General features: G+C 40.7%; 1 protein-coding gene across 4 annotated transcripts; it reads left to right on the forward strand.

Moving 5' to 3' along the window:
* The first annotated feature begins 38,718 nt into the window (after positions 1 to 38,718).
* pdzrn3b (PDZ domain containing RING finger 3b) lies at positions 38,719 to 314,923 on the forward strand. Of its 4 annotated transcripts, none has more exons than XM_063067896.1 (10): positions 38,719 to 39,954; positions 40,999 to 41,079; positions 42,238 to 42,345; positions 282,328 to 282,581; positions 293,051 to 293,138; positions 298,351 to 298,449; positions 300,496 to 300,558; positions 302,812 to 302,913; positions 312,400 to 312,516; positions 312,736 to 314,923. In XM_063067896.1, exons 1-10 carry the CDS (start codon positions 39,241 to 39,243, stop codon positions 314,266 to 314,268), a joined length of 3,159 nt encoding a protein of 1,052 aa, XP_062923966.1. In that variant the 5' UTR covers positions 38,719 to 39,240; the 3' UTR covers positions 314,269 to 314,923. The 4 variants fall into 4 exon arrangements, with proteins under 4 accessions (XP_062923966.1, XP_062923967.1, XP_062923968.1 ...); XM_063067897.1 differs by having other exon boundaries at positions 312,739 to 314,923; XM_063067898.1 differs by lacking the exons at positions 38,719 to 39,954; positions 40,999 to 41,079; positions 42,238 to 42,345 and adding an exon at positions 221,682 to 221,949.
* Positions 314,924 to 576,716: the final 261,793 nt, after the last annotated feature.

The raw sequence follows: 576,716 nt of genomic DNA on the forward strand, positions 1-576,716 counted from the left end.
TATAAAGATCAAGAGTGAGGCTGTGATGAGAAAGAATGTGATGTGTCATAAATGCTTACACTGTGCGGACAATCCCATATTGGGGTGTGTGGGGGGAGGGGATTGCTTTCTTAGGAAATCACCCAAATTACAAAGCATTCTCTTCATTAGCCAATAGGCTAAATAAAAGGCAAGTATTACTAATTGTGAAAACTACCATACAACTCTAAAGGGCTTTCAGATTCACAGTCTTCAGAAAAATGTATTTCAGTCCTAATACGGAATCTCGTGCTGGCATGTGGCCAAGTGGTTAAGGCGTTCATCTAGTGATTTGAAGGCCGCTAGTTCAAGTCTTGGCTGAGGCAGCGTGTGTGTCCTTGAGCAAAGCATTTAACCACACATTGCTCTGCAACGACACCGGTGCCAAGCTGTTTGGGTCCTAATGCCCTTCCCTTGGCATGGAGGGGGAGAACTGCTCCATGGCTTGCAGCATGGGCAACTGCTGGTATTCCATACAACCCTGCCCAGGCCCGCGCCCTGGAAACTTTCCAAACTTATGGAGCAAATTACTGCCTTAGTTGAATCCTGATAGACAACATCAATTGATAGTTGAGTGCTTGGGTTTGGGGTATTGAGTGTTATCTTTGAATTTCAATTGATAGAGTTTACTATCTTCAGCTTCCTCCTCCTCACTTCTGCCCCTCCTCTCCATCCTCCTCCTCCCCCTCCCCCTCCCCCTCCCCCTCCCCATCCCCATCCCCCTCCTCCTTCTCCTCAACACTCTCTCTCTCCCCCCCCCACACCCTCACCACCACTATTACCACCGCGAAAGAGAGGGAGACCGATTGCCTGAGAGCAGAGGCTTCTGACAGCCACACCCATTGTCTTTATGTTTCAATCTCTTGCAACGCCTCAGTTGTGAACACTGGCAAGGAATCAAGTCAATAGGGCCGCACTAGGCGGCGCCCTGAGGCACCCATCTTCCAAGCCAGTCCTGGAGATATCAAAAATGGCCAATTGGTGAGCTCCGGGAATGGGAACCCACCACCGTAAAAAACCACAGTTTAATTGCAGCTGCAGATCACGGACTCTGACAGAACCCCATCCACCTTGAAAAGGGGAAATATATTAAGACAGGGAATTTAAGCTGCTTCGCAGATAAGCTCAAAGAAGTAACCTGCTGATGTCATCTTAGCTCCGCCCATTCAATAATTTTGAATTAATGATTATTTTTAATCCATTCATTTTTTTGTCATCTTGAGCATTTCTCATTCCAAAAATGCCCTTGACAATGTGGTGGGAAGCCATCTTTGTGAGTTACTATCATCTTTCTGATGGAATGTTCTCACATGGCGCTGTTGTGGACAGAATTGCAGGATTTAGATCCAGTACAGGATAAGACAGGCCCTTTTGACCTAAACGTCTGTCCTAACCATGATGCCATATTAATCTGATCCCATTTCTCTGAATGTGATACATATCCCTCCATTTCCTGAATGCTCACATGCCTGTCTAAATGTTTCTTAAATGTTACTGTCATATCTTCTAACTTCCGTTCTGGTGCACATTCCAGGCTCTTCTAACTGTATAAGGAAAACAAAGATAAGAATCTTAAAAATTAGGTCTATTTGTGACATGTTCGTTGAAACATTGAAACATACAGTGAAGTGCATCGTTATGAGGAGTATAGATAAGATGAGCAGTCAAAGTCTTTTGCAGTGGTTGGGGAGTCCAAAACTAAAGAGCAAAGAGATTTAAAAGAGACCTGAGAAGCAACTTCTTTACACAAGGAATAGTGAGTACCTGGAATGAGCTGCTGGAGAAAGTGATTAACTATATAACCGTACAACAATTACAGCACGGAATTAGGCCATCTTGGCCCTTCTAGTCGGTGCCTAACTCTTACTCTCACCTAGTCCCACCAACCTGCACTCAGCCCATAACCCTCCATTCCTTTCCTGTCCATATAGCTGTCCAATTTAACTTTAAATGACAATATTGGACCTGCCTCAACCACTTCTGCTGGAAGCTCGTTCCACACAGTTACCACTCTCTGAGTAAAGAAGTTCCCCCTCATGTTACCCCTAAACTTTTGCCCTTTAACTCTCAACTTATGTCCTCTTGTTTGAATCTCCCCCATTCTCAATGGAAAAAGCCTATCCAGGTCAACTCTATCTATCTCCCTCATAATTTTAAATATCTCTATCAAGTCCCCCCAACCTTCTACATTCCAAAGAATAAAGACCCAACTTGTTCAACCTTTCTCTGTAACTTAGGTGATGAAATCCAGGTAACATTCTAGTAAATATACTCTGTACTCTCTCTATTTTGTTGACATCTTTCCTATAATTCAGTGACCAAAACTGTACACAATACTCCAAATTTGGCCTCACCAATGCCTTGTACAATTTTAACATTACATCCCAACTCCTATACTCAATGCTCTGATTTATAAAGGCCAGCATACCAAAAGCTTTCTTCACCACCCTATCCACATGAGATTCCACCTTCAGGGAACTATGCACCATTATTCCAAGATCCCTCTGTTCTACTGCATTCTTCAATGCCCTACCATTTACCATGTATGTCCTATTTTGATTAGTCCTACCAAAATGTAGAAGATGAGTTAATTCTAATATTTAAGTAGTATTTTGATAGGTACATTGTGGGAAAAGACTTGGAGGTTTATGGGATGAATACCAGTAATTGAGACTAGCAGGGAGAATGCTATGGTTGATACGATCTAGTTGTGCCAAACGATCTGTTTAGGTGCTGTATTATTCCACGACCACCTGTTACCATAGTAAAGAATTCTCCGGGAAGAGCAGCCACAATATAATAGAACATCTCATTTGTGACCGAGAATTATAGATCTGAAGCTAGTGTCTCACTTTTACACAGCGAATTGTGGTCACATGGAGCAAACTACCTAGTTGTATAGTTGAGAATAATACCTCAGGGACTTTCAAATCTAAACTCGGTAATTGTTTCTACACACAATGTAAATAGGAATTTGGCAAGCTTTGTTGGGCCGAATGGCTTGTTCTTGTCAAAACTTTCCAATGTTAAGACAATTTTGAAGACTTAAGACACTGCTGACTAAAAAAAAATGTACTAAATTGGAAAAGGCTGAACAAGCTCGGTGTTATAAAAAATTTAAATATCTATTTTATAATTTTCATCAAAGAATAGAGTATATTCAACTCAGGAATAAAAATTATGCAAGAATGGTGTCAAATTTAAATAAAAGACATACAGGATAGCAAAGATTAGTCATGGACCAAACTATGCTGGAAATCAGATAAGATTCCTAGGCTTGATAACTTTTTCATATGACAGCCTAGAGTCTTAAAAAGGTAGTTTTAGAGTCAGTGGATGTATAGCAGATGAGTATTTCAAAACGGTCTCAATGTATTGGAGTACTGCACCCCTTTCAATACAAAGTAACAGAAAATAGGATGGAAATAGTTTAAGCAAATGTGTGTACATTTGGATGTAGAAATGACTTCAATGCAGTGCAAAGGGAGGTTCTCTGTTTTGATAAACGGGACTCTGCTGCATCAGAATGATGCATATAGATTAGTAATTAGACTTCCTATTATCACATGTATCAAAGGATATTGAATGGCACCCATACAGATCATTTCATTACAACATTGTATTGTGATAGGATAAAGTGCTCCAGTTTACAGATACAGAGAAAGTGCAGGCAGACATTAGGGTACATGACCATGACAAGGAGGATTCTGAGGTCAAGAGTCCACCTTATCAATCCAGCAGATCATTCAAAAGCCTTAGAATGGGATAGGAGCTGTCCTTGATTCTGGTGGTACATGCTCTCAAACTTTCGTGTATTCTGTCTGAGGGAGAGGGAAAATGAGAGAATGTCTTGGTTTGGTGGGATCTTTGATTATGGTGGCTGCTTTACCAAAGCTGAGAGCAGAGTACAGTACATAGAACCTGTGGAGTGGAGGCTGGTTTCTGTGCGGTGCTGAGCTGTATTCACAACAGCACAGATTCTTAAAGTTTTAGGATTAGATTTTTTAAATTATTACATTTACTGAGTTACAGTGAAAAGCTAGTCTTGCATTCTACTCTACTCACAAAGATGCAATCATTACAAAATGCATTGAGGTGGAACAAGGTGAAACAATACTGCAGTTCAGGTAAACAGTAAGATGCAAGATCAGAACATGGAAAATTGTGTGGTCAAGAGCCCATCTTCTGGTTCTAAGGAACAATTTAATAGTCTTACAACAGTGGGGTAGAATCTGTCCTTGAGCCTGGTGGTATGGACTTTAAGGCTTTTGTATCTTCTGTCTGATGGAAGAGGGATGAAGAGAGAATATCTTGACTGGGTGGGTTTTTTTGATTAAGCTGGTCTCTTTGCCAAGGGAACAAGAAATGCAGACGAAGTCCATGGAAGAGAGGTTGGTTTTTCTGATGCACTAAGCTGTGTACACAAGTCTCTATACTTTCTTCAGGAGCAGTTGAAATACCAAGCCAGTATTCATCCAAATAGGATGCTTTCAATGGTGCATTGATAAAAATTTGCCAGGGTTGACTGAAACATGCAAAATTTGTTTAGCCTTCTGTGGAAATGAAGGCTTAGCTTAACTGGTTATAGCATCTCCTTGATGGGACTAGGACAGGCTGTTGCTGATATTCACTCCCCTGAACTTCAAGCTCTTAAACCTCTCAATCTCTGCACTGTAGATGTAAATAAGACCATGTGCATTGCCTCCACTCCTTCCTGAAGTCAATGGTCAGATATTTTGGTTTACCTACATTGAGAGAGAAGTTCCTGTGAGGACTCTGTCTCTTTTTCTGTACTCCATCCCATCATTATCTGAGATTCAGTGCTCTCTCAATGGTATCATCTGCAAACTTGTAGATGTAGTTGGAGCAGAATCTGCAGTTGTGAGTGTACAGGGAGCAGAGTAGGGATCTGGGAACATAGCCTCGAGGGGCATCGGTGTTGAACGTAATTGCTTGGAGCTGTTGCTGTCTATCATTGCTGATTGCAGTCTGTTGGACAGAAAGTCAAGGATCCATCTGCAAAGTGAGATATTGAGTCCCAGGGCTAAGAGTTCGTCTGGAATTATAGTTCTGAAGGCAGGGCTTAGTTAATAAACATAGTCTAACAGAGGTTCCTTTACTGTGTAAATGCTTCGGAGATGAGTAGAGCTAAGGATCTAGTGTCCACCGCGGACCTATTTTGGCAATAGGCAAATTGCAGTGGGCCAAGATTATCTGGGAGGCTGCAGTTGATGGATGAAGTGAACAGCGTCTCATGGTAGTGGATGTCAAAGCCACCGATGGACATGATCTTAATTGCTCTCCAAGGAAAATGCAGGGAGCAACATTAGCAATCATACGTGGCTTTTTTTTCACTCCCACAAAATCTTTGCCCTCTGCACTCAATGGCCACTTTTATTAAGTACACCTGTACACCTGCTCGTCGATGCTATTATCTAATCAGCCAATCATATGGCAGCAAGTCAAAGCATAAAGACAGACAGACATGGTCAAGGGGCTCAACTGAGTTCAGAACAAACATCAGAATCAATATGATCCAAGTGACTTCGACCATGGAATGATTGTTGGTGCAAAATAAGGTGGTTTTGGGTAGCACCGAAATTGCTGAACTCCTGTGATTTTATCACACAGTCTCTAGAGTTTGTAGAGAGTGGTGCAAGAAACAAATAGCATCCAGTGAACGTCAGTATTGTGGGCAAAATACTTTAATAATAAGAGAGGTCAGAAGAGAATAGCTAAACTGGTTCATGGTGACCATAGCTCAGATAACCAAATGCGCAAAAGAAGAGAATCTCTAAATGCACAACATGTTGAACCTTGAAGTGGATGGGTTATACCAGCAGAAGACCACAAACATACACTCAGTGGGCACTTTATTAGAGCAGGAAGTACACATTAAAGTGACAACTGAGTGTATGTCCCTATTTGAAAATCAGCAGCTCAGACTTAGCACAAAATTCATGGTCTACTGGGCATTAGTGATGATTTCAGTCCTCTTCTGTGTTTTTTAAACCTGGTCTGCTTAAGGCACTGGAAAAAAAGTACTTCCAATACAGAATCTGAAAAATCCTCTTAATTCACTGGAAGGATACGCTAACCAGCATCAGTGTTCTCTTCCATACCAAGATCCCCATAGTTAAGGCCTTGATTACACTCAGTCAGTGACGTTGGACAAGCCACATTCTTCACTTGCCCAAAACCAAACTTCCAAATATTAGCAACATGCACAAAATGCTGAAGGAACTCAGCAGGCCAGGCAGCATCTATGCAAAAAAAGTGCAGTGGATGTTTCGGCCGAAACCCTTCGGCAGGACTGGAGGTAAAAAGCTGAGGAGTAGATTTGAAAGGTGGGAGGAGGGGAGAGAGAAACGCCAGGCGATAGTTGAAATACTTCCACCATCCCCAACTAGATTCCATCAGCAAACACATCTTTCCCTTTCCCCCACTTTCTGCTTTCCGCAAGGATTGCTCCCTACACGACTTCCTTGTCCACTCGTCCCTCCCCACTGATCTCCCTCCTGGCACTTATCCTTGCAAGCAGAATAAGTGCCTCACCTGCCCCTACACCTCCTCCCTCACTACCATTCAGAGCCTCAAACAGATCTTCCAGGTGAGGCGACACTTCACCTGTCAGTCTGTTGGTGTCATATACTGAGTTCGGTTGAATCTGAGTTTCTCCAATAAAGGCATCTGTTCGTCTTGCGAGACCACGGATCTGCACCTGGAAAGTCTTCACTCTCCAGGGCGCTGGCCTGGGCAAGGTTGTATTGGAGACCGGCAGATGCCCATGCTGCAGGTCTCCCCTCTCCACGACACCGATGTTGTCCAAGGGAAGGGCAAGGGCCAATACAGCTTGGCACCGGTGTCGTCGCAGAGCACGGTTAAGTGCCTTGCTCAAGGACACAACGCACCGCCTCGGCTGGGGTTTGAACTCATGACCTTCAAGTCGCTAGCCGAATGCCTTAACCACTTGGCCACATGGTCACTATATATACTATATATATATATAGTGGTGTTAGGGTGCTTAAGACTTTTACACCATACTGTATTGTAGTAATTTTGTGTATTGCACTGTACTGCTACCACAAAATTAAAATAAATTTCATGGCACATGTGAGTGATGATAAACCTGACTCCAAAATGGGTCTCTATTGTGGACTGAGAATGGGATGGGGGCAGGGAGAGGGGAATCATGGTTGGGAAAAGGGGAAGGAGAAGTAGGAAGCAGGAAGCACCAGAGAGGCATTTTGTAATGATAAATAAATCAATTGCTTGGATCGAATGACCTTGCCTGCTGTCTCAGGGCTGGATGTGTCTGCACCTACACCACCCCATGCCTGTGACACCCCTTCTCTGCCACCTGTCCCACACCCCTCCCACAGTGCTCCACCCTCACCAGTTTCAACATCATTTGCTCTCACCAGATTTACAAAGTTGTTCTCCACTCCACGTTGACAAATACTGTGCAAAAGTCTTGAGCACCGTAATTATATCTACATGCCTAAGACTTCTTGACAGTAGTGTAATTCCAAAATCACTCAGCAGGTAAGACAGCATGTGTGAGAAGAGAAGCAAAGTTAAAATTATAGGTCTGAGAGCCTTCACCAGAAAGAATCAAGGATGTGCTGAAAACTTACATGAAGCAACGTAACCTCCTGAGTGACTCCAAGGAACTTTTGACCCCTGACCACTGGAAGTGAAAAAAGGAGTATTTGGACTGCTATTGAGACCCTGAAGGCCATGAGTTAGGAACACATAGAGGCCCAATGTAAGCACTGGAAAGGGTGCACCAGTTGACAAACTGCCCACTCATCCCTCAGGTACCTTTGCCATCAATAGAATAGTCTGTGGTTCCCACATTGGCCTCATCAGTCACTTCACAATCTACCAAATCATAGTGAAAGCAAGTTCAAAGGGACTGCGTAAAAAAAAAGATGAAAAAGGGAAAATAATAAAAATATTTACAGAGGGAAACTACAGAATACCTGTATAAAGGAATCTAGGTATCCTTGTATATAAAGCACATAAAGGCAGCTAACAGGTGAAAGACATAATATAAAAGACAAGTGGAATGGTGATCTTTGTTGCAGAGGAAAATCAACACAAAAGGCTTGCTACTACTGCTCAGGGTTTGGAGAAACCACACCTGCTACACAAAATTCAGTTTGTATCTTCTTATTCAAGAAAGGATATAACTGAATGAGAGGCAGTTCGGAGAATGGTCATTAGATTGGTAGCTGGGCTAAAAGGATTGTCTTAACTTACGCAGAAAGGTTAAGCATTAGAATTTTGAAGAGTGAGATGTGATCTCACTGAAATGTCCAGGGTTCTAATATGGCTTGATGAAGCAGGCAGTGGGAGAATATTTCCACTGTGGGCCAATTATGATTTGGTGGCATAGTTTCAGATCAAGGAGTTTGCAATGTAGGACCAACGTGTGAAGAAACTTCTTTCCTTAGATGGTCATGAATCTTTGGAATTTTTTACTCAGAGCAATGGAAGCTGAGCAGTAAACGTATTTAAGGTTCATGTAGTTAATGTTTCGGATTGCGAAGGAGTCAACTGATTCAAGGGATTGAGCAGGGAAACAGATTTCAGGGGAAGAACAGGTCATCCTGTGTGTTATTAAATAACAGAATGAGCTCAAGGGTGTTTGCACTATTCCTGTGCCTATTTTTATGCTGTTTTAACTTTCAACTGTGATATAATGCAACTGACTTGATACTTTCTGCCTGCTTGGACTTCATTGAAGCTCCCCTTTTCCAACTGTCAACTCAGGCTGAACCTAATGGTACATGACGTTGATATTCATTCAACAGTCTACATGTATTCCCTAGATTGCATGAAAGCTTCTTGATGAGTCAGAAAAAGTGTTTCTGTGTATTATATTCTTTACATACAATTGCTTTAATACCTTCGTGTCACTGAATGATCACCCTTTTGCAAAACATCATTGTAGTTATGGATATATATTGTATCCACTCATTAATGAATGTCGTGAAACATGTTATTATTCTGATTACTAGCATGAAAAATGCTCTAATGGGTTTGGGAGAAATTGCATAATGTCAACCCCAACTTTCTGCTCTTTGCACTCTTATTACCTGTGAAGTAACTTGAGATATGAAGAACATGGAATGTGTTATGAAACATTAAGTTGCCATTTTGACTGTATTCAGATGCATGGAAAAGGTTTCAAGACAACGCACTAAAAACACTTTAAAATTAATGTAATAAAGGATGATAAATCAGTGGAAATTACTTAATCTCGCGTTTCTGAGTAATAATATGACACTTTTGTGATCATAACTGTTTTTAGGTGAAAGCTTTCAGATTGTACTATTTTTTGGCTCTTAGTTTGATGGCTTGCTGTTAAGAAAGCATATGTAGTGTTATGATGATAATGGAATGATGTGATGACTCAGTTGCTCTTCTTCTATCTCCAGTTATTGTCAACATGTAGAAATATTTGATTCTTATTTATGGTAATAATAGTGAGAACCCAAAAACTACAACAGAAATTTCAAATAAATTTAACAGTGCAGTACTGTCTCCATATGGCATTTACCTCTTACACAGCCTTTCTGAGAGCTACATCTGTATAGTCTTTTCCAACAATTGACACACCTGAAAAGAAACAATATTATCATGTTTTTCTGCTGCTAGATTGTGCCATACCCTTTTAATTCATTTAGTCTTAACCTGTCAAAGAAACTAGAAGCAGTTTTACATTTTCCTTGCAAAGTCTCGATTTTAAATTAATTATGATATAACAATTACAAGCTGCCAGACAACTACAAGCTAGTGAGCCTGACTTCCGTTGTAGGGAAGTAACCAGAGAGAATTCTAAGAGTCAATATCTACCCTTACTTGGATAGTCAAGGCCTGATCAGGGATAGTCAGCTAGGTCTGTTGCATGAGAGATCACGACTGACAATTCTTATGGAGTTTTTCAAGTAGGGCATTGGATGTTGTCTATATGGACTTCAAGGTCCTACATGATAGGTTGATCTGAAAGATTAGGTCACCTGGGGTTCAGGAGGGATCTAGCAAGATGGATTCTAAATGGGTAAACGTCGGGAAGCAAAGGACAATGGTTGAAGGTTAATTCTGCAAATGGAGGTCTGTGAATAGTTGGGTGCCGCAGGGGCCAGTGCTTGGACCACTGTTATTTATTATTTAAGTCAATGATTTGGATATGAATTGTCAGAGCATGATTAACAAGTTTCCTGATGATACTATATTAGGGGGTTTTATTGATAGTGAAACAACTTACAATGAATTACAAAGAGTCCTTGATCAATTGGTAAGATGGGCTGAGGAAAGGCAAATGGATTTCAACTTGGATCAGTGTGACATGACACATTTTAGACAGTCAACCAGGATAGGATTATACAATGAATAGCAGGGTACTTTTGAGTGTTGCAGACCAGAGAGATCTGGGAGTATAGGGGCACAGTTCACTGAAAGCAGTAGACATGGTGATGATGGAAGTGTTTAACATGCTTCTTCACCGCCATGTCATTAGTTAGGGCATTGGGTTTAGGAGCATAGACATTATATTGCAATTATAAATGTCATTCTATTGCCATCATTAAGTTTGCTGACATCACCACTGTTGTGGGCTGAATCAAAAGTGGTAATGAATTAGCATATAGGAGGGAGATTTTCAGCAAGACCAAGGAGTTGATTATTGACTTCAGGAGGAGGAAACCTATGTTCCTCAGTGTTATTATTTCAGAAGACCTTTTCCTGGGCCCAGCATACAAGTCCAATTGCAAAGAATACACAGCAATACTTCAACTTCCTTAGAAGTTTACGAAGATTCAACATGACAACTAAAACCTTAACAAACTTCTATACATGTAAGGTGGAAAGTATATTGACTGGATGCATCACATGTTACAGAGACACTAATGCCCTTAAATGAAAAATCCTACAAAAAGTAGTGGATTTCACCCAGTCCATCACAGGTAAAGCCATCCACACCTTTGAGCACATCTATACCGAGAACTATTGCAGAAAAGCAGCATCCATCATCAGGGACACCACTACCCAGGTTATGCTCTCTTCTTGTTGTTGGTATCAAGAAGAAGGAATAGGAGAATCGGTACTCACACTACCAGGTTCAGAAACAGTTATTACCCCTCTATCATCAGGCTCTTGAACCAGTGAGGATAACTTCACTCAGCTGCACTTGGCCCATCACTAGACTGCTCCCACAAGCTATCGACTCACTTTCTAGAACTCTTCATTTCATGTTCTCAGAATTTATTGTTTTTTTTCTTTTTTATTTGCACAGTCTTTTGTCTTTTGCCCATTGGTTGTCTGTCTGCCCTATTGGGCATGATCTTTCATTGATTCTATTTATGAATCTTCAGTTTACTGAGTATGTCCACATTAAAATGAATCTCAGAGTTGTATAGAGTGACATATATGTGCTTTGATAATAAATTTGATATGAACTTTGGTAAGGCACTTGCTGTATTGTGTACAGATATGGTTGCCCTGTTATAGGAAAGATATTGTCTACTAGAGACGGTGCCAAAGAATTTTACAAAGTTGCTGCCTGGATTAAAGAGCCTGATTTATAGGAAGAGATGGTCCCCACTTGATCTGTATTATTTGGAGCAAAGAAGAAAGAAGGTGACTTCATAGGAGTTTGTAAAATAATGAGGGGTAATAATAAATTGGATGTTCATAGTCTTTTCACCAGGTGTCCAGTACTAGAGGACATATATGCAAGATAAGAAGGGATAGATTATATTAAAGACCTGAGTGGTAACTTCTTTACACAGCCAATATTAAGTACCCAAAATATGCTGCCAGAAGAAATGTTCCAAGTGGGTACAATTGCAACATTTAAGAGGCATTTGGATAGGTACGTGGCGGGGAGGGGCTTGGAGGGTTATTGGTGAAATCTTGGCAACTGGGACGAGCTGGAAGGATGCTGTGGTCTGCATGGACCAGGATCTTTCCATGCTCTATCACTCTGAGTCTAACTCTAACTGACATAAAAATGATTGCAATGTAACCCTTCTCCATTTGCAGCATATCCGAGTTTGAACATAATTTTCATAGCACCATGATTGTTGCAGAAGCCAAGTTGATTGAGATTAAAATGCAAAAAATAAATGCAGTATTTCAGAGTCCAAATTTTTTCTCTCCCTCCTCTGTCCTCATTTACTTCCCATTATTTCCAACACTTCCAGTCAAATCTGATGCACTTGCAAAATTTTGGCATCCTCTCTCAGCCAGCACATAACTGTATTTGTAATTCATTTGCTTCCATCCTATCGTGACATCTTCTTTGTTTTTTCCATTTCCATGTCAACAGCCTATTCACTCCCACTTTCTTTTTGTAGCTTAAAATATGCTTGTTTTCAATTGTGCTCCAGTCTGATGAAAAGGCAGCTATCTGAAAATTAACTCTGCTTCTCTCTCCAGAGATGCTGCCGATCTCAGAATCAGAATTGGGTTTAATATCACTGGCATAAATCATGAAATTTGTTGTTTTGTGGCAGCAGTACATTGCAATACATAATAATAATAATAAAAGCTAAAAATTACATTAAGAACTTGATATAAAACTTAAATTAAGTTGTGCACAAAGAGAACAAAAACTTAAAAATATAGTGAAGCAGTGTACGTGGATTAGCTGTCCATTCAGAAATCTGATGGCTGAAGGGAGCAAGCTGTCCCTGAAATGTTGAGTAAATGTCTTCAAGTTCATGTACCTCCTCTTTAATGGTAACAATGAGAAGAGGGTAAATCCTAAGTGATGGGGGTCCAAAATGACGAAAGCAACCTTTTTGAGGCATCACCTTTTGAAGGTGTCCTCAGTGCTGGGGAGGCTGGTACCTATGATGGAGTTGGCTGAGTTGACAGCTCTGCAGCACTTCCCGATTCTGTGCAGCAACCCTTCCGTACCAAATGGTGATGTAACCAATTAGAATGCTCTTCACGGTACATCTGTAGAAATTTGTGAATGTCTTTGGTAACATACCAAGTCTCCTCAAACTCCTAATGAAATCTAGCCATTGTTGTGCCTCCTTTGTAATTGCACCAAAATGTTTGGTACAGGATAGATCTTCAGATATTTTGACACCTAGAAACTTGAAGCTGCTCACTATTTCCATTGCTGATCCCTTGATGAGGACTAGTGAGCGTTCCCTTGACTTCCCCTTCCTGAGGTCCACAATCATCTCCTTGGTCTTGAGTTAATGAGTTAAACGAGTTAAAGGTTGCTGTTGTGACATCACTCAATCAGCTGATCTACCGCTCTGCTGTAAGCTTCCTCATCATCAGCTGCAACTGTTACAAAGGGGCATTGGGAGTGGACCCAAGTGCAGGACACAGACACGGGGGTAGCATTAACAGAAGTGTATTTTATTAATAGTTGCCAGGAAGGCCAGAGAGCAAGGATTAGATGCTTACATGGATGTAAACATTGGACCACAAACCGGAGGAACCTGGACTTGGCCACAGAGCCTGGACTCAGACATGACTTGGACGCAGAGCCTGGACTTGGACTTGACTTGGACACGGAGTCTCAACTTGGACTTGACTTGGACTCGGAGCCTTGATTTAGACTCGATTTGGACTCAAAGCCTGGATTCGGACTTGACTTAGACTCAGAGCCTGGACTCAGACTTGACTTAGACATGAAGCCTGGACTTGGACATGACTTGGACTCGACCTGGACTTGGAGCCTGGACTTGGACTTGGACACGGGCAACAAAACCAAACAATGACATTCAATTCATACCTTGGCTCTGACGAGAGGCAAATGGCCTGCAACCCTCAGCTGGACACCAAACGACAAAACCAAACAACGACAGACAATTCGTATCTTGGCTCGGAGTAGCACATGAAGCGGCAAACGTCCGGCAATCACTCAGCTGAACATGAAGAGAAAGAATTCCCGAAGCAACCCCAGGCACCAAAGTAACTTAGAGTCCACTACGCTCGGTGGCCCGGAACGTGCATTGCCTCACTTTATGCTGCCGGTTCGAATGAGGATCAGGAGCCCGGTAGAACACGGGGAAAAGGAAATTAACTGAAATGAGGAGTCAATGGACCGGACCATGACAGTAACTCTGCCAACAATAATTACGTCATCAGCAGACTTTAAGATGGCATTTGAGCTGTGCCTTCTGGGTATTTCCAGTATTTTCTGTTTTTATTTGAAGTTGACTGATTCCTCTTTTTCCTCCATTTCATCGCTCTTTGGGTTAGACGGATCATCCTGAGGCAATGATCATAGCTCACCAGGGTAACTGTGGAATTTAAATTCAGTTAATTATCTGGGATGGTGCCCCTTAAATACGCTGGATTTTTGTAAGCTTTCCAGTTTATGAATGTGCTTTGAGGACATCAATCTGCTATCTTTATCTGATCTAGTCCACACATAAGTCCAGATTTAGAACAATATGATTGATTCCTATTTACTCTGTGAAATGACCTTTCAAACATTTCAGTTGAACCATAACTACCATGTTACTCCTGCGGTTCAAGGAAGCAACTCCCCACCACCTTCTCAAGGGGTGATTAAAATAGGCAATAAATGCTCTCCATATCTGCAATGCCTTCATCACAAAAACTGAATAAAGAAAATAAAGGATACTATGTTATGTAAGGAAAGCAAGTCATGCAGCAAATTATGCATGATTATTATTGTTGTTGTGTCATCAAAAGTTGCCATAGAGAGATACATTTAGTAGATATGAAAAGTATGGCCCAGATCCTGACCCGGATCTGGGCCATACCCTCCAAATATCCGGACCTGCCTCTCGGTTTTTTTGCACTACCTTACTTTCCCTTTTCTATTTTCTATTTATGATTTATAATTTAAATTTTTAATATTTACTATCGATTTGTACTCCAGGGAGCACGAAGAGCAGAATCAAATATCACTGAGATGATTGTACGCTCTAGTATCAATTGTTTGGCGACAATAAAGTATAAAGTATAAGTAGTCTTTTAATTGATATTCACACTCACAACTAAGCATTCAGCCTTTTTGAGTTGAGAGAGAGAGAGAGAGAGAGAGAGAGAGAGAGAGAGAGAGTGAGAGAGAGAGAGAGAACCTTTCAGGGCAAGAGGTCTGCTTGACCCAACAGTTTATATGCTAAAGATCAAAGAAGAATTCAGGACAATTCCATATTTACAACGCTTCCTCTGAACTACCCCCCACCTTCACACCTCCCTCTTCGTATCCATACTACGGACAGCCAAACACACACAAATAACAAAGTTAACTCAGCGTGGTCTGGTCTTCCAATTAACTGTGGTGTCTTCCAGTTAACTTGGTTCACAGTTCTTAGGAACCCATTGCATTTTAGATTTAATCCGGAGTTCAAATTTGCATCTGAAGACTGGTGGCTGAACTCAGTTGCTGAAGTTATTTGCTACATGTGCTAACCCCAAAAATGCTCTAGCAATTATTCAACCTAGAAATTAAATAAATTATATTCACCCTTCTCACATTTCATATCCTTAATTATCTGAAAAGGCAAAGTTTCAGAGAATAGCAGTTTGCAGGCCTGTGTTGACAAAAGAGAAAAACAAATTAAATTCGTATGTAGGAGAGATATTTCCAGCATCACAAAGTGGAAATTTTCTGCCTTTGAGTTTGGCCTTTAATCTATTTACAGTTCAGGTTTCTTTATAAGGTTAATACTGCCCTGAGGAATAGTAGTAAAATAGTTCAGCTTTTTAACTTGTTACAAAATCAGACTTCAAACAGCCATTCATTTTTTTTAATATCAGATTGATAGTAATGTGCTATAAGTCATTGGAATGTAAAGTACTTGTTCATGAAATGAAAAAAAATACATTATTTCAATAAGATCATTCATTATTACATTAAAAAGCCATCATTAAAACAATGGACTGATGGAAATCTCATAAGCTGAATAAAGTCTATTTACATTTGGTTTTACCATTATTGGAAAGATGTTTCAATAAAGACCACTGAATTTTCTGGAGGATAAAAGCATTTCAGATTTATTTTAATATAATTTATTTTAAATCCAGCTATGGTATTGAATCCAGATCTTTGCTAATATTCATCCTCAACACAGAAATGTCTAATGTTTGAAAATCTGGTAAAAGAAATATCTATTATTCAGTAACATTATTTAATAGGAGTATTAGCCCAAAATTATTCTCAATTCTCATTCTTTAGGGGATGGATATGAAGTATTTGTATTATTTTAAATTTATAAGCTCAAAAACAGATTCATTTCAACTGGTTTAAGCTAACATTCTTGATCCACAACTTCTTTATCTCCGGATTTGGAGCTTCCGCAAAATCTCTTGTATTCTTTGTCTCATTCTTTCAGTATGGTTTCTACCCCCTTCTCTCTCGTGTATTTTTCTCTTGAATGTATAAATGCTATTCATTTCAACTACTATGTTGTCAAGATTCTGAAATATTACACTGATTCTTCAAAAATGCCTTTTCTACTGACTTCCTCATTGGATCTATTAATGACTGTCCTATATTTATGGTTGTCAGTTTGGGATTGCTTGACATCTGGAAAAGTAATTATATTAGTAAATACATTTTATAGCAGACTGCTTGAGATTACATATGAAACAAAAATCAACTTGACCTGAAAGAATGAAATGAATGACATCAATATACAAGGGGTGATTGATAAGTCTGTGGCCTAAGGTAGTAGGAGTCAATTTTAGAAACCTAGCACATTTATTTTTCAACATAGTCCCCTCCTACATTTACACACTTAGTCCCTCTACTGTAGGCTACAAACTTATCAATCACCCCTCATATTTGAATACCCTTTTTTTGCCTCCATATATGCAATGGTAACCATTCCCTGTTGCTCTCTGGGAATACCGGGACTGGAATTTTCTTTGCGGTTCTGCTTGCTGCCAAAGTAACTGGAAGTGCAGTGGGAATGCAAAGAAAATTGATAAGAATACAGGTCCACAATACATTATCCAAAATCCTTGGGGCCAGTTACATTTTGGAATTCAGTATTTTTCAGATTTCAGACCCCCCCCCCACCACCCCGATACCAAAAAACACGTATGCTCAAGTCCCTTATTTAACCTGCCTCAGTGCAGTGGACTTTAGGACCCAGCGGCGCACCAAACCCACGCACATCCTTCCGTATACTTTAAATCATCTCTAGATTACTTATAATACCTAATACAATGCAAATGCTATGTAAATAATTGTTATACTGTATTATTCAGGGAATAATGACAAGAAGAAATTTTATTTCCAACAAAAACATTCAATAAACCATAAAAATATACAACTTCAAACGAACTGAATCAAACACATGGTAAATGACTTATTGGAATAAATGTAGAACGTCACTGTCACTGTCACTATAAAACTTCAGTAACTTGTCTTTCTGTTTATTTAAATCATATACGCTGGTGGTTCCGACACTATTTTCTTCAGTAAGACGCTGCACAGACACACCACGATCAAGCTTCTGCAATAACTCCACTTTCTGCATTATTGATAGAGAAGATTCCTTCTCTTTTACTCATTTTACCCATAGGGGTATCTGCAGCTCTTTTTGACATTTTCACAGTGAAATTAAACACAAAGTCAGCAGTGAACACAAAATATCAACGAACAGCAAATGCACGTGTAACCAGTACGAGCGCTGAGCCACAACTGATGTCTGGCGGCCTCTGCTAGTGCTGCTACGTGACACCTGAGTGACGTCAGTTGTTGGCGAAAAAAACTTCGGTTTTCAGAGCTTTTCGGATTTCAGAATTTCGGATAAAGGAATGTGCACCTATATTACATTAATAATCGAAGCCATTTAATGCAGATCTTAGGTGAGCAAGACATTCCTGTGTAAGTAAGTAAATAAAAATTTATTAACAGAGTACATACATGTCAACACATGCAACCCTGAGATTCTTTTTCTTGTGAGCAATCTTAGCAAATCTATAGAATAGTAACTGTAAACAGGATCAATGGACAACAAACTATGCAAATACAGATATAAATAAATAGCAATAAATAATGAGCATGAAATAACAAGATAAAATAATCCTTAAATGAGTGTAGTTATCCCCTTTTGTTCAAGAGCCTGATGATTGAGGAATAGTAACTGTTCTTGAACCTGGTGGTGTGAGTCTCGAGGCAACATGCTACCTGATGACAGTAGCAAGAAAAGAGAATGTCCTGGGTGGTGAGTATACTTGATGATGGATGCTGCTTTTCTACAGCAGTGTTTCATATAGACATAGTTGAGAGGGTTTTACCCATGATATACTAGACCAAATCCACTACCTTTTGTAGGATTTTCCACTCGAAGGCATTGGTGTTTCCATACCAGGCAATAGTGCAGTCAGTCAGCACACATTCTACCCCACATCTACAGAAGTCTGCCAAGAGTTTTGATGGTATGCCAAATCTCCGCAGACTCCTGAGGAAGTAGTGGCGCTGTCGTGCTTTGTTCACAATTATATTTATATGATGGGTCCAGGACAGGTCCTTTGAAATAGTGACACCCAGGAATTTAAAGTTACTGACCCTCTCCACCTCTGATCCTCTGATGATCACTGGCTCATGGACCTCCGTTTTCCCTCTCCTGAAGTCTACAATCAGTTCCTTGTTCTTACAGACGTTGAGTGAGAGGTTGTTGTTATTACACCACTCAGCCAAATTTTCAGTCTCTGTCCTATATGCTGATTCATTACCACCTTTTATACAGCTCACAACAGTGGAGTTATCAGCAAACTTGAATACAGTGATGGAGCTGTACTTAGCCATACAGTCGCAGGTGTAAAGCAAGTAGAGTAGGGGGCTAAGTATACATCACTGTGGTGCTCCTGTGCTAATGAAGATTGTGGAGGAGATGTTTTTGCCAATCCAAACTGACTGGCATCTACAAGTGAGGAAATCCCAGATCCAAATGCGCAAGGGTTGTATTGAGGCCCAGGTCTTGGAGTTTACTAATTAGTTTTGAGGTGTTAAGTGCAAAGTTGTAAAGAATAAAAAGCATTCTGATCTATGCATCTTTGTTGTCCAGATGTTCCAGGGTTTTGTGAAGAGCCAACAAGGTAGCATCTGCTGTAGACCTGTTGCTTTGATAAACAAGTTGGACAGAATCCAAGTCACCATAGAGACAAGAGCTGACATACTTCAACACCAGCCTCTCAAAACACTTCATCACTGTGGATGTAAGTGCCACTGGGCAATAGTTATCCATGGAATCATACATGGAGAAGAACATTCATAAAAAGGAATAGCTAAGGTAATTTGAGTAGTAATGCTATGTTTGGCTGCATATGGAGCCACCGGCTTTCAACAGATCTTGAGAGCATTTCTTCCATAAAAGAGTGGAGGCTTTTAACAGACCAGTACTCCTCTTTCCCACCAATCAACTCACAAAAGAGAGTAATTGGCCAATCATCTCATTGTAATTGATGGAATCTTGCTGTGCACAGAATGGCTTCTGATTTTACTTGATTAATAAATGTCATTGTTCTTTTGAATTTAATTGTACATTTAGTGCTTTAGGATACATCTGGGGATATCTGGTGTGCATTTAAGCATGGGTATGTTCTCCATGTAGCCATCAGTGTTCATATTGTGATATTGCGATCCTGTTGCGCAGGGGAGTCTGTGGTGTACCTGCTTTGCCACAATGTAACATTGTCACAGACAGTCTGCCTGCTTGAAGACTGCCTATGAAAAAACACTCCCCCTTTGGATATTTATAAGCTGTATTTCAATGCATTCATGAAGACATGATGTTATATCTATAGATTTTTCTTTAAATTTTTAAACTAAGACACTCAAAAATGTTAATGAAAATTATTTTTTAAATGTTTAATTATCCATGATAATGACAATTACAATTCACGTTCAAGTCCAGTAACCATATTTCCTTCTTTACTTTAGTCTGCACAGTGTCAAAGGGCAAATGCAGTCACTACATACATACGTAAAAAGGTGGTGAACCAATATTTAAAACACAACAGATACGGAATAACATAGATTGTGGCAGTTCTTCATCAGCAATCTTACTATCCATTTCTGATATTTCTGATCGTGTCCAAGATATCCTGAAGTGGGAGGGTGAAGAGCCAGAGGTCCTGGTACATATAGGTACCAATGACATAGGTAGGAAAAGGGATGAGGTCCTGAAAGAAGAATATAGGGAGCTAGGAAGGGAGTTGAGAAAAAGGACCGCAAAGGTAGTAATCTCGGGATTACTGCCTGTGCCACGCGACAGTGAGAGTAGGAATGCGATGAGGTGGAGGATAAATGCGTGGCTGAGGGATTGGAGCAGGGGGCAGGGATTCAAGTTTTTGGATCATTGGGACCTCTTTTGGCGCAGGTGTGACCTGTACAAAAAGGACGGGTTACACTTAAATCCTCGGGGGACCAATATCCTGGCAGGGAGATTAGCGGGGGCTACTGAGGTGACTTTAAACTAGAATGGTTGGGGGGTGGGAATCAAATTAAAGCGGCTAGGTGTGAGGAGGTTAGTTCACAACAGAGGGATGGGAACCAGTGCAGAGAGACAGAGGGGTGTAAAGTGAGCGTAGAAGCAAAAAGTACAAAGGGGAAAAGTAAAAGTGGCAGGCCGACAAATCCAGGGCAAGCATTAAAAAGGGCTAAGAGAGTTGTAAAAGAGTGCCTGAAGGCTTTATGTGTCAATGCAAGGAGCATTCGTAATAAGGTGGATGAATTGAAAGTGCAGATTGTTATTAATGATTATGATATAGTTGGGATCACAGAGACATGGCTCCAGGGTGACCAGGGATGGGAGCTCAACGTTCAGGGATATTCAATATTCAGGAGGGATAGACACGAAGGAAGGGGAGGTGGGGTGGCGTTGCTGGTTAAAAAAGAGATTAACGCAATAGAAAGGAAGGACATAAGCCGGGAAGATGTGGAATCGATATGGGTAGAGCTGCGTAACACTAAGGGGCAGAAGACGCTGGTGGGAGTTGTGTACAGGCCACCTAACAGTAGTAGTGAGGTCGGAGATGGTATTAAACAGGAAATTAGAAATGTGTGCAATAAAGGAACAGCAGTTATAATGGGTGACTTCAATCTACATGTAGACTGGGTGAACCAAATTGGTAAAGGTGCTGAGGAAGAGGATTTCTTGGAATGTATGCGGGATGGTTTTTTGAACCAACATGTCGAGGAACCGACTAGAGAGCAGGCTATTCTGGACTGGGTTTTGAGCAATGAGGAAGGGTTAATTAGCGATCTTGTCGTGAGAGGCCCCTTGGGTAAGAGTGACCATAATATGGTGGAATTCTTCATTAACATGGAGAGTGACGTAGTTAATTCAGAAACAAAGGTTCTGAACTTAAAGAGGGGTAACTTTGAAGGTATGAGACATGAATTAGCTAAGATAGACTGGCAAATGACACTTCAAGGATTGACGGTGGATATGCAATGGCAGGCATTTAAAGGTTGCATGGATGAACTACAACAATTGTTCATCCCAGTTTGGCAAAAGAATAAATCAAGGAAGGTAGTGCACCCGTGGCTGACAAGAGAAATTAGGGATAGTATCAATTCCAAAGAAGTAGCATACAAATTAGCCAGAGAAAGTGGCTCACCTGAGGACTGGGAGAAATTCAGAGTTCAGCAGAGGAGGACAAAGGGCTTAATTAGGAAGGGGAAAAAAGATTATGAGAGAAAACTGGCAGAGAACATAAAAACGGACTGTAAAAGCTTTTATAGATATGTAAAAAGGAAAAGACTGATAAAGACAAATGTAGGTCCCCTGCAAACAGAAACAGGTGAATTGATTATGGGGAGCAAGGACATGGCAGACCAATTGAATAATTACTTTGGTTCTGTCTTCACTAAGGAGGACATAAATAATCTTCCAGAAATAGTAAGGGACAGAGGGTCCAGTGAGATGGAGGAACTGAGCGAAATACATGTTAGTAGGGAAGTGGTGTTAGGTAAATTGAAGGGATTGAAGGCAGATAAATCCCCAGGGCCAGATGGTCTGCATCCCAGAGTGCTTAAGGAAGTGGCCCAAGAAATAGTGGATGCATTAGTGATAATTTTTCAAAACTCGTTAGATTCTGGACTAGTTCCTGAGGATTGGAGGGTGGCTAATGTAACCCCACTTTTTAAAAAAGGAGGGAGAGAGAAACCGGGGAATTATAGGCCGGTTAGCCTAACGTCGGTGGTGGGGAAACTGCTGGAGTCAGTTATCAAGGATGTGATAACAGCACATTTGGAAAGCGGTGAAATGATCGGACAAAGTCAGCATGGATTTGTGAAAGGAAAATCATGTCTGACGAATCTCATAGAATTTTTTGAGGATGTAACTAGTAGAGTGGATAGGGGAGAACCAGTGGATGTGGTATATTTGGATTTTCAAAAGGCTTTTGACAAGGTCCCACATAGGAGATTAGTGTGCAAACTTAAAGCACACGGTATTGGGGGTAAGGTATTGGTGTGGGTGGAGAATTGGTTAGCAGACAGGAAGCAAAGAGTGGGAATAAACGGGACCTTTTCAGAATGGCAGGCGGTGACTAGTGGGGTACCGCAAGGCTCAGTGCTGGGACCCCAGTTGTTTACAATATATATTAATGACTTGGATGAGGGAATTAAATGCAGCATCTCCAAGTTTGCGGATGACACGAAGCTGGGTGGCAGTGTTAGCAGTGAGGAGGATGCTAAGAGGATGCAGGGTGACTTGGATAGGTTGGGTGAGTGGGCAAACTCATGGCAGATGCAATTTAATGTGGATAAATGTGAAGTTATCCACTTTGGTGGCAAAAATAGGAAAACAGATTATTATCTGAATGGTGGCCGATTAGGAAAAGGGGAGGTGCAACGAGACCTGGGTGTCATTATACACCAGTCATTGAAAGTGGGCATGCAGGTACAGCAGGCGGTGAAAAAGGCGAACGGTATGCTGGCATTTATAGCGAGAGGATTCGAGTACAGGAGCAGGGAGGTACTACTGCAGTTGTACAAGGCCTTGGTGAGACCACACCTGGAGTATTGTGTGCAGTTTTGGTCCCCTAATCTGAGGAAAGACATCTTTGCCATAGAGGGAGTACAAAGAAGGTTCACCAGATTGATTCCTGGGATGGCAGGTCTTTCATATGAAGAAAGACTGGATGAACTGGGCTTGTACTCGTTGGAATTTAGAAGATTGAGGGGGGATCTGATTGAAACGTATAAGATCCTAAAGGGATTGGACAGGCTAGATGCAGGAAGATTGTTCCCGATGTTGGGGAGGTCTAGAACGAGGGGTCACAGTTTGAGGATAGAGGGGAAGCCTTTTAGGACCGAGGTTAGGAAAAACTTCTTCACACAGAGAGTGGTGAATCTGTGGAATTCTCTGCCACAGCAAACTGTTGAGGCCAGTTCATTAGCTATGTTTAAAAGGAAGTTAGATATGGCCCTTGTGGCTACAGGGGTCAGGGGGTATGGAGGGAAGGCTGGGTTCTGAGTTGGATGATCAGCCATGATCATAATAAATGGTGGTGCAGGCTCGAAGGGCCGAATGGCCTACTCCTGCACCTATTTTCTATGTTTCTATGTTTCTATGTTTCTATGTTTCTATTTGCACTGAAGATGGACGTCAAATTGTGACAATATATTCAAATCACAATGTTCTAAGTGTGTTGAATTGAACAGCAGTAGAGACTAATGCTACAGTAGAAGCAGGAGTGCTTTTATCAGTGGCAAATGAAATGCAGCTACTCTAACTGGTTACAAGATGGAGACAGTGAAATTGCATATATTGAATGATAGCCTAGAAATTAAACTCACTTGCATTTTTCTACATGTGTAAATCATACATAAATTTACTTTATGCTTATTCTAACATGTAATGACCTATTAACTTCTCAGAAACTGTGAAATTTGGTTGGGAGCAATTCACTTTTCTATGGTCAATATTCCTCAAGCTTCATTTGGGCATAGAGTGGTATCATTAAGGTGTGGGAAGTTCACTTCTGCCATACTGACAAAAATGTACAACCTATGGCTTTCATTTTTAATTCAGTTTAAAAAAACAGCAAGTAGCATGGCAAGATATGAATTAAAAGTTTCAAAGTTGGATTTTAATGTGTGGCTGTCTGTATTTTGCCTTTTTGAAACATTTTCACTATATCTAGATATTGTTCTGGATCTTGCACTGCTCAAATCTGTAACAATAAAGAAAGAAACAAATAAATAAATAAATCTGTATGCAAACAAAGAGCAGATGCTGCAGTCCCTCAAAACAGTGAAACCATTCGCACCATCAAGGGACAAGAAATTAGGGATGAGGTGGAGTGTGACAAATCATAAAAGACATTTATCCTACCCTATCCCTTACCCCTCCTCTTTTGCATCCTCCCTCATCTCTTTTGCATTCTTCCTCACCTCTAAGGCAGTGTTTTATGATGCTGAACATTGATCTGCTTCCCATGCTTCATGAATGTCAAACTAGCAATGACTGCAGGATGCCACTATTTGGATATGTTTTAATGCAATTAATATAATGAAGAACACTCAATTTTTTTTTAAAGCTCATTTTCCCATTTTCCTTAAGCTATTGAAAGTCGGTGGTACTAAATAGAACTCCAGATAAGGACGCACTCCAATTTCTGGGCTATTTTCTTTTTGTTATGATTGAAACTTCCTTGAACTCCCCAGTAATGGGGAATGATTTTTCAACATCATAAGGGAGATTTTAACCTTTTATGAGTTAATGAATTGGGAAGAATGTAAGAAACCCATTGCCAGCCCAACGACCTCTACTTTTACCAGATTATATCATACTGCATATGAGAAACTCTAAAGAGGTGGATTGGAAATTACAATATGGTAAATAGTCTTTCAGAATGATGAACAGGGTTTCGAGAGTTAATTTCACTCTGTACAATGACCCTATATCTGGTAGAACTCCACAGTGAAACTACAGGGAAAACATCATGCATTCCATTGAGGACAAAGTGGTTGAAAGACTAATCTCTTCATCTGAATATACATTGTTCTCCTTGATTTGTTCCTTCTGTAATTTTAACCCCCCTTGCAAAGATACATAATTTTATACAACAGTAAAGTGAAATTTCTGCAAGTCAGAGATGATGGAGTCTCTCCACATAAAGTTGTCAAGCAAGGAAAAGGCAATGTTCAGACAATGGCAGTAAATTTGAATATTTTTGCTCTGGATGCCCTCATTAATGAGAGGACAACTCCATTAGTCTATCCCTTTAGATGCCAAACCATCATCCTCCTATACACTTTAACACTCTTAAAATTATTTACAGTCTCTGTCAAGAAGTGGTGTCAACAAATAATGCATTTTGTTGGCAAGAACCATTTTGCTGCTGATGAGTGGCTGCTGAACAGGTACAGTTTGGGTCGCCGTCAAAGTGATATTCCTCGTGTACAAACCCTTGGTGATTTGATTCCTCACTACTGCAGTCACTCTTTCTTGAACATGCCACCACAAGGACCTGCAACAATATGCACGTTTGGCTTGGATGCCTAGCACTGCATTGGGTTTTCCAGAGGTGATGAGTTCAGTAATGGCTGCCCGAGGTGCAGTATCTGAGTACTGATACTAGTTTATTTTCTGTTGTAGACTTTCCACTGTCATGTGTATTTCCACCATCTATCATTAATCACGTCTTCTAATGAGCTGAGAGTTTCTTTCTTGCTGGCCTGAGAGAGTATGAATATATGAGCTGATGTATGATTGGTACGTCTGTCATAATTGTGTTTCAGTGGAATGAATACTTTATGTTGAGAAGGAATATTCTTTTCCCTGCAGCCTGAGATGGTTGAAAGCATTTGAGGTGATCAAAGAAATTAATTATAACCATTGTTTTAAATGGTTGTTAAACATAGAATTGTTTATTTACTGCTGCCTTAATCAAAGTGAGTGTGTGCTGTAAGAAACTGTGAAGCACCACTGTTTGTTTGCATTTGTTTACTTTCTTCTCATTCTGGTTCCTCTGCAAATGTTATTTGGCTGATAACTAGAAAGCCTGCTTAGTTTCTACTTTTTTTCAATCTCCTCCTGTGAAAAGGGAGGGATGAGATCTATGGTTGATCAAATGGAGAGAGAACATTTATTAAATGTAATTATGAGAATGAAACTTGATGGAGGTTGAATATCAATGGCAACTGGAAATAAACAAATGTAAGTGCTGAAGAAGGGTCTCAGACTGAAACTTTGACTCTTTATTGCTTTCTGATGTTGCTTGACCTGCTGAGTTTCTCCAGCATTTTGTGTGTGCTACTCTGGATTTCCACCATCTGCAGAATCTCTGATGTTAACAAATGTGATGAAGTACCTAAGGAGAATAAGATTAGTTGGGGAAAGGAGTGCTGTGCTAGATTTGTCTTAAAAAGATTAAGTGAAAGTTTGGAGATCCATTAAAGATTGAATTTATGTTGCACTGCTCACCTTTCCTAATCTGGTAAGATCGCTAAATCACTTAGAGCAATGAATCCCAAAATGAAGAACTTTTGCATATTTTTGTGGCAACTACCATTAATGGCTTCTGGAGGCTACCAGAATGTGGCTTTCTCCCATATAAAGTCATGTTCCACTTTTGGCTCTCACAGAAATCAGAAATGACCAAACTTGTGGTAGCCTTTGATACATCAGTATTAGTTCGTTGTGTGGAATCCAGCAAATGTTATGGTTTCAATGGTTGAACTCAATTGAGTTGCATATACTACTGTCACAGCTGCTCAAGCAAATTGGTCTGATAATATCTTGTAGATATTCTTGAGTATGTCCCTCAAATGTGCAGAGATTCAGTGATGTGAAGTGTGGACTTCATTTTTTCTGACATTGGTTGCCGTCTAAGGGGACACTGGCATTCAGCATCAGCGATGTCATCAAAGCTGGTGTGCCAATAACCACATCAAAGAGTTATAAGTCCAAGATTGGTATCTTAGGATGAGAGAGTTTGTTAAAAATTAACAATGAGTAGGAACTCTATTAAAAGTATCAAGCATAGGAAAGAAATTTTCAGATATTTTACAATGAACCATTGTAATACTACATGAACCCTTGATGTTCTTGTCACTCCATTCAAAGATGTCTTTAGAGAAGGGTGCAAAGTAGGTCATCCTATTTAAAGGCATGAATATATAGCTTCCCTTGTTTAAGTACACCCAAGAAATTGTTTTCAGTTTCATTGTGAAATGTCTGAGGATGCAGTTTATTCACGTATATAATCAGATCCATTGCCTAGAAACAAGAAAAAATATAATATATTAGAAATATATGTGTTTATGGGACTCAATACATCAAATTTGTAATCTAATTTCAGCCAGAAGATTGCTTTCCAATAAAAGGTTATCTTTGAATTTAGTTCAGACCTAGAAACAACATGTTGAATAGGATTGTTAGCAGTAAATCAATTAACATGATAATGAGAATAATAACACAGAAATTAAAAGATATCTTTGTTCTGAGTTTTGGAAAGGTATTAACCAATTTAGATATTCTAACAGCCTCCTCATGTCATTCAAACTCCAGTTACAGAGGGAAATGCCTTCTTTCTATTACTCCTTCAAATACATGTAAAAAAATCTCTTGTAGTCACAGGATCACTTTTTGCTAAGTTATTGATCTGAGCAAATTCACATCACACCACCAGATACACAAACTTGCAGCTTATTTTACTTGCAGAATTAGATATCAACTTTATAAAAAAGACTTCACACTTCATGAAAAATGTTTGTAGTGAATGTAATGTCTGACAGATACATATTGCCCTCTCAGAAATTCCACAAAAATTAGCCCTATCATGTGCATTTCCCATGTACATATATTCCTGAAATAAAGTTGATTAGATTCTTTTTTTTATCTGGAAGATGTTAAGTAGATAAAATTCACCTTCAATGGAAAAATAGTCCAGAGAGTAAAAGAGGCTGATAGGCCAATATATTTCAATGCTTTATTAAAATTTCTCATTTCTGAGATCCCATTCTTTAATTGGGAATTGGTGGTGTGCAGGCTCTGAGGTGAGTTGCAAAAGCCATTAATTTTTATATTACAAGTCTTATGTGCAAATTGCTAAGGAACAGCATTTAAGCCAGTGAGTAGAAGGTCAAATATTTCATCATTGGCATCCAAGTTTGCCACAAAGTTTAGAGATAAGTCCAATGAGTATAATGGGGCCGCTTCTTCTTTAAGTTTTGCAGTGAAAACTTAAAGAAATACTTTTAGAAATATTTGTGTTTCATTTGACTGTAGTTTCACTTACTGTCATAGTCATAGTCATACTTTATTAATCCCGGGGGAAATTGGTTTTCCTTACAGTTGCACCATAAATAATAAATAGTAATAGAACCATAAATAGTTAAATAGTAATATGTAAATTATGCCAGTAAATTATGAAATAAGTCCAGGACCAGCCTATTGGCTCTGGATGTCTGACCCTCCAAGGGAGGAGTTGTAAAGTTTGATGGCCACAGGCAGGAATGACTTCCTGTGACGCTCTATGTTGCATCTCGGTGGAATGAGTCTCTGGCTGAATGTACTCCTGTGCCCAACCAGTACATTATGTAGTGGATGGGAGACATTGACCAAGATGGCATGCAACTTAGACGGCAACCTCTTTTCAGACACCACCGTGAGAGAGTCCAGTTCCATCCCCACAACATCACTGGCCTTATGAATGAGTTTGTTGATTCTGTTGGTGTCTGCCACCATCAGCCTGCTGCCCCAGCACACGACAGCAAACATGATAGCACTGGCCACCACAGACTCGTAGAACATCCTCAGCATCATCCGGCAGATGTTAAAGGACCAGAGTCTCCTCAGGAAATAGAGACGGCTCTGACCCTTCTTGTATACAGCCTCAGTGTTCTTTGACCAGTCCAGTTTATTGTCAATTCGTATCCCCAGGTATTTGTAATCCTCCACCATGTCCACACTGACCCCCTGGATGGAAACAGGGGTCACCGGTACCTTAGCTCTCCTCAGGTCTACCACCAGCTCCTTAGTCTTTTTCACATTAAGCTGCAGATAATTCTGCTCACACCATGTGACAAAGTTTCCTACCGTAGCCCTGTACTCAGCCTCATCTCCCTTACTGATGCATCCAACTATGGCAGAGTCATCCGAAAACTTCTGAAGATGACAAGACTCTGTGCAGTAGTTGAAGTCCGAGGTGTAAATGGTGAAGAGAAAGGGAGACAAGACAGTCCCCTGTGGAGCCCCAGCACTGCTGATCAGTCTGTCGGACAGACAGTGTTGCAAGCACACGTACTGTGGTCTGCCAGTCAGGTAATCAAGAATCCATGATACCAGGGAAGCATCCACCTGCATCGCTGTCAGCTTCTCCCCCAACAGAGCAGGGTGGATGGTGTTGAACGCACTGGAGAAGTCAAAAAACATGACCCTCACAGTGCTCGCTGGCTTGTCCAGGTGGGCGTAGACACGGTTCAGCAGGAAGACGATGGCATCCTCAACTCCTAGTCGGGGCTGGTAGGCGAACTGGAGGGGATCTAATTGTGGCCTGACCATAGGCCGGAGCAGCTCCAGAACAAGTCTCTCTAGGGTCTTCATGATGTGGGAGGTCAATGCCACCCGTCTGTAGTCATTGAGGCCGCTGGGGCGCGGCGTCTTCGGCACAGGGACGAGGCAGGATGTCTTCCACAGTACAGGAACCCTCTGGAGTCTCAGGCTCAGGTTGAGTACATGGCGAAGTACTCCACATAGCTGAGGGGCACAGGCTTTGAGCACCCTTGTACTGACACCATCCGGTCCTGCAGCCTTGCTTGGGTTGAGACGTTTCAGCTGTCTTCTCACCTGTTCAGCTGTGAAGCCCACCGTGGTGGTTTCGTGTGGGGAAGGGGTATAGTCATGAGAGCAGAGTGGGGAACTGTGAGGAGGGGTAGGAGGGGAGAGTGGAATATGTGTTGGTTGGGGGCCGACAACAGATGGCTCATGTGTGGGATGGACAGGGGCCACACTGTCAAATCTGTTAAAGAACAGGTTAAGTTCATTGGCCCTGTCCACACTGCCTTCCGCTCCTCTGTTGCTAGTTTGCCGGAACCCAGTGATGGTCCTCATCCCCCTCCAGACCTCTCTCATGTTGTTCTGCTGGAGTTTCCACTCAAGCTTCCTCCTATACCTGTCTTTCGCCTCCCTGATCCTGGCTTTCAGGTCACTCTGTATTGCCCTCAGCTCCTCCCTATTTCCATCTCTAAATGCCCTCCTTTTAGTGTTCAGGATGTCCTTAATGTCCTTTGTCACCCATGGCTTGTTATTTGAATAACAAAGGACAGTTCTTGTCAGAACATTGCAGTCCACACAGAAGTTGAGGTAATTAGTGATGCACTTCAGTTAAAATTCCATTTTAAAATCCAGTTTGGAAACTAATGAAATTGTTGTTTTTGATATTCATATTGAACAAAGGGCTCCATATCTTCAAATTGGTGTCTTTTCAATTCACTTAGAACAACAAGTTAGAGCAAGACAATACAAGTTTGGCTCCTGGACAAAATGTTCTAAATGTAGTCATTGCTGTAACATAAGAAATGCAGGAGTTAATCTTGTTCACAAGAGAGAAGTAGCAATGTGATCATTAACTTTTACTGGTAAAACTCATTGAGGGATAAGTGTTGGGTTTTATACAAGAAATAGCATCACTATTTTCCTTCCAAAGGATCATTTAGTTTGTACCAGAGAGTGCAGGAGCTTTAATTTCTCACTTATATAACAGCCCATCTGACATTGCAGCTCTTCATCAGTGTGGCAATAGAACAGGGTTTCTCAATCTTTTTTATGCCATGTACCCCTACCATTAACTGAGGGGTCCATGAACCCCAGGCTGGGAAGCCCTGGAGTGGAGTCTCATCCTGAATAATGGTAACATTAATTCTTCAAGAGTTATTGAGATTTATATATTAATGTAATTAATATAAATCTATAACTGAGTGCTTATCTTTGTAAATAGGTTTAGTCAGATCATGCTAAATAATATTCCGGCATAAAACTGAATTTGCTTTCAAATGAATAAATCACATTTGGCTGCTGGAAGTAACAATTGATATTATGCAATTTGTTTGAAGGTCAATGTTGTTATCAAAGTTCTATAAAGATAAACATTATTAATGTTAATAAAATATTCTTGCACAATGTTGTATATGAAATCTAAGAGAAGCACATTTTCTTTTTGTTCCCAAAGGAAAAGAGAACATGGAATTATTAATCCTGCCCAATCTGTCTGGAATTCTGTACAAAATGTGAGTTTGGCTCTGTACAAGTATGACTCTTGTTACTTTAACTGCATTCTGTGTTTATAAATCCACTAAAGTTAAGATGTTTTATATGTGAAAAACAAAATAAAATTTGCAGATACTAGAAATCTTAATTAAAATACAGGAAGTGCTGGGAACACTCAACAGGTCAGATAACATCCGGAGAAAGAGCAGAGTTAACATTTCAGGCTCAATTCATCAAAACTGCAGAAGAGACAAAACAGACATCCTACCTCTCCCGGAAGTTCCGGGAGTCTCCCGCATATTAATAGTGGCTCCCTGATGCCCGCAAATTATATACAATGTCACGGAAATCAATTTTTTTGAGAGACAGCGCGCGAGAGTGAGAAAGCAAGCACGAGTGAGAGCGACCATGAGAGAGAGAAAGAGCGAGAAAGCCAGTGCCAGAGAGAGAGTGAGTGAGAGCAACGAGAGAAAGCGAGAACAATAGCGAGAAAGCAAGCGTGAGTGAGAGCGACCACGAGAGAGAGAGAGCGAGAGCAAGAGCAAGAGCCAGAGATTTCCAAAAAAAGTCAGAGTGGCAGAATGTTCCAAAAAAAGAAAATATAAAACGTACATCACCCCAGACTACACTAAAGTGTACCCCTGCCTAATGGGGTCAAAAATAATGACAGTGTTGCTCGCTGCACTGTTTGCAATAGTGACCTTTCTATTGCCCATGGTGGGTTAAGACTGTAAAAGACATGTTGAGGTAAGTTTAACAGGTGTCATTTGTTCATTAGCATAGCTAACTTTAATTAAACTAGCTGGCTAGCTGCTAAGGAGCAACTCTATTGCAGACATACCACCTCTCCCGGAACTTCCGGGAGTCTCCTGCAAATTGATGGTGCTACCTCCCTGAAATGAGTTTTTGCAGGGTGGGATGTCTGGACAAAATAAGTGAATTTTCAGTTGCACAGAAGGTGAAAGAGGAATGGGTGAAATAATCGAAATAGGTTAATGTAGCATCTACAGTAGAAGAGAGCTATGCTTTTTTTGTCTGTGCCTTCCTATTGAAGTGGGACATGCCCAATAGGTCAGACTACACCAACAGAATATGCAAAATATAGTGTTATGGTTACAGTGAAAATGCAGTGTAGGCCAACAAGATGATGCAAGGGCCATGACTATTTGAGATTGAGAGATCAAGAATTCACCTTCATTGTACAACAGGTCCATTCAAGAGTTTCATAATGGTGGAACAGAAGTTTAAGCTTGGTAGTGTGCTTGTGTATCTTCTAAACAATGGGACGAGGAGAAGAGAGAGTGACTGGGGTGGGACGGGTCTTTTATTATGCTGGCTGTTTTGCGAAGGCAGTGGGAAGTGTAGGCAGAGTCAATGGAGGAGAGATTGTTTTTTTTTGTGATAGACCAGGCTGTGTTCACAACTCCTCAGTTTCTTGTGGTCTAGGAAAGAGCAGTTGTCATTCATTCCAATCTGTGACACATTTGGACAAGATGCTTTCTATTAAAATTGTTGAGACATCAGGGACACGAAGAATTTCTTTAGTCTTCAGAAGAAAGAGACATTGTGCTTTCCTGTCCTGTCCTGATACAATCAGAAGGGAAGAACAAGTTAGCTGATGTTGGAGAATTCAGTGTTGAGCCCTGCAGGCTGCAGCATGCCTTGAGCCTAAACTGGCTCTTGTTGGAATAGTTTGAGTTCTTGGATTGTGGAAAGTGGCAGGTACAGCACCTCCTGTGGTAGCACAGGGAATAGTCATACAACGTAGAGTACTTGGTGAGGGACAGAAAAGCAGATCAGAGAATCACAAAGTTTACTTTGAAATGTCTTTAAGGGACAGTAGGGGAATATACGTTCTTTGCTTAATTAATTTTGGAGCTGGGGATAAGTGAAAGATGATTCATCAAATGCATAGGCTGTTGGGGTGGAGGATGAGGATGAGAGAAAACTCTGAAGTTGGTCTTTCTGGAGAAAACAAAATCTTATTGAATAGTCGAGCAGCCACAAATGCTTATTTCTATTTATTATGTTCTTACATCGTGACATGTCCAACAACCCTTCACAATCATTTCCTTTCCCCTTCCATTTGCTTCCCTTTTCTTATTCCACCCCTCCATTGTTCATCTCCCTGTATTCTTTATGATCCTTCATTATTGCATAACCATATATCTCCCCTTCCCTTGGTAACTATTAATCCCCAGGTCTAGTTGTCTTCATGTGCTGTTTGCCCCACTTTTCTCAATTTGGCCCTTGAAGCACCTTCAATTACTCCAAAAGACTGAGGTTTGGTAAAATACTGAAAGGCTTTTATTCGCTGTACAATACAACCTCCACAGTGAGTGTCTGCCCCCGGACTGAGGGGGAGGGGCAAGGTGAACACCTTTATACAGGACTCTGTGGGAGGAGCCACAGGGGCAGTCAGCAGAGGGGTGTGTCCAGACAGGTAACCGAGTTACAACATATATACATGGTTTACCACATTCACCCCTCCTTTTTTTTAAAAAGAGTCCCGCGGGGTGAAGTGACTGACAATATTTACAAGAAGTATATTTACAGGTTAAGTCTATCAGGCGGTCGAGTCCGTCGCTGTGATCTACGTAGCACCGGCGATGGCGGTTGTGCTGGCTCCGGCCTGACTTCAGGTGCCAGCACGTTAGGCGTCGGTAATCCCTCGTGCGTGTGCGTCGCGCCCGGTATGGGAGTGTCGTGTGGTGTCTGTATAGGGTTTGGGGTGCACGGTGTCTCGTAGGTACATACATTGGTGGGTACGGGGTCAATAGTCACCACGGAGTGTTCAGGGTAGGGGCCCGGAGCTCCTGCGGGCGCCAGGTCGCGGATGGAGACCATGTCCTCCCGCCCATCAGGTAAAACCACGTAGGCATACTGGGGGTTCGCATGAAGTAAGTGAACCCTCTTGACTATCGGGGAGTATTTATTGCTCCTCGCTTGTTTCCAGAGCAGCACTGACCCCGGGGACGTCAGTCAAGTTGGTAGGGTGGTTCCAGTGGTCGATTTTCTGGGAAAAGCAAAGAGCCGCTCATGAGGGGTGGCATTGGTGGCTGTGCATAACAGGGAAAGGATGGAGTGGAGTGCCTCGGGAAGGACCTCCTGCCAGCGGGAGACCGGCAGTCCCTTTGACCTGAGGGCTAAGAGTGTGGCTTTCCACACTGTGCCATTCTCCTTCTCCACCTGTCCATTCCCCCGGGAATTATAACTCGTGGTCCTACTGGTTGCAATTCCCCTAGCCAGTAGATATTGGCGCAGCTCGTCACTCATAAACGAGGATCCTCTGTCACTGTGGATATAGCACGGGTATCCGAACAGAGTGAAGAGCTTGCGCAGGGCTTTTATAACTGACGTGGTAGTGGTGTCGGGGCAGGGGATGGCGAAGGGGAACCGCGAGTACTTGTCAATTACGTTAAGAAAGTACACATTGCGGTCGGTGGAGGGAAGGGGGCCCTTAAAGTCAACACTCAGTCGCTCAAAGGGGCGGGTGGCCTTGATGAGTGGTGCCTTTTCGGGTCGGTAGAAGTGCGGTTTACACTCTGCGCAGACCTGGCAGTCCCTGGTTATCATCCTGATCTCCTCAAGGGAGTAAGGCAGGTTCCAGGCTTTCATGAAGTGGAAAAGCCGGGTGACCCCCGGGTGGCAAAAGTCTACATGTAGGGCGTATAGCCGGTCGATCTGCGCGCTGGCGCATGTTCCCCGGGATAGGGCATCGGAGGGCTCGTTGAGCTTCCCAGGCCTGTACATGATGTCATAGTTGTAGGTGGAGAGTTCGATTCTCCACCTCAGAATTTTATCATTTTTGATTTTGCTCCGCTGCTGATTATTAAACATGAATGCGACTGAGCGCTGGTCAGTTAGCAGGGTGAACCTTTTGCCGGCAAGATAGTGCCTCCAGTGCCTTATAGCTTCCACTATGGCCTGGGCCTCTTTCTCTACCGCAGAGTGCCGAATTTCAGGGCCTTGAAGGGAGAAGAACGCCACTGGTCTTCCTGCCTGGTTGAGGGTAGCAGCCAGCGCAAAGTCGGAGGCGTCACTCTCTACTTGGAAGGGAATGGCCTCATCCACCGCATGCATTGCTGCTTTGGCAATGTCCCCTTTTATGCGGTTGAAGGCCGTGTGGGCCTCGGCAGAGAGGGGGAATGTGGTGGACTTGACCAAGGGGCAGGCCTTGTCTGCATAGTTAGAGACCCATTGGGCGTAATATGAAAAGAAGCCCAGGCACCTTTTGAGGGCTCTGAGGGTATTGGGAAGAGGGAGTTCCAACAAGGGGCGTATACGGTCGAGGTCAGGGCCAATGACTCCATTCTCCACGACACACCCAAGGATAGCAAGTCGGGTGGTCCCAAATACACACTTGTCCTTGTTATAGGTGAGGTTGAAAGATTTGGCCGCTTGGAGAAATTTTTGGAGGTTGTTGTCGTGATCCTGCTGATCGTGACCGCAGATGGTGATGTTAGCCAGATATGGGAACGTGGCCTTCAGTTGGCACTGGTCCACCATCCGGTCCATTGCCCTCTGGAAGACAGATACACCATTCGTGACACCGAAGGGGACGCGCAGGAATTGATAAAGCCTGCCGTCTGCCTCAAAGGCAGTGTAAGGGTGGTCCTCCCGGTGGATGGGAGTTGATGGTAAGCGGATTTTAGGTCTATGGTCGAGTACACCTTGTAATGTGTTATCTGATTGACCATATCCGCGATGCGGGGTAGAGGGTACGTGTCCAGCTGTGTGAACCTATTGATGGTCTGGCTATAGTCCACGACCATCCTATTCTTCTCCCTGTTCCGAACAACCACCACCTGCGCCCTCCAAGGCCTTGTGCTTGCCTCAATGACCCCCTCCCTGAGCAGCTGCTGCACCTCCGACTTAATGAAAGCTCTGTCCCCCGCGCTATACCTCCTGCTTTTAGTTGTCACAGGTTTACAGTCGGGGGTCAGGTTGGCGAACAGCGGTGGGGGAGGGATCCTGAGGGTGGAGAGGCCGTAAGTGGTGTCGGTAGTGTGGCAGTTGGCATGGTGTTGGGTGGGATGCGCGGGTCGGTGTGTGTGTATGGTCAGTAGCGGGGTACGTGACATATCTCTACAAAACAGGGGATTTATGACAGTAATTGGCGGGAGGGGCCCATCATACTTCATTGTCACGCTTTTCAGGTGGCTCTGGAAGTCCAACCCCAACAGCACAGGGGCACACAGTTGAGGCAAGACCAGTAACGTAAAGTCCCAATATTCTGTGCCCTGCACCACTAGCGTCGCTACACAAGCCCCCCGGATGTCTGTTGTATGCGACCTGGAGGCCATGGTGACCCTCCGACTTACCGGCCATATCATGAGTCCACAATGCCGCACCGCGTCCGGGTGGATAAAACTCTCCGTGCTGCCTGTGTCAAACAGGCAGCTTGTCCTGTGCCCCTCCACCAGGATGTCCATCATTGACCTTGCGAGCTGGTGGGGAGCGCTTTGGTCAAGGGTCACGGAAGCCAGGGTGGGGTCGCTGTCTTGGTCCGGCGTGGTGAGGTGCCCTGTGAGCACCCGTTGGTCGTAAGCGGTGGGAGGTGGCGCCGACCAAGATGGCCGCCCCCATGTCTCGCTCGTGGTGGCGGCGTGCAGGGAAGATGGCTGCCCCCATGTCTCGCACGTGGTGGCAGTGTGCAGGGAAGATGGCGACCCCCACGTCTCGCACGCGGCGCTGCTCGATCCCGCTTGCGGTTTTGACTTACAGACCTTGGCGAAGTGGCCCTTCTTTCCACAGCTGGAGCAGGTAGCTTGTCGGGCCGTGCAGCGTTTCCGGGGGTGCTTCTCCAGTCCGCAGAAGTAGCACTTCGCGGACTCACGACTGGCTGCAGCCGAGGTCGATTCGCCAGCGGGTTGCGGGGTCTGCGGCGCCCACGAGGCCATCAGGGGATCGCGTGCCTGGAGAGCCTCGGAGTTATGCAGAGCGGCCTCCAACGTATCAGCCAGCTCGATCGCCGAACTTAGGGTAAGATCGGCTTATTCCAGCAGCCACTGGCGCACGTACACTGACCTGGTCCCCGTAACGAAGGCGTCTCTCACTAGGAGTTCTGCATGCTGTGCCGCCGTCAGCTCCTGGCAATTGCAGACCCGCACGAGTGTCTGTAGGGCCCGGACAAACTCAGCACTCGATTCCCTGGACCGTTGTTGCCGTGTCGCTAAGCGATGCCGAGCATAGGCGCTGTTTATCGGCCGCAGGTATTGTCTTTTGAGTGCATTCATTGCGCCGTCGTAGTTCGGCTGGTCTCTGATCAGCGAATAAACCCGTGGACTGACCCTGGAGAGTAGAATTCTGCACTTCGCTACGGGGTCGGTCGCTTTAATCTCCTCTAGATACGCTTCGAAGCAGGCTCGCCAGAGTTCGAAAGCATTTCCAGCGTCAGGCATTTGCAGATCAAGGTTTAATTTTTCTGGTCTCAGGGCCTGTTCCATGTTTTAAAACGTACAGCGAATAAAATTGAAGCACCTTCAATTACTCCAAAAGACTGAGGTTTGGTAAAATACTGAATGGCTTTTATTCGCTGTACAATACGACCTCCACAGTGAGTGTCTGCTCCAGGACTGAGGGGGAGGGGCAAGGCAAACACCTTTATACAGGACTCTGTGGGAGGAGCCACAGGGGCAGTCAGCAGAGGGGTGTGTCCAGACAGGTAACCCAGTTACAACATATATACATGGTTTACCACAGCCCTTAGACTAATTATTTTAGTACTTGGATGTGTTAGTGGAGACCAATTTTTTTGTCAGGCTATTCCCTAATAAGTAGTGAGGCCATCACTTATTCTGTTTAAACAAAGGATGTGCCTTTGAAGACAGCTCTCTGTGACTAATTGCACTTGGGTAAGCAGGGGTTATCCATGCTGGCCTCAGCAAACAAATGCATGTATGCTAAATAACAACGTACCACAATTCCAGTCTTGCAAAATTTGCAGATTTTGTGATCCCAGACCTATAGTGCAATTTTCTGGCTTGGGCCATTAGTTCTAATCGCTGCCTTACTCATTACCCACACACTGACTTCCAACAAATTAGTCTCTACACTTTGGACGCCAGTTTTGGGAGGCAGGATAATGGAACTTCGAGTCATTTGTAGTGATATAGTGATATCAATAACCTTCAAAGAACGGGAGAAAATGGCTGACTTTCAGGGAGTAAGCCCAACCCTCCAGCGATGAGCCGTCCGAGAGGCTTATGGGACCTGTAACTGGGTCAGGTGTGAGGACTGCGCTCCCCCCGCCAGAGGTGCGATGTTACCCACCCTCCCCCCGTCCCACCCCACCCGGAAACGAATTGGTCCACTGCTATTGCAATTTTTATTAATAAAAATCAATATTATTTTCCGCAATTTCGTCCGGTTTATCTGCAATTAAGATGATTTTATGTTCCTCCCACAATTTAGGTGAGATGACGTCTTCAGGTACAGTAAGAAGTCTGCTATTCGATGGCAAAGCTCTGCATTCTCGGGTATCTTTGAACCCATTTCATGCTTTAAGCTTGAAGCTGATCACAGGTGCAATTGATGAAAGTAACGCAACTTATCTCGCCTGCTGTGTCGAACAGCCCGGCGTCGGCGATACAGTCACAGGAGCGGGGCAAAGAAGTAAATTTCCTTTCACCTAAAAATAGGCTCAATTCCATGACACATACGTCCACGTCCCTTGTCTATCCAACAGCGTTCCATAACTTCAGCCACTGCTGTGCGTACAACACAAACCCAAACAGATTTCCAACCGATCGGATTGCTTGAGGAGAGAGTTGCCAACTGCGTACCGATACTGATCGAAACCACCCAGCAAACTGCAGCATTTTTGATTGTTTTGAAACATTTGTTTCCAGTTTGCTCCCCTAGGATAATGGGTTCGGTAGGCGGTCCTTCTGCATCCTTTTCAAGGAAGTATTAGACGATTAGGTTCGTCAGTTTAGATCCAGCAGCTGGCTGCCAATGAGTGAGGAAAACCAGCGCAAGAGGGTGCAAAACTTTCAGCCTTAGTGGTGGGTTGAAGAGGCTTTCAAAAATGGGATTTGACCTGGAGCGTTTCAGCGAGGAAGTGGATCCCGACTTTAAATGCAACTTGTGCAATAAAGTGCTGGAAGATCCCCTCACAACCCCTTGTGGACACGTCTTCTGCGCCGGCTGCCTCTTGCCTTGGATCGTGCAGCGAGGCAACTGCCCGGTGAATTGCCGGAGAGTCGCCATCAAGGAGCTGAACCACGTCCTGCCCCTTAAAAACCTCATCCTAAAACTGGAAATCCGTTGTGACAACTACGAGAGGGGCTGCCGGAAAGTGGTGCGGCTGCAGCATCTGGCAGAGCACACGGAGATGTGCGACTACTCGCCGGCCGAGTGCCGGAATAAAGGCTGCGGCGAGTTGCTTAACCTGAAGGACGTGGACGCGCACATGCGGGAAAGCTGCGAGCAGCGGCCGGTCGGCATCTGCCAGCGCGGCTGCGGCCTGATGCTGGTACACGGCGAACAGAAGCTGGGCACGCACTGCTGCCTTAAGGCGCTCAAGGCGAACAGCCAAGCGCTGCAGGGCAAGATCGTGTGCCTAGAGCGCGATCTGAAGAAGCAGAGCGCCAGGTCGGGCAAGCGTGAGAAGTCGCTGTTGTCGCAGCTGTCAGCCCTGCAGAGCGAGGTGCAGATGACAGCTCTCAAGTACCAGAAGAAATTCACAGAGTACAGCGCCAGGATACGGACCCTGACCAAAAGCCTCCCTACTCATTCCAATGTGAGTTTTGTTTTGCCTCTTTCGACCCCCCTCCCCCCGTCTTGTTTTTGTCAGCGTGGGATGCTGGGGGTGGGAGAGTAAGTTGTTGCGTGAGTCTGAGAGAGTGGTGCGCGTGCTCTGGGCTGCGGTGAGCTCGTGCTCGAGGAGACGGTGTGTACCGTGTGTATCTGGGTCAGTCGTGAGCACCCCCACACATTCACACACTTTCCGGGAATCTCTCCCGTGGACGCGAGCCCAAACGTTGACACTCTCTCATTCACAGGAACAACCTTCACAAAGAGGGACTCCCAGGATATCTACCTTATTGTTTTTCTCACACACACAATCATGGACCATCGCAGCATGGAGTCACAAACTTCAGACTCTCGCACAAACTCAAATACAGGCTTTCACACAGATGCAATTCCCGGCTCTCTCTCGCCCCCTCTCTTAAAAAAACACAGATAGAAATTCTGAGGCACTGGTGGTCTTAAATTCCCACATTGACGTGGTCTCACTATCTCTCCCTCTCTCACAAACACCCGTAGATTCTCTTAGAGATAGAAAGAGTCTTGGGCAAACTACGGACTCGTACGGAGACGCAGTAAGCATGGACCATTGCGCAAATACACGCGATATCTTTTATATTCCAAGGGGCGACGTGTGCATCCGTACAGCATTTAACCTCAGGGACAGCGAAAAGATGCGATAAGGAAATTTGTTACCCTTATTTTAAAAAGTTAATGATCAACATATTGCTCATTTTATAATGTATTTCAGGAAGCATTGGCGTGGAATGAAATATTTGAAGCGAACTGTCCTGGGTGGGTATATGTGAGTTTAAAGAGGGTGGCTTTAACCGTGGCGGCGAGCTTGGTCAGAACAATTCACCTTTCCGCTATCGCTGAATGGTTTGGTGAAAGTTTCCACCGTTTTTGCAGCAATTGTTACTCTTATTCACAGCAGTCGGTACTTTCCATTTTTGTCTGGTTGCATGCACTTGCCAACCGTTCATTAACAGTTGTTTCGAGCCAGACCAACACCTGCCATTTTATCTGCTTTTAGGGCGGAGAGACACTGACCATCATTATGCAGCGAGATGCGGGCTCCCTCGGATTTAATATTATCGGCGGCAGACCCTGGGCGGTATGTTTGCAGTTCCGTTATTTTCATTATGGTTTCCCAATACATTCCTTCGTAGGTATATGCCCTATTGCTTGTGCTGCGACGAGTGGGAGGTCTTCAATCGCATTTGCACCGTCTGACCTCTCTAATGCCCACTATGAAAGACGTGCCCTCGGACCTTTAGCGGCGTTGAAGTACTTTGCACAACGTGTCATTCAAAGTGGCGGCCTGGAAATATCCCTGGCAGCCCCTGCTCGTTTGACATTCACATTTTTTAAGATGTGTAAGCGCCCAGCTGCAAGGCGTTTCAATTGTTGCCGTCGCCTCTCTGCCGGCTCTCTTATGACTGTGATGGGAAGTTTCTTCATTGTGTTGAATGTTACAATAACACGAAACAATAATGTCCATTTATATTGTGCAATGGATTTAATATGAAGATTCCAATGCATTTCGCGGTAGTGTTATCAAATTTTGAAGAAAAAACTTGATGTTTAAAGAGATGTTAGAGCAGGTGTCCAAAGATTTGTCAGAAAAGTAGGTTTTGAAAGGAACGCGGATAGGGAAAAGAATGTTGGAGATGTTTTGCTAGGGAACGCCAGACTTCTAGATGACTACTAAAGGCATGGCCGCAAGTGGTGGTGAGATTAAACTCAGGAATGCAGAGCATTGGAGGAGATATACATCTCTGACAGTGGAAGAGATTACAGAGATGGAACTAACTAGTCTTAGCAGTGCAGGAATGTGGTGGAAGACTCAGCCCACAGTTGGATGCAACTGATTCAGTGTCAGTCGCTACAGAGAGGGATGGTGTTGGTGGCCTGGGAACAATTTGTGATACAGATTTCAACTTGTAATACATGTAGGTGGAATCATTTTCTTTCTTACTGGAGCTGGATGTCAAAAAATGTTGAGGCAATGAAAGATTAAGCGGAGTAGTTGTGACGTGAAGCCATGTCTCATTGGTATAAATGAAATATTTTGGATGGTATTAACATATGATAACATATAATATTTAGATGTTGCTGAGAGACAGCAGGTTAGAAATAAGAGAAGTAAAATAGATCTATTTCATCACAAATTGATACTGTCTCTTTGGATTTATTTGAAGCTCTTTCCTGCTGTACATTTTAAAAGCTAAATTAGCTTCTTTTTTTGCTTGTGGTGCTATTTTTTGAAAAGGAAAATGAAGAGAGCACCGTGTCTGAGGGGATTTTTGTGTCAAAGATAGTGGAGAATGGACCCGCAGACAAGGAAGGTGGGCTGCAGATGCACGACAGGATTCTAGAGGTAGGTGGAGCACTTTGTTCTCAACCGTAGCATAAAATGTTGCTTAATTTATACATTTGTGAGTGATGTAGATTGGACAAGATTCAATGTAATATACTCTCCTCATGATATAAATTAAGATGTACAATACCGGCAGTATTTACTTCTACTCTCTGGTGGTTGTGTGGAGGAAGCTGGATTATGTATATACTACATGACAATTCTCAGATGTCCGTCCCTTGTTACGGCATTTGACTTTCCCAGACTTGTAATTGTGGCCTTTCCACATGAGGAGACCAGCAATCCCAGGTCGGGAACTCCCGGGGAGTCATGACTGCACCAGGTCACCAGGGTTGGAGGTCTCTGTGAGTCCAGAAGTCGAGGCCTGAAGGTCAAACCCTTGATCAGCGAGTCCTGGGGTTGATACACAGATGTCAGCAAAATCTGGAGGGCAAATACAAATGTTGAAGACCAGAGGCAGTAAGCCCAGAGTTAAGAGATCCGAAGAAGTCATCAGGCTTGCTGATGCCCCAGATCACTGAGGTTGGAGGTCCATGCGAGTCCAAAAGTCAAAAGCCCAAAGGTCAAATCCATGATCAGTGAGTCCTGGTGTCTAGGCCCAAAGGCCAGATCAGTGATCGAGTCCTACGGTCGAAACCCGGAGGTCAGTGAAGTCTGAAGTTGGAGCCCCTATGTCAGAGAATCCAGGGCCAAGGATTGAAGGCCTGGAGGTAACCTTTCCTGGGTTGGAGGTCTGTCTGCGTGGGTGAGTAGGAGGGTGGGGAAGGGGCTTATTTGCTTTTGTTTTGTTTTGCTACTGTTGTTGCTGCTTGTGTTGTTCTGCTGAACACTGAGGGCATGCTATACTGTCGTTAGAATGTGTAGCAACACTTGCAGGCTGCCCCCAGCACGTTTTTTGGTGTGTTGGTTGTTAATGTAAGTGATGCGTTTTACAGTTTCAATATACATCTGATAAATAAATCTGAATTTGCACCCTTGTTATTAGGATTGAGCCAATCTTGGCACACTGGTTCCAAGATTAAAGTTCTGAGCCAAAATGTATACTTGATTGGTATGGGGTGACACCTAACTACTTTAAAACATTTTATTTCCATTTTGTTGCTTATTTTGTGTATAATTTTTAGCCGTTTACAGAAAAAAAAACTATTTTGTGCTATTGTAAACTATGTTAACCAATTCTCACACATTTTGGTTCATAGCTACTAAACTACTTATACGTGGTTATGTTTAGACTTGCTTTGATATTCCAGTTTGACATAATTTACGTGTAAGTTGACCTCGGTATAAATGTGTTTTCCCTCTTTTGGGTTGAACCTTGCCGGACTGTCTCTCATCCAAGTTACCTGTTGAACTATAATATGTCTTGTATCTCTGTTCATGTGAAGCTGAGCCATGTCCAACATTTACTGAGGGCAAAGCAGTAGTAATGGAGACCAACATCAAGAGTTAGGTTTTTCTGTGCCATACCAGTATCTGGGGAGTCCTCATTTACCACTGGTGTGAGTGGAAACTTTGTACTGATGAATCAGAAGGCAAAAAGGAAAATAAGTGGTGGATGGTTAAATTATTTTGCTTTGTTTTATGTTGTTAGTATTGTAGGTTCCTAATTAACAAGTTTATTTGTAAATTTTGTAAAAACAAATAATTACTTCAATTGGTTTGTAAATGTTAATGATTGTTACAGACATTTGAGCACTGTAAAATTTGTTTATATGAAGCAAAATTCTTTAGGTGTTAAAAAAGCTGCACAAAAAGAGAAGATATTCCACAGATCAGGCAGCATCAGTGGAGAGAGAAATAGAGTTAAAATTTGAGGTTGATGAAAGGGCAAAACTGAATCTTTATCTCTGTGAAACTCTATCTTCATATTTATCTTCCATTGAAAGTTATTAGAGTTTCTGGACATCATGTCTAGTCACTGATGGACCTTTGGATGCTATAGGAGTGGCTGGAAGGGGATAGCAAGCTGCAGTTCTAGGTGGTGAGGTACAACCTGCACAATCTGACCCACTTTTTTTAATATTGAGAAAGTTAGCATTCTTTTTATCCATGTGATATATCATGTTTCATGGTTCCTGTCTCTCTGGTGGACAGCTTTACTGCCAGGGGCTGCCTTTGAGGCCGAGTTTCCTGAAACAACATGTTATCCACTTGTACTAGTTGGGTAATATTTCTGGAGTGTTACCCTGTCCATGTTTCCCTTCCATTTCAAAGGACAGACTTAGTAGCACATTGCTCTGACCATTGTGCTGAGATGGTTTAGTGGTTTGTTCTAGCGTTAAACATTGACTGCAAACCACTGAGTTACATGTAGTACAGATTTGTTATGGGATTTGTTCAGTGATTACAATAAAATTATGTATGTAAGACTTCTGAAGTTGAGGAAGAAATAACTAAATAATTGAGCACCTATTTACAGGAACCATACAGATTAATTTTTAATATTACAGTTACATAATTCCAAATGTAATCAAATATTTGTGGTTGAACCAGAGGAGAAGAAGACAAAAATGAACGAAGCTGGAGGGTTTTTAATTTGATTATTCTCCAGATGGCAATAACAATATTGCATAAGTGCATTATGAATTTTTTATTCTACTTAAAAATAAATATTTTGCCCTGGGCACAAAGTTTGCTCATACTTTTCAGTTTCAGTTCAGAGAAATACATCAGCTTTTCAGTTTTTGGAATAGTAAATTGATGAACAGGAAATGAGTTGAAGTGTTCTGTTCTGCAGTTTTACTGAATTCATTATGGTCAGATTTTCAGTTAAGTAGAAAACAAAGTGTTTGTGTCTGACATGGAAATATCCAGCCAGAACAAAAAAGTACCTTTTTCTGCTCTGATTTGCAATCAATCCCCACTTAAAGGGAAGCCCTGCATAAAGAGAATTTCTGATGTGCAGTGAAGACACAGAGACTGCAGATACTGAAACATTATGCTGAAAAACTCAGCGAGTCAAGCAGCAACTGTCAGGAGAATGGAATTGTCAGCGCTGAGAGTGAAGAGGGAAATTAGACAATATAAAGAGGAGAGAGGAAGTTGTGAGTGGGTCAGTGGGTGATTGGCAGGTTGAGGATAGGTGAAGGATAACATTCAAAGAATAGCTGAAGGACACCTTTCCTCACCCAGTTTCTGAAGACCAATCACTGACTGGTCCCTGTCTCATCACTTCCCCTTTCCTTTGATGTGCAGTGACACTGGTTGAATCAAGCTGGTTAGAACAGATCGACAGATTTTTACAGGCCGTAAACCAGGAAGTAAAATGAAATAATTTCATTTAACGTTTTAGAAAAAGTGGAATAAAATTCAGAACTTTTTTTAGCGTGTCACATCAGACAGTCAACCATTCTTGTCTGGCACGTGGTGTCAGGATTGGTCTCCTTTCGGATTAACCGGGTGTTCTGCAAATCTAATATCTAAGTAGAATAACTGTAACAAGTGGATGCTGCAACTATTTGGTTTCGCTTGAACAAATGGACCCAAACTCGATAGTTCCTTCAAAACCCACTTTATTGTTAATACAGAGAAGAAAATAGAGAGTTGTGAGAAATGCTTTATATTGTGCACTACTGACACCACCAATAGGTAGGGCTAACTTAAAGCAACCCCTAGTAGTCTACACCGCCGAGTATACTTTGCAATGTCTGCATGGTCCCTGAAGCAGGCGATCGACCATGGACTGGCTAGGGTGGAGGTCGTTGGCGCCGGTTCAGCTGCTCGGCCCGAAGGTGGGACCCAGGCGATTGGTCTGCCCGAGAAAGAACTTTCCCACCTTTATAGCTCTATCACCACCTCCCAGTCCAGCTGGAAGGGGCCAAACATCCAATCTGACACCTATATACATGTATTGTCTCCCCTTGTTTAGTATCAACGGTCAATCTGCCCAACAACATAAATTCCTACTTGTTGACCATTTCTTTACCGTATCCATCTTCATACCCACTCACTCTACCTATACACTATACACTTACCTATACACTGGGTCACGATATGAACGTTCCTGACTCGACCCTTTTTTTTTACAAGGCCGAGTGGCTAGCTCGACACACAACCCGGCACAGATGGAAAGCGTGCTCGGGGGATGGCCCAACTTGGATTCGAACTCGGGAGCCTTCGCTCCGGAGTCCGGCGCTGATGTCATTGCCAATTCAGAACTGACATACAAAGTTAAGATAGACACAGATATTCTTTAATGAATATATTAACATTCTTTACTTTATAGATATTTTAAATTTTATTCTGAGAATGACAAACCTGACACAGAAAGTTAGTTCCTCTGTGCAAGGTAGCTTATTCAGCAATAATTATATCTCCATATGCCATTAAAAACTCAATTACACCTCGTACAATGCAAATTACATTTTCATTGTGTTTTTACAGGAGGAACTTCACATCAAGATGTTGATTTTATGTGGTTTTAATTTAGAATGACTCAGCAATCCACCATCCTATGGAGTAGAAAAGTATAACTGACAGATGTATTGGATTACTATGTTTAACTGTTCAGGTTTTAATACCAGTAATTGCTGTCAGGTTCACAAACAAGTGAAAGTGAACACTAACAGTTTGCTTTCATTACGTCGACAGAACCTATAGCATTGATTCTTGAATCAACACAAGCTTTCTGAAAAAAAAACAAAGGCAACCAATTGACTTCTACCAAAGGCTCAACAATTTTGCTCCTGATTTAGTCCCTTCACTGGATGCTTTGACAGGTTGCTGGTGGTACCCAACCTTATGCATGATTAATGCTTTGAAAAGATGCACATGGTTTAAATTCTCTGTTAAACTCCAGTTTCTAGTCTTATGTTTTTATGGAGGTGAGGTGCGGGCTTGACAGGGGGAGGGTGGTAAATCATTTCTACGAGCCACTTTTCAAAATAACTATTTTGGATAGTGATTTAAACCAATCAGATAGGGATAGGAATAATCCATTTAGCTTCTTGAACTTGTTTCATCACTCAGATCAAGTCTGATCCATGAGTGCATTCCATACTCTGACCTTTTTGGTTAATCTTTTGTTAAAAGAAATCTATAAATCTCTCAATAATCAATTTAGCATTTACAGGAGACAGATCTGATGTCCTACTGCCCTTTATATGTCCTGATGTTTCCTAATGTCACTGTCACAAGGCTTCGCTTTAGTATGTGTTCTCTAGTCGAAAATCCCCCAGTTAATAGAAATATATTCTATGTTCTTACTGTTAGTTCTGCTTAACAGCTTGTACTTCTTCCCCTCCCACACCTTCTTGGTCTGGCTTCTTCCCCCTTCCTTTCCAGTCCCGAAGAAGGGTCTCACCTGGAAACATCTAATACTTATTCCTCCCTATAGATGCTGCTTGGCCTGCTGAATTCCTTTAGCATTTTGTTGTTGCTCTGGATTTCCAACATCTGCAGAATCTCTTTTGTTTGAGATTAGCCAGCATGTTGACTGATTCGGGAAGCTTTAGTTAGAAAGAGAGATTAATAGACAAGACTTTTTTTTTCTTCTAGAAGTTGAGGTGTAACTTGATAGTCAGAATAATTTTTAAAATTCCAGCAGAGGTTTCATTATTCCTTGAAGTTTCTTAATGGGGGAGCACTTAGGGCATTTTTGATCTATTTGAATTTTCCTTGTTAAACAAGGAACAATTTGTACTTTCTAACTGGGCTAAACTGTCTTTTAAGAACTGTTCTCAAAATTTGGTTGGATTTAGAGTAGAAATCACAAATTCAATTCAGATTAATTTGGTTTACTTGGAAGTCGAGAATTGTGGCAGTACCTGTTCCAATTCTCTGTCGCAGTTAAGAGGTTGCTCATGGCTTGGAGACAAAACCTTGAGCAGAAGAGAACTATGATCGAGGAGCTGAGTATGAAAACTTATCTGGTGCTTTTGAGTTGCCTAAACTTGGATACTTGCAATTGTGTCTATGATACTTTGTACATGGTGAACAAATAATGTAGACTCTTCATTAAGCTCTGGTGAATTAAATTGCCACTGTGATTGAGGTCATGTATTTTGCAGGTAATTGCCTCAGAGTTGCAGTTTAGTAACATTGCACAAAGTCTGACAAAGTATGAGATAAAAAACCACTGACATTGCATCAACTGCACCTGTGGTGGAAACTTGTGTATCACATATCAAATGTCGTGTGAAGTTTATTGTCATTTAACTGCGTACAGGTACATAACATATTTAACCATATAATGTATATAGAAATGAGACAACATTTCTTTGAACCGTTGTGTAAAGCACAGTAATACACATAACACACGTAGCACATAATAACTTATGAAGATAGGATAAAATCGATGAATCATGCATAAATAACAAACTAAAGTGCATTCATATTAAAAATTGTATGGTACGGAAGAGATTAACCAATGACATTTCGAATACGATGAGGTCGGGAATTCAGAAACCTAATAGACTGGGAAAAGAAACTGTTTCTCATCCTGACCGTTCATGTTTTTCTGCATCTTAGTCTCCTGCCTGATGGTAGAAAGGCAATTAGCATGTTGGATAGATGGGCGGGATCCTTTATAATACTAAGGGTCCTGTGTATGCATCACTCCTGATAAATGTCCCCGATGGATGGTAGGGAGACCCCTATGACCCTCTCAGCTGTTCTTAATGTCTTTTGTAGGGACTTCAGGTCCGATGCTTGACTGTTCCCATACCAGATGGAGATTCGATTTGTCAGCACACTCGCAATGGTGCTGCTGTAAAATGCAGTTTAGAATAGAGGGTTGGGGTGTTAGAAGCCTTGTTTGCTTCAATCTTCTGAGAATGTGGAGGTGCTGCTATGCCTTCTTGTTCAGGAAGGTGATATTAAGGGACCAGGTGAGGTCATCGTGATGTGAACTCCCAGGATCTTTGTGAACTTAACTCCCTCTATGGAGGATCCATGTATTCAGAGAGGGGGATAGTTTGTCTGTAGCTTCCTTAAGTCCACAGTGATCTCCCTTGTCTTCTCCATAGAAACATAGAAACATAGAAAATAGGTGCAGGAGTAGGCCATTCGGCCCTTCGAGCCTGCACCGCCATTTATTATGATCATGGCTGATCATCCAACTCAGAACCCAGCCTTCCCTCCATACCCCCTGACCCCTGTAGCCACAAGGGCCATATCTAACTTCCTTTTAAACATAGCTAATGAACTGGCCTCAACAGTTTGCTGTGGCAGAGAATTCCACAGATTCACCACTCTCTGTGTGAAGAAGTTTTTCCTAACCTCGGTCCTAAAAGGCTTCCCCTCTATCCTCAAACTGTGACCCCTCGTTCTAGACCTCCCCAACATCGGGAACAATCTTCCCGCATCTAGCCTGTCCAATCCCTTTAGGATCTTATACGTTTCAATCAGATCCCCCCTCAATCTTCTAAATTCCAACGAGTACAAGCCCAGTTCATCCAGTCTTTCTTCATATGAAAGACCTGCCATCCCAGGAATCAATCTGGTGAACCTTCTTTGTACTCCCTCTATGGCAAAGATGTCTTTCCTCAGATTAGGGGACCAAAACTGCACACAATACTCCAGGTGTGGTCTCACCAAGGCCTTGTACAACTGCAGTAGTACCTCCCTGCTCCTGTACTCGAATCCTCTCGCTATAAATGCCAGCATACCGTTCGCCTTTTTCACCGCCTGCTGTACCTGCATGCCCACTTTCAATGACTGGTGTATAATGACACCCAGGTCTCGTTGCACCTCCCCTTTTCCTAATCGGCCACCATTCAGATAATAATCTGTTTTCCTATTTTTGCCACCAAAGTGGATAACTTCACATTTATCCACATTAAATTGCATCTGCCATGAGTTTGCCCACTCACCCAACCTATCCAAGTCACCCTGCATCCTCTTAGCATCCTCCTCACTGCTAACACTGCCACCCAGCTTCGTGTCATCCGCAAACTTGGAGATGCTGCATTTAATTCCCTCATCCAAGTCATTAATATATATTGTAAACAATTGGGGTCCCAGCACTGAGCCTTGCGGTACCCCACTAGTCACCGCCTGCCATTCTGAAAAGGTCCCGTTTATTCCCACTCTTTGCTTCCTGTCTGCTAACCAATTCTCCACCCACACCAATACCTTACCCCCAATACCGTGTGCTTTAAGTTTCCACACTAATCTCCTGTGTGGGACCTTGTCAAAAGCCTTTTGAAAATCCAAATATACCACATCCACTGGTTCTCCCCTATCCACTCTACTAGTTACATCCTCAAAAAATTCTATGAGATTCGTCAGACATGATTTTCCTTTCACAAATCCATGCTGACTTTGTCCGATCATTTCACCGCTTTCCAAATGTGCTGTTATCACATCCTTGATAACTGACTCCAGCAGTTTCCCCACCACCGACGTTAGGCTAACCGGCCTATAATTCCCCGGTTTCTCTCTCCCTCCTTTTTTAAAAAGTGGGGTTACATTAGCCACCCTCCAATCCTCAGGAACTAGTCCAGAATCTAACGAGTTTTGAAAAATTATCACTAATGCATCCTAGTTCAGGCCTAGGTTGTTCTTCTCACGCCAGTTCACCAACTGCCCCACTTCCTCTCTATACTTGATAAGGCCAACCACTGTTGTGTCATCTGCAAACTTGAAGACACGGTTTGAGCTGGATCTGCGACACCAGTCGTGTCAGCAGTGTGAACAGCAACAGGTTGAACACACAGCCTTGGGGAGCACCAGTGCCCAGCATAATGGGATGAGAGACGTTGCTGCCCAAACGGACTGACTGTGACCTTACTGTTAAGAAGTCCAGTATTCAATGGCAGAGGGAGGAGTTGAGACCCAGAGAGTACAGTTTCCCCACCAGTTTCTGGGGTTTGATGGTGTTGAATGCTGAACTGAACTCTATAAATAGCATTCTGGCCTATGAAACCCCATTTTCCAGGTGGGACAGGACAGAGTGGAGGGGTGAGGCTATTGCATCATCAGTGGATTGATATGAGCGATAAGCAAACTGGAAAGGGTTCAGTGTAGCTGGGAGAGAGGCCTTAAATGTGCTCCATGACCAGCTGCTCGATGCTTTTCATAATGGTTGATGTTATTGCCACCAGACTGTAATCATTTAGGCAGATTATTGTTGCCTTCTTTGCCACTGGAATGATGGTTGCCTCCTTGAAAAGCTGAGGGGACGATGGATTGTTCCATAGAGATATTGAATATATCCGTCAGCTGGGCTGCGCAGTCTCTCTCAACCCGACTTGGTATATTGCATTTAGGCAGCTGGGTATGAATAAATCCCCTGACATTTATAAAATCATGAGGGGTATGGGTAAGGTGAATGGTCATAGTCTTTTCCCCAGGGTTGGGGAGTCCAAAACTAGAGAGTACAGATACAAGATTAGAGGGGTGAAACTGAAAAGAGTCCCGAGAGGTAACTTCGTCCAAATGGGTAGTGAGTAAATGAGTTGCCAGAGAAAGCAGATAGACATATGGTGGGGAAGAGCTTGGAGGTTTAAGGACTGAACACGGGCAACTGGGACTAGCAAGGAGGATGCTGTGTTCAGTAAGGACAAGTTGGGCAGAAAGGCCTGCCTGCTCCCCTTCTGTATTATTCTATTACTGCTTTATCTGTGGTAATGAAAATTATTTTAAAATTCTCTCTGTGTTCTTTTCTGATTCAGCTCAGGGTATTCACATGCAGACAAAGGAGACATGGCTCATATGTTAAACCACAAGAAAACACTTGATTGGAACTAGTAGAAATGCAACACAGAAAGTAAAGCAAATGGCTGCAATAATAGCAGTACAGAAATCAAAATCATACTTGTCAAATTTCAAAGTAAATTTATTGTCGAAGTACATATATGTCACCACGTATAACCCTGAGATTCATTTCCTTGTGAAATACTCAATAACTTCATAATAGAATAATAACCACAATAAAATCACTGAAAGGCCACACTGACTTGGGCATTCAACCAGTGTGCAAAAGAGAACAATAATAGTAATCAGAAATAAGTAAGCAATTAATATTGAGTACATGATGACGTGTCCTTGAAAGTGAGTCCATAGGTTGTTGGAACATTTCAGTAATGGGGCAAGTGAAGTTATCCCCTTTGGTTTAAGAGCCTAGATGGTTGATTAGTAATAACTGTTCCTGAATCTGGTAGTGTGAGTCCTCAGACTCCTGTACCTGCTTTCTGATGGCAACAGTGAGAAGAGAGCATGAGCTGGGTGGTGGGGGTCCCTGATGATTAATGCTGCTTTCCACTAAACAAGTTGATCTGTTTATTGCTGACAGACTTCCTTGAAGCTTCTTGACGCTGGCATTCTGACTGTCTGAAGTACTGACTGGGTGCCTGACTGTCTGTCTGTCTGTCTGTTTCGACATACTTCTCCCTAAATTCTCCAAGTCTTAGCACCAGCTCCGGTCATGTCCTCGCCTAAGATAAGACTCTCCCCCTCCCCCCCCCACACCAAGAAAGTGCCACTTCTTATACCCTTCAAAACGCCTTACACTCATACATTTCCATCCCTTGATAGTACCAGCTGCAATCCCTTATTTCTTACAACCTCCAGCCCAGACAAACATGTTTCTTTACCATTGTGCACTATTATGGCTGCAGACTTGTACTTCCTCCACTTTCTGGTTTTCTTGTACTTTCTCAAAACAATCCCTCTCGTAGTTAAACACCATTCTGTCCTGCAGACTTCCATTTTATTTTAGCATATACTTAGGATATGCATAAGTTACATTTCATTCTTTCTTTACATCTATGTTTTTGTGGATGAGCATACCATTGGAGAATAGAATAGTTACACGCAGCAGAAGCTTACGGACCTCCAAGTCAAATGGGATAAAGTGGTGGAGAAACTCAAGGAGGTAAGGTAGCAGAAAAATCACCAGGACCTAATGGACTGCAAGTTTTGGTTTAAAGGAAGTGGTTGCAGTGATAGTGAACCAATTAGTTGAAAATTTTCATCACCCACTAATCTCCAGAAGGATACCAGAGTCTTGAAAATATCCAGTATGACTATCTTGTTTAGTGTCGACGACTCCATTCCTCTCCAACAACAGTACAGAGAGGTAAAACCAGTTTGGAAATGATCAAATTACATCAAATGAAAATGCTGAATGAATGGCCTCCAAGTTTTTTCAAACTTAATGGAAGGGTCATTAACTGCACTTCTAATTTTCTCCAAATTCAAACACACCATAGTTTGTGAAAACCAGTGAAATACCTTAGGAGGGTTAATCTCTTTCCAATTCAACAAAATGGACCTTCTACCTATTAAAGTAAGAAATGCAATCATCCTTCGTGATGAAGAGGTTAAATTATTTAAGTCTATCATTGGTAGTCCAAAGATAGCAGTAATTGGATGAGGTTGTAAGTCTATATTTAGGACCATTGAAATAATATCAAACATATCTTTCCAAGGTTTTCTTCTTTTCCATTTTTAAGTTGTTAGTCTTGCCCAAGTCTTTTAGTTTAGTTGATTAATTTTGTTTTTCTTTGGGGATGGGGTTTGCTTTTTTTTGTTTTGTTTTTTTTTCTTTTCATGATTTTTTTTTCTAGTTTTTTTTTGCTTTGTATTATCCGTGGTTAGTTCTACATGTTTGGGAGCTTTGTTAATTTACACTACTTGGTTTTGCAATTACTTTTTTTAAGTGGAACAATATATCTCCTACTATTTGTATTATTGCTATGTTTTGTTTCTATATTTTGAAATTAATAAAAAGATTGAAAAAGAAAAGACTATCTTGTTTAAAAAAAAACAGAATTCAAAAGGTATTGAACTGCACACCAGTTATTTTAACAGCTATTATTGACAAGATGCTAGAGTCAATAGAGGAAATAGTTAATCATTTTGGAAAGTTATGTAATTAAACCCAATCACCATGATTTTATGAAAGGTGACTCATGTTTAATAAATGTGTTCAATTTTTTGAGATAATAGTTGATAGAGGAGAATCTGCAGATGTAATGCCACACAGGAGGCAGGTGCATAATTTACAAGTCTATGTTATTGTTGGAAGTGTGCTCGAATGGATTGAAAACTGACTCATAGAAAACAGAGTTGGTATAAAAGAGTTTTCAAGACTGGAAGAAGGTATCTAGTGCAGAGAATATACTGCACTGGCTGCAATTGACCATTATTTAACTGGAAGCAGGAACAGAATGAAAAGATTCCAAACTTGCCGATGATAGGCAAAGAGTCAGAAAGGCAGGTTGTGAGAAGGATACTGTAATTTTGCAACAGAATTCGGATAAATTAAATGAGTGGGCAGAAGACTGGCAAATAGAGTTTAAGGTGGGAAGTGTGAGGGCATCATTTTGGTAAGACAAATCAAAAGGCATAGTATTATCTAAATGAAGAGAAACTGAAGATGAGTGAAGTATTGAGGGACCTAAGAGTTCTTTTACACAAATCACAAAAAGTTCAACAAGTCATTAAGAAGGAAAATGGCATCTTGACCTTCATTGCAACAAATGTTTGTGTTTAAAAATAAGGAAGGTTCATTGCAATTGTATGGGGTGTTTTAAAAGAGACAGTCATTTAAAACTGAGGTATGTAGACATTGCTTTTTGCGGATGGTGTTGAATCTCTGGAATTCTCTGCTCTGGCGAGTTCTGCAAACTGGATCGTTGAAAGTATTTAAAATGGAGGTGGTTAAATGTTTAATAGATTGAGAATAGAGGGTATGGAGAAATGACACAGAAGAGGAGTTGAGGTTGGCTCAATTTTTTTGAGCATGATCATATGAAAATGCTGGGTCAAGCTCTAAGGGCCTCATGGCATACTGCTGTCCATACTTTCTTGTGTTCTCATGTTCTTCTGAAAGTTTGCAATGAAACAAGGCTGAATGAAGCCCACGTTCTTCCATCACTGTTGGCAGGATGGATATTGGCTGATCTGCCCTGAGTAATGTTGACCTGAATTGACCTATTATTAATCTATATGAATTGCTTGTTGAATGAAGTATAAGCCCTCGTTTTTAAAAATAACCAGCCTTTCTTCAGAATGCAGCAAAGAGTTAATTGCAAACACATATCGGCAGTGAAAGAGTGTTAAGGTAAACTTCTGCCTGTGGGAAAGTTAGAGGTGTTTCTAATTACATAGATTTATGATTTAATCACAATGACAGCTGTAAGAGTCTGGCAATGCCCATAAATACTGAGTAGTAGTAAATATAGTCAAAAATAAGCTGTGCAGTTTGCGAAAGAGGATTAAACAAATTCCTGCAAGATGGCATATTTTATGACTGGCTCACTGTGCATTACTAAGTCTTAGGTCAGTAGAGTCCCAGAAAAAGACATGTTTTATTCTCCATTTTGTTTTGTGACTTTATTGTTGTATCTAAGGAAAAAAACATAGAATCACAGAGTCGTACAGTACAAAAACTGGGCCTTTGAGCCACCATGTCCATACTGACCATCAAGTACTTATTCACACTAATTCCATTTAACAGCCCTTGGTCTGTAGCATACTTTGCCTTTGCAATTCAAGTATTCATCCAAATGCTTGTTAAGTGTTGTGAGATGATCTGACTTTGCCTTCCTAGGCAGTGTGTTCCAGATTGCAACCACCCTCATTCATCAGCCAATTTACCAGGTGATCAGTATGATCCTGTAGCCTCAGGTTACTCTCCTATCAATAACAGCATCTATTTTCATATAATTTTCACATAATCGTACCTTGTACATTTGCACCTAAGACTTCAATGTGGAAAACAAGCAGCAAAGATCCTGTATTGATCCCCATTTGTTTTGTTCCAGTCATCTGACGTCTCACTTATGATCAGCAGAGATTTAAATATCCTGCTTATTTGCCTGAAATGGACCCACAATAACTGATATAAAAACTGAAAGTGTAGCGAATATATTTTTGCTCTCCAGATCAAGGCAGTCTTTGGGGGTGGGGAGGGGGAAGTAGGAATTCAAGATTGCTGTGACCGTTTTACATAGAAGACTTATCATACGAGATTCCCATTTTTTGACACTTTGGACTGGGTCATGTTGAGAAAGGTCCCACTGAGTTATGCCAGAGCAGGCAGAGCATGTGTAAGTCTTTGTTTTTGTGAGTCGCCTACAGCAGCGGTCCCCAACCACCGAGCCGTGGACTGGTACTGGGCCGCAAAGCATGCGCCACCGGGCCGCGAGGAAAAGATATGATTTGGCGATATGAGTCAGCTGCACCTTTCCTCATTCCCCTGTCACGCCCACTGAGTTTGAACACACGCGAGGTCATTACGCACGTGAGGTCATTACCCATGCGTCATCCATGTCAGCGCGGGAAGGAGATCAACTCCTCGAGCTTGCAAATGACGGCACGCTGAAAAGTATGTTTGACATAACATCTCTGCCGGCATTCTGGATCAAAGTCAAGGCTAAATATCCTGAGATAGCCACGAAAGCACTGAAAACATTGCTTCCATTTCCAACATATCTCTGCAATGAATGCAACGAAAACTAAATTGCAGAATAGACTGGACATAAGGAACCCCCTTCGAGTATCACTGTCTCCCATCACCCTTTGATGGGACCATCTTGTTGCAGGGAAACAAGCCCAGGGCTCCCACTGATTGCGATATTGGTGTGTTGCAATGATTTTATATGTTCATACGGGGAAAGTATGTGCTGTGTGTTTAATATCCAAACATTACTTAAAATGTTATGATGCTATTGACTTATAAGTAACTTATATAACCATATAACAATTACAGCACTGAAACAGGCCATCTTGGCCCTTCTAGTCCGTGCCGAATGCTACTCTCACCTAGTCCCACCGACCTGCACTCAGCCCATAACCCTCCATTCCTTTCCTGTCCATATACCTATCCAATTTTTCTTTAAATGATAATATCGAACCTGCCTCTACCACTTCTACTGGAAGTTCGTTCAACACTTAGTTCAAGTTCCACTGTCCCCCCCCCCCCGATAATTGACTTATCACTATATTCATGCGAAGAAAATATGTGCTGTGTGTTTAATATTAAATTCATTAGATAAACCCTTTTAGAAACGAAATTGAGTGTATTAGCCACTTATTACCTATATTCCGGTCGTGATTAACACCCTCCCACCCCGAACAGAATCGCCAAAAACGATTTGTAGAAAAAAATCAGCACGTACACGCACGCGCACACAGGTGCCCGCGCAAGGCTTCATGGTCATGGTAGTCTTGTCGGGGTAAACACAACGTATTTGACTGCTACTCTTGTCTATTGGCAACCGTACCCGCCCCCCCCCCCCCGAGTTGGCCGGTCCGCAAGAATATTGTCAATAATAAACCGGTCCACGGTTCAGAAAAGGTTGGGGACCCCTGGCCTACAGCAACTATAAGCCACATATGCAAGGATGACAATGACTAGACTGGTGTTCAGCTGTGCTTTAGCCATCTCTGGACACACTTTACACGTCTAGTTGCTCTCCTGGGGTCAAAAATAACAAAGACTTGTAAACAAAATTCTGGACATTGCAATCTGCACAGATACTCCCTGATTTTTCACTATTAAACATTTTATAAAGAGCTTATTTGTCACTGTTTTAAATTCCTCTGTTTTCTTACTCATTCTTGATAACTGGCCAACTTAGATCTGAGTAGTTTCTTTAGTTCAATCTTTTATGTTACAGTATCTCAACAAATGGACTCAAATTCCATTAGAAGTATTGCTGTTGATTTCAGTGCTCACCTCTAAAATGTGTAAATGAGTTTTTCAATCCAGAATTTATATTTTATTTAGATCCTCTATTAGCTTATCATTTTGAAGTGGCTACTGAGATGGTCTTATCAGATTTATTGTGTTCCCAACTTTGGCAAATGTTTGGCATGGTTTTGACATTGCTGAAAGCTGTGACACATTTCCTAATCTCCAGGAGGGCTTGCTAAAATGTAAGAAAGAAAATGATGAACAAAAGCTTTTCTCTTTTAACCACTTAGGCAAATACCACTAAGCCACAGCATTCCTTTGCTGTTAACACAGTACATACCCCTGCTGATGAATACAATACTTGAAATGATTTTCAGTTGAAAGTTGATTGATTTTCCAGTGAGAATCTTGTTATTGATCCAATGGATGTGTCTACACGCAAGTTCTTGCTGACTTCAGCTGTTTTCATCAATGTGGACTGACAGAAAAATCATTTATTCGAAGCTCTGTCATCTTGACTTTTCTATTATATATGGTTTAGACCATAAGACACTGAAGCAGAATTAGGCCATTGTGCCCATCGATTGGCAACCATTTTGGGGAAGAAGAATTTGATGCAGTCAGTTTGTACAATTATACGATCACACCATGGCAGCAATTTCTGTGCCAATACTTTCCCAGAATGTGGGAGAATTTATTTAACCAACGGAAAGCCTCTTAACCTGAATTTCAAGGCAAATAAGATTAAGTAATTTGGCCATTTAAGGTAAAGCTTCTTTTCTGCCAGAGAACAAACAAAAGCAGCTGATGCAATTACCCATTTTGTGATTGTAGTTGCTATTCTGAAAAGCACCATCTAGCCTCAGCCCCTACATGACCCTTAGGAATGCATTTGACAGGTGTGAGGCCGGAAGGTTCCAGAACGAAATGTGAAGTAACATTTCAGAAGCAGCTGCATATGTTCAATTTATTGCTCAATGTGCACATGCAGCCGATTTCAAGGCCTTCATTTTCCATGGCACGAACGTTGCATTTGTACACCATGTTATTTACTAATCTCTCTTTTCCTCATTTTTACCATAATTGGAAGCAATGTATGGTAGTTTCACTCTTAGAAAATATGAAATAATATCTACCCTTAAGCATAAAATACTGTTCCTTCCATTTAATAGTGTAATTTAACAACCAAAGCAAATAACCCAGGTAAACAATTTATTGCTATTCCATTTCATATAAATTCATTCACTAAATTTTGATCATCATATTTACTCTATTTAAAGTTTTTTTTGGAAAGTGCAGAAAATAGTTTTCTATGTTATCATTTTATAGCTATAGTAAACATTCACAAAACTGTAATTTGTAGATTAAGTTTTCCTTCTTGATTTTGAATTTCATACTTTTCTGCAAAGAAATGATGCATTTTCTTCAGGGAATGTGCGGACCTTGAAAGTTCTGTATCTCTTCTATTTCATTTAGTGACGGTTGGCGCTGGTTTCACCAGATGGTAAATGTTTTGTGCAATGATACAGAAGTGGTGCTATGGTGAAAAATAAATGGTTGAAAAGTCACTGGTGCATAAAACAAGTTCTCTGTATCATCATAGAGGCAGCATCTACTTATCCCACCTTGTGACTTGTCTTCCTTCTCCTCTGATCTTTCTCCCCATCCATGAAATTATTGCAACTAAGGTAGATCTCACTGTTTACCCCAGGTCCAAGACTTCCTGCCGGACTGAGCATTTTAAGCATTTTTAGGGTTACCTAATTGCTTCCTGAATGGGGTAACTCTGAGAATTCCTTGTCAGCCCAGTATTTTCACTTTGCATAGTCCATGGTAGATTCATCAATTGACGGTATCACTCATCAATTATTCTTACCTCCCCAACTGTTGTATCTCTTCCCCTTTAATTTACTTTCTCCTTTACTTGCATTCCTATTAGTTTTCTATGTACCATCATGATCCTCTGGGTCCTACTTTTTAGTGGATTTTTTAAATACTTTACCACTAAATTATATGTCTTAAGCGTGTGTTTTTTTATCATATGTATCTTTGATATGCACTTGGTGGTTTTTAAACATATCTTCAAACTTAGACCAAAAGTCTGCATTACCACACACAACTGTAAGCAAGGGCAGTTTGGACAGAATGGTTGGTCCACTCCTGGGGTGAAGGGTTTATGGATTATCAGCGTGAAGTCATCAGGGTTCCAAGCTGCAGCTGCCTGGATTCAGATAGGTCTCATCTTGACACGCAATGCCAGATATAACCCTTCCTGTTTATAAACACATTCCCAGCTGTCTGCTTCTCTGAACAATTAGTTCTCATTCTTTTGCTTATTTCTTACTCATGGCTTGCTCCCTCTCTTGTGCTCTGTCAGAATCAGAATCATATTTAACTCACCGGGATATGTCGTGAAATTTGTTAACTTCGCAGTAGCAGTACAATGCAATACATGATCATATAGATTTTCTTTCAAAAGTGACATTGTGTTCATGGTTCAATGTCCATTCAGAAATTGGATGGCAGAGGGGAAGAAGCTGTTCCTGAATTACAGAATGTGTGCCTTCAGGCTTCTGTACCCCTTTCCTGATGCTAACAATGAGAAAAGGGCATCTCCTGAGTGATGGGGATCCTTAATAATGGATGCCTCCTTTCTGAGGCACCACTCCTGAAGATGTCTTAGATACTAATTTGATTTCTTACTCATGTCTGTCTCTGACTCTCTCTCTCTCTCTCTCGCTCTTTCATGCACTCATGCACTCTGTCTCTCCCAACTGTTCCTTCAGTTTGTCCTGCTCTGCTAGCAGACTGCTATTCTCTGTATTCATCCCTTCCATTCTTCAGCTTTTCTGTTTGCACACTGTGTGATTTGATACTTTCTTCTCTCCTGCAAAGACACACAGCTTTCTCTCCCTTTCCTCTTCAATTCCTTTTTCCACCACTGCCAGTTTTCCTTTGAGATCCAGGTTTAACACACCCTGCTTTGTCCATTTCTTGTTCAAACTTCTCAAGGTGAATGCAGTCTGAGTTGTCACCTTTCTACAACCTAGCCCATGATGCTGTTGGGTTCTTGGGTTTTGATTCTAGGGTTTTTCAAATATGCAGTTAGAGACACACTTCGGACAAACTTCGAGATAAGGTTTCCCGAATCAGAATACATGCATGTTTCTGCCATCCTAAATGATTGGTACCTCCTACATCACTGAACATTCTCAGTAGCTCCCACCCTCTGTGGTGTGAGTTCACCGAATGAGAATATATGGCCTTGCTATGCTACCCACACCTATATTGCTGGCCATATAATGGGCCACAACAGCATTTTATGTTGTGATTGTGAATTGTTCACACAGAGATTGAAACTGCAGGACATAACAGATCTTTATTTGACACTACAAGCAGGCCTTTTAGAGGAACACAGTGGAATCTCCCTGAATTCCAAGTACATTGACTTTTTAGATATGTAAGAACAAAGATGATAGCAGGTGATTCAGTACAATTTCAATAGCTACAATGACATTGTTTACTTCACTATTCTGAGTCTGACAAATGGTTCCATTGAATTTCATATTTGCGATAAGTGCACACTATACCTGACATGACACCTCTCAATATCCGAACACCCTTGTTGGACAAGTGATAAGCATGGCTGGTCTGAAAACCTCTGAGGACAGAGACTGCAGAGTTCCCAACTTATTGTTGTAAGGGTCAACCCAATTATTGATAAACAGAGTAGGCTAGATGTGCTAAGGGTAAAAATAAGTCTGGTTTGGAACCTTCCCTAGTCTCTTGCTGCAATAATGCAACATAACATAGATGAAGATGTCTGATGCCGGCTAGTGAAATATCCCCACTGTCTTTTGTCAGGCTGATGCATATGAGAACACTTCATGGTTATGTCAGTTTACAAAACATATCTCTTGAGTGGCATCCTGCTGTGTGCCAGTAGCCTGCACATTGTAGACAGTATTGTTTGTTTACAAAGCTATCCTTTTAACTTACTACTTGTGGTTTACATTTGAACAGGGAGTTTTTTGAAAACTGATACTAGTTCACATTGATGCCTGTTTGTCCATATAATTCCTGACTATGTTCTATGTCGAACAAACCCTAGTCTAGTGAATTTAATGGTACTTAGTCTCATTGTTATTTTTAATTTTTGAATACTGGAGTATTATTCAATGGGTGTAATGTGAAAACCTACTGTAAGCCATTTGCAGAGCAACTTTGATTTTGTTCAGTTTTACATTACTATTTAAATCTTCCTATTGATGCACCAATGCATTATTTAGTTACATAACATCATAGTATGTAAATAGCATGTGAGGAAGGTATTGTTTAACTTGTTTCTTGCCATTGTCATTGTAAATCAAATTGAAGGTTAACTTCCATCTGGCAGTACTTATGTAACATAACTGTGGAATAAGTGGGCTACAGACATCCTAGAGTGCTTTGAGAATGTGACTTGGTGCTGAAGAAAGCACTTTGAACAAAATTGTAGCAGAAAACACATTTCCATGCTTTAACTGAATTGTGCATTCCAAAGCTTGCAAATGCAGTGTTCATACTTCAGCAAAGTAATGGATGGCTCTGCGGCATCCTGTAAATCAAAGTGGAAGTAATCCAAGTTTAAAGTAAATTTATTATTAAAGTACATACATATCACTATATACAATCCTGAGAGACAGTTTATTGTAGGCATTCGCAATAAATACAAAGAAACACAATAGAATCAATGAAAAACTGTTCACAGCACAATAACTTGTGCAAATACAAAAAGAGGGGAAAAAGCAAAAACAACACACGTAAGATTCTAGAGGAACTCAGCAGTTCAGATAGCATCTATGGAAATAAATAAACAGTCAAAGTTTCGGGCCAAGACCCTTCTTCCAGACTGGTAAGGAAGGGGGAAGACACCAGAATAAAAAAGTAGGGTGAGGAGAAGGAGGGTAGCTGGAAGACGAAAGGTGAAGCCAGGTGAGTGGGAAAGGTAAAGGGCTGGAGAGGAAGGAACCTGATAGGAGAGTGGACCATGGGAGAAAGGGAAGAAGGGAGCGCAGTCGGGGGAGGTGGTGGGCAGATTAGAAGACGTAAGAGGCCAGAGTGGGGAAAAGAAGAAGAGGGAAAGACAGAATTTTTTTTACCAGAAGGAGAATTTGATGTTTATACCATCAGGTGGGAGACTACCAGATGGAATATAAGATGTTGCTCCTCCACCCTGAGGGTGGTCTCATTGTGCAAAAGAGGAGGCCATGGAACAACGTATCAGAACGGGAATGGGGATAGGAAATAAAATGGTGGGCCATCAGAAAATTCCACTCTTTGCTGATGCAGTGGAGGTGCTCGACAAAATGGTCCCCCAATTTCCTGTGAGTCTCACCCATGTAGAGGAGGCTGCGTTGGGTGCATCAAATACAATAGATGATCCCAAAAGATCTGCAGATGAAGCGTGGCCTCACCTCGAAGGACTGTTTAGGACTCTGAATGGAGGTGAGGAAGGAGGTGAATAAGCAGGTGTTGCACTTTAGCCACTTGTCGGGATTAGTGCCAGGAGGGAGATTGGTGGGGAAAGTCAAAATTTGGCTGAGTTGTGTTTGAACAACAACCTCTCACTCAATGTAAAAAAAGACCAAAGAACTGATTGTTGACTTAAGAAGAGGGAAATCAGAAATCCATCAGCCGGTACTCATCGGGAGATCAGAGGTGGAGAGGGTCAGTAATTTTAAATTCCTGGGTGTTACTATCTCAGAGGACCTGTCCTAGACAAATCATGTAAATGTTATTGCAAAGAAACCACAGCAGCACCTCAGGACTGCAGAGATTCAGCATATTGTCAAAAACCTTGTCAAACCTCTATAGATATGTGGTGGAAAGAGTACTGATTGGCTGCATTATGGCCTGGTATGGGAACACCAATGCTTTTGAGCATAAAATCCCACAAAAGGTAGCGGACTTGACCCAATACATCATGAGTAAATGCCACCCATCTATTGATGTTCTAGTTCACATAGATGAAACGTAGTCATCAATGATCCTCACCACCCAGGTCACGCTCTTTTCTTGCCGCTGCCATCAAGTAGAAGGTACAAGTGCCTCAGGACTTGCACCATTAGGTGCAAGAGCAGTTACTATCCCTAAACTGTCAGACTCTTGAACAAAAAGTGATAACTACACTCATTCTTTTTCTGGTGTATTTCATCTAGCTTGTTGTGGATTCAGTGTACAGTTAGATATAATGCTTTCATATTGAGACATTTAAATCATTCTGCACATTGACCCAATTTACCACCTGGCTTTGTTTCTCGTGTCTAGTAATTTTTCTTATTCATTTTTTAACATACAGTTCTATCTTCCTTTTTTTTACTCTTAACCCTCTTAGATTTCCATATCCATGTCAAGCTGGTTTAAAATCTCCCCAAATGAAAGCTCTTCCATATTGGAATCACTGCTGGTCAGGTGTGACCCATGTGACCCAACATTTAGTGGCCACTTTATTAGGTGCACCAGTACACCTTATTATTGTAAATATCTATTCAGCCGATCATGTGACAGCAACTTAATGCATAAAAGCATGCAGACATGGTCAAGAAGTGTAAAAATGAGGTGGGCAGATATTTTCAAATGATTTGGGGGTGTTCCATGGTTCGTTCATTTTGGTGCAAAGTTCTTGATCTGTTGGGGAACTGGTCGGGTTCCGCACTGCCCTTGTGCCCACAGCTTTGTCTCTTGGGTGATAGGACAATGATACCTAATGTAAACAATGCCAGATTTACTATTTTAAAGGTGGGTCTCATCACAGTTGCAAGAATTATATTGCAAAACTGGAAAAAACTCAGATGTCCCACTGTGAAGGAATGGACTGAGGAAATGATTAAGATTTCATCATATGAACACATGTTGGGAAGAATTAACAGTGAGGGATCCTTTTTCTGTCTCTAAGTTTTATTTGTTTTCCTGTCATGGGATGGCTGTGTAAATATGCTGTACTGTATTTGCTCTATGATATGCTGTGCTGCTTTGTAAAATAAGAATGAATAATAATAATAATAATAATAATAAAAATTTGAATTATTAAAAAAAGAGATTCAGTTGTTGTACAGACCAAAGTTAGCATGGAGAAGAAATGTGATCTAAATGACTTAGACCGTGGAATAATTGTTGGTGCCAGATAGGGTGGTTTGAGTATCTCAGAAACTGCTGGTCTCCTGGGATTTTCATGCATAACAGTCTCTAGAGTTTGCAGAAAGTAGTGCAAAATAACCCCCTCCCCCCAAAAAATCAGTTCTGTGGGCAGAAAAGCCTTGTTAAAGAGTGAGGTCAGAAGAGAAAGGTTCAAGCTGACAGGAGGGTGACTCAGATAAGCACATGTTACAACAGTGGTGTGCAAAAAAAGTATTGTTGTACCTTAGAATCAGAATCAGGTTTAATGTCAAGAAATTTGTAAATCTTGTTGTGAACCTTGAAATGGATGGGCTACAGCAGCAAAAGACCACCGTCATTCACTGGGTGGCCATTAAGTGTTAATGGATCTCACCTGCATCAAAACTGTTTCAGAAATCTGAAAGCCTGTCTCCTTAGTCATCTCTCCTAACACAAATTCAGATGCACGTGTTCCTAAAGCAGTTCAGTCCATTCCCATCATTGCTGGTAGCACTCATAACCAGTAACTTTGATGGGCAGTTATTTCTGGTACAGCACATATGAATTAAATGTCACAAAATAAATGCTTCAGCTGCATAATTTTTTTTGGATTGTAATCTGCATGTAATGGACTGCTGAGCGCATAAGTATTTTGTTCCCCATAAGGAGCAGTCAGACTTATCCCTCTGGCATTGTTTAGAAACTGAAACGTAAGCACTGGGATTAGCTGGAGCTGCTTGACGTGCAACAGTTTCCGCTAATACTGTGGCTGATCCTGGTGCACAACTTTAAGCATCTGTGTTAATAATTTTCTGATGCACCAACTGTTAGCATGTTGGTGTAAGAGGTTCAGTGTGGCTGCAGCATGCAATTTTGCAATGGTATCTGAACTGAACCTTTATCTTTTAAAAACATCATTGAAATTGTTATCAGCGGTGGTGGTGGTGATCCTGCCTGGTCTTCTGTTTGCTCTGACAACTGTGCGTTAAGTAATTTGCTATCATTTTACTTCTACAAGCAACTATAAGCATGTTAGGAACCATTTTTATGATAGTTTCTTTTCGTTTGACCCTGCGTTAACTTTAGGATGAGACCATAGAAGAGCCACATTCTTCCATGCTGAAGCTGTGTGTGGCAATTCCCAGGCCTTGTGAGAGGAACTACCTTAACATGGATATTAGTAGCAAAGTAAAAACGTGGGAGATGGGCACTGAGCAAATCCACAAGGATGTTTGTTCATTTCTGTGGTCTTGTATTGACTGAATGTGCAAAATTGTTTGGTCTATTGATCTGCTTGCTTTTTGTTAAAATAACGACCTTGAGTTGATTAGTTTCAAAGTGATTCCGGTATAGTAACCTTCAGCAGTGGAATTTGGATTTCATTGTATTTAGAATCACAAGTGAGATGAGTATCTCTTGGGGTATCAACCCCTATTGACAGTCCCTGACTGCTGTTCAAATTGACACCGAACCACATCTCTGACCTCATGAAATGCCTATCATGAAAGGATTTCACATCATTCAATTTGGCAGGCAGCATTATAGTGAATGAATAAATATGCATGGCAGTCAATATGTCCAGCTTTACATGCTACATGAATTTGATTTAAGCATGCAATTTTGGATTATCTAATCAACTGTTGTCCTCGTCCTTCTAGGTGCAGGTGCTGAAGTCAGTATATGTCAGTAAGGAACCCTTGAGGATTTTTCAGTTATTTTTGTGCATGACACAGATTTTAGGCTTTGTGTGAATATTGGACTGGAAAAAAATCTTCAACATAGTTGAAAGGGGGTAGTAATGCAGTGATATATTGTGTGATGCATTATAGAGCCTGTTGAAGTGTGTCCTTCAACTGTATTGATCTTTTCTTTGTAAGAAAATGAAAGTCTCAGCAGATAGAGGAGTTGAGACCCTTACTGCAGAACGTACTTCCTCTAGTGTGATCTTGTTGGTGATGGCCTAATAGTTGAGTGACACTTAATGTCATTTCACTGCTTGCTAGCAAAGTGTTACTGCATTTGGGCTGCTTTATCTGAACATGTCTGAAGACTGACATCTGAAGACTGACATCTTGAGCTAAACTGCAGAATGCTGGTGTGTATCTGGATCAGATATCTAGAGAAAGTCCCTCTTTGATGCAATTTGTCTTAATCCTCTTCCTCTAATGCCTCCACCTCCATATCCTCCTGTATTGCAAGCAGGAGCTGTGTGACAGTAATGCAGGATTGTAGCAGATGAAGATTCGGTGATCAGCTGCTCCTGAGTGTACTTCTGAATATCTCTGTGCAGAGAAGGCAAAATCTCATATGGAGAACTTATGGGCAATGTCTATAATATTCCCACTTACTCCAAAGTTCAAAAAAGTTGAAAATAACATTTTCATTAAGGTATATATATGTCACCATGTGCAACCCTGGGATTCATTTTCTTGCGGGCATACTCAGAAAGTCCAAGAAACGTAGTAGAATCAATGAACGACCACACCCAACAGGCTGAACAACCAACATGCAAAAAACAACAAACTGCAAATACAAGAGAAAACAAAATAACAATAAATAAATATCGACAACATGAGATGAATATCCTTGAAAGTGTGTCCATAGGCTGTGGGAACAGTTCAGTGACGGGGCAACTGAAACTGAATCAAGTATCCTCACTGATTCATGACTATAGTTGTGATTATTCTCTCCAGCATTTCCAGAATTCCAGGAAATAAGAAACAGCAAACAAGCTGCTGGAGGAACTCTGTATGTCAAGAAGTATTTGAAAAATACTTGTTCTCTTAGAACTGTACATCTGTCTCAAATACAACAAGCAATATGATGTCCTCTGAATGAAATTCTATGTGAGCTTACTGCATGCATAAAATTGGACCCAAGGGCATTTTGACAATAGACACATACTAGTTATTCCTATGGGAGCAACAGTCTTACAAGTTGAACAGATTGGATTTATTTTTAGAGTCATTGTTAATAGAGTTCAAGTCTATCTGTCTCTCAACCTTTGGAACGCTCACTTTGTGGATAAAACTGCAATTCAGCAGTTCTTGATGCTTTCTGCTTCAGGATCTGAAGATGAATTCAACAGATCATTGCAAGTATAGTCATATGCTACACATTCTAAGATATTATAAACTTCACATTATGCTAACCTTCACCTCCAATGGGCAGAAAGTTCAGGCACAGGTCCAGAGTTAGATTTCATCACCTAGCAAGTGTTGGAACTCTGAGATAATTTGTTTTTAAAATCTTTGGATTTGGAAACATGGCTTCCTGAGACATGGAGAAGAACTTTTGCCCTTGCATAATTATTGAGGATAAGCCCTTTGCTCCTGAATCCTTTTTGTCATCCTGCACTAGCCTCCTATGACTGGATGTTCTGTATTCCTACTGTCATCCAGGGGACCATTAATAAAACATTTATATTTTACCTATAAAATCAGCCTTTGTCTTACGTAGAAAAAGTATCTGCATGACTGGTCGCATCTAACCGACTCTCCTCCAACTGAATCAATAACAAAATCTCAAGTAAGAAGGCATTCCTTAAAGTAACTGTGGTGTGGGTCTGTTGCCCGCTGTTTAGACCTATTTTTCAGTAGTTGGTCTGCCTTTGCAATAGCCTCATTGCGGCAGGAGAGGCATGCAATGAGCATTGCATGAATATTGTTGTCTCTTTCCATTCTCACATACTTTTCAAATTCAAGTTTATTTGTTATTCAACTATACACATGTATACCAACAGAAATTAAATGAAACAACGTTACTCCTGACCAAGGTGCACATCACAGTACCTAAAACTCTCCAACAACACATAAGTAATATTATCACAGATAAATGAACAAATAATAAGGTGCATTTATGACATAAGTTAAAATGTACACAGTGTAATATTTTTGGCACTTCGTAGTGGCTGGGAATTTAGTAGTCTAACAGCCTGGGGGGGAAGAAGCTGTTTCCCACCCTAACAGTCTTTGTCCTAGTGTTACGGTACCTCCTGCCTCATGATAGGAGGTCAAAGAGATTGTTGGATGATTGGGAGAGATCATTGACAATGCTAAGTGCCCACTGTTTGGGCGGAAGAGAGACCCTGATGATCCTCTCAGGAATCCGTTATAGGGATGATCATTTTCCTTGAAATTCCTATACCAGACAGGGATGCAGCTGGTCAGGACACTTAAAGATGCTCCAGCATCTCAGAGGAATATTTACTATTGCAAATCATGTACAGTTAGAATGGGAGAAGGGAGCTTTGCTAGCCTCAGTCTTCTCAGGAAGTGGAGACATTAGTGTTCTTTCTTGACCAAAGAGGTGGTATTGAGGGACCAGGTGAGATTTTGGTGTGCATGTTATAAGTATCTGTATCAATTTAAAGATTCTGTCACAAATCATTAGAAAAATTGCTGACAGATGCAAAAAAAATTACTGTTTAACATATGAACAAAATTGTACCCCATGTTGTTTCATAATATCAGAGCAAGACTGCCAATAACGGCGTCTTCGTCCCTGTGCCGAAGACGCCGCGCCCCAGCGGCCTCAATGACTACAGACCGGTGGCATTGACCTCCCACGTCATGAAGACCCTGGAGAGACTTGTTCTGGAGCTGCTCCGGCCTAAGGTCAGGCCACACTTAGATCCCCTCCAGTTTGCCTACCAGCCCCGACTAGGAGTTAAGGATGCCATCGTCTTCCTGCTGAACCATGTCTACGCTCACCTGGACAAGCCAGCGAGCACTGTGAGGGTCATGTTTTTTGACTTCTCCAGTGCGTTCAACACCATCTGCCCTGCTCCGCTGGGGGGGGAAGCTGACAGTGATGCAGGTGGATGCTTCCCTGGTATTATGGATTCTTGATTACCTGACTGGCAGACCACAGTACGTGTGCTTGCAACACTGTGTGTCCGACAGAATGATCAGCAGCACTGGGGCTCCACAGGGGACTGTCTTGTCTCCCTTTCTCTTCACCATTTACACCTCAGACTTCAACTACTGCACGGAGTCTTGTAATCTTCAGAAGTTTTTGGATGACTCTGCCATAGTTGGATGCATCAGCAAGGGAGATGAGGCTGAGTACAGGGCTACGGTAGGAAACTTTGTCACATGGTGTGAGCAGAATTATCTGCAGCTTAATGTGAAAAAGACTAAGGAGCTGGTGGTAGACCTGAGGAGAGCTAAGGTACCGGTGACCCCTGTTTCCATCCAGGGGGTCAGTGTGGACATGGTGGAGGATTACAAATACCTGGGGATACGAATTGACAATAAACTGGACTGGTCAAAGAACACTGAGGCTGTCTACAAGAAGGGTCAAGAGACGTCTCTATTTCCTGAGGAGACTGAGGTCCTTTAACATCTGCCGGACTATGCTGAGGATGTTCTACGAGTCTGTAGTGGCCAATGCTATCATGTTTGCTGTTGCGTGCTGGGGCAGCAGGCTGAGGGTGGCAGACACCAACAGAATCAACAAACTCATTCGTAAGGCCAGTGATGTTGTGGGGATGGAAGTGGACTCTCTGACGGTGGTGTCTGAAAAGAGGATGCTGTCTAAGTTGCATGACATCTTGGTCAATGTCTCCCATCCACTACATAATGTACTGGGTGGGCACAGGGATACATTCAGCCAGAGACTCATTCCACTGAGATACAGCACTGAGTGTCATAGGAAGTCATTCCTGCCTGTGGCCAGCAAACTTTACAACTTCTCCCTTGGAGTGTCAGACATCCTGAGCCAATAGGCTGGTCCTGGACTTATTTCATAATTTCCTGGCATAATTTACATATTACTATTTAACTATTTATGGTTCTATTACTATTTATTATTTATGGAGCAACTGTAACGAAAACCAATTTCCCCCAGGATTAATAATAAAGTATGACTATGACTATGACTGATGCATGTTGGCCTACACTTTCAAGCACCTATTGCACTTTTTTTAGTGTCTTTTGGGTGGCCGCAATAGAACAGGAATTTAATCCTCCATCAATTTGAAAAAAAAAGACTGTTCCACATTTTTTGGGCTTGGTATGATTACAGGCAGTAAAAGATCCTTTTAGGGAAGAATAATGTAAATGTAATAAAAATTCACATTCAATTTCAGAGTTTGGAAATTCTGTTTGAAACTGTATGTTAAGCATAATTAATGACATGAGAAGTTTGAATGTAGAATTGGCTTCAAATGCACCAAAAATTGAGATGTTAGTTAACAAACAGGGCAGGCATTTAATTACATATTTAATGATTCTCTGCAAAGGTGGATTTGAGAAATAATGAGAATACAAGGAAAGTTTATACATAGTTAACTGAGAAGTTATGGATGGTATCAAAGGTAATGAAAAGGCAATGTTACAAAGATTTTTGGTAAAGAAAATATGAGAAACAAGTGAAGACTAACTAATGAAATAATAAAGATTGAGAAAATTGATTATGAATGTATACTTGGAAGAAATATACAGGGCAGTTAGATCTTTTATATATTTACATATAAGTAGCTAATAAAGAAAGTAGCTAAAGTAAACATTGGTTCCTGAGAAGATAAGATTGAGAAATTAATAATGGGAATCGAGGAAACAGAAGAGAGGTTGCAAAAGTCTTTATTGCAGAAAACATGAAAGCGTTCAAATCATCAAGGAGAAACAGAAGACACAAGCAATGGAATAACTTAAAACAGTTGTTCTTGTAAGAGAGAAATAGTTCTTGACAAACTAAAGTGATTGAAGCATCACACAAAATGCTGGAGGATCTCAGCAGACCAGGCAGCATGTATAGAAAAGAGTAAACTATCTACATTTTGGGCCGTAACCCTTCATCAGGACTCAGGATCTGCAGATTTTCTTGTGTTTGTAAAATAACTGAAGGTGGATGAGTCCCCTGGACCTGTTATTAGTTATGATCTTCCAAACTTCCCTAGATTTTGGAAGTGTCCCAAAATTCTAAACATAAAACCCCTATTAAGGAAGGAGGCAAACAAAGTAAAAATATGTTATCCAGTTTGTGTAACACTTGGCATTGGGAAAATATCAGAAAAGGCAATATGCCCAATCAGGCATTGTCTGCATGGTTTTATAGAAGAGAAGCAGAATTTTACAAATTTGAGCTCCTGGAGATTGTTATAGGGAAACTAGTCAATTTAGTGCATTTGGAAATCCAAAAAGCATTTGATATATTACAGCACAAACAAAGAGCTCCTGATATTGGAGATAATGTTGAGGTAGTTAACTGAATAACAGAAATTAGAACTGAGATAATTAGGTCTTTTTAAGGTTAGTTATCAGTAGCATGGGTACCATAAAGGTAAGTGCTAGGGCCTCCGGTATCTATATAAATGACTTGAACAAAGGGACCAAATATAGGCCAAATTTGCTGGTAAGGGACAAGCTGTGAGTAGGATGCAGAATCGAAAAGGGATATAAATTTGTTAAATTAATGGCAGATCCCATCACAATTGTAGAATATTGTTCAAAAGGAGAGAGACTATGGGTGATATTAAGAGAAGGGTGTCTTAAGCATGAACCATAGCCTGCAGGCACATATTGGAAGGCATATAGAATCTTTGGTTTTACTATAAAGAGAATGGCATACTAAAGTCATCTCACTCACCTGATTCTGCTGCACAAGCAATTGTCGCCTTTTTTTTCTTCATCTAGTGATTTTTAATGAGAAAGCATGAGAGCATAGGATCTTGGTGCTTATTGAAGAAAATTTTGACAAGGGAACAGTTGAGACAAAAAGAAGAAAACAGGGATGGCTGCACATTTATACCTCCCACTTAGATTTCTCATTGCCTCTGTTTATTCAAACCAGCTGCTGACTATAAAATATAATTGTACACAAGGTTTTAACAGGTCTGTAGCCATAGGGACACTAATCTTAGAGTGCCCAGCTCATCCATGCTGAACTCTTACTCTGCTTAGTCCCATCGACCTGTGCCTAGCTCCATTGGCTTCCACTCTATGTACTTGTTCAAATGAGGAGCGTTTGGCAGCTTTGGGCCTGTACTCACTGGAATTTAGAAGAATGTGTGGCAATCTCATTTGAAACCTACCAAATGTTGAAAGGATTAGATAGTGTGGATGTGGAGAGGATGTTTCCTATGGTAGGGGTATCCAGAACTAGAGGGCACAGCCTCAAAATTGAGGAGCGACCCTTTAGAACAGAGGTAAGGAGGAATTTTTTTGCTAGAGAGTAGTAAATCTGTGGAATGCTCTGCCATAGACTGCAGTGGAGGCCAAGTCTGTGGGTATATTTAAGGTGGAAGATGACCATTTCCTGATCAGGGCAGGGCATCAAAGGATATGCTGAAGAGGCAGGTGTTACGGGGTTGAGTGGGATCCAGGATCAGCTATGATGGAATAGTGGAGCATATTCAATGGGCTGAATGGCCTAATTCTGTTTCTTATAGTCTTAAGCACTTTGCCTGTTCCTGACAAAAGGGAGATGCCTCTGTAATTACTGCAATCTGTGTTGTCTCCCTTCTTGAATTTGGTCACTATTAGAATATTCCAGGCTCTGAAGGCAGTTGTGACTTTTCCTGTACCTTTAGGAGCAAGGTATATTTGTGGTACAGGGGTTATGGTCCACCTTCCTTGAAGATCTCTACTGGGATCATGTCAAGACCAGTGGCTATGTTGCTTTTCAGGGTCCTGATGGATTCATGGACTTCTTTCATACTGGGAGGTTACCCCGTGCCTTCTCTCACAAATATCTGGGAGATTTGGTGTGTAACCTCTGACTCAGCAGTGCTGTCACTGTTATGAAGTTCTTAAAGTGCTCTCTTCATCGATCATTGATATCATTCTGATCCCTTAACAAATACTTTCCGCCCTTTGAGTGCAGGGTTTTTAATTCACAGTAACTTGGACCATGGACTGTTTGGTGGCACTGAAGAACCTCTTGTGTCACCAGAGTCATCCAGTCTCTGGATTTTCAGGGCTTTCTCAGTCCACTAAGAATTCTTTAGCTCCCTGATCCTGCACTGAAATTTGCCTTGGCTCTGGAATAAGCTTCTCTTTTGGCCTTGCTGCCAATGTCATTCTTTGAAATTTGAAATCTGTTCTCGCCATCAACTTCAAAGTTCAAAATAGATTTATTATCAATGTACGTATATGTCACTATAAACCACCCTCGGATTCATTGTCTTGCAGTAGTTCACAGTAGATTAAAAAAGAAACACAGTAAAGTCAATGAAAAACTACATAAAAACAAATTGGAAGAGAAGACAGAGTGTGCAAATACACAAAAAAAAACAAATAATAATAAAAAAATAATATTGAGAACATAAGTTGTACTGCTCTTGAAAGTGACTCATGTGCTCTTGAAAGGTTGTGCAATCCAGTGATGAGATGAGTAAGGTTATTCATGCTGGTTCAGGAGACTAATGGTTGTAGAGCAATAACTGTTCTTGAACTTGGTGTTATGTGACTTAAGGCTTCTCGACCACTTTACTGATGGCCGCAGCGAGAAGAGAGCACAGCCTGGTTAGTAGGGGGTCTTTGATAATGGATGCTACTTTCTTGTGACATTGCTCTTTAGATGTGCTTAATGGTGGGAAGAGCTTTACCTATGATGGTCTGGGTTGCATCCACTGCTGTTTGTAGGCTTTTCCGTTCATAGGCATTGATGTTTCCTTACTAGGCTGTGATGCAACCAATCAGGATACTCTCCACTGTGCATCTACAAAAGGTTGTCAAGAGTTTTAGGTGATATGCCGAGTCTGCACAAACTTCTAAGAAAGTAGAAGCACTTACGTGTACTTACTGACATTGCAATGTCACTTATATGCTGGACCCAGGACACATCCTTTGGAATTAAAATGGCGGGAAATTAAAGTTGCTGACCCTCTCCATTTCAGATCTCCTACTCATGGACCTCCAGTTTCCTCCTACTGTAGTCATTAAGCAGCTCTTTCGTTTTGTTGATGTTGATTGAGTGAGTAAGCGCTCACACACTCTTATACAGCTTCAACATTACACACGCCAATTCCTGTACTTAATGCCCTGGTCAATGTGTCAAAAGTTGCCTTTATGACCCTATCTACCTGTGATGCCATTTTCAAGGAATTATAGATCTGTATTCCCAGATCCTTTTGTTCTACTGCCCTGCTCAGAGCTCTACTGTTTACTGTGTGAGTCCTACCTTAGTTTGGTCTCCTAAAGTGCAACACCTTTCACTTGTCTGCATTGAATTCCATTTGCCTTTTGAATTCAACCTACCTTTCTAGCCAGTCCAGATTCCACTGCAAACTGTGATTGTCTTCCTTGCTGTCCTCAGTGTCCCCGATCTTGATGTCATCTGCATATTTGTTTATCTAATTTTCCATATTATCATCCAATTCATTAACATTGATGACAAACAAAAACAGACCCAGCATTGAGCCCCGCAGCACAGCACTAGTTACAGGCCTGCAGTCAAAGAGGCAACCTTCTGTTACCACTCTGGCTTCTCCCACTAAGCCAGTGTTGAAGACATTGTTGAATTCAGTTTACTACTTCATCCTAAATGCTAAGTGACTGAACCTTTTGGACCAGCCTCCCATGTAGGACTTTGTCAAAGGCCTTGCTAAATTCCATGTAGACAACTGCCTCTCCTTCATCAACTTTCCTGGTAACCCCGTCAAAAAACTCTGGAAAGATTAGCTAGACAAGACCTACCATGCACAAAACCATGTTGACTATCCCTTATCAGACCCCGTCTATTCAAATACTGGTTGAGTACACCTTATCCAAAATACTTTGGGGCCAGAAGTACTATGTATTTTGGATGTTGGAATATATAATGAGATGCCTTGGGATTGCAATCATTTCTGACTCTGAATTTATGTGCTATCGGTAAATTAGATTAAGTTAGATTTGTCTTATACGTGTTTATCACACATATGTACTTAACAGTAATAATTATTACATACCATTAAAATTTAAACTGCACTGTTGTGTTTCAGACCAGTTACTGCTAAATATGCAAAGGTACTATAACTAGAAAAGAAAGTGAAGTGAAATTTAACCCTCAAATTTCTCAGTCCTGTTATGAGGCTGTTCCCTTTCTGAATTTCAGTTCTACAGACTTTGCAAGGTATTGCCTGTGTAACTGTTCTTAATGAATAGACAGATTGATAAACATGTCGGTGTAGTTTTTCATTTATTCTGTTATAATTCTTTGTTCTACTGTGAATGCCTGTAAGAAAATGAATCTCGGGGTAGTGCCTGGTGACCTATAAGTAATTGATAATAAACTTACTTTAAACGTTGAACTTCTGAAACGTGCATTTTTAATGTCCTTCCTATACAAAGCTTTTCCTGATAGTACCTCCCAATTCTTGATCACCTCTTCTCCAGGAATGACAATGGCATTAACATGCTGGGCACACTGTTTCATCTTTTATTTCCTTCAAGTGTGTTGTTTTCTCCACATGAATGCATTGCTTTGCTTTATTCACCACTAAGTTATGTGACAGCAGTGGCTCAAGAATTTAGCCTACTGTCATCTTTCTAGGGCATTGGTAACAAAAGCAATTTTGCCAGCATCTACAAGAATCTCATAAATAACACTTCAAAATATTTTAAAGCAGATTTTTTTTGCCGTGAACTTACTGGTGAGCTGCCCCTGGACAATGCTGTTTATTCCAGCATGATCCCAAAGCAGTTGCTTAGTAGGCTCCCAGCTCTACCATTTTTTGCACGGTACACTAGCTGGCCAGTGACCTAAGCTGTCAATCTGATTGGGATCCTGAAGCTTGTGACTGTCCTCTTATATTTGCACTATTGACTACCATGTAAGAGCTTTGGAGAAAAACAAGTAAAGAAACATGAAATGATACACACAGCTGAAATCCAAACATGTAAAGGCATTGAAACCAGCTTTATAATTTCTGTTTGCCTGTCTGGCAGTTGATTTCTTCCATTCACTTGAATGAGACTGTTGTACTTGCTTACCTAAGTGCAGACTCTGCCTGAAAGTTAGAAAGTCAATGGAAGCTCTTGTTACTCTACTAATCTACTGCTTAAAGTTATCGTCTTCCCTAGTGAAGCACAGAGGACTGGTTTCAGATTAGAAGATCCAACCCAGTGTCTATAAAGTTGATGCTTTGAGTGACACTTCATTAAGTAACCATTTCTTCTTCTATTTGGTTGGTAAGCAATTACTAGTAATTGCTTATCCATTTGTAAGATGCAGACTTGCTGTCAAGGCTGACATGAAGGATACAGCATTACAGAGTCGATCACTTTGTACTTTAGGTTTGCCTCTAATCTCTAAGAACCACAAGTATAAGTCCACACAAGTGCTTGCACTGCCCACAAAGTCAAACTCATTATCAGAAACATGGCCACAGGATTTTTGCAGGCTGTGTCTGCTGATATATTCCATGTATAACAGTGCTCATTACTGTACAGTAGAAATCATTGAGACCTTTAACCTTTGTCTATGTAATTTTAGCTTTATCATCTGAAAGGGATGTTGTTCTTCCTGGAGGATTATTTCCTTAGGTCAGAAGGATAAAGAAAGGTTGGAGGTGTCTTTTGTTGGATGTCTTTTTTGAACTAATGAACCTGGAACTATTTCACTTGTGGAAAGATTATTAGACCGTAAAATATAGGAGCAGAATTAGGCCATTTGGCCCATTGAGTCTCCTCCTGGCTGCTCACCCTTTAGAATGCCATGGACCCGATCTGAGACATCCCTGACTCTGACTACAGGGAGGCAACATAGCGTCTGGGTGTCTCTATTGCGTGCACAGAATCTCATCTCTTTTCCTGTGACTATGGAAGCTCCTATCACTACTGTATTCCGCTTTATGACTCAGTGACAGACTCTCTCCTGCTAGGTTGCCCCCCTCATCATCATCAGGTGCCATGCCCAGTTTGAACTTTGATTGCCATGGCCCACACACTCCTGTTATGGGTCAAGTGGATCAATTCATTGGTATTCATTTCCAGTTCTCTGGCTGCTGTCTCCATCATCAATTGTCTTTGTCTTCCTCTTGCTTTCTTCCCTTCAATCTTTCTCATAATTACCGTGCATTCTAACTCCTTTTTTCCTAATCACATGTCCAATGAAGTTACGTTGCCTTTTCATGATCTCCTACATTATTCCTCTTTTTGTGTTTGCTCTGTTCATGACATCCTCGTTAGATATTCGTTTCGTCCATGATATTCTTTGCATCCTCCTCAAAAACCATATCTTTGCTGCTTCAGTTCGTTTCCTTATGTTACTGGATGTTGTCCAGCATTCTGAGCCATATATAATAACTGGATAAACGTAACATTTCAGTACTCTGAGGCGGGTTGTCATGACTAGTTTAGGTTGGTCAGTATACTCTTCATTCTCGTAAAGGTCTTTTGCCATCCCTATTCTTCTTTTGATGTCCATGTCGCACCTGCCATCTGATATTATCACTCAGCTTCCTAAGTAGCAAAAGTTCTGTACTTGTCTTATGTCTCCCCCGTTTATTTTCAGCCTGCACATAGGATACTCCTTATTTTTGGCTATCACCATACATTCTGTCTTTTTGCAATTGATAGATAGACCCATTTTTGCACTTTCTTCAACAATTATATCAATTAAGTTTTGTAGTTCTTCCTCTGTTCTTGCAATTAACACAGTGTCATCTGCATATCTGAAATTATTGATGTTTTCACCGCCAACTTTGATTCACAAGATGTCTCTTATTTTTTGTAATATTGTTTCACTGTACGCATTAAATAAATCAGAGGAGAAAACACACCCTTGTCTAATACCTTTCTTGATTTTCGTAAACTGCCTCACTTCTCCATCTATTCTTACAGTGGCAGTTTGTTCCCAGTACAGATTTCTGATTCGGCGGAGGTCTTTCGGATCTAGATCTGGAGTTCTCTGTAATATTTCAAATAACTTATTGTGCTTCACTTTATCAAATGCTTTTGTGTAGTCGATAAAACAAACAAATTTTTTTGCACTTGAATAGCTCGTTCTGATAGTATCCTTAACATCAATATTGCATTTCTTGTACCTTTGTCTTTCTCAAAACCACTTTGTTCTTTACCTATTTCAGCTTGTACCTTACTTTTAGCTCTTGTCATCAAAATTCTTAGAAGTATCTTGGTGATATGACTCATATGTAATTCACATTCTATTGCTCCAGGTTTCTTAGGAAGAATGACGAATACTGATTGTCCACCTCAACAGTATCCAAAATGGTGTACTTATTGAGGGCAAACAGCTACAGGGGTACACGGCACTCGCTGTGCATTTCTGCTCCTTCTCCTGACAGTCACATTTACCTGTCTCCTAGAACCTCCCTGTAGCTCTTATCTATCACCTGCTTGTTCTCCCATAAGAGCTGATTCTGATATTTCTGTGCATTGAATTTTGATGGGGAACCTCGCAAAAACTAGGTGTGGGGACTGTGATCCCATTTTTTTAATCAGTTTACTTAAGATTTATTTTGTTAAAAATTGTGCATGACTGTTCACGATTCTAAAATATGATTGATCCTTTACATCCAGTTTCATTTTGCAGTGTTGTTAATTTTTTTGTTTTTATGATGAATGGACAGCGTCAATCATTAAAAATACCACAGAAGATGAATTTTGCATGATAATGTCAGTGTTGCACGATTGTAAACTTGCAGTATCGCAGTATGCATTAAAGTATGACTAAAGGTTTTTGCCCGACGCCAGCCCCCTAGGCCTGAGGCGACGTAGTATTAGTAAAGGTTTATGTTTTATTAATGACAGGTGCTACCTTTCCCAGTAATCTATTTTGTGGACCACTAGCAATAGTCATTAACAGAATTGAAGATTGTTTAATGTTATTTCCTTCACACAGGTGAAAGGAGCACAAAAAAGACACCTAAGATAAAGAACAAATTACTACTACTTATAATAAAATTACATAATATAAATACATAGACTAACTGTATGTCCATAAAGTGACACTAGGTTATATACTGTATAAGGTAACTGACGAGAAATAATAAAGTAGTTGTGGAGTTAGTGGGAGGAGGTGTTGATCAGCCTTACTGCTTGGGAAAAATAGCTGTTGTTGAGTTCGGTGGTCCTGTCGTGGATACTACATAGCCTCCTCTCTGATGGAAGTAGGAGTTTGCAAAGATTCAGCATGACATCAAAAACTTATACAAACTTCTATGGTTGTTTAGTGGAGAGTATATTGGCCGGCTGTACCGTAGCCTGGTATGGAAACACCAATGCCCTTGAATGGAAAATCCTACAAATGTAGTGGATATGGCCTAGACCATCATGGGTGAAGCCCTCCCCACCATTCAGCAGATCTACACAAAAAGCTGTCGCAGGAAAGCAGTACCCCCACCATCCATATCATGCTTTCTTCTCACTGCTGCTATCAGTAAGAAGGTACAGGAGCCTCAGAGCTCACACCACCAGGTTCTAGAACATTTACTACCCCTCAACCATCAGGCTCTTAAATCAATGGGGATAACTTCATTCAACTTTGCTTGCCCCATCATTGAGATGTTCCCACAATCTATTAACTCATTTTCAAGACTATTAACTCATTTTCAAGGACTCTTCATCTCATGATCTTGATACTTATTGCTTATTTATTTATTATTATTATTATTTCTTTCTTTTTATATTTGCAGAGTTTGATGTCTTTTGCGTACTGGTTGAATGTCCAAGTTGGTGCAGCGTTTCATTGATTCCATTATGTTTGTTATTCTACAGATATATTGAGTATGCCCACAGGACAGCGAATCTCAGGGTTGTATATGGTGACATATACGTACAAACGTTTGTACTTCGATAATAAATTTACTTTGAATTTTGAACAAGCAGTCCATGAGCAAGATTTGTGGCATCCTTCATGATGTTACTGGTCCTTTTCTGTATATATGTCTTTGATGGCAGGTAGGCCGGTGACAGGGAGGTGTTGAGCATTTTTGACTATCCGTTGTTGAGCCTTCCTGTCTGCTCAGGTGCAGTTTCTGTACTAAGCAGTGATGCAGCTTAAAACAATTCTTAAGATTTCTGGGAGTGCTATTCTCATTTTTCTACTGACAATTTAGATTTTGCATGCACAAAGGATCAAGACTCTCTTAACTATTGCAGTAACTAATTCAAGCAAATTCTGAACTGTACATTGATAAGTGCATTCTCAGTGTTCAAGGATAATTTTGTCATACCACTGATGATGCTCTCCATAATTTGCTGGTGACTGGATGGTGCAGTAATAGGCCAGTTCAGATTCTTGAGGATATGACAAACCTGAGCAGCCTTCCACATAGATAGATAGATAAGTGCATAGAAGAGTTCAGTTGGTTAGAAATAGCTCCAATGTTTATAGCATTGCTGACAGGTTTTTAAAAGCAAATATTTTAAAGCTTAGAAATGGAACTGGTTGGTTTTTAACTCTTGTTTGTTTTACCATCAAAAGGATTAGGTAAACAATAAAGCATTTTGCAGTTAGCTTGGGTAACCATAAAAAGTCTGACAGAACTGACAAGAGTAGTTCAGTGATTGTCCCTAGCGTCTGGTTGTTTTAGTTTTCCTTTAATCAATTCAGCTTTATGGCAGACTACAGGATTGAAATTTGGATTTTGAAATGAACTTTGCAGACTGCTCATAAATGTGGATTGTTCTTTCATTGGGTTACAGCAAAAAACACTGAATCTGAAGTATCTCTATATCATACAAGAGCCATAGGAGGCCAGACTTCAGTCTCCAGTTGATAAACACTGCCATGAAAAGAGCTTACAGATCCCAGACTGGTTAGCTTGCATTTAAGTTACTCTTATTAGGAGTCTACGGCTTCTTTATCGACCATTTCATTGCAGTCTCTTTTGCTTGAGTATGCAAATATGAATTATTATGGTACTTATGAACATGTTGACTCAGTAGGAAATAATTGGAAACATGACCTTGGCACTAATGACTTACAGTACTTTTTACGTTACACCTTGGCTAATTTTTACTTCCATGCACTTCAACATAAAGTTAATTAAGAAAGCAACTTTTACTTAACATTCTTTTACTCATAAGAGAAACCAAGATGAGCAAAACTGAGTAACTTTAATCTTTAAGTAATGAGTTACAATAAAAAGACCCATGTGTACTGTATGTGTCTCTGTGTGAGCGTATGTACATGTGTGTATTGTAGTAAAATTTATTATCTTGTTAGGGCATGAATTAGACCTGTTGGTTTTGCATGAGATGGTTTTGTTCTGTAGGCCTGCTGTTCTTTCACTCAGTAGACTGGCCTAAGGAGGGTGACCAGATAACAAGTGTGAAAAGTCAGACATTTTGCCATGAATAGGGGTGGAGGAGTTGAAGTAGCAGTTGGAGATATAATTTTGAGAATACAGAAGGTACAATTGAGATACAGAATTGTTCATTCTCTGAATAATTTCATGGGGAGATGAACGAGTGTGTGAGAGAAGCACAGCTGGCTATACACTTGGAAAATGTTCTCAATCTGCCTTATTTACATACTTAGAGATCAGCCCTTCCAGCTACACTGCCCACCACCCATGACAACTCTGATTTAACCCTTACCTAATCACGGGACACATTACAATGACCAATTAACCTACGTCTTTGGAGAGTGGGAGGAAATTGGAGAAAACCTACATATTCCACTTGGGAGTATTCAATATTTGTTCAATATGGGTGCTCAAAGAATAAAATCTTCCACGAAGGTCAATTCATTATTCATTGCGGGACTGATTTTCATTAATTACAATTATTTCAGAATTATTAAGAATTTCACATAGTAGCATGATGTCTTCTAAACTCAAAATCGTTTTCTCCTTTGAAATTCAGTATGCAGACCTTTGCTGTAATCCACCTTCCCTATCCCATAGGTATTGCCTCCATAGAAACCTACCATTACCCCAGCTCTAAATCAGATGTACAGCATCTGGCCATTATTCCAGAGCTGTCACCTGTACTTCTCATGACTGAGCTGAGCAAGGTACATGGCAAGTTAGAAAGAGAGGAAGGGGGAGAAGATCAGGCCAAACAGTACTGCTGTAAAAATCTCATAGTAAAGCTTATGTGTGTGAGACATTACAGATATCACTGGAAGAGAAGCTCTTCTCATCCTCTGTGCCTGCTCTTCCTCACATAGCCTAATCACATCTTCTGATACTTGCTGCACTTTGGGAAGGGTTTCCACTTTTGTTGGGATAGCCAAGCTGCTCCGTTGCATGGCAATGAAGATGATTTGGCTTGCAATGGTTGGTTTAAAGTTCAGAGTGATTTGGGGAAAAGAGCAGCAAGTTTTCTCTCAAGATGCCCACTCTGAATAAATAAGTGCTATACTTGGAATTCTAGCCTTTTCCTTTCAACGTTTAGAGGACGTAGGTTCTTCTCCTGCTCTATTGTAAAGCTACTCCTTATTAGATAACAACACACATAAAAGTTGCTGGTGAACGCAGCAGGCCAGGCAGCATCTCTAGGAAGAGGTGCAGTCGACGTTTCAGGCCGAGACCCTTCAGGATTAGTCCTGACGAAGGGTCTCGGCCCGAAACGTCGACTGCACCTCTTCCTAGAGATGCTGCCTGGCCTGCTGCGTTCACCAGCAACTTTTATGTGTGTTGCTTGAATTTCCAGCATCTGCAGAATTCCTGTTGTTTCCTTATTAGATAGATAACTTTATTGATCCTAAAGGAAATTATTGTAAGTATAAAGAATAAAACAGAAGTTTGCTCAGTCTAACATGAGGGAGTCATCACTTCCCCAGATGTAGGTTGACTCATTATAGAGCCTGTTGGCCGAGGGTAAGAATGACCTCATATAGCACTCTGGCGCAGCACAGTTGCCTTAGTCTATTACTAAAAGTGCTCCTCTGTTCAACTTGCCAGGATAGAGTCCTTTGTTCTACCACAGTCTTCAGTGTGTCCAGTTTGACTCCTATAACAGAGATAGCCTTTCTAATCAGTTTATTGAGCCTGTGTTGATGCCATTGCTCCAGCACACCGCTACATAGAAGATTGTACTGGTGACAACAGACTGGTAGAACATGTGAAGGTGAGGCCTGTATACTACTCAGTCTCCTCAGAAAGTAGAGGCGACTCCGGCCCTCGTACATAATCTGTGCTGGTGCTCCAGTTAGATCTGTCATCTAGGTGTACCCCCAGGTACCTGTTGGTGCTCCCCCAGGTACCTGTAGGTGTTCACCACATCCATGTCCTCACCATCAATTGTAAAAGGGAGCAATGCAGGCTTAGTCTTCCTAAAGTCCATCACCATCTCCTTTGTCTTACTAATGCTGAGCTGTAGATGATTCAGTTTGCACCATTTTACAAAGTCCTCCACCAAGGCCTCCATTTCATCCTCCTGTCCTCCCTTTATACACCCAACTATTGCAGAGTCATCAGAATTTCTGCAGATGACAAGACCGAGGTATACAGGGTAAACAAGGGAGCCAATTCAGTCCCCTTTCGGCACTACTCATGTCTGACACACAGCTCTGAAGCCTCACAAACTGTGGTCTGCCAGTCAGGTAGTCCATTATCCATGATACAATGGAAGTGCCAATCTGCATTGAATGGAGCTTTTCCCCCAGCAGTGAGGGACATGTATCCTTTATACTGCAAACCCTGATCACTGTATGTAAAAATAGGGACAAATGTCTCTGACAGTAGTTTGCCTGGGTCCCACAAGGAAAGGTCACAGATTATTTTAACTCCTGAGCAATATATTTTACACTTATATTTTCTTACTCCTTTGTATAATGACTTTATAGATTATCAGAATATCAACAACTCTTATAGTAGTTTGGTTACTTATTTACATGGAAGATGTATTTAATCAGCTAAGCATCAGTCCCAAATTTGTCTTGATGTGAACTTTTACTTTGAATACAGGATGGCTGAATAAAATAATATAGATTGATATAGTATTATGTCAGTGGTATTGTCTAAAACAATGTTTGGAAGATTATTTTGCTGAGCAGTAAAGACTTTAGCTCATAATGTACATTCTGTGCCAAAGTCTTAGGCACCCTAGATTTTTGAGAATTTATGCAGTTTTAACAGCAAAAGGTGGTCACGTCAAACATTGATTTAATTTAGTTTTTTTTTACTGTTTGCTGCTCTTTATAGTAAATTTTCTGATATTTAGAAACTTTTCATTTCATTATTTCAAAAACATTTTTGCTATACAGAATTTTTTTACATGGCCTAAGACTTTTGCACAGTACTGTATACGATTTATTTTTGTAATTTTCTTCCATGTGGTTACAAAAGGCTCTAAAATACGAAATGTCAGCATCTTATAACATCTGTATTTTGAAGCTGAGTCAGTTTCTCCGAGGGCTGTTTTGCTAGGAATGTGACTAATTATTCCCTGATGTTAGCTTAACTTAGCTGATCAGAATGGTGTGAATTTCTTCTGCAAACATATGTGAAGAATTTCTGTGTTTTTGTTTAAGGGTTAGCTGGTATTTTCTACAAATTGTAATATGTAATATCTCTTCCTGTACCAATGGTTGGAAGTTTAGCATTTCACACTGAAATTCTGATGTGCACAAAAGTAGTAATTTCCTTATTTTTCTGAAAACCCATAACCTCCATTGCTTTACAAGTAGAATTTTGGTGGTTTTGCTTCAAGATACTCTATGGAAAAGGCATGTTGTTTTGATGCTATGATACATTAATATGGTTTAGGGAAAATATGTGTTTAATTATATTATTTTCAGTGCCATTTTCTTTTCATTTCAATTAGATCAGAATACTTGATATAAAATGGTTTAAGATAAATCTTTCAAGTTTTGTTAAAACAGCCTGTAAGTCAATTTGCAAATTTGAGCTAATTACTGAGAATGTTGTACTTACAACTGAACATCTGACTTGTATTTAGAAATTGACTGAATGCAAGATTTGTTAACACTTTGGTATCCAATTGCATTTATGCTTCAGAACCAAGACTCTTTCAGTTTTTGCAACACCTAGTGTTTGCTGTGCTTGTGATGAATGCTTTTGCTATTCTGTCATTGAAGTTTTTAAATAACCTTGCTGTATCTTAGTATTTTTGAATTTTAAACAATTCTTCAAAGTTCAGGTTCCTTTCTGTGCCATTTTAAACAGGTGCTACCAGCTGTGGGTTTCAAAGATTTAAAATAGTGTACTGGTATTATACAGCAGTTTTCTAATGGGCTTTGTTCCACTGGAGTTCCTTTGGCATATAGATGTTGTGTAACCCAAATACTTCAATTTCAGTAGTTCATTTTTAGTGACTCCATGGAGAGCTTCAATTTTGGTAATTATTTTTATTACTTTTTAACACCTTAGAGTGCTTATATTGCATCCCATCTATGCTGACTTTCTCCACTATCCTGCTGTAATGATGAATGCTGGAAAATGCCAACAAAATGGCACGCCACATCGCTGTCTGTAATCTGTCTGGTCTTTCTTTTGCTGATTGTTTGTTGCCTGTACTGAGATGCAGCAACAGTAAACTGGAATGGCTGGCATACGTGCATCCCCTAATCATGGTGTGAATAGTCAAAAGAAATTCATATGGCCAGCAGCTCTGTGAATCTGTTGAAAATGATCATCTCAGCATTTTATTGTTTTACTTTATTGGATTTTGTGTGACATGCAGTAAATATTTTGGGAGTATTAGGTCAATATGTAGTTGGAAGATACAAATTATTAGAGAGATGGAGGAATGTTCAGACTAATGAAAAAGTAGATACAATCTAGAAACAAGGCACGGCACAGTAGTGTAGCAATTAACATAATGTTATTACAGCATCCGTGCCAGTGACCGAGGTGCTATTTCATCACTGTCTGTTAGGAGTTTGTATGTTCTCCCTGTAACCACGTGGGTTTCTCTCTGCTCCACTTCCCTCCTACATTCCAAAGGTGTATACGTTAGTAGGTTAATTAGTCTCTTGGGTGCAATTGGGTGACACAGGCTCATTGGGCCTCAAGGGCCTGTTACTGTGTTGTTTCTCCAAATAAAGAATATAAATAAAAATAAGAACATTGAGTTTAGTAATACTGGCTTGAAGGCTGCTTCCTTTTTGTGTGCAGTTGGAACATTGTGCACTATAGCTACTGGTTCTAGACCAGTTCCTTCTCTTGCAACTATTGCAGGTTGTTCCCCCTACATCCATACTCCATAGTCCACAATGCAAAGTGCCTCCCTTATTGGCTTGAAGATTCCCACAGTCTATCTTTGACGTCAGACCCTTTCACCCATCTATACCAACTTTAGAAGCTGAGAAAGTCATCTAAAACTTTGACGAGATGGAGGGTATAGTTTGAGGAAATAACAGGCAGGATAGACAAAGGAGAGTCAATGAATGGTGTTTATTTGGATTCTGAGAAGGCCTTTGACAAGGTGATATACATGAGGCTGCTTAACAAGATAAGGACCCATGGTATTACAGGAAGCATACTAGCATGTATAGAAGATTGACTGACTGGTTAGAGGCAAAGAATGGGAATAAAGAGAGCCTTTTCTGGTTGCCAGCCTGTGAAGGAATTGATGGCCTTGTGCCAAATTTGTGCACGATACGAAGATAGGTGGAGGGACAGGTGATGTTGAGGAAACAGGAGTTCTGCAGAAGGATTTAGGCAGATTAGGAGAATAGGCAATGAAGTGGCAGATGGAATACAGTGTAGGGAAGTATATGATCATGCACTTTGCCAAAAGGAATAAAGATATTGACTATTTTCTAAACGGAGAGCAAATTCAGAAATCAGAGGTGCAGGATAATTCCAAAAGATTAACTTGCAGGTTGAGTTGGTGGTAAGGAAAGTAAATGCAATGTTTGCATTCATTTTGAGAGGACTAGAATACAAAAGCAAGGATGCAATGCTGAGGCTTTATAAGGCAGTGAACACTTGGTGTATAGTGAGTAGTTTTGTACCTCTTGTCAAAGAAAAGATGAGCTGGCATTGCAGAATGTCTAGAGGATGTTCATAAGAATTATCCCAGGAATCAATAGGTTAACATATGAAGAATGTTTGATGGCTCTCAGCCTATATTTGCTGGAATTTAGAAGAATGAAGTGGGATCTCATTGAAACCCATAAAATGTTGAGTGGTCTAGATAGAGTGGATGTGGACAGGATGTTTCTTGTTCGGGGGAGTCCAGGACCAGAGGGCACAGCCTCAGAATTGAGGGATGCCTTTTAGAACAGAGATGAGAAAGAAGCTTTTGGAGATGAGGAGGTGGCTATAAAGATTGGAACTGTACTGCTTTGCATCTTCCAAAATTCCACAGGTTCTGGAACATTTTCCACAGATTGGAAAATAGCAAATGTAATCTCTGAATTTTGGAAAGGAAAAAAAAGGGAGAAAATTGGGAACTTCATATCAACTGCACAGTCCATCACAGGCAAAGCCCTCCCAGGTATTAAGCACATCTACAAGGAGAGCTTCCACAAGGAAGCAGCATCCATTGCCAAGAACCTCCATCAACCAGGCCATACTCTGTTCTCACTGCTGCCATCGGGAAGTAGTTATAGGAGCCTTAGATCCCACAGTATGAAGTTCAGGAACAGTTATTACCTATGAATCATTAGGCTCCTGAACCACCATGAATAAATTCACTCACCTCAACTCTGAATTTATTCCCCAACCTATGTACTAACTTTCACGAACTCTGCAATGTATATTTTCAATGCATTATTTGTTTATATTTTTTTAAATTTGCAGTTTGTCTTCTTTTGCATATTGGTTATTTATCAGTCATTGTGTGTAATTTTTCATTGATTCTTTTGTGTTTCTCTGTTCTGTGTGAATTCTTGCAGGAAGTTGAATCTCAATGTAGTATAATATGTACTTGGGAATAAATTTACTTTAAGCTTTGAACTTTGAATTAGGCTGATATTGGTTGGTGGGAGAATGCTAGTATATGTTTGGAAGTAGAAGCAGGAAAATAAAAATAATAGAATAGGATAGATTCAAACGAAATGTATCCAGATTTACTCATGGTCTAAAGATGAATGTTAGTGTGGTCTGTGACAAGGATGTGGAGAGATTTTGGGGGTTATGAATAGGTAACATTAGATTTTTTTTTAGATTATGAGGACACACGGTCCTCTTTTATTGTCATTTAGTAATGCATGCATTAAGAAATGATACAATGTTTTTCCAGAATGATATCACAGAAACACATGACAAACTGACTTAAAAACTGACAAAACCACATAATTATAACATAGTTACAACAGTGCAAAGCAATACTGTAATTTGATAAGAACAGACCATGGGCACGGTAAACGTCTCAAAGTTTCTCAAAAGTCCCGTCATCTCACGCAGATGGTGAACCTCCAGCGCCGCAAACTTGCCGATGCAGCATCCTGGAAGCATCCGACCACAGTCCGACTCCGAGTCCGTCCGAAAACTCCAAGCCTCCGACCAGCTCTCCGACACCAAGCACCATCTTTGCTGAGCGCTTCGACCCCGGCTCCGGCAACAGGCAGTAGGCAAAGCCGAGGATTTGGGGCCTTCCCCTCCGGAGATTCTCGATCGCACAGTAGCAGTGGCAGTGAAGCGGGCATTTCAGAAGTTTCTCCAGGTGTTCCTCCGTGCTTCTCACGGCTGTCTCCATCAAATCAGGATTGTGCACGACCCCCTATTTAACACATACCGATATCATTTGGAACGGCCGCGCACACTGCGTCACGCCGCCATCTTCACTAATAACATTAGTGGGCAAGGATGTTCATTTGATCCTATAACGTGAAAACTACAAAGTTATTTACAATGTCAAAAATAAAGGAAGCACAAATATGTTTTAAATTGTGAGAGATTTTAAGTTTTCACGTTCATGAGGACCTTTGTAACATGTACCATTGAAAGTTAATATACTAAGCTGTTAGGAATGGTATGCCAGCTTTTGTTGCTAAATTGTGTACAAGAATAGAAAACTTTAGCTTTCATTAAATTGAACCCTGGTGAGAATGCAGCTGAAAAATACCTGTCTGGTCTTATTACCCAATGAAGAATACACACGAAATGGGGGAGTGGGTTCACCATCTGGATTTCAGAGATAATGATTGAGTCATATGAGGAGAGATTAATCAGATGTTCTGTATTCCCTGAGTTTGGAAGAATAACCAAAAGTTCGGGGATGGACAGGAGATTCTGTGGGAGATACCTGGATGGTGTTTTGCCTCCCAGGAGCTAGGGTCCAGGATGCCTCAGAACAGCTGCAGAATATTCCCATGAGGGAGGGTGAACAGCCAGAGGTTGTGTTGCATGTTGGCACCGATGACATAAGTAGAAAGAGAGAAGGGGCACTGTGCAGTGAGTTTAGGGAATTAGGGGGAAGGCTGAAGAGCAGGATCTACAAGTTAATAATCCTTGGATTACTCCCAGTACCACATGCTAGTCAGGGCAAGAATAGAATGATAGTACAGATGAATGGGAGGCTGAGGAGGTGGTGCAGGGGGCAGGGTTTCAGATTTCTGGACCTCTTCTGGGCAAGTTATAACCAGTACAAAAAGGGCAGGTTATATCTGAATTCAAGGGGGTCCACTATCCTTGCGGGCAGAGTGGGGTGAGGGTTTAATTTTGCAGGGGGATGAGAACTGTAGTGATAGGGCTGAGGATGGGGCAGTTGGTATACAAGTCGATGCATTATGTAGTGAGACTGTGAGGAAGAACAAATAGATGATATGGCAAAATTGTAGTCAAAATATGGGAACAACATCGACATGGGTGATGAACACAGAACTGAAGGTGTTATATTTGAATACACTCAGTGTATGGAATAAGGTAGATCAGGGGTCCCCAACATTTTTTGCACTTGGACCGGTTTAATACTGACAATATTCTTGTGGACCGGCCGACCCGGGGCTGGGGTGTAAATCATGACCGGGATATAGGTGATACGTCAACTATAAGTCACTTATCGGTGGCTAATACACTCAATTTCGTTTCTAAGAGGATTTATCTAACAAATTTAATATTAAACACACAGTGCATATTTTCCTCACATGAATATAGTGATAAGTCATAAGGGGGTTCCTTATGTCCAGCCTATTCCGCAATTTAGTTTTCGTTGCATTCGTTGCAGAAAACTGCTTCGCGGAGATATGATCTTGGAAGTAGAAGGAACGTTTTCAGTGCTTTTGTGGCTATCTCAGGATATTCAGCCTTGACTTCGATCCAGAATGCCAGCAGAGATGTTATGTCAAACATACTTTTCAGCCCACTGTCATTTGCAAGCTCGAGGAGTTGATCTTCTTCCCGCGCTGACATGGATGATTCACTGGAGACATTCACAAATGGGTCATGGACCCATTCCTTTGCACGTCTTGGGTCATTTGCGGTTGGGAAGTAATGCACAAATTCTGTCGACAGCGAAGATAGGTGTTTGTGCACCAGCTGTGAGCCTCAGTCTCTCCCAGATTCCCAGCTAATTTTGGGAACATGTCAGATATGCCCCTGTCCACTCATTGTCCCCACAATTCCAGTTTGGCTGTGAAAGCAGACACTTTATTTGCCAACTTGAAGACAGTTGTCATTCTCACCTGAATGACAAATTGAGTTCATTGAGCAGGTTGAAGATGTCACACAGATAAGCGAGTTTTGCTGTCCACTCCTCGTCACTGAAGTGTGCTGCCAGTGGTGACTTTTTTCCTGAAAGAAATCTCTGTAGCTGCTCTCTTAACTCAAAAACCATGACAGGGCTCTCCCCCTTGGTAGCCACCTGACTTCGGTGCGAAAGAGAAGGCGTTTGTGCTCTGCATCCATTTCCTCGCAAAGCTGCTCAAACAGACATTTCTTAGCCTTAGTAATACGGCTAGCCACGAAGTACGATGCTCTCAGAGCAGCAGCATTTGTGGAGGTGGTGGCTCTCAGCACTTGCTTCTGTCTCCTTGCTCATGTTTTTTCCACTCAAAAAACTCAACAGGTTTGTTTTTAAGTGGTGGGTGCTTGGAATCAAGCATACAAGTCACCGATCGCAATAAAACCATATTTTATGTACGACTCATCGTATTTTCTGTTGAAGGAAGCTTTCTTTTTTTTTTGCAGTCTCGGCCTCAGCTGTCTCTGCATTATCATCATCGTTAGGCCTTTTATGTCCCCTACCATCTCTTCCAAAGAAACTCTCAAGCGACGTTTGTTTTTTACTCATCGAGTAGTTGTAGGTTAATGACCGACATGCGTTCAAGTTCAACAGTGGGCGTGACAGGAAATGAGGAAGGGTGCAGTTGACTCATATCGTTTCTCCATGGCCCGGTAGCACATGCTTTACGGCCTGGTGGTTGGGGACCACTGAAGTAGATGATCTTGTAGCGCAGTTAGAGATTGGCAGATATGACGTTGTGGGCATCAGAATCAGGTTTAATATCACACCATATGTCGTGAAATTTGTTAATTTAGCAGCAGCAGTACAATGCAATACATGATAAATATAGAATAAATAAATAAATTTGCAGTAAGAGTGTGTGTGTGTACACACACACATATACATATGTATATATAATATGTATATTAAATTGTTAAAATAGTGCAAAAACAGAAATAATAAAAAAGTAGTGAAGTAGTATACATGAGTTCAATGTCCGTTTAGAAATTGGATGGCAGAGGGGAAGAAGCTGTTCCTGAATCACTGAGTGTGTGCCTTCAGTCTTCTGTAGCTTCATCCTGACTGTAACAATGAGAAGAGGGCTTGTCCTGGGTGATGGATCACGGAGTTGTGGCTGGACGAAGAGCATAATTAGAAGTTAACATCCAAGGATACATAATTGTATTGAAAGGACAGGCGGGGAGGCAGAGGGGTTATGGTGCTCTGTTGGTTAAAAATGAAATCAAATTCTGAGAAAGAGGTTTCATGGGAATTATATGCAGGCTTCCAAGCAGTCACCAGGATGTGGGATATAAATTACAATGGGAGATAGAAAAGGCATGTAAAAAAGCAATATTGTGATGGTCACTGGGGATTTCATTATGCAAGTAGATCGGGTCAATCAGGTCGGTGCTGGATCACAAGAGAGGGAATTTGCAGAATGCCTGAAAGATAGCTTTTTAGAGCAGCTGTAGTTGAGCACACTAGGGGAAAGGCAATTCTGATTTGGGTGTTGCTTAATGAGCCAGATTTAAGGAGCCTTAAGGGGGAAAAGGTAAAATATGAAGGTAACCTAGCCAACAATATAAAAGAGGATATTAAGGTGAGAGTATATATTGGACCAATGCAAAATTATGCTGGAGAGGTAGTAAAGGGAGACAAAGAGATGGCATACAAACTGAGTTTGTACTTTGTGTCAGTCGTCACTGTGGAAGACGCTAGCCGTTTGCCAGAAATTCAAGTGTCAGGGAGAGAAGCAAGTGCAGTTGCTATTACTAAGGAGAATGTGCTTGGCAAGCAGAAAGCTCTGAAGGTAGCTGAGACACTTGGACCAACGAACTACAACCCAGAATTCTGAAAGAGGTAGCGAAAGAGATTGTGGAGGCAGAAGTAATGATCTTTCAAGAATCACTAGATTCTGGAATGGTTCCAGAGGACTGGATAATTGCAAATGTCACTCCACTGTTTAAAAAGGGACGAGGCAGAAGAAGGGAAATTATAGACCAGTTAGCCTGACTTTAGTGGTAGAGAAGATGTTGGATTCCATTATTAAGGATGAGTTTTCACCATATTTGGAGGCACACGATAAAGTAGGCCAAAGTCAGCATTGTTTCCTTATGGGAAAATCTTGCCTGACAAATCTGTTGGAATACTTTGAGGGAATAAAAGGCAGAATAGACGAAGTAGAGCCAGTGGATGGCGTTTACTTGGATTTTCAGAAGGCCTTTGACAAGGTGCCATAAATAATGCAGTTTAACAAGTTAAAAGCCCATGGTAGAAGTTTGGCTGACTGATAGCAGACAAGGAGTGGGAATAAAGGGGGCCTATTCAGCTTGACTGCTGGAGACTAATGGGGTCGGTATTGGGACCATTTCTCTTCACATTACATAATGGTAATGAAATTTATGGGCTTGTGACCAAATTGCAGATGATACAAAGATAGATGGATCTTCAGTTTGTGTTCAGGAAGCAGAGAGTCTGTAGAATGATTTAGACAGATTTGGAGAATGGAAGATTAAGTGGCAGATTGAATATAATGTAGGGAAATGTTTGGTCATACATGCTGGTAGAAGGAGTAAAGGTGACCCTATTTTCTAAATGGGGAGAAAATTCAAAAATCGGAGGTGCAAAGGGACTTGGAAGTCCTTGTGCAGGATTCCCTTAGGGTTAACTTTCAGGTTAAGTTGGTGGTAAGGCAGACGATTGCAGTGATAGCATTTATTTCGCAAAGACTAGAATATAAGATCAAAGATGTAATGCTGAGGCTTTATAAGGCATTGGTGAGACCTCACTTGGAGTATTGAGATTAGTTTTGAGCTCCTTATCCAAGGAAGGACATGCTGGCATTGGAGAGGGACCAGAGTAGGTTCACAAGAATGATCCTGGGAATGAAAGCTTTACCATAAAAGGAACATTTGATGGCTCTCGGCCTGTTCCCACTGGAGTTTAGAAAACCGAGGGGGGAATTGCATTATAATCTGTCGAGTATGGAAAGGCCCAGACAGAGTGAATGTGAAGAGGATGTGTCCTATCACGGGTGAGTTTAGAACCAGATGGCATAGGCTCAGAGTGGAGCATGTCCTTTCAGAACAGAGATGAGATATCTCTTTAGCCAAAAAGTGGTAAATCTGTGGAATTCATTGCCGTGGAGGCCAAGTTATTGGGTATATTTAAAGTGTTAGAAGGAATAACATGAGAATGATGTTTTCCCTTGATGAACCAAAGAACCAAGGATCTCAGTATCAAAATAATGAGCCAAATCATTCAGGGAAAAAGGAAGGAGGGATTATGGATCTTTGGAATTCTCTATTAAAGTGGACGATGAAGACTAAGTCACTGAGTATATTCAAGACATGATCTACATATTTTTAGATATTAAGGGAATCAAGGAATAAATGGGTAATGTTGGGAAGTTCCTATGTGTTGAAGCATAAGCCAATGATAATATTGAATGGAGAGTCAGGTACATGAGTCAGCTGTTTTTTATGTTAATGTGCTCTTCTCTGACATTCAGAAACATTTTTTTAAAAAATTTTAAAATTGAAATAAGTAATTAAAATTCAATTGTCAATCCTTTACTGAGGTTAACTAAACACACATAACACAACAGTGTAATCAAAGATGTCAAAGGATAGCAAGTTAATTCATAAATTGCAACTTACCTTGTCTAACCTGGCATGACATTTATGAGGTAGTTTTCCAGCAATATTCTGATGAGTCTTTGAGTACAAGTTTGGCATCCCTGTTTGATCTGGCATATTTGGAAGTCCCATGCTTACTTCTATTTAAATGGTATGAATATTCACATTTAGATATGAATATGAGTTTACCTTTAAGAACTGTACATACCAAGTAATATACTGGTCAGTTAGTTCAATAAAGTATGCTTTTTTTGGGCTGCTCTATCCTAGATAATTGCCTCGGTGATGTAAAACTTAGAAAGCTAATGGAAGCATTGGTTTTCGTTAGTAAGATCTATTCTGCAGTAACCAAATCTACAGGAGTACTCATACTAGTTCCTACTTTTTTTTTCTGTTCTTGTCAACTATTACAAGGTATTTGCAATTCAGATCTTTGTCACTGTCAATTAGAAGACCATCAGTGTTTTGTGTGAAAATAACTGGGCAGGAGGAAAGTTCCAGTCATGCTTTGACTAGCTGTGCACATAAATTCATTACATGTATGAGCAGATCAAGAGCAGATAAAGTAAAACTACACCTGGAGAATACACAGATTATATCTTGTTTTGGCATCATCTCAAGTACCAATAAGCCCCTAGATGCCCTCTACTTCAGCGGTTCCCAACCACCAGGCCACAAAGCATGTGCTACCGGGCCGCGAGGAAACGATATGAATCAGCTGCACCTTTCTTCATTCCCTGCCACGCACTGTTGAACTTGAACATAGGGTTGCCAACTGTCCCGTATTAGCCAGGACATCCCATATATTGGGCTAAATTGGTTTGTCCCATACGGGACCGCCTTTGTCCTGTATTTCCCCGCTAACGTAGAGCATTCCTATGAAACCTTTCGTGCTGAAATGGTGTAAAGCAAAGAAGCAATTACCATTAATTTATATGGGAAAAATTTTTGCGTGTTCCTAGACCCAAAAAATAATCTACCAAATCATACCAAATAACACATAAAACCTAAAATAACTCTAACGTATAGTAAAAGCAGGAATGATATGATAAATACACAGCCAATATAAAGTAGAAGTAATGTATGTACAGTGTAGTTGGGAAGATTAAGCCAAAACCGATATGTGGGAAAAAAAATCACGAATGCGCACACAGGTGCCCGCGCAAGGCTTCATGGTCATGGTGGTCTTTCTCAGGGTAAACACAAGTGTCTCGTCAACACACACAAGAAATGCTGGTGAACGCAGCAGGCCAGGCAGCATCTATAGGAAGAGGTACAATCGACGTTTCGGGCCAGGACCCTTCGTCAGGATTTGAGTGCTACTTTTATCCCTTATTTGGGAGTGAGAAAGTTGGCAACCCTAACTGTAAAAGACATGTTGAGGTGAGTTTAACCCTACTTGAACAGTTTGAATTCAGTCATGCAATAACCAAGATGGTGTCAACAAACAATATGACCGATGGTGAGGTCTTGCTGACAGTTGACAACACTACTTCCTTTACTGCTTTTTATTTTAAATGTGATTCTGCTACTAAGCTGCGTGCAATTGGAAACCGTGGTGTGTTTTTTAATGGTGTGTTTTTGGACCAAATAGGCTATTTGGTGCTTTGCTGTCTCCAAAGGAATTCAATGAGATTTAGAGCAGAGTGTCGTTGCAGCCTGGAGGCCTGGTAGCCTGAAGTTGGAACACGCACTCACGATTGACTCCACTGATTCTCTCCAACTGAGGTGTCGAGCAAGGTTGAAGTTGACAGGACGAGAGCAGAGGACGGGCGGGTTTTCGATGCCGTCTGCCTGTGCTTGACCTGTCTTCCTCTCCCTCTCCCAAGCTGCTGTTGGAAGAAGTGCAAGAATCTTGGGATCCACCTTGCCAGAATTGATCAGTGAGGATTTGGACTCATTTTGGGGGACTTGAGTTCATGTTACATGTGTTTTTGGATTCTGGTTACTCTTTTTTTTGCTGTTTTTGGGTGGTTTGATAAGGGCGATCGATGCCGACTGGGGCACTTTGGCAAAGAATGGCCCTGTAGTTTGCATTGGCTAGTGGCACAGCATTGAACTGAACTACACTGAATACTACTGGTTTGATGTTTGATACCCTGTGTGTTATTTGCTCACTCTTTGATGTTTCCTTGAATGGGTTTCACGATGTTTCTTTGTTTCATGGCTGCCTGTGAGAGGACGAGTCTCAGAGTTGTATTTTGTACGCATACTTTGATAATAAGTATACTTGGAACCTACGTATGGAATCTGTCTTAAGTAATTTGAAAAAGCATTTGAATGTAACAATAAGAAAGGAGCTTAGTATTATTTTGATTTATGGCCTTATTTAAATCTTGTGACTATTCTTTGATTAATGTCAGCTGTGGCTCAGTTCATGACACCCTCACCTCTGAGGCAAGATTTGGGTACAGGTGCTATTCAGAAACCAGAGCCCATTTTACAGTGCATTTCCATGATTACATGAAATTGTTTGGTAAAGCTCTTGTTAACACTGCAGAGGTGCTTTAATGGCATGAATGGAGCAGTTCAAGGAAGCGGCCCACCATCACACTCAAGGGGCAAATTAGAAAGGGCAAAAATAAAGAAAGAAATTATCCCTACGGTAAGATGGCGGTGCATTCAATCACAGTGGCTTCTGTGGGGCCAACCAAAAATGTCATTGTCTTTTTTTATACCAATGTGTTACAACTGCAAGACCCTGCTGGACTTCAAAAACTTAAAGTACTGCAGGTGCACCACATCAGCACATTACTCATTGGCAGAGAAACTGAAGGAGCTGGACTTGGTTTAGATCATGCTGTTGTCTGCATCAGGGAAGCGTCGGTCGAGTTGGTGCATGAAGGCAGCGTGCAGTCTAACAGCGAGTGATCATGCGAGACACTTTTCTTATGATCTCAAGACCCTGTTGGACATTGTCAATGTGGAATGCTGCAGGTCTGATTCATTGACATGTTGGCAGACGGCAAGGGAGCTTTGTGGCCTTGGTCGTGGCGAAGACTAGGCCTCAAACTGCAGTGTCACCCTTTTAAAGCCACCTAGGAGAGAGATGTCGGGGTCGATGGGCTTCACCAGAGGTGGTGTGATGTGGCAGGCTCTTGAGAAACTGTCCATGAGGTGTTGCAGTTGCTCTTCAGAGTGTGTTGCCAGTGCCGCATTGTCTGCAAACACCATCAACAACTACGAGCTAGAGGTAGTTCACGAGTTTACATACCTTGGCTCCATCATCACGGACAAACTCTCCCTAGACCAGAGATCAATAGACGGAGTGGACGAGCAGCCTCAACATTTGCCAGGCTGACAAAGAGGGTCTGGGAGAACAGAAAACTGATGACACACACCAAAGTTGCAGTCTACAGGGCCTGCGTTCTCAGCACACTGCTTTACGGCAGCGAGACCTGGAGCCTCTACTACAAACAACAGCGGCGTCTCAACTCCTTCCACCTTCGCAGCCCGAGACGCATCCTGGACATCACGTGGACTGACTGAGTCACCAACAATGAGGTCCTGGCCCATGCCCAGATACCCAGCCTCTTCACCCTGCTCCAATAACGCCGTCTCCACTGGCTGGGCCACGTACACCACCTGTCAGACGGGAGGATCCCGAAAGACCTGCTGTACGGGGATCTGGCCTCTGGCATGAGAGCACAAGGGCGGCCCCATCTTCATTTCAAAGTCGTTTGCAAGAGAGACATGAAGTCACTGAAAATGAACGTCGAGAGGTGGGAGGACATCGCAAGCGATCGCTCTCACTGGAGGCTGGAACTATACAGAGGTCTAAAAAGAGGAGAAGAGAAGCTGAGGCTTGCTGCTGAAGAAAAGCGCATTCGTCGGAAAAACAGCACCAAGACAACACTGGAGGACAGCGCCTTCAAGTGCAGTCGCTGCAGCCGAGACTGTCACTCCCGTGTGGGACTCTACAGCCACAACAAATGCTGTTCTAACACAGACTGAAGCAAGACTTTCCAGGCGCAGATCCATGGTCTCGTGAGACTAACAGATGCCACCATTCATCGGTATTCTTGTCTGGTTGAATGAGAATTAAACTTGAACTAAAGCAAACTTGCTTTCATTTCTTGTGAGAAAAATGTAAAAATTGTGCTGAGGTAGTGTTGCACCACTGTCTCTGGAATGAAATATAAGAGTCATGGTATGAAGTTGTTCAGCACGGAAAAAGGCCCTTCAGCTCATCACATTTTTGCTATTTTTCCCTCAGTACCTATTCCCATCTGCTCTTTCTGTGCCTCGCCTATTCAGCTGTCTGTCAAATGCCAGTTAATTATAATAATTATATCTGCCTCCATGACCAGTTTTGGCAGGCATTCCAGCTATCTGTCCCTCTCTGTGTAAAGGACATTGCCTTCAGATCTCCTCTAACTCTCGTCCCTTTCACCTTAAGCCTATGCCTTCTTGATTTGGACACACAAACCATAGGAATAAAGAATAAGATTCTGACCTCTATCTGGATCCTATCTATACCTCTTATAATTTTTATGGCCCTATCAGATTACCCTCAGCCCCCATCGCAACAAGGAAGACAATACCAGCCTATCCAATCGCTCCTTGAAGTACAATCCAGGTAACATTCTGGTGAATCTACTTTCTCATTTTGTTGGAAGAACTCTGTTGGTGTGTTGGTAGAGATCTAGTCTTCAGCCAATATAATTGAAAACCACTTGATCTGTTTATTACCACTTTACTGTTTATGAGATCTGATACTGTGCAGTTTCAGCATGGCATTACAATTCAAAAGTGTTCCACCACGGACTGCAGTGTTTTGTCCAAGGGCAGGCTCAAATATTTTGAAGTGCCTTTGACTACTCTGCTGGCTGTCAGCTACTTGGCAGGTTAAAGAGGAACAAATTTGGAGGGAAATTACAAAGATGTTAAAAAGATGTTAAATAGTGATAACTGGAAATGTCAATTATTCAGAAGTAGTCTTTTGAAGTAAGAATATAAGGGACCAAAAGATAGATAGATGAGTCTCTGAAGTGTATTCAGAAGAACTTTAAATTGCATTGTGGAACTTGATTCATATAATGAAGCAATGTAATAGCAAATATCAGTGGAATAATATCTGGAAAATAGCTGTCATAATATCTAGAGCGTTGTAAAAGGATTTAGAACACACTAAGGAAAGAGCAGTCAGCTGGGGAAGTGTCATTTTCAATGTAATGAGAGTAAATTTGGCTCGAATAAATTGCTTATCAAATACTAGTTAGATTGCTTTTACAGACATCTGGCTGACTGGCCTCGTGTGCTATAACCATTCTGTAGTTCTGTGAAGCCTAAATTTCTATTGTACTCTTGGGAAGCTACTCCATTCTGCAGTGGTACTTTGGAGAGATTCCTCCACGTTGACTCAGATGTTGATTCAACAGACTATTCATTAGTGGTATCAAAACAGCCTTAAGATACATTTTGGCAGCATTAGAGGTGAAGGTATTCAAGATTATTTTAAGCACACCTATTTGAGGACAATATTGTTCGTTCACTGACACATCTCATGCTTCCGGGCTAATGACTTATTTAATTGAATCCACTGGTAGAGAGCAGGTCAACACAAACAACATGTTTTTGAACTTGTCCCTCTTGCTGCATAAAAAAAGAAATAATTTTTGTGAAACACACACAAAATGCTGGAGGAACTCAGCAGGCTAAGCAGCATCTATGGAAAAGAGTAAAAAAGTTGAGGTTTCAGGCCGAAGCCCTTCATCAGGACTGTTTTTGTGAAGATCGGTGCTGAAAAGTTTTATTTTAAGAAATGAATTGAACTCACACTTGTGTATCAGGAAGATATGGTTTTACTTTTAGATGCTGTTAAATTAAACATTTGATGTTCACAAATATTTCAGTGGGAACACTTTATATCAAAGAATAACAACTTACTTTTCAGAAATAAACAGACTTTACCCTTTCAAGGTGACACTATTTTAAATAGGATTAAGCACATTATGAAGTTGTGATGATCTCAGGAGGGGATGAAGTTACAGATCGAAAACCAAGCTGAAAATATAGGGACAGGTCAGAGTTCATTTGACATGGCACTGAATGGTAAAACTAAAGTTAAATACCCCAGTTTTTCATTATAATAAATTTCCTCCTTTTCCTTGAAGATCCCTGAAGTTATTGTCTGTTTCAAATTACAACTGCATTCACAATGGGAATATCTAATTGATAGTTAAGGTCAGAAATTATTTATGGATATTCAATAATATATGCTTGTATATTCTTGTGTGCTGAAATACATAGAGGATGGATACAAAGCAAGCCACGAAGTAGTTATACCCCACATCAGTTTTTCCAATTATTTGTTCACTGTCGTAGATGCCATCTATGTATTTCATATGTGTGATATTTGAAAGGCTCCACCTACAATTCTAGTCTTAGATATTTTTCTAGTAGCTGCAGGAACAGCTCGGTTAAGATATGATGTCACAGCCATTGCTAGAGATTATCTTGAATTTTTTTTAGTGTACTTTTGAAAGGTAATTCTCAAGATATTTTTAAGTCATAGTTTTACTATCGCTAAATATAACCAAAGAAGGGACACATAGGTCTGAAATAGTTTCCTTGTAGTCAGAATAATATCATAATGTCTTTTTAAAATATGGTTGAAACAATTGTTCAGTAGCATCCTAAGCCCTATTACGTTTTAATTTGTCTAGAAATTTCAGTGTATAATGTGTGTACAAATATAAAAGGTAAAGTAGCTCTGGACCATTTGACCCTTTTAGTTTTCTCTTTGATTCATAAGATTACGGCTGACCTTTCCTCTCAGAGCTGTGTTTCTTGATTCCTCTAAGATCTAAACATGTATTGATCTGCCTTGTGGAAACTTGGCTACTAAACTCCTCTGAGTGACAAAGTCACCTCTCATCTTTTTTTTAGATTATGAGGACTCTCAGTCCTCGTTTATTGTCATTTAGTAATGCATGCATTATGAAATGATACAATGTTCCTCCAGTGTGATATCACAGAAATACAAGACAGACCAAGAATAAAATTGACAAAATCCACATAATTATAACATATAGTTACAACAGTGCAAAGCAATACCGTAATTTGATGAAGAACTGACCATGGGCACGGTAAAAAAAAGTCTCAAAGTCCCAATAGCCCCATCATCTCACACAGACAGTAGAAGGAAGAAAAACTCTCTCTGCCATGAACCTCCAGCGCCGCAAACTTGCTGATGCAGCACCCTGGAAGCACCCAACCACAGCCGACCCTAGAGTCCATCCGAAAACTTCGAGCCTCCGACCAGCCCTCCAGCACTGAGCACCATCTCTGCCAAGCGCTTCGACCCCGACCCCGGCCGCCAAGCAACAGGCAAAGCCGAGGATTTGGGGCCTTCCCCTCCAGAGATTCTGGATTGCACAGTAGCAGCGGCAGCGAAACAGGCATTTCAGAAGTTTCTCCAGATGTTCCTCCATGCTTCTCACATCTGTCTCCATCAAATCAGGATTGTGCACGGCATCCTACTTAACAAATAACAGATAATCATTCTGGAGTGGCCGCTGTGCACTGCGTCACGCCTCCATCTTCTCTTCTTTTTTGAATGGTTAACCCTGTAACTTGTGACATAGGGTGCAGTTCTAGCCATCCCAGATTAGGGAAACCAACTTCAAGCCAAAAGAATTTCAGATATCACCTTTGGATCCCTGATGAATTTTACATCTTGGGAACACTGGACAGCGCAATTCCTTTAGTAGCATTTACTTGGATCATTTCAGAGGAACATAGAACAACTTCTTCCTGGAAGCATCCATCATTCTGTTTACTAATGGCCTGACCTAAACATTGGCCTCAAAATCCCTCTTTAATCCTATTTGTGTTTTGCAATGGAGCTTCCCTACCAAATTATCTTATCCTTGTGCTTCTCCGTTGCTATGGTGAGGGCAAATGCAAAATGGAAGAAAGGCAATTTCATATTCTGCTTGGTTAGCTTTCAACCCACTGGTACGAACATTGAATTTTCCAACTTCAGGTACTGCACACACAGAGTGCCCCCTTCCCACATATATGCACTCATCACCTTAATCTTGTTCCCCATTTATTCAGCTTTCTTCACCTTTCTCCTGCCCTACAACCATCCTCCACCCCCTCCCCTGCCCATTTGGTTTCACCTAGCAGCTTCTATGCCACCCTTCCCTCCCTCTGCAGCAGGGGTGCAGTGCTAGCTGGACCACGCCCGGCACATCTTTTAAGAAAAATACCGAAACAAACAAACTAATTAATTAGGTGCCGCACTGGGTGATTTGAGTATCTCAGAAACTGTTGATCTGGGATTTTTACGCACAACAGACTCTGGAGTTTACAAAGAATGGTGCCAAAAAAAAAAAAAAATCCAGCAAGTGGATTTAACAAGATGTTTTCACTCACAGAACAGTCAATTGACGGATGTTTTTTTGTTTTTTGTTGTGCATAAAAATCCCAGGAGATCAGCAGATCCCGAGATACTCAAATCACCCTGGGCAGCACCGAATTAATTAGCTTGTTTATTTCGGCTTTTTTCTTAAAGATGTGCCGGACGTGCTCCAGTGCGCTCCAGCTAGCACTGCACCCCTCCTCTGCAGTATATTAGCAATCTTTCCTCTTCCCCCTCAGTCCTGATGGAGGGCCTCAAAATCAAACATTGGCATATACCCTTTTGCCTCCACAGATACTATTGGCCCTCTGATTTTTTTTTTTGAGTTCTGTTTTATGTTCTAGATTCCAGCATCTGCGGTCTCTTATAGTGCCCCACTTCCATCCCTCACCCACTCAACTCACTTAATCAAATACTGACCCCAGATTCCCCTCCTTTTGTCGCACCACTGCATTGGGCTCTAATGTATCTTCCCCAAACTCTACCTCCCAATCCCCACACAAGCCATTGCATCCCAGCAAACCAGACTGTGCTTGCATGAAAATTCCTGAGTCAGAATGCCGATAAATTTAAAATTCACCAATCCCCAATAGAGCTACAGTACTTGGAAGTGGAGAAAACTAAAGTGAATGCAGCTGGTTTCACCTCTGCACAATAGTGCAGAATAATTGTGTAAGATCTTTGAAAGTTATGAAATTGAAGTATTTTTTCATAGTGTTTGTTTTCAAAGTTCACTTCCATTCTGCTGGAAATCTACTGACCAAGTTCAAACCCAGGATGTATTCTGACTTTCAACCACCGCAACGTAACATTTCAACTAGTCTAATTTATTTCCCGTGGTTCCAAATGACCCTTGTGTTTCTGTACTTCTGAAGAAAATTTTATGCCTGTCCATGCCGATACATTGACACAAAGCCCTGGGACTCTTCCAGCCCTGTTTATCTTGGCAATGAAGTCACTCAGGCACTCAAAATAACTGCAACCCTGCTGGCATATATATATTTAAAGTTCGTCAGAGCTCTGCAACATGCTTTCTTTTTAATGATAAGCAAATGAGTGATTTTTAAAAAAATGGTTGCAGGTTTTGATATTTTGTGGAGTGTCTTCTCTGGACAGCAGGAAAGGATTAGTTAAAGCCCAATGGCATCTATGCAAGTGACTAACTCTGGCAAAAACATGGATCCTAGCTGATAATAAAAATATATTTTAATAATGTTTAAACATTTCCAGATGTAATTAAAACTAGCATGGAGAACTGGCAATGGGCTAGTGTATTATAAACTTGATTAGATTGGACTAGATTAACTTAAATCGCTGCCAGTAATGGGTGGTTGTAAATTAAAGAGCAAATGTTTTGTTTATTTTTTCTCCTGATTAGGCTTCTTCCAACAAAAATCTAATTTTTTTTTATTCTAAGGAGAATGCTTTTAATAAGGTCCGGAGTTATTTACCATTTTTAGTCTTTTCATAGTAAACCTTTGGGGGAAAATTGTTGCTTCACTAGCTCGTCACACTTGTGTTACAATTATAAGAATCCACTACTCTTTCCTATGCCTTTTCCTCACTCCTATAATGCAGCAGACAGACTTCTAGACTTGTCTATTCATTTTATCCCTTTGTGAGTTAGGTTGTGATTATTCAAAAATTGTTTGATACCTGTAGACATTCTTCTGAAACCAGTTCTGTTGTCATTATGCAGTTTCCAACAAAGTCATTTGGGACGGTCCCGGCTGAACTACTTTTGGATATTTCAGATACTCAATGACCCAATTAATTTGCGGTCTATTCTTCATCACCTTATGTCTCTTTCTTGACTTTTTTTCTATAAAATGCCCTTCTAACAGTCAGTACTTATGCTCCTCTTCACCTGATGTGTCTTAACTAGTAATCATGAAGCCTTTTGTTTTACACATCACTCCTTCCCCCAGCCCTGTGACCTTACTGTTTTGAGAACGGATCCTTGACCTCACACTTTATTTCCACAGGTGCAGTTTGACTAGCTGGCTACTTCCAGTTTCTTTAGTTTTTAATCACATTTGTTGTCATCCCCGATGAAATCATCTTATTTGGGTACCGATTAAGTAGGGACATGGTTTGAATGTAGACCCATCATGGTTTCTATCAGCTGACCTATCAGGGAAAGTAGATGTAAAACTCTTGAAAATAAAAATGCTATTTTCTTTATTTGAATCATTGTTTGATCTTTGAACCAGCTTGAAGGAAAAGAGCAGCTTATGCATGGGAGCACCGCCATCTCAAAATTGCCTTCCAAGCCACACACCATCCTAACTTTGAAATGTATCACTGTTCCTTCACTGTCGCTAGGTCAAAATCCTGGAACTCCCTCCACCCCCTTATCCCTTAACAGTATTGTAGGTGTATACCAAGTATGGATATGTACAGACTATAAGGGAAAGTATGTAAAGGATGGAAAGTTATTGAATGTTTTATTGTATATAATTTTATTTTTGAATAAAGTATATTTTGAAATTTAAAAAATACCCACACCTCAAGGACTTCAGCAGTTCAAGGAGTCGGCTTATTATCACGTTCTCAAGGGAACCAGGAATAGACAGTTAAATGCCGTCTCAGCCTGCAAAGCCAACACTCCTTGGATGAGCGTTAACAAAAACATGTTGGCCTATAATAAACCTATGTGTGCTTTTATGTTTCTGACTCTGGATTTTATGTGAAATATTAAGCTGAAGTATATTTGGTGGTATGCAGCGATTTTTTAAAAAAATATTTGCTTTACGCTTGCTGGTGTTCAGTATGAGAATGGGAATTTTTAAATTTGCTGTGCTCCTGACCAGGATCTGTCAACATCATGACTGTTTAAGCTTTACTGAAATAGCTGTTAACTGTCATAGGGCAATAAAAACTGGCATTTTACCCCACCATGCCTGTGCTGACCATCTATATTAATGCCTTTTTTTAACATGGGCCTGTAGCCTTCTGTGCCTGTCCAGCTCAAGTGCTTGCTTAGATTTTTCCTAAATGTAAGAGTCTCTGAAGAAAAGAAATCTTCATTGCTTTTCTTCCAAGACCCCTACACCTCACCTTAAACCTATACTGCCTTTTGACATCACTGATTTGGGGTAAAGTATCTCATCTCACTCTGTTCCCACATGTACTGTCACTTGAGGAAAATATGTCTAATCAAGAAAGTCTCCCTCAAAATTGAAAAGTTCCTCCTAATTTAAGAGATATTAAAACTCAACCTGTGTATTTCACATACACACTGCAAGTTGTTAAGTTTACCTTGGCAATAGCATTTATGTGTTGACGCTTGGGCAGAATGGAGGTTGCAAGGTTGCAACAAATGAGGAGTTGGAGTATGGTGGGGAGGTGGAGGGAAGTAACTGCTTGATAAACGTTGTTCACAAAAATGCAGTGAGCCAATGCATCTTGTAGCTGGCAGTCAATTAGTTAACAGCAGGCTGAATAAGGGCGCCAAGGTACAAAGTGTTGAATATTAGAAGGGATGATTTTCAATATGTAATTATATGTTTAAATCATATAGTTTTCATTACTTTCATATATTTGCTGAATTGACAGTGAATTACAAAGGTCCATGTCATGATTATATTATTTTGCTTTTAAAGTTTTATTTCATTAGAGATACAGAGACCAAATGTTTAACCCTAGGCTAATCACAGGACAATTTACAATGATGACGAATCAACTTACTAACCGGTGCATCTTTGGAGTGTGGGAGGAAATGGGACAACCGGAGGAAATCGAAGCAGTCACAGAGAGAAAGTACAAACTCCTTACAGACGGCGCTGCGAATGAACTCTGAACTCCAGTGCCCCATGCTGTAATAGTGTCATGGTAACCGTTACACTACTGTGGCACCACATGATGTGATTTCCAACAATACATTATTAATGGCTGCCACACATTGCATCAGCTTGTGCAACATGTGATGAGGGAATGATACTGGTATTAGAATAGGTGGGACCTATACAAGAAATCAGTTCAAACACTTCAAAATGTGCCCCAAATTACAGTTTTTTATTCTCAATATGTACATAAAAAAACTATGAGAAATGAATTCTGATTTTTTTAAATTAAGCATGAACATGGATTATTTAAGAATTTAGAAATGTAGTGCTGCTGGGAATAGGATGGTTTACAAGACAATACGAAAAAATGCAGACATAACAAAATAATAAGGACTTCTTTAAGTATATTGAAAATAAATGTCATTGAAACGAGGCAAGATAGTTGACAAAAGCAAAGAGAGTTAAGCTGAGATAATTGAAATTACTTTGATATTAAACAAATTTCTTCTGGTGATACCTTGCCGTTGCCTATAAGGACCTTGTACATTCTCCTCATGACCGTGTAGGTTTTCCCTGGGCGCTCCAGTTTCCTCTCATAGCCCGAGGATGTAACGGTTCGTAGGTTAGTTGGTCATTGTAAATTGTCCCGTGATTAGGCTAGCGTTAAGTTGGGGGTTGCTGGGTGGTGTGGCTCAGAGGGCCAGAACAGTCTATTCTGCACTGTATCTCAATAAATAAAAATAGATAAATATACATTGCATGGCAACTTTTACAGGATTTCATGTAATTCTGAAAAGACGATGCAGAAATTCACATTCATTTGGGAAAGAATATACTTGTCTTGGACTCAACGTAGAGAAGAGTAATTAAATGAATTCCTTATATGAAGGAGTTATATTATGAAGTGGAAAAATATATATCATATATGCTATCTAGAATTAAGATTGAGGCGATCTATTAATACTGAGAAGAATTACTAGGGTGGATGTTGAGATGAAGTTTCTACCTTGGGAACACAAAACTAAGTGGCATTGGCTCTGGATAAGCATTTCCCATTTAAGACTGAGATGAAGAGGAATTTATTTTCTCAAAGCATTGTGAATCTTTGGAACTCTGTACTTCAGAGAGCTGTGGTGCCTGTTGTTAACGTTCACTTAACATTTTAGACTTTACAGGAATTAGAATCTGAGCGGTAGATGGAGTTCGGGTCAGCAGCAGATTAGCTATGGAATGGCAGAGCAGTTTTGAGAGCCTAAACAGCTGTTGTTTGTGTTTTTAATATTCTGTTGTTATCCTTGAACACATTAAGGATAGTGTTATCCACAACCTAAATTTTAAAAAATGGTTATTCATCCATTAAGAGATTTTGATGGGTGGATTGGCAAAATTTATACAAAGTGGGTGCTAAATCCACTTTTTTTCAAAGTGTTTGCTAGTGATTTTGATATTGTAAGTGGTTAGGTTGCAAAGTTTGGTTTGGCAACTATGCTTCAGCAAAATCTACAAACAGGTGGCAGGTGTTATGAAGAGTTAGTGAATTTAGAGAAGAATGAGGTTAAGGGAAGTGGTAATGCAATGAAACTATTGCAGATGGTGGAAGAACAGCATTAAGGTGCAATTTATTATAGAAGCAATGTGAGTGCAGGTGGATTTATACATAGATAATAAAAATAAGAAGCCATAATAAATTTAAGATAAGAGGTCTGAGCTATTTACAGAGAATATACAAAATACATTGACCAGAGTTCTGCTGCCGAGAGGAACTTAGTTTGATATTAGTTTGGTATTAAATTTACTGAATGTCCTCTTTCTGTGAAATAACTGTTATTTATCTTGGGAAATGCTTTTTCTTGTATAACAATATTACCTGAGAATTGATATTAGAACTGAATGTTGGAAAATGATACATCAAAATATCGAGACTCAGACAGCAAAGATGTAATCCATGAAGTGAATGAACAAAGGGACAGAGTTATAGGCATACAAAAGGTTGTGAGGGCTTGTCAGAATACGCAATGTTACAGAGCTGGAAGAGAGTGAGACTTAGGTCATGGTTGCTAATCAGGTGATGGGGAGACAACACAGAGCTGTTATGATCGGAATTACATTTGAATCTGGAATAACAAAATTTTGTGTAAGAAAATGGTCTGTCAATGCAAGCATTCCACTTTCTGATAGCACCAGAGACCCAGATTCCATTGTTACCTTTGGCGGTGTCTGAATGGAGTTTGCATGTTCTACCTGTGACTATGTGGGTTTCAGTTTGCATGCCAAAGATTGTGATTTGGTGGATTAATTGGTCACTAATTATGTGTGTGGGAGAGTGGTAGAATTCTGTGGCCATAGTACAGAGGCATGGTAAGTTCATAAGAATATAGAAAAAATAAAAACTGAGATTAATACTGGATTATTGTGAATCCTATATTGTGGTTGATGGTTGTAATATTCTCTATGGGCTACACATTACCAACTTTCCCGTCTGAAAATCAACTCCCTAATGTTAGTATCTATTCTGGAGTTAGGGTATATAGCAAATATTAATTTTAACAGCAACCAGTCTTCATGTCTGCATATGGATTGTAAATTGAATTTGAAATGTAAAAATTGTCTCCTGGAGCTGCATTTTAGAGTAAATTGCAGACCAGGAAATACCCAATTGACTGGAGATGTCAGCCAACGCATGAATGCAGCTCAGATTAACACTCATTGTGTGTGTGTGTGTGTGTGTGTGTGTGTGGTGTGTGTGTGTGTGGTGTGTGTGTGTGTGTGGTGTGTGTGTGTGTGTGGTATGTGTGTGTGTGTGTGGTGTGTGTGTGTGGTGTGTGTATGTGTGTGTGTGTGTGTGGTGTGTGTATGTGTGTGTGTGTGTGTGGTGTGTGTGTGTATATAAAGACTTCTGTATCACCAGCTTCAGTGTCTCTCCAGTGACTTCGTTCACAGTCACTACACCCAACACCACTGGTTCTGTTGCTTCATTCAGTCAACAGCATATGGTTTTGTGACATCTTCACATCCACATCACATAGCTCAACAGAGTTTTGTCAAAGAAGCAGCTTATTCATGCAGAGGGAGTCAACTTCACAAATTCATTGTGTAACCCTCTTATTTAATTGATGTGAGTACAGTCCTAATTTTGCAGAAGGCAAAATATTGTTTCATTCCATTAAAAATGCGTTGTTATTTAATTGAAGCTGTTAAAATGATGCGGTCAATAATTTGTTTAATTGAAATTCATGAAACTGTTAAATGTAAAATTTGGAAGGTGTAGTTTTAGAATGAGGATGACGAGTGTTAATATTAATGGTTTTCACAAGGTCAAGTATGATTTAATGACACATTGATTCCAGTGTAACTCCATGCATTTTCGCAAGTTAACTGTGATATTTAAAATTTTTTTTTCAGATAAAACTACTTATGTTTGAATTAATGTAAGTTTAGTCTTAGCATTTGCAAATGGGAATAATTTACGAATTATCCTCATTATGTGTGTCTCTTTCATTTTACAGGTGAGGTTCTAAACTTTTCATTTGATCAGTCAGCATTTGTAAGTATTATTTGATTACATTTCACAATATAGACATTAACAGGATGGCTGAATAATGTTACTTTAATGATACCCAAAGGTTCAGCTTAACATTACAATTTCATACATAAAAGAGAGAAATATTACTTTGTAGTTATCATCATTTTATGAGAATTTGATCTCTCAATGTTAATTTCTATACTTTGAGTCTACATACAGTACAATTAAATCATATTGAACTAGTTGTTTTCTGATATTAATTCATTTGCAATAAAGTCTAAATCTGAATTATTCATAGCGTGTGAGGAAGCAACAATGCTGGAATATGATATATAAAATATGCTTAACAATCATTTTAATCTTGTGCCACTCTTTATAGCTTTAAGTTCTTGTGGTTTTTGTTCATACTGTGGAAGATATTGAAATATTGAATCAGTTATATTGTGTTTTGGATGATACTTGCAATGCTCAAATGGTAATATGGCAAATTGGCCAAAACTCTGTAGGGAAGCAAAGCCTTGTAAATGTTGTAACCACTTGTTTCTGTGCTGATTTAGGATTTATCCTTTAAGTACCTTGTTGAAGAACTAAAATTATGATTTAGATTGATGGAAAAGAATACAATGTAACTACATTTGTGAATCCACAATACGTTTCTTCTATCCATATTTTCGTACAGTTCTGTGGTCAGTACATTATAAGATATTAACTCAGATTGTGCTATACCACTGGGGGCATCCTGAGCTGGATCCTACTGCTTTCAATTCAAAGTCTAGCAGCGACATTCTGAATCAGTTGGTCAAATGATTGCTTTGAAAGGCCAGTAAAAAGTGCTTTGCAGTAATCTAGTCTATTTGATATAAAAGCATGATTTATTTTTTCAGCGTCAATATGTGACAGAAACGATGTAATTTTGCAATATTTCTTAAGAGTAGAAGTTCTGCTCTGGTCACTTTATGTGTAATTTAAAATTCAACCTGTATCAAGGCTAACACCAAGGATAAACACCCAAAGATGCTGACAGACCATTCTTTTTAAGGCGTTGGTAATCTTATTGCATGTTCCAGTAATCGGACGTTTTTCTTCGTCTCTTCATCTTGGAAAAAACTGTTATCTACGGTAAGTTGCTACAAGTTAGAGCAGCGGTCCCCGACCACCATAGCATGTGCTACCGGGCCGCGAGGAAATGATATGATTTGGCGATATGAAATGATATGAGTCAGCTGCACCTTTCCTCATTCCCTGTCACACCCACTGTTGAACTTGAACGCACGCGAGATCATTACCCGCAGGTCATCCATGTCAGTGCGGGAAAAAGATCAACTCCTCAAGCTTGCAAATGACGGTGGGCTGAAAAGTATGTTTGGCCTAACATCTCTGCCGGCATTCTGGATCAAAGTCAAGGCTGAATATCCTGAGATAGCCATGAAAGCACTGAAAATGTTGCTTCCATTTCCAGCATTATATCTCTGCGAAGCAGGGTTTTCTGCAATGAATGCAATGAAAACTAAATTGCGGAATAGAACCCCCTTCGAGTATCGCTGTCTCCCATCACCCCTGGATGGGACCGTCTTGTTGCAGGGAAACAAGCTCAGGGCTCCCACTGATTCAGTGATATTGGTGTATTGCAATGGTTTTATGTGTTCATACGGGGAAAAATATGTGCTGTGTGTTAAATATCTAAATGTTACTTAAATTATGATGCTATTGACTTATAAGTGACTTATAATTGACTTATCACTATATTCATGTGAGGAAACTATGCGCTGTGTGTTTAATATTAAATTCGTTAGATAAACCCTTTTAGAAATGAAATTGAGTGTATTAGTCACTTATAAGTGACTTATAGTTGACTTATCACCAATATTCCGGTCCTCTCCCCGCGCTCCCCGCTCCCCGCCCCCCCGCCCCCCCTCCCACATTTGGCCAGTCCGCAAGAATATTGACAATATTAAACAGGTCCACGGTGCAAAAAAGGGTTGGGGACACCTGAGTTAGAGCCATAAAGTTATACAGCATGGAAACTGGTCCTTAGGCCTAATTAGTCAATGCTGACCTAGATGTCCATAGAAGCTAGTCCTATTTGTTCATGTTTGATCCATATCCCTCTAAGCAATTTATTGGATGCTAACAGTTGTTGAGGATGGTGAGGTGAAAATGATCTATTTCCTTATACAAAGTAGAATTAAGAAACAAAGGTGAGTGAATTGGAATAGTTAGATGAGCGTCAGTTGCAAACCCTAAATTCCTGGCCAAGTAAAATGCGTATACAGCAAGTTCATGAATTTTATAGCAAAACTGAGGATCGGTTGCCAGTTTCATGACACAGGTATCTGATTATTGTGAATAATTTGTCAATTCTTAATTTGTATGTTTCATTTCCTCACTGCTTCGCTGAATAATCTGTATAACAACAGTGAACGCCATTAAATAGGTTGCATTTTTGGCCGACTTTTCTGGACTATTATTGGGTACTTGAGTTTACTCCGAACCAGATCAAGGTGTAGGCAATACATGCTATACTCCTTTTGTCTTATAGGACCTTGTAAACAAACGAAAGTGACCTGATTATCAGCATGTTTTGGAAAACCATTGAAAATCATTTGCACTATCATGTGTCCAAGCGTTTCAACATTTGGTAGTGAAGTAACTCCAAAATTTAGTTTATTGTGCCACTTGGTCTCTGTGAAACTGCAAAGGAAATCACTCTGATCATTAACCTGTAGGCTTATATAAAATACTTCATATTTAAAATTTTAATCTTTTCCAGGCAGCTACCAACGTAATCATTGAATGGATCATCTCTAATGTACTTTCAATCTGTTTAAATTCTATTACCCGTATCTGAAGGAAAGAAATTTATGTATGCTCTCTCACTGGTAGACTTGTCAGCTGAATTTAACAGTAATTAATTTCCCATGCATGGAGACACTGAGGTAAATCTTTCAACCGACTATGATGTCACTGGCTACATGCCCATGGGCCATGTTGATCTATCGAGTGTAATTCTGGTAGTGGTCTTCAACTGGGAAAACTAGTTAGATAGAGAAAACCTACAGCATAATTCAGGCCCTTCGGCCCACAAAACTGTGCCGAACATGTCCTTAACTTAGAAATTAACTAAGGTTACCCATAGCCCTCTATTTTTCTAAGCTCCATGTACCTATCCAGAAGTCTCTTAAAAGACCCTATCGTATCTGCCTCCACCACCATCGCTGGCCGCCCATTCCACGCACTCACCACTCTTTGTATAAAAAACTTATCCTTGACATCTCCTCTGTACCTACTTCCAAGCACCTTAAAACTGTGCCCTCTCGTGCTAGCCACTTCAGCCTTGGGAAAAAGCCCCTGACTATCCACACGATCAATGCCTCTCATCATCTTATACATCCGTATCAAGTCAGCTCTCATCCTCCGTCTCTCCAAGGAGAAAAGGCCGAGTTCACTCAATCTAGTCTCATAAGCCAATCCAGGCAACATCCTTGTAAACCTCCTTGTAGTTCTCAGCTCATCAGCATAGCCCAGCAAATACCTAGCTACACACCCAAAATGGCCTTATCAGCAAGTGATACCCTTGTCTTCAGCTCATCAGCATTGCCCAGCAAGTGGCTGTCTGCACACCCAAAATGGCCTAACCAGCCAGTGGTCCCCTGTTTCCAGACTCATCAGATTTCTAAGGATAAAAAAGGAAAAGGAATTTTGATTTTTGATGCACACTGATCTTCAACAATATTAAGAAGTAGAAAAATAAAAAAAAGGGCACTGTTATTAGCAATAGGGATAGTTAGGAATTTAGAGTAATAAGGGACAATCAGACAGAGGCATGAGATCTTGGTAGAAGATCTAGTCCATTTTTTTAAACCTTTCAGCCAATTTCACATATTAAGAGAGATTGTGATGATCAGTACTTTTCATCCTCATTCTTTGCAGAGTTAGATAATAGTAACTCAGAAATATTTTGGAATACCAAGGTTCATTTTAGCATTTCCAGGTAAGGAAAGAAGGTTCAAAATCGTTCCTTCTTATAGTATAAGGGCCTCACTCCTTTCTTTTTCGATCTTTTTTATTGCGTTTCAAATTGATAAACATAACAATGATAATGATACAAAGAGAACGGGATTACATTAATAACGGTTAACGTATACAGACACAGACTCCGGGTAACCATATTTAATTTAAACCTCCCAATCTCTTAATAACTGAACATGAAAAAGATTCAAAAGAAGTTTTTACCCCCTACACTAAAAAAAAACAGAAACTGGGCTGCCATATTATCATCGTTAGAATCATTATTTGTCATTAACTCCACTCCTCTATACACAAACTAAAAGTTATTAAAAAGGATTCGGAAAAGGTCAACTTACATCATATGAAAATGTTGAATAAATGGCCTCCAGGTTTCTTCAAGTTTAACCGAAGGATCAGTGGTACCGCTCCTAATTTTTTCCAAATTTAAACATGTATTTAAACAGGGGCCTCACTCCTGAACGCACGTATATGTATACTTCCTTAGAGAATAAAATCTGATTAGGCTTTGATGTATCACTTGGATGATGAAATCGTTACTTAGTGGCACTTATATCAGGTTGTGGAATAAAGAACAGTTCTTTGTAGAAAGCACTAGGTGGGTCTGTAAAATTGGACCTGGTATAAGTGAAACCCTTAGGGTGTATAAGAATATAAGTGGGAAATAAACTACACTATACTTCCTCAGTCAGGAGACCAGACATCGATACAATTTTCAAGGTGAAATCTCATCAGGGCCCTATATATTTGGTGCAGGATATTTCTAGTCTTGTAATCAAATCCTCTTGCAATAAAGACTAACATATTGCTTGCATTCCTATTGCGCAAATTAACGTACAATAATATGTGTGCAAAGACTTCTAGGTCTCTGGTCACCTTTCAGTTACTCTCTATTTTAAAAATAATTCTTCCTTGTATCTTTTCTGCCAAAGTGGATGATCTTCCATTATTCCGCATTATGTTTTATTTGCCATGGTGTTGTTGACGTATACAGCCTTTCTATATTCCCCTGAAGCCTCTCTGCATATACTGCCACCTAGCTTTATCACTATCAACAAGCTATATTACAGATGATTCTCCTTAGTCAGATTATTGATGAAGCCTGCAAACATCTGCATCACAGCACTGATCCCTGTGACACCCTAATAGTTACAATATCCAAACCTGAAAATGCTCCTTTTATTGTCCTTTATCAAATCAACTGGTATTGTCCTTATGTATTCTACCAATCATTATATTAACAATTTTCAATTGATTTGTTTAATATGATTCCCTTTTCATAACCATATTGACCGACTCTGCCTAAACATTTAATTTTCCCATTCCCTTCATATTTCACCATTTTCCTTCAACATTTTGGGGATTTTTACTTGTGAAGGTTTCAACAAATATTTTAAAAACATATTTTCAAGACTTTTTATTTTGCTTTTAAATTTCTGAAATAGTTTAGTTATTTAAATATATTTTGAATATTTCTGAATGTGAGTGACCCATAGCAAAAGTTCTGAAATGTGGTCCTGGCACATTAAAATATCCAGGTATATTCTGCAGACAGGTACTTGATTGATTTCTGTCATGTGGCACATACAAATGTTGCATTATCTACTCAATTCCTGGACATTTTGTTTTTGTTTATCATAGATTCCAAATCTCATGTTTACTTTTTGTCACGTTTGAAAGATTTAGCCCTTTACTGATTTACTGCAGCTAGTCAAATATTTATTAGCTGTAAAGATGATTAGTTCTGTGTAAGCATTGGTCGCACTCCATTTATATTCTCAGTGCTCCAGGTGCTTCCTGCCTGAACTCTGGGAATTGCAGAATTAGCATATGATGCATTTTTTAGAAGAGTATTTCACATCATGAAAAAAGGCTCCAAAAAATCTGGTACAAAATTTATGAGTTGAAATAAGGACTGCATGAGAAAATGAACATTTTGTACTTTTGTTCCCCTTGTCCTATTTTTTATTAAATTCTGTTTAGCCAACATCACTGATCTGGTTTGGTACTACCCAGATCCTTGTTCTCAAATTGCTTTATGTTCAATCACCCTTAATCTTTGCAATGTTCTCTATCCCAGATCTCCAGTTCTAGTGTTTGGCCTTTTACTGATTTTTAATTGTACAAGTTGAGTACCCTTTATCAGAAATTACAAAATTTGAAAACCTCTGAAATCCAAAATTTTGTTAAGTGCTGACATGACGTCACAAATGAAAAATTCCAGAAGGCTCCAGGTTCCAGACAATGCACAGGTCTCTGTGCACCACAGACAGTTCTAAGAAGTGACCTCACGTATATAATGAACAGAAGTTAATGAAAAATAGAAAAGCACTGCAAAAAACAATCTTGATCGTGTATTGATCGAAAAGTGGCTTCGGCAGTGTCGGAGTGAATCTATGCCTCTTAACAGTATGCTGATCATAAAACAAGCAAACATCTATCATGATGAACTGAAAATTGAAGGTAATTGTGAATAATCAGCAAGCTGGTTACAGAAATTTAAGAAAAGGTAGAGCATATTTTTTTATTTTTTAAGGATAAAACATCTGCTGATCACAAAGCAGCAGAGAAACTCATTGGGTTTGCTAAAATCAGCATTAATGAAAACCTAACACACTAAACAGCTGCATCAGTACATATGTGTGATTAACAAGTGTAAGGCAAAGACTGCTTACTGGTAGCACATAAATTCATTGTTGAAAATGATGGTGATCCCACGCTATCTCATTATATATTTAAAAAGTCAAAATTCCAAAACACTTCCAGTCCCAAGCATTTCAGATAAGGGCTACTCAACCTGTACCACCTCTGATTTGAATATCAAGGTTCAAAACTCTGGAGTTCTTTCCCTTAAGCCTTTCTTTCCTCTACTCTTCAATTCCTTTAAGATACTCATTTAAAGGGAGAATTCTGATCTTATTGTGCCAGCTGCGTTAATTTCTCCTTGTATGGTTGATGTCAAATTTTGACGTGACAAAACTCCTGTGAACAAGTTATTGTATTTCAGTATGCAGAAAATGCATTATTAACACATGTTTTTGAACTACCAGTGTTATTGTCATGCAGGTTAACATCAGTGTTCTGATGTATTATGTCTGCGGATTGGTTAGATTTCAAGTCATTGCAATATTATTAGAATGTGTCATTGTAATAAGGATAGTATTCTATGCAATTTATACATTCATAAAACTGAAAATCTAATTTAAGTGGTGCAATTTATATTTACAGATTTATTGCTTCCCAGTGTGTATGTGTATATTCCTTTTTATTAAACTAATTTCAAAACTTTGTGTTTAAATTGTTTCACGCTTCCAGCTATAAAGGAGCTGCTATTATTAAAATGAAGCAGAGAGTCACCAGTGTAATGATGTAGCAAGGGATATGAAGCTATTTAATGACAACATTTGTATTCGAAGGACCTGTCCATAAGATACCTGCAAAAAGATACATGGTGGTGTATATAGAGATAACAATGTTAATTCAAAATGTTATCCTGAGTAATTTCAGAATAATATTGCAAAAATTGGTACCAGAATCGTCGTCACAAACTACAGTAATCAGAAGCACCTGCAAGAAAGAAAATGACATCTGTTCCATCTCACTTCTGATATGAACAGGAAACAATCTCAGCAAGGGAATGATTTGTTTTCAAATTACTCCGCAGGAAATTGCAACCAAATTAATGTTTTTTTCCCCCTCTTAAATGGTGCACTTGAAAGGGAGTTTGTTCTAAACTTCTTGATTGTCTTAACCAGCTACATGATAGAATTTCCTTTAGTTTGAGATTTATTATGGTTAGCATTTATTGTCGAATAATTTCTTGGTGATATTGAAGTGATTAAGTTATTTTCGATTAATATTTTTATAATTTCCATTAAAAAAATTTGGATAGGCTAAATTGATCAACAGAAGATGAGGCAAATTAACCTGCTAATTAAATCAATTAATTAAATTAATTAAAACTTATACTTTGTGCTGTCTCCTACCCTGATACTGTAGCCCAGCCAGCAATAACCCCATAGTTGATTGCCTGAATGGATTAGTTAAAGATTAAATATTGCCAGTGGCTACTCTGAGTTCAAGTTAGCCTGTGCTGCCCTATGGCAGACTATTTCTTAAAAGGGAGGTTACTAGGGTGAGGGGTAAATGACCTATATTCAATTAAGTAAACACTGAAAAATGATGATTTTGATTATTATTCATGGAATGTGCACATTGCAAGCACTACAGGTGTTATTAGTCATTCCTAATTGCCCCTGAACACAGGAGGAAGTTAAAAGTTGATGGATCCCAGAGTCCTATATAGACTAGGCTGGACAAGGATAAATTAATTCTTTCCCTGATTGACAGTAATGAACACTGGTGTATTGGTCCAGAACTGTAACTTCAGTCTGGTAACTTAATTTGTGTCCAGCTTGAACACTTTTAATGCCACACCAAAAGTTTTAGTGGTCACGATGGGGATTTATCTTCTGGTAACAATCACTCTGATTCCAGAATTTAATCCAGCTATAACTAGAGGCAAGTTTGAGTAACACAATGCCATTGTCATCCCAAGAAAATCAAGTTGTCCCATGCTCAACCATGCTCAATTCACATTACATCATATCACAGTCATATTTGAGATTGATGAAAGGTTTCACTCTTGCTATAATTATTTCCAAGAGGTGACCAATCAGTCCCACACTCTACTAGCAAGCATAACAACAGCCTGAACTTTGGGGTCCATCTGCCGGAAGAACTAGTTAGCTTATTCAAATAATTATACTGTTTTGGCGTCCGATAATTTGTAACAAATATTTCTCTCAATTCTCTATTTCTTCTACCCCATGCACACATAAGTTACATATGTTCAAAAGTTGCATGAATCGGTTACATTATTGTTGTGCTATATATACGAGATACTGGGACACAAACATGTGACCAGATAATGTCCTGACAATGCACGGCTGGAAGAGGACACTGACTCTGGTCCTTTCTGTAATTTGGAAGGATTTTGCAGAAACATCACTGGTGGAGTCAATCCTGAAGAAGGATCTCAGCCCGAAGCATCAACTATTTATTCATTTCCATAAGATGCAGCCTGACTTGCTGAGTACCCCAGCATTTTACATGTGCTTCTCTGGTTTTCCAACACTTGCAGACATTTTTGTGTGTATGACTGGTGGCATTTTCACACCGCTGTCAGTGTCTTGGTATCAGAAATATATAGCTAGGTAAAAATCGCTATTGCCGATTAGTCCAGTTTTTTGCCAGGTCTGATGTCTTTATCTTCAAATACCTTTTTGTTTCAATTGATACATTGAATGTGCATGAATGAGTAGGACATTAGCATTCTGTAATTTAACAGCTAAGGTTTAGGGAAACTTGATTCTCGAGTACAGTGCTATTGGTTGGAAAGCTTCACTCTCTGGAAAATTGGTTAGACATAACAATTCAGTTAGAGAGTTAGGGCAATGATACAGCCTTGTCTGACACCAAGCTTCACTGAGAATGGTTCTGTTGGAGACATAACCTTGCATGCCATGGCAAAGCATGCTTAAGATGCTTGTTTCACTATGGCAGGCAGACCAGGTCTCCAACATTGAGGGGCTGGGTAGTATCTTCTACAGTTCCTCCTGATCGATGATAGAGTGAAAAGCTTTGGGTAATGTTGAAAACAGTTGTATACGCTGGCTGGTGCTGCTCCCTGCTGTTTTCCTGGAGTCATCACATTGGAGCTATGTCCTCTGGTGAATGTTGGTGATTCCTGCTGTTCAACACACATTTAGTTCTACATTGTATCAATAAATTAACTACTACACTGGCAGTGCTGATTCCTTGAATCCTGATTAGTATTGTGATCTTCCTAATGTGCATTTTTATGGTGGATGTTCATTATGCATTGACATTTGTGTGGAATTGGATGTAATTTGACACACAATTATGCATGTGTGTTGTGATCATCTTTATGGAACTGTGAAATTACTCGAAGTAAATGCTTGGCATTACAGGTGTCCCCCGCTTTTCGAACGTTCGCATTACGGCACCTCGCTGTTAACGAAAGACCTACAATTAGTGACATGTTTTCGCTAACAGAAGGTGTTTTCACTGTTACGAAAAAAGGCAGTGCACGAAAAAGGCAGTGCGTGCCCTGAGCAGCCAAGCTCCTCCCCTGGAACTGCATTCTAGCTGGCATTGCTTAAACATGTGCCTCTGAGCATCTGTGCTTTATGCCGATTTATTTTGAGCATCCGTTAGCAAGATGAGTTCTAAGGTATCGGAAAAGCCTAAAAGAGCTCGTAAGGGTGTTACGCTTAGCATAAAACTAGACATAATTAAGCGTTTCGATCATGGTGAATGAAGTAAGGACAAAGTGAGTTTGGTTTGTGGAAGTTGACGAAGATGATGTTGAAGAGGTTTTGGCATCCCATGACCAAGAACTGATAGATGAAGAGCTGATGCAATTGGAAGAGGAAAGGATAACAATTGAATCCGAATGCAGTAGCGAATGGACTGAAAGTGAAGTCATCCAGGAACTGAACGTGAAGCAACTGCGTGAGGTTTTCGCTGCAATGATTGCAGAAGAGTATGACTTTAATTTTGAAAGGTTTACGTAGGTTTAGGGCATATTTGCAAGATGGTTTGAGTGCTTACAAAGAACTGTATGGTAGAAGAACGCACGAGGCTAAGCAGTCAAGCATACTGTCATTTTTCAAGCCTTCCACATCAGCCACAGCAGACAACGAACCTCGACCTTCGACATCGAAGCAGGCAGACATAGAAGAAGATGACCTGACTGCCCTGATGGAAACAGACGAAGATGAGATGACACTCCAGCATCCCACCACCCCAACCTCCGACGACTCAGCCTAACACACCATCATCAGGGTGTTCGCTGTCTTCCCGATTCTGGTAAGTGATAGTACACTGTACATACATTATTTCTACTTTATATAGGCTGTGTATTTTTATGTGTTATTTGGTATGATTTGGCAGCTTCATAGCTTAAAGGTTACTGGAGAGAGTGTTTCTGCTGAGAGCACTTGCATCGAGTGTTTCTGCCAAGAACGCTTGCATGAGATTTTCACTACGGTGGACAGTGCGGCAATGATTACAGAAAAGTATTTCTACTTTATATAGGCTGTATATTTATTATATTGTTCCTGTTTTTACTATATGTTACTGTTATTTTAGATTTTATGTGTTATTTGGCATGATTTGGTAGGTTATTTTTTGGGTCTGCGAATGCTCACGAATTTTCCCATATAAATGTAATTGCTTCTTCACTTTACGACATTCCGGCTTACGAACCATTTCATAGGAACACTCTGCCTTCGGATGGCGGGGGAAACCCGTACTTGCTGCTAATTTTCTCTCATTTTTTATGAGAAACTTTGTTCCAAAGTATAATAAGGTAAAATGTAGACCATCCTGAATATCTGTGCCTGCAGGTTTCAGTGCCCAACAATGTCATGCTGAGTATTTGGCCTCAAAGTCCATTTCAGAGAAATGAATTGCTTAGGATAAGATTTTAACTCTCATCAGTTAAGATGTTCTTTTGTTTGTTTTATGATAAGGTGCTGATGATTTTAAAAGGGATATTTTATTCAGATCTATTATTCATCATATTGCATTGCACTCATCTGCATCACTGATACTCCACCTGATCTCCTGAATGATAAATGCACAAAGGCAATAGAATTAAAAAAAAATAAAATTTTAAACGTTTTAGAGGGAATAATGTGGCTAAAATCTACTATTTTTTTTCAAGGCACTAAGCAGAAGAATGCTAACAGGTGATTTACCTAGATTTTCAGTTGCAGAACCTGTGTGTGGAAGGAGGCCGATGAAAAGGTTTAGGAAATGAACTCATTCACATGTTGGGTGTTGAATTTATTTGGCTGTGCATGTATGAGTCTAGGGCTCCAACTCACTTCCACTGCAGAGCATGTCAGTCTCTTCCATTCAACTTCATGATAAGCCAAAGAGGCAAACATTTTGCACCCCACTTAAAATGCATGTGAAGTAAAACTATAAAGGAATTTATTTAGCTGCTCTCTTGAATATCTTGATTTATGTTTTAGAATGGCTGAAAGGATCAGGTTATGCATTGCTAAGAATAGCAGAAAGTTATTTAAGCTATGTTAAAATAATCAGTATGTTAAAGTACCAAAATTTAACCTTTGTTTCAATATTCAAAATATTCAATGAAAGAATACTTTGTGCTAGGGTGCGATGGAATTATACTGTAGTTTTCTCTTTAGTAATTCAGTATTGGGAAGGACTTATATATATTAAGTTACCATGGAAATTCCAATTAAATACAGGAAGATGTGCATTCTTTCTGACTTGAAGTGTTTATTTGCACAGGTGGTGCATTTAACATTTGACTGCCTAGCATAGTTAAAGGATTTGTATAGGGAATAGTTTATTGGCTGTTAGCATGACAATATGTTTCACTTTTCAATTCATATTCTATTATTAGGTTATTAATATCCTGTTCTACTTAGCACAGGGCATGCATTAATCCTCGTTTAGTAAAAAATGTATCACCTTCTTTACTTCTCTCTAGTTTTAAGCTATTAGTTGTCACTGAACAATAAATTACTATGTAAGAATGTTTCATGCAAAATACCTTACATTGTTATGTACAGTATAATTTTGCATATAACTGTATTCTAATTTAATGACAAACAAATTTTTTTTACAGGTTCAAGTGCAGTTACTTAGACTTAGAAAAACATGGTTAATCCAGTCCGAGAATTTTGTGTCAGAATTGACAACCTCAAGGATTATAGACAAAAAACATTTGTGTTTTAATGCTTTAAATTAGTAATGATTCAACTTATGGATGTACCTTAAGAGACAGTGCATCCATTACAGGCTATACATTTTCTAAAACTTCCTATTACTTAGTTACTAATTGTCAGAGTATATAAGTAAACAGAAGTGTTTCCAATTTCCTTAAAATAGACTTCAGTTTGGTCATTATTGCAACCAAAGCCAGTGCTGGTCTGGTCTGTTGCTTTGACAAATACTATTTTTTTGGGAGACTTCCGGTAGCGCTCATGGAGTGAAGTCGCGTTCTTGACTCGCTCCATTACCTCTGAGTTTTTTTTTCTCTATGGTCAGCTATACTTTAATTAACCATTAAGGCATCAATTTTTACAATACTTTGAATTAAACTGAATTCTCTGACAATTGGATGATACTTAGATCTGCTATGTCTAAGAACGGGAAAAACGGCAAGGATGGTAAACCTCCGGTTAAACCGAAAGCTACGGATCTCCCCCCGACTGAATCACCGGTGACTTTGAAAGTGATATCGGAGTTAATTCAGAGGGAAATTTCAACCTCTGTTAGGGAGATGATTCGTACGGAAATTGCAGGCTCTGTTAAAGATCTGATTCATACGGAAATCTCAACTAATTTCCAGAAAATTGCCGATTTAATTGATAAGATGCAAACATGTATTGCGGAACATCAGTCGGCTATATCTGATCTTCAAAAATTCGCGCAACAAAGTGAACTTAAGATGGGGAAAATCGAAGAAACAATTAATGTAATGAAGAAGAAACTTGACTTTTTGACTTTTAAAAACTCTGACTTGGAATCTAGAATGCGACGGCAGAATTTACAAATGATTGGCGTGAGGGAAGCTGTTGAAGCTAATAACCCCATGAAATATTTCTCTCAACTTTTAAAAGATGCATTCCCTACTGTATTTCCTGACCAACCACCGCTACTGGATCGTGTTCACAGAATCCCATCATACTCGTCTAGGTCAGATAGACCTAGGCATGTTATTTTACGTTTTCATTATTTTCAAGACAAGGAGAGACTGTTTCGATTCGCTCGATCTAAAGGTTTCATTGATTTTTCGGATCTTAAGTTCCGATTCGTGGAAGATTTCAGTAAACCAATCTGGGACCAACGGGTTCGTTACAGATCCGTGATGTCGGAATTCTATAAGATGGATTTAAGACCAGCGCTGCTGTACCCTGCACGTCTAAGGATTCGCATGTTAGATGGAGCCCTTCGTTTTTTTGATTCTCCATCGGATGCCCAGAGTTATCTGGATCAACTTTCATCTTCAACATCTTAATTGCCTTTTTTTAAATATCTCCGTTGATCGGAGGCTGTGAATTGGTTGGTTTTAACTTTTCTGTGCCCTATTTGGGCAGAAAAGTTTACTTTTGATTTCTTAATATGGCTGCTAAACTTTCTTTTTAACTGCGTCATTTCTTTCTTTTCCCAGGGGATTCTGGGTGGTTACTTCCCTTTTGTCATCTTACGTATTTCCTGTGCGGCCTTAAATTTTGTAGTTTTTTTTTAATTTTATTCTGTTTTGCTTTTTATAATCACTTTATGTTAATAATCCTATTTTTTTTGTTGCTGTGTCTATTCATGAGTTCGAGGTTTATTGTGGTTTTTTTTTAATATATATTTTCCGGCTTTTGTTCTGTTCTGTGTGTATTTTAATTGAGCTAACTTTTTTTTACTTATTTTTTTACTGTTTTACAATTAGCTGATCCTTTTCATATTTATACCTTTTTTTTAGGGAGCGTATACCGGAAGTCATGGGGGTAGTTTTAGCGCTTGCTTCTTTCTGGCGGGTCTGCTTTAGATTTTGCCTTGGGGTCTTGGGGTGGGGGGTGGTGGGAGGGGCTTCACGTTTTAGTTTGTTTCTCTTTGGGCTATATACATTATTGAAGTACTGGTTGCGTCCTTTTCCCCGGTATCTTTTGTATGTTCTGTTTCCTCTCCGGGTTTGTGGGTCGCGCCTATTGTCAATCCTCCTTGTTGTGGGTTGACTTTAGGATTTATGGAGTCTATTATTAATTTTGTCTCCTGGAATACTAATGGTCTTAATCATCCTATTAAAAGGAAAAAAGTTTTTAAAGTGTTCCGGAGACTTAAAGCACAAATTTTATTTTTACAAGAGACCCATGTACGGAGGGGGGACAGACTACGTTTTTTCAAATTCTGGAAGGGACAACAATTTCATTCGAACTCCAATGCTAAGATTCGAGGCGTCTCTATTTTTATAGATTCTTCAGTTACTTTTATACAACAGGATATTATCTCTGATCCGAATGGTAGATTTTTATTGGTTAGTGGTTTACTATTTAATAAAAAAGTAGTTTTGGTTAATGTTTATGCTCCTAATATGGATTGTCCGGAATTTTATAAATCATTGTTTGATCAGTTTCCGAATTTGAACGAGTTTTCATTGATTTGGGGCGGAGATCTTAATACCTGTTTATCTCCAGCTTTGGACCGTTCGGCTCCTTTACGGACTTTACCTAATAAATCTGCAAATTTGATTAATTTTTTCCTTTCTGATTCTGGGTCGACGGACAGTTGGCGTTTTCTGCATCCTCAGGAAAAAGATTTTTCCTTCTTTTCACATGTTCATCATTCCTATTCAAGAATTGATTATTTTTTCATTGATTCTCGTCTCATTCCTTCAGTGATTAAATGTGATTATGATTCTATAACCATTTCGGATCATGCTCCACTTAAGCTTTCTATTAAAATTATGGCCAATATACCAAACAATAGACAATGGCGTTTTAATTCGCTGTTGCTTCAGGACTCGGACTTTGTTAATTTTATGAATGAACAGATTGAGCTTTTTTTTACAATTAACCATACAGAAGATATTTCGGTTAACACTCTTTGGGACACTTTTAAAGCCTATATTCGGGGTCAGATTATTTCGTATTCCGTTGCTTTGAGGAAGAAACAGAAGCAGGAGGAGATGGCAATTGTGGACAAGATTAAAGAAATTGATAAGAAATATGTTATGGCTCCTTCTGAGGAGCTATACAAACAAAGAACTGAACTTCAAATGGAACACAGTTTACTACTCTCGTCCTCGATTGTAAACCAATTAAAGAAAACAAGAAGTGATTTTTATGTTCACAGTGATAAAATTGGCAAGCTGCTGGCTAATCAATTGAAATCTAATTATGTTAAATCTCAAATCAATCAGATTTATAACCAAAATGATCGATTGATATTGGATTATGTGGGGATTAATCAAACCTTTTGTGATTTTTATTCTTCTTTATATCAATCAGAGTCTCCTCGAGATTCTAAATATATGAATGATTTTTTAGATAAGTTAGACTTCCCTCAGATTTCACAGGATATGTCTTCTTTATTAGATACTTCCATTACAATGGATGAGATTAAGAATGTTATTTTTTCTATGAATCTGGGGAAAGCTCCTGGCCCTGATGGGTTTACCGTTGAATTTTATAAATGTTTTGCTTCTTTATTGATTCCTTGGCTCTATAAGGTTTTTGAGGCTTCTTTGAAACTTGGTAAACTTCCGGAATCTTTTAATAGAGCATCAATTTCTTTAATACTAAAGAAGGATAAAGACCCTGCTCAATGTGCATCTTATAGACCAATATCTTTATTAAATGTTGATTCTAAAGTTTTTTTCTAAGTTATTAGCAAATAGACTAGAAAAAGTACTTCCTTCTATTATTTCGGAAGACCAAACGGGTTTTATTAAAGGTCGTTACTCTTTTTATAATATTCGTACATTGTTAAATATCGTTTATGCTCCCTCACAAAATGTTCCTGAGTGTGTTATTTCTTTAGATGCCGAGAAAGCTTTTGATAGAGTAGAATGGCCTTATTTATTTAAGGTGCTTGAAATGTTTAATTTTAGCTTGAAATTTATATCCTGGATTAAACTGTTATATCACTCCCCTGTAGCCTCGGTTCGTACTAACTCTTTAAACTCACCTTTTTTTCCTCTCTTTCGTGGTACTCGACAAGGCTGTCCTCTTAGTCCCCTATTATTTGATATTGCATTAGAACCTCTTGCAATTGCTATTCGAGAATCTTCAAATATTACTGGGATAACTCGGGGATTAAAGTCCCATAAATTATCACTCTATGCTGATGATTTACTTTTATATATTTCTAATCCTGAGAGATCCATTCCTGCTGTTTTAGAGTTATTAGCACAATTTGGTCTTTTCTCAGGTTATAAATTAAATCTTAGTAAGAGTGAACTTTTTCCGATTAATAAACATCTTCCCTTATATTATAAATTTCCATTTAAATTGATTAATAATTACTTTTCATATCTTGGGATTAAAATTACTTGTAAACATAAAGATTTATTTAAGACTAACTTTTTACCATTAATAGACCATATTACTCAACTTTCATCTAAATGGTTTCCCTTATATTTAACTTTGATTGGTCGTATTAATGCAGTTAAGATGTTTTTTTTGCCAAAATTTTTATATGTGTTTCAGGCATTACCAATTTTCGTTCCTAAATCTTTTTTTGATAAAGTTGACTCTAAAATTTCTTCATTTATTTGGCAGAATAAGAATCCGAGACTGGGTAAAATACATTTACAGAAAGCTAAGAGAGATGGAGGTTTAGCATTACCTAACTTTAGATTTTATTATTGGGCTATTAATATTCGACATATGAAATTTTGGTTACTTGACCGGGACATACTATCTATTCCTAAATGGGTAGCATTGGAATTACAATCTGTTCAGGGTTATACACTTGGTTCTATTTTAGGTTCCTCTCTTCCTTTTGATTCGAAATGCCTTAAGCAGGTCTCTAACCCGATAGTTAAATATGCTTTGCGTATTTGGTTTCAATTCAGAAAATTTTTTGATCTTAATCAATTCGGGTTAGCGATTCCTATTTTAGGTAACATATTTTTTCCTCCCTCTTTTACGGATCGCGCTTTTCAAACTTGGAAGACTAAGGGTATTTTACGGTTTTTGGATTTATTTTTAGATGGTTCCCTTATGTCTTTTGAACAATTATCTAATAAATATAACTTATCAAGAATACATTTTTTTAGATATTTACAAGTTAGAAATTTCCTAAGTACTATACTTTCTTCCTTTCCAATGCTTCCTCCTATATATATTTTAGATTCGATAATTAACCTTAATCCATGTCAGAAAGGTGCATCGGCTATGATTTATAATATTATTATGAAACTTAGGAAAGCTCCATTTGATAAGATTAGGGTAGATTGGGAACAGGAATTGGGGCTTACCATTTCTGTGGATGATTGGGGGCAGATTTTACAATTAGTTAATACTTCCTCTATTTGTGCTAAACATTCCCTAATTCAATTTAAAGTGGTTCATAGAGCACATATGTCCAAAGATAAGTTAGCGCGTTTTTACTCGCATATTAATCCTTTCTGTGATAGATGTTCGGGGCAGATAGCCTCTTTAACTCATATGTTTTGGTCTTGCCCTACTTTGGAAACTTTTTGGAGAGATATTTTCAATATTATTTCTAAGGTATTAAATATAGATATCTCTCCTCACCCTATTACTGCTATCTTTGGACTACCTAAAATTTCTAGTAATCTTTCCCCTTCAGCCCGTAGAATGATTGCATTTCTTACTTTAATGGCGAAAAGATGTATTTTACAACATTGGAAAGAGCTTAATGCTCCAACTACCTTTTTTTGGTTTTCTCAGACGATTTTATGTTTGAATTTGGAGAAAATTAGAAGTAACCTTTATGATTCTTCATTTAAATTTGAACAGATTTGGGGACCTTTTATTCGATATTTTCATTTAATGTAATATTTACCCTTCTTGTTTTTTTTTTCACTGTTTTAATGGAGGTCGGGATTGAGGACGTGATTTTAAGTTTAACTCTGTTTGGTTTCAAGTTAGCCCATTGCTTTGCTTTGCTTTTAGTTAGTTGCACGGTGGGTTTTTTTTTGGGGGTTTTTTTTTCTTTTTTTCCATTGATATATATAAAATTTAGTATACTATTATGTTATCTTGGTTTCTTATGCTTAAATTACATTGTTTGTAGTATTTTCTTTTTGGTATTGTTATCTTTTGGAATTTTATTATACTTTAACATTGTATTAATGTTTATATGGCTTACCTTTTTTGTATACTTACTCAATAAAAAGATTTAAAAAGACAAATACTATTTTTTGGAAAGAAAGTAGAAGTGAGTAAACAAATGAGCAATATTCTTTATAGCATTGCTTTCCCCCAGAACAGTGGGAGAAAAAATAAAAATGAAGTGAGCTTGGTGTTCAGGACAAACTCTGAAAATAACTAAAATTAAAAATAAATCTCAAGAAACAGGAGGTTTAAAATTTAAAAAAAAGAAAATTGAAAAGAGTCAACAGATAAGACACCATATGAAAGACCTGATGAGGGTCTTTGAAGTAAATTGCTAACTATGTTTCACAGATGCACCCTGACCACTGTTTGTTTGCAGCATTTTCTATTTCTATTTAAAACTTGAAAATTAATCTGGTTCATGTAGGACAAGATTTCCAATTCTGCTGCAACTAGTCTTTTATCTGCATAAGACTGATCATTATTAATTCTTGCTACTCTCTATGATACCTATTATTGCTTGAGAAAGTGACCGAGGGCTAATTTATTATATATTACCTAAAGTAGATGGACTTTGTCAGGGGTGATAATTCAAATGGATTTTTCTTAATTTTTGTATTCTTGGAGAAAGTCTTAGTTTTAATTTCTATAGAAGGTATCAAAATAGTAATTATTTGTTGCTTAAGATCCAATTTTGGTTTGCATCATCTATATACTACTAAAACTCTCATGCTCTGTTTGTCTGTTTGTGACCTCCAGTTAGCGCAAATGGTGCATTACAGCGGCACTACTTTTGGCTAAATCGACTTAAAATGCGCTAACTTACGGAATGCAGGCAAAGTTCAGGGTTATATATTCATATAAAATTGCTCACTGGCCAAAATCCACAGCCCCGCTTTCACCCGAGAGCTGATGTCAGCCATGATGGAAACCGCGATGTGACACCACGAGGCATGCGCATGGCCAGCCTCAGAGGCAACTCACAATGCTCACAGCAGCAACACCAACTGGAGCAGAAGGGTAGGGCAGCTCTATTTCGAGTGGTCAAATTCTGCTAATCACCATCAGCATGTGCAGGATTTAGACAGATCAGACTGAGAGCCATCAATAAGAGATAATTAAATCTTATTGTAATGACGTACTTCGAGACATCCATCAAACCCTTTGCTGCAGTCAAAGGACAGCGGTGACTATATCACGTCCATTTAGGAGAGTGCCAACCACATCATCAAGAATAATCAGCATCCTTTGGTGTTACTGCTTCGTATCTTCTATCCAGCATTAGGGTAAAAAAAATATGGTCAGCCTAATTATGCCGCGTGGAAAGAGAAGGGCGACATTATGGTCAAGAGATGACACCAAACGTCGTTGGGAAGTGGCAAGGATAGGGAGAGAACAAGAATCGTATGAGCCCAGGGCCGCACGACTCCAGGATCAAAGAATCAGGACAAAAAAGATGAGAGAAGAAGAGACAGAGGAGGAGAGGCATGCACGTCTCCAAAATGACAACAACAGGCACAGAGGAGGAGAGAGGAAGAGACAAAGTAGCACAGAAATGCACGTCTCCAAGATCAGAGACAAAGAATAAACAGCAGAAGAGATGAAGAGGCAGCGGATGAAAGGACTGCATGTCTCCAGAATGACAACGAGAGGCACGAGGGTGGCTGATCAACCAGAAATGATGCCATCAAAAGTGTCCTTCGTTAAACAAGGAGGAGCTATATTTGCCTTGCTACGCGTCATTCTTCTTCAATAAACTGAGGTTTTCTTCTTCAATTTCCAAAGAAAAGCGACACCAATAGCATTCAGGAAAATTTAATGTTCATTCTGGTCACATCAGACTGCATCACCCTTCTCTCAAAGGGTGCCCCAACTGGTCACCCCGTTGTCTACACTAAAGTAATGTTAGAGAAAAGAAATGCATCTCGGATGAGAGGTCAACCTGAGAGAATCACATAATGCAATATTTTTAAAGCATGAGGTGGCTGAGCTACACTCATTCAGTTAGTCAGAACTCTTCCTATTACTGAAATAGGCCATGATTTCATGTTATTGCTCTGGAACAAAAGTTCCCAACCTGAGGTCCATGATATCGTTCCATGGCATAAAAAAGCTTGGGAATCCGTGCTCTAAAATGTCCCATTTTCCCCAAAGAAATGTAAACATCAAGTTCCTAAACCGAAGTGGATGACCTCAATCACGACTATGTCAGCCTTTATGTATAGCTTTTTTTTGTAAGTACTATTGTATTTTTCTTTCCTGTAAATGCCTGCAAGAAAATGAATCTCTGTGTAGTATATGGTAACTTTTATGTACTTTGTGAACTTTCCAACTGTAAAATGCTGCTAATACAATATTGGGCAAACTGGGCGTCACAGAGCAGGAAGCAGAACCAGCCTTACTTGTGCTGACAACCTGCCTTTTCAATCTAACTGGCCCGGCATTTAAACAGCCCAACATCGGGTCATTCTTTACACCAGGACCCAGGCCCTGTCGCACCGATACACTCTGGGCTTGGATCCCGCTACCACACTTCGGCTCATTCCCAACCTTACACAGATTGGCCTGGTGCTCAGACTGATCAAACCTTGCTCTGGGTTTATGTAGACAGGCCTCGAATCTGCCTCTGCTCCACTCTGACTTTGCTCCATTCCATTCACCCCGACTTTGCCTTGAATGTGCCGTGGCCTTGCCTTGACTTCACCTCGCACCCTCTCACCTCGACTTTCAACTCACCTTCACCTTTGCTCATCTCTCCATTGTTTGCGGTGTTCATTTACAATAAAGTGTTATTAGTAAAGTATTTAGTCATATTCTTTGTTTTGTTTGCCACCAATAAGTAGTTGCTGGGTTTCACCAGTGCCACCTTAAACCGGATGGATGTGTGACAGAATTAATGATTGACCAGGATTCCATTTTTTAAAAATTATGTTTATAACAGTATCCTGGACATAGGGTGCAAGTTGAATCAAGAATTAAAATTGGCATGTTGCAAAGGTAATGCTACAGTTGTTATGGGGGATTTCAACATGCTGGTAGACTGGGAAAATCAGGTTGATACTGGACCCCAAGAAAGGGAGTTTGTGGAGTGCCTCCGAGATGGATTCTTAGAGCAGCTTGTGCTGGAACCTACCAGGGAGAAGGCAATTCTGTGTTTAGTGTTGTGTAATGAACCGGAATTGAAAAGGGAACTCGATGTAAAGGAGCCATTAGGAGGTAGTGACCATAATATGGTAAGTTTTAATCTACAATTTGAGAGGGAGAAGGGAAAATCGGAAGTGTCAGTATTAAAGTTGAACAGAGGGGACTATGGACCCATGAGGGAGGAGCTGGCGAAAGTTGACTGGAAAGATGCCCTAGCAGGGATGACAATGGAACAACAATGGCAGGTATTTCTGGGAATAATACAGAAAGTGCAGGATCAGTTCATTCCAAAGAGGAAGAAAGATTCTAAGGGGAGTAAGGGGCAACTGTAGCTGGCAAGGGAAGTCAAGGACAGTATAATAATAAAAGAGGAGAAGTATAGCATAGCAAAGATGAGCGGGAAGCCAGAGGATTGGGAAACTTTTAAAGAGCAACAGACGATAACTAAAAAGGCAATATGGGGAGAAAAGATGAGATACGAAGGCAAGCTAGCCAAGAATATAAAGGAGGACAGTAAAAGCTTCTTTAGGTATGTGAAGAGGAAAAAATTAGTTAAGACCAAAGTTAGGCCCTTGAAGACAGAAACGGGTGAATTTATTATGGGGAACAAGGAAATGGCAGACAAGTTGAACAGGTACTTTGGATCTGTTTTCACTAGGGAAGACACAAACAATCTCCCAGATGTAATAGTGATAGATGTAATATAATAGTAGATGTAATAGATGTAATAGGGTAACGGAGAAACTGAAGGAGATTCAACTTAGGCAGAAAATGGTGTTGGATAGACTGATGGGACTGAAGGCTGGTATTCCCCAGGACCTGATGGTCTGCATCCCAGGGTACTTAAGGAGGTGGCTCTAGAAATCGTGGACACATTGGTAATCATTTTCCAATGTTCTATAGATTCAGGATCAGCTCCTGAGGACTGGAGGGTAGCTAATGTTATCCCACTTTTTAAGAAAGAAGGGAGAGAGAAAACAGGGAATTATAGACCAGTTAGCCTGACACCAGTGGGTGGGGAGATGCTGGAGTCAATTATAGAGGATGAAATAGCGGCACATTTGGATAGCAGTAACAGGATCGGTCCGAGTCAGCATGGATTTACAAAGGGGAAATCATGCTTGACTAATTTTCTGGAATTTTTTGAGGATGTAACTATGAAAATGGACAAGGGAGAGCCAGTGGATGTAGTGTACCTGGACTTTCAGAAAGCCTTTGATAAAGTCCCACATAGGATATTAGTGGGCAAAATTGGAGCACATGGTATTGGGGGTAGGGTACTGACATGGATAGAAAATTGGTTGGTAGACAGGAAACAAAGAGTAGGGATTAACGGGTCCCTTTCAGAATGGCAGGCGGTGACTAGTGGGGTACTGCAAGGCTCGGTGCTGGGACCGCAGCTATTTACAATATACATTAATGATTTAGATGAAGGGATTAAAAGTAACATTAGCAAATTTGCAGATGACACAAAGCTGGGTGGCAGTGTGAAATGTGCGGAGGATGTTGTAATAATGCAGGGTGACTTGGACAGGTTGGGTGAGTGGGCAAATGCATGGCAGATGCAGTTTAATGTGGATAAATATGAGGTTATCCACTTCAGTGGCAAGAACAGGAAGGCAGATTACTATTTGAATGGTGTCAAGTTAGGAAAAGGGGAAGTACAATGAGATCTAGGTGTCCTTGTTCATCAGTCACTGAAAGTAAGCATGCAGGTACAGCAGGCAGTGAAGAAAGCTAATGGCATGCTGGCCTTCATAACAAGGGGAGTTGAGTATAGGAGCAAAGAGGTCCTTTTACAGTAGTACAGGGCCCTGGTGAGACCACACCTGGAGTATTGTGTGCAGTTTTGGTCTCCAAATTTGAGAAAGGACATTCTTGCTATTAAGGGAGTGCAGCGTAGGTTCACAAGGTTAATTCCTGGGATGGCGGGACTGTCATAAATTGAAAGATTGGAGCTACTGGGCTTGTATGCACTGGAATTTAGAAGGATGAGAGGAAATCTGATTGAAACATATAAGATTATTAAGGGATTAGACACGCTAGAGGCAAAAAACATGTTCCTGATATTAGAGGAGTCCAGAACCAGAGGCCACAATTTGAGAATAAGGGGTAGGCCATTTAGAACGGAGTTGAGGAAAAACTTTTTCACCCAGAGAGTTGTGGATCTGTGGAATGCTCTGCCTCAGAAGGCTATGGATGCCGACTCTCTGGATGCTTTCAAGAAAGAGTTAGATAGAGCTCTTAATGATAGCTGAGCCAAATGATACGGTGAGAAGGCAGGAACGGGGTACTGATTGTGGATGATCAGCCATGATCACAGTGAATGGCGGTGCTGGCTCAAAGGGCCGAATGGCCTACTCCTGCACCTATTGTGTATTGTCTATGATATGCAAAGTTGTCTGCTAACTGTAAGAGTGGCTTTTTGAGGCAGAACAAGAAAAGCCTACCATCCCTTTTATTTCTGACTGCAGAGAATGGCATCAAAGAATGAAAGCGCAATGCAGCATACATGGTACAGACAATAAGAGCAGCAAAAAACAGATAATTCATATCCAACAGAAATTGAGCTAAGTATTCTAGCATCAATTACTTGTGGTTTTCAAAATACAATATTGATTTTTTAGAATCTAATGTTAGTGAGGTTCAGTCTGTCATTCTTTCAGACTAAGATATTTGCTTTGGGAAGCTTCCAAATTAAATTGCCTCATTTTTATATACTTTAAATATTACATATTTGCCGAGTGATGTTCATGAACATTATGTTTCTGATGATCATATTATTAGAATTTGATGTTTATTTAATGACTAAAACTAATTTTAAAATGATCGCTCACAACAATTATACCATAGTAGATAAACTAAAGAATTTAAATAACTTATAATAAATTCCTTGTTTTGAACAGAATAAAACATTTTCTACCCTTAATTTGTGGTTCTTAATTGGTTAGGTTAGACAGCACAACACTCAAGGGATTAGGTTGGTAACTAATGCTATCTTTTTGATAATAAGTTTGCTTTACAATAAAATAGAATATGTTGAAATTGAGTTCGAAGCTTTGACTGGTCTATGTGTAACTTTTACGCGAGCATGTTTAATTTTTGATTCATTACATGTTCCAGAAAGGATTAAAAATGCAAAGCTAGCATTTAGAAATGCTGTGCTCGAGGAACAGTCACTTTGAATGTCAGTTAAGTTGTGTCCATATGTTAAATGTCAATAAAATATGAGAGGCTTTTCACATACATCTTTAACCTTAATGAATGCCTTCAATTCCTCATGGGAGCTAGATCTAGGACAAAATGTTCAAGGGTTAAGTTGTGTTTAGCAGTGTTCAACCTTCTTTTCTTCTTGTCAAACTTACAGTTTTAATGGTAAATTGTGTTAAAAACTATTAATCACGCTGTACTAGGCAATACTTTATAGCCAAATTCATTATCTGAATTTAGAGAAGAATTTTAATTAGTAAGTCATTCTGCTGAAAAGACTACATAGTGAACTTGATAGACATTGTTGAAAGTTAAAGGACATGTTGAAAGTATGTGGTTGATCAATGGAAATTTACTATTTAAACCAATTTGGGAATATCTGGTGTATAAATGAAGTGTTTGACTAAAACTGGATTAATGGGGTCTACTTGGCACAAAAGCCAATTCAGAAGCAAGGTCTTAGAGGTCTAAAAATCGATACATCGTGACTGTGCTGTAAGTAATAATATTTTTGAATGTTCACAAAAATTCAGCAAACTGAGTCCTGAAGCCTTTAATGTTAAGAAGGTTTTGAAATCATCTGTAAGTTGATCCAATGGATTGTGTTGATACAATGTTGAGTTAATACAATAGTGATTTTCCTTCAGGATTCAAATATAGATTGAGAAGATTATTACTAGGATTTATGTGACCTGAGAGCAACATGTGGTTCTGGGATTGAAAATCAGACATACTGCATTGATGATAAAAGCAGATTGAAACCTGTCGATCTTTCTGATGATTTCTTCTGTGTTTCCTTCAGTGTGATGTCAGAATATTATCCCTCAAAACAATTATTATCTACTCATTATTATATTGCACTTTATGGGTGTCATGCTTCCTAAAGTAAAACAATGACAACACTTCAGCAGAATTTCACTGGCTGTATGTTGTGAAAGATGATACATAAATGCAGGACTGTGTTTTTCTATTAGCGAATGATTAGATTCCTTAAGAGTAAACAGAGTTTTCTCAATGTATCCCATTCAGACCAAGACAAATGCTTAAAATATTTAAGATTATGACTGTGAGTTTCCGCCACTGCCTTTCATGTCTTATTTGAGAGCTTTACATAAATGGCTGCTTAATTTGCCAGGAAAAAAAATCTGAATGCCATGGAAAAAAACAATGTGGTTTTCTCAAATGACATTAATTTCTCAATATGTCAGGAAAAGTCATTAAATTACTCACTTTAGCTTGATATTTCTCTTCTTATGGTGGTTTTTATACTTGCATCTGAACAGCTGGGCTAACTAAATTGAATTTTTCTCTTGCTATTGAATACGTTGCAACATAAAATTTTAATTTTTATGTAAATGAATTTGTTTATTGAGATTTTTGTGGCATTAAAATTATATTAGCAACTTCCAAAATGCCATTGTAAGAAACTGTAGAAAGAATGTGTAATTCATTAAATGTAGTATCAGAAATAGTTTTATGGAGCTCCCTTGTATAACACTACACTGTTTCCAAAAAATAGGGTATTATTTGTTGTATTTTACCCTTTCTCAGAACCTGATCTCACTGTTCCTATTGGAAGGTAGTCCTTGAAAGGCATTGTTTTGGCTACCAAGGAATGTAAACCAGAAATAAATGACTGATCCAATTATGGGAAAAGGATTGCACAGCTGTCTCATAGGACAGAGAAACCTTCACACACTGCAAAAGAGCAGTGCATGCCAGAGGCATTTTCCTTTTGTGGATACCTCTTGCTGGAAGGTTTTGTTAAAGTAACATGCACACTCCCTGTATGCCTGCACGTTGGAGAATCTTGCAAGCTAAATGCCCCAGCCAACTCACAATGCCATAGTTGTATTAACCAATGGCTGAAGATTCCCCAACCTTGATGTACTGTAATAGTTAGCACAGAATGTTATAAGCGGCATATCTCCACAGACTGTGCAGGTTATGAATTTGGGTTTATCAGTGTGAAGATGACTTTGAAAGTGATGCAGACATCTCTGTAATCTTGAACTGGAGGTTTTCTGATGTGAGATCACACATGTGAGTGAAACTATTCTACATTGGCGTTGTTTCCTCTGAAGACAGATGATGACTCCTCTTTTGTCAGATGTTGTTCTCCTTTGAAGAAGCAAAAACATGTCTCCATTTTTCTAGCTTTCCTGGCTTCTTAATTGTGAAGGGGGACCCAGTATAAAACATCTGATCATTTGGTGATCCCAGGTTGGATCATTTGGCCTGAGGGTTTGCTATACCAAGGATTGAGACCATCTTCCTTAATGAAGGGAGAAGTTGTCTGCGTTTTACAGGATTGTAGCTTTCAGTGTTCATGAGATCTGGCTCTTCTGAGATTTACAATCTTGGCTAATATAATCGAAAATCAGTTCTAGTGACAAATTTGGAATGTTGCATGAGTTTTGACATTACTTAGGTGTGCTGGATGTCTGGTTGAGAGCATTAGGATGGAAGAGAAATAGCTCACATTATTAGTTAACTCTACTGTCACCATGCACAAAATAACACATTAACATGATTTTTATCTGCACAATACTTACTCCTCTGTGGTTTCACTGACAGGTTTTGAGGCTTGGTTGGTTTTGTCCACATTGGAAAATCCAAAATCACTCAGCACCGTAACCATACCAGAACAGTAATGAATGATTTTGATGAAGATCAATTAACATGAGCATTTATTTATTGTCTTTACCTGCCTAGTTTCAGTGGTACAGAATCAGAATGTCCCACACTTAATTGCTTGTTTCGATGGACATAGATTATCAGAGCATGTTACAAGGCTTAACACGATATCAATTTCCAAAGCAACTCTCTAAAATTACCGCCTGCAGTGAAGTGGCTGCCATGTTCTTAAGAGGCAATTGTGTCTCATTGATATGGGGAGGTTATTTGTAAACTTTTTTAAAAAGTTTAGCTCTCATTTTAATTTGATAATATTTATGAAAACAATAACACGAGGAATTCTGCAGATGCTGGAAATTCAAGCAACACACATCAAATTTGCTGGTGAACGCAGCAGGCCAGGCAGCATCTCTAGGAAGAGGTACAGTCGACATTTCAGGCCAAGACCCTTCGTCAGGACTAACTAAAGGATGAGCTAGTAAGAGATTTGAAAGTGGGAGGGGGAGGGGGAGATCCAAAATGATAGGAGATTACAGGAGGGGGAGGGATGGAGCCAAGAACTGGACAGGTGATTGGCAAAAGGGATATGAGAGGATCATGGGACAGGAGACCCAGGGAGAAGGAAAAGTGGGGGGGGGGAAACCCAGAGGATGGGCAAGGGGTATAGTCAGAGGGACAGAGGGAGAAAAAGGAGAGAGAGAGAGAGAAAGAATGTGTGTATATAAATAAATAACGGATGGGGTACGAGGGGGAGGTGGGGCATTTATGAAAACAAGATTGTTTTTACAGGGTGTCCATAGGTAGGGAATTTGTGACTCTGAACGGTCTGTACACAAACTCCCTTCAGTGTGGTTCATCAAATATTCTTCTAACTTGCTCGTTTTTGGGTGTCGCTGCCAAGGCCAGCGTATATTGCCTATCCTAAATTCTGCTTGTAAAAGTGATTGAGGGCTGTTGCCTTGGATTGCTGCAGTCCTCCCAGAGAGATTAATCCCACGGTACTGGTAAGAAGCAAATTCCAGGGCTTGGACAAAGCAGCCATGAAAGATCCATGATGTTTCTATACACTTGCTGCCATTGTACTTTTTGGGCATAGAAGACACAGACCTGGAATGTGCTCTTTGAATAGTCTGGGCAAGCAACTGCATTTTGTCAAAGGTACATAATGCAACGATTAAGCAGTGGTGACCCCGGGATATCAGTGGTGGTTGATTTTGTGGATTTGAATGTTGTGCCAGGAATCATTCCTGGACACACTTGACAAATTCTGCCCCATCAAAGCCTTTTGACTAAGGAGATGCCAATCAACATTGGGTAAATTGAAGTTACCCATGATAACAACCCTGTTATTTTTGTGCCTTTCCAAAAACTACTACCTAATCTGCTGCTCTGTTACTATTGGAGGAGGGGTGGGGTAGACTTATAGAATACTTACTTTAGAGTGATTGCTCCCTTCCTGTTTGTGACTTCCACCCACACTGACTCTGTAGACATATCCTCAATGACATCCATTTCCACTGCTGTGATACTCTCCCTGATTAGCAATGCCACTCTGCCACCGCTTTTACCTTTTGGAATGTCCAAATCCTGGAACATGCAGCAACCATTGTGACAGCCAAGTCTCTGTGGTAGCCACAACATCATAGTATCATGTACTGACCCATGCTCTAAGATTATCACTCTTGCTCCTGATACGTCTTGCATTAAAATAGACACATGTCAACCCATTCCACTGACTGCAATTCTTCCTCAAAGTCTCTCTACACTCTGCGTCTACTTTTATACCCACTGCCCCATCCTTTGACTTATCACTTTGGTTCCCATCTCCATGCCAACCTAGTTGTAAATCCTTCCCAACGGCTCTAGTAAACCTGCCTGCAAGGATATTGGTTCCCTTCAAATTCATGTGTAACGTGGTCCCTTTGTATGGGTCATATCTTCCTGAGAAGAAATATGATACTCTGCACCCAACACCAATTGTTCAGTCACAGATCATCCTATTCTTACCCTTACTGATGGGAAAGGAGGGTGTAGAATGTCAGAAAATGAGAGTTTCAATTCATTAACTTTGAAGAATTTTCAAAATTAAAGAGTACCCAGTGATGTGTTCTGTGAACTCCAGTCCAGATGGCGCCTGCATACAACAATCCTTCAGTCGACATCTCCTGGACATATCACAAAACCATATATTTCACTTCTTTTATGTCTTCTACGTTTGTTGTTCATCTTGAATGTGATTCTGGAACTGCTGGAGCCTTTGATTTGCATTTGGAGATCGTTTGGGTGTTGCAGTGCTCTGAAGTGTCTGAGAGGATTCTGGAAAGCAGAGGCAGCATGTGGGAACCTCATGGCGGGCAGATGCTGAACTGATGTTCAACTCCATTTCGCTGATAAAAGCGATGGGGGGATGGAGACATTGAGGCGAATTGCAGAAGCTTGGAGATTGTTTGGGTGCTTCATCACTCTGTAGTCTCTGAGGGGGTTCCAGGAGACAGTGGTAGTGTGCGCAAGCCTCGTGGTGGGCAGGCTGTGGGACGGAGCACAAGCTGATGGTTGACTCCATTTCACTGATTAAATCTTCCATTATGCACTGATTAAAGTGATGAGGGAGATTGAAGCATCCAGGCGAGTGCGGAGGGTGAACGCCAGCAACCTATCCTTTGATGGCTCTGCTATGGAGAGGGAAAGTTCTGCTGCTGGGCCCAGAGAATGTTGCCCAGGTTTTCTGCATTTTCAATGTGAACTTGAACGATATAATTTGTTTTCAGTCTTATAGTTTTTTATATTCTGTGTTTTTAGCCCAATCTTTCTTGGTTTTTTTTGTTGGGGAGGAGGGATTTGGGGGTTGATGTTCCTGTTCCGCTTTTGTTTGTTGTTTGTGCGGGGAGGGGGATTCTGGGGGTTGATGATCTTGTTGCCTTTCTTTTGTTTCTTGGTTTCATGGCCACCGGGAGAAGAAGAATTTCAAGTTGTATACTTCAATAATAAATGAACCTTTGTACCTTTGAACTACTAGGTATAAGAGTTAAATGCTGTACTGATCTTCATTGCAAGAGTATAAGAGTTCAAAAGTAATAAAGTCTTGCTGCAACTCTGCAGGTTTGGAGCATATGTAGAATATTGTGTGCAGTTTTGGTCAGTGTACTAAAGAAAGGATATTCTTAATTTAGAGGCAAAGCTCTTTGGATTGATTCCTGAAACCAGTGCTTTTCCTTTGAAGACCTGCTTAAAAAAAGCAAATACTGTCTATCATCCACCATCTGTAGTGCAGCAGTGTGACTGAAGTAGATTTGCAGGAGCTTAATCCAACAGAGTATGCCACCACATCATATAAGAAGATACTCGAGTAAAAGATTTTAAATAAATGCTAAAAGAGGAAAGATTTAATGAGAATCTTAAAGAAGTAAAGCATGAGAGGAAGACGGAAAAAACATGGGAGTACATTTTTAGTTTCAGCAGTACAAAAGGTGTGTTGGAAACATTAAGTATGAATGACTATTTAGGGAAGTAAAGATACCTTAAAGAGTTGCAAAACTGGAGGAGATTAAGATTGAGATTAAGATTGCATCATTTAAACACAATAATTTGGAGGAGTAATGAACAGCAATAAGTTTTGTATATTAAATTTCAATTCTGCAGTGCTTTGGAATACCTTTGTACTGTTCAGCTAATACTTTCTTAATGAAGTGAGCATTCAGATTTTTTAATAGAAAGTGATCACTCTCAGGAGGGTGGTGAGTATTGCTAGCTCAGGTTAAGGCTTTTGATGTTACGGTGTTCACTGAGCTTGGCAATTAGGTGGCAGACGTTTCATCACCCGTCAAGGTGACATCCTCAGTGCACAGTTGTTGGTGTTTTATAGGCTCCCGTTTATTTGACTCGGTCCTGATTGTACTAAGAGCCCAAGAAATGCGAGTCTATAGAATTCGAAGGTCAACTGAAGGGATGGCCAATCAGGACTGAGGCAAGTGAATGCGGGGGGGTGGGGGGGGCGTAGAGTTGCGAAACTTGGAAAACAATGCAGTATGAAACATGATTACTCTTGTTTAAGACCACTAGATGGCAATATTGTCTCAAGCGAACAATCAGTTTGCTTTTGCTTTTAAAAGTTGTTTATAAAATATAATACTTCACTCTTATGTTATATTTTACAAAGAATTTGAGAATGCAACACCATTTAACTTATTTCAACAACACTGGAATTATTAAGATTACATTAATATTTTCATGATAATACTTTTTATGAGAGCATTAAAATTTTCAGTCTTAATTTGATAAATAATCAAGGCAGTTAATGTATTGATCTCTCAAAGAATTTGTATATTCCAAATGGTTGAAATATTTCAAGTCATTTTTATAAAGCAAGAACAACTTTTGCTTTGAAAATAGAGCAGCATATCCTGGAGTATTGTATCATTGTTTCAATGATAATGCTGCGTTTGTGTTTTATTGAAAAATAACTAGAAAATTTGCAGCTGCATTTTTTGAAGAATGCAGGAGCATGCCTTTGATTTCTCAATATTACATCCAATTATTAATCACCCCACTCTTCTCTTGAGGACTGGGGATATTCCATTTTCTTTGGTGTTTGATTTAACTTCGTTTCAGTCTTACCTGTAAATACTAAGGCTGTTATTTTCACTAAAATCTTTTTCATTATCTGTCTTCATCACCCAAGTTTAATTTCATCTGGACACTGCCTTTCTACAACTTTTCAGATGTCCCTAGAGAGAGGAGAATGCATAAGCCAGATCAGAAGGCACCTAGAAAGCTGTTCTCATTAGGGCCTTATGAATCAACCAATGGACTTAACCATCAAAGCATGAAACTGAAAATAGCGTCATGAAAAATTAATGAGTGCTGAAATGTGCCATATTTAAATATTTTATTGATCTTTCATCACACTTGCAGCGTTAGAAATATCTGTGAACAGCCACTTGTTGCTGCTATCTCTTCATCTAAAGAATTTTAAACATGCCCAAGAGCCTACATTCAATGTTTACCTCCTTCTTATCCACAGAAAGTGAGGAGATTTCAGTCTTGCAGATTGATATTTCTTTAGAAGGAACACAGTATTCAGCCTGCTTTCTAAGTGTTTTGTCACTAATGTGAGTTTTGTTTCATTTTGTTAAATCTTCTTGGGCCTCATATTTTCATGTAATTAATTAGATGGGTTTAATACTAATATTAAGTGATGGGATAACCTTCATTTACATAAACAGTTCCCTTCCAGTAAAAGTGAGCGTGAGACTGTTAGATTGTCACTAAATCACACTTCCTTTTGGGGAAAGAAATGTACAATCTTTCAATGATTTGATGGATACATGACTCATTTTGCATCAAGCTGAATGATCAAGAAGCACATTTGTTAGGCCAACTGAAGGTGGGCAATAACTACTGTTTTTTCCTGTAACACACAATTCAGGAAACCCACATCTGCAGTTCTGGATTAATGTTGAATTAATTAACTCCTCTCGATATTTATAAGCAACCTGCAAAACCATTTTCAATGATGATAATGAAGTGATTTTATTATTCCTTATGCTGGCATAAATCATTCCAACCTCAGGCAGAAATAAATTGTTAGTTTTACCTGAAGCATGTTTCAAAGTGGATTCAATGCCCCAGGCTTGCATGGAGACAGTCCGAATCTTGATCAATTGATTGGCAGTTCCATTGGCCAATTCTCAGACAGGCAGAAGGCTAAGCCTTGATTGGCAGGATGAAGGATGCACTCTAATTTTCTGTGAAAACGAAGTAAGATTCATCCACTGAAGGTCAGGTTTGATCAGAGGGAGGCAAGATCCAATCTAAGCATGAAATTTTTGCACTTAATCCAAAAAATGTTCAAGAATAAGAGTTTTGATTCATGGTTAGATTGGTGTGAGGTCAAATTTGTATATTTGTATGTTTACATTGTTGCTAAATTTGAAGGGGAATTGAGATTTAGCTTTCCATCTTTGTTTCTTTATGATTCTCAATGAATCTATTTTTATTTTAGTAAGCTTTTTAATCATGTACTGTAGTATCTACTTATGTGATTAGTTGGCAAACTTTGTTGGATAAAGCTCCTGCAAACCTACTTCTGTCAGACAGATGCCGGATGATATAAACTGTTGTTGCCTTCTTTTCAATTGCAAATCTTCAAAGGAAAAGTACCATTTTCAAAAATCAATCCAGAGAGGGTTATGCTGCTTTGCTTCAGAATTATGAATATCTTTTCTCTGGTACACAGACTGAAGCTCCACATAACACTCTATGCATGTTCCTACCTGCACAATTGCAGCAAGACTTTCTTACTTATGAACTCCATTTTCTTTCAGTAAAGATCAGTACAATATTTACTTCCTGTATCTGGACATTTACTTAGTTATTCACAGAACATGTAGCTAATTTCTCATCAGTTTTTAAAAAATTCTTCCTATTAAAGTCAATAAATTCAAACTTTTATTTGGTGCATCAAGGAGTTAAAAGATAGAAGTTTCTGTTATGTGGATTATCATTATAGGATTAGTTATTTTGGTTTATTTAATGTTGAAAGGGGTTATATTATAAAGTATAAAAGTTTCTTATCTTTTATATAATTTATAAATTGCAGGCTGGTTAAAAGAGTTAAGCTGTACTGTGATGGATAGTTGTTTCTTAGATCTCTTGCTTATGTTTGTAAGTTGCAACTTCTAAACACAGCAGCTCCCTCTTGTAAGATCAAACAGATGTAAGTAAACTTCTAATTAATTTTGCTTTGTTTAGTTTCTGGTTGTAAATGGTAGTCAGTCTTCAGTTCTTAAAATGTAAATGGAAAGCAGTAACTAGCTTGAAGTCAAAGCAAAGCACTGTCTATAGAACAGATTTGTAAACAAGTTCTGAATTTCAAAGACACTCTGTCTGTAGAAGCACTATGTGCGCATGTGCCGGGCGTGCATGCAGCCTGTTACAGCTGTTCCGATCAGTATTCTTACTTTTTTTCCTCTTACTTTTTAACTTACGTTATTTTTTGTATTTTTTTTCACACGGTAACACGTCGAAGCTGCACCCTCTCTAACATGCTGGTAGAGAGAGTTTTATTTGGGATTTTAGTGCTGGAAATAGTTACATTCCGACACGTCTCATTAGCGGCACAGAAGCATGGTCGCATTGTGTATTCCAGGGACCAGCTGATTGAGCTTATGCCGGCCTGTTTAGTGAGCAGAGCGGCGGACACCCCTGCTGAAATCTGGAGGAAAACACACAGGGGATGCAGAGGGGGATCACAAAGTTGAGGAAAGAGGACTGGGTCGAGACAACAGAGACTTATGGAGAAGAGGAGTTCGGTGGGTAATAAAATGGACGAGTTTACAGCGCTAGCCAGGCGTCAGAGAACATTTGGGGAGTGCAGTGTTATGTGTTTCACTGGAACGGGGCCACACGAGGACATACCCAATCAAAACTTTTCCATGGACGGCTTCCAGACCGTTCGGGCTGACTGGAAGTGCACTGAGAGCGGTAAGCGTAAAGGAGTTAGGTGCTTACTGTTCTGGTTAACAACAGATGGTGTTATGATTGAGGAATGTGTTTGTAGACTGGATATTGAACTTCTTACTGTTGGACTTCGGCCATATTCCACCGAGATACAACACTGGGCGGCACGGGAGGTCGTTCCTGCCTGTGGCCATCGAACTTGCAGCTCCTCCCATGGAGGGTCAGACATCCTGAGCCAATAGACTGGTCCTGGACTTATTTTCCATCTGGCATAGTTTGCATTTTGTTGTTTGATTGTTTGTGGTTTTTTGTATTGCTACATTTACGCTCTATTCTTGGTTGGTGCGGCTGTAGCAAAACCCAATTTCCCTCAGGATCAATAAAGTATATCTATCTATCTATCTATCTAGCTCACTGCACTTGGTATATTACTGTTCAAAGTTGCAGTATAAGACAATCTGGCTTGTTTCAAAATAGACAAACAAACTAAGTTACTTAGTTCAAGAAAGCTTGCAGACCAGATGGATAATACCATTTAGCATATCAAGTAACTGATCTATCGATGTTGGGAGTTTTATGTACTCAGAGAAGTTTGTTTTACAACATTAGCTGAGAACTGTCTCCAAGAAGCTTTTAGACCGCTTGTGTTAAAAAGGCATCTGAGATAATATCACATGCTTGTGAAGTCACTGAAGTAGGAAAGAAACAGTATAAATGTAGACAAGTTTTGGCTTATTAGCAATGGGGTAAAGAACTTAAAGACATTATGAAAGAAACATGGGTTGAACGAGAATATATTCTTCTGCCTTCAGCTTCTGCGATGAGCGATTGGTTAACCTGAATCATTAGTATGTCTTTTTAGTTGTACCTGTGTTTTGGAAATCTGTTGTGTTTTATGTTTTAGAAATGCTTTGTGTTTTGGAAATGCTTTGTGATTTATAAATGTTTAAGATGGAAATCCTCTGTGAGTTTTAAATGTATTTAAGAGTGTTGTTTGTATTTAAACTTGTATCACTTAAAATAAATGAACTGTGTTTAAAACTACTTTGTTAGCTAGATGTGAAGTATCTGCACCTTCATAGGGAGAGGGTATCCGCTGCTCAAATAGTGGCTATTGGCTGTTAAGTTCACCATGGAGAATAAACAGGAAAGTGAACTAGTCTTCAAAGTTTCAAAACTATAAGAGAAATATATACAATATACATCCTGAAGTGCTTTTTCTTCGCAACCATCCACTACAACAGAGGACTGCCCCCAAAGAGTGAATGACAGTTAAATGTCAGAACCCCCGCTCCCCTCCCTCCCACGCGTAAGTGGCAGCAAGCAATGATCTCCCCTCACCAGCAAAAAAAAAGCATTAGCACCCACCACAGAGCACTCAAGTGTACAGCAAAGCAAGAGCAAAGACACAGACTTGCAGTACCCCAAAGACTACCTATTCACTCTGTATTCGACACACCACAAGCTATCTGTCTCCCTAATAAGGGAGAAAGAGATGTCTCTTGTTTCACAGCGAGAAGGGAGACATAATAAACAACTTGCTGGTCTATGATGTTAAAAGTCAGTTGCGTCGCTTTTTCCGAGCTCTGTGCCCAAAGATCTCAGGTCTCTGGGCACACAGCTGTAGATCTTCCGACTCCCATGACACACCAATCTCCTTCCAGGACACTGACCTTCGATCTGCCCATCTCCAGAGCCACGAAAACGGCAAGTTGTGAAACCCCAATACAGGGTCCCATTCCCACAAAGATCTGAAGGCAGTGTGTAACTCCAGGTCAGGGTCTTCAAAAGAACCCTGAAAGAGGAAAATAGAGACATTAAAGATAGAAATAGAGCTGTTTCCGAGGATGCAAGCAAAGGAGTTGCCCTTAGGCGCCATCATCTCCTAAACCCCTCCAAGACAGGGTAGTTGCAGTATGATCTCCCTTTAGTGAGAGTAATTGTGGCTATTTATATCTGATATGGCTTAAGTTCTTCATTTGAGTTTAGAACTTTGAGGTCAGCAAACCCAATACCATCACAGTATATAATAGTAATTCCTAATCATGCTCTGGTATCCATGTGGAATGGCCTGGATTTTGCAATCAACAGTAAAGTGGTGGATTCACAGCATTCTTTTGAGAAAGCAGCACACAGAAATGTGCTGTTGCTTTCCACTTTATCATTGTCAGGTATCACTGTTAGTGAGGATCTTCGGTTTGTTTTTTTGTTGCTTTCAGGCAGGTTCGAAAGCTGTTTGTAGAAACTTCTGATTGTTTTTTTTAAATGTGCAGCATATTTAAAAAGGTAACAAGAAACAATTCTTCGTCCACATACAGAACCACACTTGCCTTCATAACAAACCTGGAAACAGTAACAGGGAAAAATGCGTATTTTGCACTTATGGACTTCCTCAAATTATTGAACATACTTGACTATATCCACATGGGCATTTTTGTCTCTACACCTCCCCCCACCCCCACCAACAAAAGATGGTGGTCAGTCCATCAGAGGCAAATCCCTCCCCACTATTGAGTACATTTAAATGGAGCAGTGTTCCTCATTAAAGTCCCCCACCGTCCAGGTCATGCTCTTTACTCAGTATTGTCATCAGGAAGGAGGTACAGAACCTTTGGATTCACATCACCAGTTAGTAGCCTGCAACCATCAGGGTTCTGATAACTTGGTGACACATCCCGATGTAGTGGCCTCTCAGGGGCCAGCCAAATGTGTCTTAGTCTTCTCTCAGTTTCTTTTTTACGATCACAGGACAATGCTGGACATTAAGATCTTCAGGTACTGCAGGCCTACCCTATCGGCATTGGTGGAGGAACTGGAGGAATTGGACTTGGTGCGGACCATGTTACTGCTTGCTGCAGGAAGGCATCAGAGTCAAGGTGAAAAGGCAGTGTGCAGTCTAACAGAGAGTGATTCTCTTAGAAATTTCTCTTGTGCTTGCAAGATCCTGTTGGAGATTGATAAAGTAAAATGCTACAAGGCCGTTTCCTTTGTTTAGTGGCAAGACGAACAGTGGGGAAGCTGCATCTCGCTGGTAGTAGCAAGGACGAGCTTCAAGCTGTGGGATTGCTTATTGCAGCAGTCCAAGAGGGGACACCAACAGAATCAACAAACTCATTCGTAAGGCCAGTGATGTTGTGGGGATGGAACTGGACTCTCTCACGGTGGTGTCTGAAAAGAGGATGCTGTCTAAGTTGCATGCCATCTTGGTCAATGTCTCCCATCCACGACATAATGTATTGGTTGGGCACAGGAGTACATTCAGCCAGAGACTCATTCCACCGAGATGCAACACTGAGCATCATAGGAAGTCATTCCTGCCTGTGGCCATCAAACTTTACAACTCCTCCCTTGGAGGGTCAGACACCCTGAGCCAATAGGCTGGTCCTGGATTTATTTCATAATTTACTGGCATAATTTACATATTACTATTTAACTATTTATGGTTCTATTACTATTTATTATTTATGGAGCAACTGTAACGAAAACCAATTTCCCCCGGGATTAATAAAGTATGACTATGACTATGAGATGTAGTACAGTATCCATGCTGGATTAGGGGCTAGCCCCTTCCGTTGGTGCTGGCCTCCAGTGTTCTATCAGTGGAATGACACACTGGATTACGTGTATGTGTCTGCTCATCTGCGGACACCTTAGAACTGCTTGTTCTTGCCAATAGCACCCATGCACGTCAATTTACTGGACATGTCACACAGGGACTTGGGCTATATACTGTATATATATTTTTGTGTGTCTATATTTTAACTTGCTATCTTATATGTACAATATGTCCCTTGTGTTGTGTATGAGTGTAGGTACTTTGTTATACAACTTGGCAGTGGAGGAATACTGTTTCTTTGGGCTGTATTCATGAGTATTCCTGTATGGTTGAACAATAATTAAACTTGAAGTGGAACTTCACTCACCACTACTCCCAACTGATTCTACGACCTACAAGACCTTTAGCGCTCATGGGCTCAGTATTATTTTTACATGCACAATTTGTCTTCTTTTGCACATTGGTTGTGTGGCAATCTTCATTTACGTATAGTTTTTCATAAAGTTTTATTGTCTTCTATTGTTTTCATGCAAAATGCCTGTAAGAAAATAAATTTCAAGATGGTATATGGTAACATATATGTACTTGGATAATAAATTAACTTTGAACTTTGACTCCTCCCCCCCCTCCCCAAGCAGTCTATGGCTTATCTACTAATTAGTCATAGAGTCATACAGGTTGAAACAGATCCTTTGGCTGAACTGGTCTGTTTCGACCAAGGGCAACCCGGTGGCACAGTGGTTTTACAGCACCAGTCGGGTCTGGTTCCTGACGCTGCCTGTAATGGGACTACCCACATCCTCTCATATTCCATAGGTTGGGGTTAGTGAGTTCTGAGTATGCTCTGTTGGGGCTGGAAGCATGATGACACTTGCAGGCTGCTCAGCACAATGCACACTGATTTGATTTGGGGCGCCACGATAACGTAGTGATTAGTGCATTACAAATTGAGCTCAGGGCGTCAAGGTTTAGAACTCAATTCTGGAGCCGCCTGTAAGGGACTGGTGCATTCTCCTCGTGACAATGTGGGTTTCCTCTGAATGCTTCAGTTTCCTCTCACTGTCCAAAGACATAACAGTTAAATGATTGTTGTATATTGTCCTGTGATTAGACTAGTTTTAAGTAGGTGGGTTGCAGGGTGGTGTGGCTCATTGGGCCTATGGGCCTGTTCTGCATTGTATCTCTAAGTAAATAATAAATAAACTAGAATGCCCATCCATACTAGTCCCATTTGCCCATGTTTGGCCCAAATCCTTCTAAACCTTTCCTATCTATGTACCAGTCCAAATGTATTTTAATTGTGGTTTTATTTCTTTCTGCCACTTCCTCTAGCATCCAATTTGGCTCTCTCTATAAAACAAGAATTTGCCCCTCAAATTCCTGGTAAATATGGTCTCTATTCTTGATTCCAACCCTGCGAAAAAGATTGAGTGCATTCACTCTTTCTTAATTATATACAACTCAATAAGATCATCCCCATGTCTCCTCTGCTCCAAAGAAAGAAAAATTGATTTCACAGCTTTCAAAAACACTAAAGTAGGGTGTCACAAACATGAGAAAATCTGTGGATGCTGAAAATCCAAACAACACATAAAAAATGCTGGTGGAACTCAGTAGGCCAGGCAGCTTCTATGGAAAAGAGTAAACAGTTGACATATCGGGCTGAGATCCATAGTCATAGTCATACTTTATTGATCCCGGGGGAAATTGGTTTTCATCAGGACTGGAAAAAAAATAAGGTATATTATGAGGGTATTAACTTCCGTTAATGCCCCTCCTCCCCTTCGTACCCCATCCCTTGTTTATTTATTTACAATTTTTTAATTTTTTCCCCTTTTTTCTCTCTCTCTTTTTGTCTCCCTCTGTCCCTCTCACTATAACTCCTTGCCTGCTCTCCATCCTCTGGGCTCCCTTCCCCCTACCTTTCTTTCTCCCTAGGCCTCCCGTCGCATGATCCTCTCCCTTCTCCAGCCTTGTACCATTTTGCCAATCAACTTTCCAGCTCTTGATTCCATCCCTCCCCCTCCTGTCTTCTCCCATCATTTTGGATCTCCCCCTCCCCCTCCCACTTCCAAATCTCTTACTAACTCTTCTTTCAGTTAGTCCTGACGAAGGGTCTCGGCACGAAACGTCAACTGTACCTCTTCCTAGAGATGCTGCCTGGCCTGCTGCATTCCACCAGCATTTTGTGTGTCTTGCTTGAATTTCCAGCAGCTGCAAATTTTCTTGTGTAAGGGTACATGTTTTGTAACTCCAAAACGTAAAACCAGTTGAAAGGAGAACAAGTGAGAATACGAGTCTACCTCATTTTTACTTTAAGCAAAGGGTTTATGTATGACACGGTGGCGTAAGGATGTATGCCATTTATGTACTTTTAGATATAACCCGCAATGCTGTGTTATTGGTTTCCGGTGTTAATTGTTAGTTAATATTAATGTCTTGTGCATTTGTAAGGTATCTTTCCATATTGTAAAGATTTCTCAGCACCAGCCAATGTAAGTTGACAAACAAGAGAAAATCTGCAGACGCTGGAAACCCAAGCAACACACACAAAATGCTGAAGGAACTCAGCAGGCCAGGCAGCATCTTATGGAAAAAACATACAGTCGACGTTTCGGCAGAAACCTTTTGGCAGGACTGGAGAAGGAAAGATTAGGAGCAGGTTTAAAAGATGGGGGAGGGGAGAGAGAAACACAAGGTGATAGTTGAAACTGGGTGGGGGAGGGATGAAGTAAAGAGCTAGGAAGTTGATTGGTGAAAGATACAAGGCTGGAAAAGAGGGAGTCTGATAGGAGAGAACAGAAGGCCATGGACAAAATTTGATATTAAGCCACATAACAAAATATTGAAACGTGTAAACATACATTTGATTAAAAAAAGTTTTGAATGAGTTGGTTAACTGATGAAAGAAATGTTGAGTTGTAGAAATAAATAAGTGAGCAATTTCTGAGTGCACAAGTGCAATTAGCAGACTGACACAATATCTGGGATGTTTTGGAGGCTAAAATTGGATGTTTGTGGATGTTAGATGTTTCTTGGGGATGAATGAGCACAGAATGATTGTAAAAGGTGACATGGTATGAGCTAGGACATGATAACGAGCTCTGATGACTATTAGTCATTGGGAGGTAGAATAAACAAAGGTCTGTCATTTTTGCATGGGATTCGGCAGACATCAGTTTTATAAAGGAATTTATGAAGATTTCAAAAGCATTTTAGCTGAGGCGGAAATAGAAATGTTATCAGGGTGGAAAAGGAGATTCTTAATTTAGATACCATTTGTAAATAGCCTGGTTAAATCTTAGTTCCTAGGGAAAGAAATGGAGTTAGCAAATGGGATAGACTGTGTACTGGGGAACAGAGACAATAACTTTGATATTTGCACTATTTGAACTTGCAAACATTATGCTGCAATATTAATCCATCAATATTGACATACTAGCTCATTGCCAACTACTGTATGGCCTCTTACCTTGTGTGCTGACAGCAGCCGTCAACAAAAAGAGGATTAAAATACTTAATCCAGATCATAGTACACAATGCACGTTCTATCCAGATCAACAGTAGATCCATGTATTAGAAACATAGCCAAAAGCAAATCATTTTCCAGATTTCATAATTTTTTACCTGTTCAAGATATTTGCACACTTTAAAATATTATTTTCCAGTTTCAACTGTTACTTACTCTATTCTTGGTATTTATTGGTATTCATCGTTCAATATAGGAAAATAATGGAAATATTAAGCATCTATTTCTGGTGATACTTCATGATGGAAAGGAATTACAATGAATTTTGTTGTTTTCTATAGTACAAAATCTTGGCTTAATATAACCTGTATGCAAGTCATCCTTAATAGCAAAAAAATGTGTTAACAAGTTTAATGTATTTAGGTGGTGAATCAGCAGAGTGAATATATAGGGAGTTACAAAAGAGGTTAAAAAGCATGACTTTGAGGGTAGTAATCTCTGGTTTATTCCTTGTGCCACATACCAGTAAGGATAAGGATAGGAGTACTTGACAGATGAATGTGTTAGTGCATTGAAATTCTTAGGACTCCTCAGGTCATGTCAATGCAAGGAATTGCAGATTTAGTGGTTACAATTTGTTCCCAGTAAACACAATTGTTAGTTAACCTGTCACTGAAATTCAGCAAAGGGCACATTGAAGCAAAGCTAGTGTTCAGCAATAACTTTGATAATCTGAATGAGAGTCACGCCACTGCAGGATACTGAAAGGAGAGGGGAGTAGAAGGGGTTTGGTGGTGGAATCCACTGAAAATGGTAGGAATTGTTGGGCGATCCACTGCAGTTTCTTCACTCAAAGAGTAATCGAGCTTTGGATTTGCAGGCACCTGGAAGCTTATTTCAAATTGCACTCAAAATAGATTTCTGGATATTAAGATGATTAGGGGATATGGCAAAAATGCAGAAAAATTTGCTAAATCTTGTAAATGGTAGAACAGGATTGAAAGGTCTTCACCTTCTTTCCTTGTATGAGGAGTTCCCAGAAAGGAGAACATACTATTTAGTTAGATTGTTGAATTGTAACTGAACCAGCAGAGGGAAACAGTGTTCAGTGCTCGCCTGTCCAGAGTAACATTTTTTCATTGTAGGTTGTGCTGGGAAAGTTTGCTATAGCTATAGCATAAGAACTTCATTATATTTCTCTACTCCCGACATAGTTATTATCTCAAAGTTTCCAAGCATCCAGAGCCATTTCCAAACATTATTTAAAAATGAAAACTCCTCAATTCAATGAGCATAGTTTATTCCTATTTCTTATTAACTTTGATATTCTGTCAAAACTTAACAGAATCAGGTTTATTATCAGCGGCAGTTCAATGCAATATATAATATAGAAGAGAAAAACAAATAAAATAAAAATAATAATAAATGAATAACATATTGAATAGATTAAAAAACATGCAAAAAACAGAAATACTGTATGTTAAAAAAGTGAGGGAGTGTCCAAGGGTTCAATGTCCATTTAGGAATTGGATGGTGAGGGGAAGAAGCTGTTCCTGAATTGCTGAGTGTGTGCCTTCAGGCTTCTGTACCTCCTACCTGATGGTAACAGTGAGAAAAGGGTATGCCCTGGGTGCTGGTGGTCCTTAATAATGGACGCTGCCTTTCTGAGACACCGCTCCCTGAAGATGTCCCATTGCAGAAAAGAGATGATTTGAAAGACTGGTTCCTGGGATGCAGTTTTATTGTATGTGAAAATCTACTGAATTAAACCTGTGTTCTCTCAAGTCTGGAAGAATAAAGCTAATCTCACAAAAACTTCAGTCCTAGAATAAGGAATAGTGTGTTTATGATTAAGATGAGGAAACATTTCTTCACTCAAAGATTGGTGGATTAATGAGGTTCCCCATCCCATCGGCTGTGGTGGCAACAGCAGCCTCAGGTGATTTTTAGCTGTCATTAGAATAAAGTGTGCTGACAGATAAATATTTTGCAGTGAAGGATGAAGGTCTCCTTGTAGATCCTGAGAGGCAGTGTTCCTGCTTCTGGACAACAAAGAAATCTACAATTACCACATAAAATGTGCAACTGCACCCAACGTAACTCTGAATTATGTTTCTGGCACATATTACCTGATGGGGAAACAAGCACTGCTCCCTGACTCATGATAATGTCGCAGAACAAGTCCCTTTGCTACTATTAGTAACCAATCTGCACATTTATATGGAAGCCTGCTGGTTTTGCTGGGGTGTCATTGCATCTCCAATTTAAAATAAGTTTACATGAGTTCAGAGAAGAAGTGAATGAAACTCCAACTCCGTTTTAAATGCCACTTAATTTCTATCCAAGTGCAGTGGGTTAAAATCATCTGAATTTTACTTGAATGAAGCTGTAGTCTTATCAGTTTTTTGTGGGTGGGATGTGAATGAATATCTTTTGACTTTACATGTTTAGACTCGATTTTTGTAGATTTAGTATTTGTGATTGTCTTGATTGATATTTGCTTTATACAGAAGCTTGAAACGTTTGCAGACTTCTTCAGTGTTCAAAAATCTTGTGAATTAAGTGTAACTTGGATTAAATTTTCCTACTGATGATACACATACGTATACGCATTCTGTCATCAAGTAGATCTTGACTTTCAGTGAACATGCACCACACAGTAGACCTATTTTTAAGATCGCATCTATTGCAAAAAATTCTTTATTACTTTCATGTTTTGCTTGTTAATTTCACCACATTTCAAGTTTATAGACTTTCCCATATTCCTTGAAGTGGATAATCCAATGCAGAACATTATAACAGACAGAAGCGTTGGCATTCTAACCTCTAAGTAGAGACATTAAATGCACCTCATTGATAGCCTATACACAGAGTAATTATGAACGATGGAATTAAGTTGGAGCCTAATATTGGCATTAATAATATATTGAGAAACTTCAGAACTGACATTGCTAGGTATTGCATGCAAATAATCCCTGCCAAATGTGTACAAAGTTAGAAGATATTTTGGTTATATTTCTATTAGCAAGCATGATTCTGCATGATTACCTTTGGACTTACGATCTACTACAAATATTGCAGATTTTATGTGGTAAAATAGTCCAAGAGCCCTCATATAGTTATTACCAAAACGATATTGTATATTTTCTTACAACCGAGAATGATAGGCACAGAGAGGTGTTGGTTTCTGCTGCTGCCTCACAGCTCCTTGCACACCGTTTCATCCTGTGCACTGGTGCTACTGTAGCGACGGCTTACCGGCTGAGTTGTACTCGACTCTGTGGAACTGGATGGGCCCAGACCTGCTGGAAGTGTACAATGCTATGCTTCTGGCCGGCAGTATGTCTGAGTCCATGAGGAAAGGCATCATCACCCTCATCTACAAGCAGAAGGGGGAAAGGGAGGACATTAGAAATTGAAGACCCATCTCTCTCCTGAATGTGGACTACAAGATCCTGTCCAAGGCTATCGCCAACAGGGTCAAGTCTGCTCTGGGACTGGTGATCCACCCGGACCAAACCTGTGCTGTACCGGGCAGGAAGATCTCAGACAGCCTCGCGCTGCTGAGGGATACCATCGCCTACGTGCAGGACAGGGGGGTGGACGCCTGCCTGGTCAGCTTGGACCAGGAGAAAGCCTTCTACAGGATATCGCACACGTACATGGTGGACGTGCTCTCCAAAATGGGATTTGGGGAGGGAATCCGGAATTGGATCAGACTGCTCTACACAGACATCCGTAGTGCAGTCCTGGTTCACGGGTGGGAAACAGACAGCTTCCCCATCAGGTCTGGAGTCAGGCAGGGCTGTCCCCTCTCCCCTGTCTTGTTTGTCTGCTGCATAGAACCCTTTGCGGAAGCCATCAGGAGGGATGAGGGCATATGAGGGGTGACGCTGCCAGGCAGTGGAGGGACCCAAGTGAAAACCTCCCTGTACATGGACGACGTCACCATCTTCTGCTATGATCCGAGGTCAGTTTGCAGGTTGATTGGCACCTGCGAACAGTTCGAGCTAGCGTCGGGGGCCAGGGTCAACCGCACGAAGAGCGAAGCCATGCTCTTCGGCCACTGGCCCGACCGATCCAGCGTCCCCTTCACCATCAGGTCTGACCACGTGAAGGTGTTGGGGATCTGGTTCGGAGGGGCTGAGGCGTGCAACAAGAACTGGCAGGAGCGGACTGCCAAGGTGAAACAGAAACTGGGACTGTCGGGAGGGCGCTCCCTGTCGATAACGGGCAAGAACCTGGTCATCAGGTGTGAGGTGCTCTCAGGGCTGCTGTACTTGGCGCAGGTCTGGCCCGTCCCCCGCTGCTACAGCTCGGAAATCACCCGGGCTGTCTTCAGATTCGTCTGGGGATCCAAGATGGAGCGGGTGAGACGGACCGTCATGCACAAGTCCCTGGACAACGGGGGCAAGAACGTCCCCAATGTTGCCCTCACCCTGATGACCAGCTTCGTATGTGGCTGCATCAGGTTGTGTGTAGAACCCAGGTATGTGGGCACCAAGTACCACTATGTGCCCAGGTTCTACCTGTCGCCCTGGCTACGAAGGATGGGTCTGGCCCCACTCCCGCGCAAAGCCCCAGTCAGCTGGTCGTTACCGGCATACCTGTCCTACGTAGCAAAGTTCTTCCAGGAGAATGTCTTTGACCACAGGGCCATCAGGCAGTGGTTGGCACGTAGTGTCCTGCAGGCACTGCAGGAGAAGGACGTGGTGGACACAGTGGGGTGGTTCCCTGAGCAGACTGTCCAGTTCATCTGGCAAAATGCCTCATCGCCAGATCTCACCAACAGGCACCAAGACCTCGCCAGGCTGGCGGTGAGAGGGGCCCTCCCAGTCAGAGCCCTCCTGTACGCCCGGAACGTTGTCTCTGCACCCGACTGCCCATGGGAGGACTGCAGTGAGGAGGAGTCTGTGACCCACCTCTTTGCACACTGCCAGTTCGCAAAGAGGGTGTGGAGGAGGATGGATGGGCTAGTGTCACGTTTTATCCCCAGCAGCTGCGTAACAGAGGACTCTCTGATCTACGGGCTGTTCCCGGGGACGCACAAGGAGACCAACATCCGGTGCTGCTGGCAGATCATCAACTCGGTGAAAGACGCTCTTTGGTCGGCCCGAAACTTGATGATCTACCAGCACATGGAGATGTCCGTGGGAGAATGCTGCCGACTGGCACATTCTCGGTGCAGGAGTACGTGCTGAGGGACGCACTGAAACTCGGTGCAGCCACCACAAGGGCCCGGTGGGGAAGGACCACAGTATAGGTTTCTCCACCCGTGGGAGTGGGAGAGGTCGGTGGGCGGGGAGTATACCCCTCAACAATGATATGGTAAGCTGAACTACTGGAGTGCCACGTGGGTGGCTATAAATACGGATATGTACTGAGTATAATGGAAACGTATGTAAAGGATGAAAAGTTATTGAATGGTTCATTGTATATATTTATTTTTGAATAAAGTATATTTTAAAATTAAAAAAATCTGCCTGGTGTCTGCACACCCGCTAACCATGTGGGTTTTCTCCACATGCTCCAGTTTCCTTGCACACTTCAAAGACATACAGGTGCCCCCCGCTTTTCGAACGTTCGCTTTACGAAACCTCACTGTTACGAGAGACCTACATTAGTACCCTGTTTTCGCTTTCAGAAAGTGTTTTCACTGTTACGAAAAAAAATCAGCGCGCGATAAAAGGCAGCGCGTGCCCCGAACAGCCGCTCTCCCCCGGATTCGGAACAGCATTGCTTTAACACGTGCCTGTGAGCAGCTGTTTGCAAGATGAGTTCTAAACTATCGGAAGAGCCTGAAAGAGCTCGTAAGGGTGTTACACTTAGCATAAAACTAGACATAATTAAGCGTTTTGATCGCGGTGAACGAAGTAAGGACATCATGAGTTTGGCTTGTGGAAGCTGACGAACATGATGTTGAAGAGGTTTTGGCATCCCATGACCAAGAACTGATAGATGAAGAGCTGATGCAATTGGAAGAGGAAAGGATAACAATCGAAACCGAATGAGTAATGATAAAGTACGACTTTAATTTTGAAAGGGTACGTCGGTTTAGGGAATATTTGCAGGATGGTTTGAGTCCTTACAAAGAACTGTGTGATAGAAAAATGCACGAGGCTCAGCAGTCAAGCAAGCCTTCCACATCAGTCACAGCAGACGACGAACCTCGACCTTCGACATTGAGGCGGGCAGAGATAGAAGAAGATGAGCTGCCTGCTCTAATGGAAACAGACGATGACGAGATGACACCCCAGTGTCCCACCACCCCAACCCTCAGGCCACGGACAGATACCGATTCGCGGAGAATACAACGGTAGCCAGGAGGAACACAGCACATCTTTCAGAAAAAAGCCGAAATAAACATGCTAATTAATTAGGTGCCACCGACACGTAATTGTCGGCCCAAATCAGTGCTGATTGCCGATTGCATCACCTCTGATCTGGGCCGACAATTATGTGTCGGGCAGCACCTAAGTAATTAGCATGTTTATTTCGGCTTTTTTCTTAAAGATGTGCTGTGTGTCTCCCGGCTACCGCTGCATGCTTCGCGGCAATGTATCGCTCGGCGTCCTGGAGGGTGGGGGCCACTGCACCATCCCAACCTGTGATGACTCAGTCTAACACACCATCATCAGTGTGCTTGGCAAGCTATCTTTGCGATTCCCGTAAGTGATACTACACTGTACATACCTTATTTCTACTTTATATAGGCTGTGTATTTTTATGTGTTGTTTGGTATGATTTGGCAGCTTCATAGCTTAAAGGTTACTGGAGAGAGTGTTCTTGCCAACAGTGCTTGCGTGAGATTTTCTGCCGATGGCGCTTGTGTGAGATTTTCGCTACGGAGAACAGTTCAGTAATGATTGTGGAAAAGTATTTCTACTTTATATAGGCTGTGTATTTATCATATCATCTCTACTTTTACTATATGTTACTGTTGTTTTAGGTTTTATGTGTTGTTTGGCATGATTTGGTAGGTTATTTTTGGGTCTGCGAACGCTCACAAAATTTTCCCATATAAATAAATGGTAATTGCTTCTTCACTTTACGACATTTCGGCTTACGAACCGTTTCATAGAAACTCTTTACCTTCGGATGGAGGGGGGATCCTGTACTGGCTCATACTGTAAGTTACTCCTTTTGCAGGTGGGCTATAGAGTAATCTGGAAAGCTGTTGAGTATATGAAAGGAATAGGTTACAGGGAAATGGGATAGATAGGTTTGCTCCAAGTTTCAATGTGCTGAATGTCACCCTACAATGTCAGACATCCCACCCTGCAAAAAGTCATTTCAGGGAGGTAGCACCATCAATTTGCGGGAGATTCCCGGAACTTCTGGGAGAAGTGGGATGTCTGCAGTAGAGTAGCTCCTTAGCAGCTAGCCAGCTAGTTTAAATATTGTTAGCTATGCTAATGAATGAATGACACCTGTTAAACTCACCTCAACATGTCTTTTACAGTCTTAACCCACCATAGGCAATAGAAAAGTCATTGTTGCAAACAATGCAGCGAGCAACACTGTCATTATTTTTGACCCCTATTAGGCAGGGGTACCCTTTAGTGTAGTCTGGGGTGACGTACGTTTTATGTTTTCTTTTCTTGGAACACTCTGCCATAGTGCACGCGCGCTCTCTCTCTCCTGGTCGCTCTCGCTCTCGATCTCTCAAAAAAATTGATTTCCGGGACATTGTATATAATTTGCGGGCATCAGGGAGCCACTATCAATATGCGGGAGACTCCCGGAACTTCCAGGAGAGGTGGGATGTCTGCAATGCATGTAAACATGAAAATCTGACACCAAACTATATATGGACATAATAGGCAGTTAGTGAAAATAAAAAGTGTTTTGCATAATGTGTAAAGTGAGCTGCACGAGAATGGGAAAGATTCCAGGCATAATTGCTAGTGATGGAGCGCATAAAATAGAACATTGTCAAGATAGGAACCCAGAACTGGTGGAACATGGACGTCTCCAAAGGTTACGGCCTAGAGGAGAGAAAGAATTACAGAGTGTCAAATGCACTCAGTGAGTGACCTGGAGGGAAAATGATCCTAATTTTAAAATAGAAGGTTAGTTTAATTAGATACCAGGGTAGGTCAGCAAGACAAGAGTGATGGACAATTTAGAATATGGATCAGCTCGCGGCTGAGGTTGCAAAGGAGATAGCAGTGGTTGGTGTGTAGATTAGTTTAGGTCCAAAGGTGACATGAGTGAAGCTTATATCAGCAAAAGAATTGGGACAAAGCAACATTGAACAGTTCCAAATGGAATCTTGCTGATGATAAATATATCAACCTGAAGACATTTTGGGGAAACACCTTTTAAATGAGAAAAAAATATCACCAACTTTTTTTCTGGATTGATTTTCTGTTGTGTTGGATATCTTTTCAGTTTAGAAAAAACAGATTGAAAGCTTCACAAACGATGGATACAGATCTCAAAAATGTTCCACTCAATGCAGCACTAAGCAGTTTCTAAATGAAATTCCACAGTAACAGACAATAACAAATCTATAGTTCCTATGGCAACACCAACTGGCTACATTCTGAGGAATTGAAACTACCTGTTTTCCATTGCACACCTCATTAAAGAAGTGTTCCTTCTGTGTCTGTCTACATCATTGATAGCAGCTTCCAGTCATGTGGCTGTAGTAATGAGCAGCAATCATTTCAGCTTCTCACAATTATAACAAATTCAAAGACAGCTGCAGACAGGGCTCTTAATAGTGCCCTGTAGTGATACACCAGCAATACCTATCCATGTTTAACTTTCCTCAAGTAGACCACAAGTCACTTTGACAGGTCTGTGGTTCTTCACTGTAAAGAGAGCACAGATGTCTCCCAACATGCTATGTTTCAACTTGAGTAACTTCAAATTATATATCTTGTTTTTTCCCCATGCTGCTTCAATTTGTAAATCTCCACCATATATGTATCATCTTAGGGAAAAAAATAAAGAACATTTTGTTCAAATTTACAGATGTATTATGCTACTTGGGTGATTTAATGCAAACCTTAAAGAAAAATTTCATAGATATCTTTTCATAGTAAATGTCTTGAGTATTCTGTAAAACATATAATGGAATAAAATCGGGGCTGTGGGTTTTCAAGTCAATTAGATCTAACAATTGTACAGCTAATCATGATTTGCCTGTTTCATTTTATGATTTTACATTATGAATACACTAATTATTTTCAAGCAGTATGACATGGGTGTTGCTTTTCACCTTAGTATGCAATAGCATCTTTAATTTGTAAAGCACCTTTTAGTTAGTAAAATATCCCAGAATGTTTATTGTTCATCAAAACTGGTCTGGAAATTAGCAACCTGTATCCAAATCTGAGAGAGAATGCATGGTTGAAGATTTTACAATTGGTGACGGATATGATGACCTTAATTTTAAAATTGACAGGAAAATTTTAAAAAGATGAGTAACGATAGAACTGATGTCAAATTAGTGCGGATTTTGTAGGAATGTGAGTTTGAAGAAACATAATGGAAAATAAATACAGGGCAATAGTTCCTGTCAAGAGTTCTGACTTGTGAAATGTCAGGATACACTGAAGCAGAACTGAATAGATAGGTATTCCTTTCGTAGTGAAAGTATATGAATTCCATGATAATAGTTGGGAAGGAAGAGGAAACCATTTGAGATAGTGTGCAACTTCAGTGTCATTTAAAATACCGATGAAATTTGTATCTATTTGTCACAGTGTTAAATTTTATTTTTTTATTTTCTCTTTGCAACATGTCAGTCATGCCGATGCAGAAGAATTATAATTTTCTGAATTGAGTGGTTCCTTAATCTGAACATTTTGAAAGAACGTTTTTATATAATCTAAAGGAATCACTTATGGAGAATGCAGCTAACTTGTAATCAGCTGCTGAGAATTTGTTGGTTGTCCTCAAGGATGCTCCTTTTGCTGGTGACGTTGTTCCATTGTGATGTGTGGTGCATTTGAATTCTATGTCGCACAAGTTCCATGTGATCTTGAATTGCATTCATGCGATTAGGTATCTCATAGAAAAGGTAAATGGGTGGGCTAGTTATGGTGGCATTTTTCTTTCCCTGTAAGATATGATGTGGAACTGCTGGAGAAAGGAACAAACAAGAAAGAGACATGTAACTTGATGCATTCTGAGTAATACTTCCCAGCTTACGTTGTATGCAAAATTTTAAAAGTCATGTTTTTCCTACCCGCTGGAGTGTTTGTAAAAGGCACAAAGATTAGTGGGATGTAGAGAGAAGAAAGGATGGGAGAGGAGCGAGGAGGGATTTTAGAAGAGAAAAGCTATGCCTATAAAATTGAGAGAGTACAGAGGAGGTTTACTAAAATGTTGCCTGGGTTTCATCTCCAAAGTTACAGAGAAAGGTTGAACAAGTTAGGTCTTTATTCTTTGGAGTGTAGAAGGTTGAGGGGGGACTTGATAGAGGTGTTTAAAATTATGAGGGGGATTGATAGAGTTGACGTGGATAGGCTTTTTCCATTGAGAATGGGGGAGATTCAAACAAGAGGACATGAGTTGCGAGTTAAAGGGCAAAAGTTTAGGGATAACATGAGTGGGAACGTCTTTACTCAGAGAGTGGTGGCTGTGTGGAACGAGCTTCCAGCAGAAGTGGTTGAGGCAGGTTCGATGTTGTCTTTTAAAGTTAAATTGGATAGATATATGGACAGGAAGGGAATGGAGGGTTATGGGCTGAGTGCCGGTGGGTGGGACTAGGTGAGAGTAAGAGTTCGGCAAGGACTAGAAGGGCCGAGATGGCCTGTTTCCATGCTGTAACTGTTATATGGTTATATGAGATTAGTTTTGATTTCAAATTGCTCAGTAGTCATTTGTCACTGGATTTCATTATTATCTGTTCCTTAAACAGTGCTGTTACCACCAAATAAGCACTGCATTTGATTTCCAAATTGCTATCCAACACATACAGTGTATGTGAAAGCTATCTTTGATATCAAAACAGTAGAAATTGCTTTGTTTGAATTAATCATAAAATAATTTTGCTTAGGTCTACTATAGTTCTGCAGTTTCTATCTATATTTGTGAGCAGTAGCTTAGTACTGATTGGGTCTGGAATTTCTAGTTTGCAGCTACTTCAGTTCTGTCTCAGAGTACATTGCACTTGACAGACTGAAGAGTACATTTACAAGCTCGGTTGTACAATTGGTGTTGATTTGAGTGGATGCTGCAGCTTGAGAGATGGTATTGTCCAGGCAGTTCCATCGCTATTTAATCAGCTTTGATGAAGTAATTCATGCTCACCAGGCAACTTCATGAATGCAAGATTATTTGCTTTTTGAACCACTTAATAACAATATAACCTCTTTCTGGTTATAGAATTTAAAACTGCTGTCTTAAATGTAGTGATGTTATATTCAAACTTAATATTTTTGTTTGTTGGTATATTACAGCCTGACAGCTGGACATCCAGCTTTTCTTGGTGGGGGTTGGGGTTGGGGAAGTTGGTAGATGTTCCCTTTAGAATTGCTTAATAATGTAGTGACTGTGATATAATACACTTGTCTTCATGTCCTTCGTTTTCCAGGATATTAATCAATATGAAAAGACATCAGCCTACTGACCTATTGGACTGTTGCTGTTAATATACCTTCTGAATCTAGTACGGTGCAAAGCATGTAGCAGTGAATAAATTAGCTCAAAGTATGGTTAGTGCTTTATAGTAAGGAAAACTGGCCAATAAAATAATATTTAACAGTGTTAGTTAGGAGATAAATGCTGGCTGATGCACTGGGAAAACTCCTTAGCTCTTTATTGAATAGTGCTGTGGAATCTTGTACACAACTGTCATTAAGTATCTCATCCCTGCGACATCACTTCTGAAGTTTTAACTTTGTCTCTATGTTGGTTTTGTTCAATTAAGATCATGTGCTGATAACCCTGGAATAGGTATGAGTTCACAACACATAGAGTACAAACACATAATACCAGTCAGGGTAAAAAGTACCATTCATGTTTCTATATGTAGAATGGCCTATAATTTGCAAATTGTTTCTGCTCTATTGAAATCAGTTTAAAGTGTGGAGAAGGTAAAGGTACCTGATTAGACGATCTATATAATTTAGATGCAATAGTTAAGCATTCTGTCCTGTGGGATTGAAAATCAGTTTTGTATTGCTTTTCTTATGAATCTTTTTGATGTTCTTTTTATCGTACTGATACAAGTGTCTCATTATAAACATCTGATTATTTCATTACTGCTCTGTGTCAGAACCAATTATTCTTTCACTGTCCACTTCTCTGATACATATCCTATAAATGACATATTTTGTCTCTTACATCTACACTTGCTTCGGATCTTATTCTTAATGTGTAGTTTGGAATCTTACACTGAAGATTTTTTAATGAAGTATTACTTGTTGAAAATGAACATCACATAACTTTCAAATAAGAGAAAATCTGCACGTGCTGGAGAACCAAGCAACACACACAAAATGCTGGAGAAACTCATCAGGCCAGGCAGTATCCACAGAAAAGAGTACAGTCAACATTTCAGGCTGAGCCCTTTCAGCAGGACTTAGCTGTCTTGCAATTGTTCTAAAGATTGAAGTCATTATCTTCCCTTATTTCTGTATGGAATGACCATTCTGGATGAAAAGAGTGTGTTGTATGTTTTGAATTTGTAATGGTGAAAACTTGTATGATTATTAACTATTGTTAAGATGAGACACAAAATAAATCCGTGATGTTTGAAGGAAAAAAAAAGTACTTTTGTGTGAATGAAAATCACGAAACTGCACATTTGGAAATCCAGACCACAAGCAGAATATGCTGGAAACACGCAGCCAGTTAGATGGGATCTGTGGAAAGAAAAATAGTTAACATTTCAGGTGGAAGACCGTTCTCAAGGGTCTTCAATCTAAAACGGTAACTTTTCTTCTCAATCCACAAGTGTTGCCTTACCTTCCTAATCTGCTGAGTGTGTTCAGCATTTACTATTTTCATTTCTTTGTGGAATACTTGTTGTCATAGCTTTTTTTGTTAACTATGATTTTAAAATGCTGTGTTTCTTAGGTTGTGTGATAAATTTCTCAAGAATAAATTCTCATAGGTTTGCTGATATTAATAAAAAGATGCTACTTATTCCAAGCTTCCACTTAGACCTGTGGATTTTTCAGAAAAATATCTTGATGCACCATACTACCTGTACGTTGGGTGTGCTGTGCTGGTCTCATGTAGATTTTATTTCACAGCATGGTTCTATTATTGCACCTGAAGCTTGATCTATTTTGTCAGCTGGCAAAAGATGCCTTTTTAGTCTTTTTGGAGAGATAAGGATAAGTGGACCACATGCTGTTCCCTTTTTGCTGTCTTCTCTATCCTTTCTTCTCAGAAGAGCAGCCAGTCACCATAATGACAGTATTTTCTGAATACACTTGCAATAAGTGAAATTTGGAGTGGAGGAAAATTACATGCGGCTGCTTTTTATGTTGCAAGGTGTACATTTTGTAAGATTCACTTTTAAAGTGATAATGGAAATGGATGGTTCTGTCAACATCAAACAAATTCTTTCAGAATGTGTGTTTCATAGGCTAGAGTCAAAATATTTTACGTGACATCTTTTATAACAATTAAGAAAGACATATTTCTGCATTTTCAAAGAAGTACAAATTCCAGTTCACATGATTTTCAGCCTTTGTTATAAATTTGAAGTTTCTATTTATATTCAAATATGTTATTTTGTTAATCTTGATTCGCTTAGAAAACTGTGTAAAATATCAATCTATTCATGTGTATCAGAATACAAAAAAGGAACCTAATCAGTTTTAATGAAACTGAATAATGCATTTGGACAAATGTAATTTAAACCTTTAAGCATATTATTTTTGTTTTCTCTATCTTTTTGGCAGAGATGTATAGAATTCATTTAAGTGACAGAATAATTTTAAATTGCAGAATAAAGATCAAGTACCCAATAATACCAAGTGTTATAGATGCTTTTTTAATCATTGTTAATTTAATTATGCATTCATCTGAAAGCCTTGTTATTTAAATACCTGAAGAGAAGGAATAGACTAAAGTGCAGAGAGCCTGACAAATTTAGCTTTGATGCTGTGTAATTGAATTATTGAATTTTCTTATTTCCTAATGCCTTTTGTTCCATCCGTATGTTTGGCATTGAGAGAAGGTCATTAGTGGCCATTGTAGTTTAAATGCAAAGGGAGAACCTTTGGGCTAAAGTGATTTTGAATGACCATTAGGGTATGAGTCAATTAAAAGAATCGGCAAGTAAGATGTTAGATAGGAGTGCGTGCTGGTCAGTGTTAAGGTCCCTTTGGGCGGCTTGATTCATCAACAGCTCATGCTTCAATAAATGTCTGCATTTGCCTGGAGCATCTTGGCTCATAACAAATTGCTATTGTAATACGTAATTCCTCAGTGTGAGGATTACCAGAAACACATTGTAAACATGAAGTAAAGAATAAAAGCGAGAAAGCATTAATTTACGACCTTGGACAGTGACTCAACTCAATATAGTTGTATTTGATTTACAAGATCTGCCGAACTGTTTTGCATATTTTAAACTTTATTTCTTAAAAGGTCAAACTAATAATAAAATTCAGGAATCTAAGATTTATTTTTAAACATTTCCATTAGAATTCTAGAAAATAAAGCAGCAAGAATGTTATAAATTGTAATCAGATCCACAAAACATAAAAATTGATCGACTGAGCCTTGAGTTTGAATTTACCATTTCTTATATTTTGACTGCAACAGCTTCAGAGGTGCTAGTGCTCAATTGTTGGGCCTTCCAGTGGGCAGGCAGTCATTTCCTGCTCAACATCTGTTTTGGTGGGACTTCCTTGGGGTAAATAGGTGCGTGTCACAAAATAGGTAATGTTTGATGTATAAAAATCAACAATTTTAATTTTTAGATTTTAATATACATTTATAGGAGGAAAGCCATGAATATGAATGGTCAAGTGATTCAACACATGTTGATCAAAAGAGTTGTTTTGAACCTGCTTGTTTTGTGTGGAATCAAAATATGGGGATTCAGTAAGAAGGGTGATGTGTCATTTAAATTCTATTTGCCTGAAAGCACTATAAATTTTGGTTAAAAACAAATTCTGCATCATGCTGTTATGGTTCTGTTAATACTTTTTTCAGTCCAACTGTCACCTTCTATGTCCAAACTTCTGGACAAATCCCTCTCTTAAACAGCACCAAAAGCAATTTCCACACCTGTGTGACTTCACCTCACTGACCTTTCTTTTCTCCTTCCCTCCTGCTTTCAGGAACTTGTTTTCTTGATTTTCCCATTCTGATGAAATTACTTTGGCCTGAAAAAGATTTTCTCTCTCTACAGATGCTGTGTATCACCAGAATATCATGATTTTAGGATTTGTTATATAGGTTTTCTAATTATCCGAACTGAAACAAGTTTAGCATTCAATTATACTTATTTCTACAGTTTAGAAAAACTTATATTAAGATTTAAAAGAAATGAATTTCATTAGATCATTAATTCAGTAGTAAATTTGTGCATATCCTCAATGCTGTTTTTCAGTATTCTTGGTTTTCAAAATGTCAGTATGAAGGAGAATCCTGCTAAAAGGAGACCAGAGTAAATTCAACAACCTTTTTTGGGGGAACTCTTTATAGACAGCAAAATAGGTTTCGGTTTTAAAGAAAAACATTACTGCAACAACTTTAATAAAAAAGAAAAATGTGAAGAATTGTTTAGGTGCTGAGGTATGACTGCAACTGTATTTAACCATTGAAGTATTCAGTGCTCAGTTGAAGATGTTCTGCTTGAATCAATTTAGCAAGACATTTCAGTTCACAATTCACTTTCAGGATTCAGGGAGTTTATTTGACTTTTCTGTTACCATTTCCTTCCATGTGCCATGTTGTCTTGTCAGTTAATTTGACAAAACTTTTCCAAGAAATTTGATGCATTATCATCAGCTGAAGGAACTGTAAACATTTCTATCATGAATGTGACCATCGGTGTGCACAGTGTGATATGTAGTAAAGAAACCTGAGATGGGGAAAATCAACTACATCAACAATATTTGCATTAGACAGCAGTAAGGGGGTGGGGGGACACCGCTACGTAAGAACATTGTGATTGAACTATGAGTCTATGGAACAGTAATTGTTATGCAATAAATTGTTTTTGACTGTTTTGAATTTGTTTTGTATTTAAGGTTATTCATTCTTTTAATGTGAATAGAGAATTTACTGCCCTGCCAATCCACATTTCCTTTAAATCTAACCATTAGTTTCCCAAACTGATCAGTTACTGTCTCCTTGAGCATTGAGCCTAATTCTACTAATAGCATTTAGCAATTGATGGTTGCAATACCATAATACTGTGCACTCCCAAAACTCAGTCAAACAGATATTCAAGCTGTTGATCAAAGTTGGCTCCATAATTAAATCAAATGGTGACAAAATAAATAGTTTAACAATCACAGAAACTTTCTTATGAGTAAATAAGATTAGGAACTTCTTATATCCACAAAAAATATCCATAAAACTCTGTTTTGTTAAGAAACAGATGGAGGCAGCTATTACCGAGCTGAATCTTGCAGTTGAGGAACATGATCAATCAGGTTCTTCTTTTTCATTTCAGAGAGTGAAATTAAAACCTTTCATTGATCACTAAGTAATTTGTTGATCCAGAAAGTCTAATATTGACTTATAGAATTTTGCAATGGGTTGTAATCTTAACTGAAATTGAAATATCTTTATTGTTATTGCATAGTACAATTTGTCATGCACCAATACAGCAAAAATGAGTTTGCAACTCTTGTACTCAATGCTATAAAACAACAAATAAAACAAATAAACAATAAATAAAATCAAGTAACCAGCCAGTGCAAGCAATGTCCACCAGTACCAGTACAAAAGCGCAACTCAGATGCATGACAGCCATAAAACCAGTATTAAAGTAGCAATATAACAAATCTATGGGTGATGCTTGATTGTTTGGTTCAGGGCAATTATAGCTCTGGGGAAAAACCTATTTTTCAGTCTGGAAGTGTGAGCATAGAAAATCTTATAACGTCTGCCAGATGGAAGAAGTTCAAACAGATGGTTGCATGGGTGTGTATTGTCCTTACAGATGCCTGTAGCTTTCCTCAGGCAGCGAGAGCTGTAGGTGTCCCCCAGGGCTCGGAGCTGTGTCCCGATGATCTTCTGTGCGCTAGAGACGACCTGCTGAAGTGTTTTCCTACCAGCTGCTGTACAACTGAGATACCACACAGAGATGCAGTGTGTTAAGATGCTCTCTATGGTGCAGCGGTAAAAGGTCACCAGCATCTGTTCAGGTAGACCGGCTATCTTCAGCGTCCTGAGGAAAAACAAGCGTTGCTGTGCTTTAATAAAGACAAATAATCAGTTCTTTAAACATGTAAGGATATGCAACCTTTGGAGCCCTTCAATTGTAGAAATATTTAGTTGCCTTAATAACATTTCCTTTTCATTGATTATAAATTTTTTAAAACCCTGGAGAAAATGGAAACTTCAGTGATTTCAGTGTAGTTGGTTGTAATGATTGGTTCAGAGTTGTTCATGTTGTTAGTTAAAATACCAGGTCACTTTATCCTTGAATCTATTATCATTCTTCTTTATTTCATCATAAGATTTTCTGATTTAATAATTGATCAACAAATATACCTAAATACTATTATGATAATAATCAGGCAATTCTCTAAAGTAACTTAGAAGTTCAGAAATTTGAACAGTTCAAACTTCAGAATTTAATTTTGTACAGTTAGCTTTTCCAGAAACATCAGTCAATTGTCACTGATTATGTTTCTTTCTAATAACCAGTGAAATTGTATCATCTATTCACAATGTACTTCAATCATTGCTTACTGTACGGTGCTACTGACTGGTCCACGTGATTTTTTTAAATAAATCGTATCAGTCAATTAATTCAATGCATCAAATAGATGCCAAGTTACTATCTGAAAGCCTTTCATTTCAAATGATATTTCTGTTTTGGAGGAATTTCATGTAAATATCATAACAACAGAAAACACTCAATGAACAGATCAGCTTTTCTATCAAAGGAAAGGCTCCATGAAATATCATAAGATCATAGCTGAATCTTTGCTTCTGTGTCTCTTTCTTTTCTGTCATCTTGCATATTCCCTGATTGACTTAATATTCAAAAATTCGTTGAGTCACTATGTGGAATAAACATAGTCTCCTTAGCCCTCTGAAGTAGAGAACTCCTAAGGCTACGTCCACACTAGACCGGATAATTTTGAAAATGCCGGTTTCAAGTAAAAACGATGGTTTCAAGTAAAAACGACAGGCGTCCACACTAGGCGTTTTTCAAAATATCTCTGTCCACACTAAAATGGATGTTTGGGCGAATCTACTCCTACTGGGCATGTGCAGACACATCTACGGAAAACAAGCGAAGAGGAAACGGTATAATATTTACATTACACACATAAAAGTTGCTGGTGATCCTGACGAAGGGTCTCGGCCCGAAGCGTCGACTGTACCTCTTCCTAGAGATGCTGCCTGACCTGCTGCATTCACCAGCAACTTTTATGTGTGTTGCTTGAAATTCCAGCATCTGCAGAATTCCTCGTGTTTGCGATAATATTTATGTTTCCGCGGCGGAGTTGTGCTATTCCCATTGGTAAAAAACTAGAGTACCAACAACAACAGTGAAAGAAAGTTTTGAACAATGTCTTCGAGGAATACAAAGAAAACCTCCGTGGGAAAAAGCACACCAGACTTCGTCGTTTAGACAGACAATGAAGTTGTACTGTTTCTGTGAGTTACAAAAAACTACAAAGTTAGCAAAGCAGTAGAGAACGTGAAGATGTTTAATTCCAAACAAGCTATTAACGTAGACAATAAAGTAAACAACACACGCATGAAGCCATCCTCTACCCAAGATCAACAAGAGAGTGGAATCTTCTGCCGCCAGACCTGCGCAGTATTTCTGACATTAATATTTTTAAAGATAGACTCAATCAAATCAATTTAGGAGATCTAGTCAAAAAAGCTCAGTTTACAATTTAACTCTCACGCCATTCACACCGACTGCGCGTTATAACAGCTGTTCGGCAGTGCTTACGCAGTAGCAAGCAGAAGCAGGAAAAGCATTGTTGTTGTCGTGTTGTCATGACAGCGTTTTTAAATATCTCCATTTACTCCATCCTCATCACAACGCGCAACAATCATTTTCAAATTTACACACTCTGGAGAGTGTTCTAGAAAAGCTCCATTTTTGGGGGATGAAAACGCCATTTCAATGTGGGCGGAGAGTCAAAACGAAGAGAAAAGACTTTGTTTTCAAAATTATCCGGCGTAGTGTGGACGTAGCCTAAGATTCACTAGTCTCTGAGTGAAAGTTTCTTGTCTATTTGGCCAACACCTTGTATTCAGACAGTGTACTTGGTGCTGGATGCCCCGGCCAGTGAAAATATCATCATCCATCCTTCCCAGATGTCATGCTTTCCCCAAACCCCCCCCCCCCAATACTGTCAGGCTCACTGGCAGCTTTGTCATAAGTTGTTGAGGCCTCCGTCAGTCAGGGTTGACCATGGATATTGCATCCTAGCTGTCTAGATACACAAGCCTGGACAGTACGATATGGAGAACAAGCTGTTGCCCATGTAGCAAGCTCCCCTTTTCCTCGCATCTGATGAACCCAAAGGAATGGCAGAGACTGATACAGTTTGGTACCTGAAGTGTCACAAGATTTGCCAGTCATCATTGAACTCAGTGTAGGACTGCCTTCGGGACTCCGGCTATGGATTTCTACCTCGGGGTTTACTCCCGAAGCCTTCCCCATGAGTGGGCATAGCCGCAGGGTAAAGGAGGTTTGAGAGCAGAGTTTTCCTTCTCCTATATGAGCTGCCAACCACAACTGATGAGCTCCACCTGCCCGAAGGGACTGGTTTTAAGATGCCTATAACCTGCCTCTGCCCCTTCTTCTGTCAGTAGAAACAGTTCCACTGTGCTTAGTAGCTAAGCCACACTTGAAGGCCAGGAGCTGGACTTGGTAGTCAGAGGCTATTTGAGGTGCACACCATTGGGAGCATTTCATAGGTACTGGGAGCTTGTCCTGATTATCACCCCCCGCCCCACCGGCTATAACAACCTTAAGGAACCAAGTTATGGATATAGGCATGATTTGCTTTATCTCTGCATATCAATCAATTCTTTCCCACAGCCCAGTTTTATACATGAAACTAGAACAGCTTAATTACATTGCATTTATTGCAAATATTTCTTTTGGAGACTAGGAGACAAATATTCCAGGTCCAGTCTCACCAGGAACATACATAATTTCAGTTTAACTCTTTTACTACAAGAAAAACCAACAGTTGTTCCCCCCCAATCAAATACTTACTGTGTTTGCATGTTAATTTGGAGTGATTCATTTAGAAAGACCTACAAGTCCTTCTGAATGCATACACCTAGAAATCTGTCAATGTTAATGAAAAACAGTCCACCTATTATTTACTGCCGGAGTTGATGTCATTGTATTTTTTCACAAAATATCCTGTCTGCTGTGATCTTACTTGTCACTTGACATGTCTGTATGCTCCTGATGTCTTTGGGCATCCTCTGCATCCATTTCCTTCCAGTTTTAGGTAATCAGCAAATTGGGACTTAATACACCTCCTTTCCTAATGCAAATCATTGACATAGATTGAGTAGCTGCATCTGAATTGTCACAGCTGCTCAGCCTAAACACAGCACATTTATTTCTGTTGCTTTTTTTGTGAATTACTTCTCAGTTAATGTCAGTGAATTGCTCCCAATCTCAATCCAGTTACTATTTTTGTTTATTAACTTTCTGTGTGGCATTTTATTAAGGACTTTCCCAAAGTCTAAATATATTGCATCCCCTAATTTGCCCATATCTATTCTGCAACCACAAAGAATAATTTTTTATCAAATGTGATTTCTCTTTCATGAATCTAAATTGATTCAGTTCCATCCTGTTCCTCATTTCTATATTGCCATTGCCTCTTCCATAATAATAGATTACAAGTTCCTGCATGTTCTCTTATGAAGCCAGGCTAATTGGCCCACAGTTCCTGTTGTGTCTCTTACTCATTTCTTAAATTGATGAGTTACGTTTGCTACCTTTCAAAAGTTTGTATCGCAGGTTGTCAGTTCTGGCAATTAACTGACTTAAGTCTCATTAATTCCTCCAATGCCTTTTACTTTTACCCTTGATAATTTCTTCCAGCTTCCTTTTCACTGTATACCTGTTGTTCGCTGAACTTCATAGAGGTTTCCTCTCCCTGTTCTATGATCTTGGGTACGAGATATTTGTTTAATTTTTCTGCCATTGTTTATTTCTCAAATATTGTAAAGGACCACATTAATTTTATTCATCTTTGTCTTTTTATATGCCTGTGGAAGTCTTTAAATTCCTTTTATGTTTACCTGTTATTCTGCTTTCCTTTTTTTTGTTGCTTCACGGAATTGTGATTTTTTCCCCACTCCTTAAGCTTATTGTTCTTTTTGATCACCCTATAAGCCTTATCCTTTGATTTAATACTGTCTTAAATTTCTCATAGCCATGTTAAGACAATTTTTCTTTATGTTTTTATGATTTAATAAATTCATTGTTAACTACTAAATACATGCTATTATTGAACATTAAACATACTCTAGAATAGTACAGCCCAATAGAAATCCTTTGGCCCACAATGTTGTGCTGACCTATGTAAACCAAACTAACCTTGCCCTCCCCTGCAGCTTATAATCCTCCATTTTTGTGACATTCATATGCAGGTTTAAGTCTCTTAAATGTCCCTACTTTACCAATCCCTAGCACTTCTCCCCAGCAGTGTCTTCCAAGCACCTGCCACCTACTACTGGTATTGGATATTACCACCTGCAAAAAAGGTGCTGGCTGTTCACTTTTTCTTTGCCTCTCATAATCTTATACACCTCTAGCAAGCTGCCTTTTCCATTCCAAAGAGAAATGCCCTAGTTTGTTCAGCCTTTTCTCTGAAGAAACATTCTCTATTCCTTGTAGTATCCTGATAAATCTTCTCTGCACCCTCTCTAAAGCTTCCACATCATTTCTATAATGAAGTGACTAGAACTGCACACAGTACTCCAAAGTTTTATAGAGCTGCAACATTAGCTTGTGACCCCTGAACTCAGTCCCCTGATTATTAAAGGCCATCACACCATAGGCCTTCATAACTGCAAATCCTTAATTTATGAAAGGTACAATATATTGTTGTTTGTCATTTCATGTACAAGTTATTAGTTGTGCAAATGAATTAAGATATTGGATTTGGACTGGACTGTTCATGTCTTGGTGTCCTATATTGTCTCTATATTGAACTCTTGATATTTTACCTTTTCTTTCAGCTAACCTGACTGCTTGCACCTTCATTGTATTGCCAGTCTCTGATCTGTTGCTGAAACCTTCACCCATACCTTTTTTATTAACCTCTAGGTTCCACAATCCCAATACTGTCATGGCTAGATTCTCACTTTCCATGCACTTTTTCTCAAGCTGACCCAAGATGTGTTTCTTGTAAACTGTCTCATATCGAGACCTCTTCACCAAAAATCTTGATGTTCACCGAAATACATGGACTATTGGTGTGGAACACTGTCCTAATTTGACCTGATAATGTCAGTTAAGGCACTTCTACCATACTTAAACTGTTAAAAGTCTAATATGAATAGAAGTTGTTCAGTTTACTTGTAGAATCTGTTCATTTTGTGAAAACTTTAATCTGAGTAAATAGAGGTGTGTTGGCAGTGCTGCCTCACAGAGCAGGGGATCTATTTGATCTTACTTTGGTTACTCATAGTATGATGTTTGCTTGTCCTCTTCAGGAATAAGTGAGATTCCAAGCACATGCTACTAATTGCCTGCTATAAGTTGCCCTGTGTGTGAGAGAGATAGCTCCTCTGGGAAAAGCATGGAGCTGGAGGGCAAATAGCCTCCTCCATGTTGCTTCGAGTATTATAATCAACTAGTCTTCAGTTGTAGTTCATCCAGACAAATTGTGTACTTCTCCCGACAAGTGCTGTTGATTCTGTAAAAGTGAGACAATGAAGCATTCAACAAACATTCCCAGCCTCATTTTATCTAAAAGAACTTGGATCCAAACTCCATTCACGTATTTCCAAATGTTCTGGACTGTAAAGATGCAAAAGAGATTTAGAGGTAAATATGTACTAAGTAACATTGCATTATGATTGCAACATATACAAAATGTTGGAGGAACTCAGTCAGAATGCCAGGCAGCATCTGTGAAAAAAAGTACAGTTAACGTTTCAGGCAGAGACCCTTCGGCAGGACTGGAATATCAGGAAGGCTTCAGCATCAGTAAGATTAGATTGTCATACAATTTTAAAATGCTTGGGTTATAGCCATTGGAGTCTTGTTGTTTAATTAAAATGCATCCACATGTATTACTAGAGCAGAAGCCTTTCAGGTTTCATTAAAGTACATCAGATAAATATTATTCAAATGTTATTTGTATTCTCTTTGAAATGCAGCACTTGAATTTATGGAATGCCCATCAGAATATGATAAGCCTGAAAATACTGAGTGCAGCACACCCTGAATTTCGAGACTCAGTATACAACATAGAACAGTCCAGCATCAGTCCTTTGGCTCTCCATGTCTGCACAAGGGAGGAACTGAGGGAGAGCTGGTCAAGGTGGTGCCGAGCTGCAGTTTCTACTGATGTCATGTCTCAGGCTTAGTTGCTTTTTTAGGGTCATAGGGAGGGTTTGGGGAACAGCGTGTGAAGTTAGGGGTCATGTTGGGGTTTAGGGACAGAGGCAATGGGGAATTAGTGGTCAGGGGCTGTAAATGAAGAGTCTGGGCAGGAGTTTGATTCCAGGCTGGAACATTCCGTGGTCAACAGAATCAATCCCGGAGCTTGGGTCACAAGGGTTGGTGATTCCCCACGTCGCTGGGGTTGGAGGTCCATGCGAGTTCAAAAGTTGAAGCTTGAAAGTCAAGCCTGTAATATGTGAGTCCTGGGGTTGATACCCAGATGGTGGGCAAAGCCGAAGGTCACAAGTCCAGAGAAAAGCGAGTCTGGAGGTAGAAGTCTGAAGGTCATAGGCCCAAGTCATTGAGTCTGGAGGTAGAGCCCAAACAAGTCATAAGGGTCTGAGTAACTGGGGTCAAAGATCCATGTGAGTCCAGAAGTTGAGGCATGAAAGTCAAACCCGTGATTGGTGAGTCCTGCAGTTTAGGCCTGAAGGTCAAACCGATGATAGGTGAGTCCTGGGTTGGAGTTCAAAGTTGGAAGCCCAATGTCTGTAAGTCCAAGAGTCTGGAGGTCCGGAGGCAGCCTATCCTGGGGTTGGAGGCCTGTCTGTGTGTGTGAGAAAGGGATGGTGGGAAAGGGGTTTGTTTTGTTGTTTTTGCCTTGTTTTGTTTTGTTGTTGCTACTTGTATTGTTCTGCTGAACATTATGGGCTTTCTATGTTGGAGTTGGAATGTATGACCACACCTGCAGGCTGTTCCCAGCACTTCCTTGGGTGTGTTAGTTATTAATGCGAATCACACATTTCACTGTATGTTTTGATGTACAGTACATGTGATAAATCTCAATCTAAATATGAGTGGAATAGAATATGAAATATCTTAATAGTATATTAATGAAGAGGGTTCAATGAACTGGTATATCAGCTAAAATTAGATTGAAACCATCCACCAAGCCATGCAGATAACATTTCAAAAAACTTTTGTATTGCACATTTTTATCTTGTTTTTCTTTTGTACATTATACCACAGAAAAATTTAGACTTGGATATTAAGATGTTCTTGAGATTGTAAAATTGTTGAAAATGCTCCGTTGTTTGATCTTGTGGGCTAGTCTTTATAAATTTGCTGGCAGAGTTCTGTTGGACATTCCAGAAAGCTACACCACAACACATATATCAGGGAAAAAAAGTATTTTAAACATTCAGAGGTCAGGTTAGAGGATAAATTCTGCTTGGTTTTCGCAGTTATGTTCTCAAGTTATCCTCTTGGTATTTTATGAATTTGTCACTGATCCACTGCCCCTTTCGGTATTTAATCCTCTCTCAGGCCATGCTGCAGCAGAACCATGCTGCACTCTGATAGATCCTGCCATTCCATGTCATTCTGTTTACAGAACTACACATTATTTTTCACCATTTTTTCTGTAGCCAATTAATTGCAAACAGTGGGATTTTCATTTTGTTTACACTATGATATCTGGCTTAGCTCTTTTTTTTCTCAATCACATATGCCCCTCAACAATATTATCCATTTTATACATATTTGTTGGAGGCGCCTATTTCTTCAATTGCAACCCCTTTGCTGTCATCAATTGTCCAACATCCAGAATTTGAAAAATAAGTTTTACCCCCAGATAAACATTTGGAAAACCAAATGCAACCTCCATGGTACACACTACAGCCTAAATTCCTTGGACATTGACTCCATCTTTCTCCAGATATTAGTCAAAAACTTCCAGACCTTGCAATTTTAGAACCATATTTGACCCACATTGTATTTCAGATCTCATATCTGTGACTTTTTGAGACCACCCAATTCAACCTCTTGACATATCGAAGCTCACCTTGTTCACTGCTGCAGTCCCCATTTTTCCCTTTGTTCCATTTACACTTACCCATTCCAATGTCCTCTAGTCTGGTTTTCCTGATTCAACTCTCTATCAGCGCGAGTTGTCCACTTTTCATTCATAACCATTCAGATTTGCACAGGTTCCCAGTTAAGCATTACCATGATTTTAAATTTCTTTTCCTTGTTTTAAAATGTTGTCCTAGCCTCATCCCTCTTTATGTGGCCTACTCTGGCTCCGCCAATGGCCAGAAAACCTGTCCTCCAATTCTGAGCACGGGATTTCCCCCAAATTTGATTGCATCACTGTCATGTTCCACTAACCAGACACAAAGTCCTATAATTCCCTTCCAAGGTCTCTGCACCTCATTTTGCTATTCTTAATTATCCTTTTCTGACAGCGATTTAATCTTCCTTTGTAAGCAAGTGCCTGGTTTCCATGCACTTGACCAAGTTCTAATAACTAGCAAGAAGCTGGGTTGAAGCTAACAGCCTTGTCTTGGAAGGAGAGTCCCAAGTAGGTTGGAACAACGAATAATCTGTTGGAGGAACTCAAGTCCTGCAGCATCTTTGAGAGGAAAGAAACTGTTTCTGGTCAAAAACCTGTAGCAAGTCAACTGAGTGCTCAACAGAGGTTATACAGTATATTGCTTTGTAGAAAGTGGAATAAACTACTTGACAGAAGAAAAACTTAGATGCACTGTAGTTTTGAAGAATTAAAGGGGACTTGATTGAAACATGTAAATCCTGAAAGGTCCTGAAAAGGGTAAATCTGGAAAAAAATGTTTATTTTCTGGGAACATATATAAAATTAAGGTTTATTGTTTAAAAATAAGGGGTCACAGCTTTTAAGACAGAAATGAGACGGGATTTTTTTCTGAGGTTCATGAGGGTTTGGAACTTGTTTCCCCAGGAGAAGCTAGAGTCTTTGAATAATTTTAAAGCAGAAGTTGAAAGACACTTGATAAGCAAAGGGGTGAAATATCATTGGGGTACATGGTCTAATTTGTATGTTTATTGGAATAGTGTGTAAAGAAATGAGATTCAGTCAGGAATAAGGATGGGGCTATCGAATGAAATGATTAGTGATGTGGTCAGGGTTGCTGCTGAAAGAATGGAGATATAAAATTAATATCTAATCCTTGTTTAGTGTTGCCAATGTGAAGGTGGCTGTACAGGGAGAAGCGGATATTTCAGCAATGGACATTCACTGGGATGAAGCGTGAATTTTGTCATTGTGATTTTAAAAAAATGACTTACATGACTCTGCGTTATTTTTGAGTATCAGAAAGGATCTTAAAAGGGTTTGTAATAACCTCATAATCATATTTTCTCTCAGGCCCTCATAAGGGTGACCTTTAATATCCAGATGGTAAAGATGAAAGCTTATTGTGGAGTGCAAGACCCTTCATATCTACATGCACAAAATTCAATTTTGATTGCTAAGATAAGTGTTTGCATGCAACAAGGAAGACCCAGTCACACCATATGTGATACTCAATGTTGTCTATCAGCAGTCAGCACTTAAGCAAGAGTGCTGCAGATTATAAATTTGCCAAAAAATATATGTTTAAAAAGTTATGAAGGGTTCTTTGTGCCTTTTTAGTTTCCAAGCGATGTTGATGGTGACAAAAGTGCTTTTAACAATTGACAAATGATTTGGTGGAAGCATCTGCTGCTCTTAACAGTTGTTGAGCAAAAAAGCATAACATTAGCTCTGGACTTTTGCGTCTGCATTCTGGTTTATTTTTTTGTGTGTGTCTGCTGCTTTCCATCTGCAGTTTTAATGAATAAAAAGTAAATAAATGGATGAGAGCATTTTCAGTCCTCTGTAGACACTTAATGTTCTGGCTATCTGTCTTTTTTCCCTCTGTTACCCTGTATTACTTTCACCACATTGTCAACCAGGAGTGCCTTGGAGATAACAATCAGGCAATTAAAGCCAAATGTGTCAGGGTTGTGCCCCTGCCAAACTGAATTGCACATTTTCAGTTGGCAGCTGTTTGAACAAGGGCTTCTCTTGAGGGATTTCAGCACAGCGGTTTACCTGCTGGTTGACATGAAGTGCAGTGCAATTTGAAATGACGGTGGGAACATATGATGAGAAAATGATCTGAAATACTTGCCATGAGACTGAAATCTAGCTTTTACACTGTATATATTGTTCCCAATGCAATTAATGCTTGTTCAGTTGAATGTAAAATTATTCAATGTTTCCTGACACCATGCATTATAAACTAGGCTTGTAAGGTACGATAAAAACATTTAACTCCAAAACAACAGAAGAATATATTTCAAACAAGACAAAATCTGCAGATACAGTACTGTAAATCACAGTAATATACGCAAAATGCTAGAGGAGCTCATCAGGCCAGGCAGCATCTTTGGAAAAGTGTAAACTGTCGACATTTCGGGCCGAGACCCTTCATCAGGTCGGCCTGAAACGTCGACTGTTTACTCTTTTCCATAGATGCTGCCTGGACTGCTGAGTTCCTCCGGCATTTTGTGTGTGTTAAAAGAATGTATTTAATCACTTTATATATTATTGACATAAGATGTGAAAGAGTTGTATTTCATGTAAAACTGCTTGATAAATATAAAGTTTTCACCAGTTTCACATTATTATATATTGTAAAAAAGCCATTAACAGAAGTGTGAGATGAAGAGACCTCATACTTAGATGACAGTGTTGTTTTATTTTGTGTGTCACTCATTTGTTTTGTTGTTACATGCTGTTGTGGAGTCTCAGTGAGAGTGTCCAGCACCATTTGATTCCTCCAGTGTACTATTTTGAGGTACAGTACTGTCTGTTTTCTAAAGCAAGGATCTTTATGATGTAGAATGTTGCCGCTGGCACAAAATACACCTGCCATCGTATGTAATAGCGTTTACAGATTTTAGGACACTTCAGTAAAGTTACTTTATATTTATCAGTTCAGAGTGCAAACGGAAAACCTGTAGAGAATATTGATGCAGAGTAAGGCTTATATTTATGATGCTGTTCAGATTGATTCAAAGTGGAGACATAGATTTTTTGTAATTATTGTTGCTAGAAAAGTGAGAGGATGTTCAACAATGTGATCATGACCAGATAACTTTTCTCTTCTACATAAAGTTTAAGGGGGAAATTTGATTCGGACATTGGGGATAACTGCTATGCTGATTTTCAAGAGTATGTTATGGCTTTAACATATGCTTGCCAGTGCTTTTCGGGGGGTCTCTTTGGAAAGGCAGTACCTTCAGAACTGCAGCACTCCCTTGGCACTGATGGCTCAGTCTGGATTTTATATTCAAGTCCCTGGAGCCTTCTGACCCTGAGACAAATGTGGTTCCAACTCAACGACAGCTGATAATGTGAATCATAAATCATGGATAAATTTTAATTTCATGTTGTGCATACATTTTATGAACTATTTGAAGTGCTTACTCTATTATGTAAGAAAATCATAATTTTTGACATTTCAGTTGGTGCGATTTCCTGTATTTGAAAAGCAATGGAAGAGTATGCTCCTTTGTGACCCTCTGACCAGAATTCCTCTGGCAGCACAGGCAGATTGTTCTATCATGGATTCCTTTTGCACAGATTTATTGTCAGCAAAATTCAGTTCAATTTGCTCAGACTTTTTTCTGCTAATAATTGCTGCTGTTCTGACGTTGGGGTACTCAATTAACATAGTGCTAAGACACACAGATAAAATAACTCATCATTGCTCCCAAAGTTGCATTAAAGACAGAGTTATCTCTCATTTCCATTAAAAGTATACAAGTAATCATTATAGCATCTTCAACTTCACTTCTGAAAATCGATCCTACACTCTCAATGGAACAGAATTTCTGAAACAAAGTAATCATATTTGGCTAAAGAGTACTCAATGTTCAGTTTTGGTTTCATAAAATTAAACAGAATTCGAGTGATAAAGTATAGTATACATATATATAAAAGCTTAAAATAAAGTTGTTTACCGTTTGAACATCTGCACAGAACTTAATTCAAGTTACTTCTTTGTACATCATATATTTTAATTGAGAAGTGACAGTTATTATGAACATTATTGAAGCTATTTAAAAATTGTTGCTGAGAGAAAACATGACATTTATAGTTTCTACCCTATTCGTTGATGCACATTTATAAGGGCTTCTCTGAACTTTTCTTAGTGATGAAGTCTCTTGCCATCTTCTAAGTGTTGCATTCATTAGACTATTAACAGACAAGTTGCAAATTTATTTGTAATAATGTTGTTCTGTAACTTTTTAAACATATGACCTAACTCTACAAAAATGCATAGTGAGTTTTATTCAAAGAAATTCCAGACATTTAATTCGTTATGGTTGTTTGCTTCCAATGTCAATTCAATTAAACATTTTGTTAATTTGTTCCAATTCAGTTGTTAGTTGCAGAGTTTGGAAAAGAAAAACAATGCTGGCTCACGTTTGACAGCTGTCTGATAAATTATGCAGATGAGCACATTGACAAGTGTGACAGACCGGAAGGAATGGCAACATCCTGCTAAAGCTCATTAATTTATTTGCCGATTATACATGCTGTGCGCTACCTCTTCAAGTCATTACAAAATAAAATGAAAATTAGCTCAGTGGGCAAACAAGAACTGTCAATTTTCTATTTCGAATTCTTAATATTCTACATAAATTAGCATGAAATAGCTGCAGACTGTTTACATTATAGCTAGTGTAAGATAATGCTAATTGTTTTTTTATATAAAAGAACATTCCTCAAAACTATTTAAAGGGTTTTGAAGGCATTAGCTTTTGCAAAAAAAAGTTTCAGTACCGACCAAGAATGGAAAATTGCAACTCATAGTTCATGACTGAAATCAAATTTGTTTGTTATTCCCAATAGCTAACAGTTTGGTCAAGAATGGTGAGAAGAAAATTGCTACTACAATTTGAAGGCATTTGTTATCAAATAGATAGCAGATTAGTCGATGTCATGCTTTGTTGCAAATGTGCAAATTGTTTTAATTAATATTCATTTATTGGGATTTCAACCTTTTGTGGCCATTTAGGATTAACCTGATATCTCATATGTGTTGCATGTTTTCTATTTCTCTATTAAAATAGCTGCAGTTTCCAGTTTAATATATTTTTCCCATGTTTGCTTAGATTATATGCAAGATGGTGGCAAATTGTGTGCTACATCAGTGGCAAAAATTATTGACATGGTTTGAAATTTATGAAATTAATTATGAAACATAATTTGTATCTCAGTTTCTTTTACTATAAGTCTTAAAACTTTCAACTGGTTTGCAGGAGAACTTGTACCACTCACCCGTCCCTTTATATCAGCAGCACGGTGGTTGAAACTAAGCAGTTTCAAATTCTTTGTCCCAGCCTCTCATGGTCCCAGAACACATCCTACACAGTAAAGAACGCTCACCAATGCCTCTACTTTCTGAGGGGCTGAAAATCTGGACTTTGCACATCCATACGTCATTCTGCAGATGCACGGTAGAGACAGGGTTGCCAACTTTCTCACTCCCAAATAAGGGACAAAAGTAGCAGTCAAACACGGGACACTTGTGTTTACCCCGATAAAGACTACCATGACCATGAAGCCTTGCGCGGGCACCTGTGTGCGCATGTGTAATGTGCGCATGCATGCACGTGCCGATTTTTTTCTACAAATCGGTTTTGGCTTAATCTTCCCGATTCTGATACACTGTACGCACATTATTTCTACTTTATATAGGCTGTGTATTTATCATATCATTCCTGCTTTTACTATATGTTAGTGTTATTTTAGGTTTTATGTGTTACTGGTATGATTTGGTAGGTTATTTTTTGAGTCTGGGAATGCTCAAAAATTTTTCCCATATTGTTAATTGCTTCTGCACTTTATGCCATTTCGGCTTACGAACGGTTTCATAGGAACGCTCTACCTTAGCGGGGGAAATACAGGACAAGGGCAGTCCCGTATGGGACAAACCAATTTAACCCAACATACAGGATGTCCCGGCTAATACGGGACAGTTGACAACCCTAGGTAGAGAGCATCCTAACAAGATGCATCACTGCTTGGTGCGGAAACTGCAGTGCAGCAGTCAGCAAGGCTCCACAGCGGATAGTCAAAACGGCCCAATGCATCACTGGCACCAGCCTACTCGCCAAATGTACATAAAATTGCCAAAAAAGAGCCAGTAACACAGTGAAGGATCCCACACACTCCTGCTCATTGGCTGTTTGTCCCACTTCGTTCAGGGAGGAAGCTATCTAGCATCCAAGCCAGAATGAACAGACTCAAAAACAGTTACTTTCCTCAAGCAGTAAGAATGATCAATACCGCCACCTACTAATTCCACTACTACTTTATTATTTTTCATCTTTATGGACATGCAATCAATCCATGTATATAAGCTTTCTTATGTACAGGTGTCCCCCGCTTTTCGAACGTTCGCTTTACAAAACATCACTGTTACGAAAGACTTACATTAGTTCCCTGTTTTCGCTAACAGACGGTGTTTTCACTGTTACAAAAAAAGCAGCGTGCGATAAAAGGCAGCGCACGAAAAAAAACAGTGCAAGCCCCAAGCAGCCGCTCTCCCCCGGATTCGGAACGGCATTCTTGCTGGCATTGCTTAAACACGTGCCTGTGAGCAGCCGTTTGCAAGGTGAGTTCTAAGGTGTTGGAAAAGCCTGAAAGAGCTTGTACGGGTGTTTCACTTAGCATAAAACTAGTCATAATTAAGCGTTTCGATCGTGGTGAACGAAGTAAGGACAAAGTGAACTTGGCTTGTGGAAGTTGACGAAGATGATGTTGAAGAGGTTTTGGCATCCCATGACGAAGAACTGATAGATGAAGAGCTGACGCAATTGGAAGAGGAAAGGATAACAGTCGAAACCTCAGTGTTCCACCACCCCAAACCCCGGGCCGCAGACAGATACAGATTCGCAGAGAATGCAGCGGTAGCCGGGAGGCACACAGCACATCTTTAAGAAGAAAGCCGAAATAAACATGCTAATCGCCTCTGATCTGGGCTGACATTTATGTGCCAGGCGGCACCTAATTAATTAGCATGTTTATTTTGGCTTTTTTCTTAAAGATGTGCTGTGTGCCTCCTGGCTACCGCTGCACCACTGCATTCTTCGCGGATCGGTATCAGTTCGCTGCCCAGAGGGTGAGGGCTACTGCACCACCCCAACCTCTGACTCAGACTAACACACCATCGTCACTGTGTTCGGCGCTGTCCCAATTCCGGTAAGTGATACTACACTGTACATACATTATTTCTACTTTATATAGGCTGTGTATTTTTATGTGTTATTTGGTATGATTTGGCAGCTTCATAGCTTAAAGGTTACTGGAGAGCGCTTGCGTGAGATTTTCTGCCGACGGCGCTTGCGTGAGATTTTCGCTACTGAGAACAGTGCAGGCAATCGTTATGAAGAAGTATTTCTAATTTATATAGACTGTGTATTTATCATATCATTCCTACTTTTACTATATGTTACTGTTATTTTAGGTTTTATGTGTTATTTGGCATGATTTGGTAGGTTATTTTTGGGTCTGGGAACGCTGACAAATTTTTGAACACTCATAAATAAACAGTAATTGCTTCTTCGCCTTACGACATTCTGGCTTACGAATAGTTTCATAGGAATGCTCTACCTTCGGATGGCGGGGGAAACCTGTATTTATATTTATTGTGGGTACCTTTTAGCATTATTATTGTGTTAATTATCTTATGTTTTTTGTTTGAGCTGCATCGGATCCAGAATAACGGTTCTTTTGCTCTCTCTACACTTGTGTACAGGAAAAAACATTTAACAATCTTGAATCTTGATGTTAGCTCTGTTAGCTTCTCTCTTTTGAAGCTTAAATTTCTATTAAAATATTTTGTGGAAATTGCTAAAGCTTGTGTCTGATTGCAAGTTATTTTGAGTCTCAGCAGACTGGAAGCCCACAGATTATAATAACAATCATTGCTTTTAAGCTCTCTGTCAGCTAGATTTAAAAATATAAAGTTATTTGTATCCACAATGGAAAGATGCTTGATCCAAGAAATGGTAAAAAAAAGGAAAAGAACTGTTAGATCATATGTTTATTTTTCATCATAGATAAAGTATTATCCATAGCTTGATGACCAGACCAATTGCGAATTCATTTTATTCATACATTTTGTGCTGTGTCATATGACGGGTAATAACTGTCTTCACCATTATTGTGTTTGGCAAATTTTTCTACAGAAGCGGTTTGCCGTTGCCTTCTTCTGGGCAGTATCTTTACAAGATAGGGGATCCCAGCATTATCAATTCTCTTCAGAGATTCTGCCTGGCGTGAGTAGTGGCATAACCAGGACTTGTGATTATGTGATTGTATGAGCACCAGCTGCTCATACGGCTATCCACCACCTACTCCTATGGCTTCACTTGACCTTGATCAGGGGGCAAAGCAGGTGCTACACCTTGCCCAAGTATGACCTGCAGGCTAGCGGAGGGAAGGAGTGCCTTAAACCTCCTTCGGTAGAGGCATATCTCCACCCTGCCATCCAAATTGCAAATTGTCATCTCAAATCTCCAGCTCAGTTTACTGACTGTAAAATGTGTTGAATTTCATATGATATACTACATTTTTTCTAAAGAACTTATTTTAATTGGACTGTAGTTGAAGTCAGCTATTCCGCTGCCTCTGTTCTTCTGCAGCTTAGATGAAAAATCAGGCAATGAGAAAATTTGGAAAACATTTTTCTTCACTCTCTTAAGTATGGGGAAAATTAATCTGGCGTGCTGGAAGAGGAAGTTATCTGCCAAGGGATTGGAGACATGAAGAATAGTAATAAATTGATAGAATTGTGCAATGACTTCACAAGTCTCTTGAAGATCTTATTTCCAAGGTGGTGTGAATTTGAATTCCTGTAGTTGGAAAAAGTTTAACATTTAGCAATCCAGCATGGTTCTTTTTCAGGTGGAATTAAAAGGCACTGAACTAAGCCAAATCTATCGCTGCATGTCCAACTTAATTTCAACAAGTTTAAGCTCCCTTCAAGAAATATTATTTGAATATGTACTGATTTTGGAGTTCAGTGCTTTGGCAGTAAATTACTTTGGAAGTTTGTTGGATAAATGAGTTTTCAGGATATAGAGAGCAAGGTTAAACGTGATGAAGCATTTTTAATATCAAAGTGTTGTCTACCTTAGATCAAGAAACCTAGGAGAGATGGTTAAGCATGGTGTGTTAGAACAAGGGAAAAAGAACTTAGTTAAGCATATGTTTACAGAAGATCTTTAAACTTGTAGTCTCTACCTTGTAAGATGGGGGAAAGGCTCAGGAAAGCCAGGAGTATAATGGTGTCGTGTTGGCTGACTGCTAAGTTCTAAATTCAGACAAAGACCTTAAGCTCTATCTGATATAGATAGCTATGGGTACCGTCACTAAAGGGAGATTACTACCTAATCTTCAAAGACTAGTTCACATTCCTGTTTATCTTCCATGGTGTGTTTAGCTGCCGATACGCACTATTTGAGTGGCGAGTCTGTCCTCCCAAGTCTCATCCCAAGGATGAGATACTTCCAGCTAAAAGAGTAGTTTAAATACAGCTCATTTATTTCTAGTGATATGTACTTAGGTCCAAACCACATTCTTATAACCCATTTAAAATGCACAGAGAAGTTCTAACTTATTAAAGACTTCAAAATTACAAACCATTTCCAAAACACAGGTACGATTCCTACAAGCTTAAAAAACATACTCATGAGCCGCAGATGAACCAGTCATCCATCACAGAAATGGATGGCAAAGGAATAGATTCTAATTCACCCCATGTTTCTGATATTTTTCTTGATGTTCCTGGACCATTCCTAAAAAGCCTAAGCTGCTCGCTAATTTATACTGTCTTTTTGCCAGTTGGGTGACTTCACACACATAATATTTTATTAGATAGTTTTTAACACAAATTATCTAAAAGCCTCTGGAGACAGTGATCCCAGATGCCTAAAATTAATGCTGTGAAGCTGACTTCCATTTACAAGCAAAAGCTAAACAAGGAATATTATTTGGAAGTTATCATTTCAGAGGACCTGTTCTGGGCCCAGCACATAAGTTCAGTTCTGAAGAAAGCACGGCCGCACCTCTACTTCCTTGGAAGCTTGTGAAGACTGAGCATGACATGTAATGCTTTTGCAAATTTCTACACTTGCCTGGTGGAGCGTATATTGACTAGTTGCGTCACAGTCTGATATGGAAACACCAGTGCCCTTGAATGTAAAAAACCACAAAAAGTAGTTGATATGGCCCAGTCCATCAGGAGTAAAACTGTCCCCTCCGTTGAGCACATCTGTATGGAGTCTTGTCACAGGAAAGCTGCATCCATCGTCAGGGACCCCCACCATCTAGGTCTCTCGCTGCTGCCATCAGGAAGAAAGTACAGGAGCGTCATGACTCAGGTGCGGTTATTAACCATCAGGCTATCGATCCAGTGGGGTTAACTTCATTCAGCTTCACTTGACCCATCACTGAACTATTCCCACAATCTATGGACTCACTTTCAAGGACTCTTCATCTCATGTTCTTGACATTGCTTGCTTGCTTATTTATTTATTAATTATTATAGTTTTTGCTCTTTTTGTATTTGCACAGCTTGTTATCTTTTGCACATTGGTTGTTTGTCCTTCCTGTTGGGTGTGGTCTTTCATTGATTCTATTATGATTCTTAGATTTACTGTGTATGCCCCAAGAAAACAAATCTCAGGGTTGTATGTGGTGACATACATGTACTTTTATAATAAATTTACTTTGAACATGCACAATAAATAATATTTCCAGCTAACTTTGAGACATTAAATAAATCTTCAAGGTGAGAGTCTCTTCATTTTCACCAAACATACACTTTCTTCATAAAATGGACAGTAATAAATTTACTTTGATCTTTGAACTTATTCAAAAACAACTCTTTGAGCTTTTAGAGACTCACAGTGGCTGTGTTTAGAAAGCTGAGCTTGGCAAAAAAGCAAGACCTCCTGGCCCAGGACTGTGAATATCTATCACAGGAGTAGAGTTCATTGCAACGGCATATCCAGCCTCTGATACACTCTTGCAGTTGCTATATTTATGTAACTGATCAAGTTTCAGATTGTGGTGGTCCTCAATATGTTGGTGTGCTGATGGCAATAGTAAGGATTATTGGTTGGGCTCTGGTGATGATGGTCCTTACCTGCCATTTGTGTTGTGAATAGAGAATCATAACATCATACAGAATATAAACATTCTCTTTGGCCCACCACATCTGTTCTCGCCATCAGATACTCGTTTTTGATTAATTCACATTCCAGCGCTCATCCCATGATGTTTAATACAATGGCACTTCAATTGCTCATCAAAATAATTCTTCCCTGCTTTCAACATCCCCTCAAGTTGCAGGTTTCAGCCACCTCTAGGTGTAAAAAAATATTCTGCAAGTTCTTTCCAAATAAGTTATCTATTACATTAAATCTCTGTACTTCTGTCATAAACATCTCTTCTGTGTAAGAAAGTTTTTGCATTATATATTGTATGAATGTCACTCATCACCTCCCCCGTCACCTTCCTCCACTTAAAGGCAAACAAACCCACCTATTTAGTCTCAGCTCAGGGCTGAATGAAGCACTCCATTCCAGGCAACATCTTGGTGAACCCTCTCAGCAAATCCCTCCTGTACCTTAACAGCGAGAATTTATCTGTTCTTGCCTGGATGTTGGTCAACTGTTCAGAGGAACCTTGGAAACATAACTGTGTGGAATCAGAATTAGCTTCCCATGGAAGGCAGAAGATGCTCACAAATGGAGCATATTCTACCTGGAGGTTGGTGACTCGTGGTGTTCTGCAGGGAGCGGTTCTGGGACCCTTGCTCTTTGTGATGCTTATAAGTGATTTGGATAAGGAAGTGGAAGAGTGGGTTAGAAAGTTTGCAGATGACATGAAAGTTCTTGGTATAGTATAGAAGGTTGTTGTAGGTTTCAGGGGACATTGATAGGATACAGAGCTGAGCTGAGAGTGGCAGGTGGAGTTCAATCCAGGAAATGTGAAGTGATTCATTTTAGAAGATTAAACTTGAAGGCAAAATACAGGGTGAACAGCAGGATTTTAACAGAGTAGGGCAGGGGTTCCCAACCTTTTTTATGCCATGGACACCTACTATTGATCAAAGATCCATGAACCCCAGGTTAGGAACCCCTAATGTAGAGGAACAGAGCACCCTGAGGTTCATGTCCATTGATCCCTTAAGTTGCAGCATAAGTTGATGGGGTGATTAAGGAGATACATGGTGTGTTGATCTTCTTTGGTCTGGGGATTGAGTTCGAGCAAGCAGGTAAAGTTTTGCAGCTTGATTAAAATCTGGTTAAAACACACTCAGGAGTATTGTCTTCAGTCTAGGCCATCTCATTGTAGGAAGTTTGTGGAAGCTTTAGAGAGGATGCAGATGAGTTTTATCAAGATGCTGTCTGGATAAGACAACATATCTTTAGAGGATAGGTTGAGGGAACTAGAGCTGTTCTCTTTGGAGCAAAGGAGGATAAGCGATGAGTTGATAGAGGTGTAGAAGTTTAAGAGAGGCATAGATAGAGTGGATAGTCAGAGACATATTTCCTGGATGGAAATGGCTAATATAAGGGGCCATAACTTTAAGGTGTTTGGAGGAAAGTATAGGGAGGTTGTCAGAGGTAGGGTTTTTTTTTTACACAGACAGTGGTCAGTGTGTGGAACACATTGCTAGGGGTGGAGGTAGAAGAAGATACTACATCAGGGACATTTAAGAGACTTTTACTTGGGCACTTGGATTGAAAAAAATGGAGGGGTATGTGCGAAGGAAAGGTTAGATTGATCCTGGAGTATTAAAGGGTCGGCACAACATTGTGGGTTGAAGGGCCTGTACTGTGCTGAAATGTTGTTTGTTCTATGTTGCTGCATGCTTTATGTCCATGGAGTTTATAAGAATGACAATCTTGGTGAAAACCCCTGCCTCTGATTGATGTCTGGGCTTAATATTCTGTGAAACACTTGCAGCTGTCTTCTGAGGCAGGGGTGATGGACCCCCAGCCACCAAAATGTCTTTTGCAAGGCGTGACTCCATTCACTGGAGTGTTATCCATACGATGCCCATTGACTTCATCTTTGCCTGTTCTACTTGATGGCATAGTCAATCAAGTGCTTCCATGATGTCAAGTGCAGTCACTCTCACTTAACTTTTGGCATCCATAGTTGGAACAAGACTGTGATGATGTTCAGATGCAAAATACTAGTGAAACCTAAACTGGGTCTGCATCTTATTTTCAATACTCTCCTTAAAAGCCTGACTTCTTTATTGTCATCTGCCATCATTGACTTAAGGTTATCTTCTAATCCTTAGCTTCTTTAAAGACATGACATTGAGGGAGGTAATTGTTTTTTATTATTTTTTTTGGTGCTGTTTGTTTAATCTTGATTGGAATTTGAATGTAAAAACTGTGCTGCCTACAATGGACAGACATCATGAATTTATATAAATCAGGATTTTTTGTAGTCAAAAAGAAAGTTTATTTTAACTGGGAGTGCAGATAAAGTGGTCTTCAGGATTCAGGAGACTTTAAAGTATAAAACTTTTCACCATGTGCCACAGAGAAAGTTCCAGCTTTTTTACTCTCCTTCTGTGAGAGCCTCCCAAGATCTTTTTGTCAGGCCATCCCTCAGCGTGAATCTACTCTTTTGTTCCCAGCCGGCCACCACTTCTTCAGTTTCAAATCGGTAACACATAAGTAACACACAAGTAACACACCAGTAGCTGAATTCCCATGAAATAGAGATACCTGGTCTTTAAAATAAAAAACTCTGAGACAATTTTACAGTCGCTTCACTTCTACTTGAAGCCTTCTTGGGTTTAAATTGTATGGCTGACATATAAAAAATATCTCCAGCAGCTATTTATCCAGATGTGATAATGGCAAATTACTGTATGATTGATTTAGCAATTTTTTTTCTTTCTGAACAATGTATCCCCCTTCTATAGCAAATATAATAAAAATCTATTTTTTCTGGACAACTTGAATGATGATTAAAATAGATCATATAATATCAAATTTTTGAAGCTTTAATGGTATATTTTCCTCCCTAAATGTTTTGAAATTTTGGTGTGAATATTAGGTACATCTTTGTCTTTTTTTGTACATTGTGTGTACATTGGATAAATGGCAAAATATGCACCTAAAAACTGAAATTTTGTAACTCTGATTTGTAGGGATTGATCTTTTGATTACAAACAGATAAATGAATATTTATTTCATTTTTATTCTTTTTTGATGAATGTCATGTGGTTGATGTTTCTTCAAACAAACCACATCCTGACAGATTTGTGCCTCAGTTGTGCTATTTGATGCAGAACTTGTTTCCCTGTGGACAGTTCACACAGACCCATTACTTTAAATGGTATTATATCCTGCATTTTCCTCCAGGGTTTAGACAATGTCACACAATGTCGGCCAAGGCATCCATGGGGATGTAACAGTATTTTAATGCTTTACTGTAATTGTAATGAGTGCATATATCATTGCACGTATTTCATTCCAGTTGAGTCATTTTATCAAGAACTGATATTTTTCTTTGGAAGGGGAGAACAAATTATTGAAATGTCAATCAGAGAATTTTTTCCTTGGATTTTGAGATAATCAACTTGTCCATTTTAAATTAAAGTTAATAAAAGTTACTCATCTTGATATGAAGGCATAAAATATGTGGAATTAAAAAAAACTAGATTATAAATGATCTACAGAAGACTGAAAACAGAAACCAAACTAGCATTGAAAAAGATGTGCTGTTGTCTTTTAATAGTTAAATCACAAATGTCAATTCAACCTTGCATCCCAAAAATGCAAGGTTTGAGATATGTTGAAAACCAATTTGGTTCATCATTATTTTATATAACAATAACATATCTAATTTTAGGCAATATTTTAATTTTCAATTGGAATAGCTAATTCCAAAATTTGTGTCTTAGCAACAGCAATTTGAAAACTTTGTAGTTACACCTTCATCCTACTTCTAATAATTTCTGGGACAGTGAAGCCAGATCTTTGTCAGTGTACTTAGTGTAGTTGCCAGTAATCTTTTCTTCTATAAACTCTTGTCAGCAATTAATGTTAAATCAATAGATGCCCCTGAAGAATTTTCTGCAGTAATGCATTATGAAAAAGCAGAGCTAAATCTAATTTTAATTTTGTCATAGATTTTCATCCAGGACAAGGCTGTTTCGCACTAAAACAAAAACATTTTACCTGCATCAGAGGAGCAAAGAATTTAAGTCACCATGTACATCCACAAGTACCTGATGCACCTAGTGTTTACTTGGATCTATGTGGATTGTGACATTTGCAAAATTCAGTCAGTTAATTAGACAAAAAATGTCCCATGGCACTGCTTTGGAATGTTCTGCATTTATTGATTTCTGTGTTGAAAACTGGATTATATTGTTACACTGAGATTGTTGTTTCTAATCCCATGAAAAATAGTTTAAAATCTTTGTGCGTGAGATTTTGAGATCTAATTGATATGCAGTTGCAAATTGAAAAAATAAATCCTCGAATAAGTTTGTTCAGTCAGTGTGTCTTGAGCAATGTATTAGATTTCAAATGTGTGAAAATCATAATTTCTGCCACCAAAACAGGGATCAGATTTGAGCCACTAAATAAAACTTTACACTAGTATCAGTTCCTTTTTGTCCCGGTCGTCACAGTATATTTCAGGAGCAGTTAAAGCAGAATTACAATGAGACATACCTTTCCTTTTGAAATCTCAAAGAATATACTTGTGTTTGTGTCATCTATGCCCACCTTTCCCACAGCTCTTTGTTTTAACACATATAGTGGAGTATAGTTTTCACCCCCGACAAGGAAAATATTGAGGATTATGGTTTTGCTGCAGTCCCAGCACTTTGCTTGTCATTTTCATTTAAGACTGGTCCAGCATCTGAAAGGATGCATCTTTTGAAAAAGAAATTGGTCTAATAATTAAGTATGATGCATGATAAACTGGTTCAGTAAATTTCCCTCAACATAAAAATTTCTGCTTTTGATTGTTCTGGAAATGACTTGTACCTGTAAGGGTTGTATCAGGCATAAACAGCCAACTGTAATTGCACCGCTTTCACTGCCACCCTCTTTTAAATCAGCATAAATTGCAGTGCCTTCCTGCTTACCCTGTACCTGAAGTGCAGTAAACTTCTACCTCCATTGTCAAAGAGCATATCAGTGTTAACTAGCAAATGAATGACTTTCCACTGGGGGGAGGGGTGGGGTGGAGGAGATCAATTTATCAAATTACACAGTACAGTAAGTATTTGGGCAAGAGCAACTGATTGATAAATAACAGTCGACTGCAGGAATTAAGTGGCCTTAAGAAAAAAGCTTTAAAGGAAATGGAAACTAACAAAAGAGTCTTATTTATCATTACCAATCAACCATGAAAGTTCTTGAACGTTTTTATATAACTTTGCTTTAATAAGCATGATTTTGCATCCATATTTAGATTTGATTCTGCCTTCATCAATCTTTAGACAGCCTGCCAGTCCACAGAAAACATGCAGACATGAATTGCTTCCAGGTCTTTACTGGCCTTGTTCCTGAGCTGGCTTTAGTTTATGCACATCAGGCATTGATTCATCTTTTCTATCATGTTCCATATTATTCTTTACAGTACATACCACATTCCTTCCAAAATCACTGAATTTCCCAACTGTGTTTGAAACAGAAGAGTTGTAGTTTTGTGCTTCGTTTTATCATATGATTGTAAGCACAAGGTATTAAAAAAATGACCTTGTATGAACTGAGTTGAACCTTATAGGGTTTTAAGTCCTGAAGGTACTGTAATTATGTCAAATAAATAAAGCATAGACTGTGGCTGATAAGCTTTTTAACTGTTTTTTTTCTGTTTTTGCTTCAGTAGCTTCCATTGCTAAGATACACCCAAACAGTATCCCTTGTAAATCACTTCAATTTAATCTGTCCTAAGGCTATGGTCATACGGCTTGGCTGTAATCTTTGTGCAGCTATATTTGATTAACCTTGTGGCAGTACTGCAAGATCTAGGCACCTTTGCAACAAAAATGAATTTTATTAGGCTTTATCCAGAGAAAGAAAGGCTGCTAAGTTCTAAAAGTCATTGTATTCTCCTGGAAAAGAGCTACCAGGCAGCCAGTATTTAATTAGGAATAATAATTTTAAAAGATAAAGCAAGTTGTTTTTTTTAAGACCAATAGGACGTATAGAATATCTATGGACTATTCCTTTAAATTTTCCATGCAGTGATGATTTGTTTGGTTACTTGGAAAAAGAATAATGCTCAGACATGTGTTAACGAATTCTTGGGTGTAATTTTAATTCTCTTAACAATATTTAGGCAGTAAAACCAAAGATGACTTACTTTGTTCAATTATTTAGGCCAGATTCTGTGATTCTGTTCCTTGCTGTTCATTGGGTCTTCAACTTCCACACCCATGTGGCAGCGTGGAGGAATTGTATGCTCAGAGGTACGGTGGCATTTCACTTTGGCCCCTCGGCTTTATTTATGCAACTGGGTCAATAGGACCATCGACTTTCATTGAAGAAGTAAGTTCAGATTTTTTTTGTTTATTTTTCTTTATTTCATTTTGTCCAATTGAAAAGGTGATTTTGAAAAAGGGTTTGTTTTTGTTATCTTTAACTCTGCCACATTAGACCTGGTCCCCATTTGTGGCTTCTTCCACTGCATACAAGAGCCTTGAAGGCCTCCAAGCATTGTCCAACTCCCAAATGCTGCCACAAATAAATTATGAACTCAGGACAGAATGCAGGCAACAAGTCAGACAACATGAAGAAGTGAATGTATTTAGTTGTACAATCTAAAATTTAAAGATATACCTTTATTTTAATTACAATTAGGATTCCAGCTTCAGTCATCTGCTCTATGGGATGTACCAGATAGCATGAAAAAAATGCCTTTAGCTTAACTTTGTGAGTAGCTTAACCAAATGTCTTAACAAATTTTGTAACAAATATTTTTTAAGCTACTTTCAAGAATTTATTTTTTGCTTCATTTGATCCTCTGTTACTGAAATACATTCAAGCACTGCCCATTGTAAGTCACTTCAGTTTAGCTTTTGAACAGTTTTAAAGATGTTTGATTGGTTTATTCCTTTAAATTGGTGATTGCTGTGTAAGACAAAGATGAATCCCAATTATAGCAACATTTCCACCTCTTTCATGTTACTTACTGAATTCCATACCTTACTCAGCTCATTTCCTACTGAACGTTTCATCGCCCATCTTTAATGTATCTAGACTTGATTTTTCTAAAACATCCCCGATTTATCAATCATATTCCACCCTTTATAAATTTGTTGTTACAAAGTTCTACAGGTTTGTTCTAATGCCTGCCAATTCCCGTTCGTCAATCAACAATGTCCTTGCTGACCTGACTTTGCTCTCTCTTAGCTAATAAATTAACTTTAAAATGTTCTGCCTTAGTTTTTAAATCCTCTTATCACTTTCTTTAACTGTAATTTCTCCCAGAGCTGCAATTCTCCAATTCTTTCCTTCAGTTATCCTTGAATTATTTGATTATTTCTCCATCTTCAGCTAATAAGTTTGATTTCTTATCCCTTTATGTTTTATGGAATCCCATCTTTCCTCAACCAAGGTCTTGGTCAGTGTCCTAAACTGCCTTGCTATTAAGCTTTGTTTAATAGAGCTCCTAAACAACTTGGACATTTTGCTGCCATGAATGGCCTATGTTATCGCAAATGATCATTGTTGATAGAGAAGGCAAAATTGTAATACAGCTAATTTTAAAATCATATTTTCTGCATCTATGTTCAGAAATGGAGTGTGTTAGTGAAAGTTAATGACAGTTCAAAAACTACACTTAATTAGACTATTGAGTGGAAACAACTGACCATTCTCCAAATTTGATATATTAAATAATTTGACAAACATATGATGCAAACGTTTATTCTAAATTAGCTCTCCTTAAATAAGCTACTTTCGTTAGCTAATATCTCCTTCCCTTAATATTAACTCCCGAAGTGCAACTCTCACTATACACAGATTTGCTGTATCTGAATAATTTGACAATCAATTTATCTACTGTACCATAACCACGCCCACTAGTGAGATTAAGCACATTTGCAGACCAACCCATTGGCCACTACCCGTAATGAGTTTGTCTTGATATTCATCCGTGGTCAATTGGCAACTTTAATTGCTAACATCTGTACTTCTCCGCTTCTCAAGTTTGATTGCACAGTTGAACAGCAATAGTAGAGCAGAATGGCAATAGCAACTCTACTGTAAGCCGGGAATGAATTTCCTGATGCCTCTTTCCTAACAATTATAGTTATAATATGGTTAACTATTGATTTTTGTGTTTTAATTACGTTTTTATAGGGTTGTTAATCTTTAATAGTTTTTGTGAATGGTTGGGATTTTGACAAGAATTCTAATTGTTTCAAGGGTGCATAACTAACAGAACCTTAGTCATTTCACTGTGACCAGATTTGTTCAAGCCTCAGCAAGACATTCATTGTAGGAAGGAGCTATGTTGTGTCAAACCTTACCCTTCAGTTTATGCAATATACAAACCCCATTTCCAGAAAAGTTGGGATGTTTTCCAAAATGCAATAAGAACAAAAATCTATGATATGTTAATTCACGTGAACCTTTATTTAACTGACAAAAGTACAAAGAAAAGATTTTCAATAGTTTTACTGAGAAAACTTAATTGTATTTTGTAAATATACACAAATTTAGAATTTGATGGCTGCAACACACTCAACAAAAGTTGGGACAGAGTTAAAATAAGATTGAAAAGTGCACAGAAACCGTCATGCTATTGTGACAATTATAGCCACCTGGGCTCGGGAGTACTTTGGAAAACCATTGTCACTCAACACAGTCCGTCGCTGCATCCAGAAATGCAACTTGAAACTGTATTACGCAAGGAGGAAGCCATACATCAATTCTATGCAGAAACGCCGGCAAGTTCTCTGGGCCCGAGCTCATCTCAGATGGACCGAAAGACTGTGGAACCGTGTGCTGTGGTCAGATGAGTCCACATTTCAGCTAGTTTTTGGAAAAAACGGGCGTCGAGTTCTCCATGCCAAAGATGAAAACGACCATCCAGATTGTTATCAGCGAAAGATGCAAAAGCCAGCATCTGTGATGGTATGGGGGTGCATCAGTGCCCACGGCATGGGTGAGTTGCATGTATGTGAAGGTACCATTGACTCTGAGGCGTATATTAGAATTTTAAAGAGACATATGTTGCCATCAAGGTGACGTCTCTTCCCGGGACGTCCATGCTTATTTCAGCAAAACAATGCCAGACCACATTCTGCACGGGCTACAACAGCGTGGCTTTGTAGACACGGAGTGTGTGTGCTTGACTGGCCTGCTGCCAGTCCAGATCTATCTCCTATTGAAAATGTATGGCGCATCATGAAGAGGAGAATCAGACAACAGAGACCACAGACTGTTGAGCAGCTGAAGTCTTATATCAAGCAAGAACGGACAAAATTTCCAATTGCAAATCTACGACAATTCGTATCCTCAGTTCCAAAATGATTAAAAAGTGTTATTAAAAGGAAAATTGATGTAACACAATGGTAAACATGCCTCTGTCCCAACTTTTGTTGAGTGTGTTGCAGCCATCAAATTCTAAATTTATGTATATTTACAAAATACAATTAAATTGGTCAGTAAAACTGTTGAAAATCTTTTCTTTGTACTTTTGTCAGTTAAATAAAGGTTCACTTGAATTAACATATCATAGATTTTTGTTTTTATTGCATTTTGGAAAATATCCCAACTTTTCTGGAAATGGGGTTTGTAGAAATTGCTTCTTTTTCCCAAGGAATTGCTTCATCTTCCCAATGAATATCACAAGAAATTGCTTGTTTTTAGTTAAGATGGTTCAGTTGGAATATTATAAGTAACAATTAGTTAAACATCGAAGATTCTGAAGATGCTGGAAATCTTGAGTAACATACAGAAAATGGTGGAGGAACTCAGCAAGTCAGGCAGGATCTATGGAGGGGAATAAACAGTCAATGTTTTGGGCTGACATCCTTCATTATATGACAGATATTTTGGGCCTTTCATGTTTGTAAAAATGTATGGATGATTTCTGCAATTCATGTTTAAGATACTATCACTAGTGTGAATATTTGAGAAATGTATTCATCAAGTTATTTTGTTAACTAATCTGTATAAATACATAAAATCATAAGATACAGGAGCAGAATTAGGCCATTTGGCCTATTGAGTTTGCTCTGCCATTCAATCATGCTTGATTTATTATCCTTCTCAACCTCATTCTGCTACGTTCTCTCTATAACCTTTGATGCCCTGATTAATCAAGAACACGCTTATATATACTCAATAACTTGGCCTCCACAGCCACCTGTGGCAATGAATTCCACAGGTTCATCACTCTCTGGCTAAAGAAATTCCTCCTCAGCTCTGTTCTGAAGGGGCATGCTTGTGTTCTAAGGCTCACAATCAGCACACTTCGTGGAATATCATAGCATTGCTCCCAAGATGCAAGGTTGTTTAAAAAACATAGGAGATATTTTTCCAACTGATAAATTTGAAATAGAAATGTGTTTCCACTTTGGTTTTTATTCTTTCGTCAAGTGGCCCTATATGGATCATTCTGAGAAGTTTGAGTAAAGCTGTTCCTAAATTGTCATTCAATGATATATTTACTTTATATCTAAGGAATAGCTCCTCCGCCTGTGTGCATTTTATTCATCATTAAACAAATACAAAGTTAGATGCCAGTCTGAACAACTCTGTCATATAATGGCATGTTTATTAATTCCCTCTTGGCTTTACCAGAGTTAATTGAAGTGATACATACTAGAGTTAAAGAGCTTAATTACACTATTTGTTTGTATTTCACCTTCAACTGACGGCTGAACTTGGCTGTTAAAAATAGTTCAGTCAACTTTAACTGGTTTGCAGCAGAGCATTAAGATGGAAGATGCTGTGAGGGCAGTGTATTACATGCTGAGAGAAGAGGAGGAACAGTTGATTTGTGTAGCACACATAGTGATTCTTTTTGGCACGAATGAAGCAGTATTAATGATAATTGCAGGCTTCCCAGCAAAATACTGTTATTGTAATTATTGCACAGCATAGAACCAACTGAACTAAAAACACGTGTAATGGGAGAAAAAAGAAGCAATTTCTATAATGCATAAGCTGATGGGCAAGGTCCTGTACTGCACAGGCCTGTCCAGCCATCAATAAAAATGACTTGGTGAGGCCTGAGCAACCTGATCACAGAGTAAAGACCAAGAACTTTGTTAGTCATGCACTCTTGAAGCAATTAGAATTCTTGTCAAACTTCAAAGTTCCGAGTAAATTCATTATCAATCATCATATACGTCACCATATACAACCCTGAGATTCATTTTATTGCAGGCATTCACAGTAAATACAACACAATGGAATCAATGAAAGACTGCACCCAACAGGACAGACAAGCCACCAATGTGAAAAGACAACAACTGTGCAAATACAAAAAAGAAAGAAAGTAAATAATTAATAAATAAATAAATAGACAAAATATCAAGAACATGAGAAGAGGAGTCCTTAGGTTGTGGGAACAGCTCAGTGATGGGTGAGTGAAGTTGAGTGAACTAATTACCTCTGGTTCAAGAGCCTGATAGTTGAGGGGTGGTAATTGTTCCAGAATGTGGTGGTGGAGGTTCTATAGCTCCTGTACCTCCTTCCCGATGGTAGCAGCAAGAAGAGAGCTTGACCTGGACGTTGGGTCGTTGATGATGGATGCTGCTTTCCTGCGACAGAGCTCCATTTATATATGCTCAATGGTGGAATGGTTTTACTCGTGATGTACTGGGCTGTATCCACTACTTTTTGTAGCCTTTTGCATTCGAAGGCATTGGTGTTTCCACGCCAGGTCATGATGCAAACCTCCACTGCACATCTATGGAAGGTTTTCAAAGTTTTAGATGACACGCTGAATCTTTGTAAACTTTCCAGAAAGTAGAGGCACTGCCATGGTTTCTTTAGAATTGTACTTTTGTGATGGTTACACCAAAGAATTTAAAGCTGCTGACTTTCTCCAGCTTTGATCCCCTGAAGAGGACTGGCTCATGGACCTTTGGATTCCTTGTCCCGTAGTCAATAATCACTTCTTTGGTCTTGCTGACATTGAGAGGTTATTGCTATGGCACCACTCAGTCAGATTTTCAATCTCTCACCTAGTAGATGCTGATTTGTCACCACCTTTGATTTGGCCAGTAGCAATGGTGTTGTCCACAAACTTAAACATGGCATTGGAACTGTGCTTAGCCTCATAGTCATAAGCATTAAGCAAGAAGACCAGAGGGCTAAGCCTTGTGGTGACAGCTCTGTTGAGGGAAATTGTGGAGGAGATGTTGCCAATCCGAATTGTCTGGGGTTGGCAAGGGAGGAAATCAGGGATCCAGTTGCACAAGGAGTTACGGAGGCCAAGGTCTTGATGTTTATTAATTAATATCAAGGAGATGATAATATTGAATGCCAAACCGTAGTCAATGAACATCATCCTGATGTATGCATCTTCACTGGCCAGATGTTCCAGAGTTGAGTGCAGAGCCAATGAAATGGTATCTGCTGATTGACTGTTGTGATGCTAGGCAAACTATAGTGGATCCAAGTCATTTCTCAGGCAGGAGTTGATGTATTTGATGACTGTCCTCTCAAAGCATTTTATCACAGTGGATGTAAGTGCTATTGGATGATAGTCATTGAGGGAGGTTACCATGTTCTTCTTAAGCACCAGTATAATTGAAGCCTGCTTGAAGTAGGTGGGTACTTCAGAATGCTGAAACAAGAGGTTAAAGATATATAGGTGAACACTGCCGTTGATCAGTGTAGGTCTTCAGTAGTTGACCAGGTACCCTGTCTGGGTTGGATGTTTTCCATAGGCTCATCGGTGGCTATGGGAGTTTGTGAAGGTGTCTCCATGTTTTGACAGTCAAAGTGAGCATAAAAGGAATTGCATTCACCTGAGAGCAAAGCCTTGTTGTCACCTATGTTGCTTGGTTTCTTTTTGTAGGCGGTAATAGCATTTGAGCCCTGCCACAGCTGTTGAGTACCCTTCAGTGATTCAAGTTTGATCTGGAATTGCACTTAGCATGTGATGGCTTTCCAGATACTGTATTGTACCTGGACCTCTTGTATTTTACTTGACATTAATGCCACTGACCTGGCCCTCAGCAGATTGCGGATCTCCTGGTTCATACAAGGGCTTCTGGTTTGGGAGGATTCTGTATGATTTTGAGAGGACGCACTTGCTATGACTGTTTTTATAAAGTTCATGACAACCATGGTGTATTCGTTCAGATCCTCAAATGAGTTCTTGAACATGGTCCAGTCCATTGACTCAAAGCAATCCTGTAGCCACTCCTCTGCCTCCTGTGACCACTTCTTTTGTTTTCTTTCTTCTGGAGTCTTGTTCATTGGCCTCTGCTACATATATAGGAGGAAGACAGCCAAATGATCAGATTTTCCGGAATAGTTACAGCAAGGAAGGAGGTTATTTGGTTCATTAAATTATAACAGGCCCTAAGTACGTAATGTCCCATTTCCCCTGCCCTCCCCTGTAGCTCTACAAATTTCTTCCTTTTAGCTCTCTTTTGAAAGCTACAATTGTGCATGCCTCCATGTTAGACAGTGCATTCCAGACCCATATGATATGGCCTGTCCCATTAGTCTTTTCATTTGCATTGCTCATGGTTTCACACTTCAGGTAGTGGAAGTACAACATAAAAAGAGGGAAATGTACTTTTTAGATAACTATATTTCAATCCGTTCTCCCAATGCACAGACAAACTAGGTATTTTACCAAGGCAGCAAAATAGAAGTATCCATTCATCACCAACCAGTTCATGCTCAACATTGCTGAGGTTTCACATTTGATCCTCATAACTACACTAACAGTTTGTAGCCTCATGTATATAATTGACCAATAACCACAGTGTCCTGCAAAGCGGAGCTTCCTGCCCATGGTGACTGGAAAGATCTGAGGATTTACCTATGGACTACTATGATATTCTTCTCACAGTGGATTTGAAATTAAAATATGACAATAAAATACTACTTCAACCCACATTTACCTGACAAGAAATAATTAAAAACTAATATCATTTGATTTTTACCAAAATTTTTGTCAGTCCCAATCAGTGACAGGATCCACACAGAATCCTGCTATATGCCGTACCCATAGAAAGCGAAAGGATCAGGTTTGAACCATATCCAACTTCTCAGCTCAGCACAAATCAGCTCCATCCCTGAACTCTATGTCAGGCCCAGTAGAATAGGTGTGTAAGTCAAGAATTTACTCACCTGCAAAAAGGACCTCAGCAAAAAGTACACTTTGGTCCATTCCTTTTTCTTAAATCCACGAGTGACCCATGTTTTCACCATCTCTTCTGATTTTGCTCTCTCACTCAAAACCTGGGTTTGCAGCTTAGTAAAGTCTTTGAGGAAAAGGACAGTGCAGGAAAGTACAGAAACCAGAACATGAAACAAAAGCAGGGAAGGGAATGATTGAAAGGGCAAGCGGTGTAGGACTGAAGGTGCGTGTGTTGAGGATTCTTCTTTTGTCAGCTGCTGATGTATAGCTTAAGAGGCCTCCTTGTCAACAGGACTGCTACAACATGCACCCCATGTTGAGCAAGAACTTAACACAACACCCACAGCAGTGGAACAGATGGAAAAACAGTTGTCTGCACTGCTCTGTGCAGTACCAGTGACAAGTCTATTGGTAATTGCCGTTATGCCAGCCAGAGTCGTAACAATAATATTCTGTGGTACACTACTATGAAATTCTGTTACAAATTCGGTTATAAATGCTTTGGACTTCAAAAACAAAATGTGCTTGCATTTATAGAACCATATAATTAGGTCATCTGACTTCACAGTGAATTTGTTCCTGTTCAAAAAGTTCCTATTTAGGTGTAACACAATAAGATCCTATTAATTCAAATGATGGAATGATCGGGCAATTGTTTTTCCACAGAGTTAGTTGTAGGAAACTGACTACCCAGGCTTGCATTGATAATCTGACATTTTGTTAAATAGTGTTGTACCTACTTTTTATTTCCACTTCGGCAGTAAGGTGGGGTTTCTTTTTAAAGTCTTCTCTGAAAGAAAACACTCCTAGAAATGTAGCACTCCTCAGCACTGACACAATACTTTGGATTATGTGCTGTTTTGGCAACAGTCTTACAACAAAACAAAACAAAGCTCACACACGTAGTACATGTTCCAAGAAGCAATTATACTGTAGCTGCTGTTAAATCATTTAGACACAATCTCAGATTTCTACAAGTCCACTGCTTGCATCAGTTATTGAGCTTTGTGAGATTACAGTCATGAGGGGTGTAGATTATGAAGGAACACTGGCAATGCTGATCTGTAAGCCATCCTGGGCAAAACATCTTGCTGGCTGCGACCAGTTTTTGCCAAAGGAAACTATTGGTATTCAGTTATTCCTGTGTAGGCCTGTCTAACAGGACCCACTGAGTCCAGGATGTGTCATTACAGTTGTTGACACATCTGTTGCTCAGTTTTGACACAGCACTCCATCTGTGTGCATTGGTGAAGTATGATCATGCTCCCCACCTTACATCAGTCAGGCCACATATAGAACCTGAAACCCCGATCATTTCAGTAAAGACCTACACACTGGAAATTAAGATGAAGACAAGTTATATATTTTCTTAGCAAAACACACAAAATGCTGGAGGAAATAAGCAGGTCAGGCAGATAACATTTTGGGCTGAGACCCCTTTTCAGGACTGGAAATGAAGGGGAAGATGCTGGAATAAAAAGGTGGAGGGAGGGGAAGGAGGATAGCTAGAAAGTGATGGGTAAAGCCAGGTGGGTGGAAAAGATAAAGGGCTCAAGAGGAAGGAATCTGATAGGAGAGGAGAGTGGACCATGGGAGAAAGGCAAGAAGGAGGGGTACCGGGGGAGATGATAGGCAGGTAAGAAGCAGTGAGAGGTCAAAGTGAGGAATGGAAGAAGAGGGAAAGGGGAGGGAAAAATTGATGTTCCTGCCATTAGGTTGGAGGCTACCCAGAGGAAATATGAGGTGTTGTTCCTCCACCCTGAAAGCGGTCTTATCGTGGCACAAGAGGAGTCCCTGGACCAACATGTTGGACCGGGAATGGAAATAGGAATTAAAATAGTTGGCCACTGAGAAATTCCACTTTTGACAGATGCTCAACAAAACGGTTGCTCAATTTTTGTTGGGTCTCACCAATGTAGAGGAGGCTGCATTGGGAGCAGCAGATACAGTAGACTGCCCAACAGATTAGCAGGTGAAGTGTTGCCTCACCTGGAAAGACTGTTTAGGGCCCTGAATGGCGGCAAGGGAGGAGGGGAATGGGCAGGTGTAGTCCTGACGAAGGGTCTCGGCCTGAAACGTCGACTGCACCTCTTCCTATAGATGCTGCTTGGCCTGCTGCGTTCACCAGCAACTTTGATGAGGTGTAGCACTTTAATTGCTTGCAGGAATAAGTGCCAGGATGGAGAGTAGTGGGAAGGGACAAGTGAACAAGAGAATACCTAGCTTCACCTATCACCTAGCTATCCTGTTTCCCTTCCACTCACCTTTTTATTCTGTCGTCTTTCCCTTTCCTTTCCGGTCCTGAAGAAGGATCTTGTCCCTAAGTGTTTATTCATTTCCATGGATGTTCTGCTGGCCTGCTGAATTCCACCAGCATTTTGTGTTTGTTACTTTGGATTTCCAGCATCTGCAGAACTTCTTATGCTATATATTTTCTTGTTTATTTTAATGTTTGGATTGTTTACACACTTAAAAAAAACAATTATTTGAACTAATCCTAATGGCTTTTAAATCTCTCTGAAGAGCAGGCACATCTAAAACTGATTTAAAGTTTGATAGGAGGCAACACTCCACCCACCAATTTAGTTACCAGTCAAAAGCCATTAAGTAATGAGGCATCAGGACTATCCTGCCTGAGGCCTTCTTACACCCGAGAGCCTGTTGCACCTTAATGTGTCCTTCCCAGGTGCAGTGAGTCAACTCTGTTCAGCCCTCCTGTGGGCCAGGGACTACATTTGCCTCATGCAGGCAATGGGCTGCACCATTATTCAGGCCATTACTTTGTACAACTGAATGGAGACGCTAGATCAGTCAGCAGAGAACCTTGCTGAATACAGTTTAATTCTGAGGAGTGTCAGAGTTGACCATGTATCAAAAGGAGGCTTCCGAATCACTTCACCACTTAACCAAACTTAGATGGTAAAGGAAATTGAGGAGAACGCTCAAATAAAAATAAAATTACAAAATAGCTTGGATTAATGCTGTGTTTTACATGTCCACATGATGCCCCAAAAGTATTATAATTTCAGAAAACGTTGGAAATATTCAGTCGAACTGAAATTGTGGGAAGACAAAAGTTACAGACTTGAGCTGCCGAGTATTTCCAGTATTGTATGTTTTTTTTATTTTACATTTCCAGCATTTGCAATTATTTTGTTTTTCAGTAGTTTAATTTGAATTGGTTATTTTGAAGTGAAGTTACCATTGACATACAGTAAATGACCAACTACTGTATACTTTATTCAAGATTTGAGATTGTTTAAGGTCATTTCAAGCGTACAGGTGTAAAGGAGAACAAAATAATTGTTGCTCCGGATCTGATGCAGCACAAAAAGAACACAATACTAAAAACACAATAAATATAAATATATAAGATAACTTATTAACATAGATTGATTGCATATCTGTAAAGTGATGCTAAGCATAGGAGTGCCTGTACATGAGGGGACTCTGACAGTAAATGATAAAGTAGTGGTGGTGGATGTGGAAGGGTGAGATAGTGAGTGGAGGTGTTACTGCTTATTGCTAACACTGATTTAATGGTAAACGTTATCCAAAGCATCAGGAGGAATTCTCAATACTTTGTAATTCAGGTCATGTGATTCTTTTTAAACAAAAGTACAACAGGAACCTCTGCTTAATGTTTCATCTGAACAAGAGCATCTCTGACAGTTCATCCTCCCTCAGTATCATGTTGAAATGTCAACAAGATTGTGTACTCGAGTCCAATGTGTTAGCTTTTGATTTATTGGTGCTACTAAAACTAGGCAGTAAATATAAATTTAGGAATCATAAAATATCTATTGGAATAATATAAATATTCACATCACAAGCACTTCACTAAGTGTGTTAATTTGATGAGAATTTTATTTTGTTGTGCAGAATAAGTGTCATCTTTTTAAAATTAAATCTGAGTAAACTTGTCCTTCTGGTTCACAGTTTTGATTATCACAAAGTATTCTTAATTGTAAAATTGTCCAGTAAAAACATTATGGATGCGTGTATACCCTACTTGAAGTTCTTGACAAGAAATCTGTAGGCAACCTATTTCTTTGTTGGATCTTCACATTTATTTTTGCTGGTATTTGCACCCACTGTCTCTAATTACAGACTTTATGAGCGGAGCCCATTGTTTTGCTGTGTTAGCTCTATTATCTTTAGACTAATATGATTTTCTTCAAGTCAGATTCAAGTTCAAGTTTATTGTTATTCAACCGTGCACATGTATACCACCAAATGATACAACAGGACCAAGGTGCACAACACAGTACATACAACTCACACACAACACGTAAAGTAATATTGCCACAAATAAATTAACCAATAATAACTTTCATTCCAGAAGATTGACATCTATCACACAATGCATTTGCGACACAAGTTAAAAAGTGAACAGTATAACATTACTGGCATTTCTTATGTGATGAGACCTGGGTGATGGCAGGGAGTTCAATAGTCTCACAGCTAAGGGAAAGAAGCTGTTTCCCATCCTAACAGCCCTTGTCATAATACTGTGGTACCTCCTGCGTGATGGTATGTGTTCAAAGAGATTATGGGGTGGCTGGAGAGATCTTTGCAATGCTAAGCTCCCTGTGTACACAGTGCTCTTGATAAATATCTCATGGGTAGAAGAGAGACCCCAATGATCCTCTCAGCAGTCTTCACAATCCTTTGTAGTGTCTTTCAGTTAGATGCCTTACAGTTCCTGTACCAGATGGTGATGCAGCTGGTCAAGACACTCTCAGTGGTGCTCCTGTAAAAATTAGTTAGGATATGGAGAGGGGCCACAGAAAGTCTCGCTCGACTCAGTTTCCTCAGGAAGTGGAAACACTGCTGTACTTACTTGACTAAGGAGGTGGTGTTGAGGGACCAGATGAGGTCATCTGTTATGTGCACTCCCAGAAACTTGGTGCTCCTAACTCTCTCCATGGAGGAGCTGTTCATATACAATGAGGAGCGGGCAGGCTGCAACATTCTGAAGTCCACAATCCTCTCTTTAGTCTTCTCCACGTTGAGACTCAAGTTGTTGAGCTCACATCATTCTACAAGCCACTCTACCTCCTCGCTAATTGCTGTCTCACGGTCATTGCTGATGAGGCCAACCATTGTTCTGTCATCATCGAACCTGATGATTTGGCTTGAGCTGGATCTAGCCGTAGTCATGTGTCAGCAATGTGACTAGCAGTGGGCTGAGCATGCAGCCTAGGGGGCGCTGGTGCTCAGCTAGATGGAGATCGAGACATTGCTGGCAACACAGACTGACTGGTCTTTCTGTCAAGAAGTACAAAATTCACTTACAGAGAGAGGTGTTGAGACTCAACCAGGCCAGTTAGCCGCCAGCTTCTTAGGGCTGATCATATTAAGCACTGAGCTGTGTTACATACCTCAAGGAGACCTTGTGACTTGCTTGTGAGAATGATGTCATGGTCTTTTGGAGGTCACCTGATGTAATTTTCCCGCCGATGTGAGGTTACGTGATGACATGTTCACCACGGGTATAAAAGGGAAGACCTCAGATGACGCAGTTGTTTTTTTTTAGTTTTCCAGCTAGAACATCTGTTGGTCTGTGTCTCCGTTTCTTTTGCCTATTTATTTTATGACGCAGTTTCATTTTTAAAATGGAGTTTTACATTCTGTTACGAGGTACAATAGTGCTGGACTGGCAAATTCTGCTGGATTTGTTGATGTACCTTTTTTCTGTAGTATTGGAGAGTGAAGACTTTATTGAAGTACAAGATATGAAGGATTAAGAGAAGTCGGGAATGTTCGGCAGTTTAATAAAAGATCGACCTTATTGAGTCTTCGTTGAAGAAGTAGCGACCTGCATCGAAGATAACTCTTGCCAAAAGAGAAAGGAAGTTCATGCAAGGTGCTGTCTAGAAATTAAGGTCAGTTGTTTTAAGCCGTTTATTTCCTTCATCGTGAATCCTTTGGACAGGACCAGCAGGGAAGTTGCGTCTATGAAGAAATCCTTCTCCAGAGAAATCTCTCCCAATTGAATGTATAAATCCGTTGGACTTTCGAATTTACCATTTTAAGAACTGTGTTTGATTTTACCATTTTAAGAACTGTTTTCGCATTTATCGCTCTTCAGTGCCGAGTGACGATTTGTTGAACGGCCGCATAGCGGTTAACTTCTAGATAAAGTTTTCGTTTGTTTTTACTATTTATCCATGTTTAATAAATGTTTGGTTGTTTTTATATGGCCTGTCTCCATTGATATTCATTGTTGCTGGTTATGTAACAGCTGAAGTCGACAAATGGTATCCTGGTGCGTGAGGAACCATTTTCCAGCTGGGACAGGATGGAGTGGAGTCCAGAAGCTATGGCATCATCAGTGCTTGTTCTGCTGCAGCTGAATCAGATTGCTTGGAAAAATCTGTCATCATGGAATTATTCTTCAGTGTGTTATTATTCTTGGTAGAAAATACTATAAGATTCCACTCACACTATCGATCTGAACATGTGAAATTTTCCTTTAGTACCCAGATATTGTTGTGCTATAAAAGTAAACTGGTTCATGAAATCCCAGTGTTGCCCTTGAACTTCCCTATGGGTCTTATACAGGAGTATCAGTGGTGCGTGTTGCACCAGATTGGTTGTATTTCAAATGCTGGCATTCCACCTTTTGCAAGAGCCATGTTATATTTGATTACTTTAGAATTAAACCATGGTCCATATTCTCTGGCAAGTGGACATTGACAGGTGTAATTTCCTGGCACTAGTTACATGGTGATGGAAATCATTGCCAAAACTTATTTTTTCTATGCTAACAAATTTCTGTGAAAATGCTTTCAATAATACCAGTAGCTTGGTGAAGGTCAGTTAGTGGTTTCCCTTATTGCTGTTTTTAATATTTGTAGATGACCAAATAAGTCGTTAAATAATGAAACACTCCTTCAATTCTGTCCTTGATGCAGAAATGATTGGCAAAGTGGCCGATTCCTGTGCTTGAATGGATAGAGGTTTGATATGAAAGCTTAAGAAGATGGCAGCTTTTCAATACAGATGATGGGTACCCTTTGTCCAAGTCCATCAGCAGAAATCTAGCCATTTTATTTAAGCTGAAACTCAATGTACGCTGTGGCTGTGTGTGGTCTGGACAGCTGCTCTATTTTCTATCCTGGAGGACATGAAAGTGCATCTGTTGTGGGACATAGTTTCAGTACTCCAAACTCTTTCATTTGAGTTGTGATGTGGAATGAAATCTGGATAATGTTTTATCATTTTTGGAAGTGGTCTAATGAACTTTTTCTATTCATTCATAAAATGAGCTTGCTTGCAAGTATGATTTAAAGTAATGAAATGTATTGTTGAATTTAATTCACCATAATCAAAAATGAACAAATTTAACTTTAAGATATGACTTTTGCCAGCATACTTTATATAATATAAGTTAGCACAGAAGCAGAGAAAGCAAAGGAAAATAACTAGTACAGTTATTAGATCATTTTGGTTTTACTTCTGTTTACATTTTTATTAAACTTTATTTCTCAAAATAAAGACACAGGATATAGAATAATGGAGCAGCAAAAGGACAGCAAGATCCCAAATGGTGAGCTATATTGGAATTTCAGGATATGCTATATCTACTAAATTATAACATTTATTGGATTGTAGAGGGTTAATGAAGGAAGGAGATATTCATAAATTAACTGTCACATCTTGTAACATATCCATGAGACCTTAACAGGAGTAATAGTCCCTGTGGAACTGAGGATGACCTGGCAGCCAGGGAAGAACGCTTTTCAGAAGGTGTTCTGTTTCCCTTATTTTAAATAGATGTAAATTTTAGTGTTCTTTAATGAAGTCATATCCTATTGCTTTGAGCAGTATCTCTTATCAGAATGTCTCCACTGTGCTATTCGGGTCATAATCCCTGCTATGTTATTAAAAATAGATTTACCTTTGTAATCTGATACAACAGAAGAAGGTGTTACCTGACTATCTTGCCTCAACTTACTTAACTTTTGTCAAGACATATGTGGAATTTCTAGACCACATATTTTATTTTTGTATCCTATCATGTTTTCATACTAAATTCTAATTTTGCAGTGCATTCAAGAACATAGAATCCTGTCCAAGTTTTACTACCTGGATGAAACTTTGATAGAGTGACTTGGCAGCTTAAACTTCACTTCATTGAAACCAGTTGGCACTATTATGGGCAGGCTCCTTCAGATCAGTGCTCAGGTGGCAAAATTGGAAATTACTCACAATGGCTCAAATAGAACGATTTATAGCAATGGTTATAATTACTTTTATGAACATACATGGAATGACTCACAACTTAGGAAGATGTTAGAGTCACACAGCACTATGGCACAGAAATCGGCCCTTCAACTTTTCCAACTCATGCCAAACTGTTATTCTGCTGAGTCACATTGAGAAGCACCTGAACCATAACCCACCATACCGTCCTATCCAAACTGCTCTCAAGTGCTGCAATGGAACTCAAATCCATCACTTCTGATGGCAGTGTATTCCACACTTGCACCACCCTCTGAGTGAAGAAGACCCCCCTCTCAGGTTTCCCTTAAACGTTTCACCTTTCAACCTTAACCTGTGACATGATCTCTAGTTCTAGTCTCACCCAATCTCAGTGAAAAAACCTTATCTATGCTCCTCATAATTTTGTTTACCTCTATCAAATCTCTCCTCAGTCTCCTACACTCCAGGGAATGAAGTCATAACCTTTTCTACCTTTCCCTACAATTCAGATCCTCAAATCCCGGCAACATCCTTGTAAATATGCTCTGTACTCTTTCATTCTTATCAATATCTTTCTTGTAAGTAGATGTTCAGAACTACACACAATTCTAAAAATTTGGCTTCACCAATACTTGTACAACTTCAATATAACTCAGCTTCTGTACTCTTTACTCTGATTTATGAAAACCAGTGTGCCAAAAGCTCTCCTTACAATGTGTGACATCATTTTCAAGGAATTATGGATCTGTATTCCCAAGTCCCTGTGCTCTACCGTACTCCTCAGTGCCCTATTGTTTACTGTGTAAATCCTACCCTGGATTGTTCTGCCAAAGTGCAACACCCCACACTTGCCTGTATTGAATTCTATCTGCCATTTTTCAGCCCATTTTTCCAGCTGGTCCAGATCCTGCTGCAAGCTTTGATAACCGTCCTTGATGTCCACTATGACCCCAATCTTGGAGTCTTCTGCAAAGTTGCTGATCCAGTTTATCACATGATCATCCAGCTCATTGATATAGAAGACAGACAACATTGGACCCAGCACTGATCCCTGTAACCCACCACTAGTCACAGGCCTCCGGACAGAGAGGCAGCCATCTACTACCACCCTCTGTCTTCTCCAGGTAGGCTAATATTAAATCCAATTTACTGCTTTATCATGAATGCCAAGAGACTGAATCAGCCTCCCATGCAGGATTTGACAAAGGCCTTGCTAAAGCCCATCTAGATAAATTCCACTGCCTTTCCTTCACCACCTTTCCTAGTAACCTCCTTGAAAAACTCCAGAAGGGTGGTTAGACATGACCTACCACATACAAAGCCATGTTAACTATCTCTAATCAGGCCCTGTCTATCCAAATGGGGTTGCATGAAGTTTTCTTGACCTAGGTATTCATTGATCTGGATCCACTTTAATTTAAATTTTTAATGGTTATTTAAATGTTGCTCTATTAATGAGCAAGGAACACATATGGTTTCATATGGTATGTAACATCAGTTTCCGTAATGACACTTAATGATAATTCATAAACATTAACCATCCTCTGCTTCATTATTTTAAACTTAAATTCAAAATGAAAATATTCTTGCCATTAAACCTCTTCAATAATTGCAGTATGGCTTAAAATGATTTAGAATGTGTAGTTTACTTTGAAAGAATGGATAAATTGTCCAACGTTACGTCAAATGGTGGTTGGTTCATATACAGTTATCGTCAGTAATCAGACAGAGTTGGTCTTTGAAGTGAAGATAATAGACAAATTCCAGTGACTATGAGCACAATGCAAATATTTTTGAAAGACTTGCTGGTAATTGTGTCAGATGGCTGGCCAAGTGTTTTGGCTGGCTCAAGGAAATTACAGTGGGTGTTTCTGTGATGTGATGTAAAAAGGCTGAAAGATCTATGCAAGTGCTGCACTAATTAGTCATGGTTGTTAATTGGTATTTCTACTGGATGCCTTTATTGGCAGCAAGTGCTTCCATCACTAGTGACGTGGGTATACAGGATGGAAACTTGAAACTCTCGTCACACCCTGTCATTCAATGACTATCAGTATATTATGAAATCCTAGTCTCAATCACGTTTCTGATGTGCGGCTTTTGCAAAATAAATATCCTTGCTCAATATCATTGAGGAATGCTGATGCATTCTTTTCTCTGTGTACTGTTGATTTGGCTTCAATCCAGGCAATTTCATAAAATTAAAGGCAAGAGATGAGATTATTAGGTCTCCTGAGTGCGTACTAATGAGCATCATCAACGCCCGCCTCTCTTATACAAAGCAATAGTCTTTTATAGGATTTACAATGCAGGCGTGACAATAGAACAGCATGTAAATTGCTCCTCATCAACTGACACACTTACTCTTTGACATACAGACATTGCACATTATAAAATGCCAAATAATGGCATCATTGTAATTTAGCAAGAAAGGTAGGAGCAGACTGTATGACATGCATAGCATGCACATAGGGGAGGAAAGTGATTTTTTTTAGCAATACCACAATATTTTGTTTTTGAAAGCCAAGTTAGATATTGATTTATGAAGATGTTCGAGAAGATTAAGTGTCACCTTCAATTCTAGAATGAACACTTTCTTCACAAGTATGTAATTGACACACTTTGCAAGTTTGTGGCATCAATCAAATTTATAAAGTAGAATAATAGACAGGACATGCCATTCTGCAGGTTCCTTCCTAAAAGCAATTAAGAGGTTTGGAAGCTTTTAATCTGATCTAGTCTATCAAAATTCCTCTCCACTAACTCCCTGGTTCTCTGCCTCAGACTTTATGCCTCCTTTGACCATGTTTCTGAACCCATTCCTACCAGAATGGTTTAGGACGTTCCCTCTCTCAGACCATCCTGAAACCTTCTAATTGACTAGGGCATGTTTCCTATTCCTATATTTCTATGTACATGTGATAAATAATAAAGCTGAATCTGTATTCTTCAGTCAGTGAAAAGTAAACTGCAGATGCTGGATATTTATTTATTATTTGATTTAGAAATACAGCATGGTAACCATCTCTTCTTGCCCAAAGAATCCACATCGTCCAATTACACCCATGTGACCAAATAACCTACTAATTCCTACACCTTTGGAATGTGGGAGGTAACCAGAGGACCCAGAGGAAATCCATACAGTACAACTCCTTACAAACAGCGGTGGATTAAACCCAGGTCACTGGCACTATACGCTAACTGCTATGCTACCGTGCCACTGGAAAAAAAACAGGAAATGTTAGTCAGGCAGCATCTGTGGAAAAAGAGACCCTGCGACCACACTACATGTTCCAGTACCTCTCCCATCACCATTCAGGGCCCTAATCAGTTCTTCCAGGTGAGGTAGCCCTTCACATGCAGATCCATTGGCGTCTTTTAATGTATCTAGTGCTCTTATGACCTTCTCTATGTCAGTGAGCTCGATGCAGATTGTGGGATTGCTTCAATGTTCAAAGTAAATTATTATCGAAGTGCATATATGTCACCATATACAGCCCTGAGATACCTTTCCTTGTGGGCAATCTCAGTAAATACAAGAAACACAATATAATCAATGAAAAACCAGTCCCAACAAGGTGGACAACAAACACTGTGCATAAAAAAACAAAAAACTGCAAATACAAAAAGAAGAGGAAAAAAATCAGCAATCAACAATGAGAACATAGACTGAAGAGTCCTTTGAAAGTGAGTCCATTTCTTGGGGAGCAGTTCAGTGATGGGCAAGTGAAGTTAGCCCCACTGGTCCAAGAGCTTGATGCTTGAGAGGTAATAACTGTTCCTGAACCTGGTGGTGCAGGTCCTTAGGCTCTTGGACCTTCTTCCCGATGGCAGCAGCGAGAAGAGAACTTGGCCTAGAGGGTAGGGGTCCTTGATGATGGATAATGTATTCTTGTGACAGCGTTTCAAGTACTTTACCGTGATGGACTGGGTCATATCCACTACCTTTTGCAGGCTTTTCTGTACAAGAGCATTGGTGTTTCCATACCAGGCTGTGATATAACCAGTCAATATACTCTCTACCACACGTCTCTTGAAGTTTGTCAAAGTTTTAGATGTTATGCTGAATCTAAGCAAACCTCTAAGAAAGTAGAGATGCTACATCGCTGTCTTCATAATGGCACTTACATGCTTGGCCCAGGACAAATCCTCTGAAAAGACAACACAGAGGAACTTAACGTTGCTGACCCTCTCTACATCTGATCCCCGATGAGGACTGGTCATGGACCTTTGGTTTTCTCCTCCTGAAGTCAGTAATCATCTCCTTGGTTTTGTTGGCATTGAGAGGTTGTTGAGTGGCACAACTCTGCCAGATTTTCAATCTCCCTCCTGTATGCTGATTTGTCACCGCCCTTGGTTCAGCAGACAACAGTGATATCATCAGCAAACTTAGATATGACACTGGAGCTGTGCTTAGACTCACAGTCATAAGTATAAAGTGAGTTTAGCATTGCTGAGTATCTTTACTCCATCTGCCATAGCAGCTAGGATTTCCCAGTGTCCGGCCATTTTAATTCTAATATCAGTTTCCACTTCCACACTGAGATCTTTGTCCACAGCCTCCTCTACTGCCAACATGAGGCTTGCAACACACACAAAATGCTGGAGGAACTCAGCAGGCCAGGCAGCATCTATGGAGAAAGGTACAGTCGACATTTCAGGCCGAAACACTTCTGCAGGACTTTGGCAGTCCTGTCGAAGGGTCTTGGCTCGAAACGTCGACTGTACTTTTTTCCACAATTGCTGTCTGGCCTGCTGCGTTCCTCTGGAATTTTGTGTGTGTTGTTTGGATTTCCAGCATCTGCTGATTTTCTCTTGTTTGTAAGATGAGGCTTGACACAGTTCAGAGGAAGAGCACTTCATATTCCGCCTTGGTAATCTCCAACCTGATGGCATAAATGTTGATTCTCTAACTTCTAGTAACCATTCGCTTTGTCCCCTTTTATTTAATCCCTCTGCCCCCATTGCCCTTCTCTTTCTCCCATCTTCTCAATCTACCTATCAACCACTCATCCCTTCCTTCAGTTCCCCTCTTCACCTCTTTCCCTTTATGCCATAGTCCACTATCCTCTTCTATAGGATTCTATCTTCTTCAGGCTTTTGCCACTTCCACATATCAGATTCCACTTTTTTATGTCATCCCCACCTTCCACCCCTCCCCACCGCGCCACTTCCCTGCCTATTACTGTTCTTACCGAGATCCCCCTATTAACTGCCAGCTCTTCCTCCAACCCCTCCTCTCAACTTCCCGAACTAGCTATCTACCCTCTTTCGAGTCCTGATGAAGGGTCTCAACCTGAAACATCGGCTGTCCATTGTCCTCCATAGATTCTGCCTGAGCCACTAGGTTCGCTCATCGTTCTGTGTATTGCAGCAGACCTTTTCTCTCATCACTTAGACCTGAAATAAACTTATAGAACACTATAGCACAGAAACAGACCATTTGGCCCATTTAGTCTGTGCCAAACCATTAATCTGCCTAGTCCCAACCACTTGCACGCAGACCATAACCCTCCGTACCCCTCCCATCCATATACCTATCCAAATTTCTCTTAAATGCTGAAATCAAACCCACTTCTCCCACTTCTGCTGGCAGCTCATTTCACACTCTCACCACCCTCTGAGTAAAGATGTTTTCTCTCAAGTTCTCCTGAAACATTTCAACTTTCATCCTTAATCCATGGCCTCTAGTTGGAGGCTCACCCAACTTCAGTGGAAAAAGCCTACTTGCATTTTCCCTATCTGTGCCCTCATAATTTTGTGTACCTCTATCAAATACTCTCAAACTTCTACGTTCTAGGGAATAAAGTCCAAACGTTCTCAACCTTTCCCTACAACTCAGGTCCGCAAGTCTCCGCAAATTCCCTGTAAATTTTCTTTGCACTCTTTCAATCTTAGTTGAATTTCTTTCTGCACGTAGGTGACGAAATCTGACCACAATACTCCAAATTTGGCCTCATCAACTTCTTATACAACTTCAACATAGCATCCTAACTCCTGTACTCAATACATTGCTTTATGAAGGCCAATGGACCAAAAAGTTTCTTTATGACCCTACCTACCTGTGATGCCACTTTCAAGGAATTGTGGATCTATATTCCCAGATCCCTCTGTCCTTTCACACTCCTTTGTGCCCAGCTGCTCACCATGTAAGACCTACGCTGGCTGAATCTTCCAAAGTGCAACACCTCACACTTGTCTGCATTAAATTCCATCTGCCATTTTTCAGCCTGTTTTTTTCCAGCTGATCTAGATCCTGCTGCAACTTTAATAGTCTTCCTCACTGTCCACTACACCCCCAATCTTGGTGTCATCCGCAAATTTGCTGATCCATTTTACCACATTATCATTCAGACTGTTGAAATAGATGACAAACAACAACGGGCCCAGGACCGATCCTTGCAGCACACCACTAGTCACGAGCCTCCAGTCAGAAAGGCAGCAATCTACAACCACTCTCTAGTTTCTTCCGTGAAGCCAATTTCTAATTCATTTCTCTACCTCATCTCAAATACCAAGCATCTGAACCTTCTTCACCAACCTCCCACGCAGAAACTTGTCAAAGGCCTTGCTAAAGTCTATGTAGACAACACCCACTGCCTTACCTTCATCAACTTTTCTGGTGATCTCTTCGAAAAACTCAATAAGATTGTTTAGACATGATTTACTATGCACAAAGCCATGTTGACCATCTCTAATCAGTCCCTGACTGTCCAATTAATTATATATCTGGTCCCTTAGAATATCCTCCAATAACTTTCCCGTTACTGATGTCAGACTCATCAGCCTATAATTTCTTGATTTATTCTTAAAGCCTTTTGTAAACAATTGAACAATATTAACTATCCTCCAGTCTTCCAGCATCTCACCTGTGGCTAAGGTTGTTTTAAATATCTCTGCTTCTGCCCATGCAATTTCTGCACTAGCCTCCCAAAGGATCCAAAGGAACATATTGTCAGGCCCTGGGATCCAATCTAATTTGCAGACTCCGTAATTTGTGTAGGGCCCATAACGTTGCTGCTGCATTGCCTCATCTATAGACTCTGTGTCCGTCTCACAAGTAAATGCAAATGCAAAAAGTCCATTTAGAATCTCCACCATAGTTACCACTCTGATCTTCCAGAGGATAATTTTGTCCTTTGCTATCCTTTTGCTTTTAATAGATCTGTAGAAGTCCTTAGGATTCTCTTTCACCTTGTCTGCTCGAGCAACCTCATCTTCTTTTAGCTCTCATGATTTCCTTCCCAAGTGTTCTTTTGCATTTCTAGTGCTCCTCAAATACCCCATTTGCTTATACCTGCTCTACACCTATTCACTTGCTTCTTAGCCACGGCCTCAATATCTCTCAAAAACTATGGCTCCCAAAACCTGTTATCCTTACCTTTTATTCTGACAGGCACATACAAGCTTTGTACTCCCAAAATTTCACTTTTGAAGGCCTCCCATTTACCAAGTATACCTTTGCCAGACCCAATCCACACTTGCCAGATCCTTTATGTTACTATCAAAATTGGCCTTCCTCCATCAACCACTGGCTGCACATGACGGTTTCAACAACCTGACTCCCTTCCTGTACTGACTGCTCAGACCAAACCCTTTTTTCCTCTTCAGATCGTGGCCAGGCCCCTGATTTCCTTTATGTATATTGATTCCGTAACATGCCTTAAAAGGTGTCTGTTTGATGCTAAGCAGTTGTTCAAGTTCGTGTCATTCAAGTTCAAGTTTAGTGTCGTGGGCCTGCATACCTAGGGTATAAATGCCATGACAATTTTGTTTTTGTTGCACAATACATTACAAACATGACAAACATAAATAATATTAAATTAACATAAGTTATGCATAACTTACAAATCAAACAAAAATAGACATAATGGCATTAGTGAAAATTGGGGGAAATATTGTCCAAAGTAGAATTAGGGTTTTGCAAATTTGTTCAAGAGCATGATGGCAGTGGGAAAGAAGCTGTAGGTGAACTTTGAGGTGTGGATCTTCAAGCTCCTGTATGTCAAGTTCCTGATGGCGGAAATGAGAGGGAAGTATGGTGCAGATGGTAGAAGTCCTTAATGATCTGTACTTGAAAGTAATGCCTCCAAACATGTACTAGCTTACCACTGGTGATAATCTATGCTCTCTCATGAAGACTGGGGTGTACCTGTGCTATTCGCTCCCAAATGAATCAGTGTCTTAGGAACCACATGGTAGAATTGGAGATACAGAACAGTATTTTTCACATTCATGGGATCTTGTGGATTAAATGTGACACTCATACAATACTGCAATATCAGTTATATGGAACTATCGTTTTCAACACTCCATTCCTGCTTGCTATCTTTTTTCCATAAAAGCATTATCTCTCCCTGGCTAAAGACAAATTACAATGTCTTCTTCCTTCTAAAGCTTGTTAGACTAATGGATGTCACAAAATCCTAAACCTACAAGTTACAGTATCTGAACACTGTTCGGTTTAGTAAGTTCACTGCTATATCCATTGATAAGTATTCACAGGAACTGATGGGCTAAGTAACGAGATATATGCCAATTAATACAATAAGAATTATTAGAATAGCCGATGGTTTGTTTATATTTAATCCTTTTCCAAACTGAAATCCTCTGAGCTCTGAACAAAAAGATTAATTAGGATTGTAGTTGTATGTAGAATAATTCCACTAAGTTAGATTTCGAGGCACAGACTGATGTAATGGCATTTCGTAATGTGCATTTATCCCATGGAGGTCTCCTCATTTTGAGGAATCCGTAACATTTTCATGGTCTGGAGACCCTCACTTATCTCTGGTCAGGAAAACTATGATGCAAGACATTAAGTTACAAGCAAGAATTGCTGTAGTAAAAACAGTTTCTACACTATTTCACAAGTAAGTTATTTATGTTAAAACAAAATTGCTCAGTATGCAAAACAACGATGTTTTTATGATATGGAAGTCAAATACCCCTTGTAATTAACATTCTGTTACAAATATGCTTTCCGATAAATTGCCTTTCTTAATTGTGTACAGATGAAGCATAATAAAGTCAGCGTGGAACGCAAGTGAGGAGCCTATCATTTCTTTGTAACAGCCGGTGAAAGCTCGACTTCAAACATAAGAGGTGTTAATATTTGTCATGATATTTTGCCAAAATAGAGCAGTTGATTCTTAATTAGGGAAATTTCATCTATCATAGTCAACAATTATGACCTCCTGTATCATGACTTGTCATGAATAATCAATGAGGGCTGATTAATATGCATGAGCAGCAGTCTATATAGTGTGCGCTGAAGCACGATTCAGCAGCTTGACTAAAGCAGAGGAGGAAGCGTTAGAGTGAGCAACTGAGAGAGTGAGAGAAGGGGGCAGTTGCTTTCTGTGACCTGGGCTATCTCTGCTACCAGTGTAATTTGTCTCAGCTGACGTGATTCACCTAGGTTACTTGAAGTGACATCCACATGAATGACAGTTAACTGAACCATTTTAAGAAAAAGAACTGGACGAGGAAGGCTTTCTCACAAATTTTTCCAACATGGGATGCAATTTGTGCTCTCTGCAGAAAAAAGAACAGTACAAACTGCTATATGAAGTTTGCCAGGTAATCTTGGTTCTTTTACTTTGCATGTGTTATTGAAATTTAAAGTAGGAAGTCTGCTTGATCCTATTTAAACTAATAAGTTTGTAAACATGATGGAAGCAGGATTTTCAATAATTTTTTACATTCTTTACTGTTCAGTTGAAGTTACTGCTTTTCTTTGTTATTATCTGTGACCATAACAAGAAATGTGATCATTCAGTAGCCTGAATATTGTAGAATGAGATTTTAATTGGGATTTTATTATTGTGTAGATATTGTGATTTCATCAATGTATCTTATGCAGAGTGCTAAATATGCCTTTGACATTTATAGTTTCTACATACAGTATTTTGAGGTTCTCTATCTCAATGTTTGTGGTTGGGAGTCTGAAGTTTGTCATCAGCAAGTACGTTAAGCATATAAGCAGCGTAATTACTTATGCCCCAAGAATAAGAAGTCCCAAGTGAATAATAAAATCTGGATCAACTCTTTCATAAGCATACCATAATGCTTTTAATTTTAAAGTCCTTGTGTGTGTGTGTGTGTGTGTGTGTGTTTCATAACAGATTAACTCGTAGTTCTTTCCAGTTGTAATCTGGTGGAAAAAAAATGGTTTGCCTGTGTTGCTCTTCAAATGCTTACACATTGGCACAATATGTGTGTACTGCCTCTAACCAACTGTAATGTCTGTTTTACAGCAGTGGGTGGCACTGTAATTCAAGCAGGCAGGTGACAATAGCACTTAATGTTTAAAGCATTGCATTGTCTGAATAAAGGCTTTCAAGCTATTTAAAAAATATTACAAAGGTATTTAAGTGTGTTCTCTTCTGAATTTTCTATGTTTTCAGAAACAAGGTTTTATAGCCTAATTTACTTAATGATGTAAATATTTGAATGGAATGTCACTGAGAAAATAATATTCTGTATCAGTGCATTTGATTTTACTATTAAAACTATTATACATTTGCTGCTTTTTATTGTACAAAAATATAAAAATGTGACATTCAGCATAGACGCAAGTATCTAAACACTAGATCATCTCCAGTCAATCTACTACTCATTGTTCAAAGAATACAGTCAAATAATAGCTGCTCCAAGGATACAAAGCACGTGGTGGTAAAGTGCAATTTTAAAGTGGAAATGACAACAGTTGCCATAAATACTTTGAATATTGAGATGCAGGAGGCAGACCCAGCCTCCTCTTCTTCCATTGTTTGTTAGCTGCTGCAACTTTTCCCAGCTGACATTAGATTCTTCGCTCTCTGTTTTACCACAATCTTAATAAGGACAAGATTAAGTCAATTTAAAAATTTGTGCTCCAGTAGTTGATTTTGGGGAAATAAATTATTTTGTTGAGCATGTTAAAATCATCCCAACTAATTATCTTGTTCATAAATTAGATTTTTTTAAAATAGATTCTTTCCCCAAAGCTTTGGCATTGGCCAAGTTTCCATGACAAATGGTGACATGGATAAGACTTTGTCATTGATGTGTTATGATTTTGTAAGGCTATATTGTATTTGTGTTATTTGTTTTCAGGTTTGTTCCTTCACTAACTGCTATTCAGCTCACAGCCTGATTGTATTGACTTCTATCAATAATATTTTTTCAAAGTATCCTATATTCCTATTGATTATTTTTAAGCCAACATTCCACTTTATCCCACCTGGAAGTGCTGAGATTTGCATAATCAAAGGAAACCAATAATATTTAAAAATTTTGGCACAGTTTAAGCCTTTGGCAATGAAAACCATTTTCAAAATTAATGGAAGTAGTTAGTAGTTTCACACTACAATATTGCAAAATGTCAATCATCATGTAACTCTGTTTCTAAATTAGTCCTCCCTGTCATATATTCCCTTATCTGCACTTTTGGTTATCCTATTCAGCAGTCTGATGTTAAATATTGTTCTTGAGAGGAACAATAAAGTTGCTTCCACTATGCAACATCATGTTTGTTTCTTTTTTGGTATTTTGTTGCAGTACCTTCATCCCTTCCCTGCAGACAGTTCCCCACTCCCCACTACTAGTTCATGAGATTACTATGTTTAATCACATTTTGTTATTTGCCACTTTTGCAAATACATTTTAGCTAATTTAATAACTTTTGGCGTCTTTTTACTGTCACTGTCTTTCCATTTTCCTGGTGGTTTATGATTTAATTGACATTTCCAAAGTACAAATTGTCTGAATTTTAGCTCACATAATTTCATTGTCATATACAGAATTATGGTTTTGCCTATGTCATTTAATTTGGAACTTCCTAAAGGTGTTACTCCACAATTAAACTTTGCAGTCCTTCTGAAATCAGTACCAAATATGCTGGTGCATATTGTGGAAATTTTTCTTTGTCCTTTGCTCGAGTAAATGAATCCTTATTATTTTATCAGGCTTTAGAATAGTTTTAGGACTGTGGATGTTTTCTTTACTTGCATCTTTCTGTGCTTCTGGGGGTCGATTATCCCGCTAATGATCGCTTTTTTTTTGCATTTGCTTCTGAAATTCTGAATCCTTTTCAGTTTTTCCATTTCTTTATTGTGTTCTACATGACTTGCAATGTGCATTCTTTTTAAATTTAATCAGTCCTTATTACTGGATTTTGTGTCATGGCTGTTCAGGGGTCCTCGTGTTCTAAAGTTTTTCTGCAAAGCTTTCAAGAGTGAGGGAACATCCTGCTCAAAAGGAGCCAGCATAGACTTGATGACTGAATGGTCTCCTTATATCCCAAAGTATATTATCTTGTCATTCTGTTTAATTTGCAAGCACTGACATTGAAAGTACTAAACAATAATTACTTAAGTTTGAACTCTACATCTTTATAACAATAATTTGTGTTAGATTAATAGTTGCCTTTGATGAGAAGTACAAATGTATAAATGTTTATCAATTACAATTACTGTTAATTTCATTTTGCAGTGAAAATTGAATTTGTGCATTAGGTAATCTTTCTAAGAGCCTGAAGAATGAGCTGGCAAAGATAATTCACAATTTTCGAATACCTATTTATTTAACATTTCTATTCCATCCTGAAGCTATTGTGTTGCAATGACACCAATGTTTTGTAACATCCTTCATATCACCTCTGGGGAATTGATGGCATGATTTAAATATTCAAAATGTCCCTGAATGCCCTTGATTGCAGTGAGTTTTCAAGTAAGTCTCTGACAGATGCCTGTCTCATCTTTTACATTATAAATTAAATGTATCTTACATTTGTTAGCCTCCATGTGTTGAGTTTTTTGTTCATTCAATATAATGGAGGTACTTTGTCACAGAGAAATGTTCATGGTTTGATGAATACAACTTTGAATCTAGCACTACTGAGGGGAATTAGAAAGAAGCTCATTAGAACAACTGACCTGTTTTTTTCCTATGAGTTCCCTGCTGATTCTAGTGGTTGGACAATGTGGAAAATTAAATAGCTGGCACTGATGCCATTTCACATTATGGGCAGATAGAATATTGGATTACTTCCAGCAGGAACATCATTCTGAATGACCACATGTGGGAAAATAACCTCAATATACTTAAGATGACCTCACTGTACATTGCTTTCATTGCTGACATTGCTTTCAATTCCTCTGGTCATACTGAACTTGCAAATCTTGCATTCAACCAAAGATATCCATATTTTACATGAAGGAAGTGTGTATTGAAGATCTTTTACATACAGTTTCAGTAAAAGCTATCATTGTTATATAAAAGTACATTGATGGATAGCTGGATGGTATAGTGCATAGAATTAATCGATATTGCTTAAAAGTGTATCTTTTGTGCTTAACTGTTGTATTTCTCAGGTGCTGTTACACTATTCTTAAATAACTGTTGCTTATTCAGATCTATCACTTCAAGAGGATACCTAGAATTGTGGGCAACTGTTTTCTGCCAAAATACCTGTCACAGGTACATAAAGGAAAATAGTTTTAGCAGTGAGTAAAACTTGAGTGTTTTATACTCGTTTGATGTACAGTTGGAATATGGAGATTTTTTGAAAACACGAGCAGATAAAGCATACTAAGTTACAGTGATCTGGAATACCTTCTGGCTTTTATGTGTCTATTACAAGTGTTACCTGTTTAACTGAAAAAGTATAGCTGTTTTGCCGGTATGTACAGCAGCAAAGGGAGATGACTCTCTCTGATGTGAATACCACACACAAGCTAGCAATGTAGATTGATCTTTTGATGAATGGGAAATAGTTACGTGTAGAAATGTAAAATTTTAAATATGAATCTCTTCATAGTCAAAAATATTGACGTGCACTTAATTTAAATCATGTTTGTAATAATCAATCAATCACATAGATTTTGAATGTAACCTCAAATTCTGAATGGTTGAATGTTGGATAAATTGGACATCTTCATACCCCTCATTGTTGAACAGTGTCAGGGAATACTCCAGTCACTGTACAAAGCTCAATTAAGTTGGTTTTATATAAAATAAAATATAAAGTTTAGTCGTCACTGTTAATTTCTTATAAATAGATCAAATTACTATAATCCAAATTTGTTACGAACAGAAGAATTGATTAAAACAGCAGTACTCAATGCTTTTCCTTAGCTGAAACCTTGATTATATAGAATAATATAACCTTGACATATAGAACAATGATGCATTGCTTTGTATTTTTGTTTGAAATAACCTGTCACATTTTTAAAACCACTCACCAACTCTCTTAATAACATTCATTCTAAGTTCTAAACTCCAAGAGTGAGGAAACTGCCGAACAGTTGTAGAAGATATTAAAGTCTTCCTTGATATTTCTGAGCTAGAGATTGTAAAGGAAGTAATCAACCAAGGTTCTCACTCCCATCTGTTGAAATTTGATGTGTGTGGGTATTGGATGAGGATAGGGAATGGGTTGGTTCCAGTGAATCACCAGACTGATCATTGTTGACAAGGCCAACAAAGGGACAGTAAACAGTTTGCTGCATTGCTGGTTGTTGGGAACTATGGGTACATTCAGAGAGAAAATCAAGAAAATGATTGACAGACCTGACTGAACGCTATTAGATTTATGATTGTCATGCACTCAAATACTTTTATGATGAGTTTGTTTTCATGTGGCTGCACGGACTTGAACATGTGACAGTAATAAATAATTTGTGGTAAAGAGAATGAGGAACACTTAGGTATCATTTGTTACAATCTGTGTCAGAGCTCCTAATGTGACCAGGTTTTTAAAATTTTAATTATTCAGCCGTATAGTATGAAGCCACTCACCTATACATGAAGGGAAATTTACAGTGGCCAGTTATAGTGCTAACATGAAGGTTTTGGGATGTGGGAGAAAATGGGAGTAGCCGGAGAAATCCAAATGATCTTGAGGAAAATGTACAAGCTCCACACTGACAACACCGGAAGTCAGAATTCAACCTAGGATGCTGGAGCTGTGAGCCAACGGCTCTACCTCAAGCTTCACTCTGTCAGTTAAAGGGAAATTTAGCATGATTTAGTTTATGTGATGTTGCCAGACACTAATTGCACATGAGACCCTTTGCAATGCGTACGTCTGAAAATGGCTCAAAACTGCGTTGATGTCTTTCTTTCATAATGTCTCACCTGTGCAGAGGAGACAGTTGGATTCATGGGGCAAGGAAAAGGAAAGATTTGTTGGGAGGACAGAGTTTGGGACTGGGAAGAATATCCTGTGTTCTAGTAAGGTATTATAGGGAAAGTTATGGAGGGGTTCTACTGTGAAGACTGTTGGGTGCTGGGTATCATGGACATGAGTGTCATATGCACAAAATATCTGTATCAAAACTCCAATTAACAAAGTCCCAAATGATATTCACTAGTCAGGCTTCTTAAAATTATTCTGCGTAGTGCCTAAAAACGTTGTAGTAAGCAGTAGAATTTCTAGGCCTAAGTTTTGTGATGATTTGGTCAGCTGTAGGTGTTGTGACTGGAATTGTATGATTAACAGTCTAATAACTAAATATACAACAAGAGAAAAATGTGTAGTTTTGCACCATTAACTTCACATTGCTTCATATATAAATTACAGGCAACTCACCAAGCTGCTTTAATGAAGAGAATTTCAGCAGTATTTGTGGATAAGGCAGAGGTAAAGCATGATGAACTGTATATTTGATCCTCTTTGTATGGTCCATTCTAAAGAATTACAAATCATTGTACTTCCAGGAACTCTCCTTAACACATTTCTTTCTCAGGATAATAAAAGCTTTAGCATTTTGTCCAAAATGCTCCAGTGGCAGGTTTGTTTTTGACTGAGTTTTCATTGATCAACTGGATTTCTTTGAAATTCTGGATTATTTTAATTTTTAGCTTTACATCCTTGAGTGATTTTGGGATCTGTCTAAAATACCTTAAAACTACCAAATGGAGTGGAACGTGGTGCTCCAGCCCTGGTTGATCGAATGTCAGTTGTTTAGATTGAAGGTTGCTGGTTCTTTGTGGAAACATAATCATTACTCCAGCCAAATTAATTTTCTTTTAACAGGAAAAGTTGTTAGAGCTGTTAGCTATCTTGTAAAAATGTTTACATGTGGTGATACTATTGGTTTGTAAAAATAATAGCTCATTATTCTCCTTGTGCAGTTTCCACAACAACATTTAAACCTTTTGTGCTCTAAGGCTGCAGGGTTTGCTTTATCCCATTATTCTTGGCTTCCGTGCCGAATTATGTACTAAATTCCCCTGTTTATTGATTTTTGTGAGGTCCATTAATCTGGTTCTGTAAAGCGCCAGAATCTCATTTGTTGTTTTTTTATATATATCAGCACAAAAAAACTTGTACAGACACACATATATGATGCAATATTAAACAATATTTAATGTCTGATGTATACAAATTTGAAACAGATTATTTGGATTAGGCTACAAGAATGATTAGGATTAGAGATTTTTTAATATCTGATGGACATACGTGATACTTGAAGTGTGAAATTATGATGATTTTTCTTGCACACATCAACAACCAGGTTAACTATGTCGTCTGGCTTACGCTATTACCACCTGTCCTAATTGGTGCATACATGGCCAGGTGCATTTCCACTTCATTAGGTTTTTAACTTTACAGATGGTTATTGTAACAGATTTGTCAGATCTTCCTTGTTTTCCATCTGATTTCCGGAGCTGCCTTTTGCAATTCACCTGGCACCAGTGAGTTTCAATTCTTCAAATAAGTCAAAAGAATTTTACCGGTTTTTCCCTATTCAACAGTTTTTTTTATGAGCTAATACATTGAACACAATCAATTAAGTGAAATTTTCAACTCTGCCCTTTACCACCAGTATTACCTTGAGCACAGCAAAATCCCTTTAAAGTAGTCAGGTATTTGTTTAAACAGGGTGATAGTTCACAAGAGCTTTCTTTTACACAGAGTATTTAATTTCAGCTTTACAGCCACTGATTTACTCAAGCTACAGAAAGGACTCTGTTTGACAGGCTGGAGACCTGTAATCTTCAGAAACTGCCCCTTAATGACGGTGGCGCCTGTCTGTAGCTCAGAATTCCCTTTCTTAATTGGACATTTTTGAGAAACTGGCAATTGAAATTTTCCACCTGAATTGACCATGAATAATTTATGTGATCCAATAGCATAAAGAGATAAAGTGCTTGGTTTTGATTATGAACTTTATTTAGGGTTTCCAAATACATTCCAATTTTTGTTTGAGTCAATATTGTAATGTTTGTGCTTTGTTGGTGGACCTTTCAGTTTTTGTGACAGTGCAGTGAAATGGAATGAATCTCACTTTTTTTTTGCTAAAACTTGGCAGTTTTCTTGACCCCATTGCCATGGTTTCTAATCACAGTTCTATATCAGAAAATCAGTTTAATTTGTGTATTTGAAGTTAACTAATGAGCAATTGAAAGAATTTATCACAAGATTTTTATTAGCATTACATGCTCTGTGAAACTCAGTACCCAGTAAAGGTTCAGGAAATGTTTTAATTTTTCTGACATAACATTTTGCTAGATATTGGTAATGAATCCCGTTTATGCAATCTGTTGTGCATTTCTTCAAATAATTAGTTGTTTTCATCTATCATAAACAAAACTTAACACTAATTTTGAAACACCCTTATTTTTACTGAACTAATTTGTATTACACATTTGTTTTTATGCTGTAACAGTACAATTCAAGATGTCACATTTCTGAATATATATTTTGAAAGAATGATTTTTTGAACAGCATGAAAGGTTAAACAAAGAGATACCAGTACCAATCCTACTAACAATGTCTGTCTGAATTTAATTTCTAAATGTAGCCTGTACTGGCAGACAATAGCTTAAATTTCTCCATTAAATCTAGTACTTATGAGTGTTGATGGGATGATTTAGAAATTCCATCTTAAATCAATCTTCATTTATTTCATAGACAGACTCATATTTCAATCACTTCTAAATGGTCCTGATACATCCACACATCTGTCCAATGTACTGAAGCAGGTGGCAGAGGTCACTGGGGAGGAAAAATTGGAGTCTGTCACTCACTGCTTCTTGAGTACGAGACTGCCAGGAAAGGAAATGAACTGAACACCGAAGCGAACTCTCTGCATCTGACATTTCTTGGGGCCTCCACCAAGCTCTTCTGTAACTCCAGCTGTTCATATCATTCCCTAGAGAGGCTGTCGGTCTCCCGCCAGAACTTTTGCAGGTGACTAGCAGAACTTCCATGATAATTCAAGACCTACTTGTGACTGGGTTATTTTACCAATAGTAAGTAAGCTTTAGTACACGGGGAATAGTTTAGGTCAATGCAGTCGTGCGGTTTTATTTCAGACTACTTATCTTTCTTTTCTGATAAGGTGGACATGATATGATGCTTTAGAGAATACAGCGAAGTTCACAAAATACAATTCTTTATATTTTGTTCTAGTTTTTTCAAGATAATGTAACTCTAACCTGCACAAGATACTTGATATTGAAACAGTGACAAAACTATTGTACATTTTCATTTGATGAATCTGCTAATTAGCTTCATTCCCTGCTGTATTTCTTTACGAAGCTATTTCTAGAGAACGCCTATGCATAGTTAAACACAGAAAATACTTTATATAAGATCATAAGACTTCGGAGCAGAATTAGGCCATTCTGACTATCAAACCTGCTCTGCCATTTGATCATGACATATTTATTTTTACTTCTCAACCCCATTCTCCTACCTCCTCCCCATAACTTTTGACTGTCTTACTAATCAAAAACCTATCAACTAGATCTTTGATTTACTTGCAGACCCCAGTCAATTTGGATTGGTAACAACACCTCCTCCACAATGACCATTAGCACAGGTGCACCACGAGGCCGTGTGCTTAGCCCTCTGCTCTGCTCACTTTATACTTATGACTCTGAAGTTAAGTACAGCTCCAATTCCATATATAAGTTTGCTTGGTGGTGATGAATCAACATCTAGGAGGGAGATTAAAAATCTGATGAATGGTACCCCTCACTCAATGTCATTGAAGCCAAGGAATTGATTATTAACTACAGAAGGAAGAATTTGGAGATCCATGAGCCAATCCTCATCAGTGAATCAGAGGTGGAGAGGGTCAGCAACTTTAAATTCTCAACATTATTATTTCAGAGGATCTGTCCTGGATCTGGGTCTTCCTTAGAAGTCTGCAAAGATTTGGCAACTCATCTAACATACTTCTATAGATGCCCAGTGGCGAGTATACTGACTGGTTACTTCATGGCCTGGTATGTAAAAAGCGCTGCCCTTTAATGGAAAAGCCTACAAAAAGCCCAGTCCATCATGGGTAAAGCCCTCCACACTATTGAGCATATCTACAAGGAGGGCTGTTGCAGGAAAGCAGCATCCATCGTCAAGGACTATTCTGGCCATGCTGACTTCTCACTGCTGCCATCAAGAGGGAGGTACGGGAGCCTCAGGTCCCACACCACCAGGTTCAGGAACAGTTATTACCCCTCAACCATCAGGCTCTTGAACCAGAGGGGATAACACACTCAACCCAACACTGAACTGATTCCACAACATATGGACTCCCTTTCAATAACGCTACATTTCATGTTCTCGATATTTATTGCTTATTTATTTATTATTACTACTTAGTTTTCTTTCCCTTTTTTTATTTATAGTTTGTTGTCTTATGCACATTGGTTGTTTGCCTGTCTTTGTTGCATTGATTCTATTGCTTCTTTGCATTTACTGTGAATGCCACAAGAAAATGAATCTCGGGGCAGTATATAGTGACATATATGTACTTTGGTAATAAAGTTGCTTTGAACTTTGAACTGTGCTTTGAATTTACCCAATGACGCAGCCTCCACAGCCACCTGTGATAAAGAATTCCATAGATTCACTATCCCTCTGGCTAAAGAAATCCTTCCTCATCTCTGTTCTAAAGGACATTCTTTTATTTTGAGGGTATGCACTCTGGTTCTAGAGTCTCTTTACTTGTTACTTTGTCAAAGAACTCCAAAAGATTTGTTAGGAAGATTTCCCCTTTAGGAAACTATGCTGATTTCAGTCTATTTACCAAGTGCTTCCATGTACTCTGAAATATCAGCCTTAATAATGGACTCTCAATTCTTACCAACCACTGAGGTCAGGCTAAGCAGCCTATAATTTCCCATCTTTTGCCTCCTTCAGTGGAATGGCATTTGTGATTTTCCAGTCCTTTGGGACCATTCATTATTCTAGTAATTTATGAATGATCACTGCTAACGCCTCTACAATCTCTTCAGCTACCTCTTTCAGAACACTTTGCTGTAGTCTATCAGGTCCCGGTGACTTAACTACCTCAAGATCTCTCAGCCTCCCAAGTACCTTCTCTTTAGTATAGCAACTACACTCACTATTGCCCCCAGACTCTCTCAAATTTCTGGCATGTTGCTGGTATCTTCCACAGTGTAGACTACTATCGCAAAATTCTTACTCTGTCCCCCATTACTGTCACTCCAGTGCCATTTTCCAGTGGTCCGATATCCACTCTTGCCTCTCTGTTACTTTCATATATCTGGAGAAACTTTTGGTATTGTCTTTTATATTATTGCTTAGTCTGCCTTTATATTTCGTCTTCTCTCTCCTTTTGCTTTTTTAGTCACCTTCTGGTGGTTTTTGAAATATTTCCCAATCCTCCAGCTTTCCACTAATTTTTGCATTATTGTAACTTGGCTTTTATGCTGTCTTTGACTTCCCTTGCCAGCCATAATCATCTCATTCTCCCCTTAGAATTCTTCTTCTTTGGTATGAAATGAGATGAAACAGAGACTGGGCACAAGCCCATGATTGACTGCATCTCTCATCAATCTCGCCAATTAAAGCACTGAGGAAGATTGAAATCATCGAGGTGGGTGCAGAGGCAATTCAGTGTTCAGTGCTTTCTCCTAGTCTCTCACTCGCTGCTGCCAGAGGAAGGTGTCTGCGTGTGATGGCCTCTCTCTCCTTCTCGCTCATTGCTCCCAATGGAAGGTCTTTGCACTTGAATGATCTCTCTCTCTCTGTCAATTCTGTCGGAGGATGGTGCCAGAGCAAAGTTTAATCAATGCATTTTGTGGACTGTGGACTCTAATTCACATTAATTATATTTCCCAGTTTCTTGTTGCTCCTTTTTTTTGTTTCTAGTTTGGGCGATTTCGAATCAGGGTGCCCTGCAGAGCTGAAGTTACACAGAGCTGAACTGAAATATGTCTTTTGATTTTGTGTTTTCTATTTTTTGTTTTCGCTTGTATTTTTTTGTTGCAGTTTGTGCAGATTGTTTTTATTGCGTGTTAAGGGGAGGGGAGCTGATGTTTTTTTTCTTTGAATGGATTCTATGTTTCTTCTTTGTTTTATGGCTGTCCATGGGGGAGACGAATCTCAGAGTTATATACTGCATACATATTTTGATAATAAATGTACTTTGAATCATTTGAATCTTCCAATCCGTTCCCAGAAAATCCTGCCACTGGCGATCTACCATCATCCCCGTTTGGCTCCCCTGCCAATCAGCTTTAGCCAGCTCCGCTCTCATGCCTCTATAGTTTCCTTTACTCAAATCTAGTAACAGTACATCTGATTTTAGCTTTTGCCTCTCAATCTGCAGGGTGAATTCTATCATATTATGTTCACTCTGCCTATGAGTGGTTCCTTTATCTTAAGCTCCCTAATTAAAACTGGTTCACAACATCAAATCCAGAATTGCCTTTTTCTTTGTGGGCTGGACCATGAACTGATCTAGAAACTATCTCATATGCATTCTACAAATTCCTTCTTCTGGGATCCAGTGCCGACCTGATTTTCATAGTCTATCTGTATATTGAAGTCTTATGGTTCTCAATATTTTAAGGGCATGAGATAAAGTTTCACAAAAATCATTTATTTAAAATTGGAATCACAAGACATTAAAAGAAGTGTGTTAACCTGGGTACATATTGGGTGAGGAAAAAGTTTGTAGCAAATGGTTATAGGAGCACAACACAGCTCAGTCCTCAGGTGAATCATGTATGGCATCCCAAGAACCAGACTTAAGATATGCAGAAGCAAAGATTCCCTGCCATCCAAAGATGAGTATTAGGGCCATTTCTCCTATGGCCTTAAATAAAAAGGAGAATCAGAATTAGGTTCAGTATCACTGTCATATGTCGAGAAAAAGTAGTGAAGTAGTGTTCATGGATTCAATGTCCATTCAGGGGTCAGATGGCAGAGGGGAAGAAGCATTGAATCTGTGCCTTCAGGATTTGGTACCTCCTTCCTGATGATAGCAGTGAGAACAAGGCATGACCTGGGTGGTTGGAGTCCTTAATGATGGACATCACTTTTGAGGCATCGGTCCTTGCAGATGTCCTGGATACTATGGAGGCTAATGCCTATGATGGAGCTGACTAAGTTTACAACTCTCTGTAGCTTACTTCAATCCTGTGCAGTGTCTCCCTACCACAACCCCCTCCCCACCCCACACCAGACATTGATGCAGTGAGTTAGAATGTTCTCAACAGTACATCTATAGAAATTTGAGTCTTTTTGGTAACATACTCAAATTTCCTTAAACTCCGAATGAAAAAGAGCCATTGTCATGCCTTTTGTGTAGCTGTTTCAATATGTTGGTTCCAGCTTAGATCGTCAGAGAAATGGCACCCAGGAACTAGAAATTGCTCACTCTTTCCACTCTGATCCCCGACAAGGACCGGTGTGTCTTCCGTCATCTTACCCTTTCTGAAGTCCACAATCAGTTCTTTGGTCTTATTGACATTGAGTGCAAGGTTGTTGTTGTGAGACCACTCAAATAGCTGATATATCTCACTCCTGTACACCTTCTTATCACAGCTAATATTCTGTATCATCTGCAAACTTATAGATGGCATTTGAGCTGTGCCTAGCCACACAGACTTGGGTATAGAGAGTAGAACAGTGGGCTAAGCACATGTCCCAGAACTGTGCCAGTGTTGTCAGCAAAGTGCAGATGTTTTTTTCTGATCAGTATAGGTTGTGGCCTTCCAGTTAGGAAATCGAGCATTCAGATGCAGAGGCCCAGGTGCTTTAGCTTTTCGATCAGAACTGAGGAATGGTTGTGTTAAATGCTGAGCTGTAGTCAGAACACCATCCTGACATAGGTATTTATGTTGTGCAGGTGATCCAATGCCGCAAATAAAGCCAATGAGATTGCATCCACCATAGCCCTATTGTGGTGATAGGCAAATTGCAGTGGGTCCATATCCTTGCTGAGACAGGAGTTAATTCTAGCCGTGACCAACTTCACAAAGCACTTCATCAGCGTAAATGTGAGCGCTACTGGACGATAGTCATTAAGACAGCTCACCCTGCTCTTCTTGGGCACTGGTGTAACTGTTAACCTTTTGAAGCAGGTGGGAACATCCGACTGTGGGGTTGAGAGTGTCTTACTTTGTGCTGCTTGGCTGCAAGCAATTGGCAAAGTTCAGTGGGAATAAAAATGAAATGGTGAAGCTGAATTCCTCAAGACCATAAGACATAGGAGCACAATTAGGCTATTAGTTCCATCAAATCTGCTCTGCCATTCGATCATGGTTGATTTATTTTCCCTCTCAGCCCCATTCTTCGGCCTTCTCACCTCAACTTTTGAGGCCCTGACTGATGAAGAATCTATCAACCTGTTTTAAAAATACCCAATGTATTCTGAGGCTGTGCCCTCTACTCCTAAACTCTCTCACTGTTTGAAACATCCTCTCAACATCCAATCCATCTCAGACTTTCAATATTAGGTATTTATCAGTGACATCCCCTCTCACTCTTCAGATTTTCAATGAGTACATCGTACACTTCAGATACATTAACCCTTTTCATGAATCATTTTCATGAACCCCCTCTGGACCCTCTCCAATGCCAGCACATCCTTTCTTACAATACTCAGAACTGCTTACAATACTCCAAGTGCGATTTGAACAATGCCTTATAAAGCCACAGCATTGCATCCTTGTTTTTATATTCTAGTCCTCTCGAAATGAGAGCTAATTTTGCATTTGCCTTCCATACCACCAACTCAACCTGCCAGTTAATATTTAGGAAATTCTGCATGAGGATCCCCATGTCCTTTTGCACCTCTGATTTCTGAATTTGATCACCATTTAGAAAATGGTCTACACCTTTATTCCTTCTGCTACTTCTTTGCCCATTCTTCTAATCTGTCCAAGCCATTCTACAAACTCCCTGCTTCCTCAACACCACCTTCCCTCCACCTATTTTTGTATCATCTCTAAAGCTGACCGCAAATCATTCAGTTCCTTCATCCAGGTCACTGACATAAGTGGTGTTAGAAAGTTTGTGAAATCCTTAGAGTTTTCTCTGTGTCTGCATAGATATGACCTAAGATGTGATCCAATCTTCACACAAGTCCTAAAACATAAAGAAAACCCAATTAAACATAATACAAAAACATTATACTTGTTCGTTTATTTATTGAGAAAAATGATCCAATATTACGTGTATTTGTTGGAAAAAGTATGTGAACCGTTTTTTTCAGTAACTGATGTGACCCCTTGTACAACAATAACTTCAACCAGATGTTTCTGGTAACTGTTGATCAGTCCTGCACAAAGGCTTGGAGGAATTTTAGGCCATTCCTCCTCACAAAACTGCTTCAGCTCTAGGATGTTGGTGGCTTCCTTGCATGAACTGTGTGCTTCAGGTCCTTCCCTAACATTTTTGTAGGATTAAGGTCAGGACTTTGACTCAGCCATGTCAAAACATGATTTTTTTTCTTTTTAAACCATTCCATTGTTAATTTACTCTTGTCTTTTGGATCATTGTTTTGCTGCATTATCTAAGCTTCAGGTGATGCACTGCTACCCTGACATTCTCCTGTAAAATGTCTTGATACAATTTTGAATTTATTGTTCCCTCAATGATTGCACGCTGTCCAGGCCTTGAGGCAATAAAGCAAACCCAAACCATATTCCTTCAACCATGCTTCACAGTTGGAATGAGGTTTTGGTGTTGGTATGCAGATCTTTCTTGAGAAGATCGGGCTCTGTCAGTAACCTGCCATTGTGTGTCTTTTTTATGGGGCAAGGCATCTCTACAACCCACACCTCCGATCTCATCTCATTCTCCATATAGCTTTTGTAGAACCTAGAGGTTCTATACTTTTTTCAACAAATACATGTAATACTGCATTATTTTTCTCAATAAATAATGAACAAGTATAACATTTTTTGTTTTATCTATTCAATTGTGTTCTCTTTATCTAGTTTTATGAGTTACATGAAGATCTGATCATATTTTAGGTCATATTTATGCAGAAATAGAGAAAATTCTAAAGGGTTCACAAACTTTCTAGCACCACTGTATAACATGAAAAGTAGTAGTCCCGACATCGACCCCTGTGGAATACCGCTTGTCACTCTCAACCAACCAGAAAAGGTCCTTTTTATTTCCACTCTTTGTCTCTTGTCAGTCGGCCAATCTCCTGTCCATGCTAGTATCTTTCCTATAATACCATGGGCTCTTCGCTTGTTTAGTGGGGCTCGTGTGGCACCTCATTAAAGGCCTTCTGAAAATTCAAGTACACAACATCCGCTGTTATTTGCTCAAAGAATTCCAACAGGTTTCCCCTTAAGGAAACCATTTTGGCCTATCCTGTGCCTCCAAGTGCCCTGAAACCTCATCCTTAATAATGGACTCTGACATCTTGCTAACCATTGGAGATGGTCGAACTGGCCTATAATTTTCAGTCTTTTGCTATTTTGTGCTCTCTTTTGCTTTTATGCTCTTTGACTTCCATTGTCAGCCATGGTTGCCTCATCCTCCCTTTGGAACGAAACAATCATGCAGCTTCCAAATTATTCCCAGAACCTCCAACCATTGCAGACACAAGGAAATCTGCAGATGCTGGAAATTTCAGCAACACACACAAAAAATGCTGGTGAATGCAGCAGGCCAGGCAGCATCTATAGGAAGCAGTACAGTCAATGAAGAGTCCCAGCCCGAAACGTCAACTGTACCTCTTCCTATAGATGCTGCCTGGCCTGCTGTGTTCACCAGCATTTTTGTGTGTGTGTAACTCCAACCATTGCTGTTTGCCATCATCTCTGCTCATGTCCCATTCCAGCCAGCTCCACTCTCATGCCTCTGTAGTTCCCTTTACTCACTGTTATACTGGTACATCTGATTTTAGCTTTTCCTTCTCAATCTACAGATGAAATTCTATCATATTATGATCACTGTCTCGTAAGGGTTCCTTTACCTTAAGTTCCCTAATCAAATCTGATTTATTACACAACACCCAATCCAAAATTCTTTCTCTTGGGATCGAGCAATAACCTCAGTTTCCCAATCTACCTGCATAGTGAAATCCCCCATGACTATTGTAACATTGCTCTTTTCATGTGCCTTTTCTGCCTTCCATTGTAACATGTACCTCACATCCTGGCTTCTCTGTGGACACCTGTATTTATCAATCGAGCCTCTCTGCCTAACTGCATATCCTTTCAGTACAATGCATATCCTTGGATGTTAAGCTCCCAGCTATGATCTTCTTTCACTCAGTTAGTTTGCAGGTGAATGGTAGAACCTGGCAGGAGTTAATGAGAATGTGGATCAATGTAAATGGGTGGTGATGGCTACACATGAACTAGATGAGCTAAAGGGCCTATTTCTGTGTTCTATCCCTCTATGGCTCCATTTCTCATTTTCAGCTTCACACAAATGTGAGTTACAAAGTAGCTGGATAAGGTAATTTACCATAGTTGTTGTTGGGACAACTTTTTCATCTTGTAATCTTCCATATACACGTGGTAAAAACCACTGATAACATGGGTCAGAGGTAGGAGGAAAACAATCAGAGATTGTGATGTTCAAGAGGGTAATGCAGCAATTAATCAACAATTAAGCAAATTCCTTTTGCGAATTTGACAGTATGGAGATTTTCAGATAGGATGGGTAAAAGTTAGAAATATTGTTATCACGTTCAAAAGGTAATTTTATATTATGGTGCTTGCTAGTGTACTTTTCTTTAAGTGATGACAAATTCTTTTCCTCCATTAACCATTTCTTTTGACATCCACTAATGAAAATGCAGATATCACTGACAAGGCTGGCATTATGGCCCTCCCCCTTCACCCTCTAAAGTTTGTAACAAACTACCACCTTGAACTTCCATACAGATATCCCCTGCTTTACGAAAGTTCGCTTTACGCCACTTTGCTTTTACGAAAGACCTACATTAGTACCTGTTTTCGCTAACCGAAAGAAATCCGAAGAGGGTTTTCGCTTTTACGAAAAAAGGCGAAAAGCGAAAATAGCGTTGTGTTTGTTTTGCAGCGAGCCGTTATAGAGGCAGCGTGCACCCTGAGCAGCGAGAGTAGCGCCACCAAGCTCCTGCCCCGAGAACTACACTCAGCATCTCAGCATCAAGCCACCATAGCTTTGAACTGTGTGAGATTTTCGCTATGATTCACAGTGCTGCAATCATTGTGGGAAAGTATGACTTTAATTTTGAAAGGGCACGTAGGTTTAGGGCAGGTTTGGAGGATGTTTTGAGTGCTTACAAAGAACTGTATGATAGAAAAATGTGTGAACCTTCCAGGGTGCTCGCTGTCTTCCCGATTCTGGTAAGTGAAACTACACTGTACATACATTATTTCTACTTTATATAGGCTGTGTATTTATCATATCATTCTTGCTTTTACGATATGTTAGCATTATTTTAGGTTTTATGTGTTATTTGGTATGATTTGGTAGGTTATTTTTCAGGTCTGGGAACACTCAAAAATTTTTCCCATATAAATTAATGGTAATTGCTTCTTCACTTTACGCCAATTCGGCTTACGAAAGGTTTCATAGGAACGCTGTACTTTCGGAAAGCGGGGGAAACCTGTAATCATTCTGGTGAAGGTACACTCCAATAAAACCATTATGCCAGACATTTCAGGGTTTAGGATTCCTCAGCGGTTTCAGCATTGCTAAACACCTCTTGCCCTTGGTTGTAGGAAGCATGTGTTTGGAGTAGCCTTGCTAATTAATTACAATGTATTCAGTATATGGTAAGCACTGAAGCTATTGTGCACCATGATGGCAGGAGTGAATATTTAGGGTGATGTTCAACTTTTTGTGTGTCTGCAATGATGTGATTGGTTTGCAGTAACCACAATAATCTTTCTCTATGCATTTTATACAGGTTCAATTAACACTGAAATACTTCGAGTTTGAAAAAAAGTCCTATTGCCAACTTAAAGATCAGAAATACCTTCTTTAAATTTTCTCAGACAATATGTGCAGTAGTTTTTCTCTAACTTTTTATAAATGTGTATATCCTTAAACAGAACTACATAAATTATATCATAATATTAGATTTAGTATCATTAGATGTTTGATTTCCTTAAACAATTATTTCTTTCACAACTGGTTAGATGTTCTAAAAATAGAATTATTATAATATTGCAAATAAATTACTTTAACTACCAGATTTTGGAGTAAAGTAATTCCTCAGTCTGTCAAATACACTGAATTTAAATTGGGAATAAATTTACAAGCCATGTATTGCTACAATAATTCATACGTGCCCACAGAATTTTTATGCTTCACAAAATAAGGTCTCATCCTTGTGATATGTATTCCCATTATACAAAATAAATCCCATAACTAAAATATTTAGATGCCATACAAATTATGATAATAGCACTAAGTTAGTTTGCAAACTGCTTCCTTAGTTAAATCAGTTAATTAGAATGTTCAGGTAGAAAATTAACTGGCTTATTTATCAGATTGCCTCCCATTAAGAGAAACTTATTAGTGCAGATATAAAGTGTTGCCTGAGGAACTCAAACAAAAAAAAACACATTAATAAATTATGAATAGCAGGAATTTTCCAAAATTCATTTAATCTCTAATATTTCATCAATGTTGTGTTTTTTTTTATATTTTTAGAGTAGGGCACAACAATTCTGATATAGCAGCAGGTGAGTAACATTTATCTGTTTTCAGAGAATGGATTTTTGAGGTTTTCCTCAATCTCATAATATGCCAAGGCTGGTTACTGACTCATTGGCTCTCGTCATAAGAAAGAAAGAACATTGCACGCTGATTGTTTCACTGTTTAGATTGAACTCCTGCAAGAAAGCTCTATTCTATAAACGAGTGGCCTCCAGCTATTTGAGCAATGAACCGTTCCTGAGTGTCACATCTAGATATTAAGTAGACCATATGAAATATTACTTCTGTATGAGTCAGAATGGTGATTAAAACCCCAGAATATCTTGTTTCCTAGACTACACAACTTTTATCTCCCACATTTCTCTTCCCTTTTCTTACCTTTTTATCTGTGCTCACATATTTTCTCTTTCACTATTCGTTCTATTCTCTCTTAAATCACATATTTTCTTGTAACTGTTACTTTTTTATTTCATGTTTCACTTTTTTATTCGTTTGTATATAATGGTTTCTTATCCTTTTTACCAATCTGTCTGGATTGTCTCAGTAACACAAGCACCTTATATAAAAAAAATTGTTGAACATGGGCCAGGCAGGAATTTCTTTAATTTCCTCTTGGAGAGTGGTGGTGAGCTGCACTGTAAAGCAATGAGGTTCATGGATTTTGACCCACTGAAAATGAAGAAAGATGTACAGTATGTCAAGTCAGGATGGTGTGTATTTTGAAGAGCTGACCTTTCTTCTTTTGATTTAAATGTTTTTGCTGTTGGTGTCCATTCATTTTACCCTCTATATTCCATTGCAGTTAATACTGAAGTGTCTACCCAGTGGCATCTTAATATGTGCTCCCTGTTTAGGGTGCATTTGAACTTCTGTGAGGAAATCAGTCTGCTGAGGGAGAGACACCATTGTTTTTCTGTTTCACAACTGCATCTAACTACAAATATGTTTTTTTTTTCATTTTGTCACATTTCAGTGGCAATGGACACCAGGTTTTTTTGTGAGTGGAAAAAGTTGCTGCAAGGTTTTTTGGCTCCTCTTATGCCTATCATCTGCTGGAGTACAATACCAAGTGTAACTATTATGGGAGGGGTTTTAGTACTTACTTACCAAAGTACACTCAGTTTCTTCCAGTTACTTTTCCAAATAAAAAAGATGTTCGTATTATTTAAAGTGAAGATATATCACCACAAGAAAACATCCCATCTACAGAACCAACCAAACCAAACTAACTGACAGAAATGGAAATTAGTATCTCAATCCTACTTCTACCCTTCGTGTCCAAAGTGAGAGACTGTAATCCTGAATTCCCTCTCCCCTTAATCATATCTTTTCCACTTGGTCAACACTGTGGTCACGTTCCTATCACCTGTGAGCAAAGAAATTTCTTCGGAATTCCTATTTCATTCCTTGTCAAATGCCCTCTATTGAGCGGGTTAAGTTTGTTCTGCCATTAAAGTGGAATTGCTCTATTGTGCCTGTTCAATGAAAAACATTACTTACTTTGATTTCCATGAGACCATCTAGCACAGAGACCTTCTGCTCATGTGCTATCCTTGCCCGTTTTGTTGGCACCCTCCTCAGTGCCTTTGTATAGTTTGCATAACATAGCACATGGTATGCTCCCAAACTGTAACAAAATTTCCCTTCCTTTCAATTATCTTCCTCTGAAAATAAGCCCAAGTACTAACGTTATGCTTCAGTAGTTTTAACGATTTCCTTATCTGTATGCCCCTTTTCTCCTGTTCTGTTTATTTTATATAATGTGTGATCTTATTTTTCTGACTTAAACATAATATCCATGATGAAATTAATAATTAAAATAAAAATAACACGTTCAGTTAGAAGTTCAGTTATATTTGGGAGAAGCAACATGATTAATTTGAGCAGGCATTATGAAAACAAAAAATTGCCGTGAATGTCTTGATAAGGCCTTGAAAATGATTTAAACAAAATTTAGTTAGGAAAGCTTAGGAATTCAGAGTAAGGTGAGGTAGGCAGAATCAGATGGGTGGATTACATTGGAAAGGATGCTGAAAATATTGAATCCTGGAAAGAAAATTTGAAACTCACATAATGCTACAATTAGATTGAGTAGAGCTAATAGGACTTGATGTTTCAATCCCTATGATGTCGGCACTCTCAATGTTGGCAGGGGGCTTGGAGTGGTGACAAGGAGGGAGGGTAGGTACCTCAACGGGGTCATCAGGTGGGCACCCTCCTTCTTTGACGTTTCGTTGATAAGCCCACGACGTCTCCAGAGGGCTCAACAGTGCTACCTGGCATCCCAGATACACCCCCCTCAGTTCCATACCCTCCTGTCTTCATCTTGCAGCCCAGTTGTTGTCTTTCCTTTTAATCCAAATTCAATTGCTGCTTTCTTCTGCTGCATTTGACAAGCACTTGATTGCTTGTTGGAGGGAGTGACCCCTCACCCCCATCTTCATCAATAGACTGGTCGTAGAAGTAGCAATGAATCCCCTGCATCCCACTTCTACAGGGAAAATCTTGGTCTTCCAGCCATTCTGGACAGCTTCAGTTGCCAGTTCAGAGTACTTGGTCTTTTTTCCTCTCATAAGCTTCTTCAACACCATCTTCCCACGGTACTGTCAATTCCACAACATATGCCAGCTTGGCTGTTGTGGACCTCAGGACCATGTCTGGCCGGAGTATTGTAGCCGCAATGTCTGGGGGAAACACAAGCTTTTTTTTCCAAGCCCACGCCCTTTTTCCAATCCGGAGCAACCTGCAGAATGCTTACCTCTTTTGATGTTATGTGGTGCTCTGGAGGTTGGCCTGCTGGTACATAGAAACATAGAAACATAGAAAATAGGTGCAGGAGTAGGCCATTCGGCCCTTCGAGCCTGCACCACCATTCAGTATGATCATGGCTGATCATCCAACTCAGAACCCTGTACCTGCCTTCCCTCCATACCCCCGATCCCTTTAGCCACAAGGGCCATATCTAACTCCCTCTTAAATATAGCCAATGAACTGGCCTCAACTGTTTCCTGTGGCAGAGAATTCCACAGATTCACCACTCTCTGTGTGAAGAAGTTTTTCCTAATCTTGGTCCTAAAAGGCTTCTCCTTTATCCTCAAACTGTGACCCCTCATTCTGGACTTCCCCAACATCGGGAGCAATCTTCCTGTATCTAGCCTGTCCAATCCCTTTAGGATTTTATACGTTTCAATCAGATCCCCCCTCAATCTTCTAAATTCCAACAAGTATAAACCTAGTTCATCCAGTCTTTCATCATATGAAAGTCCTGCCATCCCAGGAATCAACCTGGTGAACCTTCTTTGTACTCCCTCTATGGCAAGGATGTCTTTCCTCAGATTAGGGGACCAAAACTGCACACAATACTCCAGGTGTGGTATCACCAAGGCCTTGTACAACTGCAGTAGTACCTCCCTGCTCCTGTACTCGAATCCTCTTGCTATAAATGCCAGCATACCATTCGCCTTTTTCACCGCCTGTTGTACCTGCATGCCCACTTTCAATGACTGGTGTATAATGACACCCAGGTCTCGTTGCACCTCCCCTTTTCCTAATCGGCCACCATTCAGATAATAATCTGTTTTCCTGTTTTTGCCACCAAAGTGGATAACTTCACATTTATCCACATTAAATTGCATCTGCCATGAATTTGCCCACTCACCTAACCTATCCAAGTCACCCTGCATCCTCCTCACAGCTAACACTGCCGCCCAGCTTTGTGTCATCCGCAAACTTGGAGATGCTGCATTTAATTCCCTCATCCAAGTCATTAATATAAATTGTAAACAACTGGGGTCCCAGCACTGAGCCTTGCGGTACCCCACTAGTCACTGCCTGCCATTCTGAAAAGGTCCCGTTTATTCCCACTCTTTGCTTCCTGTCTGCCAACCAATTCTTTATCCACATCAATACCTTACCCCCAGTACCGTGTTCTTTAAGTTTGCACACTAATCTCCTGTGTGGGACCTTGTCAAAAGCCTTTTGAAAATCCAAATATATCACATCCACTGGTTCTCCCCATCCGCTCTACTAGTTACATCCTCAAAAAATGCTATGAGATTCGTCAGACATGATTTTCCTTTCACAAATCCATGCTGGCTTTGTCCGCTGATTTCACCGCTTTCCAAATGTGCTGTTATCACATCTTTGATAACTGACTCTAGCAGTTTCCCCACCACCGATGTTAGGCTAACCAGTCAATAATTCCCTGGTTTCTCTCTCCCTCCTTTTTTAAAAAGTGGGGTTACATTAGCCACCCTCCAATCCTCAGGAACTAGTCCAGAATCTAAAGAGTTTTGAAAAATTATCACTAATGCATCCACTATTTCTTGGGCTACTTCCTTAAGCACTCTGGGATGCAGACCATCTGACCCTGGGGATTTATCCATCTTTAATCCCTTCAATTTACCTAACACCACTTCCCTACTAACATGTATTTCCCTCAGTTCCTCCATCTCACCGGACCCTCTGTCCCCTACTATTTCCGGAAGATTATTTATGTCCTCCTTAGTGAAGACAGAACCAAAGTAATTACTCAATTGGTCTGCCATGTCCTTGCTCCCCATAATCAATTCACCTGTTTCTGTCTGTAGGGGACCTACATTTGTCTTAACCAATCTTTACAAATCATGTGATGTGAACATTTCTTGCCGATGTTTGTGGGAGAACATTTGTGGTGATTCACCTCTGTTCCAAGATTGATGCCAGCTGTCTGAGAACTTGGTTATGCTGCCAAGTATACCGCCCCTGGCTGAGGCTCATGGTGCATTCTGTTAAAATGTGCCTTAGTGATCCAGCTGCTTGACAAAGAGAGCAAGCAGGGTCTTCTCTCCACCACTGGTTCACGTTCTGGGGTGTGGGTAGGAAGTCATAAGTGGCTCTGATGACAAAACTTAGCCATGATGCCTCCATCTCCCAGATGTCACGCCAGCTGATTTTCCTCTTTTCCAGGCTCTCCCAATTAGTCCATTGGCTCTGCTTGGCCATTGAGATGGCCCTGGCGTGTCGCTCTGCCTCCTCCTGTCTTCTCAACTCCTCCACCACAAGCCGTCTCTTCTGCACTGATGTTGCCCTGTGCCATTGAGGAGCCTTTGGGACGAGCCCAAGCCCAACTCTCCCAAGTTGAATTTGGCCAACTACATCCCTGAAGCAAAGAGCAGACTTAGCACTCTGAACAGCTTCAGATGGAGTCCACTTCCTCCCCTTACCACACAGTGGGGGCGGGGGGGGGGGCCACTGTTCGAATAACAATATCTTTGGATTCAGTGAGGGTCATGACCAGCCTTGCTTTGGTGCATTTGAATTCTTCCACAGTCATGATTAAAGTTCAGAAATGTAACACTTCATTTCATTTCATTTCATCGCAAATCCCTGTAAAATTATAATATTGAAATATTAACAGGGTTGTAATTCCATAAGGGTGATCCTGATACTTAGTTATACTTTTAAATTGACAAGAATTGTTAGAATGAAGAAATAATACTGATTTGCAAATTCCAAAATTGCCATTCTGAGACCAGGCTATTTTGAAGTGTTTTGCTTTTACATTTGGTGATCAACATCTTCCCATCCCATCCACCCAAAAAAGTTAATCAAATTGATCAAGGCACAAAGCAAAATTGTCTCTGATGTTCTTGTTTTAAAAATCTTCAGATCAAGGGCCAACCTGCTTAGCCGCACAACAGATTTAAGAATGAAAACTCAGTTTGTGAAAGCTTATTCAACTTACCACTTTTGCATGACCTCTGATATTATTTGCATTTGACCTCCATCAATACTTACAGTTTGGATTATGTGTAATGTACATTAAATCTTTTTGTAATTAATGCTGGTTTATGAATAAGTAGGTTTAATTAAACAGATTAGCATCAGGAGAACTGTATAGACTGAATCCATTTCATTGCCATGAAAAATATCTTACAAAATAAATTTAAAGTTGTAAGCTTTCAGTTTCTAATCTGCTGAACCAGTTCAAACAGAAGGTTCAATTGTAAGTACAGTAAATATTCTATTAAAAGATCATATTTTGATGAACTATTCAATTTTAGTTGATTGTTTAGCATTAAACTATCAAGACAGTTTCTCACCAAAAAGTAATTTGCTTCTGAAACATTTATTGTGCAGGCTTAGGCTTTTTTTTAAAAACAAAAGTAGTAATTAGAAGTTATGACATCGTTTTTTCATGTTATGATTTCATTTTATTTTAATTCTTAGTAATAAAAGAGAAACTACCATAGTTTAATGTCATCTGAAATCCTCAGTTTGTGATTGTTTTAAATAATTAATTATTGATTTTGGAGTATTACTGGCAAAACCATGATTTCTTTCCCTTGCCTAACTGCTGTTGAGAAGGTGGGGGTGAGTTATGGTAGTTCTCCTGATGAATACACTCCAACAATACTCTCGGTAAAGAAATTCAGGAATATATACTGGTGATGTATTTCCAAACCAGGGAATTGTGTGACTTGAGAACCTGCAGGTGGTGGTTCACCCTTACTTCTGCTGCCTCTGTACTTCTTACCGGAGATAATATTGGCATATTCTGGACAAGTAACCACAGTACCTTTTGTACATGGTACATACTGCAGCCACTATAGGCTGGCAGTGGAGAGAATGAATGCTTAGGGTGGTGCATGGCGTATCAGTCAAGTGGGCTGCTTCGCCCCGGATGATGTTACACACCATAAGAGTTGTCGGAGCTGTACTTATCCAGGCAAACAAAAGGTATTCTACCATCTTCCTGATCTGTTTCTTAGTAGATAGAGGAAAAACTTTGGGCTGTCACTTGCCATAGAATAGCCAGCCCCTGATCTGTTCTTGTAGTCGTAGTATTTATGTGGCTGCTCCAGTGGCTGTTGCCTACATAATATTTTTGCTGATGGACTTAATGATGGTTCTAATATTGAATATCAAGAGTAGGTGATTATTGTACACTTTTGTTGGATGTGTTAACCAATAAGCTTCTCTGCTTAGACATAGCTGAGTATCTTCAAAGTCTTTAAATAATGTCTAAGAGGGCTTCCTATTCAAGCATGTGACTGCAGTCAGGGTTCACGATGCTTGTGTGTTATATTGTGGTGGTGATGATAATAATAATAGTAATAGTAATAGGCATCCGTTAGTCTCGTGAGACCATGGATTTGCGCCTTGGAAGGTTTCCAGGGTGCTGGCCTGGGCGAGGTTGTATGAAAGATTGGCAGTTGCCCATGCTGCAAGTCTCCCCTCTCCATGCCACCGATGTTGTCCAAGGGAAGGGCACTAGGGCAGATACAGCTTGGCACCAGTGTTATCGCAGAGCAATGTGTGGTTAAGTGCCTTGCTCAAGGACACAACATGCTGCCTCAGCTGAGGCTCGAAATAGCAACCTTCAGATCGCTAGACCGATGCCTTAACCATTTGGCCATGCGCCAACATATTGTGATAGCAAATCATGCAATGTTGATGAATACTATATTGTCTTTAGAATTCAGGTTTTAAACTAAATGCGGTTGTGTTGCTCATAGAATGTACAGTGCTAAAGGATTTCTATTCCTAAGTCTTGCAAAATCTGAAAGGTTTATAGCAAAATATTTGTGGTTGATGTTGATTTGTCCATTGCACAATATAACCACTTTTAAGGCATAAGACATTGGAACAGAATAAGCTATTCGGCACATTGCATTTTCTCTGCCATTTGGTCATGGCTGATTTATTTTCCCGATCAGCCAATTCTCCTGGCTTCTCCTTGTAACCTTTGATGCCTTTACTGATCAAGAAGCGTCAACCTCCACTTTAAAGATACCCAATGACTTGGCCTCCACAGCCACTTGTGGCAATGGTTTTCACAGATTCACCACCCTCTGGCTAAAGAAATTCCTCTTCATCACTGTTTTAAAAGGAGGTCTTTATATTCTTAGGCCGTACCCTCTGTTCCTACGCTCTCCCACTACTGGAAACAACCTCTCCACATCCACTGTGTCTGGGCCTTTTGATATTGAGTTGGTTTCATTGCAAACCGCCCTCATTTTTCTAAACTCCAGTGAGTACACGTCCAGAGCCATCAAATGCTCCTCATATGTTAAATTTTCAATCCTGGGATCAGTCTCATAGTCCTGCTCAGAAAAGTCAGGAGGCAGGTTAGTCAGGTGAAAGAGATTTTAGGAAGAAAAATTGTTGATAGTATGATTAAGATGAATCAAACTTGTTCCACCATTCTGGATCGAGAGATAGATGGCTAAGTATGGAAAGGAGAAGGGTCTGAGTAAATGTAAGGCTACAAATTATTACATGCAGGCTATCAATGGATTATGCATTTAATTAGGAAAACCACTGATTGCAAACCAGCACAATTTAGAGCACAGATGGATATAAATAGCAATATTTTAAATGTTGCTCAGGAGATGAGCAAAGACCAGAGGTGAAATTGAAGGTAAGAAAAACATGTTAAAAGATTTCAGCATCATGAGGTTGAGACATATGCTGAGATAAATGTAATCTCTTCAAAGCCAGAGAATTGCTTGTAGCCAAGTGTTTGATATTGGTTTCCACAGCCAGTTCCAAGGCCAATGTGGTATTCATTGATCAGTCAGTGTCAGTCTCTTTCAGGTGTTTTGTGGATACTGTCCTTTATCAGATCATGCAATTTGTTCACAAGTAGTTATTTCAGCCAAACCACAAAAGACTGTCAGTTTGATGTTTGATATTGAAGCTTGCCAAGCCAGTATGGAGGATAGACACTGTCACGCTGCATTTGGAGTGTACTCTCCAGACAGCCTGTCAAGGTCAAGTTAAATTTGTTCCACCTGCATGTTAGTTCAGGAATTGTCACATATATCAATGCCATTACCCAACTAATTGCATAGTAAATATTGACTATCCTATCACCAAACCATATCCAAGTCTTTCTGTCTTGCCTCCTCCATCTTACTGATAGAGTCATACAGCAGGAATAAATACGCTTCTACCCATGAAGCCCACGCTAACTGTCAAGTATTCATATTCTCCAATTCTACATTAACCCCAGATTTTTATTCCTCCCCACAATGCAATCAACTCTATCAGATCTTTCCACTCACCCTTACAATTGTACTTTTGAATCTGATGTCAGAGTCAAAGGGAGAATAGTCAAAGTATTCAATGGAGGTTAGGATTAAATTTGGGTTGGTGAGCTGAGAGGCAGGAACTCCACTAGTTGTGCTGCGGTTTAGACCTTAGTGAGTGATAGCAATTATTAGCTGCTTCAAATCTGGAGGGAGGAGAAGATGGTGGCGTGACGCAGCGCGCGTGGCCTCTCCGGTGAATGACATCTTTAATCTGTCACGTAGGGGACCGGGCACAATTCTGATTTGATGGCGAAGATGTGAGAGTACGGAGGAACATCTGGAGAAACTTCTGAAATGCCCAGTTTGCTGCTGCTGTTACAGTGTGATCCAGAATCTCCGGAGCAGAAGGCCCCGAATCTTTGGCTTTGCTTGTTTCGGCAGCCGGGGCAAGGTCGAAGGCATTCGGCAGAGGATAGCGCTTGGGAGGCTGTATCGGAGGGGCTGGTCGGAGGCTCGAAGTTTTCGGATGGACGGACTCAGTGTCAGCTGTGGTCGGGTGCTTCCAATGCATTGGGCAGTTGTCGGTGCGTGGAGGTTTATGGCAGGGAGTTTTCTCCCTTTTGCTGCCTGCTACTGGGGACTCGGGAGTCAATCGGGACTTGAGACTTTTTTTTACCGTGCCCATGGTCTGTTCTTTATCAAATTATGGTATTGCTTTGCACTGCTGTAACTATATGTTATAATTATGTGGTTCTGTCAGTGTTAGTCTTTGGTTTGTCCTGTTTTTCTGTGATATCACTCTGGAGGAACATTGTATCATTTCTTAATGCATGTATGCATTTCTAAATGACAATAAACGAGGACTGAGTGTTCTCATAATCTAATCTGGTCATGGTGGATGTTGCCACCATCTCTAGTGATGTAAGATGAAAGTAATCCCATCATGGAATGTCTTTGCTGGAGCACTGCAGACTGACGAGTGAGATGGGAGAAGTATATAATGTTAAGAGAGGCACATGTAAAGACTCTGAGTCTTTTTCTCAGGGTGCAAATGTCAAAATTACATAGCATACATTTAAGTAGCAAAGGGGAAATTTTAAAGGAGTTTAACCACATAGGATTTTTACTGAAGTTTTTTTTGCATAGATTAGTAATGGGACATGATAGAACTGAGTACAATAGCAATGTTGGAGGCATTTAGAGAGAGACAGGAACAGACAATTAATCAAGGTACATGCACCACACGCAGGGAGGTGGGATTAGTTCATTGGCATCATGGTCAATCACAGACATGATGGACCACAGGGTCTTATTCTGTGCCATCCTGTGATTTATGACTATAATAGTCCTTATCCTGTGATTTATGACTATAATGTTCTTTATCAGATTCTGGAGCACAGTAACAAACATAATAACTCAAGAAACTACTCAATCAGCTTATTAGGTATCCACATTGTTATACCAGAATTGCTGGTTTAGAGCTCTGATATGAATACTGTATTTGCCACCATATAGCAGATAAAGGAGGGATGAAGAGAAGAAAAAATGATTTGCTTTAGCTTGAATGTGCACCCAAGAATGATAATGAAGTTAAAAGTGATTACAGGATTTTGGCAGGAGTCAACCAAACATATCAGCTCAACAACACTGAGATGAAGAGATAACCTGATATAGTCGGTGCAATAGATACTTACAAGGTTCAGGATTAGGATGAAAATATTTGGTCAGGGCATCACAGAGAAAATTGTAAAAGAATTAAGATGGGGAGGAGGGGGCAAAACCAAGAGGACAACACAATCGATAATGTAGTTTCCTGAAGAAGAATAGGCTGCAGCATTCTAATTATAAAGCAGTTAAATTTTACAACATGAAAGGATACCATTTGGAGAGTCATGCCTGTTTGAAATAATGATATAGTTTGCTTAATTCCTCTGTCCATTCTCTCTGAATGCTAAATGCATACTTTATAAAATATATTTATGACATTTTAAGATCTACTGTGGGTTCTTATGTGGTATTCAATGTCCAAATGAATTATTTATTTTTTAATCCATATTATTTTGATTCTCCCTTTGTTCTTTTGGCAGTGACAGAGGATGCCAGAGCCATCAAAAAGAATTTTAAAACTTAACAGGAACAATTAGATGTGCATAGACAAAGAGGAAATGGTTTCTGAGGAGTTTGACCTTTTTCGTCTTGTCATTCTTCCAAAGACTATCATGCCCTTTATGTAAAGCTAGGCAAAGTTAAGAGAGAATAAATGAGAATTGTAATGATAGAGGATTTTTCATCTGATTTACAGAAAATGTAATTGCTGTTCATTGTGTGGTTTTCTTTTGAAGTAGTCTCCATTTAATTTTTTTCTAATGCCATCTTCTAAAAGAGATTACTTCAGGACAGTTATTATCACTGTTCAAGTATAATTAATTGAATTTTAGATTTGAAGAGTGTCAGGGGATCGGTTAAAATTCTCATATCTTTTTCAATATTTGAATAAATATGAATGGCAAAATTGCACACATTCTCATAAGGCAAAAGTTCAGCCATAATTAATCAAAAATGGAAGATGCTTTGAACATATTTTTTGATCAACCCTGGCTTCTGGATCATTCACTTCCTTGGAATGAAACTCAGAAAAGGTTTCATCCAGATCTAGCAGAAAGGGAATTGTTCTCATTCCAATTGCTTTGTCATACTTTTTAACGTTTCATTTTAAATCATGGAATCTCTTTCATTGTATAGCTAAGAGGTTAGAACCTCAGAATGGAAACATAGGAAACAGAGAAAACCTACAGCACAATACAGGCCCTCCAGCCCACAAAGTTGTGCCGAACATGTCCCTACTTTAGAAATTACTAGGCTTACCTATAGCCCTCTATTTTTCTAAGCTCCACGTCTCTTAAAAGACCCTATCATATCCTCCTTGACCACCGTTGCCGGCAGCCCATTCCACGCACTCACCACTCTCTTAGTAAAAAAACTTACCCCTGAATTCTCCTCAGTACCTACTCCCCAGCACCTTAAACCTGTGTCCTCTTGTGGCAACCATTTCAGCCCTGGGAAAAAGCCTCTGACTATCCACATGATCATTGCCTCTCATCATCTTATACACCTCTGTCAGGTCACCTCTCATCCTCCATCGCTCCAGGGAGAAAAGGCCAAGTTCACTTAACCTATTCTAATAAGGCATGCTCCCCAATCCAAGCAACATCCTTGTAAATCTCCTGGGCACCCTTTCTATGGCTTCCACATCCTTCCTGTAGTTGAGGTGACCAGAACTGAGCACAGGGCTCTAAGTGGGGTTTGAACAGGGTCCTATATAGCTGCAACATTACCTCTCGGCTCCTAAATTCAATTCCACAATCGATGAAGGCCAATACACTGTACACCTTCTTAACCACAGAGTCAACCTGTGCAGCTGCTATGGACTCGGACCCCAAGATCTCTCTGATCCTCCTAACTGCCAACAGTCATACAATTAATACTATATTCTGCCATCATATTTGACCTACCAAAATGAACCACTTCACACTTATCTGGGCTGAACTCCACCTGCCACTTCTCAGCCCAGTTCTGCATCCTATCAATGTCCTGCTGTAACCTCTGACAGCCCTACACACTACCCACAACACCTCCAACCTTTGTGTCATCAGCAAACTTACTAACCCATCTCTCCACTTCCTCATCCTGGTCATTTATAAAAATCATGAAAAGTAAGGGTCCCAGAACAGATCCCTGAGGCACACCGCTGGTCACCGACCTCCATGCAGAATATGACCCGAATAATTGCAGAATAATTGAGAAAGAATGAAAAGTAAAATTCATATTTCTGTTTTATTCCATGGATATATTTTAACCTAATTGAATTGATGTTATTTTCAACAATATCTTATTGAGCTAGTAAAAGTTAACACTTGAAACAAAATTCCTTTATATGATTAAAGCTAATTACCTGTATGGTCTGAGCCTATAGCCCTCTATTTTGAGAGATGCTGGGATATGGAGCAACAAAACAATATGCTTCAAGGAACACAATGGGTTGAACAGCATCTCTCAGAGTGATGAAGAAAGAATCGTTGGTATTTTGGTTTAAAATCCTGTAGCAGGAATGAATAGAGAGGAAAGATGGCCAGTGGTGAGACCAGTAGTTAATTGGCGGACTGACCAGAGTTGAAGGATGTCAAGTAGATGGAGCCAGTTGGGGAGGGGTGCGAGCGATGTGCATTGGGGAACACAGGCAGTTAGCTGGTAGAGGTATATAAAAAAAGTGCCAGAAGGTGCCAGATGGGGGAGAAGAGAGTGAACATGGAGATGGCTGCTGGAGGATGGTAAAAAATAGCACAAATACCACAAGCGCTGGCAACTGGTAAGTACAGAAGGTGATATGGGTTGAGCACTCTTTATCCAAAAATCCAAAATCTAAAATCTTCCGAAATCCAGAATTTTTTTGAATGCTGACATTACACCACAAGTGTAAAATTCCACAAAGCTTTGGGAAGGTTCTAGACAATGTGCAGGCCTCTGCGCATCACAGGCAGTTGTGAGAAGTGAGCTTATATACCCTGAGTAGGGTCCTGTTGGCACCACTTTGTTTTCAACAGTCAGCATAGCCAAGGCTTCTTGTATTACTCGCAGTGATTACCATGTGTTTTGCACTTATTCTCTAATCTGTGCTGTGAAGATATTGTTGAAAATATCAAAAAGGCCTGTAGACACCCTGATGGGCAATAGTCAAAAGAAAAAGAGGAAGCATGTATGTTTGCATACAACACAGAAAGTCAAATTGTTGGAAAAACAACAGTTGTGTAGGTGTGAAGCATCTGACAGAGAAGTGTGATTGAATTGACTTTCTTTCTTACATCTTTACATAAGGAGTAAAAATCTTTACGTTACATCTCCATCTGAATGTGCAATATACAGTATTTTGTAATAAATAGTACGTACAACAGGACAGTCAATATAGCATATGAATACAATTATATCAGCGTGAATTAATCAGTCTGATGGCCTGGTGGAAGAAGCTGTCCTGGAGCCTGCTGGTCTTGGCTTTTATGCTGCGGTATTGTTTCCCAGATGGTAGCAGCTGGAACAGTTTCTGGTCGGGGTGACTCGGGTCCCCGATGATCTTTCGGGCCCTCTTTCTGTACCTGACTCTGTGAATATCCTGAATAGTGGGAAGTTCACATCTACAGATGCGCTGGGCTGTCTGTACCACTCTCTGCAGAGTCCTGTGATCGAGGGAAGTACATTTCCCATACTAGACAGTGATGCAGGCAGACAAGATGCTTTCAATTGTGCCCCTGTAGAAAGTCGTTAGGATTTGGGGACTCATACCAAACTTCTTCAACCGGCTGGTGAAAGAGGCACTGTTGTGCTTTTTTCACCACACAGCCGGTATGTACAGACCACATAAGATTCTTGGTGGATGTGTATGCCGAGTAACTTAAAGCTGTTCACCCTCTCAACCCCAGATCCATTGATGTCAATATAGGTTAGCCTGCCTCCATTCCTTCTGTAGTCCATAACCAACTCCTTTGTTTTTGCAACTTTGAGGGAGGGTGATGATTTCTCTGTAGGCTGCCTCTTTATTATTTGAGATAAGGCCATTCAATGTAGTATCATCAGCAAATTTATTTAGCAGATTGGAGCGTGGGTGGCGATACAGTCATGGGTATACAGAGAGTAAAGGAGGGGGCTTAGGACACAGCCCTGAGGGGCTCCTGTGTTGAGGCAGAGGTGAGGAACTCTTATCACCTACCAGTGATCTGACAGGAAGTTAAGGATCCAGCTGCACAAGGCAGGGTGAAGGCTGAGGTCTCTGAGCTTCTTGTCAAGCATGGAGGGAATTATAATGTTGAATGCTGAGCTGTAATCCAAGAACAGCATTCTCACATAAGCATCCCTCTTCTCCAGGTGTGTAAAGATGGTGTGTAGAGCTGTGGCTATTGCATCATCTGTCAATCGGTTGTGTTGGTAGGCAAGCTGTAGGGGGTTCAGTGTGGGTGGTGACATGCTGCAGATGTAGTCCCTGACCAGCCTCTCAAACCATTTATTGTTAGTGAGGTTAGAATGGCAAATGGAACAAAATGGGGCAGGAGAGAGATCCGATGTTTAAAACGTGCACTTATCTGGTCTGATGGATTTGCCTTCTGTTATTACCTGAGTAAAATAAGCTTCATTCCTATCACAGGAGAGTGCATCAAAACTTATGTTTATGTTTTATGTCTTGCCATTTGCTAGCTTTTTTTGGTATAGTTTATTTGTCCTTGAGATTAGCACATTCATAACTGAAAAAGAAATCTGTTTTACAAGGCTGAAGAAATTAGTTCTAACTGGGTATCTTGTGCATATGGACTGATGAAAGAAGAAATGTATATACATGCCATTCTATTACCTAGCATGGAGAGAGGAAATTGCTTTTTTGACAAGTGGTTAGACAGTGAAAGAAATGGGGATTGGATGCTGCAGCAACAAGAATTAACTATTATACTGAATATTCTTCACTCAGTCTGCTTTGTTTTGATCAACTGTGCAGTAATTGAAGTGTCACGTTTTTGTGGTGCTACTGCATCCATGCAGATGGATTGAAAAATTACCAAAAATGAGACAACTCTAAAATTGTCATCAGCAGTTTATACCTGCTTTCCCAGTGATTTGCATAGCTTTACAAAGTTGAAAGTCATACTTTTCATGTAAAAGGGAAACTGAAACATTCATCAACAAGAGAGTGAAATGCACTGACATCAAAGGTAGAAATTAAACTGTTTTTGTAGATGAACTTGAAGATCTCTATTGAGCGCCACCATAACTCCACCTCGGCTATGAAATTTTCATTTGAAAAGGTATAATAAAGACAAGTAACCATTTAAATGAATAACAGTTTGTGTATTTAAATGAAATACAGAACAAATTAGAACACTACCAATACCTCCACAGTATTATAAAACTGTGTACTGTATTAGTTCTTAATAGTTATCGATGGAGGAATTCATCTGCCGTGTTCCTTTGGTTGACTGTAAATATACAACATCAGTGCGGATACCTAGTGTAGTTAATGGACTGCCTTCATACAGTGCTTAAGACGATAGCATCCTCCAGATCTTCATTTTCATTTGGACATTGAAGATGATTGTTGATACCTTTCTAATTCCTAATTTGTTGGAGTAGTTAAATCATTTTATTTTCACTTACTGCCATTTCTGGCATCTCCAAGTCCAAATGCTTGAAACTGCAGTGAGAAGAACTGTTCCACATTGTCTTTCTTCTTATTGCTCGCCAACAAAAAGGTTGCTTTTTGAACACAACCAGACACAACTGACACTATTTAAAAACTGATCACTCTAAGCATGGTGTGGTGTTTAATGGCCACACAAGTGCACGTGACTGATGCTAGTTGGAAATTGTTTGGCAACAGTCTCCTGTCTTGATTAAGTCGCATAGTGTACCAAGTAAACGAAGGGAATCCTGGCTATTTTCTCAATATAGATTTTATTCCTTAAGAGTGGTCCCAAATAATCAGCTGTCCCGACTCAAACAACAGGAATTCTGCAGATGCTGGAAATTCAAGCAACACACATCAAAGTTGCTGGTGAACGCAGTAGGCCAGGCAGCATCTCTGGCCCAGTTAGTCAGAATCCTCAGCAGCTTAAGCTCAAAGCTGTTTGGAAGTCTTAAAACACTGGACGTGGAAGGACTTGGTCAAATTAAGTTGTGAGTGGCAAAATTCCCATTCATCTGTGGACTGCATGTGATAAAAGATCCCTTAGTCTTAAAATTCAGTTACAGTTGGAAGAAACCAAACATGTTTGGTTGTTTCATCTGCTTCAGAAAACAATGAACTATTAATTAGCACAAATCTACTAGCATGTGTAGCACTCTGGGATGTTCAGTCCAATAAATAAGAAGATTGACCTGCTAGCCATTAATGTTTTTGGTCAACGCATGACCTTTTGGCTCTGACCCAGTATCAAAATCTCACTACCAATTTCTCAAGAACATGATTGGAAGTTATAAAAATCATACAGTATTTTTATGAAAACCATTATAATTGTTATTTTGTATTTGCCAATTGTTGTTGCAGCAAGTTCCTTTCAATCAACAATGTTTTGCTTGCGAATACACTGAGACGGTGCCAATAGGTTTTCCAAATGGCATACAGTGGGAAATTTAGTTGAATTTTTGTCATAGATTTATGCCCATTGGCAGCAAGTTAGACAATAGACAATAGGTGCAGGAGTAGGCCATTCGGCCCTTTGAGCCAGCACCGCCATTCACTGTGATCATGGCTGATCATCCACTATCAGTATCCAGTTCCTGCCTTATCCCCATAACCTTTGATTCCGCTATCTTTAAGAGCTCTATCCATCTCTTTCTTAAAAGCATCCAGAGACTTGGCCTCCACAGCCTTCTGGGGCAGAGCATTCCATAAATATCCACCACTCTCTGGGTGAAAAAGTTTTTCCCAACTCCGTTCTAAATGGCCTACCCCTATTTCTTAAACTGTGGCCTCTGGTTCTGGACTCACCCATCAGCAGGAACATGCTTCCTGCCTGCAAATAAACTTATATGTTTCAATAAGATCCCCTCTCAGCCTTCTAAATTCCAGAGTATACAAGCCCAGTCACTGCAATCTTTCGACATATGACAGTCCCGCCATCCCGGGAATTAACCTCATGAACCTTCGCTGCACTCCCTCAATAGGAAGAATGTCCTTCCTCAAATTTGGAGACCAAAACTGCACACAGTACTCCAGGTGTGGTCTCACCAGGGCCCTGTACAGCTGCAGAAGGACCTCTTTGCTCTTATACTCAATTCCCCTTGTTATGAAGGCCAGCATGCCATTAGCTTTTTTCACTGCCTGCTGTACTTGCATGCTTGCTTTCAGTGACTGATGTACAAGAACACCTAGATCTCGTTGTGCTTCCCCTTTTCCTAACTTGACTCCATTTAGATAATAATCTGCCTTCCTGTTCTTACCACCAAAGTGGATAACCTCACATTTATCTACATTAAACTGCATCTGCCATGCATCTGCCCACTCACCCAGCCTGTCCAAGTCACCCTGCATTCTCATAACATCCTCCTCACATTTCACACTGCCTCCCAACTTTGTGTCATTGGCAAATTTGCTAATGTTACTTTTAATTCCCTCATCTAAATCATTAATATATATTGTAAACAGCTGCAGTCCCAGCACTGAACCCTGCGGTACCCCACTGGTCACTGTCTGCCATTCCGAAAGTGACCCGTTAATCGCTACTCTTTGTTTTCTGTCAGCCAGCCAATTTTCAACTGGCTCTTTGTTAACTGCGGGATTCATGTATCTAGATGCTGAAGGAACTCTGAAACACAAATGGCATCCAAAATGCACATGCACATGGTAAGTACAAAAAAGAACCGAGGCATTGAACTCACCATCCACATCACAGAGTAAAAATGTCATACAATTGTGAACCGAGATTTGCTCCGAACATTAATTTGATTAAGTATACTGTACTAATAGGGATGCATGTGTGTGAGAGTGTACTCAACAATAAGATAAAGAATACAGTCTAGCATGTATATAATCCAAATCAAGAAGGATGAAAGAGGACAGAATCATAGAAAGTAGGAGTAGGCCATTCGGCCCTTCGAGCCTGCACCGCCATTCAGTATGATCATGGCTGATCATCCAACTCAGAACCCTGTACCTGCCTTCTCTCCATACCCCCTGATCCCTTCAGCCACAAGGGCCATATCTAACTCCCTCTTAAATATAGCCAATGAACCGGCCTCAACTGTTTCCCGTGGCAGAGAATTCCACAGATTCACCACTCTCTGTGTGAAGAAATTTTTCCTAATCTCGGTCCTAAGAGGCTTCCCCTTTATCCTCAAACTGTGACCCCTCATTTTGGACTTCCCCAACACCGGGAACAATACTCCTGCATCCAGCCTGTCCAATCCCTTTAGGATTTCATACATTTCAATAAGATTCCCCCCCTCAATCTTCTAAATTCCAACGAGTATAAGCCTAGTCGATCCAGTCTTTCTTCATATGAAAGTCCTGCCATCCCAGGAATCAATCTGGTGAACCTTCTCCGTACTCCCTCTATGGCAAGAATGTCTTTCCTCAGATTAGGGGACCAAAACTCACACAATACTCCAGGTGTGGTCTCACCAAGGCCTTGTACAACTGCAGTAGTACCTCCCTGCTCCTGTACTCGAATCCTCTTGCTATAAGTGCCAGCATACCATTCGCCTTTTTCACCGCCTGCTGTACCTGCATGCCCACTTTCAATGACTGGTGTATAATGACACCCAGGTCTCGTTGCACCTCCCCTTTTCCTAATCGGCCACCATTCAGATAATAATCTGTTTTCCTGTTTTTGCCACCAAAGTGGATAACCTCACATTCATCCACATTAAATTGCATCTGCCATGAATTTTCCCACTCACCTAACTTATCCAAGTCAATAGAAACATAGAAAATAGGTGCAGGAGTAAGAAAATAGGTGCAAGAGTAAGAAATGTTAGACTAAATCACATATAGAAAGAAAAGAATAGGAGGTACTCATCAAATTTCAGATGAATGAAAGAAGCATATGCAGAAATATTACAAAACATTTACTTTTAATTTGAACAAGAGAAAATCTGCAGATGTTGAAAATCTAAGCCACACATACAAAGTGCTGAAGGAACTCAGCAGGCCTGGCAGCATCTATGAAAAATAGACTGAACTTTCTTTCCATAGATGCTGCCTGGCCTGGTGAGTTTCTCCAGCATTTTGTGTGTGTTACTTTTATTTTGACGTTGGCATCAATTAACCTCATGAACATTAATTAACCTACACATTTAGAGAAGTAAATTAGCAAAGTCCAGGAAGGCTAGTTTGCAGTAATTATCCATTACTGCACCTTTAGAAAATAATTTACTGCTGAATACACCCATTTTCAACTTTTTCTGTTATTTTGATTGGGAAGCCATGGTTAAGGACTATGGCATCACAACATTGTATTAATTTCAGTACTGAAGCTGAAAATGAATGATTTTACAGCATACCCTGCAACAGAGCGGGGTGTCACAGCTACAATATGTCTGTGTTTCTTTGTGCATGTGCAGATGGCATTGAGTTGTGCATTGCACTCTCTTATAATAGCTCGTCCCACCTGCATTATTGTACCAGGCAAAATGTAATGACTCAACAGAACTGAGGACAAGGTGGTGGTCAAATTCTCTTCTGTGAAATGCATTGATCTTTTTCCTTGAGTGTCAGGAAAAAAATTCATGGAAATATCCTCCTGCATCTTATTGGGAGGCCTGACATGACTTTAGAACAAGCATTGCCCACAAAGCTGCTGAGAACCTTAAAAAGGTGGGAAAAGAAGCAAGCATCTATCTTTGCTAGCTTTCAAAGCTATCAAGTTTTAACATTATTTCAAACATTTAAAATTGAAATAAATGATTACTGTTATATAGAAAAATAAAACATTTTAAAATTAATCAAATAATTTAAAACATTACTGGAAGCAAAATTTTCTTATTCTTCATGTGCTGGCTGGCTGCAATATTTCTGTTCAGATTAATGGAATCATGGATCATGCTCGAGACCTAAACTGGTCCTTAAATGCACAGAAATTTCACTAAATCTGTACTGTAATGCTGATTGCATAAGTAGTCCATCAGCAAGGCACACTGACAGGTTTTTCATAGTAATTGTCAATGAGTCAAATTTTTTTACATCTAGATGTGTGTGCATTAAAGTTCAGCACTTGCTGGCATTTATACACATAACTGCTGGTAGTTAACTATGAAGCAAAAATGACAAAACCATATAAAGTGTGTGTCAATGTTGATAGGTTTATGTCTCATACACAGGAGGAGAGAAAGCTTTGCTGAATTACTGTGTATTAACTTAAATGTTGAAGTAATTCTCTAGATTTAAGTGTACAAGTGCTTTCCAATTTCAGTCCCAAACTAAATCCTACCTCACACGAATAGTACAAGAGGATGCTGAAAAAATATCAGTATCAGATGTGCTTATCTATTTTGAGGAAGTCCACATTTAACACTCCCTGCTGAATGTGTGGCTATCTCTCCAGAAATAACAAGGGATTACTTGAGGAAATAATGTTTTCCACCACCATAGTGCAAGTGAGATCTTTAATTAAATGTGGTGTGTTTAAATATGATCAGAACAACAGGCACCATGTGAAAAGTGTCCCTTGATACTTTTCCTACAATTATGGAACTTCATGAGAGCATAAATGAACTATTGTTGTTTTATTACAGATCTCATTATTATTCTTTTAAGCAATAGAAAGCACAGATGTAAAAACCCATCAAAGCCAAATGTCAGCAGTTTAATAAGACAATGTTTACTCACAGACATAATTCCTTTGTGCAGCTTGCCAGTCAACATGTTTACTGAAAGAGCTGCTTTGACTGTTAGGTCACACATATTGTAATATTTGATCAATGTTTCAGTTTCCCTTTTAATTATTTTAATACCTATGTTGAATCTTGAAACCAAATCTAAGAATTTATATGTATAAATAAATAAATTCAATCACCTGAATGCTCACATAATGTGGCAGTCATGCTTCTGATCAGGTCTTAATGAATCTTATCAATGTCTTATACAAGACACTTGGCATTTTAAAGATGATTGCCTATTTGTGAATTACTCAAATAAATCTTCAGACATCTGATAAGTAATTACGTTGGACAGGCGGTTTGCGGAGACAAATTTGCATTGCAGTTTAGGAGTATATCCAAAGTATGCAATGTAGTGATATTAATTTATCAGAGGTAAATATTTTCACAGCACAGCGAGATTAGTCCTGCAATATGATGCTGCAAGAGGGAAATTAAAGTAGATTTCCCTGAGGGGATTATCCAGAGTGTCATAAAAGGCCAAAATAAGTTCAGTTTTCAGATCTGGGGACACTAAAGTACTTATAATTTAATTACTAATTATTGATCTAGTCATGGTTTTAACTGCTAATGGCCTCATAGAAAGTGATCTGTCATAGATACGAAATTTTGATTTTCACCACTGAAATAGTTGTAAATTCAAACTTAAGTATTACATATACTTTAATATGACAGAATTATAAGAAGCAAGGTTTTCCAATTCAAACTGAATCAAATGAAACATTGTACAAGTATAGCAGAGTTTGCCAACTGTTTGTTCGTTAATGATTATTTTTGATTGGTGAGATATGGAAAAGCAAAAGGATTTTGGTGTGCACATTCATAGTTATTGTGTCATCAGGCACTGCACAAAATCTAGTCACAGACCATGACCGTGTTGGCCTTCCTCTGAAGCGATTTGGGGTACAACATTGAAGAGGTGATTAGTACGGAGTTTTGATCAGCTTCCTGAACAGTTCTGAATCTAGTATCAGGAATTGCAATATATATTGCACTTGGTTGTGGTACCATGCAGATTCACCAGAATGATATCAGATGACAATGAAAATGTTGTGAAGATTGTATTCATTTGAGTTCGATCTGAAAATGAAAACAAAGTTTTTTATCTCGACATTATTCCCTCACCCTTAAATAACTCATCAGCATGTAGCTATTTTCAATCTAAATCTGAAATCAATAACATTTTGTTAAAGCGTGGAGTTTGAAGTATCTGGAGACAATATGTACAATAAATAAAGGTTAGAGACAAATGCACCTGGGTAGGAGGGATAATGAGAGGAGGCAAGGGGTATTTGTTCATATTGTTTCACTGCTTGTGTCTTAAATCACTGACAAACAGAAAGTGAACTAACCTATTTATTTGTCAAATATACTTGGGGGCCACACTGATGCAGTTAGGTATTTCAACATCCAGGGTAGGTTTAATATATTTGTGCTTATAGACTCTATACTCATGGTCCTTATGTGTTCAATTATAGTCTCAAGCGGTGATTGTCTATTGTGTCCAGCAATGACAAGAAAACTGTGCAGGAGATTTTTTAAAGTGGGAAAGCCTTTGAACTGGGGCAGTTCCGCTCTCTCGACCCCAGAAGTCTGGGTCCTAAGCTACAAACAAGTGTCACAAACTGGGGTCTTCCTTGGATGCAGTGGATGGACATGAAGTCTTCTGTAAACACAAGGAATTCTGCAGATGCTGGAAATTCAAGCAACACACATCAAAGTTGCTGGTGAACGCAGCAGGCCAGGCAGCATCTCTAGGAAGAAACAGTCGACGTTTCAGGCCGAGACCCTTTTTCAGGACTAACTGAAGGAAGAGCTAGTAAGAGATTTGAAAGTGGGAGGGGGAGGGAGAGATCTGAAATGATAGGAGAAGACAGGAGGGGGAGGGATGGAGCCAAGAGCTGGACAGGTGATTGGCAAAAGGGATATGAGAGGATCATGGGACAGGAGGCCCAGGGAGAAGGAAAAGAGGGAGGGGGGAGAAACCCAGAGGATGGGCAAGGGGTATTGTCAGAGGGACAGAGGGAGAAAAAGGAGAGAGAGAGAGAGAAAGAATGTGTGTATATAAATAAACGGATGGGGTACGAGGGGGAGGTGGGGCATTAGTGCAAGTTAGAGAAGTCAGTGTTCATGCCATCAGGTTGGAGGCTACCCAGACGGAATATAAGGTGTTGTTCCTCCAACCTGAGTGTGGCTTCATCTTTACAGTAGAGGACACCTACTCTCTGTCCGCCAGAGAAAGCAGGATCTCCCAGTGGCCACACATTTTAATTCCACATCCCATTCCCATTCTGATATGTCTATCCACGGCCTCCTCTACTGTAAAGATGAAGCCACACTCAGGTTGGAGGAACAACACCTTATATTCCGTCTGGGTAGCCTCCAACCTGATGGCATGAACATTGACCTCTAATTTCCGCTAATGCCCCACCTCCCCCTCGTACCCCATCCATTATTTATTTATATACACACATTCTTTCTCTCTCTCTCCTTTTTCTTCCTCTGACCCTCCGACTATACCCCATGCCCATCCTCTGGGATTTTCCCCCCTCCCCCTTTTCCTTCTCCCTGGGCCTCCTGCCCCATGATCCTCTCATATCCCTTTTGCTGATCACCTGTCCAGCTTTTGGCTCCATCCCTCCCCCTCCTGTCTTCTCCTATCATTTTGGATCTCCCCCTCCCCCTCCCACTCCCACTTTCAAATCTCTTACTAGCTCTTCCTTCAGTTAGTCCTGACGAAGGGTTTCGGCCCGAAACGTCGACTGTACCTCTTCCTAGTCATGAAATCTTCTGTCCCTGGTCAAGCACTTCGCTCTTCACAGAGCACTGCAGTACCACGGTCCCGGCCTTTGTTTCTCACTGTAGATCTCAACCACCCAGTCTGCTGGAGCTGAATTTACATGCTAGGACAGGCATGTCCCTATTTCACCAGGGTATGAGGCCGCTGGCTACCCTCACCTAGTTTAGCCCACCTGTCGAAGCAGTGTACCTGGGTGTAGCCGCAACATTAAGTATTTTTAGAGGATAAAGTATACTCTAAGGATCAAGGTACTTGAGGAAGGGAGGTCAGATATTAGCCTTATTTGTCACATGTAATTCGAAGCATACAGTGAAATGCATTGTTTGGGTCCAGTCAAATCGGAGATGATTCAGCTGGGGCAGCCTGTAAGTGTCGCCAGGCTTCCAGTGCCAATATAGCATGCCCACAGCTTACTAGCACTAACCCTAACCATATGTGTTTGGAAACCAGAGCGCCCAGAAGAAACCCACGTGGTCACAGGAAGAACATACAAACATCTTACAGGCGGCATAGGGAATTCAACCCTGATCAGTGTGGCTCGAAGGGCCAGAAGGATCTACTCTATGCTGTATCGTTAAATAAATAGATAAACTGTCTGTGCAGAGACCTACACATCACCTGGGAACATCCCCAGTGCCTCGTGGAATTTTCCATTTAAGACGTCATGTCAGAAGTCAAAAAGATTTTGGATAAGGGGTACTCAACCTGTCCAGCGGACTGCGATTCTTTAGGCCATGGGTTAATTGGGGAAGCCGCTTAGTTGGGACAGGAGACTGCTGCCAAACAGTTTCTATCTAGTGTCAGTTCTGTGCACTTGTGTGACCATGAGACACATGCACCATGCTTAGAGAGAACAGTCTTAAAATGGTGTCAGTTGCATCTGTTTTATTCAAAAAACAGTGATTTTTGTCACTGATAGTTGGCAAGAAACAAACAATAAGACAATTAAGCTCACTGCGGTTTCAACCATTCAGGCCCGGAGATGCCACAAACAGCTGGGAGTGAAATTAAATGATTTCACAACTTCAACAAGTTAGGAACTATGAAGAATTCGAAGGTAACAATCTTGAATGAAAGCAAGCAGTCCATTGTCTGCACTGGTTTTGTTCATTGACAGTCAATCAAAAGAAGATGGTAGTATACACTGAATGAATTCCTACATCAGTAACTATTGGGAACTAATATAAAGTTTTATAGTGCTGTAGTGGTATTGGCAGTGTTCTAATTTGTTCTGTATTTCATTTAAATACATAATTTGTTACTCAGTTAAATGGTAGTTTGTCTTTTTATACCTTTTTAATGATTTCAATGAAACTTCAACTAATCAAGACAGCCACTTAATTGGGCCAAAATGTCATGTCCTGATGTGTCCCAATTTACTGAACAATGGAGGTTGTTGGGTATATTGTGCTGTTTCTACTGCAGAGATTTGTAAGCAGTGACTATCTGTTCTCTATCCCTCTGTGGAGTATGTAATATTTTTGACAGGTTTGTAGTCATGTACATAAAGTGATTTGTCTGCTGATGAGTTTCTTTGAAATGGATTTACATGTCATTTGAGAATCGTCTTCTCTGAATTTCTACACAATCTTCATGCACATGTATGTTATAGAATGTATCCTTCTAAAACTACCACAGTTGTCAGCTTGTTGAGGGATTTTGGATCATTGCCATGTCATCAGAAAGGATGAACTCATTTTGAAGAGAATGAGCAATATCAGGTAACTTAACTCTTGCTTAAGCAAAGACCTGGCAGAAGTTTACAAAATTACGAGAGGAAATGACAGAGGAGGGAGCTGGAATCTTTTTGCCCAGGGTTGAAATGTTTAATACTAGAGGGCATACATTTAATTAGAAAAATTCAAAGGAGATGTGGAGGGCAAGATGTTTTTTACAGAGCGTGGTGGGTGGTGCCTGGAATGTGCTGTTTGGAGTGGTGATGGTGGCAGGTATGATGGATGTTTTTAAGAGGATCTTAAATAGGTGCATGAACAGAGAATGGAGGGGTATTAAATTTGTACGGGCAGAAGGGATTAATTTTATGATGAGTCATTAGCTTAATTAGTTCTGCACAACATTGTGGGCCATAGGGCCTGTTCCTGTACTGTACAGTCCTATATAAATGCCGTTCAGAACATTGTTAGATATAATAGCTAAGATGTGAGGTAGCAAATATCCTCCATGTTAGCACTTGATAAATTGACAGGGCATTTCAACAAATAATGATTTTTTTGATCTTGAAAGAAGCACTATTTGTTTGTCCTTTCAGTTTCCTCTTGTATTTAGGCAGCACAGAGAAGCTTGCATGCAGAAATATATGTGGATTGCTCTGTTTATGTTAAAAAGAAAAGCTTGTGCAATAATAAAGCTAAATGAAGATGCAGTCACCAGCCTGGTGAATGATAGAAAATTCTCTCTGCATAAGACAATTCTGATGTGCATTGCAGTAAAAGCCCCTGATGACTTTGGGTGACAATTCAAGCATTAATTAAAGAAGGAATGAGTATGAAGCATTCACTTCCCAAATGCTACCAAATAGAAATAAACTATTGTACTCTATAAACACTATTGAGATTTTTGCTATGAGGAAATTTAAATGAAGGTAAACTACAAAAATTGTTTTGTTTGGTGGGCATGTTTTTCACATGAAATGTAGCATACCAATAAGTGTGGACGATCAAACTTGCTAACCGTAAGTCTTCGAAATTTATACTTTTTTGGTGTTGTGCAAATGAAAATAATTCTTCCCCAGAGTGACACATAATATCAACAATTTCTGATTTATTCTGTATCTCTGGGAATTTGAGCAGGCACCAGTCGATACTGAGGCACTGATGAGGCATACAGACACGCAACCAGCGAGATGTAAAGTATGTATTTAGTAAAATCTGAGGCAGAAATCAGAATGGATAAGGAATGAAAACATAGATTGAAAGATAAATGTTGGTCGCTATCTTCCACAGCTGCATTTATGGGCCAACCAGTAGTGTTTCTGCCTCATCTGGCTGCCTATTCCAACACAAGCATTGAGCCCAGTCTTTTAACATGGGGACAAGAAATACCAAGAACATGAGATGAAGAGGTCTTGAAAATGAGTCCATAGGTTGTGTGAAGTTGAGTAAAGTTATTCCCTTCAAAAGCCTGATGGTTGAGGGGTAGTAAATGTTCTTGAACCTGGAGATGTGAGCCCACTTGTACCTTCTTCTTGACGGCAGCAGCGAGAAGCAAGCATGCCCAGGGTGGTGGGGTGGTGGAGGGGTCCCTGATGATGATTGCTGCTTTCCTGCGACAGCATTTCATGTAGATGTTCTCAATAGTGAGGAGGGCATTACTCGTGACAAACTGAGCCATATCCACTACCGTTTGTAGGATTTTCCATTCAAGGGCTTTGGTGTTTTCATACCAACCTGTGATACAGCCAGTCAATATACTCCTCAGAACACGTATAGAAGTTTATTAGATGTCATGCTAACTTTGCACAAATTCTTAAGGAAGTAGAGGCAGTGCTATGCTGTCTTCAAAATTGCACTTATGTCCTGGGTCCAGGACAGGTTCTCTGAAATAATAACACCAAAGAATTTAAAGTTGCTGACCCTCTCCACCTCTGATCCTCCAGTGAGAACTGGCTCATGGATCTCTGGTTTCCTTCTCCTGAAGTCCATAATCAGCTTCTTGGTCTTGCTGACATTGAGTAAGAGTTTGTTGTTATGGTACCACTCAACTGAACTGACTGGGGTCTGCAAGTAAGGAAATGAAGAATACAATTGCACAATGGGGTACTGAGGCCAGGGTCTTGGAGCTTATTCAATAGTTTTGAGGAGATGATGGTTTTGAATTCTGAGCAGTAGTCAAGAAAGAGCATCCCAATGTATGTACCTTTGCTGTCCAGATATTCTAGGGTTGATTGAAGAGCCAATGAGATGGCACTTGCTGTGGATCTGTTGTTCCAGTAGGAAAATTGGAGCAGATTTACAAAGCTTCTTTGGCAGAAGTTGATATGTTTCATCAGCAACCTCTCAAAACACTTCATCACTGTAGATGTCAGTGCAACTGGGAGATAGTCATTGAAGCAGGTCACCACACTCTTGGCACCGGTATTGTTGAAGTCTGCTTGAAGCAGTTGGGTACCTCAGACTGCAGAATTGAGTGGCTAAAGATATCAGTAAACACTCCAGCCAGTTGATCAGCATGGGTCTTTAATACCTGGCCAGGTACCCTGTGTGGACCAAAAGCTTTTAATGGGGGTTCACCTTCCTGAAGGCTGCTCGCATGTCAGCCTCAGAGACCAAAACCATAGAATCATTGGGGGATGTGTAGTTTTTGATGGTTCCTCCATGTTTTGATGGTCAAAGTGAGCATAGAAGGCGTTGAGCTCATCTGGAAGCCTTCACCTATGTTGCTTGATCTAACTTCATAAGAGGTGATAGTATTCAAGCCCTGCCACAACTGCTGAGCATCCTTCATTGATTCAAATTTATGCAGGAGTTGCTACTTCACCCATGTCATTGCTTTCTGGAGGTCATACCTAGACCTGTTGTAACTTTCTTGGTTACCAGACTTGAATGCATCTGATCAGGCTTTCAGCCAATTCTGGATCTCTTGCTTCATTCACGGCTTCTGATTGAGGAAGATTCTGAATGATTTTGTGGGGATACATTCATCTACAACTCTTTTACCAATTTCCATAGGTATCTTGACCATACCTCTTCCCACCCTGTCTTCTGTAAAAATGCCATTGCCTTTTCTCATTTCCTTCTTCACCGCATCTGTTCCTGTGATGCAGCTTTACATCCCAAGACATCAGTAATATCCTCCTTTGAACAGGCTTTCCCCGCCCTCACCATTGAAGCCTCATGCACCTGCATCTCCTCCATTTCCCAAACATCCACGTTCACCCCATCTTGCTGCTACTTAACAGTGATACTCTTGTCCTTACTTACCATTCATTTACCAAAATGCAGTCTGGGCATGGAACAGATGGGATTCCTTATCTTGGTATAACTGTGGCTAATGTGTGGGGACCACAGTTACTGCAGGTTATATGCCGATGATAATTGGGCAAGGTTTTCTTCAAACAAGCCTGTTTGAAGTCCCCAGTTATCATTTGAAATGCATCGGGATGGGCTGTTTCTTGTTTAGAGACGTGATCGTGCAGTATCTCAAGCGCTTGATTATAGACATCTGCTGGTGGTATCTAAATTGTGGTCAGGATTATGTAGGAGAACTTCCTAAGTAAATAGAACAGGTGGCGTTTGACTGTTACGTGTTTAAGGTCAGGTGAACTTGAGTTTCACAAAACCACCACATCGGAGTACCATCGAGAATTTATCATGAAACACACATCTCCACCATTTGCCTTTCCCGAATCAGCAGTTCGGTCCATTTGATAAATGAAGAAGCCTTCTGATTTGATCACTGCATCTGGTGTACTGGGCGACATCCAAGCTTTGCTCAGGCAAAGAATACAACAGTCCCTCATTTCCCTCCGATACAGGAATCTTGCCCTCAAGCTCTCAATTTTGTTCTCCAGTGACTGCACATTTGCCAACAAGATACTGGTTAAAGGGGGCCTCATCCTTTTGTGTTTCAGCCTGGCTTGGAGCTCCCCCAACCCCGGACAGTTGGTTTGTGAAGAGGATCTGAAGAAAGATGAAAGGGCATGTGTCACATTTCATCGCGAGCAGCTGTGTGACAGAGAACTCTCTGATCTCCGGGCTGTTCCCTGGAACACACATGGAGACAAACATCAAGTGCTGCTGGCAGATCATCAACTCAGTGAAAGACGCACTTTGGTCTGCCCGAAACTTGCTGGCCTTCCTGCATGTCGAGACGTCTGTGGAAGAATGCTGCCAACTGGCACATTCCAGGCTGCAAGAGTACGTGCTAAGGGATGCACTGAAGACTGCTGCAGCCACCGCAAAGACTCGCTAGGGAAGGCCATGGTGTAGGGTTCTCCTACTAGAGATGAAAGGGCTGGGTGGGGAGAGGAAGCCACTCGATTATTGTAGTAGTTAGTATACCACACCAGAATGCAACATGAGTGGCTGCAGTACTGCTAACGTGTATGAATGCAATTGAACAGTACAGAAAGCTTTGACCATGTATGTAAATAATAAAAAGGTATTAAATGGTTTATTCTTGTAAATAATTTTTTATTATGAATGAAGTATAATTTGTTCCAAAAGATAGCAATTATAATGTATTCTCAAATGTTCTTTGTCCTTATTTCCAAGGATAGCTTTCTCTGCTGCAAGGAATATGGCACTATTCTTCCAGAAATTGTTTTTATTGCTTTACAGCAATAGAAGTAATGCGCTAATAACTATCACAGAAAATATACACTGTGATTGTGCAATTACATTACCCTGTAAAGATAATTAGAAATCTGATGTATATTATCAAGACTAATGCATATTGAACATATTAAAATATCTCAAAATATCCTTAAGCTGTGCATAACTCAAATGAAAAGCTATGAACTTGCATTGTTAAGTATATAGTGCTTAAATTGTTATATGTGTTTAGGACAGTGCAAAAAGAACTCGTCACTATCTCGGTCCAGGCAGTTAACTTAGAATTTGGTGCTAATATATCCTGAGCTGTGATATTTCCTTAGTTTCTGCTTGGTCCTCAGGTTTCCTCCACATCACAAGGGCGTGCTGGTAGATTGATGGACTACTATAAATCAGTCATTAGGGAAATGGTAAAAGAATCATAAGTGAGTGAGCTGCACAAAGAATAACTTGCAAGGCTACAGGGAAATAAGGAAAAGAGAATTGGGACTGTTGCGTTTACTCTGCTGAGAGCCAGCAGGAATCTAATGGGCTGTTTGGACTCCTGGGGAGTGATAAGAAAGTAATGTTGAATGCCTTTCCAATTGAGAAAGAGACCTTTTACAGATAAGTTATAATTCCTTTTTGTGTAGAGATATTTTATCTTCCTTTCTTCTGATGATTAGCCATATAATTGAATTATTTTCCTTTGAAGCAGATATCCTTTAGCAAGTTAGCAATATAATTTCATTACATATAAACATGTTTAGTGATGACTAAAACAGAAAGTTGTTATGATCTAATTTATTGGATTACAGAGAAAACAAATTTTCTTAAAATTAGTTTTCTTAAAAAGCTTAAAAAATATTGAATCAAGTTGTTTTGATATTGCATCTAGAACTTACTTCACACGGTATATTTGCAGTCATATTTCCTATTCAGAGCCTCACAATTCCCGATGCTATGCCAATCCCGCTGCTTTAGGTATTCCACCAATTATTAATTGAAAATAAATCAATTTAAAATTATATTCAACATGGGCAAACCAATTAAAACTAATATTAAATTAAATTTAAAAAAAATACATCACTTACTGCCCTTACAGTTAAAGTCCTTTATATTATTTAACTGAACAAGCCCTTACCAAATGTGCCAGCCAGATTAAATGCATCTGGCCACTCTATCCATCATCTTATAAAATGCCTCAGACCCAGTGGCAAACACTGAGACAGACAAGGATGTTAGATTCTCCTACATCTGACCTCAACTGTGTTGTGTACTTCTGCTCTTCATTGCAAATACCCGGAAGTCCAAACTGTGCTAGTTTACACACTGGTTCTAGGTTATGGTCCTCCATGGAACAACTGGCTGATGAGGTACACATTTTGGCCCAATATATCAATCTTACAAAGGTGGTTCTCAATATATTGGAAATTATAGACTAGTGGTTCTTATGATAGTGGAGGGCAAACTATTGGAGAGGATTCTTAGAGACAGGATTTGCAAGCGTTTGGAGAAACACAGTCTGATTAGAAAAAGTCAGCATGGCTTTTTGGTTTGAGGTCATGCCTCACAAGCCTAATTGAATTGTTTTGAGGAAACGTCAAAACAAACTGATGCAGGTAGAGCAGTAGATATGGTGTATATGCATCTTAATAAGGCATTTAACAAGGTTCCCCATGGTAGTCTCATTCAGAAAGTCTGGAGGCATAGGATCCAGTGAAATTTGCCTGTGTGTATTGAGAATTAGCTTGCCTATGGAAGGCAGTTAGAGGGTGGTAGTAGATAGGGCATTTTCTGCCTGGAGGTGGTGTTCCACAAGGATCTGTTCTGGAACCCCTGCTCTTGTGATTTCATTAATGACTTGGATGAGGAAGTGGAAGAGAGGGTTAGTGAATTTGGAGATGACACAAAGTTTGGTGATGTTTTAGATAGTCTAGAAAGTCATCCTAGATTACAATGGAACATTGATAGAATTGGCAGATGGAGTTCAATCCAGAAAAGTGCGAAGTGATTCACTTTAGAAGGTTGAACTTGAAGGCAGAGTGTGAAGTTAATGGTAGGATTCTCAGAAGTGTGGAGGAACAGAAGTATCTTGGGTCTACATCCACAGATCCCTCAAAGTTGCAGCACAAGATGACAGAGTGATTTAGAAGGTGTGTGGTGTGTTGGCCTTCATAAGTTGGGGGATTTGAGTTCAAGAGCCATGAGGTAATATTGCAGCTCTATAAGATGCTGGTTAGACCACAGTTGGAGTATTGTGTATAGTTATAGTTGCATTATAAGAAGGATGTGGAAGCTTTAGCGAGGATACAGAGGGGATTTACCAGGATGCTGTCTCGATTATATGCATGCCTTATGAGCATAGGTTGAGTGAGCTTTTCTCTTTGGAGTAAAGGAGGATGAGAGGTGACTTGATAGAGGTGTATAAGATGATAAGAGGCATAGATAGTGTGGACAGCCAGAGACTTTTTCTCCAGGCGGAAATGGCTAATACAAATGGGTATAATTTTAAGGTGATGGGAGGAAATGTAAGAACTTTAGATCAAAGTCATGAACTCCAGATCAAGGTCTCTTTGGGGGCTTTTGCTATTGCTTGCATGGTGGGGGTTGGGGTCGATGCTTCTGCAGCTTGTATGATGGGAGGGGAAGGGGGCTTCGGGGATCTAATGTTTATATCATTAATTCTAAGGGGTTTCTTGTTTCGTAGATGTCTGCAAAGAGTAAGAATCCCCGGTTGTATCGGTATACATTCTATGATATTAGATTCAACCATTTGAACCATTTAATTTGATTTGAAATGTCAGAGGTAGGTCTTCTATGCAGAGAGTGGTAGGTGTGTGGCACATGCTGCTAAGTTTAATGGCAGATACATGAGGGACATTTAAGACACTCTTAGATAGGCACATGGATGAAAGAAAACTGGAGGGTAATGAGGGTGGGAAGGATTAGATTGAACTTAAAATAGGTTTAAACATTGTGTGCTGACGGACCTGCACTTTGCTTCACTGGTCTATGCTTTTTATACAATGTTTTAAAGTCAATTATATTAACTTGGCAAATGATCAATCAGTAGTATCAGCAGATAGCGCTACAGAATACTGTATTGACATTTGGTTCAATTGTTCTCCATTTTAGAGGGTAGTGGATCAAGCAACAGAATCCAAAAGTTGTTTCATTGTTTTAAAAAAAAGGATTCAAAGGATGTATTGCTACTATGTATGCCTCTCATTGCCATGTATAGCATTGCTGGCAATCTTTCTATAGAGCTGGTATTTAAGAAGAGAGGTGAATGTCGGGGAATTGAAAGCTACACACGCTCAGAATTTGCAAATATTTGTCCTTTTCAGTCCTGATCTCAAATTAGTTTCTGGCACAACATACTGTTAGTGATATAATTAATGACTAATGCTATAGGCTAGATAACATATTTGAATTTGTTCATTTACTGTCATGGAAGCCTTAATCACATTTCTAGAAAAGATTATCATTATATTAATACATCAAAATAATCCGATTACAAATTCAAAAAAAATTTTATATACTTATCTTAGGTAATAGTTACACAAGATTAGAATAGAACAGAGCAACTGAAATTTTTAATTAAAACAGAATTAATGCAGTTCTACATGTATATTCTGTGCAAAATTTGAAAATGTAGTTATCTAGAATGCCAAAGCATTGTCATTCAGAACAAGTTACAGATTTCTAATTTTTTATTCCATCTTTTTTTTAATGTGTTGTCCAAATAATTACTTCTTGTTTTGAAAGCATAATTTATTCCTATTTGATTGATATCCATTTGCTAAACTTGAAAAGATAAATTTTAGCAGATCTGATTGGTGATGTATTAGTCCTGAACTATGGAAAGGTTTCTGTGAAATTATTCACGTACCTGTATTTGAAATGGCAGCAATTTGTTTGTACTTCATATGTTTAACATGGTATGCTAACAGCTGCATTTGTGAACAAGTTAATTGGCCTTTCATTAATTAATTCTGAAATATACTGTCATAATTAGGGAGGACATCTGTTTGCTGTGATTGTAATAAAATCCTGTTTTCAACTCAGGTGAAGAGTACATAATTCAGATGTAATATCCACCAAATTTGGAGCAAGCACTCATGATATTAGAAAACAGTCAACACAGTGTTTTACCTGCAAAATAAGCTACATGATTTATTGTAAACACTCTTATTACAATCGTAAACATTATCTACAGTGTACCACAAGCACACTTCAAACTTCTTTTCAAATTATCCAATGCACAGTTTCAGACTGGATTTCATAAGTGTATATATAAACGGAACTGGGACTACTTTCATTTGTAGTTTATTACATTTATTTGAGATGCATTTTAGAGATTTGCAGACTTCTGTTATTTAAATTATCTATATTAAGTTTTAGATGTTTGTTTCAGAAAGAATTGAACCTGATTATTAAATATAAAACTGCCACTGGGACATTGTTTATAAAATATTCATTTTATAATATAAAATATACATGCAGAGTAATGCACATAATGTGCATACTCTCAGATAGAAAGAAACAAAGATAAAGCTGAATATGAAAATCCAAAGATTCTTGAGTGTACCAGTGCAAAGTTTAAAGTACATTTATTATCAAAGTATGTATACATTATACAGCCTTGAGATTCGTCTCCTAATTTTGTCTCTAGTCCCAACACCCTGACCTTTCTGGTCTGGCCCCGCACTTAAATGGTCCAAACACTGGATCGTTCCTCATTCTCAGACCGCTGTGGGGCCTGAACCCTGCCATCGTGACTTGGCCTGTACCCGACCTTTCCAATTTGGCCCGGCGGTTAAATTGATTAGCTATCGGGACTCTCCTCGCTCTCAGGGATGCAGCAACGCTGCTTTGACTCTACCTCGACCCTGCCTCTGCTTTTGCCTGCCTTGTCCAGGTCTTCGCAACACCACCGCCACCTCTCGCTTCTCCAATAATAGAGTTGATTGTTACCAATAAAATAAGGTTGTAATAGTTTTCTTTGTTTTTTTTTGCTACCAGTAGTCGCAGGGCATCACCAGTACCATCTTAAACCAGAAGCGGTTTTACACGTATGTAAAGTAGTTAAGATGAAGGAAGAGCAGTAGATGTAGTGTATATGGATTTCAGCAAGGCATTTGATAAAGTACCCCATGCAAGGTGTATTGAGAAAGCTAGGAGGCATGGGATCCAAGGGGACATTGCTTTGTGGATCCAGAACTGGCTTGCCCACAGAAGGCAAAGAGTGGTTGTAGAGGGGTCATATTCTGCATGGAGGTTGGTGACCAGTGGTGTGCCTCAGGGATCTGTTCTGGGACCCTTACTCTTCATGATTTTTATAAATGACCTGGATGAGGAAGTGAAGAGGTGGGTTAGTAAGTTTGCTGATGACACAAAGGTTGGAGGTGTTGTGGATAGCGTGGAGGGCTGTTAGAGGTTACAGTGGGACATTGATAGGATGCAAAACTGGGCTGAGAAGTGGCAGATGGAGTTCAACCCAGATAAGTGTGAAGTGGTTCATTTTGGTAGGTCAAATATGATGGCAGAATATAGTATTAATGGTAAGACTCTTGGCAGTATGGAAGATCAGAGGGATCTTGGGGTCCGAGTCCATAGGATGCTCAAAGCAGCTGTGCAGGTTGACTCTGTGGTTAAGAAGGCATATGGTGCATTGGCCTTCATCAATCGTGGGATTGAGTTTAAGAACTGAGAGGTAATGTTACAGCTATATAGGACCCTGGTCAGACCCCACTTGGAGTACTGTGCTCAGTTCTGATGCCTCACTAAGGGAGGCAGTGGAAACCATAGAAAGGGTGCAGAGGAGATTTACAGGATATTAACTGGATTGGGGAGCATCCCTTATGAAAACAGGTTGAGTGAACTCGGCTTTTCCTCCTTAGAGCGACGGAGGATGGGAGGTGACCTGAAAGAGTTGTACAAGATGATAAGAGGCATCGATCGTGTGGATAGTCAGCAGCTTTTTCCCAGGGCTGAAATGGTTGCCACAAGAGGACACGGGTTTAAGGAGATGGGGAGTAGGTACAGAGGAGAAGTCGGAGGTAAGTTTTTTTATGTGGGGAGTGGTGAGTGAGTGGAATGGGCTACCAGCAACAGTGGTGGAAATAGATACGATAGGTCTTTTAAGAGACTTTTGATCGGTACATGGGGCTCAGAAAAATAGAGGGCTATGGGTAAGCCTAGTAATTTCTAAGGTACGGTCATGTTCGGCACAACTTTGTGGGCCGAAGGGCCTGTATTGTGCTGTAGGTTTTCTATGTTTCTAAGGTAGATCGGATATTGGCTTTCATTAACGGGGTCTTTGAACGCAAGAGCAACAAGGCTATGATCCAACTTTATGAAACGTTGATCAACTGGATTACTACATGCAGGTCAGGTTACCAGACAGTAGGAAAGATGTGATGGTGCTGAAGCTGATGCAAAGGTGACTTACCAGGATATGCCCTTGGATAGAATTATTCGGTTACGAAGAGAGACTGGAGCAGTTAGGTCCATTTTTCCTGATGCAGAACAGGTTAAGAGGGGACATGACTGAGAAATATAACATTTTGAGCGGTAGACTGCTTTGCTTTCATTACCTTCATGACTGGGGCTGAAAACATTGCGCTAACCACTACGCTACTGTGCCACCATGATTTCTTTGTACAGCTCGCTGTCTATTGCCTCAGCTTGTGCTGTTCGCTGACAGTTATAGTTCCTAGTTATTTTTCTTTCCTGCCAAGCAATTTTTATTCATGCTACTTGTGTTATTTCCCTTTCTGTTACCGTCCTTCTCCTTGACGATAGTTTGTTCTCTTATCAAGCTTGTGGGACTGCTGTTATAAAATATTACTCTTTGATAACCTTTTCATTATTGATATTTTACTTACTTTTAAGACTTTATATTTAATTTATATACATAGATATATTCATTGAAGCCCACATCCCTTAATAGGCATTTAATGGCATATCTGTAGTTGCCCTTGGTTCCTTGAGCTTGTCATTTTCTGAGGAGGCAGTGGGGATGAACTCCCACTACCTATTGACTGCTTCTAACGTTGGGTGTGTCAAATAGCCTTTGACAACCAAGTCCAGCTTCTGGCCTTCATGTGTAACTTGTCTACTAAGCCCAGCGGAACGATTTTTACTGACAGGAGAAGGGGCAAAGGCAGGTTACTGGTGCCTTAAAACCCGTCACTTTTTGCAGATGGGGCTCATCAGCCGTGGTTGGCAGCTCATCTAGGAGAAGGAAAACTCTGACCTCAGACGTCCACTGCCTTATGGATATACCCAGTCTTGGGAAAGGCTTCAGGAGTAAACCAAAGGAAAATTCTGGAGCTGGAGTCCCTAAGGCAGTCCAACATTAAGTGCAGTGCTGACTGGCAACTCCTGCAATGCCATTGGTGCCAAACTGTATCAGTCTCAGCCATTCCTTTGGAGTCATCAGCCATATGGAGAGGGGGAGCCTGCTTCATGGGCAGCAACTTGCTCCCCATATCATACTGCCCAGGCTTCCGTACCACATCAGCTGCTAGGATGCAATATCTATGGTCGATCCTGTCCCACTGAGAACGTGATGGTGAGCTACCTTCTTGAATAACTCCTCTCCTTGAGATGTAAGTGTAATTACAATGTTACTGAGGGTGGGGTGGTAGCAGTTGTCGTTCCCAGGATTATAACTGTGTGGAGGAAGAGTGATGTTTTTCAAATTCAGGATTGTGGTACGCCTTGGAGAACGGCTTCCAGGTAGTGGTGTTCCGATGCTTTTACTGTCCTTATCCTTCTAGCTGGGAGAGGTTTTGATTTTGGGATGTGCTGTTAAGGAGGTTTGGTGAGTTGCTGCAATGTATACAGTAAATGGTACGAACTGCTGTCTCTGGTTTCAGTGGCACAATAAGTGGATGGTTCTTGATGAGGTGCCCACCAAGCAGGCCGCTATGTTCTGTTCTCAAGCTTCTTGAGCGTTGTTGAAGCTGCACTCAACCAGGCACATGGGGAGTGTGTCAGCATATCCCTGACTAGAGCCTTGTTTCTAGTGGGCAGGCTTTAAGGAATTAGGAGGTGCATTATTTGCTGCAGGATTTTTTTTAGTCTCTGACTTGCTCTTGTAGCCACATATACCATAATCTGCAGGTTACAATATCTACAGATGTATCATAGAGAGCAGTCTGACCAGTTGCTTCACCGTCTGGTATGGAAGTGCCAATGCGTAGGATGGAAACGAGCATGCAGAAGGTTGTAAACTCAGCCAGCTCCATCAGAGACACCACCCTCTCCACCGTTGAAGACACCTGCAAAGGGCAATGCCTCAAGCAGGAGGCCCTTACCATCATAAAGGACCCTTACCATCCAAGTGATGATGGAGACAGCAGCCAGAGAACTGGAAATGAATACCAATGAATTGATCCACTTGACCTGAAACAGGAGTGTGTGGGCCATGGCAGTCAAAGCTCAAACTGGGCACGGCACCTAATGATGATGATGACCATCCAAGTCTTGCCTCCTCCTCAATGAAAAGGTACAGGAATCTAAAAATGCAGGAGTATAAACCTAACCAGCTTCTTCTCCTCCACCATTAGATTTCTGAATAATCCATGAACACTACCTCACCAGTTTGCTCTCTTTTTGCACTATTTTATATAGTCGTTACAATTTATTGTAACTGTTCACACTGTACTGCTACCATAAAGCAACAAATTTCATGACATAAATCAGTGTAAATAAACCTGATTAAGATTCTGATTTTATATGGTTACTCCAGTTCAGTTTCTAGTTGATGGTAACCTGCCTAGGATATTGACAGTGGGTGATCCGGTGATGCCGTTCACTGGAGGGGATGATGGCTTGATTTTCTCTTGCCATTGCTTGGTGCTTGCCACCTATCAGCCCAGGCCTGGATATTGGACAGGTCTTGCTGTATTTGGCTGTGGATATCTTCTTTATTTGAGGAGTCACAAAATGTACTGAACATTGTGCAATCATCAGTGAGCATCCTTAATTCTAATCTTATTAGAATTAAGCAGCTGAAGATGACTGTACGTAGATACTACCATGAGGTACTCTTGCAGAATTATCCTATGTCCTACTGCTCTGCAAATACCATAGATATCTTCCTGAGAATTGTGACTTTAAGACCAGCACAGTTCTATTAAAACACAGTTGTCCCGTGAGTGTATAATATTCATGGGGCAGTGCAATGAATTTCTCAGCCTGCTATAGTTAAGCTTGCAATGCATTACATCAAATGGCTTTGCATTCACAATTGTAACTGTCTATAAAATACCATGGTTCATCTTATTAAGAATGGCTATTTAGTTTATTTTCTTGATGCATGATCAAATTCAAAGGATCTATGCATAAAACTTTGAACTAAATTTCTCATGGAAAGTATTTTGAATGTTGCCGCAGTACTGGTGGTTTTTAGAGGTATTTGCAAAGCTGTCAATCTGATAGGAGTAGGATTATTTTAGAGTTCATTCCACATTTTTAAATTATCCATGAGGAACAATTGCAAACTAATCAATTTACTGTGTATTAAGTGAAAGTTAATACACTATGGACATTTTATGCACAATAAAGAATGCTTGTAGTGATTAAAACATGCAATCGATATGGTTCATACATATGAATTCATTGTCTCCCTTTTCTATTAAATGACCATTTAAATTGCAGAATACTAATTTGTCACTAGATTCTGCATGAAGCTTACTGGTTCAGCAAGGGTTTGCTGGCATTCCCCATCGCTGATCCTGGCAAATCTGCTCTCTAACCTTCTACCTAATTAGACCTGGGTAGATAACCTTAAGTCCATTGTTTTAAATGGGAAAGCAAGAGGATTTAGGGATAGGAAGTAGAAAAGAAAGAATCCTATTGTGTTTGTTGTGTTTAGGTCTTTTTTAAATTGTTTTACTTATAAAAAGTATTACGTGTTTTTACTTTAATTTTTAAACTCAAAAATTGTAACTGTCTTAATCATTTACTTATTTAAAATACTTTTGAATACAGAAACATCGCAAAATCAAGGTAAGTTTTGACAGACAGCAAAGCAGGGATTGGCTTTAATTATGAAGTAAGGTCCTTTGGAAAAGTTTCATTGATGAGGCTGGTTTAAGCCCATCCATGTCATCTGATTATCTCAGTCATGCTGCTGTGTTTGGGTCACTCATTTGCTCCAGTGTGTGTTGATCCAGATTTCCGGCATATCTCATGTCTCCATTGGCTCTGTTGTTTTTATTGCTAATTTGCTGGATCATATGTGTTATTGTCATTTAGGTTTGCGTTCTGTGCTTTGCTGCTAAATTATTGATTACTCGTGTTGCTTTTTCTTTTTGTGAGTAGAGGGCACTTTAACATAGCATGTGAAGTCAGTGGTATTACTTGAAATAGTTTTTGCTTGTAGTCCATGTGTCAATGTGCAGCACTGTTGTTTTATTATATGACTTGTATCTCTAAGTAGATATATGAAAAGAATACATAAAGTGAGAGTCCATTACTGTAACAATTTGGTAAAGAGATAGTTATGAATATGTATTATTAAAAGATGTTATTGCATTCTCATATTTTTGAATTTTTATTTGACAGGTTAATGGAAAGGACTTATCCAGAGCCACTCATGAGCAAGCCGTGGAAGCATTCAGAACAGCCAAAGAACCCATTGTCGTACAGGTGCTACGAAGAACTCCACGCACAAAAGTTCTTAATGCATCTCATGAGTGTCAGCTTGTAGACATGGGCACACAGACAGATATCACCTTTGAACACATCATGGCACTGGCTAAAATAAGACCACCAACTCCACCTGTTGTGGTACTGGAAGAATACCTCTTACCTGAAGAGTAAGAATATTTTCTAATTTCCTATAAGCATAATATGTTAATTTGTTTCAAAATGCAGAATTAAGTCATAATATTGTAATTGTTATCTTAAAGTTATTTAAATCAATTGTAAACCACCATTAGCTGGAAAACTCAAAATTAATTTTGAGAGCCCTGAAGATATTTGGCAACATTACATTACAATTCATGTGGCAATTTATGTTGTAATCATTTTGTTTCTTTTTAAACAACCGCTTCAAAAACACTAATGCATATTTCTTCTGAAAAATGAGTTTCAGATTTGCAGAATTTACTTATCAATTTCTATTCGCAAACCTTAAGTTAAAGATTGTTTAGCACTGGAGAGCCCATCTGTCATCTCCCTAGCTATTTTGATTATTGTTGGCAGCAAATAAACTCCCGACGAAAGCTTTTTGATTAGAGTTAGGATTTAATATTCTCTGTGAAAATATTCTCATTTGAGGTCGTGAGATATATTGATTATATGATGTCACATTAAATTTGCATGCCAAGTAATAAAGCACCGTTTAAAGCATTACAGTGGGTTTACTTTGGTACCTTGGAAATGAAAGAAAGTTTCTATAGAATTATATATTTACAAATGGAGCACATTATGAGTAATAAGACATTGAATTTGCAAACAAACACTTATGTTGAAACAAGTTATTTCACTTCTCAGTACAAAATTTAGTCATTTGAGGAGTCCACATTTTAGGACAGTTTTGTGAAAGGTAGCCTTTTGAATATACTAGCAGCACGGAGTGCTTGATTTGATGATTCCTTTCTGCTGTAAACTGGAGACTAAGTTAATGATCCAGAGATGCCAGAATCAGGTTTATTATCAGTGACATATATCATGGTTTGTTTGTTTTGCAGTAGTAGTACAGTGCAAGACATAAATCTTACTATAAATTACAAAGATAAATAATGCAAAAGATGAGTAACAATGCAGTGTTCGGAATTCATTGTCTGTTCAGAAGACCGATGGGAGAGAGGAAGAAGCTGTTTTAAAAATGTTGAGTGTGGGTCTTCAGGCTCTTGTACCTCCTGCCCAATCTAGTAACATGAAAAAGGGCCTGTGCTGGATGGTGAGGGTCTTTAAAGACGTATGCTGCCTTCTCAAGATACAGCCTCTTGAAGACATCCTCACTGCTGGGGAGGGTTGTGCCCATGACAGAACTGGCTGATTGTACAACCCTCTACAGCCTTTTGCAATCATCTGCATTGGAGGCTCCGTACCAGGTGGTGATGCATCCAGTCAGAATGTAGCAATTTCCTAGAGTCTATGGTGGCATACCAAATCTGCTCAAACTCCTGAACCCATGTTCAAATCCAAATGTCAGGTCTAGATGTATTCGTCAAATTTCTGTTATGTATGAGAAAATACATCACTAGTAATGATCATCATGCAATGATTAGATCGTTAGTAAAATAATGTCTTTACCCTGTCAGACTTATATGTGACTCTCGACCCATTAATGTGCATAGCTCTTAAATTGTCACCGAAGTAGCCTCCCATTTTTCCACAATATGTTGCATCTGCCATATCCTAAGCCATCACTTAGTCTGGCCGTAACTTGGCATTCCTCTCTAAAGCCACGTCACCTCGCTGCTCAGTCTCCTTGAGCACTAGAGATTCTGCCGGTGCTGGAAATCTCGAGCAACACAAACAAAATATAGGAGGGCCCCAGCAGAGGTCAGGTAGCATCTTTGGAGGGAATTTTAGCTCAAGCCTCTGCGCCATAACTGGAACTGAAGGGGTAAAAGCCAGAATAAGAAAGTTGGGGGGGGGGGCGGGTGAACAAAGAATCTAGGAGGGGATAAGTAGAAGAGGTAAAGGAATGAAGTAGAATGGGTCCAATAGGAGAAGACATAGAGTCACCATTTCCCAATCCTAAAACAGCCTGTTTATTTCTTTCTTGTTTTATGCTTAAACCAGTCTTCAATTCACCCTCAATACTACATGTTCCTGATTGGAGGGCCTTGTGGCTGCTACATTATTGAATGCCTTCAGGAAATTGAACTGTGTTAGGGAATTGGCTCCCCATTATCAAAATAGAAGTGAATAAATTTCTTAAGTATGTTATTTCTATTACAAAAGCCCAGTGGGGCAGCTTGGTGGTGCTCCTAGTAGAGCTACTGTCTTGCAGCTCCAGCACCCTGAGTTCCATCCTGATCTTCATTGTTGTCTCTGTTGAATCTGCACATTTTTGCTCTGACCACCTGGGTTTCTTCTGGGTGCTCAGTTCATTTCCATGTTCCAGAGACATGTGGGTTGGAAGGTTGATTGGCCAATGTAAATTGCCCCAGCTTGTAGTCAAATGGCAGAATCTGCAGATAGTTGATGGGACTATTAGAAGAATAAAAAATAGGATCAGTGTACAAAGAATCTAAATAGGGATTCGATGATCAGTGGTGATCATCCTATTGTTATCTTCTAAGTGCAATTCCATTTTCTCACTCCTTCACATTTGCTACCATCAAGTCTATAGAAAGCATCTTAGAATATTTGCAGTTTTGGGAGACATGAACATGTGCATCTGTATTTTCTCATCACCTCTTTTAAACCCATGTTTTTGGATCTTGGGATTTATTGTCCTTGTTTTACTTCTGCTAATATCTTTCACTTCCTTTTTTACTTTAGATTGTTGCTTTCCACTGTTTTTGGGATACCTTCTATGTTTTCTTACGAGATGATAGAAACAATTATTTAGCTTCCTTGCAACTTACTTATTCTGCAATATATGTTTTCCTGTATGAGATAATTTTGCCTGATGTTTTCTTTTATAGATATCTAGAGAAGTTTTTGGAGCCTATTCTTCTTTGCTGAACCTCAGATTTGTGCCCTTTTTCGCCAAATTTATAAACTTTTTTTTGTCTAATATTATCCTTAATTTCCTCTTGCTAGATGAGGTTGGAACATTTTTTCAGTTGGGCATTATTGATTCAAAATAGATGTATTCGTTGTAAACTGTGTATTCAGGTTTTAATTGTTTCGCTATTGCACGTTTTCTGATTTTAGATTTACAGTGAATTAACTTTGTCTGAAGACAGCGCCCTAAATCTAAACAAAGCAGATATTGAAGGTTAAGGCATGAGTTGGTCATGGCAGATTGGGAAACTACATGAAAATGAATGTGAGCAATGGCTAACATACAATGATAAATCTTCCCTAACCATTTTACCAATCTTTTCTAAAAGTAACCTGAAGTAGTTAATGCCACATCTAAGTAATTTTAGATCCAGTCTTCATGGTGACGATTAGTTTCTACCTATTTACAGGCCCTTTGCCGAGTAATGAAATCTCATGATACATAATTTGCAAATCACTTCACAACTGATGCAGATAGCGCAGCTTCATTTTATGGAAAACTTACAAATTCTGCCACCACCCATTTTTTTTTTCAAATCTGAATAAATCTACGCTGAAGTAAAATGCAAGTCTGTTCAGCAGTTAGCTTACCATGTGAAAAGTAAAGATACTTGAAAATATGTGAAACCCCGCAGGTTTCCTTGGCTGAGTAAATCTAGGGAATAACACTCCACACCCACGAAACCCTTGAGATTGAGAAGCTCTCCCACCCCAAACGCCAGTTTGTGTGCATGCTGTGTAATTTGCTACCCTATTATAACTCAGTACCAAGAAACAACAGACAGCATACTGCATATGATTAAAGGAATTATATTTATGAATCTTAACTAAAGGGTTAATAAAGAAATGAAAGAAAAAATAAAAAGGGCCCATTATAACTAAACAGTCAAATGTGCTTCAGTTGGAGCTCAATTCACTGATCCTCAGTCGATCTCGCTATTCGGCTCCATTGAATCACAATCTCCCCACTGGGTCATATCTTACGACCGGTTCTCTCCCAGCGTTTTCTCTCTTCATCTCATGCCGAACAAAGAAATCCCAGGTCACATTCCAAAGCATCCGCTATCTCTAACCATAATCCAAACACTGCTTCTACAGAAAGACCATTACATTAGCAGTGAAACCTTTCTCAGGGTGTTACATATGACATGGCAAACATGCCTCTTCCACTGACTGTACTAAATTGGAGTATTTAGTTATGTCTTTTATTAAATCATAGTACTAAAATATATGAGGTTTTTTAAAATAATTTAAAAACTCAGAGACTATTCCATTTACTTTTGTCCCGTTGTCAATTCCATTATATAAGAAAAGGCTGGATTGAGTTACTAAGAGTTGTGTTCCCTGAAGCTTGCGTGAAGAGAGGATTTGTTTAAGTAGCCATAGATTTTTTTTTATTTCTAAATTTGGAAATACTTCCAAGTAAATAAGTGGAATTTATTATGTGTGATGTTTTTGGTATTTTAAATGACAGCTTAACATTGAACAGTTTCATTACACATGTATCTGCATCTTTGAACAATATTTTGAAGTGAGAGGAAAGCTTTATCTTTGGCAAGGAGCAAAACAGTTGCTGAAAAAGAAATCAGTGCTGAGAGGATCATCGGGGCTTCTCTTCCATCCATTTGAGATATTTATCAAGAACGCCGTGTATGCATGGCCCTTAATGGTTAATGATCCCTTCCATCCCTGCAATAATCTCTTTGATCCCCTACCATCAGGCAGGAGGTACCATAGCATTAGGATAAGAACTATTAGGATGGGAAATAGCTTCTTCCCCCAGGAGATAAGACTACTGAACGCAAGTTCAAGTTTATTGTCACCTTACTGTATATACAAGCAAATGAAACAATGTTCCTCCAGACCACGCTGTACCCTCATGACATATATCACACATAGCAAATAAACCAAAATATTATACTTTTAAGTAAGTTATTAAAATAATTTCAAAATGCATGTACTAAAACACAGCACAGGTAAACAGTATAATAAACATCTCACTCATCCTAGTGACGAAACCTCGATGGTAGCAGGGTATTCATTGGTTTCACAGTGAAGAAGGTGTTACCAAGTCTAACAGTCCGAGTCCTGATGCTTTTTTACCTCCTTTCTGATGGTAGTGGGTCAAAGCGATTGCGGGATGGGTGGCAGGAATCCTCAGCAATGCTTTGGGCCCTTTGCCTGCAATGGTCCTGGTGAATGTCACAAATAGGGGGGAGGAAGACCACGATGATACTCATGATGGTTTTTACTGTCCTCTGTAGGGTCGTGTGGTCTGATGTCTTGTAGCTTCTGTTCCACACAATGATGCAGCAGATAAGACACTCTTGATGGTGGTTCTGTAGAGGAGGAGAATTGCAGCCTCAATCACCTGCTGTATCTTCTGGACTAGTGAGGAGATGTTGTGGGTCCATTATGAGCACACCAAAGAACTTGCTGCTCTTCACCCTTTCCATGGCAGAGCCATTAATGTGCAATGGAAAGTTCTTGACCTGAGCCTTCCTGAAGTCCACAAACAACTCTTTTATCTTGTCCACATTGAGACTCAAGTTATTGTTCTCACACCATTTGACAAGCCCCTCTCTACCTCCTCTTGTTATACAAACTCATCATTGTTGCTGATGAGATCAATTGGTTACACTGGGCACTAATCATTTAGGACAGTTACCGTTGCTCTCTTGAGCACCAGAATGATGGTGGCTGCCTTGAAGCCTGCAGAAAAAGTGGACTATTTCAGAGAGATATTAAAGATGTCTGTAAAGACCTCTGTTAGCTAGGCTGCACAGTCCCTCAGCACCCGAGCAAGTATGTTGTCCAACCCTGCAGCTTTGCATGGGTTTACACTGGCTGGGGTGCTCCTCACCTCAACTGCAGCCAGAGAGGGTGCCTGTTCCTCAGGAAGAGAGGTGACTGTCCTCTATGTCACCATCATCCGTTTGGTAAAATTGTGCAGACAGAGCTTTCAACCTATCAGGACAGGGAGGCGTCATTGTCGTTGATGCTCAGGGTAGACTTGTAATTGGTTGTGGTTTGTGTAGCCACATACACTGCATGTCTCTAGTGTCACAAAGGTGTCTGTGGGTATTCTGTATGTACTCACGCTTTGCCTTCCTAATGACACAGAAGAACGTGACTCTTACTGACCTTAGAGCCGTCCTGTCCCCAATCTGGAGGCAGCATTCCAGTCTCTAAGCAGTGTATGAACCTCTGCAGTTAGCCATGGATTTTGGTTTGCCCTAGCAATGTAGTGTTGAGTCACCAATCCCACATTCACCAATGTGCAGGTAGCTGCTTCCCTGAATATGCTCCGGTCGGTGCTTTCAAAGCAGCCCTGCAGCATTGAGATGGCACCTTCCAGCCAGGTCCTGATCGTCCTTTGAACTGGTTTGACTTGTTTAACCAGTGGTCTGCATGCAGGGATTAGCAAAATGAATATGTTGTCTAAGTATCCAAGGTAATGTCAGGGGATAGCCTTGTAGGCTCCTCGAATGTTGGTATAAACCAGGTCTAATATACTCTCTCCTCTGGTTGCTGATTTGACCTGCGCATAGGACTGTTTTTAAGTTGGCATGATTCCAGTCACCAGCAATAATTGGGCTGAACGGCTTTGAGGCTGCAGATTGTGCTGTGGAGCTCCTGCAGCGCTTCACCAGCACTAACACAGGGGGGAATGTAAACAGCAACAATCACAATAGCAGTGAAATCCCTCAATTGTAGGAAGAGTCTGCACTCCACCATTCAAAACTCTGTCTGCAGTGAGCAGGGGGCCATTACTACCAAGGTGTTCACACAGCAGTTCTTATTGATATAGGCACAGAGATCTCCTCCACGGGACCTGCCGGAGATCGGAGCAATTCTGTCCACCAGAGCTCCCTGCCACCGACCAGCTCTCATCACGTATGAAACACCTGTAGCATTATACTGTTCACTTTTAAACGTATTATATATGGGCCTTAAACTTATTTGTGGTAATATTACTTTATGTGTTGTGGGTTTGAGTTATATGTACTCTGTGGTGCACCTTGCTCCAGAGGAACATTCACAGGAGAAAATCTGCAGATGCTGGAAAATCAAACAACACACACAAAATGCTGGTGAATGCAGCAGGCCAGGCAGCATCCATAGGAAGAGGTACCGTCGACGTTTCAGGCCGGGTCTCAGCACGAAACATTGACTGTACCTCTTCCTATAGATGCTGCCTATCCTGCTGTGTTCTACCAGCATTTTGTGCGTCCAGAGGAACATTTTTTTGTTTGGTGGTATACAGGTATATGGTTGAATGACAATACATTGAACTTGGATGCACTTATGAATGAATTAAAATTTTAAAATTACTTTCTGATGAGGTAATGGCAAGTAATTTGTATAAATCAATTTTCACTAAGACTTAGCCCACAAGAGATTAATTTGAACCTTGATTTAATGTTCAGGAAAGATTAACTTGATTTAAAAGACAGATAGCATTAACACTTAAGCTGATCCATATTTCAGCAGAATTTTATTGTGATCCTGTCATGTTTATTCTGTATGTTCATTCAAGTTTCCCACTGTTGGATCAGAAAGTCTACCAGGACAAAACCAGCATTCTAATTAGCATGTACCAAAACTTGCAAATAATCAGTGTTTGAATACATAATCAAAATTCCAGTTGAACGCGTTTTTGTATAATTTATAAGTTGCGATGAGAAGTCTTGAAGGAAAAGTTATTATAATTGTATCCATCAAAAATTAATCTGTGGAGAATTTGTTGTCTAATATCTTTGTGTTCAGTTATGTTAGTTTATGAAATTCTTCTGTTCCAACAATTGCTAAATATTAAGTTAATGATACAGAAAAACTATTCAGTCTACACTGCACAGGATCTCCTTCCTATTTTGTTGTTATATTGTATGAATCACCGTGATGCCTCATCAGCATTTACGAATTGAGTGCTAAATGATTGCATGTACATGGGTGTCTTATGAGAGACCATAGTCCCATTCCAGACAGATTTTAAGCATGTGCTCTAAGGAACTTGTGCAACATCAAGCAGTGTTAAAAGATGTTGCTGAGAGTCTTGCTGGTGTTAATGATGTATGTACCACTCTCAACACCACCCCCCACACTTCACCCCAGAGGGCTGAGGTATCACTCCATATATACGAGGGAATGATGTGTGACAACAAAATTGGACTCACTTAGAAGCTTAAGGATTGCAGTTTTAATTTGGAAGTCAAATTACATTTCATGCTGAGAAAGCTCATCGTCAGGATGCATTGTACAGGGTGTCGCAAGGGACACTTTTGGGTCACGTGTGGCTTTCTTATCATTTTGGAAGCCAGCAAGTTGGAAATTGGCCTGACCTCCCACTGCCAGTATTATTTGCCCATTCCTCGTTCCGAGTGGACTCAATGTCAGTGAAGGAGACTGTCTGCATTGAGGTAACAATAGGGGCGAAAACCACAGGAAACTGTATCAACGTTCTGCGGGAGTAAACTGAGCCTTCTCATGCAAGTGGCATGAAATTCTTTGCAGCTCATATCACTCCCGATATCACCAGTGTAGTTTAAGCAGGAAAATAAGATTTTTTTGTATGAGGAGTAATTTGTGTTTCCACTTAATGCTTGCCAGTTTGCAAATGATTTAAATAATTAATACTGTGCCAATATTATTGCATGTATATTACATTGAAGCAAATCCTTAATGAAATTGCAGACAACTGTTTGCACAGAAGGAACATTGAAGCTTTTTGCCATATAGATACCCTTATAGTTTATATGCATTAATACTGTGGCTTCTCCCCAACAGCTGAGAAAATGTAGAGACCAGTGAATGGAACCTCTCAGACAGTTTGCCACCATTTTGGATAGATAGCACCAAATCAAATCAAATCAAGTTTAATTATTATTCAAACCAGGTTGATTAGGAAAAACTTCTTCACACAGAGAGTGGTGAATCTGTGGAATTCTCTGCCACAGGAAACTGTTGAGGCCAGTTCATTGGCTATATTTAAGAGGGAGTTAGATATGGCCCTTGTGGCTACGGGGGTCAGGGGGTATGGAGGGAAGGCTGGGGCGGGGTTCTGAGTTGGATGATCAGCCATGATCATAATAAATGGCGATGCAGGCTCGAAGGGCCAAATGGCCTACTCTTGCACCTATTTTCTATGTATCTATATATAGATGCAGCTGAATGAGACAGTAAATCACATGGGTAATATTCAAAACTGGCAAAGATTAGAAGCAGTAACACCAGATCTCCCCTCAAACAAATATAACCAGTGAATGATAAAAGAGGATAAAGACATTGCATGTTTTTTTTTGGCTTAAGAGATGGAAAGTGAAGTTAATCTGAATTGTGAAACCCGCTGATGTGTAGGGTTTGTAGGCCAGAACTGTGGCACAAGTGGCCAGTACTAACAGTTTGAATACTACCGCTACAGATGTGGCATCTAAGGTTGTGAAATCTAGGAATTTGTTTATTAGCACCTGAAATTAGTTTTAAAGCAATTACAATAGTCTTTCAGAGGAGTCTGTACACTACATGAGTCTTTTGGAATTATCAAGACAGTTTTATCTTCTGGAGGCAGCTACATGTAGTAAATACAATGCCTTTGTATCTAAATCTCATCCTTGGAAACTACAACAATTATTGTTGGATCTGAAAGACTATTTCCACTCTAAAGATCAAGGATTCCATAATTGCCTTTGCAGAAATTAATGGATATTAATTTCACATCATATAATAGTGTGGGAAGGCTAGAATTTGGTGCGGTGTTTCCAGTGAGTATGAGGATTGACTTTTGAGCTTGGAGCTAATTGGGTATCTCATGCAGTGGGTCAAAGAATGGGGTCCTGAAAATCCAAAGGAGAGGCATTAATTATAACTTAAAAAGGAGCCAATGCTGGCTCGCAATCCACTCAGGGAGGACAAGTGAGCCAGAAGCAGGCAACAGAGATGCCGTGAAGGATTTGAATTAGAATAGAAATCCATGTGTTAAGTGACTTGTGTACCCATCAGCCTACTGCAGTGCAGGTAGAAATTCTATAGGTGGCACCCATACACAGTTTGCATGTCACTGGACAATGCTGCACCTATCCAGAATCCTTGTGCTATGTCCTGAGGCAATCAAGAGACCAGAGCACGCTTGCTTTGTATCTTCACAATGATCCTAATTTTTGGACAATAATGAAAAGAATCTTTAATGATGGTGTCATAGAGAATTTGTGAGGAAGTTGTTAGGGTTTGATTTAATGTAAAGTTAGTAGGTACTTCAGAGGATTAAGAGAAATACATTAAACAATAGATAAGAGATAATAATTGTCGATTATCTTCTGGGAGATTTTAGTTGGACTTTACGAACCGAAACTAAAAGTCCTTGGGCTTTATTCACTGTTATTCTTTGTTGCTAGCTGGAAGAAATAGTGAAAAAGAATTGTGTAATAGACCATTTAATTTCTGGGGAAAAGGCCCTATTGTGACTAATTTATGATTAATTTCTTGATTATTATGTATTATGAAACTTGTGTGCTATTCTAGGTGGGAATCTATGTTGATCTGGCATTTAACATTTTTCAGGCTTAATACATTGATTTCATTTTAATTTGTTTTGAGAAAGGCATCCATCAGGACAGGACTATTATGATTCAAATGACTATTTTGGAGGATTGCAAACTGAAATGGACAGAGAAGAATTAGAATATGAGGTGAGTTCATTATTAGAGGTCATTTAGACTGAAAACCTATTAAATGTTGCATATTTCAAAAATCTGAGAATTTTTCTTCATAAAATGTCTTATTCTGAAGTATTTATATAGTATACTTGACTTTTCATGTTTCATTGTGCATGTAGATTAAAATATTTGCATATGTATGCTTACATAAATGTTTGCATGCAAATTTTGCCATTTACTTCACCAAGTTCAAAGAATATTTCAATACAAGTATTTCATGTGACCCTTCCAGTTCATAATATTTTTCTTATTGTATTCACTAGAACTCTAAATCTACATCTATAATGTTTAATGCAAAGAGGATGGTACAATATTGCTGCAGATATGGAGCTTTCCTGCAGATACATAACCTTTGCAGCTACTGTGACCTCGTTGTTGTGTAGCATTTGCACTGGGTTTACTCCTTTAGTCCTCCACACACTTTACTGCTCTATCCCCAAGACGTTTTGGTGCAGAGGGTAATTCATTACCGCAAGTTACCCTCAGGGCTGGTTGCTGGAAGGAGAACAAGGCTTGGTTATACCCATTACGAGAGAAGAGGTGCAGGGAAATAAACTGGGGAATAGGAATGCCTGAGAACCAGAGCAATCTCAATGGATAGAGAGGACTTATTAAGAAATAACATATAGAACATAAATTTGAATTGAGGGAATCTGTTGGATTTTGTATTAAAGTGCATAGATTTCTCCAAGGACTAGTGATAATACATTAAGCAATTGACGAGTACTAATAAATCTCAATCCTCTTCTGGGATGCATTTTACAAAAACAAATTTTCTATATACTATAAGGTTAGATTTTATCTCCTGACTCTTTGTAACATTTTATACCATTGTGAACCATTCCCTGTGGAGAAGCACTAAATCTTCTCCAGCCTTTAAATGTAAAACAAGTTGAAATATGTCTTTTCTTGGGTCATAAATAAATTGATTTACAACAACAGAAGCTGTTTCAAACATCAATGCATTAGTTAAAAATGAACAGGAATTCTGATAATTAACAATTAGTCTACAAAAAGATGTGATATTAAAAAAAATTAGGCTCAAAATTGTGAAGTATTTTGCTGTTGGTTCTTTTGTAATGATGTGAGCTAAACCATTAATAATGGTGACTTTGATGTACTGTGTAGTGCCAAAAGGTGACCAGTGCAATGACACAGGCAGCTGAGTGTTGGGAAACCCTTAATGGTCTGGAAGACTGTCTTTAGCCACTAAAGAAGCTTGCTCATATCTTGAAGACTAAGATCAATGGAAAGGTCAAAGCACTAACAAAGCTGAGCTCCAATAGTTTTCTCAGTTACTTTCTGTTGTCTGTTGATAAATGCATTTGAGCAGACCACAGAGGCACTAGTTCCATTTACTGTAATGGAAATGTTGAAGCGTGCAAGCAAAATACCAAGTTAGCCTTGTGGGGCTTTTCACTAATGGACGTGCTCTGAATTTAATTCTGCTGTGAAGATCAGCTATTGTTTCCTGTGAAATTGCTATATAAATTCAGCTGTTTAATACAACCAAGAAGGATAGGAAGAAGTTCTTGACTGTAATTTTTCTGTTTCTGTGCAGCTGAAATGGGTCAAGAAAATATATCTCCTTAAACTATCTTTATTCACTAATGGTGCAAATTTTGTTGCTGAAATTAATAATTATTTATGTTCTCACAGTGAAGATATAAACAATGTCTTATGCTGGATAAATGGCATACAATATTCATTAATGCCAGTTCAATCACAGCTGATTTAAATCTTTATATAAATTAATGATAGGAGCTTTGTTTTCTATATCAGTGGTCCCCAACCACCGGGCCGCGAGGAAATGATATGATTTGGCGATATGAAACAATATGAGTCAGCTGCACCTTTTCTCATTCCCTGTCACACACTGTTGAACTTGAACATAGGGTTGCCAACTGTCCCATATTAGCCGGGACATCCCATATATTGGGCTAAATTGGTTTGTCCCATTCGGGACCGCCCTTGTCCCGTATTTCCCCCGCTAAGGTAGAGTGTCCCTATGAAATCGTTCGTAAGCTGAAATGGCATAAAGCGAAGAAGCAATTACCATAAATTTATATGGGGGGAAAGTTTTGAGCGTTCCCAGACCCAAAAAATAACCTGCCAAATCATACCAAATAACACATAAAACCTAAAATAACACTAACATATAGTAAAAGTTGGAATGATATGATAAATACACAGCCTATATAAAGTAGAAATAATGTATGTAGTGTAGTTTCACTTAACAGAATTGGAAAGATTAAACCAGAACCTTGATTTGCAGAAAAAAAAATGTGATGGGAAGGAGGGAATAAGTATAGGGTACAGAGTTACACTGCCTGCGTCTTATAAATTGGGAAAGACTAGGACAAGGGGCAAATGGAATGTTAAGGTTGATAATTTGTAGGTTGGCACTGGCTGTGGATTCTCATTGATGACTAGCACCCCCTTTTTTAGGCTCCTGAACTGTTGTACACAGGCTTGCAGCTTTCATGTGATGCTCCAGTAATATGCTGCTGTCAGTGGCTACAACAAGGGAAGGACCAGGGATGCCTTTACTGTTGTAAAATGTCCCTCAAATGGTTGAATGGCTAGATGTTTAACAGCTGTTTAATGTCATTTGGAATAGTGTTAAAAGATTATGAGTATACTCAGCATCTGATCAGTTGTATTGGATTAAGATTGGTGACGTTTTTGTCAGCTGAGTCTCAGTTATTGTTTGGAGTGTTTGAGGCCAGTGTTACCACATTTGAGAATTGTTGGTTTTTTCACTGATTCCAACCAAGTCAATATCCTGGTGCTTTCCATCACTGAATGTGTAACCTGGTTCACATTATTGGTGACTTTGTCCAAGTGCCATGTTATTGACGTCAATGGCTTCCTTGGGCTTTGGCACAGATCACCTTTTGCTTCCCCAGTGATTCATTGACCAAGGTGTTGAAAGCCAAATTGGAAAATCAAAATGCCTGTTCCATAAGCTTTCATGTTACATTTGGAAATGATCACCTCTTCTCCTTTAAGGGTTACCAGTCAGGATAGTTTCAACTGATGCTTGTCACTCATATAATTGTACTTCAGGAATAAGCTCTGAGGCAATAAGCATCTTGGCAATAGGTAATAATTCTGCCTTGAATGCATTCTCCAAAGAAAATGGTGTGAAACTCAATGTGGTTTAAAACTGTGTGAAGTGTAGTGGTTACTTTATAAAGCAAAACCCATAGCGCAACAAAATCCAGATATTGTATTAATACGAAGATATGGTTTTTGCTAGTTGGTTTTATGGTCATTCTGCACATTAACGACTGGTATAAGGGTCATCTCAAGCTGTGACTTAAAGCTGCTGATTCATTACAAAACAGTGCTAGCACAGAGTGGAGACCAAGACGACACCATGACCCCTGCCTAACATTGATTAATGTCTAAATCACAACTCCACGGCCCCAAGCTACGGGTAATATTTGCTGTTTTATACTACAGATGGATAACTTCTATGCAATCTGCAGCTTCCAATTGTCCTTCCTTTCTATGTTTCATCATCGGTACCCATCTGAATTTTGAATTTCATGTTTTTTTTTGGGTTTTTTTTATGTGATCAAGTATGAGAAAAAAATAACAGCATTAATTGCATTGCACTTATATTAAGGAGAACAGAAATATCAGCAGTACATTGCCCGGCAAATTACAAATATTGACAAATCTATAACAAAGGTTGCTGGTTTGACTGCACTGCCTGACAGCTGTCATGCATTATTTTCATTTAATAATGTATTTTTCAATTTTCTTAACAGCTCTCCAGCACTTAGTGATATATGTACTGTAGCTCTCAGTCAACATAAATTAGGACCCACAGCAGTAGTTTGTGTACACACCTCCTAGTCAAATGTAATTATATCACATGTATTGCTTTCTGTACTTCAGACTGCTAAAATGGTTTCAGATTTTCCATACATTTCAGGGTGTTAACCAGAATTTATTACATTGTCTTGTAATTCTGGTGTTATACTTAGTTCACTAAAAACCAAATATTCAGATCTGCGTGATTTTTTTTATCGACATAGTTTTTTATTTCTCTTCTTGTAAAACTGAAATTGAAGGGGAAAGATTGCTAATAAACGGAAGATAGTTCATATTGATTTTGGGATTTATGTGCAAATTGACCTAGAATTAAAATGACATACAATTATTGATGAAAGGTCTGACCACTGTGATTTGTAATTCTAGGCTATAAGTCTGTACAATATCAAGAGCGTACTTGAACTTCTATTGAATTTTGAGCTTAACTTATGTTTTTGCAGACTTAAAAGAGGTTAAGAAGATTGTTCTTTTTTAAGTATTAAATTATATTCAGCCCAAAAGAGATTAAAGATAAAGCAATAATAAGAGATTGGGAGGTAGAGAATCAGGAAGCATTAAAAATATAACCCTATTGTGAGATAGAGTCAAATTTAACAGCAATTGAACACTGAAGATTTACAATTTTATGTGATGAATGTCTATAGTGTGTATAGAATATATTAATACTTGTTTTCATACTTAAACATGTAGTTTTAAAAAAAGTAGCATTTGGCAAGTTACTGAGTGTTAAATTTCATTTAAGGTTTATACATTTTGAAGCCTGAGGTGTGTTGTACGATAAGCTGGTCAAGCAAATGAAATCCATTCCATTTCAAAGAATCACACAGTTACTTTTAAAAAAAGCATTAGATTGCAACAACATTTATGCCTTATTTATCCTTTAATAGACTGAAAAGGCACTGAATAAAAATTAATGTGTTTTAGTAGGATAGAAGTCTAAATTTCTAGTCAAGTTCTGGTAGGCAACCAAAACTGATTAATGAAAGAATGCATCTTCTGTGAAGTTTTACTTTGGAGTATCATTCCAAAAGGTGGGCACACAGGTCAACTTCAAATTAATTTAATGGAAAATTAATTTTCTGTGTGAATGTATACTTTTAGAAGAAAATGATTGAAATTCTTCTCCTAACATTTAAAGTGGTGAGTGTTTGTAATGTCACAGAAGTATTCAAAAAGCACTCTGAAGAAACTGTTAACTGAAGCATAATAATTATTAAAACAAAAAATAAGATATTGATCTTGAATGTAAAGTCTCTTTGAAAACAAGCTTGTGGAAAAAAATATCTTTTTAACAAGCCCTGCTAATTTCTTTTTGTCAACTTTCTTTGTGACTGCTCAGGAAGTAGATTTGTATAGACTGCAAGGGCAGGACAAGCTTGGTCTCACAGTATGCTACAGAACAGATGATGAAGACGACATGGGAATATATGTCAGTGAGGTAAGGAAGATATTGTACTTCAGAAAGAAATACTTCGCTGTAGTAAATTTTGTAATAGTAATGACAGGGTCATAATTCCTGGTTCAGGTGCATAAATTGCCATTCAAGCTAGCATTTTGTCACTTTTCAACTTGTGGATCAAATGATGAAATAGAACAGCTTTGTGTAATGATGTTGCACCTCATACATTAAGCTTTATGTTGTCTACTTGACAAAGGCTAGTAAAAGTGTTGTTACAATGTGTCTTCCATTGAATGAGATCTTTTGATTTTTAGAAGTAGAATTTTAAATGAGCTGGAGCCATGCTGGTAGAATGCTGGTGTTTAGAAAATTATGTAACTCCTCTTTTTGAGGGTAAAGATTTATTCTTTATTTTAAATTCTTGAGAAGAATGTAAGGAGTGGATTTTTAAACAGTACCATAAGCAATTTTTTGTAATTAAACTTAAAGAACCTTTGTACATGGTACTCTTGAGGAAGGTACTTGAGTAATGGGACAAAAGGTGATATTCAGTGAAATTTAGTATAATGTATTCATAGATCTAAGCATGCTATTTTGTACCACTCTACATAATATAGTGTTTAGTATGATTGAATTCATGGATCTAAATATGCTATTTTGTAGTACACAATGCAGAACAATTTTTGATGTTCAGAAAATTGAACTGAGAACTTACAAGGTTCTGTGTGTGGTCTTCAGTTTTTCTCCCTGGTCTTCTGTGCATCTATTGCAGTGACACAAATATATTCTCCTTGGCATCAAAAGTGTGCAATGCACATTCAGGTAATATTTTCCGAAGGCAAGGTAATTCATCTTGAAGCAGGTTTTGAGAGACTGCTGGGTGACAATTTTTATGTTATTTAAAATTGTCACCCAGCAGTCTGTCAAAACCTGCTTCAAGATGACAATTAAGATGACTGAACTATTTCAAAGGCAATGGAGTTTATTGCTGAGAAATCACCATGTTAAAACTTTTAATGTTAGTCTCAATTGTGTCCCTGAGCAACTAATCACCCTTTCTACGTATCTCTGACCAATAGCCACTTATAAATTCATTGTGATGGAAGCTCCCAATTCTGTGCTGTCCTCATTGGATAATTTTCCAACTTAATGCACACAATTCTGGTGACTTTTCTCTTGCAGTACCAATGCCCACCAACCATGGGAAGAAATAATTAAAGATACAGGTTGAAATGGTCATGGTGGTGGGGGATAGGGTGTAAAGGTCAAGTCTTATGTTATTGGGGAGGGTACATCAGACCTGAGGAAACAGATATAATCCAAGGATAAAATGTAGCACAGAACCAATTTGTTAGATAACCCTTAAAAGATAGGCATGTATAAATACTGTCTGCGGACTTAATGGACTTTCGCACTGAAGTGTGCTTTATATAAAATAAATTGTGATCAAAGACTGCAAAGTCATTGATCTGACTTAGTTTTCAGATGATAGAACATGACAGAATTGTGGAACATAATTTTCACCTTGCATCTTTTCAAATATATCAAGTTTTGGATCTTAGTAGCATTCATAAGGAGAAGGTTGATTAGCCCTATTCTAGTTCTGCTGCACTTTCATCTTTATTTAGTTGGAGAGAAAGCAAACAGTTTAAGATTTATATATAAAAAACACCAGTTAAATAACTCATGACATGGATGTCTGGAAAAGATAGTCGAAGTAACCGTAACATTTAGATGTTCTAGTAGGGTCAATAGGATCGTTTAGGTCTTTCACACTGACCTGATTTCTGAATTCCGAGTGGAAGCAAAAACAGGCTTTATTTGAGAGGCAGCTGATATTGCAGAATTTGTATCCGTAATTTATTCTGTTGATTTAGCTATCTTATTTATGAGGAGATACAAAGAATTTTTTATCTCAAAAATGAGAAAATATAAAGAAAAAGATAAACCTATGTTAACAGCCAGAAAGCAGCACAGTGGAAAAATGTGAATGCAGTCTGTGGGTGAAATAGCACCGGAAAAGGTAGCTGAAAAGTAGTTATTGTGCATGTTATTTATCAAAGAAAATTCTTGTTGATTTTTCAGATTGATCCAAATAGTATTGCCGCAAAAGATGGCCGCATTAGGGAAGGAGACCGAATAATTCAGGTAAAGCTTTGCTCACTGTACCAGCAGACATAAATCAATATGCTGTTTTAGTCTGACAGACTGACCTCAACCTGGCAGAAAGTAGATGGTGACTCGTGAACACCTCTTCATCCCTACCTCTGGACTATGAGCTGACCAACAATCATTAAGCCACTGTCTCCCATTCCATCATAAATCTCATCACTCCAGAAGATTTCCTCTTCACAGCCTCCAATATGATACCCCAATGAAGTACTACCTCTTACTCAAAATTCACAGACATGACCACCTTGGTAGGCTCATTGTTTCTGCCTGCTCTTGCCCCACTTGTGCAGTCTCTTCCCATCTAAGTCCAGGATACGACCGAATAGCTATCCATTCTCTATACTCCTCCATTCCCCATCAGGAAGTTATTTGGACTCCGCTTCTTTCCCAAACATAGATTCAACCAGTTCCGTTCTTTGAACATTTTCCTCAGGCTGGTGCTTGGCATATCCTGAACAACTTCTCTGATTGCTGTCATTTTCTATGCTCACATTGGCATTGGTTATGACTGCACCCCTCTTTGTTCCAACCCTACACTGGCCCCACTCCCTAACATTTCTTCACGACATCGATGACTGCATTAATGCTTCTTCATGCGCCCATGCAGAACTTGTCTCTTCAGGTGTGCTACTAACTTCCATCCTACCTTCAGATTCACTGCGGCTATTTCTGACAACTGTCTCCCCTTTCTGATCTCCTTGTCCCCATCTATGGAGAGAAATCATCTGTTGACATGTACTACAAACCTGCAGACTCACCCAGTTACCTGGACTAGACCTCCTCCCTCCACGTCTCTTGTGAGAATACCATTCCTTTCTCTTCACTTCTCTGATCCACAGCATCAGTTCTTGAGATGAGACTGTCCACTCCAAGACATGTCAGATGTTTTCCTTTTTCAGGAAACACAGTTTCTTCATACAACTCCTCCCCCCAAACCTCTAGCATAACATCTCCTGTATTTTACACACTTCTATTCTCACCATGTCTCCACACATAGTGAACAAGGTTGGAGTTCCCTTGATCCTTACTTTTCACCCCATCAGCCTATGTAAACGGCACATCATTCTTTGACATTTCCATGAGCTTCAAACGTGCTCCCAGCACCAGCCCCACCTTCTTGTACCATCGCCTTTCTGCTTTTTTCAGGGATCACACTCTGTCTGACTCCCTTCCTTGGGCATTCTGTCTACAACCATAGAAAGTGTAACACCAGTCCGCACACCTCTTCCCTCAGCCCCTTCCAGGTGAGGCAAAGATCTATATTCATTGTCTGTTACATTCAGTGATCACCTTGTGGTCTCCTCTATTTTGGCGAAGCCTCATGCAGAGAAAGCAAATGCTTGACTGAGCCCCTGTGCTGTGTCAGCAATAGCCTTTGGAAGTAAGAACATTTAATTGCTTTTGGTATTGACTGAGCTGCAGGTAAAATCATCTGTTTATTATCTAATGAGTTTAATTAATTTGCTTAGAAATTTTGAATTCTCCAGATGAAGACCATCATCTTGTATGTGGCTTTAGTATGTTTAATGATAAAATAGTTGGATTCATTAGAATAATAGAAGAATTTCATAGAGTTGAGGAAGTAACATTGTCTAATGAAACTGAAAAACTTGATAACATTGCAATGAGAATTGAACTTGTAAGTAGGTTAGCTGCTGAAACCTCTGCAGTTGTTGCGTTTGAATGGACTTTGTTCCTGACTGCAGTATTTTCAGTCTTTTGTGTTCCTATATATCAGTATATTTGTATATTCTGAAATTCATCTTGCATTTTTCAGTTAGTTCATTAAAAAATTTTTAAACATATTCAGCATCAGAACATTACAAAACATCTACTACAGTCTGGTGCTTTTGCTTTATTTTGCCAGAGAAAATCATCAGTTGATTTAGACACTGCAGTAACTAATAGCAGAACAGCAATGACAGAGGCCTGATACCAGGTCATGTTTCATTTGTGTGCACATTGTTTTTGATTGTTTTTCTTTATGTATGTATATTGAATACTGGTGAAAATCTGATAATAGTGTAAGCACGGAACTCCAATTAAAAAAAAAAGTTCTTTTCAAATCTGGACAGGATTCATGGTCTTTTTTACTTGATTAAGCCATAATGTAATTCTTCCATTTGGAACAGAGTAAACAATACAATTAAGTTTGTTACCTTTCACCCTATAATATGGAAAGGTTAATGAATTTCAATGAATTAAAACACACTTGTCTTTATAATGTAGATAAATGGCATTGAGATCCAAAACAGAGAAGAAGCTGTAGCTTTGCTTACCAGTGAGGAAAGCAAGAACATTTCACTGCTTTTGGCAAGACCAGAGCTGCAGGTAAAATCATTTGTTTATTACCTGATACATTGGTCATCTTTTGATTTGCTGAGAAACCTTTGAATTCCCCTCATGCAGACCATCTTCTTCCCTGTAAGTGGTTTTAATATGTTTAGCATTGAAGTAGTTATATTGATTAGGATAGATGGAGTTCGTCAGCCTGGGAAGGCAGTCCATCTAAGAGAGGGAAAACTCTGATTTCAAATCTCCACTGCCTTGCAGCCATACCCACTCATGGGAAAGGCTTCAGGAGTAAACCCGGAGGACAAATCCGGAGCTGGAGTCCCTAAGGCAGTCCAACGTTGCCTTCAACTTCGTTCTGGCAACTCCTGCGACGACACTGGTGCCAAGCTGTATCGGCCTTTGCCCTTCCCTTGGACAACATCGTTGTCGTGGAGAGGGGAGACTTGCAGCACAGGCAACTACCGGTCTTCCATACAACCTTGCCCAGGCCTGAGCCCTGGAGAGGACACTCCAGTAGACTTTCCAGGCACAGATCCATGGTCTCATGAGACTAATGGATGCCACAACATTGATTAGGATACTTGAAGAATTTCAAGAAGTTCAGAAAGTAACATTGTTTCAAAGATACATTTAATGTCAGAGAAATGTATACAATATACATCCTAAAATGCTTTTTCTTTGCAACCATCCAGGAAAACAGAGTGCCCCGAAGAATGAACAATAGTTAAGTGTTAGAGTCCCAAAGTCCCCCCAGCTCCCTCCTCCTGCACGTAAGCGGCAGCAAGCAACAATCCCCCCCTCCCCCACCAGCAAAAAAAAAGCATTGGCACCCGGACTGAGCACTCAAGTGTGAGCAAAACAACAGTAAAGACACAGACTTGCAGTTACCCCAAAGACTTTGCGTTTCACCCAGTATTCGACATTTCACAGGCCCTCAGATTATTAGATTATGAGGACACACAGTCCTCTTTTATTGTCATTTAGTAATGCATACATTAAGAAATGATACAATGTTCCTCCAGTATGATATCTCAGAAACACAAGACAGACCAAGCCTGAAAAACTGACAAAAACCACATAGTTATAACATATAGTTACAACAGTGCAAAGCAATACCATAATTTGATAAAGAACAGACCATAGGCACGGTAAAACAAAAGTCTCAAAGTCTCTCGAAGGTCCCGTCATCTCACGCAGACGGTAGAAGGAAGAAAAACCCTCCTTGCCATGAACCTCCAGCACCGCAAACTTGCCGATGCAGCACCCTGGAAGCGCCCGACCACAGCCGACTCTTGAGTCTGTCCGAAAACTTCGAGCCTCCGACCAGCCCTCTGACACCGAGCACCGAGCACCATCTCTGCCGAGCAGTTCAACCCCAGCCCCGGCAACAGGCAAAGCCAAGGATTTGGGGCCTTCCCCTCCGGAGATTCTCGATCGCACAGCAGCAGCGGCAGCGAAGCGGGCATTTCAGAAGTTTCTCCAGATGTTCCTCCGTGCTTCTCACATCTGTCTCCGTGAAATCAGAATTGTGCACGGCCCCTATTTAACAAATACAGATATCATTTTGGAGCGGCCACACACGCTGCCATCTTCTCCTCCTCTTCCTGTATCATTTCTTAATGCATGCATTACTAAATGACAATAAAAGAGGACTGTGTGTCCTCATTATCTAATCTAATCTCACATAACTTACTGAAATTGGAAAACTGTTGATGATAACATTGTGATGAGAATGAAGTAATGAACTAGGTTAGCTTCTGAAACCTCTACAGTTATTACTTGCACAGAATTATTAAAAAGGGAGTTATTTTATATAGACCAAATAATAAATTTCTGAGTCAAACTGGTTTGGAAATTAGAAGATTCTGTGCACTGGTGCTTACCTATAAGTTCCTATATCTGGGCTGGATTATGTTACACAAGGATATCGGCATGATATGTTTGTGCAATTGATGTTCTAAGAACATTTGAGACTGAAAAAGCAATTATGCAGGTACACAGGGCCAATTTGAAGTCAAATAGTATATTGTCCTTCATTGTTGGAACACAAGAGTAAGAAACCTCTTTCAGAAATTAACAGGGGTTTGGAGGCATCATGTGCTTATCTGGTGTACATGTATCTAAGAAAGATTACATATGGGTTAGAAATATTGCAACATTGGTTAAATAAATGAACTGCTAGGATGCAGCTGTTTTCATGCATACATAAATGAACTTTGCCCAGTGATATCGATCAGGTGTTCCAGATATTGAGCAGCGAGGCAGTAAGTATTGAGTGTAAATGGTCACAGGTAAAGGTCTGGGACTCACATGACTGACAGCAGAAGAAATATATCTATCCAAGAATATCTGGAATTCTATACTACAGAAGGTATGGGCCCTTAGTGAATTAATGCATTTGCCACCAATTAGAGTGCAAGAACTGAAGAAATAAATATTTTATCCACAGGATAAAGGGAATTTAGAAGACTGTTCTTAAAAGGAGAAACTCTTGCAATGTTTTTAGTACGGTCGGATGGACAGTGGAGAGTAAGGTGATGGCAGAATTAGTCTGATTTTGTAGACATGATGAGCCCAGATAACCAACCCTATACTGTAAAGATCTGATATTTTTGATTATTTTCATATGTTTGGCTCACAAATTGAGTAAGGGCAGATTTTCCATTCAACAAAAACATAAATGATGATTTGACAGCTAGAAAATTTTATTTTATTCAAATATAAGACTATTATAATAATGATTTTGTGTTTATTCTAAAAGATGTTGAGCTCTTTTCTCAGCTATTGTGTTGAATATGGCACAATATGTAAAAAAAGATCAATAATTGGTTCATCTGATTGAGCTGATCTTTTCTCAGTCTTTATGGGTTATTATAGCAATAAAGTAACTTACAAATTGCACCATTTGTCTTATGGTAGTAACCATGAAAGAAAAATCAAAATATTGAATTAGAGTAGTTTTACAACTTTCATATGTTACTGCTAATATTGAGGTTTCTGTGAGTATATTTTTCTTTGGGATGGTCTGGGGAATGAAAGAAATGAGGTATGTACTGAGATGTAAACACTTGTAGAAACAGTATGTAACTGAACATCTGTCTGGTATGAATGGGAGTTGTGAGGTACTTAGAATGTGAAATTTAATGTCTTTAAGGACAGGTGACTCTTGAATTAAAGTCAACAGCATTTGTAGATTAAAACAAAGATGTGAAGAGCTGGCATTAAGGGGAAAATTCAGGAATTGATGAAAGAATAAATCTGAGAGAAATTTAATTATTTATAGTATTAGTTTTATAACAACAAATTAAACAAAGTAGGGATGCAGGATCAGGTGACATGTGGTAACTACATGACGTGGGAGCTGGTGGACCTCAGTGCCACTCCTGTTGACCACAAGTGTTGGCTGCTGGAGGAACTCAGGCTCAAAGCTGATGACCTGAAATCTGAGCTTCAAACATGGCAATTGCACACATTAGATTCAGTATTTCAAATTCGGTCTGTGACCAGACGAGAGTGTCTTACTGCAAGTGAGATGGGGGGGGATCCAACAGGCAGTGCTGGAGGAGCCACAGCCCTAGAGCTTGCCCAAAAATCTGAGACTGTTGCTCCCTGCAGGGATGAGGAAGGATGAGCAACTGAACCATGGTGCTGTGGTTCAGGGAGCCATTCAAGAGAGGGGGGAGAAGAGAAATTCAGTCATAATTGACGATAGTATATTCAGTAGAATAGACACAATTTTCTGCCGTAGGGATCGAGAGGCTTGAAGGCTGTGCTGTCTCCCTGATCCCCGTGTTTGGGAAATTTCAACTGACCTACAGAGGACTTTGGAGTGGGAGGGGAAAGATCTAGTTGTTGTGGTCCACATGAGTACCAACAACTTAGGAAGAACAGGGAAAGCGGTTCAGCTGAGCAGCTAGGGACCAAATTAAAATGCAGAACCTAAAAGGGAATAATCTCTGATTTGTTACATGAGCCATGTGCAAATTGGCACAGGGGTAATAGAATCAGAGAGCTAAATGTGTGTCTCAAAAAATGGGTGTGGGAGAAGTGGATTTGAATTTGTGGGATATTGGCACCAGTACTGGGGAAGGGGAGATCTATTGCAATGGGATGGGCTCCACCTGAGACCGGGGTCATGGCGAATCACATAACTAGGGCAATGGATAGGCCTTTCAACTATATAGGAAAGTGGTGGTGAGTTCACAAATGGGAAAAGTTGAGGGTAAGTTAAAAGGAAAGAGGGTGCAAGAGAATTATGAAAGGCTCCAGAATAAATAAAAAGTTAAAATGTTTAGAAAGGGTTAAGAATGTAACTTATGGTAACATGGAGACAAAATTGGTAAGAACAGAACTGAAGATGTTATATTTGAATGCAAGCAGTATACAGAATGGGGTAGATGATCGTGTAGCTCAGTTACATATTGGCAGATACGATATTGTGGCATCACTGATTTGTAGCTGAAAGAAAATCACAGTTGAGTGTTTAACATCCAAGGATAGACATTGTTTCAAAAGGACAGGCAGGTGGACAGAAGGGGGAGGGTGGCTTCTCTGTGATAAAAAAAATAATGAAATCAAATCCTTAGAAAGGAGTGACATACAATTGGAAGACGTAGTATCTTTGTGGGAAGAGTTAAAACATTGAAGGGGAGTTATATATATTGGCCTCTAAACAGTAGCCAGAATAAGGGGTACAAGTTACAATGGGAGGCAGAAAAGGCCTGTCCAAAGGGCAAAATTACGATAGTCATGGAGGAATTCAATACGCAGGTAGATCTGGAAAATCAGGTAGGCACAAGATCACAAGAGAGGGAATTTGTAGAATGCTTTTAAGAGCAGTTTGTGGTTGAGCCTACTTGGGAAAAGGCAATTCTGGAATGGGCATTTTGCAATGAATTAAATTTGATTAGAGAACTTAAAGTAAAAGAACCCTTAAGAGACAGTGATCAAAATATAGAATTCACGGTGCAGTTTGAGAGGGAGAAGTTAAAATCAGATGAATTAATATTACAGGTAAGAGAACTACAGATACATGAGAGAGGAACTGGCCAAAGTTTACTGGAAGGGGACCCTAGTAGTATTGACAGCAGATCAGCAATGTTTAGAGCTTCTGGGAGCAAAGATAATTTCATCCCAAAGAAGTATTCTGAAGGGAGGATGAGGCAATTGTGCTGACTAGGGAAGTCAAAGACAGCATGAAAGCAAGAGAGGGTATGTAATATAGGAAAAAAATTACCGGGAAGCTTTTAGAAATCAAAATCATGCAACTAAAAAGCATGGCAAGGAGAGAAGACAAAATATGAAGGGAATCTAGCCAATAATATAAAAGAAGATACCAAAACATAAACATGAGAAATCCTACAGATGCTGGAAATCCAAAGCAACACACACAAAATTCAGGAGGAACTCAGCAGGTGAGGCAGCATCTATGGAAATGAATAAACAGTCAGTGTTTTGTGCCAAAACACTTCCTCCGGACTGGAAAGGAAGGAGGAAGATAAAAAGCAAGGGGAGAGGGGAAGGAAGATAGCTAGAAGGTGATACGTGAAGTCAGGTAGGTTGGAACGATAAAGGGCTGGAGAAGAAGGAATCTGATAAAAGAAGAGAATGGACCATGGAAGAAAGGGAAGGAGGAGGGGAATCCGGGGAAGCGACACCCAGGTGAGAAGAGGTAAGGGGAGAATAGAAGAAGAGGGGAGGGAGAGGTAATTTTTTTTTACCAGAAGGAGAAATTGATATTCATGCCATCAGATTGGAGGCTACCCAGACAGAATATAAGGTGTTACTCCTCCACCCTGAAAGTGGCCTCATCGTGGCACATGAGGAGGCCATGGACCGACATGTTGGAATGGGAATCGGAATTAAAATGTTTGGCCACCAGGAAGTTCTGCTTTTGGCAGATGGAGTGGAGGAACTTGATGAAGCGGTCCCTGAACTCCCAATGGGTCTCACCAATGTAGATGAATCTGGATTGGGAGCACTGGACATTATAGATGACCCAGCAGATTCGCAGCTGAGATGTTGACCCATCTGGAAGGACTGTTTGTAGCCCTGAATGGAAGTTAGGGAGAAGGTGAATAAGCAGGTGTAGCACTTTAACTGCTTGTAGGGATAAGTCCCAAGAGGTAGACTGGTGGGGAGGGACAAATGGATAATGGAATCCTGATGGCAGCAATCCCTGCTGAAAGCAGAGAGTCTGGAGGAAGTAAAGATATGTTTGGTGGTAGGAGTTTGGAGATGGCAGAAGTTGCAGAGAATAATGTGTTGGATGCGGGAGCTCATGGGGTGGTAGGTAAGGACAAGAGGAACTTTATCATTGTTAAGGCAAAGGGAAGATGGGGTGAGCGCAGATGTTCGGGAGTTGGAGGAGATGCAGGTGAGGGCAGCATCTCTGATGTCCTGGAAAGGAAAGTCGCATCCTGGGAACAGACACGGTGGAGACAAAGGAACTGTGAAAAGGGAGACGGGTGGGAAGAGCTATGGTCAAGATAATCATGAGAATTGGTAGGTTTATAAAGGATATTGATCAACAGTTTGTCTCCAGAGATGGAGACAGAGAAATCCAGAAAGGGGGAGGAAGGGGTCAGAAATGGACCAAGTGAATTTAAGGGCAGAATCGAAGTTGGAGGCAAAGTTGATCACATTAAAGCAGTGCCAATGCAGTCATCAATGTAGCAGAGGAAGAGTTGGGGGGCATTACCGTGGAAGGCTTGGAACATGGACTGTTCTACGTAGACAATGAAAAGGCGAGCATAGCTGGAGCACATGCAGGTGCCCATGGTTATCCTTCGAGTCTGGAGAAAGTGGGAGGAGATAACAGAAAAATTGTTGAGGGTGAGGACCAGTTCTGCCAGACAGAAGAAGGTGGTGGTGGTGGAGGGGAGCTAGTCAGTTCTTTTATTGAGAAAGAAGCAGACAGCTTCAAGGCTTTCTTGATGGGGGATAAAAGTGTACAGGGACTGGATATCCACAGTGAAAATGGGGCAGTCAGTGTATCTTTAGTTTTTTTTCCCAGATATATAGAGTAAAAGAGAGGCAAGACTGGATATCAGACCACTGGAAAATAACCCTGGAGATGTAATAATAGTGGACAAAAATTGACAGCTGTACTTAATAACAGCCTTCACTGTGGAAGATAGAGGGCAGAAGTGAGCGTGGTCACCATGACTAAGTGGAAGGTGCTTGGCAAGTTGAAAAGTCTGAAGGTAGAAGATCCTGAAGAAGGTGCTCGACCTGAAACGTCGACTGTTTATAATCACTTCCATAGACCTGCTGAGTTCCTCCAGCACTTTGTGTGTGTTGCTTTAGATTTCTAGCATCTGTAGAAGTTCTCATGTTTATGAAGGTGGTTAAGTCACATGGGCCAGATGGACTATACCCTTGGGTTCTGAAGAGACATCTAAGGGATTGTGGAGGCATTAAATAGTGAGCTTTCAAGAATCACTAAGTTTTGGAATGGTGCCGAAGGACTGGAAAATTACAAATGTCACTCCACTCTTTTGGGACGGAGGCAAAAGACAGGAAATTATAAGCTAGTTAGCCTAACGTCAGTGGTTGGGAAGACGTTGGAGTCAATTATTGAAGATGAGGTTCCAGGGTATTTGGAGGCACATGAAGAATTAAACCAAAGTCAGTATGGTTTCTTTAAAGGAACATCTTGTCTGACAAAACTTCTGGAATTCTTTGAGGAATTAGCAGGCAAAATAGACAAAAGAGAGTCAGTGGATGTTGTTTACTTGGATTTTCAGAAGGCCTTTGACAAAGTGCCACACATGAGTCTGCTTAACAAGATAAGAGCCCATAGTATTACAGAAAAGATACTAGCATGGATGGATGGATGGAACTGGCTGACTGGCAGGAGGAAGATGGTGGGAATAAAGGGGGCATTTTCTGATTGGCTGCCAGTGACTAGTGTTGTTCCGAAGGATCAGTGGTAGAACCACTTCTTTTCACATTATATGTTAATGATCTAGATAATGGAATTAATGGCTTTGTGGATGATATAAGGCAGATAATGTTGAGAAAAGAAGGAATATGGAGAAGGAATTAGACAAATTGAGTGAATGGGCAAAAAAGTAGCAGATGGAAATCCATGTAGGGAAGTGTATGGCAATCAAGTTTGGTAGAAGGAATAAAGGTGCAGATTATTTTCTACATGGAGAGCAAATTTAGAAATCAAAGGTGCAAAGGGACTTGGGAGTCCTCATGAACAGTTCCCTAAATATTAACTTTCAGGTTGAGTGGATGGTAAGGAGGCAAATGCAATGTTAGCTAGTATTAATTTTGAAAGCTTTTGAAATATAAAAGCAAGAATGTAATGCTGAAGCTTTATAAAGCATTGGTCAAACCGCACTTTGAGCATTATGAGAAGATTTGGATGTCTTATTTTAGAAAGTATATGCTGGCACTGGATAAATTCTAAAGGAAGTCCACAAGAATGATCACAGGGATTAAAGGATTAACATACAGAGATCATTTGATGGCTCTGAGCCTGTTCTCACTGGAGTTTAGAATAATGAGGGGAGATCTCATTGAAACCTATCATGTATTGAAAGGCCTAGATAGAGTGGATCTGGAGAATATGGTTTCGATAGTAGGGGAGTCTAGGGCCAAAGGGCACAGCCTCAGAATACAAAGATGTCTCTTCAGAAAAAAGATAAGGAGGAATTTCTTTAGTCAGAAATTGGTAAACCTGTGTAATTCATTGCCACAGATGACCGTGGAGACCAAGTCATTGGGTATATTTAAAGTGGAGGTTGATAGGAAAGGGTGTCTAAGCTTACAAGGAGAAGACTGCAGAATGGGGTTGACAGGAATAATAAATCAGCCTTAGTGGAGCAGACTGAATAAGCCAAATGATTAATTCTTCTCCTGTGTCTTATGGAATTTTAGTATAAAGGAGTGGATTATTTGAAAATTTCCAGAATAGTACATAAATAAAATAATTATTCAGAAACTAGGGAAAATTAGTTGGATAACACTTGTTGACCTGATTTATTTCTGTAGTCAGCTCTAAGCCAGACAACACAACCTTATGATGTGAACTCAACTGTCTGTATCCTGAATTATGATGTTTTCAATGGTTCATTTTAATATTAGAGAACGTATACAGTATACAACCTGAAATTCTTACTCTTCACAGACGTCATGAAACAAAAAAACTCCAAAGAATGAATGATGGAAACATCAGAACCCAAAGCCACCCCTCCTACCACGTGCACCAACAAAAGCACCGAACCCCCTCTACCCCACCATGCAAGCAACAGCAAAAGCCCACAAAGAGACCTTGATCTAGAGTCCATCAAAACCTACAGTCCATAACCCAACACTTCGATATCTCAGACAGGCTCTCTATCACTAGCAAGGGCGAGAGAGATTTTGCTCCTGCAATAACAAGAGTGGGAGACCAGCAGCCCGCTGTTTCGATGTTACGGTTACAGACAAATTGCAAGATGTATCATTAAATGACACTTACATATCAAAAATATTTACAATCTGTGTTGATATGTTCATGAAATTCAGTTGGATGAAGGCTGGATAGATGATGATCGGAATGACTTGCTGGATGATTTGCACATGGACATGTTAGAAGAGCAACACAATCAAGCAATGAAGTTCACAGCTAAAATTCTTCAAGAGGTAAGAGAGTCACTGGCACCCACGCTCACAAATTCAGCCTCTGGAGGGAAAAGTGTCTTTTAATCAGTTTTTTTTTACTTTCCACTTAACATTCAGGGTACCTAATGTCAGATTGTAGGCATATTGATGCCCATATCATATTATCATTCATGCCTTGATCAAAACTGATTAGAGTACTTACTTTCCAAGCTTGGTGTAACCTTGTTTTCTCTTATTTAGCAGAAAAAGCACGATGATGACGAGGGAACAACTGATACCGCCACCATTTTCTCTAACCAACATGAGAAAGATAGTGGTGTTGGACGTACTGATGAGAGCACACGAAATGATGAGAGCTCTGAGCAAGAGAACCTTGGGGATGAGCACAATAACCCTGATCCATTGAGACTCACGTACAGCCATGACACTCTCGGAAGCAGTGACACGCAGTTCCGGCAGGAATCATTCATTTCTGGGGACTATGCAGATGCAGATTTTCTTGGAATTCCAACTGATGAGTGTGAAAGGTTCCGTGATTTGCTCGAGCTAAAATGTCAGATGCAAAATGACAGTCAGTATGGTCTTTACTTCCATGGCAATGCTGTTGGCATCAAGAAGAGTGACCATGAAACTGTTGATCAAGAACTAGAAATGTTGAATGAAGAATTGCACAATATTGAGCTTGAATGTCTTAACATTGTCCGAGCCCATAAAATGCAACAATTGAAAGAACACTACAGGGAGTCATGGATGTTACAGAACAGTGGTTTTCACAACTACAATACCAGCATTGATAGCCGCAGACATGAGCTCTCCGATATAACAGAGTTGCCAGAAAAATCAGATAAGGACAGCTCTAGTGCATACAATACTGGTGAGAGTTGTCGAAGCACACCACTGACATTAGATTTATCTCCCAATAACTCGTTGCGCAGGACAGTCAAAAATCTGAACAGCCAAAGTGACGAAGGGGTGACAAGCAACACCACCCCAAGGCCAGTCCTGTCCCATTCAGTGAGCCTTGCAAAGCCAGTCTCTGCAACTAAGGAACCTGACCATTGCCAGCAGTCAGATGGAAAAGATGAGAAGCAAACTATGGAGTGCAGCAAAAACCAGGCTTTCTCCCAATGCTCAGCCTGTCCAATCTCATACCGTCGTTCTCCATACAGACATGCGCACATCCCAGCACATGCGCAACACTACCAAAGTTACATGCAGTTGATACAACAAAAATCGGCGGTTGAATATGCACAGAGCCAAATGAGCCTTGTCAGCATGTGCAAAGAACCTTCCTTTCATGATTCATCAAGTCAAATAGAACCCAAAATGGAGTGGAAGGTGAAAATCAGAAGTGATGGGACCAGATATATTACCAAGCGGCCAGTTAGAGACAGGATCCTGAAGGAACGTGCAATGAAAATTAAAGAAGAGCGTTGCGGTATGACAACTGATGATGATGCAATCAGTGAAATGAAGATGGGGCGTTATTGGAGTAAGGAAGAGCGAAAGCAGCATTTGGTACGTGCAAAGGAGCAGAAAAGACGGCGCGAATTCATGATGCAGAGCAGATTGGAATGTCTAAAGGAACAGCAGACTACTCAGGAGAAGAAAGAGGTGAACATCATTGAACTTAGCCACAAAAAGATGATGAAGAAAAGGAGTAAGAAAATTTTTGATAACTGGATGACAATCCAGGAACTTTTAACTCATGGCACTAAATCACCTGATGGAACAAGGATATACAATTCTCTGTTATCAGTAACAACTGTATAAATGTTTTTACCATGATGTATATTAAATACTACCATTTGAGGTAGAAAAGATCTTGCCTCGTTAAAAGTGGCATAGCTTGTAAATGTATAAAATACATCACACCTCCAGCTGTGACTGGCAGAGCCATCAGTGAATGACAACACTAGTCCACAAACAAAGGTTGATGCAATTATACAAAGGGCAACAATAAAACAAACAACTTCCAGCCTAATACTGGATGTTTAGTTACTATCTATAAATTTAATAACTCTGAAAATAACATGTGCCAATAGATTTTAGTCTGTTAATATTTTGTTTAAATTTAAGACACTGACTGTTTTAGATATAAAATCTTACATACCAAGATCTGCAGTTCTATTTATACAGAAATATATTTTGTTCTTTATACTTTTTCCTGTTTTCTGTGTAACTTGTTCAAGTTTTACAGGACCTTCCCATTGGAAACTGGATAGGATTTCCTCCAATTAAGTAGATCTGCTGACTTGCAGCTTGCAGTAAATTAGAGATAATTTTTTTGCATGTACATAAATTTCATGTTTATAGAAATGATTATGTAATTGTGAACACACTTTGTAGTTAATGTGTGCTTTGTAGAGCTTAATGTACTGAACAAATACAGCTAAATGAACATTTGGTTAGTTACACACTCCATGTCTTGTACAAGATGAAAATAAATTATTGTTTTTATATTGAGCTTGCAGCGAGCAGTGTATGATTTAAAATAAAATTAATTACACCAATTTTAAATCTGTCCCTTTTACAGCAACCAGACCTGAGATCATATTCAACCATTTCCATACTTTACATATATCTCAGGAGACTCTTATCCAATAACACTATAATAGCTAATTAAGAAAACAATTTTTGTTTTCTTTCATTTATATTTAGACTGTAGAAAAAGAGGCTCTTATATTGAGTTCTTATTTAGTCTAGCATCAGAGTGAAAACCATAAGACATAAGAGCAGAATTAGGCTATTTGGCCCATCAAGTCTGCTCTGCCATTCCATTCTGGCTGATCTATCATCCTTCTCAAACCCATTCCCCTACCTTCTCCCCGTAACCTTTGATGCCCTGATTAACCAAGAATCTTTCAACCTCTGCCTTAAATATACCGAATGACTTGGCCTACACAGCCACCTGTGGCAATGAATTCCACGATTCACCACTCCTTGGCTAAAGAAATGTTTCTGCATCTCTGTTCTAAATGGATGTCACTCTATTCTGAGGTTGTGCCCTCTGGTCGTAGACTCTCCACGACAGGAGACACCCTCTCCACATCCATATCTCCATATCTAGGACTTTCAATATTTGATAGGTTTTAATGAGATCCTTCCTTGTTCTTCTAAACTCCAGCAAATACAGCCCCAGAGCCATCAAACACTCATGTTAACTCTTTCATTCCTGAGATCATTCTCGTGAGCCTCCTCTGTACCCTCTCCAATGGTAGTACATCATTTCTTAGATAAGGGGCACAAAACTGCTTTCAATACTCCAAACGCAGTCTGTCCTACGTGTTATAAAGCCACAGCATTACATCCTTGCTTGTGTATTCTAGTCCTGTCAAAATGAATTCTAAGGTTGCATTTGCCTTCCTTACTGCCAATTCAACCTGCAAGTAAGGAATCCTGTACAAGTACTCTGAAGTCCCTCTGCACCTCTGATTTTTGAACTCTCACCACTTATTCCATGCCCATGCCTTTATTCCTTTTGCCAAGGTGGATGACCACTGTATTCCATCTGCCATTGTTTTGCCTTTTCACCCAATCTGTCTTTCTGCAGACACCCTGCTTCCTAAAGACTGCCTGCTTCTCCACCTTAACTTCGTATCGTTCGTAAACTTGGCAACAAGCCATCAATTTATTTTAATTGGAAATAAAGTCATATACTTTATTGTCACTGTCGGAAGTGACATCTCATTGGTAATAGAAAATGTTCTCTGTTGTGACAATTTCCCCACAACATAGTTTGGAATACAGCCAGCAGATTCTTGTCAATGATTTCAAGGGACGAGTACATTTGTGTTGGAAGAGAATATGTTTTAGTGCTTTTAATAAATGCAATAAGCATCCCAGCAGGGCACAACTCAGCTGGGTATCTGTGGCTCTGCAGCTGAGTCTTTCCAGATCTTATCCAGACTCATAATTGTGGATATCATTTTATCCCTTCCTGGTGTGAATCCAGACAGGTTCCCATGGGGAAAATGTATTTGCTCACCACAAAATCCAAACTACGAACTGTGCATGTTTTATAGCCTCTCTTTAAATGTTCTATGCTGTTTTCAGTCTGCCATTGCTCAAATGAAGTAGGGAGATTAATATTACAGTCTTTCTTAAAATATGACTCCTTACACACAACTTCCACTCACTTCAGAAGTATTTTTGAAACCCAAATGAATTCTTGTTTTAATTCACAGCTCAATTAGTGGCAATGTTTTGGAAATTGTTGAAACTGAGTCTCACCTCCTGACAATAGAAATAAATGCACTGGAAGTATGCATTAGGCGAGGCAGTATCTGTGCGAAGGAAACACCCATTCGGTACAGATTCATTCATTCTCACCTGCAACACATCCGACTCATCAATATTAACCAGTAAGGAAATAAATGACAACTCTCAGCTCACCCTCCCCTCCCAAGATCTATGCCAACCAACACACTTGATAACCTTCCCAATGGTGACAGATAAGTTAGAGCTCTTGGATTTCAGCAAAATATATTTGATTGGTTGCATTCTGTTTTGGCTCACAAAAACTTTACCTTAAATTTTAGAAACATAGAAAACATACAGCATAATACAGGCCCTTCAGTCCACAATGTTGTGCCGAACATGTTCTTATTTTAGAAATTACCTAGGGTTACCTACAGCTCTCTATTTTTCTAAGCTCCATGTAGCCATCCAGGAGTCTCTTAAAAGACTCTATCATTTCCGACTGCACCACCGCTGCCAGCAGCCCATTCCACGCACTCACCACTCTCTGCGTAAAAAACTTACCCCTGACATCTCCTCTGTACCTACTTCCAAGCACCTTAAAACGGTGCCCTCTCATGTTAGCCATTTCAGCCCTGGGAAAAAGCCTCTCACTATCCACACATTCAATGCCTCTCATCATCTTATACACCTCTATCAAGTCACCTCTCATCCTCCATCGCTCCAAGGAGAAAAGGCCGAGTTCACTCAACCCCTTCTCATAAGGCATGCTCCCCAATCCAGGCAACATCTTTGTAAATCATCTTTGCACCCTTTCTATAGATTCCACATCCTTCCTGTACTGAGGTGACCAGAACTGAGCCCAGTACTCCAAGTGGGGTCTGACCAGGGTCCTATATAGCTTTAACTACTTCTGGGCTCTTGAAATCAATCCCACAGTTGATGAAGGCCAATGCACCATATGCCTTCTCAACCAGAGTCAACCTGCGCAGCAGCTTTGAGTGTCCTATGGACTTGGACCCAAGTTCCCTCTGATCCTCCACGCTGCCAAGGGTTTTACCATTAAATACTATATTCTAACATAGAAACATCGAACATCGAAAACATACAACACAATACAGGCCCTTCGGCTCACAAAGTTGTGCCGAACATGTCCCTACCTTAGAACTACCTAGGCTTTACTTCCAATCCTCCACACTGCCAAGAGTCTTACTATTAATAGTATATTGTACCATCATATTTGAGCTACCAAAATGAATCATCTCACACTTATCTGGGTTGAACTCCATCTGCCACTTCTCAGCCCAGTTTTGCATCCTATCAATGTCCTGTTGTAAACTCTGACAGCCCTCCCACACTATCCACAACACACCCAATCTTTGTGGCATCAGCAAATTTACTAACCCATCCCTCCACTTCCTCATCCAGGTCATTTATAAAAATCACAAAGAGAAGGGGTCCCAGAACAGATATCTGAGGCACACCACTAGTCACCAGCCTCCACGCAGAATACGACCCGACTACAAGCACTTTTTGCCTTCTGTGGGCAAGCCATTTCTGGATCCACAAAGCAATGTCCCCTTGGATCCCATGCCTCCTTACTTTCTCAATAAGCCTTGCATGGGGTACCTTATTAAATGCCTTGTTAAAATCCATATACACTACATCTACGGCTCTACCTTCATCAATGTGCTTAGTCACATCCTCAAAAAATTCAATCAGGCTCGTAAGGCACGACCTGCATTTGACAAAGCCATGCTGACTATTCCTAATCATGATATGCCTCTCCAAATGTTCATAAATCCTGCCTCTCAGGATCTTCTCCATCAACTTAGCAACCACGAAGTAAGACTCACTGGCCTATAATTTCCTGGGATATCTCTGCTCCCTTTCTTGAATAAGGGAACAACATCCGCAACCCTCCAATCCTCCAGAACCTCTCCCATCTTCATTGATGATGCAAAGATCATTGCCAGAGGCTCAGCAACCTCCTCTCTTGCTTCCCACAGTAGCCTGGAGTACATCCCATCCGGTCACAGTGACTGATCCAACTTGATGCTTTCTAAAAGCTCCAGCACATCCTCTTTCTTAATATCTATGTTCTCAAGCTTTTCAGCCCACTGCAAGTCATCCCTACCATCGCCAAGATTCTTTTCCGTAGTGAATACTGAAGCGAAGTATTCATTAAGTACCTCCACCATTTCTTCTGTTTCTATACACACTTTTCCATTGTCACATTTGATTGGTCCTATTCTCTCACGTATTAACCTCTTGCTCTTCACATACTTGTAGAATGCCTCGGGGTTTTCCTTAATCCCGTCCACCAAGGCCTTCTCATGGCCCCTTCTGGCTCTCCTAATTTCATTCTTAAGCTCCTTCCTGCAAGTCTTATAACCTTCTAGATTCATATCATTACGTAGATTTTTGAACTTTTCATAAGCTCTTCTTTTCTTCTTGACTAGATTTACAACAGCCTTTGTGCACCACGGTTCCTGTACCCTACTATCCCATCCATGCCTCATTGGAACATACCTACTCAGAACCCCATGCAAGTACCCCCGGACATTTGCCACATTTCTTCGGTACATTTCCTTGTGAACATCTGTTTCCAACTTATGCTTCCAAGTTCCTTCCTGATAGCCTCATAGTTCCCCTTACTCCAATTAAACTATTCCCTATCTTGTCTGTTCCTATCTCTCTCCAAAGCTATGGTAAAGCAGATAGAATTGTGAACACTATCTCCAAAATGCTCTCCCACTGAGAGATCTGACACCTGACCAGGTTCATTTCCTAATACCGGATCAAGTACAGCCTCTCCTCTTGTAGGCTTATCTACATACTGTGTCAAGAAACCTTCCTGAACACCTTCCTGGATACGCCAATCAATATTTGGGAAATTAAAATCTCCCACCACAACAACCCTTTTGTTATTACTCCTTTCCAGAATCTGTCTCCCTAACTGCTCCTCGATGTCCTTGTTACTATTGGGTGGTCTATAAAAAACACCTAGTAGAGTAATTGACCCCTTCCTATTCCTAACTTCCACCCACAGAAACTCCGTAGACAACCTCTCCATGTCTTCCTCCTTTTCTGCAGCCATGACACTATCTCTGATCAACAGTGCCATGCCCCCACCTCTTCTACCTCCCCCGCTATCCTTTCTGAAACATCGAAAGCCTGGCACTTGAAGTAGCCATCCCTGCCCTTGCACCATCCAAGTCTCTGTAATGGCCACAACATCATAGCTCCAAGTGCTGATCCACGCTCTCTCATCCGCTTTATTCATGATAATCCTCGCATTAAAATAGACACAACTCAGACCATCGGACTGAGCACGTCCCTTCTCTATCACCTGCCTATCCTCCCTTTTGCACTGTCTCCAAACTTTCTGTATTTGTGAGCCAACCTCCCTTTCCTCCATCACTTCATTTGGGTTCCCACCCCCAAACAATTCTCGTTTAAATAGCCTTAGCAAACCTTCCCGCCAGGATATTGGTCTCCCTCTGATTCAAGTGCAACCCATCTTTTTTGTACAGGTCATACCTGCCCCAGAAGAGGTCTCAATGATCCAGAAATCTGAATCCCTGTCCCCTGCTCCAATCCCTCAGCCATGCATTTATCCTCCACCTCACTATTCCTATACTCACTGTCACATGGCACAGGCAGTAATCCCGAGATTACTACCTTTGAGGTCCTACTTCTCAACTTCTTTCCTAAAGCCCTGTGGTCTTTATTCAGGACCTCTTCCCTTTTCCTACCTATGTTGTTGCTACCAATATGTACCATGACCTCTGGCTGTTCTCCTTCCCACTTCAAGATATCATGGACGCGATCAGAAATATCCCAGACCCTGGCAACTGGGAGGCAAACTACCATCCGCGTTTCTTTCCTGTGTCCGCAGAATCGTCTCTCTGACCCCCTAACTATAGAGACCCCTATCACTGCTGCCATCCTCTTCCTTTCCCTACCCATCTGCCCATCTGAGCCACAGGGCCAGACTCTGTGCCAGAGGCATGACCACGGTTGCTTCCCCCAGGTAGGCCATCCCCCCCCAACAGTACTCAAGCAGGAATACTTATTGTTAAGGGGGACAGCCACTGGTGTACTCTCTAGTACCTGCTTCTTGCCCTTCCCTCTCCTGACTGTTACTACTTGTCTGTCTCTTGTGGTCCCAGAGTGACGACCTGCCTGTAGCTCCTCTCTATCACCTCCTCACTCTCCCTGGCTAGAGGAAGGTCATTGAGCAGCAGCTCCAGTTCCCTAACGCGGTCTCTAAGGAGCTACAGCTCAACGCACCTGGTGCAGATGTGGTCATCCGGGAGCCCGGGAGTCTCTAGGACTTTCCACGTCTGACACCGAGCACAGAAAACTGGCCTCACACACATACTCTCTGACTTTATTTTAAACAGATAACCTACCTGGCCCCAAACCTTTATCGCCGAAGCCCCATTGCACCAAAGGCTTCCTACTCTGTCTCCCTCTACTCCATCGATTCAGCCAGCATAATTGACCTATAAAAATCACGAACAGAAGGGGTCCCAGAACAGATCCCTGAGGCACACCACTGGTCACCACCCTCCATACAGAATATGACCCACCTACAACCACTTTTTCTTTCTGTGAGCAAGCCAGTTCTGGATCCACAAAGCATGGTCCCCCTGGATCCCATGCCTCCATACTTTCTCAATAAGCCTTGCATGGGATACCTTAACAAATGCCTTACTGAAATCCTTATACACTACATCTACTGCTCTACCTTTATCAATGTGTTTAGTCACATCCTCAAAAAATTCAGTCAGGCTCATAAGGCATGACCTGCCTTTGAGAAAGCCATGCTGACTATTCCTAATCATATTATGCCTCCCCAAATGTTCATAAATCCTGCCTCTCAGTATGTTTTCCATCAACTTACCAACCACTGAAGTAAGACTCTGTCATGGTCCGGATCGGGGTCCCTTTAAATTTAGCTTGTTTATTTTACAATCTGGACCGTTGATTCCCTGTTTTCCCGTGTCCCTCGACTTTGGTGATTAGAGGCAATTAACACTCGGCTGAACCGGTAGTTTATAGTCTCCGGCTTTCAGCCGTTTGGTGCAGGAGCGTCTGCAAAGTCACGGCGTGCCAATGTCATCTGGCTGGAGCAAGCCGAGTCTCTGCCCGAAGCGAGTGCCGGTAATTTGCCTTTCCTCACCGGAGCAACCCTGTCCAGTTACCTCGCCAAAGCGAGCCTGCAAAGTTTCCTCTTCAAGGTGGGTCCATCAGTTAACCCGCCGGAGAGAATCAAGAGCCGCTGTCTACTGTTCCTGGGCCGAGTCGAGAGCTCGGCACTACCCGGAGGTTCCAAGCACCACGTCCACATCCTGGCTCCGGCGGCCTCCAAGTACCATGTTCACGTCCTGGCCCTGGCAGCGTTCAAGTACCATGTTCACATCCTGACCCTGGCGGCGTTCAAGTACCACATCCACGTCCTGGCCCTGGCGGCGTTCAAGTACCACATCCACGTCCTGGCCCTGGCGGCGTTCAAGTACCATGTCAAGTCCTGGCCCTGGCGGCTTCCAGTTCTGAGTCTAGTCCTGGCCCTGGCGGTCTGTGATTCCTGTCCTACCCCCTTGTCTGAATCCCTTCTCTGCCCCTCTCGCCTCTAGCCCTCATCTGTAGCCCCTGCTTACACTTCGGTCTAGTTCCATCACCGGAGCTAGATAGGTACTGTCTGGTGTTCATTCGTGTTGGTCTTGTCTTGCCTTGTCCTCACCTCCATGGGGGTAAGCCTGGCCTTCTTGCCATTGCCCCGCGGGGAGTCATGTCTTGTCCTGTCCTCGCCTCCGTGGGGTAAGTCAGGCTGTCTTGCTGTTGCCCCACGGGGAGTCGTGTCTTGTCTTGTCTTGTCCTCGCCTCCGTGGGGTAAGTCAGGCCGTCTTGCCGTTGCCCCACGGGGGGTCATGTCTTGTCGTGTCTTGTCCTCGCCTCCATGGGGTAAGTCAGGCCGTCTTGCCGTTGCTCCGCGGGGAGTCGTGTCTTGTCGTGTCTTGTCCTCGCCTCCGTGGGGTAAGTCAGGCCGTCTTGCCGTTGCCCCACGGCGGGTCATGAGTCCCGGCCCTATGTCCTGTATCCAAGGAGGGGTCCCAGCTCTCTGTTCTGTGTGCGAGTCCTGGCCCTATGACCTGTACCCAAGGAGGGGTCCCGACTCTGTGTTCTGTGTATGTGTCCATGGTTCCATGTACCTGCTCTCCCAAGACCGAGGCTCTGTGTTCCCATGTCCTTCCTCTCCCTAGCCCATGTCATGTCCATGCCTGGTTCTGGGGTCCGAGCCCGAGGCAAGACCCAGGTACTGGGTCCTTGCCCAGTCTTGGGCTCGGAGTCCATACCATAGCCTCTTCATGTCTCTTCTAGTTCTAGGAGCCGATTCCAAGTCCTAGCCCAGACCCTTGGTCCCAGCCTAGTCGTAGTCCTCAGTCCTTGTCCAGTTCACTACTCCTGCTCCTGCCTAGCTCTCCTGATAACAAACAATAAACTAAATTTAATTAACCTCACAAGATGTGTCTTGCATTTGGGTCCAACCTTGCTCCCAATGCCCCGCCATTGTGACAGACTCACCTGTCTGTAATTTCCTGGGCTATCTCTACTCCCTTTCTTGAATAAGGAAACAACATCAATGCAAACAATTCCCAGTAATCTGATAGTCTGAATGATCCCTGTCTTAATCTTCAATCACAATTTTGCATAGAGCTCATGAAGTGTCACATACTCAGCATGGGAGAAAGATATTACTAACATATCTCAGCATCTACAGCATGGATACTATGCAGAGCTGGATTGAAACCAGAATTTCAACCAGATCACTGATTCAAAAAAAAAATTACTTTCTCGTACTTTTTTCTAATTTGTTCTGAAACTCCAAAGCCAACTGAGCAGCCAGAATACGGGAAATGAGAAGTTCTGAAATTCCAATAAAAACAGACTCTTACCTCCTAAACCAGCTTGAAAACCTCTATTTTCCATGAATCTTGCTACTATGGGTAAGTGAATGAGAGCACAGGTTTCTCAGCACCTGTGTTACGATGGTTATCAGCATCTTACATGGCATAGTTTTTCATTACTACTGTGCACAGCTATATGGCTAGATCCTACAAACCTCAGTACACACACTCATTTCCATTGCAAGAACAGATCCTGTACTGGAGGGACAAGATGGCAAAACTGACTTGACCAATGGTTATGATTCTTGTTATCAAATACAATGGTAGCTTTGGTGCAAAAATCAAGAACAATGAACAAATTTCTACAGAAACAGGTTGATATTAAACATTCCTTCCTACACTGAATACACATCTGCTGGAATGTAAAATTTCCGGAAGATAAGGATTTGTTTAAGTTCTGCACCAATTACACATAGATCGCATTCCAAATAGCACATAATTTTGTTAATTAATAAACAGAGAACCCATTATCAAACCACACTTTCCAATTTGCATTTTATATTTTAAGATGTTCATCTCAGACTTGAGATTAAATTATGACAAGAATATCATGTTTCACATGCTACAATTTTCAAATAGCATGAACAGCACCAATAGAGATAAATTATTTTACTATCCCTAATTTGCTTAATTATTCAATGTAATATTACAAATTATGCCTTAATAATAGTTAAATATTCACTTTAATAGATTCTTGTTATTAACTCCAATTACAATACTACTTCAATAGTTCTACTATATTTGATTAATTTATTCCCACACATCAAGATGTCACAACAGTGAACATTTTCTATTACCTCGGAGTTGTCACTTTTGACAGCAACAATAAAGTACAATGACTTATTTCCATGTAAAAGAAATTAAATTTACACTTCAAATATGTGGACCGTATGATTATTGCCCATTGCTAATAACCGAATATTGTTTTAATTTCACACAGAGGCCATGATCATTTTAAGTTATCATTCAAAGGACTTTCTTAGTTTTATTGCACATTTATGTATTCAGTATTGCTTACTTTGTCATTGACTGCTGTGGAAATTTCATACCAGATTACTTCTCTGATTTTTATGACCGTGACTTTTTTCCATTCCATCAATTAATTAGGTTCATCTATAAAATGGAGCAGCACCAGTGTGGGTTAGTTCGTGGTGAAGCAGGAGACCATTCTTAAAACCTGGTACAGCCTTTACAGTCCCGTTCAAGAACAAAATGGTGTACTGTATGCTGCATATTCTATCCCCATTTGTAACTGAAAATGGCATTAGAGTATATCAACATCAAATGGGACTTGTCTATCTGGGATAAGAGGATGCCTGCTCATTTTTCATGGAAGCCCTTTCCACCAGCTGAAGTGACCCAATCAGGTGAGAAGAGGAGAGCCATGGCAACAGGGATTTAATAGTCAGGGGAACAGACAGGGGATTCTGTGGACATGAAAGAGATTCCCAGATGGTACATTGCTTCCCAGGTGCCAAAGTCATGAATGTCTCAGACTGGGTTCACAACATTCTGAAGGGGGAGGGTGAGCAAGCAGAAGTCATTAGTTAAATTAGTGGGAAGTTAGAGGATTGGAAAGCTTTCAAATACCAACAGAAGGCAACAAAGAAGTCATTAAGGTGGTAAAAATGGTATACAAAAGTAAGCTAGCCAATAATATTAAAGGGGATACCAAAAGTTTCTTCAGATACATAAAGTGTAAAAGAGAGACAAGAGTGGATATCAGACTACTGGAAAATGATTCTGGAGAGATAGTAATGGGGTCAAGGAAATGGTGGATTAACTGAATAAGTATTTTACTTCAGTCTTCACTGTGGAAGACATTAGCATGTTGGGGTCATGAACTGTGTGAAGTTACCATAACTAGAGAGAAGGTTCTTGGGTAACTGACAGGACTGAAGGTAGAAAAGTCACCTGGAGCAGACAGTGTACACTCTGGCATTCTGAAAGAGGTGGTTGAGGAGATCGTGGTGGCATTAGGAATATATATTTCGAGAATCACCAGATTCTGGAATGGTTCCGGAAGTCTGGAAAATTGCAAATGTCACTCCATTCTTCAAGAAAGGAGAGAGGCAGAAGAAAGGAAACTAAGCTGGTTAGTCTGACCTCAGTGGTTGGAAAGACATTGGAGTCAATTGTTAAGGATGAGGTCTCAGTGTACTATGGAGGCACCTGATAAAATAATAGGCCATGGTCAAGAGAAAATCATGCCTGACAAATCTGTTGGAATTATTTGAAGAAATAACAGGCAGGGTAGGCAAAGGAAAATCAGTTGATGTTGTGTACTTGAATTTTCAGAAGGCCTTTGACAAGGTGCCACACATGAGACTGCTTAACAAGCTGCCAGCCTATGGTATTTCAGGGAAGATTCTAGCATGGATAAAGCAGTGACTGACTAACAGGATGCAAAGAGTGGGGATAAAGTGAACCTCTTCTGGTTGGCTGTCAATGACTAGTGGTGTTCCACAGGGTCTGTGTTGGAACCAGTTCTTTTTACATTATATGTTAATGGTTTGGATGATGAAATTGATAGCTTTGTTTCAAAGTTTGCAGATGATACGAAGATAGATGGAGGGGCAGATAGATTTGAGGAAGTAGCGAGGCTACAGAAGGACTTAGACGAATTAGGAGAATGGGCAAAGAAGTTGCAGATGGAAGAGAGCGTCAGGAAGTGTATGGTCATGTAATTTTGTGGAAAAAACTAAAGGGTTGACTATTGTCTAAATGGAGCGAAAATTCAAAAAATTGAGGTGCAAAGGGACTTTGGAGTGCTTTTGCAGGATTCCCTAAAGTTTAATTTGCAGGTTGAGTCTGTGGTGAGACAGGCAAATGTGATGTTAGCATTGTTTTCAAGAGAACTATAATATAAAAGGAAAGTTGTAATGTTGAGAATGTATAAAGCACTGGTGAGGCCTCCATATTGTGAGCTGTTTTGGGCCCCTTATCTTAGGAAGGATGTGCTGAAACTGGAGAGGGTTCAAAGGAGGTTTACAAAAATGATTCCAGGATTGAATGGCTTGTCATACGAAGAGCATTTGATGGTACTGAGCCTGTATTCGCTGGAATTCAGAAGAATGAGGGGTGACCTCATTAAAAGCTATTGAATGTTGAAAGGGCTTGAGAGGGCGGATGTGGGAAGAATGTTTCGTATGGTGGGAGAGTTGAGGACCAGAGGAAGCAGCCTCAGAATAGAGGGATGTCCTTTTAGATCAGAGATGAGGAGGAACTTCTTTAGCCAAAGAGTGGTGTATTTGTGGAATTTATTTCCACAGGCAGCTGTGGAGGCCAAGTTGGCAGGTATATTTAAGACAGAGGTTGATAGATTCTCAATTGGTTAGGATCTTGAAGGGATACAGGGAGAAGGCAGGAGATTGGGTCTGAGAGGGAAAGTGGATCAGCCATGCTGAAGTGGCGGAACAGACCTGATGGGCCAAATGGCCTAATTCTGCTCCTATGTCTTATGGTCTTATACATATTGGTACCAACGACATAGGTAGGAAAGGGGATGAGGTCCTGAAGAACAAATCTAGGAAGCAAGGACGGAAGCTAAGAAGCAGGACCTCAGGGGTTTACGAGAGGATATAATTTCCCCCGACAGTGCATTCCATGCACTTTGTACTCCCTGTGTATTAACACTACCTCTGACATCCCCCCTATACATAGAACATAGAACAATACAGCCACAGAACAGGCGCTCCAGCCCATAACATTTTGCCAGCCTTTTCTCCTACTCCAAGATCAATATAACCCTTCCATATTTCTATCATGTACATGCCTATCTAAGAGTTTCTTAAATGCCCTGATGTATCTCTTCTACCACCTCTGACAGCGATCACTTTCTGTGTAAAAATTTACATTTAACATTCTTCCTATACTTTTCTACAATCACCTTAAAATTATGTGCACTTGTATCAGCCATTTCTGCCTTGGGAAAAAGTTTCTGGCTAACACTCAATCAATCTATGCCTCTTATCATTTTGTACACCTCTATCAAGTGGCCTCTCATCCTCTTTCAGTCCAAAGAAAAAAGCCCTGGTTCACTCAATCTATCTTCATAAGACATGTCTCTTCATACAGGCAGCATCCTGGTAAATGTCCTCTGCACCTTCTCTAAAGCTTCCACATCCTTCCTGTAATGAGGCGACCAGAACTGAACACATTATTTCAAGTGTGGTCTAATCAGGGTTTTATAGAGCTGCAACATCACCTCATGGCCCTTGAATTCAATCCCCTGACTTACACCGTACACCTTCTTGACCACTCTATCATCTTTGTGGGTTCATGGACATTGACCCCAAAATTCCTCTGTTACTCCACACTGCCAAGAACCTTGTCATTAACCCTACAAACTGCCTGCAAAATTGACCTTCCAAAATGAATCACTTCATACTTTCCTGATTATAACTCCAGCTGCCACTTCACAGCCTGGCTCTGGGTCCTGTTAATATTTCATTGCAACTTTCAATAACCTTCTACATTATCCAAACAACTTCACCAATCTTTGTGTCATCTGCAAACTTACTAATGCATTCTCTCACTTCCTCATCCAAGCCACTTATAAAAATCACAAAGATGGTAGGGGTCCCAGAACTGATCAGTCTAAGCAAACTTCTTCTGGTAAGCCAACTCTGTACCCATATAGCCAAGCTTCCTTGGGTCCTGTGCCTCGGGACTTTCAGAATAAGCCCACCACAGGGAACCTTATCAAACATCTTAGTAAAATCTTCCAGTATTTACTTCCAAGCATAATTTTGCATGCCGAGTGGGAGATTGCAGAGAGATTTGGAGGCAGTTCCTTAAGGAGTTTCTGTGCTAGTTTTAAAAAGCACACAGGGCTTGTAGAGACTTGTTTGCTGAGTGGAAGGTTGCTCGGGTTATTAGTAATTTAGCAAGACCCAATGAAAAAGAAGCGACCATTGTTGGAGTGGGCCAGGGTCAAATTGGGAAGCTTTGGATCCACAGACTTTGGCGAGAACCAGCAGAAACTTTAAGTAAGCTTTTAGTAAGTTTTTTTTTTCTTTTTTTCTTTATTAGTACATAGCTAGTACATTAAAATAGGATCCAGGGTTATGGTATGATCCTTATGCGAGATGTGGGAACTCTTGGGAGACCTTCAATCTCCCTGATAACTATATCTGCATGAAGTGTACTGAGCTGCAGCTCCTTAGAGACCATGTTAAGGAACTGAAGCTGCAGCTCGATGACCGTCAGTGCAAATGGGAGCATGAGGAGGTGATAGGAGCTACAGGGAGATTGTCACCTCTGAGTTGCAGGAGGCAGGTGCCTGGATGACTGTCAGGAGAAAGAAAGGGAATAGATAGCCAGTGCAGAGTACCTCTGTAGCCAATCTCCTCCATAATAAGTATACCACTTTGGATACTGTTGGGGGGACAACCTGCCTAGGGGTAGCCTCAGTGACCAGGTCTCTAGCACTGAGTCTGGCTCTGTGGCTGAGAAGGGAAGTGGGAAGAAGAGGAGTGTAGTAGTGATTGGGAATTCCACAGTTAGAGGAAAAGACAGGAGATTCTGTGGATATGAAAGAATCACTTGGATGAAACTCATTAATTTCATCAACTTTGCCTCTAACTTACACCCTGCCCTTATATTCACTTGGTCCATCTCTGACACCTTCTCAATCCCTCCCCTCTCTCAATTTTTCTGACTCCATCTCTGGAGACAAAATGTCAACTGACATCTTTTATAAACTTTCTGATTCCCACAGTTACCTCGACTATATCCCTTCCCACCCTATCTCCTGTAAAAACGCTATTCCCTTTTCTTAGTTTCTTTGCCTTCTCCACATCTGTTGTCGGGACATGGCTTTCTATTACACACATCAGAGATGTCTTCCTTCTTTGAAGAATGGGGTTTCTCTCCTTCCTCCAAGTTTGACAAAAATTGTAGCTCTTCATCATCAAACACGACATAAAGACAAATCACACATGTCATTGGTTGATCTTGGCTGCCTTTTAATGTAGGAGGAAATAGTTTTTGGCAGAATTAAAAGCTGCCTTATGACTGTTATTGAAGTGTAAGCCATTCTTTGAATCATGCGTTTAGCTTGGAGAAAATTAATGCAGAAAATGTGGGGGATACTCAACATAAGACCATAAGACCATAAGACAAAGGAGCAGAAGTCGGCCATTCAGCCCATCTAGTCTGCTCTGCCATTTTATCACGAGCTGATCCATTCTCCCATTTAGTCCCACTCCCCTGCCTTCTCACCATAACCTTTGATGCCCTGGCTACTCAGATACCTATCAATCTCTGCCTTAAATACACCCAATGACTTGGTCTCCACTGCTGCCCGTGGCAACAAATTCCATAGATTCACCACCCTCTGACTAAAAAAATTTCTTCACCTTTCTGTACTGAATGGGTGCCCTTCAATCCTTAAGTCATGCCTTCTCGTACTAGACTCCCCAATCATGGGAAACAACCTCGCCACATCCACTCTGTCCATGCCTTTCAACATTCGAAATGTTTCTCTGAGGTCTCCCCTCATTCTTCTAAACTCCAAGGAATACAGTCCAAGAGCAAACAAATGTTCCTCATATGTTAACCCTCTCATTCCCGGAATCATTCTAGTGAATCTTCTCTGTACCCTCGCCAACGTCAGCACATCCTTTCTTAAAGAGACCAGAACTTCCCACAGTACTTCAGGTGAGGTCTCACCAGCGCCTTATAGACCCTCAACATCACATCCCTGCTCCTATACTCTATTCCTCCAGAAATGAATGCCAACATTGCATTCGCCTTCTTCACCAATGACTCAACCTGGAGGTTAACCTTAAGGGTATCCTGTACGAGGACTCCCAAGTCCCGTTGCATCTCAGAACTTTGAATTCTTTCCCCACTTAAATAATAGTCTGCCCATTTATTTCTTCTGCCAAACTGCATAACCATACACTTTCCAACATTGTATTTCATTTGCCACTTCTTTGCCCATTCTTCCAATCTATCCAAGTCTCTCTGCAGACTCTCCGTTTCCTCAGTACTACCAGCCCCTCCACCTATCTTCGTATCATCAGCAAACTTAGCCACAAAGCCATCTATTCCATAATCCAAATCGTTGATGTACAATGTAAAAAGAAGCGGCCCCAACACGGACCCCTGTGGAACACCACTGGTAACCAGCAGCCAACCAGAATAGGATCCCTTTATTCCCACTCTCTGTTTCCTGCCAATCAGCCAATGCCCTATCCACGTATGTAACTTTCCGATGATTCCATGGGGTCTTATCTTGTTAAGTAGCCTCATGTGTGGCACCTTGTCAAAGGCCTTCTGAAAATCCAAATATACAACATCCACTGCATCTCCCTTGTCTAGCTTATTTGTAATTTTCTCAAAAAATTGTAATAGGTTTGTCAGGCAGGATATTCCTTTAAGGAATCCATGCTGAGTTCTGCCTATCTTGTCATATGCCTTCAGGTACTCTGTAACCTCATCCTTGACAATCGACTCCAACAACTTCCCAACCACCGGTGTCAAGCTAACAGGTCTATAATTTCCCTATTGCTTCCTTGCCCCCTTCTTAAATAGCAGAGTGACATTTGCAATCTTCCAGTCCTCCAGAACCAAGCCAGAATCTATCAACTTTTGAAAGATTATCGCTAATGCCTCCGCAATCTCCACAGCTACTTCCTTCAGAACACGTGGGTGCATTCCATCTGGTCCGGGAGATTTATCTACCTTGAGACTATTCAGCTTCCTGAGTACTTTCTCAGTCGTAATTGTGACTGCGCACACTTCTCTTCCCTGCCACCCTTGAGTGTCTGGTAGACTGCTGATGTCTTCCTCAGTGAAGACCGATGCAAAATACTTGTTCAGTTCCTCCGCCATCTCCTTATCACCCATTACAATTTCTCCAGCATCATTTTCTAACAGTCCTATATCTACCCTCACCTCTCTTTTACTCTTTATATACTTGAAAAGCTTTTAGTATCCTCTTTGATATTATTTGCTAGCTTCCTTTCATAGTTTATTTTTTCCCTCTTAATAACCTTCTTAGTTTCCTTTTGTAAGCTTTTAAAAACTTCCCAATCCTCTGTCTTCCCATTAATTTTTGCTTCCTTGTATGCCCTCTCCTTTGCTTTAACTTTGGCTTTGACTTCTCTTGTCAGCCATGGTTGTATCCTTTTCCTATTCGAAAATTTCTTCTTTTTTGGAATATACCTGTCTTGCACCTTCCTCGCTTCTCGCATAAGCTCCAGCCACTGCTGCTCTGCCATCCTTCCAGACAGTGTCCCTTTCCAGTCAACTTTGGCCAGTTCCTCTCTCATGCCACTGTAATTTCCTTTACTCCACTGAAATACTGACACACCAGATTTCGGCTTCTCTTTTTCAAATTTCACAGTGAACTCAATTATGTTATGATCACTGCCTCCTAAGGGTTCCTTCACCTCAATCTCTCTAATCACCTCCGGTTCATTACACAATACTCAATCCAGTACAGCCGATGTTATAAGATAGAAGATCTTATAACACAGTTAGAGGTTGACAGGTATGACGTTGTAAGCATCACTGAGTCATAGTTGAGAAAAGATCTACTAATAGGGAGATTAACATCCAAAGATATACAATACAATGTATCAAAAGGGCAGGCAGGTAGGCAGAGGAGGTGGGGTAACTCTTTTGGTAAAAAATGAAATCAAATCCTTCGAAAGAAGTGACATAGGATTGGAAGATGTAGAATCCTTGTGAGTAGAGTGAAGGAATTGGAAGTGTAAAAAGACCCTGATGGAAGTTATATACAGGCTCTGAATAGTAGCCAGGATGTGAGGTACGCATTACAATAGGAGATAGAAAAGGCATATTAAAAGGGCAATGTTACAATAGTCATGGGAGATTTCAATATGCAGGTAGATTGGGAAAATCAGGTTGGTGTGAGATCCCAAGAGAGAGAATCTGTAGAATGTCCATGAGATGTTTGTTTAGAGCAGCTTGTGTTTGAGCCCACTACGGGATCAGCCATCCTGGATTGTGTGTTGTATAATGAACTGGAATGATTAGAGAGCTTAAGATAAAGGGACTCTGAGGAGGCAGTGGTCATAATATGATAGAATTCACCCTGCAGGTTGAGAAGGAGAAGCTAAAGTTAGATGTATTACAGTGAAGTTAAGGGAATTGCAGGGGCATGAGAGAGGAGCTGGCCAAAGTCGATTGGACGAAACACTAGCAGGGATGACAGTAGAGCAGCAATGGCTGGAGTTTCTGGGAGCAACTTCTAGATAAATTTGGGAACTTGGATCCCCTTGTAAAAAAAAAGTAATTAGCCTGGGTGTTAGCCTTGATTCAGATTTGAATTTTAAATCCCACAAAAGAAAGTGAACAGAGCAGCATTTCCCCACTTAAGGGTACACAAGGCTCTGTGCTTAGTGTAACCCGGGTTAATTAAGCCCAAAGATGTAATGTTAAAAAGCTCCACCTGTGCAGGGAAGAAAACGAGGTTTACTGAATTAAAAAAAAGAACATGGGGGAAAATAAAGCTATGCGGGAATGAGGCGTGGCTGACACAGCATGGGAAAGTGAGAGAAACGCAGCAAACTATTAAAATCTGAAGATATAAACTATTAAAAGTGTAATTAGTAGTGAGTATCTCTACCTTACTTAATTGAAAACCTCAGGGTGAAATCCCTGGAGGAGAGATGATAGCGATAAAAAATCTATTGAAGCTACAGCTATAACAAGCAGCAGCTGTAACGAGATCATATCAGCAGAGATGAATGTCCAAGATCTCTACCCTGTAACCTGGAATTAGTTGTGTTAAATTATACGGAGGGATTTGGTCAGGTTTTTATTTATTGAGATACAGCATGGAACAGGCCCTTCTGGACCTTCAAGCCATGCTGCCCAGCAATCCCCGATTTAAACCTAGCCTAGTCACGCGACAATGTACAATGACCAATTAACCTACCAGCACCGGTACGTCTTTGGACCATGGGAGGAAACCGGAGCAACTGGAAGAAGCCCATGTGGTCACAAGGGGAATGTACAAACCTTTAGACAGCTGTGGGAATTGAACCTGGATCACTACACTACTTTAAAGCATTGTGCTAACCACCACATTTTTGGTTGTAATTTGTGGTTTTGCGCAGGGGTAAAATTTCTGTTATTCAAGCAGCCATAATGCAAGGGTACACTGTAGTTGCGCAGAAAGAACTCCCCACTGCCTCCCTTCTTCCAGAAGAAGCAGAGTTAAAAGGAAATCCAATTGCTTCATATAAAATGACTTTCTGAGGATGATCAACTATTTCATCCAACGAAACAAGAAACAAGATGGCTAGCCACTCAAGATGAAGAACCAGCGCGGGAACAAAATGTTTCATGACGTAGAGGATTTAATACAGTTGGATGTATAAGTTTAGTTTTATTCGAAAGGTCTAAATTTGATTCCCTGCAAGAACTGATTATTTTTGCAAAGACTTTGCTAAGTAATTGAACGAGATTTACTTCATTTAAAAGTTGTGATGTTGGAGAATTGCTGTGAAAGGAGTTGAGCTGTATAGATATATAATTTTTTGAACTTGAATTTGTAGACATTGACTTGAACTGAAACTGAAGTGAACCATAATACTCAAGAACAGGAATTCAGTTAGATTTCTGACTAACTAGTGATAATAAAAAGGAAAAGTTAGTCTGTAAACCCTTAAATAGGTACTAACCCTAGATCTAATTAGTTAGAGAAATTGGAATAACAATGGTTATTCTAATGAATATCACTGATTCTAACTAAACAGGAACTTGTTTTTTGTTGATATCTGAGATTTGGAAACTAAACAGAATGTTGGAATTTTGAATTGCTCTTACTCATGTAAGTATTTTGCATATCTTGCTTTTTTATAAACAAATCTTACCTCCAGAAGTTTGTGTTTTCTATTCACTGCCTCCTTCTGATATCTAGAGCTTCTGATGACCTACGAGCACCTAGTGTAGTACTACGTGATTTGATTTTTCTCATAAAGAGTGCAGCGACCAGAAACACGAGCTAAGGCAAGTGCTGCACAGGTGTTTATTAGACCCCACTCTATTCGCTTTACACTCATGACTGTATGGCTAAACACAGCTCCAATGGCATAATTAAATTTGCTGATGACACCACTGTCGCTGGCAGAATCAAAGCTGGTGTCAAATCAGCATGTAGAAGGGAGATTGAAAATCTGGCTGACTGGTGCGACAACAACCACCTCTTACTCAATATTAGTAAGACCAAGGAGCTGATTATTGACTTCAGGAGGAGGAAATCAGAGGTCCATGAGCCAGTCCTCATCAGAAGTGGAGAGGTTCAGCAACTTCAGATTCCTTGGTATTACCATTTCAGAGGCCCAGCACTTAAGTGCAATTAAAAAGAAAGCAGAGCAGTGCCTCTACTTCTTTAGAAGTTCATAAACGGCATGACATCCAAAATTTGACAAATTCTATAGATATGTAGTGGAGTGTATCTGGCTGACTGCATTGGTATGGAAACACTAATGCCCTCAAACTGAAAATCCTACCAAAAGGAGTGAAAACGACCCAGTCCATCAAAGCCCTCCCTACCATTAAGCACATCTACATGGAGCATTGATGCAGGAAATTAGCATCCATCATCAGGGACCCCCACCACCCAGATCATGCTCTCTTCTCACTGCTGCCATCAAGAAGGTGGTACAGGAACCTTGGGACTCACATCAGCAGTTTCAGGAATGGTTATTACCCATTAACCATTTGGCTCTTGAACGAGAAGGTTAACTTCAGTCAACTTCACTTGCCCATTATTGAACTTCTCCCACAACCTATGCATTCACTTTCAATGGCTCCTCATCTCAAATTTTCAATATTTATTGCTTATTTATTTATTATTATTACTTCTATTTTTCTCTTCTGTATTTGCACAATTTGTTGTCTTTTGCACATTGGTTGTCCACCCTGATGGATGTGATCTTTCATCGACCCTATTATGGTTTTTGGATTTATTGAGTATGCCTGCAAGAAAACAAATCCCAGGGTTGTATCTGGTGACATCTATGTAATTTAATAATAAATTTACTTTGAAGTTTGAAACTTTATATTGAATAGACTAGATTACTGCTGCTGGACTTTTAACCAAAACCAGGATGAGGGAACGTATCACTCCTGTACTAACTACTCTGAATTGGCTTCCTGGATTGTTCAGAATTGATTTTAAAGTTCTCTTACTTGCTTTTAAAGCTCTTAATGATCTGAGACTGGAGCAGTTCACAGAATTGTTTTTGTTATATAATCCTACTTGAACTCTCAGGTCTTTTTCTACTGGTCTCTTAAATATAAACAATCTCCCTCAAAAGATAAATTTTGAACTAAACTCCTAAACCGTAGAATTCAATACCTATAAGAGATGCAGACTCATTTGGCACACTCAGATGCCAGCTCAAAACCTTTTGTCTTTTATTTTCATATTTATTTTAATTTTTTATTTTATTGTCATAGTTATACTTTGATCTCATCGTAAAGCACTTTGATCTGTAAAAATGCTCTATAAATAAAGTTATAATTATCATTAATTCAGAAGGTGCAGGATAGATACATCCCACAGAAGAAGTAGTATTCTTCTGGAGCAGACTTGATGGACCAAATAGCCTAATTTTGCTCCTATATCTTATGGTCTATTCTGAAGGGAGGATGCTTTGAGATGATGGAGAGCCACAAATTCAAACAATGAGCAAATGGGGAAACAATGAATGGCCACATCATAGCACAAGTAGAACGAGTAAAACACTACGTCTTTGGACTTTTTAGATAAAACACCTTGAGACAGGATTGTGTGTGTTCTAAGAGGTTAAAGAGCTCAGTCAGAGCCATGTGCTCCAAAAGACTTACCATTTGATTTGGATTACAGAGGAGTGGAGTGCCATGGAAATACTAGCCAAGATGTACATAAAGGGTCCCATTGATGGACGTTAATGTATTTAGACATACAAGACTGCAGGGTCACTGTTCTGACTGATGCTTATCTTTGGTTACGCAGGTGAACACTAATCAGCAACTATTAGAAGGAACACAGAGAGTGTTTAGTCCTGATAAAGGGTCCTGACCTGAAATTCTATTTGTCTATTTGCCTCCATAGATGCTGCCTGACCTGGTGAGTTCTTCCAGCATTTTGTGTGTTACCTCAGTTTCCCAGCATCTGCAGTCTCTTATGTCAGTCGTTAGACTTACTCACAAAAACAATTGCAGAGTTAGGGCATCTCCAGTGCCTGGTATTCTACAAGGAAGACAGTCTGGAGTTATCAATAATTGTGGTACACTACACTGAACATCCAAATATTGGGCAAGAATTAGCCCTGCAAATTTGAAACACCATGGAAAGGACTTATTCAGTATTCGCACAGCTACCAACCAGCACCATTGTCAAAACAACTTATTCCAAAACGTTACACAGGAATTAAGGTTAATATACCAGTTAAACCTGGTCTTTAAACAATCTACTACGAACCAATTTCAATTACTCACTCTTCGAAAATCCAAGTGGAAGGGCAACTCAGGAAATTGTCAAATTCCATTTTTTTTCTCTAATGTAAAATTTGATCAAAGTAACCCATAGCATTTGGGCAACTCTGACTATAAAAAGGCAGATATAAAGTAAGATTGTTAGGCTGCTTATTCAGTGTTACCTTAAATCATATAGATGAGAAACAACATTCTTTACTATTTTCTCAGGATGTGCATCCAATATTTTATTTTATTATTATGAAGCTCAATTTGTCACATACCCAGGTGCAGGCAGACATGGATGGGAACAGTCAGAAGTACCTTGTTATTAATACTCCAAGAGCTGTGCTCGACCACAAACCTATATTAGTGATTCTTCAGTCAACCACTGACAAAAAATTGCAGGGCTTTGATATCTGTGCAGTCTGGATGATATTATCATTACAGATAGTGCCAGCAATAATTTGAAGAAATTATAGAATCACCTGCACCTACACATTGTGAAATTATAGCAGTCAGTCTGCCACAGTGCAAGCTGAAGTAGTGTAATTGTTGTCTGAAGATAAATTCTGAAGAGCTGAACCCAATTAAAGTCAAGGTTAATTCTATCATGAAAGCCAAGCAGGAAGGGAAAGACAGAGCTTTATTCCTTTCCAAGAATTATTCACTATTATTTTGGATTGCACATGATTTAGCAATGCTTTTAACATTTTTGACACTTTGAAACTTGTGGGACTGCAGAGGTTATATTGGGATTAGAACTAATCAGCATATCCAGGTCAGTCCAAGCTCTATGAAATTTGGTTCCTTTGTAGTATAGTGTGTTAAGGAAAAAAAATTCTGCTTGACAAATTTACTTGAGAATCATATCCTTCAGTTTCGTTTTTGCATGGAAAAATGAAACAATCCTCATTTTTAAAGGACTTTGCGATTTCTTCACATATTTCACATAACAACATACTGAGAAAATCAAACTTTCAAGTTTGTATGTAGTTTGATTAAATTATGTAAGCCAGCAGTTTGTAGATTAACAGTTTGCACAAATAATAAAGCATTGAAAATTAATGTTCTGTCCTAATGTTATTTTCAAATGAAGCTCTATAGTGGTTCAGTGACTAAATTACAACTTTAACCACAATGATCCCCAGTCAACTAAATGGAATATCCTAAATACTCCAAAGTTTTCCAAAGAACATGTTACCATGTGCAATGACTATAATAAGAAGTAAGCACAATAGGCACAATTGGATACCTGGATTCACATTATAATATGCTGTTGCAATTTATGTGGTTAGTTTGCTTTATCATCTCACAGTCACTCGACCTGTCCATTTTTCTCTACTTAATATTCATGACAGATTACTGACAAGCTTAGCCAAAGCAGTCATTATTTTTTAAGAAAAAAAATAAAGCTAGGAGTTTGAGGAGATTGGATATATCACCAAAGACCCTTACGAATTTTTGTCGTTGTATGGTGTCCTGTTGAATCACAGCCTGCGATGGAGTCTCCAACGTGCAGAATCGCAAGAGGCTGCAAAGGGTTACAGACTCAACCAACTCCATTACAGGCATAATTCTCCCCATCAGAGAGGACATCATCACAAGGAAGTGCTTCAAGATGGCACCATTAAAGATCTCCACCATCCACGATGTACACATGTTGCATTACTACCATCAGAGGGGAAACACAGCAGCCTAAAGTCCCACGTTCAACAATTGGGAACAACTTCTTCCCCTCCACCATCAGACTTATGAATGGTCCATGAACATACATCAATGAACATACTTTTGTTGTACAATTTAATTATTTTTTGTAATTTATAAAGTTTTATGTCTTTGTCACAAAACAGTAAATTTCACATCATCTGTCAGTGATAAATCTGATTCTGATTCTAAACCATTATGAATACCTATCCAGATAACTAAGCATTGAAAGGCAACATAATTCAGTTCATTACAATGTTGGTCCAATATCAATAAATGCTTCAGTTGCCTTATTAACGTATCATACAACATACATCTGAATCTGCATAACAAAGATCCCGCAAAGCAGTTTGTAAATGTTCTATTTGGCAGTAACATTCAACAGCCATCTGTTCAACACATTCTGGCTTTCTGCCCAATATGTTGGTTTGCATTGTCAGTTATACTCTAGAGAGATGCCCAGCAGAATCCAAAAATTCATCACTGAAGACAAAACACTTTACAATGACACTGACTCTTTCTGAAAGCAACATGGAATGAGGTTCTATGTCCAATTAGTAGAATTAGTTACAATGGAGGTTAAAGGAGGTCAATTCTAAATGTATTACAGCAGAAGTAATGATAGATTCTCATTTCAAACATTTGATACTGAGGCAACACTAGACATCATCTATGAATAATGCTGGCTTCTCTGTTCATTAACTTTCTGATCTTCATTCCAAAGACAAATGGCCTGAAACAGATATTTTGCTACACAATTCATTAAAGAACAGATTTAGGAGGCAAATGATAAGACTTGGTTACTGAACAATGCATACATGTAAATTCTACAATTTTATGATATTTTAATTGCAGACTTTCTCCAAATGTTGGCAACTTTTAAAAAGTCTTTTTTGAATTGTTTTTCTTAATGATTATATCCATGTGTATCAAGCATTAAATTGTATAAGCCTGTACAGAAGACAAAGTGCACAACTAGAATCATGTATTAGCCGGTCCATCGTCATATCATCGAAAAGGTTGGCTGATTCTAACACCTTAGCTCTGCACCTTGTTTGTTATTACCATGGCACTTTACCCATTATGTTAGAAGATTACTTTTGAGAGGACAAAGTTAAAGTCAAATCTATCAGTATTACAGTGAAGTAAAGGGAATTACAGAGGCATGAGAGAGGAGCTGGCCAAAGTTGATGGGAAGGGGACACTAGCAGTGACGACAGCAGAGCAGCAATGGCTGGTGTTTCTAGAAGCAATTCAGATGACAAAGGATAGATGCATCCCAAAGAAGAAGAAGCATTGTAAAGGCAGGATGACACAAGTGTGGCTGACAGGGGAAGTCAAAGCCAATGTAAAAGCAGAAGAGAGGGCATAAAATAGAGCAAAAAATTGCAAGTTAGAGAATTGGGCTTTTTTAAAAAAAACTAACAGAAGGCAACTAAAAAGCCATAAGGAGGGAAGAGATGAAATATGGAGGTAAGCTAGCTAATAATATCAAAGAGGAAACCAAATGGTTTTTCAGATATATGAAGAGTAAAAGAGAGGCAAGAATAGATTTCAGACCACTGGAAAATGATGCTGTAGAGGTGGTAATGGGGGACAAGGAAATAGTGGATAAACTGAATATGTATTTTGCATCAGTCTTCACTGTGGAAGACAATAGCAGCATACCAGAGGATCGAGAGTATCAGGGGACAGAAGTGAGTGCAGTTATAAGTCACCTGGACCAGATGGATGAAACATCAAGGTTCTGAAAGAGATAGCTGAGGCATTATTAATGATCATTCAAGAACAACCAGATTCTGGCATGGTTCATGAGTACTGGAAAATTGTAAATGTCACTAAACAGAGCTTAAACAGAGCTCTGGTAAATAGAAGTTAATAACAGTCTAACAGGAGGGGGCATCTCTTTCCCGGCTATAGGTTGACTCATTGTACTTGGAGGCCAATGGTAAAATAAGCCAAAATCAGCATGGTTTCCTTAGGGGAAAATCTTGCCAGACAAATCTATTGGAATTATTTGAGGAAATAACAAGCAGGACAGACAAAGGAGAATCGGTAGCTGTTGTGTACTTGGATTTGCAGAAGACCTTTGACAATGTGCCGCACACAAGGCTGCTGAGCAAAGTAAGAACCTACAGTATTACAGGAAAGATACGAGCATGGATAGAGCTTTGGATGATTGGCAGGAGGCAAAGAGTGGGAATGAAGGGAGCCTTCTCTGATTGGCTGCCTGTGACTAGTAGTGTTCCACAGGGGTTGGTGTTGGGACTGCTTTTTATTACATTGCATATCAATGATTTGGATGACGGAATTGATGGTTTTGTGGCCAACTTTGCAGATGACAGGTGGAGTGCAGGTAATGTTGACGATGCATGGAAGCTGCAGAAGGAGTTAGGTAGGTTGGGAGATCGGGCAAAGAAGTAACAGATGGAATTCAGTTTTGGGAAGTGTATGGTTTATACTTTGGTAGAAGGAACAAAAGCATAAACTATTTTCTGATTGGGGAGAAAATTGAAAAATCCAAGGTGCAAAGGGACTTGAGAGTCCTCATGCAGAATTCCCTGAAGGTTAACTTGCAGGTTGTCGGTGATGAGGAGGGCAAATACAATATTGGCATTTACTTCAGGAGGGTTAGAATATAAAAACAAGGATATAACACTGAGGCTTTATACGGCACTGGTAAGGCCTCACTTGGAGTATTGTGAATAGTTCTGGGACCCTTATCTAAGAAAGGATGTGCTGACAATGGAAAGAGTTCAATGGAGGTTCACTATTTAATTTTGGGAATGAAAGGCTTATTATATGAGGAATGTTTGAGTGCTCTGGGCCTGTACTCACTGGAATTTAGAAAATGAGAGGGGATCTCATTGAAACCTATTGAATGTTGAAAATCCTAAATTGTATGGACGTGCAGAGAATGTTTCCTATAGTGGGGGAGTCTAGGACCAGAGAGCACAAACTCAGAAAAAGGAACGTCCATTTAGAATGGATAAAAAAAAAATCTCCTCAATACCAGAGTGTGGTGAAACTATGGAATGTGTTACCACAAGTAGCTGTGGAGGCCGGGTCAGTGGGTGTATTTAAGGTGAAGGTTGATAGACTCTTGACCAGTCAGGGCATGAAAGGTTATAGGGACAAAACAGAAGAATAGAGTTGAGAGGGAAATGGATCATCCATGATCAAATGATGGAGCAGATATGAAGGGCTGAATGGCCTAATATGCTCCCATGTCTTACGGTCATATGTTTACATAAATTAACTCTTCATATTTCCCATAGAAAATATGTTTCTTCAGTCTTTATGAAAACAAAATCAAAATCTTGACTGCCTTCAACTTAGAGCACCTTTTCATTAAAAGAAATCTGTGAATACAGTAAGTACTAAAATATAACCCTTCATTTTAACATTTACATTGTCTCCTGAGGTCTTCATTGCAATTGTCCCTGACAAGAGAAAGTTACAGTAAATGACAGAGCATCTAGCACACTGGGGACTTTGGTAGAGCCAGAGTAGCTCAAAGCCTAATCTGAAGGTAATATTACATTTTGGTAGTTTACTGCCTTAGGAGTTTAGAAAGAATTGAAGCACTCTCACTTGTTAACTCAAAACAATGATTGGCAATGAAATAGTATCCACCTATCAGTACTTAAACAAAGCGCATTCCTTTGTGCACTCGCAATATTGGAGTTAGTTCATTTGTTGATATTTAATCTAGCATAACAAATATAAAGTCAGCATTCTACTCAGACGAACTTCATTGTCCACCGAGTCTCATTATTATGTTCTGGTATAAACAGTATCATAGCGTTGTTCAAACTCAAAGATTCTGTTTTATTTTGCACAAGGAGGACGGTATGGGTCCTGTCACCCACACTGTTCTGAAGCCAGGAAAGCAAACTTGCTATTCTTAGACAGAATTGGCTCATCAGTTATTGATATTGACCATTTGGTAAATTGTGTATGTTGAATACCTTGCTTGCAGGATCAATTGCCATTCACAGTAGAGGTGTTAAAGCTAATCAAAACTTCAAGCAGACAGCTGATGATATTTTGAAATTAGCAAAGATAATTGTGCCTTAATTATTGGGCATGTGTCACATTCTTCCATTATTCTTATCTCATCTGTCTCTGGCACTGTCAGGGCACTGGAACAGGGATCAAATCGCAGACCAAGTACTGTCCACACAATGATATTAACTGAGTAACAAATCCCAAGGTGCAAAGTCAGTGTCAAAGTTCAGGCAGAGATCAAAACATCCAGAGAAATCCAAAATCAGGAAACAGGCAGAGTTGATATACAGACAGACTTCAGCCACAAATGCTAGAAGGGCTGAGGAAAACTTACTGGCACAATCTGGCAACAAACAGGTGAAAACACAGGACTAAAATACACTGAGCAATAAACAAAGAGGCAGATAATAGGTGGAGCACAATGAGACAGAAGTGGCAGCAAAACAGGTAATAATGAGAAACAGGTGAGAGGCGGAGTACTCAGTAATACAGGGGCAGGAGTAGAGCAGGAGTGGGGACAGGAGCATATGGGGCATGAAAACAAACAAGAGCACATGGCAATACAAAACCACAGACTGACGGCTAGGAGGAAAACACACGAAAAGTCAAAGTTCAACCAGAGGTACTGACAGGCACTCCTATTGTATAAAGGGACGCTATGCTATAGGAAAATCTTTCTGGAAAATTTTCACTAAGGAGGCCTCACTACTCTGACTTGCATACGCACAGCCACAGTCACCCCAGCCTATCTCTTCCACAGGAAGTAGAAGTGTCTCCGGCGGTCTCATTTCAGAGGTCTCACTTGTCTACAAATTCCCCATGCCTGATCATTGTCTTTCATCCTTGCCTTACCGCATCTGCCATACATCTTCATCTTTATCCTGTAAAGGACAAAATAAATCTTACTGAATTTCAATAATGCAGATTCTGTGAAACTCCAGGACAGTTGGCTTTTAATTTCAGGGACACACACGCAACACTCCTGGATAATAATGAAATAAGTAACACCCCTCTTAGACAACAGAAAATCTAGTGTTAGTCGATTTTGGGGGGGCCACAATGCTAGCATTTCATCAGCGATGTTATTGATGGCCTGTTAAATGTCAAACAGCACTAAAGCAGTGTTAGTAGCCAATTTCTCCAGCAGCGCTGAGGCCATGTTAATGCTTTAACGAGCCAGTCTGGCAGGTTCCCAGAACAGACACACCACAATCCAGAAATACAGTGTCTCCATAGTTCTTCGATAGCAACCCCACACAGTAGGATGTAGAGAGAGAGAGTGAGCAGGTGGTACATCTGTGGTACTACATAGGACAGATAGCAACATGGCTTTAGTTCAGGCCAGAGATCCTGTTTTAAAAAGGCTACTCCTGGCAGTCAGTGATAGGCCTGTTGGCCACATACCCAGTAAGTACCATTAATGGGATTTGGAGGGTCACCAGTGGTTTTGACATTGCACATACTGTTACCTAAGTCTAGACCCATCCCTTGATGGTCACAGTAGCATACTGCACCCATTTCCCCATGAAGCAGCTTCAGAGCATGGAGGTTATGCAATCATTGTAAATAGGTTACCTCAAGACGGTTGCATTCGCAAGAGTCATTCCTATGGGCAGGGTAGTCTTGTTCTCCCTTAAAATTTTAGTTTTGTTATCAAAGTAAGACATAGAATTAAACTCACAACTATTCATGGGTATAAACACATTGACAAGCAACGTTCTGAATGCATGGACCCTCTCCAGAATACACCCAACAACCTGACCCGTTAGTATGTGATGCATATTTATAACTAAGGCAAAGAAAGTGTCAGGAGTATTACTGTCATGAGATACTTCAGCATTTTGGGCGGAAAATAGATGTCCAGATTACCCAAAGCTTACAATGCATAGTGATTACTTAAGGTGACAAATAGCAAAGATCAAGTGATCAGTCCATCAGTCCTTATCACCGTCGTTCTTCTAGCCAGCTGTTCCCTGATGCGGTGGCGCCGTTGGCTTAATGTGCAAGGTGGGTATCCACGTAGGCTTTCCTTTCACCTTGGAATGGACCTTCCCAGCAGGGCTCCAGATAGTTTTTTTTCTCTGTAGGCTCTCACCTGTACACAATCTCCTGGCTGGTTGGCTAACACTCTGCAGCTAACACAATCTTCTGAGTTTCAAGTTCCTGTTGATGGGAACCTTTTAGAGCTTGTGTTTGTGTTATTCAATACTGCATCATGCTTTCATTCATAATGTGGATCTGTTTAGTTAAGAAGTGAGAAGTGACAGGGGATGTCCCAAACTTATCTCATGTGGACAAAGGCCTGTAAAACAGTTTCGAGCACAGCGCCTTGCGATGAGGGCTAGTGGAAGCACCTCTGGCCACCTTAGCTCGGTCTCGTCACACAGCTTAGCTAACCTGCATTACAGAGCCCCATTCTGACTTTCAACTGTCCCACTGGATTAAGCGTGGTAAGGGCAAGTGAAATGATGCTTACACTACAAGGTTTGTATCAACTCATATGTAAAGTGATGACCATTATCGTGTGATTTTTCTCTGGAATCCCAAAACTTTGAATAAATTCTCATAATACAATTTAGTATCTGTTCCAGCATCATCACTCTGAGTTTGTTGAGGTTCTACCCATGGAGATAACAACGCAATAAAAAGTGCATAATCACAACCCATACTAATACTGCATGAAATCCATTTGGAGATGTACAAATAATCTCCAGGGGGAGGGCCCAGCTGTAGAAGATACTGGCAGAGTCTTTCAGGATTATGTCTCTGGCAAATCATACAGTCGCTGCTACGTTTCCTGCTGTGGTCAAGAATCTCTCACTTTTGATTATACCCATCATCCTTTATAGTCTTGCCCATCATGTGCTTTACTCCATAAAGTCCTTTTATCCCCTGGTGCATCATCTTGGAATTGTACTCTTTCATCAAAAGAATTTGGAAAGTATTGGCAGCCTGATCACACTGGACTGCTATGTGGCCATACGGATCTGCTGTTGCTACCTTAACAAAGGACCCAGCTCATTTGTTCCCTCTAATTATTTCATCCTTTGGAATGAAAATCTGTCAAAGAAAAATTACTCACAGACTTACATCTGGTGGGCATGTTACAATGGCAGAATTGAAATCGTACAAGTTCTTAAAAGCAGTTTGGAATTGCATTATTTAAAGGTAACTGCATAGTCTATAGTGCTGGAGGCGGTGGAGCAGAAACTATTATCAAAGTTGCCTTGGCCCAAGGGCATCTTCAAGCCCAGTGGCCACGCTGTCCCCAAACAAAAATATACCCCTCACGGGCATCCCTGTGTTTACCTCTACTGCATCCGCTATTCCATTTCCATGTTTGTTAGATCAAAGAACTGTAACACCCATTTAGAATTTATTTCACATTTAGAATAGTATTATCTGCACTGTCTAAAACAAAAAAATACTAGTCGCAATGGGTCACGTGTATAAAGCAGCTAATGATAAATCCGAGATATATAGTGAAATTTTAAGCAGAAGTTAATCTGTTAATGGTTAGCCAAAACTTGGTCACTGTTAATTCCATTAAATATAAAACAAAGCTGTAAGTTAAACTCACATTGAAATTGTATAGGGCAGCTCTCACAATAGTTTTACAGTAATGTATAATATTAACCATATAACCATATAACAATTATAGCATGGAAACAGGCCATCTCGGCCCTTCTAGTCTGTGCCGAACTCTTACTCTCACCTAGTCCCACCAACCTGCACTCAGCCCATAGCCCTCCATTCCTTTCCTGTCCATATATCTATCCAATTTAACTTTAAACGACAACATCGAACCTGCCTCAACCACTTCTGCTGGAAGCTCGTTCCACACAGCTACCACTCTCTGAGTAAAGAAGTTCCCTGTTACACCTAAACTTTTGCCCTTTAAATCTCAACTTACGTCCTCTTGTTTGAATCTCCCCATTCTCAATAGAAAAAGCCTATCCACGTCAACTCTATCAATCCCCCTCATAATTTTAAACACCTCTATCAAGTCCCCCCTCAACCTTCTATGCTCCAAAGAATAAAGACCTAACTTGTTCAACCTTTCTCTATAACTTAGGAGATGAAACCCAGGCAAAATTTTAGTAAACTTCCTCTGTACTCTATCAATTTTATTGACATCTTTCCTATAATTCGGTGACCAGAACTGTACACAATACTCCAAATTTGGCCTCACCAATGCCATATACAATTTCAACATCACATCCCAACTCCTATTCTCATTGCTCTGATTAATAAAGACCAGCATACTAAAAGCTTTCTTCACCACCCTATCCACATGAGATTCCACCTTCAGGGAACTATGCATCATTATTCCTAGATCCCTCTGTTCTACAGCATTCAATGCCCTACCATTTACCATGTATGTCCTATTTTGATTAGTCCTACCAAAATGCAGCACCTCACATTTTTCAGCATGAAGCTCCATCTGCCATCTTTCAGCCCACTCTTCTAACTGGCCTAAATCTCTCTGCAAGCTTTGAAATCCTACTAAATATTGCCCAGAGGTTAAAATGGAGCTGCCCAGAAAGTCTCACACACATACTGTCCCCATTGATCTTAACAACATTAATGTTGTAATTGCTTTGGCAATATTGTAAAACACTTGGAAATTTACTTAATGCTCTCACCCAGACAAGTAAATGTTTTTCCTTTAACATAGGCTGCAATTTCTTTACAATAACATTTATTAAGATGGGCGTCCCAGCTTCTAGAGTTAACGCGAATACTTTTTAAAACATAAATGCACACATTCTACATATTTATATTGCAAATGTCACTGCACCCTTCAAGAAAGGAGGAAGGCAGCAGAAAGGAAATTATAGAGCAGTTAGCCTGAACACAGTGTTGGAGTGTTGAAGATGTTGGAGTCAATTGTTAAGGATGAGGTTATGGAGCACTTGGTGACACAGGATAAAATAGGACAAAGTCAGCATGGTTTTCTTAAGGGAAAATTCTGCCTGACAAACCTGTTGGAATTCTTTGAGGAGATTACAAGTAGGATAGATAAAGGCGATGTAGGTAGAACATAGAAACTCCTAACAGACAAAAACAGGAATTGAACCCAAACTGTTGACACTGTAAAGTGCTATGCTAACCACTACACCGCTGAGCCACCCTAATCGCACACTCTATTCAGAATTTAACACTATTTGAAGGTTCAAGTCTCTGAAATGTTAATAAGCCAGAAGTTCTAAGCAAAGGTCCTCTGATGGAATCTATTTGATGAGAGCTCATAAGACATCAAATTCCTTTGAATGTGATTTCAACTCAAGCATTCATCCAATGAATATGTTAAGGCAGCACTGCAAATGTTTAGTTCAAGGAATTTAACATTCAATGAAAGATACAAAATGCCCCCTTTTATACGTGATGAAGATTATAACTAAGATATTTTATCACAGAATGACCATTCAGTCTGCTGCGCCTGTGCACTCTTCTACCTGCACTGCTCAATATTGATCAAACCAAGTCAGAAAATTTTCAACGTGCCTTTTACTTTCTTCTCAAGACTTAATGCTCTTAGTGATCTAAATAAATTACAGAGAGATGATAAAAACTCTCACTAAACATTTTGGCTCCAGGCACTGAAAAGGGAATGGTATTGCTGATAAGGTAAAACCCTGCTAACAAGTTTTACTTTTCGATAAATAAATGTTTTATGTGGAAAATAACAGGTTTTAGATTAGACCAAAATATTCTCTATTCTCTCTGTTGCCTTTCTAAAAAAATGATGTTGATTCCCTGCAGGCTCCTCGGATGATATCTTGGACAAAGCAGAGGGAGAGGAAATATGTTTCTTCTATGAAGCAACAAACACAAAATGCTGGAGGAACTCAGCAGATCAAGCAGCAACTTTGGAAATGAATAAACAGTTGACGTTTCAAACCGAGGTCCTTCTTCAGGACTGGAAAGAAAGGGGGAAAGTGCCAGAATAAAAAGGTGGGGAGAGGGAAATGAGGACCGGTTAGAAGGTGATAAGTGAAGCCAGGTGGTTGGGAAAGGACAAGGGCTGGAGAAGAAGGAATCTGATAGGAGAGGAGAGTGGAGCATGGGAGAAAGAGAAGAAGGGCGGGCACCAGACGAAGGTGATAGGCAAGTGAGGAGATGAGGACAGAGTGGGGAATAGAATAAGATAGAAGGGCGAGGGATTTTTTTTTTGTAGAAGGAGAAATCGATATTCTTTCCATCAGGTTAGAGAGTACCTAGACAGAATCTTAAGTGTTGCTGCTCCACCCTGAGAGTGGCCTCATCGTAGCAAAAGAGGAGACCATGGACTGACATTTCAGAATGGGAATGGGAAAGGAATTAAAATGGTTGGCCAAATACCACTTTTGGCAGAGATGCTAAACAAAACTGTCCCCCAATTTAAATCGGGTCTCTCCAATGTGGAGGAGGCCACATTGAGAGCGCCGGATACAATAGATGACCCCAGCAGATTTGCAGGTGATGTGTTACCTCACTTAGAAGGGCTGTTTGAGGCCCTGAATGTAGGTAAGGGAGGAAGTATATGGGCAAGTGTCACATATCTATCACTTGCAGGGTTATGTATCAGGAAGGAGATTTGTGGGGAGGGAACAACCCCCGATAAAAGCGGAGAGGGGGAGTGGGGGAAAGTAGAGATATGTTTGGTGGTGGGATCCAGTTGAAGATGACAGAAGTTGCAGAGAATAATGCATTGGATGCAGAGGCTCATGGATGGTAAGTGAGGACTGGAGGAACTCTATCCCTGTTAAGGCAGTGGGAAGATGGGGAGAGCATGGACGTCCAGGAAATGGAGGAGATGTAGGTGAGCGCAGCATCAATGGTGGAGGAAGGGAAAGCCCATTCTTTGAAGAAGCAGGACATATCTGATGGTTGCTCTAAAAATTATTTGTAGAAAATATAGTCGAGAAATAAAATGAAAGAGATACCTGAAACAGCAATTTCTGTAAAAGATTTCGCCTTTTTCTACCTTCAGCATAGATTTTTACAATTCCACACAGCAATCTCTGTACAAAAATGCATGGCAAGAAATTGTTCCTCTATCTCTGCCAATGCCATTCTTAAATCAACCAAATGAAATTCATTGCAGAATCTTCTTGATGTCCCTATAGTCAGGTTAAGGTAGTCCATTTGAAAAGAGGTCATTATAAGAATCTAGTTTCTTCTTATTTTAAATTGTTATGCTTTCTTTTGTTCCATCAGGAGTTTAAGTAATGTCAGGCTCTTGCTTCAAAATTACTCGGCACAGGTACAAGTTTCATCAGTTAGTCTGCAAACCTCAAAAGGAACCTGTAGGATACTCTAAGAAACACTGACTATAACTTGTGCAGATATAACAGCTGGTGGCTTTCAAGTCATTGTTTAAATCCAAGAAGTCCCAAGTATAAAGGAGATACTATTACTTGAATCTGAGGATGAATTTTGAAATTTCAAATGATGACATCTATACTTCGGAGATGAACAGCAGAAGAACATATTTTGTGATGGGTGTAAAAGACCATATTAAATACATTTGGTTTTGATTTATTATTGTTATATGTACTGAGATACAGTGAAAATATTGTCTTGCATATTGTTTATACAAATCAAATCATTACCTAGTGCATTGAGCTGGAATAACAACAACAATGCAGAATAAAATACAAACGCTACTGTACAAATGCAATACAAGCAAACGATAAAGTGTATGACCATAACGAAGTAGATTGTGAGGCCAAGAGACTATCCTATTGTACAAGTAGTCCATTCAAGAGTCTGATTACAGTGGAATAGAACCTATCCTTAAGCCTGGTGGTAGGCAATTTCTGTCATGGTCCGGATCGGGGTCCCTTTAAATTTAGCTTGTTTATGTTACTATCCGGATTGTTGATTCCCTGTTTTCCCATGTCCCTCGACTTTGGTGATTAGAGGCAATTAACACTCGGCTGAACCGGTAGTTTATAGTCTCCGGCTTTCAGCCGTTGGGTGCAGGAGTGTCTGCAAAGTCACAGCATGCCAATGTCATCTGGCCGGCGCAAGCCTTGTCCCACCCGAAGTGAGTGCCGGTAATTTGCCTCTCCTCACCGGAGCAACCCTGTCCAGTTACCTCGCCAAAGCGAGCCTGCAAAGTTTCCTCACCGAGGTGGGTCCGTCAGTTAACCTGCCGGAGGGAATCAAGAACCGCTGTTTACTGTTCCCGGGCCGAGTCGAGAGCTCGCCACTACCTGAAGGCTCCAAGACAAGTCCTAGCTCCGGCAGCATTCAAGTTCCAAATCAAGTCCTGGTCCTGGCGGCATTCAAGCACCAAGTCAAGTCCTGGCCCTGGCAGTCTGTGATTCCTGTCCTACCCCCTTGTCTGAATCCCTTCTCTGCCACTCTCGCATCTAGCCCTCGTCTGCAGCCCCCACCTGCACTTCGGTCTAGTTCCATCACCGGAGCTAGATAGGTACTGTCTGGTGTTCATTCGTGTTGGTCTTGTCTTGTCTTGTCCTCGCCTCCGTGGGGTAAGTCAGGCCGTCTTGCCATTGCCCCGCGGGGGGTCATGTTCTGTCTTGTCTTGTCCTTGCCTCCGTGGGGTAAGTCTGGCCGTCTTGCCATTGCCCCGAGGGGAATCATGTCTTGTCTTGTCTTGTCCTCACCTCCGTGGGGTAAGTCAGGCCGTCTTTCCATTGCCCCGCGTGGGGTCATGTCTTGTTGTGTCTTGTCCTCGCCTCCGTGGGGTAGGTCAGGACGTCTTGCCGTTGCCCCACGGGGGGTCATGTTCTGTCTTGTCCTTGCCTCCGTGGGGTAAGTCAGGCCGTCTTGCCGTTGCCCCGCGGAGGGGTCATGAGTCCCGGCCCTATGTCCTGTACCCAAGGAAGGGTCCCGACTCTGTGTTCTGTGTTTGTGTCCATGGTTCCATGTACCTGCTCCCCGAGACCGAGGCTCTGTGTTCCCATGTTCCTCCTCTCCCTAGCCCATGTCATGTCCATGCCTGGTTCTGGGGTCCGAGCCCAAGGCAAGACCCAGATACTGGGTCCTTGCCCAGTCTCGGGCTCGGAGTCCATACCATAGCCTCTTCATGTCTCCTCTAGTTCTGGGAGCTGATTCCAAGTCCAAGCCCAGAACCTTGTCCCAGCCTAGTCGTAATCCTGAGTCCTTGTCCAGTTCGCTATTTCCTGCTCCTGCCTTGCTCTCCTGGTATCGAGCAATAAACTAAATCTCAGTAACCTCACAAGATGTGTCTTGCATTTGGGTCCACCCTTGCTCGAAAGCCTCCGCCAGTGTGACAGTTTCAGGCTTTTGTATCTTCTGTCTGATGGGAGAGAGGAGAAGAGAGAACATCTGGGTTGAGTGGTGTCTTTGATTATGCTGGCTGCTTTACTGAGGCAACAAGATGTATAGACAGAGTCCATAGAGTGGAGGCTGATACCTGTGATATCCTGAGCTATATTTCTGCTGTTTTTTTGCAATCACATGCAAAACAGTTGCCATTACCAAGCCGTTAAGTACCTAGAAAACAGTAAGAATTGACAGGGCATGCCAAATTTCTTTAGCCTCCAGGGGAAGTGGAGGCATTGGTGAGATTTCTTGGCTGTGATATCAACATTGTTGGATCCAAACAGGTGATCCAACCTAGGGTCTAGAAGCTCTCTAGCCTCTCAAACTCAACACTGCTGATGTAGACAGGAGTGTGTGAACTGTCTCTCTTTCTGAAGTCAATGACTAGCTCTTTTGTTTTGTTGATATTGAGGGAAATATTGTTATCATGACACTATCTCAACAATCTCTCTATCTCCTTGTACACATCGTTACTTGTGATGTGGCTCACTACAATGGTATCATCTGAATGTACAGGCAGTAAAGTAGGGGGCTAAGAATCCAAGATTGTGGAGCACCAAGTTTTAGGATAGTTGTGGTGAAGTTGCTGCTACCAATCCTTACTTATTGTGGTTTGTTGGTCAGAAAATCAATGATCAGTTGTAGAGGGAGGCATTAACTCCCAGGATTCAGAGTTTGGTGATGAGTTTGCTTGAAATAATAGTATTGAAATGCAGTGAATAAACAATACTCTGACATAGGTGTCCTTAATACCCGGATGCTGCAGAGTTGAGTGTAGGTCCAGAGAGATGGCATCCATTGTAGACCATTTTTTGCAGCAGGAAAATTGCGGTGAATCGAAGTTGTCTGGAAAGCTGGAGGTGACACTCAAACACACAAAGTAGATAGAATGAGTATAAAGAAAACTCTTACACACTGTTGTCCTTAGGCTGCCAAAGCACTTCAAAGTTAATAAATGAAGTTCAGTCATCATTGGTTTTTCTACAAACGTAACAGGCATAGTAAGGTCGACAGAAACATTTGGCTTAAATCACAATATGAGCAGCGTGTTCTTCTCACAATTCAGGCAACCTCTTGAATAGTCATATTATAAATTAATCATAAGAACAAAAAAAAATAGCAGTAGGTTTTATAAACAGTTGAGACTGCTGTGTCATTAAGAAAGATGATGGCTGATACTCTCGTCATATCCATTTCCCGACTCTATCCCGATCCTTTGACCCTAAAAATACATCAATATCTTTCAAAGGCTGAGTATACATTAATCAAAAGTTTAGAGATTGCCAAACCCCCATATCCTGAAACTGTCTCTTGGTCCTGGACATTCAAAATAAAATAATGTCTTGGCTTGTTTCATATTTTGACAAAAAAGGAAAGCCAAGCACATTGCATTTTCTGAATTTGTTCAATTTAATGTGTTTAATTATTTATAAATGGCTTTAAGTTATTCAGCAGTGTTATATTACTACTTAGTTAAATAATATGTTTGTTCTATTTTTTGAATAGTTTTTTGAATGGTTCTCAATGTCAGAAATATTCAGAAGCATTCAAATGATTGCTGGCTTTGACAGAAAGCTATAGAGCTGATGTTGCTGTCTATCAAGCCTTGCATTTTCAATTATTTTGTATGCTATGTGTCTTCGGGCCCATCCATGTGAACAGATTAGATAATGCAAAGCTCTGTAGACAGCAGGCCTTGTCAAACAGATAACTGACTACATTCTCCCACAAATTTCCACCTTCCAGCTTGTCCTCCACAACTATTTGAAACTCTCAGTAACTTTATCACAGTGTTACAACTGTAGATGATGTTAGTCCACACTTGGACTATTGTGTACAGGTCCAGTTGCTAGAAAGAATATTATTAACCTGGAAAGGGTCAGAAGAGATTCAGAAGGATCTTAGCTGGACTGCGGGGCTTGGAGTATAAGAAGACAGACTGGGGCATTTTTCTTCGGAGGTGTGACTTTATAGAGGTATATGAAATCTTAAACATAGATAAGCTGAAAGGTCACAATCTATTTGTTGGTGTAGGGGAGTCTAAAACTAGAAGGCATGGCTTTAAGGTGAGAGGGGAAAGATTTAACAGTTACCTGAGAGCTAAGTTTTTCCACAGTGATGGTGATGGATACATGGAAAATTTGTCAGAAGAAGTGGTGGGAGCAGTCACAATTACAATATTGAAATAAAACAGAGACAGCTACATGGAAAAGAAAGCTATTCTCAGTACACGTGACCATAATAAACCAATTATCAATAAGCATTCAAACGGGTTAATGCAAATGGGTGCTTGATGGTCACCATGTGCTTGGTGGGCTGGAGGGCCTGCTTTTCTATTCTTCATATCAAAATGGATAATTTCACATTTCTACATGTTTTATTCCATTTACCATTTTGCCCAATTACACGATCGTGCAACATTTGCACCTTTCTAGCTGATTTTGCTACCTAGAGTCTCCAGGCCTTCAGTCCAGTTTTGTGGGTTTGGAAGCGATGACAAGGCCAATCTGACAGTTTTTGCCAGGAGGTCTAATAGGAGGTGCCGGTGGTTGTTCCTCAGATGTCATATTCCTTTCATTTTTTTTGGTTAAGTTTCCATGTATTCTGAATACATTGGCTCAATGTTATTGGTAACATCCTTTTCCACTTGTACTGTCATGAACTCGGATTCCCAGGAACCAGTGAACATGCTGCAGCTTTGATTTCCCCAAAGAAGCCTTTAAGAGCATCTATGTATCTTTTCCTCTTTTCCTGGTTATCTGTTCACATGACAGAGCTCTGAATGGAGCGTGTGTTTCTGAAGTTAAACATCAGGCAGATGAAGAATATGCCCTGCCTGAGGGTGTCAGTGGAGTGTAATTGGGGCCTTAATGCCAGGAATATTGGCCTGCAAGAGGACACTGATGTTGCACTGCAAATCCTTCCAGTGGAATGGGAGGATGTTGTAGATAGACATTGTTATTACCTCTCCAATACCTTCCAATGGCTTCTGTTGCTGGTTCGAATCTGAGAAGTACTGTACATAGAGAATTGTCAATAGAGTGGAGCTATAGAGTATGGAAGCAAGCTCTTTAGCCCATTGGGCCAATGCTAACCACTAGACACACATTTCTATATTAATCCTACACTTCCCCTATTTTATTCTGTCCCCCACCCTTCCCATCACTTGCATCTGATTCCTCTGTGTTCTCTAGATTTTCTTCCACACATTCTTCACATGTGCGAGAAATCCAGGGTACATAAAGGGAAGCCTCGGGGCTACCAAAAGAATGTACGAACACCACCCTGACAGGAAGAGATGTAAGGATTTAATTCATGCTTCTGCAGCTGTGATGCATCAGCTCTGTGATCTGCATAACTGCGCCTCCCAAAATACTGGTGCTTGGAGCCTAAAATCATATAACACTACAAGCAGAGTTTGAACCACGATGGAGAATCCCCAATCAGATTTCAGTTTCAACCACGGCTCACCCAGGAGGCCTGCTGGAGCATGAGAAGCATTGGAAAATGTCGTTATTGAGATGGATAGTGGTTTTCAAGAAATCGAAGTGCTCCATTATTGGCAGGGTCCTTTTTATTAAGGAGCATTGCTGGACAGAAGGTCAAATTCATAGATAGCCTTTGGCATGTGAATGTTGAATGCAAGATGCAAATGTTTCAGTGAACAATCTGACAATTACTCGGAGTTCAGACTCTGAATGTGCAGAAATGAAATGTAAATACTGCCTGTGTGCTGCACAACGATTGAAGCTGGGTGATCTTGAATGTGTTCCAAAATCAACGGTTTCCCAATAGACCTACAGATTAGCTCCACTCTAGTGGAAAGCTCGTTAGGGGTGAGACCTAGCATGGTCGCAGAAAGGATTGAGAAATATATTTTGGCAGTCACTCAGCTTTTCTTGGCACCGGCATTCACTGAGCTTGGCTCGGTTGTGTGATAGTTGAATAATATCATGTCTTACACAGTACCATGGGTCAGCTGGTGGTGTGGTGGCATCGGCACTGGACTTCAAGGCAGATTGTCCTGAGTTCAAGCCCAGCCTGGTCCCAACCTGGGCAGCAGCAGCATCTGCATGGAAGAATGGCCTGGCAATCTACTTGCGTACCTTATCATGAAAACCACATGAAGTACACAGTGTTACGTAAACGGCAACAATGAATATTAATCGAGACAGGTTATGTAAAAACAACCAAACATTTATTAAACACGTATAAACAATAAGGGAAAAAAAAGAAACGAAAACTTTGACCGGAGGTTAAACAGGTACACAGCCGTTCATCAACTCCACTCAGCTCTGGTTCTTAAAGCGTTAAATGTGAAAACAGTTCTTAAAGCGATACAGTCAGATATACTGCTTAAAGCGATAACTTCGAAAGTCCAACGGTTTTACACATTCAATTGGGAGAGACTTCTCTGGAGAAGGATTTCTTCACAGACACAACTTTACTGCTGGTTCTATCCACAGGATTCCCAATGCCGAAATTAAACAGTTTAAATCGACTGACCTTAAATTCCTTTAGAGAGAGAGAGCACCTTTTTTGCATGAACTCATTGGCCTTTTGCAAAAGTTATCTCGATGCAGGTTCTCTTCAACGAAGACTCAATAAGGTTGATTCTTTATTAAACTGCCAAACGATACCGACTTCTCTCGATCCTTCACTTCAATGACTTCTTCTCTCTCCCTTCAAACCTGTCGGAATTGAGTAAATTGGCACTTCCAGCCACAAATTCCCAGTCCAATAATACAATATCTTGTAAGAAAACGCACCTTCCATTTTAAAAATGAAACTGCGTCACAAAAACAAACACGCAACCGAAACGGAGGCACAACACGTTCTACCTGGAAATCTACAAACTCAAAAACTAACTACGTCACCTGGGTCGACCCTTATATAGTCACGGGGGCACATGTCATCACGTGACCTCACATCGGCGGGAAAATCACATCAGGTGACCTCCAAAAGACCATTACATCATTCTCACAAAAAGAAACCGATCTCCTTGAGCATGTGACAACAGTACCATGAAGTAAACATCAGCTTAAACAAATTTCTGCCAACAAACTTGAGGAAGGTGTTCCACAGTTCTTCCTTGATTTCAGTGAGATTGAGAAATTCATTGCTAATGAGTTACTGGACCTCCGGTACTCTCTGATAGATGTCAGTTTCAGGAGTAGAGCTGTTTCTTTTTCCTTGAGGCATGGAGAAGCCTCCAGTCCGGGGAACACTTCGAGTCTGTGGTTAATTAGCTCTGGGATTCCTTGATCATTTTTATCAAACTCATCTTGATCGATTTGGCGGAAAATCCAAAATTCACTTCACAGGCAATAAGTAGAGCAGCTTTCAAGGTGTTACATTTGCTATGGGCACTCTATGGTTCCTGTTTGCCAGCAGTCAATTGATCGTCTATGAAGTACTGTTATGGAATACTTGAGAGCTTCAACTTGTGATAATTCTGTTGTTGCTGCAATGTTTTGTGGCCAGTGTAATGGATGTAACAGATTGGGCAGTAACCAGTCAAAAGTCATTGGAGCCTGGCATGGTGCAGGTAATATGGTTTTCTGTGCTGTCCCTTGCTCAGGTGATAATATCATCTAACAAGTTCCAGGGTCTAGGCAGGGTGTTGATGAAAGGTCTCGTGCTCATCTCTCTGATCAAAGGTGTTAGCTATGAGAAGTCCCTCTTCTAAGCTCTCTGTGATGAGGTGGACCCTGTTGAAATCAATTTTCCCTAATCTCTACCTTGCCAATCATATATTGCCAGAGGATGATACCTTTCTCATCCTAGCATCGGCAGTACCCAAGAAGATCAGTTTGTCTCCCTCTGCCATGTGGACCAGAGATTTCTCAGGTTCAGAGTCTTATCTGTAACCTCCAATTTGAACATATGCATCTCCATGTTAGAATAAACCCAAAGATCAAAAGGTATGCAGCAGATCTGCAGAGGGAAGAAAGAAATTATCTGAGATACCAGACATCCTCACTGATGATGTTGAAGGGTCTACTCAATGGTTCTAATCTGTTGAGCAGAAATTTCATCCTGCTTAATATTGGAAAGATCAATGTTTTTGATTCCATTCCCCAATTGAAACTCCATCACTGAGGGCTTCAGCAGCCCATAAACCGAAGGAGAGATGAAGCCAAATGATGATATGGAGGTGGAAACCGAAAGTCTTTGTGATGTGACTGAAATGTTTCTGAGCAACAGGTAGCACTACTTTCCTTGACAATTGCATCAAATTAACTGGACTGTCTGCAGCTACCTGGCCAAGAGATTCACTTTCAATATACTTCCGTTTGCTCCATTGTAAGAATTGCTTGGAAATACGGTTGTGAAGTGACTTGGGGCATTCTACTAGACGTTACAGAAATTACATACTCATATTTGTTATGGTTATAGATTATTGCATTTCTGCTGACAAATAAATTTCAAAGAAAGCATAGGCTGAGAGTCTTCACCTGATGATTCAAACTAGATTAACAAATAGGGATTACCACAAACTTAATAATACACAGTTCTAAATTAGTTTATAAAAGAGCTCAGGTCTGTGCCACTGCCTCCAGGTTAGATGGGAAAGATGAAAGTTGTATATCTTGTGCTTCCAGATTGATTAACAAATGTTAATACAAGTAACACAGAAGAAAATGTCATTCTTGATTTCTTCATGTGTTGACAGAGTAATTGAGCCAGATGTAAGAAGCTTTATCAAATAATCATTAATCTCCCTGCTGCAGTTGTGAGCATATTGATTTCTGCTCCTATACTGAATTATCCAAACAAATTCTCCACATTTGCCACAGCTGGCTAGTCATTAATTCTGACAATTATACAGAGCCAGTTCAGAAACAAGTAAAACCACTTCCTTATTCCTCTCTTGAAAACAAATCCAATTTTTTGTGTCAATGGTACATGTCCCTTAAGGGAAGAAATATGTATTTCAGTACTCAGAGAAATAATGGGATGTATTAACATATACCATGAAAGTGATTTGCAATATACAGTTAGTTCATACTGCTGAAGTCCAAGATGACTGCAGACATTTGAAACAACAATGATACCATTTACCAGTTAATGAGTCATGAAAATGATATCTCTAATTGCCAACATACAGTATGCCAGCTTTGGTAATTATTTAAAAATATGAGCTCAGAAATATTTAACAGCAAAAATATCAAATATGTATGAGCATTTATTACTAGCTGCAATAGTCTTATTAACCTGAACTTTCCAGCTGGTACCTTCAATTCAATTTGGAAAATGTCCACATTTTAAATTAAAATCAACTACAATTAATCATAAAGTTGAAATACTTAAACAAAGAAGAAATATCATTTCAAAAGGTAGAGCAAAGACAGTCCAGCAACGGTAAATGAAAAATTTACCCTATAACATGAATATTTTAAAGCAAAGGAAATACAGAGGAAGAATTAAATGGCTTTGAAGGAGTGTAATCCAATACAAAAACAAATGCAGTAACTTGGCTGCTCTGAAATGCAGCAGTTCATTGTTTGAGTAAGCTCTGATTCACCTTGCTTTAAAGTGTGGTAGTCCCCAAGCTACCGGATGAGGGCCGGGTTGGTTAAAGGAAAAAAAATAATTGATTACATTACTCAGAGGTCCTACATTACTCAGAGGACATCCGAGTCAACTTTTGTCGGGAAATATAGAGTAGGCTTGACCCAAAAGCAGAGCAGCGGAGACGATTCAGCGGTGAACGATAACAAGCTGCAAAATAATAAACCACACAGAGCCACCAAACAAGAGAGAGCGGATACTAACCACAACAGGGCAGTGAGAGCTGGGTTTAAAGTAGGCTGCTGGTAGTGAGTTGAAGATGAGTGGTGGGTGACTCCTGTTAGCTAGATGGAGAGGAGCCTACATGTGCAGGCCTGACAGGAACAGTCCTCACCCCACAGCTGGCCCCTACTGGCCCAGGACGATCCAGACAGGTCTGGGAGAACTCCTCAATGAGCGATGGATGCAAGATGTACTGTAACTGAATGGCGTCCAGGATCTCTCCTCCAGACCATACCCTTCACAATCAACTAGGCACTGCACACCCCATCCATGAGGGCATGCATCCAGCAACTGGCAACCTGGACCACCTCCACCAAGCTCGGTTCCAGAGGTTCAGGCTCAGGTGGGTGAGTGGTCCATGGACAACTGGCTTGAGGCAGGACACATGGAAGGTAAGTGTGATCATAAGTGATGGAGGCAACTGGAGAAGGTAAGTGACTGGATTGAAGCAATGGGTAATCTTGAAGTGACCAATGAACTGGGGTGAAAACTTGTGGGAATCGATGTGCAGGGGCAGATCTCAGGTGGACAGCCAGACACAGTCCATGAGATAGAGTGGTCTGGCTGGGTGCTGATGGCCGTTAGCTTGGCGGCAGTAGGCATAGTTGGCAGCTAGGATGGCCCTCCATACCCTTTTCTAAACTTTGTGGCATAGATGAACCAGGGCTCTGGCAGATGGGACCTCTGCTATTGGCTCCTCCATGGTGAACAATAGGGGTTGGTAGCCAGAAAGCACTTCAAAGGGTGGCATACATGTGGCAGAGGAGGTGTGCAGATTGTGGGCAAGATCAGCCTGGAGTAGATACTCCTTCCTTATGAAAGGGTTGAACAAATTTGGCAGGGGAATGGGAACCAAAGTGAAGTGATATTGGTGAGGATGGCCAGCTGGTATACAATTTGATGTAGTGTGTGGTAAGACTGAGGAAGGACAAGCAGATGATAGAACAAAATTGCAGTCAGTGGGAAGAGGTGAAGTGTAACATGGGGGAAAAAAGGGTGATAAATACAGTATGGAAGATGCTATATTTGGATGCACCCAGTATACAGAATCAAGTAGATTAACCTGTAGTGCAGTTTGAGATTGGCAGCAATGATATGGGCATCACTGGATTGCGGTGCTAAAAGAAGATCATAGTCGGGAGCTTAACATCCAAGGATACATCTTGATTCAAAAGGATAGGCAGGTAGGCGGGGGGGGGGGGGTGGCTCTTTGGGTAAATAAAAGAAATCCTTAGAAAGAGGTGACATAGAATCAGATGTATAATACTTGTGGGTAGAGTTAAGAAACTGCAAGGTAAAAAAGACCCTGAAGGGAATTATATAGAGGTCCCCAAACAGCAGCCAAGATGTGGGGCACAAATTTCAATGGGGAATAGTAAAGGCATATAATAAGGGCAATGTTACGATAGTCATGGCGGATTTCAATATGCAGGTAGATTGGGAAAATCAGGTTGGTGCTGGATCCCAAGAGAGGGAATTTGTAGAATGCCTATGAGATGGATTTTTAGAGCAGCTTGTGGTTGAGCCCACTAGGGGAAAGGAAATTCTGGATTGAGAGTTATATAATGCATTAGATTTGATTGGGGAGCTTAAGGTAAAAGGACCCTTAGAAGGCAGTGATCATAATATAGAATTCACCCTGCAGTTTGAGAGGGAGAAGATAAAGTCAGATGTGTCAGTATTACAGTGGAATAAAGGGAATTACAGAAACATGATAGAGGAGTTAGCCAAAGATGATTGGAAGGGGACACTAGCAGAAATGACATCAGATCAGCAATGGCTGGACTTTCAGGGAGCAATTTGGAAGGTACAGGATAGATACTTCCCAAAGATGAAGAAGAATTCTAAAGGAAGGATGAGGCAACTGTGGATGACAAAAGAAGTCAAAGAGCATAAAAACATTGGGGGGGGGTTCTAGAATATGGCAAAAAATAATAGGAAGTTAAGGAGGATTGGAAAGGTTCTAAAAACCAACAGAAGGCAATTAAAAAATGTAAGGGGAGAAAAAATGAAATATGAAGGCAAGCTAGACAAAAATATCAAAGAGGAAACCAAATGCTTATTCAGATATATAAAAAGTAAAAGAGAGGCAAGATTGGATATTTGACTGCTGGAAAATGACACTGGAAAGGTAGTAAATAGGACAAAAAAAATGGTAGATGAGTACTTTGTGTCAGACTTCACTGTAGATGACACTAGCAAGGTGACAGAGATTCGAGAGTGTCAGGGGCAGAAGTGAGTGTAGCTGCTATTACTAAGGGAAAAAGTGCTTGGGAAGCTGAAAGGTCTGAAGGAAGCTAAGTCACTTGTACCAGATGGACTACACCCTAGCATTCTGAAAGAGGTATCTGAAGAGATTGTGGAGGCATTAGTAATGATCTTTCAAGAATCACTAGATTCTAGCATAGTTCCGGAAAACTGGAAAATTATAAATGTCATTCCACTCTTTAAGAAGGGAGGGAGGCAGAAGAAAGGAAATCATAGGCCAGTTAGACTGACTTCAGTGGTTGAGAAGATGTTGGAGTCTATTATTAATGATAAGGTTCCAGGGTACGTGGAGGCATATGATAGAGGAGAACAAAGTCAGCATGATTTCCTTAAGGAGAAATCTTGTTTGACAAATATGTTAGGATTTTTTGAGGAAACAACAGGCAAAATAGACAAAGGAGAGTCATTAGATGTTGTTTACTTGGATATTCAGAAGACCTTTGACAGTGTTCCACACGTAAGGCTGCTTACAACATACCTGCTCATGGTATTACAGGAAAGACACTAGCATGGATAGAAGATTGCTGACAAGCAGGAGGCAAAGGGTCAGAATAAAGGGGGTTGGTTGGTTGCTGGTGACAATTAGTGTTCCACAGGGGTTGTTGTTGGGTTCATTTCTTTTCACGTTGTCTGTCAACAATTTTGATGATGAAATTGATGGTTTTGTGTCCAAGTATGCAAATGATACAAAGATAGGTGGAGAGACAAGTCGGGCAAAAGAAACACAGAGTCTGCAGAAGGACTTGGACCGATTAGGAGAATGGGCAAAAAAGTGCCAGATGGAATATAGTGAAGGAAAGTACATGGTCATGCACTTTAGCAGATGGAATAAAGGCGTAGAATATTTTCTAATCGGGGGAGAAAATTCAAAAATCAGAGTTGCGAAGGGACTTGGGAGTCCTTGTGTAGGATTCCCTTCAGGTTAACTTGCAGGTTGAATCAGTGGTAAGGTATGCAAATACAGTGTTAGCATTCACTTTGAGAGGACTAGAATATAAGAGCAAGGATGTGATGCTGAGGCTTTATGAGGCATTGGTCAGGCCCCATTTGAAGTATTGTGAGCAGTTTTGGGACTTCTAAGTGAGTTACCCAGAGCACTCATCCACCACTGTCATGATCAACATGGCCCCATCGGAAGATGGCAAACCTGTGATGTGGGTGCTTGGGTGTCGTGGGTCTGGTAGGGACCGCAGGAGTCCAGAGGGCCACTGCATGGAGGAATTGGACTGGAGACACTGAGGGCAGGCCAACACGGAAAATCCAGTGTCCAAAGTTCACCTGAGTGGCTGGAGAGGGCTGAGGAGCAGGCCCACTGGAGTGCCTCAGGACACATTGCTGCCGGCACCTACACATGGTTGTCAGGTGTGTTGGCTGGACTGGGCTCGTGCTGTAGGGCCTGGCTGATCTGGTTCTCAAGGTCCCAGATGAGGATCTGAGAGGATGGAATGATGAGCTGAGGGCTGATCTCCATTTCTGCTGGGTTGAATTGTTGTAACAGGGTGCCTACTTTAGTGTTCTTGGAACCGGGTTGGTAGGAGCTGGTGAAGTGTTTTTTTATTTATTCATTTATGGGATGTGGGTGTCATCAGCTAAGCTAGCATTTATTTCCCATCCCTAGTTGCCCTTGAGAAGGTAGTGATGGGACCTTCATCACTAATCTGACATCCTGACATGGGTCAAGTTGGCAGTCTGTTAAATGGATTCTGTTTCTGCTTTCGTGAACTGCTACAGCCCTTGAGATGTAGGTACACCCACAATGCTGTTAGGGAGCGAATTTCATGATCTTGACCCAGTGACAATGAAGGAACAGCAATATGTCTCCAAGTCAGGATGGTGAGTGATTTGGAGGAAGATTTCCAAGTAGTGGTGTTCACAGGTATCTGCTGTTCTTGTCTTTCTAGACAGTAGTGGCCATGGATCTGGAAGGTGCTGCCTTAGGAACTTTGGTGTGTTGATGCAATGCACCTTTTAGAAGTCGAATTGTTCGAAAAAGAGGGCCAGCGATCCTGACATGGGTCAAGTTGGCAGTCTGTTAAATGGATTCTGTTTCTGATGGTCAGTCCAGATCAGGAAGAGCTCAGTGTTTCCCATCGGCCAATGTCTCCATTCGTCCAAGATCTATTTAATGGTGAGTAGCTCCCTGTTCCCTGCTCCATAACAGCGCAGTGTAGATTTAAACTTGCGCAAGAAGAACACAGAAAGGTGTGTCTTCCCACCTAGTTCTCGCTGGAGAGAATGGCCCTGAATTCTACAGTGTAATCCAACACCAAGCGTGAGGCTTGACACAGGTGAGAGCTCCAATCCGCAGCCTCCCTTCCACTTCCCGGATGGTCGAAATGCCAGCTCATCTCACCAGTGAAATCCCCATATTTATTGTCCTAGTTAGCGGCAGCCTGACTCAGAACTCACCCAGTCAAGAGAGAGAAGGTAATCTTGGATCGGTCCATAGAATACAGGGATGGCTGCAGCTCAGAGTGTCAGATGCATTGGGACAGGAGGTTGCAGCATTGAATTGGAGATCCGTTCAGGCAGCGGGATCTGGGGCTCCGAGGGAGGAAGTTGACTGGCGCGGGTTACTGTATCAAGACAAAGAGTTGTTTGAGAGTGGCAAGCTATTGGCTAATGGTTTCCTGATGCTTCTGTATCGTGTGCTCATGGGCAACTTCCTTGAGGTGAGCATACTCTGCTGCGTCAATCATTGGTTCACTCACCTGTGTCAGGAAATGCTGTAGAAGGTTTGACCTAAAAGAGGATCAGCAGAGACAATTCAGTGTTGAACAATAACTTTAATAATAAACTGCAAAATACCAAACTATGAGGAACCACAGAACATGCAAGAACAGATACTATCTATAACAAAGCAACAAGACAACTGAAGGCTAAGAGCAAGTGGTTGAGGCTGCTGGTTTGGTGAGTGAACACAGACTGTGCTGAGAGCAGGGTTTAAACAGGCTGCAGGTGATGAGTTGGAAACGAGTGGCAGGTGACTCCTTTTAGCTGGATAGAGACTGGGACGATACTGCAAGTGCAAGCCTGACAACTTTTATAAGCCACAAAACTAGGATAAGCAAACAGAAAAAGTGTTTTCATTCCAAAATATCAAGTAAACTTGGGAATATTTGATAAACTGATGTCCAAATAAAACAGAAAAAGTGTTTTCATTCCAAAATGTCAGGTAAATTTGGGAATATTTGATAAACTGATGTCCAAATAAAATCTAGCAAAGCCAGAACTATTTAATTTGAAACAGTGCTCACAATCTGATATCTTATTTTCTCTACAGAGAGATAAGGAACTATATGAAATATTTCTTATGCTACAAAATGTTAAGTTTTCAAGATTCGTCTACCATTCCCTATAAATAGTAATTTAGCATCATTGAAATCTCCACCATACATAGAACACACAGGGGGATAGATACATGAAAAACACATAGCTTGCACTAGGAGAAAACAAGACAATGCACAAGTGAGTACATATCTCACAAATGTCAAAACTGCAATGGGTGTGTTAAAATCACCTTCAATTGCTTTTCTTTGCAGTCATATGTATATTCAGGTTGACAGTAGGTAAGTTTAATTAACAGAAAGCTGTAGGCTCTTAAGGATGACATCAAGCTTACCACTCTGATACTGCAATAGCAATTTATCCCAAAGGTGCCTGTGGGTCATGTATCAGAGACAACTTTAATCAGGATCCAGAAGATAGGGGAATGCAATGATTCCATATCTTCCATCAATCTTACCCTTCATCGTAAAAGGTTATGAGATGATTTGCACCTTGACTTTTGGGCAGTGGACTGACAGAACTTTTATTGTTTTCCATGAATGGATTACCTACCGAAAAAAAACAACTGATTACTTTCACCTACATTTGAAATCCAACTCAATAGCTCCGCCAATTTACTGACCAAGAAGTGAAGTCGAAATTTTCCTGTGCATGGCTCAGTTCAAAATTTCTCCTTCAATATGATACGTTTATCATTGCAACACCTGGAATTCACTAGTTTCTTGAGGTGTAAATTCACTGAACTAAGTGTTTAGGAATTATAGCAGGGTGAGTATTAATTTTATTCAATTATTTCTGTTCATTATTTTTCACAATCGGCATTTCATGACAAAATCAGTATTTGTGGCCCATCCCTAACAGAAGTTAAGAAAACGAAAGTAGCTTCCTTATGGTTTAGGAAGCGAGGGTCAGGCAGGGCTCTAGAGAGTTACAAGGTGGCCATGAAGAAGCTTAAGAATGGATTTAGAAGAGCAAGAACAGGGCAAATGAAAAGACCTTGGTGTGTAGGATTAAGGAAAACATCAAGGAAAACATGCATGTGAAAAACAGGAGGATTACTGGAGAGAGGGTTCGACCAATCAGGGATAAAAGAGGAAACATCTTCCTGGAGTCAGAAGAGATAGGAGAGATCCTTAATGAATATGATGCCCCAGTGTTCACCAGTGAGAGGGACCTTGACGAATGTTATGAAGGCATAAGACAGGCTGATAAGCTGGAACATGTCAACATTAAGAAATAGTAGTTTGTGCTGGAACTTTGAAAAAAATATTAGGATAGATAAGTTCCTAGAGCTAGAAGGGATATATGCCATGCTAATTCAGGATGCGAGGGAAGAGATTGCTTCACCTTTAGCGATGAACTTCAAGTCTTCACCGGCCACAGGAATACCAGAAGATTGGAGCGTTGATAGTGGGGAAACTATTGGAGATGATTCTTAGAGATAGAACTTACAAACATTTGGAGAAGCGTAGTCTAATTAGGATAGTCAGCGTGGCTTTGTGAGGAGAAGGTCATGCCTCACAAACCTGATTAAATTCTTTGAGGGAGGCAAGAGAGGAGGGGATGGGGGAGAGAACAGAAAGCGACAGAGTGAGTGAGCAAGCAAGCCAGACGGAGTGAGAGTGTAAGCATTCTTCCAGATGGATAAGAGCTGACTGTGAGTTTCCCCTGATAAGAAATGTCTGACCTTGAATATCCAGCAATAAGAAATCTTATGTTAATGTACTTCTTTGTTTTGGCTAAAAATCCGGTATGAAATTTATTACATAGCAAAAAAGTATAGTCAGTCATTGAGCTTAAAACATTAAATTGCATTACCAAGTGTTGCATTTACTTGGAACATGGAAATTTTGCCCATTATTTGAAAATGTTGCATCATAGACTCAAAGAACAGGTAAGGAAAGTAAGTGCAAACAATGAACCACAATTCAGACTCCTGCTTTTAGCTTGCCCATAAAGGAGAAAGTTAAAACACAATTTTAACGTATTTCTTTTCTGACTGTGCTTTCCCCAAATAACAAATCACCAAATTATTCACGATATTTTTAAATCACATTTACCATTTTGACAAAGGCCACAACTGTTCGCATTGATAGGAACTTATCTTGTTTGTTCTATATTCTACATTTTGCTTGCTGCAAATTTGTTTTTATTAAGTTAATACATTTGGGAAGATAAGAGTAGTGCGATTTTACTCACAAGTTATCAGTAACAGTCAATTCATCTTGCATTTAGTGAAAGCAATAGCATCCAATAAAAATGAGATTTATTATTTTTTGAGTGGCAATAGTATCAGATATCAAGCCATTGCTTCAGTATGAGAAAATATCAGTCTGTCCCAGAAGAATTAAATAAATAATGAACTCATTGATATCCTCTCTCATGATATGCACTGGATTATTATGGGAAAGTTTGCAGAGTCTTTCAATTACTTTGAAAGCAATAAAATGATACAAAATAAAATTCCAGAGGCATTATTCCATTATTCCACTAAGGTAGATGGGGATTATTTGAACAAGTTAAGGAATTAAAATGTTAGCATCATTAAGAGGATTTTGAGATGGGTGGATTCACAAAGTGGTACATGATTCACCAATGTATTTCAGAGTATGATAACAGCTCCCTCAATCTTAAATGTATCCTAATGTGCCAGCTAGAATGGAATTAATTAAGTTACTAACCACTGATTTTGGAACCAAATTCAGACAGAAGGAAGGCACATCCAGCACAGACAACCTACAGAGTCTTTCTTATAATCATGAGGAGTTGCACCTAAATTAGTCACTCAGGTCAATGAGGCAGCAGAATAATATAGCCATAGTCAAAACTGAATCAAATTTTTCAGCAAGTGCTTCAGATTCCTCCAAAGAAAAACAATCTGCATGCCCTGTTCTACTAACAGGACAAGCCTAACGGAGGTGGCAGCATTGTGTGATGAAGGATCTTGGAAGTGCTCAGCATTGACTCTCAAGACATGAAATCAAATATCACCAGTTCAGACACGGTTAAGGAAATACAGTAATTTAATGGCTACAACACGTGGCTTTCCCTAGCAAAATGAATTAATACTATTCTATGTTGATTTTCTTATCTATGTATAAATGGTACTACTATAAGTTTTTATTAACTTCTGCTTGCCGTGTTTGTAATGTTCTGTGCTGCTGTTGCTGCAAAAAGTTAATTTTCATGGCATTTATGCCTGGGTATGTGTGCCTACAGCAATAAACTTAAGTTACTTAGAAGCGATATTGAAAGTGAAAAAAAAACCATAGAAGTGTGAATAAAGATTTCAGCATCAATCACTCAGGATTAATTAGTGCCAACCCTACTGTCTGATCTACTCTGTATCAAAAGGAAGAGCTACATGACTGGGTTGCTGGTGTTGACACATTTAATATGAGGGGAATAATGTACCAGTTACAGATGCATCTCACCATGGCATGATTGACCATAAGTCCACAAAACATAGAAGCAGAACTGAGCCATTAAACCCATTGAGTTTGCTTCGCCATCCCACCACAGCTGACTTATTAGTCCTCTCAACCCCATTCTCCCATCTTCTCCCTGTAACCTTTAATACCCTTACTAATCAAAAACTTATTGATCTCCACTTTCAGTTTACCCATTGACTAGGGCAGCACATCTTCACATCTTTGTTCTAAAGGAATGATCCAGTATTCTAAAGCTGTGCCCTCAGGTCTTAGACTCACCCAAAGGATTGCAGGGAATGACAGTTACGTCTTCTCTGCAAACATGCCTTGTGTTGCGCACTGCGGCACAGCTACCATGCTAAATGGGATAAATTTTAAACAGGTTATTAAATTCAAAACTATGTAACGATAAGCTCTTTAGTTTGTGCAGAGATTGTGATATTGTGGCCCAGTATATTCCCCAGAAAAAGACAGCAGCAGCATCAGCAGTACATGAAAATGATGCCCTTTTCACTGAATGTGCAAACATTGACAGGTCAAGATTTTGCTATCCAACTTATGAATCTTTCCCTTTTCAGGATATAGTACAGCTGTAGATGATGATGATGATGATAATAATAATAATAATACTAATAATAATAAGTGCCTTATTGATCCCGAATGGGAAATTACAGCAGCAACATTTAAAAACACACTTAGCTGTGTGCAGACTTAACTAATAATAAAGTACAGAATAATAACACACAATAATAATTTACCAATGAGCAATAATAATGTACGAAATAATAAAGCAGAGACTATTGTACTATGATGTGTGTTCTCCTGTTGCACAGAAATGAACTGTTTTATATGCTTTTTGCATTTGGTAGGAGAGATTTTCTGTAACGACCCTTGTGAGAGCGGAGCTGAATGAGCCTGTTCCTGAAGCTGCTCCGCTGCTTATTCAGTAGGTCATGGAGAGGTTGTGCCAGATCATCCATAATGAATAACACTTTGTTTAGGAACATCCTCTCCACCACTAACTCAAAAGAGTCTGGGTTGTAGCCAAGCATGGATCCAGCCTTTTTGATGAATTTATTTAGTCTTTTTACTTCAACAGCACCGATGCTGCTCTCCCATCATAACACCGCAAAGAAGACTGCACTCGCTACAACAAACTGATAAAAGATCTCCAACATCCTACTGCACCCATTGAACGATCTCAGCTTCCTTAAAAAATAGAGTCTGCTCATCCCCTTCTTATAAATAGCCTTGGTGAGAAGAAAAAGCACTTCTGGATGTATATTTCATACATTTCGCTGACATTAAACTTGACCTTTGAACCTTTGGTGCTGGGTTTCCAGTCAAGTCTGTTGTCTAGCTGAACACCCAAGTATTTGTACTCCCCCACCACTGCAGCTTCCTCTCCCAGAATGTATACAGAACTTGTCACAGTCCTCTTCCTCCTAAAATCAATCACTATCTCCCTGATTTTGGCCACATTCGAGAGCAAGTGATTCCTCCTGCACCACTCCACAAACTTGTCCACCAGTCCTCTGTATTTCAACTCCTGGCCATTTCTGATGCACCCAACCATCACGGCGTCATCAGAGAACTTCTGCAAGTGACAAGACTCAGAGCTGTGCTGAAAGTCTGAGGTGTACAGTGTGACCAGCAATGGAGACAGGACAGTCCCATGTGGCACTCTAGTGCCACTCACCACCATCTCAGACAGAGAACTGCCCAGCCGGGCAAACTGGGGTCTGTCTGTCAAGTACTCATCCCTTGCAGCTTCTTGCTCAGAAGAAGTGGCTGGATTGTGTTGAAGGCACTAGAGAAATCAAAAAATGTGTTTCTCACAGTGCCACTAGCATCATCCAAATGGGAGTGAGTTCTCTGCAACAGGTAGATGATGGCATCATCCACTCCAAAGTGAGTCAGGACCAGCCTCTCCAGCACCTTCATCACATGAGATGTGAGGGCAATTGGTATATAATCATTAAATTCAGATGGAGTCACCTTCTTGGGTACAGGAACCAAGCAGGAAGTCTTCCAAAGCACTGGTATCTTTTCCTGACTCAGACTCAGATTGTAAAGGTGCTGCAAAATACCATACAGCTGGCTTGCACATACCATCCGATCCAGCAGCATTGCCTTGATGTAGTCTCTCCAGCTGTCTCTTAACCTGACCTGCAGTCACAGTCAGGATGGGGAGGGTGGTCATCCCTACAGAAGCAGGTTACTCCAAAGTTGGGGGCGGTTCGGAACACAAGCACTCACCAGAAGGGAGGGAGGGGTGGCAGGAGAAGGCTTCAGGGGCAGGGAGAGTGTGTGGCTTGGGCAACTGGGGGAGGGGACAGCAGGAGTTTCTGTGCTGAACCTGTTGAAAAACAAGTTCATTTCGTTGGCTTTATCCAGGCAGCTCTCAATCTTCCTTTCCTTAGCCTTGAAGCTAGTAATAACCTTCATGCCTGGCCACATGTCCCTTATGCTATGCCACTGGAGCTTGTAGGATTCTTTGCACCCCCTCAGCTTTACCGTCAGTTCACTCTGCACTCACCTCAGTACTTGTCTATCTCCAGACCTAGAGGCTTTCTTCTTCATACTCAAAAATTCTTTCACGTCACTGGTGATCCGGGGATTGTTGTTGGGAAGCAGCGTAGTCCTGGCTGGCAAGATGGTGTTCTCACAGAATTTGATATAGTCTGTGATACAATCAGTCATTTTGTTAACGTCCTCCCTGTGTGGCTCACATAACACATCCCCGTCCATCCTCTCAAAGCTTTACTGAAGCGCCTCATTGACATCCTGAGTCCTCCTTACAATCCTTGTTGACACAGGCAGCCGCTGGACAAGAGGCACAAACCTGAGTGTTAGCAGGACCAGGCTGTAATCAGATCTGTCAAGTCGGGGGTGGGGGGGGAGTGGGAGGGCAACGGTACTGAATGCATCCTTTACATTTGCATACAGAAGATCCAGTGTTCTATTGTCCCGTGTAGGGCAGATGACATATTGTCTAAAAGGTTTGGTATTGTTGCCTCAAAAGCATTGGGATATTGAGCTTGTATTCTAGCGACGGTCGAAAGAATGACATCGCATGCTACATTTGCGTCATCCGACCATTGAATGTAAACAACAACTAAAATGGCAGCTGAGAACTCCCAAGTCAAATGATATGGCCATATCCCAATGGCTAACAGCCCGATGTCCGGGCTACATAAACGTTCCTTTATAGTAACATGTCCAGGATTACACCACCTTTCATTCACAAACACTGCAATCCCTCTTCCCTTCTTCTTACTGCTCAGAGTAATATCTCTGTCCACTTGGATGGCTTTGAAACCGAGTATGGTAGCACAATGGTGAGAGGATATACGTATAGCCAGGTCTCAGTTAAGCACAAAACACGGCACTCCCAGTATTCGCTCCAAGCAAAAGGTAGCCATCACAAATGGTCTAGACTCACAATAATCCAGAATGACACACAAGAAAACATAAAAATAACATAAGATTATATGAAAAATAGGAAAAATACCAGAGCTGCTGCAACAAACTGCCAATAGTGCTGCGCCATTTTGTTTAAAAGATGGGGACCACAGGTAGTTCTGACAAAGTATTAGAGATTGTCATTCTTAAAGAATACTAGTGAACCAGACGGAGATGTACATTGATCAGGTAATTACATGGTTGTCATAATATTTTTTTCCTGAGAGCACAATTCAGTAACAAGCATCTTTTATCTTCCCAGTTCTGACAAAGGGTCATGGACCTAAAATGTCAGCTGCTTCTTTTCCTGAGATGTGATCTGACCTGCTGAGTATTTCCATTATTCAGATTTCCTATTAGTTCGGATTTCCAGTATCGACAGGTTTATTTTGTTTTCACCCGAAATACTAACCTTGGTACCCTTAACAGATGCTGCCTGACATGCTATCATTTTCATTTTCTTTTTTTTTTTTTGCCTTCATGACACTACCTTTGTAAGCAGCTTTTTTGTATAAATTATTTTTTTTATTGAGATATAGCATGGAATAGGCCCTTCTGCCCTTTGAGCCACAGCACCCAGCAATCCCCCAATTTAATCCTAACCTAATCATGGGACAATTTACATTGACCAATTAACCTACCAACCAATACAGCTTTGGACTGTGGGAGGAAACTGGAGCACCCAGAAGAAACCCATGTAGTCACGGGTAGAACGTACATACACATTACAGGCAGCGGTGGGAATTGAACCCAGGTCACCTCTACCGTAAAGTATTGTGCGAAGCACTACACCGTCATGCCACTTCAGATTTACCCACAGAAAAGGCAAAAACATCTTTTTCTCTGGCCAAGAGCAACTGCCAGAAACACCCATCTCACAGGTCAATCCAAGACTGACTTCTTACATATCTCTGTAATGAAACTCACATTTTGGTGGGCGGCTCTAAATCAAATGCTCAGTGAATCCAGCAATGAATTAGAGATGTACAGTACTAAGATAAGGGAATGGATACAAAAGACTTGCTTTAAGTACAGCTAAGTAGCTTTTAGTTATCTTAATGTATTTATCTTAATGGTATTAATTCATTTCAGATATATTTAAGTGAATGTAATTCTTAGTAGATTTTTCTTTCCAATTGTTTAAAATTATTTTTCAATACTAGGAGCAACTCAAAGTGTTAGCATGCTTGAAATCCTGGTTTGGAAAGATGCAAAAGGCATGTTAAGATCATAAAATTCAATCTATGCTTTTCTTTCTTTCTACGGAATATATATTTTCAATTTCTAATGAATATTATTGTTTGTTTTAATTTAGGCTGCTCAAGATAAAAATAAATATTTATAAAATTATCATGATTATCTTCAGTTTTTCTCCCTTTAATATTTCTATGGAGAAGTGCTTAAGAATTAATCTACTGAAATCAGACATAAAGTAAACAAGTGTCTAAATCTTACTTTCAATAGCAGACATAAATTAGTCCCATGTGCATTAAAAATTATATCAGATTAAACATATGAATTTCATCATTTCGCATTTTCCAGATCAAAAGATTTTGAATGCCACTGTTAAAGTGTAAATCCTAACGTTTTGGCGCAGGCACAGATTTGAAAAATAATTGGTCATTTGGGAAATTGCATAATGCACTTTAAAACTGATTTTCTCAATATACAGCAGGTACATACCATCATCATGACACTATACATTTATAATATCCTTTTTTACTATTTAATGACTGCTTTTGATTAATAGAAGTATTTAGTTATGTTTTCAATCTCTTCACTTTTCACAGAGATCAAGAAAACAGGGAGGACGTCATCCAACCGTGTCTAACTAGAAATACTGTGTAGTGGAAACCTCTTTAGGCTCTGAGTTAGTCCAAAGCCACCATTTCAATGTCACTTATGAAAGCAAAATTCTTGTGATAAACAACTAGCAAAGAAACACTGAACGATTGGAAATTTTGGCATTTGTGACCTTGCTAAACAGAAAATCAAAAATAAATTAATAGCAGATGTTGGAAATCAGAAATCAGAAAGAGGATGTTGGAAACACTCAGTGAGCAGACTACATTTATCAAAAAGAAACAGGGTAAACAGACCAGATTTCTTGTGGAGTGCCTCTGAACCAAAATGTAAACTCTGATTCTCTTTCCAGAGATGCTGCCTGATACTCTGAGCTCTCCAGTATTTTATTTAAATTCAGAGAGTGATACAGCATAGAAACAGGCTCTTCCATCCATTATATTCCACCAACCGTCAAGTACCCATCTATACTTACCCAAATTATCAGAGTTTACTCTGTAGTCCACTATGGCTTGATGATTCAAACCTTTTCCCAAATGAATCCAAGTGCTTTATTTATTTTATTTGGAGATACAGTGTGGAACAGGCCCTTCCAGCCCAACGAGTCACACCACCCAGCAAGTTACCTAGTTAACACTGGCTTAATCACAATTTACAATGACCGATTAACCTACATCTTTGGACTGTGGGAGAAAACCAGAGCGCTCGGAGGAAACCTTTGTCTACACAGGGAGAACATACAAATTCCTTACAGACGGCACTGGTATTGAACTCTGAATTCCGACGCCCTAAGCTGTAATAATGTTGTGCTAACTGCTGCACTGCAGTGACCCCCACCCCTTGCTCAGGCAGTGTATACAGATCACAATCATTTCCTGAGGGAAAATAAATTTTACTTCAGATCTCCTGTAAGCATAAGCCTCCTGGTCTTTGGCATTTTGGTATTGGGAAAACATAGATCCACCTTATCCAATCTCTCCTCACACCTGCAACATTCCATCCAGGCAACATCCTGGTGAATCTCCTTTCCACACTTTCTGCTGCAATCACGTGCTTCTTCTAGATTGACTGGAACTGTGCACTATATTCCAGTTGTGGCATAAATAATAATACTATAAGACAGAGGAGCAGAATTCACCCCATCAAGTCAGCACCACCATTCCATCATGGCTGGTTTATTTCCCCTCTCAACCCCATTGCCCTGCCTGCTCCCTGTAACCTTTCATGCCCTGACTAATCAAGAACCTATCAACCTCCAGTTCAAATATACCCAATGACTTGATTTCCACAGCCATCTTGACAATGAATTCTACATTTTCACTATGCTCTGGCTAAAGAAATTACTCCTCATCTCCGTTCTATTCTGAGGCGATGCCCTTTGGTCCTAGACTCCACCACTATAGAAAACATTCTCTCCACATCCATGTTGTCTAGGCCTTTCAATATTCAATAGGTTTCAATGAGATCCCCTCTTACTCTTCTAAGCTCCAGTGAGTACAAGCCCAGAGCAATCAAACACACCTTGTTCATAACCGTTTCATTCCCAGTATAATTCTCGTGAACTTCCTCTGGACCCTCTCCAATGCCAGCACATCTTTTCTTAGATAAGGTCCCAAAACTGCTCATAATACTACAAGTGCAGTCTGACCAAGGCCTCATAAAGGCTCAGCATTACATCCTTGTTCTTATATTCTAGTTCTCTCAAAATTAATGCTAACATTGTATTTGCTTTCCTCACCATTCCTTCAACCTGCAAGCTAACCTTCAGGAGATCCAGCATGAGGACTCTCAAGTTACTTTACACCTCTGAGTTTTGAATTTTCTTCCCGTTTAGAAAATCTGCATCAATGCCTTTACTCCTCCTACCAAAGTACATAACCACACACTTACCTGCAGTATAGTCCATCTCCAACCTCTTTGCCCATTCTGTCAAACTGTCTATGTCCTTCCACAGACTCCCTGCTTCCTCAACATTAGCTGCCCCTCCACCTCTCTTTGTATCATCTGCAAACTTGGTACCAAAGCCTTCAATTCCACCATCCAAATCATTGACATATAACATGAAAAGAAGCAGCCCCAACACTTACTCCCGTGGAACACCTCTAGTCACCAAATTTAGTCAAGAAGTAAAAGGAAAAGTATGTAAAACTTGGGAAGCTATAGTCAAACAAAGTCTCATAGGATTATGAAGAAACCAGAAAAGAACTCAAGAAGGAATTAGTAAGTTTAGGAGGAGCCATGAGAAGTCATTGGCAAGTAGAATTAAAAAGAATCCCAGAACATTCTATACATACTGTACATCAAGTGCAACGGGATAACTAGGGTGAGGGTAGGACCACTCAAGGATAAAGGAGGGAACACTACCTTGGATGCGAAGGATGTTGGTGGGGTCCTTAATAAGTACTTCATATAAGTATTTATCAAGGAGTCAAACATGGAGTATTGGGAGAGTAGTCATAGGCCAGGGCATTTCAAGCTAAAGGAGAAGGTAGTTCCTTCTTTTAATGCTTAACTAACAATCATAAGCAACAAGTTTTATGCCTCATTTTTGACTTCTGAAGAACCTCTGATCAAAAACAGCAGGATCCAACACTTAATCACAAGAGATTCTGCTGACGCTGGAAATCCAGAGCAACGCACACAAAATGTTGGAGAAACTTCAGCAGGTCAGGCAGCATCAATGCAAATGAATAAACAATCAACGTTATGGGCCAGACCCTTTATCAGGACTGTAAAGGAAAGGCGAAGAAGCCAGGATCTAGAGGTAGGGGAGGGGGAAGGAGTACAAGATAGAAGGTGACAGATGAAGCCAGCTGGGTGGGATAAGGGTGACGAAGTAAGAAGCTGGGAGGTGATAGGTGAAAAAGGTAAGGTGCTGGAGAAGAATCAATCCAATAGGAGAGGAGAATGGGACATGGGAGACAGAGAAGGAAGAGCAGCACCAGGGGAGGTAATAGAAACATTGACTGTTTATTCATTTCCATTGATGCTGCCTGACTTGCTGACGTCCTCTAGAATTTTCTGTGTGTTGCTCAAGACCCAACACTTCTTTGACATTCAGTAATACCACACCCATTTCCCATAACTCTTGGATCCCTTTTAATCTAAGATCGACTTTATCCCTTTTAAAATACTAAATAACTTCAACCTCCATAGCAGTTTCTACTCCAGAGAGCCAAAGACCAATGATTTGCACACTAAACATAAATCAAAGTCACTGGAAATCTGAAAAACAAAAGCTAGAAAATAAATGGTCCGAGGTCTGATATCACCCATGGAAAGAGAGAGTTACCAGGCCAGGTTTTCAAAAGGCGATGCCTCAAAAAAGGCGACATCCATCATTAAGGACCCCAGCACCCAGGACATGCCCTCTTCCCATCACTACCATCAGAGAGGTGTACAGGATTTGTAGGACACACACTCAACATTTTAGGAACAGCTATTTTCTCCTCTGCCATCAGGTTTCTGAACAGAAAGTGAACCCATGAATTCACTATTTCTGCACTACCTCTGTAATTATTTCTTATTGTAATCCGTAGTAGCTTTTATATATTGCACTAGTCTGTTGCCACAAAACAACAAATTCCATGACACGTCAGTGGTAATAAAGCTGATTCTGACTGATGACTGATAAAACAGAGGTTTTAATTCTGCTCCTCTCTGCAGAATGATTACTGTGTACAGCAGCTTTCTGTCATGAAAACATCCAAATTGCTAAAGAGAAATAAAATTGAATATGAATATGACAAGTCCAGTATGCACAAGCTACAAATGTTATTCAGGTATGATATTATCTGGCTTCTAAGCTCTCTTATTTCCCAACCGTTCTATCCACAAAGGTTTTTGCAATACTGTTTCTCATCATTTATTGACAGTTGTCTTTTGTAGTAACTTACCAATTCAATATTAAAGTGCTGTGTCAACAGAAAAGTCTTTATGTTCAGATAGGTTTATCTTACATCACTCTTAATGCTAGCTGCTCCTACATCCATTGAGAATTTGAAATTAATGAAAATAAATGATTTAGAAGTATGCTATACAATAGAATCAAGACAAAACAATCCAAAAGTATAATGAGATATATGCAACAGCTATGCATATTGAGGTAACGTTCCTGACTTGAAAGCCTAGCAAAGAAAGTCTAAAATGAAATCATCTCAATTTCCTTGCCATCTTTCATTCAGACTCAAGTAGAAGACTACTGAATAATCCAAATAGGGTCAGCTATTTTCTAAAAAGGAAAGAACCAATCTGTTAAAATTTAAATAGGTGTTTAGTCAGGAAAATTTTGAAACAGTGAACAGCTCAGTTGTGAAAATATACTTTAATTCCTCAAAGGTATTTAGAAGGATGATGAGCAACTAATCAAAATAGCGCAGAAGGAAAATTTCTTAAGAAACACATGCAACAGCAGCTGCTATGCATTGAAAACTAATCGCATCAATTGTTTAAAAAGTCATTCAGCATCAACTTCTTGATAACAGATGGATGTATTTTCCTAACTATGCCACTGTACAAGTGTTTGCCAACATCTTCCAAAGATTAATTGCGTCCTTAAAAAGAACATAGTTTTCTGCAGACTCCTTTAACACACATACCAATATCTCATACCCACCCTTCACCATCTGGCATTGTAATATGCAATTCCTTCCTCCTAAAGCATGAATTTCTGTTTGATTTAATGGCTTATGTGCTATTTAATTAAAATTCACTATTTGCAAAGTAAATATAGTATGAATTTTATTTTTGCACATACTGAATACATTTCAAAATGCTAGCTTTATGTAAGTTAAATGTTAACGTAAGTGGTAATTCTACCACAGAGAAATATATAAGTAAAGGCAATTTTGCAGCAGTTCAATACAAGTTCAATTATTATGGTATATACTATGTGATGGACAGTCATAAGATGAGGACATTGTTAGTTCTTTTGTAACTACAATTTTTTATGGTGCTTCTTAAGTGACAATTAAACTCCATCAGTGAATTGATCCATACCATGTTTACCCCAAAACTATATAAAGATTTAGAAACATAGAAACATAGAAAACCTACAGCACAATACAGGCCCTTCGCCCCACAAAGTTGAACCGAACATGTCCCTACCGTAGAAATTACTAGGCTTACCTATAGCCCTCTAATTTTCTAAGCTCCATGTACCTTCCAAAAGTCCCTTAAAAGAACCTATCATATCAGCCTCCACCACCGTTGCTGGCAGCCCATTCCACGCACTCATCACTCTCTGAGTAAAAAACTTACCCCTGATATCTCCTCTGTACCTACTCCCCAGCACCTTAAACCTATGCCTTCTTGTGCTAGCCATTTCAGCCCTGGGAAAAAGCCTCTGACTATCCACACGATCAGTGCCTGTCATCATCTTGTACACCTCTATCAGGTCACCTCTCATCCTCCGTCGCTCCAAGGAGAAAAAGCCGAGTTCACTCAAACTATTCTCATAAGGCATGCTCCCCAATCCAGGCAACATCCTTGTAAATCTCCTCTGCACCCTTTCTATGGCTTCCACATCCTTCCTGTAGTCAGGTGACCAGAACTGAGCACAGTACTCCAAGTGGGGTCTGACCAGGGTCCTATACAGCTGCAACATTACCTCTCAGCTTCTAAATTCAATTCCACGATTGATGAAGGCCAATGCACTGTATGCTTTCTTAACCACAGAGTCAACCTGCGCAGCTGCTTTGAGTGTCCTATGGACTTGGACCACAAGATCCCTCTGATCCTCCACACTGCCAAGACTCTTACCATTAATACTATATTCTGCCATCATATTTGACCTACCAAAATGAACCACCTCACACTTATCTAGGTTGAACTCTATCTGCCACTTTTCAGCCCAGTTTTGCATCTTATCAATGTCCCACTGCAACCTCTGACAGCCCTCCACACTATCCACAACACCTCCAACCTTTGTGTCATCAGCAAACTTACTAACCCATCCCTCCAGTTCCTCATCCAGGTCATTTATAAAAATCAGGAAGAGTAAGGGTCCCAGAACAGATCCCTGAGGCACACCACTGGTGACTGACCTCCATGCAGAATATGACCCATCTACAACCACTCTTTGCCTTCTGTGGGAAAGCCAGTTCTGGATCCACAAAGCAATGACCCCTTGGATCCGATGCCTCCTAACTTTCTCAATAAGCTTTGCATGGGGTACCTTATCAAATGCCTTGCTGAAATCCATATACACTACATCAACTCCCAGTTCTGGTCACCTCACTACAGGAAGGATGTGGAAGCCATAGAAAGGGTGCAGAGGAGATTTACAAGGATGTTGCCTGGATTGGGGAGCATGACTTATGAGAATAGGTTGTGTGAACTCGGCCTTTTCTCCCTGGAGCGATGTGATAAGACTGCTGAACGGATACTGACCCAGATCTGGGCCATACCCTCCAATTATCCGGACCTGCCTCTCAGTTTTTTGGCACTACCTTACTTTCCCTTTTCTATTTTCTATTTATAATTTATAATTTAAATTTTTAATATTTACTATCAATTTGTACTCCAGGGAGCACGAAGAGCAGAATCAAATATCGCTGTGATGATTGTACGCTCTAGTATCAAATTGTTTGGTGACGAAGTATACTGTTCTTCCTTCATCAATGTGTTTAGTCACATCCTCAAAAAATTCAATCAGGCTCATAAGGCATGACCTGCCCTTGACAAAGCCATGCTGACTATTCCTAGTAATATTATACTTCTCCAAATGTTCATAAATCCTGCCCCTCAGGATCTTCTCCATCAACTTACCAACCACTGAGATAAGACTCACTGGTGTATAATTTCCTGGGCTATCTCTATTCCCTTTCTTGAATAAAGGAACAACATCCGCAACCCTCCAATCCACCAGAATCTATCCCGTCCTCATTGATGATGCAAAGATCATTGCCAGAGGCTCAATAATCTCCTCCCTTGCCTCCCACAGTAGCCTGGGGTACATCTCATCCGGTCCCGGCAACTTTCCAACTTGATGCTTTCCAAAAGCTCCAGCACATCCTCTTTCTTAATATCTACATGATCAAGCTTTTCAGTCTGCTGCAAGTCATCACTACAATCACCAAGATCCTTTTCCGTAGTGAACACTGAAGTAAAGTATTCATTAAGTACCTCTGATATTTCCTCCGGTTCCATACATACTTTCCCACTGTCACACTTGATAGGTACTATTCTTCCACATCTTATCCTCTTGCTCTTCACATACTTGTAAAATGCCTTGGGGTTTTCCTTAATCCTGCCCGCCAAGGCCTTCTCATGGCCCCTTCTGGCTCGGAATTTCCTGCTTCAACTCCTTCCTATTAGCCTTAAAATCTTTTAGATGTCTAACATTACCTAGTTCTCTGAAACTTTTGTAAGCTTTTCTTTTCTTCTTGACTAGATTTTCAACAGACTTTGTACACCACGGTTCCTGTACCCTTCCATAACTTCCCTGTCTCATTGGAACGTACCTATGCAGAACTCCACACAAATATCCCCTGAACATTTGCCATATTTCTTCTGTACTTTTCCCTGAGAACATCTGTTTCCAGTTTAAGCTTCTAATTTCGTGCATGATAGCCTCAAAATTCCCCTTACTCCAATTAAACGCTTTTCTAACTTGTCTGTTCCTATCTCTCTCCAATGCTATTGTAAAGGAGATAGAATAATGATCACTGTCTCCAAAATGCTCTCCCACTGACAGATGATAAAAGGCAGGAGGAGAAGATGGCGGCACGACGCAGCTCGCCGCAGCTACTCTGGTGGTGATGTCTGTTATTTGTCAAGTAGGGTGCCGTGCACAATCCTGATTTGATGGAGACTGATATGGGAGCACAGAGGAACATCTGGTGAAACTTCTGAAATGTCTGCTTCGCTGCTGCTGCTACTGTGTGATCCAGAATCTCCGGAGGGGAAGGCCCCGAATCCTCGGCTTTGCTTGTTGCTCAGCGGCCGGGACGGGGTTGAAGCACACGGCAGAGGATGGTGCTCGGTGCTTGGTGTCGGAGGGCTGGTCAGAGGCTCGAAGTTTTCGGATGGACTCAGAGTCCGCTGCGGTCGGGCGCTTCCAATGATGCAGCATCGGCAAGTTTGCAGCACTTGGAGGTTCATGGCAGGGAGAGTTTCTCCCTTCTACCATCTGCATGAGATGATGAGGCTATTGGAACTTTGAGACTTTTTTTTAACCGTGCCCATGGTCTGCTCTTTATCAAATTACGGTATTACTTTGCACTGTTGTAACTATATGTTATAATTATGTGGTTTTGTCAGTTTTAGTATTGGTTTGTCTTGTGTTTCTTGTGATATCATTCTGGAGAAACATTGTATCATTTTTTAATGCATGCATTTCTAAATGACAATAAACGAGGACTGAGGGTCCTCATAATCTAATCTAATCTGACACCTGGCCAGGTTCATTTCCCAATACCAAATCAAGTACAGCCTCTCCTCTCCTCTTGTAGGCTTATCTACATATTGTGTCAAGTACTGTGCAGAAGTCTTAACCGCATGTAAAAAAGTGAAGATGCTTTCAAAAATAATAAAATGAAAAGTATCGAAGTATCAAAAAAATTACTATAAAGAACAAAAAAAAACTAGTTCAAATCAATATTTGGTGTGACCACCATTTGCCTTTAAAACTGCTTTAATTCCCTTCGGTACACTGTTGTGCAATTTCATAAAAGAATTGGCCGGTACGTTGTTCCAAGCATCTTGGAGAACTTGTCACAATTCTTCTGCAGATTTCAGCTGTCTCAGTTGCTTCTGTCTCTCCGGATAATCCCAGACAGTCTCGATGATGCTGAGATCAGGGCTCTGTGGAAGCCATTCCATCTGTTGTGGAACTCCTTGTTCTTTTCGCTGAAGATATTTCTTTATGACCTTGGCTGTGTGTTTGGGGTCATTGTCCTGCTGCAGAATGAAGTTGGGACTGATCAGACGCTTCCCTGATGGTATTGTTTGATGGATGAGCATCTGCTTGTACTTCTCAGCATTGAGGATTTCATTAATTCTGACCAGATCATCAGCTCCACTTTCAGGAAGACGGTCCCAAACCTGCAGGGAACCTTCACAGTGCTTCACGGTTGGCTGAAGACATTCATCCATGTAGCACTCTTCAGCTTTCCTATGGACAAACTGCCTCCTGCTTGAGCCAAAAATTTCAAATTTTGACTGGTCAGTCCAGAGCACTTGCTGCCATTGTTCAGCACTCCAGTCTTTGTGCTTTTGTGTGTAGGTGCATCTCTTGTCTTTGTTTCCACTTCAGAGCAATGGCTTTTTGGCAGCAATTCTTCCATGAAGACCACTACTGTCCGGACTGTAAAGGGGTGTTTCTGTGAGTTCAGAGCTGATAGCAGTGCTGGACTTCTTTCGATTTAGAAGGGATGTCAATTTGATGTATCTCTCATCTGCTGCACCCGGTTTCCATGGCCAACCACTGCATTTCTGGTCCTCAACCTTACTCGTTTCTTTGTGCTTCTTCAGAAGACCTTGGACAGCACATCTTGAAGCTCCTGTCTGCTTGGGAGAGACCTTGCTGATGCAGGATGATCACCTTGTGTCTTGTTACTATGCTCACTCTTGCCATGATGTAAGAATTGATGATTATTTGAAGGCTAAATTCACATTTGCCATATCCTTACCTTTTAGTTTGGTTTTCCTTGGCCCAGTTTGATCCCTTCTACACCCACTTCTGTTTCAGTTAATCATTTTAGTGCATTCAACTCATTATGTCATTGGTCGGTAGCACCTGTTTGTTATCTTTGTTTAATCATGCACTGGGCGACATACCTAGAAAATAATCAAGCTTTTATTTGGAATGTGGTCTGTTACTTAATATGTTACTTTCTTTAACAAGATTCAAAAATTGCTCTGTAACCCTTAATTTTTTGGAAAATGAATGTTTGGAAATCTAACATTTTCTCTTTTACTGATACACTAATGCAGAAGACAAAAAATAAACATCTAAAACAAAACTTAAATAAAAAATTTAGGGTGCCTAAGACTTTTGCATAGTACTGTCTATTACATCCAAATCTGGAACACTTCTAGATGTGATGCAATGATCAAAGTTCAAAGTAAAATTTATTATCAGAGTACATAAATGTGACCACATACAACTCTGAGGTTCTTTTTCCAGCGGGCAGACTCAGCAAATCTATGGAACAGTAACTGTAAACAGGATCAATGAAAGAGCAAGTACACAGAGACAACAATATAAATAAATAGCAATAAATAATGAGAGCATGAAATATCAAGATAAAAGATAAAGAGTCCTTAAAGTGAGACCATTGGTTGTGGGAACATCTTAATAGATGAGTGTAGTTATCCTCTTTTGTTCAAGAGTCTGATGGTTGATGGGGTAGTAACTGTTCTGGAACCTGGTGGTGTAAGTCCTGAGGCACTTGTACCCCCTACCTGATGGCAGCAGCAAGAAAAGAGCATGGCCTGGGTGGTGAGGATCTTTGATGATGGGTGCTGCTTTCCTTCGACAGCATTATTTCCTACATTCACATGGTTTATTTATTTCCAGTCGTGGGGTTTAGTTCAATCAACGATTATTCAGTCTCAAACATTGTTTCAAGAACAGCAAATATGTTATAAGACCATAAGATTTAGGAGCAGAAGCAGGCCATTCGGCCCATCGAGTCTGCTCCACCATCAATCATGGGCTGATCCACTTCATCCAGTCATCCCCACTCCCCTGCTTTCACCCCATACCCTTTGATGTCCTGGCTAATCAAGAACCTATCTATCTCTGCCTTAAATACACCTAATGACTTGGCCTCCACAGCTGCTCATGGCAACAAATTCCACAGATTTACCACCGTCTGACCAAAGTAATTTCTCCACATCTCAGTTCTAATAGGAAGTCCTTCAATCCTGAAGTCATGCCCTCTTGTCCTAGAATCCCCTACCATGGGAAATAACTTTGCCATATCTAATCTGTTCAGGCCTTTTAACATTTGGAATGTTTCTATGAGATCCCCCCATTCTCCTGAACTCCAGGGAATACAGCGCAAGAGCTGCCAGACATTTCTCATACGGTAGCCCTCTCATTCCTGGAATCATTCTCATGAGTCTTTTCGGAACCCTCTCCAATTTCAGTATATCCTTTCTAAAATAAGGAACCCAAAACTGCACACTATACTCCAAGTGTGGTCTCACAAGTGCCTTATAAAGCCTCAACATCACATCCCAGCTCTTATATTCTATACCTCTGGAAATGAATGCCAACATTGCATTCACCTTCTTCACAACTGACTCAACCTGCAGGTTAACCTTTAGGGTATCTTGCACAAGGACTCCCAAGTCTCCTTGCATCTCTACATCTTGAATTCTCTTCCCATCTAGGTAATAGTCTGTCCATTTATTTCTTCCACCAAAGTGCATGACCATACACTTTCCAACATTGTATTTCATTTGCCACTTCTTTGTCCATTCCCCTAAACTACCTAAGACTCTCTGCAGGCTCTCTGTTTCCTCAAAACTGCCTGGTCCTCCACCTATCTTTGTATCATCAGCAAATTTAGCCATAAATCCCTTAATACCGTAGTCCAAATCATTGACATACATCATAAAAAGTAACGGTCCCAACAACAACCCCTGTGGAACTCCACTGGTAACCGGCAGCCAGCCAGAATAAGATCCCTTTATTCCCACTCTCTGTTTTCTGCCGACCATCCAATTCTCCACCCATGCTAGTAACTGGCTGTTGTACTGGCTTAGAAGTCTAGACTGGACAATTTTGTCAGAAAGATAAAGAGATACTACATAGACAGGCTTTTCAGCCTACTGAGTCCAACCACACTGACCATCAAACACTCATTTCCATTAATGCTACATTCATCCCATTTATCTCTCACATTTCTCTCAAGTCCCCCCAGACTCTACCAGCCACTTCCTACACTAGGGGCAATAAACAGTGGCTTATTAACCTGTTACTCTGCATGTCTTTAGGATATGGCAGGTGACCTCAGCAACTCAAGGAAACCCACCTAGTCACAGGGATAACATGCAAATTCCATACAGCCAACACCTGATGCCAAGACTGAACCCAGAGCTGTGCTTTGAGGCAGCAGCTCTCCCTGCTGTGTCAATGTGCTTGCCTGAATAATGATTCCATCATTGATGAATTCTGTGTTTCTCACCTAATGTTGGCGTTTCTAGTTTTTGTAATTTTCTAGGGAAATCAGTTAAAGTAAGTCTATTTCAAATTCAGATTCAGGTTTATTGCATTTATATCAGAGCATACAGTGAAATGTGTTGTTTTGCGTTCAAACCAACAAGTCCAACGATGTGCTGGGGGCAGCCCACAAGGTCTGCTATGCATTCCATCACCAGTACAGTTCAGCAGAACACTCCATCATGCAACAAAACAGATGTAAGGGGGTTTCGACTTTTATGTTACTGCGGAGGCTAATTAAAATGGCGTCTTTGTTATGTTAATCTGGGGAATGCGGATTTGTTGTGTTAAACGCTGAGAAAGTTTGCGCTAGCAGCTTGTTTTTCTTTAGAGTGTGATAAGAGAGTTTTATTAACCAATTGGGATAGTTGTTATGGTTTGGTGTATTTGAAGATATGGTATGCGTGGGGTTTTGGGGCAGAAGGCAGGAGAGCGAGACAGAGGATGGATGATGTGCTGTGATGTCCGCTAACGGGGTCGGACCCCGAGGATGGTGTTCGGCGAGGAGACAGAGACGGACTCGTGTGGAGCGTCTGGTCGACCACCGTTGTTGGTCCCAGGCGGCTGGTCGAGGTGGTCCGAGGGGGTTGCAGGGTGAAGAAGAAGGTTCTTGAGCTCCAACGGTTTTGTGCACAAAGAGATTGAACTTTGATAAGTGTGGCGCCTTTTATTTTCCTTTTATATTTTATTCTCTCTTAATTATATAGTTCCAGTAACATCTATAAACTGTAAATCATTTAATCGTATCTAGTGTATTGTCTGTTATTTGGGCGGGGTGGGGTACATCACACAGCATCCACACAAACGAATTATCCAGTTTGGCGGGGCCGAGGCTGTTTCCCTAGACGACAGCGAGCCGAGCAACCCTGAGGGCGGCCGGGGGTGGGGGGGGGTGGGCTACACAGAGTATACCAAAAACAGCAAAACAAAGACCGTTCCTCTGAATCTGAGACACACCTCTCACTAGGACATCTTAGAAATAGATCTCAATTGTGCTGCTTCTTCTCCAGCAATATTATTAAAAAAGTCCTACCTGCAGGTCCTAACCTGGCCTGGCAATAGGAATCCAACTCAGGTACTTTCCTCACCTTTAGACAATCAGGCTCCTTCTGCACCCCATCCCCACCCTAACTCCCAGCTTTTGCCCCTCAGCCAATCCCCCTAATTCATTGAGCTTCCAAAATCTTTGTCACTAATTGATATATTATCTTGACACCAAGACCCTGATCTACAATTTTTCAGGATCCCTGTGATCTGTGACTTGAGCCATTCTCTCAGCCCCCAGTCTCTAATGTGTGTGTTTTCTTTTTCCCAGTCCCATCCCAAACTCTGCCTCCAGCCCCATTATGGGACTTTGCTGGTTTTTTCCTTCTGGAACTTCACAAAGGTGCAATGTGTCAACAAGTACCTTGACCAATACAGCAGCAGCTAACACATTGGACCTCAGAGTCTGCTGGATTTTAAAATAAATAAACAAAATGGTCTTCGTGCATTCAGCAATTAAAAACCTAGTCTAAAGCCAGTTTTATTTCAATTCTGTTTATTTCAAATCAGAGCGAGTAATTCATTAGTGCAGCTTTTTCTAGGCAGAAAATGCATCAATGATGTAATCATTTTCAAAATTTCTGGAACGAGTTAAACTCTGTGCCAAAGTTTCTCGGCCTGCGCAATTTATCTGCTGCATTTTTGTAAACAATGTTGGGGGTTAAGCCTTAATGTTTTAGTCTATTAGCTACTATTAGAAAACTAGACTGGAATTTCTTCTTCAGTTTCTAGCACATGGGAATAAGTACCCAATTAATCACAGGTACTGTCTCCAAGAATTCATAAAATACACTTGATAGCACATTGGTCTTAGATGATTAGCAGGCATTCTTGGAGGCATCTTAAATAGACATCAACCATTGCACAGACTTTGGGGCAAATGATTCACTGAGGGCCCTTTTGAAACATTCATAAACTTGGGATAGACCAAGTGTTTGGCAGGAATTCTACCAAAATTTGATAACAATTGTGGATTATTACAAAGCAATTACTCTCCTTCTGGCTCCACAGCACTTCTGAAGAGTAATTCAAAACCGTTAAAAGCCCTCATCCATCTCTTCACCCTTCACCTTCCAGGACATCTTTTAGGACTGCTATCAACAAGGAAGAAGCTGTGTTCAAAGAATGATCAGTTTTATTTGTCACATGCACATCGGAACCTACAGTAAAATTCGATCAGGACAGCAGGGCAATCTGCCTCTCAAGGTAAACAAAGTGAGGCTGGTAAAATGGAACAAAGGGCTCAGTTTATCAGACAAATGTCAGGCAATGTGGAGCAGGAATACAATGGAAGCTCGTTATTGTCCAGACAGAGGTTCATAAAGCATTTTCACCAAATTTTTCCATGTACAAATTTACAAAGTAATCTCAAAAGGAAGTCATTTCTAAGTTGCAGACTGAATATTCTTCTTAAATATATTTTGCTTGAAAATAACATAAAATTTAATTTTTTTCTGTTACATTGAAAGATTTGCATTTCATAAACCTCGACAAAAATATGCAACAAATTTCCCATTAACGTTTTGGCATTCTAGGCCACAATACATTAACAACCTGTCTAAAGAGCTTGGTTAACTTTAATATAAGAATGCTGTGAAAAGCAATTCCATTACATTTGAAGACAAGCCAGTCATTTCAAGCCTAATTAAGTTCATTTCATCATATAACTTGAGTAAGAGTGTGTTATAGGATGTCAATCTACACCATATTTTTGAAATACAGTCTCTTGCAACATCAGCCTATGACACTTCATGCATTTATCGGTTTCTTTAAAGTCTTCAGAGAGGTTCTTCTTAAAGCTGACTAAAAATTACAGGAATATATTTTAGATCAGCTAAATTACCACAAAACAATGTAAAATAACTCTTGATCTCTTAATTTACTTTGTCATGGCTCCTGCACTTTGTCTACCTGCACTGAACTTTCTCTTTAACAGTAACATATATTCTTTATCTTTTTTCCCCCCTTTAAACTACCTTGATGTACTGATGCATGGAATAATCTCTCTAGATTGCATGCAAACAATAGGTTTTCACTATATCTCAGTATATGTGATAATGTACAAAATCAAATGACCCCATTTAATTGAAGTTCATTTATAGAAGGAAATATTTACATGCAAATTGATGAGAAATTTGTTAAATGGTCCTTCTTGAAGAGTACTTTATACCATTCCCTTTGATTTGATAGGTGCCTGTCAAAAACTGCACTGAAGGAATGAATATCTGCTCAAACTGCCGGGTGGAACCATATTGTTCTGGCAATCATAACATTGAATTTTGTGAAACCCATTCTGACTTTAATATCCGATTCACTCTTCCAATATCATTCAGATTTGGAAAAGGATTCAAACAGTTGACAAAATAGAAAATGTTTATCCACATAAAGCAGGGCAAATCCAATCCATCTATTCTCAATGATCAGCAATGTTAACGGTGAACAAGTACTGCTTAAAAGAGCCATCAACAGTGCTAACAAGCAGAATTTATTCACCAGCAAACTACTCACCAATGCCTACTTAGGGTATTGTGAACCCTACATCATTCCAGACCTCGTGACAGCCTTTCTCCAAACAGTGACATCACATGCAGATAGGATCGTAAAGAGAACTTTTGGCACATTGGCCTTCATAAATCAGAGTATTTAGTTCAGGCATTGGGATGTTATGTTGAAGTTGTATAAGATATTTGTGAGGCCTAATTTAGAGTACTGTGTGCAGTTCTGGTCACCTACTAACTGGAAAGATATCAATAAGATTGATAAAGAGTAGAGAGAAAATTTACCAGGACTTGAGGACCTGAGTTATAGAGAAAGGTTTACTCCCTCGAGTGTAGGAGAATAAGAGGAGACTTGATAGATGTATCCAGAATTATGTGTGGTACAGACAGAAAAAATACAAGCAGACTTTTTTCACTGAGATTGGGTGATACTAGAACTAAAGGTCATGTTAAGTTTGAAAGGTGAAATATTTAAGGGGAGCCTGAGGGAGAACTTCTTTACTCAAAGGGTGGTGAGAGTGTGGAATAAGTTGCCAGTGGAAGTGGTGGATGTAAGTTTGATTAAAAATGCTTAAGAGAAATTTGGATAAGTACATGGTTGGGAGGGGTATGAGGGGTATGGTCCAGGCGCAGGCCATTGGGATTAGGCAGAATAAAAGTTCAGCATGGACTAATTGGGCTGAAGCACCTGTTTCTGTGATGTAGTGCTCTATGATTCTATGGCTCTATTATTCTTGAATTCAACTCTTTGGACAAACTATCAATCATAGTGACTACCCTTGACACCATCGCAGCATTTGACATAGTACAGCATCTAGGAACCTGACAACACAATCTCCTCCACGGACTGAAGATCATTGATAATCAGAAGAAAAAGACATCAATGATTCCAGTCATGCATCGCCTATTTGCAAGGATAGATATTGGTTATTTTTGTAAGCTCGTGTGACAATTCTTGAGCCATGAAAATAGTGGAAGTAAAATACATTATACCTATTTCTGATCACCCAAACTCCACTTTGTCTCAAAATGTGACTAAATGTGCACGGAAGACTATTAATAAGTTTAAAAACTGTGGTTAAAAGGGCAGACAAAAACCAGGAATAAAATTACACTGATTACAACTCATTAAACCAACCACAAAGATGCTTATTTCACAGAAGCCTACCGGATATAGAATTAGAAGCTTATATAAGGTCATACTTAGAGTTATTACAAGTTCAGAAACAATTTCTTTAATAAATCATTATAACTTCAAAGCACTGGAAAACTTCTCACTTTCTCCAGTCTTTTCATTCCCAGAAGTTCAATTAGATTTAGTGTTTAGGACTTAAAGTAGATGACGGTCCACATATCTCAATAGCCCAGCTTGGCTGCTTTCACTCTACAGGATGTAGAATGGATATTAAATGATTAAGTTTTTGCCAGAAAAAAAATCCATGTTGTAAAGAACTCAATTAACCCTCTCCAATCAGGAGGAGCACATCAAAGAAAGGGCAAAAAAATACTGCATTATTCATGCTCAGTATTGACTTGTCATCATATCAAATGCTCAACTAAAGGAAGCTAGAGTATTTTTAATATATGTAAATATGGTTTCTGTAATACCATCATTAACTCCATTGCACATCAGCACATAATTCTCCGTCCTCTGCATCCAGCACATGATTCTCCAAAACTTGCTCCATCTCAAACAGGATATCACCACCAAGCACATCTTTCCCTCCCCCCACTTTACACCTTCTGCAGAGGTCACTGCCTACGCGACTCTCTTGTCCACTTGTCCCTCTCCACTGATCTCCCTCCTAGTACTTATCCTTGCAAATGGAACAAGTGCCACACCTGCCCCTACAACTCATCCTTCACTACCATTCAGGGCCCCAAATAGTCCTTCCAGGTGAGGCAACACTTCACTTGTGAGTCTGTTGGGGTCATCTACTGTATCCGGTGCTCCCAGTGTGGCCACCTGTATATTGGTGAGACCTGATGTAGATTGGGAGACCACTTCACCAAGCACCTACACTCCATCTGCCAGAAAAAGAGAGACCTTCCGGTGGTCACCCATTTCAATTCTATTTCACATTCCCATTTGGACATGTCAGCTCGTGGCCTCCTCTACTGCTGTGCTGAGGCCACACTCAGGTTGGAGCAGCAACACCTCATAATCCATGTGGGTAGCTTCCTACCTGATGGCATCAACATCAATTTCTTGAACTTCTGGTAATTGGCCCCCCGCTTCACCATTTCCCATTCCTGTACCCCTCTCTCACCTTATCTCTTTACCTGCCCATCACCTCCCTTTGGTGCTCCTCCCCCTTCCCTTTCTTCAAGGGTCTTCTGCCCTCTCATATCAGATTCCCCCTTCTCCAGCCCTTTATTTCTTTCACCCATTAACTTCCCAGTTCTTTACTTCATCCCCTCCCCCTATCCCGATATCACCAATCATCTGCCACATTGTACTTCTTCCTCGCCTCCCCCCACCCTCTTATTCTGACTTCTCCCCTTCCTTTCCAGTCCTGACGAATGGTCTCGGCCTGAAACGATGACTGTTTACTCATTTCTATAGATGCTGCCTGGCCTGCTGAGTTCCTCCCACATGTTGGGTATGTTGTTTCGAATTTCTAGCATCTGAAGATTTTCTTGTGTTTGTGACCCAATGCTGAAGTTCTCCTTTGTGCCGGCCTCCCTACTCCCTGCTCAAACAGCGTAGGCAGCACGGACCGGGCCATGTCCGCCACATGCGGATAGCCACATCCCCAAAGACATCGTCTATGGTGAGCTGGCGTCTGGCAAGAGAACCACTGGCTGCATGCAACAGCTCTACAAGGATGTTTGCAAGTGGGACATGGAGGTTCTGGATAGTAACATTGAGTCCTGGGAGGAACTTGCAGCCAACTGCACCAGGAGAACACCCTGAAACAACACCTTCAGTCGGGCAAGGAAACATTCCTGAAAGTGACAGAAGACAAATGAGCACATAGAAAAGGACGTGTATCTCCAGCAGAGCTGGGACCATTGATAGAAGTGATTTTGCAACAGAGACGGCCACTCTCGCATTGGTCTCATCAGCCACAGGGGGTGCTGCAGCAACAATGTGATAGCTAGGCTGCAACATCCACGTTCGAACGCGAACAGCGGAGGACCACACAAATTAAAACACTGGATCACTCTAGCCATCCATCCTACTTCCAAGCCTTCCTCTCGCCCCCATCCCACTTCAGTTCTGTCAAACTAATTCTCCTAATTCCTCCTTAAGAAAATCAACCTCCAATCCCCACTCTTGCCACTTCCTGAGCCTCATCTGTTGAAATTCACTTGCTCTCTCCCCTCCGTCCTCTCAGAGGAGTGAATTAACAACTATATTCTCCCGAGTCCTACATCCCTATCTCAACTCCCCAAGTCTGTATCCTCCATCTTGCCCCACACTGTCACTTCTACCCTAACACCCAATATCTTGCCACTCTCCATCCAATCCAGTTTTTGTTCATCATGTTCTTCCAAAAGCTTATTTTTTGGACTTGCACACAGGAAAGGGGAATACTTTTAGAGTCTCAGGAAGGTGCTGAAATCATGATTCGAGTCATGTCTGTAAAGGGGGGGGGGTGATATTTATCTATAATCAGTGCAAACAGTCATTACATGGTTAGGAAGCATTCAGTAGCAGGTACCCCACTTCTATGAATTGCCCTCAAATACTGTGAGGAGAGTTTTCAGTAAGACTCGTTGCTCATGATGAAACAGGCCTGGTAGGAAGTTGGAGGGGAGGTGAATACCTGAAGTGGTGTATTTTGGACTTAATTCCTCTGCTACTCTGCTACCGTGGGCACTACAGTGGCATAGCAGTTGGTACATCGCTGTTGCAGCTTGGAGATGAAGAGGGTCATTAGCTTCATATTTGTGTTAACGTATCAGAAGATCTGTCCTGCGATGAGCGCATAACTGTCCTGACAAAGAAGGCACTACAATGCCTCTTTGTTCTTAGAGGTTTGCGTAGATCCAGCATGGGTGGTACGGTTGCATAGTGGTTACTGTAACACTTTACAGTACCAGCTATTGCAATCGGAGATTCCCACTGCTGTCTATAGGAGTCTGTACATTCTCTATGACTACATGGGTTTCCTCCGGGTGTTCCGGTTTCCTCCCATATTCCAAAGGCTTAGGGTTTGTCAGTTGTGCACACACTATGTTGGTGCTGGAAGCATGGCGACATGTGGGCTGCCCCTAGGACTTGTTTGTCAATGACACAAACAATTCATTTTACTGTATGTTTCGATGCACATATGACAAATAAAACTAAACTTTCACCTTTAACTTCAATTCCCACTACCTTGAACTAATTCTACAATTGCAGACTCAATTTCTATTTCTATTTTTGTTCTGAAATACCACACAGCAAAGGCCCTTCCGGCCCAATGAGTCTGCACCATCCAGTTATACTCACGTGACCAATCAAACTTCAAACCCACGTATCTTAGGAGTGAGGGTGGAAACTGGACAACCCAAGGGGAACACATGCATTATGGGGGAATGTACAAAGTCCTTACAGACAGCGGCAGGAATTGAACCCGGGACACTAGCACTGTAAAGCTTTGCACCATCCTCTATGCTACTCTATTGCCCCCTTTGAAAAAGTCTTTCAAAGACTCTTTACAACTCATATTTGCAGTAATTTTTATCTGCATGGTTTGACTTCTTTTGCAGATTATCAGTCTTGTTCTGTTTATGCATAGTTTTATGTAAATTCAATTGTATTTTCTTTTCTCCCGATAAATGCCTGCAAGAAAATGAATCCTAAGGGAGTATATGGTAAAATATGTGCACATATACTTTTATAATACATTTACTTTGAACTTTGAACAATTTCAAACTTCTTTTACTTGTCACAGAAACAAGTATTCACTGAAAGATGTTTAATATATTGCAAGAAATGTGAGTTGATAAACCTGCAAATATTTTGCTCGTATGTACACTGAGTCTTCAAGGAAATACATTTCCTTCAGATATACAAAGCAAGTACTGTATAAAGCACATTTTATTGAACCAAAACTTTATATTCCAATATATAATCCCTTACTGTGTAGATTCTTTCATTCTCTATCAAAGAACCTATTGTGAGTACATTTGAATATTGTTCATTGGTCCTCTGTTGAACTAATGAAGGGTATCACATTATTGTTTTCTGATCTGATTTCTGCAGGACAAAGCATTTGTACTGCTTGTTTTATGCATCTTAAGAGATGAAATTACTTTAAACAAATATACCTACATAACTACAGCAAAGGAGTACAGAATCTTCAGTAATTCTTGTTTTAAAACCAATTACTTTTGTGCAAATTAAAACCAATTCCTACAAATACAAATAATGACATTAATAAAAGCAGATTCTGATTTATTTTAGAAATCTTAGCAAAGGAAGCAAAGAAACACCATGGGAGTATTATCACCATAAAGTCTCTTGAGGTTCAAGACAACAAACTGAAAATGCTTTCTCAGGAAAAGTAATGATCTGAAGTGCAAATAATAAAAACTACATACAGTAGCTAAATTGATGTTCGAAACTGTGCTGACAGCTAATGGTTAGATCCACCACATATTCTATCCTATCTATAAATACCTTACATGTATGTTCAGGTGATTGCAATCAGTCTCGAGCAAATTAACTTATGTGATAAGTATGCGGCAATTATCCTTGTAAAAGGCTGTCAATTATCATTACGAGTCCAACGCTCGGTGGTGTGCCGTTCTAGAGCTTTTGTCAAACTTGTGTTCCCCTGACCTTGAACACCAAACAGTCAAATGTCATCCATTCTATTTACCTAGGGAGTTCTCCTCCATAACCCCGACCACAGTTTACATACCACCAGCAGCCAATGATAATCAATTGCTTGAGATACTGCAGGATGCCGGATCCAAACATCAGTCCATCCCAACGCATTCAAAATCATAGTCAGACTTCAACCAGGCTTGTGTGAAGAAAACCCTGCCCAATTACCACAACTTATAACCTGTAGTACCAGAGCTCCCAACACGCTAGACCATTGTTATACTAAGATAAGGAATGTCTACCATTCCATGCCCAGACAGCAATTCAGTAAATCTGATTACTTGACTGCCCTTCTCCTACATGAATACCAAGAGAGGCGAAAGAGCAAAGTTCCAGAGTTTAGGACAACAAAGAGGTGATTGCAGGAGGCAGAGGATTGCTTCAAGTTGATGGACTGGGCCGTGTTCAGGGAATCATCTATGTATCAGAATGAAGACACCATGGTTGTTTCGGACTTTATTAATACACCTGTAGACGAGTGTGTCCCCACAAAATCATTCAGAGACTTCCCTAGCGAGAAGCCCTGGATGAACTATGAGATCCACAATCTGCTGAGGGCCAGATCAGAAGCATTCATGTCTGGTTAACAAGAAAGCTACAAGAGGTCCAGGTATGGTCTCTGGAAAGTCACCTCACAGGTGAAGTGGCAGCTCCAGACTAAACTTGAATCAATGAAGGATGCTCAACAGTTGTGGCAGGACTTTTATACTATCATCTCTTATAAAGTAAAATAGAGTGACCTAGGCAACAACAGGACTTCATTTCTAGATGAGATCAATGCCGGCAATGCTCACTTTGACCACCAAAACATGGACGAACAATCATGAGCCTCCACAGCGCCCAATTTCAGTCTCTGAGGCTGATGTGCGAGCAGCCTAAAGGAGGGTGAACCCACAAAAAACACCTGGTCCAAACAGGGTACCTGGCCGAGTATTAAAGAGGTGTGCTGGTCAACTGGCTGGAATGTTCATTGAGATCTTTAACCTCTTTCTTCAGCAGTCTGAGGTAATCCGCTCTCCCTCTGCTTCAAGCAGGCTTCAATTTTATGGGTGCCTAAGAAGAATGTGGTAACATACCTCAATGACTACCTTCCAGTGGTACTTACATCCACAGTAATGAAGGCTTGTGAGAGGTTGGTGATAAAACATATCAACTCTTGCCTGAGAAGTGACTTGGATCTGCTCCAATTTGCCTACTGGAGCAACAGGTCCACAGCAGATGTCATCTCATTGTCTCTTCACTCAACCCTGCAACATCTGAACAGCAAAGATGCATACATCAGGATGCTCTTTATTGACTTCAACACAGCATTCAATACCATCATCACCTCAAAACTAATCAGTAAGCTTCAAGACTGTGGCCTCAGTAGCTCCTTGTGCAATTGGATCCTCGATTTCCACGCAGACCCCAGTCAGTTTGGATTGGCACAACATCTCCTCCACAATCTCCATCAGCACAGTTGCACCTCAAGGCTATGTGCTTAGTCCCTGATCTACTCGTTTTACACTTATGGCTAAGCAGAGCTGCAAGGCCGTATTCAAGATTCATAGAAACATAGAAACATAGAAAATAGGTGCAGGAGTAGGCCATTCGGCCCTTCGAGCCTGCACCGCCATTTATTATGATCATGGCTGATCATCCAACTCAGAACCCTGCACCAGCCTTCCCTCCATACCCGGTGATCCCCGTAGCCACAAGGGCCATATCTAACTCCCTCTTAAATATAGCCAATGAACTGGCCTCAACTGTTTCCTGTGGCAGAGAATTCCACAGATTCACCACTCTCTGTGTGAAGAAGTTTTTCCTAATCTCGGTCCTAAAAGGCTTCCCCTTTATCCTCAAACTGTGACCCCCCGTTCTGGACTTCCCCAACATCGGGAACAATCTTCCTGCATCTAGCCTGTCCAATCCCTTTAGGATTTTATACGTTTCAATCAGATCCCCCCTCAATCTTCTAAATTCCAACGAGTACAAGCCCAGTTCATCCAGTCTTTCTTCATATGAAAGTCCTGCCATCCCAGGAATCAATCTGGTGAACCTTCTTTGTACTCCCTCTATGGCAAGGATGTCTTTCCTCAGATTAGGGGACCAAAACTGCACACAATACTCCAGGTGTGGTCTCACCAAGGCCTTGTACAACTGCAGTAGTACCTCCCTGCTCCTGTACTCGAATCCTCTCGCTATAAATGCCAGCATACCATTCGCCTTTTTCACCGCCTGCTGTACCTGCATGCCCACTTTCAATGACTGGTGTATAATGACACCCAGGTCTCGTTGCACCTCCCCTTTTCCTAATCGGCCACCATTTAGATAATAATCTGTTTTCCTATTTTTGCCACCAATGTGGATAACTTCACATTTATCCACATTAATTTGCATCTGCCATGAATTTGCCCACTCACCCAACCTATCCAAGTCATCCTGCATCCTCTTAGCATCCTCCTCACAGCTAACACTGCCGCCCAGCTTTGTGTCATCCGCAAACTTGGAGATGCTGCATTTAATTCCCTCATCCAAGTCATTAATATATATTGTAAACAACTGGGGTCCCAGCACTGAGTCTTGCGGTACCCCACTAGTCACTGCCTGCCATTCTGAAAAGGTCCCGTTTATTCCCACTCTTTGCTTCCTGTCTGCTAACCAATTCTCTATCCACATCAATACCTTACACCCAATACCGTGTGCTTTAAGTTTGCACACTAATCTTCTGTGTGGGACCTTGTCAAAAGCCTTTTGAAAATCCAAATACACCACATCCACTGGTTCTCCCCCATCTACTCTACTAGTTACATCCTCAAAAAATTCTATGAGATTCGTCAGACATGATTTTCCTTTCACAAATCCATGCTGACTTTGTCCGATGATTTCACCGCTTTCCAAATGTGCTGTTATCACATCTTTGATAACTGACTCCAGCAGTTTCCCCACCACCGACGTTAGGCTAACCAGTCTATAATTCCCCGGTTTCTCTCTCCCTCCTTTTTTAAAAAGTGGGGTTACATTAGCCACCCTCCAATCCTCAGGAACTAGTCCAGAATATAACGAGTTTTGAAAAATTATCTCTAATGCATCCACTATTTCTTGGGCTACTTCCTTAAGCACTCTAGGATGCAGACCATCTGGCCCTGGGGATTTATCTGCCTTTAATCCCTTCAATTTACCCAACACCACTTCCCTACTAACATGTATTTCGCTCAGTTCCTCCATCTCACTGGACCCTCTGTCCCCTACTATTTCTGGAAGATTATTTATGTCCTCCTTAGTGAAGACAGAACCAAAGTAATTATTCAATTGGTCTGCCATGTCCTTGCTCCCCATAATCAATTCACCTGTTTCTGTCTATAGGGACCTACATTTGTCTTTACAAGTCTTTTCCTTTTTACATATCTATAAAAGCTTTTACAGTCAGTTTTTATGTTCCCTGCCAGTTTTCTCTCATAATCTTTTTTCCCCTTCCTAATTAAACCCTTTGCCTTCCTCTGCTGAACTCTGAATTTCTCCCAGTCCTCAGGTGAGCCACTTTTTCTGGCTAATTTGTATGCTTCTTCTTTGGAATTGATACTATCCCTAATTTCTCTTGTCAGTCACAGGTGCATTACCTTCCTTGATTTATTCTTTTGCCAAACTGGGATGAACAATTGTTGTAGTTCATCCATGCAATCCTTAAATGCTTGCCATTGCATATCCATCGTCAATCCTTTAAGTGTCATTTGCCAGTCTATCTTAACTAATTCACGTCTCATACCTTCAAAGTCACCCCTCTTTAAGTTCAGAACCTTTGTTTCTGAATTAACTATGTCACTCTCCATCTTAATGAAGAATTCCACCATATTATGGTCACTCTTACCCAAGGGGCCTCTCACGACAAGATTGCTAATTAACCCTTCCTCATTGCTCAAAACCCAGTCTAGAATAGCCTGCTCTCTAGTTGGTTCCTCGACATGTTGGTTCAAAGAACCATCCCGCATACATTCCAAGAAATCCTCTTCCTCAGCACCTTTACCAATTTGGTTCACCCAATCTACATGTAGATTGAAGTCACCCATTATAACTGCTGTTCCTTTATTGCACACATTTCTAATTTCCTGTTTAATACCATCTCCGACCTCACTACTACTGTTAGGTGGCCTGTACACAACTCCCACCAGCGTTTTCTGCCCCTTAGTGTTACGCATTCTAGTTTAATGTCATCATTCCTGATGACATCACTGTTATTCGTCAAATCAAAGTTGGTGACAAATCAGCATATAGGAAGGAGGTTGAAAATCTAGGTGAATGGTACCAGAACAGCAGCCTCTTACCCAATATCAGCAAGACCAAGGAGATGATTGTTGACTTCAGAAAGAGGAAATCAGAGTTCCTTGAGCCAATCCTCACTGAAGGATCAGAAGTAAAGAGAGTCAGGAGCTTTAAATTCCTTGGTGTCGTTATTTCAGAGGACCTGTCCTGGGCCCAGCAGGTAAGTGCAAGTAGGAAGAAAGCACAGCTATGACTCTACTTCCTTAGAAGTTTGTGAAGATTCGGCATGACACCTAAAACTTTGACAATCTTCCATAAGTATGTAATGGAGAATATATTGAAAGGTTGTATCACAGCCAATGCCCTTGAATGGAAAATTCTACAAAAAGTAGTGGGTATGGCCCAGCCCTCCTTACCATTGAGCACGTCTACATGGAGCATTAATACAGGAAAGCAGCATCCATCATCAAAGACTCCAAATACCGAGGACACACTCTCTTCTCGCTGCTGTTGTCAGGAAGAAAGCACAGGAACATCGGGACTCATACCAGCAGGTTCAGGAACAGTTATTACCCTCAACCATCAGGCTCATGAACCAAAAGGGATAACTTTACTCAACTACATGTGCCCCATCATTGAAAAGCTCCCACAAAAGCTCACTTTCTAGGTCTCTTCATCTCATGGTCTTGATATTTATTGCTTAATTATTTATTATTATTATTCCTTTCTTTTTATATTTGCACAATTTGTTGTCTTTAGCTTACTGCTTGAACACCCAAGTTAGTGCAAACTTTGATTGATTCTATTATGGTTATTATTCTATTTCAGACTTATTGAGTATGCCCACAAGAAAATGAATCTCAGGGTTTTATATGATGACTTATATGTATCCTGATAAGAAATTTATCTTGAACTTTGAACTTTGATGCCAAGGTGTCTTCCTGAGCTAGTTCTATTTGCCTGCATTTGGCCCATGTTCTCTAAATCTTCCCTATCCAAATAAATTTTTTAAATGTTGTAACTGTGCACACCTCTACTACTTGTACCACATAGCCACCACATTCTGGGTGAGAAACTTACCTTCCAGGTCTTCTTTAAATGTTTCCCTACTCACCTTAATATTATGCTCTCCTGTTTCAGATTGATCTACCTTGGGAGAAATATTGTGACAAATGATCTTATCTGTGATGCCCTTCATAATTTTATAAGCCTCTACACTCAGGATGCTCTCTGCTGAATGCTGTGTCGAATCTTTCTGTCATCTCCAATTAGAGTCCATACAACAGTGCTGTGGTTCTCCCTCAGTACCAATTGAACAACCTTCCTTCAGGCTCCATAATAAGCAATGTCCTTGATCACATTACAGCGTAAACGCCAAATGCAAGATCATTGATGTGTTGATTGATAAATAAACTGATTTGGCACCCAATAAAGAGTCTTTACAGAATTTTGTTCTAAACCTTCAATGAGCAACTTTTAGCACCAATTGTTTGAACTGGGTCACTGAAGAACAAAAAACACAGTGATGGCCCAACTCAGACTGTCCCATTTTATCTTGGGCATCTGTAACCTGAGCAGCCTAGCTATCTGCGACATAAATAGTGGACTGAACATGGAGAGAGTTGAGGAGATTTCTGTCCTATGATTCCTGACAAAGCACATCGCAGCTCCTATTTAGACACTGCAGTGATTGATTAAAGCATAAATCTTCCAGCATCAGAGGCACTCTGGAATCACCTTTCATCCAAGTAGTCCTTAGCCTTCATGAGAACCTTTTAAACTTCCATTGCAGCTCTTTGTTACATTAAAACGTTTGACAAAAATTGTAGCTCTTCATCATCAAACACAACATAAAGACAAATCACACATGTCATTGGCTGATCTTGGCTGCCTTTTAATGTAGGAGGAAATAGTTTTTGGCAGAATTAAAAGCTGCCTTATGGCTGTTATTGAAGTGTAAGCCATTCTTTGAATCATGCATTTAGTTTGGAGAAAATTAATGTAAAAAATGTGGGGGATACTCAACATAAGACCGTAAGACCATAAGACAAAGGAGCAGAAGTCGGCCATTTGGCCCATCGGGTCTGCTCCGCCATTTTATCATGAGCTGATCCATTCTCCCATTTAGTCCTACTCCCCCACCTTCTCACCATAACCTTTGATGCCCTGGCTACTCAGATACCTATCAATCTCTGCCTTAAATACACCCAATGACCTGGCCTCCACTGCCGCTCGTGGCAACAAATTCCATAGATTCACCACGCTCTGGCTAAAAAAATTTCTTCACATTTCTGTTCTGAATGGGTGCCCTTCCATCCTTAAGTCATGCCCTCTCATACTAGACTCCCCCATTATGGGAAACAACTTTGCCACATCCACTCTCTCCATGCCTTTCAACATTCGAAATGTTGCTATGAGGTCTCCCCTCATTCTTCTAAGCTCCAAGGAATACAGTTCAAGAGCAAACAAACGTTCCTCATATGTTAACCCTCTCATTCCCGGAATCATTCTCGTGAATCTTCTCTGTACCCTCTCCAACATCAGCGCATCCTTTCTTAAATAAGGAGACCAAAACCGCCCACTGTACACCAAGTGAGGTCTCACCAGCGCCTTGTAGAGCCTCAACATCACATCCCTGCTCCTATACTCTATTCCTCTAGAAATGAATGCCAACATTGCTTTCGCCTTCTCACCATAACCTTTGATGCTCTGGCTACTCAGATACCTATCAATCTCTGCCTTAAATACACCCAATGACTTGGCCTCCACTGCTGCCCGTGGCAACAAATTCCATAGATTCACCACCCTCTGGCTAAAAAAATTTCTTCACCACTGACTCAACCTGGAGGCTAACCTTAAGGGTATCCTCTACGAGGACTCCCAAGTCCCGTTGCATCTCAGAAGTTTGAATTCTCTCCCCACTTAAATAATAGTCTGCCCGTTTATTTCTTCTGCCAAAGTGCATAACCATTCACTTCCCAACATTATATTTCATTTGCCACTTCTTTGCCCATTCTTCCAATCTATCCAAGTCTCTCTGCAGACTCTCCGTTTCCTCAGCACTACCGGCCCCTCCACCTATCTTCGTTTCATCATCAAACTTTGCCACAAAGCCATCTATTCCATAATCCAAATTGTTGATGTACAATGTAGAAAGAAGCGGCTCCAACACGGACCCCTGTGGAACACCACTGGTAACCGGCAGCCAACCAGAATGGGATCCCTTTATTCCCACTCTCTGTTTCCTGCCAATCAGCCAACACTCTATCCATGTATGTAACTTCCTCATAATTCCATGGGCTCTTATCTTGTTAAGTAGTCTCATGTGTGGCACCTTGTCAAAGGCTTTCTGAAAATCCAAATATACAACATCCACTGCATCTCCCTTGTCTAGCCTACTTGTAATTTCCTCAAAAAATTGTAACAGGTTTGTCAAGCAGGATTTTCCTTTCAGGAATCCATGCTGAGTTCTATCCTGTCATATGCCTCCAAGTACTCTGTAACCTCATCCTTGACAATCGACTCCAACAACTTCCCAACCACCGATGTCAAGCTAACAGGCCTATAATTCCCTTTTTGCTTTCTTCCACCCTTCTTAAATAGTGGAGTGACATTTGCAATCTTCCAGTCCTCCGGAACCATGCCAGAATCTATCGACTTTTGAAAGATCATCGCTAATGCCTCCGCAATCTCCACAGCTACTTCCTTCAGAACATGTGGGTGCATTCCATCTGGTCCCGGGGATTTATCTACCTGTAGACTATGCAGTTTCCTGAGTACTTTTTCTGTCGTAATTGTGACTGCGCACACTTCTCTTCCCTGCCACCCTTGAGTGTCCGGTATACTGCTGATGTCTTCCTCAGTGAAGACGGATGCAAAATACTCGTTCAGTTCCTCTGCCATCTCCTTATCTCCCATTACAATTTCTCCAGCATCATTTTCTATCGGTCCTATATCTACTCTCACCTGTCTTTTACTCTTTATATACTTGAAAAAGCTTTTAGTATCCTCTTTGATATTATTTGCTAGCTTCCTTTCATAGCTAATCTTTTCCCTCTTAATGACCTTCTTGGTTTCCATTTGTAAGCTTTTAAAAACTTCCCAATCCTCTGTCTTCCCACTAATTTTTGCTTCCTTGTATGCCCTCTCCTTTGCTTTAACTTTGGCTTTGACTTCTCTTGTCAGCCACGGTTGCATCCTTTTTCCATTTGAAAATTTCTTCTTTTTTGGAATATACCTGTCTTGCACCTTCCTCACTTCTCGCATAAACTCCCGCCACTGCTGCTCTGCCATCCTTCCAGCCAGTGTCCCTTTCCAGTCAACTTTGGCCAGTTCCTCTTTCATGCCACTATAATTTCCTTTACTCCACTGAAATACCGACACATCAGATTTTGGCTTCTCTTTTTCTAATTTCACAGTGATCTCAATCATGTTATGATCACTGCCTCCTAAGGGTTCCTTCACATCAATCTCCCTAATCACCTCTGGTTCATTACACAACATGTTAGACCGCATCTACAGAGAGAGAAGAATAACTGAAGTTTTATGTCACAGACCGATCATCAGAATGGCAAAACCATAACAAAGTAAAGCCCCGAATGTCCAACTGGTTCCATCTTTCTAACTAAACTTCTAGTTAGCCACGCTGTTATTCTCCTTTCACAACAGCAGCAGACATCAAGCTAGTGCATTATGCTGCACTTATCTCCTCCAAGCTAGTGGCCAAGTTTTAGAATTCATATTGTATGCCACTTTGGAAAATATGTGACAAAGCTGTGTGGAACTCAATGTTGATGCTGGGTTTGAGAGAAAATGCTCTGTCATAATAAAACTTCAGCTAAGAAGATCTGATGGCCATAAATATCTAGGCTGCAGGCCCCAGAAATGTTTTCCACTCCTCTCCAAACTGTATTGACTTGGAGGCGGTAAACTTGCTCAACAAGCTTTCCACTTACATTGTCATGTTAGGTTGCCTTTTTCTTGCGCCACCATGTTCTTGAAGGAACAAATGATAATTATGGATAAAAACACTGGGAACACAAACAAAATTCTGCAGGAACTCAGCAGGTCAGGCAGCATCTGTGGAGAGGAATAAACAGTTGATGGTTCAAAATGAGACCTTCATCAGGTCTGGAAAAGAAGGGGGCAGACGTCAGAATGTGGGGGGAGGGGGAGGGAAGGAGTATAAGCTGGTAGGTGACAGGTGAAACAAGGTGAGAAGGATAGAAAGTGGGTGGAGGAGGCAGGATGAAGTAAGAAGCTAGAGGTGATTAGTGAAAGAAGTCAAGGATTACCAGAGGAGGAATCTGATGGGAGAAAACATAGGATCATAGAAGAAGGGAAAGGAGGAAGGACACCAGAGTGAGGTGATGGGCAGGTGAGAGCAGAGAAGGGTGAGAGAGACACCAGAATGGGGAATGAAGAAAGAGCGAGGAGAAATTATTGGAAGATAGAGAAATCAATATTCATACCATCAGGTTGGAAGCTACGCAGATGGAATATGAAGAATTCCTCCTCCAACTTGATTGTAGTCTCATCGTGACAATAGCAGAGGTTATGGATCGACATGTCCAAATCAGAATGGGAAATTGAATTGAAATTGGTGGCTATCAGGAAATCCTGCCTTTTGCAGTGGATGGAGGGAAGGTGCTCAACAAATTGGTCCCCAATCTATGTCAGGTCTCAGCGATGTTTGGAAGGCTGCACCAAGAGCACTGGATAAAATAGATGACCCTGACAGACTCACAGGTGAAGTGTTTCCTCAACCTGGAAGGACTGTTTGGGGCTCTGAATGGTGGTGAGGGAGGTGGTGGAGGGGCAGGTGTAGCACTTGCCCTGCTTGCAGGAGTAAGTACCAGAAGAGAAATCAATGGGGATGGATAAGTGGACAAGGGAGTCATGTAGAAAGCAATCCCTGTGGAAAGCAGAAAGTTGGGGGGCGGGGGGGAGAGGAATGGCAGAATTTATGGAGAATGATATGCTGGATACAGAGGCTCGTAGGGTGATAGGCAAGGACAAGGGAAACCCTATCCTTGGTTATGGTGTCGGGAGAATGAAGTGAGGGCAGACGTGTGGGAAATTGAGATGCGGGTGAGGGCAGCATCGATGCTGGTGGGAGAGAAACCCGATTCTTTAAAGAAGGAGGACATCTCAGATATTCTGGAATGGAAAGCCTCATTGTGGGAACAGATACGACTGATTTTTTTGTGTTTGATGCCTCAGAGAATGATGACAGATGTATGAATGAAGGATGCTTGAGTGCCTGGAGAGTGAATGTCAGTGCATAGTTAGATGAAGTTTTCCAAGGTTCTGCCAGTGCAATAACTGAGGCACATGGTTGTAGATGGAATCGTACTTTCATCAGTCATCTCCAGACATAAAATGTCTTGCAGCCCCAGAGCCATGCCATGGTTCCAGGGTCCTTAGTGGATATCCAGGATAAATTCCCCCAAGAGAATGTTTCAACTGCTATCGATTGCAAAATTCAGCCAATGACATTTGCAGTCGATTGGAGATTTTTCAATCTAATCATTTCGTCAAAAAGCTTGAAAAGATAAGCTTTAAATGAAATTCAAGCACAGGGCCTCCCAACCAACCTAATAATTATCTTTTATGTATCTGCAATAGGGTAGTATAAAAGGGGCCTCCATTTTGTATTGCATTTCCATAGAAAAGGATTTTGTCAGCTACAGAACACTTCCCATATAATTAACTTGCTCAAAATTAGTGACAACTTCAGAAACTAATTCAATACGACATGAAAGCATACATCAAGAGCTAATTGATTAATTGAACTCCACTCTTTACAGATTATAGACAATACAGTTAATCAAAGACTACTTTGACCAGTTTTGGAAAATTTCTTTCAAGCTTTTATTCTCACTGGTCTGCAAGAGGTATTGAAGAAACATTCAATGAACTGGGCAGTATGAAAGGAATCACTGTTAAGCTGGCTGTTAAACCCTACAAAACACCCAAATTCTTGTTTCACGTCCCCTCAAATTAAAAGTAGAGGCTGAATTGGAAAGACTGGTCCAGAATAAGGTATTGCTATTAATGTGTGTAAGTAAATGGGCAATTCCAGTGGTTCATGTCCTATAAAGGGATGGGTCTTTAAAGTGGTGTCCTCTAGGAAACCATTAACCTGGCTCTTACGGCTGAACAATTCTTTCTTCGCCTCATTGATGAACTTTTTTTGCAGGATTGGCCAGAGGTCAGACAGCAAGGTAGACTGTACTTGCAGGTGCATTGGAGCCAGAGTCACAGGAACTGTTGACCATAGTGACTCACAAAGGAATGTTCAGCTACCGAAGGCTTCCCTTTTGGCATCACCTTGGCTCCCGCACTTCTTCAGCAAGTGATGGGCCAAATTATGAGCAGGTTGACTGGTGTGTAATGCTATTTGGATGACTTACTCAAAACTGGGAAAATGAGGGTAAGCATCTATTAAATCCTGGACGCTGCACTACAAAGACTTGAAGAATATGGGATAAGGGTCCGAAAGGACATGTGCAAGTTCTTTCGACCTACAATTGAATATTTGGGTCATGTGAAGAACAACACAGGGCTTCACAAAGCACTATCAAAAGTGAAAGCAATTGTAGAGGCTCTATCACCACGGTGTAGGCACTTGGCCAAGTGGTTAAGGCATTGAACTAGCAATCTGAAGGTTGTGAGTTCGATCCCCAGCCGAGGCAGCGTGTTGTGTCCTTGAGCAAGGCACTTAACCACACATTGCTCTGCGACGACGTTGGTGCCAAGCTGTATCGGCCCTAGTACCCTTCCATTGGACAACATCGGTGTCGTGGAGAGGGGAGACTTGCAGCATGGGCAACTGCCGGTCTTCCATACAACCTTGCCCAGGACTGTGCCCTGGAGAGTGAAGACTTTCCAGGTGCAGATCCATGGTCTTGCAAGACTAATGGATGCCTTTAATTTAACTTTAATCACCACAGAATGTAAGTCAATTATGATTGTTCTTCAGACTGCTACCATACTATGCAAAGTATGCTCCTTACCTATCTACAATGCTGAAAACACTTTATGAGTAAATAAACAAACACACTTGCAGTGGACAGATCACTGTGAAGAGACTTCTAAAAAGGTCAAAACAGTTTTGCCATCATCTGAAACACTCACACACTTCAACCCATCATTACCCATACAGCTGGCCTGCAGCACATTATCTGTGGTTTGGGGACAGTTAACTCATTGATCATGCCTTTATGTGAAGAGTGTCCAATCACTTTTGTATCAAGGATATTAAGCAAGGCAGAAAACCACTATGCCCAGGCTGAGCAGGAAGCACTTACAATTGTTTTGAAGTTAAATTCTGCCAATTCCTCTTTGGTTGACAACTTACACCATAACAGATCATCACTCCTTGATGTTAATTTTTGTTCCACAAAAGGGCATTCCATCCCTGGCTGCTAGTTGAATGCAACGTTGGGCACTGTTACCATCTGCACATCAACACGATATAAAGCACGGGAGGTCCAAGCACCATTCAAATGCTGATGGACTATCTAGACTTCCCTGAGCTGTTATAGCCCCAGCGCCATCCCCAAAAGAGATCTTTTACTCTTCAGTTCTGATAACTGCGGTGCAAGTCCAGAATCACACACGTACTTACCCTGTTCTATCGAGAGTGGTGGACATGGTAATTCAAAAAATCTAGATCCAGTTGTAGAAATGGGACACAGGTCAGACAACGATTGCAGAATAGCTCTTAAGATCAAATGACTCAGCCAGTGCCTTCCCCCGACCCCCATCGCTTGTGCTTTTTGTGCCTCCTACTAACGATGCAGTACCCAAGCCAAAATCTATACTTACAGTACCACTAGATAATATGACTTTGGCATTATCTTTGGAGCTTGTATCAAACTTCAGATTCCTTGGTGTCCACATTTCCGAGGATCTCACCTGGTCCCTGAACTCCTCCATCCTGATCAAAAATGCGCAACAGCACCTTTATTTCCTGCAGAGCATGAAGAAAGCTCACCTCTGTCCCAGGATACTAACGGACTTTTACCGCTGTACCATTGAGAGCATACTCACCAACTGCATCTCAGTGTGGTATGGCAATTGTCCCGTATTGGACCGCAAAACACTCCAGCGTGTGGTGAAAACTGCCCAGCGGATTATCGGCACCCAATTGCCCACCATTGAGAACATCTACTATAAACACTGCCTGGGCAGGGCGAAAAGCATTATCAAGGATGCATCTCACCCTAACCATGGACTTTTTACTCTCCTCCCATCCGGTAGTAGCTACAGGAGCCTCCGCTCCCGCACCAGCAGGCACAGGAAGAGCTTCTTCCCTAAGGCTGTGACACTGCTGAACCTCTCATCACAGCACTAAGCAGTATTGCACCCATATTGCACTGTCTCAGTACTTTTATATTTGTGTGCTGTAGCACTTTTTTTATTCTCAGTTATTTTGTAATTAACACTAATCTTTGCGTTTCTGGTCAGAGGCCAAATGTATTTCATTGGTTATGTATCTGTACTCGGCACAATGACAATAAAATTGAATCTAATCTAATCTAATCCCCTGGACAACGGTACTCTAAGAGGAATAGGTGACTTCCAGACAGAATGAATCTATAGTTTAGTGACTAACCCTCAGCACATGGGGCAGAATGATTCCCAGGGTTATGTCTGGGAATAAAAGCAGTCTAGCTTCTTTCCCTAGTTTAGAAAATATGTTCTTATTGCGAGTTAAATTTGATAATTACTCCATTGAATGCTAATTGTTCAGCAGCTGGTTTGTGTATAGGAAGGGGAAGAAACCTTCAAAATAAGGGAGGGAAGGATATGTTATGTATTCATGTATATTTTGACCCTTAAAGGTTGCTGTCGAGCTTCCCTGTGTGTAACATGCTGAACATTATGTGAGAGGCATTCTGGGTAGATGACTTACAAGCAAAGTAAACAGCTGTATGTTTGTACCTCACCTCTCCGTCTCTTGTGTGCAGTATTCACAGAAACCCAGCTTCCCTCTACCCCAAATATCAGAATCAGGTTTATTAACACCGGCATGTGACGTGAAATTTGTTAACTCAGCAGCAGCAGTTCAATCCAATACATAATCTAGCAAAGAGAAAATATAATAATAATAAAGAAAATAATAATAATAAATAAACAAGTAGATCAATTATGTATATTGGGGGGAACGTCAACTCAGACCATGAGAGGCCTGCGTCGGGCATTTTCATGCCTTACAAGGCGCAGATTGGAAGTCTGTGTGGGGCGCCACTCCTCACACAGACACTAGAGCAATGTGTGATTAAGTGCTTTGCTCAAGGACACAAACATGCTACCTTCAGAACACTAGACGAATGCCTTAACCGCTTGGCCACGTGCCCAACACATATATTGAATAGATTTTAAAAGTACAAAAACAGAAATGCGTATATTAAAAAAAAGTGAGGTAGTATCCAAAGATTCAATGTCCATTTAGGAATCGGATGGTGGAGGGGAAGAAGCTGTTCCTGAATTGCTGAGTGTGTGTCTTCAGGCTTCTATACCTCCTACCTGATGGTAACAGTGAGAAAAGGCCATGCCCTGGGTGCTGGAGGTTCTTAATAATGGACATTGCCTTTCTGAGACACTGCTCCCTAAAGATGTCCTGGGTACTTTGTAGGCTAATACGCAAGATGGAGCTGACTAGATTTACAACCTTCTGCAGCTTCTTTTTGTCCTATGCAGTAGCCCCTCCATACCAGACAGTGATGCAGCCTGTCAGAATGCTCTCCATTGTACAACTATAGAAGTTTTTGAGCGTATTTGTTGACATGCCAAATCTCCTCAAACTCCTAATAAAGTATAGCCGCTGCCTTGCCTTCTTTATAACACATCGATATGTTGGGACCAGGTTAGATCCTCAGAGATCTTGACACCCAGGAACTTGAAGCTGCTCACTCTCTCCACTTCTGATCCCTCTATGAGAATTGGTATGTGTTCCTTCGTCTTACCCTTCCTGAAGTCCACAGTCAGCTCTTTCGTCTTACGGACATTGAGTGCCAGGTTGTTGCTGTGGCACCATTCCACTAGTTGGCATATCTCACTCCTGTACACCCTTTCCTCACCTCCTGAGATTCTACCAACAATGGTTGCATTGTCCGCAAATATAAAGATGGTATTTGAGCTATGCCTAGCCACACAGTCATGTGTATATAGAGAGTAGAGCAGTGGGCTAAGCACACACCTCTGAGGTGCGCCAGTGTTGATCGTCAGCGAGGAGGATACATTATCACCAATCCGCACAGATTATGGTCTTCTGGTTAGGAAGTCAAGGATCCAATTGTAGAGGGAGATACAGAGGCCCAGGTTCTGCAACTTCTCAATCAGGATTGTGGGAATGATGGTATTAACTGCTGAGCTATGGTCAACGAACAGCATCCTGATGTAGGTGTTCATGTTGTACAGGTGGTCCACTACCGTGTGGAGAGCCATTGAGATTGCGTCTGCTGTTGACCTATTGTGGTGATAGACAAATTGCAATGGGTCCAGGTCCTTGCTGAGGCAGGAGTTCAATCTAGTCATGATCAACCTATTGTCTATTGTCTAACATCTCAAAGCATTTCATCACTGTCGATGTGAGTGCCACCGGACGATAGACATTAAGGCGGCCCACATTATTTTTCTTAGGCACTGATATAATTGTTGCCTTTTTGAAGCAAATGGAAACTTCCACCCGTAGCAGTAAGAGGTTGAAAATGTCTAAATACTCCTGCTAATTGGTTGGCACAGGTTTTCAGAGGCTTGCCAGGTACTCCATCAGGACCTTCCACCTTGCAAGAGTTCACTCTCTCTAAAGACAGTCTAACATTGGCCTCTGAAACGGAGATCACAGGGTCATCAGGTGCAGCAGAGATCTTCACAGCTGTAGTTGTGTTCTTCCTTTCAAAGCAGGCATAGAAGGCATTGAATTCCTCTGGTAGTGAAGCATCGCCGCCATTCATGCTTTTGGGTTTCGCTTTGTAGGAAGTAATGTCTTGCAGACCCTGCAGGAGTTCCCATGCATCTGATGTCACCTCCAACCTCGTTCAAAATTGTCTCTTCATCCTTGAAATAGCCCTCTGCAAATCATACCCGGTTTTCTGGTATAGGCCTGGGTTGCCAGACTTCAATGCCACAGATCTAGCCTTCAGCAGACGAATTACCTCCTGGTTCATCCATGGCTTTTGGTTTGGGAATGTACAGTAAGACTTTGAGGGCACACACTCATCCACACAGGTTTTAATGAAGTCGGTAACAACTGCAGCATACTCATCCAGGTTCGAAGATGAATCCCTGAATACAGTCCGTCAACCAATTCAATGCAGTCCTGTCGGTGCTCCTGTGCTTTCCCTGTCCATACCTTCTTGGTCCTCACTGCTGGTGCTGCCTATACTTAGGGAGTAGAAGTACAGCTAGGTGATCAGACTTCCTGAAGTGAGGGCATGGAATAGCAAGACAGGAATTCTTGATGGTGGATTAGCAATGGTCCAGTGTGTTGTTTCCTCTGGTATTGCAAGTGATCTGTTGATGGTAGTGGCTCAGTGATTTTTCTCAAACTGGCCTGGTTAAAATCTCCCAAAATGATGGTGAAGGCGTTAGGGTGCGCTGTTTCGTGCATGTTGATCCCATTACTCAGATCATCTAAAGCCTGCATGACATTGGCCTGAGGTGGAATGTAAACTGCTACCAAAATGTACCCAGAGAGCTCCCGTGGTAGGTAAAAAGGACGGCTAGATATTCCAGGTCTGGTGAGCAGGATTGGGACAGCACTGATATATTTGTGCACCAAGAAGAGTTGATCATGAGGCATACTCCTCCACCTCTGCTTTTGAGAGTCTCTATAGATCTATTCTGGCAGCATATAGTAAACCCATCAGTCTAGATCGCTGCATCCGGTACAGAAGGGGTTAACCAGGATTCCGTGAAACAAAGGACACACGTGGTCCTAATGTCCCTCTGATTCAGCACCCTAGCTCTGAAATCATCAATTTTATTCACCAGGGACTGCACGTTCACCAGCAAGATAGTCAGTAAAGGGAGTTTAAAACCCCATTTCCTTAAATGCACTTGTAACTCAAATCTACACCCACACTTCCTCCGAGGTGCAATATGACAAATAACATTATCATCGCCGACAATTAACAAAGGCGTACTTCAAAGATGCATGCTTAGTCCACTGCTCTGCTCTGTCCACACTCATGAATGTGTAGCTAAGCTCAGCTGAAGCATCATCAATAAATTTGCCAATGACACCATTGTTGTCGGCCGAATCTTAGATGGTAGTAAGGAGGCATACAAGTGTGAGATAGACAAAAGCATGCACTCAACAACAGCAAGACCAAGGAATTGATTATGGACCTCAGGAAGGGAAAGTCAGGAGAACACAACCATCACTCATGAGGGGTCAGGGGTGGAAAGTAGTAAGCAGATTCATGTTCCTGGGCATCAACATTTCGGATGATCCATCCCAGGTCCAACACATTGATGCAACCACAAAAGAAGGGAAGGCAGCAGCTCTAGTTCATTAGGAATTTGAGAAATTTCTCGATGTCACCAAAGATTCCAGCAGGTTTCTACCGATGTACCATGCAGAGCACTCTGACTGATTGCATCATCACCTGCTATGGAGTCTCCAATATGTACAATTGAAAGAGGCCATGGAGGATTTAGACTAAGCCTGTTCCATCACAGACACAACCCTCCCCACCATTGAGGACAACTTCAAACAGCGCTGCTTTTAGGAGACGGCATCGATCAATAAGGACCCTGCCTATCCAGGACATGCTCTCTTCTCGCTACTACCATCGGTGAGGAAATACAAGAGCACAAAGACACACACACAATGTTTTAGAAACTGCTTCTTTCCCTCCACCATCAGTTTTCTGAGCAGTCTGTGAACACTACCTTGGCGCTATTAATAACTTTATGTTTTGCAACTTATAGATTTTTATGTCTTGCAAAAGCAACAAATTTCACAAAATGTTCCAGTGATAACAAAACTGATACCTATTCTGATCCTGAATATTTTGCTCTATTTGGAGACATTTTAGATGAAAAGTAAGAAATAGCAACTTCCTCTGGAATTTTTTCATACTTCCATTTCTGCTGAGCAAACCCATCAGTTCAATTAGCCCAACACATATCAAAGTTGCTGGTGAACGCAGCAGGCCAAGCAGCATCTGTAGGAAGAGGTGCAGTCGACGTTTCAGGCCGAGACCCTTCGTCAGGACTAACTGAAGGAAGAGTGAGTAAGGGATTTGAAAGTTGGAGGGGGAGGGGGAGATCCAAAATGATAGGAGAAGACAGGAGGGGGAGGGATGGAGCCAAGAGCTGGACAGGTGATAGGCAAAAGGGGATACAAGAGGATCATGGGACAGGAGGTCTGGGAAGAAGGACAAGGGGGGGAACCCAGAGGATGGGCAAGAGGTATATTCAGAGGGACAGAGGGAGAAAAAAGAGAGTGAGAGAAAGAATGTGTGCATAAAAATGAATAACGGATGGGGTACGAGGGGGAGATGGGGCCTTAGCGGAAGTTAGAGAAGTCGATGTTCATGCCATACTCAGGTTGGAGGATACTGTAAAGATGAAGCCATACTCAGGTTGGAGGACACGGCCTCCTCTACTGTAAAGATGAAGCCACACTCAGGTTGGAGGAACAACACCTTATATTCCGTCTGGGTAGCTCATTTTTATGCACACATTCTTTCTCTCACTCTCCTTTTTCTCCCTCTGTCCCTCTGAATATACCTCTTGCCCATCCTCTGGGTCCCCCCGCCCCTTGTCTTTCTTCCCGGACCTCCTGTCCCATGATCCTCTTGTATCCCCTTTTGCCTATCACTTGTCCAGCTCTTGGCTCTATCCCTCCCCCTCCTGTCTTCTCCTATCATTTTGGATCTCCCCCTCCCCCTCCCCCTCCCCCTCCAACTTTCAAATCCCTTACTCACTCTTCCTTCAGTTAGTCCTGACGAAGGGTCTCGGCCTGAAACGTCGACTGCACCTCTTCCTACAGATGCTGCTTGGCCTGCTGCGTTCACCAGCAACTTTGATGTGTGTTGCTTGAATTTTCAGCATCTGCAGAATTCCTGTTGTTTGAGTTCAATTAGCCCACTTACTTTGCTGCAGTCTCTTGCAGAACCTGCTGATAAACTCCATCCTGATCCACCCTCTCGTGGGTAGTTCCCAACCATCATTTAACCTACCACCTCAGACATCTTTGAGATGTGGGTGGAAACTGGAGCAGCCATCAGAACCACTCCTGGTCACTGTGAGATTATGCAAATCCATTCTGACTGCACCACCGGCCGTGAACAAACATGGGTCATTGGAGCTGTGAAACAGCAACACCACTTGCGGTGCCAAAATGCCTTTTGCCTGGGGCCTGTGTGCACTTACATTACTTTGTTTTTAATCTATTTTTTGTCATTATCATGCAGTGATTTTCACTGCAAATTACTCACTCCACAACTAGACTAATGAATTTCGACATTTATTCAATTTGTGTGGTTCAACGAGCACTTGAACAGTATTTAAAAGCCTTCTTGAGGGTTCACTGCAACTGGCTTCTACTTTTCAATGCATCACGGAAAACGCATTTTTCAACAAATGCACTTTTCAGAACTGCACATTCCTGTAACTTCATCAACCATTCATTCATTTGTGTGATCAGCTTGTTTTTCCCTTCCCCTCCCTCTTTAGGAGTGCTCAGCTCATTTAGTTTAAGCTAACACACCAACTTTAATGAGCAAAGCTGAAGCAAGCAGATGATCTCAAATAGAGATCATCATCAAAGTGAAAACTCTGAATGCATCTGAATTTAGCCAATTCAATCAATTCCATTCTAATTTGACACTAAGCTAAATGCCAAAAACAAGGCAACAAATTAAACAATTGGGAATTAATCTGTGAACAGATGTTATTTTTGCTCCCTTCAAGCTATAACTATGTAACTGCCCATAGACCTCTCTCATTGCACACTGGGTGGTGACATTTTGCTTACACAAAATCTTCAGCTAATTTAGTCTGGGGATTCCCAACTGGGTTTTTTTTTAATATAACAATCTCTCTTCCCAATTGTAAATACAAACAAAAAATGTACAGTTTAAAAGCCAAATATTTTCTCTTTACAGAAAATGAATTTTAAGACATATGGTAACACTTTATAACAATGACAAATTAGCTATCATGTTTAAAATCAGACTGTGTTTCAAACTCAATGTACATGAAAATAAATTTTAACCTAATTAATGATCACAAGTCTCAAAAATGGCAGATTCAATGTTAAAATCACCATGCTCAAACTTCCGAAGATTTGCCTCAATTTAAATTTTCCCCAGGGAAATTTACTTTATCTCCTTTGCAGTATTCATGCTACTGAATAGATAAATCTACTGCCAGGTCTTCTCAATGCATGACATAATTTAATCGAACAAGCCATTGAAATGGAGCCAGCTCAAGTTTAATACCTCTAGATATATACAGTTTAATACAACCATGTTATTCACCCAAATACAGTGCTGATCAAATCGAAAATTATGAGTTTTCTTGTTTTCTCACCAGAACAACCATTTTTAATTTGGAATGAGTTCCTGGTTAACAAATGATAGCGAGCCGCAAATTACAGAAGCTGAATCAGGCTTTTCATTTTGTTTTTTACTACTGTTGACAAGAGAAGGATGCAGGAGGTTGGGGTAAAGGTGGTGACAAGTCAGCATAGAAGAGGAGATTGAAAATCTGGCTGATTTGTGCCTCAACAACAACCTCTCACTCCATGTCAGAAAGACCAAAGGACTAATTATTGACTTCAGGAGGAGGAAACCAGAGGTCCATGAGCCAGTTCTCATCGGGGCATCAGAGGTGGAAAGGGTCAACAACTTTAAATTCTTCGGGATTATCATTTTAGAGGACCCGTCCTGGGTACAGCACGTAAGCGCCATTATGAAGAAAGCTCTGCAGCATCTCTACTTTCTTAGAAGCTTGTGAGGATTTGGCATGTTATCTAAAACTTTGACAAACTTCTATAGATATGTGGTGGAGTGTATACTGACTGGTTGCATCATGCCTTGGTAGGAAAACACCAATAACCTTGAACGGAAAAGCCTACTAGAAGTCCACCATGGGTAAAGCCCACTCCACAGAACGCGGTCGCAGGAAAGCAGCCTCCATCATCAAGGAACCCCACCGACCAAACCATGCTCTCTTCTTACTGCTGCTATTAGGAAGGAGGTACAGAAGCCTCAGGCCCCACACCACCAGTTTCAGGAACAGTTAATACCCCTCCACCATCAAGCTCTTGAACAAGAGGGGATAACTTCACTCACCTCATCACTGAACTGTTCCCACTGAACTGGACTGACTTTCAAGGACTCTTCATCTCATGTTCTCAATACTTATTGCTTATTTACTTATTATTGTTATTTTTTTAAATGTTTGTATTTGCACAATTTGTTGTTTTTAGCTCATTAATTGTTTGTCATACTGGGGGCAGTCTTTCATTGTGTTTCATGTATGTATCATGAATGCCTGAAAGAAAATGAATCTCGGGGTTGTATTTGGTGATGTATATTTACTTTAATAATAAATTTACTTTGAACTTTGAACTCTCCAATTATTTGTGTGCAATTTAAGTATATTTTTAAAATTTTATTTTTAATATATTTATGTACAATTATGAACACTACAAAATATTATAGGTTTTATTCTAGTTATTCAAAATATTCCAGTTTTACAAAAAAAACTGTTGTAATGGTATAATTTTAAGAATGTCTGTTAATCAATTTAGCCATGAAACTGCCAAAAATAAGAGGGACCATTGAGTGGAGTGCAAGGACAAAACTGAAATTGCACATTCAACAACAGCAATTGGAAGTCAATTTGTGGTTGATCACTGACCTTTAAGTGAGCAAGAACTATTAATTGGTTTACCCCTTACCTTTCCCACTTCAATGATATAAAAAAAGGTGAATCTTTATAATAAATGTCCTTGCAGAGCTTTATTGCAATGAAGGCAGAAGCTGTTGGAAAAAGTTGTTGCAAATAAGATTTCAATCTTGGTCTCAATGTTCCATATCTGTAACACCAACTAATGTAAACTTGTAAGATTGGTGCTATGGAAATCGTTAACACTTGATCTAAGTTGTCAATGGAAGGATATAGAGTTAAAATGTACAGGAACTCAGCAGGTTAGGCAGCATCTGTGGAAATGATCAGTCAATGTTTTGGGCCGGAACCCTTCATCAGGACCGGCCCGAAACGTTAACTGATCATTTCCGGCCGGAAACATTGACTGATCATTTCCACAGATGCTACCCGACCTGCTGAGTTCCTCCAGCGTGTTGTGAGTGTTGCTTTGACCCCAGCATCTTCAGAGTATTTTAATTTTAAAATGTACAGGTTTTCAGTTCAATGAAAACACTATGTAAGTGACACTGAATGTATTTAAAATTTTTGTTCATATTTCTAATTGTTTAACTATAATACTATAAAGTATGAAATAACACACATTACACAAGAAACATTACAAATTATACTGTAAGATTTAAGTTAATGACTCAATCTGTGTAAGGAGTTTAGTTTAAGATGCTTAATGCAAGTTCAAAATCAGGTTTCATCTTTATATCAAATTCATGGCAATTAGGTTAAAGTATTCTTAACCTACAGGTTTTCTAAATGGACTGGAAGGATTGAACAAAATGAAAGCATGTAAGGTAAACACTTAAAACTGTCTGCAGCAGAAGTATGATGACAATTTTAATACAGCAGTTAAAAGTAATTAATTAGTTTGGTTTTACATTAAGTGACAGGATCGATGTTGGATTATATTGTCATCAATATTCCTTGGATGATTTTCAGACAATTACTTGAATGACATTGAGTTACAGTGCCAATATATGTTTCACAAATATATTCAGAAATCTAAAACTGAGATACAGTTTATTAGGCCCATTACTTATATTTTATAAGAGAGCTACATAAAATGAAATAAAGTTTTTTAAAAAATTTACAGGCTGAACAGGCTTTATTTGGGTAACAGACGATTTCCAGTTTCACAGGTAGTAATAGAACATTGAGCAATACAGATTATTCAGCCCACAATATTGTTCTAACCAATATGAACCTACTCTATGATCTAAACCTTCCCTCCTACTGTGATGGTATTGGATTTGCTGACCACAAAGTTCTAAACTCAAACAAAGAAAAGCATACTGTATCTAATATAAATAGATTAGATTAGATTAGATTATGAAGACATATAGTCCTCTTTTATTGTCATTTAGTAATGCATGCATTAAGAAATGATACAATATTTCCTCCTGTGTGATATCACAAAACACAGAACAGACCAAGACTGAGAAAACTAACAAAACCACATAATTATAACATATAGTTACAACAGTGCAACAATACCATAACTTGATGAAGAAGTCCATGAGCACAGTAAAAAGTTCAAAGTCTCTCAAATGTCCGACATCTCACGCAGACGGGAGAAGGAAGAAAAACTCTACCTGCCATGCCCGACCACAGTCCGACTCTGAGTCATCCGAAAACTTCAAGCCTCCGATCAGCTCTCCGACACCGAGTACCGAGCGCCATCTCTGTCCGAACGATTTGACCTCAATCTCAGTCGCCAACAGCAGGCAAAGCCAGGGATTTTGAGGTCTTTCCTCTGGAAGATTCCCAATCGTGCAGTAACAACAGCAGTGAACTGGCGTTTCAGAAATTTCTCCAGATGTTCCTCTGTGCTTTCACATCTGTCTCCATCAAATCAGAATTGTCCATGGCCCCTATTTAACGGAGACGACGTCATTTTTCACCAGAGGGCTGCGTACGCGCGGCGCGCTACTCTCTCTCCTCCCACCTCATGTAACCTCACTAAAGGGTAGTTGTAATGTAACTACCCAATGTTATGGGCCAACAAGTCTCTGCTCTAGACAGTGCTTGTTTGCAAAGCTGTCCTTCTAACTTTAAACTGATTACTGCTTGCCATTTACATTAAGAATTGAAGACTGGCTCCCATTTACAGCAAGAAACTAAACAAAGAACATTAGTTGGAAGTTTAATTCACTCAGAAACAATACTTAGAAGTGTCCGCTGAGCTTGGCAAAAAGAAAAGTCTCCTGGACAGTGAATAATCATCACATCACACAACCTATAACCCTCCATTTTTCCTGCATCCATGTGCCTATCTGAAATTCTTAAATCTTCCTATTGTATCAGACACTACAACCGCCAGCAGTGCATTCTGGGAACCTACAACTCCATGTTTAAAAAGAGCCCTACCTCTGAACTCTTCCTTAAATATTCCTCCACTCACCTTAAACTGATAGCCTCTGGTATCAGCCATTGCCACCAAGTGCAAAATGCACTGGCTGTCTTCTCTTTCTATGCCTCTCATAATTTTATATACCTCTATTAAGTCACCTTTCATCCTCCTTCACTCCAAAGAGAAAAAGCCTAGCTTACTTAACCTTTCCTTATAAGAAATGTTCCCTAATTTAGGCAATTCTGATAAATCCCCTCTGCCTATCTGTTAATGTTTCCCTCAGTCAGAAAATATAGAAAAATCACTCAATATTGTGACTATATCTCTACAGTATAGCAATGAATTACATCAAAAGAACATAAGATTGATAAGAAAGATCAATTATCAAAAGTGGAGAGAGACAGGTACTAGATTCATATGAATGAATGTACGTACATACTTGAGCTGGTTTATATTTATAGGAATCCGTAAATTGTGTGTTGACAAACTGGGTTAGTCTGTACTGGTAAGTTAATGCAGCCTTAAAAATCTTGCTAATAGCTAATAGCTGGGAAATTTTTATTTGTTAAAAAAAAATTAACCCAAACTTAGTTATTTTAACGTTATTCAAAGATATTTCTCAGTATTAGTTTTTAAAGGATCTGACTGTTCATCTGACAGCTTCTTCCACTAACATACTGTGTGGATAGAGATACCCAGTTCATGCTTTAACATTTGTTCTCTGAACAAATTCAAGGGAAGTTTAAAAATCCACTACTATAGAACTACTTCATCTGCTTCAGCTTTTCATATGAAATCAATAATTAACTTCTGATGCATGCACTCTGAATGAAGACGTTGAGCAATTAAAATAAAATACAACAAATGCAGAAAGAAATTGCCAAGGAATGAGGTTATTCTGGTTGCAAATTGTAACCCGGGTCGAGAATAGTTCTGAATCCATTAAGCGAACATTATGGACTATTATTGAAGCTAATAGTGCTTTAAATAATACATTTTACAGAGGCAGGAGAGACTGAGATGTTAACCAATTGATCATTATTTGTAGAAAGACTCTCTGAGCTGGCTTGAGGAAAATGTTATGCACTGACATAATTCAAACAATTTGTTCAAAATAGCAACTTTCTGGATTTGCAGCTTTATAGGGAGTGATCACCTGAATATATATTCCTAGATAATCAAAAAAATAAGTTTTTCAATTTTGGAAGGATGTTTTACTGCACTATTATAACAATATTTAGCATTTTAACATTAAAAATAAAGAAGTAAATATTAATACAGAGATGAACTCAATTTCTTCACATTAAAACAGAATAAGTATGTAAATAATTTTTGAAAATATAATTTGGAATATCATAATAAGATCTCATTATTAGGCGTCTGGTATAAAAACATATTATGTTTCTGTGAGTGAATGAGCTCTTCTGATTCCTTTTAATGAGTCAAATCTCAATTTAAAGCAAATTTCATAGTTCAAAACAATTAAAGATAAAAATTACTGAGAGCTAGGAGTTTAGTGACTTTTCAGTAATCTCCGACAATGCTCTCAATATCTGTTGCCACTGTGCTTGAGAACAGTTTCCAATATTGATGCTAAAAAAAAGCCATTCCTGTTGCCATAATGGGCAGTGGGAGAGTCTTTTTCAGATGTTTCTTTTAATGGATGACCCTGGTGCTGATCTACTGGGGATGTACAGCTTGTTTTCCACCAGGAACTCTAATTCATCCTCTAGAATTTGATGAGTCACAACACCAGCACACCAACAACTCTAGTTTGGAAGGATCCTGTGGTATAGACAATCAATACTTGTGCTCTTTAAAACCATAGCTTCCAATGTCACAGCTCCTCAGTTAGACAAGCATGCGAAAAATTTTTGTCAAAATACTCTCTGCAAATAGAACCTCATTCACCATCCTTCTCTCTTCTCTATCTTGTTTGGGGAGAGACAGCTGGTGTATGGCCATTCTCTTTACTCCGAAATGAACAACTTCAAATGGCAGGATCACCAAAGCGCCTGGCTCTGTCGCCTACACAGTGTTTCAGCAAAATACCTAAATTTGGCCAAGATTTAGACTTCTGCACAAGCGCCACACTCACCCACAAAAAAAACTAGCAAGTAACCATGGATCTTTTTCAGAGCATAGGTCGGACCATTCACCCAAGTGTTTGTCACATAAAACAGGGCAGGGTTCAATTCAACATTATACAGTTGAATATTCCTTATACAAAATGCTTGGGACCGGAAGTGTTTTGGATTTCAGATTTTTTTGGATTTGGAATATATAATGAAATAACTTGGGATCACCATCATTTCCAACTCTGAATTTATGTTCTACCCATAAGCAGCCTTTGTCTTACACTTGTCACACATATGTACTTAACAGCAAAAATTGTTGTATACCATTAAAAAATGAAAGTATAATGTGTGCAGGGTAACAAAAGCAGCATGGCAGCATCAGGACAATTCCTGAATCAGCTGTTGGACAACAACAAACAACGGCAGGCTTTCAGTGTCTACTTATGATCAGCATTGTAAACTTATGCTGGTGTTAGATTTTCATCAGCAACGCTTTAAAAATTTCATGCTGTTAAAGGGATAAAAAAAAAATTAAGTAAATAAGTACATAGGGATTGGATAATTATGTCTGCGGGCAGGAACAAGCACGAACAAATTGGGATATAAACACCTACAATGGTTGGTATATAGGCTTGTATGCAACATTTTGGACCAGTGGAAATGGTCCAGAAGGGTTGTATGGAAAATATTATTACCATTTTTCTTAACAACTAATTTCATTACTTAGCCTAATAGGTTAGATTTACCACAGTACATAATTATCTATTTAAATGTTTATTTTGCTTTTATATCATCTCAATGTGTACTTAAGAATGTATAAATAATTGTAGTTTTATACATATAAAAAAATGGAAAAGGTTATATGTGTGAAAAAAGTACATGATAATTGTGAACTCCTTATCCAAATAAAAATAAAATTAAAAAAAAAAAATTTCATGCTGTTATGTGAGGTATAAAACAATCAGCATCATAGGCTTGTTTTGGGGAGTAGATTTAGGACGGAGATGAAGAGGAACTACTTTTCCCAGAGAGTGGTGGATCTGTGGAATTCTCTGCCCAATGAAGCACTGGAGGCTACCTCAGTAAATATATCTAAGACAAGGTTAGATAGATTTTTGCATAGTAGGGGAATTAAGGGTTATGTGGAAAAGGCAGCTAGATGGAGATGTGTCCATGGCCAGATCAGCCATGATCTTATTGAATGGCGGAGCAGGCTCGACAGGCCAGATGGCCTACTCCTGCTCCTATTCCTTATGTTTTTATGTCGGATTTTCGTAATCAGCGGACACTTTAAGAATTTAATGTTGTGGCTTTTCTTAAATTTCTGCAACCAGTCTGCTGAATATTCACAATTACCTTCAATCTTCAGTTCATCATGATAGATATTTGCTTGTTTCATAATCAGTATACCGTTAAGCAGTACATGTTTACTTTGAATCTGGCGACACACGATTGGGATCTTTATTTTTCACTTTATGCAGTGTCTTTATATTTTTCATTACATATGGTATGTGAGATCACCTCCTAGAACTGTCCGTGGTGTGAGGAGACCTGCACATCTCCCGGAAACCTTCCCAACATCTTGTGGAATTTTTCATTGGTGACATCATTTCAGCGCTCAAAAAATATATGAGGTCTGAGGTTTTTGGAAACTGTATAAGGGTTAACATCATCGCCTCCTTACTCTTCATATTTCCTGTGTGCATATGCAACCCTTGCCCAGCAACATATCAACAATGCTGGATACCATGCGTACGTCTGACGACTGAAAATGGAGTCACTTGATGGATACAACAATGACAGGGCAGACCAAATTTCTCCCCTTTTACATTTAAATTGCTATATTGTGACATTATTATAGAGGATAGATCATCCTAAGAACCTACTATCTTCAAGGAAAATTAAAATAAAAAATGTCATCAATATTAAGAGAATAAAGGGTTGATTGCTTTACCAATCATTTAATTCAAGGTTTTAGAATTTAAAAAGCCACATAATATCTGATAATAATACACATTTAAAATTTTCTATTACTTTAATTGAAATCTCATTTTATTGGAAGTGAAAGCACAGTTATATTCATTGAAATAATTTTTAGTTGTCGTTGCATACCAGACTGCATTGAATTTATGACCTGTGAACATGAACATTATGTTGTGTATCTGCTCTGTGTCATTATTGACAGCCAGACTATTTCAAGGAACCATCCAGCCTTTACATTTCATGCAGTATCAGAATCAAATCTCATTAAACTTTTGGATGCTATATAGTGTATCAATACCTGTTAAATTTTTGATCAAAGACGACCACTACTTTAATTGTAACACTATAAGATTCTGGTCAAATTGGTACTGTTACGAGAATACACATAAAATTAAGATGTTTGCTGGCCTGGGCTAGCATCAGTGGCATCAGCAGTTGGTCTGCCACCTGCCCTCAGGGGAAGGAGAGATAAGGAACAATGGAGCAGCGTCTGGAGATGTGTAATGAAGGAATGTGGGAGAGAGAGCTGTCTGGAGCGGCTCCCCTCTTTGAACCCTGAACTGTTTGAAGTGATGGACAGGCGATACCCCAGCAGGGGGATAAAAAGGGACAGGTTCGCTAAGACAGACACACACGCCACCCGAGGTAACGAGACCCTGGAAGCGGTGCGCCTCTCACGAGTGGGTGAGAAGTGCCAGACAACGACAAGGGTGGAAAGGTACGATCAGCGGGAACCCGGTGTGTGTCCGCCCTTGCCTGGGTGCCGGGTTCACTGCAGAGGATCGACCGCATCTGGAGGAGGGGTCACAGTCGGTGACCTCAGGTGACATCACCAAGGACCCGCCCAAAAGCTGTTTGTGAGCCATATCGCTGGTCTGTGAGCCATCTTGCTGGTCTGTGAGTGAAGCCGTTCTGAATGATGAGTTGTTCCTATTCTATCTCTCTCTTCCCCCACGTTGTCCACCGCCATGGCAACGATTACTGCGAACTGAACTTTGAGTCATTTTGAAATTGGTCATTTACCCCTAGACAACGATAGAGCTTGATTGATGCTGTTATCTTAATTCTGTGCACATGTGTGTTTATCATCGCTGAACTGTTGCATTTATTATCCTTTCGATTAATGTGTTGCTTGTTTCTTTAATAAAACTTTCTTAGTTCTAGTACTCCAGACTCCAACTGAGTGATCCATTTCTGCTGGTTTGGCAACCCAGTTACGGGGTACGTAACAGGTACAAAAGAAGGCAACAAAAGAACAAACAATGCAGTGATTCATCCTTTAAATATCTTGTTCAAAGAATTTAGAAATGAACATTTGTTCAAAGGGAATATCCCTGAAGCATCAATTTCTGCCAGGGGTAGTAACTACGATATGAATGGAATTACCATGTCATCCATATATATAGCCTCTCAAGTTCAGTCCCTCTTCACTTTCTCCACAATGTATCACTTGTTTCATTTCTAAATTTTCCTCATTTGAATGAAAGATCACAAACATGAGTAATGATCTCTCCACAGGTGCTACCTAACTAAATGAAAATTTCCTATATTTTCTGCGTATATGTGAAGCCACTAAGTTGATACAACTCTTTTGATGTGTTGAGGAACAGTTGTTATGTCTTTCTCAATTATCTCCGGGAATCGGAACTCGTCTGGTATCAAATTTAAGCAGAGTCATCCGTGAGCAGAAGTCACAAGTGTTTTTAAAGGACCAATGTTGCCATTTCATTCTCCTTTGCTATTATCACAGGATATGGATTTCTGTATCATAAATAGAATAGATTCCACATTAACAAGAGCTGTAAACAATTAAAAAAGCATTTTCACTTAAAGAACTTGGCAATGCAAAGAAAGCAGAAGACGAGCAAGCTTATTTCATTTCATGCAACTAGATTTACATCAGACTGCCAGAGGTTGAAATCTCTGTTTTGCTGTTATGATTTTATTTTAATTGTTCTAATCCATTTGCCCTTCATTGATTCAGCTTCTTTCAAATCAGTTGCTAAACATGAGCTGTTCTCTCGAGTTCAATGTGCCTCACATAATCTGGAAAATGTCCTTAAATCACATGGATCAAAGGGCAAGTAACTGAAGTACACACTGATAAATTACGACAAAAGGTGTATTTGGAATGTGCACAAGTAAATTGCATTAGGTCATGCACTCTCAATACATAAAATGGCAGTCTGATAGAGTTGGCAATCCAGCAGAATTGCTTCTCTCAAAGATAAGTATTATTAATTTAATTTGTCAGATTGCTTGTGCTTATGGAGTATTCCATAACAGTGACAAATTGCAAAGCTTTGGACCTGAAAAACTCTTCACTAAATTTTGTGTCACATTTGAGGAGTGAGTCTTCTTGGATCTCCGTAGCATCAGTTTGCATAATAGGCTATTTTAGAGGGCGAAAACAAAGCCAATGTTTATGTATTACCACATTTGCTGCAATGCCAGCAAAAAAAAATCTCCAAGTATAATCTTTATTTTTGTTAAGAGATACAGCACGGTAACAGGCCCTTCCAGCCCAATAAATCTGGCCGCTCAATTACACCCATGTGACCAATTAACCTACTAGGCCGTATGTCTTTGGAACCTGTGAGGAAACTAGAGCACGTACAAACTTCTTAAAGACAGCAGCGGGAATTGACCCAGATCGCTGGTGCCGTAATAGTGTTACATTAACCGCAATGCAACCACGCCGCCCAGAATTTATTTCTTAATTGTTCACAAAAATATCTCCAGAAATATTAATTTATTCAAGATGAAGAGAAAAGTTGGGTAAAAAGTATCACTTTTTAAAAATAAAAAAAATTCAAAGAATGTTGTATAACATAACCATACATGCACACGCACACACACACACACACACACACACACACACACACACACACGCACGCACACACACGTACACACACACCTACAATATCTACGTCACTTGCACACTGTATTTTCAAATTGCAGCTTTGATAAATTGGCCAGCAATCAGACTGATAAAAACAGGGTGCTAGAAGTGCTCTGGAACAAAAAGGCTAACTAGCTTTACAATGGTTTACTAGGTTTAATATGGTTGGGGAACTTCAGCTGCCGTTTGGTGGACCTCGAATGACAGTTGAAGTTCCCCAACCATATTGCAGCCACCACCCTGCGACCAGACATTGTCCTTGTGTCTGAGCGTACTAAGCAAGTGGTTCTGCTGGAGCTGACAGTCCCATGGGAAGATTGCTTGGAAGAGGCCTTTGAAAGGAAGCTCTCCAAGTACGCAGGACTGGTCAGCAACTGTCAGCAGGCTGGATGGAGAGCAAGGTGTCTCCCATTGGAGGTTGGTTGTAGGGGATTCGCAGCCCGTTCCTTAGCTAGAGCCTTCAGCAATTTGGGCATCGAGGGAGAGAGGAAGAGGAGAGCCATCTGCAGTACCACCAATGCAGCAGAGAGGGCCTCAAGATGGCTGTGGCTCAAAAGAGGGGAGCCATGGAGTCATAAGTAGCTAGCCATCTGGACACAAGCTGGGGTCTTTCACCTGGAGGAGGGTATATGATGTTGAAAGACCCAAAACACCCAATGATTCCAGGAACATCACTGAAGATGTGTCCAGAGGCATCAGTAGATGTCTGTACATGAACAACACTGGGTCTGAGGCCTCAAATTAGGTCAGAAAGCTGTGAACTATTTTTGGTAATCTTGGAGCCTGGTGGTGAAAGCAATCTGAGTTTGATTGCTGCTGTTGATCTTCTTCATAGTGAGAAACAGGCAGGAAGAGGAAGTCAAGCTGGACATCAGTAGCAACAGTAAGCTGAATATCAGGACAGTGCTTTGAGGCAGTAAAAGGAATTACGGCACAACTGGGAATCAGAATGGACTACAGTCAGGCATAAGGGATCTCAAGTAGGTATCAGAAATCTTTCTAGCAGATGCATACTGTACATGTTGCCTCTGGAAGGTAAAGAAGAGTTTTTAAACAATAACTGTGCGAGATTTGCCAGTGGTTTTGATGACAACATTGGAGAATTCAACTATCTCAGAGGAGGGTAATTTAGAGTGAGTAAACAGAATAGAACAATTGAGATGCCAAATGTCATGTTGGAAATTGGTGATGATAAAATTTAAAGGGCTAGGTTCTAGCTCAGGGTTGCTAAAGACTTACTATGGGGAAGATTTATAGACAAATAATTCCATAATAAATTACTAATGAAACGGAGCAGGGCTTAGATGTCTTGGATCAATTATTGGAGGATAAATCCATGAGGTATGATAATATGCAATTCTTTGTAACTTCTGCCATCTCCAACTGGGTCCCATCACCAAGCTCATCTTTCCCTCAACCCCACTTTTCACTTTCTGCAGGAATCACTCCCTTCGTGATTCCTTTGTCCACTCGTCACTCCCCACTGATCTCCCTCCAGGTACTTATCATTGCGAACAGAAGTTCCACACCTGCCCCTACTCCTCCTCCCTCACTACAATTCAGGGCCCCAAACAGTTCTTCCAGGTGAGGCAGCACCTCACCTGTGAATCAGTTGGGGTTATCTACTTTATCCGGTGCTCCCAGTGTGGCCTCCTGTGTATAGGTGAGACCTGATGTAGATTGAGCGACCACTTCGCCGACCACCAATGCTCCGTCCACTAGAAAAAGAGGAATCTCTTGGTAACCACCCATTTCAATTCTACTTCTCATTCCCATTATGACATGTCAGTCCATGGCCTGTTCTACTGCCACAATGAGACCACACTCAGGTTAGAGGAGCAACACCTTATATTCCATTTGGGTAGCCTCCAGCCTGATTGCATAAACTTCAATTTCTTGAAATTCCAGTAATTGCCTTCCCCTTTTACCATTCCACATTACTGTTTCCTTCTCTCACCTTATCACCTTACCTGCCCATCACCTCCCTCTGGTGCTCCAGCTCTTCCCCTCTCTTACATAGTCTTCTACTCTCAGATTCCCCCTCCACCAATCAACTTCCCAACTCTTCCCCTCCCTCTCTCCTGGTCACACCTATCACCTACCACCTTGTACCTCTTCCTCCTCACCTTCTTACTCTGAGCTATCGTGATGAGGGGTTCAGTCTGAAGCACCGACTGTTTATTTTTTTTCCATGGGTGCTGCTTGGCCAGCTGAGTTCCTTCAGCATTTTGTGTGTGTTTCTTTGGATTTCCAGCATCTGCAGATTTTCTCATTTTTATAGTAATATGTACCCCAGACTTCTAAGGCAGGGGTCTCCAACCTTTTTTGCACTGTGGACCGGTTTAATATTGACAATATTCTTGCGGATCGGCCGACCCAGAAAAGACTACAATGACCATGAAGCCTTGCGCGGGCACCAGTGCGCACGCATGTACCTGCCAATTTTTTTCCCTGCTAATTGTTTTTGGCGATTCTTTTCGGTGGAGGGGGGGTAATGTTAATCACGACCAGAATATAGGTGATAAGTGGCTAATACACTCAATTTTGTTTCTAAAAGGCTTTATCTAACGAATTTAATATTAAACACACAGCGCATATTTTCCTCGCATGAACATAGTGATGAGTCAATTATCAGGGAAGGACAGGGGAGCTTGAAGTAAGCATGGAACGAACTTCCAGTAGAAGTGGCAGAATCAGGTTTGACATTATCAGTTAAAGAAAAATTGTATAGGTATATGGACAGGAAAGGAATGGAGGGTTATGGGCTGAGTGCAGGTCGGTGGGACTAGGTGAAAGTAGTGTTCGGCACGGACTAGAAGGGCAGAGGTGGCCTGTTTCCGTGCTGTAATTATTATATGGTTATATAAGTAAGTCAATAGCATCATAACATTTTAAGTAACATTTGGATATTAAACACACAGCACATATTTTCCTCGTATGAACATATAAAATCATTGCAACACACCAATATCGCTGAATCAGTGGGAGCCCTGGGCTTGTTTCCCTGCAACAAGACGGTCCCATCGAGGGGTGATGGGAGACAGCGATACTCGAAGGGGGTTCCTGATGTCCAGTCTATTCTGCAGTTTAGTTTTCGATGCATTCATTGCAGAAAACTCCGCTTCGCAGAAAAATGTTGGAAATGGAAGCAACGTTTTCAGTGCTTTCATGGCTATCTCAGGATATTCAGCCTTGACTTTGATCCAGAGTACCGGCAGAGATGTTATGTCAAACATACTTTTCAGCCCGCCGTCTTTTGCAAGCTCGAGGAGTTGAACTCCTTCCCGCGCTGACATGGATGACGTGCGGGTAATGACCTCGCATACGTAATGGCTCAACAGTGGGCGTGACAGGGAATGAGGAAAGTTGCAGCTGACTTATATCGCCAAATCATATCATTTCCTCGCGGCCCGGTAGCACATGTTTTGCGGCCCGGTGGTTGGGGACCACTGTTCTAAGGGAAACAAGGAAGAAGTTGCAGAGGTTCTGACAGAAATTGTCATCATTTCTTTGGTCAGTTTAGATTTAGCAAATAACTTGGAGCTCAGCAATTGTAGAATGTTCACTCAAGAAGGTTAGCTGGGACTTTCTAGGAGGTGCTCATAGAGTGAGGTACACTTTGGCTTCACTCCATTCCCTTTACTTTTTTTACCCGTAACCACCCTTATTCATTTTGACTAACCCTACACTAAAGGGTTTATATACAGGTATATTTTTTGAACTTTGATTTCAAGTTGTTGGAAATGGCAACACTCAGATGAAGAGATGTTAAAAATGGCAAAGATTCTGAAGGCAAGGAAAGAAAAAATGGCGACCCTAAACCATCTACAGACATCCCATTAACGTTAGATACAATTTCGAACCCTCTAGATGAAAAATTCAACTGTCAAGATGAAAAATTTTCCCACAGATATTCTGCGATTGAAGGAGTTTTAAAGACAGTTGAACATAATCTTAGATCGTTTAGACGCGCATTTGTACAACAAGCAAGAATTTCAGAACTTGATGAAGCTGCTCGGTGAAGCTTTCGCCAAACCAATCACAGGTTCTACACCAAGAGTTGTTATTATTCGGTTCCATTATGTTCACATCAAGGATCGTCTGATACGAGCTGCCTGAAGAATAAGAGTGATTGAATTTCAAAGTTTAAAATTTCGTTTGGTTGAGATTTTTGCCCTGAAGTTTTAAGGGAAGAGATGGCTTTTAAACCATTGTCTTCTGAATTTTATCAAAAAAGTTTTAAACCCGCTCTCCTTTACCCAGCTCGTCTGAGAATTGCCCTTTCCAATAATTCTCATCATCTTTAAACCTCCGATTGAAGCTCAAAAATTTCTTGATGATCTGAATTTGTCTAAGACCTAATTAATCTACTATTTCCTTTTTCATGTTTGCTCTTACTGTTTTTTTTTAGTTAATAACAGATTTACAGATTTGAATCTTTGATAATTTGAGGGTTTATGTTCTTGGTTTGTAGTGTAGGTATTTTTCTTATACTTTTAGATTAAAGTTTTTTTCTTTTCTTAATGGTTCTGCCTGGTATTTTTATTTATTTTCTATCCTTATTTTTACTTTTTCTATTTTTGAAAGTAATTAAGTAGAAGATTTGGGGCTTAATTTTGTTCTCCTTTTGAAATGTTTGGGGAAGTATTTGTTTTTTTTTGGTTCTTTACATCTCAAGATGGTATTTCGGCTTTTTTCCCCATGTTGCTTTTTCTCTCTCATTGTGTCTTTTTTATTGTTTCTGTTTGAAAATAATTAACAATATGAGCTGGCGCTTGTTTTTTTTAAATATTAATAAAATGATATTTTGTCCTATGCTTTCAGTAACTGCAGTTTTCATTTATTTAAGGTAATTTCTTTCGGGTGTTTTTTTTAAATATAAAAATATATATCTTTTGGGCTGCCTTCTAGAAAGATGGGGTTAGATTTAGTGTTAGATTATCTTTTGGCCTTTCTTTAGCTTTCTTCCAGGTCTTTGTGGGTGGAAGGTGGGGGTCTTTCTATCTTTAGTTTAGTTTTTTCAATGGGGCTGACTCGCAACTACAAAAATATCCGAAATGTCGTAACTTCCAGTTCCTCTTCAAACCTCTTTTTCCTCTTCCGGATCCATGAGTTTGTACTCTGGTTAACCCATTACATAACAAATGGTTAACTCTAGTTATATGCATAATGTTATTAATTTTGTTTCGTGGAACACAAACGGTTTAAACCATTTGCTTAAACGGAAAATTTTTTAATGTATTCCATAGAATGAATGCTCACATTATTTTTGCACAAGAAACTCATATGAGGAAAGAGGATAATCAGTGTTTTTTCATGTTTTGGAAGGATTAGCAATATCATTCGAACTCGAATGCCAGAGTGAAAGGTGTTTCCATTTTTATAGATTCTTCAGTTTCATTTATTCATTATGAAACTATTTCAGATCTGAATGGCAAATTTTTGTTAATTACTGGTTTACTTTTCAACAAAAAAGTTGCTATGGTGAATGTTTATGCTCCAAATATTGATATCCTGAATTCTTTAAGTATTTGTTTACATCTCTTCCTAACTTAAATGATTATATGTTGATAATCGGTGGCGATTTTAACTGTTGTTTAAATCCCTCGATGGATAGATCTGTCTCTAATCAGACACTTCCAAGTAAATCTGCTACTCTTATCAACTTTTTTATGGTTGAGACAGGAATTTTAGAAATTTGGAGATTTTTACACCCCAAGGATAAAGAGTTTTCATTCTTTTCTTATGTATATCATAGCTATTCTAGAATTGACTACTTCTTTATTGACTCTTATTTAATTCCATCTGTTATTGATTGTAATTATGATTCCATCGCAGTCTTCGAACACGCACCTTTGAAACTATCTATCAAATTAATGGATACATCTTCCAGCATTAGACAATGGCGGTTTAATTCTACTCTTCTTCAAGACTCGAAATTTATTAATTTCATTAAGGATCAGATCGATTTCTTCTTTTCAACAAATGTTACAGAAGAAATTTCTAGCTGGGTACTATGGGACTCTTTTAAAGCATGTATATGTGGTCAAATTATTCCATACTCTGCTGGACTGAAAAAACAAATAATGAAATACATATGCTGGTTGATAAGATTAAAGAAAATTGATAAGGTTTACTCTATTGCTCCTAGTAAGGAGCTTTATAAAGAGAGAGTTGAGCTTCGAATGGAGCATAGTTTATTAATAACTTCCTCAATCAGAAATCAATTAAAACTAGGAGTCAGTTCTACATACATGGTGATAAATCTGGTAAATTACTAGCCAATCAATTGAAAACTGCTTTGGTCAAACATCAGATTCTTATGTAAGGGGTTTCTTTTTTTTTATGTCACTGCATAGTCTTGTTAAAATGGCTTCTTTGTTATGTTATAATTGAATGGGCTTCTTTGTTATGTTAACTGCTGAGAAAGTCCTCCTGCTAGCCGTTTGTTTGAATCACGTTACTGATAAAAGGATGTTATGAACCAATTGGGGTAGTTGTTATGTTTTTGGTGTGTCTGTAAGATATTGTATACGCAGGGTTTTGGGGGAGAAGGTGGGAGAGAAAGAGACAGAGGATGGACCAGGTGCTGTGAGTCCGCTAACGGGGTCGGACCCCGAGCGGAGCGTTCGGCAAGGAGAGGAGACGGAGACGGACTCATGTGGAGCGTCTGATCGACCACCACTGGTGGTCCCAGGCGGCTGGTTGAGGTGGTCCAAGGGGTCACAGGGTGAAGAAGAAGGGTCCCAAGCTCCAACTATTTGTGCACGAAGAGATTGAACTTTGATAAGTGTGGCGCCTTTGATTTTCCTTTTATATTTTATTCTCTATTAATTATATAGTTCCAGTAATATCTATAAACTGTAAATCATTTAATCATATCTGGTGTATTGTCTGTTATTTGGGCGGGGTGGGGTACATCACACAGTATCCACACAAACTGATTACCCAGTTTGGCAGGGCCGAGGGCTGTTTCCCTAAACGACAGCAAGCCGAGCGACCCTGAGGCTGGCCAGAGGGGCTACACTTAAGATTAATAAAAGAGATGGTATCCTGACCGTTGACCACGATGAGATAAATAAATCCTTTCAAGAAGTTTACAGTTCACTATACCAATCAGAATTTCCTGATTATTCTACTATAATGCACAAATTTTTAAGGAAACTGAATTTCCCAAAATTATCATTCAATGAACGTTTAATATTAGAAGCACCCATTACTGAAGATGAAATTAAAAATGCTATTTCTTCCATGAATCTAGGTAAAGCACATGGTCCAGATGGTTACACAGTAGAATTTTGAAAATCCTTTTCCAATATTCTCTCACCTTGGCTATATAGAATGTTTAAGGATGCATTATCTATAGGTAAGTTACCACAATCCTTTTATGGTGCTACTGTTTCTTTAATTCTTAAAAAATATAAAGATCCTACTGAATGTGCATTATATAGGCCTATATCCCTATTGAATGTGGATTCCAAGATTTTTTCTAAAAAATTAGCAATTAGATTGGAGAAGATATTGCCTCAAATTATTTCTGTTGATCAGACTGGATTCATTAAAAATCGTTATTCATTTTCTAATATTAGATTAATGAATATTGCTTATACCCCTTCATCTAGAATTCCAGAATGTGTAATTTCACTAGATGCTGAGAAAGCATTTGACAGAGTTGAATGGACATATTTATTTACTACGCTTGAGAAATTTAATTTTAGTCTGATATTTATATCCTGGATTAAATTAATATATCTTACCCCTTCAGCGTCAGTACTTACCAATAATCAAAGATCTCACTTTTTTCAGTTGTTTCGCAGCACCAGGCAAGGTTGTCCTCTTAGTCCATTGGTATCTGATATTGCTTTAGAACCTTTGGTCATTGCTATTCGTGAATCAACTAATAGATTTGGTATCACCCGAGGGAATAAAATACATAAGTTATCACGATATGCTGATAATTTATTACTATATACCTCTAATCCTGAAAAATCTATTCCGGCACTAATATCCTTGCTTGATCAGTTTAGTAATCTTTCTGGTTACAAATTGAACCTTAATAAGAGTGAACTCTTCCTTTTAAATATGCAGATTCCAATTTGTAGATGTTCACCATTCAGAATGGTTACTGATTATTTTACTTATCTGGGTGTTAAAATTCCTAAGAAATATAAGGATTTATTGAAGCATAATTTTTGACCTTTAATTGATCAGGTTAAACAATTGTTTATTAAATAGTCCCCATTGTTTCTATCAATGCTTGGTCAAATTAATGCTATTAAGATGATTGTTCTACCTAAATTTTTATACTTGTTTCAAGCATTACCAATTTTCATTTCTAAATCCTTTTTTGATACTTTAGATTCTAAAATTTCTTCATACATATGGCAAAATAAAAAGCCTAGATTAAATAAAAAATATTTACAGAAGTCTAAAAAGGATGGTGGTTGAGCATTGCCGAATTTTAGATTTTACTATTAGGCAATTAATATTCAATATTTAATATTTTGGACACAGGATTTGGATATAACTTTAAGCCCACAATGGGTAAACCTGGAATGTAAATCTGTACAAGGATTTTTTTCTGACTTCCATTTTAGGGACTTCTCTTCCATTTTTCCTTTCTAAATTAAATAAACAAATGCTTAATCCAATAATTAAGCATACGCTACGAATATGGTTTCAATTTCGCAAATTTTTTGGTTTTATCAAGCCCTATTATATCTAACTTTTTCTTTCATCCATCTGTTACAGATCAAGCTTTTTTGGTATGGAAAATGAAGGGTATATTAAGCTTTCGTGATTTATTTTTGGATAGCTGTTTTATGTCTTTTGAACAGTTTTATGTCTTATAAATATAATTTGCCTAGATCTCATTTTTTTAGATATTGTACAAATTTGAAACTTTTTAAATACTAAGCTACCCACGTTTCCAACTTCATATCCATTTGATATCACGGAAAAAAAATTAGGTTTAAATCCTTATCAGAAGGGTTTAATATCAATCATTTATGATTTAATTACGAAAATAAATTCAGGTATATCTGATAAAATTAAGACAGAGTGGGAAAGAGAACTTCATTTACCTACAGAAAAATGGGAAAAAGGGGGCTCGAGGCTGGGGTCTTGGTTCCAGGGGCTCGAGGCTGGGGTCTTGGCTCCAGGGGCTCGAGGCTGGGGTCTTGGCTCCAGGGGCTTGAGGCTAGAAGCTGGGGTCTTGGAATGCGGAGGCTGATAACTCAGAGGCTGGAGCTCGGAGACAGACTGGGAGCTGTACAACAACATTGAGCCGGGACTTATCCTTAGACAAGCTGGGACTCAACTTTATCTCCACACCAAGATGGGACAGGTCCATCCGTCGGGTAATGGCAGAATGGTCTGACTTACCTCATGGAGGCAAGGACAAGACAAGACAGATCCCCCTGCAGGGCAACGGCAAAACGGCCTGACTTACCCCCAGAGCTGAGGACAAGACAAGACAGATTCCCCCCCACCCCCGCAGGGTAACAGCAGAATGGCCTGGCTCACCCCACGGAGGCAAGGCCAAGACAAGACAGATCCCCCTGCAGGGTAACGGCAGAACGGACTGCCTTACCACACGGAGGCGAGGACAAGAAGAGACAAACACCGAAGAATGACAGACAGTTCCATGTCTGCTCTGAGAAATCTCTGAGTCACAGTTATAGCCAGCAACCTCAGCTGGCTACAGAAACAGCTGGATCCCTACCAAGCTTGGAGTGGCTGACGGCCACTCAGATGGCCCGGCAAACAGCTGAAACCATACCGCAAAGACAGCTCCGACTACCAGCAGCAAGGCTCTATGAAGCGATGGTTCTCCAACGTGGCCTAAAGATGGCAAGTGGCCGCTCTAGCCTTCCACCAGCAGGTTGCTCCCAGGGAATCTTGACAAGACAAACCAGCAGCCCACACTCGACCCCAAGGCTACTTATATTCCAAGCCTCAAGATGAGAATCAGGTGCCTATGATTAACCCAACCAAAACAAGGGACAGCTGGAAGACCCGGAGTCCTGAGTCCACAGACCGAACCTTGAACTGGAAAGCAGACTTCACTGACCGGACCATGACAGAAGTTGCTTCCTTGACTCATATGTTCTGGTCTTGCCCCTTTTTGGATAAATATTGGAAGGATAACTTTGATATTATTTCTAAAGTTTTGTGTATTGATTTACAACCTCACCCCATTACTGCAATTTTTGGGTTACCAATGATGGAAGATAATTACTTATCCCCATTCAGCCTGCCGGATGATTGCATACCTTACATTAATGGCTAGAGGATCTATCTTATTGAATTGGAAAGAGGTCAATCCTCTTACTACATCCTCTGACCAATTGAATAATTACTTTCGTTCTGTCTTCACTAAGGAGGACATAAATAATCTTCCAGAAATAGTAGGGGACAGAGGGTCCAGTGAGATGGAGGAACTGAGTGAAATACATGTTAGTAGGGAAGTGGTGTTAGGTAAATTGAAGGGATTGAAGGCAGATAAATCCCCAGGGCCAGATGGTCTGCATCCTAGAGTGCTTAAGGAAGTAGCCCAAGAAATAGTGGATGCATTAGTGATAATTTTTCAAAACTCGTTAGATTCTGGACTAGTTCCTGAGGATTGGAGGGTGGCTAATGTAACCCCACTTTTTAAAAAAGGAGGGAGAGAGAAACCGGGGAACTATAGACCGGTTAGCCTAACGTCGGTGGTGGGGAAACTGCTGGAGTCAGTTATCAAGGATGTGATAACAGCACATTTGGAAAGCGGTGAAATCATCGGACAAAGTCAGCATGGATTTGTGAAAGGAAAATCATGTCTGACGAATCTCATAGAATTTTTTGAGGATGTAACCAGTAGAGTGGATAGAGGAGAACCAGTGGATGTGGTATATTTGGATTTTCAAAAGGCTTTTGACAAGGTCCCACACAGGAGATTAGTGTGCAAACTTAAAGCACGCGGTATTGGGAGTAAGGTATTGATGTGGATGGAGAATTAGTTAGCAGACAGGAAGCAAAGAGTGGGAATAAACGGGACCTTTTCAGAATGGCAGGCGGTCAATAGTGGGGTACCGCAAGGCTCAGTGCTGGGACCCCAGTTGTTTACAATATATATTAATGACTTGGATGAGGGAATTAAATGCAGCATCTCCAAGTTTGTGGATGACACGAAGCTGGGTGGCAGTGTTAGCTGTGAGGAGGATGCTAAGAAGATGCAGAGTGACTTGGATAGGTTGGGTGAGTGGGCAAATTCATGGCAGATGCAATTTAATGTGGATAAATGTAAAGTTGTCCACTTTGGTGGCAAAAATAGGAAAACAGATTATTATCTGAATGGTGGCCGATTAGGAAAAGGGGAGGTGCAACGAGACCTGGGTGTCATTATGCACCAGTCATTGAAAGTGGGCATGCAGGTACAGCAGGCGGTGAAAAAGGAGAATGGTATGCTGGCATTTATAGCGAGGGGATTTGAGTACAGGAGCAGGGAGGTACTACTGCAGTTGTACAAGGCCTTGGTGAGACCACACCTGGAGTATTGTGTGCAGTTTTGGTCCCCTAATCTGAGGAAAGACATCTTTGCCATAGAGGGAGCACAAAGAAGGTTCACCAGATTGATTCCTGGGATGGCAGGACTTTCATATGAAGAAAGACTGGATGAACTGGGCTTGTACTCGTTGGAATTTAGAAGATTGAGGGGAGATCTGATTGAAATGTATAAAATCCTAAAGGGATTGGACAGGCTAGATGCAGGAAGATTGTTCCCGATGTTGGGGAAGTCCAGAACGAGGGGCCACAGTTTGAGGATAAAGGGGAAGCCTTTTGGGACCGAGATTAGGAAAAACTGCTTCACACAGAGAGTGGTGAATCTGTGGAATTCTCTGCCACAGGAAACAGTTGAGGCCAGTTCATTGGCTATATTTAAGAGGGAGTTAGATATGGCCCTTGTGGCTACGGGGATCAGGGGGTATGGAGGGAAGGCTGGGGCGGGGTTCTGAGTTGGATGATCAGCCATGATCATAATAAATGGCAGTGCAGGCTCCAAGGGCCGAATGGCCTACTCCTGCACCTATTTTCTATTTCAATGGTTTTCTTAAACTATTTCTTGCTTAAATTTAGAGAAAATCAGAAGTGGCACCTCTGATCCTTCAGTTAAATCTGAAGAAACTTGGAGACCATTTATTCAACATTTTCATATGACATTTATCGAATCCTTTTTTCAACTAAAAATATACGGATAGAGGAGTGGAGTTAATACCATTAATGATTGTATCCGATGTAATATGTTAGCCCGACTTTGTTTTAGTTTTGTATAGTTTAGTCTAGTTTTGCTTAGCTTAATTGAGTGTGTTTTTTTTTCATTTATCCTTTACCATGTTCAATTATATTTAGAGTTGGGGAGATCTAACATACTTGTACTATCAGCAATTTTATATTTGCAAATGTTAGCTATCAATAATGTAATTCCATTCTCTGTTTATTAATATTATTGTTATGTTTATAATTTTGAAAATTCATAAAAAAGACTGGAAAAGGAAAAAACAGAAGGGTAGTCAGAACAAACCAGCTTATTACAGACTGTTAAGTCTTATATCAGTGTTAGGGATAATATTTGGGAAAACAAGTCTGAGGGACAAGTGTAATCAGGACTTGGAGAGGCAGAGCTTAATCAAAAATATGAGTGTGGCTTTGTTGTAACTGATTTGCTGATTTTTTAAAAGAGGCAACTAATTGTGTCAATAAGGATACGTGGTTGATACAATCAACATGGACAAAGTTTCACATGGACAATGATCCAAAGGGCCAGCTATAGGCAAGTTGGCAAATTGGTTCTCAAATGGGCTTTTGGGCAAACAGTCATGGATTGTTTTTGACGGAACCTGCAAACACTGGGATTGGTGTTGAACTCTTATGTACATTAAAGATTCATATGTGAATGCGGAGGCATGATCCATAAATTTTTAGATAGCATGAATATTAATATTGGTGATCGTGAGGAGCATAATCTTCAGATGCAGAACAATAATAAGCAATAAACAAGATAGACAGAGCAATTGCAGATAGAAAGTAAGTTACACAGAACAGAAACGGGTCCAACACCTCTGCGGCATCCCAGTAAAAGCTGTGCCCTTCTTGGTCTTCATGTACCGAGATCAGCAACAATGGATCATGTCTCCATACTGCCAGTTTGTGTCCCTTCAAACTAGTTGAAAGCATGGGATACTTGAAGACCATCATCTTGGAAAAGGTCACGATGGTCAATATTGTACTTAAGTAGGGTTAACCTGGAGAGAAATGTGGAGACGACTGATTTGACTTTGATAAGAATTGCATCATTTCCTTGAAATTGCAGATAGATTTCATTAAACTTTGCAAATAATTCTGACAAATAAGTAATGTCATGCCTAATATTCTTGAGTTGATAACTGAATGAAGCATTAGAGTCTTCAAAGAATCTTATCACAGTTTCAAAGAGCGCATAAGTGCGTCTCAGGTAGTTTCCTTTTGAGAGCCATCTGACTTGATGCAAGCATCAGCAAATGCTCAGACGGTTCATCATTCTCAATACAAAGCTCTCAAAATAGTCAGGAATGGAGAGTATGGGATTTGATTCTGTTTACTGCTGTGATAACAGCATTTAAGAATTTCTGCAGCAGACAGCTTAGGTTTGCTTGTGACAAGATATTGTCTGTGAATTACACAGTGAATGGTAAATATATTAGGTGTAACATTTTTCAGGAAAGTAAAACCCCCCCACAGTGGTGTCCTGTCATTGATGATGCTGCATCTGCTGCACAAGTAAGAATGGTTGTGAGTGGAATATTGTCCTCTTTGAAAAAATGCCCAACAACCTGAAATATTGACTCCCCTTTCATATCTGTTTCTGGTCCCTTGCAAATAACAATTCTTGAATCATGCTTTCATCTTATATGAAGCAAACATAAACGAGAAGCAACGATTCATTGCCTGGCAATGTTGACCCATTCAACTCCAGAACAAAATCTGTTGTTGTAAGTTTGTTGCACAATGTGTCTTCCACGTTCTCAGACATTTCACCTATTCGTCTTTGAACAGAGTTGTTGCTCTGTGGAATCACTTTAATTATTTGGTCTGGTGACTTTATGCAAAAACTGTACTCAGAACTTCCCTTACTGCTGGAAGAATTAGTTCTTCTCCAATTGTTTGGAGGTTTCCAGATTTAGTAATGAGCAATTAAATGTTGTATGAAGCATCTAAACTATCACTGTATTGTTGAGAAGTGCTGGCAAACATTTTTAAAGTGTTTTTTTGTTTCTACAAGCTTTCATGAAGTGACTGAAAATAAGCCAATTTTTTGTTTGCTTTCTCAGAGTGTGTTCTCTTCAAATGTTCAAGGAGCCTGTGCAGTTTATTTGCGTCATTTGAAAAAGACATTTTCACACAACAGACACATTGGCTGCTGTTGGTTGCTTGGTGCTGGCATCAAACCATATTTCAGATACTCCACACTGTGCTTCTTTTTCATTTAGTCTGCTTCTGTCTATTTTGTTATGGATTAATGATCATAGTCTGTTGTTTAAATCCAATGACAAGAACTGTGATCAATAAAAGGGAAAGTCATGATGTTGTCATAGCTCAGGCAAAACCGGACTCGCTGCCTAAAGGTATATAAAATGGGGCAGTGATATCATGGTTAGACCGTAGAGACATACGGCCAAGACCACTAAAAAGCACAGATTCTGACTTGTACCCCATTGAACACCATACCCTAATTCACAGGAATTGCATCATTATTTGATTTGAGTTTACTAGCTAACACTGTACTACGGTAGTGAACGACAATAATGCATGGATTGGGCCCAGAAATAACAAGATTTCTTCAGTCCAGATTTCTCATAATATCCCAAATGCAGAAGTGTCACATTGCTTTTCAATAACTATAACACACTTTGAGCAAAGCCTAAGAGACCGGTGGGTTGGCAGATGATGAGGCGATCTTGTGATGATTATAATCAATTGTGAGGCACTGAGGATCAAATGTTTATAATAAGTAATAAATTTCTTAAATTAGGCCTGTATTCCCTCAACTGCCCTCCTTGCTACTGATTCCCCCCCCCCCACTTTATATTCCTTGCCCCCTTAGGCACTGCCACTGCCCCTGGGACATGCGATACTGCCCCATTCGGGAACCACTGACCTAGATGCATTTAATTATGGCAATTATACCTAATTTCACCAGTTCCTCTGACTGTGCATTGCAGATATCAACCACACTCTGTGGAAAAAAAAAACTTACCCCTCAGATCGTCTTTAAAACCTATCCCTTCTTGCTTCTGATACTCCTGTTAGGGTTCATTCTGGGGTTATGGAATTATGGATGGAAAAAAATAGATCAACCAAAACGAGAACAAGTCTTCAGGAAACAGTACAGTGAAAGAGATCACCTTGTGCTTTACCTGTCACCTTCTGTTTTCTTCCTCCCTTCTCCCCACCTTCTTACTCTGACTCGTCATTTATTTTCTCCATTCCTGATGAAGGGCCTTGGTGTGAAACATCGACTGTGCTCTTTTCCATAGATGCTGCCCGGTCTGCTGAGTTCCTCCAGCATTTTGTGTGTGTGCTTGGGTTTCCAGCGTCTGCAAATTTTCTCCTGTTTATATTTAACAACACTGTTTCCTTTAATGTTAATTAAAATAATATTTAACAAGAATCTGTGAAATACCAAAACATATGTCTCTGTCCAGAAAAAGTGGATCTTTATCAGAAGAAAAATTAATTCGCTCATAAATAGTGCACTTTGGGTCTTAGTGTGATTTGCTTGAAGCTGGGAGAGAAGGCACCTTATGTGATGATCCTCCATAGAACTGACAGAATAAATTCTTGCCTCAGTCCTTGCTTGGGATTTCTATTCCCAAAAGTGACTCCTGTGAGTGGTCAATGTAGGAATCAAATTCAAATGACAGAGGTTGTAATTAAAACTACAGGTCACCAGCAAAGTAGTCCATCATATCATTATTAGAGCTACTAATCATTCTGTAATCAGTTTTGAAGCTTAATTTAGTGATGCTCAGCTTCAATTCCAATATATCTTTATGAGTCTGAAGCTTTGCCTCATTGTTCCACCCACGTAATGAAATATAGATTTATCCTTTTTCTCCTTTCACTATTTTTACATCTTTTGTAAAAGCGATTCTCAAAACATTCTAACCGAACTGAAACAGAAAGCCGTCTCCTGTCTTTCCTTCTTGTTCTGATCCTTAACACTATGAGCATTCTTCTACCTCCTCAATCTCTATGCGTATTCTTTTTGCCCTCTCTATCCATCATTCTCTACCAGTGCTCAATCTCCTTTCATCCTTCAGCCGCCTACAAAATACCTCTCCCTAAGTAGCTTACAATGACATTTTCACATTTCCAACTTTCTGATATCTGGGTTTCCATTATAGTTTCACCTCTGGCCTCTTAAGACTAAGTGATTCCACCCGAAAAGCTGAAAGCAACACACAGACAAATGGTCTGCAATGGATATTTTGCTGCACAATTCTTTAAATAACTGATTTAGGAGGCAAATGACACAGCATTGGTATTGATCATCACATATATGTGAATTCTACAGTTTCGTGATATTTTTTATTGTAGTATATGTAGTAACATGTCACTAAGAACTTTTTAGGTATATTTGTCAACTGACAGTTGCTGACAAACATCTCACCCAAGAACAAAAGCAAATGTAAATATAGACGACAAGAAAAAGATGGAAGGCCTGTGATCTGTAAAAGAAATAAACACAGAAGATTAAATAATCGAAGCAGTAAGAGATGAGCTTTACTTGTCACATGCATATTGAAACATAAGTGAAAAGTGCTGTTTGTGTCAATGAACAACAAAGTCCAACGATGTGCAGGGGGCAGCCCACAAGTGTCATTATGCACCCTGCATCAACAGAGTATGCTCACAACATTCAGGCCCTTACTAATCCGTATGTCTGTGGAATGTGGGAAGAAAATAGAGCACCCAGAAGAAACCCATATGGTCCTTATAGGCAGCAGTTGCAATTGAATACTGATCACTAGCGTTACACTAGTCATTACATTATCATGGTTAATCAGCCATTGAATATCACTCCTAGTTTCTTGCATTAGGGCACTCAAAACTCTCTAAACACTGAAGTGTAACAGTCAGCTCTATTTAATATTACAGTCACTCGATTCTTCCTACCAAAATGGATAACCTTACATTTCCCCGTCATATCTTCTTTCAGATATTCTTTCTCATACTCAGTTCTCCTCTCTACATCTATTTACAGATTTTTAACACTTTCTCACAAATTATTTTCCAACCTGTCTTTTAGTGGATGTGAATAAAATACATTCTATCCCTTCATTTAAATTATCAATGAAGATCATAAATGATTAGGGCTTAGACCTGACCCTGATTCAAAGTTCAAGATCAAAGTAAAATATATTATCAGAGTACATACAGTGTTTATAAAAAGTATTCACCTGCCCCGCACCCCCCCCCCAGAAGTTTTCATGCTTTATTGTTTTATAGCATTGAATCAGAGTGGAGTTAATTTGGCTTTTTTGGACATTGATCAACAGAATAAAATTCTTCCATGTCAAAGTGAAAACGGATCAGTACAAAGTGATCTAAATTAATTACAAATATAAAAGACAATATAATTGATTGCATAAGTATTCACCCCCTTGTACAAACATTTGTATATGACACACGAAATTATCACTGGTGAAACCAATTGGTATTAGAAGTCACATAATTAGTTAAATTGTGATAACCTGTGCGCAGTCAAGGTGTTTCAATTGATCGTACTTAGCCACACAGTCATTGATGTAAAGCAAGTAGAGCAGGGGGCTAAGCACACATCCCTGTGGTGCTCCTGTGCTGACGGTGACAGTTTCCCAGCTTGAAAATAACTTGTCCATTGTTTATTTGTTTAATACTTTTCTGTTTTTCTCTCATTTCACCAGGCTCACTACACCTGAACTGACATTGCTTATTCCCTCACTAGGTCCACAATATACATTTTTCAAAAGAGCTGTGAATTCAATGCAAATTCTCCCAATTTTATCAGCTGGTCATTTAATAGGTCGTTATTCACTATGATTGTTGCATAACCTTTGATTTAAAAAATCCCTTGTTTGCCAGCTGATGGTCCCCAAAATATAGCGATGATTCAGAAGTATTTAGACAGCACTATTAGAAGATTACACAGTGAAATCTTTTCCAGAGATGCCTACCCTGAAGAAGTTTAAATCTTCCCTTCAGGAGCTCAGTGAAACCCTCTCTCACTTCTCCCCCTCTGCGATCCCTGCTGCTCTCTGACTCTTCACCTAGTGTTTCTCTCTCCTCTCCCCCATCTTTTAAATCTACTCCTTGTCTTTTTTTCCCTCCAGTCCTGCCGAAGGGTCCCGGTCCAAAACGTTGACTGTACTTTTTTTTCCATAGATGCTGCCTGACCTGAATTCCTCCAGCATTTTGTGTGTGTTGCTCCTTCCTGAGTTGTTGGCCCTCATCTCTATCCAAATGATTTCACTATTGAAATAAGCCGAGCGTTTTTTCCACATATTGGTGAATTGCTACACCAACTGCACAAAATCTATATTTTTCTCTAAAAGAGCAAAGATTAAGACTTTACAAACCAAAGGCTATTCGGCTGCTGGAAGAGGAATGCTCAGTCAGAAATCATGATAGAAACATGTCCATGAATTTGTAAGAAATACAGATTGCCCCTAAATTCATCAGTGAATAAACCACTCATTATAGCAACTGTATGCTGTATGGAGTATTGTGAGCAGATTTGGGTCACTTATCTAAGATGTGCTGGCATTGGAGATCATCCAGAGAAGATTTATGAGAATGAGTCAGGTCCTGTACTCACTGGAGTTTTGAAGAATGGTGGGGGGGGGGCGGGATTTCATTGAAACCTAATGAAGACAGAAGGCCAGACAGAGTGAATGCGGAGAGCAACACACATCAAAGTTGCTGGTGAACGCAGCAGGCCAGGCAGCATCTCTAGGAAGAGGTACAGCCGACGTTTCAGGCCGAGACCCTTCGTCAGGATATTGAGTCCTGACAAAGGGTCTCGGCCTGAAACGTCGACTGTACCTCTTCCTAGAGATGCTGCCTGGCCTGCTGTATTCACCAGCAACTTTGATGTGTGTTGCTTGAATTTCCAGCATCTGCAGAATTCCTCTTGAATGTGGAGAGGATGTTTCCTATAGTGGGTGAGTCTAGAACCAGAGGACACAGCCTCAGCATAGGGGGGACGTCTGTTTAGAATAGAAATGAAGAGGAATTTCTTTAGCCAGAGGGTGGTGAATCTGTGGAATTCATTGCCACGGACACTTGTGGAGGTCATTGTTTAGTCAGGGTATCAAAGGTTACAGGGAGAAGGTAGGAGAATGGGGTTGAGAGGGATAATAAATCAGCCATGATGGAATGGCAGAGCAGATTTGATGGGCTGAGTGGTCTTATTCTTCTCCTATGTCTCATGGTCTAAATATGGTTCCAATGTCAATGAATTTCAGAAGCAAAGCAAAATATACAGACACCAGGATATGGCATTTCCATTAGGGCATGTTTCTATGCAGGCAAAAGAAAGGTTAAAGGACAGGAAGTAATTTATGCAAGCATTATTTTCCAAAGGTCTCTGTCAAAGCTAGAAAATATTTTCTAGACATTTTCCTGTTTTCTTCCAGTTTTTCCCCAGATTGTTACCTATTTGAAAAACTTATGAAATGTCTCAAATAGTTGAAAACTGGTATTTAAATGGATAATGGTTATCTCCAGTTAAAAGGGGTTGGATATCAGGAAATAAATGCCTAGAAACTGTACTCAGCTTTTAAAAATATCTTTAGGTGTTGCCCGCAATTTTTGAGAGACCTAACTGGAGATGATGTTTACTTTAAATAAAATCAATGTGACATATGAAATAAGACAGGTCTTCAATACTTAAATATGGGCAAAAGCTTTCTGTAATTCCCACAAATGCATATGGGAAATTAATTGGCCTCCACTGGGAGGTAGAGCACACTGGGAAAATATGGGGAAGTGTCTTTATGGAGATGATTAAAGTAACGGACTGGATTTTGAGCAAGGTATGGAATAGAGAACATTGTGTGAAACAGCCTAAAAAGCAAGACCCAAGGAGATTGTGCCGGGGAAGTGTATAATGGACAGGAAAACAATTGGTGGTCAGTTGGCATAAGGTTCATAGCAGTAATAGAGAATAGGGTTAGAAGAAAAATTGGAGTTCAATATTACTTCAGAAAGCTGTCACCAACAAAAACACTGTGTCAGCAGAAGGTTAGTACTGAGGGAGCCCTTGGGCCAATTCCTCATGAGCTAGGATATATGATCAACTAGCCATCATACAGGTCTGTCATATGCTGGTTAATAGCTTTTTATTGCATTTCAACTGAACAATAGAAAGTCACAAAATCTTTTGTATCTAAAAGCAGAGGGTATAGGTTGAAGGAAGGGAAAAAGGCTTAAAGGGCGACAAAGGAAGCTATTTTTACATATTGAATGGGTGGGAGCTGAAATGCACAGCCTGGCTGAAACGTGAAGGCCTGCGTTCTCACAACATTTAAGAAATGTCCGGTTGAGCACTTGAGTTGCCAACATATAGACAGTATAGACTAAGTGCTAGTAAATGGGTACTTAAGATTCAGCATGAACAAGGTGGGCTGAGGAATAAACTCCAATATCCGGAAGGACAAGGCAGGAAATCAATAAGAACACCATCAATCCCAGTTTCCGATTTTAGTCACCTACTATTCCAACACGGAAACATGTCAGACTCTTTTCATCATGACTCATAGCCTCACATGACTCACTACCTTCACTATATTAACTGCTCTCATTTGAGATGAAAGCTTGCAGCTATTTATGGAAAAGCAATAGCCAAATGGTCAGAATATGTTGGCCTTGTCACACTCATTTTCACAATAGATATTTTTTTTAAACTCAGTAAAACCCATTTTGCAGTTAAGTTGTATGCATAAATCAGCATTTTATACTTTTATACATGGAACAAATCAATGTTTTGTCAGGTTCATTTCAATATTTTATTGACAACACCCATAACTCAATTCAGAATCAGAATAAAAGTGCACTTGTACATGAGAATTTGAATACCTGACTGCAAGCAAATAAGTCAGATCATAAATTAAAATAAGGAAATGTTACAGTAACATTTAAGGTTTGCACTTCATATCAAGTTCTAGTGTGGACGACTTGTGCTAATTCACTATTTCCTTCTAAATATTATTCATTCAAAAAACTAATTACAGATTCATCAAAATTGTTAAAAGGAATAAACTTTGGGGGAAAAAATGTTTATAAGCTTCCAGGCTGCATAAATTATATACTTAGATGGTGGCAAATTGAAAGCACAACTCAGATATTGATCTAGGCAGTTTTCTATGACATGAGTTAATATAGGAATTATGACAATCTGATATAAATGCCAATAAAAATCCTAACATAAATCATCAATGAGAGTTGGAATAAGATGAATCTACTCAGGATCACCTGGTCACTCAACACCAGCTCTTTGAACAAGAGAACACAGCAGCACTTCTACTAAGCATGGCATCCTTAAGCAGATGAAGGTCTGCTTAAGTGCAGGACGGGGAGTCTCCAAGCCAGGCTGAAACACAGAGGAATGAAACCCCCGCTTCCCAGCATCTTGTTAACAAATGTGCATTCACTGGAGAGCAAAAATGAAGACATGAGGGCAAGATTGCTGGGAAATGAGAGACTGTTGTGTTCTATGTTTGACCAAGACATGGCTTACTCCCAGCAGGCCAGCTAGAGCAATCAAACCCAGACGTGTCTCGATTCACAGGAGGGACTGAACTGCTGACTTAGAAAATGCAAAAGGTGGAGGTAGGTGTTTCATGATTAAACTCTTGGTGGTGCACCTATGTGGTAGTTTTATTGAACTCGTGGTCACCCAATCTTGAACACGTAATGATCAAATCCCGTCTCTTCTATTTACCTAGGGTGTTCTCATTCTTGATCCTCAGCGGAGCTTACATACCATCAGTGGCTGACTATAATCAAGTGCATGATGCTGTCTCCAAACAAGAAACAATCCATCCCGATGTTTTTCAAGTCATAGTTGGGACTTAACCAAGTTTGTTTGAAAAAATTCTTGCCCAATTAACATCAGCATATATTGAATGGACTTTATTTCTTACATCCTGTACATACATAAGGAGAAAAATCTTTACGTTACGTCTCCGCCTAAGTGTGCAATTGGTAATAAATAGTATGTACAAAAGGATGGTCAATATAATTGTGTCAGCGTGAATTAATCATTCTGATGGCCTGGTGGAAGAAGCTGTCTCAGAGCCTGCTGGTCCTGACTTTTAATCTGTGATACAGTTTCCTGGATGGTAGTAGCTGGAACAGTTTGTGGTTAGGGTGACTCGGGTCCCCAATGATCCTTCGGGTCCTTTTTACACACCTGCCTCTGTAAATGGCCTGATTAGTGGGAAGTTCACATCTACAGATGTGCTGGGCTGTCCGCACCACTCTCTGCAGAGTCCTGCTATTGAGGGAAGTATAATTCCCATGCCAGACAGTGATGCAGCCAGTCAGGATGCACTCAATCGTGCCCTTGTAGTAAGTTCTTAGGATTTGGGGTCCCATACCAAACTTCTTCAACCATCTGAGGTGAAAGAGGCACTGTTGTGCCTGTTCACCATACAGCCGTTATGTATAGACCACGTGAGATCCTCAGTGATGTTTATGCTGAAGAACTTAAAGCTGTGCACCCTCTCAACCCCAGATCCATTGATGTCTATAGGGGTTAGCCGGCCTTCGTTCCTCCTGTAGTCCATAACCAGCTCCTTTGTGTATACAGCCATGGGTATACAGTGAGTAAAGAAGGGGGCTTAGGACACAGCCTTCAGGAGCACCTGTGTAGAGGGGCAGAGGTGAGGGAGCCCATTCTTACCACCCGCTGGTGAACTGACAGGAAGGTCTGGATCCATCTGCACAAAGGAGGGTGAAAGCTGAGTTCTCTGAGCTTCTTGTCAAGCCAGTAGGGAATTATGGTGTTGAATGCTGAACTGTAGTCCAAGAACAGCATTCTCATGTAAGCATTCTTCTTTTCCAGGTGTGTAAGGACGGTGTGTAGAACTGTGGCTATTGCGTCATCTGTCGATCGGTTGTGTCGGTAGGTGAATTGTAGGGGGTCCAGTATGGGTGGTAGCATGCTGCAGATGTAGTCCTTGACCTGCCTCTCAAAGCATTTGCTTATTATTGAGGTGAGTGCAACAGGACGCCAGTCGTTCAGACATGTTACCTTGGTCTTTTTAGGTACAGGGATAATGGTGGATATTTTGAAGCAGGAGGGCACTCTACACTGGGAGAAGGAGAGACCCACAGCCTTACGACTGTCCACACGTTAGAAACACCTGCGTAGGTCACCCTCAGAGATGACCAAGGTGCAGGTTACTTCGGCAGCTCTCTTCAGGGGACATCAAACTGAGTGTTTATATAAAAAAAAGATATAGCTCATTTGCTATAGAGGCAGCAATGTTGGCAGCAACACTATGCTTAGTTTTGAATTCTGTAATGGAGTGCAGACCTTGCCATAAACTGTGTGTGTTGTTGGTGGAAAGTTTTGTCTAGGTCTTGTCCCTGTATTGTCATTTCATTGCCTTGATGACTTTGCATAGATCGTAGCTGCATTTCTTGAATTCCTGTTGGTCACCGGCAATGAAAGTTCCGTCTCGCACAGAACTGTTGATCTAGAGTTTCTGGTTTGGGTAGACCCTAACCGATTTTTTTTTATATATAGCATCCTTGATGCACTTCCAAATGAAGCTCGTGACCCTATCTGTGAACTCTGAGACATCCTCATCACGAAAGACATTCCAGCTGATGTTATCAAAGCAGTCCTGTGGCATGGAGACCGATTGGCTGAACCAACAATGGTCGTTTTCAACTACGGCTGCCTCTTGTTTCAGCCTTCGGCCTGTACATTGGCAGAAACAAGATGGAGGAGTGATCTGACTTTCCAAGCGGTGGACGAAGGAGCACTTTGTAAGCGTTGCAGAAGGGAGAGTAGTAGTGGTCGAGTATGCTATCCCCCCTGTGAGCTCCCCTGGATGAGATGACAAAACTTCGGAGAGACTTTAGACAGCAATGCTCTATTAAAGTCTCCGGCAACGGTGAAGGCAGGCCTTTCTCTTTGGGGGTCAAGTGGGGTTAAAGCATTTTAACAGTGTCGTGATCTCTTGGATATTCTCCAGATTTAAATTCATTTCAAATACTTCAAACTTTCATTTTCTAAATTATTTGTCTGGACCTCTATTATTAAAACAGAAACATACTTACTGTCTTGGATATTAGATCAAAGAAAAAAAATTAAACTTGCACAAAACAAGAAGAAAGTACAGGTCTATGTGTCACAAATGAGCATTGTAAATGATAATCAGTTTAATTTCAAGAAAATTGTCACGTAAAATAATGACGGAATTTTAGATGAGAATGGCATCATATTAATGATGCACATTCTTATAAATGCATTCATTTATCAGCAAATTCAAAGATTATCTGATGCACCACAGATTGAAAATATCCTGAACTTGTTGGATAATTTACATCACGCTGCAGTTTGCTTTGCAAAAACACACCTCATCCTGAGCCTTCACATCATTTTAAGAACTTTTTTTGTATTTGCATATAGATAACCCATTAAACTTGTGACAGACTGTTAGCCTGGAATTTAACAGCTTAAACACCCCTTTAACAATGTGATAAATGTTATTATGATGTCAATCAATCATTCTGACCCAGCAAAGGAACAATTTTAACTGTTCCATAACAATCCTGCAGGTTGTTAGAGATTTTACAAATGCTAAATTTAAAATGTTATTTCTTCCCTATTTTCTTTTGTGTTTTTTCTCTTTTCTCTATAAATCCTGATATCCTTGTAAGCATTGTAGGTGAAAGAATAATTTTGTTATGAATTTGTCCATAATCAAAACACAAAAAGCAGGAAGGGAATTTAATATGAGACAATGAGTGAAAATTCCTCAAGCGCAGTTGCTTTTTCCTTCTGGGTGGGGAGATGAGGGAAAATGTCATTTCCTATCTTCTCTTGGCAATTCAGACCACTTTATCATTTGTGCCATCTCATGTCACATAAGTTGTTTTGGTGCCTTCTGCTGATCTCCTCAGCTCCGAAATTGCCTTTGCTCTTATCAGTAATTTCTTATCGTATCATTTGCCTTCAGACATGTCGTCTGCTTGAGGTCAAATCCTTGAGGGTTTACTTCTTGTCTTAGTTTCTCCTTCAACAATCATTTTGGTATTAAGAGTCATATATTTATGATTAGTGTGACCAGATAAAATCTGTAGAGCTTCAAACTGTTCCATTAATTTTGACATTCGCGTGGACTACGCAAACAACCTTCGACAGATGCGCTGCTGAGAGCATCCTAACATGCTGCATCACTGCATGGTACAGAAACTGGACTGCGGTATACAGGAGGGCTCTACAATGGGTAGTTAAAACCGCCCAATGCCTCACTAGCACCAGCCTACCCTCCATCAAGGACACAAATACAGAAAAGTGTTGGAAAAAGACCAGCAGTATCATGAAGGATCCCACCTTCCCTGCTTATGGACTGTTTGTCCTATACCCATCAGGGAGGAGGCTACGCAGCATCCACACCTGGACGACTGGACTCAAAATCAGTTACTTCCCCCAAGCTGTCGGGCTGATCAACACCTCCACCCATTAATCCACCTCACCACGACTACATGCACATCAGCCACTCCTCTCTGCAGCCCCTCAGCACCCTTCATCCCCCACCCCCATGCACTGCCACTTTACGCTTACACTCCACACCTCATACTCACACTGACGGTCACTGTCCGACCGGTTTTCATATACCCTGCTGCAACCTAGAAGAGCTCCACTTGCCAAGAGTCACTTTGTCACGTTATTATTTCCTGCCGAAGTCACCTTATGTACATATACTCCTGCACCTAGTGTCACTTTATGTACATGAAATCAGTCTATGTATATAAGCTAATCTAATGTATATATGGCCACACTCAAACAGTTACTTACACAGTGAGGTTTATAGGATTGCATTTGTATTTATATTTATTATATTTTTTGTTTTTATTGTGCTTTTTATGCTGCATTAGATCCGGAGTAACAATCATTTTGTTCTCTTTTACACGTGTGTTCTGAAGAATGACAATAAACAATCTTGAATCGTCAGAATTGATATTTTGGTGTGTTATTATTTGACGTGTTCACATTAACATCAAATCAACCATAAAAAAACAGTTCTATTGTCATTGCTGACCACTGTAATTCATTTTGGTCTATATTCTATGTTGTGTGTTAGACAAATAAACTGTAACATGACAGCAGACTGCATATGAATTTAAAGTGCAAAAAGGTCAAAAGGCTTCATTGGAGGACATCATCTCCTGATGGCCATCAGTTCAAAAATATCAGCTTCTTGGAGGATTGCCTGTGATTCACCTGCTCTCTGAATCTAGCTTCCACATGAGGTCCGGTCACTCTCTTAAATGAGACTTAGATCAGGACAGCACACAGAAAATCTTGTGTACAGCAGTGGTGATAACAAAATTCCAGCAACTTACTGTGAGAAGCTTGTTGAAGGCTACTCAAAAGGTTTGACCCAAGTTAAACAATTTAAAGGCAATGCTACCAAATACTAACAAAGTGTATGTAAACTTCTGACCCACTGGGAAAGTGATGAAAGAAATAAAAGCTGAAATAAATCATTCTCTCTACTATTATTCTGACATTTCACAGTCTTAAAATAAAGTAGTGATCCTAACTGACCTAAGACAGGGAATGTTTTCTAGGATTAAATATCAGGAATTGTGAAAAACTGAGTTTAAATGTATTTGGCTAAGGTGTATGTAAACTTCTGACTTCAACTGTATACATTGTTAAAAAGCAGCAGTCACAACACCGACCCCTGTGAAACTCCATTGGTAACCGGCAGCCAGCCAGAATAGGATCCCTTTATTCCCACTTGTTTTCTGCCGACCAGCCAATGCTCCACCCACGCTAGTAATTTTTTGTAATTCCATGGGCTCTTATCTTGCAACGCGGCCTCATGTGTGGCACCTTGTCAAAGGCCTTCTGAAAATCCGAGTATACCACATTTACTACATCTCCTTTGTCTATCCTGCTTGTAATTTCCTCAAAGAATTGCAGTAGGCTTGAGAGGCAGGACTTTCCTTTCAGGAAACCATGCTGGCTTTAGCCTATCTTGTCATGTGCCTCCAGGTATTCCATAATCCCATCTCTAAGAATCAATTCCAACAACTTCCCAACCACTGATGTCAGGCTAACCACTGATGTCAGGCTATAGTTTCCATTCTGCTGCCTCCCACCCTTCTTAAAAAGCAGAGTACCATTTGCAATTTTCCAGTCATCCAGTACAATGCCAGAATCTATCGATTCTTGAAAGATCATCATTAGTGCCTCCGCAATTTCTCCAGCTACATCCTTCAGAACCCAAGGGTGCATTCCATCAGGTCCAGGAGATTTATCCACCCTCAGACCATTAAGCTTCCTGAGCACCTTCTCAGTCATAATTTTCACTGCACAAACTTCACTTTCCTGACACTCTTGAATGTCCGGTATACTACAGACATCCTCCACTGTGAAGACTGATGCAAAATACGTACTCAGTTCCTCTGCCATCTCTGCATATCTCATTACAATATCTCCAGCGTCATTTTGTATTGGTCCTATATCTACCCTCGACTCTCTTTTACCCTTTATATACTTAAAAAAGCTTTTAGTATCTTCTATGATATTAGTCACTAGCTTCCCCTCATAATTCATCTTTTCCTTCTGAATGACCTCTTAGTTTCCTTCCGAATGACCTTCTTAGTTTCCTTCTGCAAGTTTTAAAAGCTCCTCAATCCTCTATCTTCCCACTAGCTCTGGCTTCCTTGCATGCCTTCTCTTTTGCTTTTACTTTGGCACTGACTTCACTTGTCAGCCACGGTAGTGTCCTTCTTCCCTTTGAAAATTTCTTCTTAATTAGAATATACTCTGTCCTCCCTCATTTTTCACAGAAACTCCAACCGTTGCTACTCTGCTGTCTTTCCTGCAACTGTCGCTTTCCAGTCAACTTCCGCCAGTTCCCCTCTCATGCCATTGTAATTTCCTTTATTCCACTGAAATACCGACACACTGGATTTTATTTTTCCCCTCTCAAATTTCAATGTGAACTCGATCATATTGTGATCACTGTTCCCTAAGGGTTCCTTAACATTAGGTTCTCTTATCACCTCTGGATCATTGCACAACGCCCAATCCAGCTGATCCCCTTGTGCGCTCAACAACAAGCTGTTCTAAAAAGCCATTCCTTAGACATTCTGCAAATTCTCTCTCCTGAGGTCCAGTACTGACCTGATTTTCCCAATCCACTTTCATGTTAAAATCTCCAACGATTATCATGACATTGCCTTTCTGACACGCCTGTTCTATCTCCTGCTGTAATTTGTAACCCACATCACAGCTGCTGTTTGGAGGCTTGTTTACAACTGCCATTAGGGTCCTTTTACCTTGCCATTTCTTAACTCAACCCATGGAGACTCTACACCTTACAATCCTATAACATCTCTTTCCAATGATTTAATATTATTTCTTATACACAGAGCCACATCATCCCCTCTGCCTACTAACCTATCTTTCCGATATACTGTATATCCTTGGACATGAAGCTTCCAATGGCAGCCATCCTTTAGCCAAGATTCAGAGATGGCCACAACATCGTATTTGCCAATCTGTAACTGAATTTCAAGATCATCCGTTTTATTCCTCATGCTGTATGCATTCAAATACAACACTCTCAATCCAGTACTTGTTGCATTCTGTTTTAACTGCGCCATGCCTCTATTGCCTTGTAGCTCATGCCACTGGGTTTGATTAAGCCTCATCTGCTGCCTGTTCTTTCTATAATCTCTGTCGCACGCTATCTTTGATTTATTTCTGTTTTCGTCTGAATCATCTTATCTCACCATTAGTTGTCCTGCATTTATGCTGTATTCTAATATGCCCTGTAATCTAACCACTTTCCTACTCTTAGTAGTAGCTTGTTTCTTCCAACAATGTCCTAATATTTCACTATTGGCCTATTCATATTTCTATGACATCTATGTTGGCCATATTTTAAACTTCCCTATTTTTCTTATAATTCCTAAAACTCCTTCACAATTTAAACTATATACGTATGTTTGGAGGCCTTCTTTAGTGGGGAATTTTAAAACAGTCACACTGAATACCAATAAAATGATAATGTGGGTGGACCATTAATTTCCTGTGTGAGCAACAATTCACATGCTTCAAATCTTGCTTGTTTTTTTCACTTCAACCAAATAAAGAACCTTCCACATCCTGAGAAATAAACAATCTGTGGTGGTGGAAGGAATAATCGATGTTACAATTTGAAAGCTTATAAGGGGTGGAAGGAGAAGTTAGCCAGTTTGAACAGATGGGGAGTGATGAAGCAGGGTCCAGTGGGTGATTGGTGGGCCAAGCAGGTGTGAAGGATTACAGGCAGACAAGGAGGAGGAGGAGAAAAAAAGAGGAAAGAGGGAAGAGGATCAGTAGAGTTGCAAGAAAAAAGACAGGTAGATGGCTGATGGAGCCAAATGGTCCAAGGAGAGGGTGAAGGTGGAGACAGCTAGGAGCGTGATAAGCAGAAAAACAAAGGTTACTAGTGCTGGAATCTGATAAGTAAGGAAGGTGATAATGGAAGCCATAGGGGAAAGAAGACACAAGAGACCGCAAATGCAGGAAATCCGGTGCAATGTACAAAGGAGCAGGAGGAACTCAGTGGGTCAGGCAGCATCTACGGAGGGAAGTGGACAGTTACTGTTTTGGGTCAAGATGTTTTGGATCAATCAAGGCTGGAAAGAAAGGGGGGAGATAGCCAGTATCAAAGGGAAGGGGGAAGGATGGATAAGTGATTGGGGTTGTGGGCCAGGGGGGTTGTGGGAGGGTGCGATTGTGGTGGTGACAAGCAGGTGAAAGAAGGGGAAAAGTGGGATTAATGTAAGAAGCTGGGAGGTGATAAATGGAAGTGATAAAGAGCAGAAGAAGTTGAAATTTGATAGGAGAAGGCAGTGGACCATGGAATAAAGGGAAAGTGGTGGGGACGGGAGCCATGAGAGGAATGCATGCATGATGAGTAGATGGTGAGGAAGAGGGGATGTTAGCTGGTGGGTTTAGGATATCAATGAATGGGACAGAAGGGCGTAGTTACCGGAGGTCAGAGAAATCAATGCTTCTGCCATCAGGTTGGAGATTACCAAGGCAGAGAGAGGAAGGGAAGATTAAACCATAACTAATGGGGGAGGGGAAAGCCAGTGGGTGAAATATGTGGGTAATAGGTGGACAGAACCATGAGCAGATCGAGGATGTGCAGTAGAGACATGGAGGGGTTGAGGAAAATGAGAAAGGAGACAAAGATGGAAGGGATAGAGGAGGATTGGAAGGGTGTTTTCAGGGAACACAATGCAGATGGAGGTTACTTGAAATTAGGAAGTTCACTGTTCATAATACTTGGTTGTCGACCACTGAGTGGGAATGCGAGGTATGGTTACTTTAGTTTGCACTGAGCCTCATCCTGGCAGTAGAGAAAGCTAAGGATGGACAGAACAATGTGGGAAGGGGAAGCGGAATTGAAATGACATGAAACTGGGAGTTTGGGATGGTTACTGTGGATAGAACACATTTAGTCCACAAATTACGTGCCTGGTCTGTGCTAGGTCAAGATTAGAGGAGATGCACGTGAATCTTTGCTCCACCAAGAAGGGGAACTTAGGTTCCTGGAGGGTGATAAGGGGAGAGTAGACAAGAGACTGTAGATGCAAGAGAAGGCAAAAACAATGGCATACCAGGACAGTCATGTTTATGGTATTGGGTAAGTGACAGATGTGGGCAGTGTGGTGTTGGTGCACTGTTAGGCCGGAGGCTGTGGACAGGAGATCTACTGATTTGATGAGATCTGTGACAGTGCAGGAGATGGTGTTTGTCATGAGGAGGCATCCAAGAGGTGCTAATGGACCTCTGCAAGGATGCGACCAGTCCACCAGTCTAAAATGACACCTCTCTTGTCTGTGGATTTGAATACCGTGTTGGAATTGTTGCAGAGTGAGTGAATGAGTGAATTCAGAGGGGTGAGGGAGGCAAAGAGGTAGAGACAGTTGATGTCACTGGAGATCACAGAGGGAGTGCAGAAACTGGAATCTGAGGCAACAAACAATCAGCTGGTAGAAATCAGCAGTCCAAGCAGTATCTTTGGGGGTGGGGGGGAGAGTAACTAATCACATTTCAAGATAAAAGCCCACATCAGAACCAAGCCTGGAGAGGGATGATATAAAGAGACAAGCGGCAGTGGCAATACAGGGACTGATGCATGATTGGTGAAATGAGGAGGGTGAAAGATGGTGAGCCAGGAAGGGGAAGAGGAAAGGTTGAACTGGATGACAGAGGCAGGTGGGGGTAAGGGATGGGTGAAGGTGGAGATAGCTGGGAGGATTATAATCAGGGTACCAGAGTTGGAATGACAAAAGTGATAATGGGACGCTAGACCCTGTTTTAACACTTAGTCCTGATGCAAGGTTTTAATACAAAATGCCGACAATTCCTTTCAGATGAATTGCTGATACTGTACGACCAAATGAGCTACCACAGCAGCTTGTTGCTAGAGATTCCAGCAGTTCAGTCGTACGTCTCCTCCCTACACTCTGAAATGTGGAGTGCAAATCCAAACATCTTGTACAATTTCAATATATACATTTCTGTACACAGCACAAATTGCTTGGGACACCTACTTTTTATTAGTTGTATTCATATATCTACACCTTAAAATAATTCTGACGTGGAAATACAAATAGTATATTCAGACAGATGAAAGGTATGTCATTTCCTGAGTTGAGAAACAATCCTTAGTTATTCTTTTATTTATTTTATTTGTTACTTTGTTTTAATTTGTTAATATCTCTACTAAGAATATTAAGAATATTATCTCTATGAAGTATAAATTGGAAACAAATGTGGAAACATATATTAGAAACAGATGTTCTCAGAGAAATGTACAGAAGAAATGTGGCAAATGTTCGGGGATATTTGCATGGAGTTCTGCATAGGTACGTTCCAATGAGACAGGGAAAGGATGGTAGGGTACAAGAACCATGGTGTACAAAGGCTGATGTAAATCTAGTCAAGAAGAAAAGAAGAGCTTACAAAAGGTTCAAAAAGCTAGGTAATGATAGAGAGCTAGAAGACTATAAGGCTAGCAGGAAGGAGCTTAAGAATGAAATTAGGAGAGCCAGTAGGGGCCATGAGAAGGCCTTGGCGGACAGGATTAAGGAAAACCCCAAGGCATTCTACAAGTATGTTAAGAGCATGAGGATAAGATGTGAGAGAATAGAACCAATCAAGTGTGACAGTGGAAAAGTGTGTATGGAACCAGAGGAGATAGCAGAGGTACTTAATGAGTACTTTGCTTCAGAATTCACTACGGAAAAGGATCTTGACGATTATAAGGATGACTTACAGTGGACTGAAAAACGTGAGCATGTAGATATTAAGGAAGAGGATGTGCAGGAACTTTTGGAAATCATCAAGTTGGATAAGTCACCGGGACGGGACGGGATGTACCCCAGACTACTGTGTGAGGCGAGGGAGGAGATTGCTGATCCTCTGGTGATGATCTTTGCATCATCAGTGGGGACAGGAGAGGTTCCGGAGGATTGGAGGTTTACGGATATTGTTCCATTATTCAAGAAAGAGAGTAGAGATTGCCCAGGAAATTATAAAACAGTGAGTCTTACTTCAGTGGATGGAGAAGATCCCGAGTTATGAACATTTGGAGAGGGATAATATGATTAGGAATAGTCAGCATGGCTTTGTGAAAGACAGGTCATGCCTTACAAGCCTGATTGAAATTTTTGAGGATGTGACTAAATGCATTGATAATGGTAGAGCAGTAGATGTAGTGTATATGTAGTGTAAGGCATTTGACAAGGAACTCCATGCAAGGCTTTTTGAGAAAGTAAGGAGGCATGGGATCCAAGAGGACATTGCTTTGTGGATCCAGAACTGGCTTGCCCACAGAAGGCAAAGAGTGGTTGTAGATGGGTCATATTCTGTGTGCAGGTCAGTGACCAGTGGTGTGCCTCAGGGATCTGTTCAGGGACCCCTACTCTTTGTGATTTTTATAAATGACCTGGATGAAGAAGTGGAGAAATGGGTTAGTAAATTTGCTGATGACACAAACATTTAAGGTGTTGTGGTTAGTGTGGAGGGCTGTCAGAGGTTACAGCGGGACATTGATAGGATGCAAAACTGGGCTGAGAAGTGGCAGATGGAGTTCAATCCAGATGAGTGTAAAGTGGTATATTTTGGTAGGTCAAATATGATGACAGAATATAGTATTAATGGTAAGACTCTTGGCAGTGTGGAGGATCAGAGGGATCTTGGGGTCCGAGTCTATAGGACACTCAAAGCTGCTACACAGTTGACTCTGTGGTTGAGAAAGCAAACGGTGCATTGGCCTTCATCAATCTTGGGATTGAGTTTAGGAGCCGAGAGGTAATGTTGCAGCTATCTAGGACCCTGGTCAGACCCCACTTGGAGTACTGTGCTCAGTGCTGGTCACCTCACTACAGGAAGGATGCGGAAACCATAGAAAGGGTGCAGATGAAATTTTCAAAGATGTTTCCTGGATTGGGGAGCATGCCTAATGAGAATAGGTTGAGTGAACTCGGCCTTTTTTCCTTGCAGCGACGGAGGATGAGAGGTGACCTGATAGAGGTGTATAAAATGATGAGAGTCATTGATCATGTGGATAGTCAGAGGCTTTTTCCCAGGGCTGAATGGCTTGCACGAGAGGGCACAGTTTTAAGGTGTTTGGAAGTAGGTACAGAGGAGATGTCGGGGTAAGTTTTTAATCCTATTTAATATTCTTCAAATAAATGAGGCAAGGAACATCACAAATGAATTTAAAAATGCTTTTAAAGCGATTTTCAATTAATTCATTAAACATTTCGATTAAATGATATACACATTCTTAAAACCAATTACAGAACATTTACAACTCAAAAATAGTGTACTTGGATAAATAATATATTCATTCTGATCAGGAACAATTATACAGCGGCCAAAAATCCAAGCATAAAAGAATGCATTTCTCTGCAGTGTACTACACTTTTATTTATATTTATGTAACTGTTAGAGTCATGCTGCTTAATTAAAAATCAAAATAAGATTAGATCATTTTGTTCTTCATTGTAATTACCAAAAGAATTATGAAATTAATCACATTTCCAAAGCTTTAGACAAAATACACAGATCCAGAGCCAAAAAACATGATAGAACATTTTGATTATAGACATTATTATTCTAATAAAATGTTTGATTAAATCAGACACTGATTAAGTAGATATGAGTACAAGTTGGAATTTCACCAATAGTAAACAAGAAATTTTGTCTAATCTGGTTACTATTTTTCTAAATGTAGCCTTTGAATTTACAATACAAAATTGAATAGGGATTATACCACTGTTATCATGCTTTTCCCTCTGGTGTAGGTCAATTGATGCTAATTTCATTAAAAATCCAGTGGGAACACAGATTCAAAATCTGTTTTAGAAACATAGAAACATAGAAAATAGGTGCAGAAGTAGGCCATTCGGCCCTTCGAGCCTGCACCGCTATTTATTATGATCATGGCTGATCATCCAACTCAGAACCCCGCCCCAGCCTTCCCTCCATACCCCCTGACCCCTGTAGCCACAAGGGCCATATCTAACTCCCTCTTAAACATAGCCAATGAACTGGCCTCAACAGTTTGCTGTGGCAGAGAATTCCACAGATTCACCACTCTCTGTGTGAAGAAGTTTTTCCTAATCTCGGTCCTAAAAGGCTTCCCCTCGATCCTCAAACTGTGACCCCTCATTCTGGACTTCCCCAACATCGGGAACAATCTTCCTGCAGCTAGCCTGTCCAATCCCTTTAGGATCTTATACGTTTCAATCAGATCCCCCCTCAATCTTCTAAATTCCAACGAGTACAAGCCCAGTTCATCCAGTCTTTCTTCATATGAAAGTCCTGGCATCCCAGGAATCAATCTGGTGAACCTTCTTTGTACTCCCTCTATGGCAAAGATGTCTTTCCTCAGATTAGGGGACCAAAACTGCACACAATACTCCAGGTGTGGTCTCACCAAGGCCTTGTACAACTGCAGTAGTACCTCCTTGCTCCTGTACTCGAATCCTCTCGCTATAAATGCCAGCATACCATTCGCTGGAGAGAGTCAATCATTTGTATTCCTTTTCATTTGACAAATAACCATTGATGAAATGAGATTGGTACTCCATTTCTGGCAATAATCCTGATTCACTAAATCTGTGAATGAACTGTGGGAATTTTTGTCTCTGAAAATTCAGGAAATTATCCACTATCAACTGACCTGTGTTTAAAGTGGATGAGTAACTTAAAAAAAATAAGCATGTGACGACAAACCCAGACAATTGATGCTAATTAGAGAGATAAGGGAGACAATGGAGAAACGTTCAAAATGTTAATGAGAGAGGAGAGAGAGATAACGGAAAAGAAACACAATTCAGAATATTGACAGACCGGTTGCTTTGAACCTGAACTGTTTGAAGTTTGATGGACAGGCGATACCCCAGCAAGGGGATAAAAAGAACAGGTTCGCTAAGGCACGGCACACCTCGAGATCACGAGATAATGAGACCCTGGAAGAGCGGTGTGCCCCCACAAGTTGGTGAGAGTTTGGAGGTCCAGTTCGCGGGAACCGACCATAGACTCACAGGGTGTAAAGGTACGATCGGCGGGAACCTGGTGTGTGTGTCCACCCTTGCCTGGGTGCCGGGTTCACCGCGGAAGAACAGTCATATCCGGAACGGAGGGGTCACAGTCGGTGACCACAGCGGGATAGAAGACATAAAAGGGTCCGCACAAAACCAACTGCGAAGAACATCAAAGGTCTGCCTGAATCAAATTTGCATTCCCCCCCCCATCTCTCTCTCCAACGGTACAACAGCGATTACTGCGAACTGTACTAAGCTGAACTGAACTCTGCGTCACTTAAGACTGATCATTTTACCCCTAGACTGCAATAGAACTTGGTTGATTCCTATTACCCTAGTTCTGTGTACATATGTGTTTTATCATTGCTAACCTGTTGCATTTATATCCTTACGATTAGAGTACTGTGTTACTTATTTCTTAAGTAAAACTTTATTAGATCCTAGTAACCCAGACTCCAACGAGTGGTCCATTTCTGCTGGTTTGGCAACCCAGTTACGGGATATGTAACAAGCAACACACAGAAAATGCTGTAGGGACTCAACTTGTCAGGCAGCATCCATGGAAATCAACAAAATAGTTGAAGTTTTGAGCCAAAACTCTACTTCAGGACTGGAAAGGAAGGGAAAGATACCAGAATAAACTTTTCCCACTTTTTAACTCGACAAATTAGAGAGCTTCCTAAGCCCTGTGAGAAATGAATAAGAAATTGTTTTAGTAGATGACACATTCCTGTAAACACTGCAAGAAATCAGTCATACTGAAATCCTGTTTCATTTCCACATACCTTGACAATTAAATGGTTCTGCCACAACTCTGCAAACAACAAGTTAACAAAATGATAAATCATATGTAGTGTGAAGTCATGTCTAAAAGCCAGAAAATACCATCAGTAGTAGTATTTTAAATATGACTTGTATTGAGAAAGTCCACACCTACAAGCGATGAAGAAGAGAGCAAAGGCAAAGTGAATTCTTGGGATTTGCCCTGCTGGTGCACTGCAAAATCGAAGCACTTGGAGTTGGAGCTATGCTTGTTGGAGTGAACAATTCGTAGGGGAGAAGACGGGACAGAGGAGTTCTGATGCCTGTCCAACTAACCTGGGTAGGAGGGTGGACCGCTCTAAGTGCCAAGCTGAATTGGAGAGGTCAGGAGCGACTTCTTCAGCAGTGAAATCCAGGTCTGAAGCGAACCACTTGGTGATGTGTACAAGGCCTGGAGCAATTCGCCACGGCGAGGCCCGTCTCCTAATGTGAAGCATAATCCACTGTTTGGACAATCTAAATACCAGCCCATATAGACTGCAAAGGCGAGGTGTCAAGAGTCAGATGAGGTTGGATAGCTCTGAGCACTGAGCCGATTTGGAGAGGTTGAGAAGGGCTCCTTTGGCAGCGAAATGTAGCCCCCTGCTCTACTCGCTTTACACTTATGATTGTGTGGTTGAGCACAGCTCCAATGCCATATTCAGGTTTTCTGATGACATCACTGACATAGGCCAAATCAAAGGTGCTGATGAATCAGCATACAGAAGGGAGACTGAAAATTTGGCTGAGTGGTGCCATAACTACAACCTCTCACTCAACGTCAGCAAGACCAAGGAACTGATTATTGACCTCAGGGGAAGGAAACAAAAGGTCCACAAGTTAGTCCTCATCGGAAGATCAGAGGTGGAGAGCGTCAGCAACTTTAAATTCCACAGTGTCAATATTTTGGAGGAACTGTCCTGGGCCCAGCACATAAGAGTAATTACAATAAAAGCACGACAAGACTTTCACTTCCTTAGGAGTTTGTGGAGATTCGGTATGAAGTCTAAAATTTTGACGAACTTCTACAGATAGATATATTGACTGGTTGCATCACAGCCTGGTATGGAAACAGCAATGCTCTTGAATGGAAAATTATAGAAAAGGTAGTGAATATAGACCAGTCTATCCTGGTAAAGCCCTCCCCACCAATGAGCACATCTACATAAAACACTGCTGCAGGAAAGTGGCATCTTCAGGGACCCCCACCACGCAGGACACGCTTTCTTCTCACTACTGATATCAGGAAGAAGATACAGGAGCCTCAGGACTCACACTGCCAGGTTCAGGAACGGTTGTTACCCCTCAGCCATCAGGCTCTTGCACCAAAGGGGATAATTTCACTCAACTTTATTTGCCCCAGTATTGAAATGTTCCCACAACAATGGACTCATTTTCAAGGGCTCTTCATCTCAAGTTCTCAATATTTATTGCTATTATTATTTCTTCTTTTTGTATTTGCTCAGTTTTTTGTCTTCTGCACAATGGTTGAATGCCCTAGCTGGGTGGTCATTCATCAATTCTGTTAATAGTTAATATTCTATAGATTTATTGAGTATGCCCGCAAGAAAATAACTCTCAGGATTGTATATGGTAACATGTATGTAATTTGATAATAAACTTACTTTTAATTTGATTCCAGGAATGAAAGGATTATCATATGAGGAATGTTTGCACTCGCTGGAATTTAGATGGCTGGTTGGGGGGATCTCATTGAAACCATTTGAATGTTGAAAGGTCAAGACAGAGTAGATGTGGAAGGGATGTTTCCCATGGTGGAAGTTTCTAGGACAAGAGCGCACAGACTTAGAACAGATGGGCATCCATTCAAAACAGAAATGCGGAGAAATTTCTTTAGCCAGAAGGTTGTGAATTTGTGGAATTTGTTGGCACGTGCAGCTGTGGAGGCCAGGTCGTTGGGTGTATTTAAGGCAGGGATTGATAGGTTCTTGATTGGACATGGCATCAAAGGTTATGAGGAGAAGTCCGGGAATGGGGTTGAGGAGGAGGAAAAAAAAGATCAGCCATGATTGAATGGCTGAGCAGACTCAATGGGCCAAATGGCCTAATTCTGCTCCTATGTATTATGGTCTTATGGTCTCTGATCAAACTTTGATCTTTGAACTTTGAGAACATTCCGCAGGTTAAAGGAACCAGTTTCAGCACCACCTTCAATATATTTCTATTTTCCATTTTTCTATCCTAAATACAATTGCTTCATAAATCTACGAGTGTGCCAACAAAAGGAACAAAAATTTAATACATATTCAAAGTCCAAACAAAGTGGATTTTCCTTCCAAAGTGAAGCCATAATTCTGTAATGACTAAGAATTACATTGATGCATGCCTATAATTGGGCATTTATTTTCATGAAATGTTTAATGAATTGTCAGCATAATCGAACATTTGATTAGAATGCAGCTCTGAGAAGAAACATAGTCATCGCAATAAGCCACCATCGAAGAAGCAATGTTCAGAAATAAAACTGTACACTGATCTTTTGGTCAGATTGCTTTTCAATCTTTTAGACTTTTGATCTTTATGGAAAGAAGTGTGTGGCATATTATGAAGAGTATTACAGTGTGTCAACGTCACTAAAGTTTGTAATATATGAATAGCATTACTTGAAACAATGGCATGTTTGCACATGCTGTGAAAGTAAAATACAATGTGGAAAATAATAATTTTACTCTTTTACAGACACAGAATAAGAGTGAAGTAATCATTTGCAAGTTCTCATTATTCGGCAAAATGAATGCACTGTCTGCTATAAGTTGCAATTTACCAGCTGTCATGCTGAATTATCCATTTAACTAAATACAGAAATTAGTATTTTTAATTTGCACCATTGAGCAAATTTAAGATGCCTATAAAACGCAAACTATCAGAAATCTATTGCACAGCATGTGGTCCCTGTAGCCGATGTGAAAGGTCCATTTGCACATCTGTCACTTCAGCCAGCCCAAAGAGATGAAACAGAGAAAAAGCAGCTGTGCGTTTTCCTTAATTCATAATATATAAGAAAATTAGAATCAGAAAAAGCTTTTGTTCAATTTTGACTGATCTATGTAAATCTAAAACATTTGAAAATGCACAAAGAACCTTTAATGATATGATAATAAAATCAATAACAAATGTATTTATAATGAAAATGAAGAATTACATTCTGTTTCACGTTTTCCTATTATTAAAAAAAGGCCATTATTCCTATTATTAAAAAATCTACAATAGCATCACAATGTATAACTCAAAAGATGGTTTTGGGGGAGTAAATAAGATCATCTGCAAATTTAGGACTTAGTCATTTTGGGGGCTAGACCTGTCACTAAACTCTGCATGGAGTTTACGATGGAGCCTTGTCCTGATGGAATTCTCTAACATTTAGCTGGGGGGAAATATACCACTTGCATACCACAGTGCATCAGACCTAGCACATGATTCAAAGCCCACCGATTTCAGTCAGGTTTCTTCTGGTTTCGATTTTATTCTTTTTTAAAATATTTTACAAATTTTATTACCTTTGCTTTTTTAAAGAAATCTCAATGCCTCAATATTTAATAACTGTTGACTTCGATCCAACAGAGGATTGAGCACTGTCCCCAGTTTTGTCTTCCAGTCAGGGGTATTTGAGGTGCAGAACCTCTAAACATCATAACCTGAGGCCTACTTTCTTCAGATATCAAGGATATATTTGAGCAATGAAACAGGACATATGCAACAAGCTTCAGCTGATGGTGTCAATTCTTGGCAGCAGGTCCAAGCCTCACAAATCGTCCCAATAATGTTATAAATTTTCAATATCCTCAGAGAAAGCTTCAGCTATCAAAATATTAGTTACTTCAGTTTAGTAATAATGTCAATGATTTTGCCAGTCATATGGTAGAAGAGATTATAGTTGTTTTGGCAAGAAAGTTGTCTCCATGATGATATTTGCAGCTAATTAATAACTTGCCATTCCTTTTCATCAGTACCTTTCCACATGCTGTCATATTTTGCAATGAAGCAAATATCTTAATTTTGTAAATAATTGCTGTATTCAGTGCATAAACTTGGAAGTGCATTGTGATCAATTTAAAAACTCATCCGGAAAAAACTATTGGTTTATTGAGCATTCTTTAAAGAGCTACAAAAGTACAATTATTGTGTCTGCAGCCTCAAATCAATAATTGGTGATTTAACCAATTCCCACAGAGCCAGATAGTTATTAGTGTAAAGCAAGTAGAGCAGGGGGGGGCTAAGCGTGCACAGCCCTGTGGTGCAACTGTACTGACAGAAATCGTGGAGGAGATATTGCTGCCAATCTAAACTGACTGGGGTCTGCAAGTGAGGAAATCTTGCAGCTCAGATTGTATTATTGCAGAATTATCTCCATAAAGAAAATCTTACTGGGCCCAAGAATTGAAGCTTTGTGCAATATCAGGCTGCACTTGCCATAATTGAGTCATGAGTGTCAGAACAGGTCTAACCCACCAAATTGTAAGGAAGCCCTTCAATACATAAAGCCATCTTCCAAAGTTGTCAAGTCTTTATTTTAAGTATTTCTGAATAACTTCGACTTTTTTTAAATGCAGTTTACCATATTCTTAACTTTATTCCTTGCAGCCATGAAGTTTCCATTTCATTGAATGGGCCAATGAATTCTATGTCTGGTTTCAACGAGTGCAGATTGTGTGAACAATTTAAATGATACGGAATTGCTGCTGTTTCAAGCTCTTCTATTGGATCCCATGTGAGGAATTCAGTAGTGAAGCACAGCAACCAATTCAACAGCAGTTCATCAGCAAGTTCAGGATTTCCATGTGTAAGTGTATTTGTGCAGAATACTCAAACCTGCTGATGATTATGGAGACAAATGCCAATAGTTTACCACAGAAATGCTGGTATCTACATGCAAATTCCAAGCTATATGGATCAGAACACTTCTAATGTCTGAGCAAATGTGCATAACTGGTATAATTCCAGTGAAAGATTTTATATACTACTTCATCCACCCATAATAGATTTTACATCAATTTCCTACATGTGAAAGGTTCATTCACCTCAATAGTGGCCAGCTGGATGTCGCTGCCTCACTGAATACATGGTCCTCATGGTGAGGACAGTAACTGAGATTTAAGTAGTCTGAGTGAAGCATCATTTAGAGAAACAAAATCCAAAGAAAAAAAATAGAACAAGGGAAACAAGTCTGCACCGCGAAATTAAGGTGGTGTACAAAAAGAATGTAAATTTCTGCATACTCTTGAGTATATGAATGTTCACATTTCTTAGTAGAATATTAAAACAATAGACATACAAAGTGAAGAACATCATTTGCATTTCTAAATAGAGTAGGACACACACACACACACATTGTGATAAAAGCAGACAGATTAACTATACTGAGAAAGACAAAATGAAGGCATAAAGAGTGACATCTGCGATTCTACTCTTTGTATGCAAATACATACAGAGACAAGTACTACACCCGAGTGAATCACTGAGTAGCACACAACATGGCAAGATATATCCATTTATATATCATTGTTCTTGGACTAATCCATTACTCCAGAGAAAGTGGCAATCATTTTAAATTTGGACTTACAGCTCGAAATGAGCAATATCAAATTAACCTCTCAAAATGTCGCTCCTCTTGACTTTCATCAAGATGCATGGAGGTGGCTGAAATGATATGAACCATGATAAAAGCTCAAATCCCACCAAGTCAACTTAAATATTTGAATTCACATATTAAAATAAATTATACTGAAACGATGGCATTTGTTAAAATAATTGGCAGTTTGCACTACAAGTCCAAGTGAATCAAAAAGTTCTTTAGGGAAAGATATTTGCTCTCCTTAACTACTCAGCCCCATATGTGGCTTCAACCTTCAGCCACTGTGGTTGTATCTTAACTGATGTCTAAAGTCACAAAGGGAATGTACACAAATTTAAGTGTGTTCCCTCACACCCCCCAAGGGGAGCAACAAATCTACACAAATCATAAGCTTTCATTTTTAACGTGCTTGCCATTGCGCTCTGTAAGTTGCATCATTTTATACCATGCCAAGGCAACTCATCATCATCATTATATGCCATGTCATATCACGTGGGCAATCGTGGTCTTGTGACCATGACTGTTCTTGACAAACTTTTCAACAGAAGTGGTTTGCCATTGCCGTCTTCTGGGCAACATCTTTACAATATCTTTACAAGATCGGTGGCCCCAGCCATTATCAATACCCTTCAGAGATTGTCTGCCTGGCGCCAGTGGTTACAAAACCAGTACTTGTGATATGAACCAGCTGCTCATTTGACCATCTATCACCTGCTCTCATGGTTCCATGTGACCTTGACTGGGGGTTAAGCAGGAGCTACACCTTGCCCAAGGATGACCTGCAGGCTAGCAGAGGGAAGGAGCACCTTACACCTCCTTTGGTAGAGACTTATCTCCACACCTCCACCTGGCAAGGAACCAACAGTCATCAAACAACTTTCACTGAGCAACTATCCTCAAATAATTTATTCATTTAAATCATTTTGATCAGAAACAACAAAACCACTTTCCTGTATGAGTCCTCAGATTAACATAGGACTTTAAGTCATTGTCCCAATTCTGTTGCATTCTCCTACACAGGCTTTCTTGTTGTAACATCTTTACTAATCCTTTGGATTAATCGTTGACCTTGGGAAAGTCTGGCTCAGGTTCCCCACAGGACAGCTTCCGAGAAATATTTTAATCACAAAAAAATAAGCTGTGTTTAAATATAGCAAAATAAATGAAGTAATCATACAAAGACATCTTAGATATCTCCATGGATCTCAGAAACTCAACTGGAACAGATTAACAATTGTCATTGATACTTAGACATGTCAGAGGCTGGGTAAGTTTCAGTAAAGGATCCATCTTGTATCTCCCAAATCCCTTCCACCACCATCTGTAAACTATAAATCAGATGTGTAAGACAAATTTCTCCACTGGTTTGGATTTTTTGCAGCTCCAGTAACACTCAGCATCATTCAGAATAAAACAGCGCAATTGTCTGGTATCTCATCCAACTTCATCTATACTCTGTCCATTTTGGGAGCAGTTGTGACCTTCTACAAAATGCATTGAATTAATTTGCCAGTTTACTTCTGATAACTACTGGAGAACCTACAAACTTTATGATCTTGAAGGGTAAATGTAATAATTGCATGGGGGCATCACCACCAGCAAATTTTGATCTTGGTCACGTTGCACTTTCACTTAGAAATATATTAGACTGCACTCTTATTGTTGGGTCAATAGTCTACAGCAGGGGTCCCCAACCTTTTTTGCACCGCAGACCGGTTTAATATTGACAATATTCTTGCGGACCGGCTGGCGGGGGGGGGGGGGGTGGTGGTGTTCAAGTAGGGTTAAACTCACCTCAACATGTCTTTTACAGTTAGGGTTGCCAACATTCTCACTCCCAAATAAGGGACAAAAGTAGCAGTCAAATCCCAGGACACTTTACCCCAGGAAAGACCACCATGACCACGAAGCCTTATGCGGGCACCTGTGTGCGCATGCATGTACGTGTCGATATTTTTCCCCACAAACTGGTTTTGTCTTCATCTTCCGGACTATACTGTACATACATTATTTCTACTTTATATAGGCTGTGTATTTATCATGTCATTCCTGCTTTTACTATATGTTAGTGTTATTTTCGGTTTTATGTGTTATTTGGTATGATTTGGTAGGTTATTTTTTGGGTCTGGTAACACTCAGGAATTTTTCCCATATAAATTAATGGTAATTGCTTCTTTGCTTTACACCATTTCGGCACGAAAGTTTTCATAGGAACACTCTACCTTAGCTGGGGAAATACGGGACAAGGGTGGTCCTGTATGGGACAAACCAATTTAGCTCAGTATACAGGATGTCCCGGCAAATACGGGACAGTTGGCAACCCTATGTTCAAGTTCAACAGTGCGTGACAGGGAATGAGGAAAGGTGCAGCTGACCCATATCATTTCCTCGTGGCCCGGTAGCACATGTTTTGCGGCCCGGTGGTTGGGGACCACTGGTCTACAGCTCACACTACTGTGGGATTACTGTGGAACAGCCCTTTGAGCCGTGCTGCCCAGCAAAACCTGATTTAAGCAACACACACAAAAAATGCTGGTGAACCCAGCAGGCCAGGCAGCATCTATGGGAAGAGGTACAGTGGACGTTTCGGGCAGAGACCCTTCGTCAGAACTAACTGAAGAGATAGTCAGAGATTTGAAAGTGGGAGGGGGAGGGGGAGATCCGAAATGATAGGAGGGGGAGGGATAGAGCTAAGAGCTGGAAAGTTGATCGGCAAAAGGGATACAAGGCTGGAGAAGGGAGAGCATCATGCGACGGGAAGCCTAGGCAGAAAGAAAGGGGGAGGGGAGCCCAGAGGATGGAGAGCAGGCAAGGAGTTATAGTGAGAGGGACAGAGGGAGAAAAAAGAGAGAGGAAAAAAAGGGGAAAAATGATAGATAGATAAATAAATAAATAAATAAATAAATAAATAAGGGATGGGGTACAAAGGGGAGGAGGGGCATTAACGGAAGTTAGAGAAGTCAATGTTCATGCCTTCAGGTTGGAGGCTACCCAGATGGAATATGAAGTGCTGTTCCTCCAACTTGAGTGTGGCTTCATCTTGACGGTAGAGGAGGCCATGGATAGACATATCAGAACGGGAATGGGATGTGGAATTAAAATGTGTGGCCACTGGGAGATCCTGCTTTTTCTGGTGGACAGAGCGTAAGTGTTCAGCGAAACGGTCTCCCAGTCTGCGTCGGGTCACGCCAACATATAGAAGGCCACATCAGGAGCACCGGACGCAGTATATCACCCCAGCCGACTCACAGGTGAAGTGTCACCTCACCTGGAAGTACCGTCTGGGGCCCTGAATGGTGGTAAGGGAGGAAGTGTAAGGGCATGTGTAGCACTTGTTCCGCTTACAAGGATAAGTGCCGGGAGGGAGATCGGTGGGAAGGGATGGGCGGGAACGAATGGACAGGGGAGTCGCGTAGGGAGTGATCCCTGCAGGAAGCAGAAAGGGAGGGGGGGAGGGAAAGATGTGCTTGGTGGTGGGATCCTGTTGGAGGTGGCAGAAGTTACGCTGATTTAACCCCAATTTAAACATGAGTGAATTTACAATGACTAATTAATCTACCAGCCAGTACGTCTTTGGACTGTGAGAGGAAACCGGAGCACCCAGAGGAAATCCACGTGGTCGGGGGAGAATGTATAAACTCCTTACTGCTGCAGAGGGAATTGAACCCTGGTCACCTGTACTGTAAAGCATTGTGCTAACTACTATGCTATCATCTCAAGACAAGGTGGAAGGCAGGGTAGAGGACATACCACCTCATTAAATAACTTCAGTTTTGCTCTTTCTGCTCTAACTCCCTCATATTGTTTGCATGTATTTCTCATTAAGTTTCCCCAGTTCTGTTGTGATTGATAGAGATTGTCAAATGAGAGGTGTTTCTTTTTTTGCATGGGGCAATGTGTGAGGCTGTTGTCACAGTTATTGAAGGTGTGTTTGGGGGAATACCCTCACTGCTCTTCACCACAACTCTATTAGGGGAAAAAACATGTCTCATTTCTTGCTTAATGGGTATCTCTTTTTATTGAAATAATGGCCCTTACTTCCAGACTGTCTGACAAGATGAACGCCCTACACTGACCTTGTCAATATCCCTTGCAACCTTTTTTATTTTTCAATAGCCAGATATCATGACAATAAACCAAGAGAACAAAACCTAACAACCAAACCTGTCTCACTTGGGAAACTCATAAGCATTCAAATCCATCAGTACTGGCACATGCCCATTTGGGCTGGCACAGCTATTCATGCTTCTCAGCATTATATTCATGTACCGTACTGGGTATTACAGACCTTGCTTTGTGCCAGTCAATGAGTTCCTCACCTTTGTGCTTTGTGAATTACCTGGATGGCTTCCAGGTGTCATGAGCACAGAGAATCTCTCCACCTCATGGATCAAGGCAGGCAAACGTTTTTCTGAAAGTATCAATGCTCTCTTGCTTCGAAAGGTTTCAGCTGGTTTGGTGACTCTTGCTTTCCAAATCTTCTGCTCTGTTGTTGTAGCCCAGTCTGGAGTCAGAATTGGGATGTTCAGGCAATTCTCCTTGTCCCTTGAGGTCAGTGTTGGTTTGACTTGTTGAAATGAACATCATAGGTGTAGTTGATAGCCTGATATAAACAAATTAAGAAATCTCCCTTGGTATCAATTGCTTACAAAATTGTTGCTTTTGAAAAGGCATTAATATTATAGTGTATCAGTTGAAGATTGGATGGAAAAATTATGATAATGATTTTTCTGTCCAGGAAGAGTTAAACTTAGACTTTGGTGACCATTTGAAAATATAGCACATGTTTTCCTGTACCTTCATTTACTTCCCTAGAGTAAAAATATCCATCCAACTATCCAAGATGCTCTTGCTATATGCCCAATACTGATGGATTTAAATAATTATGATTTCAACAGATTAAGCATTTTTGGTTTACATTTCTTTTGATTCTCTTGATTTGTTGCTCATGATACATAGTTATCGAAACATGTACACAGTAGCCACGTTATTAGGTACAGAAGTGGAAACCAGTGTGGTGTTCTGCTGTGGTAGTCCAAGGTCTGGCTGTTGTGCATGAAAATCTCAGGAGATCAGCAATTTCTGAGATACTTAAACCACCCCGTCTGGCACCAACCAATTCTATAGTCAAAGTCAGTCAGATTACATTTCTTCCCCATTCTGATGTTGGTCAGAACCTCTCGACCATGTCTGAGTGCTTTTATGCATTGAATTGCTGCCATATGATTGGCTGATTAGATATTTGCATTAACAAATAGATGTATAGTGTTCCTAATAAAGTGGTCACTAAGTGTAAAATGTCCTAAAGGGTTGTGACAATGTCAAAATTGAGAGAGTGGTTCAGCTTTTGGAAACATCAACCAGTAGATGATTTTATTTAAAAATAAGGGGCTGCCCATTTAAAGTAAAACTGAGGCAATATTTTTCCCCTCATTGTGTTCTAAACTCATTTGCTTTCACATTACCTTTGAAGAATAATTTTTGAATATTTTTGAATCAGAGGCAGATAGATTCTTGATAAGCAAGAGGTAAAAGATTATTGAAGGGAGACAGGATGGCAGATTTGACAATATAATAAGATCAGTAATGATACTATGAAAAGTCAGAGCACACTTGATGTACTGAGCAGTCAATTCCTGCTCTTCATACAGATGTTTGTACCTGAATGATAAAATTTCAGGTTCTCACACACAAAATAATTAGCTCATTTATTGAATTGCAGCTCAGAACTTAGATGCCCTACAAGATGCACATTAATGCATGTGTAATTGGTAATTTTATGACATATTGCATGGATCATTATGTTGAATGGCTCTTGCAAGGCAGTAACAGTTTTACTGCTCTAACAGTTATGAATGAGTAAATTCGCTTAATCTTATTACTATGTTGAGGGATTCAGCTCAAATGTCAAGAATCTTCTGGTTGAACACAGCATTTCCAGCATTAAAGAAAGGAATAAAGAAAACACTTACCAAGTTTTAATATACTTAGAAATATGTTTATTTATTTAAAATTTATAAGTTTTGTTTGCAGGATAGTCCAGGGCCTCATTTTTCCCAGTACTTCTTTCTACCTTCTGCCCTGCAATGTTCCCATGTTGCATCCTCTTGCACTTCTAACCTCCACCACATCCCTGAGATGTATTTTTTTTTCTCTTTCATTATTTGCTCTTGTGACAAAATGAAAAGAGAAACATCAAAAAGCAGTGGAGACTGCCATTAGGGCTCTGGAGGGAAGATGAGAGGAGTGAGATAAGCTAGGCCTGCACTTGACTTCAAGAGAGATCCAACAGTGGCAAGATAAAGAACATTTCAGTCTTAAAATGAGGAAAATAGTGGTGTGTACATTTTGGATATTGATTTGGTTGTTATGAGAATGATATGATTGCCTACTGGAAATTCAACTGGTATGAAGAATGAGGATATCAGAGGATCTCCCTTATCTCATAAATGCTGGCCATTATGAGGGAAAAATTGGCCATCTTAGTATGAGTGAATTATGAGAACTTTCTTATCAGTGGTCATTTCAATAGAATAGAAGAGAAAAGACAATTTTTTTTAAAAAATGATGAGATTGGAAGTATGAATATTTAAAGGGGCCTTGATGTGTGATGTATTACATTGGCCTTAATTGCAGCAGATTACGTATTCATAATGAAGACATGTTGTTCAGAATCAGGTTTAATGTCATTGGCAAATGTTGTGAAATTTGTTGTTTTGCGCAGAAGTACAGTGTAATGCATAGCAAAACTATAAATTATAAGAAGAATATATATATAATTGAATTAAACAAGTAATGTAAAAGGAGAGTAAAATAAAATAATGAGGTAGTGTTCACGGGTTGGTTCATTGTCCGTTCAGAAATATGATGGTGGAAGGGAAGAAGCTGATCCTACATTTATTGCATGTGTGTGTGTGTGTGTGTGTGTGTGTGTGTGTGTGTGTGTGTGTGTGTGTGTGTGTGTGTGTGTGTGTGTGTGTGTGTGTATATGTGTGTTTGTGTGGCTTTATGCTTTGGTAACTCCTCTCTGATGGTGGCAATGAGAAAAGGGCAAGTCCTGGGTGATGTAACTAGTTAGAATGCTCCCCATGGTGCATCTGTAGAAATATAGCTACAGTTGTGCCTTCTTTGTAATTGCATCTTTTTGGCCCCAGGGTAGATCTTCAGAGATGTTGATACCAAGGAACTTGACAATGCTCACCATTTCCACTGCTTATGAGGACTTGGATGTGTTTCCTTGACTTCCCCTTCCTGAAGTCTACAATTACTTCCTTGGTCTTAATGATGTAGAGTTCGAGGTTGTTGTTTCAACCTTCACCACTCAGTCAGCTGATCTGTCTCACTTATGTGTGCCTCATCATCACAACCTGAGATTCTGCCAACAACAGCTGTGTCATCTGCAAACTTATAACTGCCATTTAGGCCATGTCTAGCCACACAGTTAAGAGTGTAGGGAGAGTAGAACAGTGGGCTAATCACGCATCCTTGAGGTGTACTAGTGAAACATTACAAGCCATCAAATTGACATTACAGTACACCAGAGATAATCCCTCCAGTTCCTCCAGCTGAAACTCTGCATTATTGTGGCATATGCATGCAATACACTGGATGATGCAAGTTGCACTGGAAAAGTGCGTTCATGTTTAAAATTGGAAGCAAATTGCCACTGGCAGTGCATGTATTCAAAATGCAGCAAATCTCGTCATGGTATTTATCTATAAGCAAACAATTGTGACAAATACAACTTTAATGTAAATATATGGCTGACAATTAAAGCATTATTTATTCCATGATGTGTATGACAAACTAAAAATACAATATATAACAAATTTATTTCTAATGTCAATGGATAGAACCTTTGAAGCTTAAAAACAACTTGTACAGTGTGGCAGTAATGATAAAGTGTTTATTTTCTGTCTCAATCACATGTTTCGGATGCATCTTTTGTCTGATCAAATTAAAAGCTCGTCCTTTACTTTGTATCATCAGGGAATATTCCTGGCAATTATAATTGCAAGATTTGAAAGTCCCATTAAACAATTAAGAATCTCCCAAGAGCCTTTCCACTAGAATTATTTATGATACTCATGTTTTAGATGTGACTTTAACGCTACAAGGTCTCCAACAGAAGAAAATTCACCACAGGGATCATACAATGCACGCCACTATTGTCTTCATTTTTTGACATATTTCCCTTATCTTGTCACTGTTGGATCCCACTGGAGGTCAAGTGCAGACTTAACATCTTATTTCTCAACACTTCTGGAGTACTCCCTTCTGAAATTACCATCATAGCATCTGCCATTGCCCAGATAATAATTTTATTTCAGATTTCAACAACAGTGTATTTTTGATTTTCATTTCTTTCATTTATCTCTGCAGCATCTCCAAAGAGTAGGTGATCAACTTATTTCAACTACTTGTGATCTTATTGTAGAACAGAAGTCAGTGTTAGCCAGTAGCTTTTCCTGCTTCATTCATTAAGTCATTTGACACAATGTTAAAGCCATGTTTTAGCCATTTGATTTGGGGGAAAATTAATCATCTGTTAACTTGCCTGCTGGATAAAATTAATGCGGGAATCATATCATTTAAATTTGACTAACAAGGTCATATTTATTCTATACTGATCGATATGAAGAGTCACATTACATATCTCTAATTATTCAGCATAAATTAACTCCTTATTTTAAATGATAATTTGTTGAAGCTTGTAATACAATGCTAAAGAAAATGTCCAAATTGTAAACACACATAAGCTTTGTAATTTGATGTCTGGTTAACTTTATTTTGTATCACTTCATGTTAAGGTAAAATAAGCTGTTAAATATTGGTATGTGTGAATGTCGGGACCCATTCTGTATGATGTGATTCATGGGTTCTTACTTTCATTTCGGTTACCTGGTTCTCAGTGAGAGGCTGCTTCAAGTTTAGTTGTAAAAGGGGATCTGTTGATATTTTTTAAATTCCTTTGAACAATCAAATGCTGAAAGTGACTGAGAAAATGTTAGAACCAAGCAGACGCAAGTACATAATTGAGTACTTGCATTTTTCTCAAGATCCTCGAGTTCTCACAGACAGACTCATGTAAACAAGCTGTGCTTTGCAGCTCAGCCTCCGGTCATTGTCTATACTGTACGTTCAGCTGCCATACACAGCTTCTGTGTGCAGAGAACATAAGCAGAGCCTATCTCACCTAAATTTGCTGGAGAGCCCATGTCTGGCAGTGGTCGCAGAGTTCAATCCTGACCACAGCTGCTATGTGGTTGGAGTTTGCACATTTTCCCTGTGACCAAGTAGATTTCTGCTCGGTGGTCTGGTCTCCTTACATATCCCAACATAGACAGGTTGTTAATTAATTATCACCGTAAATTGTCCCTAGAGAGTAAGTGAATGGTAGAATCTGGGGGAATTTGATGAGGATGTGGGATGATTTTTTTAAACAAAATTAATTAATATTGGATTAACTGTAAATGAGTGACTAATGGTAAACATACAGCAGTCCTGAAGAGCTGAATGACCTGTTTCCTTGCTGTATCTCTCTGTAACTCTTTAGGATGGTCTTTCTTGAGCTCACAGAACACTGGTTTGCTTGCAAGATTTCAAAAGCCTGACTGACAAGTCTGGCTGGCTGTGTTCTCACTACTCTTCAACAGATTGTTCAGAATGTGTATGGGGAAGAGGTAACTTGCTTGGAAAAGGCAGGCCTACCACCTGCCTCAGGGATTGGAGGTAGTACTCTGTATGACTTTTGTCCACTGACTTCCTGCCTCTAAAATAATTCTAGAAATGTGACATCATACAATATCTGTTGTATATTCCAATCTTGGAAGTTTTCTGAAAATCAGAGACCACTGCTATACATGGCTCTATGCCAAATTTTAGTAAGGCAGCTTCTGCCACTATCCACCTCTGTACACCAAAGGACAGCTCGTTTACATGAATCTAACACAGAGCCAGGCATGAAATTATCATAAGCAGTTGAAAAAGCAGCAAAATTTGTGACTGGTCACAAATGCCCTTCATAAGTAACTGATTAGAATACACTATTTCAATGATCTGCCAAAAACCCCGGTCACTGAAATTTAATTACATTGAAGATATCTCCTGTGGATCTCAGCCTTCGATTTTTCTCATAAAACTAGATGACAACTACCTGCTGGGACGTAAGAACCTCTGCTGTAAGGATGTCATCTCCCAGGCCAGATATTATGCAGCAGAGAGCTGTACACAAATCTGGAATTAGCTACAGTTCACTGAAACTTGATTTATAATACGTACCCTTCAAGGATTGCTCTGAACAATCTCTCTGTCACTTCCCCTCGTTCTGTATAATATTTCTCAAACTCATGTAAGTTAAACACTGTTGAAGATCCACCCAAGACAGTCACTGCAAGACGTGAGCTTAATATCCAACAGCTGCTCATCTATCATCACAACACCAACTGTGGTCTAAACTGCATGTGAGAGACCATGTGGTGTGAGAAATTAAGTTTGAAGTTGACATCATACAGGGCCATTCTCATAGTCTGCCCACGTGGCTTTGAGTCCTTGCAACAACTCAGAATATCATATACCCCCAGCTAAGTTTGACATTGGTCTAGATCGGGGGTTCCCAACATGGGGTCCACAGAGGCCTTGTTTAATGGCATTAAAAAGGTTGGGAATCCCTGGTCCACATGAACATTACTCTGTAGTTAGGGGGTCAGACAGGTGATTCTGTACACGCAGGAAAGAAACACGGATGGTAGTCTGCCTCCCAGGTGCTAGGGTCCGGGATGTTTCTGATCGTGTCCACGATATCTTGAAGTGGGAAGGAGAACAGCCATGGGTCGTGGTTCATATTGGTACCAACTGCCAGGAAGGAATGGTCAAATGGAAACAAAAGAATTTGAGCACATAGGAGAAGGGAGGAGGTCCTGAAAACAGACTATAGGGAGTTAGGAAGGAAGTTGAGAAGCAGGACCTCAAAGGTAGTAATCTTGAGATTACTGCCTGTGCCACGTGACAGTGAGTACAGGAATAGAATGAGGTGGTGGATAAATGTGTGGCTGAGGGATTGGAGCATGGGGCAGGGATTCAGTTTTCTGGATCATTGGGACCTCTTTTGGGGCAGGTGTGACCTGTACAAAAAGGATGGGTTGCACTTGAATCCTAGAGGGACCAATATCCTGGCGGGGAGGTTTGGTAAGGCTATTGGGGAGAGTTTAAACTAGAATTGCTGGGGGGGTGGGAACTGAACTGATGTGACGGAGGAAAGGGAGGTTGTCTCACAAATAGAGAAAGCTTGGAGACAGTGTGAAAGGGAGGATAAGCCGGTGATAGAGAAGGTACGCACTCAGACCAATGGTTTCAGATGTGTCTATTTTTATGCAAGGAGTATTATGAACAAAGCGGATGAGCTTAGAGCGTGGATCAGCACTTGAAGCTGTGATGTTGTGGCCATTACAGAGACTTGGATGGCAGGAATGGCTACTTCAAGTACCAGGTTTTAGATATTTCAGAAAGGATAGGGAGGGAGGCAAAAGAGGTGGGGCAGGGCACTGTTGATTGGTGATAGTGTCACGGCTGCAGAAAAGGAGGAAGTCATGGAAGGGTTGTCTACGGAATCTCTGTGGGTGGAAGTTAGAAATAGGAAGGGGTCAATAACTCTACTGTGTGGTTTTATAGACCACCCAATAGTAACAGGGACATCATGGAGCAGATAGGGAGATAGACTCTGCAAAGGTGTAATAATAACAGGGTTGTGGTGGGAGATCTGAATTTCCCAAATATTGATTGGCATTTCCCTAGAGTGAGGGGATTAGATGGGGTGGAGTTTGTTAGGTGTGTTCAGGAAGGTTTCTTGACACAATATGTAGATAAGCCTACAAGAGGAGAGGCTGTACTTGATCTGGTATTGGGAAATGAACCTGGTCAGGTGTCAGGTCTCTCGGTGGGAGAGCATTTTGGAGATAGTGATCACAATTCTATCTCCTTTACCATAGCATCGGAGAGGGATAGAAACAGACAAGTTAGCGAAATGTTTAATTGGAGTAAGGGGAAATATGAGGCTATCAGTCAGGAACTTGGAAGCATAAATTGGGAACAGATTTTCTCAGGAAAATGTACGGAAGAAATGTAGCAAATGTTCAGGGGATATTTGCGTGGGGTTCTGAGTAGATATGTTCCACTGAGACAGGGAAAAGATGGTAGGGTACAGGAACTGTGGTGTACAAAGGGTGTTGTAAATCTAGTCAAGAAGAAAAGAAGAGCTTATGAAAGATTCAAAAATCTAGGTAGTGATAGAGATTTAGAAGATTATAAGGCTAGCAGGAAGGAGTTTAAGAATGAAATTAGGAAAGCCAGAAGGGACCATGAGAAGGCCTTGGTGGATAGGATTAAGTAAAACACTAAGGCATTCTACAAGTATGTGAAGAGTAAGGTAAGACGTGAGAGAATAGGACCAATCAAGTGTGATAGTGGAAAAGTGTGTATTGAACCGAAGGAGACAGCAGAGGTACTTAATGAATACTTTGCTTTAGTATTCACTACGGAAAAGGATCTTGGCAATTGTAGGGTTGACTTGCAGCAGACTGAAAAGCTTGAGCATGTAGATATTAAGGAAGAGGATGTGCTGGAGCTTTTGGAAATCATCAAGTTGGATAAGTCACCAGGTCCAGACAGGATGTACCCCAAGCTGCTGTGGGAAGCAAGGGAGGGGATTGCTGAGCCTCTGGCGATGATCCTTGCTTCATCAATGAGGACGGGGAGGTTCCGGAGGATCGGGGGGTTGTGTATGTTATTCCCTTATGCAAGAAAGGGAGTAGAGATAGCCCAGGAACTTATAGACCAGTGAGACTTATTTCAGTGGTTGGTAAGTTGATGGAGAAGATCCTGAGAGGAAGGATTTATGAACATTTGAAAAAGCAGAATATGATTAGGAATAGTCATCATGGCGTTGACAAAGGCAGGTCATACCTTACGAGCCTGACTGAATTTTTTGAGGATGGGACTAAACACATTGATGAAAGTAGAGCCATAGATGAAGTGTATGGATTTCAGCAAGGCATTTGATAAGGTACCCCATGCAAGGCTTATTGAGAAAGTAAGGAGGCATGGGATCCAAGGGGATATTGCTTTGTGGATCCAGAACTGGCTTGCCCACAGAAGGCAAAGAGTGGTTGTAGATGGGTCATATTCTGCGTGAAGGTCAGTGACCAGTGGTGTGCCTCAGGGATCTGTTCTGGGACACCCTACTCTTCATGATTTTTACAAGTGACCTAGATGAGGAAGTGGAGGGATGGGTTCGTAAATTTGCTGATGACACAAAGGGTGGTGGTGTTGTGGATAGTGTGGAGGACTGTCAGAGGTTACAGTGGGTCATTGATAGGATGCAAAACTGGGCTGAGAAGTGGCAGATGGAGTTCAACCCAGATAAGTGTGAGGTGGTTCATTTTGGTAGGTCAAATATGATGGCAAAAAATAGCATTAGTGGTAAGACTCTTGGCAGTGTGGAGGATCGGAGGGATCTTGGGGTCCGAATCCATAGGTCACTCAAAGCTGCTATGCAGGTTGACTCTGTGGTTAAGAAGGCATATGGTGCATTGGCCTTCGTCAGCCGTGGGATTGAGTTTAAGAGCCGAGAGGTAATGTTGCAGCTATATAGGACCCTGTTCAGACCTCACTTGGAGTACTGTGCTCTATTCTGGCCGCCTCACAACAGGAAGGACATGGAAACTATAGAATGGATGCAGAGGAGATTTACAAGGATGTTGCCTGGATTGGGAAGCATGCCTTATGAGAATAGATTGAGTGAACCTGGCCTTTTCTCCCTGGAGCAACGGAGGATGAGAGGTGACCTGATAGAGGTGTACAAGATGATGTGAGGCATTGATCATGTGGATAGTCAGAGGCTTTTTCCCAGGGCTGAAGTGGCTAGCATGAGAGAGCATAGTTTTAAGGTGCTTGGAAGCAGGTACACAGGAGATGTCAGGGGTAAGTTTTTTTTAACGCAGAGAGTGGTGAATGCATGGAATGGGCTGCTGGTGACGGTGGCGGAGGCGGAAGCGATAGGGTCTTTTAAAAGTCTCCTGGATAGGTGCATGGAGCTTAGAAAAATAGAGGGCTATGGGTAAGCCTAGGTAGTTCTAGGGTAAGGACATGTTCGGCACAGCTTTGTGGGCCGAAGGGCCTGTATTGTGCTGTAGGTTTTCTATGTTTCTATATTTCTATTATACCGTCAGTAGGACACCACTGCAAGGACCAGCAATTAGTGGCACTATTATTAAATAGAATAAAATGTAATATTTAAACAGTTTGATGAAATTGTACATTTTATAATGTGGCACAAAATATTACTTAGTTGTGCATCACGTTACTTGTTCTGATTCTGGTGGAACAGTTCTGTTACTTGCTACTTCAAACTGACAAATGTTATTATCACAGTTGTACTAACTACATAAACCCAGGTTTAATTAGAATCTGCCATGGAAACACATGTTCGTTTATATGCTACATGACAGAACAATTTAGAACGTCCAATAAAGACTTAGCCCCAATTATCCACAGTGCATATGTACCTGCGCTGACTGCAGCGGGGACTGGGCTTGCAAGTTCTACGACGGTTCACAGCTTAATGACATTGGTTGAGAGAAGAATCCAAAATTCTCAGAAGCAGAATCAGAAAGGGACTGTTGCCATGAAAGAAATCTTATGAGAGAAAAAAATCACTATTAAACTCAAGGGATTAAATTCGAAATTACCATTCTTACATTTCTTATTTCCAGATAGAGTGTTAACAGTGGTTATTTGTATATATGCAATACTTCACATAAATAGGCAAGTTATCTCAAAGTACACCAAGTATGACCTGTAAAAAGAAATTTGGCCAAAAACAGAAAGATCAAATGTTGATTTCACAGTGAGTGTTAAAATGTGACAGAGTTCATCTAGGGTCAGGGCTGGAAAACTGAAGGCATAGCTCCCAAATGAGAGCAGGTGGATTGGGATGTATCGGAAATGGGAAGTGGAGTGGGTGTACAATAGAAAAGTGTCTGCTCTGAGGAAGATAGGTGACAGAATTTGGATGAAGGAAATTTAATGGGTAAAGTTGAGAATGCTACATTTTAAGGACCGGGGAAAAGTGTTGTTATACACCAATAACAACTGGAATGATTTGGGACCAAGACCTCTTACAGCATAGGATATGGAATTTTGACTTGAAGATAGAAGCTGGGAAGTTGACTTAAGGATCATGAACTAATTGAACTTGGAGGAGGCAAATCTATGGAATTGCATTTCAGCACATATTTGGCTGAGTTTTTGTTAACGAAGTGGAGTTAGTGGTGAAAACAGTCAGCTTTTCTGATGGAAAAGATACAGATAAAGAAGCACAACTGTCATTTGAATCAGATGCCAACACTGCAACAGCTAGCGGTGTTAACCTGGGAGTAGGAGGTGAATCTCTATAAGGAACTATATGACAAGGAGAACTCAATGTTCCAACCTGATGGTATGAACATCGATTTCTCCAACTTCCAGTAGTTTATTTCACTGTCCCTCCTCTCTTCTTCAATTCCCCACTCTGGCCTTTTACCTCTTCTCCTCTTCTCCTCACCTGCTTATCACCTTCCCCTGGTGCCCCCTCTCCTTCCCTTTCTCCACGATTCACAATTCTCTCCTATTAGATGCCACCTTCTCCAGCCCTTAGTCTTTTTCACTAATCACCTCCCAGCATCTTACTTCATTCCCCCTCCCCCACCCACCTGCCTTCACCTTCTGGCTGGTCCTCCTTCCCCTCCCCCAACCTTTTTAATTCAGGCATCTTCCCTCTTCCCTTCCAGTCCTGATAAAGGGTCTGGGCCAAAACAACAACTGTTTATTCATTTCCGTTGATGCTGCCTGACCTGCTGAGTTGCTCCCAGCATTTTGTGTGCGTTGCCCCAATTATATAGCTACAAGTATGTTCATTGGAGGAGAGCAGTTTGACCAATCTTCTCAAGAACAGCACACAGATCTAGGGAGATGCAAAGACATTGTGTACTATGGACACAGTTTACTTTACATGGGCATTTCTATCCTATTGGAGGGGCAGATTTGTATTAGAGAATCTTGATACAGGAAGTTTCAGGAACTATGACTCTGAATTTAAACATGGAACATTATAGCATAGTATGGGCCCCTCGGCCCACAATATCGTGCCAACCAAAATAAATCTATTCTATGACCAATTTAGCCCATCCAGCTGACACAGCCCATAACCCTACATTTCTCTTACATCTTGGGGGCAGGGGCTGGGAGAGCAATCCTTTTGTGGGTGCGTATAAAGATAATGTAGTCAAAAATATAAATGCTGAGCAGTTGGTTCTTTAGGGAGAGAATGGTTTTCCTTTTTCTCCTGTGCTTTATCATGCAAATCCTTTAGGACATGACTATAATGGGCCAGACTAATGCTCAGGACATAACAGCTGAGTTCTTAACCGACTTCAGCCATCAAACAACACACTCTTGAATATTTAGTAAATTGAAGTTAGGTTGCTCTTTCTCGCATCTCCAGATATGTTTTGGCTTCACAGAGATGACTGCATTTTGCTGTTACCATATATCAGTGTGGACAGAGGAGTTGCTATACTGATTAACCTTCAGCTTTGAGACGGACAAACTATCTGATGGGTGAGGAATCTATAGAGAATGCAGCCTATAGCAATTTGCCAGGGGAAAAAGTCAATCCTATTGTCCATATTTAATCACTTTAAAATCATCAACACAGATTTAAACTTTCAAAAGAGAAAGATGACAAACCAATCCAGATGAAACATTAAAGGCTTTTTTTAAGGAAGTTTTTGCAAAAAAAATGTCTTAAAGTATGTTCTACTAGTAATCATGGAAAACCAGTTGAATTGCATCAGTAAAATTCTCCTCTGTTGTCATTGGGGTCTGAAGAATCTATATTCTAAGTTGAAGAAGGAGCATCATTACTGCACCATAGATAGATTATTTGAATATTGTGCAGCTGATTGGAGATAAACTCGAACAAACAGACGAGACTAAAGAGGTACTGCAGATGCTAGAAATCTGCGGTCTCGATGAAGGGCCTCAGCCCAATATATCAATTGTTTACTCCCATCCACAGATGCAGCCTGACCTGCTGAGCTCCTCAGCACATTGTGTGTATTAAACAGACAAGACTATCAGTTTGGACATTTACCTTCCAATTTGTATGGGAATTTATAATCTTCTGTATCTAATTTCAGGCAGCAGTTAATGGAGGAGATAAATAACTCATGAAGGCTTTACTGCACTCGCCTACAAAGAATTTCTTCAAAGGCAAACTAGGAAATATTTTCATCCACGTTGTAGAATACCAGAGTTGAGAGGGATCAAACATAGACACAGTTACTCTCATCAGCTTGGCAAATAAGGTTTAGTTATGGATTTACATAAGTTTATTGCTACATCTTAATTGCTTGGGGTGAGAGAGAGAAATGCCTAGGATGAGGGAGCTTTAGATACATCAGAAACAGCACAAAGTCTGCCCTCACACAGATCACTCATTGCTAACACAAAATAATCTGCAGATGCTGGGGTCAAAGCAACACTCACAACACACTGGAGGAACTGTGTGTTCCTGCTGAGTTCCTCCAGTGTGTTGTGAGTGTCACTCATTGCTAACTAGGGGTGCTGCTTTTGAGGCATGGAAACATAAGACATAGGTTGCTTTCTTTCTGTCAGTCTGCTATCATATTTCCCTATGACACGGCTGCTCTAGCTATCACAAAACAATCTTACCCAGAGGATAAGTGTGCAAACATCATGAAGAAGTGTAACACCCATCAACAGCTCATTGGGAGAGCTCCTCACACCACTCAGGGAGCAATTGGACAAAGGATGATATTTTTCTGGAGGGGGAGCACACCTAAAATGCTCTCCATCTTAACTGAGGCCCTCCATTGGTCAAGGTCGACCACATTGCATTCAGCTGTCTACATGACACGCAAGCCAGGGCTGTAACTGTCTTGGGGACAGGTTTCATTGAAATGTTTATTTAATATGTTTTTGTCATAAATTCATGATTAATTTATCACCATAAAATATTTTATGTAAGGTTTATTTAATGTGGAGTTTAACAAGTCACATGACCAGAGTTTAACAGGTCACATGACCAGAGTTTGATAAAAGCATTACTGTGGTATTATGGGTCAGAACCAACGTGGAAGCAGAGAAAGACACATGGCCGTAAATAACCTCATTCTGCATGTGGTCGCACACAGTAATTGTTTTTCTTGATTTGTTTTATATAACGTTGTTGAGCTGTCTTTATATGAACAGTGTGATATGTTTTAGTGATTTATTTGATTTCAGCACACTTCTGATGTGCTAACGTGTTTGGGCCTGTTTATCAGTGGACACTAGCTTGAGAGACTTTGAAAGACTGAGGGATGTATGTTTCAAACTTTATTTTCTTGTAGTTTTCACGGTGTCTACTAAAGAGAGAGAGAGAGAGAGAGAGAGAAATAAAAATAAATCTTCAAGGATATCTGTATGTTGCGTGGGCATTATTTCATTGGACCAGTGCAGTTACAGCGGCTGTACAGTATGGAGAGCAAGCTGTTGCCCAGACATTGGGCTCCCCCTCTCCAAGCAGCTGATGAAGCCAAAGGAATGGAAGGGACCGATGCAATTTGGCACCAGTGGCATCATAGGAATTGCTAGTCAGCATTGTATTCAATGTAGGACTTCCTTAGGGACTCCAGCTCCAGATTTTTCCTCGGGGTTTACTCCTAAAGTCTTTCCTATGAGTGGGTGTCACTGCAAGGCAGCAGAGTTTTGAGATCAGAGTTTTCCTCCTTCTAGGTGAGCTGCCAACCACAGCTGATGAGCCCCATTTGCCCAAAGCGACTGGTTTTCAGGCATCAGTAACCTATCTTTGCCCCTTCTCCTGTCAGTAGAAACAATCCCACCAGGAATAGTAGCGGAGTCACATGTGGAGGCCAGCAGTTGGACTTGGTTGTCAGAGGCTATCTGAGACACACACAACTGGGAGTATTAAATAGGTAGTGGGAGCTAATCCTCACTACCATCCCTGCCTATAACAACCCTAAGGAACCTTTCCATCTTAAAGCTTCTAATACAATGGATTCCAGTTAATTGGAACACAGTACATTTTGGCCCAATTAGCCAAAGTTTCATAGAAATAGTTGAAAAGTATAAAAAATGACAAACTGCCGTTTAACTGATTAACAATTCATGTATTTAAAGGAAATACAGAACAAGTTAGAACACCATCAATATGGCTACAGTACTAGTTCCTAATCGTAATTGACAGTGGAATTCATCCACCATGTTCTTTTGACTGACTGCAAGTGAATAAAATCAGCTCAGACACCAAGTGCAGATAATGACCTGCCTTCAATCAATGCTTTAGACCAGTGGTCCCCAACCTCCAGGCCGCGGACTGATATCAGGCCGCAGAGCATGCAGGGTGTAGCGGTAGCCAGAGCACAACCAGCACATCTTTAAGAAAAAAGCCGAAATAAACAAGCTAATTAATTAGGTGCCGCCCGGCACCTAGTGATTTGAAAGTCACTAGTTCGAGCCTTGGCTGAGGCAGCGTGTGTGTCTTTGAGCAAGGCACTTAACCACACATTGCCCTGCGACAACACCGGTGCCAAGCTGTATGGGTCCTAATGCCCTTACCTTGGACAACATCGGCGGCATGGAGAGGGGAGACTTGCAGCATAGGCAACTGCTAGTCTTCCATACAACCTTGCCCAGGCCTGCGCCCTGGAAACCTTCCAAGGCGCAAATCCATGGTCTCATGAGACTAATGGATGCCTATAAAAATTTACTTTGAACTTTACTTTTTGAACACAACCACATGCATCTAACGCAATTTAAAAACGGATCGCTCCAAGCACGGTGTAGTGTCTAATGGCCACGCAAACTGTTCCACAACAGTCTCCTGACCCAATTAAGTGGCATATTGTTCCAAATAAATAAACAAATCACGGTTATGTTCTTGATTTAGTGTTTTTTTTCTTCAAGCGTTGTCCCAAATAAACAGCTGACTCGATCAACTGAAGGGCAAAATAATGAGAACCCACTGTACATAGAAGAAAAGAACTTTTCTATCATTTCTTTACATAATTGAAAACAAATCAAGGAGTTGATGAGAAGCTTTATCTCAATAGAAAACCGCAATAAGGGCAATATAAATTCAAGCTCAATTTTTTTCCCCAGCAATGCAATTCAGAGGTCTCTGGTGATATAAAGTAATTGAAAAGCTGAACAATGCTTTCTCTCCATTTGTTTTTATTGAGCTATTGCAAACATGACTTTGTAACAATATTTATTTAAGTTGGCAGGCTGAACTCCTTTGACTTTTGTTTATTTTGGTGAAAAATAATTCACTTTGCCAAGAGTTTGCTTTTGCTACACTAATCCTGCTAGGATAATGGCTGGCAAGTCCTACCCTGGACCATTTTCACAAAGAATATGTTAAATCACTACATTCACCAGAATTTAATAACTCCTGTTATAAAAGCATGGACAGATGTCAAGCAATAACATTAGGCTCATTTTATTTTGTTATTAATGGAGAGCATTTCACTGGGGACCTTGTTATGGAAGATGAAGGTTGAGATTATTGTGCTTGTTGTTGGCTGGGGGCCTTGCCACAGAAGAGATTTTGCAAAACAATTGATCAAACAGTAAAGATGCTGGTCTGCATAACCAGAAGGTCATGGATTTCTTGTTTGCATCCCTGAAACTAGATCTGCACAAGAGATATTGTAAGCAGCTTGCCTTGATCAAAAAACACCAATGCTGCTCGTAGTATTTAAATTGACTATAGATGATTTACTGATTGATTTTTCCTATCTTTCTGTTGGCAATAGCCCAAGCTCCTATTTGCAGTTATTCTATAAACTTACAACAATGTTTTGTTATCAAAATTCAGTATTTTCTATTTTGCCTCTAGGATAGTAAACTGGCAGAACATATTCCATGTTTGTTTAAAATCCACCCAATTTTTCATCTCAGTTGATTTGATAGAAATTAAATTCAGATAGGTTCACAAACCAGAGATGATCTTGCTTGCAGGGCATTGCCCAAACTGTTCAATACAAAATAGTTAGTAAACTACAAAAACTGTTCAGGTGTGACAAGGTCACGTCAACACAGAAATGGTTATAATCCATGAGGGGATGGTTTGTGAGCTGGAAACAAAATTCGTAGGTCCTGGTTCTAGTTCATGCTGTTCCAATTTTGAGTTTAGAGTATCTGAAGTAATCGTAGCATTTTTTGTTATTGGTACTTACTGCATCAGTGCTGGTCTGGTAGTGGGGTGAGTGAATGTTTATGTTGATAGATGAGTTGTCAGTCAAGCACACTGCTTTGTCCCTGTATTTCAATCTCCAATGATGTTGCTGACAAGTTGGAGAATGACAGCAACAATTACAGCACTGGCGATTACAAACAATCAGAGTCAGATTTATTGTCCCTGACTTGTATGACGTGAAGTTTGTTGTTATGCAGCAGCAGACATAAAATGATGGTAATTACAAAATTAATAAATAAAACATAAGAAGGAAAACGAGGCAGTGTTCATGGACCGTTCAGAAATCTGACGCCAGAGGGGAAGAAAAATGTCCATTATCCAAAGACAGGAATATGGAATGTGACCAAGAAAAGAGATTGATGGCAAAGATAAGACTCATAATACAATAGACAATCAAGTTACACATCTACAGTACAGAAAAGATGACAAATAGGGAATAAGAGGGACAACAAGAGATTAAAGAATAGATATAAAGTTCATTCAGGAAAGTGGTGCTCAGTTTTATGATTAACTTGGACTGAAATGTGTGGTAGGGACACAGAGCTAAATGGCCAACTTCTGCTTTTACTTCTAATGTTCCTATGTTCTTATACACAGCAAACATAAAAGAGAACTCTAAAATCTTAGATAAACACATAAATAATAAAATAGGGTTTGATACAAGTAGTAGCAAGAGGGCACAGAGCAGACAGAGAGCATGGCTGAGACATCAAATAGCAACTCGGCTCAAAATCAGCAGATTATGATGATCTCATCAAGGCGGAAACCATGATAGTGGAGAGGATAAAAATAAACACAAGCTACTTTGAAAGCTGGCAGTCTTCAGTCAGCCGGTCCAGACATCTGGGTCTTAGTGAAGCATCTAAAAGTATAAATGACAAGGATGCTAACCAGAATTTTCCATTGTTCCTTGGATATGTGAATGCCATCAGCCCTTCAGACTAATGAGTGTGCGTGGACAAACCAGACCGTCCACTATCACCACTTCTTCAAATCACCAGGATGGAGATCATCAGGCTTATCATTTTTCAGGCTCATTAACTCTCTAATAGGTTTTCCAACAAATAATAATTACTTTTCCTTCCTCATGTATACTGCACCCTTGATTCTCCACTGTTTGTGAGAGGCTGTTTGCCCAACCTTCAATGAAGACAGACTATGTATTGGTTTAATTCCTCTGCCAATTACTTATTCCACTTTATCAATTCCCCCATCTCTATCTACAATCAACCGACATTTGCCCTAATGAGTCTTCTCCTTTTGACAAATCTATAGAAGCTCTTACAGACTGTAGTCTGTGCCGATGTGAAGTGCTAGCCAGACTTTGGAATAAGAGGTCCAGGGTTCGAATCTGCCTGGCTCCTTGCATGCTTTCAGTCTGTGCTGGGGTGAGTGGTGAACTTGTAACTCGGCCTTGTAAAACAGACAAACGCTACAGAAATGGCAAGGTTGCCGCCCGATACACCAAACAACATGTGGGGAGGAACTTTACCTCTTACAGACTGTGTTACATTCCTCACAATTTGAATCTATCTTCCCTATCTTTATCAGTCTGCCATCCTTTGTTAAATACCTAGCTGCTCCCAATCCTCACACTACATACTTTTGTTCTGGCAACTTTAAGCACTTCCCTTAGATTTAATAGGATGTCAATATCTCCTGATATTCATAGTTAGATAACTTTCTCTATTGTGACTTTGTGCTTGTAAGGAATAATATATATTAGTTGCAAATAATGAATTATTTCTTTAAATGCTAACCATTGTCTGTCTACTGCTCTACCCTCCCCTTATGGTTTCTGAGTACACTACAGCTCAACTACCTCTCAGACCTTCACAATTTCTTTCATTTAGATTGAAATCTCTGGTTTCAGATTTAACTTCTTTGTCTTCAACTGAAACGAGATATTCTATCATATTACTCTCTTTCCAAAGGGCCTCTTTACAAAAAGATTATCAATTAAATCCTCCTTGTTGCAGAATACAAGATATATTTAAAAAAAACTGTTCCCTTTGTCAATTTCTTCACATACTGATCAGGAAATCCAATTTGCATTTGTGCCAGGAATTCACCCTTTACATTATTTGTCTTAACCTGATTTGCTCAGTCTGCAAATAAACAAATTCCTTCTGATTACTACACTTCGCCTCTTACGTGGATCTGTATGTTTTATACTTATACCATTGCAGCTAATATTTGGAGCCTATAGAAAATTCCCAGCATTTTTGTTTTGGTTGCCGGCTGCTTCAAACCAATTTGTGTTCTTTACAGCAAAGATTATTTCTCACTGTTGAAGTCTTTATCAACCTTGCTGATCCGCTTCCTTCCTTTCTTTACCTGTTTTTCCTAAATCATTTGTTCCCAGATTTTGCTACTCTGCAGCCTGTTCTCTGAAATGGCGAGGTACTTTGAATAAGCACAATGACTGAGCCCTCCAAGGTCAGCTCCCTTTGGATGGACAAATTCCTCCTTGTCTTAGGTTTGAAGGACTTAATTATTATGCTCAAACTGTGCTCCTAATCCTGGAGCCTTCCGACAGGGAAAACATCCTTCCCAATTTGAGCCTGTCAAATCCATTAAGATCTTTGATAAGATCTCTCATTCTTTGTCAAAACTGTAAAACACAGTCTCAAATTATTTGATATCTCCACTTAAGGCACATCTTCTAATCCTGGAATCTGATCAATCTTTACTGGACTTCCACTCTGACAAGTACATCATTTTTTTTGGTGTAAAGACAACAAAGCTGTATAATTCTATGTTAGCCTTCAATGACTTGTAATCAACCACACGTTTGCTTTGCACATCAATATCACCCCATCTCTCATCATTAAGAAAATACTCGGCTTTTCATACAGATACACAAAGTAAATCCCTTCACATTTTTCCATCTGCTCCGCTTTTTCATATGCACAATTCCTCCACACACAGTATGTAATTCACTGACTTGCAGGCTATCTGATTTCTACGGGTTCTTTGCTGTCCCATAAACAGTTTCAATGGCTCAAAAGCCCAAATATCTCCATCCTTCATGATCCCTCTAGCCACAAATACGTCTGCTCCCTCCTCAGGTGACTATAAACCCTTCAGATCCAGTCATATGTTTCAGCACACAGCCATCCTCTCCATTTATGTTAATTGGCTGATATGAGAGAGCAACCTCTGCCTATCCCTGATGTTCTCTGCTCTTGTCTCTGCAAAGAGGAAACATAGAGACCCAAATAATACAAACAGTCAGATGGTGGGAGAATATTGTTAACATTTATATTTTAATATTTTAAGAATAGTTTCCATGAGTTTGAGAATATCAAACATGGGTACTGGATGACAGGATTAGGGAGGAGTCATATAAAAGAAAAAGTGCGTTGTACCTTCTTCTTGTCAAAGGTAGAAAATTTGTGTGATTTACTGTATCTGCGTAGATTTACAAAAGTTATTTGATGAAGTATCACACAACAGACTTACCAACAAAGCCCATATGATTTCAAAAAATAGGAAAATAGATGCAAAATTGGTTAAGGAAGACAAAGCATGAAGTACCAGTAAATAATTGTTCCTTCAAAATTTCAAAGATTTTACAGTGGTGCGCCAATGATTCATTATTGACACCACTCTGGTTCCATCTGCCTATCACCTCTCTTGTTCCATTTATCATCTTCCTCTCCCCGCCCCCACTCCAATTTGGCTCTTTCAGCCATTTCCTTACTTGCTGCCACCACAGAATGCCTCATCCTTCCTTCTCTCATCTTCAAAATTAGCTATTTTCTCTCTTCACCCTCAATCATGATGCAGGGTCCTGAGTCAAAACATCAGCCATGCCTTTCTCTCCATAGATGCTGTTTCACCAGTGGTTCATTTCCTTTCTCTAAAGAAAAGCATTTATAAGGCAGATGACTCTGATTGGATGATGTTGATGATGATGATGATGATGATGATGTCAACTCAGACCTGAGAAGCCAGTGTCGGGCATTTTTATGCCTTACAAGGCACAGTTCAAAAGGCTGTGTGGGGCGCCACTCCTCACACAGACATTTGGCAGAGTTATTTTACGAGGCCAAGTTGCGAGCTCGACATCAACCCGGCGCAGTTAGAGAGCACGCACCGGGGGCGGTCTGTCACTGGATCGAACTTGGGAACCTCCGTTCTCGAGCCCAACGCTGATCTCACTGCGCCACCAGCCGATCTGATTGGATAGCCCTGCTGAAGAGTTGGTACAATCACAACGACTTCCTTCCAAGCAGTATTGTCCAATGATTCTATGATCTTGGTGTGATTTCTTCTTTTTCTACTTCTATAAGGTTTTATTTCTGTGTTTTTGTTTATTTTCTACAACACCCACACACCACATCACCAACATAGTCTTCGATTAGTTCCAGCCACACTAGCATTTTGAATAAGAAATAGCCAGTATCCCAAGCTAACAGAAAAGAACAGTTATTGGCTAATAAAGTGAACCTGCAAATTGGTCCACATCCTTTGTACCATACTGCACATGAGACTGGAAGATGATGTGAGACAATTGACTGATATAATTTTCTCCCTGTCTTTATAAGTGCACTGAGCCCCTTAGAACATAGAACATAGAACAGTTCAACACAAAAACAAGCCTCTCGGCCCTCAATGTTGCATCAAACCGATGAAATTAGTAATCAAATGTCAAACAAACTCATCTCCTCTGCTTCCACAATATCCAATATACTTCCATTTTCCTCACATTCGTGTGCCTATCTTAACATCTCTCAAAAGTCTTTAATGTTCTTGCCCCTACTGCCACCCAGGCAATGCATTCCAGGCACCCATCACTCTCCGAGTGAAAACACTTGCCTTTCACTTCTTCTTTGATACTACTCCATCTCACCTTGAATACATGCCCTCTGGTATTAGATATTTCAATACTTGGAAAAATATACTGTCTGTCTACATTATCTATGCCTCTCATAACCGTATAAACCTCTATCAGGTCTCCCCTCAGCCTCTACAGCTCCAGAGAACACAACCCAGGTTTGTCCAATTCCCTTCTATGTGATTTTCCTGCAAAGGTGTTATGAGGGCGTCATGGGCATGAACCATTTCCAACATAATACAGACCGAGTAAATAGATTTAATTACAGTGAGGGTGTGGCAGATATTGGATAACAACAAACATGACAAACCAAAATGCTCTAATTTCTCTTCATTAATACATTGTATTTCCTATAAAAGTTTGAAACTGCAAAATTATAAACTGCCCACTCTTCTGTCCTGTCAGACACCTCCTTCCTGCCCCAACTGCGAAAGAGTCTGCAGTTTCCACAATGGTCTCATCAGACTTTATAATTTATTGTTGCCAAACAATTGATACTAGAGCGTACAATCATCACAGCGATATTTGATTCTGCTCTTCGTGCTCCTTGGAGTACAAATCAATAGTAAATGTTAAAAATTTGAATTATAAATCATAGATAGAAAATAGAAAAGGGAAAGTAGGGTAGTGCAAAAAAACCGAGAGGCAGGTCCGGATATTTGGACGGTATGGCCCAGATCCGGGTCAGATCCATTCAGCGGTCTTATCACAGTTGGAAAGAAGCTGTTCCCAAATCTGGCTGTATGAGTCTTCAAGCTCCTGAGCCTTCTCCCAGAGGGAAGAGGGACGAAAAGTGTGGTGGCTGGGTGGGTCGTGCCCTTCATACTCCTGGCAGCACTGCTCCAACAGCGTGTGGTGTAAAGTGAGTCCAAGGACGGAAGATTGCTTTGTGTGATGTGCTGGGCTGTGTTCATGATCTTCTGCAGCTTCTTCTGGTCTTGGACAGGACAACTTCCATACCAGGTTGTGATGCACCCCAGAAGAGTGCTTTCTACGGTGCATCTATAAAAATGAGTGAGGGTTTTAGGGGACCAGCCAAATTTCCTTATCAAATCCCACAAAACCACAGTGGAAACAAGTCATCCTACAACCCAAAGGATATTCTTGCATTCCAATTAGATTTCAGTTGGCTTAATACATTCTTTCTTAAAAAGCAGATGGTCAGATTGAGGATTTTTATGAAATTTCTCATTTCACTGTTTGACACCAAACTAATGGCCAAGTGACCTCCGTGTGTATTTCATTAATCATCTTACTTTACATTATTTTATGCAAACCTGTAATATATGTGGCTGTTTAATCTTGTCTTTGTTCTTATAAAAAGGGTATTATCACATCAAAGTAATTTTAACACACACAGAAATATGGCATTACTGCCGGCTGAAAGAAAAACCTGATCACAGGCATCCAACAACACACTGGCTACAAGTATAAAATCTTTGAGCTCACTCAGATGTCTGCTCTAAATGATCCTGCCTTCCAAAACTACAAGCAGCTAAACTGTTCATATTATAGGACATTATTAATAAAATACTTATCAGATGTGGTGCTTCACCTTGCTTATTTTTGATCTTGCACACAGGAGGAAGAGTAAGCTGACTGATCAGAAAGCACTACAGCGTATGCTTCAGTAAAGGGGCAGCTTTGATATTTTAACTGGCTTTAATCTAGCATTGAACAAAAGAGTTAACAAGTAATGTGGCTTTGAAATTAGATATTTGTTCCACAGCAATGGAGGCAGACATGCAATTTAAAGAACTTAACAAGAATTTACAGCTGGGAAAATTTAATCCCAGGGAAACTATAGTTATGTTGAATTCAGGTCATTAATTTCTTTCATTTAAAGAAAATTTGATGCTGTAAAGCATTAGACAAATACATTATCAAGTCTCCAGGGAAGATAGCAACTAATGAGTAAGTCAAAGGCCTTACATGCCAGAAACATGGGAAGCTGTTGTATACAACTGAAATGTAACATTGTAAAATACTTTTTCATTTTTGATTAACCATTTCAGTCTGATGGCAAACTTAGGTGACGTCCATTGTATCACAATCCCCCCCACACCTTATATACTGAATGTATACAAAGCTAAGATGATATGTAATATATAAGAAGCAATTGTCTTCTTTTAAGAAGTGATATTTCAAATTCATTTTTGCATATCAGAAGGGCATATTATCCATAATGTTAACCTTATTCTTTTTTTATCATTCAAAATTTAATCAAATAGTTTAGGACTAGAAGCCCCCAAGAACATTTTGATATTATTTGAAGGTCTGAGTAGTGTGTCAATTATTTGCAGAGATTTCACAGAGCAGAGTTTGGAGATTATAGTATTAGATGAGTTTATCAAACTAAATTATTTTTGGTTGCATATCTGACTGCACTGCAAATGACCAAAGTGTAAATGATTGGATAATTTCCCTGTCAATCAAATTTACTTACTCCATTGTTGTAAGTGACCAGGGTAGTTTTATATCACCCCACTCACTATATATTTCTGGAAAACTACCTATTTTTTATTGCAAGACTTTGTGATTGTTTTCTATTCCCCTACTTTTTGGTCTTCATTGCCTGAGTAAACAGATTTTGTTTGCAGTGAACTGTTTGCTTTGAGTTTCATGCCCAATTTACTTCCAGTTTAGTGTTTGACATGTTGTTGTCCTTTCGTTCATTTTTAGGGCATAGGTCTCATTAGCATGACTCACATTGCTGGCTTCGGTGTTTCAGCACTTCACAAATAGTGTGCAGGGTTGAGAATTTGGTGATTGTGGGAATTCAGTACAGAAGGGAAAGTGGTGAGGCTTGACCCTGTTTTTAAGATTGTCTCACGTTTTGTGAATTGTACAAGTACGTAACAGAAATTTACTACAGATTAAATAGTAGATATAAATAATACAGCAAACATACAGCAATGTTATGGGACTCAATTGCAATGCTCCAAGCAAAGATTCTAACAATATTTTTTTTCCTCTCTGAACTTTGACATGACTTGGTCAAATTTAAAGTGCAGGTCAGAGAGGCTACAAAATAGAAAATAGTGCAACAATAATTGGACCATCTTCTTTGGTGTCAGTCATATCTTGGGAACAATAAATGATCAGAATGCTGTGAACATTTGTGTTCTAAATGTGGGGGATCTAAATAAGATACAGAAACAGGATCTGCGTAAAGTGATTCTGAAAGAAAGACAGCAGAAATTCACTACTTCACCTAGAAACAAATGGCAATCCAAGAATGAGATTGTGATGACCACCATGTGGCTGTCAGATATGCAAATATTGACAGTTTTGCAATTATCTAATAAAACCCAGACTTTATGTTTGAGTTCACTGTCATGTTTCGAAGGGAGAAATGCAAAGAAGCTAAGATTTCATTAAAGATGATTTCAATGTATTGAGATTATTAACAGAAATTATTTGAATGTGTTTTAAAACAAACCTCAAACAGCCAGAATCTCAGAAAATAGAATCTAAGGAGCAAAGATCAGGATCAGAATCAGGTTTAGTATCACTTAAATATAAATTTCATATATCATGAAATTTGTTGTTTTGAGATAGCAATAATACATAAAAGGTACTATAAGTTACAAAAAGAAATATTTTAAAAATTGCAATCAAAAAGAGGGCAAAATAGAGAGGTCAGGTTCATGCGTTCACAGGCCGTTCAGAAATCTGTTGGTAGAGGGGAAGAAGCAGTTCCTAAAACATTGAGTCTGGCTCTTGTACCTTCTCCCTGATGGTAGTAATGAGAATAGGGCATCTCTTCGATGGTGGGGTGCCACGTTTTCTCAGACGTCATCTTTTAAAACTGTCCTAAAAGGTGAGGAGTTCAGAGCCCATGAAGGAGCTGGCTGAGTGTACAGCTCTCTGTAGCTTTGTTTTTAATCCTGTGCAGTGGTCCCTCTGTACCATACGGTGATGCAACCAGTTAGAATGCTCTCTATGATACATGCGTAGAAATTTGCTAGAGCCTTTGGTGCCACAACAAACCTCCCAAACTCCTAATGAAATATAGCCACTGGCATGCCTCCTTCATAACTGCATCAATATGTTAGGCCCAGGATGGATCTTCAGTGATGTAGAAACCCAGGAACTTGAAACTGCTCACCCTTTCCATGCTGATCACTCGATGAGGACTACAGTGTTTGTTCACCCAACTTCCCCTTCTTGGAGGCCACAATCAATTCCTTGGTCTTACTGATGTTGAGTGCAAAGTTCTTGTTGTCACACCACTCAAGTCCAGCTCCTGGCCTTCAAATGTGGCTTAGTTACCAAGTCCAGTGGAACAGTTTCTATGTACAGGAGAAGGAATAAAGGCAGGTTACTGGTGCCTTAAAACCAGTTGCTTCAGATGGGGCTCAACAGCTGTGTTTGGCAGCTCATGTAGAAGGAAAACTCTGATATCGAACCTCCACTGACTTTCAGCTATATTCACTCATGAAGAAGGCTTCTGGAATAAACCCCAAGGAAAAATCCTGGAGTCCCTAAGGCAGTCCTATGTTGAGTTTAACATTGACTGGCAACTCCTGCGATGCTCCTGGTGCAAAACTGTATTGGTCACTGCTGTTCCTTTAAAGTTATCAGCTGTGTGGGGCATGGACAACAGCTTGCTCTCCATATCATGAGGCCTGGTTTGCATACCACGTAGACAGCTTGGACTCAATGTCCATGGTTGACCCTAACCAATGGAGGGCCTCATCATCCAAATCAATAAAGAGCAGCCTGGCGTACTGTTGTCCGGGGGTCCAAGGCCGAGAGGACAGCGAGTGAGATTGCATCCGCTGTAGACCTATTGTGACAGTTGGTAAATTGCAGTGAGTCTAAGTCCTAGCTTAGGCAGGAGTTATTTCTTGCCATAACCAACCTCTAAAAGCTTTTCATCACAGTAGATGTGAGTGCTACTGGGTGACAGTCATTGAGTCGGTTCACCATGCTCTTTTTGGGCACCAGTATGATTGAGACCTTTTTCAGGCAGGTGGGATCCTCTGACTTCAGCAGTGAGAAATTTTAGATGTCTGAACACTCCAGCCAGTTAGTTGGAACAGGTTTTCAGTGCCCTACCAGGTACGTTGTACAAGCCTGATGCCTTGCAAGGGTTCATCCTTTGAAAGATAGGCTGACGCCAGCCTCTGAGACAGATATCATAGTGTCACCAGTTGTTGCAGGGATTTGCATGACTACTGAATAGTTTTATTCTCCCTTTCAAAGCTTGTATAAAAAGTGTTCAGCTCATCCAGGAGTGAAGCACCACAGACATTTATGATGTTATGTTTCACCTTATAGGAAGTAATGGCCTGCAAACTCTGCCACAGCTGACGTGCATCCGATTTGCTCTCTAACTTCACTCAAAGTTGCTTTTTTGCTTTTAAGGTAGCCCTCTGTAAATTGAAGCATGACTTCTTGTTGAGTTCTGGACCATCAGTGTTGAATGCCACAGATCTAGTCCTCAGCATACCGTGAATCTCACGGTTCATCCACGGCTTCTGGTTTAGGAATATCCCATATATCCTGGAAGGCAGTAACTCATCCATGTAGGTCTTGATGAAGTTCGGATCCAAAGATGAATCCCTGAATACAGTCCAATGATCCAAAGCAGTTATGTAAGACCATAAGACCATCAAAAATAGAATAGTTAAGCCATTTGGCCCATTGAGTCTGCTCCAACATTCCAGTGAGTACAGGCCCAGAGCCATCAAACACTCCTCATACGTTAACTCTTTCATTCCAGGTATCATTCTCGTGAACCTCCTCTGGACCCCCTCCAATGATAAGGGCCCAAAACTGCTCACAATACTCCGTGCAGTCTGACCAATGCTATATAAAGCCTCAGCAATACATCCTTGCTCTTATATACTAGTCCTCTCGAAATGAATGTTAACATTGCATTTGCCTTGCTTACCGTCAACTCATTCTGCAAATCAACCTTTACGGAACCTTGCACAAGGAATCCCAAGTCTCTTTGCACCTCTGATTTTTGGGTTTTCTTCCCCTGTTTAAAAAATAGCTGTGGCTTTATTCCTTCTAAGAAGGTGCATAACCATACACTTCCCTACAGAGTGAAAATTCTCCTCTACCTCCCTTAATCATATCTTCCTCTGTCCTCATCAATGGTGCTGTGGTCTCACTCTCTGCCTGTACAATTCCACCTGGGATAAAAACAGCAATATGGACATTAGTTATAGGTTATATATGTTTAATATTATGTGCATGCAATAAACCTCAGTCATGAACAGCACCAAGGTCTCCAAATCTGACTGGTCACTCTATTTTGATTCGCTACTGTCCTGTTACTGCATATGACCAAAAAAATTCAGTTATAGGAATCTACATCATTCAGACATAAAACAAAGCTAAAATAAAAAGCACAAGAAATTGCAAAAACTGGCATAGAGATACAAAGAACAAAATTTGATAATGATGTTATCATTAAGTTTTATTCATATAAGTTTTTAAAAAATGGGGAAATGGTCCATATTAGAACCAAGGCTGCTATGTGTTTCAGAGCTAAGTGGTGCTGGTAAGCCCCAAAGTAAGCATCAGTGAACAGCTTATAATGAACGAAATGTGCCTGGTAGAACTACTGACAACAACATCATTCATCACATTATCAATGTTTGGCAGTGGACTGCTGAGACTCTAATGAGCCAGATTAAATCAAGTCTCATCTCTATGAACAGGACACACGTGATCTATTTTCCACAGTCATGGGTGCGTGTTGCTGTTACCAGACCAGCTTAACTGAAGATATCTCTAAATCTGGAGCGCAGGTCTCCACATGCAGCCAGGTTCCATAGTATTTGCTGTGCTAAGAACTCTCAGCCATTTCTTGTTAGCATGTGGACTGAATTAGATTGGCTAAAGATGTGGGTTCGCATGAGGATTTGAGAAAGATCATCAAATTGGCACTCTATCTTTGAAATCTACTGCAAAGCCAATGAAGATGGCATGTTCTTGGAACATTTTCTCCTTCTCCTGTAGCTGTTTAATTACCACCATCATTAACAATTGATTTGGCAGAATGTCAAAGTTTCAATCTCACCTTTTGATCAGGAAGTCATTTAGCTCTCTTGACACTCACTGCTTTGGCTGTTTAGCAAGCATGCAGTCACGTGTCGGCGATAATCATATTGGCTTAATGAAATAACTATAGTTGCAGTGGTCAGTGAGAACACAATTCAGGTTGTTTACTTATATTTTTCCAGGGAGTTTATGAATTTATCTTGTGTGAAGCAGCAAAACATGGCAATATGTGAAAAGCTTGCTTTCCAGAGCTTAATGTAGCTTATTAATAGAAGATTTTTAATAGAAGAAATTTCAATTCTCTAATAATCGAAAAAGAATCAAAGCTCCTAACACTGTGCCTAAAATGTTCTTATCCAATTTCATTGAGCAGGTTCATCTCCTGGATTTTACCAGAGATTTATCAATATGATCCTCATATTTCAAGGGCTAAAACATTAAGGATTATTTAAGTAATGGTTGGAAGTTTAGGGTGGGGTTTTATTGAAGAATATATCACGTATAAATGTACCAGTGACAAGGGGAATGTATATTTTGCATGGCAGATTTAGCTCCAAATAACCATGCAACTTTGTCCTGGGTAGTTTCAAACTTCCAGGTTATTGTTGGAAATTCACTCATTAAGGCAATCAAACATCACACTGCAGACTTTTCACTTGCAGCTGAGCTAACATTTTGGCAGGCTAGACTGAATCACTAACTACAGGATGTCCTTGTAGTATGGAATGGGGACGTCCATTTGAATTTCTAGTCAATTCCTTTCCCTATCGAACCCTCTCCACATTACCATACTTCTACCACCCTAGGGGGTTTTGTTGGGGGTGCATCATATACAGAGGTAGGTGATTAGGCACCTTCTTGCTGGTAGCGGTCATTGCTTGATACTTTTGTGATGTGGATGTGACTTACCAGTCTATGGTGCTTCATTTTTGGAGTTCCCCATATTCAAGCTTTATAACAACAGCCAATTATAATTTGAAGCATAACCTTCACAGTTGAAGTATGACCCCATTGGATTGGTGGGGTTATTATGTATTTAATACTTGAGTAATTTTCTAAATATATTCTTTGATTAAGCATTCTTTGCTGTTTACTTAATTCATTATGGGTTACATGTTAAAGTACATGAATGGCAAACATCATTACACGACCAAGTCATAAGTGCACACCTCACTACAGTAAATCTAAGTAGACACAAGTATCCCTGGCTACGTGTTTGTATTTCAATTAGTTTTGGATAAAACATAACAGTGGAGTCCATAAATCAGACCAAGTCATTTTCAATGTTCCATACACATTGGATGTTAAAGGATGTTAAATTTGATACATAAACTACATTTACTAAAATATTATGATGATTTGTTACAGATTTGGATGTTAGAAAGCACCACTAAAAGATTTTATATTTGGCTTTTTAAAGTCCATAGTTCATCAACTGAATAGCAAGCTATTTTTATTTAACATAAAATATACATGCAGTGGCCACTTTATTAGGTACACCTGTAGACCTGCTCATTAATGAAATGTCTAGTGAGCTAATCATCTGGCAGCAACTCAATGTATAAAAGCAAGTAGACATGCACAAGTGGTTAATTTGTTGTTCAGACCAAACATCAGATGGGGAAGAAATGTGATATAAATGACTTTGACTGGAGAATGATTGTTGGTGCCAGACAGGGTGATTTGGGAATCTCAGAAACTGCAGAATTTTCCAGCGCAATGTATACTAGAGTTTATAGAGAATGGAACAAAAAGCAAAAAACATCCAGCGAGCAGTGCTTCTGTAGGTTAATACTCCTTTGTTAATGAGAGAGGTCCAAGGAGAATGGCCAGACTGGTTCAAGCTAACAGGAATGCAACAGTAACTGAAATAACTACATGTTACATCAGTGGTGCACAGAAGAGCATTTCTGAACACACAACACGTCAAACCTTGAAGTGGATGGGCTACAGCAGCTGAAATCCACAAACATACTGTCAGTGGCCATTTTATTAGATACAAGAGGCACCTAATAAAGTGGCCACTGTTCTATGAAGAAATTTATGTGAATATTTTGCTTTGAAATTAACCTAGGTGCATAAAGATTTTTGGAAAGCAGATATTAAGCATGAAAGCATGACATGAAATTGACAATGCTGACAACCACATTATTGGAAAAATGGAGATGAAATCACAAATAAATTAAACTGATACTTATCTGTAAGAGAATGAACAGCTAGCTCATTCTCAAGGCAGAAGAATTACCCATATCATATTTTGCAGGTTGCTTTTTGAAACAAGGTTAATGTTAATCACCATATTAAAATTAACAGCACTGAATGATTGAAACTGATATTCTATAGCCACGAAATATTTAAAAGATAATTAAAAAGTATCACAAGATTTACAGTTACAGACCTGCCAGGATATATAGGCTTTAATTTATATCTCTCCCTATACAGGCACATTTTTAGTGCCAATTATGTCATAGTTACAAGTGTGATTAAATATTTATACGCCAAGTAACTAAACACATACTATGTTGAAGGGCTCACAACTCATACTAAATTTCAGTTCATTTCAGTTCCATCAATAATTTTTAAAATTTTTCATCTTTCAACATGATATCTAACTTTACTCTGAAACCTGACATGGCTTAGTGATACTGTTCAACTATATAAACTTGTTAATTTAAGCCACATTTTTAAAATTGGCAGCAAAATTTCTATTCCCTTACATATGCCCCCCTTCTCATCTCACTGTTGAGAACTATTCTTTTAGGTGGCTGTACTCCATGCTTTGGAATTTGCATCTCCTCCTAAATTTTTAAAGAACTTTGTCAGAACTACTTCTTTGCTTTATCATTTAACTATCTTCTTTTCTTCCATCTTTGACTATTTTTTCTTTCTGATTGCACCTCTGTAAAGTACGTACAGATGACTCTCATTCTGAAAGATGTATAATAAATGCAAATTTTTTTTTTGGTATGGGCCACACAAATGACAACTGCTGATAACTGATAAATTTGAAACACTCATGCTAATTCAATGAAAGTAATATCTGGCTCTTTTTAGTTCCAACTTTTAATGATTTGAGTTATTAATACACTATTACATGCAGGAATATAATATTGCTTATGAACCCATTTTCTTTGGGAATCCCAGAGTTTGTTTATTGGGCAGTACAGCAATAAAGGTTCAAACACAATAGAAATTGTTCTACCAACACTAAATAAGCAGTCAACCGATCTGTTTTGTTAGCTGCTAGAGTGAGTGCTTCTCCATGAAATTATTATCACATATAATTTTATTACAATGGAATTAAATTGTAGCAATCAATTTATTCAGGTCTGCAAATGATTACTGCAACCAAATGATCCTGGTAGTGTAGGTGTCAGTTAGCTGTTTCAGTGAGGAGAATATCTAGATTTTTGAACAACTAATCTGGTTAAACTGGCACTATGTGGGCCAAGATGCTCTCCTATCAAATGAGCCCATTTTCTGAGAAAGTAATTAAAAATGCAATTACTCCAGAGCATGTCTACCTTTTATCTTGATTAAAATAACGAGAGTGTTGAAAAGACCAGACAATCTCTTCCCATTTGAAGCTAATTTGGATCCATTTTTTTCTTTTCCTCTTAAGCATTTCTCCTATTTCCCTGAAAAATTCAATTCAATTTACTCAGACTAATGAGCATAATGAAAAAGGACTCTAAGTAACAGCCACTTTCAGCAAATGTGATTCAATTAACATTGCTAATGTCAGACAACAATTTTAAAAACATCAGTTGACAACTTTTCAAGAAGTCCGTCAGAGTTGAGCCTGACTTGCTCCAACCTCAATTCTCTCTGTTGAGCTGATTGAAAATCTAAGATTCAGAGACGGATGGAGCAGAAGATACTTGACGAGGCAGATGAATGATTTGATAGTGATACTGTGTGGCTTTTCTACTGTTTGTACTGGCTCTACATGTTGTCATTTTCAAAGCACAAGGTGCTCCTGCACAAATTTAAATGGCTGCATGGCAGAGATTTCTACATGTTGGCGAGGATGTAATTCCTTGAAAATGCTTTCTCTGCTCTCCTGGAAATATCTTTCCACAGTGGAGCTCAGAATAGGATATTGCTTTGGACATTTGATACAAGCCAAGTAAACAAGATGGCTTGTTGTTGCCACAAAAGGTAGGAATTCCAAGTGGCCACCCATTTCAATTTGACGTTCCACTTTAGATGTCATAAGGTGGGGTGCTGGGAGTGGACCCAAATGCAAGACACAGACACTGAAGTACAAGGAACAGGACTTGACTAGAGAGCTGGGACAAGGGTACTTTGAGGCTTGGTTCTTCAAGGTGAGGACATGACAAGGCCTGAGTTCTTCAAGGCAAGGACATGACGAGGCTTGGGTTCTGACTCCAAGCCAGAGACTGGACAAGGACCCAGAACCTGGGTCTTGACTCCAGAACTAGGCAAAGACATGACATGGTCTTGGGAGACAGGACTAGGCGAGGCTACAGGACAGAACAAGAGACCCCTGGGCAAGACAAGGGAACTCCAGCATAGGATGAAGCATATGGACAGGACGAGAACATGAAGTCTTGACTTGGTACTCAGGAACAGCCAAGCCTTGGACTTGGGACGACAGGAACCTTGGACTTGGGATGACAGGAACGCAGAACACAGAGCCTTCGTCTTGGGGAGGACAGGAACACAGAGCCTTGGTCTAGAGCACAGGAGCACAGGGACAAATGGAACACAGAGCCAGGACTCTTCCCTGGGAATAGGACTTGGGGCTGGGGCTCTACACAGAATGCTGAACACAATGAGACAGTTCCCAACACTAGGTGGTGGCAAGCAGCCAGACCTACCTAGCAAAGGCGTGGACACAGAAACAGTTCCAACTCAACAATAGACAGTTCCTTATCTTGACACAGCAAGGCTCTGGTCTCACTCCAGTGGTAGAACTTGACCGGGTTGCAGGCAAAGGCTCCAGCCACGGGTTGCAGGCAAAGGTTTCAGAAGGAAGGGGAAGGGAAGGGAACAGTCCAGCCTCAGGGTAACAGTAAAGACAGCCTGGCGTACCCAGCAGAGGCAAGGACAGGAAGGGACAGATCCAACCACAGGGAGACAGCCTGACTTACCCCACAGAGGCAAGGACAGGATACTGACAAGACAAACCAGCAACCACACTCAAACCCAGGGCCACTTATATTCCCAGCCCCAAGACCAGCATCAGGTGCCTATGATTAAGCCCAACTGAAACAAGGGACAGCCGGAAAACCCGGAGTCCGGAGTCCACGGACCAAACCATGAACCAGAACGCAGACTTCATGGACCGGACCATGACATTGGAGGAGCAACACCTCATATTCCGGTCTTCAATTTGGTGGCTTAAACATAGATTTCTCCAAATTGAAGTCGGACTTAATCACCCATCTTCTTACTTCATCACCCCCCCCCACCCTCGTTCACCTGGTTTCACCTATCACTGGCCAGTTTATACTCCTTAACCTCCTCCCAGCTTTTTATTCTGACTTCTTCCCCCTTCCTTTCCAGTCTTGATGAAGGAATCGGCCCAAAACATCCTTTCTATAGATGCTGCCTAACCAGCTGAGTTCCTCCTGCTGACTGGGTTTTCCATCATCTGTAAAATCTTATGTTTATGGCCTTGTTATCATTTGCTTGTCTCGTACCAAAGCTGGCTATTAAGAGATCTTCAATTCTGCAGATATTGCCTGGAGACAATTAGGAGTTTGTCGTAGATATGGACCTTGTAAACAATGAAGAATTCATAAAATTAGTATTGGTGGTATTTTCACTCTGCTTTCTTGTGTATTCTCTATGTTTCCCATGGCACTAAAGTGTACCAAAAGGCAGAGATCACTGTTATTCTGTAGAATGTGGGATTAGGGTCCGAGATCTTGGTCATTGAACATCTTTCTTTTTCCTGTTGGCTTCAAACTGAACAAATATATTGCTAGCAGTGGTAAATTTTATCATTTAAATCCACCTTTGCTGCAAGATGGCAGCTGAGAAGTTTAAGAAAGTGATTCACTTTTCCTGGGGCTCACAGTAGATCTTAACTGTCTGGCAGTGACCGAGGAAAATAGCTGGTAAATGACCTTTTCGTCTTTCAGATAGATAGATCTACAGCAATAGGTAGCATTAAAGTTCAGTCTCGACCTTTGATGCTGACTGTGTGGCATTTGCACTTCTTCCCTATGTCAGTGTAGCATTCCTTTGGTTGCTCCAGTTTCCTTCCATATCCAATTGTAAATGGTCCAAAAAGTGTATGTGAACTGTAGAACTTGGCAATTTGTAAGGTTGAAGGGAAGGTGGAGAGAATAAAATGGCATAGGTTAGGATTAGTGTAAATGGCTGCTTGATGAGCATATGTTGGCTCCCAAGTGCCAGGGTCAGGGATGTTTCAGATCGGGTCGATGGAATTCTAAAGGGGGAGGGCAAGCAGCCAGAAGTCTTGGTACATACTGCCACCAATGACATAGGTAGAAAAATCAGGAGGTATTTAAGAGAGATTTCAGGGAGCTAGGTAGAAAGCTTAAAAACAGGACCTCTAGGGTAGTAATCTCTGATTGCTGCCTGTGCCATGTGCCAGTGAGGGTAAGAATAGTATGACTGGCAGATGAATGTACGGATGAGGAACCAGTGCAGGGTGCAGGGGGCAGGGGGTTAGATTTATGGATCATTGGGATCCCTCCTGGGGGACATAAGACCTGTACAAAAGGGATGGGTTACAGCTGAACCCGAGGGGGACTAATATCCTTGCAGGCAGGTTTGTTAGAGTCGAGTGGATTTAAACTAATTTGGTAGGGGTATGGGAACCAGGGTGATATTACTGAGGATGAGGAAGTTGTTTTACAAACAGAGGCATTGCCTAGTGAGACTGCCAGCAAGGACAGGCTGATGATAGGGTAAAATTGCAGTCAACAGGGTGAGTTACAATGTAAAAGGCAGACAAGATACAGGACTGAAGGTGTTATCAAATCAAATCAAATCATATGAAGTTTAATTATCATTCAGACCATACATGGATACAGTTGAACGGGACAGCTTTTCTTCGGGGCCCAAGTGCATAATATACATTCAAAATAGCGAGAGAGAAAAAACACACACGCACATCATTATGCAGGAAAACCACATGTATATTCCAAATCCCTGAGTGGCCTTTTACAGAATAAGGTAGATGAACTTGTAGCACAGTTACAGATGGGCATGTATGAAGCTGTGAGCATCTCTGAATCATGGCTGAAAGAAGATAATAGCTGGGAGCTTAATGTCCAAGGATACACATTGTGTCAAAAGGACAGACAGGTAGGCAGAGAGGGAGGTGCGGCTCTGTTGGTAAAATCTGCAATCAAATCCACTACAAAGAGTGGAAATTTGTAACAAATATGACTATATGATATATATGTACAGTATCTAGAATTTATCTTATGGAAATGTTTGTTTGATGATGAACTTAATAAAAAATAAATTACAATAAAAAAAGAAAGAGGTGACATCGGGTTGGAAGGTGTTCAATTGTTGTGGGTAGACCTAAGGAACCACAAGGGTAAAAAGACATTGATGGGAGTTACATACAGACCCCCAAACAATAGTAAGAATATGGTCTACAAATTACAATGGAAGGTGGAAAATGCATGCCATAAGGACAATGCTACAATAGGTACGGGAGATTTCAATAAGCAGGTAGTTTTGGAAAATCAGGTTGGTGCTGGATCCCAAGACGGGGAGAATGCCTATGACATGGCTTTTCAGAGCAGGTTGAGCCCACTAGGGACTGGGTGTTGTGCAAGGAACCAGAATTGATTAGAGAGCTTAAGGTAAAGAAAACCTTATAGTTCAAACATCATAATATGTTAGAATTCACCCTACAATTTGAGAAGGAGAAGCTAAAGTCAGATATATCAATATTACAGTGGAGTAAATGGAATTAGAAAGGCACGAGAGAGGAGCTGGATAAAGTTGATTGAAAAAGAACACTGGCAGGGATGATGGCAGAGCAGCAATGGCTGGAATTTCTGGAAGCAACTTGGAAGGCACAGGATATATACCTCCCAAAGAGGAAGAAGTATTCTAATGGCAATATGACACAACCATGAATAACAAGAGAAGTCAAAGCCAACATAAAAGCCAAAGAGAGGGCATATAATACAGCAAAAATTAGCAGTAAGTTAGAGGATTGGGAAGCTTTTAAAAGCCAACAGAAGGCAACTAAAAAAGTCATTAAGAAGGAAAAGGTGGAATATGAAAGTAAACTAGCCAATAATATTAAAGAGGATACCAAAAACTTCTTCAAAAGAAGTTTTTTCAGATACATAAAGTGTAAAAGGTAGACGAGAGTGGATATCAGACTGCTGAACAGTCTTACTGATGTTGAGCTGCAGATGATTCTGCTTCCACCATTTGAGAAAGTACTCCACAGGGGCCCTGTATTCATCCTCCCGTCCTCCCTTTATACACCCAACTACAGCTGAGTCATCAGAGAATCTCTGCAGATGACATGATTCAACATTGTATCTGAAGTCCAAGGTATACAGGATAAACAGGAAGGGAACCAATACAGTTCCCTTTGGGGTCCAAGTGCTACCAACAGCCATATCTGACACACAGCTCGGAAACTGCACAAACTGTGGTCTGCCATTCAGGTATTCCATTATCCAGGATGCAATGGAAGTGCCAACCTGCATTGAATGGAGCTTTTCCCCCAGCAATGAGGGCTGTGTGGCATTGAAGACACTTGAGAAATAAAAAAATATATGATACTCACATTGCTGCCCTGCTTATCCAAGTGGGGGTAGGCTCTGTTCAGCAGGTAGATGACAACATCATCAACTCCAGGGTGTTCCTGGAAGGAAAACTGCTGGGTATTGAGGTCTGATCTTACCAGGGGTCAGAGGTGATCTAAGACCAGTCTGTCTGGGGTCTTCATGATGTGTGAAGTTAGGGCCACTCGACAGTAGTCATTCAAGACTTTTGGTCGGCTCTTCTTGAGTACTGGGACCACACATGATGCATCAGTCTTCACTGTGGAAGACAGTAGCAGTATGCTGGAAGTTTGAGAGAGTCAGGGGGCAGAAGTGTGTGAAGTTGCCATTACAAGTGAGAAAGCTCTTTGGAAGTTGAAGGAAGATAAGTTACCTGGACCATATTATATATACACCAGGGTTTTGAAAGAGGTGCTGAAGGAATTGTGGCGTCATTAGTAATGATCTTTCAAGAATCAATCAATTCTATCATGGTTCTAGAGGAATGGGAAATCGCAAAAGTCAATCCACACTTCAAGAAGGGAGAGAGGCAGAAGAAAGGAAATTATAGGCCAGTTAGTCTGACCTCAGTGGTTGAGAAGATGATGAAATCAATTGTTAAGGATGTGGTTTCGGGATACTTGGATAGCACATGATAAAATGAGCTGTAGTCAGCATGGTTTCCTCAAGGAAAAATCTTGCCTGACAGATCCATTGGAAATCTTTGAAGAAATAACAAGCAGGAAAACAATCAGGAAAGCAAAGAAGAACCAGTGGATTTTGTGTACCTGGATTTTCAAAAGGCCTTTGGCAAGGTGCCACACATGAGGCTGCTTAGGAAATTAAGAATCCATCATATTACAGGAAAGATACTATCATCGATAAAACAGTGGCTAATTGGCAGGAGACAAGGAGTGAGACAAAAGGGAGCCTTTTCCTGGTGTTTCACAGGAGTCTCTGTTGGGACGGCTTCTTTTTATGCTATATGTCAATGACTTGGATGATGGAATTGATGACTTTGTGGCCAGGTTTGCAAACGATACAAAGATAAATGGAGGGACAGGTAGTTTTGAGGAAGTAGAGAGGCTACAGAAGGACTTAGGTTCAGAGATTGGGCAATGAATTGACAGCTGGAATACAGTGCCGGGAATGTATGGTCACGTACTTTGGTAGAAGAAATAAAAGGATAGACTATTTTCTAAATGGAGAGAAGATACAAAAAAAAACTGAGGTGCAAAGGGACTTGGGAGTCCTTGTGCAGGATTCCCTAAAGGACTAGAATATAAAAGCAAGGATGTAAATTTGAGGTTTTATGAAGCACTGGTGGGGCCTCACCAGAATTGTGAGCAGTTTTGGGCCCCTTATCTAAGAAAGGATGTGCTGACGATGGAGCACATTGTCACGAAAAATTATTCTGGGATTGAAAGGCCTGTCATATGAAAAGCATTTGTTTGATGGCTCTAGGCCTGCACTCACTAGATTTCAGAAGAATGAGGGGTGACCTAATTGAAACCTATTGAATGGTGAAAGGCCTTGATAGAGTGGATGTGGAGAGGATGGGCGAGTCTAAGACCAGTGGACACAGCCTCAGAATAGAGGGGCGTCCTTTTAGAATTTAGATGAGGAGGAATTTCCTTAGCCAGAGAGTAGTGAATCTATGGAATTCGTTGCCACAGACAGCCGTGGAGGCCAAGTGGTTGGATATATTTAAGGTAGAAATTGATAGTCTTGATTAGTCAGGGCATGAAGGGATACAGGGAGAAGGCAGGAGATCACAGACATCCCACCCTGCAAAAACTCATTTCAGGGAGGTAGCACCATCAATTCAGGGAGGTAGCACCATCAATTTGCTAGGATCTTCCAGGAGAGGTGGGATGTCTGCAATAGAGTAGCTCCTTAGCAGCTAGCCAGCAAGTTTAAATAATGTTAGCTATGCTAATGAATGAATGACACCTATTAAACTCACCTCAACATGTCTTTTACAGTCTTAACCCACCATGGGCAATAGAAAAGTCACTGTTGCAAACAATGCAGCGAGCAACACTTTCATTATTTTTGACCCCTATTAGGCAGGGGTACACTTTAGTGTAGCCTGGAGTGACATACGTTTTATATTTCATTTTTTTGGAACACTCTCCCATGGTGCGCGCGCTCTCGCTCTCACACTCTCGCTCTCAAAAAAATTTATTTCCGGGACATTGTATATAATTTGCGGGCAACAGGGAGCCACTATTAATATGCAGAAGACTCCCAGAACTTCCGGGAGAGGTGGGATGTCTGAGATCAGTGCTGAGAAGGAAAACGGATCAGCCATGATGAAATGGCAGAGCAATCTTCCTGGGCCAAATGGCCTAACTGTGCTTCTACATCTAAACACAAAATACTCTGCAATTGCTGGGGTCAAAGCAACACTCACAACACGCTGGAGGAACTCAGCAGGTCGGGCAACATCCATGGAAATGATCAGTCAAAATTTCGGGCCGGAACCCTTCGTCAGGACTGAAGAGGGAAGGGGCAGAGGCCCTATAAAGAAGGTGGGGGGAGGGTGGGAAGGAGAAGGCTGGTAGGTTCCGGGTGAAAAACCAGTAAGGGGAAAGATAAAGGGATGGGGGAGGGGAAGCAGGGAGGGGATAGGCAGGAAAGGTGAAGAAGGAATAGGGGAAAGCACAATGGGTAGTAGAAGGAGGCAGAACCATGAGGGAGGTGATAGGCTTCTGGGGGAAGGGGCAGAGTGAAACTGGGATAGGAGAAGGGAGGGGGAGGGAATTACCGGAAGTTGGAGAATTCTATGTTCATACCAAGGGGTTGGACACTACCTAGACGGTATATGAGGTGTTGCTCCTCCAACCTGAATTTAGCCTTAACATGGTAGTAGAGGAGGCCATGTATGGACATATCTGAATGGGAGTGGGAAGCAGAGTTGAAATGGGTGGCAACCGGGAGATCCTGTCTGTTGTGGCGGACAGAGCAGAGGTGCTTGAAGCAGTCCCCCAATCTGCGTCAGGTTTCACCGATGTAGAGGAGGCCACACCGGGTGCACCAGATGCAATAGATGACCCCAACAGACTCACAAGTGAAGTGTTGCCTCACCTAGAAGGACTGTTTGGGGCCCTGAATGGTGGCAAGAGAGGAGGTGTAGGGACAGGTGTAGCACTTACGCTTACAGGGATAAGAGCTGGGTGAGAGATCCATGGGGAGAGACGTGTGGACAGGGAGTCGCAGAGGAAACGATCCTACGGAAAGCGGAGATGGGTGGAGAGGGAAAGATGTGTTTAGTGGTGGGGTCCTGTTGAAGGTGGCGGAAGTTGCTGAGGATAACGTGCTGGATCCAGAGGCTGGTGGGGTGGTAGGTGAGGACAAGGGGAACCCTGTCCCTGTTGTGGTGGCGGGAGGATGGGGTAAGGGCCGAAGTGCGGGAAATGGAGGCGATGCGGGTGAGGGTATTATTGATGACGGCAGAAGGGAAACCACGATCCTTAAAGAAAGAGGACATTTGAGATGTCCTGGAACAGTCCTAAATCTTATGGTCCTATGCTTATGATCAATGCAGACTCAGTGGGCGGAAGGGCCTGTTTCATGCAAGACCCACATATCAACCTCTCCAGCAAAGGAGTCAACCTGAAGCCTGGACTCAAAAATGTAAATACATGCAGATGTCAAATGAAGGACATAATTTGATCTCCAAGGTACAGTTCCTGTAAAAAGTTTTCACCCACCCTGCTTTGGAAATTTTCATGGATTTAATTTGGCTTTTTAACACTGATCAACAGAAAAAGACTATTTTGTGTCAAAGTAAAAACAGATTTCTACACAGTGATCTAAATTAATTACAAATATAAAGCACAAAATAACTGATTGTGTAAGTATTCACCCCCTTCAAGTTAGTATTTAGTAGATGCACCTTTGACAGCAATTACAGCCCTGAGTCTGTGTGGATAGGTCTCTCTCAGCTTTGCACATCTGGACACTGCAATTTTTCCCCATTCTTCTTTATAAAACCATTCAAGTTCTGTCAGATTGCATGGGGATCATGAATGAACAGCCCTTTTCAGGTCCAGCCACAAATGCTCAATTGGATTGAGGTCTGGACTCTGACCTGGTCACTCCAGGACATTAACTTTGCTGTTTTTAAGCCATTCCTGTGTAGCTTTGGCTTTATGCTAGGGATCATTGTCTTGCTGGAAAACAATTCACGGTTCCCTTGCAGACTGCATTATGTTTTCCTCCAGTATTTCCCTGCATTTTGCTGCATTTATTTTACCCTCTACCTGCACAAGCCTTCCAGGGCCTGCTGCAGTGAAGCATCCTCACAGTATGATGCAGCCACCACCATGCTTCATGGTACGGATGGTGTGTTTTGATGATGTGTGCTGTTTGGCTTACACCAAACACAGCGTTTAGTCTGATGGAAAAAAGCTCAATTTTGTTTTCATCAGACCGTAGAACCTCCTTCTAGCTGATTTCAGAGTCTCCCACATGCCTCTGGCAAACTCCAGCCAAGATTTCATGTGAGTTTTTTTCAACACTGGCTTTCTCTTTGCCACTGTCCCAAAAAGTTGTGACTAGTGAAGCACCCAGGCAATAGTTGTAGTATTCACAGTCTCTCCTATCTCAACCACTGAAGCTTGTAACTCCTTCAGAGTTCGCTTGGTGGCCTGCCTCACTAGTCTCCTTCTTTCACAGTCACTCAGTTTTTGAGGACAGCTTGCTCTAGGCAGGTTTACAGCTGTGCCATATTCTTTCCATTTCTTGATGATTAACTTGTACTCAAAGAGCTATCCAATGACTTGGAAATTTTCTTGTATCCATCTCCTGACTTGTGCTTTTCAATAACCTTTTCGCGGAGTTACTTGGAGTGTTCTTTTATCTTCATGGTGTAGTTTTTGCCAGAATACTGACTCACCAGCAGTAGGACCTTCCAGATACGGGTGTATTTTTGCTGCTATCAATTGAAATACCTTGGCTCCACACAGATCTCCAAACACAGATCTCCATTTAACTAACTACGTGATTTCTAAAACCAATTGGCTGCACCAGTGTTGATTTAGAGTGCCATATTAAAGGAGAGTGAGTACTTTTATAATCAATTATTTTGTGCTTTATATTTGTAATTAATTTATATCACTGTGCAGAGATCAATTTTCACTCTGATACGAAGGAGCCTTTTTCTGTTGACCAGTGCCAAATTAAAAGCCAAATTAAATCCACTGTGATTCAATATTGTAAAATAATAAAACATGAAAACCTCCAAGGGGAATGAATACTTTTTATAGGCACTGTAAATGTGATGATTTTTGCTACTTAATGCAGTTATAACAGTGTTCTTACAAAAGTGTGGTGACTTTGTGTCGAGTTACATTCTTTGTTTAATAGTTTACGTTAATAGGTACAGGAAAGACGCATTTATGCGCTGAACAATGTAGAATGCCATCTTGAAACCAAACCATTTTATATCATTGACAAAATAAGATTGAACCTTTTGTCTATTTTATGGTAGTCGGCCACACTACATTGTCCTGACCAGATCAAATGTACTGCCAGTCACTCATTTGAAAACATTCTTATTATCATAATGTGTGAAGTGGGGAAAAAGAAAATATACATGATTTTATATTTCCATTCAGGATCCCTTGTCCACTTGACAGCCATAGAAGTACAAACATTTGTACTTTTTAAGCAGTTACTGTTGAACTGCAAGAAATGCAGAGTGAATTAGCAAACATTAAAGCTCAGTAATGAGAATACTTTTTAAAGATGTTGTCAATAAATAAATCTTGATCATATAACTAGGGAAGATGTTGCTGATTGCCTTCAAATTAGATCTACCATCTTTAGATCTACTAGATTGTTAAAAATGTTCTCTTAAGATGGCAGACACTATCTCTGTCTGTGATAAATCAAACCAAATTTATCATTCTAGTAAGTGCTGTGTGACCTGCCATCAGACATATGCCCAGATTATGTTCCATTTTTGTTTATCTCCCCCACTGCGCTAAGAATTTTCTGAATCTTCTCCACCATCAGCAATATAACTTCCTTTGGAGAAGTCAGAACAAGCCAAGCACACAAATGCTGAGCAAGCTTACTCACAGCTGCATTCTCAATAAAGAACGCTCAAATAGACTCCATAGATATACAGTAGATGTACTATCAACTGCAGATTCATTTTTGTATGGTATTTTACAGTGGAACAGACACATGCTCTGGAAGAACATATTGGAGGCTTCATCTACTGAGGGCAATAAGGGGGAGCTGAGGAACAAGAAAGAGATAAGACTTCCCAATAGTGAGTGGGGTTTACAGGAGCAAATTTAGAGGGAGATAGCAAGAAAAATAACATTTTAAGTGATTTTAGCTTCCCATGCTGTAAAAGGACTGTATGGGCAAGTTTGTCAGATGTGTTCAGGAAAATTTCTTTAATGTGGAGGTTCCAACGAGAGAGATACTGAACCTCCTGTTAGGGCATGAGACTGAGCAAATCAGAAGAGCGTGTAGAGGAATACTTTGGATCTAGCAATCATAATTCCATTTGTTTCAAGATAATTGTGGAGAAGGATAGGATCAAGATCTTAGGTTGAGACTCTATATAAGAGAAAGGCCAATTCTGATGGAATTAGAGGTGAGCTGGGAGGTGTAGATTGGGACAGGTCGTTTTCCAGAAAAGGGATAATCCAGTATAGCTGATACCCCAGTGGGCTCAACATGAGCTGCACTAAAAAGCCATCACGTAGGCGACCTCGAGATTCTCCCTCCTGGATTCCAGCACCAACCTGATTTTCCCAATCAATCTGCATGATGAAAACTCCCATGACTATGGTAACATTGCCCTTTTGGCACGTGTTGTCTATCTCCCATTGTAACTTGTAGACCACATCCATACTACTGTATATAACTCCTATCAGGGTCTTTTTACCCTTGCAGTTCCTTAGTTCTATCCACAATGATTCAACACCTTCTGACCCTATGCCACCTCTTTCTAATGATTTAATTTCATTTTTTACCAACAGAGCCACGGCACCCTCTCTGTCTTCCTGCCTGCCTTTTCAATGTGCATCCTTGGCTTTAAGCTCCTTGGATGCTTGGTAAGTGGGAGCCCTTCAAAAGTGAAATACTGAGAGAACAGAAATTATATATTGTTGTTAGAGTAAAAGGAAAGGCTAACAAGTTTGTGGATCCTTGGTTTTTGAGGGATATTGAGGCCCTGGTTAAGAAGGGGTAGGAGGAGGAGGAGGTATATATTAGGGATAGACTATTTGGGTTAAATGAGGCACGTGAGGAGTATAACAAATGGGTGAGAACATTTAGAAGAGAAATTAGGTTAGCCAAAAGAGAAAATGAAGTTGCTCTGGCAGACAAGGTGAAAGACAATCCTAAGGGCTTCTATAGGTATTCTGACGCTCTGGGGAGGGGAGCTGTCGACAGCCCCCCCCCCCCCCGCATTTCTAATGACCTGTACTGTTTATTGTTCTTGTGTTAAAATGCTTTTGTAGGATTATGGTGGGAAGTTCCAGTTCGTTTATTGTTACATTTTAGCTTGGGTTATACAGTTACTCACTTGCGTATTTGTGGGTCACCCTGACTGTAATCGGGGTGTGTGATGGTCACCTCCCCCGTCCGGTGAGACTGGTTGGGTTAAATCCCCGGGTCATGGTGCCCGGTTTGTTTTGTGTCTATCACAATAAAACGATTGTTTAGTTAACGAGCTTCCTCGTCTGTCATCATGGACCAAATGCTCGCCACATTGGTGTCAGGAGTGGGATGCGAGATAGAAAAGCTACGACGATGGCTAGAGTGCCTTAACATCTGGTGAATAAGTCGAGGGACCGAGCAGTGTTCCTCCCCGCACCCACGGGCAGCGCTCATGAAAACGAAACCTGGAGGGAGGACCTGGAAAGCGAGCATCCTGCCTTCCCAGGGAGCCCCGATGGAGCGAGTGTACCCAGGCTCCCCAACCCAGGGGACAGAGCGGAGTGCATCACTCGCCTCTGTAGTGACCCGCAACGGGGAACCCATGACACTGTAGCCAGGGGAGGATGGATACCATGGCAGACGCCGCCGGAGCAAGTGGAAGAAGATCAAAGTGCCTCCATGATTTGCGCCTCAATGTCTACCCTGAAGCTCCCCAGATGTGATGGTACCCGCCGCCTGGAGCCGCACCTGGCGCAAGTCAAACTTGCCGCATGGCACAGGTCCCACCGAGACGGCGGTGCACCTTGGCTTGTCAGTGGAGAGAGATGCCCTAGGGGCTCTCCTCGGCCTAACGCCGGTGGAGCAGCGTGACGACGGGGCGCTAGCGGTACTGGAGCGGGGTTTCGAGCAGAGGCCGTGGGCGGAAGCTATGAGGGAAGAACTGTGCAGCAGACGGCGCCGTAAGGGAGAAAACTGGGGGCGCTTGCAGCAGATTCCCGCCACTGTACTCGGCAGGGCTACCCCGAGTTCCTTCCCGTGGCCCAGGAAGAGCCTTGTAAAGGCGTTGACGCCGGAGTGCCTTCGGTAACATCTTCGCCTTACGTCTCCGTCATCGCTGGACGAGGCGGAGAGGGCAGAAGTAATTTTAACCCCTCAAGGTGTTCCAGCATCACCCCGCATGCAGCGAACCCGGGCTTGTGTCACCGAGGGTGAGGAGGAAACGGACGAGGAGCCCGTGAGACAGGTCTGACCAGCGCCGCGCAGACCCGACCGCCGGCCACGAAACGACCTCTGCCACCCGTGTGGTGAGGCAGGTTATTTGGCCTGGCATTGCCCCGCACCGGCACCACGCCACAGCTCAGAGCAGCCATCGGGAAACGCTGAGCGGGCAGTGCCACCCGATTCCTCCAGCAGAACCCCTCCATTGTCGCCCCTCCGGGTGGACCGTTTGGGTGAAGAGCAAGGCTTATACGCGGACTGCATCAGAAGCCGTGCGTTGGTGGACACGGAGTCTCCCTAACACGAACCAGCCATCCCCGCCTGGATGGACAACGACGGCGATCCAGTGGCGACGGTCACTGGTGACTGTGAGGCGATGCGAGGGAATAGGAGGCTGCGTATTGCAGTGGGGGAAAAAACAGTGGAGCACGATGTGTGGATCGCCGGCATCCGAGAGTCCTGCATCCTTGGCCTGGACCTGCTGCCCCGCTGGAGGGCCCGTGTGGATGTGTCGGGGGCAACACTTTACCTCGGTGCCGAAACCGTGGCTCTCCAGCAGGGCAGCTCCAGGAAGTGGTCCCAGCGGGAGCAGCAACCACCACCGGTTTCACAGCGAGCCAATGCAACACTGCTGAACCAGGGACAAGCGACAGTGACGGCGCTTCGGGTGACAGCCACAGAGGATCTCCCCACCATGGGCCAGCAGCTGCGCAGCGAACAGGTGAGCTATCCCGTGTTGGCCCGGGTGAGGGAATGGCTGAGTGTGAGCAGATTTCTCCGTCCTGGAGCCAGAGACCAAAACCGTGGTGAACGCCTGAGGTCCATGATGGGTTGCTGTTCCGGCGGTGGCGGATGTCCAACGGTGACAGACAGCTCTTGCTGTGGGGCTCCGCGCCACGGTGCTGCCGTCAGTTCACGGGCTGGTGGGGTCGGCCATTTCGGAGTTGCAAAGACGTTAGGCAAGCTGAGTGAACGCTTCTACTGGCCTGGGTACACGCAGGATGTGGAGTAGTTTGTGCACAGCTACACGTCCCAGAATGGGCCGGGCTGAGGGTCTGGGGTGCCAGTGCAGCAGTACATGGTGGGGGCCCTAGTATGGGTCTACTGCCCCTCCCGGAAGAAGGAACTATTCCCCAGGTTTGGAGCGTCTGGAAGGGGCCGGGAGAGCTGCTCGACCGCATCTCCGATGTGGAATATCGGGTGCGGTTGCTAAGCGACGGAAGGCGCACTGGGACCGGCTGGCACTGTGCCAGCCCTTGGCCACCACCGACCCAGCGAGGCCGAAGGAGGGAAGTGACACTTTAGGTGCCCTGCCTCTTGCCTCACACAAGCAGGCGGCAGTGTCAACGCCCATCGGAACTTTTGGACTTTGTTATGGACTCTGGGGTTGCTGGGGACGGCTGACCCCTCGGTTGGGGCAGTGTGATGCTCTGGGGAGGGCGTAGTCGACAGCCGCCCCTGCATTTCTAATGACCTGGACTGTTTATTGTCCTTGTGTTAAAATGTTTTTGTGGGATTATGGTGAGAAGTTCCAGTTCATTTATTGTTACATTTTAGCTTGGGTTATACAGTTATTCACTTGTGTATTTGTGGGTCACCCTAACTGTAACCAGGGCGTGTGATAGTCACCTGGGCCCCCCCCCCCCCGTCTGGTTGGACTGGTTGGGTTCACTCTCTGGGTCGTGGTGCCCGGCCTGTTTTGAGTTTATCACAATAAAACGGTTGTTGAGTTAAAGAGCTTCCTCGTCTGTCATTATGGACCAAATACCTACCACAATATATTAAGTGCAAAAGGATAGCAAGGGACAAAATTAGTCCTCGTAAAGTTCAATGTGGTCACCTATGGATGGAGCCAAAAGAGATAGGGGAGATCTTAAATTAATGTTTTGCATCTGTATTTACTTGGGAGACAGACATAGAGCTGAAAGAAAAGAATAATGAGGTATGGAATAAATCGGGATTACAGAAAAAGAGGTGCTTCCTGGCCTGAGGCAAATTCAAGTGGATAAGTCCCCATAACTGACAGGATGCCCATTCGACATTGCAGGAGGCTAGTGCAGAAACTGCAAAGGCCCCGGAAGAGTTACTTAAAACATTCTTTGCCACAGATAAGGGACTGGAGGGTAGCAAATGTGGTTCAATTGTACAGGGAAAGTTGTAAGGATAAGCTGGGAAATTGCAGGCTGGAGAGCCTGATGTCAGGCATAGATAAATTATTGGAAGGTATTCTAAGGTACAAAATATACAGTACAATTATTTGGATAGACTGTTCCTGATGGTCAATATGTTTTTTTTTGTGCTACTTCGAGTCTTACCAATTATACATCTTTTTTGTGAGTAGGTTACGAGGGAGGTTGATGAAGTAAAGGTGGTGGGCGTTGTCAACATGGATTTTAGCAAGGCCTTTGACAAAGTCCTGATCACTTGGCATTCACGACAAAGTAGTAAATTAGATTCAGCAGAAGCTGAGTGGGAGAAGACAGAGAGTGGTAGCAGATGGTTGTTGGTCTGACAGGAGGCCTGTGACTAGTGGTGTGTCACAGGGACTGGTGCTGGGTTTGTTGCTCGTTATCATCTGTATTAATGATTTAGATGATGATGTGGTAAACTGAATCAGCAAATTTGCAGATATCACCAAAATTGTGGGCATAGTGAACAGCAAAGAACGTTACCCAAAGCATTCAAATGACCAGCTGGGAAATGGGCTGAAAATCGTCAGGTGGAATTTCATGCAGACAAGTGTTAATGCAGACAGGTGTGAGGTGTTTCAGTTAGGATAGGACTTACACAGTAAAAGATATGGCACTGAGGTGTGTGGTAGAACAAAGGGATCTGCGAATTGAAAGTTGTGTGACAGATAAGAGTCATAAAGAGAGATCTTTTGGCATATTGCCCTTTATAACACACAATTTTGAGTATAGGTGTTGGGATGTTATGTTGATGTTGTATAAGACATTGGTGAGACTGAATTTAGAGTATTATGCGCAGTTCTACAGGAAAAATATCAGTAAGACCATCAGACCATAAGATATATGTGCAGAATTAGGCCATTTGGCCCATCAAGTCTGCTCCACAATTTCATCATGGCTGATCTATTTTCCCTGTCAGCACAAGTCTCCTGCCTTCTCCCTGTATTCCTTCATTCCCTGACTAATCAAGAATCTATCAACCTCTGCCTTAAATATACATAAAGTCGGCCTCCACAACCAACTGTGGCATCGATTTTCCTAACCTACCTCCATATAGAAATCCCCCATGACTATTGTAACATTTCCCTTTTGGCATGCATTTTCTATCTCGATTGTAATTTGTAGGCCACATCCTTACTATTGTTTGGTGCTGTGTATACAACTCCCTCAGAGTCTTTTTACCTTTGCAATTCCTTAGCTCTATCCACAATGATTCAACATCTTCTGACCTTATGTCACCTCTTTCTAATGATTTGATTTCATTTTTTACCAACAGAGCAACACTCCTCCCTCTGCATTCCTGCCTGGCTTTTCAAAATGATGTGTATCCTTAGATATTAAGCTCCCAGCCATAATCTTCTTTCAGGCCCGATTCAGTGATGACTACAACATCATACCTGCCAATCTGCAACTGTGCCGCAAGTTCATCTACTTTATTCTGTATACTGCTAGCATTCAAATATAACACCTTCAGACTTGTATTTACCAGTTTCAATTTTCAATAAGATTAAAAGAGTGCAGAGAAACTTTACAGGGATAATGCTGGGACGCGAAGACCAGAGTTATAGAAAGAGATTGAATAGGTTAGGACTTTAAACCCTGGATGATAGGAGAGTGAAGAGTGATCTTATAGGGTAGTGTGAATATGGAACAAGCTGCCAGCAGAAGTGACAGATGTGTGATGAATTGCAACGTATAAGAAACATTTGGATAGGTGTATTGATGTGAGGGGTAGAGAAGAGTATGGACCAGTTAAAGGTATATGGGACTAGGCAGAAGCTAGATTGGCACAGAACAAATTAGCTTAAAGGGCTGTTTCTATGCTGTAGTGCTCTATGAAAACTACAATAAATAGTTTCAGAATCAGGTTTAATTCACCAGCATATGTCGTGAAATTTTTGCCTTTGCAGTAGTAGTAGTACAATGCAGTAATAGAGAAAAAACTGTGAATTACTGTAAACACATGTACCGTATATAATAGTTAAATTTGTGCAAAAATAAAAAAAAAGTGAGGTATTGTTCAAGGGTTCAATATCCATTCAGGAATCAATGGCATAGGGGAAGAAGCTGTTCCTGAATCGATGAGTGTGTGCCTTCAGTCAATGTTCATGCCATCAGGTTGGAGGCTACCCAGACGGAATATAAGGCGTTGTTCCTCCAACCTGGGTGTGGCTTCATCTTGACAGTAGAGGAGGCCGTGGATAGACATATCAGAATGGGAATGGGACGTAGAATTAAAATGTGTGGCCACTGGGAGATCCTGCTTTCTCTGGCGGACAGAGCGTAGGTGTTCAGCGAAATGGTCTCCCAACCCGCGTCGGGTCTCACCAATATATAGAAGGCCGCATCGGGAGCACTGGACGCCATATATCACTCCAGCCGACTCACAGGTGAAGTGATGCCTCATCTGGAAGTACTGTCTGGGGCCCTGAATGGTGGTAAGGGAGGAAATGTAAGGGCAGGTGTAGCACTTGTTCTCCCTTTTGCCAATCAACTTTCCAGCCCTTAGCTCCATCCCTCCCCCTCCTGTCTTCTCCTATCGTTTTGGATCTCCCCCTCCCCCTCCCACTTCCAAATCTCTTACTAGCACTTCCTTCAGTTAGTCCTGACAAAGGGTCTCGGCCCGAAACATCGACTGCACCTCTTCCTATAGATGCTGCCTGGCCTGCTGCATTCACCAGTATTCTTTATGTGTGATACTCCATGTGTGTTTTTTAATGGCCTCAGGATATTGCAATGCACTTTACACTAATGAGCCACTTAAATTGCTGGTCCTCTTACAGTAAAGAAAACATGTTTGTTCAGAACTTCACATACAGCAATGTGATAAGGACCAGATAATGATCAATTTGCTAACACTGATGAATGAGGTATAAATATTGTTCATACCTTCTTTGCTTCACTATATATTGGAAATGACCCCAGTAGATGAATCATAGTTTTACAAACGTTGTGAGGTGATAACTGACTGGGTTGTTTTATGGGGATCACATCCCTCCACCTTCCCTCTGAATTAACCCAGGTTCTCTTTCATGAAATTACGTTATTTATGGAAGTGATTTAATTATGTAAATAACCTCACAGTAAGATTGAATTAAGTATCAATGGTGAGCATTGATTCAAGTCTATTTATTACCTGGTGACTATTCATGAAATTTAACATGTTGATTATCCTTTTATGATACGGTTAATCATAATGTACAGTGCAGTTAGTTATAGCCTGTGGACTTTAATAGGTACCAGTATAATTAATTTCAGCTTTAGTAAAATTAAAGGCAATCTTTATAACAAAATTAAATTTCCTTTATCTTGTGTAGAACAGAAGATGTGCCCATAATGCTTTGCTCTTTTTGCGCAAAGATTCACCGTGTTTGCAGCTGGTTGTAGGACAAATAGAAAATGAGAAAATATGTTTTATAATTTTAATATGATTCATTGAATAGTCAGAAAAGAACAACTAGTGAATAACATAATTGGAAAGACTTCTTTGTTACCCTTTAAATGTTCATTTTCACTATGATTTACTTATGTCATGATTTATGGGGAAAAATATAAAAAAATTATTCTATGGTAATTTTGCTAATTATGTTTAGAAGAACTGAGGATAAGTGTATGATTTCCTCCTCCAGCTGTGCAGTATATGGCAATAATTGTTACGTTATTGCAAAACATGTTGAGTATGTATGTATCCCTGTGTGCATGAGGACCTAAAATAAACCAGAGTTCCCTGTGTTTCGTGCACATTCTGCCTTTCACTGCACTCAAGATGGGGACCCACAGGAGTGCATGTTACAAGCTGCAGTCAAGAATGTTTGAGTTGTCATCTTTCTTACTTGGAGTCTGAAATGTAACATAAAAATAAAATCGCTACATCGACGACTGCATTGGTGCTGCTTCCTATCCCCATGCTGAACTTGTCAACTTCATCCACTTTGCCTCCAGCTTCCACCCTGCCCTCAAATTTACCTGGTCCATTTCCGACACCTCCCTCTTCTTTCTCAATCTCACTGTCTCTATCTCCAGAGACAGCTTATCCACTGATGTCTATCATAAACCCACTGACCCTCACAGCTACCTGGACTATACCTCTTCCCACCCTATTACTTGTAAAAACGCCATCCCCATCTCTCAATTCCTCCATCTCTGCCGCATCTGCTCTCAGGATGAGGCTTTTCCTTCTAGAACAAGGGAGATAGCCTCCTTTTTCAAAGAAAGGGGCTTCCCTTCCTCCACAGTCAACGCTGCCCCCACTGCATCTCTTCCATTTCACACACGTCTGCTTTTGCTCCATTCTCCTGCCACTCTACCAGGAATAGGGTTCCTCTTGTCCTCACCTACCACCCCACCAGCCTCCGCATCCAGCACATAGTTCTCTGAAACCTCTGCCATCTCCAATGGGATCACACAACCAAACACATCTCCCCCCCCCCAGCTTTCTGCTTTCCACAGGAATCACTCCCTATGCGACTCCCTTGTCCATTCGTCCCTCCTCACTGATCTCCCTCCTGACACTTATCCTTGCAAGCGGAACAAGTGCTACACCTGCCCCTACACCACCTCCCTCACTACCATTCAAGGCCCTAAACATTCCTTCCAGGTGAGGCGACTCTTCGCCTGTGAGTCGTTTGGAGTTATATACTGTGTCCAGTGCGGTCTCCGGTATATCAGTGAGACCCAACATAGATTGGGAGACCGCTTCTGCAAGCACCTACGTTCCATCCGCCAGAAAAAGCGGGATCTCCCTGTGGCCAACCATTTTAATTCCACTTTCCATTCCCAATCCAATATGTCTATCCATTGCTTCCTCTAACCTGATGGCATGAACATCGATTTCTGGAACTTTGGTAATGCGCTACCACCCTCTCCTTCACCATTTCCCATTCCCTTTTCCCCTCTCATGTTATTTCCTAGTCTGCCCACCGCCTCCCTCTGGTGCTCCTCCCTCCCCTTTTTCTCTTCCATGGCCTTCTGTCTCTTTCACCAATTTAATCCGCAGCAATGTACTTCATCCGCTCCCCTTTCAGGTTTCACCTATGACCTCGTATTTCTTTCTCCCCTCCCCCCCACTTATTAAATTTACTCATCAGCTTTTTTTCCTTCCAGTCACGTCGAAGGGTTTCAGCTCGAAACATCGACTGTCCTCTTTTCCGAGATGCTGCCTGGCCTGCTGAGCTCCTCCAGCATCTTTTGTGTGTTGCTCGGATTTCCAGCATCTGCAGATTTTCTCTTATTTGCGCTAAAAATAAAATTGCTCGACATTACTGTCCATGGCATGATGTGGTCATATAGTTGATGCTCTGTTTTCTCCACTCACAAAGAACTGCCTGACACTCTTGTTGGCACAGTACAAATAGTGTCAATGAAAAAAAAAGTAAGAGTCCAATTAGTTCATATCCAAATGCAGATTCACCTCTCCAAAAATCCAGTGAGTTATTGGCCTATCTAGAATATTTACAGAACAGGAATTGGCTATTCAGTAGGAATAACGACTCCTAGTATAACCATTCCTTCCGACCCATTTCTATAGTCTTCTGAAGCCTTTTCTCTCAAATGCCTACCCAATTCATTTTTAAAGGCACTGACTGATTTTCTGTACCTTATATTACAGGCACTAAATCCCAGATTAGGACTAACTTTTGAGTGAAAATTCTTTTCCTCACATCCCTCCTGAAGTGTGGTGATCAGAATTAGAGAAAATACTACAGCTGTGGCTAAACCAGTGTTTCTTACAAATTCAGCTAATTTTAACACTGTGGCATATTACCAGCCCTGGTAGCTTCTTTGCATTCATCAAAATGAAGGAGAGAATTGGCAGAGCAATTAAATGCCACTATCCTGCAATAACCTGTTCAATAATTCAGAGTTGGAGTGGTCCCAAGACTGTTCAGTGCTGACCCCATTACAACTAGTCTCAAATGGGCCCAGTTCGAAAGCTGAGGTGAAGCAATGGTAAAGAAGGAAACATGGGACTTTATAAAGCTATACTATCCAGTGGCAGGAGTCACACACAGTACAAGGGAGAGTGGCTGTGGTTGTAATCAACTCAGCAACCTAACGTTCACAACAAAACGTAAGTGTCAAATCATGGCCATCAAATCAAGAGAGGTCTATTAATTTTCCTAGGATACTCTTGTTAAATTCTTTCAGCATCAGCATATGGCAATTAACAATCAGGCACCTAACTAAGTTCTCTGTATCTACAGAAGAACATTATAATTGTGAAAAGCGGATCCAAATCCAACTCCCCTAAGCCTTTCTCTATCTACAGGACCCAAAACACATTTGCTGGTTGAATCTACACCCAGGAGGTTTGACATCATCCAGTACAAAGTGAACACATGACCAGTACTCTTATCTATTATCGTCATGAAAAGCAAAAAAAAAGTGCTGGAAACCTAAACTAAAAACAGCAAATGCTGGAAATACTCAGGTCAGTCAGGCTGCTTCTGCGAGAACGGAGTTTCTCTTCCCACAGATATGGCCCAATAGCCTTCTCTTGTTTATGATGGTCAGGAATTGACCCGTCTGCCCCGTGTTATTTGCTGAAATGATTCGTCAATAAAAAAACACCCTCCTTTGTGCTGTGTGTGTGTGTGTGTGTGTGTGTGTGTGTGTGTATGTGTGTGTGTGTGTGTGTGTGTGTGTGTGTGTGTGTGTATGTGTATGTATTCCAGTACTTTGTGTTTTTATTTTAGTTTTCATGAGTACCTCTACAAGGTTTTCTGCAACAACTCACCAAGGTTTCAACAATCTCAAACTCAGGACCTCCAAAGCATAAAAGTACAGAACAGTGGCCATGCCCGTAAAACCAATGTTCCCTCCAGTGACATACCTGCTAATATAAGAACAGGTATAGAAGTCAAGCAAATGGCTCGTTTCTCCTGCTCTGCCATTCATTACAACCGTGGCTAACAGTCTACCATTACCTAATACTCTGATAATATCCCCTGATTTCCTTAATTGGCTGAAATCGGTCAATCTCTGTTCTAAGTAAACATGATGACTGAACATACACCATACTGGCATATAGAGTTCTGAAAGTTCATTACCATCTAAATGAAGAAATGTCTAATTTCAGTACTGTACATCTAAAGCTTTTTGCACAAACTGCAGCTCTGATTTTTGACTCTTGGCATCTCAAGGCATCCAACCTATCAAGCTCTTGAAGGACTTTATATATTTCAATGAAACCTCTCATTCATAAACAAAGAGCAGAAATAACTGGCTACATCAGAAAGATAGATACATTCGCTTGCTCAACAGATAACTGGCTCATGTATTTTAGTTAATTGAACAGTATATTGAAGCAAGTGAAATAGCCAATGAGAAATGAGTACAAATTTTGCTGAGTGCATTGGGTTTAAAGGCATACAGTTTACTTCAAAGTTTGCTCCAAAGAAAATTAGCTTTGCTGATAACCATGAAAGTAATGGAGGAACATTTAGAACTAAATCAATTGTTGATTGCAGAATGCTTTGGGTTTCATAAGCAAAATCAAAAAGAAAGGAATTTCATTTCAGTGTATGTGGCTGAATTGAATGCTTGACAAAAGATTGCCTGAGAATTGTCATTTCAATGATGGTCTTAAGGATGCACTGAGAGATCAGTTAGCTTGTGGATTCTTACAAGAAAGCATTCAAAAATGCTTACTAACTGAAGCACACCTCACATTTAAAAGAGCAGTTGAAATAACTTTATTAATGGAAACTGCAGATAGAGATGTAGTTGAGTTGCAGTCAGGAATGAAAGTGAGCATGATCAAAGTTGCAACATCTAAACAGAAGCATGCCTGGCTAAACAAACTCTGTCACCATTACCACCAAATCAACACAGGTTTAAAGGTGAAACTTGCAGAAAATGCAACAAAGTAGGACACATACAAAAAGCATATCAGACAGACAAAAATAAAGGGACTGCACAGGGGAGATAAAGAAATAAAAAGTCAATTGCAGTTTCAAAGAGAGCACTAATCTGCACGCTGTTGATGAAAAATCTGTTAATAATGAGTGTGGTGTAGAACTGGGTAGCCTTAAGATTTACAATGTGAAAGCTAATAATAGACAAGCAACACACATAAAAGTTGCTGGTGAACGCAGCAGGCCAGGGAGCATCTCTAGGAAGAGGTGCAGTCGACGTTTCAGGCCGAGACCCTTCGTCAGGACTGGCAGAAGTGAATGGCAAATTAATTAAAATGAAATTGAACACTGGCTCAGCTGTTTCAGTCATTCTATAAAGTGAGTCTGAATGGCATTCCAAACATACCAAACTGAAGCCTGAGGATATCCATCTATGAATTTAGACTGGAAAAAGGGTAACTCCTGTGGGATTGACATTTGTAACAGTGAAATACAGCAACCAACAAGCCACATTGGGCTTGTATGTGGTTAAAATTGGAGGGCCAGCAATGTAGGAACATGATTGGCTGAGATAACTACAACATGATTGGAGATCCATCCACCACTTGCATCAGAAAGATAGATAGACACATTTGATTGCTCAACAGGTAACTGGCTCATGTTAATTGAACAGTATGTCGAAGTAAGTGAAATAGCCAATGAGAAGTGAGTACAAATTTTGCTGAGTGCACTGGGTTTAAAGGCATCCTATGCATTAGAGTCAACTGTAAGCAAATTAAGAAAGGTACAGTATGATTCCTCAACTGTCTCCATGCTGTACATCATGAACCATTGCCCAGCTGAGGGCAAGCAGGTGCCGGTACCAGCATCTGAGCCTCTAATTGGAAAGCATATTGGACCAATGAAGGACCATGCTACTCAGAGGAATTGTGAGGATTGTGACAGCGGCAAAATCAGTGATCCGATTACAACAGTTTTTATAGGCAACAGATCTGAGAAAGTTTCTGATATGTTAATCAGTCAGAAATATGTTTTGGTTTCAAAGTAAAAGAGAGTTCGAAGACCTTCGGGAAAGTTGCAAGCATTCGGTTTTTGTGAGTATAAAGAACCAGAATCTACTCTGCATGCATTAAGGTTATTGCATGAATTTCAAGTGGGAGACAAAAAGATGCTTGTAATAGTAGATGCAAATACCAATCACAGCTAAAAGAGTGGAAGGCCAAAGAGGAGTCAACAGAGATACAAAAACAGATGATTCATCAGATGATTTTGTGGACAAGGAAACCAAGAGCAGAGCTCAGATCATAAAGGGAGCAAAAGAAGGATTAATGAGAGAATACTCCAGAGAAATAAATGCACCTTTCCTTAGACAAAAGGTATCCAGAGCTGTCAGAACCACTGCCTACAGTAGCAGAGTCAGTTTCTACAACCATCATGGAGGAGGCCACAGAACTTGAGATTCTTTTCACAGCCACAAGTCTCACCTGCCAAGCAGAGTGGCCTTCCTTGACAGGAAAAACATTATCCTACAAGAGTAAGAAAACTTCCACAGCAATTAAATCTTTTGACTTGACATGGGACAAGCCATATCATTCTCCATAAGACCCGCTATCTCCTACAGAATCCTACCACTAAGCATATCTTTCCTTCCACACCCACACACCACACCCCACCCCTACTACACTTTGTATAGCAATTGCTTTCTACATGACTCCCTCGTCCGTTCATCCCTCCTCACTGATCTCCCTCCTGGCACTATTCCCTGCAAGTGAGACAAGTGCTACATGTACCCTTACACCTTGTCCCTCACCACAAATCAGGGCCCCTAACTTAACAGACCTTTCAGATGAGGCAACACTTCAACCTGTAACTTAGTCGGGGTCAACCTCTCCCTCAATGTCACAAAAATAAAGGAGCTGGTTGTGGACAACAAGAGGAATGGAGACAAGCTAACCCCTATTGACGTCAATGGATCTGAGGTTGAGAGGGTGAACAGCTTTAAGTTCCTCGGCATAAACATCATCAGGGATTTCAAGTGGTCTGTACATACTGGCTATGTGGTGAAAAAAGCACAACAGTGCCTTTTTCACCTCAGACGATTGAAGAAGTTTGGTATGGGTACCCAAATCCTAAGAACTTTCTACAGGGGCACAATTGAGAGCATCCTGACTGGCTGCATCACTGCCTGGTATGAGAACTGTACTTTCCTCAATCGCAGGACCCTGCAGAGAGTGGTGCGGACAGCCCAGCGCATCTGTAGATGTGAACTTCACACTATTCAGGACATTTACAAAGACAGGTGTGTAAAAAGGGCCCGAAGGATCATTGGGGACCCAAGTCACCCCAACTACAAACTATTCCAGCTGCTATCATCCAGGAAATGATACTGCAGCATAAAAGCCAGGACCAACAGGCTCCGGGACAGCTTCTTCCACCAGGCCATCAGACTGATTAATTCACGCTGACGCAACTGTATTTCTATGTTATATTTTTGTACATACTATTTATTGTAAATTACTATAAATTGCACACTGCACATTTAGACAGAGACGTAACATAAAGGTTTTTTACTCCTCGGGTATATGATGGATGTAAGTAATAAAGTCAATTCAATTCATTTAGTGTATCCGGTGCTCCTGGTGTGGCCTCATCTACATCAGTGAGACCCAACATTGATTGGGATAACCACTTAATCAAGCAGCTTCACTCTGTCCCTCTGAAAAGATAGTACTTCATGGTGGCTACCCATTTCAATTTGACTAACCATTCACATTCTGATGTGCTTATTATCGCCATGATGAGACCAAACTCAGGCTGGAGGAGGAACACCTTATAGTATGCTAGGTAGCCTACAATCTGATGGTATGAACATCAATTACTCAAATTTACAGTAATCTCTCTCCTCTTCCTCTCTCCCTCTTTTTCTATTTTCCATTTTGGTTATCCTCTCACTTCTCCTCACATGTCCATTACCTCTCTCTTGTTCCCTTTCTCCCGTGGTCCACTTTCCTCTCCTATCGGACTCCTTCAGCCTATTTTGTCTTCCACACATGCCCTCCCAACTTTGTACTTCCATCTCTCCCACCCACCAGTTCTCCCCTCACCTGCTCTCACCTATCACTTGCCAGCTTGTACTCTTTACCCTCCCCTCACCTTCTTATTCTGGCTTCTGCCCTCTTCCTTTCCAGTCCTGAGGAAGGGCCTTGACCCGAAACATCAATTGTCCCCTCCACAGATGATGCCTGACTTGGTGAGTTCCTCCAGCGTTTGTGTGCGTTGCTCAAGATTTCCAGCATCTGAAGATTATCTAAGGAGTGCCTTTAGATTATTTGTACAATGACTGAGATTTTCGATTTTGCCTGCCCTGCTGTGCATTCACTAAACTTGATAACTCTGATTCCCACTGGACAGGCCAAACAGCACCGAACATTAGCCAGATATTGAAAGAAGATGCAAATGAAGAGAATACATCTTCCAGCAGGTTTCCATTCAGTTGGACCTTTGTAGTGCTGATTGCCATAAAAAATGTCTTTTTGCCCATAGTATACAAATCTCTATGGTAACAAAGAGAAAGACCATGACATCCTGGCAGTTCGCAAAGCTAGTGAAATCACATGCAAAATGATAGGTCAATGAAAAAGACTTAAAAATATATTCTTCTAAGTATAACAATTTTACAGCACAGTTGGCCACAACAGCAAAAATAATCCCTAAACTGAAAAAAATGGCCACACAGATTGCTGTACATGCTCATATACAATGGAGCATTACTAAATTAAAGACAATTTTTATATGGGCATCAGATGAATGAAGAACAAAACTCTCTAGCTATTGGTGACCCTTTTGTGAATAAAAGTGCAATTTAATGTTGCGACTATTTCTAAATATAAAAAATCTTTTGTAGATGAAGGTAAATTCGGCCCTTTGCTATGTTTAATACAAACAGTAAATTGGAAACATATAGTTTATAAATTAGTAGAAGCAGTTATGCAGACAAGATCTAGTCACATTTATTAATTCAACAAAACTGCTTTTATTGAGATCGAATGAAAGGTGAATTAGTGGGATTAGTTCCAGTTGTGGAAATCTAAAATGCCCATGTTCATTTTAATCAAAACATTTTTTTTTCTGCATTGCAGCAGTTGCGAACTAGAGTCTTAATCTCTGTAGCTGTAAGTGCCACGAGAAGGCAAAATCAGTCAAGTGAAATCATAATTTCCACGTTTGGTCATCCACCTACTGAAAAAATTCAACCAGGCAAAGAGAGTACATTAAATATCATTAAGTCTCCTGTCCATGTTTGATTCCCTTTGTTTAATATTGGTCAAGGGGAGGGTCGTTTATTTTGGAATATTTTATTCTTATGCTCAAATAATTCACTGAATTTGACAACTTCGGCTTGCACATTAATAAGAAGTCTTCTCTATCTTGTTTTTCTGTGCAATTACAGCATATTGAACACACTCATTATGAATTTAGTGGTTGACAGGTGTTTTGCTGCACCCTGAATACAGAGTTATTGATGCCCAATAGATTAGGAGGTCTCAGGTCTTGATCTTCAAATGCCCTTTTCCTCAATCAACCTGAGGGTGGTGGAAGGAACATTGAAACCAGTGGTGAATCTCATCATTAATGTTTGCCTTCATCAAGGAATAATTGCCAAGATATGAGAAGTGGTCCAAATTTTCCAGGGTCTCAGTAATGTGAACCAGCATCAGAGGGGCTTGCAAGGACCTTGGTTCTGCAGGCATGAAGATCAAAACCCATTCTTCCATCTGATTTAATAAATGAATTGAAGATAACTTGGAGCTCTGCTGTAAGCAGACAAAACAAAAATGGCTGAGTTTTATATCATCTTAGTTCTGAAGTGTACTTACTGTATTTTGAAACATTTTCATTCATTGTAAACTTCAGATTTCTGGGAAGCTTTGTTTTGGATGTGAGGCTGGTGAGACAGATGAATAAAAACACTTGGGGGTTGATACAGGCTTAATTGATGTTGGTCTCCAGTCAGTTGGTTCAGAAGCACCGTGAGAATGTAGGAAAGCCTGTAGCTAGGGTGGGGTCAAGAACAGGATGCGGGGACCGCCAGTAAGCAACTGGATCCAGGGCCTAGTGATCAGGTGACAAGGGAGGAGAAAGGCAAGGGTCCATGTGTATGTCACCTGCATGTGTCCCCACCTATATGTGTGAACAATACTATCTTTGCAAAAGAGCCTTTTCTCCAGGCATCTTGTTACACTCCCCTAACCCTTGCCATCTGAACAAATATCAAAATACTGACACACTGGCCTCACTTTTTCCAGAAGAGCAAAATACAAACCAAATACATATTTAATGAAATAAAGCTTTAAGCAGAACACTCTGCATACTTAGTAGATGTATAGGGGAAATTGCCGTCCATTTTCTGATCTGCCCACTTCTATAGTGAAGATGTGTGTATTTGCATTCCTAATCCCTGAAGCATTCCCCGGCTCATCACTATAAACTCTTCCGATTTGCAAATATAAACAGAAAATGCTGTAAATATCCAACCATCACTTGGCACCTTCCACCCAGAGATAAACAAAGATGAAGCAAGATACCGGAAAACTGCAATCTAGTCAGATAGTACAAAGGAGAATAATGATACCGAGATACTTAGCTCAATGACATAATCAAAAACCTTTCCCTTAATGTCAGCAAAACAAAAGAGTTGGTCATTAACTTCGCAGGGGGGGGGAGGTGTGGGGGTTGCAAATGCTTCTGCCTACATTAATGGTCTGAGATTGAGAGTTTCAAGTTCCTTGGTGTGAATATCGCAATAACCTTTCTGGTCCAAATACATTGATGTCACAAACAAAAAAGCTCAGCAATACCTCTATTTTCTGGAGGCTAAAGAAATTCAATATGTCCTCTTACAGATGCACCTTAGAAAGTATTCTATCTAGATACGTAACAGCTTGTTTTGGAAACTGTTCTGCGCGTGACCGCACAAAACTGCAGAGAGTTTGGACACTGCTCTGCACATCACAGGAATCAGCCTTCACCATGGACTCTCTCTATGTTTCTCACAGCCACAGTGAAGCAGCCAGCAGGCGGGGCAAAATCAAGATGGCACTAAGCAGCAACTCCTTTGCTTGCATCTTCAGAAGCAGTTCTATTTCTATCTTTGATATCTCTTTATTACTTTTCAGGGTGTGGTACATTCTTTTGAAGACCCTGACCTGGAGTTACACTCTGATTTCGGTTCTTTACAGGAATGGGACCCGCTCTCAGGGCCTCACGACCAGCTGCTTTTTAATATCCCAAGGACGTGGCCTGGAAGACAAGCGCACCTTCAGGGTTCTGGGATTTTGTGGCTCTGGGGACGTGTTGATTCTAGGCCGGTGCCCTTGATTGAAGCGTCATGGGAGAGCACAGAACACTGGGAGCAGTGGGGTAGCTGCCTGGGGTTGTGTGTCTGGAAGGCTGAGCTTTTTTGGTACTGACTCTCTGGGCACAGAGTTCGGAAAAAAATAACACACACAGACTTTAAACATCATAAATCAGCGAGTTGCTTGCTATGTCTTCCCTCTTGCTGTGAAATGAGGACAAATCTTTTTCCCTCATAAGAGAGAGAGAGAGAGAGAGAGAGAGAGACCTGTGGTATGTCAAATTACCTGGTGAATGAGTAGTCTTTGGGGTACAACAAGTCTGTGTTTTTATTGATGCTTTGCTGCATGCTTGAGTGCTTGGTGGAGGGTGCTGATGCTTTTCCGCTGGTGGGGTTGGGGATGGGGTCGTTGCCTTGCTGCTGCTTGTGTGTGGGAGGGGGAGTTGGTGGGGGGGGGTTGGGATTCTAACGTTTTAACTGTCATTCATTCTTTGAGGCACTTCTCTGTTTTCATGGATGTCTGTGAAGAAGAAGAATTTCAGGATGTATATTGAATACATTTCTCTGACATTAAATGTACCTATTGAAACCTATTGAGCCTATAATAGCACGATACTGCAATGCTCCTCTTGCGGAATGTGTGAAGGCAGGGGGACCTCTAGTATCCCTGACCACTACGGCTGCAAGAAATGCATCCAGCTGCAGCTTCTAAAAAACTGCATTAAGGAGTTGGAACTGGAAATGGATGAACTTCGGACCATTTGGGAGGCCGAGGGGGTGATAGATAGGACATATAGAAAGGTAGTTATACCCAAGGTGCAGGACACAGGAAACTGGGTGTTGTCAGGAACGGGAAAGCAGTTAAGGAGCCAGTGCAGAGTACCCCTGTGGCCAAACCCCTCAACAACAGGAATATCACTTTGGATACTGTTGAGGGGGATGGTCTAACAGAGGAAAGTCACAGTGGTTGGGTCTCTGGCACTAAGTCTGCCTTTGTGACTCAGAAGGGAAGGGGGAAGAAGAGGCACGCCATAGTGATAGGAGACTCATTAGTTAGGGGATGTTCCCGGATGTTATGTTACCTCCCGAGAACCAGGGTTCAGAATAACTCAAAGTAGGCCCTCAGCTTTCTTAAGGGGGAGGGTGAACAGCCAGAAGTCAGGGTCCATGTTGATATCAATGACATGGGTAGGATGAGTGATGAGTTTCTGCATAGGGAGCTCAGGGAGTTAGATGCTAACTTAAAGGGCAGGACCTCCAGCGTTGTGGTCTCAGGATTGCTATCCATGCCATGTGCTAGTGAGACGAGAACTCAGAAAATTATACAGTTTAATATGCGGCTAAGGAGTTGGTGTAGGAGGGAGGGCATAAGATTTTTGGATCATTGGGCTTTGCGTTGAGCTGGAGAGGGACTAATATCCTAGTGTGAAGGTTTGGTAATGCTGTGCGGTGGGGTTTAAACTAGAGTTGCAGGGGGGATGAGAACCAGAGTGCCAGAACAATTAGTGGAGATGTTGTGGAGGCAGATATTGGTAAGAACTCAGACAAAGCTAGGAATCAAAAGGTTGAGCATGGTGCAACAAAGTCAAAACGGGTGAATACAGGACTGAAGGTGTTGTATCTGAATGCATTCAGTATATGGAATAAGGTCGATGAACTTGCAGCACAGCTGCAGATTGACAGGTACGATGTTGTAACCATCACTGAATCATGGCTGAAAGAAGATTATAGCTGGGAGCATAATTTCCAAGGATACGCATTGTATCAAAAGGACAGGCAAGAAGGCAGAGGGGCGGCGATGCTCCGTTGGTAAAAAATAAAATCAAATCAGTAGAAAGAAGTGACATAGGGTTGGAAGGTGTTGAATCATTGTGGCTAGAGCTAAGGAACTGCAAGGGTAAAAAGACCCTGATGGTGCTTGTTTACAGTAAGGATAGTAGTAAGGATGTGACTTACAAACTACAATGGGAGATAGAAAATACGTGCTAAAAAGGCAATGTTACAATAGTCATAGGGGACTTCAATATGCAGGTAGGTTGGTGCTGGATTACAGGAGGGGAAATTTCTGGAGTGCCTGTGAGATGGCTTTTTAAAGCAGCTCGTGTATGAGCCCACTAGAGGAGTAGCTATTCTGGATTAGGTGTCGTGCAATGAACCAGAATTGATTAGAGAGCTTAAGGTAAAAAAAAACCCTGAGGGAAAAGTGATCATGATATGATTGATTTCACCCTGAAATTCAAGCAGGAGAAGCTAAAGTCGAATGTAATAGTATTACAGTGCAGTAAAGGGAACTATAGAAGCATGAGAGAGGAGCTGGCCAGAACTGATGGAAAAGAACACTGGCAGGGATGACGCCAGAGCAACAATGGCTGGAATTTCTGGGAGCAATTCAGAAGGGACAGGATATATACATCCCAAAGAGGAAGAAGTATTCTAAAGGAAAGATGACACAACCATGGCTAACACAAGAAGTCAAAGCCAAAGTAAAAGCCAAAGAAAAGGCATATAATAGAGCAAAAATTAGAGGGAAGTTAGAGGACTGGGAATGTTTCAAAAACCAACAGAAGGCAACTAAAAAAGTCATTAAGAAGGTAAAGATGGAATACGAATGTAAGCTAGCCAATATTATAAAAATGGGTACTAAAAGCTTCTTAAGATAAATAAAGTGGAAAAGAGAGGCAAGAGTGGATATTGGACTACCAAAAAACAATGCTGGAGAGGTAGTAATGGAGGAGAATGAAATGACAGATAAACTGAGTAAGTATTTTGCAACAGTCTTCACTGTGGAAGACACCAACAGTATGGTGAAAGTTCCAGGTGTTTGGTGAAATGAAGTGTGTGAAGTTACCATAACTAGAGAGAAGGTTCTTGGGAAACTGAAAGGTCTGAAGATAGATAAGTCATCTGGATCTGATGGTGTACACACCAGAGTTCTGAAGGAGGCAGCTGAAAAGATCATGAAGGCATTAGTAATGATCTTTCAGGAATCACTATATTCTGGAATGGTCTGGAAGACTGGGAAATTACAAATGTCACTCCACTCATCGAGAAGGAAGAAAAGCAGAAGAAAGGAAACTATAGACCAGTTAGTCTGACGTCAGAGGTTGGGAAGATATTGGAGTCGATTACTAAGCATGAAGTCTCAGGGTACTTGGAGGCACATGATAAAATAGGTCGTGGTCAGCATGGTTTTCTCAAGGGAAAATCTTGCCTGACAAATCTGTTGGAATTCTTTGAAGAATTGACAAGCAGGACAGACGAATGAAAATCACTTGATGTTGTGTATTTGGGTTTTCAGAAGGCCCTTGACAAGGGTATGAGCCTATGGTATTACAGGAAAGATTCTAGCATGGATAAAGCAGTGGCTGAGTGGCTCGAGTGGGATTAAAGGGAGACTTTTCTGGCTGTCTGCCGGTGACTACAGGTATTATATAGGGGTCTGTGTTGGGACCAATTCTTGTTACATTAGAGGTCACTGGTTTGGATGATAGAATTGATGGCTTTGTTGAAAAATTTGCTGATGATATGAAGATGGGTGGAGGGGCAGGTAGTTTTGAGGAAGTAGAGAGGCTAAGAAAGGACTTAGTTTAGGAGAATTGGCAAAGAAGTGGCAGATAGAATACAGTGTCAAGTAGTGTATAGTCATGCACTTTGGTAGGAGAAAATAAATGGTTGACTATTTTCTAAATAGAGAGAAATTATAAAATAAGTAAGGTGCAAAAGGACTTGGGAGTCCTTGTGCAGGATTTCCTAAAGGTTAATTTGTAGGTTGAGTCTGTGGTGATGAAGGCAGATGCAATGTTAGCATTCATTTCAAGAGGACTAGAATATAAAAGCAAGGAAGGAATGTTGAGACTTTATAAAACACTGGTGAGGCCTCACTTGGAGTATTGTGAGCAGGTTTGGGCCCCTTATCTTAGAAAGGATGTGCTAAAGCTGGTTCAAAGGAAGTTCACAAAACTGATTCCAGGATTGAATGGCTTGTCACATGAAGAGTGTTTGATGGCTCTGGGCCTGTGTTGACTAGAATGCAGAAGAATGAGGGGTGACCTCATTGAAACCTATCGAATGGTGAAAGGCCTTGATAGAGTAGATGTGGAGAGGATGTTTCCTATGGTGGGAGAATCTAAGACCAGAGGATACAGCTTCAGAATAGAGGGGCATCCTTTTAGAACAGAGATGAGGAAGAATTTCTTTAGCTAGAGGGTGGTGAATCTGTGGAATTCTTTGCCACAGGAGCTGTGGAGGACTTAAGGAAGAGGTTGATAGATTCTTGATTGGTCAGGGCATGAAAGGATACAGGGAGAAGGCAGGAGATTGTGGCTGAGAGGAAAATTGGATCAGGCATGATGAAATTGCGGAGCAGAAGCAATGGGGCAAATTCTTCACCTATATTTTATGGTCTTATGGTCTTATAATCAAAGACCCCACCCACTCCGCTTGCCCAAAAACAATTGCCTGAAACTACATATCACTAGGTACAAGGACAGCTTCTATCCCACTGTTATCACATTCTTGAACATACATCATGTAGAATAAAATGGACTGTTGGATTCACAATCTGCCTCGTTATGATTTTGCATTTTCTCTTCTACCTGCAGTGCACTTTTTTGGTAGCTTTTACAAGGTATTGCTGTTTTTTCTACCTTATTCTAACACAGTGCACTGTGTAATGATTTGATCTGTATAAACAGTATGCAAGACAAGCTTTTCATTGTATCTTGGTACACGTAGCAACAATAAACCAGTAACGAAGCTGAAGACACTGAGCAAATCAGATTCACAATCTCCACAACCTATCAGATACAGAGACTGAGTATAACACAAACTTTCCCATCAACACAGGATTGGGGTCTGATAACACAGGGAATCACTGGCAGTGAGAAGTCCTGAGGTCAGAGAGAAACAATAACTATTAGTGTCATCTACTTGTCTCTCTGTCAAATAGTATTCCAAGAAGACTACAGCTAATTCACCCACAGCTGCAAGCTTTTGGCTTGTATTGATGGTCAGAGGTTAGAAGAAGCACTTCAGGCACGCTCTAGATGTCTACAACTTGAAGTAGCTGTAGAATGCATCAAATGCTCCTAGAATAATGAAAACAGCATGAGGTTACCCTCAAGAAATTCATGCAGAAATTTAATCACCTTAAATAGCACTAGTTTGAGAGGAGATCCTTTCCTATTAAGCACCTTCACCATTATAATTCACATTACCCATCTTGTACTCATCTGAACTTGTCTCACTCTTTCTAGGTGGAGGGAAAAAAGAGAACATTTGTAATGGGAGGAAAATAGATAAATCTAGAATGATACAGGAAGAGGTCATTTACCTTATCCTGCCTCCAGGCACAACAATCCTATCGGCCCAATTATCTCTCATTCTCATTGCTCAGCTACAAACTTAATCTCATTCACCCACCAAATTCCTCTGCTGATTAATTTGCCCTTTACCTACACTCAGGAGCAATTTAGTTCACAATTAATATACCTGCATATCTTTGTAATGCGGGAGAAAACTAGAGGAAACCCATACAATCACAGTTAGAAAATGTAAATTTGCACAGGCAGCTCCCAGGTCAAGATTGAACCAAGCCCCTGGAACTGTGAGGCAACAGGGCCGACCACTGCTATTCTTAAGCAGAAGGGTTTACAACTTCTAATGTTTAATCCAAAAGACCCGACGACCAAGTGGACAAGGCAGAATACAGAGCTGCATGCATCACCTCCTAGTCAAACTGAGACAGGTGCAAAACCATCGGTGGATTGCTTTAGCAGAACAAATGCAGCACAATACAGACACCAGCAACACTCAAACCTTCTATGAATCGCTGTGCATACTGTATGGTCTGTCTCATCAGACCCAAACCCCTCTATGCTCATCCAACGGCTCCAGCCCTGTTTTCAGACAAGGAAGCTATCATAAGGCAATGGACAGAGCACCATGAGAACCGTTTCGGGGATAATTGTCAAGTAAAAGAAATATCAATTGAAATGGTCCCCCTGCATGAGGTCAGGCTTAATCTTGATGGCCCACCAACTCTGGACAAGGTCAAAGCTGCTACTTCCAAGCTGAAATGGCAGAAAGCCCCAGGCGTTCATGGAATCTCAGCAGAAGCGTACAAAATGGGTGGAGACATTCTCCTAAGTGAACTCACAAACCTGTTCACACTCTGTTGGTAGAAAACTTCCGTCCCAAGTGACCTACATGACACTGTAATTGTCTCCTTGTACAAGAACAAAGGGGAGAAATCAGATTGCCCAAACTACAGAGGTGTTACCCTGCTGTCCACCACCAGGAAGGTCCTCGCCAGAATTCTCTTGGACAGAATCATCCCTACCATTGCCAAAGGCAACCTCTCCAGAGAGTCAGTGTGACTTCAGATCGAACAGAGGCACATCAGACATGATTTTCATCCTACGCCAGATACAGGAGAAGTGTCATGAACAGAACATGGGACTGTACATGGTGTTTATTGACCAAGGCCCGACAATCAGCGCCAATACAGTCAGCCATGATGGTCTCTGGAAGATTCTGTTGAAGCTCGGCTGTCCCCTGAAATTCCTCACCATCCTGCAGCAGCTCCATGAAGGCCAAAACGTTCAGGTTGGACAAAATGGAAACCTGTCTGACCCATTCTCCTTCAGGTCCAGCATGAAGCAAGCCTGTGTTTTAGCATCAACACTCTTTGTTATCTTTTTCAGCATGATGCTACGAGAAGTGAAGAAGACCACCTCAGAGAGCATCTTCATTCAGTTTTGCACTGACAGAAATATCTTCAACCTCCACCGCCTTCTCACCTGAACAAAAACCATGCAAGAGCCGATTCTTGAGCTACTATACGCAGACGACTATGCTCTTCTCACGCACACAGAGGACGTGCTGCAGGCTCCAGTCACTCAGTTCACCGAGGCTGCAAGGGCTTTTGTGTTAATGGTTGTCTCAAGAAAACAATGATCCTCTATCAGAAGCCCCCTCATGGCATTTAAGCCCACCATGGATCACCATTGACGACCACCCTCTCACCCTGGTTGAGCAGTTCACCTACCTGGGCAGCGTCATTTCTAACGACGCTATGGTAGTAAGGGACATTGACAATCAACACCAGAGCCTTTAGGCTCCTCTAGAAACATGTGTGGAAGAACCAAATATGTCTGTCCGCAAAAATCCAAGTGAACGGGGTGGCCATTATTACAGCACTGCTATACGGCTCGGAAGCCTGGGTCTTGTACCACAAGAAAATCCGGTTGCTTAAGGGCTTCCATCAGTGTTGCCTCCGCTCCATCATGGGTATCAGCTGGCAGGACTGTGTTTCCAATAACGAGGTCCTGGAGAAGGCTCAACTTCCGTGCCTTGGAGCCACTTTGCAGCTCAAGCAACTCTGCTGGTCAGGCCACGTGTCTCGCATGGACAACTCCAGGTTACTGAAAGCAGTACTCTACAGAGAACTCTCTCAGGGCAAGAGAGATCATAGTGCTCCACACAAGAGGTACAAAGACCAACTTAAGCAGCAGCTTTCTCAGGGCAAATATTGAGATCAACGAGTGGCAGCAGCCGGCTTATGACAGTGACCACTGCAGAACGCTGATCCACAGAGCAGCCAAAAACTCTGAGGAATCCAGAAGAGCGACTGCTGAAGAAGAGGAGATGCAGGAAGGATCCCACTACCCAAGCAGCCACATCCCAGCTGTCCCTGTGTCCCTACTGATCCAGAACTGGCCTCCACAGTCACCAACAATCATGCCGTCGCTCCTGAGGACTCGTATTCCCTCCAGATTTTCACAAACGAAGAACCAGAAGCCATCAATCCAAAAATTATGGTTTCCAAATACAAAAATCCATAAATTGCAAGTAAAAATATCTGTCTGTGTTCAGATATGCGCTGCAGATTAGAGATCCAAAGTATCTTAACTAGATACACTAGTGAAATTTAAGAGACTACTAGACAGGTATATGGAGGAATTTAACGTGGGGGTTATATGGGAGGCAGGGTTTAAGGGTTGGCACAACATTGTGGGCCGAAGGGCCTGTAATGTGTTTTACTGTTCTATGTTCTATGTACCCTTTGACCATTCTTTAGGACTTCTCATGCTAAGGTGCAATCAAACAGCCTGCGTTAGTGGTTTGCCAATGCCCGCCAGTTTTCAGATTCATCTATTTCCAATATTTTTTTCTGTTTTGTGAAAACAATTACGTTCTGTTTGTAATGCTTCATTCTACTCTAACATATCAAAGTTGCCAGTTTAATAGAAGCAAAAAGGATGTTTTCATCAAATCACATTTAATATGGTAAAAACGATTCCTGACAACTCAGTCACATAAAGGAGGAAATTGTCTCCTGCTAAAAATACTAAACAATTCATCATGAATAATGTAAACTGACATCCCTTTCAGCAACACTTTCCAACAATGGCAGACTTCAACAATCTCTCACCTGTTCATAAAACAGTTGTGCCCAAGCTTACCCAAAATCTCATGGCAGTGTGGGAAACAGTGTCATAACACAGCGCTAGTGAACATTCATATGTACGACCTTCTTCAAAATATCCTCATCTTGGCTTGATATTTTTTACCCAAAACCTTGACAATTTCCTTCTCAGAAAGGTAGCGTCCGTTATTAAGGGCCTCCAGCACCCAGGGCATGCCCTTTTCTCATTGTTATCATCAGGTAGGAGATACAGAAGCCTGAAGGCACACACTCGGTGATTCAGGAACAGCTTCTTCCCCTCTGCCATCCAATTCCTAAATGGACATTGAACCCTTGAACACCACCTCACTTTTTTAATATATATTATTTCTGTTTTTTGCATGATTTTTAATCTATTTAATATACGTTTATTGTAATTGATTTACTTATTTATTTATTGCTATTATTATTCTATTTTTTCTTCTATATTATGTATTGCATTGAACTGCCGCTGCTAAGCTAACAAATTTCACGGCATGTGCTGCTGATAATAAAACTGATTCTGATTCTGAGGTACTGCTTGATACAGTTGAATCTTCATTCACTCTATTTGGATTTCACAATGCTCACATTAGGTTCTTTCCCAAACACTCCATCAGTAAGAAGTTTGAGAGTTCTTTTTTAAACACAGGGACCAGCCCCATAGTGTCCAGTGTGGGAGGTTGCTACCCTCTGGCCTTTCTCCAAATACAACGTTCATTGAAACGACATAACAATCTTCACTCTATTACTCCAGACTTCCACACTCAATTGTGCCCAGCTCCTTGTACAGTCAACCTGCCAAGTTTCAGGCAAATCAAGGTGCATCTTACATTGAATTGACCATCTCCTGGCAATAATCTATGATTTTGTCAGTTCCCTTCCCTGGGAACAGAGTCCTATGTTCCAGCAACTATGCCAGTTGAACCTGATGAAGGACTCCAGGCCATCTTGAGAAACACACACTCCAGAAGATGATGGCAAACATCTTCCCACCATATCAATCCAAAGGTCAACAAGTGATATTTCTGAAACATTCGCTGTACATGATCAATCTGACAAGGAAGTGTCGGGTCATGTAATTGGGAGAAATATATGACAACCATCGACATTGACTTGGTCATCGAATCACTTTAAGAGGCTGGTCTGACGTGATGACATTATTACATAAGGGTTGTTTGGCACACTTTATAACAGTTTTTTTTTGGTGTTCAAGAAATGAGTTGCTACGGCTTTTCTGAAACATAAAACGCCTCCTCCATTTTATCTGCAAAAACGTACGATGGTGACCCCGATGCTCCAGGATGATTCCAGAGTAATTGAGCATGTCGTCCAATGCAGTCACTTTGAAACAAAGTGCCATCAGTTGGTTTGTACAAGCTGAGGCCCAATTCATGCTGCAAGAAATCACCTCCGACGACACCAAATTCTGCTATGTGGTAACGTCGCTCAGCAATTGCACAGCTGTGAGAGTGGTGAGTCTACTGGAACTCTTGACTGAACATGATAAATACCAATCGCTGAAAACTCACCTTTTACAGGCTTTTGGAAAGTTGGAGTCTCAGCGAGCCAAACAGTTGCTCTCCATACCTAGTCTTGACAATGCTAGGCTGCGGAGCTAATGGATCATATGCTGTCTCTCCTGGGAAATTGTCATCCTTGTTTTATTTTTAAAGAACTCTTCTTGCAGCAAATAACTGATCAAGTTCTCATAGCCTTCACTAATGTACCTGCAACGGACTATAAGGAGCTTGCTAAAATGGCTGATAATCTGCACTCAACCAGGCAGAGCGGTGCATCATTCCTGCTACTTCCTCTACCTCAATAAGCCTGGTCAGCAAGGGCCCCAACTCAAGGATGCCCGCAGCTGAGAAACAGAAGATATTAGGCCTGTGTTTTTACCATGTCCACATTGGTATGAAGACTAGGAAATGTCAATCGCCTTGCAGCTTCCACAATGCCAGCGCATTGGGACATCAGAGTTCTGTAAGCACCATGGATTCCAGCTGCTAGGGTCGTCTACTATTCATTACAGACACCCTTTCAGGGCGATGCTGCCTGTGTGACACTGGTGCTCAAGGGAGAGTGCAGCCAGCATCACTTATTGATGAGAAGGCAAAGAGCAATGAAACCTCACTGGAGGCCACCAACGGCAGCAGGGTCCAGACTTACAGGACTCAAAGGGTGACACTCTGCTTCAGTGGGCAATGTTACACATGGGACCTTGTCCTGGCTAAAGTGGCTAGGCCTCTGCTCGGTACAGATTTCCTGTGTGCCCAAGGACTGCTAGTCGATCCTAAGGACTGTCGGCTTGTGAGTGTCCAATACCTTAGTTCGTTACTCTGCTCCCCCAGTAAATTCCCCATAACGACTCTATCAAGCTAACGCACACTGCATCCGAGTTTACTCGACTGCTGGGTGAATTCCCAGACCTCACCAAGCCCATATTCTCCACTACTGTCAAAAAGCATGGGGTCAAGCAGAACATTCCCACAACTGGCCCACCAGACCAAGCCCGCGTGCATAGACTGCACCCAGAAAAGCTGGCAACCGCGAAGACTGAGTTTGCTAACATGCAAAGACTTGGAATTTTACGCTGGTTAAATAACCCCTGGGCTTCACCTTCCACATGGTCCCTAAGTCCGATGGTGGTTGCCACCCATGTGGCGATTACCAACACCTTAACGAGGCTGTCATCACCGATCATTACCTAGTCCCACACATCCAGGACTTTTCAGCAAATTTAGCTAGAAAGTTAATTTTTTTTCCCAAGTCGATCTGGTTAGGAGCTACCATCGGGTGCCTGTGTGCTCGGGGGTCATTCCCAACACAGCTGTAATAACACCATTTGGCCTTTTAGAGTTTTTATGCATGCCGTTTGGACTGAAAAATGAAGCGCAGACTTTCCAATGGCTGACGGACCCTGTATCAAAAGAGATTTTCATTTTGTTTATCTGGATGACATACTTGTCACCAGTGCGTCTAAATCCGGACACATCTCTCAACTCTGCACACTTTTCAAGTGCTTAAGCCAACACGGGTTGGTTATTAACCCTGCTAAACGCCAGTTTGGGTTGTCAACCATTGACTTTCTCAGCCATCGCATCTCTGCAGAAGGTGCAAAACCCCTCCCATCAAAAGTAGCCACTACTATGGATTTCCCACCATCCCGCACTACAAAAAAACCACAGGAGTTTTTAGGCATGATGAATTTCTATCACTGTTTCATTCCGTGAGCTGTTGAACTTGTGCTCTATTTGGAGCAGTAAGGGGTGTATGGGGTGTCTAGGGAGGGGTAGCACCTCTGGTGGGGGGGCCTGCCGTGCCCTTTTCCAGGGCAGCTCGTCCACCTTTGGTCCCCCACCTGGCGCTCAGCTCTCACCCGTGGCTCCAAGTAGCTGCAACACGAGCAGCGGCCACACCCCGATAAACTGTCTCGGCAGACAGGCCAAACCAGGTGAGGATAGCCGACGGGTCTTCGACCCTCGGTGAGGTAAGGGATCTGCCTGTCCCAGCGTGTGAAGTCTGACCCTGGCAGATTTGGCGGAAGAGACCAATTAATGGTCCAACGGTCAAGAAGGCAGGCCAGCAGGCGTTGTGGAGCGCTACGAGTACGACAAGGCACTTAGACGTCCTGGTCATCCACTGCAAGAGGTGGTGACCTCTTTAAATTCACCCGGCAGAAGGCAAAGGCAAACCACTGCTGTAACCTGCCACGAAAAATGATTTCCCAACATGTCAGAGCGGCGTGGAGGGAAATCGTCCGCCAACTGGAAATTCCAGATGTGACCTAACGAAGAGTACGCTTAAAGGCAATACTTAATGAAAAACTTAACTGGTCAGTGGACATGACCAGGGCATTTGATGATACCAAACGAGCTCTTACTGACGCACCCACTCTCCAATGCACCTATAGCCATTACTACTGACACTTCAGACTATGCTGTGGGTGCTGTGCATGGGACAGTGGGTTGGAAACGTGTGTCAGCCACTCATCTTCTTCAGCTGGCAGCTCTGTCCTCTTGAAAGGAAGTACAGCATATTTGACCACGAGCTTCTCACTCGCTGTCTGGCTGTCCGCCATTTTTGGTTTCGTCTGGGGGTCACCATTTCACTGCATTTGTTGACCACAAAGCCCTCGTGCACACAATGGCCAAAATATCAAACCCTTCGTCTGCACAGCAGCAACACCACCTGACTGACGTATCCAAGTTTATAACTGATATACAACATATCAAGGGGAAAAATAATGCCATGGCTGATTGCCTCTCACAGCCAGCCACTGAGGCCGTGTGAGTCAGAGGTTCAGGCTTACCAAACAGCAGTCACAGTCCTTTGGATTGCTGACATTAATTTTGGGGAAGATAGGATTTCTCTCCTGTGCAATGTCTCAACCAGTCGTCCTCACCCCATTGTGAAGGGCGTTTTTGACTCCACACATGGCCTTTTGCATCCGGGCTGGAAGGCCTCACAGAAATTGGTTGCACTGAAGTTTGTGTGGCTGAGCATGATTGGACTGCAGCCTGCATGGAGTGCCAGCGGGCGAAAATTAACCATCAAGTTCAGGCACCATTGGCACCTTTTGAGGTCCCTGAGCAATGGTTTGACCATTTCAATGTGGACTTTGTTGGTCCTCTTCCCTTCTCCCACAGTTTCATGCACCTCCCTACCATGGTGGACTGTACCACCAGGTGGCCAGAGATCGTCCCTCTATCCTTAATGATGGCCACAGATGTGGCTTGGGCGTTCATCAGCACCTGAGTTGCTCAGTTTGGCACCTCATATTTCCTCTGATTGCACCCCCCAATTAATTTCAGACCATGGCCTACCACCCACAGTCTAATGGCCTATGTGAGCGGTTTCATCGTTCTTTGAGGGCTGCTGTGAGGGCTTCCCTGACAGAGGAGATGGGCACGATCATCTCCCATGGGTCCTGCTGGGGCTCAGAACTGCTCCAGAAGAGGACTTGCAGTTGTCCACAGCTGAGTTGGTATACGGACAGCCCTTACAGGTGCCAGGTGATTTTATTCCTGATACCATGAACACCTGGTCGGCCTCTCAGCAGTGTTCCACCCTCCTCAGTAAACTTAGTTCCTTTGCACCTATTGATACCTCCCATCATGGTGTACGGCTCTCTTGATTTCCTGTTGACCTACATTCCGCTCCATTTGTTTTCGTCCGCCGTGACACACATCAGCACCCCCTTAAGGCTGATTTATACTTCTGCGTACCAGCTTACGCAAGTGGGCTACACCGTTGTGAGCATTTATACTTGTGCGTTGGTGTGTCTGCGTCGCTCTGCAATTCACCGCCAAAATGCTAGTTGGCGGTGGGGTTTCTATGCCACTGTATTGAGTTTCTTCGTGTTGAAACTCAACACCAAGAAACTCAAACTTCAATCAACGGCAACAGAAACTGAAGGAGGGTGAATTTTCTGTGCTTGTCTGGCCATTGAGAAACATGGACGAGGAAATGCATTTCAAATATTTTCGGATATCGGCAGGTAGATTTGACGATTTAGTTCATCGTCTGCAACCATTTATTTCGCATCAGTGTACATACAGTATACTTAGAGACTGGCAATTACCATTTGAGTTTTAGCTTCAGGTGGAAGTCAACAAACTGGCGTCAAGCACAGGGTCCTCCATAGTTTCGGAGGTCTGTAAAGCTTTATGGAAAGTATTGAAGCCAGAGTTCCTTCCCTGCCCTTCAGTCGCCCAATGGCAAGCTATTGCAGCGTAGGAGGAAATGCGATGCTACCAAGCAGACCAATCACACTTCTTGAGGTCTGCGTTGCCGCAGCGCGTAGTTACATATTGGGAGAGGTGCGCGTTAGGCTACGGCGTAGGGTTCGACATAGAGTACAGCGTAGGTACATTGCTACGCCATACCTATGGTGCACATTTGACGCACAAATATAAATCAGCCTTTAGGCCTCCCTTACGATATAGCCCATTCCGTGTTTTGGAACGGGGAGAAAAGACTTTTATCATAGATAAGAGGTGTAAACTTGAACGTATTTTGGTAGATTGCCTTAAACCAGCCCACCAAGATTTGGAGTATTCTGCTGCCATGCTCCTGGCATCACAACACGACCATGAGCGCGTCAGCGTGCTCCTCTGGATGAGCCAGAGGCACCTGCTGTTCCTCCACCCGACCCAGGCAAAATGTCTGAGCTCCCGACAGGCTCACAATGCTAGTTTTAGTGAATTCTGTGGGTGGGGGCTATGTAGGGTAATGAAATTGGGAGAAATGTACCTAATTCACAAAAAATAACATTGAGTTGGGGTTTCACTTTAAGAGGCTGGTCTGACGTGATGACATTGTTACGTGAAGGTTGTTTAATGAGCTTTGAATTCAGTTTTTTGGTGTTCAAGAAATGAGTTGCTATGGCTTTTCTGAAACATAAAACACCCCTGCCATTTTATTTGCAAAAACCTACAAAGGCCATTCTCACCACCAGCCAAGCAAAGTCCTGGTGCTGGTTTGCAGGTTTGGATTTCAAGGCAAATGAGTCTGACAGAACCATGGAGCATCTCAGTGGATTGGATAAGGTCCATCAGATCTTTTCCAGCTGGGCTCTAATGATGGATTTGCACTAACGACTGACAGACTGATTTGTGGTCAGAACTGTTCTTCAGGACTAAATACTCCATGAGAGAAAGGAACGTTTCTCTCATCGAGAAGAAATGCTACACAGTTTTTGGACTATGTTTTGCAGACTCTTGTGAGTCTATAGGCAAAATGTAAGTGGTCAGCTGAGTTGGCACCAGTGAAACTCCTTGCCCACTAGCTTTTGCCTTGTAGGCTTGCAAGCATGTTGCTTTGTAGTCTCAATACCTCATCCCCAGGCTTGTCACAAGAACACATAAAAAAGATTGACTAGGTATCTCAGCTTTGTCCCGGCTTTATAATGAGATAATGGCTGTTCTGATCTTAACCCCAACTCCATATTTCCGTCTACTTGCAGTAACCTTTCATCCCCTTGCTCATTAGAATTTATCAACTTCAGCTTTAAAAGGTATTCAAAGACTCTGTTCCTGAAAGGGTGGATGAAGCCCAGTTCTATTGACTCATGACCCTCAAAGAGCAAGAATCTAGCATCATCTATTTGTTAAATGGATGATTCCTTACTTTTTAGAGTGACCCCAGTTCCGGATTCTTCTACTAATGAGAACATCCTGTCCATGCATATCTTGTCAAGGCCCTTCAGGATCATGTACATTTCAATCAAGTCCTCACTCAATGTTCTATACTCCGAACAGTAGAAACTAACTCGTTCAATACTTCTCACAAGTCTATCCACACATTCCAGGTGTCACTTTAAAAACCTCTGAACTGTTGGATGGTGTTGTCTGAACTAGATTTTCAAATTGTTTGTGGTATATATATATACTGCACTAGCCTTTCATAAATCATGCCCTGGAACCCTCAACATTACAGAACTCTACAGACCCTCACTATTTAAATAAAATACTTCTTTACTATTTTACTTTTAATTTCATATTATCCCATATCATACTCAACTTCCTCAATGTTTTCCCGCTCACTGCCCATATCTATATACTTGGTAGGCTTTTTGTGTCTTCTTCACAAATTACTTGTTATCTTTGTGTTATCTCATGCTCCCTCCCCACCCATATTTCCTGCCTTATCTCTCTACCTTCACAACAATTGTCTCACACACCTTACCCATCCCCCAACCTCATGACCATTGCCTCACACTTTTAAAATTATCTGCTTGAAATTTCCCTAACCCCAAACCATCACCTTGCCCTCTCCCAGTTCCCCAAGGCATCAAGAGTGCCATAAATTAATGGATCTGCTTTCTTGAGCTGAACCTATGGCATTATTTTGAAAAACAAGGGATTTATATCATGTAAAACAGGCCATAAAAAACTATTGCAGAAATTAACTCCATATTAAATTTACCACTGTAAAAATACAAAGAAATTAATTTATAGTTCATCTATAGAAATTTCATATTACTTTGATAAATCTGTTAAAATAGTATGAAGACTGACTGGAATACATCTGTATAGGTGCTATTTTAGGTTCTAGCCGGTATCTGCACATATAACATGCTACTTGTCCATTCGAACTCCACAGAAACAATACCTATTGTTGCCTTTGTAATTAACCTTTCGACCACGTTAATAAAAAAGTAATGTTACTTCCTTCTTCTCCTAATAAATAAAAATAAATACATTGAATTAACCGAGGAACAATATCCTAATCATTATTAAATATAGAGTAACTAAATTGTTTGTGACAAAGAACAACAGATGTAAGAACATGTCAATCCCTAGTCTGAAAATATAGTCAGAAATTACATGAGAATTGCTGTATCCATTAGTTAAGGTATGAAAATTTAAATATAAAGTTATGCAAAATGCATCAGCAGTCAAATATAGTAAAGACAGCTTCTGAATACTGCATTATAAGATTTTATTTTCATCAGAATCCTATCTCATCATTATAAGAATAGATTGTATTATGCTTGCAAAAAGGGAATCTCAAGCAATTTATTTTCTGACGTTTTCTGTTGGTTCATTGTATATTTGCTTTGAGCCAGTTATCTGCAGACATAATTTTCCTATTGACCGCCAAAGGATTTTTATTAGCAATCACAGCATGTGATTTTAAACAGATATGACACCGATCTGAGAATATTGGTGTCAGTTTTGTCAGTTTCTGATGGATGTTTCTGCTATCTACATGTGCTATTAGGGTACTGTTGCAGTGATGGTGGCAATAGGGAGTTGAAATGTAATAGTGCCCCATGCTGGTCCTGTTATAGTGCCCTACAGCTATATTGCGGTTCTTTTTTAAATGTTGTCTCTGCCAGTGCTATGTGACGAGTATACCGATATAACTGCAGGAATAAAACTGCATGCAGAAAGTAGTTTTAGGAGACAGAACAAAGCATTCACACCTATTATCAGAAATTAAGTTAAACAAATACTTGGCATTTAAATATTCGCAAATCAACAGCACAATCATAAAATACATGGAGACAAAAGTACTTCAATGAATTCTGTGACATCAGTAAACTGATTTCCTTCTCAATAAGTGAAAAGCTGGCGTAAACTGATAAAAGTGGAACCCTTCAGTAAACCAGGTATTTCCCAGTTGCTAATTGCATATTCTAAAAAAACGCACGGTGATCGTATTTATATACAAAATCACATCCCAATGGACATTTTGGAGGAAAATTTTCATTGAAAGGGATCTCGTGCTTTCTCGGCATACATGATGGATAAATTCTTCTCAAGCTTCCAGCCGGGTACAGGTATCAATTTTAACCGATATTTTGATGATGAACCCTGCCATGGAATGGCAGATTTTGTCATCAAAACGTCAGTTAAAATCGATACCTGCACCCAGCTGGAAGCCCAAGAAGAGTTCAAAATTTCAATTGATTGCATATTCTTTATTCACGTATAATCACTGACATGGATAAAGAATTTCTTTTCTAATTTACACCTAAAAAGGAAAGGTCATCAGCAGTCTTTCCATAATAGTAAAAAATGAATAGCTTTTTAAAAATTTTATTTTAAGCTTAACATAGTCTTTAACTGCACACTGGTACAAGCGGTGACACAGGCTTCTGGGTGACATACAGTACAGAGTCCTGGCAAAGATAATCTTACAACCAGCTTCAGTCTGTGGAAATGCCAAAGCAACTTCCCTCCAAGTTAATATTGGTGGTGGGGCTAGGTAAAATGCCAGATCAAGATCTGCATATTTAAAGCAAGATTCTGCCAAGTTACAATGCTGCCTCTGACATTTGATCAGGAAAGCAGGATCAGTATGAGGGAAACTGGCAGCAAAGACACATATGATTTAACTGTTCACCTACCTTGTTTACATCATCCAAGAAATCCACAATCTCCACTGGTTTAGTTAAAGTTCAAGTTTAATTGTCATTCAAGCATACATGAATACCCATGAATACAGCCAAATGAAAAAAGATTACTCTGGGGCCAAGATGCAAAACTCAGCACCAATAGTCATACACAACACAAAGCACATATAGCACACATAAGATAGAAGGACATATAAGATATCAGTAAAATAGAGTCGCACAGAAAAAAAAAGACCAAGACCCAGGGTCCATGAATGCTGCAAAACCTGCAGTCATACACAATATAGCTCGTCTTCTGCTGAGCGAACGTAGGGTCAGCACTAACGGCAGCTTGGACGCAGCGCCGCTTTGCTTCCAACACCAACGCCTCTCTCCTGGGCGGCTGTAAACAGTCGACACCACGACTTGGGGCCTAGTCCGTGCTACAACCGAGTCCACGCAGTTCCTCTGCTGTCCACTCCTACCATCCAGCAATAAATCAGTGAATTGGGCTTGCACCATTCCACATTAACAATATCCAACGTCATCTTGTGATCACAAGAAAAGTGACAAAGCTGATCACTAACAACAGGAATTCTGCAGATGCTGGAAATTCAAGCAACACACATCAAAGTTGCTGGTGAACGCAGCAGGCCAGGCAGCATCTCTAGGAAGAGGTACAGTCAACGTTTCAGGCCAAGACCCTTTATGGAATACCAGGACAGGCAGGTTTGTGGATCTTGGGTAGGAGGTAGAAACAGGAAGTGCGAGGTGTGGGAACTATAAGGTTGGTAGCAGTGGATGGGAGATCCCCTGAGTGGATAAAGTTGGTGGTGGTGTGGGAGACAATGGCCTGGTGCTCCTTAGTGGGGTCACGATCGAGGGGTAAATAAGAGGAGGTATCCGCGAGTTGTCGCTGTACCTCGGCAAGGTAGAGGTCAGTACGCCAGACTACAACAGCACCCCCCTTATCTGCGGGTTTAATAATAAGGTTAGGATTAGTGCAGAGGGAGTGGAGAGCAGAGCGTTCTGAAGGAGTGAGGTTGTAATAGGAACAAGGTGCGGTGAAGTCGAGACGGTTGATGTCCATTCGGCAGTTAGCGATAAAGAGATTCAGAGCAGGCAGAAGACCAGAGCGGGGTGTCCATGAAGAAGAGGAGGGTTGAAGACAGGAGAAGGGGTCATCGGTGGGGGTGGAAGAGTCCTTGCCGAAGAAGTAGGCTCGGAGACGGAGACGGCGGAAGAAGAGTTCCGCATCATGGCGAACACGGAACTCGCTGAGGTGTGGGCAAAGGGGGACAAAGGTGAGGCCCTTACTGAGGACAGAGCGTTCTGCCTCCGACAGTTGAAGGTCGGAGGGGATGGTAAAGATCCAGCATGGACGAGAGCTGTGATCAGAGCGGGGAGTGGGGAGGCTGGGAGTGTCAATGGAGAGGGGAGGGTTGGGGTGAGAGGAAGATGGAGCCTCTGAGGACCCAGGAGCTGACGATGGGATCTGAAGGAGACGGGATTGCAGAGTATTGGTGGGGGAAGGGGAGACGGGAGTCACAATAGCAGCACATAAAGACCCGGCCTGGAGTTCAAGGCTGGAGTCGCAGTTGGTGGTTGCGCAATCTCTTTGAAGGTGTTCATGGTCGTTGCTGGAGTCCGGGTTTTGAACATGCCCTGAGATGTTGAAGCCGGCGAGATCAATGGCAGAAGCAATCTGAAGTTCATGCCTGCTAGTTTCATGGCCAGCAGGCTCTGGAGCCCGTAGGTGTAGGATCTTGCAATCTTTGCCTAACATGACAAAGTCAAAAAAACGGCGATTGCAGGCATGGATCCGACGGAGGATGAAATAACGGGTAGGAGCATTACAGATGGCGAAGAAAGTGTCCCGAAGGTGTGGAAGGGTCTGGGATAGGGACACCAAATACCCCCTCACGGTGGAGAGAGTCGCCTTCAGAGCTTGACGGGAGAAGTGACAAGGGGCAGAGTCAATAAAATGTGAGTACCTGGGATTCTCAGAAGGTCCAAATTGAGAGGCTCAGAAACGAATCCTAAAACCAATTGGATTAAGTTGGCGACGGAGGCACGTTCCAAGAAAGGATATATGGCTGTGATAGTGAGTCTGAGTCAAAATGTGGTCGACAGGTTGAAGAGCCGAAGAAATTACAGATGGGTAGCAGTGAGAGATGGTTTCACTGAACTCCCATCAAAGAGAGGATCTAAACTTCTTCGGTGTAGGCATCACCGGAAGAGGCTTCGCAATAGTGAATTTTAAAACGCAAACAACAGGAATTCTGCAGATGCTGGAAATTCAAGCAACACACATCAAAGTTGCTGGTGAACGCAGCAGGCCAGGCAGCATCTCTAGGAAGAGGTACAGTCGATGTTTCAGGCCGAGACCCTGTTGGACTACATGCTGCTTTTGCGCAATGACTCCTCTTAATGTCTCTCTGACGGAGGCAGCAGCACAATCTACACCAAGTCCAGCTCCTTCAGTTTTTCCACCATCAAGAAACTCACTAATAGGGTAAACCTGCAGTACTTTAAGTTTTTAATTTTCAACAGGGTCTTGTGGTCATAAAAAGTATGTTTAAAAAGGACAATACCACCTTTGTTTGACTCCATAGAAGCCACTGCAATCAAACGCACTACCGTTTTACCAGACTCCTGGTGTTTAAGTCTGCTGTTTAGTTCTGTATGTTAAAGATTCAAGGTGGTCAGAAAGTGAGCCCAGGGACAAGTCAAACAAATCAACATCTTTTATCGATGTTATTAAGATCCCTGGCCCCCACCGCTTTATTTTCGCCATGGATGTTTAGTCCTTATATACTTCCATTCCCCCATCAGGATGTTCTCAAAGCTCTACGCTTCTTTTTGGATTCCAGACCTAATCAGTTCCCCTCTACCACCACTCTGCTCCGTCTAGCAGAATTAGTCCTTACTCTTAATAATTTCTCCTTTGGCTCCTCCCACTTCCTCCAAACTAAAGGTGTAGCTATGGGCACCCATGTGGGTCCTAGCTATGCCTGCCTTTTTGTTGGGTTTGTGGAACAATCTATGTTCCGTGCCTATTCTGGTATCTGTCCCCTACTTTTCCTTCGCTACATTGACGACTGCATTGGCGCTGCTTCCTGCACGCATGCAGATCTCGTTGACTTTATTAACTTTGCCTCCAACTTTCACCCTGCCCTCAAGTTTACCTGGTCCATTTCCGACACCTCCCTCCCCTTTCTAGATCTTTCTGTCTCTTTCTCTGGAGACAGCTTATCCACTGATGTCTACTATAAGCCTACTGACTCTCACAGCTATCTGAACTATTCCTCTTCTCACCCTGTCTCTTGCAAAAACGCCATTCCCTTCTCGCAATTCCTCCGTCTCCGCCGCATCTGCTCTCAGGATGAGGCTTTTCATTCTAGGACGAGGGAGATGTCTTCCTTTTTTAAAGAAAGGGGCTTCCCTTCCTCCACTATCAACTCTGCTCTTAAACACATCTCCCCCATTTCACGTACATCTGCTCTCACTCCATCCTCCCGCCACCCCACTAGGAATAGGGTTCCCCTGGTCTTCACCTACCACCCTACCAGCCTCCGGGTCCAACATATTATTCTCCGTAACTTCCGCCACCTCCAACGGGATCCCACCACTAAACACATCTTTCCCTCCCCGTCCCTCTCTGCATTCCACAGGGATCGCTCCCTACGCAACTCACTTGTCCATTCGTCCCCCCCATCCCTCCTGGCACTTATCCGTGTAAGCGGAACAAGTGCTACACATGCCCTTACACTTCCTCCCTTACCACCATTCAGGGCCTCAAACAGTCCTTCCAGGTGAGGCAACACTTCACCTGTGAGTCGACTGAGGTGATATACTGCGTCCAGTGCTCCTGATGTGGCCTTTTATATATTGGCGAGACCCGACGCAGACTGGGAGACCACTTTGCTGAACATCTACGCTCTGTCCGCCAGAGAAAGCAGGATCTCCCAGTGGCCACACATTTTAATTCCACATCCCATTCCCATTCTGACATGTCTATCCACGGCCTCCTCTACTGTAAAGATGAAGCCACACTCAGGTTGGAGGAACAACATCTTATATTCCGTCTGGGTAGCCTCCAACCTGATGGCATGAACATCGACTTCTCTAACTTCCGCTAAGGCCCCACCTCCCCCTCGTACCCCATCTGTTACTTATTTTTATGCACACATTCTTTCTCTCACTCTCCTTTTTGTCCCTCTGAATATACCTCTTGCCCATCCTCTGGGTTCCCCCCCCTTGTCTTTCTTCCCGGACCTCCTGTCCCATGATCCTCTCGTATCCCCTTTTGCCTATCACCCGTCCAGCTCTTGGCTCCATCCCTCCCCCTCCTGTCTTCTCCTATCATTTTGGATCTCCCCCTCCCCCTCCAACTTTCAAATCCCTTACTCACTCTTCCTTCAGTTAATCCTGATGAAGGGTCTCGGCCTGAAACGTCGACTGCACCTCTTCCTACAGATGCTGCCTGGCCTGCTGCGTTCACCAGCAACTTTGATGTGTGTTGCTTGAATTTCCAGCATCTGCAGAATTCCTGTTGTCAACATCTTTTATTGCTGCTTTGATTAATATGGACACTTTAAATTTCTTCCTACTGCTGTTCCTTTTTAAATGAGAGATTTTTCTGTTGCAGGTTATTTCCCCCTTTCTCCTTGCTTAAAAATATTCAGGATTTTATACATTGCAGTGGGCATAAGTTTACACAGAGTCAACTGCAATCTGGAGCATAAAATAAATTGCTGGCAGAGTTCAGTGGGTCAAGTTGACCAAAACACTAAACTTCACTTTGTCTCCAAGGTGCTGCTTGACCTGTTGAGTTCTTTCAACAATTATTTTTAACTTAAGATTACACCATTCAGTTATAAAAGTTTTAACCCACAAATATTAAATCAGTTTGTCGTCTTGTCTTCTGCACTCCAGTTGATTTTTCTGTTATAGTTACTATTCTATAAAATTGCTGAGTATGTCCACAGGAAAATTAATCTTTGGGCTGTGTATGGTGACATATATGTACTTTGATAATAAACTTTACTTTGAACTTTGAAACATCCAAATATTTCTGTTTACTTAGTCACATATAGCTTCATAGCCAAAGCAGAATGAGGCTGTGATGGCCTTAACTCTGCATTTCCAGGAGCTGTGACTGCACAATGAGCAGAAATGGTGATACACACTATGTCAAGAACTATGAATCTGCTAATAATAACTCCAACACCACCTCAGCTAAGAGCAATTTCAATGAACAAACTCACTTTTCTATTTGCATTGATAAACTATTTAATTCCTCCATCAACTGGAATTCTGGAGGAGATTAGATAAGGAGCTTTTAACCTCTTCCTATTATCCATTCAGCTGTATTAAAAAGGCATCTCAAAATGTAATGAAAATGGTTGGGTTGAGTTCTCCAATCTTGGCACTTCACTTGCAAACATTTCATCACCATACGAGGAGACATTATCAGTGCACTGTTAGTTGTGTGTCCTCTGAATGCTTGGCCTTTATATACTCATCTATCAGCTGATTAGTCATAATGGAAATGGCCTTGCAGATGAATTGATATTCGTGACCTAGCTTATTGTGTCATGTTGAACCAGGTTGTTAAGGAGTTTATAGGCAATTCTAGCTAGTGTAAGCATCTCAACGGCTTGTCCTGGTCTAAACATATTGATGCTATGGCCATGAAAGCATGCCAGAGCCATAACTTCCTCAGAGGGCCAAGGACACTCAGTCTGCCCCAGGGACTCTCACAAATTTTCATTGCTGTGCCATTCAAATTCGGATGCATCACAGCTTGGTATGGCAACTGCCCTGAACAAGCGGGGTCTCCCAGTGGCCACCAAATTTAATTCTAGCTTCCATTCCCATTCCGCTATGCCCATCCATGGCCTCCTCCACTGTCAGGATAAAGCTACAGTTAGGTTGGAGGAACAACACCTTGCTTTCCGTTTGGGTAGCTTCCAAACTTATAGCAAAAAAAAACAAAAAAAAGGAAGGGTTTCAGCCCAAAACGTCGACTGTACTTTTTTCCATTGATGCTGCCTGGCCTGCTGAGTTCCTCCTGCATTTTCTGTGTGTTTCTCTAAACAAGACTGCTTTTCTCTATATCTTGGTACATGTGACATAAGAAACCAATTCCATTTTCCTAGATCAGTTAAATTGAATTGATGTGTGTCCACTGTCAACAAACATTAATCAGTCAATGTCACATTCAGGTTCTTTCGTGTGATATGTGCGATCCCACCTGACAAAAAAACACTTCATAAGCTTCCAACTCATTTCATTTTTGACAAAAGTACTAAAGGGTTACGCTAGAAAAGATTAATCAGTCATCAAAAAAATGTACAGACACGAGGAAATCTGCAGATGCTGGAAATTCAAGCAACACACACAAAAAAATGCTGGTGAATGCAGCAGGCCAGGCAGCATCTATAGGAAGAGGTACAGTTGACGTTTTGGGCCGGGACCCTTCGTCAGGACTAACTGAAAGAAGAGATAGTAAGAGATTTGAAAGTGGGAGGGGGAGGAGAGATCCAGAATGACAGGAGAAGACAGGAGGGGAGGGGTGGATCTAAGAGCTGGAAAGTTGATTGGCAAAAGGGATACCAGACTGGAGAAGGGAGAGGATCATGGGACGGGAGGCCTGGGGAGACAGAGAAGCGGGGAGGGGAGCCCAGAGGGTGGAGAGCAGGCAAGGAGTTATAGTGAGAGGGACAGAGGGAGAAAAAAGAGAGAGAGGAAAAAAGGGGGAAAAAATATATATATATTTTAAGATATATTAAATAAATAAATAAGGGATGGGGTGTGAAGGGGAGGAGGGGCATTAATGAAAGTTAGAGAAGTCAATATCATGCCATCAAGTTGGAGCTATGCAGGCGGAATATAAGGTGTTGTTCCTCCAACCTGCGTGTGGCTTCATCTTTACAGTAGAAGAGGCCGTGGATAGACATATTAGAATGGGAATGGGACGTGGAATTAAAATGTGTGCCACTGGGAGATCCTGCTTTCTCTGGCGGACAGAGCGTAGGTGCTCAGCAAAGTGGTCTTCCAGTCTGCGTCGGGTCTCGCCAATATATAAAAGGCCACATCGGGAGCACCAGACACAGTATATCACCCCAGCCGACTCACAGGTGAAGTGTCGCCTCACCTGGAAGGACTGTCTGGGGCCCTGAATGGTGGTAACGGAGGAAGTGTAAGGGCATGTGTAGCACTTGTTCCGCTTACACGGATAAGTGCCGGGAGGGAGATCGGTGAGGAGGGATTGGGGGGATGAATGGTCAAGGGAGTTGCGTAGGGAGCGATCCCTGCAGAATGCAGAGAGAGGGGGGGAGGGAAAGATGTGCTTAGTGGTGGGATCCCGTTGGAGGTGGTGGAAGTTATGGAGGATTATCTGTTGGATCCGGAGGCTGGTGGGGTGGTAGATGAGGACAAAGGAAACCCTATTCCTACTGGGATGGCGGGAGGATAGGGTGAGAGCAGACGTGCGTGAAATGGAAGAGATGCATTTGAGTTGATGGTGAAGGAAGGGAAGCCTCTTTCTTTAAAAAAGGAAGACATCTCCTTCATCCTGGAATGAAAAGCCTCATCCTGAGAGCAGATGCAGTGGAAGCAGAGGAATTGTGAGAGGAGGATGGCATTTTTGCAAGAGACAGGGTGAGAAGAGGAATAGTCCAGGTAGCTGTGAGAGTCAGTAGGCTTATAGTAGACATCAGTGGATACGCTGTCTCCAGAGATAGAGACAGAAAGATCTAGAAAGGGGAGGGAGGTGTCGGAAATGGACCAGATAAACTTGAGGGCAGGGTGAAAGTTGGAGGCAAAGTTAATGAAGTCAACGAGCTCAGCATGCGTGCAGGAAGCAGCGCCAATGCAGTCATTGATGTAGCAAAGGAAAAGTGGGGGACAGATACCAGAATGGGCACGGAACATAGATTGTTCTATAAAGCCAACAAAAAGGCAGGCATAGCTAGGACCCATACGGGTGCCCATAGCTACACCTTTAGTTTGGAGGAAGTAGGAGGAGCCAAAGGAGAAATTGTTAAGAGTAAGGACTAATTCCGCTAGACGGAGGAGAGTGGTGGTAGAGGGGAACTGGTTAGGTCTGGAATCCAAAAAGAAGTGGAGAGCTTTGAGACCTTCCTCGTGGGTGATGGAGGTATATAGGGACTGAACATCCATGGTGAAAATAAAGCGGTGGGGGCCAGGGAACTTAAGATCATTGAAAAGATTCAGAGCGTGAGAAATATAACTGTGTTTAAGCACACAATTTCCAATGGAGTTATAAAGTTATAGAATACTGCAGCATAGAAACAAGCCTTTTGACCTTCTAGTTTATGCTGAATTATCACTCTTCGTAGTCCCATCTGAACCATAGGCCCCACTACCCCTGCGATCCATATACTTATCTAAACATCTCCTAATTGCTTCAATCAAACCTGCATCCACCACTTCTGCTGACAGATACAAGTTTCTTTCTCACTTCTTTCTGTTAAGACAGAAAATTTCATATTTCTTTGACTCCTCATCTTATTTTTCCAATCCTAATGAAGGGTCTTGGCCTGAAATGTCAACTGCTTACTCTTTTCCATAAATGTTGCCTGGCCTGCTGAGTTCCACCAGCATTTCGTGTGTGTTGCTTGGATTTCCAGCATCTGCAGATTTTCTCTTTATTGAAATTCCATATTTTCCCAGATTATACCCTAATTGCCAAATCTTCAACCACTGAATTAATCTATCTATATATCTGTCTTCTCATTTTCTCTTCATAATTTACTTTACTAAATACGTAGCTTTATGTCATTAGCAAACATATCTTCAATGACTTCATACAATTCATTGATATAAATTGTAAGATGTTGAGACTTTGATACCAATCACATATTATCTTCCCAACAGGACTATTTGCTCTTTCATGATAGCCCAGCCAGTCTTCACCTGTGTCATAACATTGCCTTCTATTTTCCACAAAACCTTTGATGCATCATATCATCTGCTTTCTAAAAATCAAAGTACGCACCTATTAACCATGGTATTGTTTCTTATTTTGAGGAAATTAACCAGATATGAGGTTCCACAAATCTTTGTTGACTTTCCTGATCATCTTGTATTCTTCTAATTGCCCAGTTGATACAGTATTTAATAATAGTTTCTACTGTTTTGCCGATGACAGATGTAAGGCTAGGTGGACAATTGTTTATTGCTTCTGTTACACTTTTGGAATAAAAGACATATATCTGCTATTTTTCAATCTGATGTGACCTTTTCCAAAACAAGGGGATTTTGGCAAGGTAAAACCAACACATTAATTATCCTGGTTTTTTGATAAAGGCTCAAGGATAATGGACCTGGATGCTTGCTCGCCCGCAGTTCCAGCATTGTGCTCAGTGTGGTTATTATTAATTACACATTAATTGATGAGCAATTCTGCCTGATCAAAACTTCTCTTTAAAACTGACTTTTTTGGATACTGGCATTCCATTCTATGAAATACCGTTCTATTTAAAATCAGCCCTTTGGGCTACGATAGTTTACAAAGCAGATAGGAATTATACAAGAGCCGTCTGATGCTGAAATATGCATTAAGTACAGCCATATTTGAAACAACCTTAAAGAGTTACATTCATCGTCATACATTACAGAAACAGGCCCGTTGGCCCCTCTGCTCCATGCTGACAATCAAGCACCCCTTACACTAATCCTTGCTTAACTCTATTATATTCTCCTCACTTTGCCACTAAATCCCCTGGACTCTACCATTATGTTAAACTATATACGAAGGACAATTCACAGTGTTCAATTAACCAATGAACCCATACATCTTTGGGATATTGGGGGAAACTAGAGCATCCAAGTTATCACAGCAAGAATTCCACCCAGACAGCACTAGAGGTCAGGACTAAGCCAGGATCATTGGAGCTTTGAGGTAGCAGTTCTACCACCTGCATTACTGTGCCCTCCCTATGTGGTAGGGCAACAATTTTGTGTTAAGAAGCTTCATGCCATTCTCTCACAAGGTATTACTGGTCTTTTGATATTATATATGATTTATAAAGTTAGTATAGTTTTATTTTTGAATTTTCCATTTGTGAAATTAATTCTGCACAATAAGGTCACATCATATGCTCAACATATTGTTTAAGCCAGGAGTTCATATCCTGGGGGCCCCTGGATAGATTCCAGGGGGTCCAGGAACTTGGATAGGAAAAATTTTACATCTTTATTTTAACTAACCTCCAACTGAAGTGTAGCATTTCCTTCAATTATGAATGTCGGCTACAAACCACTGTAATATTAGAAGTACCTGTGACTTTGTCACCAACAGAAATCACAGAAGTTTGCATATCACATTACAGTTGTTACAAATATCTAAAAATATTGTTTACTACTTTGTCACTACTGTACTTGGAAGTTACGGTATTTATTAGACTGGCTGCTAGATCGAACATAGTCGCAGTCTTCCTGCCTGCAGATGCTGGTGCGATGTACCTAGGCAAATATTGGGCAGCCCAGCGCCTAGTAGTCATTCAGCCGCCAAACAATGAAGTCGCATGTTCAAACATTTGGGACCCAGGCTTCTACGTTGCTCTTCATTATTCCCTATCTACAAATGCTTTTGATCAATGTGTAGAAGGAGAACATAAGAGCATAAAAAACATAAAAAATAGGAGCAGGAGTAGGCCATCCGGCCCATCGAGCCTGCCCCGCCATTCAATAAGATCATGGCTGATCTGTCCGTAAACTCAGCTCCATCTACCTGCCTTTTCCCCATAACCCTTAATCCCCTTACTATGTAAAAACCTATCTAACTGAATCTTAAATATATTTAGTGAAGAAGCCTCAACTGCTTCCCTGGGCAGAAAATTCCACAGATTCACCACTCTCTGGGAAAAACAGTTTCTCCTCATCTCCGTCCTAAATCTTCTCCCCTGAATCTTGAGGCAATTTCCCTTAGTTCTAGTCTCACCTACCAATGAAACAACGTTTCTACTTCAATTTTATAGAAACATAGAAACATAGAAAATAGGTGCAGGAGTAGGCCATTCGGCCCTTCGAGCCTGCACCGCCATTTATTATGATCATGGCTGATCATCCAACTCAGAACCCCGCCCCAGCCTTCCCTCCATACCCCCTGATCCCCATAGCCACAAGGGCCATATCTAACTCCCTGTTAAATATAGCCAATGAACTGGCCTCAACTGTTTCCTGTGGCAGAGAATTCCACAGATTCACCACTCTCTGTGTGAAGAAGTTTTTCCTAATCTCAGTCCTAAAAGGCTACCCCTTTATCCTCAAACTGTGACCCCTTGTTCTGGACTTCCCCAACATCGGGAGCAATCTTCCTGCATCTAGCCTGTCCAATCCCTTTAGGATTTTATACGTTTCAATCAGATCCCCCCTCAATCTTCTAAATTCCAACGAGTACAAGCCCAGTTCATCCAGTCTTTCTTCTTATGAAAGTCCTGCCATCCCAGGAATTAATCTGGTGAACCTTCTTTGTACTCCCTCTATGGCAAGGATGTCTTTCCTCAGATTAGGGGACCAAAACTGCACACAATACTCCAGGTGTAGTCTCACCAAGGCCTTGTACAACTGCAGTAGTACCTCCCTGCTCCTGTACTCGAATCCTCTCGCTATAAATGCCAGCATACCATTCGCCCTTTTCACCGCCTGCTGTACCTGCATGCCCACTTTCAATGACTGGTGTATAATGACACCCAGGTCTCGTTGCACTTCCCCTTTTCCTAATTGGCCACCATTCAGATAATAATCTGTTTTCCTATTTTTGCCACCAAAGTGGATAACTTCACATTTATCCACATTAAATTGCATCTGCCATGAATTTGCCCACTCACCCAACCTATCCAAGTCACTCTGCATCCTCTTAGCATCCTCCTCACAGCTAACACTGCCACCCAGCTTCGTGTCATCCGCAAACTTGGAGATGCTGCATTTAATTCCCTCATCCAAGTCATTAATATATATTGTAAACAACTGGGGTCCCAGCACTGAGCCTTGCGGTACCCCACTAGTCACTGCCTGCCATTCTGAAAAGGTCCCGTCTATTCCCACTCTTTGCTTCCTGTCTGCTAACCAATTCTCCATCCACATCAATACCTTACCCCCAATACCGTGTGCTTTAAGTTTGCACACTAATCTCCTGTGTGGGACCTTGTCAAAAGCCTTTTGAAAATTCAAATATACCACATCCACTGGTTCTCCCCTATCCACTCTACTGGTTACATCCTCAAAAAATTCTATGAGATTCGTCAGACATGATTTTCCTTTCACAAATCCTTGCTGACTTTGTCCGATGATTTCACTGCTTTCCAAATGTGCTGTTATCACATCTTTGATAACTGACTCCAGCAGTTTCCCCAACACCGACGTTAGGCTAACCGGTCTATAATTCCCTGGTTTCTCTCTCCCTCCTTTTTTAAAAAGTGGGGTTACATTAGCCACCCTCCAATCCTCAGGAACTAGTCCAGAATCTAACGAGTTTTGAAAAATTATCACTAATGCATCCACTATTTCTTGGGCTATTTCCTTAAGCACTCTAGGATGCAGACCATCTGGCCCTGGGGATTTATCTGCCTTCAATCCCTTCAATTTACCTAACACCACTTCCCTACTAACAAGTATTTCGCTCAGTTCCTCCATCTCACTGGACCCTCTGTCCCCTACTATTTCTGGAAGATTATTTATGTCCTCCTTCGTGAAGACAGAACCAAAGTAATTATTCAATTGGTCTGCCATATCCTTGCTCCCCATAATCAATTCACCTGTTTCTGTCTGTAGGGGACCTACATTTGTCTTTACCAGTCTTTTCCTTTTTACATATCTATTAAAGCTTTTACAGTCAGTTTTTATGTTCCCTGCCAGTTTTCTCTCTTAATCTTTTTTCCCCTTCCTAATTAAGCCCTTTGTCCTCCTCTGCTGAACTCTGAATTTCTCCCAGTCCTCAGGTGAGCCACTTTCTCTGGCTAATTTGTATGCTTCTTCTTTGGAATTGATACTATCCCTAATTTCTCTTGTCAGCCACGGGTGCACTACCTTCCTTGATTTATTCTTTTGCCAAACTGGGATGACCAATTGTTGTAGTTCATCCATGCAACCTTTAAATGCTTGCCATTGCATATCCACCGTCAATCCTTTAAGTGTCATTTGCCAGTCTATCTTAGCTAATTCACGTCTCATACCTTCAAAGTTACCCCTCTTTAAGTTCAGAACCTTTGTTTCTGAATTAACTATGTCACTCTCCATCTTAATGAAGAATTCCACCATATTATGGTCACTCTTACCCAAGGGGCCTCTCACAACAAGATTGCTAATTAACCCTTCCTCATTGCTCAAAACCCAGTCCAGAATAGCCTGCTCTCTAGTTGGTTCCCCGACATGTTGGTTCAAAAAACCATCCCGCATACATTCCAAGAAATCCTCTTCCTCAGCACCTTTACCAATTTGGTTCACCCAATCTACATGTAGATTGAAGTCACCCATTATAACTGCTGTTCCTTTATTGCACACATTTCTAATTTCCTGTTTAATACCATCTCCGACCTCACTACTACTGTTAGGTGGCCTGTACACAACTCCCACCAGCGTCTTCTGCCCCTTAGTGTTACGCAGCTCTACCCATATCGATTCCACATCTTCCCGGCTTATGTCCTTCCTTTCTATTGCGTTAATCTCTTCTTTAACCAGCAACGCCACCCCACCTCCCCTTCCTTCATGCCTATCCCTCCTGAATATTGAATATCCCTGAACGTTGAGCTCCCATCCTTGGTCACCCTGGAGCCATGTCTCTGTGATCCCAACTATATCATAATCATTAATAACAATCTGCACTTTCAATTCATCCATCTTATTACGAATGCTCCTTGCATTGACACACAAAGCCTTCAGGCGCTCTTTTACAACTCTCTTAGCCCTTATACAATTATGTTGAAAAGTGGCCCTTTTTAATGCTTGCCCTGGATTTGTCGGCCTGCCACTTTTACTCTTCTCCTTAGTACTTTTTGCTTCTACCCTCACTTTACATCCCTCTGTCTCTCTGCACTGGTTCCCATCCCCCTGTTGTGAACTAACCTCCTCTCGCCTAGCCTCTTTAATTTGATTCCAACCCCCCAACCATTCTAGTTTAAAGTCACCTCAGTAGCCCTCGCTAATCTCCCTGCCAGGATATTGGTCCCCCTAGGATTCAAGTGTAACCCGTCCTTTTTGTACAGGTCACGCCTGCGCCAAAAGAGGTCCCAATGATCCAAAAACTTGAATCCCTGCCCCCTGCTCCAATCCCTCAGCCACGCATTTATCCTCCACCTCATCGCATTCCTACTCTCACTGTCGCGTGGCACAGGCAGTAATCCCGAGATTACTACCTTTGCAGTCCTTTTTCTCAACTCCCTTCCTAGCTCCCTATATTCTCCTTTCAGGACCTCATCCCTTTTCCTACCTATGTCATTGGTACCTATCTGTACCATGACCTCTGGCTCCTCACCCTCCCACTTCAGGATATCTTGGACACGATCAGAAATATCCCGGACCCTGGCACCAGGGAGGCAAACTACCATCCGGGTCTCTGGACTGTGTCCACAGAATCGCCTATCTGACCCCCTTACTATCGAGTCCCCTATCACAACTGCCCTCCTCTTCCTTGCCCTACCCTTCTGAGCTACAGGACCAGACTCTGTGCTGGAGGTACAGCCACTGTCGCTTCCCCCGGGTAAGCTGTTCCCCCCAACAGTACTCAAACAGGAGTACCTATTGTTAAGGGGCACAGCCACCGGGGTACTCCCTATTACCTGACTCTTCCCCTTCCCTCTCCTAACCGTGACCCACTTGTCTGCCTCCCGTGGCCCCGGCGTGACCACCTGCCTACAACTCCTCTCTATCAACTCCTCACTCTCCCTGACCAGACGAAGGTCATCAAGCTGCAGCTCCAGTTCCGTAACGCGGTCCCTTAGGAGCTGCCTTTCGATGCACTTGGCGCAGATGTAGACGTCCGAGAGGCTTGGAGACTCCAGGGCCTCCCACATCTGACACCGAGAACAGCAAACTGCCCTCACACTCATACTGCCCCTCTCCTCAAATAGCAACAGAAAATGAATGCCAAACCTTCCTCGCTTCGCCCGTTTCCGCCTGAGCCCATTGAGCCGAAGCCCTTAAGCCTTCACTCTGCTCCCAGCTCACTCCGCCACCCGCAAACTACGCTGCCCGCTCTATGAGGCTCTGTTCCTTTTAAATCTTCCACGCTGCACAGCCCGACGTCACACGCCTGCGCAGTCCCGCCTCTCAGAACGCTGTTGGAGAAAAAAAAATAACGAAAATTTCAAAAATATCTTTCTCGGCACTCCCACTCAGACTCTCAGACTCCTTCTTCGAATCAAACCCGAAGCAGGATTTCTGCCCTTTTAAATCTGCCGCGCTGCACTGCCCGATGTCACACGCCTGCGCAGTCCCACCTCTATTCCTTTCAAAATTTTGCATGTTTCTATAAGGTCCCCTCTCATTCTTCTGAACTCCAGAGTACAGTCCCAGGCGACTCAATCTCTCCTCAAAGGTTAACCCCTTCATCCCTGGAATCAACCTGGTGAACCTCCTCTGCACTGCCTCCAAAGCCAGTATATCCTTCCTCAAGTATGGAGACCAGAAATGCACACAGTACTCCAGGTACAGGCTCACCAGTAACCTGATTAGTTGCAGTATGACCTCCCTGGAGGTGCATCATTTTTATTGTTAGTTAAAATTTTACAAAACTGGAGAGTTCAAATGAGAATTCTTAACTCTCCCTAAGGCTGTGCGGCCTTTGTAATGCCAGGTGACTCTATGAGCAACAATAGCAAAATTCCAGGAAGGACACAATGCCTGAGCTACTGCTGTAACCCTTGTCTCTATTATCCATTAAAAGTGTTAAAGCTTTTGATAAGTTGTAAAACCTGCCTTATTTTACTTGGCATACATATTTCTTGAATATCTTACACGTCACTTAACTAACATACAGAATACTTATTTCTTTGCTGATTTATCAAAGTACTTTAAAACTATACACAAATGTTGAGTTTTTAAAAAGTTCAATTGAATCAAAAATTTTATTTTAGTTGTATTTATTTTATTTTTTTGCAGACACAATTGAAGTTGAAATGCTGAAGAAAAGGAAATATGATTAAAACTATGGTTTCATTTCCATTAATGGACATGACAGGACACAAATGCTGCAGTGTTTTCTGAGTGGAAAAATTCTTGTAACTAAAGTATAAAGCCAGCAAAACTGAGAGAGCACCTCATGTCTGTCCATCCTGAAAATGCAACTAAAGACATGGGATTTTTTCACACAAAGAAAGCTCAAATCGAAAAAGTTTGGACACTTCCAAAACTTGGATTTGCCTTTACTCAAAAACCTTTTCTTGAAGCATCCTATAAAGTTGCTTACTGGATTGCCAAACAAAAGGAGCCCCGCACTGTTGGAGAGTCTTTAGTAAAGCCATGTGCACTGGAAATGGTCGCGCTAGTCTATGGACTGGAACAGTGGAACAAAACTGGAAGCAGTTCCCTTGTCAAATAATGTGATTCGCTCTAGAACAGTTAATACTTCTTTCAAAATTTTGATGCAGGTCATTGAGGAATTGGCAGCCTTGTAATTCCCATTCGGTATGCAACTAGATGAAACTGGAGACATCTCTCAATGTAGTCAACTCCTTGGTTTTGATTGTTGTGAACATGATGATGCCATCAGAGAAGAATTCTTATTTTGTGAGTCCCTTTTGGAAATTGCAAAGGCCATCGACATTTTGGAAATGGTGTTAAGTTTTTTTGCTTAACAAAACTTTGACTGGAAAGAAAAACTTCATGCTCTTTACACAGAGAGAGTTCCTACAATGCTTGGTACTACATTTGGTTTTGCTACCTTAGTGAAAAAGGAAGCTCCTCACTATTGAGCATCACATATTGTTTTTACACAGGCATGCATTGGCAACAAAGACTCTTCCAACAACCTTGAAAGAAGTTTTATCAACAGCCATAAAAGTCATCAACTTTATTAGAAGGAAGTCTCTGAATAATTGCAATTTTTAAAGACTTTGTCAAGAAATGGGTGCAGAATATGAAGTGCTTCCCTACCACACAGAAGTTTAAGAGGACAAGTTTTGAAGTGCTTGTTCAAACTAAGGACAGACATTACACTTCTTCTGAAAGAAAAAGAAAACCCGCTCTCGGACCAGCATGGACAAAAAAGGATTGTATCCATGGGTTGGCTTACCTGACAGATAATTTTAATCAGAATCTGAATTTTCAACTCTTCTAACCATTAAAACAAAAAAATTGAATTGATTAGATGTCCAACATGCCATGTGTGTTGCTTTGTTAGAGACTACCCCACAGTTTAATGTTCGTATTCACTCTCAGCAACAACAGCCTTCACAGTGATATGTCTTTGAAAAATAAGATTTAATTTCAACTAGCCTATATTTTAAATATGTAAGTCTTGTTATTTAATGTGTTAATAAAGAAGCACATATGTTACTACATTGGTTCCTAAGGTTGTCAAAGCCGGGGTGGTAGTGGGGATAAGCTCCCGCTACCTATAGAGTGCTCCAAGCGGCGTGCGTCTCTAACAGCCTCTGACAACCAAGTACAACTCTTGACCTTCATGTGTGGGTTAGCTACTATGCCCAGCAGAACTGTTTCTACTGACAAGAAAAGGGGCAAAGGCGGACCGCTGGCACCTCAAAAGCAGTTGCTTTGGGCAAACAACAGGAATTCTGCAGATGCTGGAAATTCAAGCAACACACATCAAAGTTGCTGGTGAACGCAGCAGGCCAGGCAGCATCTGTAGGAAGAGGTGCAGTCGACCTTTCAGGCCGAGACCCTTCGTCAGGACTAACTGAAGGAAGAGTGAGTAAGGGATTTGAAAGTTGGAGGGGGAGGGGGAGATCCAAAATGATAGGAGAAGACAGGATGGGGAGGGATAGAGCCAAGAGCTGGACAGGTGATAGGCAAAAGGGGATACGAGAGGATCATGGGACAGGAGGTCCGGAAAGAAAGACGGGGGGGTGGGGAGGGACCCAGAGGATGGGTCCTTATCGGCGGGTTTAATAATAATGTTAGGATTAGTGCGGAGGGAGTGGAGAGCAGAGCGTTCCGACGGAGTGAGGTTGGAATGGGGACAAGGTGCGGTAAAGTCGAGACGGTTGATGTCCCATCGGCAATTAGCGATAAAGAGATCCAGAGCAGGCAGAAGACCAGAGCGGGGTGTCCATGAAGAAGAGGAGGGTTGAAGACGGGAGAAGGGGTCATCGGTGGGGGTGGAAGAGTCCTTGCCGAAGAAGTAGGTTCGGAGACGGAGACAGCGGAAGAAGAGTTCTGCATCATGGCGAACACGGAACTCGCTGAGGTGTGGGCGAAGGGGGACAAAGGTGAGGCCCTTACTGAGGACAGAGCGCTCTGCCTCCGACAGTTGAAGGTCGGAGGGGATGGTAAAGACCCGGCACGGATGAGAGCTGGGATCAGAGGGGGGAGGGGGGAGGCTGGGGGTGTCAGTGGAGAGGGGAGGGTTGGGGTGAGAGGAAGATGGAGCCTCTGAGGGCCCAGGAGTTGACGGTGGGATCTGAGGAAGACGGGGCTGCGGAGTGGTGGTGGGGGAAGGGGAGACGGGAGTCACAACAGCAGCACATAAAGACCCGGCCTGGAGTTCAAGGCTGGCGTCGCAGTTGGTGGTTGCGCAATCGCTGTGAAGGTGTTCATGGTCGTTGCTGGAGTCCGGGTTTTGAATATGCCCTGAGGTGTTGGAGCCGGCGAGATCAATGGCAGGGGCCGCAATCTGAAGTTCATGCCTGCTAGCGTCGGGGCTGGCAGGCTCTGGAGTCCGTAGATGTAGGATCTTGCGATCTTTGCCTAACATGACAAAGTCAAAACAACGGCGATTGCAGGCGTGAATCCGACGGAGGATGAAATAACGGGTAGGACCATTACAGACGGTGAAGAAAGTGTCCCGAAGGTGTGGAAGGGTCTGGGATAGGGACACCAAGTACCTCCTCATGGCGGAGAGAGTTGCCTTCAGAGCTTGACGGGAGAAGCGGCGAGAGGCAGAGTCAATAAAATGTGAGTACCTGGGATCCTCAGAAGGTCCAAATTGAGAGGCTTGGAAACGAATCCTAAAGCCAACTGGAGTAAGTTGTCGACGGAGGCACGTTCCAAGAAAGGATATATGGCTGTGATAGCGAGTCTGAGTCAAAGTGTGGTCGAAAAGTTGAAGAGCCGAAGAAATTACAGATGGGGAGCAGTGAGAGATGGTTTCACTGAACTCCCGTCGAAGAGAGGATCTAAACTTCTTCGGTGTAGGCATCACCGGAAGAGGCTTCGCAGTAGTGAATTTAAACGCAAACAACAGAAATTCTGCAGATGCTGGAAATTCAAGCAACACATATCAAAGTTGCTGGTGAACGCAGCAGGCCAAGCAGCATCTGTAGGAAGAGGTGCAGTCGACGTTTCAGGCCAAGACCCTTCGTCAGGACTTTGGACCTTCAATTTGGACCTTCTGAGGATCACCTGTCCAGCTCTTGGCTCTATCCCTCCCCCTCCCGTCTTCTCCTATCATTTTGGATCTCCCCCTCCCCCTCCAACTTTCAAATCCCTTACTCACTCTTCCTTCAGTTAGTCCTGACGAAGGGTCTCAGCCTGAAACGTCGACTGCGCCTCTTCCTACAGATGCTGCCTTGCCTGCTGCGTTCACCAGCAACTTTGATGTGTGTTGCTTTGGGCAGGTGGGTCTCGTCAGCCTTGGACGGCAGCCCGCCTAGGATTTTAAACTCTGATTTTAAATCTACGCTGCCTTGCGGCATATCCACCCATGGGAAAGGCTTCGGGAGTAAACCCCAAGGAAGAAATCTGAAACCAGAGTTCCTAAGGTAGTTTGATGTTGTTTACAACTTCGCTCTGGCAACCTCTGCGACGACACTGGTGCCAAGCTGTTTCCGCGCTTGCCTTTCCCTTGGACTACATTAGTGATGTGGAGAGGGGGAACCTGCTGCATGGGCAACAGCCGGTTCTTCAAATCTTCCCACCCAGACTTTCACCCTGGAGAGGACACAGTCCACCAGAGGTGCAAATCCATGATCCCCTGGGATCGACGGCTGCCTACTATTACTATATCACAAAATTTCATTTTTTTTAGTATTTTGATAACCGTATTTCAATATAATTGGTTTCTTTTGTAATCCTATGTATTTTATATATTTGAATACATTATTGTGAGAGCAGGTCCATAGGCTTCACTGGACTGCAAAGGGGCCCATGGCATGAAAAAGGTTACGAACCCCTGGTTTAAGCAAATGGAGGTAGGAAAGGCTGATGAGACAAATGTATTGCTATGAGTAAAGAGCTAGATTTGGTGCGTGAAAATTGATAGTAGTGAGTGGGAATCAATACTGTGCAACAACTGGGAATTCTTCTTAAGGATTTCCTTTGTATCAGCATGTGACAGGCAAGAAAGACCCATAGAACGTAATTAGGTTAGTTGCTATAGATTATAAAAAACCTTAGCATCATATGTTCTGGTTTAATTGAAATGTGTATCTCCATGGTTATTTTTTGATTATAAACTTACTGCACAGAAGTTTGTTTACAAGTCACTTTTTTCCCTGTCTGATCATCCCAGGCATGGTTATTACAGAAAATAAAATTAGTTAGACCTCATTACTAAAACATTGAGAAGATATTTCTGGAAAATAAATATCAGAAATTCATTATTCGTTATCTCTGCACAAATTCGCCAACAAATTGTGAGGCACAGCATCACACAAGTTGCAGATCTTTATAATATGTTGGACAGTTTACACTGCTTACTATATACCTTGCACAAATGGTGTCTCATCCATCACCTTCCTGTCTTAAGTAAGAATTTCCTAGATTTGCACATTAAATTCCCACCAGGCTAACAAAAATTTAGGGTCATATTTAGTAATTTTAAGAGTGTGGTAATTGTTAATTCAATAACCATTAATCTTTTTAGTCAAAGAGAACAGTTATTGTTTTGTCGATTTCCTAATTTAGGTAAATTATTTTATGTTTGCCTCTTTTTGGTCTCTCTTGATAAATCTTTCTCTACCTCATCTGACTCTAATCCACCTTCTTTGCAGTTTATTTATTCCTCACCCCTCAAATCTCATTAGCTACAGTAATATACGGCTGTTCATTGAAATTGCAGAAGTCCCATTGCCCTCAGAATTCTGTTATTCCAGAAAATTGTGGAACAGAAATATTCAAATTGCAAGTCATTTCAAAAAGTGTCTCGCAATGGGAACATTTAGTCCTTTTATTTAAACAGTCTACTAAAAGTGGACTATTTAAAGCAAAGATGGTTTTCTTTAAAAAAATCAAATTAATTGGTGACAAATGCATTTTCTGTATCTGTGTACAAAGGAGGATGCATTCTGGAATGTCAATACACTCAAAATAAAACAAAAGCTGCTGCTTGTTAGTAAGTACTCGTATCTATAAGAGAGAAAGTCAGTTCATATTAAACTCTGATTGTCTCACCAGAGAAGCTGTCTGACATGTTGTTATATGCAGTATTTGTTGTTTTATATCAGATTTCCATTTTCTGCATAACTTTCCTTTTAGATTAAACTAATAAAATCCCCAGTGAAATCTTTCTTAATCTTTTTAAATTTTCTCATGGGGCAATTCTAAGTGACGTCTTTTTAAAGTGTCTGTCTTCTCCAAATGAAGACATCTATTTTAAAGCCACAAATTTGTTCACTTTCATAGCTCAGAAAATCTTCAGCAGTCATACACCAATATATATGGACTATTAATAACAGGAAAATGAAACAGATCTTTAACACTTTCTCAGGGTGCATTTCTAGTGGGATGTTTATAAACTAGCCTAAAGATCCCTGGAACTCAATCTGAACTAAGTTGTGCTTGAGGCTTTAAGATATCTTGTCCTGCTTATGAATTTCACCTTACTCATGTGAAAAGAAACTTAATGCGACCAT

Source organism: Mobula hypostoma, chromosome 15 (genome assembly GCF_963921235.1).
Source record: "Mobula hypostoma chromosome 15, sMobHyp1.1, whole genome shotgun sequence".
Classification (NCBI taxonomy): Eukaryota; Metazoa; Chordata; class Chondrichthyes; order Myliobatiformes; family Myliobatidae; genus Mobula; species Mobula hypostoma.

Coding starts and splice junctions, on each gene's coding strand:
- pdzrn3b (XM_063067896.1), top strand. CDS start 39,241: ATGGGATTTGACCTGGAGCGTTTCAGCGAGGAAGTGGATCCCGACTTT. Junction 39,955..40,998: donor GCCTCCCTACTCATTCCAAT/GTGAGTTTTGTT, acceptor ATCTGCTTTTAG/GGCGGAGAGACACTGACCAT. Junction 312,517..312,735: donor CAGCTAAAATTCTTCAAGAG/GTAAGAGAGTCA, acceptor TCTCTTATTTAG/CAGAAAAAGCACGATGATGA.